This window comes from Malaya genurostris, chromosome 3 (genome assembly GCF_030247185.1).
Source record: "Malaya genurostris strain Urasoe2022 chromosome 3, Malgen_1.1, whole genome shotgun sequence".
Classification (NCBI taxonomy): Eukaryota; Metazoa; Arthropoda; class Insecta; order Diptera; family Culicidae; genus Malaya; species Malaya genurostris.
In genome coordinates, this window is record NC_080572.1 from 157,263,785 (window position 1) to 157,840,500 (window position 576,716).

A 576,716-nucleotide genomic window follows, 5' to 3' on the forward strand; every position below is an offset into this window, starting at 1 on the left:
AGGCTCATGTCTAATCATTATATGTTCAGCGCGCATCTCCGTCGTGTGGGGCTCGCTGAGAGTGGTGTCTGCGTTTGCGGTGAGGGTTATCATGACATCGAGCATGTTGTTTGGACATGTGTCGAGTATTGTGATGCCAGGTCCCAACTCATAGGTTCCCTTCGGGCCCGAGGTATACCACCCTTCGTACCAGTCCGCGACGTCTTGGCAACTCGAAATCTTCCTTATATGACTCTCATCTATAACTTCTTGAAAACTATCAATGCTCAAATTTAGTGCTCTCCCTATCTCTTTCTCGTCTACAGCTCTACCGCACTCTTCTTTACGTTGCTGGAAGTATGGCCTGTGTAAATGCTTCGGAGCATGCACCTGCCTTGAACTGACTGAGTTGCTGGAAGCTACCCAAAAACGTCATATCAACGTCAGAGCACACCAACAAAGCATCCCAATCCAGAATAAACTCTACATTGCTACAAGCTGAAAAACATGATGATTCATCGAACGCAAAATGTGTCTAAAAGATGTATGCCACCAACCAATGATGTATTAAAATTTTAATTCAATACTGTGTAGGTCCCACCCTCCCTATGTCCCCTTATTAACTCTAGGGGAGTATGTCGCCCCGTAATACGGCATCCCTTTCTCTCTCCCTAACAACAAGACAATCGGCCACGTTAAGCTAAAGCAAATGAGCCTAATAAAAATTTTATTTGAAAAAAAAAGTCAACAAACGTTTTTTAGGTTGCATTTTCGTTATCATTACATTTATACCGTTTTCGTTTATTGATCAGAGCAGCCCGAGAGCTGACCCACAGTCGCCAAAACAACTTTTTATGAGTTTGTTTTTATTTATTTATTTATTTATTTATTCCATTTATTCATCTGACAATATAATAAGTCTTAATGAATATATCAGTCAAGTTATAAAATATTCGATCGTAACACTTTCTGAATAAACTTATGTGTCGGTTCATTAAAATCGAAAAGATTTTCAACAGTGGAAAATGTTCTTATACATGTAGTTATCGGTTCATGGAATCCGAACGTCGTTCGATGATATCTCTGTTGAACTAGACTAGTAGAACGCAGCAATCGTTGCGTGGCACGGAAATCAAGTAGAGACAAAAGTTGCGGTGAGTCGATATCGCCATTGATTAGTTTTGCCACAAACACAGCACAAACAAACACAAATCATCAGCGTAAACTAATCTGCAGCCGTTACTGAGCAGCAAAATAGCATCATTGAAAAACAAAGAGAACAGAAGCGGACCCATATTGCTGCTTTGAGGTACTCCTGACACATTCGTAAACTGAGATGAAACGCTCGAGCCCAATTTTATTTGTAAAACTCTACCACACAAGTAAGAGTATAACCAATCAATGAACTTTTGAGTTCCACCTAATCGCGACATCTTTCGAAGGAGTATTTGGTGGTCTATTCGGTCAAACGCTGCTTTTAGATCCGTGTATACCGCATCGATTTGTACCTTTTCCTCCTTACGCGAAATGCAGGTCGAAGTGAAAACTAATAGATTTGTGCTGACCGAGCGTCCAGGCATAAACCCATGTTGTTCAGTTGAGATATAATGTTTAGTGCGAAAGAGCATCTCATTGCTTACAATTATTTCAAAAAGCTTTGAAGCAGCAGATAAACTTGTTATGCCTCGATAGTTTCTTACATTACGACGGTCACCACTCTTGAATACAGGGAATATGAAGGATTGCTTCCAAATCTCAGGAAAAATGCCTTGCTCGAAAGATTTGTTGAAAATAATGCACAGAGGCTCAGCTAAAGCAGCAGTACAATTAGTGTAAATTGCAGCGGGTATTCCATCAGGTCCTGCTGAATACGATTTTTTCAGTTTCTTCGCAGCGGCAAGAATCATTTCAGGAGTAATTATAAACGAACGTCCATAGCAGCGACATCAGCTTCGGCGTCGGAAGCAGTATTTTCAGCAAATACCGAAGCGAAAAATGTTGCGAACAGCTCGCACGAATCCACCGTTGAGTTAGACTCCACGCCATCGAGACAAACATTTGGAGGAATTGATGAACATTTTCGCTTTGAGTTGATAAATGTCCAGAACTTGGGGTTCCGTCGAAGGTCAGTTTGAACTCGCATGACATAATCTTTGTATAGCCGCGCGTTCAATTTACGATAACTTTCACTGGAGTATTTGAACATTCTTTGTGTCTCAGCATTATGAAAACGACGATGTTTGCGTTGCCAGGCATTACGATCCCGCTTGAGTTTACGTAAGTACGCTGTAGTCCAAGGAGTAGCAATGGGTCATTTTGCTAATGGAAGATTATAACTGAGCCATTGAAACAAAACATCACAAAATAGCGAAGACATCTCATTCACGTTATCGATTTCATACAAAACAGACCAATTAACATCCTGCAAATATGCTTGAAAGGCAGTAAAATCAATTTTTCGGTAGTTCAATGGCATTGATTCGACAATAAGCTGGGTATCACATGAAACGCTTTCACAATCAACGGGCAATGAAACAGCTAAAGACGGATGGTGAAGGTCCACGGGTAGTAGTGGGGCAACACAACGATCAACTACCAATTGGCTCTCTAACGAACAGAAGATCAGATCGAGCGTTCGTCCGAGATGATTTTTATGGCGATTCCTTTGATATAAATTTAAATAATCCATACCATCTATCAGTGTCGTACTGGCAGCGGGTAGAAGAGAGGAAGGAGATTGTGTTTCGTCTGATCCATAACCCCACGTTATCCGTGGCTGGTTGAAATCACCGCACACAAAAACAATATCACTTGCGGAACTTTTGCTGCACAGCTCCGAAACAGTAGAAATGTGCTCATCGATCACACCAACTTGCTGGCTTTTATCGGGAGGGATATACACACCGCACAGAAATATCTTTCGGTCCCGCACTGTAGCACATACACACACTTGTTCGAGGCAACGACCATTCACCGTTTGTACAACAGTGCTGGCATATTTTTGAGAAACAGCAACTAAAACACCGCCAAATTTTGATTTGACACTGTTTGCTAAGCTGCGGTCGCAGCGGAAAACGTTGAATGCATTTCCAAATAACTGTTGGGAATTGATCCGATCGTCGAGCCCGGTCTCGGTAAGAATGATGATATCGTAGTTGCAGTCACACACTGCCAGGAAAAGCTCGTCGATTTTGCTCCTTAAGCCACGAACGTTCTGGTAGTATACCCATATTTTATATTCATTTCGTTCATCACTCTGCAACACGGGATCATTTAGTGAAGCGATAGTTGAGTTAATACAAAAATACTCGCCTCTGGTGGAAACCCGAAGGTTTCCACCGTCCACGAAACAGCGCACGGAAGCAGGATTATTTTTTAGCTCTCCGAGCGAGGGAGAAGCAAACGACGATTTGAGTTTTTTGGCAAATCCACAAACTCTCGGAATAACAATCCGACGGGCCAAGAAGATGGGTCTAGAGCTTTGGTTTTCAAGCAAGGGTCTAATCCAATTTTGTACGAAATGAACGACATGCCAGTTACATCCTTCCCTTTTGGTACGAGCCGTTTCAGATCAATTGGTTCAGTTACACTAAGGCAGCGGGATATAATTTTTTGTACGTCATCGTCCGACACCAACGGATTAAGGCCAGAAAGATATAGCCAAAACTTTTCTGTATTATCGGTGATAATAGATCGCACGGACAGGTCACTCAAATCGATTTGATTAGTGCCACGATCAGTCGGAACTTGAACTGTGGGTTCAGTTTCTTCAGTCCGGCGACGTTTTAAGCCTCTAGGCCAAGCTGGCGTAGGCCAGTTGGACTGGGTAGCTGACATATCCTCTATTTTTTTTATTTAGAGCAGTAACGGCTTTCGAAAGTTGCTGAACTTGCGATGCAAATTAGTCGAATTTTGCGGGTCAGGCGCTATTGTCGTCACTTGTTGTGTCTCATCAATATAGGCACGAATGCTTCAACGGTCCAGCACTTCTCTGCAAGCAGTGCAGAGTTCAAAAAATTTTAGTAATCTGGGGTCACTCTAGATCGGACTCCAATCGCAAAGTTTCGCTCTGAAAACTTTCTTGGGTCGCACCACGCATCCATGCGAGTTTGTTTTTTTGCCTTTCTCATATAGAAAGGTTGCAATCAATCACCGACTTTTGAACCGAGGCTCGGAGGGCCGAGTGTCATATACCATTCGACTCAGTACGTCGAGTACGCAAATGTCTGTGTGTATGTGTGTGTATGTAACGTTTGTAATGTGGAACACATTTTTGTTTTCTATATTGGGGTGCAAATTAGAAACTCAAGGAAAATACACGTAGAAATGTGGTCAGGTTTTGATCAATTACAGCTTAGTCAATTTTGTATCAATTATAAATATTATGTCACCATTTGATTGGAAATATTTCTACGTATTGATTTGAATGTTCATAGCCATGTATTTGTAATTGTATATCATTGAAATGTTGATTGATAGCTAGCAGTGTCCTATTTTGCCTGCAAAAAATTTCCGGCATAGCGGATTTCCCTGCCATAGTCGACGGTTTTGAAGGTGTAAGCGATATATCAAAGGGAAAGCATCGCTCTGATTGGTCAATCGATGCAAAAGTAAAGCTGTTGGAAGCACGCGAAGCTACAAATAGAAGCAAAATTATAGATAACATTTCAGTCCTACGCGTAGTATACTAGAGGTAGGTTGTTGCTAGGCAGCAAGACAAAAAGTGCCATAAAACGATTTAAAGCTTTAACTGATATGCTCTGATCTTGTGTCATGCAAGATCGGATGAAATTCCATGTTATGTCGTTTCGCCAGAGAAATTGACAACTACCCCAGGGTAAATTTTGAGTGCATAAGATTAATTTCTAATTTATATAAGATGAACTCGATTGATGATGAGATAAAATTTATCGCTACAACCGAAATCGCAGAATGGTAGCAATGGTAGAGAAACGCTATAAAAATAACTGCTTGCATACAAAACTTGAACACAAGCTTGGCGAAGAAAGGCTTAAATATCGATATCCGTATCGCAAGCATGTACAAACATATAATTGCATACATTTGCTTTTGATGTAATTTCGTCGGCTACAAAACAAATACAAATCACGACAAATAGATCATTGCCGTTTCAACCTTCCGAGTGAACGGACATGCTTTGTGATTACTGCGAAAGCGTTGGAAACCAGTGCCGTGTGTGATAAAGTGACCGGACGATCAAAACTAGATCGCTATTGTATAACAGACAATAGTGTTTTTTCCTGTGAGAGGTTTTATGCACAGTATACACTGAAGCAGTGTATTGTTGTGAGCGGAATCGAAACAGTACCGTTAGCCGGTGATTGTGTGATCGATCAAAACAGGTCCAGGGGTGTATGCGATATCACTGTGCGGATTACAAAAGAGTGTGCTTTTTCCTCTCGGAGGGCTGGGCCTTGGTGACCCCCGTTGGATTTAAGTTAAGTATCATTATTGATTTTTGCCTTTCTCATATAGAAAGGTTATGCAATCACTTGAAAAACCGACTTGTGAAAATTGGCCCGGAGGGCCAAGTGTCATATACCATTCGACTCAGTTCATCGAGCTGAGCAATGTCTCTGTGTGTGTGTGTGTGTGTGTGTGTGTGTGTATGTATGTGTGTGTGTGTATGTGTCAAATAATCTCACTAGGTTTTCTCTGAGATGGCTGAACCGATTTTGACAAACTCAGATTCAAATGAAAGGTCTCGTGGTCCCATACGGAATTCCTGAATTTCATCCGGATCCGACTTCCGGTTCCGGAGTTATAGGGTAAAGTGTGTTACATATTGTACACTGTCACTTAAACCGGCGAAACAAAAAACGTAAAAAAATTTCTAAACTGGTCTCAAAACTGGTTTGACAGATTTCCACAAATTTAGATTCAAATGAAAGGTCTTGTGGTCTCATACGGAATTCCTGAATTTCATCCGGATCCGACTTCCGGAGTTATAGGGTAAAGTGTGTTACATATTGTACACCGTCACTTAAACCGGCGAAACAAAAAACGTAAAAAATTTTCTAAACTGGTCTCAAAACCACACAAATCGAAAGTCATTATCAGTAGACAACTAAACAAACCGATTCCGGCTATCCTGGTTCCCGGTATCCGGTTCCGGAAGCACCGGAAATAGTGGTCATATATACCAAAATAGATCTCAATCACTTTTCTCAGCGATGGTTTGACCGATTTCCACAAACTTAGATTCAAATGAAAGGTCTCGCGGTTCCATACGGAATTCCTGAATTTCATCCGGATCCGACTTCCGGTTCCGGAATTATAGGGTAAAGTGTGTTCAATATTGTACACCGTCACTTAAACCGGCGAAACAAAAAACGTAAAAAAATTTCTGAACTGGTCTCAAAACTACACAAATCGAAAGTCATTATCAGTAGGCAACTAAACAAACCGATTCCGGTTATCCTGGTCCCCGGCATCCGGTTCCGGAAGTACCGGAAATAGTGGTCATATATACCAAAATAGATCTCACTCACTTTTCTCAGCGATGGTTTGACCGATTTCCACAAACTTAGATTCAAATGAAAGGTCTCGTGGTCCCATACGGAATGCCTGAATTTCATCCGGATCCGACTTCCGATTCCGGAGTTATAGGGTAAAGTGTGTTCAATATGGTACACCGTCACTTAAAATATTTTCGGATACAACAAACATTTAAATCGTAATTTAGAGTGCGTACTAGAAGAGTTTGTGTGTCATATTAGTTGGTGGTCGGTTCTTTGGTTTGTGGAAATGTGGATGACTCACGCAATCAAAGCATTGATTTATTCTGTATGTTATACTAGTTAATGCACAAACAATCTCTTGATTTGTTTCAAAAATCGAAGATATAAAATTTGAATGGAATACCACAATATTATGGGTACATGAGAAAGGCATCATTACACCACTAGGTGGATTAAAACAGGTTTTCCTCATTCGACTGTTCAATTTCTCCCCGATTCATTTATTTCTACGCGGAGGTGGCTCCGCAACATGTCTCATTTAAATCCTGACCCCCCCCCCCCCCCCCCCCCCCCCCCCCGTTCCCGATGATCAAATGGAGACTTCCCTTGACTGTAAAAAGTCTCGCATAAAGAGCTATCCGGATGGGCTCGCACTAGCGGACGGGCCCTACGCGGTCTATTTCCAGACCAAATCGAAAGAAAAAAAAAATAAATATTTCAAAAATATCGCGGGTCCTGACATCGCGATATAATACCACCAAAAGTATTGATAGAATACGGCCAGACAAGTTCAGGGTCTTGTTTAACAGCTCAAAACAGGCTAATGAGCTTGTTCAAAAGGATCCTTTTACGCTGGAGTACCGCATCTACGTGCCAGCTCGCGAAGTCGAAATCGACAGTGTGGTCACCGATTCGAGTTTGACTTGCGAGAACATTCTTAAGTACGGGACGGATTGTTTTAAGGACCCCTCACTTAAGAGAGGGAAGGCTCTTGCGGTAAGGATGCTGAAAAGTGTCTCTACTGCAAGGAGGGTTCGCATGACATAATGGCATGTCCTGCGTACAAACTGCGAGGTGATCGAATGAAGCGTTCCCTAAAGGAGCACTCCAAGCGTTCCTTCGCCGAGATGCTTAAAAGTGCCACCCCTCCTAAACAGACAACGAACCCATATGCCTGCTTGTCAACTGACGAGAGCGATTCTGATGACCCTTTAGAAGGTCCATCTTCGGCGGTCCCTCATAGCTGTAGAAAAAGAATAAATAAATCCTCTAATAAGCTCCCTAGTAAGAATTCGAAGGTGTCTTCCGAAGGGCTTCGAAAAGTTACAGCTAACGGGAATCGGGACACACCACCGAAGCAAAAAGCTCCTGGTCTCGGAAAACTCAATTCCGAGATGGAATTCCCACGACTTCCCGGGACTACAAAATTCCCAAGCGTCCCAGAAAATCTACCAGAGAATCAGCTAGGTGCTGGACTTATCAAGTTCTCTGATGTTGTGGACTGGATTTTTACAACTTTCAGTATTTCAGATCCTCTCAGAAGCATTTTAATTGCTTTCATGCCAACAGTAAAAACATATTTGAAGCAGTTGACTGCAAATTGGTCCCTTCTCTCAGCGATTGTATACTTCGATGGCTAAATCATCCACCGAGGTCTCGGATCTAATCACTGTTTTACAGTGTAATTGCAGAAGTATCATCCCAAAAATAGATTCTTTTAAATGTCTAGTAAATAATCTGAAATGTGACGCATTTGCATTGTGCGAAACTTGGTTAACTTCTTAAATATCCTTAATCTTCCACGATTTTAACATTATTCGCCTGGATCGAGATGATCCCTACGGAGGAGTACTTTTGGGGATCAAAAAGTGCTATTCTTTTTATCGAATTAACCTCCCCTCGATATAAGGTATTGAAGTGGTCGCATGTCATGTTACAATCAAAGGTAAAGACCTTTGTATTGCTTCCATCTACATTCCCCCTAGAGCCTTGGTTGGGCATCGGCGGCTCAGTGATATGATAGAGCTCCTTCCCGCACCGACGTTAATTTTAGGAGACTTTAACTCACACGGCACGGGATGGGGCTGTCTTCACGACGATAGCAGATCAGCTATGATCCATGATATTTGCGACAACTTCAATATGACAATCTTGAATACGGGAGAAATGACACGGATTCCTGCACCACCAGCAAGACCAAGTGCGCTGGATTTATCCCTTTGGTCGACATCGCTACGGTTGGGTTGCACGTGGGAGGTAATTCCTGATCCCCACGGTAGCGATCATCTACCGATCGTAATATCAATCACCAGCGGCTCAAAACCATCCAAGACAATCAATTATTCGTATGACCTCACACGAAATATTGATTGGAATAGCTATGCGACCTCGATATCTGAGAATCTTGAAAGAACTCAACAACTTCCTCCGGAGGAAGAGTACACGTTGTTGGCTGGCTTGATTCTCGATACTGCGATTCAAGCTCAGACGAAACGTGTAACCGGCGCATAAACTAACATCCGTCCTCCCAACCCGTAGTGGGAGAAAGAGTGCACAAATTTAAACGCGGAGAGAGCCTCCGCGTATAAAATATTCAGAAAAAAATGGAACACCTGATAATTACCGGAATTACGCGGCGTTAGGCGTTAAAACTAAGAACTTGATTAGAGCCAAGAAACGCGGTTACTGGCGTCGGTTTATAGACGGCTTAACGAGAGAAACATCTATGAGCACTCGACGAAACACCGTTTTCGATGGTAGAGCTCTCGCTTGCACTTTTGTCATGTAACAATAAAGCCCCGTGGTTAGACAGAATAAAATTCAACTTGTTGAAAAATCTGCCTGATCCCGCCAAAAGGCGCTTGTTGAATTTATTCAACAAGTTCCTCGCGGGTAATATTGTCCCACACTACTGGAGACAAGTAAGAGTGATCGCCATTCAAAAACCAGGGAAACCAGCCTCCGATCACAATTCGTATCGGCCGATTGGCTATGCTTTCCTGTATCCGCAAGTTGTTCGAAAAAATGATTCTTTTCCGTCTAGACAATTGGGTCGAAACTAATGGCTTACTTTCAGATACACAATTTGGTATCCGAAGGGGCAAAGGAACGAACGATTGTCTTGCGTTGCTCTCAACAGAAATTCAAATGGCATTTGCTCGTAAAGAACAAATAGCGTCAGTTTTCCTAGACATTAAGGGGGCTTTTGATTCAGTTTCTATAAATATCCTATCTGAGAAGCTACATCAGCATGGTTTTTCGCCAGTTTTGAACAACTTTTTACATAATCTATTGTCTGAGAAACACATGTACTTCGCGCATGGTGATTTGTCGACAATACGATTCAGCTACATGGGTCTCCCTCAGGGCTCATGCTTAAGCCCCCTTTAATACAATTTTTACGTAAGTAATATCGATGAATGTATCAACACATCTTGCACGCTAGGACAACTTGCCGACGACAGCGTTGTGTCTATTATAGGACCCAAAGCTGCCGATATACAAGGACCATTACAAGATACTCTCGACAACTTGTCATCATGGGCTCTTCAGATGGGTATCGAGTTCTCTACGGAGAAAACTGAGCTGATTGTATTTTCGAGGAAGCGAGAACCAGCACAATTACAGCTTCAACTAAGGGGTGTAACCATAGCTCAGGTCTTCACATTTAAATATCTCGGGGTCTGGTTCGACTCCAAAGGCACCTGGGGATGTCACATTAGGTATCTGAAACAAAAATGCCAGCAGAGAATCAACTTTCTTCGTACAATAACCGGATCATGGTGGGGTGCCCACCCAGGAGACCTGATCAGGTTGTATCAAACAACGATATTGTCCGTGATGGAATACGGATGCTTCTGCTTCCGATCCGTGGCGAACACTCATTTTATCAAGCTGGGAAGAATTCAGTATCGTCGTTTGTGTATTGCCTTGGGTTGCATGCAATCGACTCATACGATGATCCTCGGAATGCTAGCGAGCGTTCTTCCATTGAAAAACCGGTTCTGGGATCTCTCATATCGTTTGCTCATTCGATGGGATATTTTGAATCCTCTAGTGATTGAAAACTTCGAAAGGTTAGTTGAGCTTAACTCTCAAACCCGTTTTATGTCCTTGTGTTTTGATTACATGGTTCAGAATATTAATCCTTCTTCGTTTGTTTCCAACCGTGCTCATTTCTTGGATACTTTTGATTCTGCTGTGTTTTTCGACACAGGAAGAGATTTGTGGAATTGCGGATCACGTACGCCCTCAAGTGATCCCTAATATTTTTAATAACAAATTTAGAACAGTCAACTGTGAAAATATGTTTTATACTGACTGATCAAACATCAACAAGTCCACAGGCTTCGGTATCTTCAATCAGAACATTACCGCTTCGTACAAACTCAGTGATCCGGCTTCAGTTTACGTCGCAGAATTAGCTGCTATTCAGTACACCCTCGATATCATTGAAACCTTGCCCAAAGACCATTACTTCATTGTCACGGGCATTCTAAGCTCAATAGAAGCTCTCCGGGCAATGAAACCAGGAAAGTATCCCCCATATTTTCTGGGGAAAATACGGGAACACTTGCGAACTTTATCTGAACGGTCTTATTCAATATCGTTAGTCTGGGTCCCTTCGCATTGTTCCATTCCGGGGAATGAAAAAGAAGACTCATTGGCTAAGGTGACATTGGCATTAGAAGATTAGATATTAATGAAAGACCAATATGCTTCAATGAATTGTTCAGTATCTCTCGTCATAAAACTCTCGAAAGTTGGCAAACTTCATGGAGCAATGGCGAACTGGGACGATGGCTACATATCATTATCCCGCACATCTTCGGCGTGTTGGTCTCGCGGAGAGCGGTCTCTTCACCTGTGGCGACGGTTATAAGGACATCGAGTATGTCGTGTGGTCGTGCGACGCCAAGTCGAAGCTTATGGGATCCCTTAGGGCCGAGGTAAACCGCCTGAGTTTCCGATTCGGGATGTGTTGGCGAGTCGGGATAGTTTATATATGCTTCTTATATACCATTACCTCAAACACATTAATATACAAGTGTAATCTGTTATATCTCGCTCAGAAAGTATAATCTCCACCTACAGGTTCGACACTAACATCCGCCCGATTCTCTCGATCCCCGTCCCTGTCCACCATCTTCATTGGAACTAACAAGATCTTTTTTTTGTCATTAACTTTTTAGTTCCCCCTTCGCTGTCTCTTCACCATCTCGATGGCAACTAATTAGATCTCTGCCGTTTTCAGACATTTTGTTCCCACATTCCATTTTTACCCTGTTTCCACAATATTTACTTTTGTCGTGAATACGACTTACTTTACTATGGGGTGCCTTTTCAAAATTTACCCTCTGAGAGAGTGATAAGTTTTTGATCGTGAATATCTCTTGTTGTATCTAACGAATCAACATAATTTTTGCTACATGCCATCGGAAATATGATTACAATTTTATGATAAAATTTTCAGTTGTGTGACATAATCTCAAATAGTTCAAAATTAAACTTTTCTGAAATGTTTGGTATAAACGAGTATCAAAGAGGATAATTCATATGGCGCGTTTGCCTTTCTCGTATTTTGAAAGCTCGTAGCTCAGTGATCTGTGGAAGGATTTATATAATCTAACTACCAATAGAATCGAAATTTTTCAATTTAAACGTGTATAGCAAAAGCATTGAAGTATTTCAATAGTACACTATTGAAAAACCTGTCTCATTTGACCCATGTCAACACCAGCCAATCAGAACGCGTTCTGAGGAAGAGAACAAAATATCTGCTGCTGTACAACAAATCGTTCGAGGAAAATGTTCCGAAAAGTTTTGAATATCGTAGTGAGTTCCACAATTTGGTCCTTCTGAAAGGCAGGAATGTCCCGTACAGTATCCTGATAGTTTCTTTCAATGAAATGCAAATCCGAAATGAAATAATCGACACTAAAATTCTGCATGCGGCTCTTTTTATAGCTGTTAGGACCGCCCATTAGTGAAAAAGCTACAAACGAAATCACATAAAAGGAAATCTCTTAACAAAAATTGAATCAGTTTGGATTCTATCGCCACTGCGAGCAGATGTGTTTTGTGTCGCCGGCACAGCTAGTTTCGCTTCCGACAAGAGCGATTACGTCACAGCTGCCAGTCATTTCGATGGATGAAAAAGCAACGTTGGAGAGCATTATAAAAAATCAGCCGTTCTAATGGCTCTAAAAGTTTTCTGAAGAACTATTAGGATTTGTTGTTCGCAAATCGAAAGGAAATATCCTCAGTTTAGTGCAAATCTAGAACAGTTTGGTTAGATTTTTGCACTTTTCGCTGTGTGAAATTCGCAGTAATCGAGATCAAGTGAAGCCTTCTGTGTTTTTGCGAAAAATGTTCCAGAGTTCAGAGAACTGCACAATTTGACTCTTCTGAATGCTAGAAACGAATTCCTACAGCATATTGATAGTTTCTTTCAATAAATTATGCAAATGCGAAATAAAATAATCGACATTAATATTCTGTATGCGACTATTTTTATAGCCATTGGGACCGCCCATTAGTGAAAAAGCTACAAACGAAATCACTTAAAAGAAAGCTCCTAATAAAAATCTAATCAGTTTGGATTCTATCGCCAATGCGAGCAGATGTGTTTTGTGTCGCCTGCACAGCTAGTTTCGCTTCCGACAAGAGCGATTACGTCACAGCTGCCAGTCATTTCGATAGATGAAAAAGCAACGTTGCAGAGCATTATAAAAAATCAGCCGTTCTAATGGCTCTAAAAGTTTTCTGAAGAACTATTAGGATGTGGTGTTCGCAAATCGAAAGAAAATATTCTCAGTGTAGTGCAAATGTAGAACAGTTTGGATAGATTTTTGCACTTTTCGCTGTGTGAAATTCACAGTAATCGAGATCAAGTGAAGCCTTCTTTGTTTTTGCGAAAAATGTGGAAAAGGGGAATGCTTGCATAATTCATACAATTGATCAACTAATTGATATTCGGAAGTGTTAAGGAACATGTCATTTGTTTTCGTATTCACGACATCCAGTTATGTCTCTGACATTACCCACCCGCCTTTTTCATTCTCTTCCGTAACATTACCATCATCCGTAGTCGAAAACCAGCATACGGGCCACTCGCCGGGCCTTCGTAGCCTGGGGGTGTTTCCCGCGGACCCACACGGACCGAAGGATGCGGCCAGCATAGATGTTCCCCAACGCCATCTGGAAGACTCATGCAATATTCAATTCATCGACCACTGGCGATCGCCAGCTGAAAGCTGGATTTCCGAGAATCCGAGATGACATAGTCTAATGATACTATTCTAGATTTAAGTTAAGTGTTAATTAAGATTATAAAATTCCCTTGGCATCTTAGAGCTTAAGCAGTGTGCCTAAAAATATATTATATTATTAAAAACAAACTGTGTTTCAACTTGAAAAATCTGTGTACCATTTGTGTTGCATATTTTCGAACATAATCTGTAATAATTTGTGAAAAAACATTTTGAAAATATGCCATTTTTATGAAACAGTCATAAGAATTTGTGGAAATCTGCAAAGACATCATATTAAAAAGATATCCAGCTCTCACATTTTCCGAACAAATCATTTGCAACATCCTTTTTTGCGTGCATGTCGCCCTCAGGTGAGTCCGCATCGATTCTCATACATACACACTCAAAACCATTTCTTGAGCTCGGCATAATAAAATGCCGAAACTGATCAGCAATACGTAAATTTACTGATTGCTCAGTAATCAATACGCATGTTTCTGAACTTCGTTAAATGCATTCACTGATATTTCAATGAAATGCTTCGCTTTGCCGAAATTTGGCATAATTGCTTGCTGAATTTATCAGTAAACAACAGATGTGCCGACATCAGCAGAGACGTTTGCCGAGATTTCGGAAGAGGCGTTAGCTGTTGCCAAGATTCAGCACGACAGCTGTCATTTATTGCCGCGTTACATTTTCGCTTCGCATTGTGCGATTATTTTCTGATGAAATTCTCGAGTGAAAAAATGGATAATCTTCGAAGAAGCGTGGAACCACTTGCAAGTAAAAATATTGAATAAATATAGTAACATGTTTCGCTTTATAAAAAGCGACTTTATCAGAGCACTCGCGATTATAAGGGAAAAACACCCAACACGGGACTCAAGGCGTCCTCGAGACAAAGCTTTGGGGAATATGCGAAAAATAACCCAATGCATGGAATAACTCAATAGATCAAAGTAAGTTTATTTTTTGAACAATACCGTATATGCATAATTAAATATTGAACATTTTTGTAAGCCAAAAATCAATATATATTTTTATTTTCATATTTCCAGCTCGACTCAAGGTGGCCGCATCTGGAAACGCCGCTACATGTTTTCAGGTAGAGACGTCACTACATGTTTTCAGGTAGAGGCTTTAAGCACTACTGACAACAAATTTGTAAGCCTCCTTTAAGTGTTAATAAAATGAATTTTTGATCCTGAATGGCGTGTTTATAATGTTGAGAAATTACAAACAAAATTAATTGACTAGATTTTTAATTACTGATGATTCGGTAATTTATTTTTTCATTTTTTCGTTTCATTGGATTGCCGAATATTCAGTGAACGTTTCACTGAGAAAACAGTAAATCTTATGCTGACGATTTCGGCAATATTTGACGTTTGTCAAATTTGAGGGTGCCGAGACGCTCAGTAATTTTATTTTTGCCGAGATGATTGCTGATTACTCGGCTGTGCGAATCTCGGCATTTTTTGCCGAGACTCAGCTAAAAAATTTAAGTGTGTAGAAGTAGAGGAGAGAAATGTAGCATTCGTGCGCGCCAAAATAGCAGGGCTGTGCACCCATACAATTGACATGACATGTTGAATGAGACGCCGTGCGATGGCGTTGCTGAACTGAAGATTGAGATCGCTCCAAGCTGACAGGGTCTGAAATCTGTGAGTTTTGATAAAATCTGTGTTCTGTGTTCAGAATCTGTGTTGCGAAATTGGCAAAAAGTCTGTGGTTTTACAGAAAAATCTGTGAACATGGTAACTCTGCATTGCACACGTTTTCGCACTAATTGAATAATTATTGCATTCAAACATAAACGCAAGAGCCTATACGCGATTGCTGAGTCACTCGAAACGCCTCTATAAGAGAATTACTACTTGTCGATCGCTTTTCTAAACAGTAGTTGAATGTCTTACAAACATTGAAAAGTTTACATTAAGGTGAAATGTAGCGTCATAAAATGCGCGCAAAATTTTATCCGCTTCAGTTGAACGAACCGTCGCACAAAGCATACCAAGAAAAACGGACACATTGAAACAAGAACTTTTTTCAATGATTGAGCGCAGTGGGCTTAGCTCTCGTTATATTGGCTTGTAAAAAAGACTGGACGTAATGGATTTTTGAATCCTTCACACTTTGAATGTATGCTAATTCAATCGTTATTGTTAGTGATTACTATTTCACTAGCGCTATAAATCATGAGTAATTATGAATGTTATTGATGAGGTTATATGTATAGGTATGTATTGACCAACTTGCTAACCATGTAAATGCCTGTTGTTTTTCAATGTTTATCACATTGTTTGTATCACGATAATACTTGGTTTGTATTTCATTCAGTAGCTTGTCAATGATGAAGTTATAGTTTTGCTATAAAAATTGCTATAATCTAAAATAATACCTGTTATACGATATCACACAGCCAGGCTTTATTGCTTCAGCAACATCAATGCATTGAACTCAACAGAATTGGACATTATTAGCATTATAAATGACAGTTACTTAGAAAATAAACAATTTCTTACAATACCCATTTTATTGTATTCAACTCGTTTTTATTTCAACACAAAACCCAATGCTGCATAAATTCGCGTCATAATTTTATATGTAATTTTTGCTCACGATATAATACCACCGAGTCCACCGTGCATTTCTCACACCACCTCAATACGAAACAGCAGCGCTCAAGCAATAAAAAAAATGCGGAAAAGTTTATGTAAACACAAAGTAAACACAAAGAATTTCACAAAGAATCTGAAAATGCAACTCAAAATTATAAAATTTTAGTCAAATCAACCGAAATTTGAAAAAGTTTACATTTTGTTTACAAGTTTTCCGCATTTTTTTTATTGCTTGCGCGCTGCTGTTTCGTATTGAGGTGGTGTGAGAAATGCACGGTGGACTCGGTGGTATTATATCGTGAGCAAAAATTACATATAAAATTATGACGCGAATTTATGCAGCATTGGGTTTTGTGTTGAAATAAAAACGAGTTGAATACAATAAAATGGGTATTGTAAGAAATTGTTTATTTTCTAAGTAACTGTCATTTATAATTCTAATAATGTCCAATTCTGTTGAGTTCAATGCATTGATGTTGCTGAAGCAATAAAGCCTGGCTGTGTGATATCGTATAACAGGTATTATTTTAGATTATAGCAATTTTTATAGCAAAACTTTAACTTCATCATTGACAAGCTACTGAATGAAATACAAACCAAGTATTATCGTGATACAAACAATGTGATAAACATTGAAAAACAACAGGCATTTACATGGTTAGCAAGTTGGTCAATACATACCTATACATATAACCTCATCAATAACATTCATAATTACTCATGATTTAAAGCGCTAGTGAAATAGTAATCACTAACAATAACGATTGAATTAGCATACATTCAAAGTGTGAAGGATTCAAAAATCCATTACGTCCAGTCTTTTTCTACAAGCCAATATAACGAGAGCTAAGCCCACTGCGCTCAATCATTGAAAAAAATTCTTGTTTCTATGTGTCCGTTTTTCTTGGTATGCTTTGTGCGACGGTTCGTTCAACTGAAGCGGATAAAATTTTGCGCGCATTTTATGCCGCTACATTTCACCTTAAGTTGATATTTAAGGGGCGAGTATGGTCTAACACTTTTGACAAATTATTTATTATTTTCTTTATATTTTCTTATAGTAAAGCATTTGAAGAATTTTCTGTGAAATTTTCAAGCCTATTGGAACGAATCTCTAGAAGTTATGGACCTTTATCTATGGCTATCTCATTCTACGAAGAAGCAAGAGCTCGGTGCACAGACCCAAGATTTCTACTTCGATTGACTTCAAAACATGACAAAACATTCTTGCAATGTTTCGTTATAATAAATTATAAAAAAAAACCTGTTTTAATCCACCTAGTGGTGTAATGATGCCTTTCTCATGTTACTTTTATTTTTAAAAATATCACCAGAAGATTTTGCGAAGAAATTTTTTTTCAATCTTGAATAAAATAAGAAACTTTCTTTGGGTATAAACTAACATAACCTTTCCAAATTCTAAACAGTTATATCAAGTTGATAAGAATTTTACTTTATTTTGCATCGTCGCACTAAATGATTTAACACTCTTTACCCGATGGTTCCGGAACCGGAAATCGAACCCGGATGAAATTAAACGGCAACCTATGAGACTGTAGGAACTTTTGTTTGAGTCTGTTTGTGGAAATCGATCAAATCTCTAATCGATCTAAGAAAATAGAGTGAGCCTCGTATTCAACTTTTTGACTACTACTTCTGGTACTTTTGGAACCAGTATAGCCAAAGTCGGTTCGTTTACTAAGTAACTAATATAGCCTACGAATTGAATCAGTTTTAAGCCAAATCTAGAAGAATTTCACCTTTCGTCGCTCTAAATGACGGTGTGAAATTCAATAGCAACTTACAGGACTACGAGATTTTTTTTATTGACATTATTTGACACATACTCACACACAGACACATACATTGCTCAGCTCGATGAACTGTGTCGAATTATATAGAACATATTGTATAAACTTTCTATATGGGAAAGCCAATAAGTGCACTTTTATTGAAAAGCATCTTTATCATGATCTTGTAATAACGCTAACAAGTAGGTACAAATTGAATAAAAGGATTAGAAGTTTACATATTTTTCACCTGAAAAATATAAATTTTGATGTGGCAACCCTGCACGCTAGACGAAATTGAACAAAGCACTCTGTGAATGGAGCAAAACCTAACGTACCGTCGCGTACCAGTTTTGCATCGTCATTTTTTCGGTTATAGAGGTTTCAACATTGTTGTCATTCACCTCTTCGGGTCAGAAATGTTTTCTGACCCTATGTGCGCGGGGTTGGGAATCGAACCCAGGTGGGCAGCGTAAAAGGCATCGACTTACCCATAACGCTACACCCGTTCCCCTGCATCGCCATTTTGAATTTGAATGTTATGACACTCCTCGCCCTATAACTTCGGAACCGGAAGTCGGATCAGGATGAAAATGCACAGTATGTTTAAAGACAATGAGAGTTTTAATTTGAATAATGAATCGTGAAAACCGGCTTAACCGTTGCTGAGTAATCGACGGGAGTTCCGTTTTTGGAGATTTTCCTCACTATTATCGGTGCCGCGGAAACCGGGGACTAGTAGTTTCAAAGTAGTTTTATAAATTCACTATCTAATAAGATCTGTCAACTAGATCCATTTAGCAGTAAGTTTCATAAAAATGTGCACCTCGTTTCGCCATCGCTAGTGAAAAAATACTCATGAAATTGAAAATTTTCACTATTCGCACATCACCCACCTTTCAAAAACGTGTGACTATTTTTTCCCTTTTTTTGGTGCATATCACCCTTTAATTCTGGAACCGGAAGTCGGATCCATATGAAACTCAGGAACTTTTTTGTGGGACCTCAAGACCTTTCATTTGAATCCAATTTTGGTAAAATCGGTTGAGAAAATTCAGTGACATTATTTTTCACACATACACAGATATTTTGTGATCTCGACGAACTGAGTCGAATGGTATATGACACTCGGCCCTACGGGCCTCAGTTCAAAAGTCGGTTTTCACAGTGATTGCATAACCTTTCTATATGAGAAAGGCAAAATATGATTTTCTGGAAATGTTAGACCATACCGGCTCCCTGGAGTAATTAATTGTTTCCATTGATTTTAGAGACACAAACCTTAAAACGCGTTTGCCTCGAATCAGGTTTTGAAAGTCCGTATCCATCGTCATTCAAAAACTACTGCACCAATTTTTTTCAAATTTTGCACACACTTTCTACATATAAAAAACTAGACCCCAACGTTTTCCTTTTCGTTGTTTGTTACTTTGGGGAGGTTGAATAGCTACAAAATTGCGGATTTTTTCGTGAAAAATCGTAGTTTTCACTTTGAACAACCACCAAAAATTAAAAAAAAAATATAAAAAAAATCAAGCAGAAATGTTGGGGTCTAGAAAAACTTCTACTCTAACTATGCTGCGTTCATCTGTTCACTTCTGATTAGTTTGCGCTGAGATACAGATACACCGCAAATCATGATTTTTAGAGAAGCGTTCTCATAAATACCTCCTCACCGACTAATTTCTCAATATTTTTCCACGAAAAAATTACAAAATGTTGTTCGTTATGATGCTTTTTATCATGCAAAACATTTGAATTTATTTTGTTGAACGATAATTTGTTTCTTATTTTTTTTTCTATTTAATAACAAGTAATTTTATTGTTGAAATGGATTTAAAAAAAGCTACAAGGATCAGCCCTAAGGGGTTGTTCGAGCCATTGATGTGGAACAAGGCAACCAAAATTTCTAATGATCTACAATCAAACAGTTCAATCAATCGTCATACTGTTGAATCCGCAATTGCACGAGATTCTGCTTAGATTGATCTTGATTAGGAACCAACTCCGAACATTGCTTGTCTGATTTGTATTTGTTTTATAGCCGACGAAATTACATAAATATCCCAAGTGAACGCGAATATATCTTTGTACATACTTGCGATACAGATATCGATATTTGAGCTTCTCTTCGCCAAGCTTGTGTTCAAGTTTTGTATGCAAGCAGTTATTTTTGTAGCGTTAAATTTCTCTATCATTCTGCGATTTTTGTTGAAGCGATAAACTTTTTCTCATTATCAATCGAGTTCATCTTATATAAATTAGAAACTATTCTTAAACACTCAAAATTTACCCTGAGGTAGTTGTAAACGACATAACATGGAATTTCATCCCAGCTTACATGACACAAGATCATAGCATACCAATTAAAGCTTCAAATCGTTTTATGGCACTTTTTGTCTTGCTGTTTAGCAACAACCTACCTCTATCGTGCTACGCGTAGGACTGAAACGTTAGCTATTTTTTGCATAAATATCTGTTTATTAATTTTATTTTTGTGTATTACATCAAAATTTAACAGTAAAAGAGTTTTGACCCTTTGGCCTTTCATCTTTGTTGTTCATACGATTCGTTATTATACGTGTTTTAGTTACTCTTGTTTTACATACTAACGTTTAATCATAATATTTATTTTAATTTCTAATAAAATATCTACCTACTTATAAGTATCCCCAACCTAATACGTACAAATTTTGAATTATTTGTATTCCAGAGATTGAGCACCTCTCGTCGAATTTCGTGCAGTATTGTTCGAATTTTTGTTCTAGTATATTCAGGGAGGCCATTTCATGTACTTCACTAGTCCTTGTCCAAGGGGGTAGATTTGGAATCATCTTTAAGATCTTACTTTGAATGCGCTGAAACCTAAGTTTGTGTGTTCATGCACAGAACCGCCAAATAGGGACTGCGTATTCAATTGCGGGGTAGATGATTTGTTTATAGACAGCCATCTGATTCTTCAGGCACACTTTAGATGTTCTACAAATCAGCGGATACAGAGACCTAATGAGTATACTGCATTTTTGAACGATTTTGTGACCATGTGACCTGAATATCAGATGTCTGTCAAAGGTGAGTCCAAGATAGATAACTCGTCGGACCATTGAATGACCTCATCATCGAATCGCATTCGGCATTCGTCTGATGGAACAAGTTTTGGAGATCTTGAATGTGGAAACAAGATGACCTGAGTTTTTGCTGCATTGATCACAACTTTCCAGCTTGTAAAATATTCCGTTAAAGCGTCCAGACCTGTCTGTAGTTCATTCTTCAGAGCATTAATGACACGACCTTTGTAAAGAATGGCAGTATCATCAGCAAATTGTGACAGAACACCACCACCCGGAAGAGGTGGGATGTCTGATGTAAAAATGTTGTATAGAATGGGACCTAGGATACATCCTTGGGGTACACCAGCAGGAATAGTAAATCTTTCTGAAAGTGTATTATTCAGAGAAATCTGGAATGCTCTATCTGCAAGATAGTTTTAATAAGATACATGGGAAAATTATACCGATGCAGTTTAAACACCAGGCCATCGTGCCACACATTATCGAGTGCCTTTTCAATATCCAATCTGATTTGTTTTGCTGGATGACGTTGTTAACCCTTGTGAGTTGATGGATGGTGGATCTTCCTTTCCGGAACCCAAACTGTTCTTCCAGTAATATATCCTGTTCATCTGCGAAAGCAAGAATTCGCCTTTGTATTGACTTTTGGACAACAACCTTTGGACAGCTTGGATAGGGCAGAGAGTAAGCTGATGGGCCGATAGCTCTTTGAAAAGGAAGGATCTTTCCCCGGTTTCAAGACTGGGATAACTTTAGCTAGAAGCCGGGTATAAATAAACGATATAAAAAAAAACTTTAGCTAACTTCCACTTTGAAGGGAAGTAACCAAGCTCCCAGCACCTGTTAAAAAGTTTAGCTAAGAAGACAAATGAGCGAATACTGTAATATTTCAGCTCAATGTTGAATGTGTTTTCGAAACCGGGGGCCTTCATATTTTTGGATTTTTTTCACAATAGCCATCAGCTTATTCGCAGTGACTCTACTTTCTTCCGGAACCAAGCTGTCTGATTGGGCAACCTCAGCTACGCTATCAGCAACGGCCCTTTCATGTGGACTAACAATATTGAGTCCTAAATTGTGAGAACACACAAACTGCTGGCCTAGCGCATTTGCCTTATCTACTAGTGTGATTAAAGGTATTCCTTCAGCTGCGTCCTGGAGTGACATCAGAGGAGGAATAGGATTCGGTTTTTTCTTCAGCACCTTCGTTAAGGACCAGAAGGGCTTTGAATGTGGGAGAATTTCTCGAAGCTTTTGCTGGAAGTTCCTGTTGCGAAGCTCAGATATCCTTTCCTGGATTATCCTAGTTAAGTTGTTATAAGAAGTCTTCTTATCTAGGATGTCAGTTCGTTGATACTGCTTCCGGTAGATATTCGAAGTCGGATGAGTTTCTTAGTGACACTGTCGAGTTGAAGAGAGGAACTCGGCATATATTGTACTGGAACCGTCCTATCACGAGCGACTGTGATTGAATGCTGGAAGGAAGATAGGGCCGCATCGATTTCCATCGGGGAATCTAGTGGCAAATCGATATTAATAAGTTGGTCGGTGATTTGTTGAAATTGGACAAAATCGGTGCGATAATAGTTCCGCCGAGGTTGAATAGACACTGTGTCTGGTGAAGATCCCAACGTCAATATTACTGGAAAGTGGTCAGAAGATAGCTCGTTGAAGACAACCGGAGAGCTGTCTATGGCGATGTTGATGATAAATATATCCAAAATGGAATGAACTCCTGATCTGGAAAGTCGCGTTGGTTGATCCGGAGGGAGGATGTTGTACTGTCCAGCTTCGTTAACTTCGGCAAGTACGAATCCGTTTCGATTCTGTCTTCTGTTTCCCCACAGCTCATGCCGTGCGTTCAGGTCCCCAGCAATGATGTATTTGTTCTGTCATCGAGTGAGCATAGCTAGATCTCGCTTCAATGATGCACATGTACCATCTCGAAGATTGATTTGTTTGAAGCAGTACGCTGCAATGATGATGATGGGTCCCATCGTCGTTGTAATCTCAATTCCGATGGCTTCTATGAGTTGCAATTTGAAGACTGACAGAAGCCTGTGCTGAATGGATCGTTTAATGGCAATGGCAACTCCCCCTCCTCTGGTAGTTGTCCTGTCGAGCCTGTGAATCCTGTAATTGGAAATAAAAATAGAAATTTCTGGTTTAAGATGAGTTTCAGTTAAAATAGCAATATCGGCATTCTTCTCTTGAAGAAAGTCGGATAACTCAGCAGTTTTGCTCCTGAGTGAGCAAGTATTCCAATTTACTATAACCATTTCATTATATTGCATATTCGATGATGAATTTGCCTAAGGCGTTGATTTGATCCAACCGCGTTCTGCAGTTTCGTAGTTTTGTTGTCATTGTTTCAAAAATGACGATCAGTTGTTCAGCAGAGAATAAGTCACCAGAGTCATCCTTTGTTTGTGGTTGATTATTGCCCCATCCAGGAGGGATTTTTGAGGAAGATTCTTATTGTGTTCCAGCGGCTGAATCTTTTGGATTGCTGCGAGGAAGTGGCGGCAAATTTGGAATATCCCTCTTCGGTGGGAGCCGTGGGAAATTAATTTCATCCTTCTGTGGAACATTCTTGCGCGTTTACGGGACGCCTGTTGTCGAATTTTTGTGAACTCAGCACGTTTGGGACACGATTTGCTAGTAGATGAATGGTCACCATCACAGTTCACACATTTTACAGCGATGTCATCTAGTAGGCAATCGTTGGTATTGTGTGATTCGGCACATTTCCCGCACCGACTTTTCATGTGGCAATTCCTCGCTCCATGGCCGTAGTTCAAACAGTTCGTGCACTGTGTGACATCCCGATGTACCGGTTTATACTTTTGCCATTTGATTATGTGGAATAAGGATTTTATGGTTTTTAGTTGACTCATGGTGATGGAGCCCTTCTCCAGATGAACCAAGTAGAGTTGATCTCGATACTTTTTGTCCGTGTTATGTCACTTCATTTTAAACACCATCAAAGGCTTTAGTCCAGCCTCCGACAGTGCCTGCTTTAGTTCGGCTTCCATAATGTCGGGTAGTCCTCGAAATACAACCTTTATAGGTTTATTGGCGGCAATATCGTGTGTGAAGTATTCCGCTTTTGTCTGCTTCAGGTACAATTCCACTCCTTTGTAGTGGTTCAAAGCCGGAACAGTTATTTTGTAGCCTTCAGTACATAAAGGGATTGTTGCTTGTAGTCCGTTGCTGATCAGTGTGTTGAAATCCGATCGTAGAGTTGGTGGGAAGCCCTTCAGGTAGAAAGGCGGCATTTTTTCCTTCTTCTGCAGTTCCTCTTCGACATCAACTGGCAGATCAGCGTATTGGTTGTTACTTAGCAATCGGTCGTTTACCTGTACATCACTTGGCTTCAGACGCTTAGCATCCTTTAGATCCTTCTCGGATTTATGGCGCGTTTTACCCATAGCTTGGGTAGGTAGAAAGCTGCGAATAAAAGATAAAACAAAATCGAAATTAGTCGTAGTAGGTTATTCGTCTATCCACATCGAGTGTTAGATGACGAATAAACGTTAGCTATAGTTTCACTTCTATTTATAGATTCGCGTGTTTGCAACAGCTTCGCTTTAGCATCGATTGACCAATCAGAGCTATGCTTTCCCTTTGATATATCGCTTACTGCTTCAAAACCGTCGTCTATGGCAGGGGAATCTGGTATGCCGATATAACATAAGATATAATCAATGCCTCTCTGAATTCTCGGTTAATTTTTCAAAAGGGCGTATAAGCAAGTGACAGTTTCTCTTTGTTTACTTTCTTTTCTATTAATTACCAAGCGGTTTCCACGTTTATCACCCAACTCTTTGCATGAAATGATACCCGAAACTTGCGACTTTCAAAGAGAATAGTGATATCAATGAAAACCTTTTTAATCATATCACAATAATCAAAAGAGAGAAAGAGAGTGATTGAAGAGAAACGGTCACTTGCTTATACGCCTTTTGAAAAATTAACCGAGAATTATAAAACTAGTTTTTGTTCATCGGATGACAGTTTCACTCATATCAAATTGTATGGTTTTAAGGTACATTTATGACACGTTTGTTGTGGGATACAGGATTTTTTTCTTCGTGGTTTAAATGTAATTACCATTAGGGAACATTTGATGTCCATAATTAAGATGTTCTTCCGTAGCATTCACTGACATCAAATGAAAATAGAAAATGGAGGAAATATGAAAGGCTTTTAGAACTAATTTCCGAAACACAAGCACTATTTTTTACGCAGCGTAGCTTATTTCTACCAAAAAGGTGATGAACCATCAAATTTAATTTGTAAAACATGCCGACTTTCACAAAATCCGCATAAATTTCAAAGTGATATCTAAGATATTCTTAGTATGTAACCATCAAAAACGGCATGGCACACACATATTCCAGAAAATACTATCAACGTAACAGTTTATTCTTTGAGAAATTTTCATAAAAAGGCTAATGTTTATCATAAAGCTGATTTTAAAACCTTCTTGAATTTTAAATCGTTACAAAATTGATTTTACATAGGTTTGATACTTCATTTTGCTTCATAAATCTTATGAAAAATGGTCTACTAGACTGCAATATAATGTCATGATGGCGTTATTAGGATTTTGAGGAATTTAAAGTTGTTATTTATGAAGTAACACTGAAAGCTACTACAAGTATTTATTAAATTGAATAGTTTACTTGGTACGTGTTGTGCTTCAATTTACTCACGCTGAAAGACATGATTCGCTGTTCTCTATTCATACCTAAAATAAGACTTTCTAAACAATTTAAAAAACAAGTTTTCTTTCTATCCAACGGCATTCAACCTGATCACATAGACAAAGTAATTAGAAGATTTAGAGTTTCCAGAAGTAAATATAGGGGACGAATGTTATAAATGGAATTTAGGTTGGTCATCAATAAACATGATGATTACACAATTGGCTTATTGATGTATTGGATATTTATCGTTTATTTTTACATGTGCATTCAAAATATGAATCATTTTGTTTTAATTCATTTAAACGATAAAATTACTTGTTATTGAATAGAAAACAATTACTCAATAGTGCTGGTTTTATGTACAAATATAAATATGTTCAGTTTTTGCAATGACTGAGTGGAAACATATATTGGAGAAGCCAAATGAATGAAAAACTAACAGAAAAGATGATTTATTGGAAAAAGATACGCTCAGAGACAGGACTCGAACCTGCGTTCTTATGCATTCAGTGCATACGCGCTACCATTTCGCCATTCTGAATCTTGTTATAGTCACTCTAAAACGTCAGTCAGACATGGTAGAACGTACATCGAACATGGTCTACATCCTGGCCGTCACCCGACCGATACCTTACATCCAAAAATCTTCTCTGTCCATCAAACACTAGTCTTCTCGTTTTATATCTATTTTTTCGTTCAAGCATTGAGTAGGAGAATGTATTTATAATCGCTTGTCACCTTCTTAAATAATGCCAGTCGCTGGCTGGACCTCAATGTTAGTCCGATACTCGTTGTTCCTAGAGACCGCGGATACCACTGTATATCCACGAGCATCACGGGATAGGAGATTTGTTAGTAGGGAGGGAAAGAGATTCGAATATGTTTTGGTAAACAATATGATCTCAACAAAATCTGACTTTCGATACTCAGGAAAAATATAATAAATAAGAAAAATATAAAATATCTACAACGAACGATCTCATCAGTATCCCGTTTCTCCCAATCGCTCTGCTGTCAACAACGCGAGATGAAACACGACCACTGAAAGAATAAAATAAAAACACTCGCAAATGGGTCCTTTGCAGAACAAACCCTAGACCTTCAGTCTGGATGACACGAATCGTGATAAAAACTTTTCTGTAATTCTTGTACTGAAACTAAAATTCATACAACTTTTGTGCATGTTTGAAATAACTATATGTAAAATGCCAAAACTGTCAGGGCTTTTGTTATAACAAGAAGTACAATGTGAAATTAAGATGCGGTCATGATCACGCTAATCATCCCAATTGCAATAGTTATTCATACAATATGCTGTTCAATATTACTGTTTTAGTGCCAAAATCATGTATAGTAAAAATGAACTCGACTTTTGTTGAAACCATCCGATTTAATAGTCGGTTGAAAACCACTATGCTCTCATGGTCGAATTGATCCCCCATATAGTAACTGTAACCATAATATTTTTCTGAGTGTACGCAAGCGGCGGAAACTGGTAATTTACCGCCCCAAAATTCAACAATATTAACCTGTTAACCGATCGAATCGCCGTCTGCATGTCATTGTCGTTGTGGCTGGATTTGTATGGAATGTATGAAAGTTTACAAGTCGATCGTGTCGTGTCAATTTTGGGGCGGTAAATCCTCAGTTTCCGCCGCTTGCGTACACTCAGAAAAATATTATGGTTACAGTTACTATATGGGGGATCAATTCGACCATGAGAGCATAGTGGTTTTCAACCGACTATCAAATCGGATGGTTTCAACAATAGTCGAGTTCATTTTTACTATACATGATTTTGGCACTAAAACAGTAATATTGAACAGCATATTGTATGAAAAACTATTGCAATTGGGATGATTAGCGTGATCATGACCGCATCTTAATTTCACATTGTACTTCTTGTTATAACAAAAGCCCTGACAGTTTTGGCATTTTACATATAGTTATTTCAAACATGCACAAAAGTTGTATGAATTTTAGTTTCAGTACAAGAATTACAGAAAAGTTTTTATCATGATTTATTTTATTATTCAAATTCTACACAGTGACATCGATCAGCTAAACGCTTCCGTTCATTGTTTCACTGCTGTTTGTTCAGTTTAGATCTCCGGTTTCCGACGAATCTGACGATGTTTAGCTTAGGTCGAGTCCTTACCAGCATGAAGTCGGAGTGTCCAATCTTTCATGTTGCAGTGCATCGTGTAGTAGCCGGCATCGACACTTAACTCACAATTAAACAAGATGATATCTTTGAGTGTATAATCAGAATTACATTTAAGTACGATTCAGACTGTCCGTCACCGTCACCGTCAAATAAGTTGCATGTATTTTTATGGAGACATTCTCACATAACGTCACCGTCGCGGAACGTCTTGACGGACGGAACATCTGAACGTTCCGGTAAAGAAAGTATGAAACTAGTTTTGACGGAGGCTGACGCTCCGGTGACGGTGACGGAAGGAGACGTCTGAATCGTACTTTACTCTAACTGTTATGGGTTCAGCGTATTTAACCTACCTTTTGCTCGTATGGAGTTTCCCGTCCACTGGTCGTCATGATCCCTTCTGTAACTGAACACTATCACTTCGGCTGATTTGGCGACATCGATTCAATGCTGTTCTACTCATTCCATCGTTATAAGGTGAAATGTTGATAAGTGATGTGGAAGCGAAGAAGCATTGCTAGGTTGATTTAAGGAACTGGATCATGTGGAATCTTCCAGAGATCAAGAATGAGCAGCCTGAACGAAATTGACAGTCGAGTCACGATGCTCGACATCTGGCAAATTACACAGCGATATCTTGCTACATTTTCCATAGGATTCAAACGTTTTTAACCCAGGAAATTGAATGAAGTTCGTAGTTTCTTCCATAATGCGCTAGATGTTATTCCCCCACACCAGATAATAATCTGATACGAAATGTCTATTTTCGTAATGACGTGATTTCACTGAAAAACAAAGCCGTTGCCGGAAAAATTGTTCAAAAGATCAATTTCAGCGACGGAAACGAGTAAGGTAACAAAACTTACTTCATTCATCTGCAATGAACAGTCGCAAAATCATATACTATTTCTAATCAGTAACTGTTATGTTGTCCGCGAACGAATTTTTTCTTTATACTAAAACTTCATGTAACAATAAAAACATAGATACATTTAATGACAATGTTTATAGTCAGCAGTATATAATAGTGTGCTTATAACATAAACTATTTTGATGTGAACAATATGGATAGTTTGATCAAACTTCCCAATTGTCTAGCCAACTGTATCCATGGTAACATTCATATATTGTAAAGAAGAACATACTCACATGGTACCAACAACTAACTCGTTTTTAAAATTTATTATGTTCGAGAGCAATTTCACCTTACTTGCGATTGTAATTTTAACTGTTTATTCTGATGACAACTATTTTCAAAATGACCATACCAGATAAGTCATGAATACAAATTGTTTAGTCAAGTTGTAGTCTTTATTATCTAGTACTTCACGCAGTACAGATGGTGAATAATTTGATATCATGGTCAGGCGCGTATACAGGGGGGGGTTTTAGGGGTTCAAACCCCCCCCCCCCCCCGAAACAAAAAATTACAACCCATGGGAAACATTGTGATATAAATTGTACATGTGTTGATTTATCACCATGTTCTAAAACCCCCCCCGAAAATTTTCTCTGGCTACGCGCCTGATCATGGTCGTTGCTACTAACACATGGATCAATAAGTCCCGAGACTAACAATGGAAACATTTTTTTGCGAATTTTTTTTTATTCATCAACATAATCACCATTTAGGGTGACACAATGGTTCCAACGTTTTTCCAATTTTTCAATACCATGTTTATAAAAAAAATTATCTTTCGCTTCAAAATAAGCTTCAGTTTTAGCGATGACCTCCTCATTTGAGCCAAATCTTTTTCCCTGGAGCATTTTTTTAAGATTAACAAAGAGCCAGTAGTCACTGGGGGCTAAATCTGGCGAGTATTGGGGGTAGGGAAGCAGATCAAAGCCCAATTCGTTCAATTTCGCCATTGTTTTCATCGACTTGTGGCAGGGTGCATTGTCTTGATGAAAAAGGATTTTTTTTCTCTGCATGTGCGGTCGTTTTTATGCGATTTCCTCCTTCAAACGCAACAATAAGTCAATATAATAATCACTGTTGATCGATTTACCTTTTTCGAGGTAGTCAATGAAAATCACGCCATGCGTACACGGAGAAGAAAAAAAGTTTACTTCAATAGTAAATCAGTTTTTTTCAAGCATATTGTTAGGTTGTTGTAGAGATAAGTATATATATAGTTTGTCGGAAATAATTTACATTCCATTTAATCTGATGCCGAATCTTAAAGCAACCATTCATGTTGTCATTGAATGGAATATGAAATGTTTATTTTAACCATCTATATTGCTGAATGTTTGACAGTTTTTCAGAGGATAAATTCAACCATATTTATGCTCGAAAAAATAAAAAAATATTGTAAAATTGACCAGTCTGTGAAAGTTGAAATGATTATACTTAGTATTGTTTCTAAACACATTATGTACAATTCAACAATCCAAAATGCTCAAAACAATTTAAACTAGGATTGAGAGAAGAATCATATTCCGCCACAATGGTTAAAATTATCATTATTTATGGGTGAAATATTCCGTAATAAAACTCAAGGAATATAAGTTGAGTTCATTATTTCTATCCAAATTCACGGAAGAAAATTATAATGTATTCAACATATATTTTCCATAATAAGATATTAGTCAAATATATATTTCTTTTAAAATATCGCTACATTACGTATTATCAATAAGGGTTTCTGAAATAATTGTCTTACAATCTACATAGTTACATAATCTTAAATACAAGGTGAGATGAAAAAACTGCAACAAAGTAAAACGCCATAATTTTTTCATTTTTTTTTAAATTTTATTGAATGAAAGCAAAAAATGTCGGAAATAACATCAAATTTGAGAATCGGTTTAGATTTGTTCGAATTGGCCACCTTTGGCACGAACTATGGCCTTCAAACGGCCAATGAAACCATCACACGCTGCCCGAAAGTGGCTCTGCGGTATTTTGTCCCATTCTCGGCGAAGCGCTTGCTTGAGATGATCGACACTTTGGTATTTTTTAGTGCCAACCTTGCTTTCCAAAATACCCCAGGCACAATAGTCCAACGGATTGGCATCCGGAGATTTTGGTGGCCATTGTGCGGTGGAAATGAAGCGAGGAACCTCATTTCTTAACCATTCTTGGGTGGCGCGTGCTGAGTGCGATGGTGCTGAGTCCTGTTGGAATGTCCAAGGTCTGCGGCCGAAATGTTTGCGTGCCCAGGGCTTCAGAACTCCCTCCAAAATATTTTCGCGATAGATTTGCGCATTTATTTTGACCCCACGGTCGATGAATACGAGCGGCGAGCGACCATCGGCTGTTATGGCGGCCCACACCATCACCATGGCCGGCTTTTGAGTTCTGGTGGCCAACCGAAGTTGCAAATTTTCAGCTGACCTCTCTGGCAAGTAAACACGATCATTTTGTTTGTTTACAAACTGCTGGATAACGAATGGTTTCTCATCGGAGAAAACCAAATTCGGCAGTTCACCACTTTCGGCCAAGCGAAGCAACTCTTTAGCTTTTTCGAGTCTAACTTTTTTTTGCGCATCAGTAAGATCTTGCACTTTTTGGAACTTCAATGGCTTTAGTCCAAGCTCATTTTTCAATATTTGCCGAATGGCATATTGCGATATGTTCAGCTCACGAGCCATTTTTCGGCCACTGCGACGCGGATTTCGTTCAATTCGCTTCTTCACTTTTCGAACCATTTCTGCCGATGTTGCTGTTTTTTTTCGTCCACTTCCTTGACGTCGGGCTACGCTACCAGTATCACGGTAACGAGCGATGGTACGAGACACAAAAGATTTATTCACTTTTAAATGCTGGAGGGCTCTAACGATAGCCACTTGTGGTTTTCCAGCCAAATGCAAAGCAATCACACTATCACACTTGAATTCCATCACAAATAACTTTTTTTCTGAAAAATTCCCACCAAAATGCTTTTGTGCGCTTGTAAATAATATAATGAGCTGTCACTAGAATAAATCTGACAGCTGTGGGACGAGCGGTTTAGAAATGGCAGCAGTCTGAAGTTGGTTGCAGTTTTTTCATCTCACCTTGTATTGAATACCATTTACTTTATGGATATTAACCGGTTTCGTATCGAATTCGATTAATTTTTGAATTATTTTTATCGAGTCTCCTTTTTCAATTTCGAAGGACTGTAAATGATCATCAAATTTTACTGTCTTGTATGGAAAGCAGAGTAATAACAATTCATTGTCTTCGTCGATTAGAATTGATTGAATTTCATATAAATTAATAATATGCCTATGTTTAATATAAAAAACAGAATTTTTCTCGTATACCGACCCTTGTTTTGAGAACTTTGAAACGAATTTCGTTGATTGAAATTTAAATTTACACTTATCTAAATATGATCTGTACTTAACTGGAATTTCTTTAATTTCTATATGCTTATTATCGATGCTAACTGAAGGAACATAGAAAATATCTTCAAACAAATCGAAAGCGAACTTGTAGGCAGCCTTAGTTGCCAATGAAGAACAAATGTTTATTTTATTTAAATTTACCCGACTATATTGCTTAGCTTCTTTATGCTTTCCTTCGCAGCGCATCCCCCATTGTCTACTAAGACTTCCAGATTTTATCATAGCAGATGGGTAATGTACAAGGTTATGGTGCTTTGGTTTAAGATTGTCTTTAAATAATGTGATGTATAGATTATGATGACGTTCTATAAGTTTCTGTAGTTCCGATATCAGCTCAAGCGAAACATCTTTCAACATTACTATATGTACTATTTTTAGAAGAGTGCAATAGTACGACCAAATCGGGTCATTAACAGGAATCAACTTTCCAATGATGAGTGGTAGAAAGCGAACAAGTGTAATGATTTCGTTGGCGGTCATACGAACATTTTGCTTCACGAGATTAATATGTTTAATATCATTTGGTATATTTGCGCAGTTCAAATGTCCGTAAACGAATAAATTTTTTCTGCAATTCAAATCGTCAAGAGTGAAAAAATTCTTTTGATATACAAAGTAGTTTAGGCAATGAGAGAGACCATATATACATATTCCTTCAACCACATCGTGCATAACATCAAAATACACATTAAGTGAAGTGTGAAAAGAGGGAATACTATTAAATATGTTGTTTTTCTTAATTCCGGTTTTTGAGACATCTCTTAAACACACATCCTCGTTATACCCATCTAGAGATCTAAGTGCTTCTTCAACTTCTTTACAATCTACGTCTCGCTCGCTTTTTGTTCTTTTACACATACGACAGTAATAGTTTGCCATTGGTGATTCTACAAGGTCCAAGACTTCACTTAATCCAAGATTATCTTCTGTTATAAAAACTAATCATAAATATCACAGTTATTTCTTTTCCGTCATGAAATATTTGTATTCCTGTTTTTTCCAGTTCGATCAAAATGTCTACTAATTTATACAAAATCTGATTATTATCGAATCGTTTACGATATTCAGCTTTAAAATAACCGGCAGTAAGAATGTTTATAAGCTTAGAAAGAAGATAAGGTGGTAAACAAGGAATATAGTAGTAAATGGCACAGATTTTTGTATTTCTAGAATGTGGTGATACGGTGTCACTTGTGGTGAAGTCATCAAAAAACAAGTTGAGAGGAACAATAAGTTCAGCCTTCCGAGTAATTATCTTTGCTTGCCAAATCTCTCCATCAATAACCGATCTAATTATACCATCCTCTGATTTTTTCATATTTTCGAGTACACATGTCATAACACCAGTTGCTTCCAAATATTTCTTTAGTTGAAATTTTATTGGCATGAGAACACCTTGTGTGGTATCAATGACCATTTCTTGCTTATTATGAATAACACCAGGTTTCAGCTCTCTACTTATAGTAAATTGAATAGGTTCTTTAAAAAAACCCTGCGATTTTAATCGCTGGCAAAATTTGTACTCTGTTTCAATATTGTCAAACATTGATACTATAGTATCGAAAATGTCTTTTCCAGAATTTGTTATCAGTTTTGCAGCAGTCATACAATTCACAACATTTTTAATAGGCTCTAATACACTAGTTTTTATATCTTGCTGCATTTCATATACAAGTTTTCGGGATACTGCGCTCTTATTCAACCATTTCAGATTAAACTGTAAACTGAGCTTATCGAACTCGGACTCAAGTTTATTTATATCAATGAGATTTATTGAATCCTGGATCGGTTGGAATCTATCATCAATTTTATTTGTTTTAACGTTAATGAAACAATTATTTTCTGCTGGAGTGATAAATGACAAATGCTCTGTTTCATTTTGGAGAGTAATATGATTAATGCTGTTTCTACCATCGGCTGGTTCGTTCATTAGAAGGTGCTTTTTCAGATGCAATAGAAACGAGCATCGAACGTTGAATCTTCTATGACAATGCGGTAATGGGCATGTATACAGATCGAGAGGCTCATGTATTTTACGGAGATGATCCCTGAAGTGAGGCAGATAGTTCGTTTGCCAACTACAACCGGCTACAAAGCATACGATCATTGTGATGTTTCGAGTAGACGAATAGTATTGGATAGCGATAAAATGCGAGCTTTAAAACTATCATCAGTTAAATCGAAGTTGTACATAAAATATGCTATAAACTGCCAAAGTCCCTTTACTTCTGGAGGAAACACAATATCATATGCTTTGTGTATTTTGAAGATGATGTCCACCGCTTTTAGAAATGTTTCTACCTTGTACGAGATATCTCTATATGTCACGAAGAACTGCTCGATTGATTTTAATTCATCACAGACTACAACAATAAGTGGGTGGTCGGGCAACCCTCTCAACGAGTTCTGCTGATAGATACGGGAAAGCTCTTTCTCATACTCATCTAACGCTTTCAAATGAATTAGTATACCATCACACGATTCACGAATGGACGGTTTCCATCTTTTTCCGTTCGGTAATCTTAACGTAGAGTTTGGTAATATGTGCACTAATAGAATAAATGTTACACAGTCGACAATATCTGTTGAAAGAAAAAACGAAAGTATTGATAATTTATAAACCAAGAAACCAAGATTGATAATAAACGACATAGTTTGGTTTAATATTTAACACTCATATTGAAAATAATATGTACCTTCTAAGTGATTTTCTTCAAGTAACTTCAATAAAGATCGTCCCTGATCACCAACGTCACTGTAAAGTATCGGTTGAATTCTGGTCCGAAATTCCACAAATCTTTCAAATAATAAATTGTTTTTATCTGGATAGCGATGATTGAAATCTATTTTTATCAGCTGGTATCCGTCATTGTTTCTCATTATGGGATACTCATCAAGAATATGCTCGAAAGATGGTAGTTTTATTTTACTGATTTCGTAGAGACGAACCGAACTGGATGCTGTCCATCTAACCCTCAAATCCTCCCATTCATCTTGATGATGTCGGAACCATCGTTTTGTTTCATTGTACGATGCAACTGCCGAATAAAAAACGATTCATCTGAGTTCGAACGTTGTACTCACTTATAAAAAACTAATGAATACCTGCTTCTTCGGTACAACTGTCTTCTGTTATAGTAAGTTTCCGTTCGTAGCAAATGTGATCAATGGAACCAAAGTTATCACCTTTTTCCAAAACTGCAGCTGCTCTATAGTTGTGATTTCGATCGAACAAACATCCTCGCGCTAAGCGACTAAGCTTAATTTTTCTACCATTCACATCACGAATCGTTGTAGGCTGATACCATACGTGCTAAAAAAACAATCGAATGTCCCCATATGAGCAAAAAACACGTAATATATGATCAGGGTGTGTAACTTGGAGAAGCAATTTGAATGAATCTTTCAACAAATGATCTTGAAGGACCGATGTCCGCCCTTCAAGTTCATTTGTTGAAAGATTTCGGATTTAAAATAAAGTCTGTGCATTAAATTTTGAGAACAAACAATAAAGCTATTGAAAATGCGGAATATTGCTTAAATTGTATTACCTCATCTATAGTTGGAAAAATCTCATTCAGCTCTTTTGCCCTCTGAATTAGTTCATCCTTCGACAGCTTGCCAAACTCATCAACAAACTCATCAACAATCAAATGTGTGATAAACGTTTTATCTTTCTTAGCGAGTATTTTACACTTATCGTATTTTTTTATAACTTCCTTTCCTCTTTTGGATCGCTCGATTAGTAAACGGGCCGTCCATTGTTTCTTATCGGTTCCATCAAGGGGATTTTTACTTCTCAATAATTTACAATCAGAATTAAAATTTGCTGGTTTCTCTGCTAAAGGAATTGTTAGAGGAATTAAATTCTAGAGAGGAAAAAAATAGCGATGTAAATTGTAATCACGATGAACTATAGTTTGACTTAAATGTACCTGAGAAATACGCCACTTGTTTAGACCATATATGGCACGAGTGCGATCAGCTAAAAATGGGCTGGGTAATAACGCTTCCACTTCGTCTCTTTCTATAATTTTCAAGTCATCTAAGGTGTAACTGTTGGCTGGAATTGACCAGGATAAACATTAAATACATCATCCTGAGCAAATTACACTACAAATTACCGAGGAAACATTCGATGGCTGCATCAGAAAGCTGGAACGTTTTGAGAAGCTCCGCCGTTTCAGAAGTTTCAATAAACTCATCCAGGAAAATATTTTCGCGTCTTGATCCAACGCCATCTTGAATCGAGAAATACGTAGGCAGAATTGCCAGATGCTTTGTTTCGCACATGAATGACAATAAAGTACAAACACTTGATATCAATTGAAAATATGCTGACTTAATGGAAACCCAACACCCAAATACTATCTATATAATGGGTGTCAGTTCAAATAATTCAACAATATATATAAACAAATCACATTTAGAAGAAGAAAATGAAAAAAAATACATGCATGTTTATTATGACCATTTTTATAATTGACTGTAACTATGACGCGCTGTTTGAATAAACTATTTTATGGTTGTATGGAACAGTTTATGTTTGACTTAATAACATATTAAACGCCTAAGAATAACAATAAACTATTATTGTTTTGAGCATGAATATGTTTGTTTGTCAAATATATTTAGTGTTGAAATAATCAATACGTAATATCAAATATCAAATGTGATTATTGTTGTTTCAACATTTCCATTTTCTTCTCCGTGTATCCCAAAAAACTGACGCCATGACTTTGCCAGCTGACTGCTATTTTTCTCAGTGTTTCTTTTGATTCGCGGATCAACATTATTAAAAAATAACTACTAATCACACACTTCCCATATCGGCACTATCACTAAAAATGACTGTTTCAACCATTTTTTTAACTATTGAACAATCCAATCAGCGTGGTCACCACGAGATAGCGTTATGGTGATTGTTTTGACATATCCCATGTATTTAGTAATATTTTTGACGAATTTTTCAATTTACTTGAGTTTGAAAGAATGCAGATGGCAAAACCTTACAAATATGGGTAAGAAGAACGATTATTCACGTGTTGTCATCAAACATATGATTTCAAATTGTCATATCAAATACAAATTATAATACGGAATACTTTGACAAATTTTCAAGGACACATTTTGCATCGTGCGGTACACTGTCATGATACACTGCCAAAGTGACAATGTACTTTAACGAGTTTTCTATAGAACTAGCAACACTGAAGGGTAAGAACAAGTTCACCATAGTTACTGTTTATTATAGTGAAAAATAAATAAACAAACAGTTTTTTATCTGATAATCAAGATCACAAGCGAAATTTAAGTTAAACAATAATATAAAATGGTTAAGCCACCATGAATATACTACTAGATGTATTGATATTTGTAGATTCGTAGGTGTTTGTGTTCATTTTTCATCTTTTGTGCTAGTGCCGGTGATATTTAGACTGATTGTTGCAGTTTAATACAGCAACGATAAACATAAACAAACAAGTTTGTTTTTCACATACAGATTCGATTTAGATGATAAAACATGAGTAAATAGACTAGTCCAAACTTTTGATCATAATTTATCAATTAATCTCAAAATCCAACCCAAAAAACAACGAATATCCCAGATATGAAAACAGTACCGAACCTCACTTCTTCGAATTTGGTATTTCGTGTTACGATTTCTCCATAAATATCAATCAAACATACCACCGAAAGTTACTGAATCATTAATGATCGATTTTTTTTACCAAATTTTCACACGTTTTTGTATTCGATTCATAAGAAAAAAAATAAAAACCCTGCATTTTGTTCGAATCTTCAAGCAAAATCTGAAAATGATCACCATCGCTTAGTTCAAAGCTCGCCACTCGGGCAGCGCAGCGATCGCAAAAGAGTTGGTTGGACTCTTCAATTATTTGAAGTTCAGAGGAAGGAAATATTGTTTCATGAGTTCACCATCGCTCGCAAATGGCGCTGGCAGTAAACAGTGATTTCGACCGTCCCACGACAAAAGGGCCTAACTGCAAATGACAGTTTCTCTTTGTTTACTTTTGTCGTGAATACGACTTACTTTACTATGGGGTGCCTTTTCAAAATTAGCCATATGGAAGAATGGGCAGAACTTAATCGTGAATATCTCGACTTGTAATAATGGCAGCAACATAATTCTTTCACTATTTCATCGAAAATATGATCAGGAATTTAGGATAAAAATTTGAACCGTGTAAGATAACCACAAACAACTCAAAAATTAAGTTTTGTCAGCTTCAAAGAATGCACCTTCAAACCTCAATCGTCAGGTGGAGCAGTCGTCAATGCTTTCATTTGGACTTCGGTCGTCAGGTGGAGCAGTCTCTAGTAATAAGAGCAGACCTTTAGCGTCGTACAAAACCTCAAACGCTCAGGTCGCAGAGCCAGTTTCCCTTCGAAGAAGATCGATTACATCATCATGTTGGTGGTCGTTTGCATTGGAGCGATATACAACGAAAATTGGACAACAATGTGGAACATTATACAGAATCAGCCCTTCTAATGGCTCTAAATGTTACCTAAAGAACTATACAGATTGTTTCTTTGTAAATCGAAAATTAAAATTAGCGTAGTGCAAGTCTAAGATAATTTGATCAGTTTTTTGCAATTTTCACAGTTCTGAGTTCGCAACAGTGTATAAAATCGTTTATATCCCATCAGTGTTTAATATTTTAGAAAATTATACAATTTGTCTCTTCTGGGATGCCAGAAATTAATCCCGTACAGCATTTTGATAGTATCTTTTACTAAAATATTGAAATCCGAAATTAAATAATCGACATCAAAATTCTCTAAGGTGCCAATTAGAACCATAATTTTATACCCAAAGAATTATGCGAAATTTTACTTCACTACACTATATACGGCCCAGTTTTCAACCAGTTGTAGTTTGCAGTAAACTTTCTGCAGATTTGCTATATAAAATGCATAGCACAGACTCAGAAGCCATTCATTTCGAATTTGGCTGCCGTTGTCATCGTGTTCATTATGGTGCGATCGAAATACAAAGCTTGTTACCGCAAGCGGAAGAAGCAGGAGACTCCAACAGAACGCATATCAGTTTCGCATTCACGGACAACAGGTCATCCTGGAAATAGAAGACGGAAGTCAGCGGTATCCATCGGAAGTCAATGGTATCCATCGGAATTTGAACTCAACTCGTCACTCTCCATCACAAACGCCTTCATAAAAGGTTCTTTTCAGAACCACCATTACTTTATCATAATGAACTATACCGGTTATTTCGTAATATTTTTGTGTCAGAATGTTTAATGTAACTAATCTGTACTGTGGCCTATCGATCAACTAATTTATATTCGGAAGTATAAAGTAAAAGTGTCAGTTTTATTTGTATTCACGACATCCGGTTATGTCTCTGACATTACACACCTGTGCTTTTTCTTTCATGATTTACCGAACTGATTTCATATATGACGTTTTACTCTTCGCAAAACATTCAAGGTAAAACTACAAGCTTTCGATTTATATTGGAAACTTTAGAGAATTTGCAATAATGGCTCCGTAATAATCAAAAGAGAAAGTAAACAAAGAGAGGCTCTCATTTACAGTTAGGCCCTTTTGTCGTGGGACTATCGATTTGTTTTGCACAGTACAACGATTGAACAATCCAGTCAGCGTGATCACCACGAGATAGCGTTATGGTGATTGTTTTGACATATCCAGGTATTTAAAAGAATTCTGATGAATTTCTCCATTTACATTCCTATATTTACAAATATGGATAAAAAATGAATATTCACGTGTTGTCATCAAAAATATGATTTAAAATTGTCCTATACACTTGACAATCTCGGATGAAATTTTAAATTTTCAGTGCAGATACAGATTTGATTTAAATGATAAACGTGTGATTATCAATTAATCTCAAAATCCAACCATAAAAACAAAGAATTTCCCAAATATGAAAACAGTACCCAACCTCACTTCTTCGAATTCAAAATTTCATCTTACGATTTCTCCATAAATATCAATCAAACTCAATCAATCAATCATTCTCGGAATATTCTTATCGAAATAATGAATGCACGAATACGTCGTTTTCCATTGACGTTTCTAGATCCGGTTTTAAAAACATGAATCAACGTCTATCATAGATGTTTTTTTCAATTATGCTTAGTGAAAAGAGCAACATAAGGATATCAAAACAACTCAATTTTTAGTCCAATCCGTTCAAAAGGAAACGGTTTTGAATCACTATTTTGCGCATTCAAGAGTAAGAAGAATAACTTTGTATATGAAAATTGAAGACAAACACGAGAAAAGGTCCTAAGTGCAAACGACTGTTTCTCTTCGTTTACTTTCTCTTTCGAGTATTACGTTCCAATCAGCAATCTTCCCATCTAACACTTCAACTTTCGATATGCACTGTAGAATTTGTTGGAAATTACTGGAATTTGCCGTAATAATTGAAAGAGAAAGTAAACCAAGAGAACTGTAATTTGCACTTGGGACCTTTTCTAATGTTCATCGAGAATTAACGAAGAAAAAATTCTTCATTTTGAGAGCAAGGAACTCAAATTTTGAGTTGAACTTACTCTAATTTTGAACAAAATATTTTTTTCTTATTTTGAGTAAAAATTACTCAAGTTTTGACAATTGAAGAAACCAACCAACTCTTTTGCGATCGCAGCGCTGCCCGAGTGGCGAGCTTTGAACTAAGCGATGGTGATCATTTTCAGATTTTGTCGTGAATACGACTTACTTTACTATGGGGTGCCTTTTCAAAATTTACCCTCTGAAAGAGTGATAAGTTTTTGATCGTGAATATATCCTGTTATATCTAACGAATCAACATAATTCTTGCTACATGTCATCGGGAATATGATCACAATTTTATGATAAAACTTTCAGTTGTGTGACATATTCTTAAATAGTTCACAATTAAACTTTTCTGAAATGTTTGGTATAAACGAGTATCAAAGAGGATAATTCATATGGCGCGTTTGCCTTTCTCGTATTTTGAAAGCTCATAGCTCAGTGATCTGTAGAAGGATTTATATAATCTAACTACCAATAGAATCGAAAATTTTCAACTTGAACGTGTATTGCAACAACATTGAAGTTTTTCAATAGTACACTATTGAAAAACCTGTTTGATTTAACCCATGACAGCACCAGCCAATCAGAACGCGAGATGTCTGTATCTATACAAGAGCATCCATATAAAAGTTGAATGGTTCACTTTTCCTATCATTTGCTGAGCAACTCTCCCCGAAACAAGACACACGACAGCAACATCGAGGACCTGTCGTCTCATTGTTTCCCGATATGAATGCACGAGACACCGTCAGCACAATGAAACCGAAAAAGGCAGCCAAAAAGTCCAGCAAGGCCCATTGCCGGAACAAGACACACACGAGAACCATTTCAGATCTCAATATTTCCTACCAAAAGATTCATCAAGATGGGAGTTAAAATAATTTGCACCGTCACTAACACATTCAATTACGAACGGCAATGCGAAAGCGAAAGTGATGATTTTGAACACATCTTTATACTAGTTTACAAATATGCCGTGCGAAACAGAGTTGCCACAGATCAATATGTATTTTTGTCGCGAGTACTTTAGTATGCGGCCGAAAACAAAAATTGTTAGAACAAATGTTTCCACTTGATTTGCGCATTCTACTTTCCAGGCGTATCAGAACTGGCTAAACTTAAAGCAATTCTAAATATTTCTTTATCACAGTGATGTGGTCATCCTGAAAAGGACGGGGTTTTCAACGGATGGCCAGCTGCAGATGACGAGGGATGATTTTCGTTTTCGTTGTCATGGGCAGCGTTACCGGTCAACTCCAACACTTCGGCAACCAAGTACTCCATCACTGCCGCCAGATAGACCGATGCACCAGCACTGACACGCTCGGCGTAGTTCCCCTTCCGAGGCAAACGATGGATTCTGCCGCCAACTGGGCACTTCAGACCAGCACGGTTTGAGCGGGACTTTGCCTTGCCCTTAATTGTTCCTCCACAGCTCGACGACCCATTCAGTATTACTGGCTGCCGCTCTGCTAACTCTCTCTTTTATATCGTTTCACTGTTTCCCGTTCTGCGTATAGGAAAGGAATTCTAACAAAGGGGACGTCCTACCGTGCTACCACTAGCACGTATAAAAGGAAATGTGATGTGAGAAATAGCGTCATTCAAGTTAAAGCAGCTACTCTGTACGTACGAGACACCGTCAGAACGATGGCTCCGAAGACAGGTAGAAAAGCAGATTTGTACCGTCACTAACACATTCAATTACGAACGGCAATGCGAAAGCGAAAATGATGATGTTGAACACATCTTTATACTAGTATGGGGTCGTGTGAAAATATGCCTTGCGAAACAGGGTTGCCATATATACAGATTAATCTGTATTATCATTATTATTATTATTATTATTATTATCATTATTATTATTATTATTATTATTATTATTATTATTATTATTATTAGTATTAGAATCACTCTTGCATACCGAAGATCGTAGATACATTTCAAACCAGGCCATTGCAATTGTCTCGTACTGAAATTTCGAGAAGAATCAGATATCTTCGAACTTCATAGCTTCAATAAAAATAAACTACAAATTTGTCGTACCTAGCTTCCTATATTAGCAAATTAAAAAGGAATTGTTTCAAGTTTGGAATATATAGTTGTAGAATAGTAGCTGTTTAATGTAACTAAACTGTACTTTAATGTAGGTGTATCGCTTCAAATTCTATTAGTGAAAAAGAGGAAAGCTTGCACAATTCATACAATCAATCAACTAACTGATATTCGGAAAAGTGATGGGAGCGTGTCAGTTTTTTCGTATTCACGACATCCAGTTATGTCTCTGACATTACTCACCCGCCTTTTGCTTGAAGATTCGAACAAAATGCAGGGTTTTTATTATTTTTTTCTTATGAATCGAATACTAACATACAAAAACGTGAAAATTTGGTAAAAAAATCGATCATTAATGATTCAGTAACTTTCCGTGGTATGTTTGATTGATATTTATGGAGAAATCGTAGCATGAAATACCAATTTCGAAGAAGTGAGGTTCTGTACTGTTTTCATATCTGGCATATTCATTGTTTTTTGGGTTGGATTTTGAGATTAATTGATAAATTATGATCAAAAGTTTTATGACTAGTCTATTTACTCATGTTTTATTATCTAAATCAAATCTGTATGTGAACTGAAAATTTCAAATTTCATCCTAGATTGTCAAGAGTATAGGACAATTTGAAATCATATGTTTGATGACAACACGTGAATAATCGTTTTTCTTACCCATATTTGTAAGGATTTGCAATCTGCATTCTTTAAAACTCAAGTAAATTGAAAAAAATCGTCAACAATTTTTCTAAATACATGGGATATGTCAAAACAATCACCATAGCGCTATCTCGTGGTGACCACACTGATTGGATTGTTCAATTCCGCCCCTTACACGCTCTTTGAACATAACTCATCGTTTGAGTTGCGACTACTCAAATTCATAAACTGGAACAATATGTCAAAATTTGAGTATGGATTTGAGTAAAATAAACTCGTTGTCATGAGTTTTCTCGAATTTATTCATATATTAGAGTAAGCGTTGAGTTTTTAAACATTTTAGTGAAAAAAATACTTCTTGCAGTTCAGTGCGTTTTCATTCTCAAAATATTCTTATCGAAAAAAGGAATGCAAGAATACGTCGTTTTCCATTGCCGTTTCTAGATCCGGTTTTAAAAACATGAATCAACGTCAATCATAGATGTTTTGTGGTTTCAATTATGCTTAGTGAAAAGCGCAACATAAAGATATCAAAACAATTCAATTTTCAGTCCAAAAAGTTCAAAAGGAAACTGTTTTGAATCACTATTTTGCGCATTCAAGAGTAAGAAGAATAACTTTGTATATGAAAATTAACGAAGAAAAATCTCTTCATTTTGAGAGCAAGGAACTCAAATTTTGAGTTGAACTTACTCAAATTTTGAACAAAATATTTTTTTCCTATTTTGAGTAAAAATTACTCAAGTTTTGACAATTTCGCTCCTTAACGCAAAAATGAGTAGATAAGTGGTAACTCAAGTTTAGAGTACGTGCACTTTTTATGAATTTGAGTCACGATGTAAAATACCCTGGTGATCACGTTTTTCTATGTGTTAGTGCGGTTGTCATTTTATTTTGGAATAACAGAGAGACGTGAAGAAGAAAAACATAAACAAATGACGTTCCGGGAGTTGCTTTTATGAATATATTTAGAGTTGGTTCTGTTTGCGAAAATATTGACAGTGAAATGCGGTGTTTTGTTTCGGGATGATTCTATCGTTTTCATCACCTGCATTTGAAATGCCACCCACAGCACAATCACTCCATTATCCATAATAACTCTAATAGATACCACAGAGCGATCCGCCAAATCCTTCCTCCAACGAAATGAACAGAATCGGATGTGTGTACAATTTTCTATATTTCGACGTTACCTTGCAAGCCTTTGAAGAAAAAATGTCCAGATTTTCAATTAGTGCCAAAGATTCGCCAGGCTGCGCGACAACTGGAATAACTTAGAAGTGAAATCCCGATCTGAAATGGTCGTTTGTTTATGTTTACATGCTTGATCCCCGGCGCGCCATACTTATTTTCGTGAGAAAATTACCAACACAACCAAAACTGTCTTATCACGCCACCAGTGTATTTTACGTCGTGAATTCGAGTGATGTGTCACTCAATTTAGAGTTATGTTCAATGAGAGTGTAACGCAAAAATGAGTAGATAGGTGGTAACTCAAGTTTAGAGTACGTGCACTTTTTTATGAATTTGAGTGATGTGTCACTCAATTTTGATTTATGTTCAATGAGAGTGACAGTACCAGACCACGTTGTAAAATACCCTGGTGATCACGTTTTTCTATGCGTTAGAGCGGTTGTCATTTTATTTTGGAATAACAGAGAGACGTGAAGAAGAAATAAACACAAACAGTTGACGTTCCGGGAGTTGCTTTTATGAAAATATTTAGAGTTAATTCTGTTTGCGAAAATATTGACAGTAAAATACGGTGTTTTGTTCCGGGATGTTTCAATCGTCGAATTAGAGGTTTATTTTTTGCGGACTAGAGTACAATAGTGTAAGGAACTGGCGCGTATGTTCTGCACATTGCGGGACCAAGGATTATCAGTCGAGCGAAATGCAGTTTAAATTTTGTGGTTTCCAACGTCGGGTCTTAGGAAAGCATGGTAAGTTCAATATTTTCTATCATCACACGTAATGAGTACACTGATTTTAGCTTAACCTCCTATTCAAAGACAAATTTTCCGAAACGGATTTGGTAGAAGCAAATGGCATTGATCTAGCCAGACTTAGTGGTCACAGCACCTTCCTTCCGGACTGCAGTGAATTGCAAGTGTTTTATTTTAACGAAATCTTAACTATATATACAAGTATTTTCCTTACAACAAATGTAAATGTTGCGCAACATTAACCGCAACATTCTCGGTTTTCCCTTTCCATCCCATTGCGGGATCCTAGCTCACACGTATACCTAGCTATGTCAGCGCGCGCATTTAGTTTTACCTGCTTGTTTACAAAGGTATTATTTACTTCATTCATGGTGCGCGGCTCAGACCGATGCTTTGTGTTTACATATTTTGATCCTTATCGAAAGCTGAGCGGAAAGATTTTATTGCTCTAAATGTGGAAATTCCTATATTTGACCCTGGACCCGCTTGAAGAGCGGCTTATCTCGGCTTGCACACAAATCATAAATCTATACTTGCTTTATTCAGGCACTAGAACCGCTTGAAGAGCGGTTCAGTTTTGTTCATTATTTTCATAATACTTTACAATGTCTAGACCCACTCTTTGGGCCATCGGATAAAATCCCTGATTTGATTTAATTATAAAACTGATATAATTGAATTATTTAACAGGCCCGTAACATTTCGGCCCTGATAAATTAATAAATTTATTAAATACGAACGGACCATTTATATATGATTCACTTTCTTTACAGCTGTGACTCGACTTCTGAGTCAGTAGTTTTAGTTGGATGACCTCTACGACGAACTATTGATGATCCCTCTGCGTTGTACCTGGTTTCGATGTTCGACGTCTTCGTTGTGTTGGATGTGTGTTTCTGAATGTTGCACATCAGTAAAACACAAAGTGCCGTTATTATAATTAAACGCGTCAATCCAAATACGATGATAAGTGTTTATCGGTTCCTCAGTTTCCACTACATCTAGAAAATTCTTGTAAGGATTCACCGACCATGGTTATTATATTTTAGTTTTAGTAAATGTAAACTAGCCACACTGATCGCATTATGCGATGGCTTCACTTATCTGTCATCTTTTTGCACTTTTCTTCCGTTATTGTATTCGCTGAACATGAGGTTCGATATTATAAACGTGGAGTTAAATAAAAAAGTCAACCCTTCGTATCTTGTTAATTAAATACATAATAGTGGTGTCAGAAGTGGGATAAAATGTCCATCCCGGCAGAAGCACTAGAAGGGCTTACAACCGCGTTCGCCAGTCCGCTGAAGGTAGCGGTACGATAAGTTACTCAAGCACAAGCAGCAGCCGCCGCAGTTGCTGGTCCAGCACAGGAAGGTGGAGTGAAAGCAGCAGCTTTTTCTGTTGGTGAATGTAAAGCAGTAGACGGTTCATCTGTTGAGGACTACTTTAAACGATTCGACTGGGCACTAAACCTCAGCAAAATCAGGGAAGCTGAGAACGCCGCATATGATCTCGTTCATATGGGAATCGAGTTGAACAGCGCACCCAAGTTCCTGATCAGCCCTCGGCAGTCAGAGGAGTTATCCTACGCGGAAATAAAATTGACTCTAGTGAAGCATTTTGACAGGATCAAAAATAAGTACGCCGAAAGTATTAAATTTCGTCAATTACGACAACAACCGGATGAAAACATTGCGAATTTTGCGTTGCGATTGCGACAAGCTGCTGCATACTGTTAGTACGGAAATTTCCTGGATCGGATGCTGGTCGAACAGCTGCTTTTTGGCTTGGAATCGAGAGCAATGTGTGACGAAATAGTTGCCAAAAATCCGGAGACATTCGATGCTGCCTATAGACTAGCACACACACAATGGAAGCTACTCGCAAAACAGCAGTTGAGGTAACACCAGATTCAGCTGAGGCGCTTATGACAGCAAACAAGTTAGGTTATGTATCAGCTGAAAGAAAAAAGAGACACTTTCATCAAAATCAGCAGAAAGGCGATCGTGTTCCAGAATGCTATGGTTGCGGAGGACGTCACGATCGGAAATATTGCAAATTTCGTGATATGGTATGCTACGCTTGCAACAAAAAAGGACACCTATCCAGAGTATGTAAATCTAAAACGGCACTAGTCAAAGAAGATCTCAATCCATTGTCAGATGAAGGATCCGACTGTACAGAAGCGCTACAGAAAATCGAAGTAATTTAATCAGTAGAATCGCGAGGACGGAAGATGCTACAGGTATAGATAGATGGGAAAGTGGTGATGATGGAGTTAGACACAGGGGCACCGTGTGCTATCATTAGTCTTAGCACTCTCCGCAAATTTAAAACTAAATTCTGTTTACACAAAACTCCAAGGCAGTTTGTTTACGCCATCGAATTCACTGTGTTGGCCGCTTGCCGGTGAATGTAACACTGGGTAGGACGTCGCGTCGTTTGAACCTTTACGTCGTAGACGGAGATTTCGATTCACTTTTCGGCAGAGAATGGATTTCCCATTTTGCGAGTGAAATCAAATTCGAACAAATATTTGGCACAGAGAACAGCATCAACGCAATAACAACAAATGAGCCAGTTATAACGAAAGATCAAGAGCAACGACTGTTAAACCTTCTCTTACGTTTTGCTGATATTTTCGGGGAAACCGCGGGTAAGCTTGATGGGCCGCCAGCTACGTTTCATCTAAAACCAGGAGCATCCCCAGTTTTCTCAAAAGCACGAGAAATTCCATTCGCTCTTCGTGATGCATACTCGAAGGAAATCGACAAAAAGATTGCGTCAGGACTATATCAGCGTGTGAAATCATCCGAATGGGCATCTACCACTCACGTTGTTGCTAAGAAAAACGGACAAATTCGAATTACAGGTAACTACAAACCAACATTGAACGCCAGAATGATAATTGACGAACATCCCATTCCTCGTGCGGATTATCTTTTCCACAAAATGAAAGGCGCAAAAATTTTCTGTCATCTCGACATAACGGATTCTCATTAACAGTAGATGAGGATTTCGGCCATGCTCTAACGTTGAACACTCCTACCCACGGATTGATTCGTCCCACACGAGCTGTTTACGGTGCTGCTAATATTCCAGCTATTTGGAAACGACGCATGGAAACGGTTTTCCACGGACTACCGAACGTGGTGAATTTCTACGACGACATATTGATCGATGCAGCGAGTTTCGAGGAGATGTTGGATGTTCTAGAAAAAACATTCGTAAGATTGCGAGTAAGTGGACTTCGTTTGAACCGCTCTAAGTGTGTATTTGGGGCTGCGACTGTAGAGTTCTTAGGACATAAGATTGACGCTGGAGGATTTCATAAATCGGATAAGCTTGTGGAAGCAATACGGGATGCGAAAAAACCAGCCAACGCGGAGGAGCTCCAGTTATTTTTGGGGAAGGCTACTTATTACAGTGCATTTCTTCCCAACTTATCAACACGAGATCGACCGCTTCGAGATATGCTACGCCAGAACAACTTCAAATGGACAGTATGTGCCGAAGAAGCCTATGCAGAGATAAAAAACGCTTTGATTTCACCACAGATTCTTATGCAGTACGATCCTGAGCTCCCACTACTGTTGGCTACTGACGCTAGTAGTACAGGACTAGGTGCAGTGTTGTCGCATCGCCTAGATGACGGAACTGAAAGACCAATCGCTTATGCAAGTCGAAAACTGAGCAAAACGGAACAACGCTACCCTCAAATCGACAAGGAAGCCCTTGCCATAGTGTGGGCAGTGCAGAGATTTTTTATGTATCTATATGCGCGTCACTATTTTTCACCTGCGCGTCATTGGACCTTAATCACTGATCACAAATTATTATCCCAGATAGTACACCCAGAAAAAAATCTTCCGACGCTATGTATAAGCCGTATGGCCAATTACGCTGACTTTCTAGGAAATTTCGATTTCAACGTGATTTTCAAACGAACAAAAGATAATGCGAATGCAGACTATTGTTCCCGAACTGTTCCAGAAAATACAACGACCGTAGTTTTAAATTCAAAAAACGTTTTAATCCACCTAGTGGTGTAATGATGCCTTTCTCATGTACATATAATATTGTGGTATTCTATTCAAAAATTTTCTCTTCGATTTTTGAAAGAAACCAAGTGATTGTTTATGCATAACATACAGAATAAAACAGTGCTTTGATTGAGTAAGCCATCCTTAAGAGAACGAAATGGGTTCACTATTATATGCACTTCCGGCACCGGAACCCGAGAACCGGTATAATCGAAGTCGGTTCGTACGGCCACCAACTAACATGACACACAAACTCTTCTAATACGCACCCTATAACTCCGGATTCGGAAGTTGGATCCGGATGAAATTCAGGAATTTCGTATGGGACCGGGAGACCTTTCATTTGAATCTAAGTTTGTGGAAATCGGTCAAACCATCGCTGAGAAAAGTGAGTGAGATCCATTTTGGTACTTATGACCACTATTTCTGGTACTTCCGGAACCTGATACCGGGAACCAGGATATCCGGAATCGATTTGTTTAGTTGCCTACTGATAATGACTATCGGTTTGTGTAGTTTTGAGACCAGTTTAGAAAAATTTTCACGTTTTTTGTATCTCCGGTTTAAGTGACGGTGTACAATATTGAACACACTTTACCCTATAATTCCGGAACCGGAAGTCGGATCTTGATGATGATGATGATGGTCCCACCTCATACCCCTACAAAGGTGTGAGCAGAACGAGTTATCTAAATGATAATTAATATTTTTGCACATATCTTAACCAGTAAACAAAAGAAAACGATCTGATTAATCTAGCAGGTATTGATTCTTCTTCAAAAGAACGACTGACCACAAAATAACATTCAGATATATCGGATTTACTATCCAGGGTTAATCAAGAAAATTTCCAACCCGGGAAGATCCTTGATCACATCAGGAATCGAACCCGATATCTTTACCAGTATCAGACAGTAATTCACCTGGCCCTTCCCGCCGGACCAGTTCATCGCTACACACATCAGCTACGATGGAGTAACGAGACTGCGGATGAGCAGAGCCAAGCCCAATTCCATCAACAACTGTCGATCCCAATTCCGTATGGGACCACGAGACCTTTCATTTGAATCTAAGTTTGTGGAAATCGGTCGAACCATCGCTGAGAAAAGTGAGTGAGATCCATTTTGGTACTTATGATCACTATTTCTGGTCGGGGGACGGGTATAGCGTGATGGGTAAGTCGATGCCTTTCACGCAGCCCGCCTGGGTTCGATTCCCAACCCCGCACATAGGGTCAGAAAGTTTTACTGGCCCGAAGAGGCGAATGACATTAATGTTAAAACCTCTATAATTGAAACAAAAAAAAACTATTTCTGGTACTTCCGGAACCGGATACCGGGAACCAGGATAGCCGGAATCGGTTTGTTTAGTTGCCTACTGATAATGACTATCGGTTTGTGTAGTTTTGAGACCAGTTTAGAAAAATTTTCACGTTTTTTGTTTCGCCGGTTTAAGTGACGGTGTACAATATTGAACACACTTTACCCTATAATTCTTCTTCTGGCTTAACTTAAACTGCTAGTGATTTTCGAGTTCATTCGACATATTCAGCTAATAAATCAAATTTGCATGAAGTCAATAGATAGTTTATACCATGTACCTAGAGTGCCTGTGCATATACCTGTCTGCATCCCGAAGTTCTAATTCGTCCACTGGCTACGAAGAGACTGTTATACCGTTGGATTCTAGCTTTTTTCCATATCAAAGAAAGATCCATTTTTGAATTCAAATTATGTATTTTTGGAAAAATTTTTTTGATTATTTACTTCGCTGGAATTTCTTGGTAACCAGTCCTTAGCAACCAGAACAGTGTTGCTTGAGAAGACAATATTTATAAGAAACAAGGGGACGCTCAATACTGTGGTAACTGGTAGTGAATCACTCACGAACACTTTTCATTGCGATTTTTCTTCGAAGTGTCTGGTCGTGTCGTCGGTAACTCTGTTGGTAAATGAAAAAAATAAACACAGTCTAGATGACAGACAAGATGTTTTTGATGGGATAACATGGCGCCATCATGCCATATGCGAGTACTGTCCCAACTGAAGGAATATTCGAAATGACCGTTAAAATGATTGAAGAATCTAATTTGAGTGTCCTGTCTGTTAGTCTGTGCTACGATCGTGCTGGGATTATTCCTATAATAAAGTACAGAGTTCCGCATAGGAAGATGTATTAGTCGTGTATAGTTACCAGGTAATCGATTAACTATACATCCGATTTTTGGTTCCATGTGTAATATTGCAGCAGATATGCAGTCGGGTGCCTTTGATATTTTAGGTTGATTCATTATAAAATAACTGCTGTTTAGTGCTACCATTTCCTTCGTCGAGTAGAAGTATTCTCCTTTGACATTTATAGCATTATATGGGTTTCTACAGAGATTATTGTTTTATTCTCGTGATGTGGAATGACCACCACATTGAAAATTTCATATTATTCCTTATTTATAATCACCGTCGTCATGGTTATCATTATTGTGCCGTTCACTATCTTTGAATCATATTGAATTGCAGAATGGTGATCTAAAAGCTTGTACCCATTCGGCAATTGCTCAGTAATGTTATGCAATATTTTCTGAAGTTCTTTTTTCTCCTAAGGATAGGAACGAATCCTTCTATATTTTGCCAATATTTCGTCGATTATTTCCCGAGCAAGAATCACTATCTCCATGGCTTTTCTTTGAGTTATACACAGAAAGAAAAGATGAAACTTACACGACATGTAAACCAATAGTACTATTAAACAAACTTCAGTTGAAACGAAATTCCGATTTAAAGCCATGATTGATGTAAAATTACATTGAAATGCATTTACTTTTTCATTGAACAAGCCTGTATATTTACAAATCGCCTAGTTTTGTAATGTAACTTTCCATTCAATTACCTGCTCCAAATATGTGCATGAAAATAAATGTAAATTCACAAAATATTTTTATCTGTGTAGCTGCACGATCTTCCGTATAGCGATTTTTAAGTTTTTCCATTCCGTCGTGAAGGATAGAAATCCTGCTTGAAAATGTGTCTCCCATCTGTGCTGCTTTTACATTCATTATGTTTACAGAATGCGCTATTTCATCAAGCCTTTAATCTTCTAGTATGCGCATAGTTTGAATTTTGTCATCGACATCGTTTCCACCAAATAATAAGTCCATGAGAAATCCTAATATTCCTCTTCCTCTTTTTGTCGTGAATACGACTTACTTTACCACAGACTAACAGACAGGACACTCAAATTAGATTCTTTAACCATATAAACGGTCATTTCGAATATTCCTTTAGTTGGGACAGTACTCGCATATGTCATGATAGCGCCACGTTACCCTATCAAATACATCCTGTCTGTCATCTAGACTGGGTTTATTTTTTTCATTTACCAACCGAGTTGCCATTCATACAGAATTACCTGTAATATATTGATTTGTATACCTCCATGTGAATTTCATGCAGGATACAGATTAATTACATATTGCCAAAACTATATAAGTTAACGAAACGCGCTCACCATTTACTTATCTCAACTTTGTCCGGCAATAGACATAACAAATACAATAAAGTACACCAGTAGCAACGCCAGCTTACAGCATCGGATACCAGCTCAGCAGTTTACAATGTTTATAAAATATCTTTTCCAGAGAATTTAGAGACAAGTGAGGCCTTTGTAAACCTTTTCAAATTTGTAATAAATCACTTTAAGTCGAACCGTTGAACAGTACAGAGTAGTTTTTTTAAAAATCAGATCCGTCGCCGAAATAATTTAACTGGCGCAGTCGTAAAGGATCTTAGTGTCGCGAGTGAAAAAGTGTGGTGTTCGAATCTTCGACGGCTTATCGAGGAGTAGCAGCACTACCACCGGAAAGCGGCCAACAATAAACCCAGCGAGAGGAAATCGCTAAAATACGCTGCGACGGATTATCGCAAAACCTTTAGGTAAGTGCAAATTTATATTATTTTATAGAGTGTGTGAAAGTGAAAAAAGAAGTACAAGTGAAAACGAAAAAAAAAAATTTTTTTAAGTGAGATAACTAAGTAACCAAGTGACTAGTTTAACAAACCCAAATAAAATTTACAATGAATCCTATTCCAAACGAAGAAGAAACGGCAGCCGCTGCTACCGAGCGGATTATGAACGAAGCTGATCGAATTATTCGTTCACTTCAAACACCACAAGCGATCAGAGACCTCCCAATTTTCGACGGAAACCCCGTCAAATTGCACTCATTCATAAAAGCTGTGGACAATTTAATTCCCTTTTTGAGAGCTATGGGAAACACACCCTTTTTAGAGGTGTGGACCCAAGCCATTCGGAATAAAATAATCGGTGAAGCCGATACGATCTTAGAGGTTTATGGCACTGGCCTCGAATGGGAAGCCATGAAAGAAACATTAATTACTTACTATAGTGACAAAAGAGATGCTGTTACTCTAACACGTGAATTATTTGCTTTGGCACAAACTACCAACGTCGAAGAATTCTATGGACGTGTGCAGCACGTTATGTCGCTATTAATCAATAATGCTAATATAACCATTAACGACACAAGAGTAAAAGCTGATAGAATTCAAACCTATCAACAAAACGCACTACAAGTTTTTCTGGGCGGATTAAAAGAGCCCATAGGTGGGAATGTACGTGCGAGAAAACCATACACTTTGAAAGAAGCCTTCGATGCCTGTATAGAAGAACAAAACTTCCAGAAAAAATTTACACCGATCATTAACAATGCACCCCCCAGGCCACCGAAAAATCCATTTCTTCCAGCCTATAAAACGCCAATACAAGCTAACGGATTCCCTCAGAAACCGTATTATAATGCGGGCATGCCAAAATTTGTGACAATACCGCCTAGGAACGTTTTCGAACCCAAGCCTTTGTTTACGAAATTTCCAAAACCCACACCTATGGACATTGATCAGTCTATTAGGTCAAAACAAGTGAATTATATAAACAGAAATCCTCAACAAACCCCACAAAGACCACAAATTCACCCAGGATTGAAATCTCAATATACACAACCCTTCCAACCCCATCCAGCTCAACAATTTAGACCACTTCCACAACAGCAGTTTTTCCGAACAGGTCAACCTAGATTCCACGTAGAAGAATTACATAACATTGAACAAACACCGTATTTTGATCCATTCTATGAACATTTTAGTTACTATCCAGATATAACCCCTTACCCTTACCCTTATGAACAATTCGACTATTCAAACACATTTTGTATTCCAGAAATAAATACCACAAGCCAAAATGCATACGATCAAAATTCTCATCCAAAACTAGAAGGTCAACAGTTAGCAATTGAACATGTAGATGCTAGTACTGAAGACAATTTAAATTTTCCGGCGGATTTCGAACCACCGCCAGAAAAATAGAAGATAGGAATTTTATCCCATACATTCAAATGGATACCGAGTTAGGCAACCTAAAATTATTGATAGACACTGGCTCAAACAAAAATTATATTAACCCTGCAAATGTGAAAAACAAATCAATACTTAGAACTACTCCAATGTATGTACGAAACGTGAGCGGAAAACACGAAATAAATAAATTTATATTTTTCTCTCCATTCATTAATCAGCAACCTGGAAAATTTTACTTACACAAGTTTCATGATTTTTTCGATGGATTGATTGGATATGAAACTCTTCAATCCCTAGAAGCCACAATTGACTGTTCAAATAACTCTATTAAATTCCCTAATTATTCAATTTCAATGATGAGAAAATATCCTACAACCTACACATTGAAACTAAATTGTAACGAAGACGTGATTGCTGAACTACCTACCAATGCACCGAATGGTGATTTTTATATTGAAACCCTTCTGCCTCTCACACCCGACGTAGCCGTAGCACCAGGTATTTACAAAGCTAATAATAATAAAGCCACAGTAATTTTAACGAATCTCACGAACGCAGATGTCAAAATAAACCCGAATCGTCCACTCTTTGCGGAAATTAATAACTTCGAATTTGACACTCCTCAATTTACAACATGCAAGAAAAAGTTTAACTTTACCTCACAATTAAGATTAGATCATTTGAACCAAGAAGAAGCTTGTAAACTTCTAAAACTTGTTAAAGAATTTGAAGATATTTTCCACTTAGAAGACCAAAATTTATCATTTACAAACGCAATTAAACACCGCATTTCAACGAAAGATGATATACCAGTACACGCAAAATCGTACCGTTATCCTTACTGCCATAAAGCAGAAATCCAAAAACAAATTTCAAAAATGCTAGACCAAGGAATTATACAACCTTCCAATAGTCCATGGTCCTCACCAGTATGGGTGGTTGCGAAAAAATCAGATGCTTCCGGTAGGCAAAAATGGCGCCTCGTCATTGACTATCGCAAGTTAAATGAGAAGACAATTGAAGATAGGTACCCAATTCCTAATATTACCGATATTTTGGATAAATTGGGTAGATCGCAATATTTCACTACTTTAGACCTGGCATCTGGATTTCACCAGATCGAGGTTCATGAGGAAGATATCCCGAAGACAGCTTTTAGTGTCGATCATGGGCACTACGAGTTTCTACGAATGCCATTTGGCCTTCGTAATGCTCCATCTACTTTTCAACGAGTAATGGACAACATTCTTCGAAAATACATTGGAAAGATATGTCTCGTTTATATGGATGACATTATCGTATTTTCCACGAGTCTACAAGAACACATGGAAAACTTAAAGAAGATTTTTGAATGTCTGAAAGAATACAATATGAAGATTCAACTTGATAAGAGCGAGTTCCTTCATAAAGAAGTTTCTTTTCTAGGGCATCTCGTGACAGCAGATGGTGTAAAACCCGAACCGAACAAAATAAGTGTGATAAAAAATTGGCCATTACCCAAAAATGAAAAAGAGCTACGAGGATTTCTCGGAGTGGTAGGTTACTATAGAAAATTTATTCGAGATTTTGCCCGAATAGCAAAGCCATTAACGAAATGTTTAAGAAAAGGTGAGACAATTCAACATACTGAGGAATTCACGGAAGCCTTCGAAAAATGCAAAAATATTTTAACTAGTAGCACAGTTCTTCAATACCCAGATTTCAGTAAAGAATTTATTCTAACTACGGACGCTTCAAATCAAGCAATAGGTGCCGTGCTATCCCAAGGAGCTATCGGTTATGACAAACCCATAGCCTTCGCTTCACGGACGCTAACTAAATCGGAAGAAAACCTCGCCACTATAGAAAAAGAACTATTGGCCATCGTGTGGGCCTGTAAATATTTTAGGCCTTATCTTTTTGGCAGAAAATTTATTCTCTACACAGATCACCAACCATTGACCTATGGGTTGAACCTTAAAAATCCTAACAGCAAACTAATTCGTTGGAGATTGGCTTTAGAGGAATTTGATTACGAGATAAGATACAGACCGGGTAAACAGAATACTATAGCGGATGCTCTCTCTCGGTTAGAAATTAATGCTAACGAGTTAGAAGACGATACTAACACAGACAATGCAACTGTACATTCGGCTGACACCGACGACAGTGAATTTGTTCCCATGACGCTACACCCTTTAAATTACTATTCTAATCAAATTGTTCTTCAATTCTCAGATCGAGACGAAGAACAGTTAGAGCAAATTTTCCCCCGAGTATACCGAAGAACACTGAAAAAGGTAGCATTTGGTGTTCCTTTTATCATCAAAATATTCAAAGAATACATGAACCCTAGGAAAATTAATTGCATTTACTGTCCTGAACGTGTTATCCCCACCATCCAACTCGTTTACAAAAATTACTTCAATAGATGCAAAACTTTTAAGGTTAGAATCACCCAAAACATTTTACAAGACTTAAAAACCGAAGAAGAACAGGACCAGATTATCGAAACTGTACACGAAGAATCCCACCGAGGCATATGGGAAAACCAAAAAGCAATAGCCAGAAAATACTATTTTCCCCGAATGAAGAAAAAAATTCGACAATACATAAAACTTTGCCCCATTTGTAACAAAATGAAGTACGATCGAAACCCATTCAAGATAACATTAGCTGAATCCCCAATTCCCAAAAAACCTTTAGAGATTGTTCACGTTGATATTTTCATTTCACAACCAGATATGTTTCTATCAGCTGTTGACAAATTTTCTAGATTTGCGACCTTAATCCCAATAAAATCCAGAAGCATACCTGACTTGAGAAAAGCTCTTCTTGACTTGTTTAGCCGGTATGGAAGGCCAAAATTGATAGTTTCGGATAATGAGCCATCCATACGGTCTATCGAGGTTAGAGGTTTACTTGATAATCTCAATGTTGACATCTATTTCACGCCGTCAAATCACAGTGAAACCAATGGAATAGTCGAAAGATTCCATTCCACACTGGCAGAAATCTATAGATGCATAAAGGATAAATACGAGAGATTAACAAGTAAAGAAGTGTTTCGAATTGCATGCACCCTGTACAACGAGACAATTCATTCAGTGACGAATCTTAAGCCACGGGAAATCTTTTTTGGCTTGAAAGATAATGAAGAAAGACCACTCGACATCGAAGATATGGTTGGAAAAAGAGACCAACTATATGACGAAGTCGGGCTACAATTAAAACGCATTCAGAAAAAACACCTTGAACAACGAAATAAAAAACGCGAACATGAACCAGCACTAGAACCGAATGATGAAGTTTTTATCAGGTTGCAAGGAATTCGTAACAAAAGAAAAGCACGGTATTCCGCAATTCGAGTGCAACAGGATAACACAAAGACGTTTACTGATGCCTTGAATAGGAAACTGCATAAATCAAAATTAAAAAGAATCAGAAAACACTAATACTATTTTCTTTTGCAGATAGTGAACATGATGATGATGATACTATTATTCCTCTTCTTTCCGCTCATTCAAACCCAAACCATCCAAATTCTAAACCTTTCCCAAAATCCTGGACTACTTGCCTTACAAATAGGAACATGCATAATAAAAACAGGTCACCACAAAGTGTATCACGAAATCGATCTCGATAAATACATACCGCTTATTGATAAATTCAGACAAATCGTTGAGGGACTCAGGATTTTCCCAAATCTCAAGGACCTTACAGATGTATTGGAAGATAAACTCGAAACTGCAGAAAAAATTCACAAAACATTATATCCAAATAAAAGCAATAGAAGTAAACGAGGATTAATAAATGCTTTAGGCTCAGGCATTAAGATGATAACAGGAAATCTAGATGATAATGATCTGATACACATAAACCGTGACCTGGAGGAGCTCAGAAATGCTAATAATTACCTAGTCAGTGAAAATAATAAACAGGTACACATTAACAAACAGATTGAAACCAGGATAAATAGGCTAGTAGAGAACATTAATGAACAACAAACAAAAATTACAAAACAAATAATTGCAATGAGACAAGACCTAATCAATAATCGAAATATTAACCATAACATTACAGCTCTAGGAAACATCTTCAAAATTTCATATCAGCTAGACGTAATTATAAATCATCTTAACTCAATTTTTGAAACAATTCAATTAGCAAAAGCAAATGTAATATCTAAGAGATTTCTAGAAGCAGAAGAAATTAGATTTATCAGCAATAGATTAGAAGAACAAAACATAACCTTATTAACTACGGATCAAGCCTACGAGTATCTAGACCTGCAAGCCGTTCACCAATCATCGAAAATATACTTTATTATCTTGGTACCCCAATTCATACCTGGCAGCTTTACCATCATACTCTTGGAACCGTTACCCATCGCTGGAAAAATTTTAAAATTACCAACCCACACAGCAATAATCAGTAAGGAAACCTCCTATTTTCTCACCACCCCATGCCAAAGAATTGAAAGCGAGCTACTCTGCAACTCCAAAAATCTACAAGACGTGTCAAAAGATGACTGTTACTCTAATATACTGAGAGGACTGTCCGGAAAATGTTCATTCGTCGAATCAGCAACCGACACCGAAATAAAACCATTGACAGATAACCATATTGTGATCAAAAATGTTACCATGGTTGAATTGATAACCGATTGCAACCTGACGAATCGCAATATCTCTGGAACTTTTCTCGTACACTTCACAAATTGCTCCGTCTCTGTAAACGACAAAACCTATAGCAGCTTCGAGTTGCATACAAAACAACCGGCAATCGTTATACCGTTCGAAGGAATCAAGATAGAAGAAAAGTTTTTGGAAACCAGCGTTACAATAGAGAAACTTCACAAATTTCAAATACTCAACAGACAAAAGTTGGAGTATCTACAAACTATACATTCGACAAAATACCTAATACATACGGGCCTGTCCATATTTAGTATAATTTTAGGGTTAATATCACTCATCTGTTTGATAAAGTTCATTAGACAGAGTAAGCTATTCAACAAAGACGAACAACTACCAAAACCAAATTCGGAAAGACCAAACAGTATCGGCCCGGGACGTGCCGAACTTGAGGAAGGAGAAGTTAACGAAACGCGCTCACCATTTACTTATCTCAACTTTGTCCGGCAATAGACATAACAAATACAATAAAGTACACCAGTAGCAACGCCAGCTTACAGCATCGGATACCAGCTCAGCAGTTTACAATGTTTATAAAATATCTTTTCCAGAGAATTTAGAGACAAGTGAGGCCTTTGTAAACCTTTTCAAATTTGTAATAAATCACTTTAAGTCGAACCGTTGAACAGTACAGAGTAGTTTTTTTAAAAATCAGATCCGTCGCCGAAATAATTTAACTTATATAGAATTGTTCCTACTTCTCATCCTACAACGCAATACAAAATCGAACCCGTTTTGTTACAATATTTACTTGCTTCTGGTCTGCCGTCATTTAATTTCGAGTGGAAATTACCAACACAATTCAAAATATTCTAGATGAACAACGTTGAGTAAAATAAATGTTTACCTTCCAACATCGCTAAAAAAGTTAAATATATTATCAACGTAATCCAATAATTTATTGTGACGATTCATTATCAAATATTATGATGAAATCAGGCAACCCTGCAAGCAGCTGATCGGTGTTGACAAACGAGGGGAAACCAACTAGTAAAAAAACTTTTACGTAACACAAGGGGTGTACCGATAGTAAATAGTTCGCGCAGTACAATATAGGTGGAACTAGTGCATCACGAAAAGTGCACGAAGCAAATCAAATTATTTTGGATTTTCACTAAACTGATGATTTCCACCTTCGATTTGCAAAGAAGTAATCTTAATAGTTCTTTAGATAACATTTAGAGCCATTAGAATGGCTGATTTTATATAATGTTGTGCACTTTTCTTTTCTTGTATTCTTTCTCTCCAATGCAAAGCACCAGCAGCTGATGCAATCGTTCTTGCTTGAATTGAAACTAGCTTTGCGTACAAACCGACACATCCGCACGCAGTGCCAAATGATGCAAAACTGGTTTAATGCGTCTTCTCGCCTTGACGACCGGAAGGGAAATGAGAACTACGAGCTGAGCGTTAGAGGTTTTTAACCACACAGAAGGTGCGCTCTCCGATGCCGCTGTTTGAATGCGTCTTCTCGCCCCCACGTCTACTTCCATCCAACGCACAAGAAGAAATGATCGATTTTTGACCACGGTTCCCCTTTTATAGCGTACAGTTGAAGATATGTGCCTGACTACCTCAAAATCGTCGTCCTTGCGCGAACAACCCAAGCAAAAGTAGAGTTTTCCGCGTTGTTTTCAAATTTTCAGAAAACTTAATTTTTTAGTTGTTTGTGGTTATCTCACACTGTTCAAAATATTATCCTTAATTCCTGATCATATTTTTGATGAAATAGTGAAATAATTATGTTGCTGCCATTAATACAAGTCGAGATATTCACGATTAAGTTCTGCCCATTCTTCCATATAACTAATTTTGAAAAGGCGCCCCATAGTAAAGTAAGTCGTATTCATGACAAAATTATAATGCGAGATCGTAGAGTGAAGCTCCGTGAGATTGCTGAGATGACACAGATATCATATGGAAGTGTATTTACTATCCTTCATGAAAAATTGAGCATGAAAAAGGTTTTTTCCAAGTGGGTGCCGCGATTGCTTTCGATGGAACAAAAACAGCAACAAGTCGATGATTCAGAAAGCAGTTTATCGAAAAATAAACGTTGGAACCATTGTATCACCCTAAAATGTGATTATGTTGATGTATAAAAAAATTAATTTGCAAAAAAAATGTTGTTTCCATTGTTAGTCTCGGGACTTATTGATCCATGTGATATCATAGAGTACAGGGTCCAGCACTCGAAGTGTAACCAACTTCAAACCTTCGAGCCTGGCGTCAAGATAAATGCGACATATTATCGGGAAAGTATTCTGGAGGTTGCTTTGAAGCCGTGGGCAGACAAACATTTCGGTGGCAGACCATGGACGTTTCAGCACGACTCGGCACCGTCTCACAAAGCTTGAGTGAACCAAGAATGGCTGAAAAACAACGTTCCGAACTTCATCACGTCCACACAATGGCTCTCGAATTCATCAGATGCGAATCCAATGGATTATTCTCTTTGGGCCATTTTGGAGAGCAAAGTCCGAACTAAAAGATACACCAGTCTCGAGGCGCTGAAAAAAGTTATTGTCCGCGAGTGGGCCAAAATACACCTGCAAGTCACATCCGGGCAGCTTCCGATTCGTTTTTTGACCATCTCAAGGCCATAGTCAAGGCAAAAGGTGGTCATATCCAGCAAAAGTGAATTGATTCTGAATTTTGTATTATTTTTACACATTTTGTACTTTGAATTAAGTAAAAGTAATTTTCCAAACTGAATTTATGGCCTTTTTAATTGGTCACACTTCGAGTGCCGGACCCTGTAATTGCCTTCGACTCTGTGTCTTGTGTTTCCAAAAACGAGCCATCCTAGTTTGGTTCGTATTGCTGTTGGTTCATTTGCTTTTCCAATCAGTTTTCAAACGGAATTAAAAGATGACTATGACTCAGTCCAATAAGAATTGTCGGTTGTACATCCTTATAGGTTTTCAATGGAATATCCTTCAAATATGGATATTCAGTCTGCAGTTTTTTAGCATACATTAATTGCTTAGGCAGTTGAAGATTGCTGATCGTCCCTACACCCTTAATAGTGAATTCCTTGTTGGATTCGCCATGAATTTTTTTCTGCTCTCGTTCTCATTTCTGGTGACATTTTGTGTCCATTTAAGTGTTAGTGGATCAGACCTTCCTTGTAGCTCTAGTTGTCTAGCCGTATTTTCGTCGAGAAGCGTGAGTGACGAACCGGCATCCAAAAATGCATACGTATCAATTTTCTTAGTCCCGTTGTGCAAAGTTACGGGTACTATTTGGTAGAAAACGTTTTGTTTGGTGTGTTCGTGGTAGTTATTTAATTCCACCTCTTGAATTTCTTCATCCTTTGGTACCTCTTTTTTCGTGTATTTGTTGTGTAGTAACGGGTGATGTTTTTGTTGCATCCATCTATTCCGCAGCATTTGGTTTTTCTACAGTCTCGCATTCTATGATTCTTAAATACAAGACAGCTCAAACATAGTCCCGATTTGAAGGCCAGATTGTTTCTTTCTTCTGGTTTCAATACTTTGAATTTGGTGCATTCAGGTAGTTTATGACCACCAGCACACATAACGCATTTATCTGCATCCTTCCTTTGATGCATGTTTACATGTATTTTTGATTTTCGCTCTGGTTCTTTATGTGATGCGATCATCAACCTGCTAGTTCTAGCATGAGGCTTTAGCCATTCATTTAGATCCGATAGTGTTTTTATCGGTGTATCATCTTGGTATTGGTCCTTGTGCCATTTTATTTGTAAGCCATATGGTAACTTTCGAACCGTGTCCTCCACAAGTCTGTGGTCTATTAGATACTCTTCTCTGTCTAAGAGTGATACGTTGCAGACGAGATTATCCAATGAATCGGATATCTCTGCTATCAGATTTCTATTATCCTTTTTTATATTAATCAAATCTGCCTATAATTCTTTATAGACTAGTTCGGGTATTTGATCCACACTGTTTGGATCCATCATTAGTTGACGCACGCTTTTCTCTGCGTTGCCATACAACACAGTCTGGAGTCTAGTGAGATTTTCCAGATTGTTAAACAAGCCCTCTTTGGTTCCCTTTCAGCGTCTAAACATTTAGGGTATATCCATCTTTCTTCCTCTGGGGGTGAATATGACAGTTTCACACACTTCAGATGGAACCATCGATCGCATTCGTCACAAGCGATCATGACATTTTTTTATCAACTGCCGTACACAGACGACAACTGCCATGGGGGTTCGGTCGATATGTCGTGAACATCATGTTTCTAGCTGTTTAGTTCACGAGCTTTCCCTTTCGTTGGTAACGAAAGCCTTCCTTTCGTGCTGATAACGTGAGTTCGATCTTCGTGAGTTCTCGTCCTCTCTGGAGGGCACCGATGTTAATAACGAAAGCCTTCCTTTCGTGCTGATAATGTGAGTTCGATCTTAGTGAGTTCTCGTCCTCTCTGGAGGACACCAATGTTAATAACGAAAGCCTTCGTTTCGTGCTGATAACGTGAATTCGATCTTCGTGAGCTCTCGTCCTCTCTGGAGGACACCAATGTTATTGGCGAGAGAGATACCAGTTTTTCAGTTCCTCTTTGGAACCACCAATGTTACTGATGAGACTAGTGCAATGGTTTGTACTAGTTAATATTACAAATAATCAATACATGTTCTTCCCGTACTTACAAAATCAGTTTTCGCTCAGATTAGAATAAGTAATACAAATGTAGGTTTAAGTATAGTATCCAATTTAACTATAAGTAGTAATAAATCACCGTACTATTAGTAATAGGAAAATTTAACGATAAATAATATAGTTTAACGTACAAATATGAAATCTAATTTATCTTTCACCACGTTCACTGTTCCGATATAAACTAGAATGAATCTACACCTCTGATGACAGCTAAACGTTTCCGCCAACGATACTATGTTGCTGACGTCTTCCATCCGCTGTCTTGATTTACAGACCGGCAGCTTCCGACCGAGGTACACGGTTGACGGTTGCTGTGGCAGTGCTGCTAGTGTCCACAACACTGCTTGTTTACAAAGGTATTATTTACTTCATACATCCTCGTGCGCGGCTCATGCCGATGCTGTGTGTTTACATATTTTGATCCTTATCGAAAGCTGAGCGGAAAGATTTTATTGTTATAAATGTGGAAATTCTTATATTTGGCCCTAGACCCGCTTGAAGAGCGGATTTTCTCGGCTTGCACACAAATCATAAATCTATACCTGCTTTATTCAGGCACTAGAACCGCTTGAAGAGCGGTTTAGTTTTGTTCATTATTTTCATAATACTTTACAATGTCTAGACCCACTCTTTGGGCCAATGGGTAAAATCCTTGATTTGATTCAATTATAAAACTGATATAATTGAATTATTTAACTAGTCTGTAACAACCTCCATATGAACATCGGTAGTCTGAAATAATATCATTTTGTCATCTTTGGTGTTTCACGATGGATTAATGTCTCCTTGCGGTGTTGATAAAACATCGTTTTTGCCAAATACTTATTTGGTGAGAATGCTGAAAAGATGACAATAAATTGCGTCAGAAAAAAATATAATAAGTCAAATAAAACCATACCTAAGAGTATGAAGAGCTACAGGCAGATATTGTTTGATCGATTAGGAACTGTAAAACCAAGATGTATTTATTATCGGTTAACCGATCGGTTAAGCGACAATCAACGTGTGGTCGACGACACGACCTGCCACTCGCTTTTCGAAACTGTATCGCAAATTTAACTACCCCTCAGTAACTCGTAATGCCAAATGGAATCGTTTGAAATATATATGAAGCTGGCAACCCAGCTTGATAAACTGTTATTTTTAACATAATAGTAACCATAACCTTGGATACTGTTTCCTATGGAAGTAATTTAGAACAACTAGAAAATGAATTTCTCGAAATGACAGGAACTTCTATACTTGGCCATACCGACTACTTACACGTGTTACTATTTCGCATCCTAAGTGCTGTTGAACATTAAACTTTGATACGAGCGTCGTTGTATTCAGGATTATGTGAGTCATTGGGAGCATTTTTTATGGTCCAAACACTCACGGAATTTACTTTTCTGGCATTCGCTGGCTTCATACCAGAAACGGTTTCAGCGAAAATTGTTTTCAATTTATGATAATACATCTAGTCGATATGACGAATTTAAATTTTACCACGAAACTGATTAATGTAACTGTGGGCGAAGCATTTCCTGGAGCTTATGTCGAAATAAATATGTACGGAAAGCATTGCGCTACTCTGGTTATGCTTCTGGGCGTTGCGATACTGCACGGATTGGTGTATGTAGCGAAATAGAACATATGTCATCTCATCGTGTAAAAACCAAAACGTTTTATTTATAAAATTATCCATTTATACAATAATTAAATTTATTTTCATAACGATTTCACACGGTTAAGGTTTCATTGAAGTTGATATTCAGTTTATGCATGGTGAATGTTCGCTCAAATAATTAACTCGTGCGGAGATGCCTAGTCTTAACAAATAACTGAGTTTGTCAGTCTCGGTGATTGAGTACCTTTTTAATAGTCCGGATGTGTTACAACTGATTGAAATAGTTCCTGCGATAATCTACGTTCTTAGTTCAAATACAGTTTTAAATGCGGAGCTTTTCTCAAAAATCGACTGTATCATTGTTTATTTACTTTTATGTGGTAACTTGGTAACCACTACGTGTCGTACAGCAACTAAGACAGTGATGCTTGAAAAATATATTTTGTTTCATTACAAGGGGTCGTTCCATCTATGGTAACTAATGGTAAATCGCTTGAGAACAATTTCGAAGCCGATTTTTGTTCGGAGTGTCTGGTCGTGCCGTCGGTGTGGTCTTCATTGTGTATCAAATAAAATTATCGATAAGTGCAACATTTTATTCATCCAATTCGGAATCATTTAGAGCATCACCAGCGTTTGAAATGCCACCCACAGCACAATCACTCCATTATCCATGATAACTAGGTTTTTACCATCACTGCTAACCGCAATCGAATGAACACATTTTGACAGTCCAGCAGTACTGTTTGTAAACAGATATTTTTTGTTTTTCTGTTAACAATTTGGATGAAACCATTTACGGTCCATATCGCCTAAATAGAGTTTTGAAACATTTGTTCACAATTGAATACGGTTTGTTTTTAAGATTTATTAAATAAAAGTGACTAGTTGCAAAGTGTAAAGATGATTGTTTAAGACGTGTTCTTCGATTTTTGTTTAAGCTTGTTTATAAACAATAACGCTGAACTGTCAAGGATGAATGCTTGTTCATTTGTGACGTCGCGATAAAAAATCTAACTGTAATAGATTCCACAGTGCGATCCGCCAAATCCTTTCTCCAACAGAATCTGATGTGTACAGAGATGCCAGGTCATTTTTTCAAAAATCTGTGATCGAACCCAAAACCTGTCTGTGAAAATCTGTGATCGTTTTCCGTACTCCAATAGCAGTTCAAAATCAAATTTAGTGGGCAAAAAAAAAAGGTCTCACCACCCGTTTTCCGTACCATTTCAGGTGATCGAATTCAATTTAGTGAGCAAAAAAAATAAAGGTCTCACTACCAACACGCTCTGTACTTTTTGGTGCTAAACTGTACTCGATTTCCAAAATCTGTAAAAATCTGTGATTTATTCAAGAATCTGTGAAAATCTGTGATCATTTTCAGAAATCTGTGAAAATCTGTGTCAGTTTTAAAATCTGTGCACAAAACTCAAAATCTGTGAAACACAGATTAATCTGTGAACCTGACATCCCTGGATGTGTGAAGAATTTTCAATATTTCGATGTTACCTTGCAAGCCTGCGCGACAACTGGAGTAACCAGCGTTGCCAGGTTGCCAGATTTGTCTGGCAAATGCCAGATTTGTCTGGCAAATGCCAGATTTTCCTCGTTTCGCCAGACACTCAAACTAACCAGATCTTTTGCCAGATTTTCCAAATTTTCCCAGACTTTAAATTTTTTTCTAGATTTAGTCAGATCTTTACGGTTTTGGTCTCTATACGATAGGTGGGGAGACCTTTTTTTTGCTCACTGAAAATGAAGCCCGGCAAAAATTTCCTTGTATATAGTAGACCCAGACAAATCCAGATAAATTTTTGAGTTTTGACAGATTTTTGAAAAAATAACCTGGCAACTCTGGGAGTAACATAGTAGTGAATAGTAGAGTGCCTATAACCTGAGTGACGACATATCATCCGTAATTTTGGCAACAATTCAAAACATTCCATTAGCTTTACATTGAATTGACAGGTCGTTTGCTCGTTTGGAACTGGGAGCTGTCATTCCAAACGAACAGCTGTCGCCACTCTGATTATAGTCACTCTACACGCAGAGAAAAAAATTGTAAAACTGATCAAATCAGGGTTTACAACAACGAATTATTTTGTTGATATAGTGACAAAAGAAAATCTGGGTAGATTCAACAAATATTGTTGACTGAAACTACAAACAATAATATTTATTTAAATTTGTTTGGTCTAGTTATTTTTACTAATATATTGTTTAAAATCAAAAATGTTTTGCTGTCATTTTTATTACCAAACAATTTTTCAATAAATTCAACTATTCAATTCAGTTCGGGGAAAACAAATTGAGGATAAAATCAACTTAGACTTCTAGTGAATATTAATAAATAACTGGTTCGAGACAATCACATTATCAATAATAAATCAATCAGTTCATTTCACTGAACATTTTGTTGAATTAAATTGATGGATACGGTATTCGAAGTACATTTTTTTTAAAACAAAACACTTCATTCATTTTATTAAAGAAACAATACATTCGATGATTTATTTTAAATAAACAAAATTTAGTTGAATCAATTAATAAACTAGTTAGAATTAAAAAAATCGTTTATTTGGAATAACTATTTATTTTTTGTTCTAAACCAAAGGTTTTTTTTTCGTTAAAGAGAAAATGGATTTCTTTAAATAAATCTCAACTTTTGTTTTAAGTTATATTTTTATTCAAAAATTAGGATGGGTATACTAGTACCTTTGGAAATACAAAAAATCCTCGATCTTAAAATAATAATTCAAATTTGATGATTTCATGGTTCACCTTTTTTCAATTTAACGGTGATTACAAATGCACGACTAAATAACAATATTATCTCGCAGACCTCGAACACACTAAATGTGACTAACCACTTAAATTATTTTCTTACTACTATGAACTACTATGAATTTGTAGACCCTCAATATTACTGTTGTCTTAAATATAAGGATTGATGTACAGTATGCAAATTAATTGGCTTTGATGAATACCGTAGATTCCGATGGAAACAGTTTACTAAGCTCCGCTGCCGGTCTTCAAGCTGCTTGTGAGTCAATTTTCCAAAGCGGTCTTTGTACTCGTCGATGACTATTTGCGTAATGTTTCTCCTGTCTGTTTTACTCAATAATTTCGTCTCTTCGTACACTTTCAGGATCCGTTGACCTCTGGCTGAATTATTCAATAAGAAAGAGGCAGTACAGTTCTCGCTTTTCATTGGACTTCGGTGGGTGCTACTAACATTCTCACTTGACTTCAAAGGTGAACTTATTGGAGGCAGGTTCTACAATGATATAGAATCATTAAATTGTTATTAAAAAAGATGTTTTCATTATCTAGTGAACTAATGATGATACCTGTGAGATTCTCCAGGAGTTTAAACCAGATATGATTCTTGTTCGATCTGCAAGGTACGGCTCGCAAACAAGGGTTTCAATTTCTTTTCTTTGTATAACTTTGAGTAGTTCGATATCCATTATCTATTTGAAAAAAAAAATACAATCTAATGAACATATTTCACTTGAAAAAACACCATTTATACCAATGAATTTTTTAATGACATTTTTGCATACTCCTAATGAACGGAGTAATTTCACAATATCAAGAGATTCCCAATCGATTTCTTCATAAATATCCTCTAAAGAATCACCAGGATTGAAAGACACTTGCGCAATATAATTGATTATCCCATCAGGTGACGATTGCTTCGATGTACAATCGAAGGATGAAAATATATTTTTATTCTCCTCCGACATAACCTACATTCGCGAGATATAAGTTAGATATTTACTAGAACTAGACAATTTGCGTAGTATGGTAATAATTCTTAAATTGATTTATTCATTAAATTTGGATAGTTTCTTAACTATAGAAAACTAGGGACTGAACATGAATGTAATCATAAATCGATACTTATTAATCAATCGGGCACAGCTGTGTCAGTGATTATAAAAAAATGAAATTTATGAGATAAAAGCCAGAGAACCAGATGCTAAAATAATTATGGTTATATGTAGTATGAAATGGTGTATATTATTCCGGTTCGAGCAGGGAATTGGAATATATAATAAATTTGATTAGAATTCGTTTTCTCATGAAGAGAACGGCTAATGCTCGCATATAAATACCGTAGACAGTATAATGGCAATATGTTTCGTTGGCTAAATCGAGGAGTATCGAAAACAGTTTGGGAGAATGATAAATTGTCATACTTACGGCGTAAAACTACTGTCACAGAAATATCCAAAAATAGAACTTTAATAAAATTTGAGCGCTTTCTTTTGTTTATTACTGATCCACGGATAATGGTACTTTTTTTCTCCGCAGCAGGGATGCCAGGTCATTTTCAGAAATCTGTGAAAATCTGTCCCCTTTTTAAAATCTGTGCAGAAAGTTGAAAATCTGTGAAACACAGATTAATCTGTGAACCTGGCATCCCTGCTCCGCAGTTGAACTTATCAAGGTACACGTTAAAATTATGTTGAAGCCATTCATTCGTTATTCTAACGAATGTTTGCACTGATCGAAAACAAATTAAATTTAGTTGATTAATTTAAATAACAAATTTGGTTGTTTCACATTGCAAAACACATCCTGTTAGAAACAAACAAATATTTTTTTAATGTAAAGGTGAAGCTGAGTTCAATCAACTTTATTATTATTCATTGTTTTGAATTAGGTTTTGTTTACCTGCAATAAACATTCTGATTGATCTTAACCGTATAGAATATTCGATTAATTTGCTGTTGTTGTTTATTTTTACCATAATTTTATTTTAAATTGAAACTGATATCATTGTTGTTGTTAAATACAAAAATATTTCAAAACAATCACACTGTAGTTTTAAATAAACAGTCTTTGAGTTTAAAAACCTACTAACACTTTTGTTATTTGAAACAAGCCCCATTTTTCTGCGTGTAGTGAATAGGGATGTCGTAATATCGATCGATTAATCGAGTAATCGAATAATAACCCAGATAATCGAGTAATATTTAATCGATTAGCTTAAAACTAATATTCGATTATTAGGTTTTTCACCGTCACTGCTAACCTCAATCGGATGAACACATTTTGACAGTTCAGCAGTACTGTTTGCAAACAGAATTTTTTTTTTGTTTGTTTATTGACAAATTGGATCAGACCATATACGGTCTGTATCGCCTAAATAAAGTTTTAAAACATTTGTTCACGATTGAGTACGGTTCGTTTTTGATATTTATTAAATAAAAGTGACTAGTTGCAAAGTGTAGACAGAGATGGCATTTCACCAAAGAGATACACGCTAGAGTCAGATTTTTGCCACACCGAGGATGAAAAAAACGAAGCACCGCACAAAGCGGAAAGCGCACTTCTTCTCAGTGTCGAATAGACAGCATTTGAGTGTGTGCTTGTGGTTAAAGCAGCTGGCGCGAGTGAAACACATTCTCTTCGCATGAATCGCTCACACGCGCTCTCGTCTAAATACACCCAAGTGACCACTGGCGCGTGATGTTGAGCGAACACTTCTGTGAACTTCAATTAATAGAGAGTAGATCTGGCCTTGCTATGAAAAATTTGCAAGGAAAACCGAAAATTTTACGATAAATTGTTTTATTTTGCTGATTTTGCGTGTCAACGCTTCATCTACGCAAACCATACAGCAGAGTGCTCACCGGCGTGTACACCTCTGTGAAAGTATCTGCATCCACCTCAGAGAATTTATTAGCTAATGCTCTAGGAAATAAACAAACGCACTCATGATGCGTGTACACTTTACACAACAGTGGTGTATAAATGTGAAAGAGAAGAGCTCTCGTTGAAGTTGTCAGTGCGAGGGGAGATATTTTGCTTGCTCTTCGTCACACAGAGGAGATAAACATCTCTGAGTGTAGAGATGATTGTTTTATATGTGCTCTTCGATTTTTGTTTAAGCTTGTTTGTAAACAGTACCGCTGAACTGTCAAGGATGAATACTTGTTCATTTGTGTCGTCACGATAAAAAACCTAATTGAGCTAATCGAATAGTTAAAAAATTCCCATAGTAATAATCGAATGAATAATCGAGTAATCGATTAATAACCTAGACAATCGAATAAATTACAATCGATTAGTTTCAAAATTATACTCGATTATTAAATAATCTTGTAATTCGAAATTTCCGACATCCGTAGTAGTGAACTGGTCGTTTATTTATGTTTACATGTTTGAATACCGGCGCCCCATACTTAATAGTATGTTCACATTAGCGCTGATATCAAGTGATATACGGATATACTTGATATCCGATGATATCATGTGCGATATCACTTGATATCCCATACAATTTGATGTCAACGCGTATTATCATTTTGGCATGATATCCGGTATATCATGTATGATATCATGTCGAGTTGTCAAAAATCGCAACTAGCAACACGGAGAATGGCATTGAACGCACTCATTTATGAACGTCACTTTGAGAGTGACAATAAACACTCATTATAATTTCGAATTTTTCAACGAATACTGGCGTTCGGAGACCATAAAATGCAAGACTTCAATTATTGATTCAATTTTAATAGAGAAAGGTAATATTATTGATCTTATTTCTAATGAGAACATTCAATATGACAACTTGATTGTCAAACGATATCATTTCGATCATATGTGAACACTTCGACATAATATGCATATCATCTCGGTATATCGAGTGATATCAGCGCTAATGTGAACATGGTATAATCAAATACAAATAATAATACCCCTAATAGTATGTTCACATTAGCGCTGATATCAAGTGATATACGGATATACTTGATATCCGATGATATCATGTGCGATATCACTTGATATTCCATACAATTTGATGTCAACGCGTATTATCATTTTGGCATGATATACGGGATATCATGTACGATATCATGTCGAGTTGTCAAAAATCGCAACTAGCAACACGGATAATGGCATTGAACGCACTCATTTATGAACGTCACTTTGAGAGTGACAATAAACACTCATTATAATTTCAAATTTTTCAACGAATACTGGCGTTCGGAGACCATAAAATGCAAGACTTCAATTATTGATTCAATTTTAATAGAGAAAGGTGATCTTATTTCAAATGAGAATATTCAATATAACAACTTGATTGTCAAACGATATCATTTCGATCATATGTGAACACTTCGACATGATATACATATCATCTCGGTATATCAAGTGATATCAGCCCTAATGTGAACATGGTATAAGTCCCATACAAACGAACCTCCAATGTTTGGTTCACAGCCTGAACAAGTAAGCCTAGCAAATTACTCCCTTTCGTTGCGATAGTTTGAAAATGTGGAAGAAGATCGTTTCTGGCAACGCTTTATGCTAGTTGCTACGGCGCAAAACAAGTTTGTTTGTTTATGTTTTCCGTTGTTGTATTGCAACAAATTCAAAGATATACTCCAGCTAATCGATGAATGAAGAATTGCGATATTTTTTGGCAGTGATGGGACTTTATTTCATAGACGGGCCTTGGTGTGGAACATGGGTACGATTCGTATACGTACCACGGAAACAGCGATTAGCGCTCTACACGATAAAATAAAAGTTAAAAGAGAAACAAATGCAAGCTGTGTATGCGTTTTCCCAATAGTCACTCATATATGCGTGACCCAGACAAATTGATTATAGCCCGAACGGTGGCAGACCCAACAGTTTTTCTTTCATGATGGATAAACTTATTAATTGAATTATTTTCTATTAGTATTATGACGTAAAGGTTCCCCGCATTTAGCAGATGTTGGAAAAATTCCTACTCCTCTGACGGTAGTGATTTGCAATGTGAAGAACGGATGGCTACCATAACGATTCGGTGAACAGTGCCGAGACATTCTAACATATAATACTGAGCAATTTCCGAAAAGCCAAGGAGTAAATTTCTGAAAAGCCAAGGAGGACAAAAAACAAAATCCGATATGGAATAACCATATCTCATACACAACAACATAGTTCAAGTTTATTTTTCACTACAATAAACAGTAACTATGGTGAACTTGTTCTTACCCTTCAGTGTTGCTAGTTTTATAGAAAACTCGTTAAAGTACATTGTCACTCTGACAGTGTATCATGACAGTGTACCGCACGATGCAAAATGTGTCCTTGAAAATTTGTCGAAGTACTCCGTATTATAATTTGTATTTGGTATAATTTCGTGAGAAAATTACCAACTCAACCAAAACTGTCTTATCACGCCACCAGTGTATTTTACATTGTGCCCACAACAAACTTTGACTTCGGCTCGCACACATTCTAATTTCGTATATGAATAGATCTGTGCACCCTGCATCGGTGTGAGTAACAGAGACGTCAAATTGCTCAATGGATATTTTGTAATCAATCAATACAACATAACTTAAAAAAGTTTCGCATTATAATTTCGTCATATTTAAATGAGCGTTAATTGCAAGCTTGAGGAACCCCGCAGAACTGGGTGCAGCAAAGATGGTGATTGGATGTGTCCCGATTCCGAGTAAGAAACGATGTCTTGGTTTTTCAGTATCCGTGTAGGAACAAATATTGATCTGACTCTTGTTTATATTCTACAATGCGACTTTTCGGATCTGGTCAAATAAACTGGGCGCTCCCAGATGTAAGAATTTTAATTTCGCTCGTCGTAATCACTGTAACCGATGCAACCGCGGGCGACCAACGGAACTATGTAATAGTAGCAGTAATATCGGAACGGAGTCTCATAATTCTGGAGGCAAGAAAAAAGTTGGCATCGAGATAGGCAAGGTAGCAGCCGAAAAATCTCGAGGTCTTTTCAGTGCTGAAGATTGGCAATGCAGTAAATGCGCTAACGTTAACTGGGCTCGTCGACATACATGCAATCTATGTAACGCACCTCGATTTTGTGAAGTGGAAGAACGAACCGGTATGTATTTATGTTATTTCTGACCAACCGATTATGACAAAATGGTTGTTGCATTTGAATCGGAAACCATGCAGGAATCGCAATGATTTCAGTATCAAATTTTAGATAATTTAACCCATTATAACCCAAAGGTTCCCAAATTTTAACCAAATGAGCAGATATCATTAATACCATCATATTTTGTGTTGAAGATGTTGGGAAATGCCGAATCACTATTAAAATCTTTTCTAAACGAAATAATTTTATGTATGATATATCATACGCTGGGACAATACAGTAGCAACAAAATTATAAGAGATATGCCTATATTTTGAGAGTGGTATTTACCCTGTCTAATCGAAAATAAAAAAATAGTTCATTTGTTTCCATTTTTTCATTTTTAAGAAAATGGATTACCTATTTGTATTAGTATGATATTTGAGATATTCGTACGATTTGTTGGAGGTATCAAACTCATTTGATAGTGTTTCCAATGTTTAATAAGTTTTGGAGGTATTCATACTTACTTTTCTAAGTTAGCGTTCTACTCCACAATAACATTTTTTTTTATTGTTCAACATATATTTTTGGAATTTCACTTTTAAAATAACTAATTTGAATCTTTGGCAATGGTTTGCCAAAAGATGGAAGTATTATCAATGATTTCAAACATGAGATTCACACGAATATGTTGCTTACTTTTCTTTAGTGATTTGTGTGATGAATTTTAATATACAAAGAAATTAGAAGTGTAAACTATCAACTAGGGCTCTAGTAAAGCTGTTAGGTATTAAACTTCTAAAGTAAACATGCATTAAAATATAGGAAGTTTTGCTTATCATATTGGGCATAATGGGTTAATTGAGTACAATTCCGTTTCGTCTCAGATTGACGGATAACTGTTCGTAAAGAGGCTCATACACGTTCAGTTTTCAGTGCCTGACGTCATGACTGAACGATTAACTGAAGTGACTGAAGAGTTCATTCGACCAAACGTCCGGTTTTCTAAATGAAGCTCTCGAGCTCAGTTCCATACGATTAACTGACAGCCGCTGGTGGTTTGTTCACAGTTAAAAAATTCATGAGAGGTTCATCGTTTGAATTCAAAAATTGCAAGTCGCCTCACACTAAACAGATTTATACAAATATATCGCTCCTTGATTCTGGAAACGCATACAGGGCAATCTTCTTGTCCTTTTTCACTATGGAACACGTTTTTAACAGGTACTTTTTCGTCAATTTTCAATTTTTAATTTGCAGTCGCAAAACAAAACAAACCACCGTCAACTGTCAAAGATGAACTTGATTTATCGGCAGTTCATTTGTGTCGTCATCGTGCAAAACCTAATTAGGTTTTGCACGATGACCACTCGAATGAACTACCAATGAACTGCCGATGAATCAAGTTCACCTTTTGACAGCTATCAGTGGTTTGTTTTGATTTTCAGATGAAGATTCAAAGTTCGGAGATGACCAACACTTCCGGTGAAACTCTCAACGGGTGAGCACGTTGCATCGTGTTAGTCCGGAGAAAATTCGAGTATTTCGCAAGAAAGAAAGGATTTTCAGCCGTACTTTGACGATTCGACGCAGCCACACAGCGAGATTTTCGCTTGTAGTCAAGTGAAAATAAAGTCCATTGGACTATAAACGAAAATTAACTGGCAATATAGCCTTAGTTGCTGTGCCATCAATTCGGCGTCATCTCAAGTGAGGTGACGCCAACCAGAAAAGAAGAAGAAGAAGAAGAAGAGATGACCAAAAAGTGTTTGTTGAAATCGTGTAAAAGGGACTAAAAAAATAGCTCTGTTTGCGTTTCCACTACCAAGCAGAAATTTGTTTATGAATAGGTTAAATGAAAAAAGGAGAGACAAGTGGATTGAAGCCCTCAGACTGAGTGCAGGTTTCCGTTCGCTCTGTCAGCGGGGGACAATCCGTGTGCGTATACGGATAGTTTGTGATTTTGCTTGCTTTCAACTGCATCCATATCGCTAAATTTGATGATCCTTCGTTTCATGTAAGGCAGCGTGAAAAATTTGAAATTTGAAATAATTAGGTTTTGCACAAACATGACATAACCTCACAAAAATGAACAAAATGAATTAATTTTGACAGCTATCAGTGGTTTGTTTACAGTGGATAAGTTCATCGGAAGTTCATCGTTTGATTTCAAATTTCAAAATCACAAACTATCCGCATACGCACACGGATTCCTAACTAACCAAAAGTTCGGATAAAAGGGACTGATTTGGCTTAAGCAGCTCTCAAAGTTAATCAATAGCATTCTAAGCAGCCCATTTTTAAAGTAATTATCCACACTTGAAAGTTCGCGCGACGAAACGAAACGAACTTCTAAGCTGCTTCTAGAATACATTGTTCAGCTTCTATGCAGCGAGAAAGTTCATGCGGAACTTGTTCTGTACTTCGAACTGTTAAAAATTTCCACGTGTTTTCTTAAGCAGCTAGAAAGTTCACGCGGAACTTGATCTGTACTTTCAAGTTCTCAAAAGTTCCGCGTGTACTTTTAAGCAGCAAGAAAGTGGACTTTTTAAGTAATTGTGGAACTTCTGGTTGCTTGGGTTGTCCCCCACTGACAGAGCGAACGGAAACCTGCACTCAGTCTGAGGGCTTCAATCCACTTCTCTCTCCTTTTTTCATTTAACCTATTCATAAAGAAATTTCTGCTTGGTAGTGGAAACGCAAACAGAACAATTTTTTTAGTCCTTTTTACCGAGGAACACGATTTCAACAAACACTTTTTGGTCATTTCCGAACATTGAATCTTCATCTGAAAATCAAAACAAACCACTGATAGCTGTCGAAAGGTGAACTTGAGTCATCGGCAGTTCATTGGTAGTTCATTCGAGTGGTCATCGTGCAAAACCTAATTAGGTTTTGCACGAACATGACATAACCTCACAAAAATGAACAGAATGAACTTTTTTTGACAGTCGACGTGTACTTGTTTACAGTTTAAAAGTTCATCAGAAGTTCATCGTTCGAATGTATAAATTGCAAGTCGCCTCATACTCAACAGATTCATACATATATCGCTCCTTGATGCTGGAAACACATTCAGGGCAATCTTTTTAGTTATTTTCACTGTGGAATACGTTTTTAACAGGCACTTTTTCGTCATTTTTTCAATTTTTAACTTGCAGTCGCATAACAAAACAAGTACACGGCAACTGTCAAAGATGAACTTGATTCATCGTCAGTTCATTTGTGTCGTCATCGTGCAAAACCTAATTAGGTTTTGCACGAACATGCCATAACCTCACAAAATGAACAGAATGAACTTATTTTGACAGTCGACGTGTACTTGTTTACAGTTTAAAAGTTCATCAGAAGTTAATCGTTCGAATGTAAAAATTGCAAGTCACCTCACACTCAACAGATTTATACATATATTAATTAGGTTTTTTATCGTGACGACACAAATGAACAAGTATTCATCCTTGACAGTTCAGCGGTACTGTTTACAAACAAGCTTAAACAAAAATCGAAGAGCACATCTAAAACAATCATCTTTACACTTTGCAACTAGTCACTTTTATTTAATAAATATCAAAAACGAACCGTATTCAATCGTGAACAACTGTTTTAAAACTTTATTTAGGCGATACGGACCGTAAATGGTCTGATCCAATTTGTCAATAAACAAACAAAAGAAATTTCTGTTTACAAACAGTACTGCTGGACTGTCAAAAAGTGTTCATCCGATTAAGGTTAGCAGTGACGGTAAAAAACCTAATTCCTCGATATCGTTGCGTGGTTCACTCGGCAACAATGATGAACCGGTCTCCATTTTATAAATCACACCGTCTATTTAAAGATGATATTGGATGAAGTAAATCTCTCAAAAATACCTTTAATTGATTAGCCAGTCCATCAGCATATTTTTTAGAATATCGAAGAAATTAATGAAAACAATTGCTGAATGGAAAGGCTTATCTAAGTATTTTTGTAGAGGTTTAACTTCTCACCCGTGGAAGGCTGCAATGTCTTGTAGCTGCTCGTCGATCACACGTGCGCGGTTACTCCTAGCAACGTCGCTGATTCTTGCGCACCGGAAAACTAGATGGTGCGGAATGCGTCGTTAATCCAGTTGCTCTCCCGTGTTTCCTGCTGATGTCCAGTTGGTTGTTAGCTCCGTTCGTTTCACCGTTCGAATGTAGAATGAGTTTGATTTCCTCGAGCTACTACTTTCAGTGATGCCACTTTTTCCTGAGGTCAAATCCGTAGATTTGACTCCAACTCTAATTATACTCGTACATGCTCCTTTAAGACGAGCTTGCCGTGAGCTTATATGGGGAAAACTCACAAAATGTATCTAAAAAAATGTTTAGAATGAAAATTAGTACGTATCAAATACAAGTAAATCAATAAATAAAAAAAAACAGCGTAAAATCATCAGCTTGGAATGCCAAGCGATAAAGATAGGCTTCCTTAAAATGAGTACTCAGTGCCGGTAGATGTTTGATAGTTTTTATAATTGGCCATACAAAAAAATCTGGATAAATGATGCGACAATATTCAAGTATTTTCCGTACATATCTTGGAAAAAATGCTTTTTTTAATATTGAAAAATCCGTGGATTTTTAAAGGTCTATCCGTAGATCCGTAGAAAAGACAAAAATCCGTAGATCTACGGATAAATCCGTAGGGTTGGCATCGCTGACTACTTTTATAGCTGACTATCTTAGCTTTTCGATTCTGGTTACCTCAGCAACCGTAGAATATGCACTGCCTGCTATGTACGCTATTTTTTACTGAATAACGGATGAATGAATACAGTCTTGCAGACACATATTTTTCCATTTGGATTTCTTTTCTTTGTTCAACAATTATAATAACATTTGTTAATAATATTCATTTCGTTCAGTTTATTATTATCATCGTTATTATTTTTTAATACAACCCTACAATACCCCTTGCTCCTACTCTTTATTCAAAAACTGTAAATAGTATCATGTCCTTAAATCTATTTGTTTTTTTTTTACAATTCTTCTAGGTCTTGTTGATAAAGTATCATATGTATCTTCTATACTATCCGATATAGGCGTGTGCCAGTCGACATCGTGTTTACTTTCACGCTGTTGAGTATCTTCGGCAACGTCTAATCATGAATTAGTCTCTTCGATTTCTTCGCTGATGATTTCTGGTTCTGTTTGCAAATGTGTAAATACTTTTTTAACGTCTTGAATGTTCCGAAAATATTGAATCCCACGATCGCTTCGTATGACGACTTTTGCACTATCCCTAGCAAACACGGTAAACCTGTTTGAATAAAGAAAAATTTAAAACGTGCATTCAATGTATGTTGTTTGTAAGAGTACCTGTCTGCAGAAAAAGTAGGATCTGACTTGTGTCTTTTTTGTTGTGCAATCAGCACTCTATCACCAACCGCGATATCGGAGCTTTTGGATCCCCGTTTCTTATCAGCATATTTCTTACTTTCCAGTTTAGAAAGTGCATCCTTCTCACTTATATTTATTCGGTCTACATTTTCCGGTGTTTTTCACAAGCAAGGAAACGTACCCCTGCATTTCCATCCTACAAGCAGCTCAAAGGGCGTTACACCTAGTCGTGATAAAGGCCTTACTTTATTACGCATGTATAAATACTTGTCCAGCGCCGTTCTCCAATTACTTTTATCCAATTTAGATGCCGCCAGAGTTTCTTTTACACCCTTATTATACCTTTCAACGACTCCATTTGACTGTGGACATAAGGGCAAGGATGACTTTTATCGTATCAAAGAACGTTCACTGGCAACTCTTCAACGATTGAATCAGTGCCATCAAAGAGAGTTGGAAATCATCGCAACAACAAAAACCCGGCATGGCTCATTTAACATAGAATAGACACCAGTGCGAGAGCGAATTTCTCTCGATGACATTTCTGAGAATCAAAGGTTAGCACGCTGCTGTGGGGATCTTCTCTGAAGCAACAAAGTGTCGCTTATTCTCGTTTCGCGATCCGATTCTATACAGGCAGTTGATAATTGCGATAGAATCATTTTACTATTGCCGCTTATTCTAACTATGTGCATATAATCTTTGTATAAGTTGTGTCTATGAAAATGTAAGTGAATGCTCCACACAAGGGTTTTGAAATATTGCAACCTAGTATGAGAATCGTCAATTTGAATCTTCGACTCAATTTTCTGCGATAATTGTCAACTTGCGATTCTCTCTTGGGAAATTCCACACAGCAACGATCATTATCAGACTGTAATTTTTTTTAAGGGCCGTGAGTATGAAGTGGAGCGAAGGAATGTAGAAAAATTCTCTCGCGGTTCATGCATTGAGAGACTCGAGTTCTTGTAGCATCTTCTACCGGATTGAAAATGTTGTATACAATATAGATAGCAATATAGCAGCTTCTGTCAAATTTTCGGCAATCACCAACACTGCATAAGGGTATAGATTTTCGAATCTTTACTCCTCTATCTTCCCAAGTCTTAACAAATTTATCGCTTTGGAATGGCGGACCATTGTCGCTATGAATTGCTAATGGGTAACCCCATACTTCAAATACACGCATGAGAGCTTCATTGGTGGCTTCAGCATCTATTCGGTTCATTTCCACGACATGTAAGTAGTGAGAATACACTCAGAAAAATCCTCACTTCAATGCTACGTGAAAACGTATGTGATTTTTATCCATACGACTTTTCTTGTAATACTTATGTGAAGTATAAATTAGGTTTTTTACCGTCACTGCTAACCTCAATCGGATGAAAACATTTTGACAGTTCAGCAGTACTGTTTGTAAATAGAAATTTCTTTTGTTTGTTTATTGACAAATTGGATCAGACCATTTACGGTCCGTATCGCCTAAATAAAGTTTTAAAACATTTGTTCACGATTGAATACGGTTCGTTTTTGATATTTATTAAATAAAAGTGACTAGTTGCAAAGTGTAAAGATGATTGTTTTCTTCTTCTTCTTCTCTGTTCGCAGCTGACATCCGTCAAGCTGCTGCTGCGGAAAGGGCTAGTAACTATAGACAATATGCCCTAAGATGATTGTTTTAGATGTGCTCTTCGATTTTTGTTTAAGCTTGTTTGTAAACAGTACCGCTGAACTGTCAAGGATGAATACTTGTTCATTTGTGTCGTCACGATAAAAAACCTAATAGCACAGAATGAACTCATGAACTCTTAGTCCACATTTGTATCACGTAATTTCTACGTAATTTTTTTCGTAGATTCTATAGAATACTTTTGTGAAATTTATACAAAGTTCATTTAAATTGTGCTGTAAAATTTATTTCATCTGAACTTACTTTTTACCAGAATTTTACTTAATAGTCACATTATTTTCATGTAATTGTTACTAAAAAGTTCTATATTGAATCTTAATAATGTATATTGGTACCAAAAACTAATAGATTACATAGTCTGTTGGACATAACATTGTGATAAATTTTGTTCGCACACAGATATTCTGAAAATTTTACTTTTTTAATTCTTTTCTGTTGAATCACTGGTGAAAAATATCAAAAATACAGAATGCATTGTTCTAAAACCTTTCTCCGATGCAGCTAAACGGAAGCTAACATTGTGCCTTTTAAGGAATGCATTCAGCTGGAACTAGTAGTTCAAGATGTGATTGATGTGCTGGAACACAATCTAGAGGTTTTGCCTTTTGAACTCCGCTGTAGAAAAAAACAAAATTGAATTGTATTTCAGTTTCGTATTTTTGTATCAGGTTTTGTGTTCCAGTTTCGTATTTTATTTGCCCTAAAATCACTGTGATAAATACCTTAGAAGGGTCAAAAGAGATTTGGCCTATGTTGTTTGCTCTAGGTTTTTCAACTGACGCCATATTGCGAGCACAAAATGAACATGACAAAATGAATTCAAGTAAAATATATGTGACAACAGCAATAATTCTGATATATGGATCATTTCATATTCAATCATGATCCGCTGGTTGTTAAGAAGATCACGTTAACTCCGATGACAAAGCCATTTTTGGAATCTACGTGTTTTTTCAGATAAGGTTAACGTGTGGATTTTTTTGAGTGTACGTATCCACAATTACCAGAAATTCGCCGTTGCCGAAATCTTGATCAGTGAAAAAATCTATCTGTAATATTTCCACGGTAGATCTCTGCTTGTTAGGCTGTGGACCATTTCGCGGTTAATTTTAACATTTGGTTAAAATCTGACACTCGAGCGGTTAATTTGATGTTGTCAAAAACAACCCTGCTCGAGAGCATGGTTATTTTTGACAGATCGATAGTTATTTTCTGACACTGGAAAAAAAACTTGCAATGAAAATTCTCATATTAATGCCCCGTTTACACTTCTGCTGGCTGCCAGCATGCTGGTGTCAGTGTACTGCCCTCTTAGGAAAAAAACGTTCAACGGTGGTCCTTCGTTGGTCTAATACTTTGGATCATTGGACCACAGTTGAACGTTTTCCTAAGAGGGCAGTACACTGACACCAGCATGCTGACAGCCAGCAGAAGTGTAAACGGGGCATAATTCTTTAGTTGAAATTATTTCCAGTGGAAAATAAACCCGAATAATTTTCCGTCCGTCAAATTTTGAAATGGGCCGCAGTTTTAGTTAAATTTAACTACTAGACACAAAATAACCACTCAAGTGTCAGATTTTAACCAAAAGTTAAAATTAACCACGAAATGGTTCACAGCCTTAGTGGTAATGGTGCATTTTTTCGAGAAAGCCTCAAACATGTTTCACATTGTTTTACGTGGGTTTCTGCATCTTTGCTAAGTCCAGGTCACCAGAAATGATTTCTTAATATTCTTTTCATGGATGCTGCTCCCATGTGCCCTTGATGCGCAATTTTGAGCGCTTTATTTCAAAGTTTTTGAGGTAAAATTACACGATCGTCCTTGAAAATTAACGATCCTAAAATTCTGAAATTTTTAGCTTGAGACTCGTAACAACGATGCCATTTTTCTCAAAGACCTGCTTGAAGAGATTGTCGTATTTCTGATTGCTCAGCATCCAACTCTGCTTGCATTCCGATTCATTCCACGATAGATCCATTATTCCTGCATCAAGTAGAAAAAGCAGATGGCGTTCGGCATTAAAGGTCAATCTTGATAATGCATCTGCCAGATTCTCATTTCCAGGTATGTGTTTTACTTTAAAATTATACGGTTGCAACCTCAGGGCCCAGGCCTCAGCTCGAGAAATTGCTCTTTTTCCGATGCGATGCATACCACCAAATATAAATTCATTTGATTCTGCGTCTGATCTTACGATGAACTATATACCAATGAGATATGCGGAAAATTTTTCAACTCCCCACACCAATGCTAGAGCTTCTTTTTGTGTATGTGGATATTTCATTTCGGTATCCGAAAGTGCTTTTGAAGCGCATGCAATTACTCTAGATTTCGCATTAGAATCAAATTGTACAAGAACGGCTCCCAATCCGTGGGGCGAAGCGTCCACAAAGAGTTCAGTTTTATCGTCTCGATTGTAGTAGCCTAATGTTCGTATCACTTTCCAAGCATTGCTTCTAAGATATTCAAATTCTAATTCATGCTCATATGTCCAATCAAAACGATCAGCTTTAGGGGGGCGGCCCGTTTAGCATAAGGTCATTTGGCATAATACCGTTTGGCATAACGCTGTTTGGCATAATGGTCTTTTGGCATAATGGTCATTTGGCATAATGCCATTTGGCATAATAATAACTGGATTTGCAATATTTTAATCTAATGAAAATTTTCGTATGTGTTTCGATCGATTGATGTTCTGCAAGGAAAACTCGAACGAAATATGTGAAACCTTTTCATATAAGCAACTCACTTAGTGCCAGCCAATATTCTGTTCGTCATAGATGATTCAGGTCGAGACGGCCGAAGGTCGCGAGTGCGCCGGCGACCCGCCGTCGGAAGCGCCGGCCACTGCGGGGGGGCAGCGCCCCCGCAGAAATCACCTTTGTCTAGTTGCGGGCGTTTGCCCGGATTACCCAAAGCTAGGAGCTATCCCTCAGTTAAGTCCGAACGAGCGGCAGCGAGGTTGGACACCAGGTCATTAAAAACGATGCGGCGTAGCCGCATTAGACCTTTCAAAATTGCACTAAATTAGAACAATTCCTATTAAGCAGCATGTTCATCTGTTATGCCAAATGACTGTTATGCCAAATGACCATTATGCCAAATGACCATTATGCCAAACGGCGTTATGCCAAACGGTATTATGCCAAACGACTTTATGCCAAACGTGGTAGCCCCCAGCTTTAGCTAGTTTCCTGAGATTTAAAGTTTTATCTGCGCGTTGAAATTGAATAAACCCAAGAAACTCTTTACTTAAGCCTGATGTTGTGGCTTCCGGAAGGTTTGAATTGCTTGAATTTTATCAGTAATACCCCAACCTTCTCCCGATAATCTGAAGCCCAAAAACGATACCTCTTGCTTACCTATGGTTCATTTATCCATATTAGTAACAACGTTGTGGTCTTGTAGTCGTGCCAATACCTCTTTAAGACTTTCATCGTGTTCTTCCTTTGTGTTTCCAAAAATAAGCACATCATCTAAATAATTAACAACTCCTTTACATCCTAAAAGGATAGTTGATTGCATGATCTCCTGAAAGATATCAGGGGCATTGCAAAGGCCTACAGCATCTATACATAGATTCGCCTGAGAAAAAATTTGTTAGATGACGACAGCTCTCATCTAAAACTACGTGAAAGAATGCATTTTTTAAATCGATGGTTGTAAACCACTTGGCTCCATGGAGATCCATCAATATCTCCTCAAATGTTGGCATTTCGAACGGCGTTCTGTTAATACATTTATTTGGTCCTCTAAGATCTACGACTAGACGTATATCATTACGCCCTTTCGGTACGGCCAAAAGTGAAGAACAGAATGAACGATACATATCATCTGTTACAACCTCAATGATTCCCAATTTCAACATTTCATGTAATTTATGCTTTGCATAGGAATATGAGTATAGACGTTCCTAGCCGGAGGCATATCTTTACCATAATACAAGATCACCGGAGGTACATTAAACTTTGGAAACTCGGTCAATGGCTCGCTGTTAATTGCATTAACTGCTGCGAATTCACAAGGCCAACATGTATCAGTAACTGGTATAGTTAATCCTACGACTAGAACACAATATCTCGAGGCTGTGTTGAATCCAAGCAAAGCTCTTCCTTCATCAATCACAAAGAATTTTTCTACATATACCGGTCTATCTTTCGAGATAAAAAGTTCTGCTGAGAATGTGGCAATTACATTGATGTTGGTAGACGCAGCGTAGCCTCTAAGCCGTGTATCCGACGTATAGCTTAGATCTATTAATTTCTTACGTGTGGAGTCTTAACTAATCATTTTCTCGAATTGCTTTTTTGTTACTGTATTGACTTGTGCCCCAGAATCTATAAAGAATACTACGCGTGAACCAGCCACACGCCCAACTACGAAAACATCCTCTTCCGTTTGATGATGATGAAATGTCGTTGAAATTGTCCTCTCTGTCTCACATTAGTGGTAATTGTAGCAATTGAAGACTATCTTTGCGGTTGACGCATCTTTTGAAACTCTTCCTCGTTTGCTACCTCGATTTCGTATTCTCGTACAAGGTCGATTAAATCGTTAAACGAACCTTGTCGCACCCAATTTCGATGAGCTAATGTGCGCACGCGTTTATCACTAGAACTTTTAATAACCGTGCGTGCCACTGCTTCCATTTCGTCGTCTTCTTTGTCGTAGCTGCATAGTTTTGCTGCTGTTGCTACACGTCGAATAAATTGCAAATTTGTTTCTCCAGCCTGCTGCACTGTATTTAAGAGCTTACTTCGTTGAGAAAGTGTGTAAGCCCTAATTCCGAAATAGCAATCTAATCGAGCAATTGCATTTGAAACGGATGAGTTGTTTCATTGGGCATGTCTTCTGCCGACTTCGTTTCTTGGAACAACTCCAACAGCTTTGACCCAGCTTTAATTTTGAATATCCATTTTGATTCTTTCCTCATTTGCTTGTATCAAATTTAAAGATGCTACCAGAATATTTTTCCAATACTCATAGCCCTTCTCATCGATATCCGATACTCCAACTGACGGAACACATTCGGGGATATGCACTGTGCTGAGTGACATATTATTAACGCTTGCCAAAAGTGTTTCGCCTACAGCACCCAACGAAGTCGCTGTGTTCAAACAACCAGCTCCACTTTCATTAATTGGAATCGAGCTTGTTTTCGAAACATCATCCTTCTCGTTCCGTAATTGAGTCAATTCCTCTCTCAAAAACGAAATTTCCTCTAATAGCATTTGTTTGGTAATGCTTTTCTTGGTTTTCCTGTGAAATAGTCAGAGCAATCTTGTGTTAGGCGTATATAAATTTATATATATTGTTGATTGTTCATTCTGTTCCTTCAAATCTTCTTTTTTAAGAATATCAGAACATCTTATCAATGAATCTAATTTTTCTTCATTTTTTTTCTAATATGGCATCGATGGTAACAGTGATTTGAATAAAAAATGGTTCACGCAACGTAATGATTTATATTATTTAAACAACGGTATACATTAACATGTGAATATTTCAGAGAGAAATATTATTTTGTTTTTATTTTAAACAAACTAGTTGAATTAAGTAACAATACAGTATAAAGATTCTTAACGGGCCCGACATTTGTGATACGCACTGTAGGTTTTAATAGAAATTCGTGCGATAAGTTCGTGGATAACCTTAAACTAAATTTTGGAATAGACAGTGCGAAAGGAGCTCAGTTACCGAAAAAGTGTTCATTGTAAAGCAAAATGGTAGCAAAAAGAGAAAATTGAAAATGGCGGATATGGATGATAAAGAGAAAGGACAATCAAATCAATCCAGCACACACATGGACACGCTCGATAACAATTGGAACAGCGATGAAGTTGAGAGAAAGACGATAAATTCAAACACACAAAAACAAAAAGTCAATTACAAATACGACCAAACCGACCAAGGCCCGTTCCGCGTCATGGTGGAGCTAATTGACACGGACAATGGAAATAAAAAAATAAACAAGCTGTCTCTGGCTAACACACTACGAAAAATGCCCATATACAGAACACACGTCACAGAAATGAAACAAGTCGGGAGAAACAAACTTATGGTATACATTAACAACTATCAGCTCGCGAACAGATTAACTGGAGACACGGATCTGGAAGAGAAAAATTACCGTGCATACATTCCAAGACACCTGGTGTCCGTTACTGGAGTGATCGGTGGAGTACTATTGGATATTTCCGAGGACGAGATTGTAAATGAAATACAGTGCGAATACCCTGTAATGACAGTGTATCGCATGAATAGATTCGTGAACGGCAAAAAAGAACCTACCATGAGAATAAGCGTTACCTTCAGAGCAGCTATACTCCCTAAGCACGTACGAATTTTCTGCTGTACTATAGGAGTCAGAGCATTTTTCAGAAAAACAGTGCTATGTCAAAATTGTCTTCGATACAACCATCAGACACAAAATTGTAAAAGCAAGAAACGTTGCGCAAACTGTTCAAAGGCACATGAGGAAGACTTCATAGAGTGCAAAGAACCTAAACGTTGTTTATACTGTCGGATAGAGCACAAAACAACTGATATGAACTGCCCAGAACGCACTAGGCAAAATAACGTCCTATCAATAATGGCACGCACTAGTTTAACAGCGGTAGAAGCGGTGGAAAAATTTCCCATACAAACGAGAAACTACTACGAAGCATTAGTAGAAGGCGCCACAGAACCGACACCCGCGGAATTTTACGCCTCTATGACGGCAGGAAAATATAAGCAACGCATAAACGGTCCAATCCGACCCCGGAAACGAACTGGTGAGGAGAAAGACGACACCACACAAGAACCAGCAGTGCAGGCCCAGGAAAAAAAGAAGAAAACAGACAGGACAATCAACATGAATGGAAGAAGCATATTCAACAAATTCAAGGTCACCGAAACGGAAAAATGGAAACAAACCTTGCGACAAGCAGCGAAACGTCAACAAGAAAACACTAATGTACCGAATACTCAACAGCCCATCCCATCAACAAGTTCATTTGGTGCATCTACACAAGAGGTGTTTTCTCAATTCATTTCGAATATGATCGGTGAAGGTAAAGTTAACCCCCTAAGTCTGGAACTTGAATAACGAACCGTTAGAAAGGATGAATATAATTTTTATCATACACTAAATAAAAAATATATATATTAAAATGAAATTACTACAAGTCAACGTACAGAGTTTAAAAAAAAACCAACACGAAATTCAACGAGTACTAAGAAACCAAAATTATGATATCGGTGTTTTTTTCGGAAACATGGACAAAATCAGAAGATGAGGACAGTCGAGCATATAAAATCAGTGGATACCACCAGATATTATCATCGCGTATAGATGGTTATGGGGGAGTCGGAGTTTATGTTCAACAAAAGTACAACTATCAAACGATAGACATTGTCACACAATCAAATCAGATACAAATAGTCGCCTTCAAAATACAACGATTAGATCTAGTGATTGTTGGAGTCTACGCGACACCATCAACGGCAGCCAACGAATTGCATACAGAAATCAACTCTTTGTTGTCACAAATGGATCGGTTCAATAGAGTCATCGTAGCCGGTGACTAACAGTCATCATTTTTCCTGGGGTAACAACTATTGTGACCGGAAAGGTGTCCAACTAATGGACATAATTAATGCATCTAATTTCATAATAATGAACGACGGATCGAAAACATTCATTCCAACAGATACGACGAAACGCCCAACCGCTATCGATTTAACACTGTGTTCGACAGGATTACTTCCACAAGTTGAGTGGAAAGTCATCCCAAACACAATAGGCCGATGTGAACACCTGCTAATAGAAGTAACCCTCACCACACAGAATAAAAACCGCAAGACGTTTTTCACCAACCATAGAAAAATAATACAAGAAGTATCCCACTGGAATTGTGAAGACATTAATAGCTTGAACGATTTCAGACGAAAGATTAAACAATGTGTTCTAAATAATAAAAAGGCAAACAAATATACACCTAAAGCATGGTGGAGCGAACAGGTTGAACGAGCTTGGAAGAAAAAGATGGCAGCGATGAGAAGGTTCCATGATCAGAGTACAATAGAAAACGCTATAGAAGCTAAAAAATGTACTGCAATTTTTACAAAGTTGAAAAACGAAGGGATCAAAAAGCAAATTGAAAATTTAGCCGAAACAATAGACCCACAGACCAGCTCGAAAGTTCTGTGGAATAAAATCGCCCGGATATCTGGTAAAAGATATATGAAAAGAACAAATAACCCAATAGAGGAAGACGAAAAAATGACGGAAGAGTTTTTAGAAGTCCAAGAACTCGAAATCTGCCCCTGCAGGGGACATGATTACTTACGGCATGCTCAAAGAAATTGATCCAGAAATCAGAGATGTATTCATTGAACAAATCAACGTCATGTTCAGAGCAGGAAACCTTGCACACGAATTAAAAGAAATTAAAATAGTTGCAATCCCCAAACCCAGACGTGATCAAGGATCAGTACAAGGAAAGAGACCAATCGCTCTGATTCCAACGATAACTAAAATTACCAACACAGCCGTATTGGAAAGAATACAGGCTCACTTAAATGAAAGCAACATCTTACCAAACCTTTCCTTCGGATTCAGGCAAAACTTATCTACCTCAACGTGCGTAAATTACGTAGTTAACGCGGTGAAACAAAACAAACGAGACGGATTTATCACAGCCGTATTATTTTTAGATCTGAAAAATGCATACAATGCTGTAAAAACAGATACTTTGGAAGAAACAATGCAAGCAATGTCATTCCCTGGTGAACTGATATTATGGGTCACGTCATTTCTGAAAAATAGAAAAGTCGAAATAAAGGTTGGTGAAAAGACCTTGTCAAGAGTTATCAGTAACGGACTCCCTCAAGGCGACGTAATGTCCCCAACTCCCCAATTCAATATATATACGACTACATTACATACAACCGAAGACTCAGACGTCATCTTGGTACAGTTTGCGGACGATTTTGCTGTGATCGTTGAGGCAAAATCTATTGAAGGATTGAACAATAAAATGCAAAAACAGATAACGGAGTTCACACACAGAGCAAATCGTCTCAACCTGGAAATAAATTCCACCAAGACCAAAGGAATCTTATTCCATGGCGGGAGCCAAACTTTGAACATAAAAATCAACGATGTTGTGATTGAAATCGTCAATCAACACAGATACCTTGGGATACTAATTGACAGATTTTTAGGATTTAGTGGACATATTAGAGCGATGAAGCAAAAGATAGAAGAGAGACTGAAAATGCTAAAAGTTATCAGCAACATTCGGAACGGTGGTCACCCACAAACGATGGCTCTAGTTTACAATGGCCTCGTAAGGAACTTCATAGAGTACGGATCATCTGTCATCAACAATACATCGGCCACAAAAAAACATGCGATACAGAAAATCCTGGATGAATGTCTACGTAGAGTCACAGGATGCACTAGAACAACACCTTTAAATACACTAGCAGCAATAGCAAGTCAAGAACCGTGGGAACTTCGGTGCGAAAATACAACATGCACAGAAATTGCCAAGAGCGTTACACAACGCAATCCAGTATTCGAACAACTACAAAAAATTGAAGATTACGAAGGTGATACACACAAGTTAACATACATGGAAAATAAATACCTGACATACCAATACATCTTCAAAAACATAAGTCCCATCCGGAAAATAAAGCTGACCTCCACGAATGAAAAAGTTGAAATTACCATGAACGTCGGATCCGTTGTCAAGAAACATTACACTGATACGAGGATAATGAAACCGATGGTGCTAGGACTCATCAATGGAAAATATAAAGCTAGAGCTAAAGTTTTCACAGATGCTTCTATCTGGGAGGAAACCTGCGGGATAGGAGTTTTTGTGGAACCAGGAAACAAACGGATCGCATTGAGACTGGAACATTCCACATCGATTATGACAGCAGAACTGATAGCATTAAAAGTTGCTACCGAAGAAATTCGAAAAGGTCAGCTATGGAACGCAGTGATATTCACAGATTCATTATCTTCTTGTATGTTACTGGATCAGAATCAGAATCAACGGCTGCGGAGTACAATCACAGACGAGATTATTATAACCTGCCGCGAATTCAAGGTAGATATACAATGGATTCCAAGCCATATCGGCGTCAAAGGAAATGATTTGGCTGACTCGTTGGCCAAACATGGGGCGCAAGAGGGTGATCTACTCGAACACCCAATTCTAATAAAAGATGCATATCTATATTTCCTGAGAAACAAACGAGAAAAAAAGAACTATTGGTACACGGAATATGCCACTGAAAAAGGGAAAAAAATTTCTAACATTCAACCGGAATATAAGGAAAAATCATGGTATTACAACTTACCACTGAACAACATCGAAACCAGAACACTGAACAGAATCCTAGCCGGACATGATTACAGCAAATATTGGCTTCATAAAATGAAAAGGAGAGATGATCCAAATTGTACCGAATGCCAAGTAAAAGAAACGGCTGAACACATTATACTACACTGTCGGTGTTACGTGCATGAGAGAAATAAATACAGCTTTGATGGTAAATTTCAAAACATCAAACAGTTATACGAGTCGAAAAATATTGCAATCCTACAAGAAGTTGTGAAATTTCTGAAAAATCTAAACCTGAACATATGAGCAACAAAACACTTCCATCTAACAAAACAAACATACGTCCGATCTAAAGCACCTGATGAACTGACAATCAGCTGCTTTCAGCTTTGTGGGGAGCTGTCAGATTGACGTTGAGGAATTCGATGGATGTATGGTCACTGTCATCTATCCAATCCTGCAAAAGAAGAAGAAGAAGAAGAAGAAGGTTTCCACGTTTATCACTCAACTCTTTGCATGAAATGATACCCGAAACTTTCGACTTTCAAACGGAATAGTGATATCAAAGTTAATTTTTTTAATCAATTCAATTTTTATCTTCAGGAGAGCACCATTTTGTTAATTTCTCTTCCACAAGAGATTAATAATCATTTCGACATATTTTGTGTCCAATACAATTTGGAAATTTGTTTATAAGACGCACAATTGGTGTAGTTACTTCTAGAACTGTTAGTGCAATATGGATAAATTGGTGATCTGCTACATTGTTGATTTAGACGTACTGGAAGTAGTTCTACAGTGATTTTGTAGAACATCTTGAAATTTCGATAAGTTTCAATTGCTACTTGGGTTAAGTTATGCACTGACAATTTTAGTCAATGTATATGAGTTTGGGTGCACCAATCGCTTGGAATTATGGATTATTCAACTTTCGAAAACCTAATGATAGGTAGTAATCAGATGTGGACAATAACCACACAAAGAATAAAAGAATTTCGAAAAGTTTGTTTTGTCGGTCGCATCGAAATTTCATGCTTCTTGATGTATTTAAAATTCATTCAGCAAAACCATGTTGGCGGAGTAATATCAATAAAACCAGCAAATAACATTAACATATATGTTGTGATTATCAATAATTATAATGATAAGAAAAACAAGTTCAATCATAAAGCATGTCATGCAACTGATTAATTTACCCTGTTTAGCTTGAATATCATACACAGAAGTAACAGCCCGGGTAGAAGTGATTTGCAAACCAATTATTAAAACCCATCATTTCAATGGTAGAAAATAACCTTATTTAGTTTGAAATAAGAGTTAAAATATCAAAAATCATTGCAAAGTCTGCATGAGAAAATAGCAACAAAATATAAAATTCTGACATTGTAACATCAAAGCAAGAGCAAAACATTTATAGAAGACGAATTTTTCAGTAATGTGTTTTTCTAGCATTGAGAATAGTATATCATAGGAATTTCTCTTATCTGATTCTGATGCACTTTATTCAATTGTATTCCATTTCAAAAAGGAATCACTGGACCAATTGTGCTTAATGAAATTGGTATTCCTCATCAATAACGAAATAAGGTATAATAACAAATCTTGATGCTAAATATATATTCTCTAATCTATCAAGTAGATTCCTTCGATGAAATAGCAAGAAAATATGAAGTATTGCTATGACAGCACAGGAACATCAAGACAACATATGTTGGTAAAATTTGTTATTAATTTGATTTTTGTTCACTATACACATCTACCCTGGAGGAGTGCAGGTTTTGCTAAGGAAATTCAAACGTGCCTGCTGTGTGCTCAAACCTTGTGCTCCTGTTACTTCCATAAATTAAATTCATGTCAAAAAGCGTTTTTTCGAGTTTAATCAAAATAGTGCATCATCATAAACTTCATCATCAGCAACAACCAGCTGAAAGTAAAACAAAGTCTTTTGTCGCTCTAATCACTATGTGGTGTGAAATATATGTTTAAACTAATTTTGCATGGAGCATTGCTATTGCGTATAGAATGCTGTCAAATTAACAATATCAATGTGATCACAATCCAAACTTATTGTTATCATGAAACTTTCATCTAGCATTTATTTCTCTTATCTGTATTCATTTTATTGCGAATGAAACAACGGTTGCGAAATCGAACATCGAATATATGTTGAAACTAGGAAACCGAGGAATGGTAGTCAGAAGCACATTCTTTCCCCGCAAGGATATCCATCTCCGGGATGCTGGAGTAGCTCAAGATTACGCGCAGCAGTTGGCAGTGGTACTACCAACGGAAGAGCAGCTTGGTGCAGCTACTCTTGAAGATGGCTGCAGAGACATCCGTTCTGCCATAGGTAACACTGCATCAGCAACGCTAGGTACGGCGGCTTCGAACGTGAAAAACGACTGGTTCGACGACGAATGTGAACAGTTAGTGGCCGAGAAGAATACAGCTTGGGCGAGCAAGCTGATGATCGAATCATCCAATGATTGAACTCACATGAATCAAGAATCATTCTAGCTCAAAATCACTACCGATTTTGTGTGACGGAATATCAGTACCGATTTCGATTGAGGTGATTTAAAGATCACTGGTCAACTGATCTTGATGATGATGATGATGGTCCCGCCTCATACCCCTACAAAGGTGTGAGCTGGACGATTTATCTAAATGATAATAAATATTGCATCACATATTTTAACCAGTTAACTAAATATAAAACGATCTGGTTAATCCAGCAGGTATAGATTCTCCTTCTAAAGTACAACTGAGAACAAGAAAACACTCAAATATTACCGATTTACTATCCAGGGTTATTCAAGAAAATTTCCAACCCGGGAAGATCCTTTAACAAATCAGGAATCGAACCCGATATCTTTGTCAGTATCAGACAGAAATTCACCTGGCCCTTTCCTGCCGGACATGTTCATCGCTACAAACATCAGCTACGATGGAGTAACGAGACTGCGGATGAGCAGAGCCAAGCCCAATTCCATCAACAACTTCCGATCCCTATTCGACACGTAGAATGCTAAAGCTCTCAACAATAAAAGAGAACATATCCAGTTTCAGTCATATTCAATTTCCAGATTGCCTCTACCTGCTTTGCGCGCGCGAGGCTCATACTTTTGTAGACAACTCATTTTTTTTTAACTAAACAAATTATTAAAAATCCATCATCATCATACAGAACATAACAACCTAATGCGTCTTACTTGAAAAAAAAAAAACAAAAATAAAATAAATACAATCTTCGTAATTTTACATAGTTTTCGAAAAAAATCAAATTGCACTAATTCATTAAAGATCTAATTACAAAATAGATTTTATGTGTGAAATACACAATTTTTTGAACTCCCTCAATGTTGCAGCCCGCTTGATTCGTCCTGGCATCGAATTGAAAAAACTAATCCCTTTGTACAATAACGAGTTTTGCGATCTGGCTGACAAAAAGCTTGGTGTTCTCGCATCAGACGCATTTCTAGTATTGTACCTATGCAAGTCACTTCATCTTTCAATCTGATCACACAAATATCGAGGCAGCATTCCATTTAAGATTTTGAAAATAACACCATTGTTAAATAATATACTCTCTGTTTCACTGAAAGCCATTGTAATGCGTTCAATAGAATATTAGAGGAAGTATATCTATTACATTTCAAAATTAATCGCATGACCTTATTTTGCAATCGCTGGAGTCTCAATATTTGCGTGTTGTTAGCATGGAACAGAATCGATGAGCAGAAGTCAATGTGAGGAGAGATTATTGATTTATACAGGAGAATTTTACTACTGGTCGTTAAATCATTTTTTCAGGCGGCATAATACACCGTACTTTTTGGTAACCTTCTTGATGATGTTGTTAACGTGAGATTTGAATGTTAGCTTTTCATCAATTATGACTCCAAGATACCTCAAATCTCTAACGCGATCAATAATCTCTCCATCAATTCCAATGTTGGCTTCATGTCCAGTGCTTAAAGCAGAAATAACCATATATTTAGTTTTTGCGACATTCAGTTTTGATTGCTTGAATTTCAACCACAGAGAATGTAAGTCTTCGTTCAAATGTGCAACCGCTTCATCCAAATCCTTAGCTGTAATGAACAGAACAGTATCGTCAGCAAACAAATTTATTTCACAAAACCGTAAAACTCGCTTCATGTCATTTATGTACATAATGAATAAAATCGGACCTAAAACACTGCCCTGTGGCACACCAAGTGAATTACCTAAACTGGAAACTAGACACAACATCGTTGAAAACAGTTCTCTGAGTTCTATCAAATAAATAGCTTACAAACCAATTATATGCTACTCCTTCGATACCAAAGCGTTGTAGTGTTTGTAACAGTATAGGTCTAGAAATTGTTTCGAAAGCGCGCTTGAGATCCAAGAACACTGCAAAAATAGTCTCTTTAATCTCGATTTTCTCCTTCCATTTTGCTAAAACCAGGTTTAAAGCGGCTTCGCAAGAGTGACTGTACAAGGATTCATTTACCAAATCCAGAAGATCGTGTCCGATAACATGAAAGCAATCCTGTATCACTTTTGAGTTTACATTGTCAATACCAGTCGATTTTCCCAAATGAAAATAAATATTTTTAAATTGTTGCTATTCCATTAACATAATGTTGTTCTTTTTCGTTTCAAGTAATCTCAGATATACAGGACACTGCTTGCTAAATGTTCGATGGTTGGCGTCTAAATTCATTTTACGTTCCGTGTTCATTTTTAAATAATTAACTCATTTAAAATCAGTTGAAGTTCATTCAGATGTTCTATGAGCTGCATTGCATTTGGAACAATTTTCATTGTTGGAACATTAGGTGCTCTTGTGACCAAACTCACCACACATGAAACAGCGCAATACGTTGAACGACTCGAAAACCGAACACCTATCCCAACGCAACGCCAACGCACACCTTGTCAGCGGCCATCAAGCTAGAATAAGTATTCTTATCAACCTCAATTATAACACTATGTTTGTTATATGTGAAGCGAGGATTCTTAAAATCAATTACTACTTTTACGTCTACAATCGCAATATCCTGATTTTGACTTTTCAAAAGATCAATAAATACATCAGCGGAATATCGATCACTCATTCCCACTATTTTCAGTTTTGGTTTACTAGGCGTGGGTACAACAGCATTGTAATTAACTCCCAAATTGCTTTCGATGTTATTTTTTAAAGTCTGAATGTTTTCCCTTGTTGCACACTCAACAATAATCGAAACATTTTTACCATTTTTAAAGTTACTAATCCTGTGTGCCCTTGGATCCAACTTGTCTTTCAAACATTTTCTTGTATCATCGTTTGTGACGACTCGATCGGTTTTATCACAATAACCGGGCGAGTCTTACGATTTTTAATGCTAACTTTTCTAATTTCAGATTTCCCTGATAAAATATCTGCGTATGAAATACCCTTTTTAGCAAAAACTTCATTATTGTTTTCGTCAAGCATCGTTTCTTCATCATTATTTGATAATAATTTTCGTTTTCGGCAGGGATTTCTGTCAGACTCCGAATGAGTCTTCCTCTTAACAATAATTTTTTTCTGTTCTTTACAGCCAATTCATAGTAATTCTGCATATTATTTGAAATCGGTAAACTTTTCAAATCTTCCAACTTTTTGGCAACACTTTTTTCCAAGCATGCCATCTCTCTCGAAAGCTTCATTGGAAAACCTGATCAGTCTCTCGATTCCACTCTCTATTGCGACATTAATCTGTTTTTCGATGCTCTCCCGCAAACCAGCGAACGATTCAGAAATGGATGTTAGTTTCTCCATCTCCTTCTTCATATCGCTAATGAACGAATGAACATCGTTATCGACAATACTAGATACAACGTTACCTTCTAAGCATTGTGCACATTTAAACAATAGCGCCGGTAAATCCGCTACCCAATTAGCAATAGATCGGGTAAGGCCAGAACAGCGCTGGTGAAATACATTCTCACAAACCAAACATTTAATTCCAACATCTGATATGGCTATGTTCTCCCCACACTTCTTGCATTCCCCCATGCTTCATGAACAAACTAAGTGGCCCGACACACACAAGAGGAGAACAAATCACAGAACAAAAAACGGTGCAAAAACAATACAATAATCATTCAATAAATTACGGAACGACGCCGCTTTCTTTGGGCGAACGTCGCACGGTAATTTCGACACTTTTATCAATACAAATAGAAGCATGCACAAAACACACTACTTATCTGTATTTAACACAATTCAAGCACTAATTCAGCACACAATTTTTCAGGAACAGGACATTCTTTCACACAATTTTTGCAATTTGATTCTGCACTAAAGACGCACAAGTTGTCATGTTCGCCATTAACACACACAATGTGGTGATTGAAGAGATCAGATCAGAAGTGATCTTTACTGGCAAAGATCACAAGCGATCTTCTTCGGCAGTGATCTCGATTTGATGAGGTTTTGATCTTAGTTTTCTCAGCCCTGTATGCTACACTAAGGAAATATTGTTCCTTAGCTAAAGAAATAATATATCGGTGTACGCCTAGGAGGATTGAAACAGATAATTTAGATGTTTCATAAATTCCAATCAAATACTTTTGTTAAATTATATAGTTAATATTAATAAAATAATTTCGATGGCTTTGTAGTTTTAGGGATATTTTTAAATCTAATGACAGCATGCAATAAATCGATTTTTCCCTCATATTTGTATGGTTTGTCATACATATTGAGTGTGTATTGAGATGAATTTTATTTACCTTGAATTCGTGACATGTGACATAGGGGTGATGGGGGGTCTTTGTTGCAGTGACAATTTGTGACAAAGCGAGGGTGGGGAGTCAAAAATTGCCAAAAAATGCGTGACGTCTTTTATGGACAGCCCCTTAGGTATCTTTGACCATCTTTTAGAATTGGTTAAAACCAATTTTATAATGACTGGCTTATTCAGGTAGCGTTTTCTAAACCGAAGTTATGAGCAAAACTAGTTCAAAACAGGTTATTTTTAAACTGCATTGAGACAAACGAAAAAAATCCGTTTCTTGTGTTTGAAACAAAATATTTTCGAGTATGTTTATAAAAAAAAGGCAGACGAGATATTTTTTTTAAATTTTTTCAAAATATGTTCAAACATTGGATTTTTTCATTGAAAAATACTCGTATCATGCAAGTCAGTTATTAGTTATATATAAAAATAAGGTATTTTTGTCTTCTAAAGTGTTAAATTAATTCAAGTGCACATTTGGGAAGAAATCGTTCTGCATTCTTCTGGGAATGCAGAATGGTGTCGTTTTTGTTAAATTTCTAAGGCCTCTCGGTGGTTGGAGGTTTTATCAACCGTGCAATTTGGCACCTGCAGATCGTTCAGCATCCTTTCGGGGATGCAGGGCGATTTATTTCTTTATGTTTTGTGCTGTTTTCCCACCTCACCCAATTCCCAATTCCCATCCATGTTCCTTTTATCCTTTCCTTCTCATCAGGAAGTTAATGAGAAGCTACGGCAAGGCACAAATCTCAAAATAACTAGGGGAACATGCCACTTGAGCCAATTAGTTCTGATAACATAGGTGTAGGGTTTCATTCAGTAAAAAGCATTCAAACGAAGAGGTTGTTTTTCGAGACGAAGACAACTGTAAGCTGCAAGTAGATTGGTTGGTTGGCGCTAATCGCAAAGGCTACTGCAAAGCCAATATTCGGGGCGATTCCAGTTTCATAAGTACCTGAAATAGTGGAACTCACTTCACTGAGAAAGATAGCTTAACCGATTTGAGAACTGTTTCATTTTGTAGGTTACACTAGTTCATGAAAGCTAGTTCATGTTTTTCAAAATTCAAACAAAACTGTTTGAAGAATACATTTTTTATATAAGACTAAGAGAGATATGAGAAAGACATCATTACATTAGCAAAGTCCTGGCATTACATTCCTTTTGTGGAATTTAACCTTTCTGTTTCAACAGACCTCGCAGCCGATTCTTAGTGTACAGAATCATTGCATGGCTAGTACTATGGATCCTACTGACACTAAGAATCCTTCCAGATCGGGGCTCGAACATACGACAACTGGCTTGTAAGACCAGCGCCCTATGCATTGAACCACCAACCCGGGCTAACATCATTACATTACTAGGTGCATAAAAACAGGTTTTACTTAATTTCGTATGATTTTTTGTGCTGAATTCGGAATTCTACTTTTTCAGAATTCTTTACTAATAAAAAATTTAAATAATTTTCGAATTCTAAACATTCCGAAATAATTCTAAGTTTGTGATATTTAAATTTTTCCCTAGGCTTTGGATGATGAGCTACAGGGCGCGTACCCCCCTTTGGCGGATGGGGGTGGGAGTCAATTTACACTTCGTATTGACAAAGTCGGACCATACCAAGATCGATCGATCGTTCGCTTATAAAAGTAAAAAGATGAAAATTATTATGTTATCTAGATCGATCTCGTAGTGGACAGGACTAATACTGCTTGGAATTGACAATAGGTCATTAGGTGGTTTCGAGCATTCTTATGCCTGGAATTGGTCACCAATTTGAATTATCTTGATCTAGTTGGGATGAATATTAATATATAATAGTCGTCCTGAACTGGTGAATTTAATTCAAAAAGCAGGACTATTGTTATCAGGAATAGGAGTAAATTGATATCTGATGAACCGTTTAGGAACTTTCAAACCTTTCCGATCCGGTTCGGTATCGGTAATGTTTACAAATTGCAATAACGTCGAAACTGATTGATCAAGTGTGGATACACTCTCAAATCGGGAAAGGTTTGAATGTACTTAGATTTCTCCAACTTGGACACAGATGTCACCTTCTAACTGAGAGTGTGAGATGTGTGTTTCTGGAAGAGAACGGTTCACATGGACCATTTCATCTAATCACGCCTAGTATTTCTTCACGAAATACATGTAGTTCTTGTGTTCTGGATGCGTGCTCAACACTAGAAGGCCCAAAACTTAGTATAGACCTAAATTGCTCAAAAGCAGTCAAAATGATTGGAAAAGTGATAGTCAATAATAAAAACTGTGACAGAATAAAAAAAAGCTAGTGCAGTGTGCCTTAGTGCATATATCGTTAAATAAAGAATTAAAAAAGTTCACAGAATTTTAAGCAATCCTTCCATTGTTTACATATTGTGACTTTCCTGGGCAATCTACTGTCAAATGCGCATCCTTACGTTATACAAGCTTACTAACACCTGATTTTATTTTATTTTTTTTTCTTGACGAAAACGAGCCTGTTGAAATAGAGGATTATCATCGAAGATTTAAGACCAAGAAAAAGACCCCAGAATGTTCTCAAGAAAATTAAGCTTGTGATATTAACAGGTTTCTCCGGTATAGTAAAAAGCAATGCAATGGGGCAAAAGGAAACGTATCGTAACATCGACAAAGATAGAAACATGCAGAATAGATTAGATTGGATAGTGCTAGTAAACCAAACATATCTACATTGATTTAGGAACTTGAAGGTAATAAACGTAAGTCCCGCTTCAGACATAAAATACTATATAGGAAAGCAGGGTCAAGACCGACGCGGATACAATGCGAAATTTTGCAAAGTTTAATCGACGAGCACATTTAAGACACAGAAGCAGTTGATAGGATCACAAAATACCAATACGATACAGACGCACGACTCAATGATTGACTGGTAACAGGGTGAAGCACACACTTCCTGTCCAAGTGACAAATTCTCTGGCGAACTTGCAATAGAAGATATTCGTATCTTCCGTTGCAAATTGATAGCCGTAAAGGAATCTGTCGCTTGGGTTACATGCTGGAGGATTTTCTCCTTCGTTACTAGTGTTCATTTGGGCACCATAGCCTAGTTCGTCCGGTATGGAAAGTGCGGATCGTTGTAACCACTCCCTCGGCCAGAGTATTTATTTATTTATTTATTTATTTATTTGGAGCAGGGAAAAGCCCGATGGAGATGAAATTTGGCAATCTCTCTCTCCAGCAGGCATAAAACCTCCTCATCATTTGTATCAACAGATTACAATGATCCAACAGATACATTTAGGCCTAACACTACAATTAAAACTAACAGTTAAAACTAAATGTATAACACTATAACTAGTTAATGACACCAAGCATAACAATATTAGTACTCTTACTTAGAAGGTGAGATAGAGAAGAAAATTTATTAGGTAAATTGAAAACAAGGGTTGGTGGAGGAGGTGCTAAACGAGCGAAAACGAACGACGGGGTTGGAATCAGCATGTAGATCTAATTAGTTATCAAAAAGATGGTGGAAGTCAGGAAAAAAAAACACGAGGTTAGAATCGGCATGTAGATCTAATTAGTGATAAAAATGGATGGTAGAAGACAGAAAAAAGAGGAAGTAACGACCAGGTTAATTTAGGCGAGCGAATCTAGTTAGTTTCAAATGAAGATGATGGAGAGACGGAATGAGGGTTGAATGAAAATAAAATATTAACGGTTCCAGACAAATTCTAATCTGACAGGTGACTATGAAACAATCGTTTAATCATGTTTCGAGATAAATGAAAGTCGAAGACATTGGAACAGTTGTTGAATATTCGGCACATACTGGAGAACGGCTCATTATAACCATAATTTGTTCTTGCAACAGGTAATCTCAAAAAGGGGTGGGAACGAAGATTGCGTCGATGAATGTCGAGATTAATCAATTGAAGGAGTTCGGGACAATCGATACGTGATTGAAGCAAATCAGCAACGAAAGTTGCCTTGGAGACATTCCGACGAACGAATAACCGATCAAGATCAATGAGCTTACAGCGATCTATGTAACTAGGAAGATTAGTAGGATCTCTCCATGGTAGGTTACGCAGGGCAAATCTAATAAATTTATGTTGAATAGCTTCGATCCGATCTATGTCGATTTGATAATAGGGTGACCAGACAACAGCTGAGTATTCAAGCGTAGAGCGGACTAGAGCACAATATAATGCTTTAAGACAATGTACATTGACAAAGCTCTTAGTAATGCGAAAGACGAAACCTAAAAGCTTAGAGGCCTTAGAGATCACATAATCGATATGACTTTTGAAATTCAACTTGGTATCAAGAATGATACCTAAATCTTTAACGGTAGACTCTCGTTTCAGTACAATCTGCGAAATGTTATAGTCGTAGCTAAATAGCGAGTGTTTGCGAGTAAACGACGTAACGGAACATTTCGAGGCATTTAGGACCATTCTATTGTCGTTACACCAGTTCACGAATGATTCAAGCTGTGACTGTAAAAATATAGTGTCGTCGGGCGATCGTACTAGATGATATAGCTTAAAATCATCTGCGAAAGATAGTTTGTGGCATTTCAATAGAAAGTTGAGATCATTGAGGTAGAGCAAGAATAAAAATGGTCCCAAGTGACTGCCTTGAGGGACTCCAGAACCTACAGCAAACGGTGATGTAATGCATTCACCGATTTTCACTAACATTTTCCGACCAATTAGATATGATTGGAGCCAGTTGAGTAAAGATCCACTGAATCCAAGTTTTTCGAGTTTAGCAACTGCAATTTGGTGGTTTATCTTATCGAAGGCTGCGGAGAAATCCGTATAAATAGCGTCAACTTGAAGGCGTGCTTGTAGGGATGGAATTATAAAAGATGTATAAGACAATAAGTTCGTTATAGTTGATCGTTTTGGCATAAAACCGTGTTGTGTTTCCGAGATGTAGTTATTGCAGTTATGCTTGATGAAGTCCAGAACTATATTCTCAAGTATTCTCAAGTAACTTAGACACAGCGCATAGTGCGGCTATCCCACGATAATTAGATACATCAGCTTTATTTCCCTTCTTGAAAACCGGAAAAATATATGATGTTTTCCAAATATCCGGAAAAGTTCCTGAATTGAGTGAGATATTAAACAGCATCGATAGTGGAATCAGAAGGCTGTTCGAGCACTTTTTCAATACCAGAGAAGGAATACCATCGGGCCCAGCGTTAGAAGATAGTTTCATTTTCGAACACGCTTTATCAATCATAGCTGTCGTTATGATTGGATGGGGGCCAATCGGGAAACGACGAGGAACATTAATGATAGCTTTGGAGATCTGATCATTCGATAAGGTTTCATCAGAGAATACATTGCTGAAATGTGATTTAAATAGGCTACAAATGTCAGGCAACACGGATGATTCAACGTCACCAAGAAACATCTGGTTGGGTAGTCCTGATTCCTTCCTCTGTTCGTTCACGTAGTTCCAGAAGCTTTTGGGGTTGATTTTTAAATTATTTTGTACACGAAGGAGGTGGGAATGAAATAACATTTTGTTCAGTCGCTTATAACGATTGTTGAGGAACATATAATACGATCTCAAATGGAGCGAAGGATGCTTCGATAGTTTTCTTAGAGCAGAACGTTTAGCACGCTTATAACGTTTTAGGGTCAGATTGGACCATGGGGGATGGACAGAATCACGTCGAATATTTTTGGGTACAAATTGATCGATAGCATACGAAACTATATGGGACCATAACATAGCAATGAAATTGCAATCGCCATTAGTAAACAGGCTTCTCCAGTCTAGCGACAGCAAAAACTGATTCATTGCCTCGAAATTTCCTCTCTTGAAATCGTAATATGTGCCTTCAGAAACGTTATTAAAAACGGTTGGCGTGTATGCAGGTATAGTGATTTGGAGAGGAGGGTGATGACGACACATTTTAACCAGTGGCGTAGGAGCGATGGATATGGAACAAGTACTCGACAATTCATAACTGGCGAAGCAAAGATCCAGAAGGCGATTATTGCTATTATAGTTATCATTTAGCTGAACTAAACCTGCGGTGTTGTAATCGTCCAGGAGTCGTAATGTAGTATGAGTTTTAGAAGAACATGAAGCATCCGGATAAAGATATTTACTAGAACTGCGAGTCCATTTAATACCAGGTTGGTTGAAATCACCTAAGATCATAATTTTGTCATTTAAGCTCAATTTATCGCTTATCAATGAAAGGGAACTTAAGTGTTGTTCGATCAGATTCAAATCATTCACGCGATCAGGCGGAAAGTAAAGCACGCAAATGTACAATGTAAAGTGTGTGAACGAAAGAGCGATCCAAACTTGCTCAACATTTTCACAGTTTGAGAGAGACACCAAGCGAGAATTGAATTTGGAGCGACAGGCAATAAGAATACCACCGCCGCTCTTTTTCAAACTGTTTTGGTCGTTGCGATCAAGTCGGTATACGGAGTAGGAATTGCTGAAAATCTGCCTGGTTAACGTGTTATCATTTAACCAGGTTTCGGTAAAAGCATAGATATCATACGCAGCATCAGAACAGGCCAGATAGTAGTCCACGAGAGAACGGTTCATTCCCCCAATATTCTGATAGTAGATGCTCAAACCAGTGTCTCTGTTAATGCATGAAACGGTGTCGGTGACAGAGGGTACAACAAGGGTGTGCGGGGGTGAGGGGTTAGACGAGTGAGACGTGTAGCGGCTGGAAACAAACGAGGTGATTGATTTTGCCTGCTGGTCCTGTGATAATTTAGCAATCTTTGGGGCAGGGGACGAGAGGGGCTCGATCGGCGTAGGGATATCGGTTGTGGTCGTATAGCTGATTCTGTTCTCTGTTCTGGCTTGCGCTCTAAAAAAGAGGTGATTGTCACTCCATTCGGCCAAAAGTTAGGTGACGTAATATTTTGCTCAAAAGCTTGCGGAACACTTAATTTGAACGAAATGAAAGATAGCGGTCTGTCCTGGTACTGCCTAGCAAGCTTGATGCAAACAATGTGGCTACGATTACAATTAGTTTTAGAATGAACGTAGTTGGTAATATTTTCTTCTGTTTCGCTAGGTAAAAATTTGGTTAGATAGTACCAATTTCTATTGCTAGTGTTGCTAGGAATCTGATTTGTCGGGGGGGCTACCAGAAGGGTAGTATTTTGCGTATTGACTGTAGCTTTGTTATTGATAATGGATTGCATGCGAGGTGTACAATTAGTTATTACCTGCTGATTACTAGTAGGGCCAATTTGGAACTGGGTTGGACCAACATATGGAATGTTGGAAATAACCGAAACCTGTCTAGCATTATTTAATGGTACTGTAGTGTATGAAGCATTGATGTTCGTGTTGTTTGCTTGCGACGAAATGAAACGGTGTCGTGTGGTAGGTCCGTAGTCGTGAGATTTACTTACAGCGTTGTCTGGAGCAGCGGGCCAACAAACAGCAGATGTAACCGGAATTGATTGCAGAGTGATTGTGTTACAGATGCTTGTCGAATTTGTACTAATGGTAGTAGCAGTGTTGGTTCGTGGTAGCAACGGATATATATTGACAGTGCCAGCGGTAGAGGTCATAGAAGTCGGTGTTGAATAATTAGTTTGAGCATTTGGGAGATGAGTTGTATCGGCAATGGTGGTTGACGGTGCTGATTGCACTTCTGTAGAAGTTGGAAGTGGAGGCGGATCGATATCATTGGTATAGTTGTTAGTTGTAGTTCGAAATGACGGCGACGGAAGATTGACGTTTTGAGTCGCGATGCTGTCGCCTGGTAGCATAGGTGTTGTGATCACAGTGGCATTATCATCACCGGGGAAGGTTATGAGATTGGTCGAACTATTGTTATTATTCGTATCTGAAACGAGCGGTATTATAGAATTGGAAGTGGATATGTTTGACATTGAAGCGTCGACTCTCGGAATTTTGTCCGGCTGCGATAAAGATGGTCTGCTGGTGCTGCTGGTTCGAGGCCGTTTATTGGTGTCTTCCAGTATGGATTCAAAAAGGCTAGTTAGGTTAAGCTGAAGATCATCCAGCCGTTCGAGAAATGGAGTGCTGTCGTTTACATAACGTTCGGTTGTTTCCTTCGACCGATGAAAGCAGCCGGATCTAGTGCAAACATTTGAATACATTCTGCAAAAAGACTGCATGGTGTCCGTCAAAGTACCGATCATCTTCAGAGCTGAAGTAGTGCGTTGGAGAGTTAATTGTATAGCTTCATCAGATAACTCGTTGCGACTGGAGATTTCACGGCACGGGGGGCACAGCCAGAAAATTCCTGGGCATTCCCGAATGGATTTAGCTAGCGAGTTATTTAAGTTAACGCACTTTACGTGGAAACTTTTGAAGCAAAATCGGCAAACTATTTTGGTGCCTCGGGTGCTAGAGGAACCAAAACAAACAACTGCGTCGCATTTGCTTTTCACCATAGTGTTGGTAGCGGCGTAAGGCAAATGTCAAAAATATGAGTACCCGAGAGAGACTGTGAGTGCTATCAACTTCGATAAACGCGGCAAGAATAGCAGCTGTATGAGATGAAAACTTTTTATCACTAGCGCACTATATGTTTTATGGGACGGATAAAAACAGTCCACGGATGCGAAATATGCGTTATTACGATTAGCACTACTGAAACTCAGAAGGTTTGTGGTGGTTTAACACTACTTGTGGGCAATTATTATAAGAGCGAAAAAGTAAACTTTTGTTGACTCGGAATACACTGAACCAAAAAAAGAGTAGCCAATAGAGGGGAAAAAAAGTTTGCGATATTTTAATTTTTTTATTCTATTGATTATAATTGATGTCGTTTAGGATAGCGGAAAATTTAAGATATATATTTTTGTTCTTAATTGCTTGTAAAACGAAAATCAAACAATAATTTTTTTAAATTGTAGTTGGTTTCTTTTACCAATAATTGAAATTCTCTGTTTTTGTACAAATTTCTTGAGATTCTTTGAACGGATATATAATTTTGGTCATCAATACATTGTTTCTGGTAATGATTCCAATACTTTGAATCAAAAAAATGTACATGTCATAGGTATAGAATTCGCTCAAACTTTAGAAAAATTTTCCGAGGCCCGGAGGGCCGAATGTCATATACCAATCGATTCAGCTCGACGAACTGAGCAAATGTCCGTGTGTGTGTGTGTGTGTGTGTGTGTGTGTGTGTGTGTGTGTGTGTGTATGTGTGTGTCTGTGTGTGTGTGTGTTGTCAACTAAGAGGTCGAGATCTCAGAGATGGCTGGACCGACTTTTTGAGTTATACGAAGTTTTATGTCAAAATTTTCAGTTTTTGACAGTATCTGTCACAATTGACCTTGAAAACAGAATATATTTTCATACTTAGATTCCGCACGGTAATACCTATCCAACAAGCCATAGATTGTTAAAATCCGTCCATTTTTAACGGAGATATCGGAATTTTTGTGTAAGCGACTTTTTCCCCTATTCCAGCAGTAGAAGTTTTGAGCGCTGTCTGGCAAAGAAATACTTGGGAGTAACATACACTCAGAAAAATCTTCACGTTAATGCTACGTGAAAACGTATGTGATTTTTATCCATAGAACTTTTCTTGTAATAATTATGTGATGTATAGATAGCACAGAATGAACTCATGAACTCTTAGTTCACCTTTGTATCACGTAATATCTATGTGACTATTTTCGTTGATTCTATATAATGTTTTTGTGAAATTTATACGAAGCTCATTTAAATTGTACTGTGAAATTAATTTCATCTGAATTTACTTTTTACCAAAATTTCACTTAATAGTCTATATTAAATCCTAATTGTGTATGTTGGTACTAAAAACTAATAAATTACATAGTCTATTGGACAAAACATTGCGATAAATTTTGTTTGAACGCAGACATTCTGAAAATTTTACTTTTAAATTACATAAAATTTCGTTTCTGTTGAATCACTGGTGAAAATCCCTTCTAAGCAGCTAAACTGAAGCAAACGTTGTTTCCTTTAAGGAATGCATTCAGCTGGAACTAATAGTTCAGGATGTGATTTTGTTGATCCACTTTCAGAAGATTGATGTGCTGGAAAACAATTTAGAGGTTTTGCCTTTTGGACTCCACTGTACAAAAAAAAAACAAAATTGAATTGTGTTTCAGTCTCGTATTTTTGATGCACAGAGTTCGCGTAATACCAATGGGTCATGCAAATAAATTGTTGAAGGTTGGTTTCGTCGAGCCATTCAGTAAACTCAAAAAATGGTACATTTGCTTATAAATTATTCTGCTCGGTACTAATATTAGATCTGAAAGTATAATAAAAATTAGCTGTCGATAAAATCAATGAGCAATTGTTTACCCTAAAATCATTGTGATAAATACCGTAGAAGGGCCAAAAAGGATTTGGCCTATGTTGATCGAAGTTTTTCAATAGACGCCATATTGCGAGCACCGAATGAACATGACAAAATGAATTCAAGTATGTACGCGACACATAAAATATATGTGACAACAGCAATAATGCTGACATATGATTCATTTCATATTCAATCATGATCCGATGGTTGTTAAGAAGATCACGTAAACTCCGATGACAAAGCAATTTTGGGAATCTACGTGTTTTTTCACTTAAGGTTAACGTGTGGATTTTTTTGAGTGTAAAACACGATTTTTTATACTGTTACATAGATTTGTTTCTAAGTACCCAAAAGACTGTGTACAGCATGATATTTTACCTCGGACTGATTTTAGCACGGTTCGTTTTTGGCAACATAATTGTTCGAATATGACATAAATAAACTAGATGATGGCAGCATTTTCGAATTGAAAGCAATTCCATAATTATATTCATTTAAACTACTTACAGCAATAAATTCTGGAAGAGCATAACACCCATATACCATTCGAATCAGTTCGTCGAGATTAGCAAATGCGTGTGACAAATAATTTCACTCAATTTTTTTTTTGGTTTCTCCCAAACAAGGTTCCTGAATTATGTTTGGTTGCGACCTCTTATTCCGGAACTACAGGATGATATGTGAAACGAAATTAAAACTGTGTAACTAATTTTCATCGTAGATGGCTGAACCGATCTAAGATTCAAATGAAATCTAAGAATCATCTAAGATTCAGATGAAAAGTTTTAAGATTCTATAAAACATCTTGTTTTTCAGTCAAATCCAACTTTCGGTTTCGGAGATACAGGGTGATTAGTATAAAAATGTCTTTTTCACATAAATTAATCAGGTTTATTGGGTTAGCAGATTTGGATAGTCGATAACCAAATAAACTTATTTCATTTTTGGTTGTATTCAGTTTTCGTTTCGGAAGGCACCCAAAAATTTAATTCGCCTTACGATTCCGCGAAAATGTCTACATTGATTTTCAAATATTTTGAAACAAATGTAAACTATACAGCTACTCAGGTGAATTTGTCTGACTTCGGCTACACCGATTTTCGAATTCCGGTTCCAGTATCGAATCGTTTGTCTAAGCTCAATCGTTTTCTCAAAAAAAGCCAAATCGAATTTCAGAAACAAAAGTTCAAATTAAAATAAATCCAATTTTATCCAATTCTGACTTCGAATCCTGGAATTGTAGGATGATGAATTTTAAAATTCAAAGCGATATAGAAGATGACAATCCCGAAAAGCTTTAAAGTTGGACTCAAAAATATTGCAATTTATTCGTCATATGGTTTGGGTTATGCTGGATCCTGAATATCGGCTCTGGAAGTACCTTAAATTGCCGTGAACTCTAAAGTTGTAACCTTTGGCAAGGTTCCACCCTATAGCAATTGACCGGGTGTCAGTTTTGCTAAACAAAATTATTGTTGGTAAATGTAAATTTCACACAAGAAAAAGTTAGTTTTATATAAAGATAAAATTCAAGACAAAGTATCAATCTATTTTGAATTAAATTTTGATATCTGCTCGAGAACGTGTAAGTCGTCGTAGCGTCGCATTTGGAAAAAATAACAATAGATCCAAATTGCAGACAAAACGGTAAAAAGAACTGTTGTACCGTCTAGTGAGACCATTCATACGATCGAAAGCATACGGCGTTGGTATTAGTATTTCGTTATCATGCTAGTTCGAGAAAAAGAGAACAATCTTGAATGCAAGCAGAGCGGCAAAAATATACCATGTGTCGTCAAGTGGGACCATTTGCTAATACCAACAGCCAATCAGGAGCTAGTTAGGTGAGTAACTAACTTCGAAATTCGAAGCTGTAAGATTAGGGACGGTAGGGGACTCTCTGGTTTGAGGCGTATTGAGAACATCGAAGATTCCAACCTGTACGATATGCGGGCCGAAATACACGACCGAGCGGCAATTCGGATGATCGCATGATCTGCCGAAGAATCAAATATTGTTTGCCGAGCGAGGGCTATTGTGTCGGCCCAACATCCGAAGGGCAAACTCACTGGCTATAAAAGCCCTGTTCTGCCTAATTCGCGTCCTGTTTTTTCCTGGAGACCACTTGAAAGTAAGTCAATTCAGTGTGAAAGCCTAAAAGTCCGACCGCTAAAGGCGTCGTTTATTTGAAAAATTAAGTGGGAGATTGTTCGCGGAGATCGATCGTTAGTGATCTCAAATTAAATAACACCTCGTAAGTGCCATCGTTCTGTCCGGTGAGAAAAAAATAAAGCTCGGAAGTGCGAAATAAGATTGGGTGTACAGAAGCGTCACCCCGAGACGGGTATCCGATAAAACCTCGCGATAAAAGTGCCTGTGTTAACGCCGGGAAGTACGGAATTAAAAGTGCGGAAAAGCGAGATTTATAATCCGTGCCAATAGTGAAACCCGCTCTAAAGTGAGTCGCTCCATCCGCGATCGTTTCCATCGGAGATAGTGCTAGGTGAAAAACCACGAGGAGTCCGACCAGAGGTAGTCGGCAGCCATTGAGCCTCTTCGACATCATCACGAGGAATCCGCCATCATCGACGCGACGACCAGTGAGTCAAGTTTTTATAATTTCTTTATTTCTTTAATTGCTTCATATATCCTGAATAAATTCTTAAATTTAACGGTACGTAATATTGTCCTGTTGCCACATTTCTTGCGTGCCCCGTACGATTGCTGTCGAGTCGTGGCCAAGTTGAGATTGGAGTGTCTCTTCGTAAGTTTCCCTATCGCGGTTGCCGACCCTGTGATAACGAGAAGGGTCTCGTGACGAGGCTAGCCGGCCATTAGTTACAAAGTGGAGCTAACTTCGACATCTCATGGAATGTTTAATCGATTGTCCCACTTTTAGATTCAAATTCGATCCGATTTGCAGTTTCGACATTACAGAGTTTACGTACATTACGCACATTGAAATATTGTCATGAAAACTGAAACACCGAAGAATATTCATGCAAAAAACACATGCAGATTGATTAAAAAAAAGGTATCATCTCACTGCTAGGTGGATTAAGTACGTTTTTTTCAGTGCATTTTATTTCTAGAAGTAGTACCTTTCCAATGGTGAACAAATTTCTATAATCGGTTGACTAACAACAAAGTTATGGCTCGGTAATCAGGAATCAGAACAAATTGGCTCAAATGCAATTCAGTTTTGAGTCAAGAATAACCTCGACATATTTAACTTGATCGACCACAGTGACCTCGGAACCGTAGAACTGTAACGGGCGAGCTCCTGTGATTATCCTACGATGAGTGAAAAGCACAGTTGATGTTTTGTCCGAATTTACAGATAATCCAACCTGACAACACCGTTGTTCAACAGATCGCAGGGCTTGCTGCATTAAATCAAAGAGAGTGTTAATGCTTATACCGGTCATCAATATATGATAATCGTCGGCAAAACCATAAGTCGGAAATCCAAGGTTATTAAATTTCCTTAACAAACCATCAGCGACTAGGTTCCATAAAACTGGGGATAGTACACCACCTTGAGGACACCCACAGACACTCAGCTTTCTAATCTCTGCTTGCCGAAGCGATGAACAAAGAAGTCGATTGCTAAGCATTGCGTGTATCCAGTTTGTGATACTTGAAGATATGCCATGACCACGGGCTGCTTCCAGAATTGAATTGAAAGATACGTTATCAAAGGCACCTTCAATATCTAGGAAAACTCCCAAGCAAGATTGCTTTTGTGAGAAAGCTTTTTCAATGTTGTACACAACATCATGTAACAGGGTTGTAGTGGACTTTCCACGCTGGTAAGTATGTTGCATTCCATGTAGCGGATGCACGCCCAGACTAACATTCCTGGTATAGGGATCGACTATGCGTTCTACTGTTTTAAGATGAAATGAGCTAAGATTGATAGGCCTGAAACTCTTCGCTTCCTCATAAGTGTCGCGAAGTAAGTATTTTCTTCAAAACATGTTTGAAATGTTCATACCCTTTCTGCAGTAACACTGGGAAAACTCCATCCTTTCCAGGAGACTTGTACGGAGCAAAACTCTCAACTGCCCATTTGACCGATTCAATCGTCACAACGCTTCGAGCAAAGGCCCAAGAATCGTAACTATCTGAAAAAGTCTCGGGAAGAGCTGTCGGTGATAGATCCATACATCCTGGAAAGTGAGTGTTAAAAAGATAGTAAAGTACATCACCTTCATCAGAAAAGTGTTCATCATCTGAAGTTCTTATGAAACTGACATTAAAGTCCTTAGACTTCGAAAGTAACTTATTTAATCTGCTAGCCTCGTTGAGACTAGAGACATTTGTGCAGAGGCTTTTCCAACTACTTCGCTCAGACGATCGAAGAGCATTTTTGTAAGCCCTTCGAACCGACACGAATGCCTCTGACCCATCTCTGCGTCGGTGGTTCCAAGCTCTTCTGCATAGTTTCTTCAGTCTAGCAAGTTCAGCATTCCGCCAAGGAGTTCCTCTAGTAGCTCGCACAATACTAAGTGGACAAGCCTCTTCATATGCTGCAACTATGAGTGAGTTTGTCTCGTCGACAACATTTTCCAAATCAATTGGGGTTTCAATTGTTGGATGGTATCCGTAAAATGTAGTCACCAAGCCCTCTTCATAGAGGTCCCAGTTTGTAGATTTGGGATTACGATATATGATAATCAAGGACGGAAAAAATCAATCATCACCCTGAATACACACAATCATCTTTCACTATGCATCATCGTTCCATTGCGTACTCAATAATACATAACAGAGTCACTCAAACTCGTTCGGTATCATACTGCGTGCGATGGCGGAGAATGAGAGAATTGAAAATCGCAAAATTTTGAAACACGAACCCAATTGCCAATGCATGAGTTAAAGAGTGCCAGCGAACATCATCGGAAGCGATTATGTTCGTTCGTAAAAATGAGCCAACTGTTCGTGTGCAATCGAAAATCCGAACGATTGACAAGTGTGACTGGATATATTCAGCAGGAGTTAGATCGAAACGATCTGTTGTAGGGTAGGGTGGAAAAAAAACTGGCTATGGCAAGATTGCATGATGAGTTCGGTCGGCTGAATATAAGTTTTTGCTTGAAGGGCAATGTGCATTATGATGATCGTTACATTGCCAGTTATGTTGACATGTTACAAGTTTGATATGCTATTCTAGTCAGAGTTAATTAGGTCTTTTAAGACAAATAAGATGAGATTGTTAGTTGACGAATGAGGAAATCAATTAGTTCCAACTATAACAAATTTGTCCGCCGATCATCGACTTCACTTCGGAATGATTTTTAAGTAAAGTAGAGCTTCATCATTGTAATTGAACAGTTCGAATGATTCCAGCAATCTGTTGAAACGGCCAGTGCGCTTATGCATTAGGTTTCAGATAATCCGCGTTATTGCAAGGCATGCTGATTCGGTCCACCTAGTGGTGTGATGGTGCATTTCATATAAGTTTGTTTCGGAAATCTGGACATAATCATAACTGTATCTTCATGTAAAACCTCTCAATAGGCATAATATTCCAACGCAGTTGTTCCCTTTGTTGCTTGCTCAATCTTCTCAAGCAACAGTTTATGCATTTCTGTTAATCATATCAATCAATGCATATTCTGACTCTTTTCAGGAAGATCAAACAAGTGACACTGGGAAAACCTTCCTTCGAAAAATCTTCATACCACCAGTGTTTGCATTATAATGTTAACGAATTTTTTTTTGATTTTCTGAGATTGATATTGGGTGCTGATCACCCAATTATCACCTAGTCCACCTCCGCTAAGTATGGGGAAATTTCTTTCCTTTCAATATCACTACAGTAATATTATTTAAATACACACATGATTATGAATTCATTCTCACTATTATCAGCCATGCAGCGATTTGCACTAGCAGATGATGATATTCAGATGTCGGAAGTCCAGTACGCAATAGCAATATGCGCAATAGGATACAGCGAAAAAACAATACATTCTGAATATTGATTATAGAGACAAAGGACTTTATTTTAATTCTAGGGTTGATTAAATCTCATGGTCTAAGTAACTTTATTACCCTTATTAAACGCTATTTAGCAAATATTTGTGCGCAGCACTTGAACCAGCCCTCTACTGAGAAGCCTGTTGGCTACGATAACACTTGCTACAGCACTCTTCCACCGGGCTGGTTTGAGCGCTTGTTTGTGTTCGCTCTAGCCAAGTTCTCCGCTCCTGTTACTTCGGTGTATGAAATGCAAGCAATAGTGACATATTTTTTTAAACCTGCATGAAAAATGTACCTGCAATTTACTCTGCATGAAACATGCTTCGTGATTGAAGTTATATTATTGTCATTATAATTGTTTTTAATCAAAGAGTGGCATATTAAGATCAGATTTAAATTGATTGTCAATACATTACTCACCATATTGAATATCAGCATTTTCAGTGAGAATCTCTGCATGACTGATAATAGTGAGAATGTTTTTGAATGATTATGATAATATTATCACGTTCGAGTTTATGGATCATCACTTCTTGTCAAGTACTGGTCGTCAAATGGTGAGATAACTAAGTCCTCACAAGTCCCTATCTCATGCCTCCCCGAGCGTCTATGATGACATTTGGTCAATAGAACGGCGTCGACTGGGTGCTATCGCCTTCTGCGTTAGTAGCAGAATGAGAGGGTGCGAAATGGCTTGTAGGTTGAAGCCCATCCTAAAGTGCAGTGTTTATCATAGTATATTACAACATATAATTGTGTTGTTTATTACATCATGTATTATTATTATTATTTTTATTAGAAGAGCGTAACTTACACTGCGATATTACCTGTTATATTGTATCATAGCATATTATTTCATATATTATCGTCTTACACTATTTTATGTTATTATATACTATGTTGTATGGTATTATACTGCATTGCATTATATCATATTATATTGTATTATATTGTATTATATTTTATTATATTATATAATATTATATTATATTGTATTCTATTGTATTGTGTTATATTGTATTGCATTATGTTGTATTATATTATATTATATTATAGGGTTTATTATTAGTAGTACTACGTACCTCTGCGCAAAATATAAATTTGTTTTCCTTATAAGTTATCATTTTTAAAGTAACTTTCAACTAAATATCAAGGTCGTCACAAGCTGAGCTTTATGCCTACACGTGTGTCTGTGGTGACAGATGGTCGATGGAATGCGTTGATGGCAGAATGAGAGGATGAGAAATGACATATAAATTCAAGTAATATAATATCATAGCATATCGCAACATATCATTTTATTTATTCTATTATTTATTATATAATTCATTGTACTATATTATATTGTTATTTTCATTATTATATTTATTGTTATTATTATTAATTTGTCATCAATAATAATAACATATATTATTTTTATAGATGTGGATATTATTATTATTATTAGAAGAGAAATATTCTACTTCCTGCAGTATTGCGAAGATAAGAGCATAACTGACACTACATTAACTGTTATTTTATATCATTGTATTATATTATATTAAATTAAAATATATTATATTATATTATGTTATATTATATTGTTTTGTAATCTATTATATCATTTTATGTTATATTAATTTCATTACACTATGTTTCATTGTATTCATCAATATAAAACATTTTGCACGGAGGCGTAAAGGGGAGGGAGCATCAGGGCATCGGACGAATTGATGACTGGACGAGGGATTGTGGATAGCCAGCCCAAGTCACTTGAAGGAAACTTGTTTCCTTCTGAAGGTTTGAAATGAGTCTGACGCGCCCTTCTCAAACAAACCATCAGGCGGGTTCAAGCATGTATAGCGATATGCTTCATCCATGCACTGGATATTATGGTTGGAAGAGCATCTTTTATTCCCGCGGAATACGAGTAAGTGACTCTACTTACGTATCCGCCCAACCCTTTTTGTTCGCTTTTCGGTAACAGCTATAGTAAGAAGGTGAGTGGATGAGTCATATCGGGGCTACTGTAAGTCTACCCGCATCCACTGGCAAGTCCTTGAACTGATGGTGGCTTCACTTCACATCACATCACATCACATCACATCACTTCTTGTCAAGTACTGATACTTTTTTGAGTTTCATTGAATTCTTGAACGATTACGACATTCTATTCAGTTTAGTTTTCGAAGTTTTCGATAAAAAGACACTGAAATAAATTAGTTTGAATAGGAAAAAGTTTGGTTGGAAAACTTTATTTCCTTAGTCATATTATAAAAAAATTATTACCCCATTACCCAATCAACAGACTGGTGATACACGATCACCTTCTGTGATTTCTAAATTTCTGGTGATCACCGCTTGATCACCGTACGTGATTCCTCCTCTGATACCCCAGAGGACAAATTTAGTTCCACTCAAACAACACCATAATTGACATATTAGACGAAAATTGGGAACTACTCTACGTTCATCGAATTTTAATTTATTGGGTGCTGATGGGACTAACATACACCAAGCGATTATATTAATAATTTTAGACTATTAAAAAATCACGATTCAGGGTTTTAGATACAAGGAAAATATTGTTACCAGAATGTTTCCGCTGATTTGTAAACAACAACAGTTGAAATGTTTATTATTTTGGATAGCGCATGCGTTATTATAAAGAATTATTTCTATTTTTTTTCGATATGTGTTATGTTTATATTACCCCCACTCAATATCTGTCAGTAGCTTTCAAACGGGATGCTTGCGGAAATCGGTTCAACCATTTCTGAAAAATGGGACTCCGAGGATCCGTTTGAAAGTCGGATTTTGCAGCAATTGTATGACTTGTATAAACATTTGTGTATGACTTGTATAAGCACTTTTCCAGCCCCAAAAAAACCTACACGAAGCTATAATATAAGGTTAGATAGTGCTACTAAAAATCAAAAACTCTTATGGGCTCGTTGAGAGCTGTATTCCAAAACATTCGATTTTGATGAGGAGAGCCGTTTGTCATATGTTATCGATTCTGGATCGAAAAGTAAAGATATATGTGAAAATATAATGTGCATAGAAAATAGGTTTTCAGTTGAAAATGTTAGTTCCTTTCGGCAACTGTCAAGCCTCTACTGAAATATAGCAAATCGAGATACTACAATCACCTGAAAATACGGTATCATAAATTTTCTAGGTGAGCGGGCCACTAGAAACAACATCGTGAAAACTGCAAATAATGTCGTTTTAATTTAGAAAATAACAACTTTTTTCACATGTTTGCAGCATGAATCAAAAATGCTTTTAAACTTCCCGTCGGCTCGTGAAATCACCCCACGGATACGATTATTTTGCGCCTGCCTTCATTATACTCCAGAGCGTTAAAAGAATGGATCGTCTTGAATCACGATTCAAAATACTTGCAAATATTCGGATTGCCGAGCGAGTTAACTCATCATTGGTTCGGATTAAAACCGAACATGTACTAAGCAGAATTCAAATGGCAGCGCTCCATAACGAAAGAAAGAGAGAATAAATGCGAGAGAATTATCTATTGCGCTTTGCCGATCGGGTGTTACTTGAAGCAATCGGGTGTTCGGCAGAAGCACACTTATGCACGAATAAAATCGAGTGACTCGCATCAGGTAGAAACGTGTCTATGAGTGCTAGCCGAGTGAAAATAGATACGATTATTCCCATCCTTGGTGATAATATCAAATTTAACGTTTGAATGATCAAAGAAGAAGTACTTATGATCAGACAACGAAGGTTCGAGCTCAACGGAGACGAGCCAATTCACCAACTCATGCGCAATTCTATCAGAGCAGAGAGTTACGTCCAAAACCTCCTCTCTTCCAGATCTCGCAAAAGTTGGACGGTTTCCTGCATTGACTATGTGCAGGTTTGTACTGCTCACAAATTCCATCATATCAGAACCTCTCAAATTTATATCGGTGCTGCCCCAAATGATATGGTGAGCATTTATGTCACTGCCAATTACAAGTGGTAAATCACTCTTGCAGCAGTATGATACAACCTTTTTGAAGTCATCGCTTGGTGAAGGTTGATTATGCGGTAAATATGCCGAACCATAGAAATATTTTCTGTCTGTGCCATCAATAGTTATACCAACTGTGACAGCGCAAATATCCCGAGTTGTGAGTTCTGATATGAGAGAAACATCGAGAGCACTATTTGCAAGTATGCATGCTCGAGGCATTTCACGTGGATTAGTCATACCGTTCTTGTTGAAGGCAACAAAGACTGGGTTTAACAATTTTCCAGAAGTTTCCCTTTTGGAAGTATGGCTCTTGAACCATAGCTATAGAAGCTTTACCTTCTTGCAGAAGTCTGGATAGATTTATAGTTACTGTACGTTTATGCTGGAGATTGATTTGTGCCACTTTAACCATTATCAATTAGAGTCATGAACACTCCATCTCCAGCACTTATCGTACAACAACTAGAAGAAACCAAATATATTGGCTTATAATCGCCTACAGCGAACCATGTAAGGGTTTTTTTAATGTTTTAATCATTTAAATCCCACGAGTTGCGAAGAAAGAAGTCGTCCACTGTGCCAGAGCTTCGCCTAACACATTAAGGGAAAACCCCAAGATATTCCGTTCACGACTGCATTGTTTAACCTCCTGCAGCCATTCAGTCTTCGGCACGGAAATACACATTGACTTAGGAGTTCCTATTTTTGTGGCCTTTTACGACATGGAAAAGGAAACCAGTGGATCAATTCTTGTCAAAATATTATTCCGCCGGATGCCACACGGCTTACCTGTTTGGCGGATTTATACCAACGAACCCGCTACCGACACTACACGGCTATCTAGGCTGCTCAGAGAGGGAAGTTGACATTGATGGTCAACTTCCATGGATGGCCGAGCAGCCAAATAACCATTGGAAAGGTACTACAAATTTTATTTCTAGAAGTAGTACCTTTCCAATGGTGAACAAATTTCTATAATCGGTTGACTAACAACAAAGTTATGACCCGGTAAAGTTGAAGTATTCAATATTGAAAGATGCTATACGGAACTCATTTTTGGCTTTCAGAAGGAAAGAATCATGGAATTTTATTCAATATTGAATACTACGCTACTTTTTCTGTAGCGCAAAGTAGCTAAATGATAGTTCTATTTGCCTCGTTTGGTGCGAACTTTACATGATGATGATGATGATAGTCCCGCCTCATACCCCTACAAAGGTGTGAGCTGGACGATTTATCTAAATGATAATAAATATTGCATCACATATTTTAACCAGTTAACTAAATATAAAACGATCTGGTTAATCCAGCAGGTATAGATTCTCCTTCTAAAGTACAACTGAGAACAAGAAAACATTCAAATATTTCCGATTTACTATCCAGGGTCATTCAAGAAAATTTCCAACCCGGGAAGATCCTTGAACAAATCAGGAATCGAACCCGATATCTTTGTCTGTATCAGACAGTAATTCACCTGGCCCTTCCCGCCGGACCAGTTCATCGCTACACACATCAGCTACGATGGAGTAACGAGACTGCGGATGAGCAGAGCCAAGCCCAATTCCATCAACAACTTCCGATCCCTATTATTTCCGAAATATAATCAATAAATAATTCATCAAATCTTACAAAGTTAAGATTCGATCTCGACATGTAGAATGCTAAAGCTCTCAAAAATAAAAGAGAACATATCCAGTTTCAGTCATATTCAATTTCCAGATTGCCTCTACCTGCTTTGCGCGCGCGAGGCTCATACTTTTGTAGACAACTCATTTTTTTTTAACTAAACAAATTATTAAAAATCCATCATCATCATACAGAACATAACAACCTAATGCGTCTTACTTGAAAAAAAAAAACAAAAATAAAATAAATACAATCTTCGTCATTTTACACAGTTTTCGAAAAAAATCAAATTGCACTAATTCATTAAAGATCTAATTACAAAAAAGATTTTATGTGTGAAATACACAATTTTTTGAACTCCCTCAATGTTGCAGCCCGATTAATTCGTCCTGGCATCGAATTGAAAAAACTAATCCCTTTGTACATTAACGAGTTCTGGGATCTGGTTGACAAAAAGCTTGGTGTTCTCGCATCAGACGCATTTCTAGTATTGTACCTATGCAAGTCACTTCCTCTTTCAATCCGATCACACAAATATCGAGGCAGCATTCCATTTAAGATTTTGAAAATGAACACCATTGTTAAATATTATACTCTCTGTTTCACTGAAAGCCATTGTAATGCGTTCAATAGAATATTAGAGGAAGTATATCTATTACATTTCAAAATCAATCGCATGACCTTATTTTGCAATCGCTGGAGTCTCAATATTTGCGTGTTGTTAGCAAGGAACAGAATCGATGAGCAGAAGTCAATGTGAGGAGAGATTATTGATTTATACAGAAGAATTTTACTACTGGTCGTTAAATCATTTTTCAGACGGCATAATACACCGTACTTTTTGGCAACCTTCTTGATGATGTTGTTAACGTGAGATTTGAATGTTAGCTTTTCATCAATTATGACTCCAAGATACCTCAACTCTCTAACGCGATCAATAATCTCTCCATCAATTTCAATGTTGGCTTCACGTCCAGTGCTTAAAGCAGAAATAACCATATATTTAGTTTTCGCGACATTCAGTTTTAACTGCTTGAATTTCAACCACTGAGCCAGAGAATGTAAGTCCTCGTTCAAATGTGCAACCGCTTCATCCAAATCCTTAGCTGTAATGAACAGAACAGTATCGTCAGCAAACAAATTTATTTCACAAATTGGAAGACCTGATCAGTCTCTCGATTCCACTCTCTATTGCGACATTAATCTGTTTTTCGATGCTCTCCCGCAAACCAGCGAACGATTCAGAAATGGATGTTAGTTTCTCCATCTCCTTCTTCATATCGCTAATGAACGAATGAACATCGTTATCGACAATACTAGATACAACGTTACCTTCTAAGCATTCTGCACATTTAAACAATAGCGCCGGTAAATCCGCTACCCAACTAGCAATAGCTCGGGTAAGGCCAGAACAGCGCTGGTGAAATACATTCTCACAAACCAAACATTTAATTCCAACATCTGATATGGCTATGTTCTCCCCACACTTCTTGCATTCCACCATGCTTCATGATCAAACCAAGCGGCCCGACACACACAAGAGGAGAACAAATCACAGAACAAAAAACGGTGCAAAAACAATACAATAATCATTCAATAAATTACGGAACGACGCCGCTTCTTTGGGCGAACGTCGCACGGTAATTTCGATACTTTTATCAATACAAATAGAAGCATGCACAGAACACACTACTTATCTGTATTTAACACAATTCAAGCACTAATTCAGCACACAATTTTTCACGAATAGGAAATTATTTCACACAATTTTTGCAATTTGATTCTGCACTAAAGACGCACAAGTTGTCATGTTCGCCATTAACACACACTTTACACTGCACACGGTGCCCCGATTTTCACTTTAGATCCGCAATGTTTAGCAGTTGAACAATTCTTATAACTCTTGTAAACATTTATAGCATTTCGGCTCATATGCACTTGAGCTCGACTTGGCCGTTTAACATTAATAAAAAAAATTGTCTTATGTCTGGATCTAGTTGTTGGAGTTTCAGGGGAACAGATGATCGCTATCCTCCCTTCCATCCATTGGTTTGGGGTCACTGTTGTTGGTGGAATCATTAGTGATGTTACTTTTATTTATCCAGGTGCTGGGTGCGTTGTTAGCTGCTGCTGGTGTACCTAGTTCTGAATGTGTTGCGTCCATAGGTTTCGTTGAGGAGGATGCTTCATTGTTGTTGATGACTGTTTCCGATGTACTGGGGTTTTTTGAAGTTGGTGTGAAGGAAGCACCGTTGTCCTTTGGCGTAGTTGTCTCCTTGCCCAGTTTATCACATGGCTTACCGTACTGAACAGCTTTTAGGCGATATTGGCATGTGGCCATCTGATTGTCATAGGTAACAAGTGATTTGCACGGTATTCTTGTATCCTGACCGAACGTCACATAAGAAGGTATAGTCCTCTTCAAGCGCATGCATAACAAACGTACGCCATTTAAAATACCGGGGAAAAAGTTGTTCCACTTTTCTTTTTCGACAGAGAGAATCTCTCGGTATTGGGACATAGTTTTGCGAATATAAGGATCGATGACACTTGAAAGAAGATCATGTACATGCACTTCTATAGCATTATCTTCTATATATACTGGAAAGTTGTACTAAATGTTTTCGTGCTCCACATAGTGCACATTGTTATTGTCTTTTGCGAATTGAATTGCATCCAACTCTTTATAAAACTAGATGTAAACAACATTATTTGTCCTATTGCATTGTGTTTGGACATATTTTTTCTCTACTTAAACAACGCTTACGTAATAAACGTGATATTGAGAAAAATCTTTCATCATCTCCCATTGTTTCGTGAAAGAATTAAAAAAAACTTAAACAGAGAAAAAGTTATAAAGAATTAATATCTCGAGTTTTTTTTATACATTCGCATGTTGTGAAATTTTGAAAATGAACCTCAAATCAAAAATGATAAAATTATTTCATAGTAGTGGAATGATATTTTTTAACAAAATATATCAATTGATCTTGAGCGGCGAAAGCTTACAATGTCACTTGATAAGCATTGTATTGCGGAAGTTATCATAGCGTGATCACCGTATGGTAAATATCTTACCAGCTCATCAGGCTTATTAAACATTGTTCAATCATCTAATTATAAGTTATATTTCATGTACATATATTCATACACCAAACTGAGATCATTTGCATAAATTTCATAAGTAAAATATGCGTGGTTATATTTCAGGCTATGGAGGTGGCTATAACGACCGAGGAATCGTAGAGTACAAGAATCGTAAGGAGTCGGATGATGAATACGACGAATTTGGGCGTAGAAAAAAGAGACACTTGGGTGGTGAATCTGGAAACGTAAATGCTGATGTAGTTTCACAGAAATTATTAAAAAAATCATTCATTTCCAATAATCGGGATGAAGGTGATGATGATGAAGAAGAAGATGAAGATGATAACGGCGATCTTTCAAAATATGATTTATGGGGCTCCGACATAGAAGGCGATGAACCCGCTATAAGAACACAGAAAATTATCACCAAAAGGAGCTATTCATCGAGCTCGAGGTCATCGTCCTCATATTCCCGGTCCCGATCAACAACTCCCAGGTGAGTCACTAAAATATTTCATAATGTATTTGTTCATGTTCTGTATGTCAGAATTTATGAATTTTCAGCTCGTAAAAATTTAAATTTATAAACAAAAACCTGATTTAATCCATCTAGTGGTGCCTTTCTCATACCAATCATACTATCATATATAGTACTGTGGTATTCTTCAAAATAATTTTTTTCGATTCTTAACTGAAATCGTTTTGTTTGACCAAAACCAACTACTGATAAAAACTATCAATTGGAGAAGATTTGAGGTCGATTTAGACATTTTTTTACGATTTTTCGCCCTTTTCAGTGATGGTGTAAACACATTTTATCCTATATTTCCGGATCCGGATGAAATTCAGGAATTGCGTATGGGAGCGCAGGACCTTTCATTTGAACCTAAGTTTGTGAAAGTCGGTCGCGCCATCTATGAGAAAAGGTAGAAAACATATTTTATTTTTTTGCACATTTAAACCAATAAATCCGGAACCGGAAACAAGAACTAAATGAAATTCAGGATTTTTTTAGGAGGGGCCTAAAGAGCCTTCATTTGAATCTAAGTTTGTGAAAATCGGTTCAGCCATCTCCGAAAAAAGTTGGTGCACTTATTTTCACAATTTTACCCCATTTATCCGGCTTCAGGGCTTTGTTTTGACCACAAGAAACCTTTCATTTGAATCAAAATTTGTGAAAATCGGTTCAGTCATCTCCGAGAAAAGTTAGTACAAAAAAAAACGTTACATACACACATACTCACATACATACACACACATGTATGTATATATATATATATATATATATATATATATATATATATATATATATATATATATATATATATATATATATATATATATATATATATATATATATATATATATATATATATATATATATATATATATATATATATATATATATATATATATATATATATATATATATATACTGAAGTCTTTTTTATGCGAATTTACGTACCACATAAAAAAACCGCATAACTCAGAAAATTCGCATAAAAAAACGCATAACTCTGAAACTTCGCATAAAAAAAACCGCATAAAAAAAGACCTCAGTGTGTATATATCTATATATATATATATATATATATATATATATATATATATATATATATATATATATATATATATATATATATATATATATATATATATATATATATATATATATATATATATATATATATATATATATATATATATATATATATTGCGTACTCGACGAGCTGAGTCGAATGATATATGACATTTCAAATCCTTCAATTTTCAACCCGTGCGGCTGAAATGTACATTTCGGTAACAACGTATAAAAATGCATCATGACCGGTTCTTATGTAATTAACAATGTAAGCAAGACATGGCAAATGTAATCCTTCTCGCTCACCCTTGCGTGGAGGCAAAATTAGCACTTGAAGTCGACGCATCTGGCACCGCGATCGGCGGGATGTTACATCAAATCACCGAGAAAAGTCGTCAACCTCTTGCATATTTCTCCCGCAAGTTATACAAAAGCAAGCAGAAAGCAAGCACATATGACCGAGAGTTATTTACGATTTACGAAGCAGTGAAATATTTCAAGGATCAGCTCACTGGTCGTGATTTCTGCATTTATACTGACCATAAGCCTCTCACCACAGCATTCTACCAGCGGCCCGATCGAGCCAGCCCAACCCAACAACGACACCTTAGCTTAATCAGCGAATACACCACGGACATCAGGCATGTACCCGGCGAAGCAAACAAAGTCGCCGACATGCTGAGCCGAATCGATTCCATCACGAGCAACTACGAACCAATTCAGCTGTTTTTCAAAGTTGGGCGAATCTTACAAAAGTAAACATATCGAGTTTCTCTCACCTACTAATAAAAGCTTAAAATTCCTACAATTTTGCCTAAAAATTCGGATTCTACAAAAATCTCAATCTTTGTAATACAATGAACTATAAAGGGCGAAACTGTCATTCCATTTGTTTACGTGAGTTTCGCCCTCCGTGTTCCATGACAACAAACGGAACGATACTTCAATTGCTAGTAAAGAAGGGCGAAACCTTTTTTTTTTCTTTATTTCAGATGGTTTCCGAGCCTTTTTCCACTGGAAATAGTAAATGAGACGATAAAATTACTCGCAGATTTGTCTTAGTCTCGAAAACCAGCCAATTTCATGAAAAATGCGCAAGGGCGTATCTTTATAATTCACACAGGAAGCATAAAAGTAAACAAATCGGAAAAGGGCGAAACTCTTTTTATGTTTATTTATTCAGTGGATATAGATAGAAAGTGGTAAAATTTGCATCACTTTTGAAGATAAACTAACAATTCATCGACTAATCATAAATTGATCTGAGAATATACGATAATTTCTAAATACGATTTGAAACCAAAATCGAAACATTCATCGATGTTTTTCTCCATTTGCTGTCAATGTTAGATTCGTCGATCTTTGAAACACAGCTGAATTGATTTCGAGACAATGGCCAACCAACAAAGGAATGATCCAGAACTGACAACGTTCCTGACCAACCCTCCTGTCAATACATCTTTGGTAATGAAGGCAATGCAGTCCGGCCATTCGTTCCGAAGAATTTCCGAACCATTATCATCAAAAAACTTCACAGTGCATCCCATCCTGTCGTACGCTCGACTACTCGCCTCGTGATAGATCGCTACGTGTGGCCATCCATGAGACGAGACTGCAAACTTTTCGTATCCCATTGCATCGCCTGCCAGAAGTCAAAAGTACATCGTCACAACAAGGCGCCCATCGTACAAATATCTACACCGGATCGACAAATTCACACGTTGGCCAGAAGTGATTCATATCCACAACATGACAGCAGCCACAGTCGCGCATACATTCGTTAGCAGTTGGATTGCGCGCTTCGGAGTTCCAACAACCACCGATCTCGGAAGACAGTTCGAGTCCGAACTTTTCCGAGAATTAACCAGATTATTGGGAATAACTCACCTGAAGGCTACGCCATACCATCCACAAGCAAACGGGAAAATTGAACGAACTCATCGACAACTCAAGGCCGCGATTATGTGCCACCAGAACAACAAATGGACAGAATCGTTGCCGTTCGTACTCCTCGGAATGAGGGCTGCCCTCAAGGAAGATCTTAAAGCCTCAGCCGCTGAAGCAACCTATGGAACAACCATTCGACTACCCGGAGAATTTTTCACCGAAATGAAAAACAAGCTATCTACACCAGATTTCATCACCGACCTGAAGAACAGAATGTCAAAACTACGACCTACTCCGACAAGCAACCATTCGAAGATAACACCTTTCATCCAAAAGGAACTAAGCACCTGCAGCCATGTATTTGTGAAAAACGGATCAATCAAACCACCTTTAACTCAGCCTTATGATGGACCATTCCGAGTACTACGCAGAAAAAAGAAAGTGTTCATCATCGACATCCGTGGAAAAAATTTCCCAATATCCGTCGACAGACTGAAAGCTCCCTTCATCGAAGCGGATGAATTAGCACCAAAACAGCCTAACATACAGGATAACAACGAAGCATCTCTCTACCGAACAAAGTCTGGTCGGCACGAAAAAATCCCTCAGCGTTATTGGAATGAGTAAGGGGGGAGTACTGTGGCGAACTCGCCTGGTAACCCTAACCTCACCATCGTATATAGAACACGTACATAGTAACCGATCAACCGATCGCTATGTGCTACCAATACCACACAACAGCCAATCGGCTGTTAATTTATACATATGTAAAGCAGTAATAAAACGACCACCAAAGAGACTACACCGTTCTATCCGCTTGTGCGTAATCCGAAAGGATCCCAAAAATAGTAAAATTTCAGTTACAAGAGAAATAAAAAATTAAATTAAATCAAATCTACCTTGTTGCTTTTGTCTCTGTTCATCTGTCGTAAAGAACGACGTGAAGCTCATCCAACGATTTCCAATTTGCAGTCTTTTGGTATCGTTCTCTGCTATCTCAGTTGCTCTAGTGTCGTTGTGATCACCACTAAACTTGGTGTGCTGCCTGTACATGACCCCAGGTACAGTGCTATTGCTCTTGGTGGCGATCAAATGTGATGCTTGCAGTGTAGCACCACACGATGTATGTCGTCTCTTTAGATCCTACGCAGCGTACAAATTCTGGTACCTGTTAGATCAGCACTGGATTGCTTTAGAACCTCTGTGCCTTTACACCCCTTCGTCTTCGCACCTTTATGCGATGGCTTTTCTGTGACTCGTCATTTTTATGCACTCGCACCTCTGTGTCTCTACACCTCTGTGCGTATGAACAGGATGGCCTTCGTTGCTAGCTTTCCAGTCGGGGAACGCCCCGAATATTGCGTTGGCGATTAGCACCAGCAGTTTTAACTACCTGTAGCCGTTAACTCACGAGCCAGTATAATGGAAGCACAACCTCTTCGCTTGAATGTTTTTTACTGAATGCGTTGTGAGTCCTATTGAAAATGAAGTCTCACTGAAATATGATCATATTTCAACTCAAGTGTTGTTACAAGATGACATTACTGAGACAAATTTTGATGAAAATAAGTACATTATTTGGAAACCTAAAAACATGAAGGCTTTTGGTAATGATGGAATCTTTAATATTTTTATTCAAGAACCTTCTAGATGTTGCCTTGAGACCCTTAATTAAAATTTTCAACAAGTGTTTTACATTAGCTTACTTCCCTAAAAGATGGAAAAAACGCTCAAGTAATTCCCATCCACAAACCTGATAAAAACCCAGCAGAAACATTAAGTTATCGACCAATTAGTTTAATTTATTGTATCAGTAAACATTTTGAAAAAATTATCTTGTTGAGAATGATGTGTCATATAAATGAGACATAGAAAAAGCATTCGACAGTGTTTGGCACAAATGTTTAATAGCAAAAATGTCCTACTTTTAGTTTCCCGTTTATTTGATTCAAATGATTCAAAATTATTTAACTGGTCGTACTTAGCTATCAGAATTATCAATCTAAATTGCTACCCGTACGAGCAGGTGTTCCGCAGGGTTCGAGTGTAGCTCCATTCTTGTATAATATTTTCACTGATCTTCCAAATCTACAGGTCGATTGTCAGAAATCGCTATTTTGTGACGACACACGTCTGTTAACCACAGGTAGAAATCTAAGAGTGATCTGCAGTCGCCCAAAAAAGAAGCTTAAATATTTTCAGTGATTTTCTGTCAAAATGGAAAATAGCACCATATGTAGCAAAACCGCAATTAATTACCTTTCCTCATAAGCCAAGAGTTTCTTTTCTTAAACCAAACAATAATCGCATTATCAAATTGAATGGCTTGAAATTGACATGGTCTGATCAATCAAAATACTTAGGTTTAACGTATGACAAAAACTCACTTTCAAGGATCACATTGAAAGAATCCAGACAAAGTGTAATAAATATATTAAATGTTTATATCCTCTTATAAACAAAAATTCTAAGCTCTGTCTAAAGAACAAATTATTAATTTATAAACAAATTTTCCGACCAGCCATGATTTATGCAGTACCAATTTGGTAAAGTTGTTGTTCCACCAGGTAGAAAATGCTTCAAAGGATGCGGAATAAAATTTTTAAAATGGTTTTGAAGCACCCTCCCAGGTTGAGTTATAAATGAGTTACACAGACTCACAAATATATAACCATTAGATAATTTCGACAAAAATCGATGCTCTCTGTATTAGATAGTATATAAGATCCTTTTTCCCATTACACAATACAAGTTGGTTTACAAATTACCTACACAAAAATCACAGAATTGCGGAAGCAAATGATAAACGTGATAAATATGTTATCTAACATACATAAGAACCGGTCATGATGCATTTTTATACGTTGTTACCGAAATGTACATTTCAGCCGCACGGGTTGAAAATTGAAGGATTTGAAATGTCATATACCATTCGACTCAGCTCGTCGAGTACGCAATATATATATATATATATATATATATATATATATATATATATATATATATATATATATATATATATATATATATATATATATATATATATATATATATATATATATATATATATATATATATATATATATATATATATATATATATATATAAACTCATTTATAACTCAACCTGGGAGGGTGCTTCAAAACCATTTTCAAAATTTTATTCCGCATCCTTTGAAGCATTTTCTACCTGGTGGAACAACAACTTTACCAAATTTGTAATGCTTGCAGTGTAGCACCACAGCTTTGTGATGCTTGCAGTGTAGCACCACACGATGTATGTCGTCTCTTTAGATCCTACGCAGCGTACAAATTCTGGTACCTGTTAGATCAGCACTGGGTTGCTTTAGAACCTCTGTGCCTTTACACCCCTTCGTCTTCGCACCTTTATGCGATGGCTTTTCTGTGACTCGTCATTTTTATGCACTCGCACCTCTGTGTCTCTACACCTCTGTGCGTATGAACAGGATGGCCTTCGTTGCTAGCTTTCCAGTCGGGGAACGCCCCGAATATTGCGTTGGCGATTAGCACCAGCAGTTTTAACTACCTGTAGCCGTTAACTCACGAGCCAGTATAATGGAAGCACAACCTCTTCGCTTGAATGTTTTTTACTGAATGCGTTGTGAGTCCTATTGAAAATGAAGTCTCACTGAAATATGATCATATTTCAACTCAAGTGTTGTTACAAGATGACATTACTGAGACAAATTTTGATGAAAATAAGTACATTATTTGGAAACCTAAAAACATGAAGGCTTTTGGTAATGATGGAATCTTTAATATTTTTATTCAAGAACCTTCTAGGTGTTGCCTTGAGACCCTTAATTAAAATTTTCAACAAGTGTTTTACATTAGCTTACTTCCCTAAAAGATGGAAAAAACGCTCAAGTAATTCCCATCCACAAACCTGATAAAAACCCAGCAGAAACATTAAGTTATCGACCAATTAGTTTAATTTATTGTATCAGTAAACATTTTGAAAAAATTATCTTGTTGAGAATGATGTGTCATATAAATGAGACATAGAAAAAGCATTCGACAGTGTTTGGCACAAATGTTTAATAGCAAAAATGTCCTACTTTTAGTTTCCCGTTTATTTGATTCAAATGATTCAAAATTATTTAACTGGTCGTACTTAGCTATCAGAATTATCAATCTAAATTGCTACCCGTACGAGCAGGTGTTCCGCAGGGTTCGAGTGTAGCTCCATTCTTGTATAATATTTTCACTGATCTTCCAAATCTACAGGTCGATTGTCAGAAATCGCTATTTTGTGACGACACACGTCTGTTAACCACAGGTAGAAATCTAAGAGTGATCTGCAGTCGCCTAAAAAAGAAGCTTAAATATTTTCAGTGATTTTCTGTCAAAATGGAAAATAGCACCATATGTAGCAAAACCGCAATTAATTACCTTTCCTCATAAGCCAAGAGTTTCTTTTCTTAAACCAAACAATAATCGCATTATCAAATTGAATGGCTTGAAATTGACATGGTCTGATCAATCAAAATACTTAGGTTTAACGTATGACAAAAACTCACTTTCAAGGATCACATTGAAAGAATCCAGGCAAAGTGTAATAAATATATTAAATGTTTATATCCTCTTATAAACAAAAATTCTAAGCTCTGTCTAAAGAACAAATTATTAATTTATAAACAAATTTTCCGACCAGCCATGATTTATGCAGTACAAATTTGGTAAAGTTGTTGTTCCACCAGGTAGAAAATGCTTCAAAGGATGCGGAATAAAATTTTGAAAATGGTTTTGAAGCACCCTCCCAGGTTGAGTTATAAATGAGTTTATATATATATATATATATATATATATATATATATATATATATATATATATATATATATATATATATATATATATATATATATATATATATATATATATATATATATATATATATATATATATATATATAAACTCATTTATAACTCAACCTGGGAGGGTGCTTCAAAACCATTTTCAAAATTTTATTCCGCATCCTTTGAAGCATTTTCTACCTGGTGGAACAACAACTTTACCAAATTTGTACTGCATAAATCATGGCTGGTCGGAAAATTTGTTTATAAATTAATAATTTGTTCTTTAGACAGAGCTTAGAATTTTTGTTTATAAGAGGATATAAACATTTAATATATTTATTACACTTTGCCTGGATTCTTTCAATGTGATCCTTGAAAGTGAGTTTTTGTCATACGTTAAACCTAAGTATTTTGATTGATCAGACCATGTCAATTTCAAGCCATTCAATTTGATAATGCGATTATTGTTTGGTTTAAGAAAAGAAACTCTTGGCTTATGAGGAAAGGTAATTAATTGCGGTTTTGCTACATATGGTGCTATTTTCCATTTTGACAGAAAATCACTGAAAATATTTAAGCTTCTTTTTTAGGCGACTGCAGATCACTCTTAGATTTCTACCTGTGGTTAACAGACGTGTGTCGTCACAAAATAGCGATTTCTGACAATCGACCTGTAGATTTGGAAGATCAGTGAAAATATTATACAAGAATGGAGCTACACTCGAACCCTGCGGAACACCTGCTCGTACGGGTAGCAATTTAGATTGATAATTCTGATAGCTAAGTACGACCAGTTAAATAATTTTGAATCATTTGAATCAAATAAACGGGAAACTAAAAGTAGGACATTTTTGCTATTAAACATTTGTGCCAAACACTGTCGAATGCTTTTTCTATGTCTCATTTATATGACACATCATTCTCAACAAGATAATTTTTTCAAAATGTTTACTGATACAATAAATTAAACTAATTGGTCGATAACTTAATGTTTCTGCTGGGTTTTTATCAGGTTTGTGGATGGGAATTACTTGAGCGTTTTTTCCATCTTTTAGGGAAGTAAGCTAATGTAAAACACTTGTTGAAAATTTTAATTAAGGGTCTCAAGGCAACACCTAGAAGGTTCTTGAATAAAAATATTAAAGATTCCATCATTACCAAAAGCCTTCATGTTTTTAGGTTTCCAAATAATGTACTTATTTTCATCAAAATTTGTCTCAGTAATGTCATCTTGTAACAACACTTGAGTTGAAATATGATCATATTTCAGTGAGACTTCATTTTCAATAGGACTCACAACGCATTCAGTAAAAAACATTCAAGCGAAGAGGTTGTGCTTCCATTATACTGGCTCGTGAGTTAACGGCTACAGGTAGTTAAAACTGCTGGTGCTAATCGCCAACGCAATATTCGGGGCGTTCCCCGACTGGAAAGCTAGCAACGAAGGCCATCCTGTTCATACGCACAGAGGTGTAGAGACACAGAGGTGCGAGTGCATAAAAATGACGAGTCACAGAAAAGCCATCGCATAAAGGTGCGAAGACGAAGGGGTGTAAAGGCACAGAGGTTCTAAAGCAACCCAGTGCTGATCTAACAGGTACCAGAATTTGTACGCTGCGTAGGATCTAAAGAGACGACATACATCGTGTGGTGCTACACTGCAAGCATCACAAAGCTGTGGTGCTACACTGCAAGCATTACAAATTTGGTAAAGTTGTTGTTCCACCAGGTAGAAAATGCTTCAAAGGATGCGGAATAAAATTTTGAAAATGGTTTTGAAGCACCCTCCCAGGTTGAGTTATAAATGAGTTTATATATATATATATATATATATATATATATATATATATATATATATATATATATATATATATATATATATATATATATATATATATATATATATATATATATATATATATATATATATATATATATATATATATATATATATATATATATATATATATATATATATATATATATATTGCGTACTCGACGAGCTGAGTCGAATGGTATATGACATTTCAAATCCTTCAATTTTCAACCCGTGCGGCTGAAATGTACATTTCGGTAACAACGTATAAAAATGCATCATGACCGGTTCTTATGTATGTTAGATAACATATTTATCACGTTTATCATTTGCTTCCGCAATTCTGTGATTTTTGTGTAGGTAATTTGTAAACCAACTTGTATTGTGTAATGGGAAAAAGGATCTTATATACTATCTAATACAGAGAGCATCGATTTTTGTCGAAATTATCTAATGGTTATATATTTGTGAGTCTGTGTAACTCATTTATAACTCAACCTGGGAGGGTGCTTCAAAACCATTTTCAAAATTTTATTCCGCATCCTTTGAAGCATTTTCTACCTGGTGGAACAACAACTTTACCAAATTGGTACTGCATAAATCATGGCTGGTCGGAAAATTTGTTTATAAATTAATAATTTGTTCTTTAGACAGAGCTTAGAATTTTTGTTTATAAGAGGATATAAACATTTAATATATTTATTACACTTTGTCTGGATTCTTTCAATGTGATCCTTGAAAGTGAGTTTTTGTCATACGTTAAACCTAAGTATTTTGATTGATCAGACCATGTCAATTTCAAGCCATTCAATTTGATAATGCGATTATTGTTTGGTTTAAGAAAAGAAACTCTTGGCTTATGAGGAAAGGTAATTAATTGCGGTTTTGCTACATATGGTGCTATTTTCCATTTTGACAGAAAATCACTGAAAATATTTAAGCTTCTTTTTTGGGCGACTGCAGATCACTCTTAGATTTCTACCTGTGGTTAACAGACGTGTGTCGTCACAAAATAGCGATTTCTGACAATCGACCTGTAGATTTGGAAGATCAGTGAAAATATTATACAAGAATGGAGCTACACTCGAACCCTGCGGAACACCTGCTCGTACGGGTAGCAATTTAGATTGATAATTCTGATAGCTAAGTACGACCAGTTAAATAATTTTGAATCATTTGAATCAAATAAACGGGAAACTAAAAGTAGGACATTTTTGCTATTAAACATTTGTGCCAAACACTGTCGAATGCTTTTTCTATGTCTCATTTATATGACACATCATTCTCAACAAGATAATTTTTTCAAAATGTTTACTGATACAATAAATTAAACTAATTGGTCGATAACTTAATGTTTCTGCTGGGTTTTTATCAGGTTTGTGGATGGGAATTACTTGAGCGTTTTTTCCATCTTTTAGGGAAGTAAGCTAATGTAAAACACTTGTTGAAAATTTTAATTAAGGGTCTCAAGGCAACATCTAGAAGGTTCTTGAATAAAAATATTAAAGATTCCATCATTACCAAAAGCCTTCATGTTTTTAGGTTTCCAAATAATGTACTTATTTTCATCAAAATTTGTCTCAGTAATGTCATCTTGTAACAACACTTGAGTTGAAATATGATCATATTTCAGTGAGACTTCATTTTCAATAGGACTCACAACGCATTCAGTAAAAAACATTCAAGCGAAGAGGTTGTGCTTCCATTATACTGGCTCGTGAGTTAACGGCTACAGGTAGTTAAAACTGCTGGTGCTAATCGCCAACGCAATATTCGGGGCGTTCCCCGACTGGAAAGCTAGCAACGAAGGCCATCCTGTTCATACGCACAGAGGTGTAGAGACACAGAGGTGCGAGTGCATAAAAATGACGAGTCACAGAAAAGCCATCGCATAAAGGTGCGAAGACGAAGGGGTGTAAAGGCACAGAGGTTCTAAAGCAATCCAGTGCTGATCTAACAGGTACCAGAATTTGTACGCTGCGTAGGATCTAAAGAGACGACATACATCGTGTGGTGCTACACTGCAAGCATCACATTTGATCGCCACCAAGAGCAATAGCACTGTACCTGGGGTCATGTACAGGCAGCACACCAAGTTTAGTGGTGATCACAACGACACTAGAGCAACTGAGATAGCAGAGAACGATACCAAAAGACTGCAAATTGGAAATCGTTGGATGAGCTTCACGTCGTTCTTTACGACAGATGAACAGAGACAAAAGCAACAAGGTAGATTTGATTTAATTTAATTTTTTATTTCTCTTGTAACTGAAATTTTACTATTTTTGGGATCCTTTCGGATTACGCACAAGCGGATAGAACGGTGTAGTCTCTTTGGTGGTCGTTTTATTACTGCTTTACATATGTATAAATTAACAGCCGATTGGCTGTTGTGTGGTATTGGTAGCACATAGCGATCGGTTGATCGGTTACTATGTACGTGTTCTATATACGATGGTGAGGTTAGGGTTACCAGGCGAGTTCGCCACAGTACTCCCCCCTTACTCATTCCAATAACGCTGAGGGATTTTTTCGTGCCGACCAGACTTTGTTCGGTAGAGAGATGCTTCGTTGTTATCCTGTATGTTAGGCTGTTTTGGTGCTAATTCATCCGCTTCGATGAAGGCAGCTTTCAGTCTGTCGACGGATATTGGGAAATTTTTTCCACGGATGTCGATGATGAACACTTTCTTTTTTCTGCGTAGTACTCGGAATGGTCCATCATAAGGCTGAGTTAAAGGTGGTTTGATTGATCCGTTTTTCACAAATACATGGCTGCAGGTGCTTAGTTCCTTTTGGATGAAAGGTGTTATCTTCGAATGGTTGCTTGTCGGAGTAGGTCGTAGTTTTGACATTCTGTTCTTCAGGTCGGTGATGAAATCTGGTGTAGATAGCTTGTTTTTCATTTCGGTGAAAAATTCTCCGGGTAGTCGAATGGTTGTTCCATAGGTTGCTTCAGCGGCTGAGGCTTTAAGATCTTCCTTGAGGGCAGCCCTCATTCCGAGGAGTACGAACGGCAACGATTCTGTCCATTTGTTGTTCTGGTGGCACATAATCGCGGCCTTGAGTTGTCGATGAGTTCGTTCAATTTTCCCGTTTGCTTGTGGATGGTATGGCGTAGCCTTCAGGTGAGTTATTCCCAATAATCTGGTTAATTCTCGGAAAAGTTCGGACTCGAACTGTCTTCCGAGATCGGTGGTTGTTGGAACTCCGAAGCGCGCAATCCAACTGCTAACGAATGTATGCGCGACTGTGGCTGCTGTCATGTTGTGGATATGAATCACTTCTGGCCAACGTGTGAATTTGTCGATCCGGTGTAGATATTTGTACGATGGGCGCCTTGTTGTGACGATGTACTTTTGACTTCTGGCAGGCGATGCAATGGGATACGAAAAGTTTGCAGTCTCGTCTCATGGATGGCCACACGTAGCGATCTATCACGAGGCGAGTAGTCGAGCGTACGACAGGATGGGATGCACTGTGAAGTTTTTTGATGATAATGGTTCGGAAATTCTTCGGAACGAATGGCCGGACTGCATTGCCTTCATTACCAAAGATGTATTGACAGGAGGGTTGGTCAGGAACGTTGTCAGTTCTGGATCATTCCTTTGTTGGTTGGCCATTGTCTCGAAATCAATTCAGCTGTGTTTCAAAGATCGGCGAATCTAACATTGACAGCAAATGGAGAAAAACATCGATGAATGTTTCGATTTTGGTTTCAAATCGTATTTAGAAATTATCGTATATTCTCAGATCAATTTATGATTAGTCGATGAATTGTTAGTTTATCTTCAAAAGTGATGCAAATTTTACCACTTTCTATCTATATCCACTGAATAAATAAACATAAAAAGAGTTTCGCCCTTTTCCGATTTGTTTACTTTTATGCTTCCTGTGTGAATTATAAAGATACGCCCTTGCGCATTTTTCATGAAATTGGCTTGTTTTCGAGACTAAGACAAATCTGCGAGTAATTTTATCGTCTCATTTACTATTTCCAGTGGAAAAAGGCTCGGAAACCATCTGAAATAAAGAAAAAAAAAAGGTTTCGCCCTTCTTTACTAGCAATTGAAGTATCGTTCCGTTTGTTGTCATGGAACACGGAGGGCGAAACTCACGTAAACAAATGGAATGACAGTTTCGCCCTTTATAGTTCATTGTATTACAAAGATTGAGATTTTTGTAGAATCCGAATTTTTAGGCAAAATTGTAGGAATTTTAAGCTTTTATTAGTAGGTGAGAGAAACTCGATATGTTTACTTTTGTAAGATTCGCCCAACTTTGAAAAACAGCTGAATTGGTTCGTAGTTGCTCGTGATGGAATCGATTCGGCTCAGCATGTCGGCGACTTTGTTTGCTTCGCCGGGTACATGCCTGATGTCCGTGGTGTATTCGCTGATTAAGCTAAGGTGTCGTTGTTGGGTTGGGCTGGCTCGATCGGGCCGCTGGTAGAATGCTGTGGTGAGAGGCTTATGGTCAGTATAAATGCAGAAATCACGACCAGTGAGCTGATCCTTGAAATATTTCACTGCTTCGTAAATCGTAAATAACTCTCGGTCATATGTGCTTGCTTTCTGCTTGCTTTTGTATAACTTGCGGGAGAAATATGCAAGAGGTTGACGACTTTTCTCGGTGATTTGATGTAACATCCCGCCGATCGCGGTGCCAGATGCGTCGACTTCAAGTGCTAATTTTGCCTCCACGCAAGGGTGAGCGAGAAGGATTACATTTGCCATGTCTTGCTTACATTGTTGAAAGGCTGCTGCTGTGGTATCATTCCACTGCAACAATGTTTTATCGTTACGAACGTTTCCATTAATCATGGATTGCAGGATTTGTTGATTTTCTGCTGCGTGCGGGATGAATCTGCGGTAGAAGTTCACTGTCCCCAGGAATCGCTTCATTTGTTTCGCGATAAGCGGTCGAGGAAAATTGATAATGGCTTCAACTTTGTCTCGAGTAGGTTGAATGTTACTTGAGGTTGTCCTATCTGGCACTTGCCGGTATTGATGGTGTACGATATGTACGATTTCTTTTGCACGATTACTATTTTTGGGGACATGTTAAAATGTTGGAAGGATTTCTTTTCTTTTGCCATTGAAATGATGAAAGAACCTTCACCTTTAGTTGTTCGTTCGAGATTGGTTTTATTCAAATGTTTTAAAGTTATGCTAACCTGTTCTCCGATGTACATAAGGTGGGAGGAGCCAGTTACAATACTTTCGTTAAATAAATTGTTAGTGGGAGAGAGGGAAAAGAGAGAGAATATCGATTGGTGCATCAATGCAGCAAGAGGCGATTGAACCTATAGCGCATTACGCAAGGGAAAGAATTGTCGCATCGGCGGATAGTGTGAGAAGCTTGCTTAGCTCGCCGTGTGCAGCATATGTTGCAACACGGACGGCTAGCATGGGAACTTAATGTGAACCAAATGGTTGGCTCTTGGGAAATGTAACGATCGTCAAGTGTTTTTACGACCTGTTACTAATTTGGATGCATGGTACTTAAAGGATAAAGAATGTAAGGATTGGTGTTTGGGATTTTCGGTTTTGGTTTATGATCTGTGATCAGAGAAGGATTGGTTAGAGATCGTGTGAATGCTGGAATGTGGGAAAGTGTTTAATTTGGGTTAGTCGGATCAATATTATCATGCTACATCACCCTCCTTTGGTTGAATGATGTAACGTAGTGTAAGCATTCAATTGTAATCGAACTGGCTCCCTAACATTATTAATGAATAGTGAACATTGAAGTGTGTTGTGTTTCTGCTGTATATAATCTACTGTATGTGTGGTTTAATTGGGGTTTGAATGTGTGTCCTTAAAATGTATATAAAAATTTGGATTTTTTTAACCTTTTACAAGTCTATTTTTGTGTACTATCATTCGTTGCTTTGTTATGTTGTTTTCGATTTCGCAATTTACATCTAGTATTTTAATTATGGTGTACGGTCCGATATAAACTGAATCGAGTTTCTTCCTATTTTCGTTTTGTAAGTACACTATTTCGCCTATTTGTACTTCTAGTGGGTTTATATGGATATTTGAGTTTTTGCATCTGGAGTTTTTACTTTCATTTAATCTATGTTTTGCTATTATGTTAGATTTTTCCAATTTGTATTTGAGTTCGTTGTTGTAAAGATCAAAATTGTACACGGGGTTCGTTATCTTTGGGTAATTTTCTTGTGGTAATTTTGCTTTAATTCCAAAGACTAGTTCGTACGGTGTAAATTGGTGTTCCGAGTGTGGTGTGGTGTTGTAAGTAAATGCGTAATATGGTAACCAGTCATCCCAGTCTGATTGGTGTTCATTGACGAAGGATCGCAGATACTCGTTTAGGCATCTGTGATTTCTCTCCAATGACCCAATAGTCTGCGGATGATAGGCAGTTGCAAAATTTTGTTTGATTTGTAAGTATTTGCATACTTTCTCAAGTACTTCATTTTTGTACTCGGTTCCTTGATCGGATTTTAATTCCAAGAATTTTCCGTATATTAGTATGAATTTTTCTACTAAGTTTTTAGCTATTGTGTTTGCTTCTTTGTTTTGGATAGGTATTATTGCAATGTATTTTGTTAGTTCACATTGTATGGTTATTGCATAGCGGTTGTTATTGTTGGATTTAGGTAATGGACCTATTGTATCTATTGATATTATTTCGAATGGGTTTGATGGTGTGTTAGTTAATATTTGTTTTTCTTTAGTGTGTTTAAGAATTTTATTTCTTTTGCACGACTCACAGGCCTTTATGAATCGTGAAATAGTTCCTTTCATATCTTTAAAATTGTAATATTCTCTTATTTTGAGGTACAGGCGATGCTGTCCTACGTGTCCTCCCGTAGGGGTTTCATGATAATTTTTTAAAAGATTCTGTATCTTGCCAGGTTCACTAATGAACTTGGGTGGATGATACATTATTATTTGTATGTTTTTATTCGTTTGTTGTACTAGTGTTTTGAATATATTCATGGGTACCCTTTTAAATATTTCTTCTTCTGTCGACATTGCGACTTTATTTATTTTCATTTTTGTCATTTCCTGTTCTAACGTTGAAAGTATGAGTTCTAGAGCTCTTCTTTCATTTACATATGTTGCTATTTGCTTTATTAATTTTTTCATTTGCGCGTCTTTGTATATGCTAATTATTAGGTATGTATTTTCTATAGTAATTCTTAACTTGGATAAGGTTCTCGTTTCAGTCGGGTTTTCGGTCGTATAGATAACAAGGTGATCAGTCTTTTTATCTTTTGTCATTGGTAACTTGTCTTTCACAGTTGTCGGTTTATTGTTAAAATTGTCGTTGTTAATATTGTTGTTATTATTAATATTATTATTTAATTTTGTCATGGCTCTTGTGTTGACTCTAAATATGTTGAGGGCTTTTAATTCATCGGAGGTTGTTATAATTCTGGATAAGGCATCTGCCGTAGCGTTGCTTTTTCCATTAATATATTCTATGTTAAAATCAAATTCTTCTAAATCTAATCTCATTCTTGTTAGTTTAGAAGTGGGGTTTTTCATGTTAAATAAATATACTAGAGGTCGGTGGTCTGTCTTGACCGTAAATTTTCTTCCGTATAGGTAAGGCTTAAAATAATTTATTCCCCAGTGTATTCCTGTCAGTTCCTTTAGTATCGTTGATTTATTCTTTTCACCCGGGGTAAAACTTTTGCTCGCAAAAGCTATAGGTAAGTCGTTTCCGTTTCTGATTTGAGAAAGTACAGCTCCGCAACCTACGTCTGAAGCGTCGGTTTTGAGTATAAAGGGTTGTGTGAAGTCTGGGTATTGAAGTAATTTAGGTGACATTAGGTACAGTTTTAATGTGTTGAAGGCGTTTTGGCATTCATTAGTCCAAACGAATTGTTTGTTTTTCTTAAGGAGTTGATTGAGAGGGTGCGCTATCGTTGCGAAATTTGGTACAAATTTACGGTAATAATTGCAGAAAGCTACGAATCGTCTAGTGTCATCGCTGTTTTTCGGTATCGGATAGTTGCTGATGGCGTCGTATTTTGTACTATCTGGTAATATTCCTCTATCTGTAATTTTATGTCCTAGATATGTCACTTCGGTATTGAAAAATTTACATTTGTTTGGGTTTAATTTTAGGTTGTATTTTCTAATTCTTTCAAAAACTTTAGTTAAATTTTGTAAATGGTGTTGGATGGAACATCCTATCACTATTATATCGTCAATGTAAACGAATGCGTGTTCTGGTGTAAGTCCAGCCATGGCAATCGTCATCATTCTTTGGAAACTGTTTGGGCTAATATTTAGTCCGAAAGGTAAACGTATGAATTGGTAGTGTCCACTTTGTGTTGAAAAGGCTGTAAATTTTCTTGAGTTATTTTCTAAAGGTATTTGGTGAAATCCTGACATTAAATCTAGTGTTGAAAAGTATTTTGCTCTACCAAGTTGATCCAAAATTGTATCAATTCTTGGTAAAGGAAATTTGTCTGCTAGTATTTTTTTGTTTAGTTGTCTAAAATCTACCACAAGTCTCCATTTTCTTTTTGCATCGTTTGATTTTTTTTGGTACTAGGAGGATGGGGCTATTGTAAGGTGATATGGAAGGTTCTATTATTTTGTCGTTCAACATTTTATTGACTTGTGTTTCTATTTCGTCGTTTTGTGAATGAATCGTTTTGTAGTTAGGAATATAGACTGGAACGTTATCGTTTAGGTTGATATTTTGGTTATAAAAGTTATTGGTCGTCAAGGGTTCATCTGGGTTAGAGAATATATCTGTATATTTCAGTATTAGATTCTTTAATTCCTTTTGTGCGTACGTAGGTACGTTGTTCATGTCTATTTCGTTCAATAGTTTATGGTTTCTTGTATCGTTCAGGGGTTTATTGTTAAATTTCATTGTATTGTAATTTGCTAAAGGTTCCATTTCAGGTGTGAATTCTAAATTGGATATATTTACAGGTGATTTTCTTGTGTTCATGATTTTTATATAAGGGTTTTGTGGGGATATGATAGCGTTCCCACAGAAAACTCCTGGTTTAATTTCTTGTGAAAAGATTACCATATCTTCTGTTATAGTTTGATTACTTAATTTTCTAATCACTTCGCTTCGTTGTGGAATAATATAGTTTTCATTAACTTTATCTTCTATAGGTACAGATACATTTATATTATTTACACTAAAATTTAATAACCAGTACTCATAATCGATTTGGCATTTGTGGGAGGTGAAAAAGTCTCTGCCCAATATGCCGTCTGTTTGAATAGGAAAATCTGGTCCAACTAAATGAAAAAGATGTCTAGTGGTTACATTATTTCCGAACATTAGTTCTGTTTCGGTTATTGCTGTAGTTTCTATTTCCCCATCTGTTATTCCAGTCAGTTTTGTTCTTACATTTCTATTCACAATTTGGTTAGGAATTATTCTATTTGCTTTAAAAATTGAAATATCTGCTCCGGAATCTATCAATAAAGTACAAATTGAGTTAGTCATTCGTACTCCGACCTTAATGAAGTTAGAAGCGCTTAGATTTAAAGTCAACACATTTGCCCAAAAAATTGATTTTGCATCGGTTGGTTCTGCTGTTGCAGTTGTTGCTGCTCGGTCGGTGCATTGACCGGCACAGCTGTTTGCATTTGCATTGGTTGTATATACGGTAATGGCTCAGAGCCTGCTACATATACATTCTGCCGATTGTGTTGAAATCGGTTTGACCTATATCGAGTTTGTTGAGGTTGGTAATGTCCACGGCCTCGGTTATTATTGTTATGGTATGAGTAATTTGAGCTGGTTGAGCGCTCGGCATGGAATTGGTTATTGTTGTTGTAAATACGGTGTGGCTTGTTATAGCGTTGATTTGCGCTATAATTGCTTTGGGTGTAGAAATTCCTCCCGTTTCCTCTAGAGAAACGGTCATGGGTTTTGAAATTATTATGATTTTGTCTAGCTCGCGTAGTTAAGACTTGCGCGTTGGTTGTATTCTCAGTCAGATTTTCTTGAGCTTTTTGGATCGCTTCCTTTATTGAATGGAAGTTTCCTGCTTTTAATATTGTTTTTGTTTCAGGTTGGTTTATTCCTGATACAAGGGTATTTAGTCCCGCTTTGGTGGCCATTGTTTTTGCAACCTCAGGGGGTATTCTTTGTTTAATGTAGACATGTTCGAGTGAAATAGTTAGATTTTCTACTTCCTCGCAAAATTTTGTTATCGGTCCACTCTGTCGGGTGGCTTTTAATTTTGCAATGATGTTTTCGGGTGTTGAAATGTCCATACACCTCGATTTGACGTTTTCTATTAACTCATTAATATTACTTATATTATCAGGTAGGCCCAATCTTGCTTTACCTGATAGACGAGTTTTTATAAATTTGATTGCCATTGGCAATTGCTCCGCTGTAGTAATTTCTAATAATAAATTTACTGAGTCTACGAAGGCATCCAATCCTAAAGGCGTGCCGTCGTACATTTGTACTAACGCCGTTGCCTGGCGGATGTCAAAGACTGCTGGTGTGTTTGTCATTTTGGAGTCCGTACCTCTCTTCTCGTCGACTGATTGTTCTTGTATCTTCGAAGTTACTGTAGTACGGATGTCTGTAATTGCATTCCTTGCTGCTTTAACGAGAAATGTTAATTCTGAGTGTGATAATGAGTCTTCGTTTTCTAAAAGGTTGCTTTCTATTTGAGCATATAGCGCGTTGGCATAGTTTAATTTTGTCGTTAGAGTTTCGGTTTTAAATTTTTTGTTAATTGATTTTTTAAGGTTGTTATCTATAGTTACAAGTATTTTTATTTCTTCGTGTAATTGCTCTATTGTCATAGGCATTTAGCTAGCTAGTGAAATTATAAAACTATAATATTATTGTATATATTTTTATTTATTTATTTTTTTTTTTTGTTTTTAAGCGATTGAATTTATGCTTTGTGCTGTTTTAAATCCTTTCTTGGTCCAGTGTTTTTTCATTATTTTATGTATTTTTAATAAAAGTAAGATCGTCGAAATTGCGATAATAATCCACAATTTGATCTCGTGGTCTTGGTGACTTGTCGTAGACTGTTCAATATGCTCGTTAATTTGGATATTGGTGTCACCAGACTGGTTGGTTTCTTTTGATTGCCCTTTCCCCATGGTGTTTGATTTTTACAGCAACGAACTAAAATTTTTTTTTTTGAAAGTATCTACGGCGCTAGCCGCGTCTTCGACTGTTAAGCACTTCTTGCAGGAAATCGTCGATTAATTCCCACAACTCTATATCATCCCAGAAGGGGTCTTCCATTTATATTATAATCAAGAGCAAAAAAAATGAATAAAAGAACTTTTGCTATTTATCACTGTCTATCCATAACTATTTTCTATTTTTCACTATTCTAGCTACTTATCTATATGGGGCGTAGAATCCAAATCCCATTGTCCGGAACTTTCACCGCAGAAGGAGAAGGTAGCCTGAGGCGGTGGTGCTGTCTGCGCGTTGTTTTTTTTTTTTACGGCAAAACAAAAGCACGACACTTGGCACGTGTAGTGACTTAACCGAAACCACGGCGCACTAGATTGTGACGTTTTGCTCCACTTTCGCTAACTGATTCACTAAATCCGTGGATAAATTACAACGCGTCGTTGTCTTCCTGTTTGACGATAGCCGGCAAAACGTGTAGCACTTTCAACTAACCACATAATCTGGAGTGAAAATCCTGCTCAATTAGTGCAAAATACAGTCTCTAGCTCTAGCGAGCTCCCTTTGATTCACTTCGCTTTGTGAAGAACAAAATGTTTTTTTTTTCTTTCGCGCAACTGCAACTATTGGCGCATACTTCACTTTTTTTTTTTCACTGTTCTAGCGAGTCCTCTGTCTGAACTAACGGAATCACAGTTTGCACGGAATCGCTGTTGTCACTGTCGCCATGTACGATATGTACGATTTCTTTTGCACGATTACTATTTTTGGGGACATGTTAAAATGTTGGAAGGATTTCTTTTCTTTTGCCATTGAAATGATGAAAGAACCTTCACCTTTAGTTGTTCGTTCGAGATTGGTTTTATTCAAATGTTTTAAAGTTAAGCTAACCTGTTCTACGATGTACATAAGGTGGGAGGAGCCAGTTACAATACTTTCGTTAAATAAATTGTTAGTGGGAGAGAGGGAAAAGAGAGAGAATATCGATTGGTGCATCAATGCAGCAAGAGGCGATTGAACCTATAGCGCATTACGCAAGGGAAAGAATTGTCGCATCGGCGGATAGTGTGAGAAGCTTGCTTAGCTCGCCGTGTGCAGCATATGTTGCAACACGGACGGCTAGCATGGGAACTTAATGTGAACCAAATGGTTGGCTCTTGGGAAATGTAACGATCGTCAAGTGTTTTTACGACCTGTTACTAATTTGGATGCATGGTACTTAAAGGATAAAGAATGTAAGGATTGGTGTTTGGGATTTTCGGTTTTGGTTTATGATCTGTGATCAGAGAAGGATTGGTTAGAGATCGTGTGAATGCTGGAATGTGGGAAAGTGTTTAATTTGGGTTAGTCGGATCAATATTATCATGCTACAATGGTTAGGCCGTTTGCTCTAAGTCGCTCGAATACCAGACGAAGATGCTGCTTGTGTTGTTCGATGTTATCGGATGCTACAGGGTCCGGCACTCGAAGTGTAACAAATTAAAAAGGCCATAAATTCAGTTTGGAAAATTACTTTTACTTAATTATGTACAAAATGTGTAAAAATAATACAAAATTCAGAATCAATTCACTTTTGCTCGATATGACCACCTTTTGCCTTGACTATGGCCTTGAGACGGTCAAAAACCGAATCGCAAGCTGCCCGAATGTGACCCTCAGGTGTATTTTGGCCCACTCGCGGACAATAACTTTTTTCAGCGCCTCGAGACTGGTGTATTTTTTAGTTCGGACTTTGCTCTCCAAAATGGCCCAAAGAGAATAACCCATTGGATTCGCATCTGGTGAATTCGAGAGCTATTGTGTGGACGTGATGAAGTTCGGAACGTTGTTTTTCAGCCATTCTTGGTTCACTCGAGCTTTGTGAGACGGTGCCGACTCCTGCTGAAACGTCCATGGTCTGCCACCGAAATGTTTGTCTGCCCACGGCTTCAAAGCAACCTCCAGAATACTTTCCCGATAATATGTCGCATTTACCTTGACGCCAGGCTCGAAGGTCTGAAGTTGGTTACACTTCGAGTGCCGGACCCTGTATACAAAGATCATCGACATATAGGAAAACAAAATCAATGTCGCCCAAAATATCGTGAAGGTGTCTTTGTAACGTTTGTCCAGCGTTCCGGAGTCCGAATGTCATATATTTGAACTCGAATAGTCCGATTGGAGTAGTAATAGCCGTATTTGGGATGTCCTCAGGTGCGACTGGAATTTGATGGTATGCTCGCTGTAGATCGATACACGAGAATATTTTCTTTTTTTTTTTCAAAGATATATTTTATTAAGGCACAATCTGTTAAGTTTATGATGCCAAGGGTTTGTCCCTGTGGGTCCTCAGGAAACACTCTTGAGTCTTTGAAGATCCGGCGTGTGTCCCTCATCGATGGGAGTGGTTCTTCGTGGCGGTGGTGATGAAAACATGGGAATAATTCTCGTGACATGGAAACATTTCAAAGGTTGCCGCATTCTTTTGTGGGTCCGCGGGAAACACCCCCGGATTACGAGAACCCGGCGGGTGGCCCGCATGTTGACTGGGGCGGCTTTCCGTGGGCGATGATAATGATGTTGCCGAAGAGAATGAAAAAAAAGAACATGGAGAAGTAAATGTTGTGGAAAACGGAGTGGAAAAAATGGTATGGGAACGAATGACTAAAAACGACAAAGATCTAATTAGTTTACATCGAGATGGTGAAGAAACGGGGGAAGGGGTATGCGAAAAAGTTAGTGACAGCAAGAAGATCTTGTTAGTTTCGAAAGAGATGGTAGACAGACAGGGGATCGGGAGAATCGGGCGGATGTTAGTGCCGAACCTGTAGGTGAAGATTATTCTTAACCTCGCCAAGGAAAGGAGAACTTTCTATGCCAGATGCAACGGATCACACTTGTATATTTATGTGTTTAAGGTACTTGTATATGAGCATCATATATGAAATATCCCGATTTGCCAACACATCTCGAACAGGTACATCAGGTGGTCTACCTCGAGCCCTGAGGGAGTCCTTCAATAAAGACCTGGCGTCAGTATACTCCACGCACGTCCACACGATATGCTCGATGTCCTGATAACCGTTACCACAAGCGCAGAGACCGCTCTCTGCGAGCCCAATACGCCGGAGATGCGCGTTGAATGTGTAGTGATTGGACATGAGCCGAGACATCACGCGAATGAAATCGCGACTCACGTTCATCCCCCTGAACCATGGTTTCGTCGATACCCTAGGGATAATGGAGTGTAGCCATCGTCCCAGTTCTCCATTGCTCTATGTGTTTTGCCAACTTTCGAGTGTCCTCTGACGAGAGTATCTGAAAAACTCATTGAAGTAAATTGGTCTTTCATAGATATCACCTTGCGATGCGCCCATTTTAGCTAAGCAATCCGCCTTTTCATTGCCCAATATAGAGCAATGTGAGGGGACCTAAACAAAGGAAATTAAATAAGATCGTTTAGATAAAGATCTTAATAGTTCTCGTATTTTTCCCAGGAAATATGGGGAATGCTTCTCTGGCTTTATTGTCCGAAGAGCCTCTATTGAACTTAGACTGTCTGTAACGATAAAGTAATGATCTTTGGGCAATGTTTCAATGAGGGTGTACTGAATAGCAGCTAGTTCTGCGACGTAAACTGAAGCCGGATCACTGAGTTTGTATGAAGCGGTGATGTTCTGATTGAAGATGCCGAAGCCTGTGGACCTGTTGATGTTTGATCCGTCAGTGTAAAACTGACTGTTCTAAATTTGTTATTAAAAATATTAGGAATATATCCCGAGGGTGTACTGAATAGCAGCTAGCTCTGCGACGTAAACTGAAGCCGGATCACTGAGTTTGTATGAAGCGGTGATGTTCTGATTGAAGATGCCGAAGCCTGTGGACCTGTTGATGTTTGATCCGTCAGTGTAAAACTGACTGTTCTAAATTTGTTATTAAAAATATTAGGAATCACTTGACGGCGTATGTGATCCGGAATTCCACGAATCTCTTTTCTCATGGATGTGTCGAAAAACACAGTAGAATCAGAAGTATCCAAGAAATGAGCACGGTTGGAAACAAACGAAGAAGGATTAATATTCTGAGCCATGTAATCAAAATACGAGGACATAAAACGGGTCTGAGAATTGAGCTCGACAAGTCTTTCGAAGTTTTCAATCACCATCGGATTCTAGATATCGCATCGGATTATCAATCGATATGATAGATCCCAGAATCGATTTTTCAACGGTAAGACGCCCGCGAGCACTTCGAGACTCATCGTGTGAGTCGACTGCATGCAACCTAAGGCAATACGCAAACAACGATACTGAATTCTTTCCCGTTTAATGAAATGGGTGTTCGCGGCGGATCGGAAGCAGAAGCATCCATATTCCATTACGGACAATATCGTTGTTTGGTACAGCCTGATCAGGTCTCCTGGGTGGGCACCCCACCAAGTTCCGGTTATTGTACGAAGAAAATTGATTCTCTGTTGGCATTTTCGTTTCAGATACCTAATGTGACATCCCCAGGTGCCTTTGGAGTCGAACCAGACCCCGAGATATTTAAATGTGAAGACCTGAGCTATGGTTTCACCCCTTAGTTGAAGCTGTAATTGGGCTGGCTCTTGCTTCCTCGAAAATACAACCAGCTCAGTTTTCTCCGTAGAGAATTCAATACCCATTTGAATAGCCCATGCAGATAAGTTGGCAAGAGTATCTTGTAACGGCCCTTGCAGATCGCCAGCTTTGGGTCCAATAATGGACACAACGCTGTCGTCGGCAAGTTGTCTTAGCGTGCAAGATGTGTTGATACATTTGTCGATGTCGTTTACGTAAAAATTGTATAAAAGGGGGCATAAACATGAGCCCTGAGGAAGACCCATGTAACTGAATCGTATTGTCGACAAATCACCCTGTTCAAAATGCATGTGTTTCTCGAACAATAGATTATATAAAAAGTTATTCAAAACTGATGAAAGACCATGTTGATGCAACTGCTCAGATAGAATTTTTGTCGTGAATACGACTTACTTTACTATGGGGCGCCTTTTCAAAATTAGCCATATGGAAGAATGGGCAGAACTTAATCGCGAATATCTCGACTTGTATTAATGGTAGCAACATAATTCTTTCCCCATTTTATCAAAAATATGATCAGGAATTCAGGATAATATTTTGAACAGTGTGCGATAACCACAAACAACTCAAAAATTAAGTTTTCTTAAAATTTGAAAACAACGCGGAAAACTTTTTACTTTCGCTTGGGTTTTTCGCGCAAGGACGACGATTTTGAGATAGTCAGGCACATATCTTCAACTGAATGCGTATAAAAGGGGAACCGTGGTCGAAAATCGATCATTTCTTCTTGTGCGTTCGATGGAAGCAGACGTCGTGGGAGTGGAACCATCAACCAGCAGCGAGAGAGAATGCACCTTCTGCGTGGTTAATAAAAACCTCAAACGCTCAGGTCGCATCTCTCATTCGCTTGCTGGCCATCGAGGCGCGAGGACCAGCCAGCAGCAGCAGCGGGAGTTAAACTTTCCACCAGCAGCGAGAGAGAATGCACCTTCTGCCTGGTTAATAAAAACCTCAATCGCTCAGGTCGCATCTCTCATTCGCTTGCTGGCCATCGAGGCGCGAGGACCAGCCAGCAGCAGCAGCGAGAGAGAATGCACCTTCTGCGTGGTTAATAAAAACCTCAAACGCTCAGGTCGCATCTCTCATTCGCTTGCTGGCCATCGAGGCGCGAGGACCAGCCAGCAGCAGCAGCGGGAGTTAAACTTTCCACCAGCAGCGAGAGAGAATGCACCTTCTGCGTGGTTAATAAAAACCTCAAACGCTCAGGTCGCATCTCTCATTCGCTTGCTGGCCATCGAGGCGCGAGGACCAGCCAGCAGCAGCAGCGAGAGAGAATGCACCTTCTGCGTGGTTAATAAAAACCTCAAACGCTCAGGTCGCATCTCTCATTCGCTTGCTGGCCATCGAGGCGCGAGGACCAGCCAGCAGCAGCAGCGAGAGTTAACCAGCAGCGAGAGAGAATGCACCTTCTGCGTGGTTAAAAACCTCAAACGCTCAGGTCGCATCTCTCATTCGCTTGCTGGCCATCGAGGCGCGAGGACCAGCCAGCAGCAGCAGCGAGAGTTAACCAGCAGCGAGAGAGAATGCACCTTCTGCGTGGTTAATAAAAACCTCAAACGCTCAGGTCGCATCTCTCATTCGCTTGCTGGCCATCGAGGCGCGAGGACCAGCCAGCAGCAGCAGCGGGAGTTAAACTTTCCACCAGCAGCGAGAGAGAATGCACCTTCTGCGTGGTTAATAAAAACCGCAAACGCTCAGGTCGCATCTCTCATTCGCTTGCTGGCCATCGAGGCGCGAGGACCAGCCAGCAGCAGCAGCGAGAGAGAATGCACCTTCTGCGTGGTTAATAAAAACCTCAAACGCTCAGGTCGCATCTCTCATTCGCTTGCTGGCCATCGAGGCGCGAGGACCAGCCAGCAGCAGCAGCGAGAGTTAACCAGCAGCGAGAGAGAATGCACCTTCTGCGTGGTTAAAAACCTCAAACGCTCAGGTCGCATCTCTCATTCGCTTGCTGGCCATCGAGGCGCGAGGACCAGCCAGCAGCAGCAGCGAGAGTTAACCAGCAGCGAGAGAGAATGCACCTTCTGCGTGGTTAATAAAAACCTCAAACGCTCAGGTCGCATCTCTCATTCGCTTGATGGCCATCGAGGCGCGAGGACCAGCCAGCAGCAGCAGCGGGAGTTAAACTTTCCACCAGCAGCGAGAGAGAATGCACCTTCTGCGTGGTTAAAAACCTCAAACGCTCAGGTCGCATCTCTCATTCGCTTGCTGACCATCGAGGCGCGAGGACCAGCCAGCAGCAGCAGCGAGAGTTAACCAGCAGCGAGAGAGAATTCACCTTCTGCGTGGTTAATAAAAACCTCAAACGCTCAGGTCGCATCTCTCATTCGCTTGCTGGCCATCGAGGCGCGAGGACCAGCCAGCAGCAGCAGCGGGAGTTAAACTTTCAACCAGCAGCGAGAGAGAATGCACCTTCTGCGTGGTTAAAAACCTCAAACGCTCAGGTCGCATCTCTCATTCGCTTGCTGGCCACCAAGGCGAGAACCAGCAGCGACTGAAACTAGATTCTGAGTGTTATTGGATCTAAATTTAGGTCTTGAACTCAGGGTCCAGTTCTCTATTCCAGACTTCTATTCGGTTGTTCTTAAAACCATAATAATACTCCTAAAGAATTATGCGGAATTTACTTTACTGTAGCTCTATACAACCCATTTTGTCGTGAATACGACTTACTTTACTATGGGGTGCCTTTTCAAAATTAGCCATATGGAAGAATGGGCAGAACTTAATCGTGAATATCTCGACTTGTATTAATGGTAGCAACATAATTTTTTCACCATTTCATCAAAAATATGATCAGGAATTTGGGATAATATTTTGAACAGTGTGAGATAACCATAAACAACTCAAAAATTAAGTTTTCTCAAAATTTTAAAATAATGCGGAAAACTCTTTACTTTCGCTTGGGTTTTTCGCGCAAGGACGACGATTTTGAGGTAGTCAGGCACATATCTTCAACTGAATGCCTATAAAAGGGGAACCGTGGTGAAAATCGATCATTTCTTTTCGTGCGTTCGATGGAAGCAGACGTCGTGGGAGTTAAACCATCAACCAGCAGCGACGGAGAGACCGCCTTTTGCGTGGTTAAAACCTCAAACGCTCAGGTAGCAGCTTTCATTCGCTTGCTGGCCTTCAAGGCGAGCAGACTGCCATCGCGAGAGTTAAACCATCAACCAGCAGCGACGGAGAGAGCGCCTTTTGCGTGGTTAAAACCTCAAACGCTCAGGTAGCAACTTTCATTCGCTTGCTGGCCTTCAAGGCGAGCAGACTGCCATCGCGAGAGTTAAACCATCAACCAGCAGCGACGGAGAGAGCGCCTTCTGCGTGGTTAAAAGCACAAACGCTCAGGTAGCAGCTTTCATTCGCTTGCTGGCCTTCAAGGCGAGCAGACTGCCATCGCGGGAGTTAAACCATCAGCGACGGAGAGAGCACCTGCCATCATTTGGTTTTCGGTAGTCGTAACGAGAAGTTCAATTTTCAGATTTTAGTTCCGCAATATAGGTTTAGAATTCAGAGCCTGCGTGCTGAAACTGGATTCTGGAACTGTATTCCGGAACTAATTTGAGTTTCGAAATTGCAATTCTAGAATTGAAACTGGATTCTGAGTCTGTTATTGGTTCTAAATTTAGTTCTTGAACTCAGGATCCAGTTCTTTATTCCAGACTTCTTCTATTCGGTTCTTTTTAGAACCATAATAATACTCCTAAAGAATTATGCGGAAATTTACTTTACTGTACTCTATAAAACCCATTCTGGTAGTCATGGCGAAAAATCGTCTTCATGTTTTAGAGCTTAGTTCTGGAATATGGGTTTAGAATTCAGAGTCTGCGTGCTGAACTAACTCAAATCGTCACCATTTTTTTATTATAAAGAACTATACTGCTTATTTCATAGTATTTAAGTGCGTTTCAGAATGTTAAATGTAACTAATCTGTAATTTAGTCTAGGCGCATCGTTTAAATTTCTAGTAATGAAAGAGGGGAAAGTTGCACAATTCAAACAATCGATGAACTACCAATTCGAATTCGGAAGCATAAATAAAGTGTATCATATTCGTATTCACGACATCCAGTTATGTCTCTGACATTACACACCCGTACTTTTTATAGAAACTGAATCGAAAGCCCCCTTGATGTCCAGGAAAACAGATGCCATTTGTTCTTTACGAGCAAATGCCATTTGAATTTCGGTTGAGAGTAACGCAAGACAATCGTTCGTTCCTTTGCCCCCGCGGAAACCAAATTGTGTATCTGAAAGTAAGCCGTTAGTCTCGACCCAAGTATCTAAACGAAAGAGAATCATTTTTTCGAACAATTTCCGGATACAGGAAAGCATAGCAATCGGCCGATACGAATTGTGGTTAGAGGCTGGTTTCCCTGGTTTTTGGATGGCGATAACTCTCACTTGCCTCCAGTCATGTGGCACAATATTACCCTCTAGGAACTTGTTGAATAATTTCAATAAGCGCCTTTTGGCAGAGTCAGGCAAATTTTTCAACAAGTTGATATTAATTCTGTCTAGCCCTGGGGCTTTATTGTTACACGACAAGAGCGCAAGTGAGAACTCCATCATCGTAAACGGTGTTTCGTTTATGTTCGATGTCGCGACGCGGGTGATTCATTTTAATTTCTAGCGCCGCGTATTCGCGATAATTGTCTGGTGTTCCATATTTCCTAAAATTTTTTATACGCTGAAAACTATTCTGCGTTAAGTTCTGAGCACTCTTTGTCCCACCATGGGTTTGGAGTACGAATGTTAGTTTTTGCGCCAGGTACACGTTTCGTCTGAGCTTGAATCGTGGTTTCGAGCATTAAGCCAGCCAAAACGTGTATTCATCGTTAGGAGGAAGCTCTTGAGTAGATTCGATCTTTTCGGATATCGAGGACGCGTAGCTTTTCTAATTAATCGTATGACCTCACACGAAACATTGATTGTCTCCGATGGTCTTAAACCGCTGTTTATTGAAATTACGATAGGCAGGTGATCGCTACCGTGAGGATCATTGATCACATTCCACTTGCAATCTAATCGTAGCGAAGTCGAGCAAAGGGATAAATCCAGCGCACTTGGCCTTGCTGGTGGTGCAGAAATCCGTGTCATTTCTCCCGTATTCAAAATTGTCATATTGAAGTTGTCGCAGATATCATGGATCATAGTTGATATATTGTCATCAAGAAGACAACCCCATCCCACACCATGTGAGTTAAAGTCTCCTAAAACTAACGTAGGTGCCCGACCGAGGTTCTAGGAGGAATATATATAGAAGCAATGCAAAGATCTTTATCTTTGATTCTAGCTTGACATGCGACTACTTCAATGCCTGGAATCAGAGGGAGGTTAATTCTATAGAACGAATAGCACTTTCTGATCCCTAATAGTACTCCTCCGTAGGGATTTTCTCGATCCAAGCGTATTATATTAAAATCGTGGAAGTTAAGGGGTATCTGAGAAGTTAACCAAGTTTCGCATAATGCAAATGCGTCACATTGTAGGTTTCTTATTAGCATTTTGAAGGAATCTATTTTAGGGATAATACTTCTACTGTTCCACTGTAAAACAGTAATCCAATCCATGACCTCGTTCGAAAAATTAGCCATCGAAGGATACGATTGCTGAAAGAAGGGGCCATTTTGCAGTCAACTGCATCAAAAACGTTTTAACTACTGGAATAAAAGTCATCAAAAGACTCTTAAGGGGGTCAGAAATGTTGAAGGTAGAGAATATGAAGTCCACAATGTCAGTGAATTTTACAAGTCCAGCACATGGTATGTTCTTTGGCTCCTTGGGAGTTTTTGGTGTCCCCGGGAGTGCTGGGTATTCTTTTTCGCATTTTAGGTCTCCGGAACTAGGAGCTTTTGGCTTTGTATTTTTGTTTTTTCCACCAGCACTCCCTGTTGATGTTATTTTTGGATTGCCCTTAAGAGATACCTTCGAACCCTTGCTAGGAAGCTTAGGAGATGATATGTTTCTCCTTTTCCTAGAACTTTGAGGGACAGTTGAAGATGTACCTTCGAGATGATCATCAGAGTCGCACTCGTCCGTTGACAAGCAAGTGTAGAGATTTGGTGATTGTCTCGGTGCTGTAACATTTTTCTGTATTTCTGCGAAAGAGCGCTGTGAGCGTTGTTTGAGGGATTGCTTCAAGCGATCTCCTCGTAATTTATACGTTGGACATGCTGGGAGATCATGCGGACCTGTGTTACAGTAAAGACACTTTTCAATGTTTTTTTCACAAGTCAACTGAATGCGTATAAAAGGGGAACCGTGGTCGAAAATCGATCATTTCTTTTCGTGCGTTCGATGGAAGCAGACGTCGTGGGAGTGGAATCATCAACCAGCAGCGACAGAGAATGCACCTTCTGCGTGGTTAATAAAAATCTCGTACGCTCAGGTCGCATCTCTCATTCGCTTGCTGGCCATCGAGGCGCGAGGACCAGCCAGCAGCAGCAGCGGGAGTTAACCAGCAGCGAGAGAATGCACCTTCTGCGTGATTAATAAAAACCTCAAACGCTCAGGTCGCATCTCTCATTCGCTTGCTGGCCATCAAGGCGAGAGGACCAGCCAGCAGCAGCAGCGGGAGTGAACCAGCAGCCAGAGAGAATGCACCTTCTGCGTGGTTAATAAAAACCTCAAACGCTCAGGTCGCATCTCTCATTCGCTTGCTGGCCATCGAAGCGCGTGGACCAGCCAGCAGCAGCAGCGGGAGTTAACCAGCAGCGAGAGAGAATGCACCTTCTGCGTGGTTAATAAAACCTCAAACGCTCAGGTCGCATCTCTCATTCGCTTGCTGGCCATCGAAGCGCGTGGACCAGCCAGCAGCAGCAGCGAGAGAGAATGCACCTTCTGCGTGGTTAATAAAAACCTCAAACGCTCAGGTCGCATTTCTCATTCGCTTGCTGGCCATCGAAGCGCGTGGACCAGCCAGCAGCAGCAGCGGGAGTTAACCAGCAGCGAGAGAGAATGCACCTTCTGCGTGGTTAATAAAAACCTCAAACGCTCAGGTCGCATCTCTCATTCGCTTGCTGGCCATCGAAGCGCGTGGACCAGCCAGCAGCAGCAGCGGGAGTTAACCAGCAGCGAGAGAGAATGCACCTTCTGCGTGGTTAATAAAAACCTCAAACGCTCAGGTCGCATCTCTCATTCGCTTGCTGGCCATCGAAGCGCGTGGACCAGCCAGCAGCAGCAGCGGGAGTTAACCAGCAGCGAGAGAGAATGCACCTTCTGCGTGGTTAATAAAAACCTCAAACGCTCAGGTCGCATCTCTCATTCGCTTGCTGGCCATCGAGGCGCGAGGACCAGCCAGCAGCAGCAGCGGGAGTTAACCAGCAGCGAGAGAGAATGCACCTTCTGCGTGGTTAATAAAAACCTCAAACGCTCAGGTCGCATCTCTCATTCGCTTGCTGGCCATCGAAGCGCGTGGACCAGCCAGCAGCAGCAGCGGGAGTTAACCAGCAGCGAGAGAGAATGCACCTTCTGCGTGGTTAATAAAAACCTCAAACGCTCAGGTCGCATCTCTTATTCGCTTGCTGGCCACCAAGGCGAGAACCAGCAGCGACTGAAACTGGATTCTGAGTCTGTTATTGGATCTAAATTTAGGTCTTGAACTCAGGGTCCAGTTCTCTATTCCAGACTTCTATTCGGTTGTTCTTAAAACCATAATGATACTCCTAAAGAATTAAGCGGAATTTACTTTACTGTACCTCTATACAACCCATTTTTTATTCATGGCGAAAAATCGTCTTCAAATTTCAGAGCTTAGTTCCGGAATATGAGTTTAGAATTCTGAGTCTGCGTGCTGAACTGGATTCTGGAAAATGATTGTAGTTCTAGAACTAAAATCCAACTGAGTTCTGAGTCTGTTCTATGTTCTAAATTTAATTCTTGAACTCAGATCCAGTTATTAATTCCAGAATTCTTCAAATCGGTTCTTTTGTCGTGAATACGACTTACTTTACTATGGGGTGCCTTTTCAAAATTTACCCTCTGAGAGAGTGATAAGTTTTTGATCGTGAATATCTATTGTTGTATCTAATGAATCAACATAATTCTTGCGACATGCCATCGGAAATATGATCACAATTTTATAATAAAATTTTCAGTTTTGTGACATAGTCTCAAATAATTCAAAATTAAACTTTTCTGAAATGTTTGGTATAAACGAGTATCGAAGAGGATAATTCATATGGCGCGTTTGCCTTTCTCGTATTTTTAAAGCTCATATCTCAGTGATCTGTGAAAGGATTTATATAATCTAACTACCAATAGAATCGAAATTTTTCAATTTAAACGTGTATAGCAAAAGCATTGAAGTATTTCAATAGTACACTATTGAAAAACTTGTCTCATTTGATCCATGTCAACACCAGCCAATCAGAACGCGTTCTAAGGAAGAGAACGAAATATCTGCTGCTGTACAACAAATCGTCCGGGAAAAATGTTCCGAGAAGTGGTGAATATCGCAGTGAGTTCCTCAATTTGGTCCTTGTGAATGCTAGAAACGAATCTCTACAACATATTGATAGTTTCTTTCAATAAATTATGCAAATCCGAAATGAAATAATCGACATTAAAATTCTATATGCGGCTATTTTTATAGCCGTTAGGACCGCCCATTAGTGAAAAAGCTACAAACGAAATCACATAAAAGGAAATCTCTTAACAAAAATTCAATCAGTTTGGATTCTATCGCCACTGCGAGCAGATGTGTTTTGTGTCGTCTGCACAATTAGTTTCGCTTTCGACAAGAGCGATTACGTCACAGCTGTAAGTCATTAGCATTGGTGAAAAAACAACAGTGGAGAGCATTGCACAAAATCAGCCGTTCTAATGGCTCTAAAAGTTTTCTAAAGAACTATTAGGATTTGTTGTTCGCAAATCGTAGGGAAATATCCTCAGTTTACTGCAAATCTAGAACAGTTTGGTTAGATTTGTGCACATTTCGCTGTGTGAAACTCACAGTAAACGAGATCAAGTGAAGCCTTCTTTGTTTTTGCGAAAAATGTTCCAGAGTTTAATGTCGTAGAGAATTACGCAATTTGACCTTTCTGAATGCTAGAAACGAGTCCCTTCAGCATATTGATAGTTTCTTTCAATAAATTATGCAAATCCGAAATGAAATAATCAACATTAAAATTCTGAATGCGGATATTTTTATAGCCGTTAGGACCGCCCATTAGTGAAAAAGCTACAAACGAAACCAGGTAGAAACAAGCCTCTCAATAAAAAGTGAAGCCTTCTTTGTTTTTGCGGAAAATGTGCAAAGGGGAATGCTTGCATAATTCATACAATTGATCAACTAATGGATATTCGGAAGTGTTATGGAACATGTCAGTTGTTTTCGTATTCACGACATCCAGTTATGTCTCTGACAGTACCCACCCGCCTTTTTTGCCTGTGCTCCATGGTGGTAGTGGAACCAACAAATCCAGGTACTCTTGGTCGAGATGATTCACGTCGTTCTGGTGAACACTTTCTATGACGGCTTACCGAACGTCCTCGGTTTAGAAAATTTCCCGAAAAAGCTTCTTCCAAGCGGCGAGACAGTCGATGCGTTGTTCCAAATTGGAAATTAACGATGTATCGGTTGATTTGATCGCTGATATCTCGTCACGCGATGCCTCCATAATTTTATCGGCGACTTTCGCTTGCTCCTCGAGCAGAGCGGATGGCATCGATGCGATGATCGAACGAACGGTATTAGGCAAAGCACGTAACCACAGATTTGAGAGTACTGTGTCTGTACAGCTAGCACCTCCTAAACGTTGCATTTCGCGCGCTCGGTTTCTGGTCACCAAGTGTCATTCCGGATATTCAACTCGAAAAACGTTGCATCTCCGATGGTCGAAAATGTTCCATAATGACGGTTTTGAGCGTCTCATATCGGTCATTGTTCACTGATTCGTTACATTCGACAATGGCGGTGTGGACAAATTTTGCACGAGATCCAAGGGCCACAATCACTGCGTAAAACTTTTGTCTGTCGTGTTTTATTAGATTTACACTAAACGCTGCTTCTAGGCAGATAAACCAGGTGTCCACATCATCTGCATCAAACTCAGGGTAATTTATTTTTGCAATCACTGTTTGCGACGCTATCGGCGTGTCATTTGTAGTGGCATTTTCATTGTCGTCGTTGTCCTTATCACCACCGCCATTGTCGAACTTGGTTTCTTTTTCGGTCATGACTATGGTTCACTATTGTGGTTTTTTTGTTTGCACTTAACGCTATCGCAGATTTCCGTCTCGAGTAACATTTGCCGGATCTGCATCGCCTAGCCATGTGTATCGACAAAATTTGTCTTCCTGTTCCGCTTTTCGTACCGCATGTTATGAATTGCACTACAGGGCGCATACCCCCGCTTCTTGGATGGGGGTGGGAGTCAATTCATACTTCGTATTGACAAAGGCGGACCACACCGAGATCGATCGATCGCTTATAAATGTAAAAAATGAAAATTTATTATATTATCTGAATCGATCACGGAGTGGACAGGACTAATACTGCTTGAAATTGACAATAGGTCATTAGGTGGTTTCGAGCATTCTTATGCCTGGAATTGGTCACCAACTTGAATTATCTTGATCCAGTTGGGATAAATGTTAATATATAACATTCGTCCTGAACTGGTGAATTTAATTAAAAAAAAAGAGGATTATTGTTATCAGGAATAAGAGCAAATTGACCTCTTATGAACCGTCGAGGAATTTGCAAACCTTTCCGATCCGGTTCGGTATCGGTACTAATGTTTACAAATTGCAATGACGGCGAAACTGATTGATCAGTGGACACAGATGTCACTTTTAAACTTAAAGTGTGAGATGTATGTTTCTGAAAGAGAACGGTTCACGTGGACCATTCCATACCATCACACCTAGTTTTTCTTTACGAAATACATGTAGTTCTTGTGTCCTGGATACGTGCTCAACACTAGAGAGCCCAAAACTTTCAATTTCAATAGGTTGGTAAACGACTGGACTATGTGCAATTCAGGCCCCAATGTGGTTCTTAGCCTCTTGTCCAGTAACTCCTATTCCTACCTCCCCGCGGTACCGGCTGGGGTACGAGTAACCATAGGAAAGATCGGGTAACCAATCCCGGTGGGACCTTGGTCGTATGCTGACATGGAAGGGGGGCTTGCCTTCTCTTTATAGAGAGCGAGCCTACCCGAGCGTCTGTTCCCCATGTTGGGGCGGCTCGAAACAGCGTCTGTTCTCCATGTTAGGAGCGGCTGATTACCGTCCTTGTGTCAGTGTGGGACTCTAAACAGTGCTGACACGATGGCCCTCCGGCAAGACAGGAGGTTGGTGCAGGCCTAACAATCCACCCGGAAAACACATGTTACGTACGATCAAGAAAGAAATACGACTCGGAATAATCGACAAAGACCTACGCAACGAACAAAGAACTACGATTGGAAGTTTGGCAACATGGAACTGCAAATCGCTTGGCTACCCAAGATACCACCGAAATTCGCGGCTTCGATGTCGTAGCACTGCAGGAACTTTGTTGGACGGGACAGAAGGTGTCAAAAAGTGGGCATCGAGCGGCTACCTTCTACCAGAGCTGAAGCACAACCAACGTTCTAGGAACGGGATTTTGCAATGATTAAGGCAGCCAATCAGTGATAGAATGTGCGTATTGAATATCAAGGGCCGTTTCTTCAATTACAGTATTATCAACGTGCACTGCCCACATGAAAAGAGACCCGATGACGAGAAAGAAGCATTCTACGCGCAGCTGAAACGAACCTACGACAGCTGTCCACGGCGGGATGTAAAACTCGTCATCGGCGACATGAAAGCTCTGGTAGGCCAGGAGGCAATGTACAGGCCCGTGATCGGGCTGGAGAGCCTGCACGCGATAACAAACGACAACGGTCAACGATGCGTAAACTTTGCAGCCTCCCGTGGAATGGTAGCCTCCCGAAGCACCTTCTTCCCCTGCAAAGATATCAACAAAGCCACCTGGAGATCACCTGATCAAAATCAAATCGACCACGTTCTATTCGACGGGCGATTCTTCTCCGAAGTCATCAATGTCCGAAACTTACCGCAATGCCAACATTGATTCTGACCACTACCTTGTCGCGGTTTGTATTCGCTCAAAACTATCGACGGTGCACAATACTCGTCGCACAGGAACGCCAGGACTCAATCTCGAGCAGCTACGTAGCATTCGTACTGCAGAGGAATACGCGAACAACTGGAGCTAGTGCTACCAACGGAATAGCAGCTTGGCGCGACGACTCTTGAAGACGGCTGGAGGAACATAAGGTCCGCCGTGAGTAGCACTGCTGCAACCGTTCTAGGTACGAGGTTATCGAATCGAGGGAATGACTTGTTTGACGGCGAATGTCAGCAGATGGTCGAAGAGAAGAATGCAGCAAGGGCGTTGCTACAACACCGCACTAGAGCAAACGAGGAACGATACAGACAGGCGCGGAACAGACAGAACACGGTTTTCCGGAAGAAAAAGCGCCACCAGGAAGACCAAGATCGCGAAGCGATGGATCAGCTATGAGTAGGTGTACCGCTCACGTAGAGGCTACACGCCACAGGCCGAAATGTGCAGAGATACCAGTGGTAACCTTCTCACGAACGAACGTGAGGTGATCGACAGGTGAAAGCAGTACTATGACCAGCATCTGAATGGTGAAGCACAAGATACAGAGAACGGTACAGGAATCAATCTCGGTGCACGCTCAGCCGACGACAGATTTCCAGCCCCTGATTTGTCGGAGATAAGTGAGGAGATCGGCAAGCTGAGGAACAACAAAACCGTTGCCAGGCGAGCTGCTCAAACATGTAAGAGAGGCACTGGCTAGAGCGCTGCACTGGATGATTCCTAGGATTTGGAAGGAGGAGATTCTACCGCAGGAATGGATGGATAGAGTGGTATGTCCCGTCTACAAAAAGGGCGATAAGCTAGACTGTTGCAATTACCGCGCAATTACATTGCTGAACGCCGCCTACAAGGTACTCTCCTAAATCCTTTGCCGTCGTCTATCACCAATAGCTAAGGAGTTCGTAGGGCCGTACCAAGCGGGATTTACTGGAGCCCACGCCACTACGGATCACATATTCGCAATAAGACAAGTACTCCAGAAGTGTCGTGAATACAACGTTCCCACGCACCACCTATTCATTGACTTCAAAGCGGCATACGACACAATCGATCGAGAACAGCTATGGCAGATAATGCACGAATACGGTTTCCCAGATAAACTGACGCGATTGGTCAGAGCAACGATGGATAGAGTGATGTGCTACATCCGAGTATCTGGGACGCTCTCGAGTCCCTTTGAATCTCGGAGAGGGCTACGTCAAGGTGGTGGACTTTCTTGTATCTTGTTCAATATTGCCCTGGAAGGTGTGATTCGAAGAGCGAGGATTGACACGAGTGGCACGATCTTCCAAAAGTCCGTACAACTTTTTGGCTTCACTGACGATATTAATATTGTGACACGTAACCTTGAGAAGATGACGGAAACCTACATCGGACTGAAAGCTGAAGCTAGGTGTATCGGACTGGCCATAAATGCGTCAGAAACAAAATACATGAGAGGAAGAGGCTCTAGAGAAGAAACACTACGCCTCCCACCACGAATATTTATAGTCGGTGACGATATCAAGGTGGTTGACGAGTTCATGTATTTTGGCTCACTGGTGACCGCCGATAATGACACCAGCAGAGAAATTCATAGACGTATTTTGGCAGGCAATCGTGCGTACATTGGACTCAGAAAAACCCCTTCAATCGAGAAAAGTAAGCCAACGCACGAAATTAACCATCTTCAAACCGCTCATTAGACCTGCTATTCTCTATAGTCACGAGACCTAGACTATGTTGGCAGAGGACCAACGCGCCCTCAGTGTTTTCGAAAGAAAGGTACTGAGGACCATCTATGGCGGAGTGCAGATGGAAGACGGAACGTGGAGACGGCGTATGAATCAAGAATTGCAATAGCTGCTAGAAGAACCACCTATCGTACGGACAGCTAAAATCGGGCGTCTACGATGGGCTGGGCATGTCATAAGAATGTCGGACGACAACCCAGAGAAAATGGTTCTTGAATCTAATCCGACTGGTACAAGAAGAAGAGGAGCGCAGCGAGCAAGGTGTATCGATCAAGTGGAGGGTGATCTCAGAAGCATCCGTGCCTTGAGTGGCTGGCGAAGAGCAGCCATGGACCGAGTTATGTGGAGACGTATGCTTGATACAGCAAAGGACACCCCAGGCCTATAGCTGTTAGGTAAGGTAAGGTAAGATTTCAATTCGCACAGAATTATATGGGGTTCCGTTTACAGGGTCCGGCACTCGAAGTGTAACATAGTGCCATAAATTCAGTTTGGAAAATTACTTTTACTCAATTCAAAGTACAAAATGTGTAAAAATAATGCAAAATTCAGAATCAATTCACTTTTGCTCGATATGACCACCTTTTGCCTTGACTATGGCCTTGAGACGGTCAAAAAACGAATCGCAAGCTGCCCGAATGTGACTTGCAAGTATTTTGGCCCACTCGCCCCGAGACTGGTGTATCTTTTAGTTCGGACTTTGCTCTCCAAAATGGCCCAAAGAGAATAATCCATTGGATTCGCATCTGGTGAATTCGAGAGCCATTGTGTGGACGTGATGAAGTTCGGAACGTTGTTTTTCAGCCATTCTTGGTTCACTCGAGCTTTATGAGACGGTGCCGAGTCCTGCTGAAACGTCCGTGGTCTGCCACCGAAATGTTTGTTTGCCCACGGCTTCAAAGCAACCTCCAGAATACTTTCCCGATAATATGTCGCATTTACCTTGACGCCAGGCTCGAAGGTCTGAAGTTGGTTACACTTCGAGTGCCGGACTCTGTACAATGATAGCAGATCATCTTTTATATATAATATTTGTGACAATTTTAGCATGACGGTATTAAATATGTGTAGTATGACACGGATCCCAAGACCTCCTGCACGTTCAAGATTTATCTCTTTGCTCGACTTCAATTCGACTAGACGAACGGTGTGTTGTCGGATACTCAGTTTAACTTTCGTCTGACATCCAAATTGTTTTTGCTCAAAAACAACAAATGGCACCTGTATTTTTAGACATTAAATAAGCATTTGATTCAGTTTCCATTGATGTTCTTTCAGGCAAGCTCCATCAACATGGACTTCCAGTGATTATAAATAATTATTTGCACAACCTTTTGTCAGAGAAATGCATGTATTTTTCACATGGCGATTTGGTAACATACAGAATTAGCTACATGGGTCTCCCGCAAGGGTCATGCCTTAGTCCGCTCTTCTATAATTATAACGTGAATGACATTGACAGCTGTCATTGTAACCCCATGCAAACTAAGACAATTTGCAGGTGATGGCAGGGTACCATTGCAAGCTACCTTAGATAACTTGCCTATTTTTGCTGTTCAGCTGGGTATCGAATTCTCTACTAAGAAAACAGAGCTGGTCCTCTTTTCATGAAAGCATGATCCCGCGCAGCTTCAGCTATATATTATGGGAAGAATGATCCAACAGGTTTTGACTTTCAAATACCTCGGGGTGTGGTTTGATTCCAAATGCACGTGGGGAGGACACATTAGGTATCTGATAACAAAATGCCAACAAAGAGTAAATTTTCTTCGAACAATAACGGGATGTTATTGATTATTGATCTTGGTAGGGTGCTCATCCGGAAGATCTAATAAAATTGTATCAGACAACGATACTTTCAGTGATGGAATATGAATGCGTTTGCTTTCGTTTCGCTGCAAACTCTCATATTATCAAACTGGAGCGAATTCAGCATCGTTGTTTGCGAATTGTTTTAGGCTGCATGCATTCGACACATACAATGAGTCTTGAAGTTCTGACGGGAGATCCATTGAAGAATCGTTTTTGGGAGCTTTCATCGCGACTGCTAATAAGATGTGAGGTACTGAATCCCCTGGTTATTAATAACTTCGAAAGGCTAGTTGAGCTTCAATCTCAAACAAGATTCATGACAGTATATTTTAACCATATGTCACAGGAAATCGATCCTTCAAGATATATTCCTATCCGTGACAACCTCCTAAATGTCTCTGACTCAACTTTATTTTTCAACACATCCATGCAGCGCAAAGTGCGTGGAATGCCGGAACACCTACGCTCGATGGAAATCCCAAAAATATTTACAAGTAAGTTCAGGCATATTGACTCTGAGAAAATATTTTACACGGATGGATCACGAATTGAAGATGCTACTGGGTTTGGTGTATTCAGCAATAATGTTTCAGCTTCATTTAGGCTTCAAGAACCTGCATCTGTTTATATAGTAGAGTTAGCAGTAGTTCATTATAGTTTGAGTGTAATCGTCACATTATCTCCAAACCATTATTTTATCTTCACAGATAGTCTGAGTGCAATTGAAGCCATTCGCTCAAACGCTGCCGGCAAAATGAACCGTTTTTCTTGGGAAAAATAAAACAGTGCCTGAACGTCATATTGAATAACAATTATAAAATCACAATAATTTGGGTCCCGGCTCATTGTTCCATTCCACGCAATGAAAGAGCCGATAGTTTTGCCAAACGTGGTGCTATTGAGGGAGAAATTTATAAGAGAGAGATTGCTTTCAACGAATTCTATAGCGCGTCCCGCCGAAGAACACTTGCCAGCTTGCAAGCTTCTTGGAATAAAAATGATCTGGGTCGGTGGATGCACTCAATTATTCCTAAAATACCGACAAAGGCATGGTTCAGGGGACTGGATGTGAGTAGGGACTTCATTCGTGTGATGTTCAGACTCATGTCCAATCACTACACGTTAGATGCACATCTCCTTCGAATTGAACTATCCGAGATCAATCATTGTGCTTGTGGCGAAGGTTATCGTTTGGACATGCGTGGAGTATCGTGATGTCAGATCTCAACTAATAAATTCCTTGCGTACCCAAGGTAGACTATCCAATGGAAGAAGAAACGTTCACTGAGGGATAATAGCTTCTTTTCGTGAACAAAACATACAGCAGAAGAAGAAGAGATACACTTTAGTGTTACCGAGAAAAAATAACGAGTGATAACAGTTTAGCGAAAAATTTGCTGTAATTGTGCAGTTTGCCGCTATTGTGTAAAAGCCTTTATTGTAAAGTAATAAAAGTATATAAAAGTTTAAAGAACAACAAAAAAAATGATTCCGATTGTGAAAAACACCCCTCCAATCCTAGACGCACGCCGCTCGGACTGCACGGCAAAATACAGGATATTCATCTGGTGATAGTGGTGTTTGCTGCTAGGAAAGCGGCCAGGGGAACGCCAATAGTGCTAGTGGAAAAATTGGAGGCAAAATGATGATCGGCGGATTAGTTATAATATGGTGAGTAAATTAAAAATTATTACCGTTATTGTATTTATTCTGATCGGAACTCGATCAAGTTTCAAGTTCGTTAGAGGCAACAAACGTATAGACTAGGTTTGCATTTTATTTGTTTACATTTTAACCACGGTCAATACGGAGCACATGTACTAAGTAAAGAAAAATAACGCGGGTAAACTATTTAGGTGACCTTATTGGCATGAAGGCTTCAGATTTTTTTTTCTCTAAAGAGACAATAAACCACGGCCAGCTAAACAGTTGGCACTGGTGTTATGTTTATATAGTCAAGGTAATTAACCGAACCTTACGCGTATGAGCGAGGGAATCGGTATTTTGACACACCATTTTGCGAGTAAACAACACTAGCCGTTCTCGGACCGGCATAGTAAAGCGAGTCGGCGGATTCGGCAATAGGAGTGCATTCGACGAAATATATATTATAAAAGGCAAAATCAGCGCGTATGGGCTTAGCCTACAGCAAAATGCGTTTATGTACAACATCAACGATCGCGGCCATAATTGTAACTAGAAGTGCTAGTAACCAAAATAAGAATAAGATACAGGGGAATAAGCGGCATATGATAGTAATAATAATGAGCCGATCGAATATAGGTTGAACGACTTCTATCAAAATAATGAATGACATCGACGGTTTGGTATTTTGTGCTGATCGGAATTGCGCACATAGCGAACATGACAATCGTCGTTGCTGTTTAAGTTTTGTGCTATACAATGACCAGTAATGAGAGACTAGGTCAAGATTATTTACATTAATGAAACCATAACCACGGCCAAGATCGTAATTATTTACATCTAAAAATTATATATAGCACCATCCAGGGGATTTGTTTTGAAATTTTAAGATCTCATTGACAAACCATTTGAGAGAAATAAAGAAATGAGACTGATTTGGAGGTCGCCGGGAAAAAAAGGTGTTAAAGAAAAATTCCCAAAGAAGAATTGGAAGAGTTTGTATACACATAGGATGAATTGACGGACATATACATTATAGCTAGGGCTAAAGACGAAGCATCTAGAAAAAATATCATACGAATCAGAAATCATTCTGCGATAATAGAAGCCCATCAGATAGTGAGAGTAATATCGGAAGCCTAGCACAACGATTAAGAAGACGGCAAAAGAGCGAAACTGAAAACTACGCCAACCAAAGGAAACAAGAAAATGTAGTAACGTATCTCAGTAAAAGAATTAATGAAATCAGGATGGCTAGAAATAACAGTTAGTACCAATTTCCGATGCTAGAGGGAATACAATGTATCCCGGAATTCTACAGGTCAATGGACGAATCAGAGCCATTTATTGTGCAAATAGAGTATTTTGCCGAAGACATCCCGGAGGGGGAAAACCAGAAACCACTACTAAATGTAGTACTAATGAAATTAAAAAGTAAAGCGGCAACCTTTATTATTAGAATAAGAGCCGATACAGCAAAGGATCACCCTCTAGTGCACCCATCTTGGCTAACGAGTTCGCCCTCTCATTTTCCCGTATGGAACAATGTGAGGGAACCTAAGCCAAGGTAATCTGGTATGATTTTGCAGATAAAGCACTCAATTGTTCCCGTATTTTCCTCAGGAAATACGGTGAGTGCTTTCCAGGCTTCACTGAACGGAGAGCCTCAATGGAACTGAGACTGTCCGATACAATCAAGTAGTGATCTGTGGGCAGAGTGTCAATGATCTCTAGGGTATACTGAATTGCGGCTAGTTCTGCGACGGAAACTGAAGCTGGATCACTGAGTTTATAGGAAGCGGTGAAATTTTCATAGAATATACTGAAGCCAGTTGACCTGTCGAAATATGATCCGTCAGTGTAAAACATTTTATTACAGTCCAATTCTTTAAACTTATTATTGAAAATTTTTGGGATCTCTTGAGGGCGTACAGAGTCCGGGACTCCACGAATTTCTTCTTTCATGGATGTGTCGAAAAACACAGAAGTATCCACTAAATGAACACGGTTGGGAACAAACAAAGAAGAGTTTATACTCTGAGCCATGTAGTCAAAATACAACGACATAAAACGGGTCTGAGAATTTAGCTCTACAAGCTTCTCAATGAGCCGTATGAATAAAACGTAGCATGCTAGAACTTCGGTAGTAAATGCTACGTGTGGATCACGTTCCTGTCAAAACATGCTACAAACTGTAGTATTTACTACAAGTTTTCGGTAGGTAGCTCTAGAGGTTGCTACTCGTGTGTTTGCTGATAAAGTGAAGTACAGAAATTAAAAAAGTGGCATTTTTACAGATGTAAGTACGTATCTTGCTGTGTGCATGCTTATGTCAGCTTTTCCGGCTCTGTGTCGAAACGGTATGCAGTAAATGCTTAAATTCGGAAGTAGCATTAACTACATGTTCGAACTTGTTTTTTGTCGTGAATACGACTTACTTTACTATGGGGTGCCTTTTCAAAATTAGCCATATGGAAGAATGGGCAGAACTTAATCGTGAATATCTCGACTTGTATTAAAGGCAGCAACATAATTCTTTCACCATTTCATCAAAAATATTATCAGGAATTTAGGATAATATTTTGAACAGTGTGAGATAACCACAAACAACTCAAATATTAAGTTTTCTCAAATTTTGAAAACAACGCGGAAAAATCTTTACTTTTGCTTGGCTTTTTCGCGCAAGGACGACGATTTTGAGGTAGTCAGGCACATATCTTCAACTGACTGCATATAAAAGGGGGACCGTGGTCGAAATTCGATCATTTCTTCTTGTGCGTTGGATGCAAGCAGACGTCGTGAGACCAGCAGCTTCGGAGAGTGCACCTTCTGCGTGGTACCAAACCTCAAACGCTCAGGTCATGCTCTCATTTGGACTTCAATCGTCAGGTGGAGCAGTCGTCAATGAAAGCAGAACTTCTGTTCTTGGTTCTAAATTTTGTTCTTGAACTCAGGTCCAATTCGTTATTCTACAATTCTATTCGGTTCTTTTTAGAACCATAATAATACTCTCAAAGAATTATGCGAAATTTTGCTTTACTGTGCTCTATACGGCCCATTTTTATTATAAAGAACTATCTAGTTATTTCATTATATTTAATTGCGTTTCAGAATGATTAATGTAACTAATCTGTAATTTAGTCTAGGCGCATCGTTTGAAATTTTAGTAGTGAAAAAGGGGAAAGTTGCACAATTCACACAATCGATCAACTACCAATTCGAATTCGTATTCATGACATCCAGTTATGTCTCTGACATTACACACCCATACTTATTATTTTTACAAGGTGAAATGCATTTACGCACGGAGTGTGGGACTCTCCACAGGACTACCCAACTGTTGATTGGAACTACCCACTAAAACACCTTGGATCTCCAACCCTACCTCCCCGGCACCACCGCTAGGTATTACTTCGGGGTGGAAGGCTATTGGTGCTCACAGCACCCTCCCCAGATTTATGCAGAATGGGGATCAGTATCCGGCTCTCGAGGGATCGACCAGTTGGATGATGAGGTCGATCCAGTGATGCCGGTTGGAGGGTAACTTCCGGTTCACTGGCGCCTCGCCGACCCAGAACTGATGCTACGTCGCGGAACTACTCGACTAGCCTCCGCCAAAAGATCTAGTCTACACCGACGGAGGGTTCCCCGACGAGAGAAGTCCTCCCGAACCGATGCTTACGGTACGCGTCTATGACCCGACCGAAAGGATGCATAAGTCGATCCAATGATTCCGGTTGAAGCGTGACTTCCGGTTCACTGGCGCTCAGACGATCCTAGCGGTACCACGCGACGATCTACTCATCTAGTCCCCGACGAAGGCTCTAGACTACTCCGACGGAGAGTTCCCCGGCGAAGGAAGTTCTCCCGGACGGACGTTTATTCGCTGATCCCGCTTGAGCCTACTACGGTTGCACGCGGCTAGCGGTCGCGACTGCCTGTTGTTGTTCCGCACTCCTTCCGCAATTCGGGATGCCGCGATCGACACTGCGTTCCAGTTCTCTACGCAGTGGCACATTCTCTGGATCAAATTCTCCGGTGTGGTGTCAATGCCGCATGCCTCCAGTAGCTCACTCCTTTGAGCCGCGAAACGGGAACATGCGAACAAGACGTGTTCTGCCGTCTTGATCTCGTCTGGGCAGCCAGGACATACAGGGGATGTCGTGTGGCCGAACCTGTGGAGGTACCATCTGAAGCACCCGTGGCCTGTGAGGAATTGCGTCAGGCCGAAGTTCACTTCTCCGTGAGGTCTATCTAACCAACTCGAGACCCTAGGTATGAGCCGATGTGTCCACCTACCCATGGTTGAGCTGTCCCACTCTGGTTGCTATATGTGTAGAGAAGCGGCTTTGGAGGCCCTACGGGCGTTCCTGTCTCCTCGCATGCTGTAGCACTCCGCGTCGTCCTTCACTATCAGACCGATAGGCATCATACTTGCAACCACACAGGCCGCATCCCTCGATACAGTGCGGTATGCACTGATCACGCGAAGACACATCAGTCTATGCGTACTCTCCAGCATCTGTGCGTTGCGTTCCACATTAAGTGCCGACGCCCATACCGGGCTGCCGTACCTGAGGATCGAAACTGCCAGTAACCTACGTTTACTGGAGCGCACAGGCAAGCTATTGGCCATCAATCGTGAGAGCGCCGCGATCGCTATTGATGCGCGCTTGCAGGCGTATTCAACGTGCTTGCTGAAGCTGAGTTTGTCGTCAAGCACCACACCCAATTGCTTCAGTGATCTCTTGGTGGGGATCACGTAGTCTCCGGCATGTACCAACGCCTCCTGTTCCGATTTGCGGTTGTTTACCATCATCACCTCTGTTTTGTGGTGCACGAGTTGCAGTTTCCTGCTACGCAGCCAATCCTCCACCAAGCAGATTGAGTGTGATGCACTCAGTTCGACCTCTTCGATGGATTCGCCGTAGACTATACATTTCCGCGAACCCGACTATCTTGACACCCGGAGGGAGCCTCAGCCTCAGTACTCCATCGTACATTATATTCCACAGGATTGGGTCAAAGATAGATCCCTGTGGTACTCCAGCCGTGATTGGAGTGGTACGTGTTCCTTCGTCTGTCTCGTAGAGCAATACTCGGTTCTGGAAGTAGCTTTCCAAAATCTTGTACTGCCCTTGCGGTACTCCCAGTCGAAGTAGGGAATCAGCAATGTCTGTCCAACAAGCAATATTAAACGCGTTCTTAACTTATAGTGTTACTACCGCACAATTGCGGATTACTCGTCATTTGCGCTGGATAGCTACCTCCGCTGTGGTTACCACCTGTGGCGGAATTACGAAACCACCACGTTTTCCACGTTAATCCCAATCCACATAGTCAGAACGACCTCAATACTACATTTCATTTCGACACAATGTAGATACATTGTAAACGTTTCCGTTTCCATACATTGTAGCACATTCAGTCTTATGATTTAGTGCATCAGCATTTTACAAATCATAAACTTTAAACATTTTACGAGTTTGACCAACATGACCGAAATTATGCTTGGTACCAATGACGATCCTCTTTGCTTCAACACTTAAATTGCTTACAGCGCATAAGCAAAGTAACGCAATGAAATCAAACACATTAAACCATGCGCGCCGCTGGCGTGGATTTTCCGCCTAGCGCGAAGGAAAATAAATAACTTCAATTGTTCTTGCCATCGCCGCGAGCCGAGCGATGTTTAATAAACACTAGCCTTCTCCAATCGTTACATCCAAAACTTCTTTTAAATATGTAATGGTCAAGACTCAAGACTTCTCGGTAAAAATGTACACTTACACTAATTGAAAATGTAAATCGAACAAAACTACAATTCAAAAAATAAATTAGTGAATTGACGGTTGTAAACTCGAACCCGTCGGTACCATTTTCTAAGTCCGAAACCCTGAACCTGCCACACACCGATGTTATGGCATCCGCTTGTTACCACACGACTCGCTCAGTGGGTGGTTGAGGAGGGGTTATTCACACTACTACTGTTCAACTTTCGGTGCTAGCATATACTCACCACGTGTATTCTTTTGCTAACGGGAACATTAGGAAAACGAAACATTCATTGCAGGTAATGGTCAAGGTGGACTACCAATAGGCGCAAATGCTATTTTATCAAATGCTCAAAAGCGAACTTCGGGAATCTTTCTTTGAGGTGAGCACTCGAAGGCGAGGGCTGAAGGACCCTTTTCGAGCCTGGAAACCGATGCAAACTAGTGTGTAACGACACTAATAATGACTACCCTTTCAAACTAAACTGCCACAGATTTTCTGAACATTATTAACAAGTTTATTGCTAGCCTAACATTGGTTTTCTTAAATCTATTTGACGTCACATGGGATTGTTTTACTTGCGGTTTTTATTCCGGTATAGTAGTGTGCATTATCTTCGACGAGATGATCGATGATCTTCAATAGTGACTGACCATGTGCCAGCTGTAGGTAGTCTTGAAATTTTCTACGGAATCGTCCCAACCAACGGTATGTGGGACGCCATCTCACAGAAGCAACACACGGGTTTCTTTTTATCTTGCATGCCTTGATGTTTCTCGAATCTGTCTTTAACAGTTCACCAATTGACGTGGGACTACTGAGGTCGGAGTTGCCTTGTTAGTGGCTTGCGGTTGGACCGCGTCAGGTTTCTCTCCGTTGGTCAATGTAAATGAAAATGGATTCGGACCAAGTCTCCAGCCCAAAACAAAAAGGCCGCTGGGGCCTACCCAGAAGACATTAGCTATTTTGTCACGTGTTTGCTGAGGTCTAACCTACATCCACTATACAGAATTTATTTTATTATTTTACCTTTTAACAAATTTTCCTACGTTTTCGTGTTAACTGTGGATGCCTTGTCGCTGTTTTAACACTATTAGATATAAGTACATATTTTAATTTGTATGACACACTTTAAATTTGTAATTTAACTAACCGTATTACTAATTTTAACTGTACAATAGTTTCATAAATTTACAAATGCTCACTGACTTTTGTTTTCACTAAGCTATAAGAAAGGATAACATTAATAAATCGGTACATCACTTTTTTTTAAGTAAATCACTTTAATCGGGAGAATCGCGCGCACTTCTTACTCCTTTGAGTGCTACTAACAAAAAGAACATTCCCAACTTTTGCTGAGCTCAGCCAACCTTGTATAGAATCGGAAATCGGAAATGTTTTTTTATTTTATTTTGTTGCCTAGTCCATACAGGCTGACTTTATAAACTGTCAAATATTGGTAGCTTTTCCAATAGCACCAACCACAGCGAATGGGATGTTGCGCGACAAGAAGTTCTAACCGCTGCAGTGATACACGTAAGGTGCATATCTGCCATATTTACCTTCGTGAGTGACCCATCCGTCTCGCATGTAAACACGGACGTGGAAGGCTATCACTCACACTGGTGAACGCCTTAGACTAATAAGAATCTATGATTTTAGAAGAGAGGAGTGGAAACTGAGCAGGTCGCGTTTAGCCAATGTTTGTGGCGGAGACTAACAATCAAAATTGTACCCACTGGTTACACGCTGTCAACCGGCCTCTGCGAAACCCGTACTGCTGGCTGGACAGTCCTCTTGCCTCCTCTATGAAGGGGGATAGCCTGTTGAGAATGATTTTCTCAGTGTCAGTGTCAGAATGTTTGATGTAATTCATCCGTAATTTAGTGTAGGTGCATCGTTTCAAATTCTAGTAGTGAAGAAGAGGTATGCTTACACAATTCACACAATCGATCAACTAACTGATATTCGGAAGTGTGAAGGAGGCGTGTCAGTTTTAATTGTATTCACGACAGCCAGTTATGCTTCTGACATTATCCGCCCACCTTTTTATTCATACTAAACCGCGTTATACTCTGTGGACTTTGTTTCTGAGAAGATACTACAAACAACAGACTTTACTACATTTTATTCATACGGCCCAATGTTTTCAATCACCATCGGATTCAAGATGTCACATCGGATAAGCAATCGATATGAGAGATCTCAGAATCCCCTTTTCCAACGATAAGAAAGCCCGCCAACGCTTCAAGACTCATCGTATGAGTTGATTGAATGCAACCCAAGGCTATACGCAAACAACGATACTGAATTCTTTCCAGATAAATGAAATGAATGTTCGCAGTGGAGCGGAAACTGAAACATCCATATACCATTACGGACAATATAGTTGTTTGGTACAACCTGATAAGGTCTCCTGGGTGAGAGCTCCATCAAGTTCCGGTTATTGTACGAAGAAAGTTGGTTCTTTGTTGGCATTTTTGTTTCAGATACCTAATGTGATATCCCCAGGTGCCTTTGGAGTCGAACCAGACCCCGAGATTTTTGAAAGTGAAGGCCTGAGCTATTGTTTCACGTTTTAGTAGAAGCTGTAATTGTGCTGGTTCTCGCTTCCTTGAAAATATAACCAGTTCAGTTTTCTCCGTAGAGAACTCGATACCCATTTGAAGACCCCATGTCGACAAGTTGTCGAGGGTATCTTGAAATGGTTCTTGGAGATCGGCAGCTTTGGGTCCTATAATAGACGCAACGCTGTCGTCGGCACGTTGTCTTAGCGTGTAGGATGTGTTGATACATTAATCAATGTTGTTTGCGTAAAATTTGTATAAAAGTGCATGTATTTCTCGGACAATAGATTGTATAAAAAGTTGTTCAAAACTGGAGAAAGACCATGCTGATGCAACTTCTCAGATAGAACGTTAATGGAAACTGAGTCGAATGCTCCCTTGATGTCGAGGAAAACTGATGCCTGATGATTTGTTTTTTACGAGCAAATGGCATTGGAATAGCAACGCTAGACAATCGTGATAGCAACGCTAGACAATCGTTCGTTCCTTTGACCCTGCGAAACCCAAATTGTGTATCTGAAAGCAATGCTCTTGTCTCGACACAATTGTTTAGACGGAAGAAAATCATTTTCTCCAACAATTTTCGAATACAGAAAACCGATACGAATTGTGCTAGGTGACTGTTTTTCTGGTTTTTGAACAGTGATAACCTTCACTTGTCTCCAATCGTGTGGTATAATGTTACCTTTAAGAAACGTGTTGAATAAATTCAACAAGCGTCTTTTAGCAGAGTCAGGCAGATTTGTCAGCAAGTTGAATTTAATTCTGTCTAACCCTGTGGCTTTATTGGACACGAAAGGAGCGCAAGTAAAAACTCCGCCATTGAAAACGGTATTTCGTTCGAGTTAGATGATGGGACGTGGAATATCTTCTGTTGCGGAACATAGTCGGGGTGTAATTTTTTAGAGAAATCGAATATCCAGCGGTTAGAATATTCCTCGCATTCGTTCGCGTGATTTCGATTGCGCATGCGTCGGGCCGTATTCCAAAGAGTGCTCATTGGTGTTTCTCTCGTTAATCCGTCAACAAACCTTCGCCAGTAACTGCGTTTCTTAGCTTTTATCAGACTTTTCATTTGAAATTCTAACGCCGTCGATACTCTGGGAGAAATGTAGCTGGAAGCTATACATAGATCTTTGCCTTCAATATTAATTTGGCAAGCAACAACTTCAATTCCCGGTGTCGAAGGGAGGTTAGTACGGTAAATGAATAGCACTTTTTGATCCCTAAAAGTACCCCTTCATATGAGTCTTCCCGATCCAGGCGGATTAAGTTGAAATTATGAAAGTCGAGGTTGATGTTAGAAGTAAGCCAAGTTTCACTCAAGGAAAATACATCGCAATTGTATGTGTGTATCAAGTGTGTATTGTGTAAAGTGTTTGAAAGAATCAAGTTTCGGAATGATACTTCTGCAATTCCACTGAAACACAATGATCATATCTTCGATTCCCAGTGGTAAATTATCCATCAAAATATACGATCGCTGCAAGGAAGGGCCATTGTTCAGTCAACTGTTAAAAAAATGTCCTTACTGTTGATAGTAGCGCAGTTAGGATGCCTTTTAGAGGATCAGTAATATTGAAGGCTGTTAGTATCCAATCCACGGGATCAGAAAATGTCAATAATCCAGCGTTTGTTTGATTTTCTGGTTGTGATTTGATGTCATTTGGGTATTTTGATGCCTCTGGAAGTGCTGGGTACTCCTTATCATCTCTAAGTTTTTTTTGAAACGAGGAGGTGTTTGTTTTGGTTTTGAGTTAGCACGGTTCGTTTTTGTTTGATCATTCTATGGCGAAGAGAAGCCAGATTTTGTCTTCTCCAGATTCCTTCAACCTGCGTGTAGGAAGGTCCTTCGCCTGGGTCGTCAGAGGTATCAGTACGGGTTCCGCAAAGGCAGGTCTACGGCGGATGCCATAAAATCGGTGGTGGTAGTCTCAGCGGAGGTCGGTATTCAATCTAAGCGGCGTGGAATTCGCTACTGAGCGGTTGTAACGCTTGACATCAAAAACGCGTTCTATAGTGCTTGTTGGGCCGATATCGCTGACTCCCTCCTTCGACTGGGAGTACCACAAGGGCTGTACAGGATTCTGGAAAGCTACTTTCAGAACCGGGTATTGCTTTACGAGACCGAGGAAGGCTTACGCAGCACTTCTATTACGGCCGGAGTACCACAGGGATCCATCCTGGGCCCGCTCTTGTGGAATATAATGTACGATGGAATACTGGGGTTGAGGCTCCCAAGAGCGTCAAGATAGTCGGGCTCGCGGACGACATCACGTTGGAAGTCTACGGAGATTCCATCGAAGAGGTTGAACTGAGCGCATCGCAGTCGATCAGCATGGTGGAAGACTGGTTGCGTAGCAGGAAACTGCAACTAGCGCATCATAAAACAGAGATGATGGTGGTAAACAACACAAAATCAGAGCAAGAGGCGTCGGCACATACTGGTGATTGCATGATGCCCTCCATGAGATCACTGAAGCAATTGGGTGTGATGCTTGACTTCAAGCTCAGTTCCGGCAAGCACGTGGAATATGCCTGTAAACGTACTTCAATGGCGATTGCGGCGCTCTCGTGAATGATGGCCAAAAGCTCGCCGGTGCGTTCTAGCAAATGCAGGTTACTGGTAGGAGTGGCAGTTTCGATCCTCAGGTATGGAAGGCCGGTATGGGAGTCGGCGCAAAATTGTTGGAGAGCACGCACAGACTGATGTGTCTTCGCGTGATCAGTCCGTATCGTGCGGTATCTGGAGATGCAGCCTGCGTGGTGGCGTGCATGATTGGACTGCTCATCAAGGAGGACGCTGAGTGCTACGTTACGCGGGACAGGAACGCCCGTAGGACTGCTAACGAAGCCTCCCTACGCGAGTGGCAATGGAAATGGGACAGCTCAACTGCCCAGGTGGACACATCGGCTCATTCCAAGAGTCTCCGGATGGATCGACAGACCCCACGGCGAAGTAAACTTTGGCCTGACGCAGTTCCTCACAGGTCACGGTTGTTTTAGGTGGTACCTCCATAGGTTCGGCCACGCGGCATCTCCTGCTTGCCCTGGCTGCCCAAATGAGCTTGAGACGGCAGAACACGTGCTGTTTGTCTGTCTCCGCTTTGCGACACAAAAGAATGTCAACTGGATGTATGTGACAGAGAAACCACCAGAAAACCTTGTCCAAAGGATGTGCCACAGCGAGGAGAACTGGAACGCAGTGTCGACCGCGACCTCTCAGATCGCGGGCATCTTGCAGCGGAATTGGAGCGCATAACAACAGGCAGCCGCGACCGCCGGCCACTAAAGAGGGATCAGCGAACAAGCGTCGGTTCGGGTGTTTTTCCGTTGTCGGAGAACTCTCCGTCGGTGTAGTCTAAATCCTTCGCCGGGGATTAGATGAGTAGATTGCGACGTAGCTCCGGTATGGATCGTCGGAGCGCCAGTGAATCGGAAGCCAGCCAGGTGTATATTAGATCCTTCGTCAGAGACTAGCCGAGATAAGCCAATACACCGAAGTCGAGACGTCGGGGCGCCAGTGAACCGGAAGCTATGCTCCAACCGGAATCACCGAATCGACCTCGGCACTCATTCGAGTGTCCCGGTGGCGTAACATGAATGGCCGGTGTCGGGGAGAACTTCCTTTGCCGGGGAACTCTGTCGGTGTAGACTAGATCTTTCGCCGGGGTCTAGCCGAGTAGAAGCCACAGCATCGAAGTTGAGTCGTCGGGGCGCCAGTGAACCGGAAGCCACGCTCCAACCGGAATCACAGGACCGACCTCCGTACTCATTCGAGTGTCCCGTGCGAAAAACACGAGATTCGGTGACGGGAGAAACTCTTTCGTCGGGGAGCTCTCCGTTGGCGTAGTCTAGATTCTTCGACGGGGATTAGATGAGTAGATTACGACGTAACTCAGGTATCAAGTTTGTATATATCGACTGTTTTGGAGTTTTATCGGAAAAATGCGGCTTTCTCAGTCAAATGTATATAGGCAAACGATTTGTTTTTAAAATTGCCCCTTTATAAACAAATCGTTTGCCTATATACATTTGACTGAGAAAGCCGCATTTTTTCCGATATAACTCAGGTATGGATCGTTGGGGCGCCAGTGAACCGGAAGTCATTCTCCAACCGGAATCACTGGACCGACTTAGGCATCCTGCCGTTCGAACCTTTCACGGATTTCGGGAGCGTAGGTCCCTGGGAAACTTCCATCGTCGGGGAACTTGTCCGTCGGTGTAGGCTAGATTCATCGTCGGGGATTAGCCGAGTAGTTCGCGACGTAGACCAGTCCTGGGTCGTCGAGGCGCCAGCGAACCGGAAGTTAAGCTCCAACCGGAATCGTCGGAACGATCTCGACATCCTCCTGGTCTCCTGGTCGAGTGGCTCAAAATCGAGAGATAAATGGCCCAAAAATAGGAGAGAACGACGCAGTCGTCCATGACGATGCATAAGTCCGGGAAAGGTGCTTTGAGCATCGATAGCCTTCCACCCCGACGTAATACCTAACGGTAGTTCCGGGGAGGTAGGGTTGGAGATACAAGGTGTTTTAGTGGGCAGTTCCAATTATACAGTGGTAGTCCTGTGGAGAGGCCCTACACTCTGTGCGTAAACGCTTTTCACCTTGTAAAAAAAAACATTTCCGCATCGCAGTTTGTTGCAACAATAGGTTGCCGTATGCCCTAGCTGTTTACAGCTTGTACAGTGCATTACAGCCGAACAGGTAAACGTACTCCACTCACTACCAAATAATTGGGAAGTGCAGATCCGGCAAAAGTCACGCGAATCGAGCCCGATTGGTAAAATTTCCCATCTATCGATTTGGAGTGCAATTGCTTGCACCTCAAAATTTTCACTGGTTAAAGGTCGGGGTTTTTGAAGCGGCCTACCCCGTCCTTCATCAGATCGTCAGACTTTCGTCACGGACCACACCGTCGATCCACATGAGACGGGACGTACACGCGGTACTCCCTCGTGAACAACTCGCTGGTAGCAATCTCGTTTGCTTGCTTCAGGTCAGGTGCGTAACTTGTTTGGCGAAACATTGTCAATTAATTTATTGCCGAAAAGTGCTTTGTCAGGTCCCGGGCAATATTCAGTACTCTGAGAGACTTCGATATAGCCAGAAATATACCACCCACGGACCCTCCGAGCCATCGTCTTGGTAAACTTTTCGACGAGGGGGCAATATCTCAGAGGGAGATGGAAGGAGAGATGGCGGCATCTCGGATTCAGACTCGATTTCTATACGTTCTTCGTTCATTGAAACTTCGCCTTCCTCTGAGACACCCCCACTGTCATATTCATATATTTTTAGTACGGGAATACAGGAGTCTCCCGCACTTGAAATAAGAAAGAAAAATAAAAGTGAAAAATAAAATATATAAATAGTAGAAGTAAATAGAAAAAGTTAGAGAATATGCTTAACATTATGAGCCACAATCTGTTAGGTGAGTTGATCCTTCACTCCTCCGTTGTGGCTCAGTGTGACCTTGACTCAGGATTATTCGGTTGCTGCGATGCGGGTAGCAAACAATGGATATATGATACTGTCCGTTGCTCCCCGAGTATAACACAATAGCGTCTACTGTCGATACCGATGCGAAGTCGGTGCACGGAACTCACTTGCTGTGATAGACACCATCGTTTTGCCGATGTCGATTGTAAGAAAAACGCGTATGTTCACTTCGAACATTCGGTTAAGAATGAACTAGGAAGGTTGAATGGGTCCCTTCACGGTAGATTGCGGCGTGCAAATCTAATGAATTTGCGTTGAACACCTTCGACACGATCAATGTCGATTTGATAATTAAGTGACCAAACGATAGCTGCGTATTCTAATGTTGATCGAACTAGCGCAAGTCTTCAGGCAGTGTATATTGGTAGAGTTCTTAGTGATACGAAATATGAAGCCTAAGAGTTTAGAAGCTTTTGAAATTACATAATCAACATTATTCTTGAAATCCAATTTGTGATCGAAAATAACACCTTTACCGAGGATTCACGTTTGAGGACATTTTACAAGAGATGATAGTCGTATGTAATTATTGAGTGTTTTCGGGAGAAAGATAGGCGGAGACGCCTAATACCATCCTGTTATTGTGGCACCATTTGGCGAATGTGTCAAACTGAGCTTGCAGAAAACGTGCATCTTCTAGTTCCTTTATAGGATGATACAGTTTGAAGTCATCAGCAAATGATAGATTGAAATATTTCACGGAGAAGTTGAGATCATTGAGATAGAGTAAAAATATGAGCGGTCATAAATAACTTCCTTGAAGTACTCCTGAGCTAACAATAAAATGAACTGTTGTAATGTTTCCTATTTTCACCGACATCTCGCTACCAGTAAGATATGAATACATCCAATCCAGTAAAGCGCCACTAAAACCCTGTCTGTCGAGTTTAGCCATTGTTATTTGATGATTCATTTTATCAAATGCCGCTGAGAAATCTGTGTAGATAGCATCAACCTGTAGACGCGATTGTAAAGATCGGATGATAAAAGCTAGAAGGTTTGTAGATGTTGACCTTTTAGGCATAGAACCTTGTTGAGTTTCAAATATGTAGTCCTTGCATTTGCGAGTTATGAAATCGAAAATAATTTACTCGATTTGAAATGCTCTAATGTTTGTTTACTTGATTGCTCACCAAATGCCCCAAATGTTGAAAGCTCATTTTGAAAAATTAGGATAATTTGGATGCTTCTGTTGGATTTTAATTAAGTTTTGCCTTGCTCATATAGAACGCTTATGCAATTACTTGAAAAACCGACTAGTAAAAATTGACCCGGAGGGCCAAGTGTCATATACCATTCGACTCAGTTCATCGAGCTGAGCAATGTCTATGTGACTGTGTGTGTATGTATGGGTGTGTATGTGTCAAATAATCATACAGGTTTTCTCGGAGATGGCTGAACCGATTTTGACGAACTTAGATTCAAATGAAAGGTCTCGTGGTCCCATACGGAATTCCTGAATTTCATCCGGATCCGACCTCCGGTTCCGGAGTTATAGGGTGAAGTGTGTTCAATATTGTACACCGTCACTTAAACCGGCGAAACAAAAAACGTAAAAAAATCTAAACTGGATTCAAAACTACACGAATCGACAGTCATTATCAGTAGGCAACTAAACAAACCGATCCTGGCTATCCCGATTCTCGGTATCCGGTTCCGGAAGCACCGGAAATAGTGGTCATATATACCAAAATGGATCTCACTCATTTTTCTCAGCGATGAAGTGACCGATTTTGACAAACTTAGGTTCAAATGAAAGGTCTCGTGGTCCCATACGAAATTCCTGAATTTCATCCAGATCCGACTTCCGGTTCCGGAGTTATAGGGTAAAGTGTATTACATATTGTACACCGTCACTTAAACCGGCGAAACAAAAATCGTAAAAAAATTTCTAAACTGGTCTCAAAACTACACAAATCGATAGTCATTATCAGTAGGCAACTAAACAAACCGATTCCGGCTATCCTGGTTCCCGGTAACCGGTTCCGGAAGTACCGAAAATAGTGGTCATATATACCAAAATGGATCTCACTCACTTTTCTCAACGATGGAGTGACCAATTTTGACAAACTTAGATTCAAATGAAAGGTCTCGTGGTCCCATATGAAATTCCTGAATTTCATCCAGATCCGACTTCAGGTTCCGGAGTTATCGAGTAAAGTGTATTACATATTGTACACCCTCACTTAAACCGGCGAAACAAAAAACGTAAAAAATTTTCTAAACTGGTCTCAAAACTACACAAATCGATAGTCATTATCAGTGGGCAACTGAACAAACCAATTCCGGCTGTCCTGGTTCCCGGTATCCGGTTCCGGAAGTACCGGAAATAGTGGTCATATATACCAAAATGGATCTCACTCACTTTTCTCAACGATGGTTTGACCGATTTCCACGAACTTAGATTCAAATGAAAGGTCTTGTGGTTCCATACGGAATTCCTGAATTTCATCCGGATCCGACTTCCGGTTCCGGAGTTATGGAGTAAAGTGTGTTCAATATTGTACATTGTCACCTAAAATATTTTCGGATGCAACAAACATTTAAATCGTAATTTAGAGTGCGTGCTAGAAGAGTTTGTGTGTCATGTTAGTTGGTGGCTGTTCGAACCGACTTTGATTATACCGGTTCTCGGGTTCTGGTGCCGGAAGTCCATATAATAGTGAACCCATATCGTTTTCTTAAGGATGACTTACTCAATCAAAGCACTGTTTATTCTGTATGTTATGCATAAACAATCTCTTGGTTTCTTTCAAAAATCGAAGAGAAATTTTTTTGAATAGAATATCACAATATTATATACATGAGAAAGGCATCATTACACCACTACGTGGATTAAAACAGGTTTTTACAGTTATCATTCGATTTACTTGCCCATCAACGCAATGAAAATCGGATGACATGACTAATGCACCTATTGTTTATTGACTAACAGATACAGATAGAAAATGTTTTTTTAGAAAAGTAAGCAATGACAGCCGAATGGTTTTGCTAAACCTTAGGAATATCTTCATCTTATGATTTTTCATTGAATTTTATTACATAAAAATTTAAAATTTTTGGTCTGATAGGATTGTTGTTCCTTATTGATATATTTTCAATCATATGTATACCAAAAAAATCCGGTCATGTGCACTCAGAAGAAATCGGTTACATGTAACCAAAACCTCTTGATGGCTAGAAAAACGCTTTATGCTTTTCTTATATGCACATGTAGTAATGAATATTTCCTATAGATACATCGAGATGCCTGAAAAGTATTTCAATCTTTAATTAGCTGATCTTTTTTGGACATGGGATATCTGTTTAGAGTTTGAATTAAAAAATATTTGAAAAAAAAAACAAACAGGGGCGATTTGAGCCTATTTCAAAGATCGGGAATTTTTACCTCGAAAAACCGGGAAATTGAAATCGGCAATTCACCTGACACCCTGATACATGCTATAAGCCGAATCAGAACAAGCGAGCTGATAATCGACGAGAGAGCTATTCATTCCACCTACATTTTTTATACTAAATGTCTAAACTACAGTTGTGGTTGTCGTTTCTGATGTAAGATACGATATTGGTATTGATGGATGTCCTACTGGAGTAGGGGCGTGGGGGCGAAATGACAGATGAACTGAGGGGTGGCTGCATGCGGGCGTGGAGAATGAGTATTGTTACTGTGTATGACTTGCAACCGTTGGGGCAAGGGTCGGGATGAGTTTAGATTGAATCGGGGTTAAATCTGCCGTTGCTTCGGAACTGGATTGCGTTCTAAAAAAGAAGCGATCGTCACACCATTGGGCCAGCATTTAGGTGACGTTATTTGTTGCTCAAAGGCTGCAGGAACATTTAGTTTAAAAAATACAAAAGAAAGTGGTTTCTTCTGATATTGCCTTACTAATTTGAAACATTGAAAAAAGTTACGAGGACAGTTAGTTCGTGATTCTACATGAAGGATGCGGGTCTGGAACAGGTGTCATATTCGGATCAACGTATTCGCCAAGGGCAACATTTTCGTTGGAGTTTGAGACTGAAACTAGAGGAGCTGGTTAGATATTGGAACTTCGACTCGCCTTATTTTGTCAGGCTGACCTAGATATTCCGCCGAACAAAACAAAAACTAGAAGACGTAGACTAGAAGAGATAAAAACTTTTATGATAGAGAAAGCAAACAAAAATGTAAATCCCACAACATTGAATATTAATGACTCTGTTTATTTAAAAACAGAAGAAGTAGCAAAACTAGATAGCGTATATAGTGGATCATATAAAATAACCAAAATATTAGGATTGTTTTTTCGAACATTTTGGACAGTGAAGATAAGAGACTGATCGGACGATAGCTTTTCGGCCAGGTGGGATCCTTTCCAGGCTTTTGTATTGGGATCACTTTGGCCACTTTCCAACTAGAGGGAAAGTAGCTAAGAACCAAACATTGATTGAAAATAGATGCAAGATGTTGAAAAAATCTAACGCTTAGGTGTTTAAACTCTATGTTGAAAATAGAGTCAGCATCCGGAGCTTTTATATTTTTTTACCTTTTGATCGATTTGTTCAATTCTTCTTCAGTGATTCTGTGATTAGCAGCAAATATAGAAGGCGTTCTATCAACAGTTTCGACAGTGGCTTAAAAAGTAGTTTCATGAGGACTGACAATGTACCGAGATGGTGGGAACTAACAATGTGTTGACCTAAAGTAGTAGTTTTTTCAACCGGTGTTATAAGCAAACAGTCATCCAGACGAAGAGGTGATATCGGTTTCAGCTTGTTTTTAAGAAGTTTAGACAATCTCCAAAAAGGTTTAGAATAATTATCTAGCTTACTGATATGGTCTGAGAATTCCCTGTTTTGATATCGTTCATTCTTTGCTTAATGATATTAGTTAGATTATTAGCTGAAGTTTTCTTTTCCCTGAGTCCTGTTCTCTGGTACTACCTTCAATAAATATTTTTTAACCTAATTAATGGTTTAGTGGTAGAATCAATGGTGATAGATGTACGGAATATTGGTATTTCTCTTATGTTTAGTTCACGAGCTCTGGCGATGGCACGTTCAACTTTATTTAGTTGTCTGTCGATGTCCTCTGTTGATTCTGGATGGCGATCGTAGTTAATGTTGTTGTCCACACTGCGGCTGAATGCTGACCTGTCGACATGATGATAATTATGCCGAGTACATTGCTGGGTTTCAACACCGGACCTAACTTTCGCCACAACAGGATAGTAGTCAGAGCTGAGGTCTTCAGACTCAGTATAGTGTAGTAGCCGTTTTGAAGGTCCGATTATTTCTGGAATTTCCCCAGGCTTGATGTCTGGCATTGATATCACCGGCGATGATGAATTTATTTCATCTTCTTGTCAGCTTCTGCAGATCATTTCTTCGTTGTGATTGAGTTCCTTGGTTCGGTGAGCACTGTCTAGGGCAGTATGCTGCGATGAATTTTATCCTTCCGATCGTCGTATCCATTTCAACTCCTAGCGACTCGAGGAGGACTTCGTACCAAAGCTCGGATGTACAGCAAACTTCACACCATTTCTGATTGCAATCGATACACCACCGCCCCTAAAGTGGGTTCGATCCAGGCGAATGATGACGTAGTTCGGTATTGAGAAGGACATCTTCGGTGACAAATGTGTTTCCGTGATAACACACACATCGACGTGCTGTGTTCTTACGAAGTCCGATAGTTCAATTTGCTTTTGACACACTGAGCAGGCATTCCAATTCATCACTTTTAATGTTTCACACACCGTATTGGATAATAAACGAACCGAGCACTTGAATCTGCTCTTTTTTTTGTCTTGCAACCACGGAGTGCAGAGCTCATGTCGACGAAAATTTTCATCATTTCCACAGAAGTAAATAGCGGAGTGGAGTTTACAGTTGGGCCATCATCAGTAGTTTTGAAACCAGGTGGCGGGAGAATTAGATCCGGTAGATTATTCAGCCTGGGGAAATTCACTGGGTCCAATGGCGATACAGGTGGTACAGGTGGAACCTTCTTCTTCGATGGTTGTCGCTGAGGTGTAGCTTGTTTCCATATTTTCAGGAACTAAGCACGTTTCGGGCAAATTCGTTCGGTTGCTTAGCACAGTTAGCACAGTGGGGGTAGATTCTTCATCCATAGCGCACTCGTTGGTAGCATGATTCGATCCGCGGCTGTTGCAACGGCTAATCATGTGGCAATTTCGAGCACCATGCCCGAAGTGTAGACATTTCATGCAGTGAGTTAGATCTCTGCGTTGGTTGCGGTAGGTTTTCCATATCACGATGGCATGATCGATGACCTTCAGTTCCTTAAGCTGCTTCAACGTGGTCGTAACATACCTCTCTTGAAGTGAATTAGGCACAAAGCATCTCTGTACGTGCGTCTATCATCTTCTCGACGTTTCATTCGATGAATTCCCAGAGCCGGTTTTTTTGTCGTGAATACGACTTACTTTACTATGGGGAGCCTTTTCAAAATTTACCCTCTGAGAGAGTGATAAGTTTTTGATCGTGAATATCTATTGTTGTATCTAACGAATCAACATAATTTTTGCTACACGCCATCGGAAATATGATCACAATTTTATGATAAAATTTTCAGTTTTGTGACATAATTTCAAATAATTCAGAATTAAACTTTTCTGAAATGTTTGGTATAAACGAGTATTAAAGAGGATAATTCATAAGGCGCGTTTGCCTTTCTCGTATTTTTAAAGCTCATAGCTCAGTGATCTGTGGAAGGATTTATATAATCTAACTACCAATAGAATCGAAATTTTTCAACTTAAACGTGTATAGCAAAAGCATTGAAGTATTTCAATAGTACACTATTGAAAAACCTGTCTCATTTGACCCATGTCAACACCAGCCAATCAAAACGCGATCTGAGGAAGAGAACAAAATATCTGCGGCTGTACAAAAATCGTTCGAGGAAAATGTTCCGAACAGTGTTTAATATCGTAGTGAGTTCCACAATTTGGTCCTTCTGAAAGGCAGGAATGAATCCCGTATAGCACCCTGATAGTTTCTTTCAATGAAATGCAAATCCGAAATGAAATAATCGACATTAAAATTCTGTATGCGGCTATTTTTATAGCCGTTAGGACAGCCCATTAGTGAAAAAGCTACAAACGAAATCACATAAAAAGAAACCTCTTAACAAAAATTGAATCAGTTTGGATGCTATCGCCACTGCGAGCAGATGTGTTTTGTGTCGTCTGCACAGCTAGTTCCGCTTTCGACAAGAGCGATTACGTCAAAGCTGCCAGTCATTAGCATTGGTGAAAAAACAACGTTGGAGAGCATTACGCAAAATCAGCCGTTCTAATGGCTCTAAAAGTTTTCTAAAGAACTATTAGGATTTGTTATTCGCAAATCGAAGGTAAATATCCTCAGTTTAGTGCAAATTTAGAACAGTTTGGTTAGATTTGTGCACTTTTCGCTGTGTGAAATTCACAGTAATCAATGTGTGAAATTCACGAGATCAAGTGAAGCCTTTGTTTTTGCGAAAAATGTGAAAAAGGGGAATGCTTGCATAATTCATACAATTGATCAACTAATTGATATTCGGAAGTGTTGAGGAACATGTCAGTTGTTTTCGTATTCACGGCATCCAGTTATGTCTCTGACATTACCCACCCGCCTTTTTTAATTTTGATAAGGTGTCCATCAGTGACTCTTCGCTGACTGATGGAAGTCCTTTCGGCACAACTTTGTATGGTTTTTCACTCGGGTTGTCATGAGTGAAAAATTCATGTTTCGTTTCCTGGGGATGTTTCATTACCAGAGCATATACGTCCTGTGAGTTGCAAAGCAGCTTGGTCCCAAAGCTGCATAACTTGAATGTTGGTGCGACATTCAATGAATGTCAATCTCCGCAGTGAGTGATAATTTGCATTGGCAACCATCAACGGTGGAAGCTTGATTTTCCTGGTCACTGTTTTCCAAGTGGCATTATCCATATTATCCGGATCGGCATCTGGATTGTAGTCAATATCCAGCGAAGCGTAGGTGTTCATTGTAGCCACTGACACATGGCCGACAGATGATGCTCTGGAACTTGTAGTTTTCTTCCGCTTCACGGACCGTCCCGAACTGTTTCTCTCACAATCTTCTCCAATTCACTCGTATGTATCAAAGTTTTACTGGGTACTCGTTGAAAACAAAACACAGAATGTCATGAGAGCACGACCTGGACGTTTGAGGTATTATACCACACAGAAGGTATGTATGGGGGGCCACTGCTTGGGAATAGCTGTTCTAGATGATATTGCGACCTGTCTAGGTAGAGGAGAGCTATTTGTTAAGGTAGATAGTAGCTGTCAAATTATCTAAGCGAACAGTCTAATCGAATGCTTTGTTTGGATTTGAAATGTTTTGGTAAAAAATGTCCTTGCCGATTTCTGTGACTCGAATAAGTACTTTTTGCTCGAGCTGTGGTAAAATAAAACATTGTAATATTGATATATATTTTCGACTAACAAGATATTTATTGTCGTAGTTGTTTTAAGTTCTTTGTGTAATTTTTTAACTTTAATCAGACTTTTATTTTCATATATTTTTATTCAGTGGCGGACGGATTCAAAGACGGAAACACCAACTCCATCGCAACAAATACATGAAATCGAGAACTCGGACACCATCATCCAACTCAACTTCATACCATTGAACGGAGTTCAGAAATATTCACGTATATTTGAAAATTCGCAAGAACCTTTATTTAATTGACTCAATTATTTATTTACGATACTTTTTCGGTATGGTAACACATAATTTGAATATTTGATATTATATTGCACTTCTTGTGAATATTATCAAAATGATTTCCGAACAATCTCGTTTGTGTTAATAAATATCACATTCCCACAACGTTTAAAAGTAAATTTTGTTATTTTAACGGTTTATACAACTTATAATAGGCGCCAACCTTTCATTATTAATCGACTCTGTGTAATAAAGGATGACTCTATGAATAAAATCGATTTTTGTCTTTACACGATGGTAATAGAATTGTTGGAAAACCTGACTTTTTATCGATGCTTGGAGACCCCTAGTGTCATTTTCATATTGAAAATGGCTGAGCTAATTTCAATAAACAAGTTCGTTTGATAGCTAGTGACCGAAAAAAACCCGTTATTCACTCTCCGTTCAATTTTCTCGGTGATGGCTCAACTGATTGTAACAAGTTTAAACTCGTTTAAAAGCTACTTTTAGATTGTGAATCAAGTTCCAAGATCAATTGGTTGTCACTTTCGGTTCCGGAGATATAAGCGGAATTATAGGGTGATTATTGTAAGAATTCAAATTTCAAATTACTTATTAATTTTTCTCTGCGACAAAGGCATCATCACTAGGTGGATTAAAACAGGTTTCTATAGAAGGGTAATAGAATTGCTGGAGAACCCGTTTTACGGTCGGAGCTCCGGATGACGGTTTCGGTCCCGGAGATATGATCATAGAAGTGACGTAAGAGTCGACCCGCACTTTTTTCTATACGCTCAAATACTTAGACTCGAGATATGATCGTAAATGTAATGTATCCGCCTTCGCCATCGACGCAACAGTGACGACGTTTTGCGCTGAGTAAGTGGCCCTTGTTCTGCGAGTCGAGTGAGGTGAGATAAGTCGAGTCACCCGAGTCACACGATTCTGACAGTCGAATGAAGTGACAAAAGTCACCAGGATGAACTATCACCGTATTCCTGCAGTCGAATCTGGGTGGAAAAAGTCACCGGGGGTGAGTTTTAGAGTCGATACCTGTGAGTTAAGTGACAGCAGAAATATAAAACGAAAAATGGAGATTTTCAAAATTTCTGCTATAAAAGGTGAATGATGTACGGAAAAGGATTTAATTGTTTTTTTTTTATGCAGAAAAACCGAATTTTTTAATTTTTTTAGCTATTCTCAAAATATGCGCTCGATCGGAATCGCTTGCCTAAATCGGCTAATTCAAGTCAAAAAACATATTTGACTAGATATTCTGATAGGAGGAGTATTAACTATTCCCATTTCGTTATGAATAAAAAACAGCTATCGATTCAATTTTGTTTTATTTGCAATGTCCCAACAAAATAGAATGTATTATGTATTGCCATTAAATTTTATTGATAAGCTTTGTAGTTATACCTGACTATCCTTGTTCGCCTATTTGTGATAGACAAGTTTGGTATATTTTTGCCTTTCTCGTACAGAATGGCTATGTAATCACCTTGAAAACCGACTCAGAAATCTTGAAGTTTCAAAGTCGATATCAGTAGGTCTAATACAAAAAGATTTTGGGTTCTATATCGCAAATGAAAAAATTGATTACCTTTTTATATTCAAAAATAGATTAAAATAAAAAAAATTGTTTGAACCTATCAACTAAAATGTGTGTTAAATTCACACTTCTACTTTATATCACATGAACATGCTTGAGAAGAAAAAACTGAGAACAAAATGGCAGAGAATTAACAATTTATACTATGATAATTGTTAATTTTAATGGGAAGTAAATTCAATGAATCTTATTTTGAATTTTCAAATACACTGCATAATTATTGTCAATTGTAATTTATGTTTTAATGATAAAACACCTAAAGTTCTAATTGCTCATTGAAAAACAACTCATGTTACTCATCGCCAACTGTTTTATGTGAACTATGGCGTGATAACGTACGGAATAATTTAGTAACTGGTGAAAATGATGCGGTTACAGGTTTATAATTTTTGACTTTCTCACATATGTAAGGGCTATACAATCAATAAGAAAATGGGCCTTTTAACCCAATTTCATATACCATTCGATTCCCTCCCGTGGTTGATGGGCTTGACGGTATTGCAAACATCATCAGATACGATTAACTATTGTTACAATTTAATATAAATATGTGTTACAACTTTTAGTTTAATTATTGAGTTTATTGAGTGAGGCATGAAACGATTTGAATAAGATGTTGATTGCAATACGCTCCAACATCCGGGGTTGGAGAGGCCGGTAGGGCTTAACTGAGCTCTTTTTTATGTTTCATTTTCATACTACCGGCCCTTATTACCGATGTGAAGTGGAAATTAAGCGAAATAAACGTACCCCAGTCAGGTTTCACACGATAACGGAATAGTTGAATGGTGAATTAAGTTCATCTTTGACGTTTATTCTGTGAGGTTGTGTGTGCTCGTGTGGAATCTGATGAATGAGGTGATATGTGAGTGAAGTATAAGTGAAGTGGAATGCAAGAACGGTAATAAAGGCCACCGTTTCAGCTCAGGACTAACGATCGACCAATAAAAGAGATCGAAATTGGGTGACGGCACCTCCATTCATCTCAAATCCATTAGTCATTTCATATATGAAAACCATTGCACAGTGGTCCGGATCCGCAATTTAGGGGGACAAAAACATTTGTGGCTTAGCCTTAAACTTTACAGCTATGATGTCTTCGGAACAAATGATCAGTGAAAGATAAGCCATATTTTGAAGCATATGGTATTAGGGTGGTTCTAATTATTAGGGTGATGCAAAAATTATTTTCCGTATGTGTTGAGATAGAGGACTGCATCCTTCGGCAAAATTGTAGGAAAACTTATATCAAGCAACTTTGCCGAAAACACTATTGTAGTATCTCTAACGGTTTTAGTGTTACAGCTATTTTAATATATCAACTTAGGGTGTTCCTAAAAAAATCAGATTTTTTGCTCTAGCTTTCTTAATATTCACTTCTCGATTTTGGTGTCTTTGAATATCTTTTAGAGTTTGTTGAAACCAATTTTTTCATAACTAGCGCATTCAGGTAGCGTTTTCTGAACCGAAGTTATGAGCAAAACTAGTTCAAAAACAGATCATTTTTAAACTGCTATATCTAACATTGGAGCAAACGAAAAAAAAATCGGTTTCTTTCATTTGATAGAAAATACTTTCAAGCATGTTTATAGAAAAAATGGCGGAGGAGATATTTTTTTAAATTTTTTAAATTGTGTTCAAACATTGGGTTTTTTCATTGAAAAATGCTCTTTCATGTAAGACATTTATTAGCTATACATATTAAAATAAGGTATTGCTGTCTTCTAGCGTGTTAAAATTAAAAATGTTAATTCAGCTGCATAATCGGGAAGATGGAGTGTGTACTGGTTGGTTGTTACTCTATTCGATAATGCTATTACAGGATCAGACGTTAAAAGAAATCGTTTGAATACATCCTCTAGATTCACTAAACGATTGAAGTTCTGTGGATGGAACTGCCTATACTTACGAATTGATTTATTTCGACTCTCTTGCGCTTCCTTACTGTACATTATTTGCTATCTGTTTGGTTCCCTTGCGATTGATTGTTGAGCAAAAAGGCTGGATAATCTGGAACAACAAACCTTCATCTGTTTCCCTTTGCTGCCCAGAATAATAATCTTTCAAAAGGAAAACACGGAACTAACAGCAGGAAGTGGACAAAGTAAATGCAGAAATTGCAGAGCTCTCTCCCACAGTACTGGGGAAAGTATTTGTATCAACGAAGCTAGTGATCTGCCTGAACGATACGAAAGTGTTAAACGACATAACAGACATACACTCCCATGCTTGGACATATGCAAGCGCTCAGGAAAAGCTCTGAATTTTTCAAGAATTGAAACAAATGAGAATAATCCAAACAAATATAAATTTGGGATTTCGCCTCTACATGCAATGATTCGATCTATGGAACTTTGGCTAAAAGTGAGTTATTGTTCGCACATTGAGAAACCGACATGGCGCGTGTCCCGACAAAATCAGCATGTCAAGGAGCAAGAGATAAACATACTAACGGCATTAAAAGAGCAGCTAGGGTTACGTATTAGCAAAGACATCATATTAACAAGATATCCAGCTCGCTCATTTCCAGAATAAATCATTGGAAACATCCTTTTTTGCGAGCATGGTGCCCTCAGGTGAGTCCGCATCGAATCTCGTACATTGAAGTAGGGAAGAGAAATGTAAAATTCTTGCGCGCAAAAATAGCAGCATTGCGCACCCACACAATTGACATGATATGTTGAATGTGATGCCGTGTGATGGCGTTCCTATACTGAAGATTGATTTCGCTCCAAGCTGACAGGGTCTAGCATTGGTGAACCATTACCTGGAGGAGGCAACTCGAATGATGGTATCTGGGCCTGTAGATTTTTCAAAGAATATAACACAGTAGCGCAAATCATCGAGTTAAATGGAAATATACTTGAACGGTTTTTTATAATCTTAACGTTGATAAACAACAATGTGAAGATTTCGGTACTTGCTTTCCAGGAGTTTACTGAACAAACAAGAATTCGTTTTGTGGAGCTGTATTGATGGTATGCTCTGTCGCCAACCGTACATAAACTTCTGGTGCATGGGACTGCAATTATAAAACATGCTTTGCTTCCTATTGGTATGTACAGTAAGGAAGCGCAAGAGAGTTAGTGAATCTAGAGAATGTATTCAAACGATTTCTTTTAACGTCTGATCCTGTAATAGCATTATCGAATAGAGTAACAACCAACGTGAGTGTACTCCATCTTCCCGATTATGCAGCTGAATTAACATTTTTAATTTTAACACGCTAGAAGGCAGCAATACCTTATTTTAATATGTATAGCTAATAAATGTCTTACATGAAAGAGCATTTTTCAATGAAAAAACCCAATGTTTTAACACAATTTAAAAAATTTAAAAAAATATCTCCTCCGCCATTTTTTCTATAAACATGCTTGAAAGTATTTTCTATCAAATGAAAGAAACCGATTTTTTTTTCGTTTGCTCCAATGTTAGATATAGCAGTTTAAAAATGATCTGTTTTTGAACTAGTTTTGCTTATAACTTCGGTTCAGAAAACGCTACCTGAATGCGCTAGTTATGAAAAAATTGGTTTCAACAAACTCTAAAAGATATTCAAAGACACCAAAATCGAGAAGTGAATATTAAGAAAGCTAGAGCAAAAAATCTGATTTTTTAGGAACACCCTAAGTTGATATATTAAAATAGCTGTAACACTAAAACCGTTAGAGATACTACAATAGTGTTTTCGGCAAAGTTGCTTGATATAAGTTTTCCTACAATTTTGCCGAAGGATGCAGTCCTCTATCTCAACACATACGGAAAATAATTTTTGCATCACCCTAATAATTAGAACCACCCTAATACCATATGCTTCAAAATATGGCTTATCTTTCACTGATCATTTGTTCCGAAGACATTATAGCTCTAAAGTTTAAGGCTAAGCCACAAATGTTTTTGTCCCTCTAAATTGTGGATCCGGACCACTGTGCATTGGTTAGAGCGAGATCTGTTGTGTCTGTTCGATAGATTGACTTCGAGAGTGAGATGAGGTTAGGAGTATTTCGCGTCGCTATAACAGCGATATCGTACATTTTCTGAACTACTTTTATGCGGTATTGCTTATCAGAGATGAAGCAAAAATTTTGTATTTGATTTCATCACAATTCATTTATTGAAAGTCGAGTAATCGGTAGAATAATATGGTGACTCTATTAATGAAATGACTATTGGCACAATGAATTTAGTTAAAATCTATTAGAATTTATCTATTAGAATTATTATCTATTAGAATTTACTATTTAATCAATGTTACAATATTTGTGTGTGAAATACATATTTGTATATATGGATATGTATGTACACATGTGTGTATATGTATGTATATATGTGTGTACGTCAGTATGCCTTGGTGCCTGTATATATTTATACATGTATGTATGTATGCGTTGTATCAAACCGTATATGGTGATACCTTTCGATTGTGAGTGAATAAAATGTTGATTGCATTACGCTCCAATATCATGGTTGGAGAGGCCGGTAGGGCTTCACTGAGCTCTTTTTATGTTTTATTTTCACACTACCGGTCCCTATAACCAGTGTGAAGTAGAAGTTAAGTGGAGTGAACGTATCCCAATTGGGTTTCACACGATGACAACAGGTGAACGGTGAATCGAGTCCATATTTGACGTTTATTGATGGTTTGTGTACAATGGATTACTGTGGAATGAGACAGAATATTGTAGAATAGAACGGAATAATAATGAGTTAACCAATGGGCAAACCACTGATAGCTGTCAAACGATGTTCATCCAGTTTGTATTGTGAGGATGGATATATCGTTTGGGACCTGATGGGTGAGATGATGTGTGAGTGAAATGTAAGAGTAAGTGCATGCAAGAATGGTAATAAAGGCCACCGTTTCAGCTCAGGACTAACGATCGATCATTAGAAGAGATAACATGACATTTCGACAGCACTGAAAAACTTAGACGCCTCAAAAGGGCCTGGACCTGACAGTATACCACCAATATTTTTAAAAAATCTTGCTGAAGAACTTGCAATACCACTACAACTACTTTTTAACCTATCACTTAATAAATGTACTTTTCCTAAAGCATGGAAATCTTTCTTTCTTGTACCAATATTTAAATCTGGTGCAAAATCTAACATTCGGAACTACCGTGGAATAGCCATTATCTCATGCATCCCAAAATTATTTGAAAAAATTGTAAATGAAAAACTTTTTCATCAACTTAAAAACGTAATAACAAACAAACAACATGGCTTTTTTAAAGGCCGCTCAACTACAACAAATCTCTTAGAATTTATGACATTCACTCTGAATGCAATGGACGCCGGAAACTACGTAGAAACTCTTTACACTGACTTTAGCAAAGCCTTCGACCGTATTGACATACCATTACTTCTACACAAACTACAAAAATATGGCATAAAACATACTCTTCTGGAATGGCTCAAATCATACTTAACGAATCGTGTACAGGTAGTCCGCTTCCTAAACATTCTGTCTGAACCAATCAATGTAACTTCTGGCGTACCTCAGGGTTCTCACTTAGGGCCTCTCCTTTTCATTTTACATATAAACGACATTTCCTTCATACTCAAAAATCTGAAAGTGCTTATATATGCAGACGACATGAAACTCTTCATGGAAATTGAAAATATTAACGACGCTGTAATATTCCAGAACGAAATCAATCTATTCCACATTTGGTGCTGCAAAAGTCTACTCCAACTCAATGTAAAAAAATGTAACTCAATAACTTTCAGTAGGAAAAATGAAACTATACCTATAAACATACATCTAGGAAATCAACTTGTAGAAAAATGTAAAATTGTAAGAGATTTAGGCGTAATCTTAGACTCCAAGCTCACTTTTGTGGAACACTACAATACCATAATCAATAAAGCTAATAGCATGCTGGGCTTTATTAAACGCTTCAGTCATAACTTTCAGGGGGAGCGGGTCATATCGCCGAAAGCCATTTCGCCGAAAGTCGTTTCGCCGAATGCCATTTCGCCGAAAGTCATTTCGCCGAATAGGTCATTTCGCCGAAAGTCGTTTCGCCGAAAGGGTCATTTCGCCGAAAGGGTCATTTCGCCGAAAGGGTCATTTCGCCGAAAGGGTCATTTTGCCGAAAGGGTAATTTCGCCGTAAGGGTCATATCTCCTGCATGTTATGTCTCCTGTGTAACTGATGTGGCGCAGCCACATAACCGAAGCCAAGATGGCTCGGCGGCACAAAGCCGCCGAGCCGACGCCAGCTGAGTCGGCCGCCGACCCGCCGTCGGAAGCGGCGGCCTCTTGCATACAAACCTGTAACCGCCTCGTTTGCCCGGTCTACTCAAAGCTAAGTTTCTTTGCTTTAGTTAGGTCCGAACGAGCGGTAGCGAGGTCGGACAGCACATGAACCAAAACGATGTGGCGTAGCCGCATTAGATATTTTTTCATTTTCACTTAATAAACGGAAAATACCACCTACATTTGCCTGGTAGATAGACCTATGCAATTGCTTTGATATTTACTAGCTAATAGCCAACAAGTTTTCTTGCGAACTACTTTCTGAGGTTCATGAATCAATCTTTATTCAAGAGTACAACAATCAATCATTATTCAAGAAGTACAATGGTAGGCAATGGCAACAAAACGGGCGTTATCATCTTCCGTTTGTCTTTAATTTAAATTAATTCTAATTTCGATTTCAAGACGATTTCAGGATTCGGCGAAATGGCTTTCGGCGAAATGGCATTCGGCGAAGTGACCCATTCGGCGAAATGACATTCGGCGAAATAACCCTTTCGGCGAAATGACTTTCGGCGAAACGGCTTTCGGCGAAATGGCTTTCGGCGAAATGACCCTGATCCCTTTCAGGACCCATACACAATTAAATTATTATACACTATATATGTCAGACCTATTTTGGAATATTGCAGCCTAGTATGGAATCCATACAATATTATTCACGAAGAACGCATCGAATCTATTCAAAAACAATTTCTTTTATATGCACTTCGTAAATTAAACTGGACAGCATTTCCTCTACCATCATATGAATCACGCTGCATGCTCATCAATATACAAACACTTAAAGAACGCCACGACTTTGCAATGCTTTATTTTATCAGCGACATTATTTCTCAACGCATTCAATCAGCTCCATTATTATCGCAATTAAATTTTTATATACCTAGCCGTCAATTACGTTCCAGGAAATTATTTTTAGAAAAACAAGCTAGAACAAATAATGCAAAATACAGTCCAGTCAATCGAATAATGCGCCATTACAATCAATACTGCGAACATCTTGACCTTACTATGTCTAAAAATCAAATCAAATCTCAGCTTTGTCGTAGAAATAATGCGTAGTATGTAAGTGAACATTGTAAACAATTTATATGTAGTCTACATTTGCTTGACGAAATAAAAAAAAAACATAGTTGTTTATGTTACCATTCATAAGAAAACCAACATGAATAAATAATAGAAACTGTTGGGTAATAATATAATTTCCTCATATTGAAAGAGGCGTTTATATGGCGCGCATGCGCTAATTCGGCCTGATACAAATTAACGGGGTGGGCAATACATTTTGGACAGGGCTGTAAAAAGCTGATTGGAACCCTTTCCCCACCAAAATGTAATATAAGGAAACTATAAGGAATTTCATATACCATTCGATTCAGCTCGAAGATCTGCACAAAGGTCTGTGTGTGTGACAAATATTGTCACTCAATTTTCTCAAAGTCACAATAGTGAGATTTGGACACACATATCAAAACGACGCATAGAAGCCAAACTAGGCGTACTTTGATATTGATACATTAAGATTAAAAGTACTTTTTTTACATTGTCTTTCAGAACGGAACATAGATCCGGATGCGATACAATAGCAGACTATATTGAACCATGAGACTTTTCATTATATCCAACATTTTTTTATGGAAATCAATTCAAAAGTTTCACGCAAAATGAGTCCTAATGTGATTTTATTAAACATTTGACCTTGTGAATCAAAAACCATTTTGATCTAGATTCAATTTAACAGTACACTATGTTACTACACGATCTTATCATTTTATTCATAACAAATTTTGGAATACTTTTCTATGATTATTATTTTCAAGACCATTAGTATTATTTCGTCTAACCGAAAGATGTTCGGCTGTGCCTTATATTATTCATAAGTTCGTTCACCTTTCCGAATCTAGGAGTAGATTTTTTTGTTTGTGTAAAAAATACATGAAGCAATCTTTGTTCTGTAAACCGCTTTCAGACAGTTGGGCTGAAGTTTTTCATGTCAACTTAAATAATACCTGCATTTAACTTATCGAATTTGCTACTTTTGGCGGTTACAACTCCCGCTTGATCTGTCAAAACCAATATTTAATTGCAAGCAAAATCATATCGTACACACCTCTTGGCCATCGTCGGAAGCGTACTTCACCAACATACGACAATCAACTTGATACGCTAATTAGTGCGGTTGTGTTTTGCAACAATTTGCTCTTTTAATTTTTCACAGCGTCACCGGCTATCAGTTTATCGAAACACGTAGTAAAATCGAGTGTACCGGCCATCGTAACCAAATTCTTGAAGGAAACTAATCAAATATATTTTGGCAGGAACTATCAGCGGCTTCCACGGCCCATTAGGCAAATTTCAAATGTGTTCCAAATCAATTTCGATGCTGGAATATTTTCGCGAGCATGCACTAGTGTATTTGTTTTATTAATACATTCAGATTAACTCTTATATTAGAATAACGCATGCAAATAACAAAACCTGCAAAAATATAAAGTTTTTCTTTGAATAAGTTTTAATCGAAATAACTAATTTATTTACCTCACAACAGGCGATTATTCAATTGTTTTGACGTCATTTCAATTGTTTTGACGTTTCTGAAATGAATCGTTTGTCGCTTGAGGTACATCTTCTCACTCACCATGGAATGAACCTCTCACGTCACCCGAGTCGACTCGTAGAATAGGGTGACTACAGTCACGTGACAGCGAGGTGAGATTTGTCGAGTCACCTCACTCGACTCGCAGAATAAGGGCCAGTGTCCATGCATATTATACTCGAGAGCACTGTTGAAAAACCGACTAGTAAAAATTGACCCAGAGAGCCAAGTGTCATATACTCACGTTCGTCGAACTGAGCAATGTCTGTGAGTGTGTGTGTATGTGTCAAATAATCTCACTAGGTTTTCTCGGAGATGGCTGAACCGATTTTGACATACTTAAATTCCAATGAAAGATCTAGTGGTCCCATACGAAATTCCTGAATTTCATCCGAATCTGACTTTCGGTTCCGGAGTTATCGGGTAAAGTGTGTTCAATATTGTACACCGTCACTTAAACTTAATTCCGGCTATCCTGGTTCCCGGTATCGGATTCCGGAAGCACCGGAAATAGTGGTCATATATACCAAAATGGATCTCACACACTTTTCTAAGCGACGGTTTGACCGATGTCCACAAACTTAGTTTAAAATTAAAGGTCTTCTGGTCCCATACGGAATTCCTGAATTTCATCCGGATCCGACTTCCGGTTCCGCAGTTATAGGGTAAAGTGTGTTCAATATTGTACACCGTCACTTGAAACGGCGAAACAAAAAACGTAAAAAAATTTCTAAACTGGTCTCAAAACTACACAAATCGATCGGTATTATCAGTAGGTTACTAAACAAACCGATTCCGGCTATCCTGGTTCCAGGTATCCAATTCCGGAAGCACCGGAAATAGTGGTCATATATACCAAAATGGATCTCACACACTTTTCTCAGCGACGGTTTGACCGATTTCCACAAACTTAGATTCAAATGAAAGGTCTTCTGGTCCCATACGGAATTCCTGAATTTCATCCGGATCCGACTTCCGGTTCCATAGTTAAAGGGTAAAGTGTGTTCAATATTGTACACTGTCACTTAAACCGGCGAAACAAAACACGTAAACAAATTTCTAAACTGGTCTCAAAACTACACGTATCGATAGTCATTATCAGTAGGCAACTTAACAAACCGATTCTGGCTATCCTGATTCCCGGTATCCGGTTCCGGAAGCACCGGAAATAGTGGTCATATATACCAAAATGGATCTCACTCATTTTTCTCAGCGATGATTTAATCGATTTCACAAACTTAAATTCAAATGAAAGGTCTTCTGGTCCCATACGGAAATCCTGAATTTCATCCGGATCCGCTTCCGGTTCCGGAGTTATAGGGTAAAGTGTTTTCAATATTGTACACCGTCACTTAAACCGGCGAAACGTTTTAAGCAAGCGAAGGGTGGCTCAATGTGCAATATTTGTAAATTGTTTGACTATTGACGATTCGATTCTCTGTTGATTAGGGGATCAATAGCAGTTTAAGTGGAATGTGTTTGAAAATCGCATCGCATTTACTCTAACAGGTTTTCTTTAATGAAATGTAAATAGCGCGCACGCACGTGTTGACGCTTCGCGAGACTTTTCGCTCTTCAGCAGCAACCTAAGCTGATAGGCAGAGTGTGAGTGGAAAGCGGAGTGGTTGAATTTGGTTGCTAGTCAATTTAGCGAGCCATTAATTGAAAATAACAAAAGCATTTGCAAGATGTTGAGGATTAGATTGAGATGATCACAAGATCTTCAAATTGTAGAGTTTATGTCGCAATCCTCGGTGTCGCGAAGCGGCTAGCGCATGTTTTCCGTGAGCAATGATGTCGTCCTCCGTTTCAAGAAATACACCGACTGTCTAAAAGTTAACTCTTAATAGTTCTTTATGATTAGCCGTACCAATTTTATATTAGCCAAATAACGACTTTTACTAGCTCCAAATAAAACAATAACAAAATACAAAAATAAATTAAAAAAACCTGTTTTAATCCATTTTTGTATCGACAGTTTAAGTGACGGTGTAAATATTTAACACACTTTACCCTTTAACTCCGGAACCGGAAGTCCGGATGAAATTCAGGAATACCATATGGGACTATGAGACCTTTCATTTGAATCTAAGTTTGTCAAAACTGGTTCAACCATCTCCGAGAAAACCTAGTGAGATTATTTGACACATACACACACTCATACATACACACACAAACATCACTCAGCTCGATGTACTGAGTCGAATGGTATATGACACTTGGCCCTCCGGGCCAATTTTTACTAGTCGCGTTTTCAAGTGATTGCATAACCTTTTTAGATGAGAAAGGCAAAATGACGAAATTTTGAATTCGTTGCAATGCAAGGAAAACTCAAAATAAAACAACAAATGCTTCAAACTTATTACGCTACGTTAGCTAAGGTTTGGTTGCTCTCACGTATTACAATGTTCTCAGACGCTCGCGGTTGCTGTTAGTAACGTAAAATGAAAAACGTACTATAACACTAGATGGTGCGATTCTTGACTAATTGATTTGTTCTTCGGAGGTCCTACTACTGTCCAGGTTGTAGGTCGCAAAAGTAGCATGAAGTAGTTATAGCAGGCTGTAGAACTTCAACAGTTTCAGTACAATCATTCGCATTGTGTACTCTGAATATTTTTCAACGTGTGATTGTGATCGGTGGAAAAGTCCAATCAATTTGTGGGAAAATGGCAGATAATACTGTTAAAACTAAGTCGAATAAAAGACCAAAACCAATAACAAAAAAAGATGTTATTTCGGAAAACACGAAGGTGAGTCCCTATTTTGTACTAGCATTGATGGATGCTTCAAACAGAATATTCCTGGAAAATGGAACAGTGCTTTGTTCGCGTTGCTCATGCTTAAGAAAACGAAGTGGGTTCACTATTATTACCCGGCGTTGCTCGGAAATGTTTCGGGATGGTGAGGCCGCAAAAAAAGTTCTCGAAATTGTCCTGCCCAGTGAAATACTCAGATTGTAATGAAGCACAACTTAGACGGCAACGGCAAAAGTCCCTTCTCAGATCTCATAATAATCATAATTTTCACGGTATTATCGTCATATCTGGTCATTTTTTGTTATATTTTCCGCAAAATTCTATCAATTTTACCTTACACTTCCCAGGCACTTGCTACACTCCCTCTCCCTTAAAATAACCTTATAATCTTCTTTGATGTACAAGTATTATCTGTATTTCTGAAGAAGCATCGTTTCTCTTCGAATAAATTTAACATTGAACTCCCCGTGTTTTAGTTAAGTTATTACAGCTCTCCTTCATGATTACTCTTATGATCTCCTCTGAGTAGTGTAGAAAGTAGTATCAAAAAGTATCGAATTCCACCTTTGGTACATGTGCCAAACTTGGTGGCGATTCGTTTGGTTGTTTCGTAGTTATGTTATGAAACTTACATACATTCGCGTTCAAAGACAGATAAAGATTAATATTCCCTTAGTTCTTCGAATTTCCCGGTGGAAAATAACCGGATTTTTTGAAATTATTTAAAAAAAATTGCGTTGCATTCGAATTAACAATAGCAATACTATCTTGCACGACTTTGAAATTCTTCCCCTCCTCTTGTTTTACAAAAAATGAGTCTAGTCTAAATCTCTCTCCTTGTTTGACGACAAATGTTTTGACGACGAATAAGATAAATTTCTTAATAAACACTCCTTTTTAGAGCCACTTACTACAAACTCCACCCTTTTGATCACCTCTGTAATGAACATCTAAGCTCGTTGAGAAAAATCTGAACCTCAGAATTAGATTTTCGCTAAATTCGAAACATTTTGCTTCAAATCCCCTGGTTAGCAAACAGTTAATCAGTACCTCATTTTTTGTGCCTTTTACCCCGTTCCTCCCGAACCGGAAGTCCGATCCGGGTAAAATTCAATAGCACCCTATGGAACCAAGAGACCTTTCATTTGATTCTAAGTTTGGGAAAATTGGTCCAGCCATCTCCGAGAAAATAGAGTGTACATTTTTGTTACATACACACACACACACACACACACACACACACACACACACACACACACACACACACACACACACACACAACACACACACACACACACACACACACACACACACACACACACACACACACACACACACACACACACAGACAGACAGACAGACAGACATTTGCTCAGTTCGTCGAGCTGAGTCGAATGGTACATGACATTGGACCTTCCGGGCCTTGGTTTAAAAGATGGTTTTCACAGTGATTGCATAACCTTTCTATATGAGAAAGGCAAAAAAACTAATGATTCGAAATAATTATTTCTCACAGATTATGTTTGATGGAGAAACGAAACGACGGTGTGCTCTAACACCTCACTGCTCTTATACACAAAGTCAGTTTCGATCATAAAATTTTGAGCGACACTTCAGAGACAAACAACGAGAGGCTTAATATTGGAACATCGAAAGATGTATACGCTACATCAAGTGGACTTGAACCGTCGATGAATGTTCGGTTAAGCAAATCGCGTCTTCTGGGAGGAATTATTAAGCTCGTCAGCATCCATGGATTGCCATTTGCAGCGCTAGAATGGGAAGGACTGCGGGAAATAATAGATCCATTGCTGACAACGCACGATTTATCTGTAAATAGACGGAATATTACAACGCACTTAAAAAATACCGCTATGGCGCTAGATCAGATTATTGCTGAAGAAGTTTGCTTTGAAGATGGTTTGCTTAAAACTAGATATTGTTTCGAAAATGTACAGATCATTTTTGGGAGTAAATTTACAATATCTGTCGAAAGATTTTGCTAGTTGTAACATATTTTTTTACTAATTCAAGAAAAAAACCATTTTTGAATATTATTGACCTTACTATAAAAAGCAACGCAAATTTTACAACTATTTCACGACAAAGGAATATGCGATCTCTCAGAATTTCATAATGTTTGGAACAATCTTTCTTCGTAGAAAAATATTAGATAATCTAAGTTATATCATTTTGGAAATTTACGCTTTTTACACAATACGGATAAAAAGGTAAAAACACAAATTCTATCCTAAACGGCCGCCTGGAAAATTTAAATAAGTTATGAAAATGTAGTACAACCCAATACTTAAAAACAATGGCGTACCGAAGAAATTTGGCGCCCAAGGCAAAATAAAAGATTTGCCGCCCCCATCGTTGGTTTAGTGAGCAAAAAAACAAGGATTAGTTTGCCGCCCCCTAAAACTGTGCCGACGGGGCGAATGCACCCTTTGCCTCCCCCTCCCTAGATACGCTACTGTTTGAAATTAGATAACTTTAGGCTGCTAATGTGTTGATGTTTATGTGAAATAGTTTAAGTTTGATAGAAAATCTTGTTTCTCTCAACCTACTGATGTGATGATGCCTTTCTGTGCTATAATTATAAAACTTTTCGTTGAAATTTGTATAGAAAGCGAAAAATTTATTCAAGCATAACCTGCAGATTGAAACAGCTTTGAGCAAAATATAGACTTGTTCCTGACCAAATGTTTTCGGCAACATATACATATCATAATGGTTATATAGCTAACTCAAAGAGTTTTTTTTACTCAATAATATAATATAACTTTAGGCACATTGCTTAAGCTCTAAGATGCCAAGGGTATTTTCTAATCCTTATCAACGACTAACTTAAAACTAGAATAGTATCATTAGACTATGTCATCTCGGGTTCTCGAAAATCCAGCCTTCAGCTGGCGATCGGCAGTGGTCGATGAATTGAATAGTGCATGAGTCCTCCAGATGACGTTGGTAAATATCTATGCTGGCCGCAGGGCTGGAAAAATCACCAAAAATCAAAAATCACCAGTGATCGACGATCACTGCTGATCTTAAGATCACTGATCTTGAACTTTAAAAAATCACTACTGATTTGATCACTACTGATCCTAGCCTAAAGAAAAATCGTCGTTACATAATCGCACTCATCTGATCCTTATGTGATTTGATTTCGTGTAAGATCATGATTATGGAATTAGGAAATCAGAGAAGATTTTAATTCCAAAAAATCACTACTGATGCGATCAGAAATGATTTGAGTAGAAAATCGTTTTTGATGAGGATCAGCAAAAATTGTACAAAGGGGTGAGTAAATGATACAATTGTATAAATTTTGCATAATGCAGGTGATATGCGTGCGAGTGTTCAAATCGGTGAAAATTTTCTGTTTTGTCGCTTTTGGGAATCTAATGATGGGTGAAAGAGCGTGTCAATGGGGCTTCAAAATCAATAAGTTTTGATGTTTCGAATGCGTGGAGGTGTTCAAATCAAATCAAAATCAAATCAAAATCAAATCAAAATCAAATCAAAATCAAATCAAAATCAAATCAAAATCAAATCAAAATCAAATCAAAATCAAATCAAAATCAAATCAAAATCAAATCAAAATCAAATCAAAATCAAATCAAAATCAAATCAAAATCAAATCAAAATCAAATCAAAATCAAATCAAAATCAAATCAAAATCAAATCAAAATCAAATCAAAATCAAATCAAAATCAAATCAAAATCAAATCAAAATCAAATCAAAATCAAATCAAAATCAAATCAAAATCAAATCAAAATCAAATCAAAATCAAATCAAAATCAAATCAAAATCAAATCAAAATCAAATCAAAATCAAATCAAAATCAAATCAAAATCAAATCAAAATCAAATCAAAATCAAATCAAAATCAAATCAAAATCAAATCAAAATCAAATCAAAATCAAATCAAAATCAAATCAAAATCAAATCAAAATCAAATCAAAATCAAATCAAAATCAAATCAAAATCAAATCAAAATCAAATCAAAATCAAATCAAAATCAAATCAAAATCAAATCAAAATCAAATCAAAATCAAATCAAAATCAAATCAAAATCAAATCAAAATCAAATCAAAATCAAATCAAAATCAAATCAAAATCAAATCAAAATCAAATCAAAATCAAATCAAAATCAAATCAAAATCAAATCAAAATCAAATCAAAATCAAATCAAAATCAAATCAAAATCAAATCAAAATCAAATCAAAATCAAATCAAAATCAAATCAAAATCAAATCAAAATCAAATCAAAATCAAATCAAAATCAAATCAAAATCAAATCAAAATCAAATCAAAATCAAATCAAAATCAAATCAAAATCAAATCAAAATCAAATCAAAATCAAATCAAAATCAAATCAAAATCAAATCAAAATCAAATCAAAATCAAATCAAAATCAAATCAAAATCAAATCAAAATCAAATCAAAATCAAATCAAAATCAAATCAAAATCAAATCAAAATCAAATCAAAATCAAATCAAAATCAAATCAAAATCAAATCAAAATCAAATCAAAATCAAATCAAAATCAAATCAAAATCAAATCAAAATCAAATCAAAATCAAATCAAAATCAAATCAAAATCAAATCAAAATCAAATCAAAATCAAATCAAAATCAAATCAAAATCAAATCAAAATCAAATCAAAATCAAATCAAAATCAAATCAAAATCAAATCAAAATCAAATCAAAATCAAATCAAAATCAAATCAAAATCAAATCAAAATCAAATCAAAATCAAATCAAAATCAAATCAAAATCAAATCAAAATCAAATCAAAATCAAATCAAAATCAAATCAAAATCAAATCAAAATCAAATCAAAATCAAATCAAAATCAAATCAAAATCAAATCAAAATCAAATCAAAATCAAATCAAAATCAAATCAAAATCAAATCAAAATCAAATCAAAATCAAATCAAAATCAAATCAAAATCAAATCAAAATCAAATCAAAATCAAATCAAAATCAAATCAAAATCAAATCAAAATCAAATCAAAATCAAATCAAAATCAAATCAAAATCAAATCAAAATCAAATCAAAATCAAATCAAAATCAAATCAAAATCAAATCAAAATCAAATCAAAATCAAATCAAAATCAAATCAAAATCAAATCAAAATCAAATCAAAATCAAATCAAAATCAAATCAAAATCAAATCAAAATCAAATCAAAATCAAATCAAAATCAAATCAAAATCAAATCAAAATCAAATCAAAATCAAATCAAAATCAAATCAAAATCAAATCAAAATCAAATCAAAATCAAATCAAAATCAAATCAAAATCAAATCAAAATCAAATCAAAATCAAATCAAAATCAAATCAAAATCAAATCAAAATCAAATCAAAATCAAATCAAAATCAAATCAAAATCAAATCAAAATCAAATCAAAATCAAATCAAAATCAAATCAAAATCAAATCAAAATCAAATCAAAATCAAATCAAAATCAAATCAAAATCAAATCAAAATCAAATCAAAATCAAATCAAAATCAAATCAAAATCAAATCAAAATCAAATCAAAATCAAATCAAAATCAAATCAAAATCAAATCAAAATCAAATCAAAATCAAATCAAAATCAAATCAAAATCAAATCAAAATCAAATCAAAATCAAATCAAAATCAAATCAAAATCAAATCAAAATCAAATCAAAATCAAATCAAAATCAAATCAAAATCAAATCAAAATCAAATCAAAATCAAATCAAAATCAAATCAAAATCAAATCAAAATCAAATCAAAATCAAATCAAAATCAAATCAAAATCAAATCAAAATCAAATCAAAATCAAATCAAAATCAAATCAAAATCAAATCAAAATCAAATCAAAATCAAATCAAAATCAAATCAAAATCAAATCAAAATCAAATCAAAATCAAATCAAAATCAAATCAAAATCAAATCAAAATCAAATCAAAATCAAATCAAAATCAAATCAAAATCAAATCAAAATCAAATCAAAATCAAATCAAAATCAAATCAAAATCAAATCAAAATCAAATCAAAATCAAATCAAAATCAAATCAAAATCAAATCAAAATCAAATCAAAATCAAATCAAAATCAAATCAAAATCAAATCAAAATCAAATCAAAATCAAATCAAAATCAAATCAAAATCAAATCAAAATCAAATCAAAATCAAATCAAAATCAAATCAAAATCAAATCAAAATCAAATCAAAATCAAATCAAAATCAAATCAAAATCAAATCAAAATCAAATCAAAATCAAATCAAAATCAAATCAAAATCAAATCAAAATCAAATCAAAATCAAATCAAAATCAAATCAAAATCAAATCAAAATCAAATCAAAATCAAATCAAAATCAAATCAAAATCAAATCAAAATCAAATCAAAATCAAATCAAAATCAAATCAAAATCAAATCAAAATCAAATCAAAATCAAATCAAAATCAAATCAAAATCAAATCAAAATCAAATCAAAATCAAATCAAAATCAAATCAAAATCAAATCAAAATCAAATCAAAATCAAATCAAAATCAAATCAAAATCAAATCAAAATCAAATCAAAATCAAATCAAAATCAAATCAAAATCAAATCAAAATCAAATCAAAATCAAATCAAAATCAAATCAAAATCAAATCAAAATCAAATCAAAATCAAATCAAAATCAAATCAAAATCAAATCAAAATCAAATCAAAATCAAATCAAAATCAAATCAAAATCAAATCAAAATCAAATCAAAATCAAATCAAAATCAAATCAAAATCAAATCAAAATCAAATCAAAATCAAATCAAAATCAAATCAAAATCAAATCAAAATCAAATCAAAATCAAATCAAAATCAAATCAAAATCAAATCAAAATCAAATCAAAATCAAATCAAAATCAAATCAAAATCAAATCAAAATCAAATCAAAATCAAATCAAAATCAAATCAAAATCAAATCAAAATCAAATCAAAATCAAATCAAAATCAAATCAAAATCAAATCAAAATCAAATCAAAATCAAATCAAAATCAAATCAAAATCAAATCAAAATCAAATCAAAATCAAATCAAAATCAAATCAAAATCAAATCAAAATCAAATCAAAATCAAATCAAAATCAAATCAAAATCAAATCAAAATCAAATCAAAATCAAATCAAAATCAAATCAAAATCAAATCAAAATCAAATCAAAATCAAATCAAAATCAAATCAAAATCAAATCAAAATCAAATCAAAATCAAATCAAAATCAAATCAAAATCAAATCAAAATCAAATCAAAATCAAATCAAAATCAAATCAAAATCAAACAAATTTATATATTTGATAGAAAATAATTATGAAACTGAATATAGATTTCTACTTTATGAAATGTAATAACATGAATTGTAATGCAGTTATTAAATTTAAATTTAGAACTCTAATTTGTATCTTTAGTATGTATTTTGCTAAAGCCGGTATTAAAGCAGTCCCTAGAGCGACTATAATGCCAATTAGTGATATTATGCTGTCCAGATTGGAAACCTGGGGAGTGTTGCAATGGTCGTATTAGTGACGGCGCAAAAAAGGTGCGAAAACTTCAAAACTGTCGCAAAAAATATTTCAATTTGTAAGTGTTTTTAATTGATGGCAAAACAAAGTCACTATAATCCGGTTCCATTGACACGCTCTGTCACCCATCATTAGATTCCCAAAAGCGACAAAATAGAAAATTTTCTTCGATTTGAACACTTCCACTCATTCTAAACATCAAAACTTATTGATTTTCAAACCCCATTGACGCGCTCTTTCACCCATCATTAGATTCCCAAAAGCGACAAAATAGAAAATTTTCTCCGATTTGAACACCTCCACGCATTCGAAACATTAAAACTTATTGATTTTGAAGCCCCATTGACACGCTCTTTCACCCATCATTAGATTCCCAAAAGCGACAAAACAGAATATTTTCTCCGTTTTGAACACCTCCACGCATTCGAAACATCAAAACTTATTGATTTTCAAACCCCATTGACACGCTCTTTCACCCATCATTAGATTCCCAAAAACGACAAAACAGAATATTTTCTCCGATTTGAACATCTCCACGCATTCGAAACATTAAAACTTATTGATTTTGAAGCCCCATTGACACGCTCTTTCACCCATCATTAGATTCCCCAAAGGGACAAAATATAAAATTTTCTCCGATTTGAACACCTCCACGCATTCGAAACATCAAAATTTATTGATTTTGAAGTCCCATTGACACGTTCTGTCACCCATCATTAGATTCCCAAAAGCGACAAAATAGAAAATTTTCTCCGATTTGAACACCTTCACTCATTCGAAACATCAAAACTTATTGATTTTTAAACCCCATTGACACGCTCTTTCACCCATCATTAGATTCCCAAAAGCGACAAAATAGAAAATTTTCTCCGATTTGAACACCTCCACGCATTCGAAACATCAAAACTTATTGATTTTCAAACCCCATTGACATGCTCTTTCACCCATCATTAGATTCCCAAAAGCGACAAAATAGAAAATTTTCTCCGATTTGAACACCTCCACGCATTCGAAACATCAAAATTTATTGATTTTGAAGTCCCATTGACACGTTCTGTCACCCATCATTAGATTCCCAAAAGCGACAAAACAGAATATTTTCTCCGATTTGAACACCTCCACGCATTCGAAACATCAAAACTTATTGATTTTGAAGCCCCATTGACACGCTCTTTCACCCATCATTAGATTCCCAAAAGCGACAAAATAGAATATTTTCTCCGATTTGAACACCTCCACGCATTCGAAACATTAAAACTTATTGATTTTGAAGCCCCATTGACACGCTCTTTCACCCATCATTAGATTCCCAAAAGCGACAAAACAGAATATTTTCTCCGTTTTGAACACCTCCACGCATTCGAAACATCAAAACTTATTGATTTTCAAACCCCATTGACACGCTCTTTCACCCATCATTAGATTCCCAAAAACGACAAAACAGAATATTTTCTCCGATTTGAACACCTCCACGCATTCGAAACATTAAAACTTATGATTTTGAAGCCCCATTGACACGCTCTTTCACCCATCATTAGATTCCCCAAAGGGACAAAATAGAAAATTTTCTCCGATTTGAACACCTCCACGCATTCGAAACATCAAAATTTATTGATTTTGAAGTCCCATTGACACGTTCTGTCACCCATCATTAGATTCCCAAAAGCGACAAAATAGAAAATTTTCTCCGATTTGAACACCTTCACTCATTCGAAACATCAAAACTTATTGATTTTCAAACCCCATTGACACGCTCTTTCACCCATCATTAGATTCCCAAAAACGACAAAACAGAATATTTTCTCCGATTTGAACACCTCCACGCATTCGAAACATTAAAACTTATTGATTTTGAAGCCCCATTGACACGCTCTTTCACCCATCATTAGATTCCCCAAAGGGACAAAATATAAAATTTTCTCCGATTTGAACACCTCCACGCATTCGAAACATCAAAATTTATTGATTTTGAAGTCCCATTGACACGTTCTGTCACCCATCATTAGATTCCCAAAAGCGACAAAATAGAAAATTTTCTCCGATTTGAACACCTTCACTCATTCGAAACATCAAAACTTATTGATTTTTAAACCCCATTGACACGCTCTTTCACCCATCATTAGATTCCCAAAAGCGACAAAATAGAAAATTTTCTCCGATTTGAACACCTCCACGCATTCGAAACATCAAAACTTATTGATTTTCAAACCCCATTGACATGCTCTTTCACCCATCATTAGATTCCCAAAAGCGACAAAATAGAAAATTTTCTCCGATTTGAACACCTCCACGCATTCGAAACATCAAAATTTATTGATTTTGAAGTCCCATTGACACGTTCTGTCACCCATCATTAGATTCCCAAAAGCGACAAAACAGAATATTTTCTCCGATTTGAACACCTCCACGCATTCGAAACATCAAAACTTATTGATTTTGAAGCCCCATTGACACGCTCTTTCACCCATCATTAGATTCCCAAAAGCGACAAAATAGAATATTTTCTCCGATTTGAACACCTCCACGCATTCGAAACATTAAAACTTATTGATTTTGAAGCCCCATTGACACGCTCTTTCACCCATCATTAGATTCCCAAAAGCGACAAAACAGAATATTTTCTCCGTTTTGAACACCTCCACGCATTCGAAACATCAAAACTTATTGATTTTCAAACCCCATTGACACGCTCTTTCACCCATCATTAGATTCCCAAAAACGACAAAACAGAATATTTTCTCCGATTTGAACACCTCCACGCATTCGAAACATTAAAACTTATTGATGTTGAAGCCCCATTGACACGCTCTTTCACCCATCATTAGATTCCCCAAAGGGACAAAATAGAAAATTTTCTCCGATTTGAACACCTCCACGCATTCGAAACTTCAAAATTTATTGATTTTGAAGTCCCATTGACACGTTCTGTCACCCATCATTAGATTCCCAAAAGCGACAAAATAGACAATTTTCTCCGATTTGAACACCTTCACTCATTCGAAACATCAAAACTTATTGATTTTCAAACCCCATTGACACGCTCTTTCACCCATCATTAGATTCCCAAAAGCGACAAAACAGAATATTTTCTCCGATTTGAACACCTCCACGCATTTGAAAAATCAAAACTTATTGATTTTGAAGCTCCATTGACACGCTCTTTCACCCATCATTAGATTCCCAAAAGCGACAAAATAGAATATTTTCTCCGATTTGAACACCTCCACGCATTCGAAACATTAAAACTTATTGATTTTGAAGCCCCATTGACACGCTCTTTCACCCATCATTAGATTCCCAAAAGCGACAAAATAGAAAATTTTCTCCGATTTGAACACCTCCACGAAACCACCGAAACATCAAAATTTATTGATTTTGAAGTCCCATTGACACGCCCTATTACGTACCGCTAATCTTTTGTTGGATGCATAATTTTCTATTGTCATCAATTTTCGCACCCCTCACCAGATGAAACACAACATCAACGATTTAAAAAGTAAATCAATTTGCATTCATGTCTGATCACGATCACGTTTGATTTTTGTCACAATGCTCAAAACAGATCAAATCATCCAATGATTGATCTTACAAAGATCTAGATCAGCTGTGTTTCAAAATCAGCAGTGATTTTGTGTAACGGAAGATCATTGCCGATCGTCCTAGATGTGATTTGGAGATGACTGATCAACTGATCGTAAAAAGATCAGATCAGTAGTGATCTTTAAAGGAAAGATCACAAGTGATTCATGATCAGTAGTGATCGTGATTTGATGATTTTTTGATCGTGATTTTGCCAGCCCAGACAATGTTACCTTTTGCAGTAATTACTCCCTCTTGAGTCGGTGCCGCTCCAGGAAACGCGCCGACAAACTGCTGCTGTTCCCTCATGCCATACAATGGCACCGATCGGTTAAGCGTTTTCACTTTAGAATTCGATGGATTTGTTTCGATTTCCTTCCCTTGAATCGGTGCCGTTCGAGGAATCGCGCCGGTATACTGCTGCTGTTCCTTCACGCCAAAATATGGCACCTGACGATCAAATGATTGCATGGTCGAATTAAATACTGGCAGGCAGGAACTGAATCCGCGATGTTCACTACCGATGATCGCATTTTGTCGTTCGGGTGAAACTGCTCTATTAAACCTTTCCAGAGCTGTCTGATTACCCTTCTCCTGCTGCTGGATTCCTGATTCAGATTAGCTGCTGCTGATAGGTCTCCCGATTGTCCCACCGGTATAGATCCGTTTGCGCTGTCACACTGATCAGTGCATTGTTGCTTCCACTGCTGTACTCTGTCTAAACTCGCTCTTTTGCTAACCTTACTTCTGTTGCTGACAGTTTCATCCGTTTCGTTTAATTCTTCCTGCAGTACTTTATACTTTTCATCAAGATGACGTTTCTCCATCTCTTGCCTTTCTTCCAATTGTTGCTTTTTTAATGACAACCGTGCAGCTCTAACACTGGAAGTCGATGTACGGGAACAAATACTGTGCGGCAAACAATGGTTACAGATCTACGATAGATCAGCTACCGAGGTTCACACATTTCATGTGCCACCATCCGTCGCATTGGTCACACTGCACACAATCGTCAAAATTCTCCGAGCGGTCACAGCAGATACAACCGGTTGTTTGATTCTTCTCCAAGATATGTGAACTGGTGAGGTTATCATCATCATGGCGGTGATCATCCGAATTTATAATGGCGATAATTCTTAAAGTTTTGTTCAGAGAACAAAAGGGGAATTCTTCACCGACTCTTTTCAGCAATTCGCAGACTCGTTGGTGCGAGATAGCTTTAAGCTAGAATTCAATTTATTAGTAAATTTGTTCTTATAATTCAATTATCTTACTCACAATTATCGGTTTTTAACCACTTTTAACTGAACAAGAAATACTGCCTCGATTCTTCAAATTCCAAACTGTGATACAATTTTAGGTTAATTTAGATATTCTATAGTAATTACTGTGATAAGTTTACTTACTGTAACAAACTGTGATAATAGCACAAACTAACAGACATGACAGTATGAGTAAATTCTTATGAAAAAAATTTTTCGTTATGCACTAGCTCCACCTATATTGTACTGCGCGAACTATTTACTATTTGTACACCCCTTGTGTTATGTAAAAGTTTTTTTACTAGTTGGTTTCCCCTCGTTTGTCAACACCGATCAGCTGCTTGCAGAGATGCCTGATTTCATCAAAATATTTGAAAATGAATCGTCACAATAAATTATTGGATTACGTTGATAATATATTTAACTTTTTTGCGATGTTGGAAGGTAACCATTTATTTGACTCAACGTTGTTCATCCAGACTATTGTTTATTGTGTTGGTAGTTATCACACGAAATTAAGTGGCGGCAGACCAGAAGCAAGTAAATATTGTAACAAAACGGGTTCGATTTTGTCTTGCGTTGGAGGATGAGAACACAATTATGTATATAGTTTTGGCAATATGTATTAAATCTGTATCCTGCATGAAATTCGCATGGACGTATACAAATCAATACATTATAGGTAATTCTGTATGAATGGCAACTCTGTTGGTAAATGAAAAAAATAAACACAGTCTAGATGACAGACAGGATGTTTTTGATAGGGTAACGTGGCGCCATCATGACACATGTGAGTACTGTCCCAAATAAAGGAATATTCGGAATGACCGTTAAAATGATTGAAGAATCTAATTTGAGTGTCCTGTCTGTTAGTCTGTGATAATAGGTTAAGCTAGATATATAATGAATTTACTGCACTGGAATTTATATTTAGGTAGAACTATTGAAATGTATGACTTAACATCGTCACAAACCTCGTGTTCCGCACACTCTCGGTATGATTATTACACAAAATGAATCGTTCCGTCCGTGCACGTCAAAGTTGTCAAACGTAAACGTTCGACGCATCATTTACACGCTCGTTCAATGTTACTCTAAAGTGAGTACAATTTCACTCACTTTCGTTAAAAGTGGAACTACTCTATAGTGAGTAAAGCTTGTTTACTCACTTTTGAGTAAATATGGTAGTTGTCAAATTCATCAAATTACTTACTTACTTAATCATTACTCAGCTCTATAAATGGGATAATTAGCTCGAGTGAGTAAATATTACACAATATCATTCGAATTTTCTAAAGAATTCTTTATTTTAATCAAAACTACGTGTAAATTAAAAACAATGCAACATTTTTTAAATATTTTCTCGATTTACATTTTGTAGTTTTTCTATATAAAGTTGGAAATGTTTCTCTCTCACGTATCCTGGAACGAAGGTTGCACAAATGTGGCATCGAAAAACTTCAATCATTATTAGGATTAGGAGGTATAACAATATTACCTTTTAATTTTCGATAGACTTCTTCATCTACCACGGCTCCAACCTGCTCCATTTTTTTTTTCAAATTTCCTTTCTACAAAAATCATTGAACGTATATTTTCACAGAACGTTTTCAAAGCTCTGTCAGTAAAACTTGTTGTCAATTTAGAAACTGAATAAAAGTTACTCAGTCTTCTAAATCAAGATTACTCACTTTTTGACATTTGCACTAAATAAACAAAAGTGAGTAGAAGTTACTCACTTGAGAGTAACATTGAATGAGCGTGTACATCCGGTAGAGCAGTGCTGGCAGTAACAACTAGAATGTATTGAGCAATTTGACGTCTCAGTTACTCACACCGATGCAGAGTGCGCAGATCTATTCATATACGAAATTAGAATGTGTGCGAGCCGAATTCAAAGTTTGTTGTGGGTTCAATTTTACACTGAGGTAAAACATTTTTGACTCGTAATCATACACTGCGAAAAATGCATATAGAATTTCGTAAGTTATGAACTAATGAACCAAATAGAAGTCAGTTCCATGACGTGATATAGAGTTTTATGAACGATTTTATGTCTTTCTCAACTGTTCTCGTGGCATTGCAGTGTTTTTTATTGCATATATGTCTTCAATAATTGGCACGATGCAGCTCGACAAAATTCACTGGGTTATTTCGACATACTCACACTAGCATTAACCTTTCAACTGCTGAGAATAGCCACACCAACACATTCGCACGTGGATTGGTCTATAGCGATCGAGTACTATTTATTTTGGATACTTTATTTGTTATTTCCAGGCATTTGAAAAATGGTATCAAACCAAGTTTAATGCACTATTCTGAATAAACAGTAGATTTCGCACAATGAACTAAGATCAACATTACCACCTCAGAGTAAAAACTTTTTCTTCAAAATCTACTATGATTTTTCAAATGAATTTGCACGTTTTCATAAGAAATCGTTGAAAAGGTGGAGTAATTAGAAATTTTCCTACCGATTTGACAGCTCTTGCTGAAAGTATCATCTCTAAACAAGCAGCGCCTCTACATTTAAGTTTTGCGACAATATGCCAATTGGGTACATAAGTCGTTTTACTTCAGTTTGTTAGGTCGTTTTGGAAAAATTTCAGTGTTCTTTTGTCGTTCTCATATGGTTCAGGAACATAAAATGAAACTATTGAAACTATTATAACATTTTTAATCGAAATATGTCAAAACTAGTTTCCGTAGTTCTCCGTTGATAAATTCAAATTTCCGTAGATTTCCGTAAAAAAATCCAATTTTCGTAGATTTTGTCTACGGATCCGTAGAAAATGGTCGAATCCGTAGATCTACGGAGATTTCCTTATATCTAACATCGCTGGTTGAAAGTGCCAGCACCCGACTAAGAGCAAATTCAGCAGTTAAAACACAGACTAACAGACATGACAGTATGAGTAAATTCTTATGAAAATAATTTTTCGAGATGCACTAGTTCCACCTATATTGTACTGCGCGAACTATTTACTATCGGTACACCCCTTGTGTTACGTAAAAGTTTTTTTACTAGTTGGTTTCCCCTCGTTTGTCAACACCGATCAGCTGCTTGCAGGGATGCCTGATTTCATCAAAATTTTTGAAAATGAATCGTCACAATAAATCATTGGATTACGTTGATAATATATTTAACTTTTTCACGATGTTGAAAGGTAACCATTTATTTGACTCAACGTTGTTCATCTATACTATTTTTTATTGTGTTGGTAGTTTTCACCCGAAATTAAGTGGCGGCAGACCAGAAGCAAGTGAATATTGTAACAAAACGGGTTCGATTTTGTATTGCGTTGGAGGATGAGAAGTAGGCATAATTCTGTATATAGTTTTGGCAATATGTATTAAATCTGTATCCTGCATGAAATTCGCATGGACGTATACAAATCAATACATTACAGGTAATTCTGCATGAATGGCAACTCTGTTAGTAAATGAAAAAAATAAACACAGTATAGATAACAGACAGGATGTTTTTGATAGGGTAACGTGGCGCCATCATGACACATGTGAGTACTGTCCCAAATAAAGGAATATTCGAAATGACCGTTAAAATGATTGAAGAATCTAATTTGAGTGTCCTGTCTGTTAGTCTGTGGTTAAAAGTTCTATTAGGTTTTTTACCGTCACTGATAACCTCAGTCGGATGAACACATTTTGGCAGTTCAGCAGTACTGTTTGTAAACAGTGATTTTTTTGTTTGTTTGTTGACAAATTTGATCAAACCATTTACGGTCCATATCGCCTAAATAAAGTTCTAAAACATTTGTTCACGATTGAATACTATTCGTTTTAGAGATTTATTAAATAAAAGTGACTAGTTGCAAAGTGTAAAGATGATTGTTTAAGATGTGTTCTTCGATTTTTGTTTAAACTTGTTTGTGAACAGTACCGCTGAACTATCGAGGATGAATGCTTGTTCATTTGTGTCGTCACGATAAAAAATCTAATATGGAAGATCTATAATAGAACAGAAACTGGAACAAACGTGTCCCCAGCAAGCCGTTCTAGTTTTATTTATTCGACCAGTTCTTCTTTCAAATTTAAAACTGCCTACAATGCCGTTCTATTTTTTTGTATCTTTGAAACACGAGTAAAACACTGCTGGGGCTGATATTTGATGTAACTCGAAAGTGCCATATTTTCCATTCAACACTGATATAAAACAATATTTCAATATGATTACATTTGCTATACACAACGAAAAAAAGTGTTTAACACATGTAGTTCGATTCAACAGCAAAACACATCACATATTGCACATCAAATCTTAAAACAAATCGCTTTGGTTATGTATTGAAGTGAAAAAGCACATTTCATTGAATTGTTATTTTCATATGAATTGATCGTACACATTTTTATCAGTGTAGTTTCTGTTTCAAAAAATGTTGGCCCAAAAAAACTTAACCTTACCTAATTTCACACATTTCTGAAGATTTTCCATGTTTAATCGTAGTTAACACTAAAAAAGTAGTAGTAATCACCTTGAAATCGATTCTCTTCTACTCCGAATTTACTTTCATTGCTGATATAGTGATTTTCACTGTCGGCTAGAAAAGATTGCGATGCGATAAGATAGCGACAAAATGCCGCAAAGATAGCGAAACTGTCATTCGCATCGATTCAACCCCTTCGAGACCACAAGCCAGAAAAAAATATTTTTTAAATTGACCGTTACAATAACTAATTTTTAGTTATTATTAAGAAAACTTCAGTCATAATGAATTCATATTGATAATACGTATGTGGCAGATTACGGCTACAACTTGCGCGGATTTTTTAAGCGTGTGCTATTTATTTGACTTAATGTACGATTCAGACGATCCGCCTCCTTCCGTCACCGTCACCGGAACGTCAGCTTCCGTCAAAATTAGTTTAATACTTTCTTTACCGGAACGTTCACACGCTCCGTCCGTCAAGACGTTCCATGACGGTGACGTTACGTGTGAATGGCACCATAAGAATGCATGTAATAATTGTTGACGGTGCCGGTGACGGAGATTGACTGTGACAAAAGAAGACGGTTCGTCTGAATCGTGCATAATGGTTATTTTGTGCTTAGTATGTTCCCTTTTCATTTATATTTTGTATTAATCGACGGCTTGGTTTTCAAAACCTCGTGCTTTAATCGATTGAGCTATTTGTCTACTCTAAAAAGTTGATCGTCTTTGACAGATATACATTTGTTGATACTTTCGATGAACAATGAAATAACAATTGTCGCTAAGGATTTTTACCAGTTGAAAATGCAATTGGCCTCAATCCAACAACCGATTAATTTTTCTTTTGGCTCTAATGCTAGTTAATTTCAATACAACAGGTGAAATTTTAGGCGTCTGTGTATATGCGACCTCAATATTTAGAAGTATGACGAAAACACCAAACGAAAACCCTACAGTAATAGCAAAAGTTATCAAAATGGACGATTGTTTATAAAATTTTCGAAAATCTGCAAAAAAGTCGGCTTAATTGCAAAGTCTGCTAACAAACGAAATTGCAAATTTACATACCAATCAGCAAACCTGGCATCAGTGGTTCTGACGCTCATTATTTCGCAAATGTGAACACTTCCACGTGATGTGCATATCATCTCGGTATATCAAGTGATATAAGCGCTAATACCATGTTCACATCTAGGACAGGACCTGACAATTGTTAATCCACTTTTAGGACCAATTTCGGACCAGCTCGTGATTGGTTGAAATTGACATAAGCAAGTACAAGTTGTTGAAATCAATATTACTGCAGGGTGGTAGAAAAAGTGTTGTCAGTATCGTCGGTAACAATGTAGCTTGATATTGGATATTTTATTTTTCGGGCCATCTTTTCAAAATTATTAATTTCAATAGGATTTAAGTTCAATTTGTTTTTAAGTCCTGTCAATGCGGAAAGTATACGAGTACATTTAACAACCACTGGATGATACAAAGAGAAAGCCTGAAATCACTAAGTGTGATATGGACGAGAATATTGATTTTGTTGGTTGAGAATAGCACCGAATCTTTGGATACTTCTGTATGTTATTATTTTTCTCAAATAGAATATGTTGAATACTTTAGTTAATAAAGCTGCAAACATTAATTACCCAAAATTGAGTGTTTTAGAAAAATTTTATTAAGCTGTTTCAACTAAACTGTTTTCTTCAAAACATCTGATCAAAATGAATCCAGAGCTATATTTTTCACCGATATAACATTTGTCTAAGTGTTTTCAAATGATAAATAATTGCATGTTATAACGGGAGAAAGTTTTGAGATTGAATATTTATCTCTACTGGCAACAGTGATCCCGAGGCATTTATTATTTACAGCAGGGAGCAACCGGAATAAGAAGAGAAATATTTTTCTGGAAAAAGAAGCCAGTTGTCTGGTCCTGTCCTAGGTTCACATTAGCGCTGATATCACTTGATATACCGAGATGATATGCATATCATGTCAAAGTGTTCACATATGATCGAAATGATATCGTTTGACAATCAAGTTGTCATATTGAATGTTCTCATTAGAAATAACATCAATAATATTACTTTTCTCTATTAAAATTAAATCAAGAGTTGACGTTTTGCATTTTATGGTCTCCGAACGCCAGTATTCGTTGAAAAATTCGAAATTATAATGATTGTTCATTGCAGAGATGCCAGATATTTTCATAGAAAATCTGTATTGATTCGTATAAAATATCTGTATTTATCTGTATTCGATAATAAAATGAAATTTCTTCAATACAATTATGTTAAAAGGTGTTATTCCAATAGATTATGGTTATAGAGTTAAGATTAAATTTCATATCTTATATAATATTTATCGACGAAATTGTATAGTTTTTTCCTATCAACAACAATTGAATTATGGTGCTATATACTTGTCTAATTTGAAAATGTTCACTTCATAAGTTGAGATGGATTTCCAAAACCCAATATGCAACGTCGAGTCAGGTAATACAACTGTCAGTCTGGCAATAATGTTTCATGATGCCAATTGGCTTTACTTTTAAGTTCAATTTAGTTACAAATTTTAATATAAATGGATTTCAGTGTTCTTCATTAAATATCTGTACAAAAAATATATATTTTAAAAAGTGATTTGTACGTTGATTCCTAAAAGCGGCCCTTACACGAGTCATTAAAAATGTCATTACTGAATTATTAATGAACGTGTAATGGTGCAGTAATGACGAGATTTCTAACAAATTTGAAACACATCATTACTTAGTCATCATTTAAAATGACATTTTTAATGCTCGTGTAAGGGCCGCTAAACGTTTATCTCGTCATTGCAATCAAATAGTAATAGATAGTTTAATTTTTTCCTCAATACTTTTGGTGAAATCTGTATAAATCTGTATTAAATTTAAGAAATCTGTAAGAAATTTGTACTCTGTATTAAATCTGTATGCGCATGTAAAAATCTGTATAATACAGATAAATCTGTATAAATGGCATCTCTGGTTGCTACACTGAAAATAATTTGCACGCTAGCATCATGTGCCAAGCATTTGATCTATCACTGCTTGTAGAACACATGAAATTCATGAAAATATACACTTAACTCATAAAATGAGTGTAAAAACTGTAGATATTTATTGGAAATCATGCTATGTTTAAATGAAATGCACATAAAAACGAGAAGATATATCGTTACCTCTAGATTCTATATGCATTTCTTGTGAATCTCACATTGTCTTCCACATAGATTTCAACTGAAACGGAGTTGACCGATTCAAGTGTTTTGCACCTATACATTTGTGCTGTACTCATTCCCACTAGAAAATGAAGTGTTTAACACATGTAGTTCGATTCAATAGAAAAACACATCACATCCAAAGGAAAAACACTTCAAAGCTAAGTGAAAAATATTCCAATCTCGCATCTTAGTGAATATGCACATGAAATCTTGAAACAAATCGCTTTGGTTATGTATTGAAATGAAAAAGCATATTAAATTGAAGTGGTGTTTACATATGAATCGATCGTGCAAATTTTTATCAGTGTACCGTTGCTAGGCAGAGATGCCAGATATTTTCATAGAAAATCTGTATTGATTCGTATAAAATATCTGTATTTATCTGTATTCGCTAATAAAATGAAATTTCTACAATACAATTATGTTAAAAGGTGTTATTCCAATAGATTATGGTTATAGAGTGGTAGATTAAATTTCATATCTTATATTATATTCATCGACGAAATTTTATAGTTTTTTCCTATCAATAACAATTGAATTATGGTGCCATATACTTGTCTAATTTGAAAATGTTCACTTCATAAGTTGAGATGGATTTCCAAAACCCAATATGCAACGTCGAGTCAGGTAATACAACTGTCAGTCTGGCAATAATGTTTCATGATGCCAAGACTTGTCTAACTTTTAAGTTCAATTTAGTTACAAATTTTAATATAAATGGATTTCAGTGTTCTTCATTAAATATCTGCACAAAAAATATATATTTTAAAAAGTGATTTGTACGTTGATTCCTAAACGTTTATCTCGTCATTGCAATCAAATACTAATAGATAGCTCAAATACTAATAGATAGTTTAATTTTTTCCTTAATACTTTTGGTGAAATCTGTATAAATCTGTATTAAATTTAGGAAATCTGTAAGAAATTTGTACTCTGTATTAAATCTGTATGCGCATGTAAAAATCTGTATAATACAGATAAATCTGTATAAATGGCATCTCTGGTTCATTGTCACTCTCGAAGTGACGTTCATAAATGAGTGCGTTCAATGCCATTATCCGTGTTGCTAGTTGCGATTTTTGACAACTCGACATGACATCGTACATGATATCCCGGATATCATGCCAAAATGATAATACGCGTTGACATCAAATTGTATGGGATATCAAGTGATATCGCACATGATATCATCGGATATCAAGTAATACCATGTTCACATTAGCGCTTATATCACTTGATATACCGAGATGATATGCATATCACGTGGAAGTGTTCACATATGATCGAAATGATATCGTTTGACAATCAAGTTGTCATATTGAATGTTTCCATTAGGAGTAAGATCAATAATATTGCTTTTCTCTCCTACAATTCAATCAATAATTGAAGTCTTGCATTTAATGGTCTCCGAACGCTAGTATTCGTTGAAAAATTCGAAATTATAATGATTGTTTATTATCACTCTCGAAGTGACGTTCATAAATGAGTGCGTTCAATGCCATTATCCGTGTTGCTAGTTGCGATTTTTGACAACTCGACATGATATCGTACATGATATCCCGGATATCATGCCAAAATGGTGATACGCGTTGACATCAAATTGTATGGGATATCAAGTGATATCGCACATGATATCATCGGATATCAAGTAAATCCGTATATCACTTGATATCAGCGCTAATGTAAACGTACTATAATGTGAACATGGTATTAGTCTGGATTTTGATTCTTGAAATGATGCTGTTGGTTTATTAATTGAGACATAGGTAGCGCCTTAAGCACTTAAAATAGTGTCAAAATTTTTTGGTCATACCATTTTTGTGCCTGACCAGAGATGCCAGATATTTTCATAGAAAATCTGTATTACCCAGAATGAAAAATCTGTATTTATCTGTATCCACTATAAAATCGAAATATTTATAATGACATTTTCTTGAGGTAATTTCATTCCAAAAATGTATGGTTTTATAGCGAGAAATTGAATGAGTGTTCAATATTCATATCATTCTACAACGACGACATTAAATGCTTTCAACTTTTCATCACCAATCGAAATCAACAAAACATAATTTCCATTTCATATACTTTCAAAATGTTGGCTTGGTGAGTTGATGTAGGATCTCAGCGCTCAACTTAAGGTGAAATGTAGCGTCATAAAATGCGCGCAAAATTTCATCCACTTCAGTTGAACGAACCGTCGCACAAAGCATACCACGAAAAACGGACACATGGAAACAAGAACTTTTTACAATGATTGAGCGCAGTGGGCTTAGCTCTCGTTATATTGGCTTGTAAAAAAGACTGGACGTAATGGATACACAGCCGAAGAAATTTCAAACCAAGCCAAAGAGGCCGACTCATGTGTGTGCAATAATAAAAAGCGGCACATTTTCTCGAACATCACTAGCTTGGGTTGTGAGAACTTAGATTGAAATGAACAAACTTTATAGTACCATAAACTACCATTAACTTTTTTCCGGAAGCGACTTTCGGAATTATATAGTCTAGAAATGTCTGTTTCAACGATAACGAACCGAAGACCAAACAGCCTCTGGCCTCCGGTGCCAGAAATCATCAAGTAATAATTTCATAGATTACATTTTTAATACATTCCAATTATAACTAATAGTTCATCATACCATGTAGTTAAAATTATTTAGTGAATCTTTTCTCAAGCACATATTTGGGGATCGAAATTGAATATAAAATTATTTCGTAGTTCTTTATTATTCAATCGATTTTGAAAGCAAAATCAAGCGTTGATTCATTGTATTCATAATAATTGAAAAACCAATGAATTCCAATAAGTTTTCCATGCTGACTGGCTCGAAGCTTACCCTCAATGTTTATCACTTTGTTTATATATCATGTTAATGAATGATAATACTTGGCTTGTATTCATTTCATTCAGTAGCTTCCTACAATCTAAAATAATACCTGTTATACGATATCACACAGCCAGGCTTTATTGCTTCAGCAACATCAATGCATTGAACTCAACAGAATTGGACATAATTAGCATTATAAATGACAGTTACTTAGAAAATAAACAATTTCTTACAATACCCATTTTATTGTATTCAACTCGTTTCTATTTCAACACAAAACCCAATGCTGCATAAATTCGCGTCATAATTTTATATGTATTTTTGCTCACGATATAATGCCACCGTGCCCACCGTGCATTTCTCACACCACCTCAATACGAAATAGCAGCGCGCAAGCAATAAAAAAATGCAAAAAAGTTTATGTAATTTTTTTCAATTTTCGGTTGTTTTAGCTAAAATTTTATAATTTTGAGTTGCATTTTCAGAATCTTTGTGAAATTTTGCTACAAACACTACTTTTCAGTTCTAAAATCATCCCCGTGGGACGGAACAGTGACCGTTTATACATATCAAAAACCAATTACGGCTCGGCAAAGCAAAATTTCAAAATTCTAAGAATACTTAGTTATGATAAATTTGATTTCGAAAACTTAAGTGTTTTTGATTTTTCGAAAATCGGTCTAGTTTTTGAATAATTGATCAAAAACGCGATTTTCGCATTCCGCTACATTTCACCTTGAACAACACCATTTAAAGATTTTTAGATCAATTTGTGATTCGTCGATAGATTACAAAACTCTCATCTCGTCACTACTACCAAAGAGAGCTCAGACGAACAAAATTATTTTACTCTCTCCTTTTTTTTGAAAAATCTGTATAAATCTGTATTGAGTTAAAAAACCTGTACAAAATCTGTATTCTGTGTGATATCTGTATGTGCATGTAAAAATCTGTATAATACAGATAAATCTGTATAAATGGCATCTCTGGTCCTGACTTTACGCCGTGATGGGTTTTTGGTGATTAGTTTCGCATAAGTTACACGCTTAAAAATAGTTACTCAAAAATGAGTAGGATCTCACTCATCTACAGAAAAAGTGGAACAACTCTAATTTAGAGTAACTCCGAAGTTACTCAAATTTGAGTTCTTCCACTGAAAACGATATTTAGGTAAAATCTACTCATTTACTGAGTAATACTTTATTCGTACATGTACAAAAATAGATTCCTCATAAATGACATTTGAGCATATTCGTTTCCATTCTAAAGCACAACACGAAGCTGATCATTCCGGTTTTTGCAGACACAGCACCGTTTGTGTTGATCGATTCACCCTCGAAATACGCGTCTCACTACCAAAAAATACAACCTGTTGCTACAAATGGTTATTACAACTTTTAGACTTATCGCGAATGCGAATAGTAACTATAAAACGAGATTTTGCGTTAAACTCAAATTTAGAGTAGGAGTTACTCAATATCATTGATGATAACTACTCAATTTTTGACGTTTCCATGTATCACTTGAAAATGAGTAACTAGTACTCAAACTTTGAGTAACTTTTTCTAAGCGTGTATTCTGATAGTGGACAAGAGTGTTTTAAAATGTTTTGTTGTTGCTTGCTATTCACTGTAGCTTTTTAATTTTAGTCGCGAATCAAACACATTGCGAAATATTGATTAATTTTTAAAATATTGCAAAACGCAGAACGTTGTTGCAGGTAAGTGTTTTAATGTTTATTAGAGGTTTACTAGATGAAAAATTCTGATGTTTTCAAGGTATTAAAAAATCTAGGTTTAAACCAAATAATATCGTTAGGCGGTGACGTTGCCGATGCTCTAATAGAACAGAATTGCAAAAGTTAATGCCAGGAAAAATATTGGGTATGTATTGCAACAAACTATCCCAGTCAACTCGTCTGGAATTTGATTAGGAACTCTGTATGATTTCCAAATGGATTTCGAATCAGGTGCAACAACCGATTCCTACACGGAACGGTTGTTGCTTCTGATTCGGAATCCATTTGGAAATCATACAGAATTCCGAATCAAATCCAGACGGGTTAACTTGAATTTTATCATATACCATCATTGTGTTAAGGCTCCAATTTCCATTCAATTTTGTTGTGAATACGACTTCCTTTACAATGGGGCGCTATTTCAAAATTTACCCTCTAAGAGAGTGTTTGATCGTGAATATCTCTTGTTGTATCTAACTTGTCAACATAATTTTTGCTACATGTCATCGGGAATATGATTATAATTTTATGATGAAATTTTCAGTTGTATGACATAATCTCAAATAATTCAAAATTAAACTCGTGTTTGTCTTTCTCGTTTTTTTAATGCTCATGGCTCAGTGGTCTGTAGAAAGATTTATATAATTGAACTACCAATAGATTCGAAATTTCTGAACTTAAACGTGTAATTGCAACAACATTGAAATGTTTCAATATTACACTATTGAAAAAGCTGTCTGATTTGACCCATATCAACACCATCTAATCAGAACGCGTTCTGAGTAGGAGAACATTATATTTGCTGCTATACAACTGCATCGATATAAAAGATAAATTTTGAATTATCTGGAATTAGAGCCGGATTTCATTGTGAGCTCCAAATGCACCAATTGATTCCGCCCGAAATGGATTGTTTCATCTTCTTTGAATTCCAATTGGAAATAACTATAAATTCCTGGTCAAATTTCGGATGAGTTTACAGAGTGTACACGCCAAGAGCCATCTCAGTTCTGTCTAAATGCAGATATTGGTCGTGACAATTCAAGGCATTTTTCAGTCCCACAGATCATCATTAATAATTAATTCATTTTCCTCAATTTCTTACCAAGAGCAAAATAGAGGTTGAAAAAAATGCGCCGTCACTAACACATTCAATTTTGTTTATTTTGGGGAGCAGGGAAAAGCCCGATGGAGATGAAATTTGACAATCTCTCTCTCCAGCAAGCATAAAACCTCCTCATCTTTTGTTCAACAGATTACAATGATCCAACAGATACAATTGAGGTTACAACATTGATTGTAAGCTTCTTATGGAGGCACACAACGTCAAGTTCATGGAATATTTTGACGTCCAGTACGTGAGTAATATCCGGCTAAAAAAATTATTAAATGAATCGACGTCGACCGAAGTTGATTTATCGTCTGAATCGTATTTACTGCTGGCTTTTTTTGATAAAAACAATCCAATCTCATTTGCATTTGTGGTTGTAAGTGAGCTGTCAGAATGCTTAATGTGGCAGGTTCTTTTCGTTCTCGTGATGATAGACGTTTCGGGTTTAGGTTACAGACTCTCATAGTAACAGACCGGCGAATACTTCTTTGGGAGCCAAACGAACCGTCAAATTCCTATGCTAGAGCATGGGAGTGTGACGGTTCGTTTGGCTCCCTAAGAGGTATTCGCCAGTCTGTTACTATGAGAGTCTGTAGTTTAGGTATTGAATTAAGAATGATCGATTTATTTTCCGGATTTTAGTTTTGTTCAATTTACAATTTTTATTTGTGTGAATGTAAGTTTACCGAGAAGTCTTGAGACATGTATCGAAGAAGTTTTGGAAATAATTATTTGGAGAAGGCTAATGTTTAATAAACATTGCTCGACCCGCGGCGATGACAAGAACAATTGAAGTTATTTATTTTCCTTCGCGCGAAGTGGAAAATCCACGCCAGCTTCGCGCATGAATTAATGTGTTTATATTCATTGCGTTACTTTGCTTGTGCGCTGTAAACAATTCAAGTGTTTAAGCGAGGAGGACCGTTTTTGGTACCGAGCATAATTTCGGTCATATCGGTCCAACTCATAAGATATTTAAAGTTTATGATTTGTAAAGTGCCGATGCATCAAATCATAAGACTGAACCTGCTACAATGTATGGCTGGTTTCCGAACAAGGTACTCTCAAGAAAATGTTTACAACGTAAGTACATTGTGTCGAAATGAAATGTAATATTGAAATTGTTCTGAGTATACGGATTAGGATTAACGTGGAAAACGGGGTGGTTTTGTAATTTCGCCACACCTTCCCCGTGAAAAAAAATATGAAGTTTACTTAATCATTTTCATTTGATAAAGATTTGGGTCTGGTCTCAAGAAATTTCTTACAATATTGTGTAAAATGTAATGTGTTTTACAATGTTTTGATTTTTCTTCTGTGATATAATTCCTGGATTTTGATTTTGCTTTTATGTTATTGTAAAATGGTCAATAGTGTAATTTGTGTGATATAATGTTAAGTAAAGAAATAATAATAATAATTTCGAATGTAACGAGAATATAGTAATGAAATAATCATAACCGTTTTTATTATTTTTACGTTTCGTCTTTGACTCATCAGTGCAGAGCAGTTCAAATTGAACTGCTTAGTGCGAAACTCGGCAGTTCAATTTGAACCGCTAAGCAGATGTAAAGTTTCTGCTACTTACAGAACACTTTTTGTTTTGCAACGGAGTGCAATGTCTTTTCTGACGTGCCGAACGAAAACGTGTTTTCGACTATTTCTGGCCGATGCAGGTATGGTCATTTAGGTGTTAGCCAAATTTTGTGCTAGGGCACATAACCGTTTTTATTTTATTTTTTACGTTTCGTCTTTGACTCATCAGTGCAGAGCACACCTAAAATGATTGAAGATGAAGATAAACGGCACGGCACGTGATTCAAGATGAGAAACCAGAACCGGTCACAAACGCATGGCAGAAGGCGGACAATAAAGAACGGGCAAACAATCGCTTTGTGCATCGATCAGAGCCAGTACGTTCTCACCAAAAAAAGTAACTCTGCGAGAGCTGTTTAGGATATATTGAAGACTTGCCACGAAAAGTTGACGGCGACATCACTGCTTTATTTGTTGATTCGTCTGTGCGACGCAAAATTGGATGAATCCGGAGTTGTGTAGATGCATTTACTTGACATGGATTTTCTGTTCGAACGCGTGGCTCGAGCTGGCCGAGAAATTGAAAATTGCGATGGGTTTGCGGATTATACCCGAATCATACCATTTCCTCGCTTCTGCTTTGGAAGCACGGCCGGATGACATTACTATGGAATTAAGCCAATCGAAGCTTATGCAGGAATACCACAAGCGGAAGGAGCGGGGCGGTGCGATGAAAAACGAACGAGTTTGAAGGTACAAAAGATGAAAAAGGAAAAAAGAGTGTTTTTTTGTCACAACCCAGGACACTTCAAGAAGGATTGCAGGAAATGGCTGGGAATAAAAAAAGATAGTGTTGGCGAGGGATCCGGAAGCAAGCCCGGAAATAGCGGTCAGACACAAACAAAGGCGAAACAAGCAACGGGTGAAAGTTCAGTCTGTTTCTCAGCGAATGAGAAAAGTGAACTCGTGTGCGCCGCGGTAAAAACGAATCACTATTCGACAGCGGTGCGTCATGCCATATGAGCAATGATGAAAGTTTTTTTTTATGAAATCGACATGTCAGGGTTTTAGTGTTCTGTTTAAACGCAATTGCGTGCAGATTATAAATGAATCGAAAGTGGTGGCGCTAGGAGATCGCTGTGGCGGATTATACGTATTCAAGCAACCCGAGCGAGTGTCAATAGCAAACAGTCGATGTCACACCCTCAATTGCCAGCACACATGGTATAGAAGATTCGGACATCGTGACCCCGCGGTGTTCGAGCGCATCCAGAAGAACAAGTTGGCAACTGGGATGAAACTTGTCGATTGCGGAACTAAAATACCGTGTGGACATTGTATGGCTGGAAAGTCGTCTCGTTTACCGTATCCTCAGCAGTCAAAGAGCAGAGCAGCTCAGCCATTGGATTTAGTGCACACCAGTCACGTACCCAGAGGGGGGGCCCGAGGGGCCCTGGCTCCCTTCCCGAAATCAAACACGATATATAATTATTTAGAAGATCTCAAACATTTGTTACAGAAATAACAAGACAGTTAACGTAAAGAAATGTAATACAATAACAGTTCCAGTGGAAAAGTTTAAAGTGTCTGTTAAAAACACCCGTAAAAGGCACTCCGAAAATTGGGTACATAAACAATCTTCAGTAACCTTAATGTTTTTGCCTTTCTCTATAGAAAGGTATTAGAATTGCTGGAAAAACCGACTTTCGAACGGAGCCTCGGAGACCCATAGTGTTATATACCATTCGACTCAGCTCGACGAGATCGGAAAATGTCTGTGTGTGTGTGTGTGTGTGTGTGTGTGTGTGTGTGTGTGTATGTGTGTATGTGTGTGCACTTTTCGAAGATATTTGAACGCGCTCAATTTTCTCAGAGATGGCTCAACCTATTTTAACAAACTTGGGCTCGTTTGAAAGCTACTATCGGGGCATTGATCAAGTTCGAAGATAAAATGGCTGTGACTTTTGGTTCCGGAGATATGATTGTATAAGTGACGTAACCGACAAAAAGCGTTGTATTTGAACGCGCTCAATTTTCTCAGAGATGGCTGAACCGATTTGAACAAACTTGGACTCGTTTGAAAGCTACTGGCGGGCCATTGATCAAGTTCGAAGATCAAATGGCTGTGACTTTTGGTTCCGGAGATATGATTGTATAAGTGACGTAACCGACAAAAAGCGTTGTATTTGAACGCGCTCAATTTTCTCAGAGATGGCTGATCCGATTTTAACAAACTTGGACTCGTTTGAAAGCTACTGTCGGGCCGTTGATCAAGTTCGAAGATCAAATGGTTGTGACTTTTGGTTCCAGATATATGATGGTATAAGTGACGTAACCGACAAAATACGTTGATTTTTACCGCTCTTGTATATATAAGGGTGCCAAAATTTTGGGATCAACTCTATTTTCGTAAAGTTCTAGTGCTCAAAAGTTTAAGCACCTCGAAAAAAGCCTTCATGCAAAATTTGACCTAAATCGGACATGCTTAAGGGGTGCTGCCCGGTGGTAAAGGTTTGACAATTATCGATCTTGAAAAAGCACCATAGGGGGGAGTACATGAAATTTCCAAAATCGAAATTTTTTTTTGATGCCAAAACTTTTAAAACTGCATAAAACATCGAAATTTAGTGTCATCTCAAAAAAAATTTTTTTTGAAAAAATCAACTTTCTGGGACTTAGAAAAATTTTCATATTTGTTCTAAGTCCCAAAAAGTCGATTTTTTTTTCGAGATGACACTAAATCTCGACGTTTCATGCAATTCTAAGCCTTTTGGCATCAAAAATTATTTTTCGATTTCGAAAATTTCATGTACTCCCCCCTATGGTGATTTTTCAAGATATATGAAAATTTCACTAAGTGGACTAAGAAGGCTTTTTGCCTTTCTCTATAGAAAGGTATTAGAATTGCTGGAAAAACCGACTTTCGAACGGAGCCTCGGAGACCCATAGTGTTATATACCATTCGACTCAGCTCGACGAGATCGGAAAATGTCTCTGTGTGTGTGTGTGTGTGTGTGTGTGTGTGTGTGTGTGTGTGTGTGTGTGTGTGTGTGTGTGTGTGTATGTATGTATGTGCACTTTTCGAAGATATTTGAACGCGCTCAATTTTCTCAGAGATGGCTCAACCGATTTTAACAAACTTGGGCTCGTTTGAAAGCTACTGTCGGCCCATTGATCAAGTTCGAAGATCAAATGGCTGTGACTTTTGGTTCCGGAGATATGATTGTATAAGTGACGTAACCGACAAAAATCGTGCTATTTGAACGCGCTCAATTTTCTCAGAGATGGCTGAACCGATTTTAACAAACTTGGGCTCGTTTGAAAGCTACTGTCGGACCATTGATCAAGTTCGAAGATGAAATGGTTGTGAGTTTTGGTTCCGGAGATATGATTGTATAAGTGACGTAACCGACAAAAAGCGTTGTATTTGAACGCGCTCAATTTTCTCAGAGATGGCTGATCCGATTTTAACAAACTTGGGCTCGTTTGAAAGCTACTGTCGGGCCGTTGATCAAGTTCGAAGATCAAATGGTTGTGACTTTTGGTTCCAGATATATGATGGTATAAGTGACGTAACCGACAAAACACGTTGATTTTTACCGCTCTTATATATATAAGGGTGCCAAAATTTTGGGATCAACTCTATTTTCGTAAAGTTCTAGTGCTCAAAAGTTTAAGCACCTCGAAAAAAGCCTTTATGCAAAATTTGACCTAAATCGGACATGCTTAAGGGGTGCTGCCGGGTGGTAAAGGTTTGGCAATTTTCGATCTTGAAAAAGCACCATAGGGGGGAGTACATGAAATTTCCAAAATCGAAAATTTTTTTTGATGCCAAAACTCTTAAAACTGCATAAAACATCGAAATTTAGTGTCATCTCAAAAAAAAAATTTTTTGAAAAAATCAACTTTCTGGGACATATTTTTTCTAAGTCCCAAAAAGTCGATTTTTTCAAAAAATTTTTTTTTCGAGATGACACTAAATCTCGACGTTTCATGCAATTCTAAGCCTTTTGGCATCAAAAAATTTTTTTCGATTTCGAAAATTTCATGTACTCCCCCCTATGGTGATTTTTCAAGATATATGAAAATTCCACTAAGTGGACTAAGAAGGGTTTTGCCTTTCTCTATAGAAAGGTATTAGAATTGCTGGAAAAACCGACTTTCGAACGGAGCCTCGGAGACCCATAGTGTTATATACCATTCGACTCAGCTCGACGAGATCGGAAAATGTCTGTGTGTGTGTGTGTGTGTGTGTGTGTGTGTGTGTGTGTGTGTGTGTGTGTGTGTGTGTGTGTGTGTGTGTGTGTGTGTGTGTGTGTATGTGTGTATGTGTGTGTGTATGTGTGTGCACTTTTCGAAGATATTTGAACGCGCTCAATTTTCTCAGAGATGGCTCAACCGATTTTAACAAACTTGGGCTCGTTTGAAAGCTACTATCGGGGCATTGATCAAGTTCGAAGATAAAATGGCTGTGACTTTTGGTTCCGGAGATATGATTGTATAAGTGACGTAACCGACAAAAAGCGTTGTATTTGAACGCGCTCAATTTTCTCAGAGATGGCTGAACCGATTTGAACAAACTTGGACTCGTTTGAAAGCTACTGGCGGGCCATTAATCAAGTTCGAAGATCAAATGGTTGTGACTTTTGGTTCCAGATATATGATGGTATAAGTGACGTAACCGACAAAATACGTTGATTTTTACCGCTCTTGTATATATAAGGGTGCCAAAATTTTGGGATCAACTCTATTTTCGTAAAGTTCTAGTGCTCAAAAGTTTAAGCACCTCGAAAAAAGCCTTCATGCAAAATTTGACCTAAATCGGACATGCTTAAGGGGTGCTGCCCGGTGGTAAAGGTTTGACAATTATCGATCTTGAAAAAGCACCATAGGGGGGAGTACATGAAATTTCCAAAATCGAAAATTTTTTTTGATGCCAAAACTTTTAAAACTGCATAAAACATCGAAATTTAGTGTCATCTCAAAAAAATTTTTTTTTGAAAAAATCAACTTTCTGGGACTTAGAAAAATTTTCATATTTGTTCTAAGTCCCAAAAAGTCGATTTTTTCAAAAAATTTTTTTTTCGAGATGACACTAAATCTCGACGTTTCATGCAATTCTAAGCCTTTTGGCATCAAAAATTTTTTTTCGATTTCGAAAATTTCATGTACTCCCCCCTATGGTGATTTTTCAAGATATATGAAAATTTCACTAAGTGGACTAAGAAGGCTTTTTGCCTTTCTCTATAGAAAGGTATTAGAATTGCTGGAAAAACCGACTTTCGAACGGAGCCTCGGAGACCCATAGTGTTATATACCATTCGACTCAGCTCGACGAGATCGGAAAATGTCTCTGCGTGTGTGTGTGTGTGTGTGTGTGTGTGTGTGTGTGTGTGTGTGTGTGTGTGTGTGTGTGTGTGTGTGTGTGTGTGTGTGTGTGTGTGTGTGTGTGTATGTATGTATGTGCACTTTTCGAAGATATTTGAACGCGCTCAATTTTCTCAGAGATGGCTCAACCGATTTTAACAAACTTGGGCTCGTTTGAAAGCTACTGTCGGCCCATTGATCAAGTTCGAAGATCAAATGGCTGTGACTTTTGGTTCCGGAGATATGATTGTATAAGTGACGTAACCGACAAAAATCGTGCTATTTGAACGCGCTCAATTTTCTCAGAGATGGCTGAACCGATTTTAACAAACTTGGGCTCGTTTGAAAGCTACTGTCGGACCATTGATCAAGTTCGAAGATCAAATGGTTGTGAGTTTTGGTTCCGGAGATATGATTGTATAAGTGACGTAACCGACAAAAAGCGTTGTATTTGAACGCGCTCAATTTTCTCAGAGATGGCTGATCCGATTTTAACAAACTTGGGCTCGTTTGAAAGCTACTGTCGGGCCGTTGATCAAGTTCGAAGATCAAATGGTTGTGACTTTTGGTTCCAGATATATGATGGTATAAGTGACGTAACCGACAAAACACGTTGATTTTTACCGCTCTTATATATATAAGGGTGCCAAAATTTTGGGATCAACTCTATTTTCGTAAAGTTCTAGTGCTCAAAAGTTTAAGCACCTCGAAAAAAGCCTTTATGCAAAATTTGACCTAAATCGGACATGCTTAAGGGGTGCTGCCGGGTGGTAAAGGTTTGGCAATTTTCGATCTTGAAAAAGCACCATAGGGGGGAGTACATGAAATTTCCAAAATCGAAAATTTTTTTTGATGCCAAAACTCTTAAAACTGCATAAAACATCGAAATTTAGTGTCATCTCAAAAAAAAGTTTTTTTGAAAAAATCAACTTTCTGGGACTTAGAAAAATTTTCATATTTTTTCTAAGTTCCAAAAAGTCGATTTTTTCAAAAAAATTTTTTTTCGAGATGACACTAAATCTCGACGTTTCATGCAATTCTAAGCCTTTTGGCATCAAAAAATTTTTTTCGATTTCGAAAATTTCATGTACTCCCCCCTATGGTGATTTTTCAAGATATATGAAAATTCCACTAAGTGGACTAAGAAGGGTTTTGCCTTTCTCTATAGAAAGGTATTAGAATTGCTGGAAAAACCGACTTTCGAACGGAGCCTCGGAGACCCATAGTGTTATATACCATTCGACTCAGCTCGACGAGATCGGAAAATGTCTGTGTGTGTGTGTGTGTGTGTGTGTGTGTGTGTGTGTGTGTGTGTGTGTGTGTGTGTGTGTATGTGTGTATGTGTGTGTGTATGTGTGTGCACTTTTCGAAGATATTTGAACGCGCTCAATTTTCTCAGAGATGGCTCAACCGATTTTAACAAACTTGGGCTCGTTTGAAAGCTACTATCGGGGCATTGATCAAGTTCGAAGATAAAATGGCTGTGACTTTTGGTTCCGGAGATATGATTGTATAAGTGACGTAACCGACAAAAAGCGTTGTATTTGAACGCGCTCAATTTTCTCAGAGATGGGACTTAGAAAAATTTTCATATTTTTTCTAAGTCCCAAAAAGTCGATTTTTTCAAAAAATTTTTTTTTCGAGATGACACTAAATCTCGACGTTTCATGCAATTCTAAGCCTTTTGGCATCAAAAATTTTTTTTCGATTTCGAAAATTTCATGTACTCCCCCCTATGGTGATTTTTCAAGATATATGAAAATTTCACTAAGTGGACTAAGAAGGCTTTTTGCCTTTCTCTATAGAAAGGTATTAGAATTGCTGGAAAAACCGACTTTCGAACGGAGCCTCGGAGACCCATAGTGTTATATACCATTCGACTCAGCTCGACGAGATCGGAAAATGTCTGTGTGTGTGTGTGTGTGTGTGTGTGTGTGTGTGTGTGTATGTATGTGTACTTTTCGAAGATATTTGAACGCGCTCAATTTTCTCAGAGATGGCTCAACCGATTTTAACAAACTTGGGCTCGTTTGAAAGCTACTGTCGGCCCATTGATCAAGTTCGAAGATCAAATGGCTGTGACTTTTGGTTCCGGAGATATGATTGTATAAGTGACGTAACCGACAAAAATCGTGCTATTTGAACGCGCTCAATTTTCTCAGAGATGGCTGAACCGATTTTAACAAACTTGGGCTCGTTTGAAAGCTACTGTCGGACCATTGATCAAGTTCGAAGATCAAATGGTTGTGAGTTTTGGTTCCGGAGATATGATTGTATAAGTGACGTAACCGACAAAAAGCGTTGTATTTGAACGCGCTCAATTTTCTCAGAGATGGCTGATCCGATTTTAACAAACTTGGGCTCGTTTGAAAGCTACTGTCGGGCCGTTGATCAAGTTCGAAGATCAAATGGTTGTGACTTTTGGTTCCAGATATATGATGGTATAAGTGACGTAACCGACAAAACACGTTGATTTTTACCGCTCTTATATATATAAGGGTGCCAAAATTTTGGGATCAACTCTATTTTCGTAAAGTTCTAGTGCTCAAAAGTTTAAGCACCTCGAAAAAAGCCTTTATGCAAAATTTGACTTAAATCGGACATGCTTAAGGGGTGCTGCCCGGTGGTAAAGGTTTGACAATTATCGATCTTGAAAAAGCACCATAGGGGGGAGTACATGAAATTTCCAAAATCGAAAATTTTTTTTGATGCCAAAACTCTTAAAACTGCATAAAACATCGAAATTTAGTGTCATCTCAAAAAAAATTTTTTTTGAAAAAATCAACTATCTGGGACTTAGAAAAATTTTCATATTTTTTCTAAGTCCCAAAAAGTCGATTTTTTCAAAAAAAATTTTTTTCGAGATGACACTAAATCTCGACGTTTCATGCAATTCTAAGCCTTTTGGCACCAAAATTTTTTTTTCGATTTCGAAAATTTCATGTACTCCCCCCTATGGTGATTTTTCAAGATATATGAAAATTTCACTAAGTGGACTAAGAAGGCTTTTTGCCTTTCTCTATAGAAAGGTATTAGAATTGCTGGAAAAACCGACTTTCGAACGGAGCCTCGGAGACCCATAGTGTTATATACCATTCGACTCAGCTCGACGAGATCGGAAAATGTCTGTGTGTGTGTGTGTGTGTGTGTGTGTGTGTGTGTGTGTATGTGTGTGTGTATGTGTGTGCACTTTTCGAAGATATTTGAACGCGCTCAATTTTCTCAGAGATGGCTCAACCGATTTTAACAAACTTGGGCTCGTTTGAAAGCTACTATCGGGGCATTGATCAAGTTCGAAGATAAAATGGCTGTGACTTTTGGTTCCGGAGATATGATTGTATAAGTGACGTAACCGACAAAAAGCGTTGTATTTGAACGCGCTCAATTTTCTCAGAGATGGGACTTAGAAAAATTTTCATATTTTTTCTAAGTCCCAAAAAGTCGATTTTTTCAAAAAATTTTTTTTTCGAGATGACACTAAATCTCGACGTTTCATGCAATTCTAAGCCTTTTGGCATCAAAAATTTTTTTTCGATTTCGAAAATTTCATGTACTCCCCCCTATGGTGATTTTTCAAGATATATGAAAATTTCACTAAGTGGACTAAGAAGGCTTTTTGCCTTTCTCTATAGAAAGGTATTAGAATTGCTGGAAAAACCGACTTTCGAACGGAGCCTCGGAGACCCATAGTGTTATATACCATTCGACTCAGCTCGACGAGATCGGAAAATGTCTGTGTGTGTGTGTGTGTGTGTGTGTGTGTGTGTGTGTGTGTGTGTGTGTGTGTGTGTGTGTATGTATGTGTACTTTTCGAAGATATTTGAACGCGCTCAATTTTCTCAGAGATGGCTCAACCGATTTTAACAAACTTGGGCTCGTTTGAAAGCTACTGTCGGCCCATTGATCAAGTTCGAAGATCAAATGGCTGTGACTTTTGGTTCCGGAGATATGATTGTATAAGTGACGTAACCGACAAAAATCGTGCTATTTGAACGCGCTCAATTTTCTCAGAGATGGCTGAACCGATTTTAACAAACTTGGGCTCGTTTGAAAGCTACTGTCGGACCATTGATCAAGTTCGAAGATCAAATGGTTGTGAGTTTTGGTTCCGGAGATATGATTGTATAAGTGACGTAACCGACAAAAAGCGTTGTATTTGAACGCGCTCAATTTTCTCAGAGATGGCTGATCCGATTTTAACAAACTTGGGCTCGTTTGAAAGCTACTGTCGGGCCGTTGATCAAGTTCGAAGATCAAATGGTTGTGACTTTTGGTTCCAGATATATGATGGTATAAGTGACGTAACCGACAAAACACGTTGATTTTTACCGCTCTTATATATATAAGGGTGCCAAAATTTTGGGATCAACTCTATTTTCGTAAAGTTCTAGTGCTCAAAAGTTTAAGCACCTCGAAAAAAGCCTTTATGCAAAATTTGACTTAAATCGGACATGCTTAAGGGGTGCTGTCGGGTGGTAAAGGTTTGGCAATTTTCGATCTTGAAAAAGCACCATAGGGGGGATTACATGAAATTTCCAAAATCGAAAATTTTTTTTGATGCCAAAACTCTTAAAACTGCATAAAACATCGAAATTTAGTGCCATCTCAAAAAAAATTTTTTTTGAAAAAATCAACTTTCTGGGACTTATAAAAATTTTCATATTTTTTCTAAGTCCCAAAAAGTCGATTTTTTCAAAAAATTTTTTTTTCGAGATGACACTAAATCTCGACGTTTCATGCAATTCTAAGCCTTTTGGCATCAAAAATTTTTTTTCGATTTCGAAAATTTCATGTACTCCATAGGGGGGATTTTTCAAGATATATGAAAACATCACTAAGTGGACTAAGAAGGCTTTTTTTAGATAAGCATCACTGTTCTCATACAAATAGGCAGCGCAAATGTCAAGCACTAGTTTGGGAAAAATGATGCTGACTGTGTGACATAAACACTGAAGCATGCTTTTGTGAACTACTCGAATCAATCCGAATCAATTGGTGTCTAAAATTATTTAATAAATGTATGAAACATATTTTCATGAGACTGTTATGAAAGAAGAGAAAGGCATTATCACACCACTAGGTGGATTAAGAAGGGTTTTTATCTTTGGGCCCCTCTCGAAACGAAATCCTGGGTACGGGCCTGGTGCACACAGACTTGTGCGGACCAATGAGTAATGTCACCCCAGGAGGAAAAAAATGTTTCATGACTATTATCGACAATTACAGTCGGAATGTAGTGATGTATCTGCTGAGAGATAAAGGAGAAGCAAAAAATTGCGTAATGGACTATGTGCGGCTTGTGGAGAACCAGTTCGGAAGAAAACCGAAGGCTATTCGTTCAAATCGTGGCGGAGAATTCGTGAACGAAACGCTAAAGAAATTCTACATAAACGAAGGGATCAAGATGCAGCTGACAGCGGGGTATGCGCCTCAGCAAAATGAAGTGGCAGAGCGGCGCAAACGTTATTTGCAGGACATGGTCGTTTGCATGCTCCTCGATGCAGGTTTAGAGAAAATCTATTGGGGAGAGGCAATTGCGGCAGCTGCGTACGTCCAGAATCGACTATCATTCCGAGTAGTAGAAAAAACTCCTTACAAGTTATAGAGCGGTGAGAAACCTGATTTGTCTGATCTGAGACTTTTCAGCTTTGAGGCTTACGTTCACATTCCCGAGGCGATGCGTGGTAAACTAGACAGCAAAGCGGAAAGGCGTTATAGTCGTTGGTTATAGCTGTGAATCTAAAGCTTACCGTTTCCTGAACAAACAAACCAATAAGGTGGTTATCAGCAGGAATGCCAAGTTCCTGGAACTCGGATCTGATGTACAGTAGGAGACCAAGGATCGTTTGCCAAGTGATCAATCGGTTGCAATGGATGTAGAGATTCAGTGTTCATCTGATACAGATACTATCGTGGATGAACCAGACTTCTATGGATTTTCGGAAAGTGACAGCGAGTATCATGATCTCGAAGAAGTAGATGAGTTTCCACAGCGCAGATCGCATCGATCTAATGCTGGTGTGCTACTAAACTAGACAAATTATGTAGTATGTATAGCAAGAAGTGAATCACGAGAACCAAGAAACTATAAGGAAGCAATTGAATGTTCAGATAGGAAAGAATGGGTGAAGGCAATGAACGATGAATACCAGGCCCTGTTGTCAAATGATACCTGGTCGCTCGTTCGTTTGCCCAAGGAAAGTCACGCCATCGGATCGAAATGGGTATATAAGTTGAAGAAGGACTCGTTTGGGAAAGTAGTACGTCATAAAGCCAGACTTGTTGCTCAAGGTTATGCTGTTGCAGTATCTAGTCATCGTAAACGGAAGATGCATCGATGTAAAGAACGCCTACTTGAACGGGAATTTGGAAGAAGAAATTTCCATGCGACAACCTCCAGGATATGCTGTGAAGGGAAAGGAGGAGTATGTTTGCAAATTGAATCGTAGCCTGTATGGATTGAAACAGACAGCAAGAGTTTGGAATATGTCACTGAAAGGAATGTTGCTGAAGTTGGGCTTTGAGCAGTCACAATCAGATGTTTGCTTATTTGCGAAACAATTGAAAGATGGTGAATGGCTCTACCTACTCGTTTACGTGTACGACATGATCGTGGCTTGTAAGGATCAACGACACATTGATTATCTTGTACGAAAGCTGGAAAGCTAGAATGTTGAGATTACGTCGCTAGGTGAAAATCGACATTTTCTGGGCATGCGAGTGAGGAATGATAACGACGGAGTGTTTCGTCTCAGTCAACGATCTTTCATACGGGAGATTGCGCAACGTTTTGGTCTTGAAGAAGCTAAAGAAAGCGGATATCCTCTGGACACGGGTTATTTGAAACAGCAGGATAGTGTACCTTTACCGGGTAACATCCAGTATAACAGTTTAGTTGGGGCGTTGCTATACTTTGCGACTAACTCTCGACCGGATATAGCAGCGGCAGTATCAATTTTGAGTAGGAAAACGAAGAATCCAACGCAGAGAAATTGGGTGGAACTGAAAAGAACCGTGCGATACTTGCTTAGTACTCAGAACTACGAATTGAGTTGGGAGGAGATAGAACGAAGTAGATGGAACTTGTTGGTTACAGCGATGCTGAATCCACCAGTGGCTACATCTTCCAACTCAGAAATAGATCTGTAAGTTGGGCTAGCAGGAAGCATAATTGTGTGACTACTTCGACTCTGGTGGCCGAATACGTCGCTTTTTCAGAGGCAGCTACTGAAGCAGTATGGTTTCGTAGGCTTCTTGTGGACCTAGGACATACACAACAGAAGCCAACGTCGGTGTTCGAAGACAATCGCAGCTGCATCGATTTTGTTTCACTGGAACAGACGGAGTAAGCACATCGACGTCAAGTACTACCAGGCGAAAGATTTATGCACGAGAGGAGAAATCTGTCTGCGATTTTGCTCAAGTGATGTAATGGTTGCTGACGTTTTCACGAAACTTCTGGGACCAATGAAGATGAAGCAGTTTGCTACATGTTTGGGATTGATGGAGAAATAAAATTGATTATTTTAGTGAAAACTCATGTACTTCACTAGTCCTTGTCCAAGGGGGTAGATTTATAATTTTCCGGCTTGTAAAATATTCAGTTAGAGCGTCCAGACCTGTCTGTAGTTTATTCTTCTGAGCATTAATGATACGACCTTTGTAAAGAATGGAATCATCAGCAAATTGTGACAGAACACCACCACCCGCACGGAGAACCCTTCGATCATAAAATTAATAGTTAATTTAACTAATTTCTTTTTGATTCAACCAGTATGGTTTTTGATTTGCATATATTCAAGTAGTTGAAAAATATGTTGTTTTGAATGCTGTCAAATGCCGGAGACAGTTGAAAGCAAAACAATAATCGCAATACAAAATCAACAACTCTTTTAGTTGAACTCTGTTCGCGTCGCTTCAAAATGTCAATGAAAACAACATCGATGGTTAAAGCGTTTGGTGAAATTGTGTTCATTCGATTTGAGAATTTTATGATAACAAGTTTTTATCTAACAGCGGTGTTGTGATAAAATTAACCTTGTTTGAGATGAAAAAGGTTTGATGACAAATTAGAAAATGTTTATGAATGATCATCTCGTAACCTTTCAGGTATGCGGAAAAAATTGATGCTTCAAATTCGATCATTATTTACTTCCAGCAGACTGTTTTACTTTCAGCTGTTTGATACCGATGATGATGTTCATGCATTAGCAATGAAACGCTTTTTGACATGAATTTAATTTATAAAAGTAACAGGAGCGAAGGATTTCAAACACACAGAACGCGCTGCGATTGAATGGCGCGTTTGAATTGCCGTCGCAAAATTTCAATTCCCAGCGGTTGATGCACCTAAGCTCATATAAATTGACTAAAATTATCAGTGTATAACTTTAGTTCAACCGTTTGAAGGCATCATCTTTCAATACTCATTTTAGGTAAATTAAATAATTTTGCTGATTTACTTGCCCCTCCGGCACTTTTGCTGATTAAAAACGTGTTTCTTCATCAATCATTTCCGATCGAATCAGTAGTATTTTTTAGAATTCAGATCTTTTCTGATCTCGACTTGACATGATCATGATCAAACAAATATCAAAATCACTTAGAGATCAGATCAGTTATGATTACGTAATAATTTATATACTGTTTATATTTTAACAACGATATATATTTCCTGAATCTCAACATACCGAACTTATTTCAAATAGATCATGACGTGTATCAGTAAGTATATTTTGATTATTTTCGCAAATCAATAACATTGTTCGAGTTGATTCGACTATTTGCAATGTCTAAACAAATAAAACCGATTTATTTTTCAACTAACAGAATTTTGTTTCAATAACAACACCAGTTATTTCAACTAAAATATTTGTTGAAATTGGAAGGTATGTTTCCTCACTAATTTACAGCATTTTTTTTAAACAGTTAAATTAGTTGTTTCAACCATCGTTTCTGCTAATCGAAAAACAAAAATGACAGTTTAGTTAAAACAACAATCGATTAGTTGTACCAAATTTCAACCAATCGAATTCAGAAAATCAACTAATATTCTGGTTGAAATGGGATCGCGGGTGGTCAGAGAAACCTGGAATGCTCTATCTGTAAGATAATTTTTGATAATTTTAATAAGATACATCGAAAAATTATACCGATGCAGTTTGAACACCAGGCCATCGTGTCACACATTATCGAATGCCTTTTCAATATCCAATATTGCCATGGCAGTCGTTTTGGACACTGATTTGTTTTGCTGGATGACGTTGTTAACCTTTGTGAGTTGGTGGATGGTGGATCTTCCTTTCCGGAACCCAAACTGTTCTTCCAGTAATATATCCTATTCATCTGCGAAAGCAAGAATTCGCCTTTGTATTGGCTTTTCAAACCGCTTGGAAAGGGGAGAGAGTAAACTGATGGGCCGATAGCTCTTGGAAAAGGAAGGATCTTTCACTGGTTTCAAAACTGGGATAACTTTAGCTAACTTCCACATTGAAGGGAAGTATCCAAGCTCCTAGCACCTGTTAAAAATTTTAGCTAAGAAAACAAATGAGCGAATACTCAAATGTTTCAGCTTAATGTTGATTGTGTTGTCGAATCCGGGGGCCTTCATATTTTTGGATTTTTTCATAATTTGATTTGTTGAAATTGGACCCAGTCGGTGCGATAATAGTTCCTCCGAGGTTGAATAGGTTTCTGGTGAAGATCCCAATGTCAATATTACTGAAAAGTGGTCGGAAGAGAGCTCGTTGAAGACAACCGGAGAGCTGTTTATCGCGATGTTGCTGATGAATATATCCAAAATGGAATGAACTTCCTGGAAAGTCGCGTTGGTTGATCCGGACCGAGGATGTTGTACTGTTCAGCTTCGTAATCTTCGGCAAGTACGAATCCGTTTCGGTTCTTTCTTTTGTTTCCCCACAGCTCATGCCGTGCGTTCAGGTCCCCAGCAATGATGAATTTGTTCTGTCGTCGAGTGAGCATAGCCAGATCTCGCTTCAATGATGCACACGTACCATCTCGAAGATTGGTTTGTTTGGGGCAGTACGCTGCAATGATGATGATGGGTCCCATCGTCGTTGTAATCTCAATTCCGATGGCTTCTATAAGTTGCAATTCAAAGGCAGGCAGAAACCTGTGCTGAATGGATCGTTTAATGGCAATGGCAAAACCCCCTCCTCTGGTAATTGTCCTGTCGAGCCTGTGAATTCTGTAATTGGAAATAAAAAAAAAATTTCCGGTTTAAGGTAGCGCTTCGCCGTGGTCACGGGAGCTCGCTGTCTATCCCGGGGTTTCACGCACTTTACTCAAAATTGTGAGAAAACGGTAAAGAAAACGGAAATTCCAAGAACATACGATTCGAGATAATTAATTTTTCTATCGATTCGTATATAAACTGTGCCTGATAAACGTTTTTATCGAAAGATTTCGTGCGAGTTTTAAAAATAAATGAGTTTTTCCTTATTCTTTCGCACGCACACAATGTCAACGCATGCAAAATCGCACGAAATCTCGCGAAAGAAAAGCTTTCTAACTAATATTTTTCGCCAAATGCATAGTAAAATCATTTACCTACAATCGTATGTTTTTGATTTTTCGTGAATCGGGTTAGTATTGGAGAAATTTGCAATTTAGAGTGAAATTTCGGCGACAAAGCAAGAGGAAGCAGTGAGTTGTCTCGCTTCGACTTGACCACGGCGAAGCGCTACCTTAAGATGAGTTTCAGTTAAAATAGCAATATCGGCATTCTTCTCTTGAAGAAAGTCGGACAATTCAGCAGTTTTGCTCCTGAGTGAGCAAGCATTCCAATTTACTACAACCAACTCATTAAATTGCATATTCGATTATGAATTTGCCTAAGGCGTTGATTTAATCTAACCGCGTTCTGCAGTTTCGTAGTTTTGTTGTCGTTGTTTGTTGACTCGATACTTTTTGTCCGTGTTGTGTCGTTTCATTTTAAACACCGTCACAGCCTCCGACAGTGCCTGCTTTAGTTCGGCTTCCATCATGTCGGGTAGTCCTCGAAGTACAACCTAGTACGAGTTATACGAAATTAATATGACTACATTTCCGCATTTTTTTTTTCAATTGAAATGCCGATACGCTTTCAATCCATTTGAAAGAATAAAGATTTTTTTAAGTGCGAGCCTGTAAATAATCTATGGATAAACTTATAAAATTATAATAAAGTATACTCTGTATTTTTCATGTATTGTTGCAAGTTTAATACCTTTACGTCGTCTATATGTGTAGTTTTAATCAAAGGCTTTTAGGTTCTGCAGCATTCATTATAGTTTTTATAATCTATCTAGGTACTATTGAAGAGTCAAATTACAGTTCATGTTTATGAAAATCTATGACGCTATCACCTTTAAATAAAACGGAACGTATTAAAAAGTACGGGTGTGTAATGTCAGAGACATAACTGGATGTCGTGAATACGAATAAAACTGACACGATTTCTTTACACTTTTGAATTCGAATTAATAGTTGATCGATTGTGTGAATTGCGAAACTTTCTCCTTTTTCACTACTAAAATTTTCAACGATTTTTGACGTCGATTATCTCTATCTTATCTAACTATTGCATATTTCGCTGTACAGGATTCATTTTTGACTTTTAGAAGGACCAAATTGTGGAATTCTCTACGATATTTAGTTCGGAACATTTATCTCAAACGATTTTCGCGCAGCGAAATGTGCACGAACCAAATCAAATTATTTTGAATTTTCGCTAAACTGATGATTTCTACCTTCGAATTTAAAAGAAGTAATCTTAATAGTTCTTTAGATAACATTTAAAGCCATTAGGCTGATTTTATATAATGTTGTCCACTTTTCGTTTCTTGTTTTCTTTCTCTCAAATGCAAAGCACCAGCAGCTGATGCAATCGTTCTTGCTTGGATTGAAACTAGCTTTGCGTACAAACCGACATCCGCACGCAGTGCCAAATGATCCGAAACTGGTTTAATGCATCTTCTCGCCTTGACGACCGGAAGGCAAATGTGAGCTACGGCCTGAGCGTTTGAGGTTTTTAACCACGCAGAAGGTGCGCTCTCCGATGCCGCTGTTTGAATGCGTCTTCTCGCCCCGACGTCTGCTTTCATCCAACGCACAAGAAGAAATGATCGATTTTCGCATTTTTTTTGCATAAATATCTCTTTATTAATCTTATTTTTGTGTATTACATCAATATTTTACAGTACAAGTGTTTTGACCCTTTGGCCTTTCATCTTTGTTGTTCATACGATTCGTTATTAATATTAGGTGTTTTAGTTACTCTTGTTTTACATACTAATGTTTAATCATAATATTTATTTTAATTATAAAATGTCTACCTACTTATAACTATTCCTAACCTAATACGTACAAATTTTGAATTATTTGTATTTCAGAGATTGAGCACCTCTCTTCAAATTTCGTGCAGTATTGTTCGAATTTTTGTTCTAGTATATCCAGTGAGGCCATCTCATGTACTTCACTAGTCCTTTCCCAAGGGGGTAGATTTAGAATCATCTTTAAGATCTTACTTTGAATGCGCTGAAGCCTAAGTTTGTGTGTTCGTGCACAGCCCCGCCAAACAGGGACTGCGTATTCAATTGTGGGGTAGATGATTTGTTTATAGACAGCCATCTGATTCTTCAGGCACAGTTTAGATGTTCTACAAATCAGCAGAAACAGAGACCTAATGAGTATGCTGCATTTTTGAACGATTTTGTCAACATGTGACCTGAATATCAGATGTCTGTCAAAGGTGAGTCCTAGATAGATAACTTCGTCGGACCATTGGATGACCTCATCACCGAATCGTATTCGGCATTCGTCTGATGGAACAAGTTTTGGAGATTTTTTTTTTTTCATATAATATATTTATTAAGGCACAATGCGTTAGCTCTATGATGCCAAAGGCATTTTGTAATAATAAGAATTGTGTAGGTGCTGGCCTCTCATGTTTTACTGGTGACGTACCACTACTCAATGGTAGTGGCCGTACGCTTGTCCGTATGGGTCCACGGAAGACACCCCCGAGTCAAAGACCCGGCCAGTGGCCCGCGTGCTAGTTATCGACAGGAGTGGTCCTCCGTTCTTGGAATCTGCCAGGTGACGTGAAAATGTATCAAAAATTGCTGCATCCTTCAGTGGGTCCGCGGAAAACACCCCCAGGCTGCAAAGACCTGGCGGGTGGCCCGCATGTGAATAATCGACTGGAGCGGCTTTCCGTGGCAATGATGGTGATGTTGCCGAATGGTATGAAGAAAAAAAAATAGAGAAGTAATTGTTGTGGAAAACGGATTGTTAAAGGGGGGTATGGGAACGAAATAACTAATAACTACAAATATTTAGTTAGTTGACATCGAGATGGTGAAGAGACTGGGGAAAGGGGAGCGAAAAGTTAGTAACAGCAAAAAGATCTTGTTAGTATCGATAAAGATGGTAGACAGACGGGGGATTGGGAGAATCGGGCGGATGTTAGTGTCGAACCTATAGGTGAAGAGTATTCTTAGTCTCGAAAAGAGTCAGGAAAACTTTCTATGCCAAATACAACGGATCACACTTGTATATTAATGTGTTTAAGGTATTGGTAAATGAGAAGCATATAGGAACTATCCCGACTCGCCAACACATCCCGATCCGGAACCTCAGGCGGTCTACCTCGGGCCCTAAGGGATTCCAGAAGCTCCGACCTGGCGTCACGATACTCTACGCACGACCACACGACATGCTCGATGTCCTGATAACCGTCGCCACAGGTGCAGAGACTGCTCTCCACGAGCCCAATACGCCGGAGATGTGAGTTGAATGTATAGTGATTTGACATGAGCCGTGTCATAACGCGAATGAAATCACGACTCACGTTCATCCCCTTGAACCAAGGTTTCGTCGATACCTTAGGGATAATGGAGTGTAGCCATCGTCCCAGTTCGTCATTCGTCCATGAAGTTTGCCAACTTTCGAGAGTTTTCTGACGAGAAATACTGAAAAATTCATTGAAGCAGATTGGTCTTTCATAAATATCACCTTCCAATGCGCCCACTTTAGCCAATGAGTCTGCCTTTTCATTGCCCGGAATGGAACAATGCGAAGGGACCCAGACTAACGATATTAAATAAGACCGTTCAGATAAAGTTCTCAAATGTTCCCGTATTTTCCCCAGGAAATATGGGGGATACTTTCCTGGCTTCATTGCCCGGAGAGCTTCTATTGAGCTTAGACTGTCCGTGACAATGAAGTAATGGTCTTTGGGCAAGGTTTCAATGATCTCGAGGGTGTACTGAATAGCAGCTAATTCTGCGACGTAAACTGAAGCCGGATCACTGAGTTTGTAAGAAGCGGTGATGTTCTGATTGAAGATGCCGAAGCCTGTGGACTCGTTGATGTTTGATCCGTCAGTGTAAAAAACCTTTTCACAGTTGACTGTTCTAAATTTATTATAAAAAATATTTTGGGCCACTCGAGGGCGCACGTGATCCGGAATTCCACGAATTTCTTCTCTCATGGATGTGTCGAAAAACACAGTAGAATCAGAAGTATCCAAGAAATGAGCACGGTTGGAAATAAACGAAGAAGGATTATTATTCTGAGCCATGTAATCAAAATACAAGGACATAAAACGGGTTTGAGAATTGAGCTCGACAAGCCTTTCGAAATTTTCAATCACCATCGGATTCAGGATGTCGCATCGGATAAGCAATCGATATGAGAGATCCCAGAATCGATTTTTCAACGGTAAGACGCCCGCCAGTACTTCAAGACTCATCATATGAGTCGACTGCATGCAACCTAAGGCAATACGTAAACAACGATACTGAATTCTTTCCAGTTTAATGAAATGGGTGTTCGCGGCGGATCGGAAGCAGAAGCATCCATATTCCATTACGGACAATATCGTTGTTTGATACAGCCTTATCAGGTCTCCTGGATGGGCACCCCACCACGATCCGGTTATTGTACGAAGAAAGTTGATTCTCTGTTGGCATTTTCGTTTCAGATATCTAATGTGACATCCCCAGGTGCCTTTGGAGTCGAACCAGACCCCGAGATATTTAAATGTGAAGATCTGAGCTATGGTTTCACCCCCTAGTTGAAGCTGTAATTGTGCTGGTTCTCGCTTCCTTGAAAATACAACCAGTTCAGTTTTCTCCGCAGAGAACTCGATACCCATCTGAAGAGCCCATGTCGATAAGTTGTCGAGGGTATCTTGCAATGGTCCTTGGAGATCGGCAGCTTTGGGTCCTGTAATAGACACAACACTGTCGTCGACAAGTTGTCTTAGCGTGCAAGATGTGTTGATACATTCATCAATGTTGTTTACGTAAAAATTGTATAATAGGGGGCTTAAGCATGAGCCCTGAGGAAGACCCATGTAACTGAATCGTATTGTCGACAAATCACCATGCGTGAAATACATGTATTTCTCGGACAACAGATTATACAAAAAGTTATTCAAAATTGGTGAAAGACCATGCTGATGCAACTTCTCTGATAATATGTTTATGGAAACTGAATCAAAAGCCCCCTTGATGTCTAGGAAAACTGACGCCATTTGTTCTTTACGAGCAAATGCCATTTGAATTTCGGTTGAGAGCAGCGCAAGACAATCGTTCGTTCCTTTGCCCCTGCGGAAGCCGAATTGTGTATCTGAAAGGAAGCCATTAGTCTCGACCCAATTGTCTAGACGAAACAGAATCATTTTTTCGAACAATTTCTGGATACAGGAAAGCATAGCAATCGGCCGATACGAGTTGTGATTGGAAGCTGGTTTTCCTGGTTTTTGAAGGGCGATCACTCTCACTTGTCTCCAGTCATGTGGGACAATATTACCCTCAAGGAACTTGTTGAATAAATTCAACAAACGTCTTTTGGCAGGGTCAGGCAGATTTTTCAGCAAGTTGAATTTAATTCTGTCTAGCCCCGGGGCTTTATTGTTAAACGACTAGAGCGCAAGTGAGAACTCTACCATCGAAAACGGTGTTTCGTTTGTATTCAATGTCGTGACGCGAGAGATCTTCTGTTCCGGAACAGAGTCTGGACAAACTTTTTTAGCGAAATCGAATATCCAGCGGTTTGAATATTCTTCGCTTTCGTTAGTGGTGTTTTTGTTGCGCATTCGTCGGGCTGTGTTCCAAAGAGTGCTCATCGATGTTTCTTTTGTTAATCCATCAACAAATTGGCGCCAGTAACCTCGTTTCTTTGCTTTAATTAAGTTCTTCATTTGCAAGTTTAACGCCGCGTAACTCCGATAATTATCAGGTGTTCCATTTTTTCTAAACTTTTTGAACGCTGAAGTTCTTTCCACGTTTAGTGATGAGCACTCTTTGTCCCACCACGGATTGGGAGGACGGATGTTAGTTTTCGCGCCGGGTACACGTTTCGTCTGAGCTTGACTCGCGGTGTCGAGAATCAAGCCAGCCAAAAACTTGTACTCTTCCTCCGGAGGAAGTTCTTGTGTTGTTTCTAGTTTCTCGGATATCGAATTTGCGTAGCATTTCCAATCAATGTTTCGTGTGAGGTCATACGAAACATTGATTGTTTCCGATGGTCTTAATCCGGTGGCGATTGAAATTACGATAGGCAGATGATCGCTACCGTGGGGATCAGGGATTACCTTCCACGTGCAATCCAACCGTAGCGATGTCGAGCAAAGGGATAAATCCAGCGCACTTGGTCTTGCTGGTGGTGCAGGAATTCGTGTCATTTCTCCCGTATTCAAGATTGTCATATTGAAGTTGTCGCAGATATCATGGATCATAGTTGATCTGTTATCGTCGTGAAGACAGCCCCATCCTGTACCGTGTGAGTTAACGTCTCCTAAAATCAACGTCGGTGCGGGAAGAAGCTCTATGATATCATTGAGCCGCCGATGCCCAACCGAGGCTCTTGGGGGAATGTAGATGGAAGCAATGCAAAGGTCCTTGCCTTTGATTGTAACATGACATGCGACAACTTCAATACCTGGTATCGAGGGTAGGTTAATGCGATAGAAAGAATAGCACTTTTTGATCCCCAAAAGTACTCCTCCATAGGGATCATCTCGATCCAGACGAATAATGTTAAAATCGTGGAAGTTTAAGGGTATTTCAGAAGTTAGCCAAGTTTCGCACAATGCAAATGCGTCACATTTCAGATTATTTACTAGAAATTTGAAAGGATCTATTTTTGGGATGATACTTCTACAATTCCACTGTATGACAGTGATTGAATCCCTAACCTCCAAGGATGACTTAGCCATCGAAGGATACGATCGCTGAAAGAAGGGGCCAATTTGCAGTCATCTGCTTCAAATACGTTTTCACTGTAGGCATGAAAGCAAATAAAATGCTTTTAAGAGGGTCAGAAATATTAAAATTTTTAAAGATCCAGTCCACAATATCAGAGAACTTGATAAGTCCAGCAGTTTCAAGATGGTTCTCTTGTTGATTTTCAGGGACGCTTGGGGGGTTCGGTGTCCCAGGAAGTGGTGGGAATTCCTTCTTAGAGTTTAGATTTCCTAGACCAGGAGCATTTTTCTTCGGTTTTGCTTTAACATCACTTCCTATAGCTGTAATTTTTCGAGGCCCTTCTAAAGATATCTTCGAACCCTTACTAGGGAGCTTATGAGAGGATATATTTCTTCTTTTCCTAAAGCTATGAGGGACAGCCGAAGATGTACCTTCCAAAGGGTCGTCAGAATCGCTCTCGTCAGTTGACAAGCAGGCATATGGGTTCGTTGTCTGTTTAGGGGGTGTGGCACTTTTCAGCATATCTGCAAAAGAGCGTTTAGAATGTTCCTTCAGAGAACGCTTCATTCTATCACCGCGAAGTTTGTACGCGGGACATGCTGAGAGGTCATGCGGATCCTCCTTACAATAGAGGCACTTTTCAATATTCTTACCGCAAGAACCATCCGCATGGGCACCCCCACAGTTAGCACAACGAGGCTTATTGCAGCAATGGGAGGCTGTATGCCCCAATTGTTTGCAGTTCGTACAATTCATTACCCGTGGTACATAGAGACGAACAGGCAGACGAACCCGGTCCAAGAGGACGTAGTTAGGCAAAGCCGAGCCAGCAAAGGTTACTCGATAAGAATCCGATTGAGGATAAGATTTTGTTCCATCCCCGGTGATCAATACTGAATGCAATCGTTTGCAATCCAGTATCTTGACATTCTTAAGTAAGGGATCTTTGAAACAACCCGCCCCGTACTTAAGAATGTCCTCACAAGTCAGAGTCGAATCGGTAACCACGCCGTCTATTTCGACTTCACGAGCTGGTATGTAGACACGGTAGTCCCGCGTAAAGTGCTCGTTTCGAACAATCTCGTTTGCCTGCTGAGAGCTGGTTAACAAGACCCTAAGCTTGTCTGGGCGTACTTTATCAATTCTTTTAACAGTAGGGTATCGCGAGGTCAAGTCGTGAGAAATTTTCAAAAGGTTTAATTTTTTCTCATTTGATTTGGTCCGGAAATAGACCGCGTAAGGCCCGGGCGGGAGTGCAAGCCCATCGGGATAATTCTTAATGCGAGACTTTTTATTGTCAGCGGAAGTCTCCATTTTATCATCTGGGGGAGAGGGATTAACAACAGAAGACACTATCATGGCACGGAATTGTCTCCGCGCAGATAACAGTAAAGGTATTTAAATTCAGTAGGAGAAAATTAAAAAAAAAACAACTACACTTAGCTTGTAATCCTTATTCTAGGAGCGGCCGTCGGGACTGGTTCTCGTCGACCGATATATCAAAAACACGGCAGTGCAAAAAACCTCCGAGGAGGAAAAAGCAACAATTGCTAACGTACGATAACTACACACAGTTTGTTCAATATTATTACTAGGCACTGTTAAAGTCCACCAACTCAATACAAACGATAGAAAACGGAAATTTTCACTTATTTTTATATTGGACGAAAAAATGACGCGCAAAAATTTTTTCCGTCCGCTCAAGCGCACAGCCTACTGAGCATTGAAGTTTTGGAGATCTTGAATGTGGAAACAAGATGACCTGAGTTTTTGCTGCATTGATCACAATTTTCCAGCTTGTAAAATATTCCGTTAAAGCGTCCAGACCTGTCTGTAGTTTATTCTTCAGAGCATTAATGACACGACCTTTGTAAAGAATGGTAGTATCATCAGCAAATTGTGACAGAACACCACCACCTGGAAGAGATGGGATGTCTGATGTGAAAATGTTGTATAGAATGGGACCTAGGATACTTCCCTGGGGTACACCAGTAGGAATAGTAAATCTTTCTGAAAGTGCATTATTCAGAGAAACCTGGAATGCTCTATCTGCAAGATAATTTTTGATAATTTTTATAAGATACATGGGAAAATTATACCGATGCAGTTTGAACACCAGTCCATCGTGCCACACATTATCGAATGCCTTTTCAATATCCAATATTGCCATGGCAGTCGTTTTGGACACTGATTTGTTTTGCTGGATGACGTTGTTAACCCTTGTGAGTTGGTAGATGGTGGATCTTCCTTTCCGGAACCCAAACTGTTCTTCCAGAAATATATCCTGTTCATCTGCGAAAGCAAGAATTCGCCTTTGTATTGACTTTTCAAACAGCTTGGATAGGGCAGAGAGTAAGCTGATGGGCCGATAGCTCTTGGAAAAGGAAGGATCTTTCCCCGGTTTCAATACTGGGATAACTTTAGCTAACTTCCACATTGAAGGGAAGTATCCAAGCTCGTAGCACCTGTTAAAAATTTTAGCTAAGAAAACAAATGAGCGAATACTCAAATGTTTCAGCTCAATGTTGATTGTGTTGTCGAAACCGGGGGCCTTCATATTTTTGGATTTTTTCACAAAAGCCATCAGCTCATTCGCAGTGACTCTACTTTCCTCAGGAACCAAGCTGTCTGATTAGTCAACCTCAGTTACGCTATCAGCAACGGCTCTTTCATATGGACTAACTATGTTAAGTCCTAAATTGTGATAACACACAAACTGCTGGCCTAGCGCATTTGCCTTCTCTACTGGTGTGATTAAAGGTATTCCTTCAGCTGCGTCCTGCGGTGACATCAGAGGAGGAATAGGCTTCGGTTTTTTCTTAAGCACCTTCGTTAAGGACCAGAAGGGCTTTGAATGTGGGAGAATTTCTCGAAGCTTTTGCTGGAAGTTCCTGTTGCGAAGCTCAGATATCCTTTCCTGGATTATCCTATAAGTGCTCTGAATACGGTCATAAAGCCGTGACATGCGAGAATATAATTTGCTGTCCTAAATGCGCGGGTGGACATGCTGCTAATGAATGTCAGTCTGGCACCGCCAAATGTATCAATTGCTACAAGCAAAATGAGCTTAAAAATTTATCAAACGAGGATGTACTCGAAGTCAATCACTACGCATGGAGTACGCAGTGCCCCCTGTATAAGAAACGGTTGGAAAAAGCCAAGCTCAGGATCGACTATTCTACATAGCAATCAATGCACGTTGCTTCATCAGAAGAGATTTTTGGTAATGAGTCAGTTGATTCTCCTGTTCTGTCAGGTAAACACAAGAACAGTATATGTCCTTCCGAGGCTATGGTAGTTACTACGCACTTTCAAAGCGGAATACCCTTCCAGTTCTCTGTTGCTGATTCCGAATCGACGAATGATTTTGTACCTTTTCGGTTCAACCAACTAAGTCCTGCATACAATCTGCCCGACGATGTCGCCTTTTCTCTGCCCGATGAAGCATCAATGGACCATGTTCAAAAAACTGTAAGTGAGCACAGTTTCTCAGGTAAATTCGCTACACGTATATGTCCAGTCGTAGCTGAGTCAGAAAACTGCACCGTTTCAAATAGCCCCCCTTGCGTTCCAGATAAACGACCTAATATGGACACCGGACTTATCACATTATACTATCAAAATGTGGGCAGCATCAACTCATCAATTGCTGAATATTCACTTGCCTGCTGTGACGATGAATTTGACATTTACGCTTTTACTGAAACCTGGCTAAATAGTGACACATTTTCGAGCCAAATATTTAGTAATAACTATAACGTCTATCGTCAGGATCGCTCTAGCTTGAACAGTTCTAAACGTCGTGGTGGGGGTGTTCTACTCGCTGTTCGCTCTGGCTATGAAAGTCGTTTAATCATTCCTCCAGGATCATCAGGTGTTGAACATGTGTGGGTTGCAATAAGCCTGGAAAAATACACTCTTTTCGTTTATGTCTTGTACATTCCGCCTGATCGTACTAATGACTCCCAACTTATCAACGAGCACTCGCAATCATTGTCATGGATCATTTCTCAAATGCAGACAACGGATAATATCGTCATTCTGGGTGACTTCAACTTCAGCGGAATATCATGGCAATTCCAGCCACCGCGCTACTATTTTCCTGACGTTGGCCGATCAACTATCGGAACTACGGCCACTGAGCTGTTAGACGATTACAGCACCGCCGGATTAGTACAATTGAACGGAGTTTCTAATGCTAATAATCGCATTTTGGATCTTTGCTTTTCAAGCAATGAGATCACAAATGGTATTTCAGTTTTGAAAGCCCCTGTTCCTCTAGTTAAAGAATGTGTTCATCATCCACCGCTTCTCATCAGTCTTCATTCTAGCCAACCTATCGCATTTCGTGAAATAACTGAAGCAGTGTCATACAATTATCGAAAATCTGATTTCGTGTCTATGAATCAATTTTTTGATAGCGTAAATTGGAATGACGTACTCTTTGATTGCGATGCCAATCAAGCTGCTGAAAAAATCAGCCACGTCTTTCTCTATGCCATCGATCAATTTGTGCCGAAAGTTATAAAGTCTCACACCCTTCAGCCAAAATGGTCATGCGAGAGACTCAAACAATTGAAAACTGCAAAAAGATCCGCTCTGAGAAAATATTCGAAAAATAGAACTGATTACCTTCATTCAGGATATGTGGCGATAAATAGCACATACAAACGTCTGAATAAACAGTTATTTGAAGCTTATCAACAGAAAACACAGGATAATCTAAAAAACAACCCGAAAGCTTTTTGGAAATATGTTAACGAACAGAGAAAAGAAAGTGGGCTGCCGAAAACTATGGTAAACGGTGATATTGAAGCAAAATCGACTGATAGTATTTGTAGTCTTTTCCGCGATCACTTCAGCAGCGTTTTCAGCGACGAGAAACTCGACATCGATTCCATTGCTGAAGCCGCTAATAATGTACCTTGCTTTCCATCTGTCGGCTCTCCGAACACTATATCGATTTGTGATGTGATCGAAGCGTGCAAGCGTCTTAAATGCTCATCGAATCCTGGCCCTGATGGTATCCCGTCAATTGTGCTAAAAAAATGTGCTCCCAGTATCGCAGCTCCATTGGCCAACGTTTTCAATAGCTCGCTGTCGTCAGGCATATTTCCAGACATCTGGAAAACCTCGCTATTATTCCCCGTTCACAAAAAAGGTGATAAACATATAATCTCTAACTATCGTGGTATTGCGTCATTAAGTGCACCTTCTAAATTATTTGAGCTGATTGTCATGGATTTCATGCACCGTTGTAGCTCACAGTACATATCTACCGACCAACATGGATTCGTTCCCAAGCGTTCAACAAATACAAATCTCGTTTGTTATACATCACACATCATTTCTGAGATGGAGAAGGGTCATCAAACTGACTCTATCTACAGGGTTGTTACGGTGGCGCGAATTTCGCGATTTTCGCGGATTTCGCGATTTTCGCGGATTTGGCGCGTTTTCTGATCTAGTTTTGATGGGGTGGCGCGGATCTCGCGCGGATTGTTTTTCATCAGGTTCGGGAAAAAGAAGTCCAATATTTTTACAAGAATATAAAAAAATGAACAAGTTTCGGTTTCCGGTTCTTATTGAGCAGAGCTGAAATAGACTACCCGTAGTTGCATTTCGTGATCGATCGCAAAAGTTAAAATGTACTGTGAACCAACAAACGATACTTGGGAGAAGCAAATCATTCATCATACGTCGAAAATAACGTCGTTCATGACCAAAGGCTGTACTACTGATGTATGAAAGGAATGTTAGTTCTGAACACTTTGTTTCTAGAGACTGCGAGTTCTTCGGAATCTACGAGTTTCACGAGGAAGTGAGTAGAGCCGGTTATGCTTTGGTAAACAATATGATCTCTACAAATTACTGTGTAAAACAATAAATTACCGAAATTTGTAAATCGTTGGACAGGTACGCCACTGCCAACGCACTTTGTTCTTAACTAAATAATCTTTTTCTAATATATTTACAACACATATTATCCCAGTACTTCTGATTTCCGGCTCTTTGAAACACATTGACCTACTGCAAACTTTCAAATGTCAATTGTGCGTAAATGTTCAAGTGTATAGCACTAAAATAATAACTTAATCTAATTTCAAGCCATCTGAAATATCTGCCTATACTATTTTCCGATACTAGGATTCCAAAAAGGGAAGTTTCAATAAAAACGTATTAATGATTGAGTTCTTATTGGTGCCTTTCAACGGATACCACGGAACTCGAAAGAAAACTAGACGTGTAAGTTAGAGCCAACAACAGTTAAATCTTGTCATGGATGTAGCTTATGTAAAGTCCAAGACATGAAAAATTCCAGCGGAATCACGTTTATGACAAGGTTTTACAGAAACAGCAAAAAAAACATTGAAAAGTATGCATATAAGCTGGGTTTAAAATGATGGAAAAATTACCTACTTTTAACATAATAGTCAGTTTATCGACTTATCAAAAATTTATCTTGAAAATATATGATAATTTCTAAATATAAATTGAAATATTCATCGATGTTCATTCGCTATCAATGTTAGATTAGCCCTGCTTTGAAAAATTGCTGAATAAGTAAACGATGCAGCGCTGCCAACTATACCGATTTTCGTACTCGATTCAGGAATATAGATATGCTCTCTTAAAATACCGATGATTCAATTTTCATACTGATGAATACCGATTATCAGTTTTTGTGTTTTGTTTTATAGGGGTAAACTAGGTTGAGCGACCTTTTTCTTTGCTCACAAAACCAGTATCCTAACTGAGTCGATTTTTGATTTTTCGAGATAGATATTGTACAGAAAGATTTTTCCGTCAAATACAGATTTTTGAAGAAAAAAAAAACAGTTGGCAACTCTGAAGCGATTTAAAACCAGAGATGCCAGGTCTACAGATAAATCTGTGTTTAGTAGATTTCAAAAGTCCTGCACAAATTAGGCTAAGAACACAGATTTCTGCTATATTACACATATTTCCACAGATTTTCAAAGATTTCGCAATTTTACAAAACTTTTGTTTTTGATCACCAACTCATCTTGAGCTTCAAATTTAATAAAATTTTGTCTATCACAGATTTTTTAACGCAATGACCTGGCACCCCTGCGAAGTATGTGCGTGAAAAATTTTTCATTAGTTTAGCTGCTATTTTCTAGTCATTCGAATAAAGAGCGCAACTTAAGTATTTTTTCTCCAATCGATATCATATAATGGGTAAATATAATTTGTAACGTTTAAAAATATGTACATATGATTAACAATGTTTACTAATCTACATTCTCAGGGAAAACTAAATTTGATCGGAACTGGATGACGTTGGTGGATCCCAACGGACAACTTTTCTCCGATTACATCATATACGACGAAGAAAACCAAAGTACACTTTTTAAAGTGTACTGTCGTATTTGCAACCGTAAGAAAATCACGTTCGATAATCGAGGAATCTCTGCTTTGAAAGATCATGCTCGAAGTGCTAAACATAAAGGATTAGCCAATATAAACTCGATGCCTCAGCAGTTACGGTTGAAAGCAACAAGAGAAGCTTCTGTTAAACAAAATGAACCTGGCACTAAACCTGCTAATGAGGTATATACATGTTAATTGAACGAAAATTCTAGTATGATTCTCGTCTCTAGAAAATTATAGAAATATTTTGAATAGGAAATTTTGGAAATAATTATAATTTCTATGTATTATTTCATTCAGGCAAATACAATTCGGCTCTATGCTACTAACGAGCAAATATTGGAGAAGGAATTGATTTGGACGATACACGCTGTTTTGAAAAACGAGTCCTTCAATTCCGCCGGAAAGGACGATAAGATCTTGCGACTCATCGCACCAAACGACCTTAAAGGGTTCAATCTGAATCGGCAGAAGATGACTCATTTTGTTAATGAAGCTATAGGACCATATTTCAAAGACCTTTTCTTAAATGATGTCAAAGGGAAATACTTTTCGCTTCTGTTCGATGAATGTGAAGCCAGCAATAAGTTAAAGGAGCTTGGAATATTGATAAAGTACCATTCACCGAAGCTCGAAAGGCTTATTAGTTTCCATCTCGAAAGCAAATTCATAGGTAAAGCTACAGCGGAAGTATTACTGTTGCACGTAAATGATGCTCTACGTAACAATAATATGAGTACAGACTTCTTAGTTATGGTTGGGCATGATGGACCAAATGTAAATAAATCTTTTTCAAGAAAGTTGAACAACGAGTTAATCAGAGAACGTGGGTACGGATTAATCTATAACAATTCTTGCATAATACATACCATACACAATGCTTTCCGGTAATATTAGAGAACATTTAGTTTGATTGTTACCCTATTAATTTATTTCTTCGATTCTTGTAGCTATTCGGTTAAGAAGTTCGGATATGATGTCTCGGATCTTGCAAAATACTTATTTTATTACTTCGAGGTTCCTGCAAAATGGGAAAACTTTCATAAAAATTGCAACAAGAAACCTAAACGTTTTCAAAAACACATCGAGACGCGATGGGCATCTCTTGGAGCAGCTGCGTCGACTATACTTGCAAATTTTGATCAACTTAAACAACTCAAGCTAAATATTCAAAAAATGAATAAGCACAGTTTCTATGAGAAAGAAATTTTGAAATTACTTACCCTTCCTGATATAAAAGAACAGATAATGTTCATTATTGAAATAACGCAAGAAGCAGAATCATTGATAAAATTTTTGGAAACAAATGATTTTATATTGTTTGATGTTTACGATAAGATTAATAAGTTTATCGCAATGTTTTTGACGAGATTCTACGATCCCGAAAAAATAGCAATTGCGCTGGATGAAAAAAGGTTACAGGAGGATGATCTCTTGAGCGACGAAGATGTTATTATTTACAAATCGGTTTGTGATGGTGCTGGAAATACCGTACAGTGGCCTACATTCAAACAACGCGTCAAGAAACATTATTTCACATTTGTAAATTATTTGTTCGAAAAAAAAATTCTTTGCAATTTTTTGAAGCTTGTTAGTTTTATGAAACCCCAAAAAATTAAAGATGGGCAATCGTTTCAGCAATTGGTCGAGCTGGCCGAATTGGTGAATTTCCACCTTGACAAAACCAAAATTTACGAGGAGGTGGTTCTGGCAAGTGTTTTCTTCAGTGGACAAAACTTCGATTGTATGCTCTCCGACCTCGAGTTCTACAAATTGCTATTTCAGCAGAGCTGTTGCCAGGAATTACAAAAACTTTTCGATATATGTTCTTGCGTTTCGCATTCTAACGCGGAAATCGAAAGAAGATTTTCACACTCAAAAATATTGATGTCTGATGGAAGATCCCGTCTCGGTGAAAACACATTCAATAATGCAAAGAACATAATAAATGGAATGCTATTCTTCGACAATATGGTCACTAATTTTGTTTGTGATAAAAATCTCATTCTTAAAGCAAAATTTGCACGACAGGCTTACGAAGCGAAGATGGACAAGAAAAGAAATGAAGAAGAAAATGCTCAAAGGAAACAAGATGAAGAGGAAAAGAAAGACATTCAGAGTAAAATCCGACAACAAGAGAAGGCGCTGTCTCAGAAAGCAAAAGCTAAGCAGGAGGCGATGAATTTAATTGAAAGAGAAATTAAAAAGATTAAATCAGATCATCCGGATGTGGCCTACCTTAAAATTCTTCTTTCCGAGAAGGAAAAGCTTGCCGAGCAAGAAGATATTGAAGCAAAAAAATTAGTTTCTCTGAAGTCTGTTTAGCTTTTTCAAAATTACAGAATTGTAAGCAATTTAATTTTCACTGTTACAATTCATCTAACTAAGAACATCTAAAAAGATATAGAATAAAAACGAAATCATTTTCATGGGATTTTGTATGTTGATTTATTTATTGTGTTTATATGATAAACTAATGGACATTTTTAAATTATATTCAAGTAGATTTGCAAGTTCTGCGGTAAGTATCATGCGCATAAAAATTGTGGTACAAACGCTTCGCTCGAATATCGCGCGTTTTTATTTTCAACTTGGCGCGGATTTCGCGCGTTTTAGTGTTCGACTTCGCGCGGATTTCGCGCGTTTTGATTTTGAAATTTTTCGTAACAACCCTGTATCTATACCGATTTATCAGCTGCTTTCGACAAGATCAATCATGATATCGCTCTAGCGAAACTCAACCGCCTTGGATTCCATGGTAGATTTTTAGACTGGATAAAGTCCTATCTCGTTGACCGCAAAATGTCGGTAAAAATTGGTGACACTGTTTCTAATTCGTTTTCCATTACTTCTGGTGTGCCACAAGGTAGTCACCTTGGACCTCTTCTGTTCCTGCTTTGCATCAACGACGTTAATCTTTCCCTGAAGTGCTTGAAGCTCTCGTATGCAGACGACTTTAAACTGTTTTTAAAAGTTGATAGCCAAAGCGATGCTAAATTTCTCCAACAACAACTTGATATTTTCGGTAATTGGTGTCAGGTCAACAGGATGGTACTAAATGCTTCAAAGTGTTCTATCATAACGTTCAGTCGCAAAAGAAAACCGATCATTTTCAACTATTCGCTTCTCGGGACCGAGCTAAATAGAGTAAGCTGCATTAAAGATCTAGGAGTCCTACTTGATAGTAAATTAACTTTTTGCGATCATATATCATATATCGTTTCTAAGGCATCCAAACAACTCGGATTCATCTTCTGAATGACGAAATCATTCAGTAACATACACTGCTTGATAGCATTATATATTGCCCTGGTTCGCTCTGTTCTCGAGTTTTCTGCAGTTGTGTGGTCACCTTATTACCATGACGGGGTACAACGCATTGAAGCTGTGCAGCATAAATTCATCCGTTTTGCCTTACGTCAGCTGCCTTGGAGAGACCCCCATAACCTTCCCAGATACGAACTTAGATGTAATCTCATTGGACTTGAGTTGATCGACGCAATGTTTCGAAAGCAATGTTTGTTACCGATTTAATCTTGGGAAACATCGACTGCTCCAGCCTTCTCGGACAACTCGATATAAATATCAGACGTAGAACTCTCCGGAATAACCCTTTTCTTGTTCCCCAGTTTGCTAGAACGAATTATGCGAAGAACGAACCTGTATCAAGAATGATTCGTATATTTAATCGTTGTTATACTATTTTCGATTTTAATCTGTCTCGTACTACTCTCAGACGCTCATTTATAGTATTTTTCAAGAACTTGACCTAAGAATGACATTACTTATAATTCGTATATTTGTATTTAAGTTTGTGAGTTCTATGAATATTATGTTAGTTTGTAAGTGTACCTTGTTTTTTATTATAATTAATTAATGTATCATTTGGATGTAATTATCTGTTGGTACAAAAGATGAGGAGGTTTTATGCCTACTGGAGAGAGATTCTTATTAAGTATCAACTCCAGTGGGCTTTTCCCTGCTCCAAATAAATAAATAAATAAAGAATAAAAAAATCTAGAAAAACAAAACAAACTCAGATACAATTTCGTTCTCCCTTGTTGATCTGAATCCGTTCGTATTGTACGATCAGTTTATATACGATGTTTTTCGATTTCTGATGCCTCTGTTGAGTCCGGATAACATTTTTCAATCCATTGTTTCGCTTTCGCGGTGTTTTTACCCATTAAAAAACAATGTTTTATCAAAACAAACAAACTACAAAACGACTTTACTCCTACCTCGATAACTCAGCTGTTTCTGGTCGGATCGACTTAAAATTTTGACCCGTTTCAAGTAAAGGTTAGTACTCTAGAAAGACGTGGTTACTGGTTTACTACGAGCGCCATCTCTGCTTTAGTCTCGGGACTTATTGATCCATGTTCCCATTTTCTATATGTCTCATACCACGTATTTGAAACTCCATTCTGTTCAGCCAATAATAGCTAATATTTTGGATCACTTCTCCTAAGCAGTCTTGTACCTTTCCGCGACTTTAAACTTGAACTAATTTTTTAGAAGACAGTCTCTACGTCTGGTCTTCAATCGGTGGGTTATCACTTCTGTATTCAAATATTCTGACAGGTTTTATTGGGTGAACCTTAAATCTATGTTCTTTCGACTTCAATCATTTTCAACATTGTGGGCGACTATATTGCTATCATATGTGTACAACGAGCATATCCGACCAATCATGCATGTGATGTAACCAATCCGTATGTGATTTCACAAATTGCGAAGCTCACCGAAAGAAAATTATATAACGGAAAACATTCAATGCTTGTTTGCTGGATCTTTTTTGAAAGGGGTTATAAGTCGACTATTTAGGTTGTGGATTCGAATGAGTATGATACATAATAGGTTGGCTTTTAAGATCTATTTCTTAAAAAAAACTCTTAAGATAAAATGAATTATGATACAAGAATAATTGCCGAAAGATGATTGTCTTTTATGCGTATTTCATCGTACTCCCTTAAACTTTTACTTGCAGTTCATTTGTGCCATCAAATCTCACGATTGAAACCTGCTCAAAGGTGATGTATTTAAATTATATAAAGAAAGTGAACCATACAACACAATGCAAGCAGCAGCAGTAAAACAACCAGAAGTCACTAAAACTCAACCCTGCAATGTACCGATCAAGGCAAGCTCTGCGGGATTCCCTGTATCTCGATGCGCCGACAAATCTAAAACTGACTACTCCATAATACGAGGAAAAACCGTGCTTGTTAGTCCAACCGAAGAACAATACGAAGCGCTATGTACAAGGTTGAGAGAGAGAATTGGTGATAATCGTGGCGAGACGGTATATGAAATTGGTGTCGGAGAAGGTAAGAGCGTTTTTCTTGTACACAGAGAAAGCAGTCTGCAAAAAAGGTTTGTATGCATTTTTGCCTTGTAAAAATTGGCCAAGTTTTCTATAACATTCGACTCAGTTCATCAAGCTGAGCATTTTCTGTGTGGATCCGACATCCGGTTCCGGAAATATATGATGAAGTGTGTTAAAAATGGTGTACGGTCACTTAAAGCTGCAAAACAAAAAATGTAAACATTTTTTGAAACTGGTCTCAAAACTACTCCAATCGGTAGTCATTATCAGTAGTCGACCAACCAAACCGATTCCGGCTATTTTAGTTTCTGGTTTGCGTTTCCGGAAGCACTGGAAATGATACCTATATTGTCCCAAATGGATTCTCAGCGATGGTTTGACCGACTTTCAAAAATTCTCAAATGTAAGGTATTGTGGTACGGGTTTGGAATTATATGGTAAACTGTGTTAATAATTGTATACCATACTTAGGCGGGCGAAACAAAACAAGTACAAAATTATCTAAACTGACCTCAAAACTATTCCAATCAGTAGCCAATATCAGTAGACGGTCAAACAAACCAATACCGACCATTCTTTCAAGAATATTAAAAACATATTTTGAAGAATAACACAGTATTATATATGAGAGTATGATGAATTACACTAATTAACACAGATTTTAAGGCATCACTATGTCTTTCGGATATTAGAAACTAAACTCATTTGAGTTGAACATCGTTTATCATTCTCAGGCGGGCGCAAAAATTACTATCTTGTAAAACAGTAAATAATTTACAATAATTTCCATACGTAAAATAAAAACGAACTAAAGTTTTGAGTGTAATTTTTTTATCATTGCTATGTCCATCGGATATTGGATAAACAGGGGAGGGCCCATTTGACTTGTAGTTCGATACAACTGCATTTTTTATTGTTTGAAGATGTTGTTATCACTGACAATCCATCAATCTGTGCTCTGAGAGTCGATCTCTAACTGATTTATGCGGATCAAATGAAACATCGTTGAAAAATAATAGGAAAAGAACATTACTAGCTTGTGGAACTTTTTAAAGATTATAGTTTCAAAGAACCAGAGAGACTAGATATCCCCCGATAATTTGACACGTTTCGGTAATCTTCATTATCAAATACAAGACACATGAATGATTGCTTCCATACACATATTTTCCTTGTTCAAAAGATTTACTAAAATAGTAGTCAGAGATCCAGCAACGAACATATTTTTGCAGTGTTCGCCATTTCTGGACTAACGATTTTGGAGCTTAAATTAACCATGTATTCAGTGGCATTCATCTCTCCGGTTGGCGTTGAGATGCAACTGGTAATTTTGTTATCTAACAGGTCGACTGAAAAGTTCGTATCGTTTCTATGAGAGGGCGCCACTAGAATTAAATCCATACCATTTTCAGTTAGTACCAACCTTCGAAAGATACGTGTATAAATTTGACAGCTGTCTGATTATTAGTTTGTGAGATATTGCATTTTGAGTGTAGCTACTTTTGTTATTGTGAAAAAAATGAAAGAAAAGGAATTTCGTGTGTTGATGAAACACTACTTTTTGATGAAAAAAAGTGCCGGCGATACCAAAAAATGGCTTGATGAGTGTTGTCCAGACTCTGCACCGTGCGAAGCAACAATTCGTAAGTGGTTTGCAAAATTTCGTACTGGTCATATGAGCACCGAAGACGATGAAGGCAGTGGACGAACCGATGAAAACGTGAAAAAAATCCACAAAATGATTTTCAATGACCGTAAAGTGAAGTTGATCGAGATAGCTCACACCCTAAAGATATCAAAGGAACGTGTTGGACATATTATTCACGAATATTTGAATATGAGAAAGCTTTGTGCAAAATGAGTGCCGCGTGAGCTCACAATCGATCAAAAACAACAACGAATTGATGATTCTGAGCAGTGTTTGGAGCTGTTATATCGAAATGAAACCGATTTTTTTCGTCAATATATAACAATGGACGAAACATGGCTCCATCACTTCACTCCGAAATTCCCACTTCACACACGAAATTCCTTTTTTTCCATTTTTTCACAATAACAAAAGTAGCTACACTCAAAATGCAATATCTCACAAACTAATAATCAGACAGCTGTCAAATTTATACACGTATCTTTTGAAGGTTGGTACTAACTGAAAATGGTATGTATTTAATACTAGTGGCACCCTCTCATAGAAACGATACGAACTTTTCAGCCGAACTGTTAGGAAAACATTTGATGGTATCGATGAACTAGTTGCTACTCAGGTAACCCCGAAATCGGTTTGCTTAACATAATGTCTACCGATTGGAGCAGTTCAGGGGCCATGTATAAATTTTTTTATGGTTTTTGTTTTGTCGCTTTAAGTGACGGATCCGGGAGGGAGTTGGTATCACTGGGAGTGCGATGCGGTGTCCTGGTGCTGCTATTAAAAAAAGTATAATTTCAATGTGTTGTTTCATACGTATAGTTAAAAATTTGGTAGAAATAGTTATTTTGAGTGATAGTGCAGGTATGACAAGTATGTGTTTAGTAGTGAGAGTGCTATTTATTGAATAATACTGATTCGCGATACTAAAGATGCTCAAGCGGCGGATACTGTGAATTTGCCGTCTCAAAATTTAACGATGTTAACCTGTTAACCGATCGAAGCGCCGTCTGCATGTCATTGTCGGTGTTGTCGGATGGAATGTGTGAAAGTTTACAAGTTGATCGTGTCATTCAGACTGAAGGTCTAGGGTTGGTCTGCAGCGGACCCATTCGCGAGTGTTTTTATTTAATTCTTTCAGTGGTCGTGTTTCATCTCGCGTTGCTTACAGCAGATCGAGCAGGAGAAAAGGGATACTGGTGAGATCGTTCCTGTTATATTGTTCTTACTTATTATATTTCTCCTGAGTATCGAAAATCAGGTTTTGTTGAAATCATATTGTTTACCAAAACATATCCGGATCTCTTTCTCTCCCTACTAACAAATCTCCTATCCCGTGATGCTCGTGGAGATACAGTGGTACCCGCGGTCTCTAGAAACAACGAGTATCGGACTAACATTCCTTCCTTTCCCTCAGTAGCACAGCCTTTGGTCGTAGCCAGCGTCTTTATTGATCATTTAATAAAAAGTTAGGAGTGAGTAGGTATGTACAGTGAAAATGATTTGCTTCTCCCAAGCTCAATTTTCTTGGTTCATTGTACATTTCCACTCATTCGGTCAATCATGAAGTGCAACTACGGGCGATCTACTTCAGCTCAGCTGTCGCTTTAAGTGACGGATCCGGATGAAATTTAGATATTTTATTTGAACCTAAGTTTGTGGAAATCGGATAAACCATCGCTGAAAAAAAATGAGTGTGATCCATTTTGGAACCGATGGTGGTTTTCGCCAGTTCATATATCATTACCAATTCAAATTGTGTAGTAATTTGATCATCACTTGCATGTTTAATGTCGTATGTACGTAAAAGTGATGGCATTGTAAGGAAGCACGTATCCACCCGGTGATGCCAATCGTGCACACGCATTTTCTTAATAAACTTACTTACAATACTAAATTTATTGGAGCAAGAGCACCAGGACATCAGCGCATCTGAGAAAGTTATGGAATGGTGCATATGGCATTGTAATGAACTATGTAATCGTATATAATATTTTTTATAGGGGTCATTCCACGCAAAATCAGCCGCTCAAATTTTTTTTTCATCCAACTTTCTTTTTCGGTAAAGAACTCGAAAAAAAGCCTTAGGAATTTAACTCAATCTTGCAAAGTTTCAGAGTGGAAACATTGATACTTCCGGAGCAGTGAATTTTTCAATTGCGGCCCTCATGCGCAGAGTGTACCGCAGCGTAACTCGCTCGAACACGGCCTTAACTTGTCGACACATGTCGAATCACTGATCGAATCCTAACTTTTACAGTTTATCGTTGGAAACGTTTCGGTTAAGATCGCGGTGTTAAAATGAATTCAAAAATTCAAAACATTCGTTGCGTTGAGTTTCTTCTTCCCTTCTTGAGAAATTCGATTTTTTGCAAGCAAATGATATTTTGTTTTACTTCAATTATTATTTCAGGGGAAAATTTTTTTCTGTATAATATGAATATTCATGATTTTTAATATAAAGACGTCAAAAGTTTGATAAAAAAATAATTTTTACTTTTTGTTCCCTGAATCACAATAATCCTTTTTGCCTTTCTCATATAGAAAGGCTATGCAGTCGCTGTGAAAACCGACTTTACATCCGGAGGGCCGAGTGTCATATACCATTCGACTCAGTTCGTCAAGATCACAAAATGTCTGGGACAAATAATGTCACTCAATTTTCTCAGACCTTTCATTTGAATCTAAGTTTGTGAAAATCGGTTCAGCCATCTCCGAGAAAAGTTAGTGCAAAAAAACGTTACATACACACAGACATTTTGCGTACTCGACGAAATGAGTCGAATGGTATATGACACTCGGCCTTCCGAGCCTCGGTTCAAAGGTGATTGTGATTGCATAACCTCGGTTCAAAGGTGATTGTGATTCACAGTGATTGCATAACCTTTCTATATGAGATAGGCAAAAAAGCGGAGCTCACTTTGATTTCTCAGCTACGGTTCAACAGATTTGCACGAATCATGATTCAAATTATAGTTCTTCTTGTCTTGGAGGATACTGCGCAATTTCATCCAGATCTGACTACCGGTTCCGAAATTATAGGGCGATGAGTGTCGAAACATTCAAATCGTCTGTGTCTGTACGCGTATGTGTGTGAGTTTGTGTCAAATAATGTCACTCATTAAATAAAAAATCTCGTAGTCCCATAGGTTACTATTAAATTTCACAACGTCATTTAGAGCGACGATGCAAAAAGGGTGAAATTCTTCTAGATTTGTCTTAAAACTGATTCAATTTGTAGGCTATATTAGTTACTTACTAAACAACTTCGGCTATACTGGTTCCAAAATCTCGGTTTCAGCAATACCGGAAATAGTGGTCAAAAAGTGTAAAACGAGACTCACTCAATTTTTTCAGAGATGATTTGATCGATTTTCTCAAACAGGCTCAAATAAAAGTTCCTATAGTCTCATTGATTGCTATTTAATTTCATATGGGTCCGACTTCCGGTCCTAGAACTATAGGGTAAAGTGTGTTTAATCATTTAGTGCGACATAACTGTTTACAAATTGAAAAGGTTATGTTAGTTTGTACCCAAAGGAAGTTTTTTATTTTATTCAAGATTTAAAAAAAAAATTATTCACAGAATCTTCTAATGATGTTTTTGAAAATATAAGTAATATTATACCACGAGGTGAAATAAAAAAGGTTTTTCCCATGAGATTCCCTATTTTCGTAACAAAATATCTTGATGTGTTCATCGTATGCGCTGTCTTACTCAAGCTTTTTGGCAAAACAGTTAAAATTCATTTGCAAGAATTCAACATAGAGGTTTTATTCACACGTGTATTTTCATGCAGTTCGTTTATGTTTTCCAAATTCTGAAACAAAAAATCAAATCTGGAGCAATGAACGCAAGTAAACACGTTATTTTAGGTGTAGCGGTTGTTCAAAAACATATTTAAATTGTTGATGCTTCAGATTAAAAGAAATTCGTTGTGCTTTTCACTGTTTTGCTATTCAAATGTACATTATTTGAGACATTAGTTGAAATCGTATAAACAATACGCCACACACTTTCACACCATTCCATTTAATTCATACTTAAAATCTTCATATTTCAAAACATAACGCCTGAATTTATGTTGCAAAGATTACCATCGTAGCAGAAACACGCCTGAAGTTATACCCAACAACGTCAAATGCGTTACGCTAAATTTCAACGAAATCAGTCCAAATGGATCATGATCCGAGAACTTTTAATCATGGTGTATTATCATAACATGAAAATATACTATTTTCCCCAAATCATGACTCGTTTTGCTCATTTCTTGAATCGGGATTTTGCCCGTGTGTGCATGGTCATATACCATTTGAGTGCCGGGCCTATGAATAAATGTATTGCTGATGCAAATAACTCGGTTTCAGAAACATGTTCAGCCACGGAAAGGGTTTGAATTATTTCTAAAAATTCGTTTAACTTAAGTCCTTGGTCTTCTCCACCGTATTTTGAGATTGGCCATTTTGATATCGGTAATCTGTGCTGAGGGTTATTCAAATGTATGGGATTAGAATGAGAGTTGGTTTCATTATTCGGAGTATTTCGTAAATGATTATTGTATGAAGATGTCGATGGACCACATACATGTTTGTATGCTAGGTTGTTGCCAGTTTTGGTACAGGGGCTGGGGTCCACTAGGAGATTGATAGTACCTATTAGCTCTCTCCGGACTGTACCAGCCTAGATGCCGTGTGGAATCCGGCGGAAAAAAATGAACCAAGAATAGATCCACTGGGTTCCTGCTTCCATGTCGTAAAAGGCGACAATTGCAGGAGCTTCTTTTTCCTTTCAGTTATCAGATATTTTCAATGTTTTACTTCTGATTACTCTATTTTACTAAATCATCTCTTTATTCAACCTATCAATTTCCGTCTAGCTTCGGAGAAAAGTTTTATTAGGAATGATTTCTTCTTCCATGTTATTGATTGTCTTTCAGGATTATAAAATGAATGATAAAAATCAACCATTGCGCAAATCCGTTTATATTACAAAGTTAATAACAGAGATAACATATATCGGTATATTGAATATATAGTAAAAAACACTTGATATTAATATTTCAAACAGTAAATTAATATTTTTCTCGGTAGCCGGCTGCCCAGATCAACTAATATAACCAATTAATAATTTCAATAAATAATTAAAATAATAAAGCGGAAATAATAAAGAATCAAGACGCGCGTGAAATCTGTTGACCTTTGTTTGGTGATTTCAAATGATTTTATAATAACTGTTTAGAATATTTCAATGCAATGAATCAACTTTTTTGTCTAAATCCTATTCGCTCGTTTATTTTGTATCACGTAGTTTCATTTATAAAAACGTGATTAATCCACCTAGCAGTGAGATGATACCCGGCTGTCCGGAGTTTTGTCAATTTCGGAGATTGACTGTTTCGTGCATTATATTGCCAGCACAAAGTAACACATAAAACGATAATACTTAAAAACATTCTTGGTAGCCGGGTACCTAGAGCAATAAACACATGATAACATTATTAAACCATTTACTAACAAAGTATCCTCTCCTGTGATGCATGTGGGAATGCAGAGGATTCCTCGGTTCTTAGTAGCAACATGCATCGAACTAACAATCCTTTCCCTCCCAAGTAGATCTGCATTCGGACGTGGCCGGCGTCGGTATTGATCAGCATGCATGGTTCAATACAGTTTGCACAGTGTGAAACAATGTGTTATTCCCAAACATGTTACTTCAAAAAATCATTTTGCAATCTCAATTGGTCCAGATCAATAACGGAGTAGCAACACACGGGCGGTCTCTAATGCTAATGCTAAATGCTAATGCTAGGTTGTTGCCAGTTTTGGTACGAATTTCCGTAGAATGGTAAAGAATAAAAGTTTGTTGTTTGCTTTAAAATAGAGGTTGGATGAATTGATTGATTTTGTGAGGGATTTCTTTGAACTGGATTACAATTACAATGTAACTTCGACAATTCCGTCTCTAACTGTGTGATTCTCTGTTGCAAAGACTGAATCAAATTAATGTCTATTGACGTATTATTTGGTTGTGTGTCACGTGATTCATCAGATTTCGAGAAATCGTCAGAGTTCTCATTAGCTGATGCGACACTTGTTACTGAAAATTTCTCAGCAATGTTACTGAAAGTTTCACTGCCTACCCAAATCAGAACAAATATCCCTAAGTACGAAGAGGAATTAACATGATGTCATAGGGCTCACAAATATTGAGGGAAAAAGCGTAATCACTCACCTAATGTATTGCCATCATCTTTCCAAAGTCCATCCGGGCTTTATGACTCGGGAGCTGACTCCCTGGGATGCCCTCGAGCTGACATGAATGCCGACCGGCGAAGACTCGTAGCAAAACTCGCGCTGCTCATGTAGCTGCCGCTGATCCACGTCTGACGTGTACGTGACCCGCCGTGTTCACTTGGGTCCGTGAATTGTGGCGATACGTTGCCAAGGACACCTGCTCCACCGAACTTCGACCACCTCGATTGCGTCCGATTGACCGGTCTATGATTTGCGGAATGAAGGAATCGATTCCGACGGTTGATCCCACCAAAAAGTTCCTCCACGGTTTCCTTGGCACACGCGCGGCGAGGTTTGCCAAGTTTTCCTGTGTGACCGTCGCAGTTACAGCACCAGCGCTCACAGGAACCACTCTACGCTGAGTGATGCGTGTATTATCACGTTCGAGCCAAAGATCTCCTGCGAAATGCGGCCGGCCGGGTGTGAATCCTCTGCGACCGTCGATTGATCGTCCTGTTCGATGCTCTCACAAGGTGCACAATGTGTCTCCAAGAAGAACCTAACCTCCCGGCTTCTCCTTACGATTCACTTTTTTTCTTAATTATTTGTCGGTGGATGCACTTGCCACCAACTCACATGCGGTTCCCATCCAGTCCAACACACAACTACTCTTTTTTCTTTTCTCTTGACGTATCCGGTGTCTTGTTGGCAGAAAATATTTCGATTTTCAAGCGAGTGTGTGAGGGGTATTTTCTTTAAACTCAATGTGTGATGGTACGCTAAACCTAAACAACCTCAATGAACCCAATAAACTATATCTTACTGTAACACACTTTTATCATCTTCATTCTTATCGAAAACATCTGCTAGATTTTCCCCGTCCTTGTTTTCTTCGACCTCTGCCACTTCTGGGTTAAACTCTAATTTAATTTTACTAATTAATTGTATAAAAAGTTTTGTAATGTTATTTCTAATTGTGGTGGACAATCTGGTTGATTAAATGGTTGATAAATACAATGGGTCAACCGTGTTTTACTTTTGCTCAATATGTTATGATCTTTAGATTTTAATTTGTTACAAATTTCTGAAAATTTTTGCTGACATAAATGAATTTCTTCTTCAATGCCAACTGTAAGCTGAGTATCGTATAACTTATTATCAGCTTTTTCTATTTTGAAAATGTGGGATCCTCACGAATCACTATAGACCATACTGCGGTTTCAAATAATATCTCATCTTGGTCTAAGTGGTCTATTCTCATTTCGAAGTACCACGTTTTCATCAATTCTATTGCCTGATCAATAGTTATATGATGGTATATGTGACGTAACCGACAAAACACGTTGATTTTTACTGCTCTTATATATATGTGGGTGCCAAAATTTTAGGATCACCTCTATTTTCGTTAAGTTCTAGTGCTCAAAAGTTTAAGCACCTCGAAAAAAGCCTTCATGCAAAATTTGACCTAAATCGGACATGCTTAAGGGGTGCTGCCCGGTTGTAAAGGTTTGACAATTTTCGACCTTGAAAAAGCACCATAGGAGGGAGTACATGAAATTTCCAAAATCGATTTTTTTTTGATGCCGAAACTCTTAAAACTGCATGAAACATCGAAATTTAATGTCATCTCAAAAAAAAATTTTTTTGAAAAAATCAACTTTCTAGGACTTTTTTTTCATATTTTTTCTAAGTCCCAAATAGTCGACTTTTTCAAAAAATTTTTTTTTCGCGATGACACTAAATCTCGACGTTTCATGCAATTCTAAGCCTTTTGGCATCAAAATTTTTTTTCGATTTCGAAAATTTCATGTACTCCTCCCTATGGTGATTTTTCAAGATATATGAAAATTCCACTAAGTGGGCTAAGAAGGCTTTTTGCCTTTCTCTATAGAAAGGTATTAGAATTGCTGGAAAAACCGACTTTCGAACGGAGCCTCGGAGACCCATAGTGTTATATACCATTCGACTCAGTTCGTCGAGATCGGAAAATGTCTGTGTGTGTGTGTGTGTGTGTGTGTATGTGTGTGTGTGTGTGTGTGTGTGTGTGTGTGTGTGTGTGTGTGTGTGTGTGTGTGTGTGTGTGTGTGTGTGTGTGTGTGTGTGTGTGCACTTTTCGAAGATATTTGAACGCGCTCAATTTTCTCAGAGATGGCTGAACCGATTTGAACAAACTCGGGCTCGTTTGAAAGCTACTGTCGGGCCATTGATCAAGTTCGAAGATCAAATGGCTGTGACTTTTGGTTCCGGAGATATGATTGTATAAGTGACGTAACCGACAAAAAGCGTTGTATTTGAACGCGCTCAATTTTCTCAGAGATGGCTGAACCGATGTTAACAAACTTAGGCTCGTTTGAAAGCTACTGTCGTACCATTGATCAAGTTCGAAGATCAAATGGCTGTGACTTTTGGTTCTGGAGATATGATTGTCTAAGTGACGTAACCGACAAAAAGCGTTGTATTTGAACGCGCTCAATTTTCTCAGAGATGGCTGAACCGATTTTAACAAACTTGGGCTCGTTTGAAAGCTACTATCGGGCCATTGATCAAGTTCGAAGATCAAATGGTTGTGACTTTTGGTTCCAGATATATGATGGCATAAATGACGTAACCGACAAAACACGTTGATTTTTACCGCTCTTATATATATAAGGGTGCCAAAATTTTGGGATCACCTCTATTTTCGTTCTAGTGCTCAAAAGTTTAAGCACCTCGAAAAAAGCCTTCATGCAAAATTTGACCTAAATCGGACATGCTTAAGGGGTGCTGCCCGGTGGTAAAGGTTTGACAATTTTCGATCTTGAAAAAGCACCATAGGGGGGAGTACATGAAATTTCCAAAATCGAAAATTTTTTTTGATGCCAAAACTCTTAAAACTGCATAAAACAGCGAAATTTAGTGTCATCTCAAAAAAAAATTTTTTTGAAAAAATCAACTTTCTGGGACTTAGAAAAATTTTCATATATTTTTAAGTCCCAAAAAGTCGACTTTTTCAAAAAAAAATTTTTTCGAGATGACACTAAATCTCGACGTTTCATGCAATTCTAAGCCTTTTGGCATCAAAAATTTTTTTTCGATTTCGAAAATTTCATGTACTCCCCCCTATGGTGATGTTTCAAGATATATGAAAATTCCACTAAGTGGACTAAGAAGGCTTTTTTCTAGATTAGCATCACTGATAACAAATAGGCAACGCAAATGTCAAGCACTAGTTTGGAAAAATGATGCTGACTGTGTGACATAAACACTGAAGCATGCTTTTGTGAACTACTCGAATCAATCTGCATCAATTGTTGTCAAAATTAGTGTCCAAAATTATTTAATAAAAGTATGAAACATATTTTCATGAGACTATTATGAAAGAAGAGAAAGGCATTATCACACCACTAGGTGGATTAAGAAGGGTTTTTTAGATTAGCATCACTGATTACAAATAGGCAACGCAAATATCAAGCACTAGTTTGGAAAAATGATGCTGACTGTGTGACATAAACACTGAAGCATGCTTTTGTGAACTACTCGAATCAATCTGCATCAATTGTTGTCAAAATTAGTGTCCAAAATTATTTAAAAAAAAGTATGAAACCTATTTTCATGAGACTGTTATGAAAGAAGAGAAAGGCATTATCACACCACTAGGTGGATTAAGAAGGGTTTTTTTTTAGATTAGCATCACTGTTCTCATACAAATAGGCAACGCAAATGTCAAGCACTAGCTTGGAAAAATGATGCTGACTGTGTGACATAAACACTGAAGCATGCTTTTGTGAGCTACTCGAATCAATCTGAATCAATTGGTGTCAAAATTAGTATCCAAAATTATTTAATAAAAGTATGAAACATATTTTCATGAGACTGTTATGAAAGAAGAGAAAGGCATTATCACACCACTAGGTGGATTAAGAAGGGTTTTTATTTTTTTATTTAACGTTGGGCGCCATTTTGTGACTTTCTCCATGGTTCGCGTGTCACTTTTGTGATTTTGATTCTTTTATTTAGGTTAGATTAAGCTTCACTTTCTTACCTTTTTTCCTAACCTGCTCGGCTCGGGTCGATTTCACCCGAGAGAATGCGAACTTACTTCCCTTACATTTAGTTCAAAATAAAATTTCAAAGAATATCGAAAAGGAAGCAATATTTTAACATCAGAAAAAAAAACTAATTTATATGCACAATGAGAACGAACCATTTATTTAAGTCTTTCATTTTATAAAGTTTAACTATTAGGGATTTAAAGAAAACGCATCCGCTTCCGATTTTGATGCGTCTTCTAGCGACGATCCAATGACCGAGTCCACCAGGCGGAATTGTAGCCGTTCACCATCAGCGGCAGCAGAAACAATGGCTACCGTTTTGTTTACACGTGCAAAGCCTTACAATATATCTAGGCGGGTTTCTTCCGTCGAATTCTACACTTTTCCTGCGGTGAATATCGGGGACTTTCATCAGGCACTAGGTTCCACCCGATGCAGGGTTACTCACAATCACTTATTTTTAGACCGGTGGTCAACACTTTTGTCACTGGAAGAATAATTCGTACTTATTAATAACAGGCCTTCCGAATGCTCATGCGTGTACAAATGCGACAGCTAGAGCGCACCGAAAATGTGTGTGTCGCATATTTATCCTGTGAGCGTGAGCGCTGACTCAAAGAGCAAACCAAAAGCGTGTAAGAGACGCGTAGCGAGCACATAGAAACGGGATGTGCTGCTTGAAATTTCAGAGCATCGCATTTTCTTCTGTGCGCGACTCGTGCGCTTTGGTCTCACGAGACAGCGCACGAGATTTTTTATGAGTGCAGCTTGTGTGCTATGTGAGCCACAGTAAGAGCTGCTGTTCAGTGTTGGTGATTGCCGCAAATTTCACAGAAGCTGCTATATTGCTATCTATATTGTATACAACATTTTCAATCCGGTAGAAGATGCTACAAGAACTCGATTCTCTCAATGCATGAACCGCGAGAGAATTTTTCTACATTCCTTCGCTCCACTTCATACTCTGAGTATTTCTCGGCCCTTAACAAAATTGCAGTCTGATAATGATCGCCGCTGTGTGGAATTTACCAAGAGAGAATTGCAAGTTGACAATTATCGCAGAAAATCGAATCGATGATTCGACTGGATGATTCTCATACTAGGTTGCAATATTTCAAAACCCTTGTGTAGAGTATTCACATATGCAGCGCCCTCAGCAAATTTTCCTTCGAATTTGCTAGTATTGTAGAAAAAGTAGGAAATTGTGAAGGAAACTCTCATATCAGCGTAGCTGCAACCTTCAGGTATAAACTTTGTTATTGAAGCGTGCACATTTGCGAGCATTAGTCATCGCAACGATGTTTAAGAAACTTTGTTATAAAACCATAGACAGTTTCGAGCATTAGTCAGCGCAGCAATGTTGTAAAAACAAAGTTATATTTTTTTACGGACACTGCCTCTGGCCTAGCGACAGTGGTCTCGACTTTCGGTAGAACTTCGGGAGAAAGTCGGATGAACTTTTTACTTGAAATCACAAGCTCGGCTTGTACTAAAATCTTCGGGCTTCACCCGAAGGAAAATGTTAGGAGCTTAAAAACCCATAGTTGGGAAGAGTTATCAGTCAGTTCAATTTTAACGAGTGCGCGGTAAATAGCCGTTGGTCTCGGGCGTCGGCCCGTAGACAAATTAGGAGTCAGTTCGGTCTCAGAGTGCGCGGAAAATATCCGTTAGTCTCGGGCGTCGGCCCGTAGACAAGTTAGAGGCAGTTCAGTTTCACAGAGTGCGGTAGCTAGGCGCGAGTCTCGGGAGTCGACCCGTAGACAGATTAAGTATTTTTTGCTTCGAGTATTCGAGTTAGTTCAGTTCGGAGTGTAATACAGTAGCCGTAGGAATGTACGTGCATAGGTGAAGTTTGAGTATCAAGTGACCTCAAAATCAAGTAAGAAATATTGATTGCTGTAAAGAGTGAAGATTTAACTGTTTCATGTGCAGGTTTGATATTCACATGCAAAAGAAAAATAGTTAGACACAGCCATTGTTCGTGTTAGGGTAGTGTTGATAATACACGAAAACAAAAATATGTGTTGAAGAATAACTTATTTTATTAATGTAAACAAGTAAATGTGGATACATATATCCGACGAGTTCACCATGAAGTGTTGTGAATAGTTGAAACTCAGAAGAGGTGAATTTCGTGATATTAATCTCAAATACGTGGATGAATCAATACAATGACATAAAAGAGAAACCGAATTGGAGAGTGTTATTCCGTATAGAACTGAAAGAAAACATCCTTTTCGTTATTCCTCTTCCGCCACCCCCTCGGCCGGAAGCTATGCAAGTGGTGACAGCGGTGGGACCAATACAAGTGGTGACAGCGGCACTAGCCGGAAGTGGCAAGGATACGCCAGGTCTAAGGAATAGGAATCCGGAATTAAGGATGTTGGGAGAAGTAGCATTAGTATGGTGAGTCCCCATTATTTTTATTTTTTCCTCGTTGTTTTGATCACGTAATGTTGCCACTTATTGTCATAAAAAAAAAATAAAGATGGCATTAGCGCGAAAATTTTTCTGATTGGTTTAGCTCGCGCTCGCAAGGACCAATATTATTTTTTCTAACTACATTACTCACAATCCATCAACTAGTAAACGATATCAGAACTTTTTCTCATGCCTACAGCGGGTTTCTAGAACAGTTATATACATTCCGTTGTTGAGTCATTTGGCAAGCAATAAATTTGTTCAAGTTTCCTTGAAAACTGCGGACGTATAGATTACGCTCACAGTTGATTTGTTTACGTTTTGACCACGGTCAATACGAGCGCAGGTGTTGAAGAAAAAAAAAACAACACCGCGATAATACTTACAAAAGTGGCCACACTAGCATAAAGGCCTTAGAAGTTTTTTTTTGCCTTCGTTGAAAAAACACGGATATCACGACCAGCTGAACAGTTAGCACTGGTGTAATGATTATAAGGTCAAGGTGACCATCCGAAACCAACGCGTATGAGCGAAGGAATCGGCAATCTGACGCATCATTTTGCGAATAAGCAAAAGTAGCCGTCTGACATAACGAAGCAAGTCAGTGAGCTAGGTACCAGGAGTGCATGCCACGAAGAAGATGTTCAAATTTGGTGAAGAACCAACCCGTATGGGCGGAGCCTATAGCAAAATGCGTTGCTAGGTAACACACCAACAACAATCGCGGCCATATTTGCGGGTAAAAGTCTGGCAACCGAAATAAAAACAGAGTACGGTAGCGGTATATGACAATAATAATAATAAACCGACATTGACTTTGAGTCGCGTACGGTAAACTATAATGTTAAACCACGAGTATGGTACGATGCGCTGTTGAAGCCTATGCCGCCGACCTTTGTAGCGAAATTAACAAAGACAGTTTGGTTTGCGCACACGGCGGGTATGACAAATTTGAGAGCACCGAGTTGGGCTGGCTCAATAATAATAATAAAAAAATGCCAATGTGCACGAAATTTGACCACGTAGGGCTCGTAGCAGTTGAAGCTTTGTACGATACAATGATCAGTAATGTGAGACTAGGTCAAGTTTGTTTACGTGAATGAATGTCGACCATAACCACGGTCAAGAATCAAGATTGTAATTATTTACAGCAAAAATGAATATCGTCCAGGGGGATTCATTTCAGCATTTTCTAAACATACGGCAAGCCAAATAATAATTTGGAGGCTTGACAGAGATATCATAGTACGAGAATCAAATTCAAACAAGCATGGAATTTCAATTCCCTAAAGCGGAAGCACTGCAGTGCATTCCAGAGTTCGATGGAACTACCGAACAGTTAGATGCGTTCATCTATCATATTGAACATTTCGAAAAACAATTCCCAGAAGAAACATCTAGAGACGATCTGATCTACGTAATATTATTGAAGTTGAAAAAAGAAGCAGCAGCTAGATTACTGCACATAAAAGCCGAAAATTGGCCTAAAATCAAAGAAAATCTTATACGTGAATTTGGGGAAATCGAAAGAATCGAAGACGTTGTTTTAAAAATAGAAACTTTGCGGCAAGAACCCAATGAACCATTCAAAAATTACAAAAAGCGCATAATGAAAATTAAAGAGCAGTTGGACAATTACAATGAAGGGTGCTTTGCTCGGGAATCGCCAATGGAAGTCAGTCTAAGACTACATTGCTTAGCAGGCTTATACAACGACGAATTGAAACGAATGGCACAAGGCCACAAAAAAAAAGACATTGTATGAGTTACTGGAGTATTTAGAAGAAATTGATATAGAACGAAAACATATCGAAGTACTTGAACACAGACTTCAAGCAACAGAGCTGGGCTATAGAGTTCTTATGAGGAATCAAAAGTTTAGAACTCACGAAGGGTACCAATATGAAAATAATGAGTATCAGCAAAAATACGATTTAACAAATCGATATGATAATAGAAAACCACCTAATAGATACAATGGTAATATTCGAGAGGAAAATAATGGGTTTTATAAAAAACACTACGAAAATAATGAACTACAGTTATGGGTAAATTGCATGACTTACGATAATAGAAAAATATTTCGAAGATATGATCATAATATCAGGTCCAGAAATATGCCTGATCAAATGAGATATGGAGCATCAAGAACTACGAATGCAAATTTAGCCAAGCAAACATGTAAAATACAAAATTGGGATCGATACGGGGAGAATGAAAATGACGATAACCGTAAACCAATGAAGAGTGATGTGTACAAAAAAACGTAAAGAAGGGATATGGGTCAAATTACATAAGACGAAAGACAACGAATTTATGATGCTGTTGAGATCGGCAAACGAACCAAATAACGAGATGGGGTTGCTGGTAGACACTGGAGCATCTGGCAACTTGATAAGTAGACGAAGTGCAGAGTACATGGGAGCATATACAATTAATGATAACGAAATCATAGAATATTCCGGGATAACAGGTACTGTTATGAAAACATTAGGTACCGTAGAACTAAACTTCATCATCGCAGGAAGAATTTTCCAAACGAAGTTCGACGTAGTGGAGAATTTGACTCCAGGGGGCATTTTGGGAATGACATTTATGAATAAGTATGTGACTAGCATACACAATGACCAAGGTTGGATATGCTTACGGAAAATACCTCTAACCTTTGAACCGAAAACAGATTCATATGAAGCTCATCAAAAACAGGAGAAGAGAGTCGCAAAATATGAGGCAGAGAACAATGTCAAAATACAGGAAAAATACCAAGCGTATGATCAATCCAAGCTTAGTCCACAGGGTACGCAGTGTACAGAAACGACAAAAAAATATACGGGGCAATGGCAAGAAGGTATGCCGCCTCACGAAATGTTAAAAATAGATTGTGCTAAAAACAACCAGTTATTTGTAAAAGTTGCTGCTGCAAATAGACCTAACGAAAAAATTAAGTACTTGCTCGATACTGGAGCATTTTATAACGTAATGAGATGGGATGCTGTCGCGAGAATAGGATCAGAGAAAATAAACTATAAAGATAATTTATACATTGCAGGCTTTGATGGAACTCAATCACAGACTATTGGGTCAGTAAAAGTCACGTTGGTGATTGGAAAAACTCATTACAGAGTTAGATTTTATATAGTAAAAGATTTGTGTGTTCCTGGAATCATTGGAGCAGAGTTTTTAAAGATATACACAATTTATGTCACTCAGAATTTCGAGTACATATGCCTAAGTGTACCAAACGAGCACAAGAATTTGGCAAATACACCAGTAACAGGCAAAGAAAAGGTACACGCAACTGAGCATTATGGGATGCGTGCTGCAGATCAGAATGAGTGCAACATTGAAATAGCCACCCGCATAAATAATGAGAGAAATAATGAAGTAAATGATAATAATGAGAAGCCAAAGATGTCTTCAAACAGTGCAACTGAAGCAAAGAATAATTTTGAAATAAAAAAATCTCCTAGTAGAAATAGGACAACCGAAAAACATATTAAAACTGATGCAAAGAGTGGCAAAAATGAAGTAATTATCGTAAATGCTGAAGTCTTAGAGGGTAGTTTATCAAAGCATAATAAATATGAAGTGAATAAAAATGATAACATTAATGCATCGTATCAGAGCAATTATGAGTTATACAAAAACGACGATCGTTCAGATAGTATGCTCCCCGGTTGTGGAACTACTATTACTAATGAAGAAGAGAAGGATTTTATTGACAGAGAGTATGACGAGGAAGATAAATTTTTCCTTGATTTAGATACAAATCAAGACGTAATTCTTACGGAAAATAAAAGATACGGTCAAATAACTGGTCGAGACCGAACGGAAAAAGTATTAGAATCACTAAATATGAATCATCTAAAAAGAGAAAATTTTAGAGATATAGAGAAGATTATGGCATCATATAGTGATGTATTCTATCTGAAGGGGGATAAATTAACTATCACTGATGCGGCAGTGCACGAAATTGAGACCACCTCAAACGTGCCTATCAACAAACGGCAATACAGATTTCCAGAAGCTACAAAGAAGCATATTAACGAAGAAATTGAAGAAATGCGTAGACAAGGTATCATAAGGCCTAGCAAAAGTCCGTGGAATGCACCAGTCCTATGTGTTCCCAAGAAGGACGATGAATTTGGTAACAAGAAATACAGAATCGTGGTTGACTTCAGGGCTTTAAATTTAGTTACGAAGCCATTTGTATACCCAATTCCACTAATTGATGAGATTCTAGATAATCTTGGAAACAGTAAATATTTTTCTACCTTGGATTTAAAATCAGGGTTTTACCAAGTACCAATTAACTCAAAAGATGCAGCCAAGACTGCGTTTTCAACTCCAAAAGGCCACTTTGAATTTACAAGAATGCCTATGGGCCTGCGTAACAGCCCGTCGACGTTCCAAAGATTAATGAATACGGTACTTTATGAGATAGAAGGGGTTAAAGCAATCGTCTATCTGGATGACATAATTGTTTTCGGTGTTACTATCGAAGAACACAATGAAAACTTACGCAAAGTTTTAGAGGCTCTCCGTCGACATAATCTAAAAGTCGAGCCAGGTAAATGCCAAATTTTGAAAAATGAAATAAAGTATTTAGGACATGTAATTGACAAAGAAGGAATTCGTCCTATGGAGGACAATATAAAAACAATTAAAGAGATGGCGGCACCAAAAACAGTCAAAGGTGTTCGGTCATTTTTAGGAACAGTAAATTTTTATGGAAAATTCATACCTCACATAGCAGAGAAACGTAAACCTTTGAACGATCTCTTGCGAAAGAATGTTAAGTTTACTTGGACAGAAGAGTGTCAAAAATCTTTTGAGGAATTGCGGAATTTTTTAACTTCTGACACACTGTTAGTTAGACCGAACTATAAAGATACGTTCGTGATCACGACAGATGCAAGCGAGTACGCTATTGGAGCAGTACTCTCGAATGAAAAATCAATCGACAGGCCTATTTCATATGCAAGCAGAGGTCTAGTAGGTGCTGAAAGAAAGTACCATACGATTGAAAAAGAGTTGTTAGCCATCGTATGGGCAGTGAACCGTTTCAAACATTTTATTTATAATCAGAGATTTATTGTATACACTGATCATAGACCGCTAATTTCAATATGGCATTTAAAAGAAACTTCGCCTACGCTAACGCGTTTACGTCTGAAACTTCAAGGGTTGGAAATGGACATTCGCTATAAACAAGGCAAAGACAATGTTGTGGCAGACTTTTTATCCAGACTGCCCGAACAGGCCGAGTCCTTACACCCTATTTCAATAGTCACTAGACAGCAAAAGCGTCAACAACAGCAGCAAGCAGAAAAAAATGAACTTGCGAAGCGGAAAGACGCGGAAAATAAAACAACTTCCCCAAAACAACTGAAAGACGAATCAGGCAGGTTTACGCTATTTAAAAATAAACAAAAGACAGAATGGAATCCGCACATGGACGGATTAGAAAATATCGATTTTGGATGGGACGAAAAGGAAGATTTGGGAGTACTCTCACATTTCGAAGAATATGAAATATGCATAAATAACAATGACATCAAATTTGATCTGCTGAAATTTTCAAAACAAAAAACTAACGAAAGTGATTTTGATGGTACTTTCGTAATAGTAAACAGTAGATCAGCATATAAAGAACTAGCCGAGCTGATACACTTACCACACGGTTTAAAAGACTACCTAAATGGAAGAGTATTTTCAATCCCAGATCGTAAAATATGGGGATTGGTTCTAAATGGCTCGAGTAGATCAATAACCGATACAAGAATTCTAATAGATGGGTTAGTAGATGCATTCACTAACTGCCCTGAAGACCTGAAAAATGCAAAGAACATGCAAATTATCTCTTTTCGAAACATGCAGAAAACTCCTGAGGCAAATGTGTTGAGATTTATTGCCGAGAAATTTGATAAAATTTTCACACTATATGCACCGGAAAAAGACAGGATGTGGGTGCCAGAAAAAGAACGCGAAACTACATTGAAAGAATTCCACGATGCTCCTCTAGGTGGACATGTTGGAAGCAAACGGATGTTGAAAAGAATGAGTCCACTATTCCATTGGACTAATATGCGGAAGGATATCGAAAATTATGTTAAACAATGTAGCTCGTGCCAGAAAAACAAAATCGGTCGAGCGAACAAAATTCCAATGAGAATTACCACGACATCGTCCGAACCGTTCGAGAAATTGTATATGGACATAGTGGTATTACCCGAGTCAGAATGGGGGAACAGATACGGACTTGTGATGCAAGACGATCTGACTAGATATCTAATTGTAGCACCGATGGAAAATCAAGAGAGTGCTACGGTCGCGCAAACTTTCGTGAATAATTATATATGTAAATATGGAACACCCGCCGAATTGGTAACCGATAATGGAACCAACTTTGTTAGTTCTCTTATGAAAAACGTATGTAAAATTTTAAAAATTAAGAAAATTACTACAAGTACATATCATCCACAAGCAAACTTGGTGGAACGATCGAATAGGGAACTGAAAACCTATTTAAGACAATACGTAGGTAACGAACCGAAAACATGGGATCAATTACTCCCATTCTTCAGTTTCGAATATAATACCACTGTAAATTCCTCAACGGGTTATACACCGTTTGAATTATTATACGGAAGACGGGCGAATATCCCAAACTCCGTTTACAAATACGATAATGATGGTCTCTACTACGAGGACTACGTCAATGAAATGCGATCTACATTTAAACGACTTCACCATCAAGCCCGGGAGAATCTAATTGCGTCTAAACACAAGCGCAAAGAATTATATGATAAAAACTCCAACGAATGGCAGCCAATGTGGGGAGACTTAGTGTTAGTAAAAGCCAATCCCACAGGCGCAGGACAAAAATTGCAATCACTTTGGAGAGGACCGTATGAAGTAGTTGCTCTTCCTAGTGAGCAAACAACAACTATAAAGAATGGGAATAGACTAGAAAAGGTTCACAATAACCGATTGAAAAAGTATACGGATTGAGAAACTGAATCTTACCATAGAATATTGAGATAATTAAGAAACTCATCAAGAAACATTAGAAGGGAAAAATATCAGCGAAATATGTAAGATGAAAGTCGAAATGAATCAATTCGAACACAAAAAAAAAACATGATTGCGAGCAGAAGGATATTAAAACCGTTGAGAGGGTAGTATACACATGTTTTACGATGTTATTTAAAAAAAAAGTACGAGAGTCAATAAGAAATAAAATTATACTTCTGCGATGAAACAAACACAATGAAAACAAATGGACACCAAACGAAGAAAGAAAAATAAGGTGAAACTGATGATTATAAACTGATGATAATAAAGATACATCAGAGGGACAATAAAGCAATGGGTTACATTGTCAAAGAAGATATATAATGGGGGGAACACATAAAAAAAGGAAAAAGAGAGAGTATACTAAAAAAATTCAAACATATAGTTGAAGTAATACAAAGTGGAAATAAACTATGGGAAAATATGGGATTCTAATGATTCGAGATGAGTCAACCAATCAAGAAAATTCAAATATTTTATAAACATGGGAATCATGTCATACACAGCAATACCGTGCTGGTCATAAGAAAATAAAAAAGTTAAATTCAAGAGGAAGATTATAGATGTGAGCAAAATGTGTTTTTGGGAGGAAGCTATAATGCTACAAATTAAAAATGAACTGGGGAAAAGTTACAATGCGTTTAGAAAAAAAGAAGAGTACATTACACAAGGGAGGTAAACATAATGGTATAGAACACGGAAACAATGTATAAATAAGGAGAATTTCTATGGTGAAATAAAATGGTTTAGCATTCAATAGCATAAAACTAACACTGGAAATATACTAAAAGAATACTTCGGAAAAAAATAAATAAAATAGTGATGAAATATGACTGATACGACAAGAAAAGGATAAGACACAAGCGAACAGACTATCAAAACGACGCTGGCCAGCAAATAATTTCTATATAATGTATGCATTTATGCAATGATACTAGTATGAGTGATCAAGTGTGTGTGGACAAGGGGATCGCGACCCCGGAATGAAAAAATAAAAGATGCATACAATATGAATGAATTGAGGATCTCTTAAGTGCAAATTACGCACTCAAATCAAAATGTCAATAAAATACAGATACGACAATATGGACATGTTAAAGTTACGAAAACACAATGAAAGTATGATACAACAAATAATTAAAATATTATATACCAAAGAATTCATGGGGGATTACAAAAATACATATATATGAAAACTCTGACACTAACAAACTAATAATATTTTAATACTTTATGGGTTACCGTTATTATTGGAAAAATATTAAAACCCAGATTTGAGTCTATTTTTAGAAAGGAAAAACAGGAACACGTACCTAAAAAACCAGCTCAAGTAGTGGGGGAGAGAAGCTGCGGCATGTGCACTACACAACCGACCAGTATTAGAACGGAAGGACGACTTCTGAAGCTATGGAGGCAAGGATGGTAAGACACCATTAAAATGAACACGGCATAGAAGCTATTTGCGGGAAAAGTTAAAAAAAAGGTTTAGAAAAGATTCATTATAACCTGCAACAAGCATTCGCATGCCGCAACTTTAATAACAATTTTATATCCACAGACAGACGTATTGTCGACAGACGGGTTGTCGACCTGTATCTACGGGTTAAAAAAAGGTGCGCGGTACCTCAACAAAAAAATATATAAGTAAACATAAAAACCTCTCGATTAATGGAAAAGTACACGAGATAACATATAGACGAATAAATATATCGCAGAAACACTTAAATGCATAGGAAAAAAACATAGATTCAATTAATTGAAAGAACATGTATGATATCGAAAAAAAAAAAATTACGAAGCACAATGCGATTATGGAAAAAAAAAATATATACAAATAATAACAATCATAGAATAGACAATAGATCACGTAATGCGTATATAAAAATAATAATGATAATAACAATCATAGAATAAAAAAATGATTACACTAAAGGCACAGAATCATACAAAATGAATAAAAGTTTTTTTTTGGAGTCCCGAACTGTGTGTGTGCCCGAGAAAATAGTCGTCGCAGAAGGAAGGATGTCAGTAGCTTAGTCAAGCTACCTAAGAGAACGAGAGGGTGTGATCGGATGCGGTGGCAAGTTGAAGACAAAGGGAACCGGGGAATCACCAAGATGTCAGAAGGAAGAACAGCAGAGTTGAAAATCGAGGCAATTACGAGTTGAAAAAAAATCGAGGCAGAAAAATTGCGGAACAATTTAGCATGGAAGACGTAATAACAAACCAAAATAATGGCAACGTTACAAATTGCTACATCAACAAGTACAAATGATAACAAAACAAGAAGGAAGTAAATGCAGTCAACACAGTTAAAGATGACTTGCGCGGGTATGCAACAGCGTTACAAACTGCTACCCTATAATTTATTCAGTGAGCATCGTCAAAGCTCAGCTGAATACCATAAACAATTATTGGAAAATCAAAGCTTATTAATGCGTGGAAAAAATTAAACAGTTGGTTGTTTAAAAATACACTACGAAGAAGATAACCACGAAATCAAATGCAATGCATAAAAGCTGCTAGGAACCTCAACACATTGTACCAAACGAGAAGCCATGATGAGAAGCAACAATACAGAATACCAATATTACTACTGACAGTAATCCCAATGATGTCCAAAATGCAAAGGAGTCAACGGTCAATTTTCAACTATGCCCAATGAAGCGAGTACATAAGCAATGAGAAGCCCTAATACGTATCACCAACACAAAAGAACGAGCTATTAGGAACGAGAACGACACGGAACCCAGAGTCCGAGACTAGCAACCGTTCGATCACTCCCACAGATAAAGCAACAATAGAAGCATACCATGGAACAGGATGGCGTCAGAGGAGAACACACACACACGCGGACCATCGTAAGGTTAGGAAATTTAACTAACGTATAGCCAACAACGAAAAATAAACCAATTGGCAATTGTAAATACGGAAATTTGTGATCCAGCTACCAACCTCAATGTTATAAGCCGGCGCATTCGACTTGATGTCTACCCTTCAGGTAACATCAAGCTCAGTAAGTAAGGGGGCATGCAGCGCCCTCAGCAAATTTTCCTTCGAATTTGCTAGTATTGTAGAAAAAGTAGGAAATTGTGAAGGAAACTCTCATATCAGCGTAGCTGCAACCTTCAGGTATAAACTTTGTTATTGAAGCGTGCACATTTGCGAGCATTAGTCATCGCAACGATGTTTAAGAAACTTTGTTATAAAACCATAGACAGTTTCGAGCATTAGTCAGCGCAGCAATGTTGTAAAAACAAAGTTATATTTTTTTACGGACACTGCCTCTGGCCTAGCGACAGTGGTCTCGACTTTCGGTAGAACTTCGGGAGAAAGTCGGATGAACTTTTTACTTGAAATCACAAGCTCGGCTTGTACTAAAATCTTCGGGCTTCACCCGAAGGAAAATGTTAGGAGCTTAAAAACCCATAGTTGGGAAGAGTTATCAGTCAGTTCAATTTTAACGAGTGCGCGGTAAATAGCCGTTGGTCTCGGGCGTCGGCCCGTAGACAAATTAGGAGTCAGTTCGGTCTCAGAGTGCGCGGAAAATATCCGTTAGTCTCGGGCGTCGGCCCGTAGACAAGTTAGAGGCAGTTCAGTTTCACAGAGTGCGGTAGCTAGGCGCGAGTCTCGGGAGTCGACCCGTAGACAGATTAAGTATTTTTTGCTTCGAGTATTCGAGTTAGTTCAGTTCGGAGTGTAATACAGTAGCCGTAGGAATGTACGTGCATAGGTGAAGTTTGAGTATCAAGTGACCTCAAAATCAAGTAAGAAATATTGATTGCTGTAATGAGTGAAGATTTAACTGTTTCATGTGCAGGTTTGATATTCACATGCAAAAGAAAAATAGTTAGACACAGCCATTGTTCGTGTTAGGGTAGTGTTGATAATACACGAAAACAAAAATATGTGTTGAAGAATAACTTATTTTATTAATGTAAACAAGTAAATGTGGATACATATATCCGACGAGTTCACCATGAAGTGTTGTGAATAGTTGAAACTCAGAAGAGGTGAATTTCGTGATATTAATCTCAAATACGTGGATGAATCAATACAATGACATAAAAGAGAAACCGAATTGGAGAGTGTTATTCCGTATAGAACTGAAAGAAAACATCCTTTTCGTTATTCCTCTTCCGCCACCCCCTCGGCCGGAAGCTATGCACATACATTTTCATAGCCACAACTTCTACAAAGATTATATGCACATAGTTAGAATAAGCGGCAATAGTAAAATGATTCTATCGCAATTATCAACTGCCTGTATAGAATCGGATCGCGAAACGAGAATAAGCAACCGTTTGTTGCTTCAGAGAGGATCCCCACAGCAGCGTGCTAACCTTTGATTCTCAGAAATGTCATCGAGAGAAATTCGCTCTCGCACTGGTGTCGATTCTATGTTAAATGAGCCATGCCGGGTTTTTTGTTGTTGCGATGATTTCCAACTCTCTTTGATGGCACTGATTCAATCGGTGAAGAGTTGCCAGCCAACGTTCTTTGATACGATAAAAGCCATCCTTGCTGCTGTTATAATTATTTTTTCGTGGCTAGAGCGGTTCGTGCGACTTGTGTCCTATCATAAAGGAAGTGATGAAGCGGATGAAAATAACGTACAAACCGTTCGTAGATCGCATGAAATCAGTTTCTGGTGCGGTACGTAAATGTGCCAAAGAGTTCTCTTGAGAGCGGCAAAAGTACGTCGCATGCGCGTGGTTGTCTTATGAGAATGAGAATAAATTTGTCTCAGCGCAAAATAAAAAGCGCGCGTGCATAAGGCCTGATTAATAACGCCACTTTATATTGCTAGACTTTTGTTACCAGAAAAGAGTGCGAATGATTATTCGCTGGTGTTTATATACCCGGCGGCGTCCTGACAGAGAAGTCGAACGGGCCGAATGACATTTCATTTTTGGTTGGTAGCGGGTAATGCCAGATGATAAGAATTGTATGGTGTGAGGGAGCTCGGGATTATTTTATTTTTCTCCGAGATATTTTGTACTATTCAAAAACACTGAGATTTGTCGGATACGTCACATATAACATTACATCTCTCGAACCAGACATTTTCGCCATAACCCTTCCAAATTTGATTGATATTTTTAGCTTTCAAATAAGTTTATCGAAATGGCTATTGGAATCAAAGTCTGTCATCTACGAGGAAATTCAATGTGAACAATGTGCGGTTAGTCGGTTACTAGGTTGTTGAAATCGGTTTAGCCATCTATGTGTTTTTCAATGCAACAAAATTTCTCGGAGATGAAAAAAATATTTTCGAAAGACTCAGACTAGTTTGAAACCTACTACGAGATTGGTTTATTTGATAAGTACACAATACCAATGACCGAGGATAGAATCTTAAAAATGTTTTAATGAGACTATTTAAATGATGAGAGAAAGGCGTTATCACACAACTAGTTGGATGAGTTTTTTTTTAATTCGGATTGATATAACTCATGTGCGATTGAAAATTTCGAACGATTATAATGACGCACCGAAACCTAAGACTTGTATCATAAAAATAATATTTCTTCAAGAAAATTGACGAAAACGCATGGTAAAGTTCGAGGGTGTTTCAAAACGAAATTATATTTGTTCGGTAGTTGGTGCCATGACCCAGATGAGAAGTCAAGCATTCCCCGCTTCGTCCGTGTTCGCGCTTTGCCCCACTTTCCCTATGTATTTCATTCAACACGGCAGGGCCGGTGGAAGAGGTGGGTACGATGGGTAGTACTACCTACCTGGCAATGTCAAAAGTGGGTAACTACCCACCTGAAATTTTGAGCGCCAAACAATCGCAAGATTATTATTTTTTTCCATAAATACGTTTATTTCTTAAGGCAATTTACATAAGTTTTTCTTCGCCGTATCATCACTTTTACATAGAATTCTTATCCTAATATAATACTAATATAGTCACAGCGATTTGAGTTTAATAAATCATATTCCTGTTATTTTTTAAATATCATATTAGCTATTTCGTTATTTATTATTAAATCTATTGAAGAATATTATTTGAACCAAGCGATTAACTGCTATAAATTATAAAATAAGCTGAAATTGTTATACATTTTGTTGTTGATTTCGTAACCTATTTTGAGTTTGTTCTTATCAGCACATAATTTTATTAAAATTTTGCTATTGGATGAACTAATGCACGCAGTAGGAGTCAGAACTAACCCTCAAAAAGGTCAATTATTAAATTGAAACTTTAATTGTCTTTATGAAATGATAAAGAAGTTTCATGTAAGAAAGGTCACGACAAGCAAGAATGTCTCGAACTGGGGCATTGGATAGTCTACCTTGGGTACGCAAGGAATTTATTAGTTGAGATATAACATCACGATACTCCACGCATGTCCAAACGACATGATTAATATCGCGATAGCCTTTGCCACAAGCAAAATCATTAGTTTCGGAAAGTCCAATTCGAAAGAGATGTGCATCTAACGTGTAGTGATTGGACATGAGCCTGGACATCAAACGAATGAAGTCCCTACTCACATCCAGCCCCTTGAACCATGCCTTTGTCGATATTTTAGGAATAATTCAGTGCGTCCACCGACTCAGATCATCTCTATCCCAAAAAGCTTGCCAGATGTCAAGCGTTCTTTGGCGAGTCGCGCTATAAAATTCGTTGAAAGTAATCGGTCACTCATAAATTTCACCTTCAATAGCACCACGTTTGGCAAAACTATCGGCTCTTTCATTGCCTGGAATGGAGCAATCAGCCGGGACCCAAACTATTGTGATTTGATAATTATTATTCAATATGTCATTCAGACACTGTTTTATTTTGCCCAAGAAAAACGGGTTATTTTTGCCAGCAGCGTTTGAGCGAATGGCTTCAATTGCACTCAGACTATCTGTGAAGAGAAAATAATGGTTTGGAGATAATGTGACAATTACTCTCAAACTATAATGAACTGCTGCTAACTCTGCTATTTAAACAGATGCAGGTTCTTGTAGCCCAAATGAAACCGAAACATTATTGTTGAATATACCAAACCCAGTAGCCTCTTCAATTCGTGATCCGTCCGTGAAAAACATGTTCTCAGAGTCAATGTGCCTGAACTTACTTGAAAATATTTTTGGAATTTCCATCGAGCCTAGGTGTTCCGGGATTCCACGCAGTTCGCGCTGCATGGATGTGTCGAAAAATAAAGTTGAGTCAGGGACATTTAGGAGGGTGTCACGGATAGGAATATATCTTGAAGGGTTGATTTCCTGTGACATATGGTTAAAATATACTGTCATGAATCTTGTTTGAGATTGAAGCTCAACTAGCCTTTCGAAGTTATTAATAACTAGGGAATTCAGTACCTCGCATCTTATTAGCAGTCACGACGAAAGCTCCCAAAAACGATCCTTCAATGGAAGAACTCCCGCCAGAACTTCAAGACTCATTGTATGTGTCGGATGCATGCAGCCTAAAGCAATTCGCAAACAACGATACTGAATGCGCTCCAGTTTGATAATATGAGAATTTGCAGCGGAACGAAAGCAAACGCATCCATATTCCATCACTGAAAGTATGGTTATCTGATACATTTTTTTTAGATCTTCCGGATGAGCACCCCACCAAGATCCTGTTGTTGTTCGAAGAAAATTTACTCTTTGTTGGCATTTTGTTATCAGAAACCTAATGTGTCCTCCCCACGTGCATTTGGAATCAAATCACACCCCGAGGTATTTGAAAGTCAAAACCTGTTGGATCATTCTCACCATCATATGAAGCTGAAGTTGCGCGGGATCATGCTTTCTTGAAAACAGAAGAGATTCGTCCGGTTGGCTTTGCGGCACCTCCCATGGCAAAACCCTCTGGATTTACCACCGTACCCTGACCGCTGTCGTCTGATTGGCCTGGAATCGTTAGAGCGACGAAGAAAGATGCAGCAAGCGTTACTTGTGGCTAAAGTAATCAATGGCGATATCGATTCCCCAAAATTGTTATCTCTCCTTGACTTCCGTGCTTCTCAACGATCTCTACGCTCGACGAGTCTACTTCAACCAAGATTTCATCGTACTACTTTCGGACAACATGAACCAATGACAGCATGTATACGTGCATTTTCCAAAGTTGAGCATCTCTTTGAATTTGGTGAACCGACGCACAAGTTCTCACAGAAATTATTAAGTGTATCCTTGTTATAAGTTTGTTCGTTGTGCTTCGTGTTATTCATTAAGACTTTTAATTGTCAGATGGATTATTTTAACAAATAAACAAATAAAAGACGACCAGCTCTGTTTTCTCCGCAGAGAATTCGATACCCAGATGAACAGCCCAAACGGACAATTTATCTAAGGTATCTTGCAATGGTTTTTGCAGATCAATAGCTTTGGATTCAGTAACTGAAACCGACGCCATCATCTGCCAATTGTCTTAGTGTACGGGTTACGAGACAGCTGTCAATGTCGTTTACATAGAAATTATACAGGAGCGGACTGAGGCATGAGCCTTGCGGGAGACCCATGTAGCTAATTCTGAATGTTGCCAAATCGCCATGTGAAAAATACATGCACTTCTCTGACAAAAGGTTGTGCAAATAATTATTTATAACCGCTGCACAGTGGTCCGGATCCACAATTTAGGGGGACAAAAAAATTTGTGGCTTAGCCCTATACTTTAGAGCTATGATGTCTTCAGAACAAATGATCAGTGAAAGATAAGCCATATTTTAAAGCATATGGTATTAGGGTGGTTCTTATTATTAGGGTGATGCAAAAATTATTTTCCGAATGTGTTGAGATAGAGGACTGCACCCTTTGGCAAAATTGTAGGAAAATTTATATCAAGAAACTTTGCCGAAAACACTATTGTAGTATCTCTAACGGTTTTAGTGTTACAGCTATTTTAATAGAGCAACTTAGGATGTTCCTAAAAAAATCAGATTTTTTGCTCTAGCTTTCTTATTTTTCACTTCTCGTTTTTGGTGTCTTTTAATATCTTTTAGAGTTAGTTGAAACCAATTTTTTGAAACGCATTCAGGTAGCGTTTTCTGAACCGAAGTTATGAGCAAAAGTAGTTCAAAAACAGATTATTTTAAAACTGCTATATCTAACATTGGAGCAAATGAGAAAAAAATCTGTTTCTTTCATTTGATAGAAAATACTTTCGAGCATGTTTATAAAAAAATGGCGGAGGAGATATTTTTTAAATTTTTTAAATTGTGCTCAAACATTGGGTTTTTTCATTGAAAAATGTTCTTTAATGTAAGACATTTATTAGCTATATATATTAAAATAAGGTATTGCTGTCTTCTAGCGTGTTAAAACTAATTCAGCTGCATAATCGGGAAGATGGAGCACACTCACGTTGGTTACGGTTGTTACTCTATTCGATAATGCTGTTACAGGACCAGACGTTAAAAGCAATCGTTTGAATACATCCTCTAGATTCACTAAACCATTGAATTTCCGCGAATGGAACTGCCTATACTTGCGAATTGATTTATTTCGACTCTCTTGCGCTTCCTCACCAATAGGAAGCAAAGCATGTTTTATAATTGAAGTCCCATGCACCAGAAGTTTATGCACAGTTGGCGACAGAGCATATGGTCGTCAAATGGTGAGATAACTAAGTCCTTACAAGTTCCTATCTCATGCCTCCCCGTGTGTCTATGATGACATTTGGTCAATAGAACGGCGTCGACTGGGTGCTATCGCCTTCTGCGTTAGTAGCAGAATGAGAGGGTGCGAATTGACTCATAAGTTAAAGCCCATCCTAAAGTGCAATGTTTATCATCGTATATTACAACATATAATTCTGTTGTTTATTACATCATGTATTATTATTTTTATTATTATTATTATTATTATTACTATTATTATTATTATTATTATTAGAAGAGCGTAACTGACACTACCACATTAACTGTTATATTATATCATAGCATATTATTTCATATATTATAGTCTTACATGTTTTTTTTTGTCTTTTATGTTATTATATAATATGTTGTATGGTATTATATTGCATCATATTATATTGTATTATATTTTATTATAGGGTTTATTATGAGTAGTACTACAATCCTCTGCGCAAAATATAAATTTGTTTTCCTTATAAGTTAAGATTTTTAAAGTAATTTTTTAACTAAATATCAAGGTCGTCACAAGGTGAGATTGGTCCTCACTGGTTCCTGTTTCATGCCTACACGTGTGTCTGTGGTGACAATTGGTCGATGGAATGCGTTGATGGCAGAATGAGAGGATGAGAAATGACATTCATTGTACTATATTACATTGTTTTTTATTATCATTTTCATTTTTATATTTATTGTTATTATTATTAATTTGTCATTAATAATAATAACATATATTATTTTTATAGATGTGGATATTATCATTGTTATTAGAAGAGAAATATTTCACTTCCTGCAGTATTGCGAAGATAGAAGAGCATAACTGACACTCTACATTAACTGTTATTTTATATATTGTTTTATAATATACTATATTATATTGTATGACATTGTATTATATTATATTATATTGTATTATGTTATATTATATTATTTTGTAATCTATTATATCATTTTATGTTATATTAATTTCATTACACTATGTTTCATTGTATTTATCAATATAAAACATTTTGAACGGGGGCGTAAAGGGGAGGAAGCACCAGGGTATCGGACGGATTGATGACTGGACGAGGGATTGTGGATAGCCAGCCCAAGTAACTTGAAGGAAACTTGTTTCCTTCTGAAGGTTTGACATGAGTTTGACGCGCCCTTCTCAAACAAACCATCAGGCGAGTTCAAGCATGTATAGCGATATGCTTCATCCATGCACTGGATATTATGGTTGGAAGAGCATCTTTGTTCCCGCGGAATACGAGTAAGTGACTCTACTTACATACCCGCCCAACCCTTTTTGTTCGCTTTTCGGTAACAGCTGTAGTAAGAAGGTGAATGGATGAGTCATATCGGAGCTACTGTGAGTCTACCCGCATCCACTGGCAAGTCCTTGAACTGATGGTGGCTTCACTTCACATCACATCACAGTTGGCGACAGAGCATACCATCCATACAGCTCCACAAAACGAATTCTTGTTTGTTCAGCAAACTCCTGGAAAGCAGGTATCGAAATCTTCACATTGCTGTTTATCAACGTTAAGATTATAAAAAAACGTTCAAGTATATTTCCATTTAACTCGGTGGTTTGCGCTACTGTGTTATATTCTTTAAAAAATCTTCGGGATTCCATCATTCAAGTTGCCGCCTCCAGGTAATGGTTCACCAATACCAAACCCTGTCAACTTGGAGTGAAATCAATCTTCAGTATAGAAACGCCATCGCACGGTATCACATTCAACATATCATGTCAATTGAGTGGGTGCGCAGTGCTGCTATTTTGGCGCTCATGAATTTGACATTTCTCTTCCCTACTTCTATGTTCGAGATTCGATTCGGACTCACCTGAGGGCACCATGCTCGCAAAAAAGGATATTGTCAATGATTTATTCTGGAAATGTGAGAGCAGGATATCTTGTTAATATGATGTCTTTGCCAATACGCAACCCTAGCTGCTCTTTTAATGCCGTTAGTATGTTTGTCTCTCGCTCCTTGACATGCTGAATTTGTCGGGACACGCGCCATATCGGTTTCTCAATGTGCAAACAATAAATCACTTTTAGCTAAAGTTCCATAGATCGAATCATTGCGTGGAGAGGCGAAATTCCTAATTGATATTTGTCTGGATCCTTCTCATTTGTTTTAGTTCTTGAAAAATTTAGAGATTTTCCTGAGCGCTTGCATATGTACCAAGTTTGGGAGTGTGTACCGTCGTTTAACATTTTCGTATCGTTCAGGCAGAACACAAGCTTCGTTGTTACAAATACTTTCCCAGGTACTGTGGGAGAAAGCTCTGCAATTTCTGCATTTACTTTGTCCACTTCCTGCTTTGTTAGTTCCGTGTTTTCCTTTTGAAAGATGATTATTTTGGGCGGCAAAGGGAAACAGATGAAGGATAATTGTTGTTCCAGATTATCCAGCCTTCTTGCTCAACAATCAATCGCAAGGGAACCAAACTGATAGCAAATAATGTACAGTAAGGAAGCGCAAGAGAGTCGAAATAAATCAATTCGCAAGTATAGGCAGTTCCATTCGCGGAAATTCAATCGTTTAGTGAATCTAGATGATGTATTCAAACGATTGCTTTTAACGTCTGGTCCTGTAATAGCATTATCGAATAGAGTAACAACCGTAAACAACGTGAGTGTGCTCCATCTTCCCGATTATGCAGCTGAGTTAGTTTTAACACGCTAGAAGACAGCAATACCTTATTTTAATATATATATATATATATATATATATATATATATATATATATATATATATATATATATATATATATATATATATATATATATATATATATATATATATATATATATATAGCTAATAAATGTCTTACATGAAAGAACATCTTTCAATGAAAAAGCCCAATGTTTGAGCACAATTTAAAAAATTTAAAAAATATTTCCTCCGCCATTTTTTTTATAAACATGCTCGAAAGTATTTTCTATCAAATGAAAGAAACAGATTTTTTTTTCATTTGCTCCAATTTTAGATATAGCAGTTTAGAAATGATCTGTTTTTGAACTAGTTTTGCTCGTAACTTCGGTTCAGAAAACGCTACCTGAATGCGCTAGTCATCAAAAAATTGGTTTCAACAAAGTCTAAAAGATATTCAAAGACACCAAAAACGAGAAGTGAAAAATAAGAAAGCTAGAGCAAAAAATCTGATTTTTTTAGGAACACCCTAAGTTGCTCTATTAAAATAGCTGTAACACTAAAACCGTTAGAGATACTACAATAGTGTTTTCGGCAAAGTTTCTTGATATAAATTTTCCTACAATTTTGCCGAAGGGTGCTCTATCTCAACACATTCGGAAAATAATTTTTGCATCACCCTAATAATAAGAACCACCCTAATACCATATGCTTCAAAATATGGCTTATCTTTCACTGATCATTTGTTCTGAAGACATCATAGCTCTAAAGTATAAGGCTAAGCCACAAATGTTTTTGTCCCCCTAAATTGTGGATCCGGACCACTGTGCGCTGGAAGTCCATGTTGGTGGAGCTTGTCTGAAAGAACATCAATGGAAACTGAATCAAATGCTCCTTTAATGTCTAAAAATACAGAGGCCATTTGTTGTTTTTGAGCGAAGGTAATTTGGATGTCAGACGAAAGCAATGCAAGGCAATCATTCGTCTCTTTATTTCTTCGGAAGCCAAATTGAGTATTTGACAACAAACCTTTCGTCTCGACCCAAGTGTTGAGACGTCGAAGAATAATTTTTTCGAACAATTTTCTGATGCAGGACAACATTGCAATGGGTCTATATGAGTTGTGATTGGAAGCTGGTTTCCCCGGCTTTTGAATGGCGACTTTCACTTGTCTCCAGTCAGATGGAACAATATTTTGCTCAAGAAACTTGTTGGACAATTCCAACAAACGTCTTTTTGCGAGGTCGGGCAGATTCTTCACCAAATTGAATTTAATTCTGTCCAACCCAGAAGCGTTACTGTTACATGAGTGCTATGGAAAATTTCATCATTGAAAAGGGGCTATCAATGGAATCATCATTTGAAGATGACTCCCTAATAATGCTATGCGTAGGAACAGAATCTGGACAAACTTTCCTCGCAAAATCAAATATCCATCGATTCGAGTATTCTTCACTCTCATTTCCTACTTTACGATTCCTCATTCGTCTGGCCGTATTCTAAAGAGTGCTCATTGAGGTTTCTCTTGACAAACCTTCCACAAAATGTCTCCAATAGCTGCATTTCATGACCCGAAGTATGTTCTTGTACTTGGTTTCTAAAACCAAGAATTTTTCAAAATTCTGAGGAGGTCCTCCTCCTCGTTTTAAAAACGTCTTGAAATAATTTTGTTTCGCGTGTTTAGCATCTGAGCACTCTTTGTCCCACCAAGGATTTGGAGGTCTTCTGTTAGATGATGGACCAAGAAATCGTTTGGTTTGTGCTTGTTCAGCGGCCTCCAGTATCGAGCAAACGAGGAAGTCATATTCTTCAAGTGGGGGGAGCTCTTCCATGGAATTTAAGATACTTGACATATTACTTTGGAATTTAATCCAGTCAATATTTTTTGTCAAATCATATGGAATATTAACTCAATTAGCAATGTCTTTGTTACTGCTAATTGAGATGCTGATTGGTAAATGATCGCTACCGTGTAAATCAGGAAATACTTTCCAGATGCAATTTAGTCGAATTGAAGTCGAGCAAAGAGATAAATCTAATGCACTTGGACGTGCAGGAGGTCTTGGAATCCGTGTCATGCTACCCGAATTGAAATCTCCTACAATCAAACGTGGAGCAGGCTTCGACAATTTCATTAAGCTGTAGTTGTCCAACTTGAGCTCTTGGAGGAATATATACCGAAGCAATGCAAATGTCCTTTCCTTTAATGTTTATTTGACAAGCAACAACTTTTATACTAGAAGTCGAAGGAATGTTTAATCTATAAAAGGAATAACATTTCTTAATTCCTTAAAGCACTCCACCATACGGAGAGTCTCTATCGAGACGTATAATGTTAAAGTCATTAAAATTTAAGGCTATGTTTGATGTAAGCCATGTTTCGCACAAAGCAAATACATCACATTTTTGACTATGCAACAAAACTTTAAATGAATCAAGTTTTGGCATGATGCATGATTGAATCATTTGCGGCGGATGATAAATTATCCATCAAATGGTACAAAACCTGAAAGAACTGGCCATTGAGCTGATAACTGTTTCAAAAAAGTTCTAGATATTGGAAGGAATGCCGTTATGATAGTCTTTAGAGGTTCAGAAATATTGAATGCTGCGAAAATCCATTGTACAATTTCCGAAAACTTCAGTAATCCTGATGGTGGCTGTGAAACGGAGCCTACTGGATTATTGTCTTTTCTTGTGCTAGTTCCTGGATTGGTTTGTAAATTTGACAAACCAGGAGGCACAGTTTTTGGTTTTAAATTTGGCTTTTTAGCTTCAACACGGGGATCTTTTTTTGAAGGTGTAATTTTAGGTGTCTTTTTTGGTATTTTGTGGTTTATTAATCTCCTCTTAACAGACCCTTAAGGAGTGACAAACGAGGTATCTTCACTATTTCCGTCAGAGTCAGATTCCTCTGGTTCCGCCTGATTTGAAAAACCATTTTCGGATTCCAAAGGTGAGACATAAATGATAGTTTTGAGCATTTCTGCATATGCGCGCTTAGACCGTGCTTTTAAAGAAAGCTTCATTTGGTCATTACGCAATTTAAATGCAGCGTATACTGAAAGATCATCATGAGGACTCTCCCCACAATAAACACATTTTTCAATATCTTTATCGCAAAGATTATCCTTATGAGGCCCTTGACATTTTGTACATTTCGACTTACTGTAGTAACAGTAAGTAGCTGTGTGGCCAAATTTTTTGCAGTTCGTGGCATTCATAACATTTGGTATGAAAAGCCGAACAGGAAGGCGAACTCTATCGATGTGGACATGGCTAGGCACGGCAGATCCAGCGAATGTTACTCGATACGAATCTGAAGGTCAATAAATTTTGTTTCCTTCTTCGAAAAATGCTGAGTACAATTGCTTGCACTCGAGTATCCTTACTCCCTCAAGCATAGATTTTTTTAAACGTCCAACTCCATGCTCAAGCAACTCTTTAATCGAAAGACCCGCTTCGATGATAACACCGTCTATTGCAACGTCTTTCGAAGGAATATATACGCGATATTCGCGGATAAATAATTCACAAACAACAATCTCGTTAGACTGCTTTAAGGAATCGACTACAACGCGGATCTTGTCTTTATGGACTCTTACTATCTCTTTGGTAGCGGGAAATCGTGATGTCAATTCTTTAGATATATAAAATAAATTTAATGCTTTCATTTTACGCCGAAAATATACTATCCATGGGCCCGCAGAAGTTTCATTGTAAAACTTCGTTCTCTGCGAGTTAGGAACCGTTAAATTTTCGCCTGGTGGCAGAGATGGATCTCCTGAATTCTCATTCATTAGATCATCCATTACATAAATATGTTTAAATAATTGATCTCATCTGAATTATATAAACGAGAATATTCTTTGAAGTGAAATAAAATATAATTATAGATCTACCTGTTAGTCGCTTTCTGCTTTACACAGGTACTCGGCATGAAGCTCGCTCCAACTATTTCAAATTTGCTGTCTTCTATCTCCGTTGCTCTGCCGTCGTGGTCTTCGCTGAGCTTGGTTTGTACGCTGCTTGTACCTGGCCTTAGATACAGCGTTGTAGCTCTTGTTGACGATGATTTGTGATGCTTCTTGTGTAGCACCACACGATAATGCTCCGTTTTGTCCACCGCAACCGATACTGTACACCATACGATAACTGGTGGTTGTCTTTGCGGCTTTGCGCTGATGTGTCCTAGCACCTCTGTGCCTTAGCACCTCTGTGCCTTTACACCCCTTCGTCTCCGCACCTCTGTGTCTGAGCACTTCTATGCGTTCGCACCTCTGTGCCTCTTCACCTATGTGCGTATGAATGGGATGGCCTTCTTCGATTGCTTCCAAGTCGGGAACGCCCCGAATATTGGCTGTACACCAGAATTTGCTGCGTTTACAATTGGCTTAGGCGGGTTTTGTTTACCTGCAGCTAAAGTTGCCTTGACTCGGTGATAGCCGTTAACTCACAAGCCAGTAACACAACCTGTCTGCTTGAACGCTTTTTACTGAATGAGATTATTAATTTTAAAAACAATGAAAACATTTTTGTTGTACTTCGGAATAATAAAAAATCGTTCAAAATCTATGTTATGTTGTATTTAAATAACATTTCCATTTGAATTATGAAGTAATTCAACATAGTGGGTCGTTCCCACCGCTACGCAAAATTACCCACCTGGGCTTAACATGTTTCAACGGCCCTGTAACACGGATTTGATTTTTCTTATACTTATAAACACTGACCATAAGCCCACCAGGAATTTTACTTTCCTTATTGTCTGGACGCATTTATCAAAATCAGCCCAGGAACTGGAACATTCTGACATAAAATTGGAACAAAACCTGGGGGCAGTGTTCAGGTCTTGTCTTAAGTGTAAATAAAAGTTTGCGTCGTCACAAACACATCCAACACATCTTTATACTAGTATAGGTGCCGTTCCGAAATATGCACCGCCAAAAAGAATGAATATTCGGCTCATGCATTCCGAATCATCTATAGTAGTTTTTCATGAAATACAGTATTGTTCAAGAAATCCATGAGCAACCGAGAAATTGCGTAATCAATCAACGATCAAATCTTCGAAAATATCATTAAATGGGGCCAAGGATGCCAAGTATTAAAAACCTGTGTTTATCCACCGAGTGGTGTAATGATGCCTTTCTCATATCAATTATATTATCATGTATAATACTGTGGTATTCTTCAAAATAATTTTCTTCAATTCTTAAAAGAATAACCGAAATCGGTTTGTTTGACCGTCTACTGATAAAAACTATCAATTGGAGAAGATTCGAGGTCGATTTAGAAAATTTTGTGCGGTTTTTCGCCCTTTTCAGCAATGGTATAAAATTTTTAACACACTTCACCCTATATTTCCGAATCCGGATGAAATTCAGGACTTACGTATGGGACCACATTACCTTTCATTTGAACCTAAGTTTGTGGAAATCGGTCGCGCAATCTATGAGAAAAGTTAGAACACATATTTTTTTTTTGCACATTTTACCCCATAGCTCCGAAACCGGAAGTCGGATCCAAATAATATTCAGGAATATAGTCGGATCCAAATAATATTCAGAAATTTGTATGAGACCAGAAAACCTTTCATTTGAATCTAAGTTTGTGAAAATCGGTTCACCTTACCTTACCTAACAAGCTATAGGCCTGGGGTGTCCTTTGCTGTATCAAGCATACGTCTCCACATAGCTCGGTCCATGGCTGCTCGTCGCCAGCCACTCAAGGCACGGATGCTTCTGAGATCACCCTCCACTTGATCGATCCACCTTGCTCGCTGCGCTCCTCTTCTTCTTGTACCGGTCGGATTAGATTCAAGAACCATTTCCACTGGGCTGTCGTCCGACGTGTTACGTGTCACAATATCAACATCGCCAGCGAAGCCAAAAAGTTGTACGGACTTTCGGAAGATCGTTCCAGGGCAATATTGAACAAGATACAAGAAAGTACATCACCTTGACGTAGCCTTCTCCGAGATTCGAAGGGACTCGAGAGCATCCCAGATACTCGGACGTAGCACTTCACTCTATCCATCGTTGCTTTGACCAATCGCGTCAGTTTATTCGGGAAACCGTATTCGTGCATTATCTGCCATAGCTGTTTTCGATCGATTGTGTCGTATGCCACTTTGAAGCCAATGAGTAGGTGATGAGTGGGTACGTTGTATTCATGACACTTCTGGAGTACTTTTTTTTTTTTATAATAAAATTTTTATTGGGCTCATTTGCGTTAGCTTAACGTGGCCGATTGTCTTGTTGTTAGGTGGAAAAGAGTGGAAGCCGTATTATGGGGCGACCTGCTCCCCTAGAGTTAGTAAAGGAGTGTCAGGAGGGTGGGACCTATACTGTATTGATTTTGAACATATTTTGATATTACAAATCATTCATTAATAGCTTGCATCTTTTAAACACACTTTGCATTTCCGGGTTCTCGACGTTCTCCAGATTGTAACGAGGAAGAGACTATACTAAACTCGGATGCTTTGTTGGTGTACTTTGATGTTGGTGTGTCATTTATGGATGGTTTCCAGCAATTCAGCTTGACCAGTGTTTAGTTCGTTTGGGGTAGGACCACTGTAGAAGAAAGAAAGAGAAAGAGAGGGAACTAGATTTGCACGTTTATAGCTTTGAGGAAGTTGTAGAGGTAGGTCATGTAAAGGAGATCTCGGGTTGCCAAAACGTCACGGACTGGAACATAAGGTGGTCTACCTCGGGCCCGAAGGGAATCAATTAGCTGGAGTCTGACGTCGCAATACTCGGAGCACACCCAAACAACATGCTCGATGTCATGGTAACCGTCTCCGCAAACGCAAAGATTACTCTCACTAAGGCCAACACGATGAAGATGCGCTTTGAGCAAAGAGTGGTTGGACATAAGTCTTGACATTGTGCGAATAAAGTCCCGGTTCACATCCAACCCTCGGAACCAAGCTTTCGTCGATACCTGCGGTATAATGGAATGTAACCACCGTCCTAGATATCCATCATTCCAGGAGGTTTGCCAGCTGACGAGTGCCTCTTGACGAGAACGACTGAAAAATTCATTGAAGCAGATTGGTCTTTCATAGGTTTCACCTTGTAATGCGCCCACCTTGGCCAGTGAGTCCGCCATCTCATTACCCCTTACGGAACAATGTGATGGGACCCAAACCAAGGTAATCCGGTATGATTTTTCAGATAAAGCACTCAGTTGTTCCCGTATTTTCCCCAGGAAATACGGCGAGTACTTTCCAGGCTTCACTGAGCGAAGAGCCTCGATAGAGCTGAGACTGTCCGATACAATAAAGTAGTGGTCTGTGGGCAAAGTTTCAATGATCTCAAGGGTATACTGAATTGCAGCTAGTTCTGCGACGTAAACTGAAGCCGGATCACTGAGTTTATAGGAGGCGGTGAAATTTTCATTAAAAATACCGAAGCCAGTGGACCCGTCGAGATGTGATCCGTCAGTGTAAAACATTTTATTACAGTCGACTTCTCTAAATTTGTCATTAAAAATATTTGGGATCACTTGAGGGCATACGTGATCCGGGATTCCATAAATATCTTCTTTCATGGATGTGTCGAAAAACGCCGTAGAATTAGAAGTATCATAGAAACGAACACTGTGAGGATTGTAGGAAGAAAAATTATTGTTACGTAACATGAAATCAAAGTACAATGTCATAAATCGGGTCTGAGAATTAAGCTCGACTAGCCGTTCAAAGTTATCGATAACCAACGGGTTTAAGACGCTACATCGAATGAGTTGTCGATATGAGAGATCCCACAAACGGTTTTTCAACGGGAGAATTCCCGCCAGTACCTCGAGACTCCCCGTATGGGTCGACTGCATACAACCCAAGGCTATACGCAAGCAACGATACTGGACTCTCTCCAGCTTGATAAAGTGTATTTTCGCGGCTGAACGGAAACAGAAACATCCATACTCCATCACTGACAATATCGTTGTTTGGTACAGCCTTATAAGATCTGTTGGGTGAGCTCCCCACCAAGTCCCGGTCACTGTACGTAGAAAGTTGATTCTTTTTTGGCATTTTCGTTTCAGATACCTAATGTGACATCCCCAGGTACCTTTGGAATCGAACCAGACTCCGAGGTATTTGAATGTGAAGGCCTGAGCTATGGTTTGACCCATTAGTTGAAGCTGTAGTTGTGCAGGTTCACGCTTCCTGGAAAATACTACCAACTCAGTTTTCTCCGTGGAGAATTCGATACCCAGCTTTAGAGCCCATGTAGACAAAGTGTCTAAGGTAGTTTGTAATGGTCCTTGCAGGTCGGTAGACTTGGATCCTATAATAGACACCACGCCATCATCTGCAAGTTGCCTTAACGTGCAAGAATTTTCAAGACATTCATCGATGTCATTGACGTAAAAGTTATAAAGAAGGGGGCTGAGGCATGAGCCCTGGGGAAGGCCCATGTAACTAATTCGTGAGGTCGTCAAGTCTTCAGGTGTAAAAAACATGTGCTTTTCCGATAATAAGTTGTGCAAAAAATTGTTGAGAAATGGGGAAAGACCATGCTTGTGCAGCTTCTCCGAGAGAATTTTTATGGAAACTGAATCAAAAGCCCCCTTTATGTCCAAGAATACTGATGCCATTTGCTTCTTGTGGGCGAATGCCATTTGAATTTCTGTAGAAAGCAGAGCAAGGCAATCGTTCGTTCCTTTGCCTTTACGGAAGCCAAATTGTGTATCTGAAAGCAAGCCACTTGTTTCCATCCATTCATCGAGACGAAACAGAATCATTTTTTCCAGCAGTTTCCGAATACAGGAAAGCATTGCAATCGGCCGATACGAGTTGTGGTTGGAGGCTGGTTTGTCCGGTTTCTGAATAGCGATAACCCTCACTTGTCTCCAGTCTTGAGGAACAAAGTTCTGTTCGACGAACTTGTTGAACAAGTTCAACAGACGTTTTTTCGCGATATCGGGAAGATTTTTAAGCAAATTGAATTTAATTTTATCACGCCCTGGGGCATTGTTGTTGCACGATAAGAGGGCAAGAGAAAACTCCGTCATCGTAAAGGGGGTATCGTTTTCAGTGTATCGAGAGGACGCGACGCGATAGGTATTCGATTCCCGAACAAAATCCGGGCAAACTTTCTTGGCGAAGTCAAATATCCAGCGATTTGAATATTCTACGGGTTCGTTATTAGTGGTTGCATTTCTCATACGACGGGCTGTATTCCACAGAGTGGTCATCGATGTTTCCCTAGATAGGCCATTGACGAACCGACGCCAGTAACCTTTTTTTTTTGCTTTAATCAGATTTTTCATGGTCTTTTCTAATGATGCATATTTTTCGTAGTCTTCGCGCTTGCCACTGTTCCCGAATTTTTTATACGCGGATGATTTTGTTTTATATATTTCCGAGCACTCTTTATCCCACCATGGGGTTGAAGGTCGCGTAGTGATTGTAGTTTTGGGTACTCGTTTGGTCTGGGCTTGAATCGCGGCGTTGAGGATCAAGTCAGCTAGGGATTTGTATTCTTCTTCAAGCGAATCTGGTTGTTTCGTTTCAAGAGCTTGGGATACCGCGGTCGAGTAGGAATTCCAGTCGATGTTTTTCGTGAGATCATATGTCATATCGACTGATGTCGGTGTTTGTGCACCAGTGGATATTGAAACCAAAATCGGCAAGTGATCACTACCGTGGGGATCAGGGATTACCTTCCACTTGCAATCTAGCTGTAGTGATGTCGAGCAAAGGGATAAGTCCAGCGCACTAGAGCGGGCTGGCGGTCTTGGATTGCGTGTCATTTCACCCGTATTTAAAATGGTCATATTGAAGTTGTCGCACAGATCATAAATTAACGAAGAACGGTTATCATCATATAGGCAGCCCCACCCCGTACCATGCGAGTTAAAGTCTCCTAAAACTAACCGCGGAGTGGGAAGAAGCTCCATGATGTCTGCAAGTCGTCGATGCCCTATCGAGACTCTGGGAGGTATGTAGATAGAAGCTATACAAAGATCTTTGCCTCTAATTCTGCTTTGGCAAGCAACAACTTCAATGTCCGGGATCAAGGGGAGGTTAATTCGATAAAATGAATAGCACTTTTTGATCCCTAAAAGAACCCCTCCATAGGAGTCTCCTCGATCCAGGCGTATAATGTTGAAATTGTGGAAGTCAAAGTTTATATTTGAAGTGAGCCATGTTTCACACAATGAAAATACGTCGCAGTTACGCGAATTTATCAAAAATTTGAAAGAATCTAATTTTGGGATGATACTTTTGCAATTCCACTGGAGTATAGTGATCATATTCTCGATTTCTGTAGGTATTTCAGCCATCGATAGATACGATCGCTGTAAGGAGGGGCCATTGTTCAGTCAACTGTTTTAAAAATGTTCTTACTGTTGGTAATAAAGCCGTTAGAATACTTTTAAGAGGATTAGTTATATTGAAGGCTGTTAATATCCAGTCCACGATATCAGAGAGTTTCAGTAATCCAACGTTTGTCGGGTTTTCTGGTTGTGTTTTGGGATCACTTGGGATTTTCAGTGTCCCTGGAAGTGCTGGAAATTCCTGGTTGTAATTCGATTTTCGAAATCCAGGAGGTATTGGCTTCGGCTCTGTGACATTGTTATTTTGGTTCCGTTTTAATATTTTAGTTTCTAGTATTTTAAGACCTTTGCGAGGAAGCTTAGGAGAGGACATAATTGGTCGTTTCCTGTTTGTTCCTAGCTGAACAGAAGAAGGTCCTTCGTCGGGGTCATTTGAAACATCAGCGTCAGTCGACAAAAAAGCGAATGGGTTGTCAGAGATATGTGGAGTAGCTCGTTTGAGGATTTCCGCGTAAGATCGTTTGGAATGCTCCCTCACGGTTCGCTTGAGCTTTTCCTCGCGTTGCTTATATTTCGAGCACTCAAAAAGAGCATGCGGATTCTCACCACAGTAAATACACTTTTCGATTGACTTCCTCCAGGAGTCATCTCTGTGTCCCTCACCACATTTACCACATCGTGGTTTGTTACAACAGACTAGAGCCGTATGTCCCATCTGTTTGCAGTTTGAGCAGTGCATTACTTTCGGTACATACAACCGAACAGGTAGACACCCCTCCCACTACAACGTAATTCGGAAGTGCAGAACCGGCGAAGGTCACACGAAAAGAGTCTGATGGATGATACTTTCCATCTTGTGTCGATTTAGAGTGCAATTGCTTGCACTCCAATATCTTCACTGGTTGAAGGTCGGGATTTTTGAAGCGGCCAATCCCATCCTTCAACAGATCTTCGACAGTTAAACTTTCTTCGCGGACCACACCGTCGATCTCCACCATCCGAGAAGGTACGTAGACGCGATATTCCCTCGTGAAAATCTCATTGGTAGCAATCTCGTTTGCTTGTTTTAGATCAGTCACGACAACGCGCAGTTTGTTCGGAGATACCTTGTCCATGTGTTTTACTGCCGAGTAGTGTTTAGCCAGATCTCGAGAAATATTGAGGACTCTGAGGGATTTAGCTATGGGCCGGAAGTATACCACCCACGGGCCATCCGATCCGTCATCCTGATAAACCTTCCGACGGATTGGTGGTTTTCCCAGAGGGGGGGGCGGGGATATCCATTTCAGATGTATCACTATCAGGATATTCATCCAAACGTTCCTCATCTCTAGGTTTATCATCATCTTCCCCGAGGTTCCCCTCATCGGAAGACATATTTTCTGTGCAGGAGAAAAAAAGTCTCCTACACTATCAAGGAAAATAGAAAAAATAGATTGGATAGTGAGAAGTAGGAAAAAAGTTGAAATATAAAATGAAAAAAAAACTACTTCACCGGTATGGTTTGTTGAGCTGATGGGTGAGTTGGTCCTTTGCTTGGATTATTTCTCTCGCGTGACCTTGATGATCCAGTCACTCACTGCTGCTGCCGATGCTATTGAAGCGACAGGTAGAAATGGTCGCAAGCAAGTGTGTATACCACTGTCTGCTGCCGGTGTTTATCACTCGATCAACCACTGGATCTAAGAGAACAAAAAAAATGTTTCCTCCAGCCCTTGCTAGGGAAACACCTTCGCACTCGAGGTTTTGTAATCGATACCGTCCCGATACGGAGCGAAAAAACAACAAGTGTATCGCGGACGACTGCTCGGATACGAATGATTCTGGAGTACTTGTCTTATCGCGAATATGTGATCAGTAGTGGTGCGGGCTCCAGTAAATCCCGCTTGGTACGGCCCTGCGAATTCTTTAGCTATTGGTGATAGACGACGGCAAAGGATTTGGCCCTTATTGTAGACGGGACATACCACTTCATCCATCCATTCCTGCGGTAGAATCTCCTCGTACCAAATCCTAGAAATCATCCAGTGCAGCGCTCTAGCCAGTGCCTCTCCTCCATGTTTGAGTAGCTCGCCTGGCAACTGGTCATTGCTCGCGGCTTTGTTGTTCCTCAGCTTGCCGATCTTCTCACTTATCTCCGACAGATCAGGGGCTGAGAATCTGTCGTCGGCTGAGCGTGCACCCAGATTGATTCCTGTACCGTTCTCTGTATCTTGTGCTTCGCTTTTCAGATGCTCGTCATAGTACTGCTTCCACCTGTCGATCACCTAACGTTCGTTCGTGAGAAGGTTACCACTGGTATATCTGCAAATTTCGGTCTGTGGCGTGCAGCCTCTACGTGAGCGGTTCACCTTCTCATAGAACTTCCGTGTGTCATTTGAGCGGTACAGCTGTTTCATCGCTTCGCGATCTTGGTCTTCCTGGTGGCACTTTTTTCCGGAAAACCGTGTTCTGTCTGTTCCGTGCCTGTCTGTATCCTTCCTCGTTCGCTCTAGTGCGGTGTTTATTTATTTATTTATTTATTTATTCGGGATCCGGAGTTGATATCGTGGTCTATAAAGGCACAGTTTCTGTTTTAGCGAGCCAATGTTATTCGTATTCAATGTTATGTCTGTGAGTGACATTACCCACCCGTCTTTTCATATGGAAACCTATCCAGCCCATATTACGAAATTCTGCGATAGTTTTTTTTTGGAATTACTGGAGTATAGATAATTTTGCTAATCTCTACGCGACTTCGGTAGAAGATAAATGTTACATTCTGCAACATTTTGATGTTGAAAAGACTTTTGTAGTGAATGTTTTTCCTGGAGGTTTGATATTATAGAATTTAATTTTGCGACAAATATTTTTTTCATTGTATGTACCAGTACCGCTTTTACGTATTAATTATTTTGCAGATGGTAGCGAGAGTGGATTAGATGCAGAAGAATATGCGGCATCATTAGCTACTTTGCAATCTTTGGCTGCAATGTTGAACGCGGAATGTGTTGAATTGCGGCTTCGAAAAGGTGAGAAAGGTACAACTGGGCAGTACTTAATCCGTACGAAGGTTGACGATAATGATTTCACTGAGATACGCGTAGCAGTAGTAGGTAACGTTGATGCCGGAAAATCCACTCTCCTTGGAGTGTTAACACATGGTGAATTGGACAATGGTAGAGGTTTTGCAAGGCAACGATTATTTCGTCACAAGCACGAAATTGAAAGTGGTAGGACAAGCTCCGTTGGTAATGATATTTTGGGTTTTGACAGTCTCGGCAATGTCGTAAACCAACCAGATCACGGAACATTAGACTGGGTAAAAATATGCGAAAAATCGGCCAAGGTTATCACGTTTATCGATCTTGCTGGCCATGAGCGATACTTGAAGACAACGGTTTTCGGCATGACAGGTCATGCACCGGATTTTGGAATGCTAATGGTAATAATAGGAAAGTTCAAATTAATAAAACATTTCTAACATCCTAGCATATTCTAGATTGGAGCCAATTCAGGAATAGTTGGAATGACAAAAGAACATTTAGGTTTAGCTCTAGCCCTTTCAGTTCCAGTATTTGTAATTGTTACAAAAATCGATATGTGTCCGCCAAATGTATTGCAGGAAAATTTAAAACTTTTGTATAAAATTCTAAAGTCACAGGGATGTCGTAAAGTACCCGTAATGGTGAAGACAACTGACGATGTTGTACTCAGTGCAACTAATTTTGTTTCTGAACGATTGTGTCCTATATTTCAAGTTTCTAATGTAACTGGAGAAAACCTAAATCTGTTAAAAATGTTCCTCAACCTTCTAACAGTACGTACAACAGGAAATGACGGCTTGCCGACTGAGTTCCAAATTGACGATACATATGCAGTGCCGGTATATAAAAAAAAAATCAATCAGCATATTTTTAATTCCCAATTGATTTCAGGGAGTTGGCACTGTTGTTTCCGGAATAACTCTTCAAGGTGTAGTACGTCTAAATGATGTACTTTTACTTGGACCAAATCCACTGGGTGACTTTCAACCAATTACGATCAAGAGTATTCATCGGAAGCGAATGATTGTTCGAGAGGTTCGAAGTGGTCAAACTGCAAGTTTTGCTTTGAAAAAAATCAAAAGATCCCAGATTAGAAAGGGTATGGTACTAGTTAGTGCAGAAATTAATCCTCAAGTAAGTATACTCCGAACGGGTGAGCGGAAAAAATAAACATAAATTTCCCTTAAAAAACATTCTAATCTCACTATATAAAAATTTCTTTACTGTTTCGTCATCCATTGGAATAGTACTTTGGTCTGATTTTACAACCTTCATCAGTGTATTAGTTTCAAGTAATTTGTGATAAAATAGTGAAGAAATTTTAATACATGCTTTAGAATAGATTATTAATACACAATTTTGCGGTTGTCATAGGCTTGCTGGGAATTTGATTGCGAAATACTAGTGCTACATCATCCCACAACTATATCGAGTAAATACGGGCGTTGGTCGGCGATGGTGCACTGCGGTAGTATCCGTCAAACGGCACAGATTCTACAAATGTCGAAAGAATGCTTACGAACTGGTGATAAAGCCGTTGTTCGATTTCGTTTCATAAAGAATCCCGAATATATGAAACCTGGTCAAAGAATGGTATAGCAGTAAAATGGTTCGTTCAATCTAAATCATTATTTTTTCCTTCATAGGTATTTCGGGAAGGTCGCACAAAAGCTGTTGGAAATGTTATAACCCCACTATACACACCCGGTTCTGTACAACAGCGTTCAAAGCCCAACAAAATGCAAAGCCGTAGTTCAGCTTCAACGCAACAGCAGAATGCACAGAAACCTTTATCCAAAGGCACAAGTGAAATTATTACGGATTCGTCGTCAACACTGACTAGCAGCTCCGTTTTACTGGATATTGGCACCGATAAACGAAACATCCGACTGAGCAATGTACATAAAAAGCATCGAGGAAGAGCATCTTCCAGTAACACAATGTCAGGCGTAAACTCCGCAGACCTTATAGATTCGCCCACATCCTCTCAACAAAATTCGTTCACTAACGAAGCTATCTCTATTATATCTAATTAAGATAAATCAAAACGAATCCTACGATTTGGCTGAAATGCAAACTATAGTTTTGTTATGGGGTGATGTAGAATTGTCTTGAGAATATTTGAAATTTAATTACATCGACTTCTTCTTAACCTATATGACCTTACCGTATATTGTTTTAATATTTTCTAGTTAAACGAAAGTGTTATAATTCAAGTATCCATAATTCAGACTGTACCCCGGAATAAAATTGTACCCTGAAGGGTATATTATTTTTTATAACAGAAACAGTACATTTTGAATTCTACTGGAGAAATATATTTTTGTTGAGCAATACGAATTTGATAAAATGTTATTAATAAACATCCTCAAAAATTCGAAGAACATTCTTTGGAACAGAAAGAGACGTAATTGAAACCGATAAAACGGTAGTGGTAGAACCATATTCGTGCATTATCTGCCATAGTCGGTACCGTTTGCTGATTTAACGTGTAACTGCCCAGCGACTCTTCTATTTTTAGGGTTCTGTGGCACATAAAAAAGATTCACTTTTCCTATTATAGCCTCCCCAAAACCAAAATCAGTAGCTCGGTTTACGCAAAACCAGATGACCGTACAATGGCGGACGGTCGGTTCTGATCTCTTACACTTGTGGTGCCAACACTGGTTTACAGCGCACCTCGAAATACACCCCTGCAACCCCTGCAATCGATTTATTCGAAATCCGCTCTCGGTTCCCACATTTTGGTGACCCCGACGTGATAGCTGAAATCAGAAGTGCTAATGGCAAATCGAGACGAGCAAGAAAATGCTGCAGTTGCCGCAGGAGTGTCGGTCAAGCTTCCTGATTTTTGGAATTATGATCCGGTGATGTGGTTCGCTCAAGCCGAGGCACAATTTGCTTTGGCCAACGTTGTACGCGATCACACAAAATTCTATCACATCATTGCGAAAATTGACCAATCTGTCATCTGCCACGTAGCGGATTTAGTCACAGCTCCACCAGACGTGAATAAATACGAAACAGCCTAGCAACGATTGATTTCCCGATTCCAAGTGTCGGCACAGGGACGACTGGAACGACTTTTAAGTGCTTGCGACCTTGGAGACATGCGCCCTACTCATCTCCTCGCAAAAATGCAAGAAATCGCAACCGGATTAAATGTGACGGACGATCTAATGAAGATGCTGTTTCTACAGCGGATGCCTGCAAACATTAAGGCGGTGTTATCAATCAGCGATGGTACTATAGGAAAGCTTTCCGAAATGGCAGACAAGATGGCTGAGCATCCATCCTCGCTCGTTGCTGCACCGAATCAGTTGCGGTGTCCGAATTGCAAAACCAGATTGCTGCGCTCACAATGGAAATTTGCCATATCAAATTCGCAAGAGATTCTTCCAGAAGCCGATCCACGTCAAGATCCAGTAGCGATCAGGATCGTAGGTCACATTATTTAATGTTGGTTCCACAGGAAGTTTGCCGGACGAGCGCTGAAATGTCGCGAACCCTGTAAATATATTCAAAAAAACTAAAATCTTGTTCGCTTGAAACGGCGGAAGCGAACGCATTCACAAAAAGTCGCCGTATTATGTTATACGACCGTTCGTCCAAGATGAAATTCTTGATCGATACGGGCTCGGATGTATCAATTATTTCAGCAACAAATAAAGACCGAACTAAAGGCGCTACGTCATTCGTCTTACATGCAGCCAATGGTACAACAATAAAAGTATACGACAAACGATACGTCACAACAGATTTGGGCTTGCGTCGACGATTCACCTGGTCGTTCCTAGTCGCTGACGTGGGGGTGGCTATTATCGGTGCTGACTTTCTAGCTTCTTTCGGTATACTGGTGGATTTGAAACACCGACGATTGGTGGACGAATTAACCAAGCTATCATCGTCCGGCGGCACGGCTGAAGCTTCTATTTTCAACGTAACATTGATAGCTTCAGATCACCCGTTCCGGAACCTTCTTGCGAAGTTCAAGTAAATCACACTACCAACGCTTATCAAGACATCAGTACAGCACGAAGTTACCCACCATATACAAACCAAAGGACCTCCTGTCGCAAACAAATGTCGACGAATGGCACCAGACAAGGTGAGTGCAGCAAAAAAAGTGTTTCAAGTGATGATCGACCTCGGAATATGCCGACCCTCGAGCAGTTGCTGGGCAAGTCCCCTTCATTGTGTGCCAGAAAAGAGTGGAGAATGGAGATTTGCAGGGGATTATAGAGCATTAAATAATGTGACCGTACCAGATCGTTACCCTGTTCCCCACATTCATGATTTACTTAACACTTTCCGGTGCAAAACTATTTTTACAACCTTGGACCTACAAAGAGCCTATCATCAAATACCGGAAGAGATGGTGGATGTACCCAAGACTTCGGTAATTACCCCGTTCGGCCTATATGAGTTCACCCGGATGCAATTCGGATTGTGTAATGCCAGTCGAACGTTCCAGAGGTTTATGCACTGAGTATTCAAAGATATGGATTTCGTTGTCGTTTTCGTCGATGACATTTGCATTGCATCGCGGACGCCTGAAGAACACTACGAGCATGTGCGCACCGTATTCGAACGACTGAAATTGTACGGCCTTGTCATCAACGTCGAAAAAAGCTGTTTTGCAAAGACCCACGTTAATTTTCTGGGATACGTCATAAATAAAGATGGAATTCTTCCATTACCTGATAGGGTTAAGGCTGTTACAAATTTCCCGATACCTGATACCGTTAAGGAATTAAGACGATTTCTTGCTTTGCTGAACTCATATAAAAGGTTTATTTCGCACTCGTCTGACTTACAGGCAGACCTCCAGAGTCCTATTCCTGGAAACAGAACGAACGATTCCCGAAAAATCGTTTGGAGTGAAAAAGGACGATCAGCTTTCGAGCGGTGTAAACAATCATTAGCTGACTCAGCGCTGTTACATTATCCAGATTCAACGAAACCATTAAGCTTGTATATCGACGCATCAAATACTGCTGCGGGGACTGTGTTACAGCAGTACGATGGAAGTAGCTGGGTTCCATTAGGCTTCTACTCCGAAAAATTTTCAATGTCTCAATTAAAGAACTCTCGACGTTCGGCCGAGAGTTAACAGCGATGAAGATGTCCGTACAGTACTTTCGCCATATGCTGGAAGGTAAGAGGTTTACCATCTACACCGATCATATGCCGCTAACGCATGCAATGACGTCAAACCCGAGTAGCCGACTGCCACACGAAGACAGGTATTTGCGTTTTATCTCCGAATTTACAAACGACATACGTCATATCAGCGGGAACGTAGTGGCTGACACCCTTTCACGGACCGAGACAATATCAGTGCCGACACCGATAGATTATAACGCTATTGCTGATGATCACAAAAATGATAACGAACTAAAAACTACTGCGTACTACATCTACTGCACTTCAAATGGAGTTGCGTCAAACATCTTTAGACACAAAGCCTCTATATTGCGATGTATCACTGAATAAAGATCGGCCGTATATTCCTCCTCAACATCGATACAAAATTATGCATAATTTCCACGGTTTAGCTCATCCCGGAATACGCTCTTCCCACCGGATCATCACAGACCGCTTCATCTGGAAAAATGCAAACAGAGACATCAAAGAGTTCGTTCGAAACTGTATACAGTGTCAACGTTCGAAGGTTCACCGTCATACATACAATAGCACCCCTTCAAAGATACATTCCACCAAACAGTCGATTTTGTCACATAAATATAGACATTATTCATAAATATTTGCTTACAATCATTGATCGGTTTTCTAGATGGCCTGAAACAAAACCCCTCCAAGACATGATGACGGAAACAGTGGCACGAGCACTATGCGAAACGTGGATTGCCCGTTTCGGTGTACCAGAAACCATCACCACAGATCAAAGCAGACAGTTTGAATCTGAATTGTTTCTAGATCTAGCAAAAATAATGGGCTTCGAGGATATCCGCACAACAGCATACCATCCGCAAGAAAATTGCTTAGTCGAGAGGTTCCATCGTACTTTGAAGGTTGCGATTATGGCTGTCGATCCGAAGCATTGGTATTATTGTCTACCAGTGATTTTGCTTGGGTTACGAACATCTTTTCGACCAGATTTTGGTTGCTCGGTAGCCGAGTTGATATATGGTCAAACCTTGCGCCTACCTGGGAGTTTTTGGAATCCCCCGGAAATGACTTAGATAGAACAGAATTCGCAAAGGAACTGTTCTATCTGAGTCATTTCCGGGGGATTCCAAAGCACTGCACGCTAAACAAATTAAAACCGATCGATCCATTTTACCATGCGGAACCCGGCGTTTTCGTAAACCCTCAATTGGCCAAATGCAGCCACGTTTTTGTCAGAATCGAAGCGGTCAAGAAACCATTAGTATAACCATATGATGGAACATTCGAAATAGTTAAACGACACGTTGTATTTATGGACATACGTATCAAAGGAAAGGTGCAAAGAATTTCAATAGATCGTCTCAAGCCCGCTTTCACCGCTGATCAAGGAATCACCAAATATCCATTTCCTGACGACAAAACCAAAATTACACCATCTGGACACAGGGTCAGATTCTTGGTGTAATACGGGGGCTATGTGGTGCTTACTGCCAACACTGGTTTACAGCGCACCTCGAAATACACCCCTGCCAAAAGACAGTATGTATGAACCAGCAGAAAACAAGAGACAAATAAATTACACGTGATTATCAGTAAACGTTTGCAATAGATTTATTCGAAATCCGCTCTCGGTTCCCACACACTTATTGGATTTTTCTTGGGTTCTGGATTGCAGCACACTACAGTACCGTGTCGATTCGAGCTGCGATTTAAGCATCAAGCACTCGCATCCCACTTTCTCACTTCAAGAAGCTCTACACCCAGAACTGCTCTAGAGTTGCGCCTACTGATCGGTATTAACCATCGATTCCGTCCACCTTAGCTGCTACTAAGGTGGAAAACTGCTTTTTTAAATTTTCTTATTAACTAGATTCTGTGGTTATCTTGTGTATCTTGTGAGAGCCTCATCCGATCAAGCTAAACCACAATTCTCTCCTTCCGCCGGACATAATTAGGTGATTATTCATTTGTCTATCACTATAAAGGATGTGGCACTGGTTCTCGCTTGCTGGTATTGGACCAAAAACCAATCTCATTCGCCAATATCTATCCTGCATATGACCAGTGTGCGGGTACGCTATTGTTGCGACCCGATTGTTTCGCAATCTTTACTTTCCGAGCCCTATTTTAGTTTGATATTTGTGAATTATACTTTCTGTTCAGTAAGCTTTAGAAGATCTGGCCGGTGCTTTGCCACCAACACTGATTTGAGTTTTTGTTTTTTCTCATTTTTTTTTAAATCCAACGAAAAACACACACTGCATCAAAAGCTATCCTATTCTATTTTGCCGCCGGCACTGTTTTGAAATTTGAGAGACAAAAATAATGTCTTTGAAGACAATTTTATTCAAATTTAATTCTTGCCTGGAATTGGTCACCAATTTGAATTATCTTGATCTAGTTGGGATGAATATTAATATATAATATTCGTCCTGGACTGGTGAATTTAATTCAAAAAGGAAGACTATTGTTATCAGGAATAGGAGTAAATTGATATCTTATGAACCGTTTAGGAACTACCAAACCTTTCCGATCCGATTCGGTGTCGGTAATGTTTACAAGTTGCAATGACAGCGAGGCTGATTGATCGGGTGTAAATACACTCTCAAATCGAGAAAGGTTTGAATGTTCTTAGATTTCTCCCACTTTGACACAGATGTCACCTTCTAACTAAGACTGTGAGATGTGTGTTTCTGGAAGAGAACGGTTCACGAGGACCATTTCATCCAATCACACCTAGTATTTCTTCACGAAATACATGTAGCTCTCGTTTCCTGGATGCGTGCTCAACACTAAAAGGCCCAAAACTTGGTCTAGACCTAAATTGCTCTAAAGCGGTCAAAATGGTTGGAAGAGAGAAAGTCAATAATAAAAACTGTGACAGAATAAACACCACCTTCTTCCCCCGCAAAGATATCTACAAAGCCACCTGGAGATCACCTGATCAACATACGGAAAATCAAATCGACCACGTTCTCATCGACGGGCGATTCTTCTCCGACGTCATCAATGTCCGTACTTACCGCAGTGCCAATATTGATTCTGACCACTACCTTGTCGCAGTTTGTATGCGCTCAAAACTATCGACGGTGCACAATACTCGTCGCACAGGAACGCCAGGACTCAATCTCGAGCAGCTACGTAGCATTCGTATTGCAGAGGAATACGCGCAACAACTGGAGCTAGTGCTACCAACGGAAGAGCAGCTTGGCGCGGCGAATTTTGAAGACGGCTGGATTAACATAAGGTCCGCCGTGAGTAGCACAGCTGCAACCGTTCTAGGTACGAGGTTATCGAATCGAGGGAATGACTGGTTTGACGGCGAATGTCAGCAGTTGGTCGAAGAGAAGAATGCAGCAAGGGCGAGGATGCTGCAACACGGCACTAGAGCGAACGAGGAACGATACAGACAGGCGCGGAACAGACAGAACACGGTTTTCCGGAGGAAAAAGCGCCACCAGGAAGACCAAGATCGCGAAGCGATGGAACAGCTGTACCGCGTAAATGACACACGGAAGTTCTATGAGATGGTGAACCGCTCACGTAGAGGCTACACGCCACAGGCCGAAATGTGCAGAGATACCAGTGGTAACCTCCTCACGAACGAACGTGAGGTGATCGACAGGTGGAAGCAGTACTATGACGAGCATCTGAATGGCGAAGCACAAGTTACGGACACTTCTGGAGTACTTGTCTTATCGCGAATATGTGAACCGTAGTGGCGCGGGCTCCAGTAAATCCCGCTTGGTACGGCCCTACGAATTCCTTAGCTATTGGTGATAGACGACGGCAAAGGATTTGGGAGAGTACCTTGTAGGCGGCGTTCAGCAATGTGAATGAGAACGGTACAGGAATCAATCTGGGTGCACGCTCAGCCGACGACAGATTCCCAGCCCCTGATCTGTCGGAGATAAGTGAGGAGATTGGCAAGCTGAGGAACAACAAAGCCGCGAGCAATGACCAGTTGCCAGGCGAGCTGCTCAAACATGGAGGAGAGGCACTGGCTAGAGCGCTGCACTGGATGATTTCTAGGATTTGGGAGGAGGAGATTCTACCGCAGGAATGGATGAATGGAGTGGGAGTCCCGTCTACAAAAAGGGCGATAAGCTCGACTGTTGCAATTACCGCGCAATCACATTGCTGAACGCCGCCTACAAGGTACTCTCCCAAATCCTTTGCCGTCGTCTATCACCAATAGCTAAGGAATTCGTAGGGCCGTACCAAGCGGGATTTACTGGAGCCCGCGCCACTACGGTTCACATATTCGCGATAAGACAAGTACTCCAGAAGTGTCGTGAATACAACGTACCCACCCAACGTACCCGTACATCACCTATTCATTGACTTCAAAGCGGCATACGACACAATCGATCGAGAACAGCTATGGCAGATAATGCACGAATACGGTTTCCCAGATAAACTGACGCAATTGGTCAAAGCAACGATGGATAGAGTGATGTGCTACATCCGAGTATCTGGGACGCTCTTGAGTCCCTTTGAATCTCGGAGAGGGCTACGTCAAGGTGATGGACTTTCTTGTATCTTGTTCAATATTACCCTTTAAGGTGTGATTCGAAGAGCGAGGATCGACACGAGTGGCACGATCTTCCGAAAGTCCGTACAACTTTTTTGCTTCGCTGACGATATTGATATTGTGACTCGTAACCTTGAGAAGATGATGGAAACCTACATCGGACTGAAAGCTAAAGCTAGGCGTATCGGACTGGCCATAAATGCGTCGAAAACAAAACACACGAGAGGAAGAGGCTCTAGAGAAGAAACACTACGCCTCCCACCACGAATATTGATAGACGGTGACGATATCGAGGTGGTAGGCGAGTTCGTGTATTTGGGCTCACTGGTGACCGCCGATAATGACACCAGCAGAGAAATACAGAGACGTATTTTGGCAGGTAATCGTGCGTACTTTGGACTCAGAAAAACCTTCCGATCGAGAAAAGTACGCCACCACACGAAATTGACCATCTACAAAACGCTCATTAGACCGGTTGTTCTCTATGGCCACGAGACCTGGACTATGCTGGCAGAGGATCAACGCGCCCTCAGTGTTTTCGAAAGAATGGGACTGAGGACCATCTATGGCGGAGTGCAGATGGAAGACGGAACGTGGAGACGGCGTATGAATCACGAATTGCAACAGCTGCTAGGAGAACCACCCATCGTACGGACAGCTAAAATCGGACGTCTACGATGGGCTGGGCATGTCATAAGGATGTCGGACGACAGCCCAGTGAAAATGGTCCTTGAATCTAATCCGACTGGTACAAGAAGAAGAGGAGCGCAGCGAGCAAGGTGGATCGATCAAGTGGAGGGTGATCTTTGAAGCATCCGTGCCTTGAGTGGCTGGCGACGAGCAGCCATGGACCGAGTTATGTGGAGACGTATAGCTGTTAGGTAAGGTAAGTAAGACAGAATAAATAAAAGCTAGTGCAGTGTGCCTAAGTGCATATATCGTTAAATAAAGAATTAAAAAAGTTCACAGAATTTTAAGCAATCCTTCCATTGTTTACATATTGTGACTTTCCTGGGCAATCTAGTGTTAAATGCGCATCCTTACGTTATATAATTTAACAAGCTTACTAACACCTGATTTCATTTTATTTTCTTAACGAAAACCCAGCCTGCTGAAACAAAGGATTATCATCGAAGATTTAAGACCAAGAAACAGACCCTAGAATGTTCTCAAGAAAATGAAGAAATATAGGTATTTTATAAAATTACCTAACTTTTGGTAAGTAAAATGCCTTACGATTTTTACTATCTCTTTTATTATTATTATTATTATTGTAATTATTATTATTATCAATCTTATTATTATTCCTTCATTCTTGATAATCTACTAGCTTGTGATATTAACAGGTGTCTCCGGTATAGTAAAAAGCAATGCAATGGGGCAAAAGAAAAGGTAACGTAACATCGACAAAGATAGAAACAATTAGAATAGATTAGATTGGATAGTATAAGTAGACCAAACATATCTACATTGATTAGGGAACTTCAAAGTAATAATCGTAAGTACCGCTTCAGACATAAAGGACTATATAGGAAAGCAGGGCCAAGACCGAAGCGGATACAATGCGAAATTTTCCAAAGTATCATCGACGAGGACATTTAAGACACAGAAGCAGCTGGTAGGATGACAAAATACCAATACGATACAGACGCACGACTCAATGATTGACTGGTTACAGGGTGAAGCACACACTTCCTGCCCAAATGACAAATTCTCTGGCAAACTTGTAATAGAAAATATTCGTATCTTCCGTTGCAAATTGATAACCGTAAAGGAATCTGTCGCTTGGGTTACATGCTGGAGGATTTCCTCCTTCGTTACTAGTGTTCATTTGGGCACCATAGCCTAGTTCGTCTGGTATGGAAAGTGCGGATCGTTGTAACCACCCCCCTCGGCCAGAGCAGTCCATAAAGGGCAAAAAAAATAAATAAATAAATTATTTCAGGCATTATATCAACACCTCCCTACTGATGATACAATGTACACCCACAGACAAATTACAGACCATTTTTTGTCGCATCAATCTCTTAATCGCTAAAGAACATCGAAAAGCTCAGAATTCAACTTCCAGGTTTTCGATGTTCTGTCATTTATCACGAAAAAAGTTAGAGCAGATTACATAAATTGTGTGATAAATGTAAATCAATGGTGCGAATATTGCGAAGTAATGAGCAAACCTTATGAAAAGCTTCTGGAATGGAACACTTTAGCTTGTGTTTTTCAGTGAATTGTTCTACTTTTTGATCCATATGGTTGTTGCAAGAGGTTGGTAAAGTGCGGTATGATAGTTATTGAAAGTTTCCTTTGCACTCGACAAAACATTTTGATTCTATAATCTTAACAGCAAACTTTACGTACTTCAGAACTTGGTTGGAGTGCGACGTCGGAATTTTCGAATTACTCGATTATTCAATAATCGAGTATAATTTTGGAACTAATCGATTGAAATTTATTCGATTATCTGGATTATTAATCGATTAGTCGATTATTCAATTATTACTATTGGATTTTTTTTTAATTATTCGATTAACTCAATAATCGAGTATTAGTTTTAAGCAAATCGATTAAATATTAGTTTTAAGCTAATCGATTAAATATTACTCGATTATCCAAGTTATTATTCGATTAATCGATCGATAATACGACATCCCTAGTTCTGACGCCGGTTCTGAGGAAGTCATGGCCGTCAGTCGTTTGACCGACTGTTGACAACCAATGGACCGAATCTGCATGACAAAATAAGCTTTTTTCTTTTTTAAGCTAATTATTTTGTTTTAGTTTGGAAGTTAGTTTCGGATCGAAAAAAATTGGTTCAATTCTAGTCTCAATACTTTATAAAAAAAATCCAGATTTATATTCAATTGTTTTCCATCGGCTAGGAGAGGAATATTCTTGGAGTTAAGAGAATTAGTTTCTTTTCATGGTGGTTCCGTAGGCTCTGTAAGAAAAAAATCTACGTTGGAATTGGTCAACTCGATTTAATACGTCACGTGTATTACCAAAACGAGATCCATAAATCCATTCTGTTGGCGGCCGCCTGTGTCGTTATAACATGAGCAGTCCAAATAATATCACAGAATTCGCATCGCTGTGAATATAATTCAATAGAACCTTGAACATTTCCTTCGAGATTCATTGATGAAGATTTGGATTTCTCTTCGTCGATGATCTCATTCTTTGGTTCTTTGTCATTATCGAGATCGTAGAAGGGACGTTTTTAAGAAAGCTAGTGAGCCCTGTCGTTTATTCGAGATCTAAACGGAACTCTCTTTGAGCCTATTTCCTCTTTCATTTGTCCATGAACTAAAAGTTGATAACGAAATCCTTTTTACGATCTTGTGGATATTTTACCCTTTTTTGCCTCGATATTTTACCCTAGAAAAAACATGCTCAACAAAGCTATAACAAATATTACTAAACAACTTACCTTATTCATAACAATGATCAAATAAGTTGCTTTCATTGAGTGAACTTGATGTTTTGCCATAATTCATTAGGCTTAACCTAACTGGCCAGTCGATGTCGTACTTCTGTGAAGTTACCGAAAAAAAGCTCACCGACCAAAATTCTCATTTTTAAAAACTCTCTCTCAGAAAAAAGCTCAGTGGGAAAAAACTCATCCGAAATGAATCCCTATAAGAAATATACCCAATGCAGCGCCTCGCACCCTAGTGGTGGGAATCGTAAAAACTGGAAATCAACGACCAAAACGAAAATTCTATTAAAACCATTATTTCTGAAAATAAAGTAATCTATAGCATGATACTAAGTATTTTCATTTAAACTTATAGTTTCCTTATATTACATTTTGGTGGGGAAAGGGTTCCAATCAGCTTTTTACAGCCCTGTCCAAAATGTATTGCCCTCCCCGTTAATTTGTATCAGGCCGAATTAGCGCATGCGCGCCATATAAACGCCTCTTTCAATATGAGGAAATATTATTATTACCCAACAGTTTTTATTATTTATTTATGTTGGTTTTCTTACCTTTGATCATAGTTTATATTCTGTTTTACCTTAAGGTAGCGCTTCGCCGTGGTCAGGTCGAATCAAGACAACTCACTGCTTCCTCTTGTTTTGTCGCCGAAATTTCACCCTAAATTGCAAATTTCTAAAATACTAACCCGATTCACGAAAAATCAAAAACATGCGATTGTAGGTAAATGATTTTACTATGCATTTGGCGAAAAATATCAGTTAGAAAGCTTTTCTTTCGCGAGATTTCGTGCGAGTTTTGTTAAAATTTGGTTTTCTTTTTTCCTTTTCTCGCTATAAACAAATCGCATATGTAGGGATGTGCTACGTTTTCAACAAAGCGTCAAAGCTAGTAGCGATGAAAATCATTACTGATTTCTGGTTCTACTGAAACATGAATAGAAATTATTTTACAAAGTAGTAACACTTACTTACATTTTCTACTCATCTATATTCAACGTTTACGCAGAGAAAACGGACAACGAAAACAAAAGAAATGTTGTTAGCGTCTACCGCATGTAGCATTTTGCACACCCTAATGCATGCGTTGACATTGTGTGCGTGCGAAAGAATAAGGAAAAACTCATTTATTTTTATAACTCGCACGAAATCTTTCGATAAATATGTTTATCAGGCACAATTTATATACGAATCGATAGAAAAATTAATTATCTAGAATCGTATGTTCTTGGAATTTCCGTTTTCATCCCCGTTTTCTTACAATTTTGGGTAAAGTGCGTGAAACCCCGGGATAGGCAGCGAACTCCCGTGACCACGGCGAAGCGCTACCTTAAGGTGAAATGTAGCGTCATAAAATGCGCGCAAAATTTTATCCGCTTCAGTTGAACGAACCGTCGCACAAAGCGTACCAAGAAAAACGGCCACATAGAAACAAGAACTTTTTTCAATGATTGAGCGCAGTGGGTTACCTCTGGTTATATTGGCTTGTAAAAAAGACTAGACGTAATGGATTTTAGAATTCTTCACACTTTGAATATATGCTGATTCAATCATTATTGTTAGTGATTACTCTTACACTAGAACTATAAATCATGAGTAATTATGAATGATTAACATGAGGTTATATGTATATGTATTGACCAACTTGCTAACCGTGTATATGCTTGAGTTTAGTAGCAAGCATGGATTCTCCTTCAAAAGAACGATTGAAGACAAGAGAACATTCAAGTATTTTCGATATCTTTGCCAGTAGTTCACCAGGCCCTTCCCGCCGATGAGATAGAATTTACGTAAAAGTATTCACCATTAACTTTTTTTCGGAAGCGACTTTCGGAATTATATAGCATGATGAGTCTAGAAATGTCTGTTTCAACGATAACGAACCGAAGACCAAACAGACTCTGACCTCCGGTACCAGAAATCATCAATAGTTTAATAATTTCTTAGATTACATTATTGGAATACATTCCAATTATAACTAATAGTTCATCATACCATACAGTTAAAATTATTTAGTGAATCTCTTCTCGAGCACATATTTGGGGCACGAAATTGAATATTAAGTTATTTCGTAGTTTCTTATTATTCAATCGATTTTGAAAGCAAAATCAAGCGTTGATTCATTGTATTCATAATAATTGAAAAACCAATGAATTCCAATAAGTTTTCCATGCTGACTGGCTCGAAGCTGGCCCTCAATGTTTATCACATTGTTTGTATAAATGACAGCTACTTAGAAAATAAACGATTTCTTACAAACTCATTTTATTGTATTCAAGTCGTTTTTATTTCAACACAAAACCCAATGCTGCATAAATTTGCGTCATTATTTTATATCTATTTTTTGCTCACGATATAATGCCACCGTGCCCACCGTGCATTTCTCACACCACCTCAATACGAAACAGCAGCGCGCAAGCAATAAAAAAAATGCAGAAAAGTTTATGAAAACTTTTTCAATTTTCGGTTATTTTCGCTAAAATTTTATAATTTTGAGTTGCATTTTCAGATTCTTTGTGAAATTCTGCTACAAATACTACTTTTCAGTTCAAAAATCATCCCCGTGGGACGGAACAGTGACCGTTTATACATTTCAAAAACCAATTACGGCTCGGCAAAGCAAAATTTCAAAATTCTAAGAATACTTAGTTATGATAAATTTGATTTCGAAAACTTAAGTGTTTTTGGTTTTTCGAAAATCGGTCTAGTTTTTGAATAATTGATCAAAAACGCGATTTTCGCATTCCGCTACATTTCACCTTAATTCCAGTGTTCTATTCAGCTGTGATTCGTAAGTGTTTTTGTTGTCATTTTTCACTCCGTACTTTTGCTGACATGTTATGTTGTTTCCTTAAATGTAAAAGTTAGTTGTATGCAGTGGTGTTTATGTTCTTACCAATATTCTTTTCTAATTCTTTCAGCTTTTTCGTATTTCTTGTTCCTCATCCAGTCATTCGTTTCCAAAAAAAAAAAACAAATTAGTGTTTCTTTGATTTTTGTAGAGCAGCTCATCATGGTTTGACGGATAAGAACTGAGGACATGCGTTTTTATTTAAATGATATTACCACTTGGGTTTTGTTAGTATTGCTACAGCTTGTTCACATTTCGTTATCTTCGGTTGAATGTATATTGTACACACAAAAAACATAATGTATAATGTACACACAAAAAACACATATATACACACAGACACACACGCATACACACATGTATACATACCTACATGTATTCCACAAGCAAGCATCACAACATTGAGTTACTATTTCTATTCTAATAAATTCTAACTAAAATTTGTGTGCCTTTAGTCATCTCAATAGTAGTGTCACCATGTTATTTTACCGATTACTCGACTTTCAATAAGTTTATTGTGATAAAATCGAATACGAAATCTTTACCTCGTCTGTAAGAAGCAATGGCGCATAAAAGTAGTTCGGAAATGGTGCAATACTGCTCCAAATTTCATGTTACTCTTGAAATTAATCTATCAAACAGAGATAACAGATCTCACTCTAACTAGTGGTTCTCGTATATGAAATGACTAATGGATTTGAGATGAATGGGGGTACCGTTACCCAATTTCTATCTCTTCTAATGGTCGATCGTTAGTCCTGAGCTGAAACGGTGGCCTTTATTACCATTCTTGCATGCTTACACTTACATGCTTACTCTTACACTTCACTCACACATCATCCCACCCATCAGGTCCCAAACGATACATCCTCACAATATAAACTGGATGAACATCGTTTGACAGCTATCAGTGGTTTTCTCATTGGTTCGGTCATTATTATTAGTTCATTCTATTCTACAATATTCTATTTCATTCCACAGTATTCCATGGTACACAAACCACCAATAAACTTCAAAGATGGACTCGATTTACCGTTCATTTATTGTCATCGTGTGAAACCCAATTGGGATACGATTACTCCACTTAATTCTCACTTCTCACTGGTAATAAGGGCCGGTAGTATGAAAATAAAACATAAAAAAGAGCTCAGTTAAGCCCTACCGGCCTCTCCAACCCCGGATGTTGGAGCGTAATGCAATCAACATCTTATTCAAGTCGTTCCATATGTTATTCATTTAATTCAATTATGAAACTAAAAGCTGTAACGCATATCTTTATCAAATTGTAACGCTATATGATTGTATGTGATGATGTTTGCAATACCGTCAAGCCCACCAACCAATGGGAGGGACTAAGTATTTTCATTTAAACTAGAAAAAATTTAGTTATGTAAATATGTCTGAATTATATTTATTATTTCAAATAAATTAATTATATTTTTTATTTCAAATCAATTAATCAAATAAAATTCCCAAGCTGGCATACTGCTGAAAAGGTTACTGATATATTCAGCTATCTTCAGGTACAGTGGTTCCTCTGGGAAAAGGGTCAGAGTCGAGCAGTATGCTGAAGAGTATGAGTAACTATGAATTAACTCAATTATTTCGAACAGATGATATATGGGAACACAAAAATAGCCAAGCTGCATTACTACACCTTTAATTTGGATCTGAGTTTGTCAAAATCGGCTCAGCCATCTCCGAGAAAACCTTGTGAGGGTCAATTTTCACTGATCGATTTTTCAAGTGATTGCATAACCTTTCTATGAGACAAAAAAAGATATTCAAATAAATGAATATAAGAAAATCAAATTAACTCTGCTTGATTCGATACGGCGACACTGAGGATGAGCTTAATGATAGGACCATGATTGCGGATTGTAGCCCTCTGATTTATTACCCTTATAAATGTCGATTTCACGCGTTTTTTGATAACGGCCAATATGTCAGCAGTCAACTTCCACTTTCGAAAAAAAATGCAAGCGAGCGGGCAATGAAAGATAGAGTATTAAATTTAACACCAGACGAAAAAGAAAACTTTTCGCTGCCGTTCACTATTATGACTTACTCTCAGCGAGTGCCGAGTCATTCGAAATTACTCTTCAATGTGATGTACTTTCCGTTTGAAGCAAAAGCAACATTGCGAGCGGTGCACCTAATAAATTCATTATATTAATATATATACATATATATATATATATATATATATATATATATATATATATATATATATATATATATATATATATATATATATATATATATATATATATATATATATATATATATATATATATATATATATATATATATATATATATATATATATATATATATATATATATATATATATATATATATATATATATATATATATATATATATATATATATATATATATATATATATATATATATATATATATATATATATATATATATATATATATATATATATATATATATATATATATATATATATATATATATATATATATATATATATATATATATATATATATATATATATATATATATATATATATATATATATATATATATATATATATATATATATATATATATATATATATATATATATATATATATATATATATATATATATATATATATATATATATATATATATATATATATATATATATATATATATATATATATATATATATAATATATATATATATATATATATATATATATTATATATATATATATATATATATATATATATATATATATATATATATATATATATATATATATATATATATATATATATATATTATATATATATATATATATATATATATATATATATATATATATATATATATATATATATATATATATATATATATATATATATATATATATATATATATATATATGTATATATATATATATATATATATATATATATATATATATATATATATATATATATATATATATATATATATATATATATATATATATATATATATATATATATATATATATATATATATATATATATAATTAATACAATTATTATAAAATCGAGTTTGGTCTGTTCTATAGCACCAGTTTATTGATCAATTTCTAATTGATGCAAGCCTTCACTTACGTTTTTTCGTGTGTTTTTTAGCCGCTTCAATTTCCTGATTGATTTTGTTCTTGAATGTATCTAACATACGTTTGAAGTTCTCTGTGACATTTCCATCAATTTCTGTTCTTGAGCAATTGTTCGGGTGCGATAATAAGCACCCACAAGAAACTGAGCAGCTCGACGCATGATATAGCTATCTGCCATACGTTGTATTATCTGCTCGTTGTTAGCCAGGTATCGTAATATAAAGCGCAATACCATAGCTAAAACTGCACGTTCTTATATTTCTTAATTAGTTGTTGTTTCAATGCTAATTGTTTTCGAAGACTTTCTAAACGGCGTAATTGTTCCTCTTTGCTAAATTCTATTCCGGGTAACTGACGAACTATGCGTCGTGCTATTTCTAATCGCCTTTGCAATTCTAGTACCTATCGGAAAAAAGTGCAATTACAACTACTATAACGTTCCTAAATTTGTGTCAATATTTATACACAACTTTTTTTTAGTTACACCTGCAATTACCTTTTGACTGCAATCGTGACTTTCCCTCTGCTTGGCCGCGTTATCCACAGGATCTTTTTCAACACTAATTCAGATTAATCAAAAAATTTATGTAAATAATTTCAATTGTCATTTTACAGCATACTGACCTTCGTATTATTTCATAAACAACCGGTAAAATTTCAATTTCTGCAGGTTTCTGTGATTCGGATGTTCCTGTAACTATTGTGGTTTCAACGATATTGCAAGCAGTAATTTGCGGTTTTACATCAACATGATCCATTTGCACCGATTCCATGATTATCGTATTGAGCAATTTGACGTCTCTGTCAGAGATGCCAGGTCATTTTTTCAAAAATCTGTGATCAAACCTAAAACCTGTCTGTGAAAATCTGTGATCGTTTAGTGAGCAAAAAAAAAACTCACTCCCACCCGTTTTCCGTATTTCCATTTCAGGTGACCGAATTCAATTTAGTGAGCAAAAAAAAAAAAAAAAGGTCTCACTACCAACACGCTCTGTACTTTTTGGTGCTAAACTCTATTCGATTACCATAATCTGTGAAAATCTGTGTTTTATTCAAAAATCTGTTAAAATCTGTGTCAGTTTTAAAATCTGTGCACAAAACTCAAAATCTGTGAAACACAGATTAATCTGTGCACCTGACATCCCTGGTCTCTGTTACTCACACCAGTCACCAGAGATGCCAGGTCATTTTTTCAAAAATCTGTGGTCAAATCCAAAACCTGTCTGTGAAAATCTGTGACCGTTTTCTGTACCCCAATAGCAGTTCAAAATCAAATTTGGTGAGCAAAAAAAGGTCTCACCTCCCATTTTCCGTTTTCTGCTGATCGAATTCAATTTAGTGAGCAAAAAAACAGGTCTCCCTACCAACACGCTGTACCTTTTTGGTGCTAAACTGTACTCGATTTCCAAAATCTGTGGAAATCTGTGATTTATTCAAGAATCTGTGAAAATCTGTGATCATTTTCAAAAATCTGTGTCAGTTTTAAAATCTGTGCAGAAAACTCAAAATCTGTGTAACACTTAATCTGTGAACCTGACATCCCTCCAGTCACACCGATGCAGAGTCCCACATTATCGAAATGACGGAATGCGTAATGAATTCTTACTCGACTGCATGATTTTTCAGTGCTCGATCGGTTCAGTGCTAGAATTTTCGCCTGAGCTGGCTGCTCGATCAACCTGATTGACAGTGACATTTTAAATGTCATTGAATATTCGCTCATTTTATGAATGTGTTAGTGTAAAATTTAGGCGACTCAAGCCATTTCATTACACTCCAGCTAGAGGAATGGATGATGCTGACTAAGGTAGGCCGTTTTGTTAATTTACAGCGAATTTCAACAGTTTATGTTGGAATTCTAAGAAGAACTGGTTATTTACTAGTTCTGTATAACCGAAAAACATGAAGATTTGAATGTGTATAATCAGTTATGTAATGTTTTCATTTAAAAATAAACTGAAAGTCAGCACGAAAACGTGCAAAATCGGGAAAGAAGAAGAAGAAGACAAATTGACAATTCAGTCCGCATCAGCGATGTCAGATCTACGGAGATCTCCGTAGATCTACGGATTCGAACATTTTCTACGGATCTACGGATCCGTAGACATAATCTACAGAAATTGGATTTTTTCTACGGAAATCTACGGAAATTAAAATTTATCAACGGAGAACTACGGAAACTAGCTTTGTCTTGCGAGCAAAAAAAAAGCTTTCCACAGCGAAAGCTTCCAAAAATGCCAATCTACGGAAATGACACTACTACTATCTGGCATCGCTGGTCCGCATATTCTCACTCAATTCCGACTGATTTCCGAATCAACCGGTTGTAGGCGAAATTCATTCGGAATCGGTTGTTGCACTGGAGTTGGAATTGATTCGGAATCCATTATGATTTCCACATGAAATTCCGAATGAAAATTTCTCGCCGATTCGGAATTGATTCGGAATTCATTCGGATCTGATAATGTGGGGTGCACCGATCTAGTCATAAGCGGCCCTTACACGAGTCATTAAAAATGTCAATAGTAAAGAAAAATATCATTTTAATGAACGTGTAGTGGTGCACTAATGACGAAATTTCTAACAAATTTGAATTACATCATTTAAATGACATCATTTAAAATAACATTTTTAATGCTCGTGTAAGGGCCGCTATATACGAAATTAGAATATGCCCACATTATCAGATCCGAATGGATTCCGAATCAATTCCGAATCGGCGAGAAATTTTCATTCGGAATTTCATGTGGAAATCATAATGGATTCCGAATCAATTCCAACTCCAGTGCAACAACCGATTCCGAATGAACCGGTTCGCCTACAACCGGTTGATTCGGAATTGAGCGAGAAGATGCGGACTGAATTGTCAATTCGTCTTCTTCTTCTTCTTTCCTGATTTTGCACGTTTTCGTGCAGATTTTCAGTTTGTTTTTAAACGAAAACATTATGTAACTGAATATACAAGTTTAAATCTTCATGTTTTTCGGATATACAGAACTAGTAAATAACCAGTTCTTCTTAGAATCCCAACATAAACTATTGAAATTCGCTGGAAATTAACAAAACGGCCTACCTTAGTCAGCATCATCCATTCCTCTAGCTGGAGTGTAGTGAAATGGCTTAAGTCGCATAAATTTCACACTAACACATTCATAAAATAAGCGAATATTCACTGACATTTAAAATGTCACTGTCAATCAGGTTGATCGAGCAGTCAACTCAGGCGAAAATTCTAGCACTTAACCGATCGAGCACTAAAAAATCATGCAGTCGAGTAAGATTTCATTGCTCATTCCGTCATTTCGATAATGTGGGTGTGCGAGCCGAAGTCAAAGTTTCCCGCATAGCGTTTTGGCTACCCGGGCAGCCATGGCCACCAGACGGATACCAAAATTGATTCAGTGACGGTTGTCAAATCTAATTTGACAAAACAAAGTCGCCTGTATCTAAGCTAACCGAGCGTATTCATCTTCTCATCTTCGCTGAAAATGTCAAAAAATTCAATGTGGAAAAATCCTGGCGGATACGGTTGTATCGTTTGAGTTGTATATCTGGCAGTGGTGAGGCAGTCGGTCACCAGAATGTGTGCCAGCCATATTATTCCAGCTGGCAGCGTTTAGTCAGCCATCTGACAGACATGCGTATGAGGGTTGTTGTTGGTTCAATTTTACACTGAGGTGAAAACATTTTTGACTCATAATCATACACTGCGGCAAATGCATATAGAGTTTCGTAAGCTATACACCGAAGAAAAAAAACTTATTAATTTCATAAGTTGTGACTTATGAACCGGCACAATTTTGATTTCATTGAAGACTTATGCATTCAATAAGCACACATATTAACTTCATAAGCATGAATTATGAAATTCATATCAATGACATATGCATTCCTTAAAACACAATTTATGATTTTTATAAAAGTCTACCACGTGAAAATGTCATTTCTCTTAAGAACAGTCAAATCATAAAAATGAGAAACGAAGACACTGTTGTTTTGCTTCAAAACTTTGTACAAAAAACTTTTTCATAATTCGAAATTACGACTGATAGAGTTGATCGCCTGTGAATATGAAGAAATAAATTCGATGCCTTAAAAATATCATGTTCTTTCAGGAATTGTTTGGAATTGGATTGAGGATTAGAAGAAAAAAATGCAAGTCTCTATTCATTTTTTCATTTCATGATACTTACACCTTGTTTATGCATGAAACAGCAATTAAAAAATATTGCGTTTGTGGAGGAAAATAACATCTAGAAATCGGAAGTTCTTGTTAATCCGTACTCGTTTTCACACGACTTAAATATAAATTCATCATTTTCTATCCACGAAATAGGAAATCATTGTCTATTTAGACCAAATGATATTTTTTTATAGTTGGTAGGTGCTTTTTTATTAATAAACAATTAATATTATTAAACACATTCACCATGGAAATCAGTAGCAAGCGTTATGAAAATCATAAGAAAGCAGCGATGAATTTCATAAGTAGGGGTTATGAATTATGTTCTACGTTAATCATAAGTCTACCTCACAAACTTCATAAGTATGATTTATGAAATCCATAAGTAGGTCCATGAAAATTTTTTTCTGAAGGTCATAAGATTGACTTATGATTTCCATATGGGAAACTTGTAGCGAAATATCATAAGAGTTTCTTATGGAATTCAATAGCTTTTTCCGTCCGTGTATGATCCGCTACGCATGGCTGCCCGATGGCTGACTAAACGCTGCCAGCTGGAAAAATATGGCTGGCAGACATTGCGTTCAACTGTGGTCCAATGATCCAAAGTATTAGACCAACGAAGGACCACCGTTGAACGTTTTTTTCCTAAGACGGCAGTACACTGGCACCAGCATGCTGGTAACCAGCAATAGTGTAAACGCTACATTAGCGTTGATGTGTTTTTCCTTTGGATGTTATGTGTTTTGTTATTGAGCAATTTGACGTCTCTGTTACCCACACCTATGCAGTGTAAACGGATATTGCCGGCAGTGTTGTCAGGTCGTTTTTCCAACAATCTGTATTCGGCGCAAAAATCTATCTGTACTAGAGTGACTATAATCAGAGTGACGACAGCTGTTCGTTTGGAATGACAGCTACCAGTTCCAATCGAGCAAACGACCTGTCAATTCAATGCAAAGCTAATAGAATGTTTTGAATTGTTGCCAACACTACGGATGAGAAGTCGTCACTCTGGTTATAGGCACTCTAATCTGTACCATATCGGTATCAAAATCTCGTCAACATTAGTTCACGAAAATGTCACCAAAGCTCATTTTAGCGAGCAAATAAAATGGTCTCGCACCAACCTTTTCTCATGTCTATCCAAACTATAAACGAAAATCGGTATTTATCTGTATGATCCGTGAATTATCTGTATTTTGGGAGTACACATCTGTATTGAACAATCCAATCAGCGTGCTCACCACGAGATAGCGTTTTGGTGATTGTTTTGACATATCCCATGTATTTAGAAAAAATTTTGACGAATTTTTCAATTTACTTGAGTTTGAAAGAATGCAGATAGCAAAACCTTACAAATATAGGTAAGAAAAACGATTATTCACGTGTTGTCATCAAACATATGATTTCAAATTGTCATATACTCTTGACAATCTTGGATAAAATTTGAAATTTTCAGTTCCCATACAGATTTGATTTAAATGATAAAACATGAGTAAATAGACTAGTCATAAAACTTTTGATCATAATTTATCAATTGATCTCAAAATCCAACCTAAAAACAAAGAACATCCCAGATATGAAAACAGTACCTAATCTCACTTCTTCGAATTTGGTATTTCATGTTACGATTTCTCCATAAATATCAATCAAACATACCACGGAAAGTTACTGAATCATTAATGATCGATTTTTTTATCAAATTTCCACACGACTTTGTATGTTAGTATTCGATTCATAAGAAAAAAGTAATAAAAACCCTGCATTTTGTTCGAATCTTCAAGCAAAATCTGAAAATTATCACCATCGCTTAGTTCAAAGCTCGCCACTCTGGCAGCGCAGCGATCGCAAAAGAGTTGGTTGAATTCTTCATTTGCGGTATTGAAGAATCCAACCAACTCTTTTGCGATCGTAGCGCTGCCCAAGTGGCGAGCTTTGAACTAAGCGATGGTGAAAAGTTTTATGACTAGTCTATTTACTCATGTTTTATCATCTAGATCAAATCTGTATGTGAACTGAAAATTTCAAATTTAATCCCAGATTGTCAAGAGTATTGATGACAACACGTGAATAATGGTTTTTTTACCCATATTTGTAAGGTTTTGCCATCTGCATTCTTTCAAACTCAAGTAAATTGAAAAAATCGTCAAAATTTTTTCTAAATACATGGGATATGTCAAAACAATCACCACAACGCTATCTCGTGGTGATCACGCTGATTGGATTGTTCAATTGAGCAATTTGACGTCTCAGTTACTCACACCGATGCAGAGTGCGCAGATCTATTCATATACGAAATTAGAATGTGTGCGAGCCGAAGTCAAAGTTTGTTGTGGGCAGAGATGCCAGATATTTTCATAGAAAATCTGTATTACTTTGCACAAAAAATCTGTATTAATCTGTATTCACTAATAAAATGAAATTCTTACAACAAAATGATGCTAAAAGATGTTATTCCAATAGATTGTGGTTGTAGGATGGTAGATTTTCATAGTTTTTTTTATTTTTTCTCCACAACAATTGAATTGAATTCCATATATTCATCTAGTTTGAAATTGTTGACATCATTATTTGACATGGAATTTTAACACCAAATATGCAACGTCAAGTCGGGTCATACCACCCCCCTGATATGGAAGCTGGTTCCTGAAACCGAGGCATTTTGTTTTGGTGGCGTTGTTGTCAACAATATTTTAAGCTACTTTCATACCATACAATCACACTGGTGTCAAAAGTTTATTTCTTCAAACCCAATATAAATATAACTCTTGTCTAGTATTCTCTGCAAAACAAGTAATTTGACCTCTTTTTGAATAAGAAAAAAAAGTGGTTTGTTATATTTTGATTATATTCCATCGAAATCATTTCCTTACGTTGGTGCAACCGCATGAAGAAAGATGTGAACACTGCTTAAACACAGCATTTGACAGCGAACTAGAACCAAAAGAACCAAAAATTTCGGCTTCAAGCCAATTGTATGCAGATGACAATCGCACCACCGGGGTGCATACAACTCTCAGTTTGACAGTAAAGTTTCATGATGCCATTCAAATTGATTTCAAATTATAAAATAAATGGAATTCACAACAGAGTTCCATCAAATATATTATATATCAATATGGATCACTTTAACGAATTCAATACAAATCGAAAAGGACATCACAGTAACACCATCTCGTGACGCTCAAGGCTATTAGTTCAGTCAAATTTAATAGTCTGCGTTTATCGTGCACCCAGAAGTGAAATGTCACAACTAATTGAGCATGATGCCCAAATAGAGGTGTGAACATTTTCATGTGTTTTTCTGACGAAAGTAAATATTGCCTATAAATAATGTAGAATTACGTTCTTTAAGACCTATCGTCTTAATCACCAATGAAAATGAAAATTTTCGGAGGATGTTTCACTTTCTTCAATTTCATTTGTAATAAATGTTCATAGTGGCAGCACTGTGTAATTAAAATCAGCCGTTCTTCTTTCTAGTGAATTAATGTGTAAGCAAAAAAGATTTGTTAACTGTAAACTTACTATGATTTCGACTTGTTTGTCTCACGGATAAACAGTAAATTAAAGACATAGAGCAATACCAGTAGTGCCAACAGCATTACAAACAATAATATACCGTAGTATTACATATCTGCTGTTCAATGATATGCTCTGAACAAACTGGACTGGAATCGGGAATCATTATCACAGTAAACCTGAATACAAATGGATTAAATTTTCAAATCAAGAAATTGCAATACTTAATTCGGAAATGTTGGTAAAATTTTGGAATTAGCATTAAGATTAATTCGTTTAGTTCTGCGTTTACATTTCACACTCATTTATATAAATAGGGAATTTTTATATAACAATGTGTTCTCTTCCGAGTTAGTATCAGATTGCAATTCTAAACCGTATTTACAGCTTATTTTTTCGTGCAGTGTATATCGAGAAATATTCCGTATATTTGGGTTTGTTTGATTCAGTGTACTGAATCCATGGCTGTCATATGTGCATTAAAAAATTTGTAGTGTATTAGTAACCTTTTTTACCACCGCACTTTACTGTGATGTCCCTCGTGAATCGCAAGAGTGATGCATATTGATATATAATATATTTGGTTCCATATTAATTTGTGATTTGTCCGTTGATTGATAGACTTTTATCTCGTCACAGGAATCAAATACTTTTTTTCCCTGCTTGCTTTTTGTGAGATCTGTATAAATCTGTATTAAATTGAGGAAATCTGTATAAAATCTGTACTCTGTATTAAATCTGTATGAGCAGGCAAAAATCTGTATAATACTGAGAATTCTGTATAAATGGCATCTCTGATGTTGACAGACCTGGAAGTTAGATGGGCGAAGATAAATAATCACCTGGTCGACCTCAACATAGAACGCCTGCTTGTAGTTCTAGAGCTGAGGTATCCCGAAGATTCAAATCTAACCGATAATTAATTCAATCTACTCACCGTGATGGCGTGCTAGATCACGGGGGTCACCCCCATGCGCGTATCAGATTTGAACCTTCTGCTACACTCAGAAAAATCCTCACTTCAGTGCTACGTGAAAACGTATGTGATTTTTATCCATAGAACTTTTCTTGTAATACTTATGTGAAGTATAGATAGCACAGAATGAACTCATGAACTCTTAGTCCACATTTGTATCACGTAATATCTACGTCACTTTTTTCGTAGATTCTATAGAATACTTTTGTGAAATTTATACAAAGTTCATTTAAATTGTGCTGTAAAATTTATTTCATTTGACCAGAATTTTACTTAATAGTCACATTATTTCCATGTAATTGTTACTATAAAGTTCTATATTGAATCTTAATATTGGTATATTGGTATTAAAAACTAATAGATTACATAGTCTGTTGGACATAACATTGCGATAAATTTTGTTCGCACGCAGATATTCTGAAAATTTTACTTTTAAATTCGTTTCTGTTGAATCACTTGCGAAAAATATCAAAAATACAGAATGCATTGTTCTAAATCCTTTCTCCGGAGCAGCTAAACTGAAGCAAACATTGTTCTCTTTAAGGAATGCATTTAGCTGGAACTAGTAGTTCAAAATGTGCTTGATGTGCTGGAACACAATCTAGAAGTTTTGCCTTTTGAACTCCGCTGTAGAAAAAAAAACAAAATTGAATTGTGTTTCAGTTTCGTATTTTTAGAGCACAGAATTCGCGTAATGCCAATTGGTCATGCAAATAATTTGTACTAAACTCACTAAATGGTACATTCGCTTCTGCTTGGTACTAAAGTTAGATCTGAAAGTATAATAAAAATTAGCTAGACTTCATAATTGTCGATAAAATCAATGAGCAATTATTTACCCTAAAATCACTGTGATAAATACCGTAGAACGGTCGAAATGGATTTGGCCTATGTTGTTTGTTATAGGTTTTTCAACTGACGCCATATTGCGAGCACAAAATGAACATGACAAAATGAATTCAAGTAAGTGCGTGACACATAAAATATATGTGACAACAGCAATAATTCTGACATATGATTCATTTCATATTCAATCATGATCCGTTGGTTGTTAAGAAGATCACGTAAACTCCGATGACAAAGCCATTTTTGGAATCTACGTGTTTTTTCTCATAAGGTTAACGTGTGGATTTTTTTGAGTGTAACTAATTAAACCGTGTTACTTTGTAATAAGTATCAAATTTCATTGTGTTTTCTTGTTTGTCGAAATAATTTAACACCCATTAAAATATAGTTCATTGTTTATTATAATTTCCAAAGTAGTTAAAAGAATTAAGATCTTTTTTTATCGGCCTCGGGGGAAATGTTACATGTGACCATTTACCATAAACTTTGCTCTATATATGTGTAGTTTAAAAACTGTTTATAGGAGCGACAAGGGAAAATAACTAGATAAATAACCGTCGTTTCAAATCCCGAGTTGCTATCAAATTCCGGAACGTATTCGACTGGCAACACCGATCTCAACGCGTATTGGACCATCCGCAGAACTCACTCTCTTATCTCGTGGATGCCCACCAGGACAGATCGTTCTTCCTTGTCGAGCGATAAAACAAGTGCCGGAAAAAGGACCGCTTGGTGATTCATTATACGATAAAAAGCATCGGGTTGTCCCAAATGGTCAGTGAAGGCCAGATTATCGTATGTTAGTGGACCGGGTGAGATTCTCCGGGAGATGCGCTATCGGTCGAAGAAATCACGTGCGAGAAAAAAAAAACACCAAAGTGAAGACCGAAGCAAAGAAAAAGGGAGAACGGTCTAGTGGAACAGTGTTAATCATGCGGCGTTGTTAATGAGTATGGCCGTGTGATAACGAATAAACCCGGTGTGTGTGCTACCTAATTAGGTATATCGCCCCTCTCCCTCCGCGTAGTGCTTGATCACTCGTGAACCGGGTGAAAATTGTACCTTCTTGGTAATACGCAACTCTCGGATACATCTAAGGCCACTTGTCCGTCCTGGCCCAGCACCCCAAAACCGACAAAGGACGAGAGTGAGTGCCCAGCCTCCGGTCGATGCAGAGTACACTCGGGCCGTCGTGAAACGGCGGCCAACGTTTAAGAACAGAAGCAGATAGGTGCCCCTGAGATTAAGTTCGAGGTAAGTCTCATGCTTCATTTTAACCAAGTAACAGTCTTAGTTACAAGCCAGAGAGAAAGCGACACGCGACGAGAAGCGATGCGAAGCTTGACAGATCGCACGTAGTCGCTCGGCAGAGCTCCGTCCATTCAAGTTCAGCAGAAAAATGACATGTATGTTAGAGTGAGTGCGATGCGATCGGTCAGTAGTCGCTCCGCAACGCAGCGAGTTCACTCATACATACTTGTCATTTTTCTGCTGAACTTGAGTGGACGGAGCTCTGCCGCGCGATCTGTCAAGTTTCGCATAGCTTCACTTCGCGTTGCTTGTCGCTTTCTCTCTGGCTTCACCCTAAGGCTACACGATATCTACAAACTGATAGAGTTGTGAACGAACCCGAATAACATATGGCCTGTACGCACAGACGTTAGAAAAGCACGCGCCAGCAGTAAGACGCCAGTGTATTCAAGGCGTGGAGATATCAGCCACCCTGTTACCAATTTTCGAACCGCTGACATTGCAGCAGACATCCGGCCGTCGTGGTTACATCAGCCAAGAACCTTTAGTAATTGCATCAGCGTAAACCACCACGCCGCATCGACGACTTCGACATGTTCGGACAGGATAACCGCTGATGCAAAAGTTTAGGGCTAGGTAGTCAGGGCTAACGAACATTCAGGCAAGACAAGCTAGTCAGTTCGATTTGAGAGTTAAGAGATGAATTGTGATTGTTTTTAAAAATACTTTAATAAACCAAATAATATAAATATAGATCTCGATAAACTTATTGCTATTAAACGAATGGCTTCGATTAGTGGCACACTGAAAATAATTTGCACGCTATCATCATGTACACAGCATTTGAACTATCACTTTTTGTAGAACACATGGAATTCATGAAAATATACACTTAACTCATAAAATAAGTGTAATAATTATTGATATTTAGTGGAAATCATACTACATTTATCTGAAATGCACATCGAAACGATCGTTACCTCTAGATTCTATATAAATTTTATATGAATACCACATTGTTGTCCACATAGATTTCAATTGAAACACAGTAGACAGAATCAAGTGTTTTGCACAGTAGTCATTTCCACTAGGGATGGGTATCGATACTTAAGCCTAAAGTATCGATTTTTTAGGATCGATACCGTGCAAAATGGTATCGCGTGGTATCGATATTTTCATGGTCGATACCTGTCGATACTAGCTTAAAGTAAACATTTTCTAGATCCCACTCTAATACTCAATCAAAGAGCAACCAGCGACACCAAAAGCGCCCATTTTGTCTGGCACCCAAAGAAATGTCAAAAGTATACAACTCTTAGTAAGATCATTCCCATTGTTAAAATGATTTCTGATGTAAGTATGTATCGAAGTTCTGTAAGAGCATATAATTTAAAATAATCGACCTAACTATTAAAACATCTAATTTGAATGAAGGTTTTTTTTTACAGAAACCCGGTACCAAGAACTTGCAACCCTCTGCATACATGGGAATCGATTTGCCATCAGTTTCCTCATTAATATCAATTAGCAAAAAAAAATACTTCAGTATTGGGGACCTCAGTACCATCCGTACGCCTATTTTCATTAGCCAGTAGGATAATGTGCGACGAAAGTTGTCGTTTGACGTCTTTCACTTTCACTTTCAATGAGTGTTCTTATCCAGTTTGGATAACGAATTTTGGTTTTCATAGAAGAAAGCAACTAAGAAGTGAGATGATACCGTTTTTAATAACTCCGCAAGCGCGAACTTGTTTGATAAAACTCATCTATATCTCGTTGGAAAGGTATTCTCGCGAGGTATTGAAATATAAAAAAAAGTTCTTGATCAATTGCAAAAGATATTCTCAAATAACTGAAACTGTCTGTAACTCAAAAGGTGAACAAAGGATCTCAAAACCAATCAACAGCGTTTTGGATCTTTGGGGAGGTCATTATTTGAAGACACGACGTAAAATACACTGGTGGCGTGATAAGACAGTTTTGGTTGTGTTGGTAATTTTCTCACGAAATTAAGTATGGCGCGCCGGGATTCAAGCATGTAAACATAAACAAACGACCAGTTCAGATCGGGATTTCATTTCTAAGTTACTCTAGTTGTCGCGCAGCCTGGCGAATCTTTGGCACTAATTGAAAATCTGGACATTTTTTCTTCAAGGGCTTGCAAGGTAACGTCGAAATATAGAAAATTTTACACACATCCGATTCTGTTCATTTCGTTGGAGGAATGATTTGGCGGATCGCACTGTTGTATCTATTACAGTTATTATGGATAATGGAGTGATTGTGCTGTGGGTGGCATTTCAAATGCAGGTGATGAAAACGATTGAAACATCCCGGAACAAAACACCGCATTTCACTGTCAATATTTTCGCAAACAGAATCAACTCGAAATATTTTCATAAAAGCAACTCCCGAAACGTCATTTGTTTATGTTTTTCTTCACGTCTCTCTGTTATTCCAAAATAAAATGACAACCGCACTAACACATAGAAAAACGTGATCACCAGGTATTTTACATCGTAATTTGAAGACTAGTTTAATCAAAATCGGCCTAGCTTGCATTTTTGATCGATACCGATACCGATAATAAGTATCGATACTTTTTCCTACACTCTCATTGAACAAAACTTAAAATTGAGTGACACGTCACTCATATTCATAAAAAGTGCATGTACTCTAAACTTGAGTTATCACCTATCTACTCATTTTTGCGTTAAGGGACGAAATTGTCAAAACTTGAGTAATTTTTACTCATAATAAGAAAAAAATATTTTGTTAAAAATTTGAGTAAGTTCAACTCAAAATTTGAGTTCCTGGCTCTCAAAATGAAGAAATTTTGCTTCGTTAATTTTCATATACAAAGTTATTCTTCTTGCTTTTGAATGCACAAAATAGTGATTCAAAACCGTTTCCTTTTGATATCCTTATGTTGCGCTCTTCACTAAGCATAATTGAAACCACAAAACATCTATGATTGACGTTGATTCATGTTTTTAAAACCGGATCTAGAAACGGCAATGGAAAACGATGTATTCTTGCATTCCTTATTTCGATAAGAATATTCCGAGAATGAAAACGCAATGAACTGCAAGAAGTATTTTTTTTCACTCAAATGTTTAAAAACTCAACGCTTACTCTAATGTATGAATAAATGCGAGAGAACTTATGGCAACGAGTTTACTTTACTCAAATCCATACTCAAATTTTGACATATTGTTCCAGTTTATGAATTTGAGTGATCTCAACTCAAACCATGAGTTATGTTCAAAGAGCGTGTATAGTATCGATACCGATACCTGAAATTACAAAACGGTTTCGCGATACCAAGTATCGATACTTTACCTCTCGATACCCATCCCTAATGGGTATCGATACTGCGATACTTCAAGGTATCGATACTTAAGCTTAAAGTATCGATTTTTTTAGGATCGATACTGTGCAAAGAAGTATCGCGTGGTATCGATATATTTTAATGGTCGATACCTGTCGATACTAGCTTGGAGCAGAGATGCAATTTATACAGATTTATCTGTATTAAACAGATTTTTACATGCGCATACAGATTTAATACAGAGTACAGATTTCTTACAGATTTCTTAAATTTAATACAGATTTATACAGATTTCACCAAAAGTATCAAGGAAAAAATTAAACTATCTATTAGTATTTGAGCTATCTATTAGTATTTGATTGCAATGACGAGATAAACGTTTAGGAATCAACATACAAATCACTTTTTAAAGTATATATTTTTTGTGTAGATATTTAATGAAGAACACTGGAATCCATTTATATTAAAATTTGTAACTAAATTGAACTTAAAAGTTAGACAAGTCTTGGCATCATGGAACACTATTGCCAGACTGAGTTGTATTACCTGACTTGACGTTCCATATTGGGTTTTGGAAATCCATCTCAACTTATGAAGTGAACATTTTCAAATTAGACAAGTATATGGCACCATAATTCAATTGTTGTTGATAGGAAAAAACTATAAAATTTCGTCGATGAGTATAATATAAGGTATGAAATTTTAACATAATTGTATTGTAGAAATTTCATTTTATTAGCGAATACAGATAAATACAGATATTTTATACGAATCAATACAGATTTTCTATGAAAATATCTGGCATCTCTGGTCAACATGCCTCATTAATGTTGATTTAGGGAAGAAGGTTTTCCATTTTATGAATCATTGCTTGTACGCATCCCGACGTTTAGCGCCTCATTCGAAAATCGATGAAATAACCACTCTCCACTCGCAATTCACATGATCACTCGAGAAATTCCTAATCGGTTTACCATTTTTCCTTAATGAAAAATACACAATAGATCATTTCCAACGATTTAGATCAAAGTAACCAATACTGATTTGTATAAAATTTAATTGTACGGCCGGCCGTTAAAATATTGACGGTCTGGTAAGGACAAATGCTCTATTTCTATTCCAACAACTTATAAAAGTGAATTAAGAATTCAACAATGAATTGTTACCAGAGAGTGGTGCCTTCTAGGTATGTTTATTTCTTCTTTCCTCTCATTGAGAAGATCACTAAACATCACCTAGGGAGTATTTACCTTATACCTAACAGATCGCTCTCCACTCTCTATGTAGTTGGGGATCCAGCCAACGAAGCTGAGAGTATTATCTACACGAAGGGAGTGATCGTTTTCCTAAATTTTTCCTGAGGGGGGAGAGGTTGGTACAAACAATGAGTGAATGAGTACTGAGTACTAGAATAACGATAGTGCGAAATTGTGGTTTCAGATACTCAGCCGGCCAGATTCCTAGATTTTTCCCGTCGAGATCTTCGAGTTCATAGGAGCTAGATCCGCGTTTGGTGAGTACCCGACAAGGAATCTATTCTTCCTTCCGTCTCAAGCGGACATGATCATCGCCACAGAGGGCAATCTCATGATGTCGCGTAATGAAAAACGGAGTGAAGCCGGTAGCGGAATGGACCGTATTATTGAAAACATGTTCAATTTTAGCGATGTTGATGTCCCCGCAGCGTTGATCTTTTTGGAAATATGTCCGTATAGCGGCATTTATTGACCTATTCAGACGTTCGACTGGATTTCCTTGGTTATGATGCCGTGAGGTGTGTTATTTTATATTGTTTTAACAATTCACCAAACTCTTTAGATAAAAAGGTTAAAGCATTATCGGTAAGCACAATTTCCGGAGTCGAGTTTCTAAAGAACCAACTCTCGCGAAGTGTTTTACACAGTAGTGGAAGTCAGAATATTGGGTGGGTTCGTCTTGAACCTTCCGTACAAGGTCACTGAAAGATGTTGTCACACTGATGGTACAAATACTTCGGGACAGCGCGTCGGGGACAATGTTATCTGCCCCACGGCGGTGTACAATTGTCATATCCCAGTGCTATAAATCTAGGCTCGAACGACTTAGACGGGAAGATGGTTTCCATTCATTGTTTTGTATGTACTGCAGTGCCGAAGCGTCTGTCACCAAGGTGAAATGGCTGCCTTCGATATAACCTCGGAATTGATCAATCGAAAGTAATGCCGCAAGAGCTTCCTTTTCGGTCGCTGAGTAGTTTTGCTGTGCTGAGTTTAACTTCTGCGAGAAGAAACTAATGACCTTTTCCGTTCCGTCTTGAGCCTGTGTCAAAACCCCTGCCACGGCTCGGTCGCTAGCGTCGGTTTGCACGGTGAACTCGACTTCGAAATCTGGATTCTAGAGAATTGGTGCGGTAATGAGTCGTTCTTTTATCGTGGCGAACGCGATATCTGCCTCCTTGGTCCACCGAACAACTTTAGGTTTCCCAGATAGGAGGTCAGAGATGGGGGCTGTGATGGCGCTGAAATCGGGGATGAAACGGCGATAAAAATTACCCATCCCGAGAAAGCGGTGGATCTTGCAATCCGTTTTGGGTGCTTCGCAATCAAGAATACCCTGCACTTTTGACGGATCTGGTCTGAGTCCATCACATGACAACAGATACCCTAAAATGGGACTTTTTATCTGCAAAATTGAGATTTTTGTATGTTTATCGACAAATTCGCCTCACGTTAACGACGAGTCACTTCTTCTAGAAGTCGAATATGTTCTTCGAAACTATCACTAGCCACGATAATGTCGTCCAAATAGACAAATACGTAAGGTTCTAGGGCTCCTGCTCCCAAAATCTTATTCATTAAACGGGATAGCGAAGCGGGGCTGTTATTCAGACCAAAACGAAGACGTGTGTATTGAAACATACCTCTGCCTTGGATGCAGAAGGCTGTCAATGGTTTTGATTCAGGACTTAACGGAATCTGAAGAAAAGCGTCCTTCAAATCTATCGTACTTAGATAACGGGTCGTATCCAGTCTACCCAGTATTCGGCCGATATGAGCTAGAGGATAGGCGTCTCGTTTAGTTCGCACGTTTAATTTTCTAGCGTCCAAACATAGCCGAATGCTTCCGTTAGGTTTTTTGATTGGTACCACATTCAACGCCCAATCCAAGTAGAACTCTTCGATTATTTCTAGAGTAAGTAATCGATCTAATTCTTCATTTAAGCCCTTCTGGATTTTGGGTGAAAAAGGAAACGGAGAAATTCGAATGGGTGCACTGAGCTAAATTTTCATTTTCACATTATATGATATTCTAATGATTTTTCACTATTAGCATTTCCAATGATAGCTACAAAGTGTGTTAAACATCATGTCAAAAATATAATATAATTTTATGAAACATAAAACTCTTCGTAACGTTATTTTTACAAGATTTTCATAAAACGAATGAAATTTTTAGTCTGAGTCAAATTTATTGGCACGCCCTATAACCATTACTAGATATCCACACAACATATATTGAAACAATTTATGAAGCGCATATTATATTGATTTCGAATTAATATAGATAGGTTTATCTATACCATATGACTAGTTGTATAAAATTTATATATAATTTGTAATGGAGGTCATCCCAGTTCTATATAGCAGTTATATATAGATCAAATGATTGCTATTTGATTGAATACATATAAGATTCAAATTTAAAAAAAAATACTGGGATAATGATTATGGATTAAGGGAATCAAAAACAACAATAAAAATAATTGTCTTATCAAAAACTTATTGTTATATTTTTCGTATATAAAGATTTTCATAATGAAATATTATTTTAATATTTCAACTACACTTACTTCTTTGGGAGTGGCTGATTTCATCGGATATTTACTGGCACCAGACGAATCAGATGCACTCCCAAAAACTGATAATCGGAAACTACTCCTTTTTTCGAGGATTCAAGCTATACTAGTCATCAGTTCTATAAAGCAGCACCTCCTGATATTTGCGGATGCGACGTGGGATCCAGAAACTATAAATGAAAAACTTAAATCCTTATACTAGACAGACAGAGTAATGAAACGTACCGGATATTCATTTCAGGGTCATATCCTTGAACGAAGTTGAATGAGCTGTCTTGTCAGCGATTTCAAATAACAGAACTTCCTAAAAAACTGTCTGAAGCAGTCGATGAATATCGAGGACACAACTCTTTCTTCAGCTTCAAGTAGTACAATTTACAACTATTATTTTGTCAAACAAACTCCTTTATATGTCTAAGTTAAATTATTATTTCTTGTTATTTTCTTCAGCTGTCTCGTTTTCTTCCTTGTTGCAGATTTGATGTACGCTTCCAATTTTTGCAAATCGCCTTTAAAGAAATTTAATTGTTCGCCGGTGCATTGGAATGGCAAATATGCTCCAGCGATGAAATAAATTCCATGAATGGTTTCAACTTCGATTCTCAAGCTTTCAATAACTTTAGTATTGAAAGAAGGTAAAATTCGATGTTTAATTTGCCGTTGGACAAAAATGGCAGCTCCACCACCCATTCCAGTAAACCTGTCAAATCGATGAACCACATAATGTGGATTACTTTTCAATTTGACATTTGGTTTAAGAAAAGTTTCTGTCACAATGGCAATATGGATTTTGTGAACTTTGAGAAAATTATAAAATTCATCTTCACTCGATTTCAAAGATCGAACATTCCAATTTAAAATATTCAAATAATTATTTAACATCACTGTTAAATTTTAAATTCATTATAATATTATTTGCAAATTGCCATCCGATTTGAAATGCTTCAAAAAGTGATGAAGTCGAATTCATTTGGATGATCATTTGAAAAAGTTGATCTTGTAGATAGATCATTTTATTTTCAGTTATATCGCCTAAATCAACTTCATATAAAGAAGCGAATGGCATTGAAGGAATATTTGTAGGTAGAAGATTTGGCCGGTCTACCTATTAATAAATTGTTTTCATTAGAAGATGAACTGCGAGGCGTTTCTGTGTTTTGATTATTTACATTAGAATAAATAGGTGGTAAATTTCTACCTAATATACCAGCATAACTGACCTTAGATGAAGATGATGATGAGGTCGATCTACCTGTCAATAAATTGTTTTCGTTAGAAGACGAATTGGCAGGCGTATCTGTTTTTTGTTTTGAATTCGAAGAAATAAGTGCCTTAGAAGAATTAGGCGTGGCATTTGTAACGGTTTTTTGATTTTCAGGTATGTTCTGTAAATTTAAGGTCGTTGATTTGACTTGTTGTCTAAGCGAACGAGCGTTTAAAATTTTTTCCCTGACAGGACATTTTAAATAATTGGATTTATGATTTCCATTGCAATTTGAACATGAAAATTTATCTGTGGTTTCATTCATTGGACAAACGTCTTTCGAATGCGATTTACCACAATTCAAACACCGTATATCCATATGACAATTTTTGGTTCCATGACCGAAGCCTTGGCAACGACGACATTGCGTTAAGTTTGCAATACGATTATGTCGTTTAAAATATTCCCAATGAATTTTAATGTGGGAAATGATATATATATATATATATATATATATATATATATATATATATATATATATATATATATATATATATATATATATATATATATATATATATATATATATATATATATATATATATATATATATATATATATATATATATATATATATATGTTTATTTATTTAATCAACAGACAAATTTAAGTCCTAATGATTGTTTCTAAGAATATTTAAAAAATTTTCCCTTATTCGGCTGCGGGAAAAATGAAAATCGAATCCCGTCGAAACACCGTTGAAGGTTCGTTGCAATCCAATGACGGCACCGTTGATTCCGTAGTTAGTACGACGTAGAGGCAATCTGAGGAGGTATATATATATATATATATATATATATATATATATATATATATATATATATATATATATATATATATATATATATATATATATATATATATATATATATACTATCTTTTGCTGATGAAGTTATACCAAATAATCAAGAGTGCAGATCTGGATACGTCGTCTACTGAACGATTTGAAATGCACACAAGTAGGAGCGACAGTAATGTTTGAAGATAACATGAGCTGCATAAATTTCGTAGAAGTGCAGCGTCAGTCACGTCGCTCAAAACACATTGACACACGAATGCACTTTGCGTGTGATCTGGTTGAAAACGGGACAGTTATCTTGCAGTATTGTTTATCGGAAGATATGACAGCGGATTTGTTGACGAAGCCAGTGGGAAGCATCAAGCAGAAAAGATTGTCGGCGGCAATGGGTTTAGTCGGCAACGATGGCGAGGTAGCAGAACCGCAGTGAAATTATTGAGGAGGAGTGTCGGTGATGTGGGCATGAACAATATTTCCCCTGCGACACTGGACTAGAATGACAACCCACATCGGTTGTCAGCAGCGATGCCAGATAGCAGTAGTGTCATTTCCGTAGATTGGAAAAATTTTCTCGGAAGCTCTCGCGGTGAAAAGCTTTTTTTTGCAGACAAGACTAGTTTCCGTAGTTCTCCGTTGATAAATTTAAATTTCCGTAGTTTTCCGTAGAAAAAAATCCAATTTCCGTAGATTTTGTCTACGGATCCGTAGATCCGTAGAAGATGTTCGAATCCGTAGATCTACGGAGATTTCCGTAGATCTGACATCGCTGGTTGTCAGCACTGAACTGGGTAAGGAAGAGATAAAAAAAAGAAGATTTATTTTCTTTTCTTTATTCCTGTAACGCTATCGGTTAAATACAAACGTGTTTGTACAAGTATATATTCTCTCATTTTCATTCACGTTCCGCGAACACGTTTATCCGAATTGTCCACCGGTATTCGGTCTTTCGGTATACACTGTATAACCCGGGAAGTGAGTCTGTCATCTTGGTCTCATCTTTGCCATTAAAAATTACAAAATGTTGTTCGTATGATGCTTCTTATCATGCAAAACATTTGAATTTATTCTGTTGAACGATAACTCTGAAAAAAAATCATATTTCATCATAGATGTTGTACAGATTGATTTTACTGATTTTGCCGACAAATACAGATTCTGTATCACGCGTTTTTTTTTTGAGAACGGCAAATAAACCACCTGTCAACTTCCACTTTCGAAAGAAATTGCAAGCGAGCTATGAAAGATAGAGTATTAAATTTAACACCAGACGAAAGGGAAAACTTTTCTCTGCCGTTTTTTATTATGACTTACTCTCATCGAGTGCCAATTCATTCAGAATTACTCTTCAAAGTGAATGTTGATGGATGGCTTATTGGACGTTATAAAAAAACGCGTGGTATAAAAATAGTTGACAGCTCTGATCGTGCGACCACAGATGCCATTTATACAGATTGATCTGTATTATACAGATTTTTACATACGCATACAAATTTAATACAGAGTACAGATTTTCTAAATTTTATACAGATTTATACAGATATCACAAAAAGTAAGAAAGAAAAAGTTAAACTATTTCGCCCGAGCTATCTATTAGTTTCTATTTTTGCGTTTCGTCTTCGGCTTGTCAGTGCTTAAAGCAGTTCAAACTTAACTGCCATCTCGCGCCTAGTAGTTCAAATTATACCGCTAAGCATACGCAAAGTTTGCACTATTTATGTAACCTTCAAATAATATTGCAAAAATGCCATATTATTTCAGACGTCTCAGGTGTAAACGAGTGACGGTTTATTACTGGTCGTCGCAAAATGTGAACATTTAAGCACATACTAACAGACATGACAGTATGAGTAAATTCTTATAAAAAAATAATTTTTCGTGATGCACTAGCTCCACCTATATTGTACTGCGCGAACTATTTACTATCTATACACCCCTTGTGTTAAGTAAAAGTTTTTTTTACTAGTTGGTTTCCCCTCGTTTGTCAACACCGATCAGCTGCTTCCCGCTTGTGAGGAATTCTGGCAACCGTCAGAAGGCTGGCTGCATTCCGGCTGCTGTTAAAATTGTGCAGGCGAAATTGCGTCATTTTTCCGCCGTACTTGTCTTATTTATTTCCCTCCTTTTTTTTATTCGAGTTCATTTGATATTCGTCAACCCCGCATGTACGTACAAAAAAGAATCTTGAGACGAGGTAAATGAGATTGAAATATGGGTATGTTTGGTAGTGAGAAAGCAATGTTATTGGCAATAACAATTTCCATGATTAGTATATATTGAGGGCAATAAATTATTGCCTTTAATATTTATCTTTTATTGAAAAAGTAAAACCAAGACGCTTAAAATGTAGAACCGATTCAAAACGGTTCTGCCAATCTTGTATGGCAAGAATCCGACAGAAACGAACCGTTTATAACCGCTAGGCGAAATTCTCTGCCAGAAACGGTTGTTGCATTGTTGCCAGACTTTTGCCGGATTTCTGGCAGAACTCCGGCAAAAATGGCTGGCAGACATAGCCAGCCGTCTGGGGGGGAATCTGCCCGCCGCGTGCAAGTGGGTTGCAGGGATGCCTGATTTCATCAAAATATTTGAAAATGAATCGTCACAATAAATTATTGGATTCCGTTGATAAAATATTTAACTTTTTCGCGATGTTGGAAGGTAACCATTTATTTGACTCAACGTTGTTCATCTAGACTATTTTTTATTGTGTTGGTAGTTTTCACCAGAAATTAAGTGGCGGCAGACCAGAAACAAGTAAATATTATAACAGAACGGGTTCGATTTTGTCTTGCGTTGGAGGATGCGAAATAGGCACAATTATGTATATAGTTTTGGCAATATGTATTAAACCGGTATCCTGCATGAAATTCGCATGGACGTATACAAATCAATACATTACAGGTAATTCTGTATGAATGGCAACTCTGTTGGTAAATGAAAAATATAAACACAGTCTAGATGACAGACAGGATGTTTTTGATAGGGTAACGTGGCGCCATCATGACACATGTGAGTACTGTCCCAATTAAAGGAATATTCGAAATGACCGTTAAAATGATTGAAGAATCTAATTTGAGTGTCCTGTCTGTTAGCCTGTGATTCAAGGGTTTTTTGGTTTGTCAAAAAGCGCATATTTTGTTTCTATCTCTTCGCGTTGCGCCTTCGATGAAGCAGTGCTTAAAGCATTTCACAGTTTTTGCAGAAACCAACAAAACCCGAGGAGGATGACACTTAAAAACTTCATTTTAAACCCTAAAGGATAAATCGTCTTTTTTCTGTGGTGCACTTTCTTATAACTTATAATCTTTACTGCGCATAGTAACGGATGGTTTTGGATCGGTTGTTTTTTGCTGTTTTTTCGGGTTAGAAACATTACCATGGTGATTTATACGTTGTTTATAGTAATATTTGCTTGTGTAAATTAAGCTAATTAGCAGAATGACAACTGGGCTGAATATTCACAGCTTAGTAAATATTAGCTAGAAACTTGATCCAATTTGGTTAATTTCAGACGAGTAAAGAATATCCCAACAATGACATCGAGACAACGCTTTTGTCCAGTGCCTATAATTACACAGCTCATCTGGAGAAGTTACTCCAGATTACCAATGAACTGGAAAATCGAACCGATATTATGTTCAGCTCCAATTCCTGGCTTCTAGCATTTCGAAACTTTTTTAATGAAGAGATACTTAACAATATATACTTTCTGGATCATCAAAATTTCTATTATTACTATTAAATAAAATTCAAATTCGATACAAAATAAAAGTGAGGATCTCCGGTACCAAACATCACAGTCAGTACAATCGAATTTAAGTTGTGTCCAAACAGAGAACGAAGAGAGCTCCTTCCATCTAAACATGCGGTGGAGAATATACTTTTGAAAACGTCGGTGTATCTTTGCAATTATGTTGTTTAATGTTGGAACCGGTATTCTATACCGTTTTGCAGCTCATCGTCGTCAAGCAGATATCGAAAATTTATCTAAATATTTCAGAATAGTTCTTAAATCTTAGATGGATAATTTTTAATAGGTCTAAAATTCTTATAATCATGCCATAAACTAATATAAGGCACTTTTGTTACATCTTCAAGCTCTCAGGAAATTTTGCGCTAAGGAACTTAAGATCATGACGGTTTTACCAATTCGAAACCAATATTAATTTACTCTCAGCAAATAGTTAAAAATAGTATGACCGTCAGAGGAACAGGGACAGAGATATCTTTGGTTAAACTTTCAAAGGGTCACAATAAATTGAAAAAAATTAATATTATCCATATACACGTTCCCAGCTATTGAATTCAACGTTTTTGCTGTTTTTGCAACAGTAACAACAACGTTTGAAGAGATCGCATGTTCTTTGACTTTCTTTTCCACAGTTAGCAACGCTTTCAAACGGAACGATTTAGATGTTTGGTGTAGTTTTTTTCGCTTCCCATTTACTTTTCGTGTTGTATTTAAAGAAAACCAGATCTGTCGCCCCCCTCGGCCGAACCCCAAAATGTATGTATTAGTATTTGATTGCAGTGACGAGATAAAAATTTATTAATCAACGCACAAATAACACATTGAAATGGAGATCTTTCGTGCAGATGATGAAAACTAAAATACAATTTGGAATCAATTTGAACTGATATTCAAGTCATGGTATCATGAAACTTTGTCAGTCTGAGAGTTGTATGACTTGACTAGACGTTAAATATTGGGCGATGGGTTTCAAGTCAACTTATGGAGTCAACATTTTCAAACTATTTAATTTCGTCGATGAATTCTGAGCGCGGCAATGACTTACGAAATTGTGAAGAATGAATGCTTATTATATCTGTTATTTTAGCATTATTTTATTGTAGAAATTTCATTTTATAATATACAATACAGATAAATACAGATTTTTTACGCAAAGCAATACATCTTCCTGGTGGTGGTGTTCTGTCTCAGTTTGCTGATGATACTGCCATTCTTTACAAAGGTCGTGTCATTAATGTTCTGGAGAATAAACTACAGACAGGTCTGGACGTTCTAACTGAATATTTTACTAGCTGGAAAATTGTGATCAATGCAGCAAAAACTCAGGTCATCTTGTTTCCACATTCAAGATCTCCAAAACTTGTTCCATCTGACGAATGTCAAATACGATTCGGTGATGAGGTCATCCAATGGTCCGACGAAGTTATCTATCTAGGACTCACCTTTGACAGACATCTGATATTCAGGTCACATGTTGACGAAATCGTTTCAAAATGCAGCATACTCATCAGGTCTCTGTATCCGCTGATTTGTAGAACATCTAAACTGTGCCTGAAGAACCAGATGGCTGTATACAGAGCTTAAAGAGAGCAGTCTTATTTTTAATGTTTTACTGTCTTATTCGTAAATGACCGACACCAGAACAAACGAAGAGAGACGAAGAATTTTCGTTTCTCATCGAAAAAATGAGAGAGCATAATTGCCAACGTCACTCTTTCCTCTGTGACAAGACGAAACCAAACTAACGTCTTCAGGTAGCAACAGCAGAATTTCAAAATTCTCATTCTTTCATCAATGAATTGAAAATATGTGACGCTTGGCTATAAAAAGTGACTAAAATATGGCAAATCGAAGTAATTACATCCCAGAACTTCTTTGGAAACCAAAACTACTACAAATTCGAGCACCAACAGTTAAAACTTATTGTGAAACTTTTTTCTGTCGTTTTCAATTCTCACAGCTTTGGTTGAATATTGACACTGCATACTATGGGATTTTCATTGAAAACAGCAAATGACTGAAAGGGCAAATGAAAGAAAAAACACAATTTTGAAACTACTGTCCCGCTTATGTCATTGACAGGACATGGATTTCGTTCTCATAGTTTGCAAGCAAAGCTGAGAGTGACAGTAATTTCTTGTCATTTTCGTCTATTCTTCAGTCAATGAAAATGACTTTTTTTAGCTCTGGCTGTATATAAATAAATCATCTACCCCGCAATTGAATACGCAGTCCCTGTTTGGCGGGGCTGTGCACGAACACACAAACTTAGGCTTCAGAGCATTCAAAGTAAGATCTTAAAGATGATTCTAAACCTACTACCTTGGACAAGGACTAGTGAAGTACATGAGATGGCCTCCTTGGATATACTAGAACAAAAATTCGAACAATACTGCACCAAATTTGAAGAGAGGTGCTCAATCTCTGTAATACAAATAATTCAAAATTATTACGTATTAGATTAGGGATAGTTATAAGTAGGTAAATATTTTATTAATAATTAAAAAAAATATTATGATTAAACATTAGTATGTAAAACAAGAGTAACTAAAACACCTATTATTATTAACGAATCGTATGAACAACAAAGATGAAAGGCCAAAGGGTCAAAACTGTTGGAGTGTACACTGATGCACCTTAGCAATACAACATCTTGTACTACCTACCATATTATTAGTAGTGGGCGGTTGCCAACATTGACAAGTAAAACAGGCAATTGCCTCACGTGAATTATTATTCGTATTATTAATGTAACACGCGCTCCCAAACGAAATACACGTACGTACTTGTACTCTACTCGCATTGTTTCTTTCTCCAAGTATCACACATTCCGGTTTCGGTTCTATTATTCGGTTTCCGTTTTTCGTTTCCCTGTGCTTCACGTTTGCTCACAGGTTATTGGCCCAGTTCGGAGAACGCGAAAAGTGTTACGAGTGCGGTCGTGAAAATTGTGAGAAACTTTCGGATCTCGTGCGACCTTTCACTGTCGGTGATTAGTTCAATTTATTGTGTTCTCGCGCGTGGTCTTGCAAGGAACAGCAAGATGGCTGAAAGTGCGAAAATTTCATTTCCCAAGCTGAATGCTAATAACTGGTGCTCTTGGAAACAGCGTATGGAGTAGCTGTTAGAGCGGGAAGGTCTTTGGGAAGTAATTAGTGAGCTCAAACCCGACGAAGAAGAAATTACTGATGAGTGGAAAATTTCAGATAGAAAGGCCCGCGCAAATATAATACTGTTTCTTGAAGAGAGCTAATTTAAATTGGTGAAGAATGCCGATAGCGCCAAGGGAATGTGGCGTGCTCTTCGTGATCATCACGAAAAAGCGACAATGTCGACCATTGTTTACTTTCTCGGTCAGTTGTGTAGTGCGAATACGTCAGAAGCAGATGATATGGAAGTGCATCTATCAAAGACAAATTAGTGGCTGCTGGTCAAATAATGGAGGAGCCTTTGCAAATAGCGATGATATTTCGTAGTGTTCCTCAATCGTACCATTCTTCACACTGAGCTAAATTTTCTTTTTCACATTATATGATATTCTAATGATTTTGCACTATTAGCATTTCCAATAATAGTTACAAGATGTGTTCAACATCATGTCAAATATATGATCCGCATATCCTTGAACGAAATTGGATGAGCTGTTTTTTCAGCGATTTAAAATTACATTGAGATGCGGAACTTCCTGAAAAAAAATGGTCTGGAGCAGTTGACGAATATCGAGGACACAACTATTCCTTCAGCTTCAAGCAGTACGATTCACGACTTTCATCGGATTTCCATATAAATTATATGGGATATTTTTATAACTTTCATTATGATAACGTCCATTCAGATTTGACGTACACATTAAATAAAGATTATAAGTTTCTATATAATTTCTATGAATTATATTCGGCATATGATTCATATGACAAATCTAATGAATATAAATAAGATTTTCATTTCAGTGTAGTGCAAAGCCTGCAAAGCAGGACCGGCGAAGATTGGACGGTAGCGTTGGTCAAAACGCGTTTACTCGACGAGTATCGACAGCGGCAGCAGAGTGCGGAGTCTTTCACTCAAGAGCCGCGAGCATTGAAATTGGATGCAGCTAAGGATAAAATTTGTTTTTATTGCAAAAAGGCCGGTCATTTTAAAGCAGAGTGTAAAAAGTGGTTAGCTAAGAAAAATGCCAGTGATTCCGGGAAAAAGAAAAATGTCAAACTGGATGGTGACTGCCAGAGAGCAAAGCAAGCTAAAGGATTAGACGGTTCATTTTGTTTTTTTAGCTGGAGGTGAGTGCTTTGACGGCTGGGTTATTGACAGCGGGGCAACCAGCCATATGACAAGTGATTCTGGGTTTTTCTCGTCTCTGCGCACCGATATCGACTCAAGTGTAACTCTCGCAAACGGTAATAAAACCAAAGCAAGTGGTATTGGTAACGGTATGGTATTCGGTGAAGACGGTAGTGGAAAGCGTATCGAGATTACTCTGAAAGATGTACTCTTTGTTCCGGATCTGGATGGTGGTTTAATTTCCGTGAGCCGTTTGGCTGAAAAAGGATTCTCGGTGTGTTTCGGTCCTGTTAAATGTCTAATTATGAATTCAAGTGGTGAAACCGTGGTTATCGGAGACAAAGTTGCAAACCTTTATCGTCTTCGTACGTCGTAGTGCTCCCTGAAGGTATCTGGGAAGCATCACGAACCCAACCCAACCCATGCCAACACATCTGGCATCGCCGGGTAGGCCATCGTGATCCAAATGTGCTGAAGAAGATAGATTCTGAAACGCTGGTAAGTGGATTTAAGCTTTCTGATTGCGGCGTTCGAGAGACATGTGAATGTTGCCTGAAAGCAGACCCTGTCAGCTTGGAGCGATCTCGATCTTCAGTTCAGCAACGCCATCGCACGGCGTCTCATTCAACATGTCATGTCAATTGTATGGGTGCACAGCCCTGCTATTTTGGCGCGCACGAATTTGACATTTCTCTCCTCTACTTCTATGTATGAGATTCGATGCGGACTCACCTGAGGGCGACATGCTCGCAAAAAAGGATGTTGCCAATGATTTGTTCGGGAAATGTGAGAGCTGGATATCTTGTTAATATGATGTCTTTGCTGAAAGGCAAACTTGCTCGAAAGCCTTTTCCACCAGTCATGCAGCGTAAATCGAAGCGACCTCTTGATTTAGTTCACACAGACCTCTGTGGACCAATGGAAACCATAACCCCATATGGCAATCGATTTCTAATGACACTTGTTGACGATTACAGTCGATTTACTTTTGTTTTTTCTCCTGATGCACAAAAATGAGGCCGCGCGCAAGATTAAAGAGTATGTATGGTGGGTTAAGAATTTGTTTGGACGGAAACCTCTCGTCATTCGTTCCGACGGTGGAGGTGAATATCAGAATCGAGAATTGCGTGAATTTTATGCATCAGAAGGTATGAAAGCACAGTTGACTACTCCGTATACACCACAACAAAATGGTGTGGCAGAGCGTAAGAACAGGTCACTCCAAGAAATGGTAATTTGTATGTTAGCGGATTCCGGATTGAATAAAATGTACTGGGGTGAAGCTGTGTTAACAGCGGCATATTTACAGAATCGTTTGCCCTCCAGAGTAGTACATAAAACCCCTTTCGAATTATGGAACAGTGCGAAACCCGACTTGTCCCATTTAAAAGTTTTCGGATGCACTGCATATGTACAAATTCCTTCTTCAAAACGTTTAAAGCTGGATCACAAAGCGGCAAAGCTTACTTTTGTCGGATATTCGGATGAACATAAGGGATATCGTTTCGTGGATACATCGACAAATTGTGTGACGATCAGCAGAGATGCGAGGTTTATTGAACTCGGTGATGGATCTGAGGAAGTTTGTCAACAACGAGAAATAACTACAGAAAGTTGCTGTAATGAAATTGAACTTCCAATAAAAGATGATATTACTGAAGCGACACAGTTCGAAGCTGATGTATCATCTAATGAATGGGGCGATGCAGAAGATCAAGAACCTGAACCAAACGATGTTAACTTACGGCGCGCGGAGCGAAGTACTCGAGGAATGCTACCAAGTCTTCTGGAAGATTTTGTCGTTGGTGTGGCGCTCGGAACGGTGGATGAACCTACCAATTACCGTGAAGCGATGCGCACTGAAAAGTGGAAACAAGCAATGGATGCGAAAATGCAATCGCATGTGCAGAATGCAACATGGGATCTTGTAAAATTGCCAGATGGGAGCAAGGCTGTCGGATCACGGTGGGTATTTAAGCTAAAGCGGAACGAGCAAGGCAGGATTGTCAAGCACAAGGCCACACTGGTAGCACAAGGTTTCTCTCAGCGCAAGGGAGTGGATTATTTCGAAGTTTTTGCTCCAGTTACGCGGCACGAGGCATTGCGAGCAATGCTGGCGGTATCATCAAAGAACAAAATGTATTTAAGTCACTTCGATGTTCGAATAGCTTACCTACACGGAACAGTTGAAGAAGACATTTATATGCGTCAAGCTCCTGGCTACGTGGTCAAGGGAAAGGAGGAGTACGTATTGCTTCATTCAGTTTTGATTAAGTTAGGATTCAGGCAAACTGAATCTGATAATTGCTTGTATATCCGAGGAGATGGTCACGGGAAAGTGTTATTATTGGTCTATGTAGACGACATGTTAGTCGGCTGTCAAAACCCTAAAGTTATTACCGAGGTTTATGAGGGTCTGGCGGAACAGTTGGAAATAACGAATTTAGGAGCAGTGAAGCACTTTCTGGGTTACGACAAAGGGATATACAGTATTCAGCTGACCAGCTACATCGAGGAGATTTTAAAACATTTCGGCCTTGAAGATTACAAGCCTGTGAAGACTCCGATGGAACCCGATTACATGAAAGCAAACAATTTAGACAAGCCTTTCGATAACACGACACAGTACCGAAGTTTGTTAGGCGCATTACTCTATGTGGCCGTTACTGCTCGGCCAGATATATCAGTGAGTCTCAATTTTCGGTCGAAGAGTAAGTGCGCCCACGGAAATGGACTGGAATGCTGCACGGCGAGCAGTTAAGTACCTCAAGAGAACTAAAGAGATGCAGCTTGTGATTGGACCAGGAAACGGTTGGAAGCTTGTCGGCTATTCGGATGCCGATTGGGCTGGTGATCAAGATAGTAGGCGTTCAACCACAGGTTTTGTATTTCTTTTCGACTGTGGGTCCATTGTCTGGACAAGTCGAAAGCAACCCTGCGTCAGCTTGTCTTCAATGGAGGCGGAGTATGTCGCGCTCAGCGATACTGTTCAAGACCTAATCTGGCTGCGACGATTGATGATTGATTTGGGAGAAAACCTTTCTGGTCCAACGGTTGTTTATGACGACAATCAAAGCTGTCTCAGTTTCGTTCAGGCAGAGCGAGTAACCAAACGCTCGAAACACATCGACACTAGACGGCATTTCATCAAGGATCAATGTGAACGTGGTGAAGTATAACCAAATACAAATAATAATACCCCTAAGTCCCATACAAACGAACCGCCAATGTTTGGTTCACAGCCTGAACAAGTAAGCCTAGCAAATTACTCCCTTTCATTGCGATAGTTTGAAAATGTGGAAGGAGATCGTTTCTGGCAACGCTTTATGCTAGTTGCTACGGTGCAAAACGAACTTGTTTGTTTATGTTTATCGTTGCTGCATTAAACTGCAACAATCAGTCTAAATATCACCGGCACTAGCACAAAAGATGAAAAATGAACACAAACACCCACGAATCTACAAATATCAATACAGCTAGTAGTATATTCATGGTGGCTTAACTATTCTAGATTATTGTTTAACTTACATTTCGCTTGTGATCTTGATTATCAGATAAAAACTGTTTGTTTATTTATTTTTCACTATAATAAACAGTAACTATGGTGAACTTGTTCTTACCCTTCAGTGTTGCTAGTTTTATAGAAAACTCGTTAAAGTACATTGTCGCTCTGACAGTGTATCATGACAGTGTACCGCACGATGCAAAATGTGTCCTTGAAAATTTGTCGAAGTATTCCGTATTATAATTTGTATTTGGTATAACTATTGTACTGTCCTTCGGAGGAAATGACTGCCGATGCTTTAACTAAACCACTTGGAGGAATCAAGTTTCGGCGACTACTGGGACAGTTCGGATTGGTGGATGGCCAAGGTCATCATTGAGGAAGAGTGTTGGAGTGTACACTGATGCACCTTAGCAATACAACATCTTGCACTACCTACCACGTGAATTATTATTCGTATTATTAATGTAACACGCGCTCTCAAACGAAATACACGTATGTACTTGTACTCTACTCGCATTGTTTCTTTCTCCAACTATCACACATTCCGGTTTCGGTTCTATTATTCGGTTTCCGTATTTCGTTTCCCTGTGCTTTACGTTTGTCCACAAAAACACTTCACTGAAATGAAAATCTTACTTATAAACATCAGATTTGTCATATGAATCGTATGCAGAATATGATTCACAGAGGTTATATGAAAACTTATAATCTTTATTTAAAGTGTACGTTAAATCTAAATAGACGTTACCATAATGAAAGTTATAAGAATATTCCATATAATGTATATTGAAATCCGGTGAAACCTGACTCGTTACATAATTTATATTCATTGGATGTGTCTTATGAATCGTACGCAGATGGTATTTTACAAAAGACATATGACAATTTGTGACCTTTAATCATAAAATCTAACTGATGTTCAATAAATTTTATATATTCGTAATCTTTATGATATTGATAAACATACCATATACAAGTTATGCGAAAAGTCGATAAAACTTAAGCCAATATAATTTTAATATTCATTACATTTTTCTATTAATCGCATGCTGATTATGTTTAAAAAAAGTCATGTGAAAACTTATAATTTTCATTGGAAGCGTACATCAAAACTGCAACAAGGAAGAAAACGAGACAGCTGAAAAAATAACAACAAATAGAGTTTGTTTTTACAAAAGAATAGTTGTGAATCGCACTACTTGAAGCTGAAGAAAGAGTTGTGTCCTCGATATTCATCGACTGCTCCAGACAGTTTTTTAGGAAGTTCTGTTATTTGAAATCGCATACAAGACAGCTCATTCAACTTCGTTCAAGGATATGCCCCTGAAATAAATATCCGGTACGTTTCATTACTCTGTCTGTCTAGTGTGAGGATTTAAATTTTTCATTTATAGTTTCTGGATTCCACGTACCCTCCGCAAATATCAGGAGGTGCTCTTTTACGGAACTGATGACTAGTACATCTTGAATCCTCGAAAAAAGGAATTGTTTCCGATTATCAGCTTTTCGGAGTGCATCTGATTCGTCTGGTAACAGTAAATATCCGATGAAATCAGCCAGTCCCAAAGAAGTAAGTGTAGTTGAAATATTAAAATAATGTTTTATTATGAAACTCTCTATATACGAAAAATATAACAATAAGTTTTTGATAAGACAATTATTTTTATTGTTATTTTTGATTAACTTAAGCACCATAATCCCAGCATTTTTTTTCAATTTGAATCTTATATGTATCACTTATTCAATCAAATTGCAATCATTTGATCCATATATAACTGCTATATAGAACTGGGATGACCTCCATTAAAAGTTATATATAAATAACTAGTCATATGGTATAGATAAACCTATCTATATTAATTCGAAATGAATATAATATGCGCTTCATAAATTGTTTTAATGTATGTTTTGTGGATATCTACACACTTAAATTGTTTAGCTGAGTCTCGGCAAAAAAATGCCGAGATTCGCACAGCCGAGTAATCAGCAATCATCTCGGCAAAATTAAAATTACTGAGCGTCTCGGCACCCTCAAATTTGACAAACGTCAAATATTTCCGAAATCGTCAGCATAAGATTTACTGTTTGCTCAGTGAAACGTTCACTGAATATTCGGCAATCCAATAAAACGAAAACCGAATCATCAGTAATTAAAAATCTAGTCAATTATTTTGTTTTTAATTTCTCAACATTATAAACACGCCATTCAGGATCAAAAATTCATTTTATTAACACTTAAAGGAGGCTTACAAATTTGTTGCCAGTTGTGCTTAAAGCCTCTACCTGAAAACATGTAGCATAAAAAAGCGGCGTTCCCAGATGCGACCACCTTGAGTCGAGCTGGAAATATGAAAATAAAAATATATATTGATTTTTGGCTTACAACAATGTTCAATATTTAATGATGCATATACGGTATTGTTCAAAAAATAAACTTACTTTGATCTATTGCATTATTCCATGCATTGGGTTATTTTTTCGCATATCCTCCAAAGTTTTGTCTCGATGACGCTTTGAGCCCCGTGTTGGGTGCTTTCCCCTTATAATCGCGAGTGCTGATAAAGTCGCTTCTTATAAAGCGAAACATGTCACTATATTTATTCAATATTTCTTCTTGTAAGTGGATCCACGCTTCTTCGAAGATTATCCATTTTTTCACTCGAGAATTTCATCAGAAAATAATCGCACAATGCGAAGCGAAACTGTAACGCGGCAATAAATGACAGCTGTCGTGCTGAATCTCAGCAACAGCTAGCGCATATTCCGAAATCTCGGCAAACGTCTCTGCTGATGTCGGCATATCTGTTGTTTACTGATAAATTCAGCAAGCAATTATGCCAAATTTCGGCAAAGTGAAGCATTTTACCGAAATATCAGTGAATGCATTTAACGAAGTTCAGAAACATGCGTATTGATTACTGAGCAATCAGCAAATTTACGTGTTGCTGATCAGTTTCGGCATTTTATTATGCCGAGCTCAAGAAATGGTTTTAAGTGTGTAGTAATGGTTATAGGGCGTGCCAATAAATTTGACTCAGACTGTAAATTTCATTCATTATATGAAAATCTTGTAAAAATAACGTTACGAAGAGTTTTATGTTTCATAAGATTATCTTATATTTTTGACATGATGATTAATAAACTTTGTAGCTATCATTGGAAATGCTAATAGTGAAAAGTCATTAGAATATCATATAATGTAAAAATGAAAATTTAACTCAGTGTTGTACTGTAAAATGTTGATGTAATACACAAAAATAAGATTAATAAACAGATATTCATGCAAAAAAATGCAAAGCTATACAAATTTTCCTATGAAAATATCTGGCATCTCTGCGTGCGGCCAAAAACATCTTGCGCTTTCCCGCATACGCAAGGCTGCCAGATGGCCGACTAAACGCTGCTAGCTGGAAAAATATGGCTGGCAGACATTCTGTTGACCGACTGCCTCACCGCTGCCAGATATACAACTCAAACGATACAACCGTATCCACTAGGATTTTTCCACATTGAAATCTTTGTGACATTTTCAGCGAAGATGAGAAAATGAAAACGCTCGGCTAACTTAGATCCAGGCGACTTTGTTTTGTCAAATTGGATTTGACAACCATCACTGAACCAATTTTGGTAGCCGTCGGGTGGCCATGGCTGCCCAGGTAGCCAAAACGCTATGCGGCTTGGATTGAACATCCAGCGTTGCCAGGTTGTCAGATTTGTCTGGCAAATACCAGATTTATTTCGCTTCGTCAGACACTCAAACTAATCAGATCTTTCGACAGATTTTCCAAATTTTTCCAGATTTTCCTAAATTTTCCAAATTTTTTAGATCATTACGGTTTTGGTCTCTATATGATACACGCAGAGAAAAAAATTATAAATATAACCGAATTTGGGTTTCACGCAACTATTTTTTTTGTTAAAATAGAGACAAAAGAAAATCTGGTTAGATTTAGAAAACATTGCTGCTTGAAACTACTAAACATGATAATCAATTTTACTCAGTGGGTTAGTTTGTTTCGAACGACATTTTGATAAAAACAACAAATATTTTACTTGTGCGTTCCTGTCAATTCCTTGACAAACAATTTCACAGTGAATTCAATTTGAAAAATTTTTAATGAATGAACGAACATTTTAGTTGAAATAAATTACCCTTAATTTAGCTATTTCAACTAACGCTTTTGTTTGTTGAAATCATACATTTTTGTTTGTTTTTAAGAATAAAATGATTTCTTTCAAACTAATAATTTACAAGGTAGTTTTTGATACTACTTTTATTTATATTTGTATTCCTTTTTAAATTCCTAAAAAAACAATTATTTTCAATTTTGGAGTTTTTTAAGACGTTTCGTCAATGCCGTTGCTAGATGGTCGATTGACATACCATAATTCGGTTCAATGCTCTATCAGTCCGGCCAAAATAAAGATCCTGTATCAAATAATTTATGTAAAGAAAATGTGTTATGTAATGATATACAAATTTCTAAAATATTCTTAATTATCAATACGTACACTTGAATTGTTGAAAACCTCCTCGAAAATGAAAGAATCCTTTGGTTAATGCGCGCGAGAAAAAAATGCTCTGGTTTATATGAAAAATAAAACTTATATGGTCCATTTAAATAGTAAACTTAGTTGTATTATTACACAAATAAGATTATAGATCAATTGAACCAAATTTTTTCTTCATATAAATGTATAGAAGGATTGAGTCAACAAGGACATTGCCGATAAAATTAACTCCACTTTGGTTGACATGCAATAATTAGTTAGTTTATTTCAACAATAAACTTAGCCTAATCAAATATATTTTTCGTTTGGTTGAACCAAAATTTTGATTCAAATCAAACAGAGATCATTGTTTTTGTTGAAGGGAGAAATTGGTTTGTAACAATCATATTCTAGCTTGAAATGAATATAAATCAAGTTTAAAAAACTACTAACTGTTTTGTTATTTTAAACATGTTCAATTTCTCTGCGTGTAGGTGGGGAGACCTTTATTTTGCTCACTGAAAATGGAGCCAGGCAAAAATTTCCGTGTATATAGGATAACAGAGGTTTTTTGGCCCACTTTAGGATTGATTTAATTTTGGCCCACTTTATAAAAATATCCACCAAATATCTTTAAAAACCCCTTCCGCAATAGGTAATTTAATATGATTAGCTTCAAATTGATGCAAAATGAGTTACTCAACATCGATAAAATCCGATGAAATCGATAAAGTTTGTTAGGTGGGCCAAAATATATGAAGTGGCCAAAATACCTCTGTTACCCTACACGGAACCGCAAATCAACCTAATTTTAAGTACATTCCACCCAATTTGGGGGTTTCGTTCAATAACCTAATTTTAGGTAAAGTGGCTCTAGGTAGTTTTCGTAAGACACGTGCAAAAAAATACTCAAAGATGAGTTATATTTACTCTATAGTTGAGTCATATTGACTCAATTTCAAGTTAATACGGTTTACTTAATTTTAGCTTATTGAACGAAACTCTCGCTGTTGGGTGGTTTTGCTCTTTGTATTTTGACAACAATTGAAGGAGCGAATGAAAGGAAGAACTCAAAATTAGGTAAAAAGAAGTCAAATAATAGGTAGTTTTTATTTTCCGTGTAGTATACCCAGACAAATCCAGATAAACTTTTCAGTTTTGACAGATTTTTGAAAAAAAAACCTGGCAACTCTGTTAACATCGCCAAGCTTTGCCGATTCCAGAGATGCCAGATCTGCAGATTTGTCTGCAAATTTGCAGACTTCACAATGTGGCTGCAGATATGTTTTGTTTAGCGTATCATAATTTATAAAGAAATTGCTGCCAGCAAGAGACATACACTGAGCTAAATTTTCTTTTTCACATTATATGATATTCTAATGATTTTGCACTATTAGCATTTCCAATCATAGTTACAAGATGTGTTCAACATCATGTCAAATATATGAGATAATCTTATGAAACACAAAACTCTTCTTAACGTTATTTTTACAGGATTCCCATATAACGAATGAAATTTCCAGTCTGAGTCAAATTTATTGGCGCGTCTTATAACCATTACTAGATATCCGCACAACATACATGAACAATTTATGAAGCGCATATTATATTCACTTCGAATTTATTTATATAGGTTCATATATACCATATGACTAGTTTTATAAAATTTATATATATATATATATATATATATATATATATATATATATATATATATATATATATATATATATATATATATATATTTATACGAATAGCAGATAATTGCCAACTACTACTTTTCTTTGAGGATTCCAGCTATACTAGTATTCCATTCGGTAAGGGAGCACCTCATGAGATTTGCGAAAGAGAAGTGAGATCCCGAGACTGAAAATAAAACAATAAATCTTACGAGACAGATAGAGTAATGAAATGTACCGGATATATATTTCATGGTCCCTTAACGCATATCCTTGAACGAAGTTGGATGAGCTGTCTTGTCAGCGATTTAAAATTACATTGAGATGCGAAACTTCCTGAAAAAAAATGGTCTGGAGCAGTTGATGACTATCGAGGACACAACTATTCACGACTTTCATCGGATTTCCATATAAATTATATGGGTATTTTTTTAACTTTCATTATGATAACGTCCATTTAGATTTGACGTACACATTAAATAAAGATTATAAGTTTCCATATAATTTCTATGAATTATATTCTGCATATGATTCATATGACAAATCTAATGAATATAAATAAGATTTTCATTTCAGTGTACTTGCTGATTGCAGTTTTTTTTTCGGATTTACAGACTTTTACAACCCTGTCCGAAGATGTTTGAAATTTTTAACTGGCATCAGAGTTGCCAGATTATTTTTTCAAAAATCTATCAAAACTCAAAAGTTTATCTGGATTCGTCTGGGTTTACTATATACAAGGAATTTTTTTGCTGGGCTTCTATTTCAGTGAGCAAAATAAAGGGTCTCCCCACCTATCACATGAAGGCCAAGACCGTAAAGATCTAGCAAGATCTGACAAAATCTAGGGAGATTAGGAAAATTTAGAAAATCCGACAAAGGACCTGTTAAATGAGCGTCTGACGAAGCGAGAAAAATTTGGAATATGCCAGACAAATCTGGCAACCTGGCAACGCTGGCTGGCATCTCTGGCAGAGTTACCATATTTACAGATTTTCTGTATAACCAAAGATATTTTTGCCTATTTGCACATTTTTTTAAAAATTCACAGGTTTTTATGGATATTTCATAAAAATGACAGATTTTCGAAATGTTATTCACGGATTATGATCAAAAATATACAATACAGATGGTACACAGATTTTTCAAGTTAAAACACAGATTTTAAAATGGCAACTCTGATCTCTGGCCGATTCATTTAGTTCAGTTGATGAGTGGAATCGGTTGCGTTTGGGATTGTTATTGTGTTGGTCGCTAGTTCGAAATGTTTAACATTGTTCAAACTAATATTAATACATCAATTGAATTCCATATACTGTTTTGCAGTGTATAAAATTATTAAAACTTAGATTCTACGTTATATTAATACAAAATGAAAATTATGTTGAACTTATTATTTTCTTTGTGGTGTCAATCAGAACGGCTAAAGCCGTTCTCGGTCCATCTTGCCTATGTTGAACTTTATTGCAGAGTTGTGTATGGATAAGTGGTAAAAGGCGAAAAGGATGCTGACATCGATACACTTGTATGAGTGTTAAATTCGTTTGTGCTTGCGAGCTTACTGCGGCTTGTGTATAGAGAAAACGTTAAAAAGAATTCGCGTAGTTCATTTCCACATACAAATCATTCATTCTCATTTGCAGGTGTCCATACAAGTGAATCAAATTAAAAGCTTTTCTGCACCTTGATGAATGAAAGTGCTAACGAAACAAGAGCTAACTGATATAGGAAAAATTGGTAAAACGAGACAAGTTTACCTGAAACTTCTAATGGTTTAATAAATAAAAGTTCGTCGAAACATTGAATTCGCAAATCGAAGTGTTTATGTTTGTAGGTGATAAATAAAAGTGAATTACAAAGAAAATTTTTCTGTACCATAAGGTATGAAAGTTCAACGTAAAATGAGTGTAATGAAATCCTATGCTAATGCTAAATAGTTTTACCCCCTGTTAAGGGTTACAAAGAAAAGTGTGAAACAAATTCACCTTGGCAAATAATGCATTACTGAAAAAGCAGGCCTTCTGATTTTGTACGAGTAGAGTTACTATTGGACTATACTCGTGGATTAAAATAATTTTCAATATAACGGTAAGTGTAAAGTTCTTTGGCATCTCCAAAAGAGAAATATCAGTTTGATGAGAACGTTTTCCTAAACAAACATGTTTTTGCCTTTTTCATATAGAAAGGGTATGTAATCACAGTGAAAATCGACTTTTCAACCGAGGTCCGGAGGGCCGAATGTCATATACCACTCGACAAACTGAGCAAATATATATATATATATATATATATATATATATATATATATATATATATATATATATATATATATATATATATATATATATATATATATATATATATATATGTATATGTGTGTGTGTCTTAAAAATATGCACTCACTTTTCTCGGAGATAGCTGAACCGATTTTCGCAAACTAAGATTCAAATGAAAGGTCTCATGGTCCCATAGCCTGCTATTGAAGTTCATTTTGATCCGATTTTAGGTTCCGGAGATATAGGATGATATGCACCAAAAAATGGAAAAAATATGCACTCACTTTTTTCAGAGATGGCTGGACCGATTTTCACAAACTAAGATTCAAATGAATGTTCTTATTGGTCCTATTGAATTTCATTTAGATCTGAATTCCGGTTCCTAAGTAACAGAGTAATATGTGAAAATTAGAGAAAAAGTGTGCATTCAATTTTCTCCGAAACAGATCAACCGATTTTCACAAACTAAGAATTAAAAGAAAGGTCTTATAGTTTCCTAAAAATGTGTAGAACATTTTATCTAGATCCGACTTTCGGTTCCGGAACTAAAGCGTGATAAGTGGAAAACTACAAATTTCATTAGTATTTTTTCACGAACGATGGTCAAAAACAGGTACAAATCCCATAAAACTGTCTGATCAATTCTTGTTAGTTTGTGGGCATAAAAAAATTGCTTAAAACTACATAAAAGAATTATTCGGCACTTCTGGTCTTCCCTTTTCCTGTTCCGGAAGCACCGAAAGTGGTGCAGAAAAACAAAAAATAGAACTCACTAAGATTTCTCTGCGATGCTTGAACCGATTTTCACAAATCTTGATTTGAATTAAAGCTCATATTATTTTTAAAGCTTCTGTGAAATTTCATCCGGATCCGACTTCCGGTTCCGCATTTATAGGGCAATGAGTGTAAATCGCCATATAGAACGACAATATGAACCACACCGAAAGAATAAGAAAACACAAAACAGAATATGCGTCCTTTGTTCTATTTCGTTCACGCTATGGAGAAATCCCGGGTTGTCGGTTCAATGCATAGGACGCTGGTCTTACAAGCCAGCTGTCGTATGTTCGAGCCCCGACCTTGGAATGATTCTTAATGTCAGTAGGATCCATAGTACTAGCATGCAATGACTCTGTACGCTAAGAATCGGCTGCGAAGTCTGTTGCAACAGAAAGGCCAAATTCCACGAAAGGAATGTAATGCCAAGACTTTGCTTTATTAAGAAATCGAAACGGTTACGGATGTCTGCTATTAGTGTGTAATATTAGTAAAAGACGGTGCTGCGGTTGATAAACATTTTATGATCAATACGACCGAAAGAATAAACAAATGTCAATGAATTCTGTATACAATGTTTATTTCGACCTAAGTAACAATGAGAGATTCTCTAAGTTTACTTTCTCTTTCGATTATTACGGTACTTTTAGCAATCCTTCTCTCCAATTATTTACCAGTTACAATAACTAAAGCTATCATCTTTGTATATGCACTGAAGAAATTACCGAAAAAGGTAGAAATATTTCGCAATAATCGAAAGAGAAAACAAACAAAGAGAATCTCTCATTGTTACTTAGGTCGAAATGAACAAATTCTCACATCCGGTAGTGCAGTAATACCGTGCCGGTGGTAAAGTGATGTCAATAATAATAATAATAAAAATAATAATCCTGCTACATGTTTTATGCTGCTGATTCATGCTGTTTAGCTTGACTTACATATGAAGAAGTAACAGAAACGCATGTTTGTTTCGTTTGTTAGATTTAGTTTAATTGATTTAATCGAGATAGAGCATGAAATAGTAATTCTAGGTTTAACTAGGTTCAAAACTGTTCCAATTTTTCGATCATATTTGTTGCTGGCAAACAAATCAACTTCGGCTATACCGGTCATCTGAATCCGGTTTCTGAAGAATTGGAAATGGTGATTCAAAACTGCAAAAGGGATTCCCTCACTTTCGTTCAAGATGGCCTAATCGATGTTCACAAACTTATAGGTTCAAAGGAATAGTCTTACAGTTTCATACGGAATTCCTAAATTTGTTTTGGAGAACTGCAGGGTGAACCGGATTTTATAGAGTATGTTAGATTAAGTCGGTTCTATAACATTTCCACGAAAACCATTTTCCAGAACATAAAAAACCGAAGCTTTTTCCCCAGAAATTTATTGCCCAGAAAGTATTAATCTCCAGAAATACAAACTCTAGAAAGTAAGAAAATCAAGAAAAAAATCCCAGAATGTACCAAAGTCCAGAAAACCATACACTCGAAGGCATTAGTCGCTAAAATAGTATTATTGGTATAATATCGTTTGGCATGATGGTACCCTGGGCGTTAGCACAACCTTGAGACAGATTGAATGATGCTGTCGCGGTCCCAGGGCTTGTCTGTATCTTTACTCAATGGAGAAGGATGCACACTAATGGTGCCATGGGTAATGTCTGACAAGAAGAGGTAACAATACACAGAATGGGAACAATAAAATGGATACGTTCCTCTTTCTGAGAGTGCCAAACTTGTCAGGCATTGTCCATGCTACAACAAATACTACACTTTGATCTAGGGTAGAGAAGCGATCTACTAATCAAGTTTGATCTCTTTTGCAGTATGCAGTTGGTTTTATGATGACAGAATCATATACTATTTGTTACCTCTTGGAACCGCAAATGGAGTGGATAACAGAGCCCGAAACATCCAAACATAGATTTTTGGTTGTTTGTTGGAAATAACTCTCTCTTAGATTACATTGTAGTATACTTGGCGCTTTCTCAAACATTCGACACTTTTACTTAGATCCAAACTAATGATTCACTCACTCATCAATCATTACTCATATGCTACTATGCAAAACATATATTTATTTCCTCTTCCAAGATTGTAGATTAAGTACACCATCAAGCCATATTTAGTAAGTATAATTTCAATTGAATATCTTCTTTAAATATTTCAGCAACGAATTTGCTCATGGTGAAAGGATCAATGCACAATTCCTGGCCGCCAGTGTTCAGTTGGTCAACATAGACTAGTTCGTCTGACAAGGAATTGAAATTGTATATCCTGGATCCATAAATGGGCCCGTTTTAGAATCTGCGCTATTCAGCTGCCCGACTGGTAAACCCAGGAAAAAAATATGGTTTGGTATGATGGTTATTTGGCATAATAGTTATTTGGCATAATGATCATTTGGCATAACAGTTCAACATGCTGCTTAATAGCATTTGTTCTAATTTACTGCGATTTTGAAAGGTCTAATGCGGCTACGCCTCCTCGTTTTTAATGACCTGCTGTTCGACCTCGCTGCCGCTCGTTCGGACTTAATTGAGGGATAGCCCCTAGCTTTAGGTAATCCAAGCAAACGCACGCAACTAGACAGAGGTGATTTCTGCGGGGGCGCTGCCCCTCCGCAGTGACCGGCGCAGATGTTTTTATCGAAATCATTTCTACCGCGCCATCTTCAAGCGCGTTTACAAAGTTAATCTATGCATTGAAATATTAGCAGGTTGATAAGATATTTAAGCTGTCCAGTTTAACAACGTGTCCGGTCTAACCCCTGTATCCCCTAATAATTTCTTAAGTTTCGGAGGGGGGGTTTAATCTCTCCCCCATGTATACGCGCCTGATTTTAGTAGATGCTTTTCTGGTAAAAGATCTGTTCCTATGTTGTATCTGTATTATTTTCCATTATGGGGAAACAGTTTCTAGGTATTTGCTTCTTCTGGGAGATGGTATTCTGGGAAATGGTATATTCTGTTGTATGTCTTTCTACTAATTGATACCTTCGTGACTATGGTTTTCTGGAGAATGGTACATTCTGGGGAAAATACTTCGTTGCTTTCTTTTCTGGGAAGTGGTTTTCGAGAGATTGTCGTACAACCGATTACGTCCAGAAAAATTTTCCTATTTCTATTCAATGAACAGTTTTAGCGAATTCCACAGTAATATTTTTGATGTTATGAGTAATATGAGAGAGGCATTATTACACCACTAGGTGGATTAGAACAGCTTTTTTTCAAAGAGAACTGATTTTGCGTTTTTTCAACATTGATTGTAAGTCAATCATCGTCAACTGTAAACTGTACTGTAAAAGTGTCTATCAAATGAGATACTCCGTAATTATATGACCAAGTAGAAGTATACTCAGTCAAAGACGAGGCAACAGCAGTTTTTGAATGACGATCAGGGTGATAAGTGACCGGGAAAAGTCGGGAATTTGTGAAATTTCATCCGGATCCGACTTCCGGTTCCGCAGTTAGGCATAGGGCGCTTGTCTTACAAGCCAGCTGTCGTATGTTCGAGCCCCGACCTTGGAATGATTCTTAATGTCAGTAGGATCCATAGTACTAGCATGTATTGATTCTGTACGCTAAGAATCGGCTGCGAAGTCTGTTGCAACAGAAAGGCCAAATTCCACGAAAGGAATGTAATGCCAAGACTTTGCTTTATTAAGAAATCGAAACGGTTACGGATGTCTGCTATTAGTGTGTAATATTAGTAAAAGACGGTGCTGCGGTTGATACACATTTTATGATCAATACGACCGAAAGAATAAACAAATGCCGATGAATTCTGTATAAAATGTTCATTTCGACCTAAGTAACAATTTGGCCCTTCTGAATGCCAGATATTTATCTCGTACGGCATTTTGATAACTTTTTTCACTGAAATATTTAAATCCAAAACAAAATAATTGACATCAAAATCATGTATGTTTCTATTTAGAACAATAATTGTATACCCAGAGAATTATGCGAAATTTTCTTCACTATACTGTACACGTTTGTAGTAGAACTTTCTGCTAATTTGCTATATAAAATGCATAGCACCGACTAAGAAGCCATTAATGAAAGATTCCTTTCAGAACAACCAATATTTTTTCATAAAGAACTATACTGGTTATTTCGTAATATTTAATTGTGTGTCAGAATGTTTAATGTAACTAATCTGTACTTCAGTTTAGGTGTATTGCTTCAAATTCTAGTAGTGAAAAAGAGGAAAGCTTGCAAATTTCACACAATCGATCAACTAATTGATATTCGAAAGTATAAAGAAAGACTGTCAGTTTTTCTCGTATTCACATTCAGTTATGTCTCTGACATTACACACCCGTACTTTTTTTGAGTACTCTAAGTTCATATGAAGTTAGCTAAGCCCCCCACCCAAATGTGCTTCATAACATATCGAAGCCCAGTTTTAATCTGTTGCTCATTTTTTGTAATTTTGTTTTTGAGTACTACTCTAAGTTTATATTAAGTTAACAAAGCCCCCCCTCCCAAATATGCTTCAAAACAAATCAAAGCCCAGTGGATAGTTTGTTGCTAATTACCTACGGTAATTTTGAATTAGTTTCTAATTTTTTATATTGCTTGTGTTCAATATATTGCTTGTGTTCAATATTACACCGGCGAAACAAAACACGTAAAAATTTCTAAACTGGTCTCCAAACTACACAAATCGATAGTCAACTTGATTTCGGCTATCCTGGTTCCTGGGGTCGAATCATGTAAGGTGATAAGTGACTATCACCTCCTGGTGATAAAGAGGTATACCATTGATATTAGGAGAAGTAACATATGAAAGTGGCGTATACCCATATAATATTTTAAAATCTAAATTTTCATTACTATAGTTTTCAACCCTTTCCATTAATTCGAGTCATGATGATTTGTATGGATCGAAGAGTAACGTTAAAAAAAATTGCTCGGCGAATATGGCAAACTGCGCACGAACAAATAAAAAAAATCACTTGTTGGTTAATTCAGTGCCGATTTTTATTTATCAATGGAAATCAATGTCACAGTCAGTTCTTTGGGATAAATTTGCTAGCTTTGAAATGACACGAATTGTTAGATCTTCTTGATGTTTCACAACGGATGGCATTCCTCTCAAATGAGAAAAATCCGTTAAATAATTTTGTGTATTCAGAATCAATTCACTTTTGCTCGATATGACCACCTTTTGCCTCGACTTGATGACTTGAGAGAGCGAAGGAGTTGCTTCGTTTGGCCGAAAGCGGTCAATTTCCGAACATTGTATTTTCTGACGAGAAAATTTTTCCAATTGAGCAATTCGTAAACTCTCAAAACGATAGGGTTTACTTGACCGACCGTTCATACGAGAATTTGAGTCATCGATTGGCTACCAGGAGGCAGCACCCGCAACAGATTATGGTTTGGGCCGCTGTAACCGCAGATGGGCGCTCTCCAATCGTTTTCATCGAGCCTGGCGTCAAGGTAAATGCGACATATTATCGGGAAAGTATTCTGGAGGTTGCTTTGAAGCCGTGGGCAGACAAACATTTCGGTGGCAGACCATGGACGTTTCATCAGGACTCGGCACCGTCTCACAAAGCTCGAATGAACCAAGAATGGCTGAAAAACAACGTTCCGAACTTCATCACGTCCACACAATGGCTCTCGAATTCACCAGATGCGAATCCAATGGATTATTCTCTTTGGGCCATTTTGGAGAGCAAAGTCCGAACTAAAAGATACACCAGTCTCGAGGCGCTGAAAAAAGTTATTGTCCGCGAGTGGGCCAAAATACCTGCAAGTCACATTCGGCCAAACGAAGCAACTCCTTCGCTCTCTCAAGTCATCAAGTCAAGGCAAAAGGTGGTCATATCGAGCCAAAGTGAATTGATTCTGAATTTTGTATTATTTTTACACATTTTGTACTTTGAATTAAGTAAAAGTAATTTTCCAAACTGAATTTATGGCCTTTTTAATTGGTTACACTTCGAGTGCCGGACCCTGTAGTTTTCATTCACTTTACGATTATGGCATTTCACAGAGCTTTCAATTGCTAGTTCCATTTTGGAAATTTTACCCACCGGACCTCCACTATGATTAGCAGCAACTAATTGTCCAAAAATATTGCCTTATTTAGTTCAACTCACAAGAAGAAAATTAAGAACGCAGTTTAATCTTTTTTACTCGTTCATTTGAACGAGACGGATATGTCGCTCACTAAGTCACGACCATCTCATTCTACTGAAAATGTTAGCATAGATTTTTTATGTTGTTACGTTATGTGCAACAGGAGATATCTACATTCATAAACTTATCATTTTTCCAGAAAGCAATTTATCTTTGACTCTACGAATACCCCAATGATATTCCTTCAAATAATAATACCAACATAAGTGAATTGATTTAATTGATAAATACTACCGTTCATTCTATGAATTCTTTAAACTATGCAAACTAAGTTACTTTTTATTTTGGTATTTAATTTTGACACAATATCAGTACGAATTTTATTAAAAAATTATCCTCTCCGACCAATTTTGGTAGGTTATGTTTATATCAGTGGCTTAAAATTCGGACAATAATTTATAAAGCCACTTCTCGAAAAATCAAATCACTACTAAAAGTGATAACTAAATTGCTATCACCTCCATTTTTACATGAAGGTGATTAAATCGTGGTGACTATCACCTTACGTAATGCCAACATTTGATAGTGATGTTAGCCTTTCAGCAGTGGTGACAGAACTGGGTGATTATCACCTTACATGATTCCAAATTTTGAAAAGTGATAATCACTTGGTGATAATCACCTTACATGATTCCACCCCTGGTCTCCATACGTCGGTTACGTCATGTTGGTGGCCGTACGAACCGACTTCGATACTGGTTCTCGGGTTCCGGTGCTGGAAGTACATATAAAAGTGAAGCCACTTCGTTTTCTAATGGATGGCCTAACCGATCAGTGAACTGTTTCCTTCTCTATGTTATACTAGTTAATGAACAAACAATCCCTTGGTTTCTTTCAAAAATCGAAGAGAAACATTTTTAATAGAATACCACTGTATTATATATAAGAAATGCACCCATTCATTACACCACTAGGTGGAATTAAACAGGTTTTTTGTCTATTTCGGTTCGATCATATGAAGTTAGCGAAGCCCCCCTCCCAAATATGTTTCAAAACACATCGAAGCCCTGTGAATAATTTGTTGGTAATTAGTTGCGATAATTTTGAATTTGTTGCTCAATTTTTTTGAGTACTTTGCTAAGTTCATATGAAGTTAACGAGGCCCCTTTCGCAAACATGCTTCAAAACAAATCGAAGCGCAGTGCATAATTTGTTGCTTATTAGTTACGGTAATTTTGAATTTGTTGCTCTTTTTTATTTTTTTGAGTACTTTGCTAAATTTATATGAAGTTATCGAAGCCCCCCACATAAATGTGCTTCAAAACAAATCGAAGCCCAGTGAATAATTTGTTGCTAATTATTTACGGTAATTTTGAGTTTGTTGCTCAATTTTTTTCATATATTTTTAGTACTTTTTAAACATGTAATAAAACAAACGGTTCATCCGATTTCAAAATTTATTTTTTCATATTAAAGTACAATCCTTCCGGTTAATTGTGGAATATAATTTCTTTCAAATTGCAAATCGGCTGGCCTTGCAGTGCGCCATACTGTCGGTCCAGTTTTTTAGTAGATTTTCGGTTGTATGCAACTTTATCTCAGCTATGGCTGCACGAATGTTGTCCTTCAAGGCTTGAATTGTCTCTGACTTGTCCACATAACATTTATCTTTGACAGCCTCCCAAAGATAATAGTCTAACGGCGTCAAATCACAACTCCGAATTTCGACTGATAATTCGATCTTCGAAGACTGTGCGCAGAAGATCGATCGTGACGTTGGCTGTGTGGCACGGAGCGCCGTCTTGTTGGAACCAAATGGTGTCCAAGTCTTCCTCTTCAAGTAACGGGAAGAACCAATCGCCAATCATGGCGCGGTAGTGCTCGCCATTGACCGTGGCGGCAACTCCTGCCTCATGACCCAATGATGCCGCCAGACCAAAATCTGCACCATTTGCATGCATCGGCTTCTCCATGATAACATGCTGGTTTTCCGTCGTCCAGATGTGACCCAGATTTTGCTTATTAGCATACCCGTCGAGATGAAAATGTGCCTCATCCAAGAAGATGATTTTTTGGCAAAAATCGGCGTCTTCTTCAAGCTGATCGCAAACCCACTTTCAAAGTAAAACTGCACTATTTTCACGCGTTCCTCAAGCCTATACACAAAAATTTTCGTTCAGCGGAAGGATAGAACTAAGTTTCTGTCAAATCAGAAGTGACATTAAGGTTACCAATGTCGAAATAACCGCTAGTTAAAAAAAGTTAGATGGCGGACCCTGTACATATGAAGTAAACAAATCCCCTCTCCCAAATATGCTTCGAAACAAATGAAAGCCCAGTGGATAGTTTGTTTCTAATTAGTTACGGTATTTTTGAACTTGTTCCTCATTTTTTGCCTTTCTCATATAGAAACAATATGCTATCACCGTGAAAACCGACTTTTGAACCGAGGCCCGGTGGGTCGAGTGTTATATAATGCTTTCAGAAACTTACGGTGATGCTGCTCTGAATAAAAGAACGTGTCGGGAGTGGTTTCAACGTTTTAAAAATGGTGATTTCGATGTCGAAGACAAACATGATGGTGGAAGAGAAAACACCTTCAAAGATGAATAACAATTTACTACGAGCTCTTAAAACCGGGTGAAACCATCACAGGAGATCGCTACCGAACGCAACTGATGCGCCTTAGTCGCGCGCTAAAAGAAAAGCAGCCACTATATCCAGAGCGACATGACAAAGTCATCCTCCAACACGACAATGCTCGGTCTCACGTCGCAAAAGTGGTCAAAAAGTACCTGGAAACGCTGAAATGAGAAGTCTTGCCCCACCCGCCGTATTCCCTAGATGTCGCCCCTTCTGACTTCCACCTATTCCGTTCGATGGCACACGGCCTGGCAGATCAACATTTTAAATCTTTCGAAGAGTTGGAAAAATGGATTGCTTCATGGATAGCGTCAAAAAAGGACTCCTTTTTTCGAGCCGGGATCCGAAAATCTCCGGAAAGATGAGAGAAAGTTGCGGCTAGCGATGGACAATACTTTGAATAATACATCTGTAAGCACTTTTTCGCAATAAAGCTTTAAATTTTGAAAAAAAAAACGGCGGAAGCAAAATTGTACACCTAATATATTTTTGAGTTCTACGCTTAGTTAATATGTAAATAGGTAGACAGAGTGAGCGCGAGAAGCTGAGTCGAGCTTGATGCTGATCGAAGCGTAAAATGTACTTACAGAAAATCCAAGTATACCTCTCGCTTTTGGTCTGCTAACGTCAGTCACCTGCTCGGACAGTTTATCATCATAACTACATTCGTACTACAGAAAACCTGTTTTAATCCACCTAGTGGTGTAATGATGCCTTTCTCATGTACATATAATATTGTGGTATTCTATTCAAAAATTTTCTCTTCGATTTTTGAAAGAAACCAAGAGATTGTTTGTGTATAACATACAGAACAAAACAGTGGGGTCGTCAAATGGTGAGATAACTAAGTCCTCACAAGTCCCTATCTCATGCCTCCCCGAGCGTCTATGATGACATTTGGTCAATAGAACGGCGTCGACTGGGTGCTATCGCCTTCTGCGTTAGTAGCAGAATGAGAGGGTGCGAAATGGCTTGTAGGTAGAAGCCCATCCCAAAGTGCAATGTTTATCATAGTATATTACAACATATAATTCTGTTGTTTATTACATCATGTATTATTATTATTTTTATTATTATTATTATTATTATTAGAAGAGCGTAACTTACACTGCGACATTAACTGTTATATTGTATAATAGCATATTGTTTCATATATTATCGTCTTACACTATTTTATGTGGTTATATACTATGTTGTATGGTATTATACTGCATTGCTTAATATCATATTATATTGTATTATATTATATTATATTATATTATATTATATTATATTATATTATATTATATTATATTATATTGTATTATATTATATTATATTATAGGGTTTATTATGAGTATTACTACGTACCTATGCGCAAAATATAAATTTGTTTCCCTTATAAGTTATCATTTTTAAAGTAACATTTAACTAAATATCAAGGTCGTCACAAGATGAGCTTGGTATATTATTTATAGATGTGGATATTAGTATTGTTATTAGAAGAGAAATATTCTACTTCCTGCAGTATTGCGAAGATAGAAGAGCATAAATAACACTCTACATCAACTGTTATTTTATATATTGTTTTATAATATATTATATTATATTGTATGACATTGTATTATATTATAGTATATTATGTTACATTATATTATTTTGTAATCTATCATCTATCATTTTATGTTATATTAATTTCATTACACTATTTTCCATTGTATTTATCAATATAAAACATTTATCACGTAAAGGGGGGGGGGGAGCATCAGGGCATCGGACGAATTGATGACTGGACGAGGGATTGTGGATAGCCAGCCCAAGTCACTTGAAGGAAACTTGTTTCCTTCTGAAGGTTTGAAATGAGTCTGACGCGCCCTTCTCAAACAAACCATCAGGCGGGTTCAAGCATGTATAGCGATATGCTTCATCCATGCACTGGATATTATGGTTGGAAGAGCATCTTTTATTCCCGCGGAATACGAGTAAGTGACTCTACTTACGTATCCGCCCAACCCTTTTTGTTCGCTTTTCGGTAACAGCTATAGTAAGAAGGTGAATGGATGAGTCATATCGGGGCTACTGTAAGTCTACCCGCATCCACTGGCAAGTCCTTGAACTGATGGTGGCTTCACTTCACATCACATCACATCAACATACAGAACAAAACAGTGCTTTGATTGCGTACGTCATCCTTAAGAAAACGAAGTGGGTTCACTATTATATGCACTTCTGGCACCGGAACCCGAGAACCGGTATAATCAAAGTCGGTTCGTACGGCCACCAACTAACATGACGTACAAACTCTACTATACGCACTCTTAATTACGATTTAAATGTTTGTTCCATCTGAAAATATGCATTAATTTTTGGTAGGACCATAAGACCTTGCAATTGACCCTAAGATTGGGAATAACGGTTTAGAGTCCAGTTTATAACATTTTTTACGGATTTTGTTCCGCCGGTTTAAGTGACGGTGTACAATATTGAACACACTTTATCCTATAACTCCGGAACCGGAAGTCGGATCCGGATGAAATTCAGGAATTCCGTATGGGACCAGAAGACCTTTCATTTTAATCTAAGTTTGTGGAAATCGGTCAAACCATCACTGAGAAAGTTAGTGAGATCTATTTTGGTATATATGACCACAATTTCCGGTACTTCCGGAACCGGGAACCAGGATAGTCGGAATCGGTTTGTTTAGTTGCCTACTGATAATGACTATCGATTTGTGTAGTTTTGAGACCAGTTTAGAAATTTTTTTACGTTTTTTGTTTCACCGGTTTAAGTGACGGTGTAAAATTTTGAACACACTTTACCCTATAACTCCGGAACCGGAAGTCGGGTCTGGATGAAATTCAGGAATTCCGTATGGGACCGGAAGACCTTTCATTTGAATCTAAGTTTGTGGAAATCGGTCAAAATTTTGAACACACTTCACCCTATAACTCCGGAACCGGAAGTCGGATCCGGATAAAATTCAGGAATTCCGTATGGGACCACGAGACCTTTCATTTGAATCTAAGTTTGTCAAAATCGTCAAAGGAACAATGGATAGAGTGATGTGCTACGTCCGAGTATCTGGGCCTCTTTCGAATCCTTTCGAATCTCGGTGAAGGCTACGGCAAGGTGAAGGACTCTCATCTTGCTCAACATTGCTTTGGAAGGTGTGATTCGAAGTGCGAGGATCGACACGAATGGCACGATCTTCCGAAAGTCCGTACAACTTTTTGGCTTCGCTGATGATATTGATATTGTGACACGTAACCTTGAGAAGATGATGGAAACATTCATCGAACTGAAAGCTGGATGTCGGACGACAGCCCAGTGAAAATGATTCTTGAATCCAACCCGACTGGTACAAGAAGAAGAGGAACGCGGCGAGCAAGGTGGATCGATCAAGTAGAGGGTGATCTCCGAAGCATCCGTGTCTTGAGTGGCTGGCGACGAGCAGCTATGGACCGGGTTATATGGAGACGTATTCTTGATACAGCAAAGGGCACCACTGGACCGTAGCTGTTAGGTAAGGTAAGGACCCTATAATTTCAAAGTTGGATGTCGGAATCGGATAAAATTCACCAATTTTCTATGGGACCATCAGTTAACATTACTTTGAATTTTTGCTTATTAAATTCGTTTTGCCCTTCTTCTCTATTCCCGATACCTTCCGAAATCGGTGTAACCGAAGTCAGTTGAATTCGCCTAATGGATTATCAAGAATTTCTTTAGATTCGCAATATTTGAAGCGCTACATTCAGCCTTAGAGAACTCGTAGTGCACATGAGCTACATAAAATTTTTGGGTCCTTCCGGGATCGAAAACCGAATACTGGTAGAACTGAAATAAGTTTATTTGGTCGTCGACTCTCAAAATCTGTGATCCCGATAAACCCGATAAATTTATGTGAAATTTGTACACTAATCACCCTGAACCGGAAGTCGAATCTGATTAAAAAACAAGTACTTTTTATGAGATCTTAACACCTTTTATTGGAATGTTAGATGGACGAAATCCGGTCAGCATCTACTAGCAAAATGAGTGACATTATTTTAATTTCATTACATATATCATCCTGTTTTTCCGGAACCAGAAGTCGGATCCAAATGAAATTCAGAAACCTTATATGAGAACATGGTACTGTTCATATAAGTCTAAGTTTGATATTATTTTCCACACACTGCTTATCTCGATGAACTTCTTCGAAATGTATAATAGTTTTTTTTGTTTCGATTATAGAGGTTTTAACCTTAAGGTCATTCACCTCTTCGGGTCAGAAAATTTTCTGACTCTATGTGCGGGGTTGGGAATCGAACCCAGGCGGGCTGCGTGAAAGGCATCGACTTATTCATCACGCTATTCCCGTCCCCAATGTATAATAGTGTTAGAAGTTGTATTCTTCCAGCAATTATTGTTGCAGGTAGTATAAATCAATATAAGTATGAAATTGTTTTGAATTTGAAAATATTGCTATCTTTCTAATACATAACATATGTCATGTTCGAACGATTATGTTGCCAAAAACGAACCGTGCTAAAATCGAAACTTTATAAAAAAGGACACTGTGCATAATATTTTAGTGCTAAGAAACAATTACATAAAACAGCATAAAAAATCATGTATCACTGTGCTCCGAAACATCGCTTTATCATCAAGTGCATAAAACTCCTACTACTGGAATTAGAAATGGAATGGGAAATATTGATATAAAACTTCTCAAGAAGTAAACCTCCGTTCTCATAACCATTCAATAGCGTTTAGGGTGACGGGGAGAGCTTTCATTTGCGACTACTTTGATCGAAATCGTTCCGATCATCTCTGAGATCTCGATCTCTGTTGACAACACACACACGGACATTTGCTCAGTTTGTCGAGCTGAATCTATTGGTAAATGACACTCGAACGTCCGGGCCACGGATAATTTTTTCAAAGCTTGAGCGAATTCAACACCTATTTTGCATATTTATAAAAAAGGTAAAACGATTAAGTTAACGAGAATGTTATCGTAAACCTATTTCCATCTCCTTGGGTGGACAGTTTCCTCAATTTACATAAAAATATGCTCACCATCTTGGAATTCAGAACCACCTCAATCATCATTTTCCGACACCTATTCATCAAACCCGTTCCGAAAATACCCATATTGTAAGGGTTTTAAAGGAATATCAATAAACCGGAAGTCGCCATCTTGGAATTCAAAACCACCTCAAACATCATTTTCCGACACCTATTCATCAAACCCGTTCCGAAAATACCCATATTGCAAGGGTTTCAAGAAATATCAATAAACCGGAAGTCGCCATCTTGGAATTCAGAACCACCTCAATCATCATTTTCCGACATCTACTCATCAAACCCGTACCGAAAATACCCATATTGTAAGGGTTTTCAAGGAATATCAATAAACCGGAAGTCGCCATCTTGGAATTCAGAAACACCTCAAATATCGTTTTCCGACATGTACTCATCAAACCCGTTTCGAAAATACCCATATTGTAAGGGCTTTCAAGGAATATCAATGAACCGGAAGTCGCCATCTTGGTATTCAGAACCACCTCAAATATCGTTTTCCGACATGTACTCATCAAACCCGTTTCGAAAATGCCCATATTGTAAGGGTTTTCAAGGAATATCAATAAACCGGAAGTCGCCATCTTGGAATTCAGAACCACCTCAAATATCGTTTTCCGACATGTACTCATCAAACCTGTTTCGAAAATACCCATATTGTAAGGGTTTTCAAGAAATATCAATAATCCGGAAGTCGCCATCTTGGAATTCAGAACCACCTCAATCATCATTTTCCGACATCTACTCATCAAACCCGTACCGAAAATACCCATATTGTAAGGGTTTCCAAGGAATATCAATAAACCGGAAGTCGCCATCTTGGAATTCCAAACCACCTCAAACATCATTTTCCGATCGTTTCTATGAGAGGGCACCACTAGAATTAAATCCATACCATTTTCAGTTAATACCAAACTTCCAAAGATACGTGTATAAATTTGTATCTGATTATTAGTTTGTGAGATATTGCATTTTGAGTGAAGCTACTTTTGTTATTGTGAAAAAATGGAAAAAAAGGAATTTCGTGTGTTGATGAAACACTACTTTTTGATGAAAAAAAGTGCCGCCGATACCAAAAAATGGCTTGATGAGTGTTATCCAGACTCTGCACCAGGCGAAGCAACAATTCGTAAGTGGTTTGCAAAATTTCGTACTGGTCATATGAGCACCGAAGACGATGAACGCAGTGGACGTCCAAAAGAGGCTGTTACCGATGAAAACGTGAAAAAAATCCACAAAATGATTTTCAATGACCGTAAAGTGAAGTTGATCGAGATAGCTGACACCCTAAAGATATCAAAGGAACGTGTTGGACATATTATTCACGAATATTTGGATATGAGAAAGCTTTGTGCAAAATGGGTGCCGCGTGAGATCACAATCGATCAAAAACAACAACGAATTGATGATTCTGAGCAGTGTTTGGAGCTGTTATATCGAAATAAAACCGATTTTTTTCGTCGATATATAACAATGGACGAAACATGGCTCCATCACTTCACTCCGGAGTCCAATCGACAGTCAGCTGAGTGGACTGCACGCGATGAACCGAACCCAAAGCGTGGAAAGACTCAACAATCGGCCGGTAAGGTTATGGCGTCTGTATTTTGGGATTCGCATGGTCTAATTTTCATCGACTACCTTGAAAAGGGAAAAACCATCAACAGTAACTATTATATAGCGTTATTAGAGCGTTTGAAGGACGAAATTTAAAAAAACGGCCTCATTTGAAGAAGAAAAAAGTTTTGCTTCATCAAGACAATGCACCGTGTCACAAGTCGATGAAAACCATGCTGAAATTGAACGAATTGGGCTTCGAATTGCTCCCTCATCCACCGCATTCTCCAGATTTGGCCCCCAGTGACTTTTTTCTGTTCTCAGACCTCAAGAGAATGCTCGCTGGTAAAAAATTTAGAAGCAATGAAGAGGTAATCGCTGAAACTGAGGCCTATTTTGAGGCAAAGCACAAATCGTACTACAAAAATGGTATCGAAAAGTTGGAAGATCGCTATAATCGCTGTATCGCCTGTGATGGCAATTATGTTGAATAATAAAAATGAATTTTGGCAAAAAAATATGTGTTTCTATTAAACGATACGAACTTTTCAGCCGAACTGTTATATATATATATATATATATATATATATATATATATATATATATATATATATATATATATATATATATATATATATATATATATATATATATATATATATATATATATATATATATATATATATATATATATATATATATATATATATATATATATAAGGTTGCCAATATTTTGGGATCACCTCTAATTTCGTAAGCACCTCGAAAGATGTCCTCATGCAACATTTGAGCTAAATTGGACATGCGTAGGTGCTGGCCGCGGCGGTTAGGGTTTGAAAATTTTCGATCTTGAAAAAGCACTATAGGGGGAAGTACAATTTCCAAAATCGAACATTTTTTTTATGCCGAATATCTTAAAACTGCATGAAACGTCGAGATTTAGTGTCATCTCAAACAAAAAATTTTTTTTAATAAATCGACTTTCTGGGACTTGATATTTTTTCTAATTTCTTTTCTAATTTTGATATTTTTTCTAAGTCCCAAAAAGTCGATTTAAAAAATAATTCGGGATGTCACTAAATCTCGACTTTTCGTGCAAGCGCTTGATTGGAAAAACGATACCAAGTATGTGACATAAACACTGAAGCATGCTTTTGTGAACCACTCGAATCAATCTAAATTAATTGGTGTCAAAAATGAGCCAAAATTAGTGTAAGAAATTATTTCATAAAATGATAAAAAATTCATGAGACTGCTTTGAAGAAAGTGAAAGGCATTATCAGGCCCCTCACAAATAACCACTTTCCAAAAAGTGTCGATTCTCTTCAAATTAGCTAAATTTCGTCACTGACCACCTTCAACAACAAGGATTCACTGAGTCAAAGGGATCATGCTGACTTTGACTCAGATCATCTTCCTGTAACATTCAGACTTTCCAACGAAGCTATAATTAATCCAATTAGATCTATATTCAACTATCATAGAGCTAATTGGTTGGATTACAGATCTCACATTGAAAATCATGTGGATCATGAAACTATTTTAGAAAATTCTGCGGACATCGACTCAGCAATTGATAATTTGAATCATTACATTATCGAAGCAAGAAATCTTTCAGTTCCCAAAGCTCAAACTAAATTAAATTCTCCTATCATCGATGACAACTGACTGCTCATTCGGTTGAAGAATGTTCGTCGACGACAATATCAACGTTCTCGTGATCCTGCTATGAAAAACATAGATAAGGATTTACAAAAAGAAATTAAACATAGATTTACTCTTTTGCGAAATGAAAATTTCGCTAATGAAGTTGAACAAATTAAACCATATTCCAAACCTTTCTGGAAACTTTCTAAGGTTCTTAAGAAACCTCAGAAACCAATTCCTGCTCTCAAGGAAGGAAATCAAATACTTCTTACAAATGGCGAAAAAGCTCAAAAACTTGCTCAGCAGTTCGAGAGTGTCAACAATTTTAATTTGAACGTTGTGAGTCCTATTGAAAATGAAGTCTCACAGAAATATGAGCATATTTCAACCCAAGTGTTATCACACGATGACATTATTGAGACGAATTTTGATGAAATTAAATCAATTATTAGGAAACTCAAAAACATGAAGGCTGCTGGTAATGATGGAATTTTCAATATTCCTATTAAAAATCTTCCCGATGTTGCCTTGAGACTCCTGGTTAAAATTTTCAACAAGTGTCTTTCATTAGCTTACTTCCCAAAAAGATGGAAAAACGCTAAAGTAATTCCTATCCTCAAACCTGATAAAAACCCAGCAGAAACATCAAGTTATCGACCAATTAGCTTACTTTCTTCTATCAGTAAACTTTTAAAAAAAATTATCTTGTTGAGAATGATGTCTCATATAAATAATAATTCAATTTTTTTACCAGAGCAGTTTGGATTTCGTCATGAACATTCAACTACTCATCAACTTGTCAGAGTAACGAACATGATAAAAGCAAATAAATCTTCTGGGTTATCCACTGGAGTTGCTCTTCTAGACATAGAAAAAACATTCGACAGTGTTTGGCACAAAGGTTTAATAGCAAAAATGTCTGATTTCCAGTTTCCTATTTATTTGATCAAAATGATTCGAAATTATTTAACTGATCGTACTCTTCAGGTTAGCTATCAGAATTGTAAATCTGAATTGCTACCCTTACGTGACGGTGTTCCGCAGGGTTCGAGCGTAGCTCCAATCTTGTATAATATTTTCACTTCTGATCTTCCAAATCTACCTGGTGGTTGTCAGAAATCGCTATTCTGTGACGACACAAGTCTGTTAGCCACAGGTAGAAATCTAAGAGTGATCTGCAGTCGCCTACAAATAAGTTTAAATATTTTCAGTGATTATCTGTCAAAATGGAAAATTAAACCAAATGCAGCAAAAACGCAATTAATTATTTTTCCTCTTAAGCCAAGAACTTCTTTTCTTAAACCAAACAATAATCACATTCTTAAATTGAATGGCTTGGAATTGACATGATCTGATCAAGCTAAATACTTAGGTTTAACATATGACAAAAAACTCACTTTCAAGGATCACATTGAAGGAATCCAGGCAAAGTGTAATAAATATATTAAATGCTTATATCCTCTTATAAACAGAAATTCTAAGCTCTGTCTAAAAAACAAATTGCTAATTTATAAACAAATTTTCAGACCAGCCATGCTTTATGCCATGTACCAATTTGGTCAAGTTGTTGTTCCACCAGGAAGAAAACGCTTCAAAGGATTCAGAATAAAATTCTAAAAATGATTTTGAAGCGTCCTCCCTGGTTTAGTACAAATGAGTTACACAGACTCACAAATATATAACCATTAGATGTAATGTCACATAATATTATAAGCAAATTCCGACAAAAATCGATGCAATCTTCAATTCAATCGATTCGCTCTCTGTATTAGTTAGTAAGTTAGCATAGAAGTTCCTTTTCCCCATTACACAATACAAGTAGGTTTAGAATTTTCCCTACACAAAAATCTCAGAATTGCGGAAGCAAATAATGTCCTCATGGTAATAACCAAATCATATATATAATAGGACTGAAAAGTCACCACTTGTGGCTGAACACCCAATTTAAATCTTAATAATTTAATTTTAACTCATATTCCAATAAATAGTTATTAAAAAAAAGAGTCAGGGATGCCCCAAAAAAGTTCAACTGTTCTCACCAGTACATCTGCAAAACATTGAAAAGACTCGGTATAAAGTACCGAAAGAAGACACGAGACCCGGGATATACTGACGCACAGATTTCAACGCTGAATTCCCAATGCCGCTGGTTGATTAAAAAATTTTCCGGAAAAAGTTTTGTTTTGGACGACGAAAGTTACTTCCCTCTTTCGAAGACGCAAACGATCGATACTATTCAACTGATAGTTCTACTGTACATCCGAACATAAAATATTAGTTTAATTAGTTAAGTTTGAACAGAAAGCGATGCTGTACATTGTCATTTCCGAGAGAGGCATTTCTAAGCCATGGTTCACGCCATCTGTGTTGGCAATCAATCAAGATGTGTACCAGAACGAAAGTTTGTAGAAAGTTTTAATCCCGTTTTTTCAAAAACATCATGCTGATGGACAATACGATTTTTGGCCGGATAAAGTGTCATCGCATTGCGCCAAAAAACACAATCGTTCCTGAATACCCAGTCGATCCCATTTGTACCCAAAAACCACAACCCGATAAATCTACCTCGCCGAACATCCGATCACGGACCGTTTTCAAATGTTCACTTTTTTTTTTCAACAATGAACAATGTATCATTAATTTCAATAAATAAGATCTTCTCCAAGTATGTTTGTCTTTTTTGACAGCTTAAGAAAGAAATTCCAAAATTTTAATTGCCACCCGTTACTACGACTGTGATTAAGAGTTGAGTGATAAACGTAAAAACCGCTTGGTAATTAATAGAAAAGAAAGTAAACAAAGAGAAATTGTCACTTGCTTATACGCCCTTTTGAAAAATTAACCGACAGATAAAACGCTGCTGGGGCTGCCAGTTTATTTTGTTACAATTTCTAGATTTAAATTTTAAAACTGATATAAATTATGCATCTAGAACTAGAACACTCCTGAACATGCCCTAAATGTGTAATTCAGGATCCACACTCTAGAGATACCGAATAGTTTTAATTTTATGGCATTCATGCGCAAATCCATTCACAGAAAGTCTTGTTAGAGGTAAGCAGACACCATTCTAATTTTGAAGCAGTGTTAGTGTAGCCAACCGCATGCTTTCCGAAGTCCGAACTCAGTTGGATTTTTACATTCATTCCTTATATCATAGCTTTCGCTGTTGCTTTCTTATTGCAGCCCGGATACCGGCCCGTTGTTACTTCTAGTTTTGAACAAGTGATAGTGTACCGTAAAACAACACAATTGAATGTGATCCAAGCAGGCAAAGCACTGAACAACATTCTTACGGGTTTTGGTTTTCAGAAGGGTGTAAAACGAAGAAAATCAATATCATTCTATTTTGGTTGGGGGTGAAAAGGGATACCATGATTCATTCATATTCATATAACATTTGAGCAGTTCCACGCAAGCGACAGATTTTTTTATAAATTGAAATTTTGTATATTTTGATTTAGCCAGAGTGGCATGTGACCGGGAAAACCGGGAAAAAGTCGGGAATTTGATTTCACCGGGAAAAAGTCGGGAATTTTAGTGAAAAACCGGGAAAAATATTACTAGTTCACCTATGAGTAACAGTTGTTAGCATAATGATTTTTTTCAACAATTGAAAAGTAGGAGATAATACCCAAGTTTGCGTTTGAGCGAAATGTTCAGTACAAGTGTTGAAACAACTTATTGTCCATTGGAAATTGGGTCAATACCCCATGCCTCGTCCAACGATTTTTAGAGGCTTGCAGGCAGTTTTAAATGAAACAGGAAGCATCAGAGTTTTTTAGTTGTTATCAATAACAGCATAATGAAAGGTCATTTTGAAAAATAAGGATAATTTTAATGCATCTGTTGGATTTTTATTAAATTCTTTTTGAATAAGTTTTCAACACACCTGCAAAATTTATTGCAAAATCTCAAGGTAACATAGGGAAAATTTTTAATAAAATTATTAAAACTGGTTTCTGAGGACCAGTATAGAATCTTAGAGATTTAGAAAATGGATTGATTTGTTCAGTGAATCTATGTTTAATTTTCTTTTAAAGGTCCTCAACTATTCCACAGCAGGATCACAATAACGTTGATATTGATGTAGATGAAGGTGAATTGAATTTAGTTGGAGCTTTTGGAACTTCAATAAAGTAATGATTTAAATTATATACGGCTATATCTATATTTCCCAAAACAATTTCAGGGTTTACATTCGATAGTATTCTAGTCGATTAGTTCTAAGCTAATTGAACTAATCATTGCTTAATTTGAAACCCTGAATGTTATTGATTGATCTGTTATAATCAGATCAATTGTAGAAAGATTTCGCATAGAAGATAAATTAGTTAAGCTATTGGAAATAAAACTGATTTAAAACCAGTGGAGAGTTCGTCATGAAGAACTCGTACTTTCAGATTATTTTTCTGTTTACTCTACGAGCATTTAGAATCCTATTAGAAAAAACAGATCGTTATATTGTGCATTTCACAGCTATCATTTGATTTATTTGCCCATCAACTCATTGAAATCGTAAACATTGCTTATTGACTAACAGATACATTAGAAAAAAAGAGCAAATTAGAAGCAGCCGAACGGTTTTGCGAAATCTTAGGTATACATACATCTAATGATTTTAAATTCAATTCTATTACATGAAAATTTCCAATTTTTGGTCTGACAGGACTTTGTTAATAATTGGTTTTATGGTTTTCATCACAATCACATGATGATCTGAGGGTATCGTTCATTGAACAGATGTGCTTGCAAGCGACATAATTTAAACAATATATGTCCATATAACAATTTATTGTACCATGGCCGAAGCCCTGGCAATGACGATATTATGTTAGATTCGCTGTGCCATCATCAGTGTTGATGATTGTCGATAATTTGGCAGAAAGCGGCTCAATATTTCTCTACATTGTATATAACATTTTCAATCTGGTAGAAGATGCTACAAGAACTCGCTGTCTCTCAATGCATGAACCGTGAGAGAATTTTTCTACATTTCTTCGCTCCACTTCATGTTCTGAGTATTTCACAGCCCTTAGCAAAATATATACAGTTCAGCAATGATCCAAGAGAGAATTGCAAGTTGATAACTATCGCAGATAATTCGACTTGATGATTCCCATCCTAGGTTACAATATACAATATTTCAAAACCCTGGTCTGGACCTTTGCCAGCTATTTTCATAGATACAACTTATACAATGGTTATATGCACATAGTTAGAATAAGGGGCAATAGTAAAATGATTCTATCGCAAGTATCCATTGCCCGTATAGAATCGGATCACAAAACGGGAATAAGCGACCGTTTGTTGCTTCAGAGAGAATCCCCACAGCAGCGTGCTAACCCGTGATGCTCAGACAGGTCTGATTAGATCATCGAGAGAAATTCGCTTTCGCACTGGTGTCCATTTTATGTTATATGAGCCATGACGGTGTTTTGTTGCTGAGATGATATCCGTCTCTCTTTGATGGCACTGATTGAATCGTTTGAGGAGTTGGTAGAGAGCGTTCTTTGATACGATAAAAGCCATCCTTAGCCATCATGCCGTTTATAATTTTCCCACCGAACTGAGATTTCCACTTTCACTTCCGGAAGGAGCGAAGAAAGCTCTGTGCAAAATGATTTGAAGTTGCAAGCATAGATTGTTGTTGTTTTTTTCCGAATGACGTCCGTTTTTGGGATTGTTGTTCCTTATTGATTTATTTTCAATCATATGTATGTATACCAAAAAAATAATAGAAACTGTCATATGCACTCGGAAGAAATCAGTTACGTGTAACCAAAACTCCTGAATAACTTGAAAAAGGCTTTATGCTTTTCTTATATGCACATGTTATAATGAATATTTTCTATTTATATATCAAAATGCCTGGAAAGTATTTGAATCCTCAATTAGCGGGCCTATTATAATGATCCTTTTTGGACATGGGATATCTGTTTAAAGTTTGAATTAAAAAATGTTCAAAAAAAACTAAACAGGGGCGATTTGAGCCTATTCCGAAAAACCGGGAAAAAACGGGAAATTGAAATCTGCATTTCACCCTATTCTCAGAAAACCGGGAAAAAAACGGGAAATTGAAATCTGCAATTCACGGAAAACCGGGAAAAAGTCGGGAATTTCGTTTCACCGGGAAAAACCAAGAAAAAATCGGGAATTTTAGTGTAAATCCGGGAAAAAAATTATTATTATTACCCCTAATCTTAGTAAAGATTTTCAGTATCATGATTTTCTTGATCAAACAAATGAAAAGTTGGAGGCAATACTCCATCATATGTTTGAGTGAGAAGTTCAGTAAAACTTTTGAAACATCGTATTGTCCCACACAGGCTTTATGGTACACAATCCATTGGAGATGGGGCCAACATCTCATGTTTCATTCAACAATTTTTGTAAGGGTTTAGCAGCAATTTTTAATGGATCAGAAAACATCAAAGCTTTCTTAGTTGTTATCAACAACAGCACATCGAACGGATGCTTTTGCTGGATTTCTATTCAATTTCAGAACAAATTTGCATAATATGATTGCAAAAGAAATGTTAGGTAACATGTTTGAAAAATTATGGAAAATTCTTAGGACCCTTCGTGTTTTTGAGTGGGTTAATGATTGTCCGAATTTCATCATAATTTGTCTTAATAATGTCATCTTGAGACAATACTTGTGTTGTAATCTTGGTATTGATTTCAATAGGATTCACAAAATATAAAAAGCTGTCGACTTTGACCTTGTCCACCGTTTGCAACGAGTATTTGATTTCCTTCTTTGAGAGCTGAAATTGGTTTCTGAGAGTTTGCGATAAACCTTAGAAAGGTTTAGAAGATGGTCTGATTTGTTCAGTGAATGTTTAATGTTTAACTTATATTAAACATCATTACCTATGGATTTCATAGTAGGATCACAAGAATTTAGATCATCTCAGTACCTAGAGGCATTGTTTTTCCAGAGCGACAAGAGTCAATTTTAAGAATTTTAGAAGGATTTAGTTCTGTTTCACCAAAATTCAATTTTGAAAGAATATCTTATATGTTGTTAGATGGAATCGGGAGTAGAATTGTTTCTTGTTCGTTTTTAACCTTAGGTATACTTTTTTTAGACTATGCTAGGCTGATATAGTATTGGAATACACTAGAGATGGGTAATCCGCTCACGAACAGTTCAACGAGTTATTTCTCCTCGAAGAGTGAGTGACTTAGGGTTCTTTATTCAAGAATGATAGTTCTTTATATAGAAATGAATGTAATCTAATTCTTTAACGATGTATACAAGTTAGTTGCGTTGTAAAGAACGGTTTTGCCCATCTCTAGAATACACTCCTAGCTTGAATTCTAAGAGTCTTAAGAACTACTGATTTTCCAGATAGCCTTCATAAGACTCATTTAGTAGTAGTTTTAACAAATACTGAATCGTTCGGAAAATCACAATTTCAATTTTAATTATAAGACTTCAAATTTAAATCCAAATTATTTGGCTTTCAAATGCCTGATGGTATTTCTGGCAACCTAGAAAACACAAACAATAATTTGAGGTAAAAGCTGCACTTAAGATCATTATTAGAAAGAGAATGGAGTCTGAATAAAATTGGTTAATTTTTCAACAAAATTGCACGAATGTTAATGCTGTATTCCTTCGTGAAATGCAAGATTTATCACTTTCATCATACGAACTGATTCGAATGGTATTCAACACTCAGCCCTGCGGGCCATGGTTCCAAAATCGGTTTTCACAGTAATTGCATAACTTATCTATATGAGAAAGCCAAGAAAGACTTCTTGCCATTGTTATGTGCACTTGGCATAATGAATATTTCATATTTCTAAATCGAGATACTACTCGAAAAAATACTTTTTTTTCAACTCTCGATGTTCTTTTGGATATGAGATTTATTTAGAAATATTCTAAAAAATACTGCCTGTTCTAAAAACCGGGAATTTTTTATCTCGCTCACCGGGAAAACCGGGAAATCGAAATCGGCAATTCACTTGCCACCCACATTTGTGTCAAAATGTCTAATCGTCAAAGAATTTACGACACAGATAAGTATGAAATTTTCAAAGCAAATTTTATGACTATTTGAACTTGAAGGGTGACTATTTGATAAACGAAAAAACTTTCTGCGACTGTGACGGTCTCCGAGTTACGGACCTGTAAATAGTTTGTCAAAAAGTCCAATGAGACTTGCATCGATTTCAAATGAAATGTTAATGAGGTTTTTTTTATAGCACGTGGAAAAATATGTATGTCGTCAATAAGTCAAACTTTATTATAGAAACTACTTCTTCGATTTCGTGTTAATTCTGGAAGCGACGTAGTAAATGTTGCGAAATTCAATTAAATTCTACTCGTATTCACGACCTCCAGTTATGTATATAACATAACCAACCCAACTTTTTGCCATGCTGATATTGAAAGTTCATGCAATCACTGTGAAAAACGACTTTCGAATCAAGGCCCGGAGTTCGAGGCTCCGACTCTGTTCGTCGAGTACGCAAAATGTCCGTGTGTATGTGTGTATATGTGACTTGTGGTCCCATTTTTACAGACTTAGATACAAATAAATGATTTTACGGTCTTCTTTATAAAACTTCTGAATTTCATCTAGATCCGACTTCCTGTTCGGGAATCATAGGGTGATTAGTGTAAACATTTCAATTTCAAATTACTAACCCACTTTTCTCATAGATGACGTGACCGAAACTTAGATTCAAATGAATGGTCTTACGAGCTCATACAAAACTTCTAAATTACGTTCGGATATGACTTCCAGTTTCGGAATTATAAGGTGAGGTGTGTTAAAAATTTTATACCATCACTTAAAGGGGTGAGACAAAACACCTAAACAATTTATAAACTGACATAATAATTATTCCCATCGATAGTCATTATCAGTAGACGGCCAAACAAACCGATTTCGGTTATTAAATCAAGAATAGAAGAAAATTATTTTGAAGATTACCATTATAATTACTAGGTGGATTAAAACAGATTTTACAGAGAGTACAAACTACAAAGTTTTGGCATCGGTAAAACTTTTACTATGTGTTCGTCTCTTTGGATTTAAGATTAAACTTTTTTACTCAAAAGCAATATACTGCCGGAACGGATGTGTGTTCATATTAAATAACAAATTGAACTATCAGAGAAAAAATATCTGTTTCGAAGTAATGTTAAATCTGTCACTTTTGATTCCGGAGACATAAAGTAAGTGACGTAACTGATAAAGTGCGTTGTTTTATGTTTTATTGCCGCTGAGTTTTCTCAGAGATGGCTGAGATGATTTTAACAAACTAAGGCTTGTTTGAAGTTACTATTGGTCCTTTGGCAAAGTTCGAAGATCAAATAGCTATAACTGACTTAACCGATAAAAGGTATTGTTTATATATATATATATATATATATATATATATATATATATATATATATATATATATATATATATATATATATATATATATATATATATATATATATATATATATATATATATATATATATATATATATATATATATATATATATATATATATATATATATATATATATATATATATATATTATGTATGTATGACCGCTGTCTTCTGATTGGCCTGGAATCGTTAGAGCGACGAAGAAAGATGCAGCAAGCGTTACTTGTGATTAAAGCATTCAATGACGAAAATTGTTATCTCTCCTTGACTTCCGCGCTTCTCAACTATCTCTACGCTCGACAAGTCTACTTCAACCAACATGAACCAATGATAGCATTTTCCAAAGTTCAACATCTCTTTGAATTTGGTGAACCAACGCACATGTTCACACAGAAATTATAATAAGTTTATCCTTTTTATAAGTTTGTCGTTTTGTTCAGGTCGTCAAATGGTGAGATAACTAAGTCCTCACAAGTTCCTATCTCATCCCTCCCCGAGCGTCTATGATGTCATTTGGTCCATAGAACGGCGTCGACTGGGTGCTATCGCCTTCTGCGTTAGTAGCAGAATGAGAGGGTGCAAAATGGCTTGTAGTTTGAAGTCCATTCTAAAGTGCAATATTTATCATAGTATATTGCAACATGTGGTTCTGTTGTTTGTTGCATTATTTGTTAAATATTGAAGGGAATTATATTAAATTGTATTATACACTGTTCTTATTATTATTATTATAATCATTATTATTATTATGATTATTATCATTAAAAAAGAATTATTTTGTTATGTTATATTATGTTGTACGGTATTATACTGCATTGCACTATATCATAATATTTTGTATTATATTATAAGTATATGTATTGTATTATATTGTATTATATTACATCATGTTATATTATCTTATATTGTGTAATGTTGTATTATAATGTGCTATATTATATTGTTTTATGCTGTGTTATATTATATTTTATTATTTCATATTTTGTTATATCACAGAGAACAGATATCCAACAGACATTTATACGTGCAAAGTCGTGTGCAACGGTGATTTTTAACGGATTTTCACTCGTATGCTTCACACAGCTTTTTAAAAAAGTTTGTACTAAAGCTGCTATATTGAATTATAATATATTATTTTGTAGTATACTGTATTGCATTATATTATGTTATATTATATTATATTAATGTTATATTGTATTGTATTATATTCTATTATATCGTATTATGTTTATTGAATTATATCATACATTGTTTTGTATTGCATTAGGATGTGATATATTATATTGTATTGTGTTATATTACATTTCTTATATTAATTTATATTATATTATATTATATTGTATTATGCTCAATTATATCGACAACGGAGAGGGGCAGGGAGTGCATCAGGGTATCTTACAAGTGAATAACTGGATGATGGAGTGGATTGCCGACCTGAGTCACGTGGGGGAAGCTTTGTGTTTCTCCCTGAAGATCTGAAATGAGTAAGACGCACCCTTCTAACAAACAAACCATCAGGCGGGTTTAAGCTGGTACAGCAAAATTCTTTATTATATGGCCGGATGTTCTTGCTGGAAGGCGCCGGGTCCTCAAACCCCATTTTGGCCTGCTTAACAGCAGTTATATAAAAGCTATCTGATAATCAAATTCGGATCTACTGTAAGTCTACCCGCATACACTGGTAATGCCTTGAACTGATGGTGGCTTCACACATACATACATACATTAATAAGTTTCTTATTGTTATTCATTAAGACTTTTGATTGTCAGATGAATTATTTTAACAATATATATATATATATATATATATATATATATATATATATATATATATATATATATATATATATATATATATATATATATATATATATATATATATATATATATATATATATATATATATATATATATATATATATATATATATATATATATATATATATATATATATATATATATATATATATATATATATATATATATATATATATATATTGTTAAAATAATTCATCTGACAATCAAAAGTCTTAATGAATAACAATAAGAAACTTATTAATGTATGTATGTATGTGTGAAGCCACCATCAGTTCAAGGCATTACCAGTGTATGCGGGTAGACTTACAGTAGATCCGAATTTGATTATCAGATAGCTTTTATATAACTGCTGTTAAGCAGGCCAAAATGGGGTTTGAGGACCCGGCGCCTTCCAGCAAGAACATCCGGCCATATAATAAAGAATTTTGCTGTACCAGCTTAAACCCGCCTGATGGTTTGTTTGTTAGAAGGGTGCGTCTTACTCATTTCAGATCTTCAGGGAGAAACACAAAGCTTCCCCCACGTGACTCAGGTCGGCAATCCACTCCATCATCCAGTTATTCACTTGTAAGATACCCTGATGCACTCCCTGCCCCTCTCCGTTGTCGATATAATTGAGCATAATACAATATAATATAATATAATATAAATTAATATAAGAAATGTAATATAACACAATACAATATAATATATCACATCCTAATGCAATACAAAACAATGTATGATATAATTCAATAAACATAATACGATATAATAGAATATAATACAATACAATATAACATTAATATAATATAATATAACATAATATAATGCAATACAGTATACTACAAAATAATATATTATAATTCAATATAGCAGCTTTAGTACAAACTTTTTTAAAAAGCTGTGTGAAGCATACGAGTGAAAATCCGTTAAAAATCACCGTTGCACACGACTTTGCACGTATAAATGTCTGTTGGATATCTGTTCTCTGTGATATAACAAAATATGAAATAATAAAATATAATATAACACAGCATAAAACAATATAATATAGCACATTATAATACAACATTACACAATATAAGATAATATAACATGATGTAATATAATACAATATAATACAATACATATACTTATAATATAATACAAAATATTATGATATAGTGCAATGCAGTATAATACCGTACAACATAATATAACATAACAAAATAATTCTTTTTTAATGATAATAATCATAATAATAATAATGATTATAATAATAATAATAAGAACAGTGTATAATACAATTTAATATAATTCCCTTCAATATTTAACAAATAATGCAACAAACAACAGAACCACATGTTGCAATATACTATGATAAATATTGCACTTTAGAATGGACTTCAAACTACAAGCCATTTTGCACCCTCTCATTCTGCTACTAACGCAGAAGGCGATAGCACCCAGTCGACGCCGTTCTATGGACCAAATGACATCATAGACGCTCGGGGAGGGATGAGATAGGAACTTGTGAGGACTTAGTTATCTCACCATTTGACGACCTGAACAAAACGACAAACTTATAAAAAGGATAAACTTATTATAATTTCTGTGTGAACATGTGCGTTGGTTCACCAAATTCAAAGAGATGTTGAACTTTGGAAAATGCTATCATTGGTTCATGTTGGTTGAAGTAGACTTGTCGAGCGTAGAGATAGTTGAGAAGCGCGGAAGTCAAGGAGAGATAACAATTTTCGTCATTGAATGCTTTAATCACAAGTAACGCTTGCTGCATCTTTCTTCGTCGCTCTAACGATTCCAGGCCAATCAGAAGACAGCGGTCATACATACATAATATATATATATATATATATATATATATATATATATATATATATATATATATATATATATATATATATATATATATATATATATATATATATATATATATATATATATATATATATATATATATAAACAATACCTTTTATCGGTTAAGTCAGTTATAGCTATTTGATCTTCGAACTTTGCCAAAGGACCAATAGTAACTTCAAACAAGCCTTAGTTTGTTAAAATCATCTCAGCCATCTCTGAGAAAACTCAGCGGCAATAAAACATAAAACAACGCACTTTATCAGTTACGTCACTTACTTTATGTCTCCGGAATCAAAAGTGACAGATTTAACATTACTTCGAAACAGATATTTTTTCTCTGATAGTTCAATTTGTTATTTAATATGAACACACATCCGTTCCGGCAGTATATTGCTTTTGAGTAAAAAAGTTTAATCTTAAATCCAAAGAGACGAACACATAGTAAAAGTTTTACCGATGCCAAAACTTTGTAGTTTGTACTCTCTGTAAAATCTGTTTTAATCCACCTAGTAATTATAATGGTAATCTTCAAAATAATTTTCTTCTATTCTTGATTTAATAACCGAAATCGGTTTGTTTGGCCGTCTACTGATAATGACTATCGATGGGAATAATTATTATGTCAGTTTATAAATTGTTTAGGTGTTTTGTCTCACCCCTTTAAGTGATGGTATAAAATTTTTAACACACCTCACCTTATAATTCCGAAACTGGAAGTCATATCCGAACGTAATTTAGAAGTTTTGTATGAGCTCGTAAGACCATTCATTTGAATCTAAGTTTCGGTCACGTCATCTATGAGAAAAGTGGGTTAGTAATTTGAAATTGAAATGTTTACACTAATCACCCTATGATTCCCGAACAGGAAGTCGGATCTAGATGAAATTCAGAAGTTTTATAAAGAAGACCGTAAAATCATTTATTTGTATCTAAGTCTGTAAAAATGGGACCACAAGTCACATATACACACATACACACGGACATTTTGCGTACTCGACGAACAGAGTCGGAGCCTCGAACTCCGGGCCTTGATTCGAAAGTCGTTTTTCACAGTGATTGCATGAACTTTCAATATCAGCATGGCAAAAAGTTGGGTTGGTTATGTTATATACATAACTGGAGGTCGTGAATACGAGTAGAATTTAATTGAATTTCGCAACATTTACTACGTCGCTTCCAGAATTAACACGAAATCGAAGAAGTAGTTTCTATAATAAAGTTTGACTTATTGACGACATACATATTTTTCCACGTGCTATAAAAAAAACCTCATTAACATTTCATTTGAAATCGATGCAAGTCTCATTGGACTTTTTGACAAACTATTTACAGGTCCGTAACTCGGAGACCGTCACAGTCGCAGAAAGTTTTTTCGTTTATCAAATAGTCACCCTTCAAGTTCAAATAGTCATAAAATTTGCTTTGAAAATTTCATACTTATCTGTGTCGTAAATTCTTTGACGATTAGACATTTTGACACAAATTTAATAAGTTCCGCGAAAAAACTATTCCAGTCAAATGTTTATTATAGAGACAAAAACTTTGAATTAAAGCTGGTTGATACACTTGTAACAAATTGTTTCATCGATCATTGATCCGGTTGGGCTAACCCCTCCACTTAAGCGTCAAGCAAACAAAAAGGTTCGCCTGCATGTAAAGGGGCACGATTGTTTATTACTCGGCGAGACTCTCAAGGCGAGTCCTTCAAAGTTCAACCGATTCCGACAAATCGAACCACAACAACACAGACTCCAAATCTTACTCACTAGACGGGATAATCAATGGGGAACCACTAGTGATTAACGTAAGTTGTAGAAATAAAACTATTATTTATCTTCTCTCTTCTCTATCGACAGTCACGAAAAATACGAAGGTCGGTATATTGCATCAATTTTTGGTTATGGTTTATCACGAGTTCTACTATACCATTTCTTATCGGGTGAATACTGGCCACAATTAACATTTGTCTGACAATACTCGGTGACGATTCTTTATGTGTACATGGGTATTGATTACTTTTATATCTTCACGTTAACACTGTTGTATAATTCTGGCTTTTCTGTACAGATTACAACTTAATGCTGTTGAGATGATCTGACCTGTTTTTTAATTCATCTCGGTGATCGACGTGGGCGTACAATCTGGGAGCTTGAGAAGAGGCGGTCAGTGGTTCGTGTCCTGGCTTGAATGGTTATCTTTTCTCACCGTTCGTACGTACGTTTTTCTTTTTGATGGCGGGCCCGCTGATTCCACTCGCGAGTGCTACTTCGAGGTCTACAGTTGAGTGTGTCCGGCAATTGATGCCCGATCGCCACTCCGGAAGCAGCGGCAACCTCCGACGGCCCGTAGATGTGAAGGGCAAAATCACTAACTCGCCACGAGCTAAGCTTCAAGCGGTCGAGTCTTCGGATCACCCAGAGACCACACGGCGTGCGTAATTCCCTACACCTACCTGGACGAAACACCTTCACTTGAAGGAATTTCTGTCATTCAAGCGAAACGGATTTATTACTCTCCAGTCACATTAGATATTTTCATATAGCATTCACCTTGACCTCGAGTTTCTACTATTACTCATTTATACTGGCTGATACCAAATGGATTTTTCCTAAACTAAGGATGTTGGATGTTAGATTAATAAACACAAGTTTCTAACTCGCAACTCACTTGGTCCTACCTGACTACTGGGCACCTTGGGCCTAAGTCACGTGCTCAACCGCTGGATACTATCTCGAGTACTGTAAGTTTATAAGAATCGATAATCTATAATTCTTGTTAACTTTATTCTAGCTTTTTCAGATCGAACTCACTTTATTGCTTCGATCGGCCATTCGCACTTAGTTTTGATAAACTTTCCTAAACTTGGAAACTACGTCTGTTCACTGTGCCGTTCGTATCGAGAAAAGAATGATAACAGTACAATAGGAAGGTGAAATGTAGCGGAATGCGAAAATCGCGTTTTTGATCAATTATTCAAAAACTAGACCGATTTTCGAAAAACCAAAAACACTTAAGTTTTCGAAATCAAATTTATCATAACTAAGTATTCTTAGAATTTTGAAATTTTGCTTTGCCGAGCCGTAATTGGTTTTTGAAATGTATAAACGGTTACTGTTCCGTTCCACGGGGATGATTTTAGAACTGAAAAGTAGTGTTTGTAGCAGAATTTCACAAAGAATCTGATAATGCAACTCAAAATTATAAAATATTAGCTAGAACAACCGAAATTTGAAAAAGTTTACATAAACTTTTCTGCATTTTTTTATTGCTTGCGCGCTGCTGTTTCGCATTGAGGTGGTGTGAGAAATGCACGGTGGGCACGGTGGCATTATATCGTGAGCAAAAATTACATATAAAATAATGACGCAAATTTATGCAGCGTTGGGTTTTTTGTTGAAATAAAAACTAGTTGAATACAATAAAATGGGTATTGTAAGATATCGTTTATTTTATAAGTAACTGTCATTTATAATGCTAATAATGTGCAATTCTGTTGAATTCAATGCATTGCAAGGTCTTGGTATTACATTTATTGTTGAATATGACCATTTGTTTCAACAGACTTCGCAGACAAAGAGTGGTGGAACAGTAATGGGAGAATACTGAATCTACACCAGGAAAATGTCTGGGTGTGAAAGTCTTAGAATTACATTTCTTTTGAGAAATTTGGCCTTTCTGATTTAACAGAATTCGCAGCCGACTCATAGCATAGCTTCGATTACATGGCTAGTGCTACGATCCTATTGACACAACATAAATAATACTTTCTACTTATTCGAAGATGATAATGAAAGTCAATTAGAATGGAATATATTGGCATTGATTGTATTCGATAAGTAAATTCGACCGCGCTCTATCATGCATGTCAAGTAAATACTTTTACGTAAATTCTATCTCATCGGCGGGAAGGGCCTGGTGAACGACTGGCAAAGATATCAAAAATACTTGAATGTTCTCTTGTCTTCAATCGTTCTTTTGAAGGAGAATCCATGCTTGCTACTAAACTCAGGCATATACATGGTTAGCAAGTTGGTCATCACATATACATATAGCCTCATGTTAGGCTAGTAGTCATTCATAATTACTCATTATTTATAGCTCTAGTGTAAGAGTAATCACTAACAATAACGATTGAATTAGCATATATTCAAAGTGTGAAAGATTCGAAAATCCATTACGTCCAGTCTTTTTTACAAGTCAATATAACGAGAGGTAAACCCACTGCGCTCAATCATTGAAAAAAGTTCTTGTTTCTATGTGTCCGTTTTTCTTGGTATGCTTTGTGCGACGGTTCGTTCAACTGAAGCGGGTAAAATTTTGCGCGCATTTTATGACGCTACATTTCACCTTAAGTTCCCGCTGTTCCCTGTGTACGCGTACGTGCATATCCTCATTTTTGTACACTGGCTATACTGCCTAATTTCATATCGAAGCGATGTGATTTGCGTTTCGATCCTTTAATGCAATGATTATAATTCTGGCCACTAGGAACGCCGCGATCCAATAAAAGAACTCGAAAAATTTAAATCTTGCTACTTGTTTAAAAGAAGGCTAACCTCCTGCCTATTTATAGCTCATACAACGAAACTACAACTTGTTTGTATTACGGTGTCGGTATTGAATGTATGTTTATTTGCTGTGTTATTACTTATTAGATTAATAAAAGATCTTAAGATTATTGTAACACTGTTACACACTTCTCATACATTATTTCAATCGAGTCAGTTAAACGAAAATGAAACCAAACGAAACCTGTGTTCCTGTTACTGCTGTATAGAAAATTCACGTTTAATTGGAATATTATTCAAGCAGCGTAGTGAAACATTATTTGTGATTGGATTTGTATTTTTGTTGTTATCAATTATTAATTATTTGTAATTACAGCCGATGAACTCGGTTGTGCTTTGAAAAAACGTTGTAAGTTTTCGTTCCTTTTCGAAGCACGCTGTGTGCTTGGTTCGCGAAGACGGTGCTGTTTTCTTCTTCCATAGCAGCACGCACCGATGCGTATCGGTTTTACATCGCCATTTTATATGACCGTTTGAAAGTTTTGACACTCATCGCCCTATAATTTCGGAAGAAAAAGTCGGATCTGGATGAAATTGCATAGTATCTTCGAAGATAATGAGAGCTTTAATATGAATCAACATTTGTGAATATCGGCTTAACCGTTGCTGAGAAATCGAAGTGTGTTGAGTATTATCGGTGCTTTCGGACCCGAAATCCGGAGTAGTAGTCCAAATATAGGTTTATATATCCTCCAGCTAACAAGAACTAGAACAAACTAAAAGAATTTACTAGTCAGTTTTAACAAAAATTGCACCTCATTCCGCCATCACTTGTAAAAATATGCTCATGAAATTTAAAAATTTTCACTTATCGCGCTGTAATACTGGAAGTCGGATCTGGATCGACTTTTCGGGAATTTTTTAAAGAATTCCAAAGCTTTTATTTTCATCTTAGTTTGTAAAAATCAGTTAAGAAATTTCAGAGAAAAATTGAGGGTTCCTTTTTTTTTTTAATTGAACTTGTAATTCCGGAAGTCCCTGGGCTTTGGATGATGAGCTACAAAGGCGCGTACCCCCCTTTGGTGCATGGGGGTGGGAGTCAATTTATACTTCGTATTGACAAAGTCGGATCATACCGAGATCGATCGATCATTCGCTTATAAAAGTAAAAAGATGAAAATTGTTATGTTATCTGGATAGATCTCGGTGTGGACAGGACTAATACTATTTGAAATTGACAATAGGTCATTAGGTGGTTTCGAGCATTCTTATGCCTGGAATTGGTCACCAATTTGAATTATTTTGATCCAGTTGGGATGAATATTAATATTTCATATTCGTCCTGAACTTGGTTAATTTAATTCTAAAAGGAGGACTATTGTTATCAGGAATAGGAGTAAATTTATATCTTATGAGCCGTTTAGGAACTTTCAACCCTTTCCGATCCGGTTCGGTGTCGGTAATATTTACAAATTGCAATGACGGCGAAACTGAATAATCAGGTGTGAATTCACTCTCAAATCGGGAAAGGTTTGAATGTACTTAGATTTCTCCAACTTGGACACAGATGTCACCTTCTAACTAAGAGTGTGAGATGTGTGTTTCTGGAAGAGAACGGTTCACGTGGACCATTTCATACAATCACACCTAGTATTTCTTTACGAAATACATGTAGTTCTTGTTTCATGGTTGCGTGCTCAACACTAAAAGGCCCAAAACTTAGTTTAGACCTAAATTGCTCTAAAGAAGACAAAATTATTGGAAGAGAGAAAGTCAATATTAAAGGAAGTTTACTAACACCTGATTTTATTTTATTTTATGTTATTAACGAAATCCGAGCCTGCTGAAACAAAAGATTATCATCGAAGATTTAAGACCAAGAAACAGACCCTAGAAACAGACCCCCCTTCTCAAGAAAATGAAATATAATAGGTATTTTATAAAATTACCTAGCTTTTGGTAAGTAAATTTTGGTATTATTATTATAATTATTATTATTATTATTATTATTATTGTAATTATTATTATTATCTATCCTATTATTATTCCTTTATTCCTGATAATCTACTAGCTTGTGATATTAACAGGTGTCTCCGGTATAGTAAAAAGCAATGCAATGGGGCAAAAGGAAACGTATCGTAACATCGACAAAGATAGAAACAATTAGAATAGATTAGATTGGATAGTGTAAGTAGACCAAACATATCTACATTGATTAGGGAACTTCAAAGTAATAATCGTAAGTACCGCTTCAGACATAAAAGACTATATAGGAAAGCAGGGCCAAGACCGAAGCGGATACAATGCGAAATCTTCCAAAGTTTCATCGACGAGGGTATTTAAGACACAGAAGCAGCTGGTAGGATGACAAAATACCAATACGATACAGACGCACGACTCAATGATTGACTGGTTACAGGGTGAAGCACACACTTCCTGCCCAAGTGACAAATTCTCTGGCGAACTTGCAATAGAAGATATTCGTATCTTTCGTTGCAAATTGATAACCGTAAAGGAATCTGTCGCTTGGGTTACATGCTGGAGGAACCTATCAATGATAGGCCGGTTTCCTCCTTCGTTACTAGTGTTCATTTGGGCACCATAGCCTAGTTCGTCCGGTATGGAAAGTGTGGATCGTTGTAACCACCCCCCTCGGCCAGAGCAGCCTATAAAGGGAAAAAATTGAACTTGTAATTTCGGAAGTCGAATAAAGATGAAATTTAAAAGCAGGCTATGGGACTATTAGACCTTTCGTTTGAATCTAGGTTTGTGAAAACCGGTTCAGCCATATCTGAGAAAAGTTAGTGACCATTTTTTCGGATTGGGATGAAATTCAATGGGACCTATGTTATGAAACAATAAAACCTTCAATTTGAATCTGAGTTTGAGAAAATCGATTCAGCCATCTCTGAGAAAATTGAGTAACCTTATTCGTCACATGTACACACATACACACACAAACATTTTGTGATCTCAACGAACAAAGTCGAATGGTATATTGAACTCGGCCCTCCGGGCCTCAATTGTAAAGTTGGTTATCTCAGCGATTACATAGCCTTTCTATATGAGAAAGGTCAATACAACAATTTTTTAAGTAGATTTACAGATAACCTTTGCATATTTCTTTGAGAATGATTTAATTTCTCTAAAAATAAACTAATTGTGTCTTTCATCCAATGTTTACAACTGTTGAATACTATTTACCATCATTTATTTATCTACACCTGAACCTAACCCTAACTTGCGGAACTGAAACTAAATTCAAGGACTACATTCGGAACATGGAACATTCTCAGAATTCTGTTGCAAAATTCAGCGACACGATGAATGCCATTACTGACAATCTGTTGTTTCTGCTGTCGCCCAAAAATGAAATGAGTGCGCGACCTGAGTGTTTGAGACCTCATCCCCCGCAGAAGGTCTGTTGTTGCTGCTGTTAGTGGGAACTAACAATTTCAAAACCATCGGGTACGGGAAAGCAACCATGCGTGATGAATTTTCCTCATTGTTTGCAAAAAATTGAGAAAACCTAATTTTTAATTATTTAAGGTTATCTCACACTATTGAAAACTTTATCATAAATTCCTGATTGCACGGAGAAAGAATTATATTGTTGCGTTTAGTACACTTTAACTGTTCGTACACCGCAGCCAAAACCCTAAAGATAATTTAAGATTTCGACTTCTTCTTACATTCCAAAAATGGTTCTGCAGACAACTCTTTGAATGTGACAAGGAACTTAAGAACGCCGTTAAAAGCTGGTTCAACTCGCAGGCTGTGTTTTATGCAGAGAGTTGAGTAAGTTAGTGCAGCTGTACGAAAATGATTCGTAGGAAACTAAATGTGCTAATAAAACCTATTATATATGATAGTAAAATTGTTTATGACAAAATGGCCTATACATCCAAATTTTCGGCTTGAAAAATGTCTTATTCTTCATTATACGGGGCCGGGTGTCAATTAAAAGTTTCAAAAATAGTCGCGTAACCTTTTTCTGTCGCGATTTTGAACGATAATAACTCATTCATTTGTTGATGTATTGATATAAGTTAACTACCAATCGATTCGGAAACATTTAACTTGAACAGGTATGGCAACGTTGTTTCAGCATTTCAGTAGCATACAATTGAAAAATTGATTTTAATCGACCTATGTTTTCACGAGCCAATCACAGCACGCCATCATAATGTCATCCGTTTGATTTATGTTGCACGGCCGACGATTTCAATCGTTGCTTACTCCTCGAATTTCATTTAGTAGCAATTCCATTTCGATCGGTATAGGGAGGATTTACGTCATGCAAAAAAAAAGTATCGCTCCCTTCTGCATCGTTTGAACCTGGGCACAAAAGGGAATCTATAAACATATGCAATTGCTATGTTCGACATAGAAAAAAGTATTTACTATTCCTTATAAGTACTTATAACAGTCAATCAGAGCGAGTCAATCTAGCTCGATGAATGGATCTCAATGATTATTGTTGTCGAAGCTGTTTCAAATCTGTACATATGTGTATTTTGGAATGGGTTCGACGAGAAGGTTTCGAATTTGATGTTTCAAGTCACAATTAAACCCAAATTGGTGACTTCCACTTTAAAGAGGTTGCTGGAAATTCATACATAAAATTATTTTTGGTACGGGTATGACTAATTGATATCAAAATGTGATATATCACCCTTTAGTTTTTTACTGCAAGGCTGCAAATAACCTGCATCTCCAATTGCCATTAGCATGTGGTAGTAGACAATACCAGGTACAAACCACGTCAACTCTATTGTTTCTGACATTGCCCACCGTTGTTGTTTTTTTTTATTAAAAGTCAGAATGAAATGACTCGTTGCATCGTTCGTTCAAACCAATCAGAGTAACCGGGAAAATCTGAAAAACCAGGAAAAGTGGGGAATTTTATTTCACGGGGGAATACCGGGAAAAAGTCGGGAAGTTTAGTAAAAACCGAGAAAAATATTACTAGCTCAAATATGAGTGACAGTTGTTAGCATCATGATTTTTTTCAACAGGTGAAAAGTAGGAGACAATAGCCAATTTTACGTTTGATAGAGATGTTCAGTAAACTTGTTGAAACAACTAATTGTCCCTTACAGATTCTATGTTGATTATTCCATAGGTAACTGAGCCATGTCTCGTTCACAACATTTTTTAGGGGTTTAACAGAACTTTTAAATCAATCAGGAAGCATAAGAGCTTTCTCAGTTGTCAAAATTTTGAAAAATAAGGATAATTTGGACGCTTCTTTTGGATTTTTATCAAGTTTTAGAATAAGTGTTCAACCAACTTGCAAAATTGATGGTAAAGTCTAAAAAATGACATAGGGAAATTTTTTACTAAAATTTTTAAGAGTTCTTAGGAGTCTTCATGTTTTTAAGTTTTCTAATGATTGCCTTTATTTCATCATAATTTATCTCAGTAATATTATCTTTAGAAAATACTTTTGTTATACTCATATTTTTGTTAGATGTCAATAGGACTCACAAAATTGGAAAAGTTATCGACTTTGATCTTATCCACCGTTTGCAGGGAGTATTTGAATTCCTTCTTTGAGAGTCGAAACTGGTTACTGAGGACCAGTACAGAATCTTAGAAAGATTTAGAATATGGATTGATTTGTTCAGTGAATCTATATTTAATTTTGTTTTAAAGGTTCTTAACAGGATCACAAGAACGTTGATATTGATGTAGATGAAGAAGAATTGAATTTAGTTTGATCTTTTGGAACTAATAGACTTCTACTTTCAATAAAGTAATGATTCGAATGATGTATCGATATTTCCCATAACAATTTCAGGATTTACATTGCTCCCGTTATTAGATCTGTATCATAGCCAAATGGTTCTAAGGTGGTATACTACGTAACTAATTGAACTAATCATTTCCTGATTTGAAACCCTGTTATTGGTAGATAATCTGAATAAAAGTCAGTTCACTACAAATGTTACATTTATCTGCTAGAATAAAATCAATTGTAGAAGGACTGGCTTAAAACCAGCGAAGAATTCATCTTGAAGAACTCGTACTTTCTGATTACTCCACGAGTATTTAGAATCCTATTAGGAAAATATACATATTGTGCGTTTTTACAGCTATCATTTGATTTATTTGCTCATCAATGCATTGAAATCGTAAACATGCTGCATTTCAAACAACACTAACAGATACATTAGAAAAAATGGCATTTTAGAAGAGCAAGTCGTGGCAGCCGAACGGTTTTGCTAAATTTACTGATTTTAAATTGAATTTTATTGCATGAGTATTCAATTTTATTTGTCTGATAGGACATTGTTAATAATTTTTATGGCTTCCATTATAATCAGAGCATGAAAATTCTTCTGAAGGTATCGTTCATTGAACAGACGAATTACCACAATTTAAACAGCGTATGTCCATTTGACAATTTGTTGTATCTTGACCGAAGCCCTGGTAATGACGATATTGTGTTAGGTTCGCTGTGCCATCATGCCGTTTATAATTTTCCTACCAAACTGAGATTTACACTTTCACTTCCGAAAGGAACGAAGAAAGCTTTGTACAAAATTCTTTGAAATTGAAAGCTATTCCTCCAGTTCCGACACTAACAGATATGCAACCTCATGTTATTTGGATTTTTTCACCTTTTCTATGGACCCTTGGATGAAGGACAACTTAAGGGATTTTATTAGGCTGGTTTGCGACAAAAATGTCTGCAAAAGCACCTTACCATCTTTTTTATATTCGATCGATACAAGCTTAAAATTTTTTTGAATGATTATTAGAATTGAAGTTACAGGCAAAACAATCGACAGTTTAGATTTTAGTTGAATAATGATTAAAAAATGATAAAGCTTCAAACTAAATTCAACCTGTTCTTATATGAAAACGTTAAGTATAACGGAATGTATGCTACATACCAATGCTTCAGAACTTGTTTTACCACTGGCAGTAGTGTCTGTGCTACTTTTTATCTATCGATGAGAGCTTTCGTTTTAGGCATCAGTGTTCGATGTTGAGATTGGTTGTATCGGCGAAACATGCTCAAGTAAGATGTAATTTTGCATCATTTATTCAAGTGTAACCCATTTGTCTGTATGCGTAACGATTTTCGTTAACCACTGCTATCTGTGTGTAGCTTAGACCATCACCAATTTTCACGGACTGCGTGATTTTTCTGCTGATAGGGACTGAATCTCAATAGGAGCTCAACATTGCCGTTCCCCATTATGCTTTGGAGCTGTTTCGTGGTTTGTGCTTTTCATGTACATTTTTCTAATAAGAGTATTTTCTTCCTCACTTCTGGTTGGGCCAAAGACACCGGCAGAAATTATACTGATATATAGAAGTAATGATTCGAGAGTATTTTTTTCAGTTCTACCTACATGAAATTTCCGGAATCGAATATTTGTTTTTGGTGCCAAGTCATAAAATTGCACGAAATGTCGAGATTTAGTGTCATCTAAAAAAAATTTTAAAAATCCACTTTCTTTGAGAGAAACTCTGTGAGAAAAGTTTTGAGCTTTCCGAAACAAATTTTTTTTATACCAGATGCCTTAGAATAACTTGAAGCTTGATTTTATGTAATACCGAAAAATTTTTTTAATCTTGTTTTTTAGATTTCCGAAGTAGATTTTTTTTTATTTTTAGATTTCCGAAATTGATTTTTTGTAGTTGTTTTCGAGATAACACATGCAGTTCTAATACATTTTGCATGATATTTCGATTTAAAAAATCTCACTTATTTTCGAAAATAAAAATTCCCGAAAAAATTTTTCGAAACTTCCTGAGATGACAATATAAACGGGAAGAAATCGTTCGTTGATAGTAATATCTTTGGTTATATGCAACACGTGGACAACTTGACAGCTTCCATACAGAGATGACAGGTTTACAGATTAATCTGTGTGACACTGATTTTAATAATAACAAAGACTTACACAGATATCGGGAAATCGATCACAAAAATCCGGTTAAAAAAGTCGCGTAGAAAAACAAGATATATATATATATATATATATATATATATATATATACATATATATATATATATATATATATATATATATATATATATATATATATATATATATATATATATATATATATATATATATATATATATATATATATATATATATATATATATATATATATATATATATATATATATATTACAAATCCCATAACAATTAGTTTTCTTGGAATATCATCAATTTTTCGAACTAGTGGAACTTCAATAGAATAAATACTTGCGAGTATTTTTACCTCTTCAAGATGGAAAAAAAGGTTGGTAAAAATATATAAAATCGATGATTTGCCGACACGTGAACAGGAAACATAAAAACGTGTACAAAAATAGGTAGAACTTAATCAAGAATATGTCTTGTTGTATTCAAACCAGCAACATAATTTCTTCCCCATTTCATCGGAAATATGTTCATTATATTTTAATAAAATTTTCAGCAGTGAGATATTCAAAAATAACTCAAAGTTGAAGTGATCTAAAATGTCTGGTATGAACAAGCATTAAGGTGAAATTCAGTGCCGCAAAAAGATTATCAAACGATTTGCTATTATAAATTACATTGAAGAAAAAATAACATTTATGTTTGTATGTACTGTACATGATCTTATAACTATTTCAGTTTTTTGTATCAGTGCATCACTTTAAATTCAAAGTAAGATAGCTGGCTATTGGTTTTATTCATGGAAAAGGAAGGAGACTAACATATAGAAATAGAATTAAATTGAAACTCAAATGGTCCTAATATGAAATGATACCCAGATAAATCTAAATAGCAAACGAAGATCAAACAAATTTTACCATAATATCATGTCTTGATGTTTCTGTGCTGTCGAAGCGATATTTGTTTGTTTGTTTGTTTGTTTATTGTCCAGTAGTGTAAGATAAGACATCTTTTGATTATTACTACCTCCGATTTCATCGTTCGCATATTCATTCTTATATCTAATTTTAATTTCTTATTCTAACAATTAAAATACTACTAGGTACTAGTTTCGATTGAAAAAATCGATGCAGCCAACTTTAAAAATTGTTTCCGAGGGAGAGCGTCTTACTGCAGGTGGCAACAAGTTCCAATTTATCACACCTCGAACAAACAGTGAACTAGCGTAACACACCGTTTTATGAGCAGGAATCACTAAGTTTTCCAAACGACGTCCTCGAGACTGAATAAGTTTTCCATAGAGTACAGCGGGGAACTGAGTTTTCTGAAGGAAAACGCAGGAACGATATGCATAAAATCCATTTAGAGTACATCCAATGAGGTTCTGTTGCAGATGACTAACGTGGTCATAGCGATTTAATCCATATACGTATCGCACACAGCAGCTCAATGCTACGCGTAGCTGGTTAAATGAGTTGGCACTAGGGGAGACATGAAGAACATCTCCGAACAAGAAATGTGGCAAGATTAATGATTTGAACAGTTTCAGTTTTGTTGATGACGGGGCGGTAGGAACACATCTGTACAACGATCGCAAGCTGGCATAAATTTTTCCGCATTGTTGCTTTATTAGTCTATCCCACTGCAAGTCACTTTGAAAAATGAACCCAAGGTTATTTGCGTTTTCGGACCAATCGATTTGTTGCCCGTTCAAGACAATCGAGGGTACTGGTAGAGCAAATCCGTTGGTTCTACGTCGCCGGTTAGTTATAAGTAATGCTTTGCTTTTATTTGGATTCACGTATAAGTTGTTTCGTCGAGACCAGATTTCGACTTGCTCAAGATCACTATTTATCATGGTTATCAGTTCACGCACGCACGGTCCAACCCGACCAACATAGAGTTGCACATCGTCAGCATAAATCTGAATCGAACAGTACTTCAATACCGTTGGGACATCATTTATATGGCAGCAGAACAGCAGGGGACCAAGAAATGAGCCTTGCGGAACACCAGACATAACATCAGCACTGTTTGAGTAACGATTACCCCAAAAAACGGTTTGCTTTCTTCCCGTATTTTCCTCAGGAAATACGGTGAGTGCTTTCCAGGCTTCACAGAACGGAGAGCCTCAATCGAGCTGAGAGTGTCCGTTACAATGAAGTAGTGATCTGTGGGCAAAGTGTCAATGATCTCAAGGGTATACTTAATTGCAGCTAGCTCTGCGATGTAAACTGAAGCTGGATCATTGAGTTTAAAGAAAGTGGTGAAGTTTTCATTGAATATACCGAAGCCAGTGAACCCATCGAGTTTGAAACAATTTTGGGATCACTTGAGAGCGTATGGGATCCGGAATGTATCGAAAAATACAGTAGGATTAGAAGTATCCAAGAGTTGAACACGGTTAGAAACATTTATATTATGTGCCATGTAATCAAAATACAGGGACATAAAACGGGTTTGAGAATTAAGCTCGACAAGCCTTTCAAAGTTTTCAATCACCATTGGATTCAAGATGTCGCATCGGATGAGCAGACGATATGAGAGATTCCAGAACCGGGTTTTCAACGGTAAGACGCCCGCCAGCACTTCAAGACTCATTGTATGAGTCGATTGCATGCACCCCAAGGCAATGCGCAAACAACGATACTGGATTCTTTCCAGCTTAATGAAATGGGTGTTCGCGGCGGATCGGAAGCAGAAGCATCCATATTCCATAACGGACAATATCGTTGTTTGGTACAACCTGATCAGGTCTCCTGGGTGGGCACCCCACCATGATCCGGTTATTGTACGAAGGAAGTTAATTCTCTGCTGGCATTTTTGTTTCAGATACCTAATGTGACATCCTCAGGTGAAAGCAAGCCATTAGTTTCGACCCAATTGTCTAGACGAAAGAGAATCATTTTCTCCAACAATTTCCGAATACAGGAGAGCATAGCAATCGGCCGATACGAGTTGTGGTCGGAGGCTGGTTATCCTGGTTTTTGAATAGCGATAACCTTCACTTGTCTCCAGTCATATGCACAGATAAAAATATTTTGTGAATTTACATCTATTTTCATGCACATATTTGGAGCAGGCAATTAAACATAAAATTACTCCACAATTCTGTACGTTTCAATACAATTTAATCACAAAACTAAGCGTTAATTGAAAGATACAGTTCTATTTATTTAAAATTCAATGCAATCCAATTTATTTTTGCATCGATGATGGGTTTCAATGAAATATTCGATTCAACCCATGTCTATTCCATGCTAATACTGATTTACATGTCGTGTAAATTTCATTATTTCTTTCTGTGTGCTACAATGTTACCCTCAAGAAACATGTTGAATAAATTCAATAAGCGTCTTTTAGCAGAATCAGGCAGATTTTTCAACAAGTTTAATTTAATTCTGTCTAACCCTGGGGCTTTATTGCGACATGATAAAAGTGCAAGTGAAAACTCCATCATTGAAAACGGTGTTTCGTTCGAGCTCGATGTTGGGACTTGGTATAACTTCTGTTGCGGGACAGAATCAGGGCACACCTTCTTGGCGAATTCGTATATCCAGAGATTTGAATATTCCTCACTTTCGTTCGCGTGATTACGATTGCGCATGCGTCGTGCCGTATTCCAAAGAGTGCTCATTGCTGTTTCTCTCGTTAATCCGTCAACAAACCGTCGCCAATAACCGCGTTTCTTAGTTTTAACCAAACTTTTCATTTTGAGTTCTAACGCCGAGTATTTCTGGCAATTTTCAGGTGTTCCGTTGGTTCTAAACGCGATGAAAGCTGATGCTTTTTTCTCTCTCAGCTCTGAGCACTCTTTGTCCCACCACGGGTTGGGAGAACGAATGTTAGTTTTCGCACCGGGTATACGTTTCGTCTGCGATTGAATTGCGGTGTCGAGAATCAAACCAGCCAAAAATGTATATTCTTCCTCCGGAGGAAGCTCCTGTGATATATCTAGTTTCTCAGATATCTAGCTCGCGTAGCTTTCCAATCAATGTTTCGCGTGAGATCATACGAAACATTGATTGTCTCCGATGGTCTTAGACCACTGGTGATTGAAACCAAGATCGGCAAGTGATCACTACCGTGAGGATCATAGATTACCTTCCACTTGCAATCTAACTGTAGCGATGTCGAGCACAGGGATAAATCCAGCGCGCTTGTGCGGTAAGGAGGTCTAGGATACCGTGTCATTTCTCCCGTGTTAAGAATGGTCATATTGAAGTTGTCACACAGATCTTGGATTAACGAAGAGCGATTGTCATCATACAGGCAGCCCCATCCCGTACCATGGGAGTTAAAGTCTTCTAAAACTAACCGTGGTGTGGGAAGATGTTCCATGATGTCTGCGAGTAGTCGATGCCCTATCGAGACTGTGGGAGGAATGTAGATGGATGCTATACATAGATCATTGCCTTTAATATTGACTTGGCAAGCAAAAATTTCAATTCCTGGTATCGAGGGGAGATCAATTCTATAAAATGAATAGCACTTTTTGATTCCTAAAAGTACCCCTCCATAAGAGTCGTCCCGATCCAGGCGGATAATATTGTAATTGTGGAAGTCTAGGGTAATGTTAGAAGTAAGCCATGTTTCACACATGCAAAATAAGAGTATTTAGCAGGTATTTGAAAGAATCAAGTTCTGGGATGATACTTCTGCAATTCCACTGGAGTACAGTGATAATATCCTCGATTTCTAATGATAAATTAGCCATTCAATGATACGATCGCTGAGAGGATGGGCCATTGTTCAGATAACTGTTTTAAAAATGTTCTTACTGTTGGTATCAAAGCAGTTAAAAGATTTCTAAGAGGATCAGTATTATTGAAGGCTGTTAGTATTCAGTCCACGATATCAGAGAATCTCAGCAATCCAGATTTTGTCTGATTTTCTTGCTGTGATTTGGGGTTATTAGGGTGTTTTGATACCCCTGGAAGTGCTGGATACTCCTTATTATAGTTTCCCAAACCTGCTGGAATTTGTTTCGGTTCAGAGTCAGCACCTTTCGTTTCTTTTTTATTATTCTGCGACGAAGACAGTCTAACGCCTTTACGAGGAAGCTTGGGAGAGACGGAGTTTGGTCTTTTCCTGCTTCCTCCAGGCAATGGGTAAAATATTCCTTCGCCGGGGTCGTCAGAGCTACCTTCATCAACTGGCAAGAGAGAAAACAGGTCCTCAGGGTGCGATGAAGCCGTTCTTTTTAATATTTCCGCGTAAGACCGCTTCGAACGCTGCTTCATGGAGACCTTTAGTTTTTCTTCCCGCTGTATGTACGTTGGGCACATCGAGAGATCATGAAGACTTCCGTCACAGTAAATGCATTTTTCAGCAGTCTTCCTGCAGCAGTCGTCCTCATGGGCCTCTCCACATTTACCGCATCGCGGTTTATTGCAACAGAAGATGGCCGTATGTCCAAACTGTTTGCAATTGGAACAGTGCATCGCCCGTGGTACATACATGCGTACAGGCAGACGAACCCCTCCCAGTACCAAATAATTTGGGAGCGCAGAGCCGGCGAAGGTCACGCGAAATGAGTCTGATGGGTAGGATTTACCGTCTATCGATTTGAAGTGCAATTGTTTGCATTCCAGTATTTTCACTGACTGAAGGTCGGGGTTTTTGAAACGGCCTACTCCGTCCTTCATCAGATCTTCGATTGTCAGGCTCTCATCACGGACCACACCGTCGATCTCCACAACACGAGACGGGATGTACACTCGGTACTCCCTCGTGAAAAGCTCACTAGCAGCAATCTGATTTGCTTGCTTCAGGTCGGACACGACGACGCGCATAGATTTTATTGCCGAGTAATGCTTTGTCAGATCTCGAGCAATATTCATAACTCGAAGAGATTTTAATATGGGCCGGAAGTATACCACCCACGGACCCCCCGAGCCATCGTCCTGATAAACTTTACGACGAGGAGTTGCTCTACTTCTTCACCCACATACGAGGAATCCTCCTCTGGACCATCTCCATCGCCATTGGTAGCCATATTTTGTGTGTGGGAGCAGTGGAATCTCCCACACTTTTGAAGGTAATAGAAAAAACAGAAGTGAAAACATTAAGAAAGTAGTAGAAAGAATAAAAAAGTTTTAAAGGCACTTAACTAATTTGGCACGATGAGCTGTTGGATGATTCAATCCTTCGTTCCTTTTTGCGTAACCTTGAATCCACCGGTCGACTTGTAGATCGCAAACAATTGCGGTGTTATTGCCCAATAGTGTTCGGTGAAACAAAAGAATTCACTGCTGCTACCGATGCGACGTCTCTGCACAAAACTTGCTTGGTTAAAGCCACAATCTTCGCTGCTATATTAGAGTGCTTATACTTCAGCCCTTGCTGAGATAAGCACCTTTGCCGATGTCGATTATAAAAACGCGTGTTTGCTTATCGAACACTCGTATACGAATGTATATGAGAGTTTGCAGCGGAACGAAAACAAACGCATCCATATTCCATCACTGAAAGTATCATTGTCTGTTATAATTTTATTAAATCTTGCGGATGAGCTCTCGTTGAAGTTGTCAGTGCGAGGGGAGAAATTTTGCTTGCTCTTCGTCACACAGAGGAGATGGACATCTCTGATAGTGAGAGTGTGCTTGAAGATAGTACCATCTTCAATATTCTCCATCAGGCTCGTTTCGGGTGACTTTTGCTGGATCTGTTCTTCCTAACTTCATCCTTCTGGACAGAGTTCGCTTACCGGTTCGACTTTTTGTGCCGCGGGTGATGAATTGCACCAACTGCAAGCAGTTGGGCCATACAGCCACCTACTGCGGCAATAAACAGAGATGCATCAAATGTGGAGCAGAGCATGTGGATAATTCCTGTGGTAAAAATGCCGAAAAGTGCATTTACTGTGTTCCACATGAATTAAGTTCATGCCCCACGTACAAACTACACGGGGAAAATTGAAGCGATCTCTTAAGGAACGTTCCAAGCGCACTTTCGCAGAAATGCTGAAGAACGCCGTGCCACCTATCGAATCGGTAAACCTTTACGATTGTTTGCCTTCTGATGAGATTGACTCCCTCAAGAGAGAACATCCTTTGCTATGCCTAGCGGTTCTAGGAAAATAAAGCCATCCTCATCTCCTAAACTACCTTGTAAAGGCCCAAGAATGTCCAACAACAATCAACAAAGTTACAACACGGGGAAGTGCTTCACAAAAACTGAAGCGAAATGCTCCTGGTCTGGCAAACTTAAGATCAGACTAAAAATTCCCATCACTTCCTGGTGCATCAAAAACCCCTAGTACCCCTAAAATTCAACTAGAGAATCAATCAAGTGCTGGACTACTGACTACTACTACTCTGATATTGTGGACTGTATTTTCAGAACCTTCACTGATTCTCTTAAAAGTATGATCATAACATTTATGCCAACAGTGAAATCATTTTTGAAGCAGTTGACTGCAACATTGCCCCTCCTTTCAGTGATTGTATCCTTCGATAGCTAACTCATCGAACGGGGTTGAGGATTCAATCACTGTCTTGCAGTGGAATTGCAGAAGTATTATCGTGAAAATTGACTCATTCCAAATTGTAATAAACTTCCACGATTTTAACATTATTCGCTTAGATCGAGATAACCCCTACGGAGGAGTACTTTTGGGGATCAAAAAGTGCTATTCTTTCTATCGAATTAACCTCCCCTCGATATCAGGTATTGAAGTGGTCATATCACAATGAAAGGCAAGGACCTTTGCATTACTTCCATTTACATTCTTCCAACAATATCAGTTGGGTTCCAATGACTCTGCGATATCGTGCAACTCCTTCTTGCGCCGACGTTAGTTTTAGGAGACCACCAGCAAGACCAAGTGCGCTGGATTTATCCCTTTGCTTGACCTCGTTACGTCTAGATTGCAATTGGGAGGCAATTCCTGATCACCACGGTAGCGATCATCTACCTATCGTAATTTCAGTCGCTAGGGGATTGAGACCATTGGAGAGAATCAATGTTTCGTATGACCTCACACGAAATATTGATTAGAAATGCTACGCAAATTCGATATCTGAGAAACTAGAAACAACACAAGAACTTCCTCCGTTTTTTTGCTGGCTTGATTCTCAACTCCGCGATTCAAGCTCAGACGAAACGTGTACCTGGCGCAAATGCTCACATCCTTCCTCCCAACCCGTGGTGGGACAAAGAGTGCTCATCACTGAACGCGGAAAGATCTTTAGCATTCAAAATGTTCAGAAAAAATGGAACACCTAATTACTATCGGAATTACACGGCACTAGACAAGCAAATGAAGAACATAGTTAAAGTAAAGAAACTAAGTTACTGGCGACGGTTTGTAGAAGGATTAACAAAAGAAATATCGACATGCACTCTTTGGAACACTGCTCGACGAATGCGTTACCAAAACACGACGAACGAAAGCGAGAAATATTCTAACAGCTGGATATTCGATTTCGCTAAAAAAGTATGCCCCGATTCTGTTCCGGAACAGAAGATCTCCCACGTCGCGATATCGAATACAAACGAAACACCGTTTTCGATGGTAGAGCTCTCACTTGCGCTTCTGTCGTGTAACAATAAAGCTCCGAGGCTAGACAGAATTAAATTCAACTTGTTGAAAAATCTGCCTAACTCTGCCAAAAGGCGCTTGTTGAATATATTCATCAAGTTCCTCGAGTGTAATATTGTACCACATGATTGGAGACAAGTGATCGCCATTCAAAAACCTGGGAAACCATCCTCCGATCACAATTCGTATCGGCCGATTGCTATGCTTTCCTGTATCCGGAAGTTGTTTGAAAAAATGATTCTGTTTCGTTTAGACAATTTGGTTTCCGCAAGGGCAAAGGAACGAAGGATTGTCATGCGTTGCTCACAACAGAAATTTAAATGGCATTCGCTCGTAAAAGAAAATGGCATCAGTTTTCTTAGACATCAAGCCCCCTTTGACTCGGTTTCTATAAATATCTTATGTGAGAAGCTGCATTAGCACGGTTTTTCACATGAATCATCGATGAATGTATCAACACACCTTGCACGCTAAGACAACTTGCCGACGGCAGCATTGTGTCTATTATAGGATCTAAAGCTGCCGATCTCCAAGGACCATAACAAGATACCCTCGACAACTTGTCGACATGGGATCTTCAAATGGGTATTGATTTCTCTACGGAGAAAACTGAACTAGTTGTATTTTCAAGGAAGCGAGAACCAGCACAATTACAGCTTCAACTAGGGGGTGAAACCATAGCTCAGGTCTTCACATTCAAATATCTCGGGGTCTGGTTTGACTCCAAAGGCACCTGGGGTCACATTAGATACTTGAAACAAAAATGCCAGCAGAGAATCAATTTCCTTCGTACAATAACCGGATCATGGTGGGGTGCCCGCACAGGGGACCTAATCTTGTTGTACCAAACAACGATATTGTCCTTGATGGAATACGTATGCTTGTGCTTCCGATTCGCGGCGAACACCCATTTCATAAAGCTGGAAAGAATTCAGTATCGTTGTTTTCGTATTGCCTTATGTTGCATGCAGCCGAGTCATACGATGAGTCTTGAAGTTCTGGCGGGCGTCTTACCGTTGAAAACCCGATTCTGGGATCTTTCATATCGATTTCTAATCCGATGCGATATCCTTAATCCGATGGTGATTGAAAACTTGGAAAGGCTTGTCGAGCTCAATTCTCAGACTCGTTTTATGTCCTTGTATTTTGATTACATGGCTCAGAGCATAAATTCTTCATCGAAATTCGTGGAATTCCGGATCACATACGCCCTCAAGTGATCCCTTATATTTTTTACAATAAGTTTAAAGCAGTCGACTGTGAAAAGGTGTTTTACACTGACGGATCAAATCTCAACGGGTTCACGGGCTTCGATATCTTCAATAAGGACATCACCGCTTCATACAAATTCAGTGACCCGGCACAGAATTAGCTGCTATTCAGCATACCCTTGAGAGCATTGAAACCTCGTCCAAGACCATTACTTCATTGTCACGGATAGTCTAAGTTCAATAGAGGCTCTCCGGGCAATGAAGGCAGAAAAGCATCCCCCATATTTTCTGGGGAAAATACGGGCATACTTGAGAGCTTAGTCTCGACGTTCTTATAACATTTCTTTAGTCTGGGTCCCTTCGCATTGTTCTATTTTGGGCAACGAAAAGGTATACTCATTGGCCAAGGCGGGCGCATAAAATGGTGAAATTTACAAAAGACCAATTTGCTTCAACGAATTTTTTAGTATATCTCGTCGAAGGACGCTCAAAAGTTGGCAAACTTCATCGAGTAATAGAGAGCTGGGACGATGGTTACACTCCATTATGCCGAAATTATCGACCTTGGTTCAGAGGGATGAATGTGGGTCGATATTTCATTAGTGTGATGTCCCGGCTCATGTCTAATCAACACATCTTGAATGCACACCCTTGGCGTATCGGCCTCGTGGAGAGCACTTGCACATATTGTCTGGGCATGTACCGAGTATTGTGGCGCCAGATCGCAGCTAATGGACTCCCTTTAGGCCCGAGGTATATCGCTCGGGGTTCCAGTACGAGACGTGTTGGCTCATCGAGACCTTTCCTATATGTTATTCTTGTACCAGTTCATAAAAATCATCAACTTACAAGTCTGATATGTGTTCTCTCAGAAACCTTTATCCCATTCCACGTGGATGTTCAAGCCAATGAAATAAAAGCAAAACTAGGCCTTGTTTTGTTGCAAAATGAACTAGTATTCATCAGAAAGCCTTCTCCTATCCCCCGATGATATTTCAGTTCAACCTGGACCCTAACATTTCGTGGATCCCTTAAAAGGAAACTTATTTCCACTGGAACTTCACACCAATAAATTAGTTAATTGCAGTGTTAAAATTTTTGTCAGTGTTAATGAGCTGAGATTAGTTGCGTCCATTACCAGGGGGCTCCTTATTGAGCTTTTTGGTGTGGGGGAGTGTGGTGGGCAATTTCGCTTTCTTACCCCCTTTTCCAACAACATTTATTTCTCTCTGTTTCACTCCGCAAAATTCAGCACCACGGAGGGCCACACCAGTCGATGATCAACATGCGGGCCACCCGCCGGGTTCTCATTGCGCGGGGGTATTTCCCGCGGATCTACACGTAGTATGCGACCAACATCGGTGCGTACCAACGTCACCAGATTATTTCAGCATACAAGTTCCAACCGACCAGCCGCTGTCGATGACCAGTTGGAGACTAGATCACGAAATTGAGGAAATTACTCTAATTTTAAGTAGTAAAAAAAAACTCTCGTAAAATTGCTCACCCCACCCTACGTTCACTCCGAAAAACTGATGTAACTCGATCAAATGAAGAGATAGGAAAGTGACTTTTCCAGCAAAATTTCTCAAAATAAAATTTTCTAAAACTTCTCTGTGATCTACTATTATTTTAAAATTTAATTAAGCAAGTTAGATTCCAGATTTCAATCCAAATTTGAGCCACTCTAATGACATTTAACATCAAAAGATGCGCTAGTTTATTGCAAACAACTGCAAAAAAATAATATTTATGAGAAAATATTTTTATCTCGCTAATTTTCCATTTCGGACCACTGTGCAATGGTTTACACTAATAGTAGTATTTGTAACTGATTGCAGGTTACTATTCTCACGATCTTTTTTTTCCATTTCAGAACTGATCAACGATGGTATGACGAATCATAGAACAACACAAGTTATTTTGATTTACTCAAAATGAAGCTTCCAGAAACTCGAGCGGCAACTTTAACACTAATCGTTATTCAAGTACTATTAGCTTTATGGCGATGCGTCAGCGGCTATATGGTTATCGTCAGTGAAAGTGATGAGCCTGGGAAAATAGTTTTTAATGCATCAGTGTACAAACTTGGATCCGAGCGGCATTATAAGATTAATGCACATAAGTCCGCCCATTTTGTTCATCATTTACTTAAGGTTGACCCGCATAATGGACAAATCTGGTTGAGGAAATCTTTGAAATGTGATGGTATCTATTATCCTAACTTATTCACGTTTTATGTGGATTCTACTTCAAATAGACTTCGAAGTATAGATTATTATAGCTTACCATTACGTTTATTCATCGCTGGATCAAATTGTACGGATGATAAGGTTGCCGAAGGCTTTAGAAAAAATTTCGAGGAAGATGACACAGGCTACAATCGAAGGCGAAAACGAACAATAGACGAACATGATCTACGAACGTATGGCCAATACCTGGGAAGTAATAATGCTAATTACTATACCCAACATTCACATTCAGTGACTAACTATACTGCCTTTCAAGATGGTGATATTCTTTTTGATAATAGCAAGAAAAACAAACTTCGTCATGTAATAATTGTAAGAAAAAAACGTGGAATGATTGAGCCGGGCGAAGAACGAATGCACCGTCAAATTAACGACGCCAAACAGTGGATATCAGAAACGTATGCCTCCTATGCCATCCACACTACAGATAAATGGAACAAGATTTGTCTAAAAAAGTCTCAGTATATTAATTCAATAAACTCATTTTTGCCGAAAACTGTTTTGCAATATTGTTTCGTGAAATATTTAGACGTTAACGATGGTAGATTTAAAATCGAGACTCTATCAGGCGATTTAGTAGTTTCTGATGATCTATGCATATCAGAATCGCTATGGAAAGTATCCGTTACTTATAATGTAAAATGTGATCGTAGGGATATCATTGACGCAGACCATCGATTAAAGATAGTTTATCATCATCATGAACTGAACGACACAGATATAGCGAAACGTGTTAAACGAGAACTTAGAAATCAAAGCCCTTATTTTGAGCAGGCATTATACGTTGCGTCAGTGCAAGAAGAACAAACACCAGGCACAGCAATCACAACAGTTCGTGCTCGAGATCCTGAGGATTCTCCTGTAGTTTACTCAATGGTGTCGTTATTGGATTCCAGGTCACAATCAATGTTCAAAGTAGACGCGCGCACGGGTATCGTAACTACGGTAGCTAGCCTTGATCGCGAATTAATGGACGTTCATTATTTCCGAGTGATTGCTACTGATGACAGTTTCCCACCACGATCAGGCACTACCACGCTTCAGGTTAATGTATTAGATTGTAATGATCACGCCCCAACATTCGAGTCCGAGGAGTTTCAAGCCAGTATTCGAGAAGGAACCAGTGTAGGATCGACCGTTATTACCATTCGTGCTACGGACCAGGATATTGGTAAAAATGCTGAAATCGAATATGCTTTATTAAGTATAAGTAGTGATGGTGCTATAACTGTTGACCAAGACGAGCAGGTATTCCGAATAGATGCCCGCAGTGGAACAATATCAACTCGCAGTGCATTGGATCGAGAAACATCGGATGTTTATACAATCATTGTCAGTGCCACCGATATGGCCACCCCTCAGATGGAAAGAAAATCTGCAACAGCAACAGTATTGGTGAAAATTTTAGACGATAATGACAACTATCCACAATTCACCGAAAGAACGTATACTGTGCAAGTGAAGGAAGATAAATGGGCAAATGAGAATAACGTTATCGCACATATTCATGCTACAGACTCGGATCACGGAAATAATGCCGCTATTAGGTGAGTAGATTTTCAGAATTCTCTATCTTGAGGCGCTGTTCTTCAGCCGCTGTGTACTCCCGTTGCACACGCATCTTCCTCGATTGCTCACAATTTGCGAGTGCGAGGTTTGCCTCATGATCTCTTCCAGCTTCATTGCTGATCCTTGTTCTTCCAGCTTCTTTGGTAATCCGGTGTTTTATAAGTCTTCCAATGTCCATATGTTTGTATACCCTGTATAGCTCGTGATTCATGCGTCACGAGCGTTAAATGATTTTACTTGGATATAAATACTTTGTTTACATTATGCCACTATATAGTAAGTCTACACTTTTCTTGAGTAACGTTGATAGTTTGAAAACAGAAGAGTTCTAGACGTGTTACTTGCGAATGTAAAATGCGTTTTTTTTATAAGTGCACGTAAACTGTCATTTTTATTAATACCATATTGGGAGTTTAGAGAAAAAAATTTCTATCCAAGCAAATTAAATTTTGAATAATATACAGTCAACTTATGCTTATTTCGGTTCTCGAAATGCTGGTCCTTAAATAATTTCGACTGCATGCTATAACGTCTTCACAGGAATGGAATAGCTGTGGTAAGGCTTTCGTCTGAATGAAATACAGAAACTGTAAGTAAGTTGGAAGTCAAACTAAAACTGAGCCAGCTCATCTATTTCCAAATAGTTTTATGCTTATAAATTAACATAGTGTGAGTGTGTCAAAGCACACTGTAAATTCATACTAGTTACATTAATTTATGTTCAGGAAATAAGTTCTAAATCGAATATGCACTGAAAGAAATAATCATCTGAAAGCGGATATAACAGCTCTTTTCCCTTAAAATAAAATTCAATAATTTGCCTGAACTACAAAACTGTAAATTCGAGATCGACATAAATCGACAGTTTCCTTTTAGTCTTAAACTTAAATGTTTGCTTAAGGCAATAGATATTAACAAATATTAATATTGACCTTATATCCAGCGAAATCAATATACAAAATCTTCGTTCATCCTTTTCGTCCTTATTCGTTTCGATCGCCGAGTTTGGCGAATAGGTGAGTTCACCTCTTCTAGTCTTCTTTTTATGCCTCTTCCTATATCCTCCTCCACGAATCCCTTAAATTCATCTTTGCTATCATCCTGTCTTTCTTCCATCGTTGGTTTCAAATCCGAATTGGAAATAACCACATTCGGTCTCATTGCCTTATTACTCCTGTCTATTCGTATTTGGGTGCGATGCGCCAGCACCACGACGTTTCCAACAATAATCTGAAAAATATGATGAGAATACCTTTTAATATAACTTGCTTTGATCCTATTTGCATGATTATGCGGATTGTGGTTTTTATACCACAATTCGTCTCCTTCCATCAGTCTATCCAAAGAGTCAATAGCTGACTCCTTCGGAAGATAACCAACATTGATTGGAATATCCTTCTCATCATCATGCGATTTATTTAAAAGAAATTGTTTATAGTGTTTTTTTGGATTTAGAAGATCGATAATTGTTTTAGGAGCAAAAGAAAAAATCATACCAGACGGAAAATTTCCATCTGTCGTCGAGCAATAATTTCTATAGTTAATCAAAAATGAATTAATTTGGTCCTCTAAATCTAATTCTTTAATGTCCTGGTCCAATAAGAATTTCTTTAGTACGTCTTTTACCGTCCTTACTAGTCTTTCCGCCTGTCCATTACTAGCAGGGTTGTAAGGGGGACTGTTGAGAACCTTAATTCCTTGTCTTTCAAGAAAATTAGTGAAAGTAAAAGAATTGAATGGTGGGCCTCCGTCTGAAACCAAAACATCCGGTAGGCCAAATCGTGCAAAAAATGCTACGAGCTTTTTTAAGACTTTATTACAATCCGTACCTCTTTTCATCCATTCGACTTCAATCCATTTGGAGTAACTGTCCACAACCAACAAAAATGTGTGATGTGTGAAATGAAAAAAATCAATATGTATTCTACTGAATGGTCTTACAGTCGGTGTCCATTTAGATACAATTTTCTGCTTAGGAACAATAGCCATACCATTGCATGCTTCACATTTCGCCACAAAATTTTCAATATCAACATTAATTCCATACCAGTAGACAAAACGCCTGGCCAGTTGTTTCATTTTTACTATTCCAGCATGGTTGGCATGTAAGTGTCTTAAAATTTCGCTCTGTAACTTTTGTGGTATTACAACCCTGTCTTGATACAGCAAGCACTCATCTATAATTTCTAATTCATGTTGGTTTGAAAAAACATTGACAAATCGTTTGTCAATTTTCTCCGGCCAACCCCTTTGCATAAAAATAATAATTTCCTGCAAAAATTTGTCATTTTTCGTCTCTTTTGCCACTTTAGGACAATCTACTGGTAATTCTTTACTGAAATTGATATTTTTAATTAGTTCAGCGTCAAATTCCTTCGGCACCGTCTGTTCTAATGGAAAACGCGAACAGAAATCAGCGTTACCCATTTTAGCAGAAGGCCTGTACCTTATATCGAATTCGTAAATTGATAATTCCAAAACATAGCGTTGTAATCTCGTAACGAAAATCGAATTTTTCCCTTCTTTCCCAAAAATTCCTACCAGTGGTTTGTGATCTGTATATACAACAAATTTTTGACCGTATAAGTATTTATGAAATTTTTTTATGGTACACACCAGTGCTAACGCTTCCAAATGAAGAATTGGATAAGATTTTTGAGCATTATTTATTGAAAAGGATGTGAAACAAATGGGTTTTTCCAGTCCGTCAATTAAATGAGCAATTACTCCACCCAAACCGTATCCCGAAGCATCAGATACCACTACCAGTTCTTTTTTTGAATCATAGAACTCAAGAAAATCGGCAGACAAAAGAGATTTTTTGCTATCCTCAAATGCTCTACTACAGTTTTCATTCCATTCAAATTTTACGTTATCTCTCAAAAGATTGTACAAATGATACAATTTTGAGGACAAATGAGGGATAAACTTGTGGTAATAATTAATTTAACCCCAAAAAAGATTTGAGTTCAGAAACATTTTTTGGTATTTTAGCATTCTGTATGGTTGAAACTTTATCTGGACATGGCGAAAGACCCTTATCGCTGATTATGTGTCCAAGATAATCCAGCTCTGTCACAAAAAACTTGCATTTCTCTAAATTTACTTTAATTTTGACTTTATCCAATCTTTCCAAAACTTGATATAACTTCTTAGTACAATCTGCCATATCAGCACCCGCTATTAAAACATCATCTAAGTAGCAGAATACGTATTCAATTCTCTCTAACACCTGATCCATAACTTGCTGGAAAATCGATGCACTAGAGGAAGCCCCTTGCGGTAATCTGTTATATGTGAATAGCCCTTTTATAGTATTTATCACTACAAATTTTCGAGATCTGCTCGACAGCAAAAGCTGTGTATATGCCCCTTCTAAATCGAGAGCACAAAAACACTTGCAGCCTGCTAATCTAGCGAATAAATCCTGGGCTGAAGGTAAAGGATATGTATTTGGGATGATGCATTTATTTATTGACACCTTGCAGTCAATAACAAGCCTGATATCGTTATTTTTCTTTGTAACAACAATTACTGGGGATGCCCACTCACTAGTTTTTAATGGAGTAATTACTTTTTCTCTTTCTAATTTGCCTAAATAATCTAAAACTTTCTCCCTAAGTCTATAAGGAAGGTCATAAGCTTTTTTGAAAATAGGTACGCTGTCTTTCAAAGCCAAATCAGCTTCGAAACCGTCTATAGGAATTGAAAAATTTTTAATAAAAACGTTTGGAAACTTTTGTTTCATGTCATTTACAATTGACACACATTGATTCTCGTTTGACACCACATTATTAACAGACAATTTATCCGAAAAAAATTTTCGCCAACCAGAAAAAAATAAATCCAACCAAGGACGGCCTAGTAAAGGAAAGAAATCATTGTCACAGTTTAGCACTAGCAGTTTCATTTTTGCTTGTTTCCCTCTACATTTGACCATAACGTTAGCCTCTCCCTCAATATCAAGCTTCGCTCCATTGACAACTATCAATTGCTTGTTAGATTTCGATAAGGATTTCTGAAAATTCGAAAAATACTGTCTTTTTCCTATCACCGAAACTGATGATCCACAGTCTACCTCCATTTTAAAAGGTTTACCTTCGATTTCTAAATTTATTAAACATGGATTGCTCATGCGATTAATAGACGACACGAGCATGCATTGTAGTTCACCTGAATCGTTCTTGTCTTCATCGCTGTCCGAAAGATTGGTATCCAAACGACTGAACAAATCACTCCAGAGTCTACAAATTGAACCGTATTCTTGCGAAGGTTTTTTAACTTGAAACACTTTCTCTTCAAATGTCCCTTCACGCCACAAAAATCGCAGACACGGTTCTCATTTCGTTGTGCATCTTGTCCACTCCTCCATTCAGCGGGACGATATCCTGTAGAATAATGAAATCCACCCTCCTTTCCCCTAGAATAGCTATATGGTCTAAAACCTAAACGATTTTTTACTGAATCTCTATTCCTGGCTGGCCGTGATTGTACATCTTCCGCTCTGGCCCGAGAGAACGTTGCTGCCAGTTTCTCCAAGGTTGTATTTCGCGGTTTTTGAATGTCATTTTTCATATAAGAAATTTGTTCTGCCTTTGAACCAATTCCCAACGATCTGGCATTTGCCCCTGCCATCTCCCATGTGGCTATCAACTTTTCCGCTGAATCTAGCGTCAAGTTTTGCTCATTGAGCAATCGTTGTTGGAGAACCTCATCCCGCAAACCGGCAACGATGCGCTCACGAATCGCCTCATCCTTAAAATTTTTAAAATTGCAAAATTCCGCTTGCAACTTGATTGCAAGTACAAAATCCTCAGCCGTTTCGTCCGGATGTTGCTTACGATTGTTAAATTTGAAACGCTGTATTATGTCAGATTCAACCTTATCAAAACGTGCTTTAAGTTTTTCAACCATTGTTTCATAAGCAACATCCGCCAAATTGCTGTTAGGAAACAATAACTTCAATTTGGCGAAAACTGATGGGCCACTAAGGGTTATAAAATGAGATTTCTTTGCCTCTTCCGCAACATTGCTCATTGCAAAAAAATAACCGAGACGTTCTATCCAGTCCGAAAAGGAAGCTCCTTTTCTATAAGGCTCAATCATGGCCGCCATATTCATTTGAGCCATCTCTATTATAAAATTGTCACACAAAAATAAAACAATAGATGTAAAACAAAAGATTTTCGCTTACCAAATGTATCCTTCAAGGTTTCCGCCGCCAAATTTTAGCGACCAAACTGCAACACTAATCCCAACAATGGAATATATTTATATTCTTCAAAAACGGGAACAAACGCTATCCAACCAATAATCTTCCTCAGCCAGTTAGCTGGAAAATCTTCCTGCGTTAATTATACAAGAAAATTCACCGTTAATATCAATATATAAAAAGTCGTAATAAAAATATACAGATATATATATATATATATATATATATATATATATATATATATATATATATATATATATATATATATATATATATATATATATATATATATATATATATATATATATATATATATATATATATATATACATATATATGTATATATATATATATATATATATATATATATATATATATATATATATATATATATATATATATATATATATATATATATATATATATATATATATATATATATATATATATATATATATATATATACATATATATTTTTTTAACAATAAAAAAAATGAGCAGGACTCTACAGATTCCCGCGACCTGTCGACAACACTCACTGGTCAAAATAACTGCATTACCCTTAAAAGAAAACGACGCCGCCTAACTAGGGATGTCGCGTTTTTTTAAATACTCGATTAGTAAATAATCGAATACAACTTTTCAAACTAATCGATTTGCTTGATTAATCGTACAGGATTACTCGATTAATCGATTAGCTTGCGATTAAGCATGACTAAATTTGATGGGCGATCTAACGTTGTGTTTCACTGCTAGATGCGTACGTGTGCGAGGATGATGATTGCAATATTAGCTGTCAAAATACAAGGGAAAACGAATTTTCACTTGTAAAATCCTTTATAACTTACATACAACGTCATTTTTTCAAGTGAAAAGTTAATTTTAGTGTGAGAAAAATCAATTTCTACCTATGTTATTGTAGCAGCACCCAAGATTCTGTTTTAAACCATGCATATTTTCAGATCTGATCTTAGCATGCGAGAAAAGGTTATGTTGATAACTTGGAATGATTTTATTCGTTGCGTACATTATAAAATATTACTTGAAAGACCGCACAGATGCGCAAAACTAAGCGAATATGCGATATTATGATGAGGAATAGTTTTTTACTAAGAACTAATTCCGGATCTCAATATTGATCAACATATCATCTTATAAAAACAAAAATGATTACACGAAACGAAAGAAAATAAATTTTCTAACATTTTAAAATAAACAGTTCTTATAATAAGGCCTAGAATTCTACAAAATAATTGAAATTATATACGGAAATATCAATCTTAAGAAAGGTTCAAATAATGAAACATAGATGGCGGGTCAGGTGAAATTAGTTCTACGTTCGATTGTCAATTTTGTTTAAGTCGATTTGTTGTTTCAAGTGGTGCCAGATTGTTTTCGAAACAACTTACTTATTTCACGCACAAAAATTAAACAAATGCCTAGTAATTAGAATGAATAGATATTCTAATTTGAATCAAATATTGGTCTCGTTTTTATAAACACCAATAAGTCACATGGCAAAATTTTCTTTGAGGAAATGCAGGCGAACTATTCAAAATAGAGCATATTTTTAACGACTAAACGAAAAGGAGAACTTTTCTTCTTCAATTACTGTTATGATATACACTCAGCCAGTACATAACAGATCTTCAAGTAAGTGGCAGGGTTCTTAGTGCCTTTAAAACAAACACGACCTATTTTTGTAATAAGCACAATTTATTTGGAGCAACTATGTCCTCGATTGAAGTAATAACATTCGAGTTTGAATCTATTGATTTGATGTTTGATGAGCAACTAACCGTTTCATCGATTTCATTATACTGTTTTTTTCCTGAATGAAGTTTAAATTACTTAATTAGGCCCTCGGTCCTCGTACACTAAGATTACTAGAAATCAATAAATCAATTTGAGGTATATAAACTCAAACACTAGTAATATAAACTAGTAAATATGTATATAATAGCTTTTAATCAAAATATGGCTCTTTCAAACAAGAACAAACTAAGAAAATCAAAAAATCACTCGAAACAATATACATTTGCTTGTTTGTTGCGAATGATATCCTATGTAGCAAACATAATTTACTATTCTCATCGTTTGAATAGTAAAATACTGTTAAAATCATAGTTTTGAGTAACGCAAAGGTTTATGTGACAAATCATATCCTTCGAAAAGGTGAATGTGAGAGCATGGAACTAAAGCTTTCAGAATGTCAATTCAGGAAATTTGAATTATCTCAGGTTTAAAATTTTTAAGTAGACGATTTATGGGTAAAAGATTCAAAACAATTTTGGTTTAATTTTATTAAAAATATTGTGCGATTAGTAATATAAATAAAGAAATGTCAATATTTTTGATAAAAAAGCAGTGTAAATATTTTTGATGAACCAGATCTATTAGAATAAAAAAAATCAACAGAATTTTAAGCAGTTTTTGATAACTGTGTACAATGAAAATCTGTGCACATGGCATCCATTAAAACCTCTCAACTCATTGACAAAATGAAACGAAACCAAATTTGAGGAATACAATTGAGAAGATTATAATGAACATAAGTGAAACTGGAGTCATTTCTTTCATTTTATTGTATTGTAATTTTCACTGGCGGTTAGCAAAGACTGCGATGCGCCAAAAAGCGACAGAATGCCGCAAAGGAAGCGAACCTGTCATTCGCATCAATTCATCCTCTTCGAGACCCCAAGTCACAAACATAATTTTTAAATTGGTATTAATCGAAATCTTTGTGTTCACCTATTGCTTTACTTGAAACACTTTCGATTTTAACTAAAAAAATATACTACTATAAAAAATTGTATATCATCTCCTTTAAAATTAAAGTCATCTTTGACAGATACATATACTCATTGAGGCTTCAAATGAACAAATAAATATTTCTTGTCGTAAAAGAAAATTGCATGTTGAATCTGTAATTGCCCTTGGTTCACCAGACGTTTTTTTTCTAATCGATCTAGATTAGATGACTGTCTGAAAAAACTTCGAAAACCTCTAAAAGTCTGCAAAACTGCATAGTTCGCTAAAAAAGAAAATTCATCAAATTCACATAAAATCTGCAACTTGGTATCTGTGATTCTGACGCTCATTATTTCGCAATTCTGCGACGATTCCGTCGCATTCTATGCTAAGCTGAAATTCACAATACTAATCGAACCAATAATCGTAGGAAATTAATCGATTACTGCGATTATCTGAAATAATTCAATCGATTAAATTTCATTCGATTAACTGTGGCTTTACTCGATTATTCGATTAATCGATCGATATTACGACATCTCTACGCCTAACAAAATGGCTATCGCAAAAGAATTTTTCACTTTTGATTCTTATCACTGCACTTTTTCCACTTGTCAAAAAGCAAATTGGAACGTGTACTTACTGTTGTAGCCCACGAAACAGGTCAATCCAAAATAAGTTCTTAACACACGGTGACCTTTTTTTTTACTTTTACACGTGCTGCTGGGGAACCCGAACTGGCGTTTCCTCCAAGACAAAATGAAGTAACCGTCCTTTAACCTTGATGCCACCTGCCTAATATCAGCCTACAAAATCACGTGCACCTGAACTTTTTCTCGTCGCCACTTATAACGTCTTCACAGGAATGGAATAGCTGTGGTAAGGCTTTCGTCTGAATGAAATACAGAAACTGTAAGTAAGTTGGAAGTCAAACTAAAACTGAGCCAGCTCATCTATTTCCAAATAGTTTTATGCTTATAAATTAACATACACTCTTACCAGCCGCTACCTAATTTTGGGTCAAAACCTACCCAAAATCAACTAAAGTGCATCTCCCCAATTTTGGGTAAGGAGTGACGACCTCAAAATTTAGGTAAATGTAAGTTTAGTACAAGTGTTATGCCATAAGAAAGCACACTATCCATTTTTACCGATCAACTCAAAGTTTGAGTAGATATCGACCTAATTTTGGGTAACTTATAGAAGAGCTCGATTATGAGTGAGTTCTCCTCAAAAAATAGGTAGAAATGATTTTCAGTGTAGTGTGAGTGTGTCAAAGCACACTGTAAATTCATACTAGTTACATTAGTTTATGTTCAGGAAATAAGTTCTACACTGAAAATCATTTCTACCTATTTTTTGAGGAGAAATCACTCATTGTCGAGCTCTTCTATAAGCTACCCAAAATTAGGTCGTTATCTACTCAAACTTTGAGTTGATGGGTAAAAATGGGTAGCGTGCTTTGTTATGGCATAACATTTGTACTAAACTTACAGTTACCTAAATTTTGAGTTCATCACTCGTTACCCAAAATTGGGGAGATGCACTTTAGTTGATTTTGGGTAGGTTTTGACCCAAAATTAGGTAGCGGCTGGTAAGAGTGTAAATCGAATATGCACTGAAAGAAATAATCATCTGAAAGCTGATATAACACATGCGACCAAAGACATCTTAGTTGCGATAAGAACATTTATGTATAAAGTGACAAGGAAAAGAGTGTGTCCATGTTCCTGCGTACCAGAAGAGCGTAAAAGTGCTATGCAGTATTGCGTCACCTCTGAAACTCGCGAGCAGTGCTGGGAACGATGATGAAAGTCGCATGTGACAGCCATGAGCTAGCGCAGCGTGAATGTAACGGCGACAGTCTTACTTGTATTGGGCGATGAATGTAACGAAAGAATGATAATCGTCATTAGGATAGGAAGCATTTCCCTATATCTGTTTATTAATCTTATTTTTGTGTATTACATCAACATTTTACAGTGTTTTGACCCTTTGGCCTTTCATCTTTGTTGTTCATACGTATCGTTATTAATAATAGGTGTTTTAGTTACTCTTGTTTTACATACTAATGTTTAATCATAATTTTTTTTAATTAGTATGAAAATATCTACCTACTTATAACTATCCCTAACCTAATACGTACAAATTTTGAATTTTTGTATTACAGAGATTGAGCACCTCTCTTCAAATTTCGTGCAGTATTGTTCGAATTTTTGTTCTAGTATATCCAGGGATGCCATCTCATGTACTTCACTAGTCCTTGTCCAAGGGGGTAGATTTAGAGTCATCTTTAAAATCTTACTTTGAATGCTCTGAAGCCTAAGTTTGTGCGTTCGTGCACAGCCCCGCCAAACGGGGGCTGCGTATTCAATTGCGGGGTAGATGATTTGTTTATATACAGCCATCTGGTTCTTTAGGTACAGTTTAGATGTTCTACAAATCAGCGGATACAGGGACCTAATGAGTATGCTGTATTTTTGAACGATTTTGTCAACATGTGACCTGAATATCAGATGTCTGTCAAAGGTTAGTCCTAGATAGATAACTTCGTCGGACCATTGGATGACCTCTTCACCGTATCGTATTCGTCATTCGTCTGATGGAACAAGTTTTGGAGATCTTGAATGTGGAAACAAAATGACCTGAGTTATTGCTGTGCAAGCTTCCGGCCGAGCGGTGGCGGAAGAGGAATAACGAAGAGGATGTTTCTTTCAGTTCTATACGGAGTAACACTCTCCAATTCGGTTTCTCTTTTATGTCATTGTATTGATTCATCTATTCACAACACTTCATGGTGATCTCGTCGAATATATGTCTCAACATTTACTTGCTTACATTAATAAAAGAAGTTATTCTTCAACACATACCTCTGTTGTCGTATATTATCAACATTACCCTGACACGAGCAATGGTTGTGTCTAACTATTTTGTTCTTCTCGCATATGAGTATCGAACACTGCACATGAAACTGTTAAATCTTCACTCATTACAGCAATCTTTCACTCAATTCTTTAGATGCCTTCAGAAATCTATTATATCCCATTATAAACAATATTCCTTACTTGATTTTGAGGTCACTTGATTCTTTAATGCCAATAAGGTGAAATTGAACCATAATACAAAATTATAATGCGAACCATTTGTGTAATTTCGGCGAACTACCTCAAGCCTCACAATGCACACTATGTACACTGTATCTGAACTGGCTACTAACTTGTCTACGGGCCGACGCCCGAGACTAACGGATATTTTCCGTGCACTCTGAGACTGAACTGCCTCGAACTCTTCCCAACTAGGGGTTTTTTAAGCTCCTAGCATTTTCTTTCGGGTGAAGCCCGAAGATTTTAGTACAAGCCGAGCTTGTGATTTCAAGTAGGAAGTTCATCCGATTTTCTCCCGAAGTTCTACCGAAAGCCGGAACCACTGTCGCTAGGCCAGAGGCAGTGTCCGTAAAAATATAACTTTGTTTTTACAACATTGCCGCGCTGACTAATGCCCGGAACTGTCTATGGTTTTATAACAATAGTTTTTGTTTTACAACATTGCTATGCTTATTAATGCCCGGAACTGTCTATGGTTTTATAACAATAGCTTTTTTTTGTTTTAAAACATTGCTACGCTTATTAATGCCCGGAACTGTCGATGATTTTATAACAAAATTTCTTAAACATCGTGGCACTGACTAGTGCTCAAAAATGTGCACGCTTCGATAACAAATTTTATACTTGGAGGTTGCAGCTACGCTGATATGAGAGTTTCCTTCACATTTTCCTACTTTTTCTACAATATTAGTAAATTCGAAGGAAAATTTGCTAAGGGCGCTGCATGCCCCCTTACTTACTGAGCTTGATGTTACCTGAAGGGTAGACATCAAGTCGAATGCGCTGGATTATAACATTAAGGTTTGTAGCTGGATCACAAATTTCCGTATTTATAATTTTTTTTTTCATTTTGGTTATACGCAAATTAAATTCCCTAACCTTACGATGGTCCGCGTGTGTGTGTTCTCCTCTGACGCCACCCTGTCCCATGGTATGCTTCCCTTGTTGCTTTATCTGTGGGGGTGATCGAGCGGTTGCTAGTCTCGGACTCTGGGTTCCGTGTCGTTCTCGTTCCTAATAGCTCGTTCTTCTGTGTTGGTGATACGTATTAGGGCTTCTCATTGTTTATGTACTCGCTTCATTGGGCATAGTTGAAAATTGACCGTTGACTCCTTTGCATTTTGGACATCATTGGGATTACTGTCAGTAGTAATATTGGTATTCTGTATTGTTGCTTCTCATCCTGGCTTCTCGTTTGGTACAATGTGTTGAGGCTCCTAGCAACTTTTATGCATTGCATTTGATTTCGTGGTTATCTTCTTTGTAGTGTATTTTTAAACAACCAACTGTTTAATTTTTTCACGTATTAATAAGCTTTGATTTTCCAATAATTGTTTATCGTATTCAGCTGAGCTTTGACGATGCTCACTGAATAAATTATAGGGTAGCAGTTTGTAACGCTGTTGCATACCCGCGCAAGTCATCTTTAACTGTGTTGACTGCATTTACTTCCTTCTTGTTTTGTTATCATTTGTCTTTGTTGATGTAGCAATTTGTAACGTTGCCATTATTTTGATTGGTTATTACGTCTTCCATGTTAAACTTTTCCGCAATTTTTCGGCCTCGATTTTTCAGCTCTGCTGTTCTTCCTTCTGACGTCTTGGTGATTCCCCGGTTCCCTTTGTCTTCAACTTGCCACCGCATCCGATCACACCCTCTCGTTCTCTTAGGTAGCTTGGCTAAGCTACTGACATCCTTCCTTCTGCGACGACTATTTTCGGGCACACACACAGTTTGGGACTCCAAAAAAAAAACTCCTATTCGTTTTGCATGACTCTGTGCCTTTAGTATAATCATTTTTCTATTCTATGATTGTTATTTATATATATATATTTTTTTCTCTTAATAATCGCATTGTGCATCATATTCTCTTATATTTTTTTCGTTATCATAACTTTGTGCATCGTAATTTTTTTTTCCATTATCATATTTCTTCTTTCTATCAGTTGAATCTATTTTTTTTTTCATTAAGTGTTTCTGCGATATATTTATTTGTCTATATGTTGTCTCGTGTACTTTTCCATCAATCGAGAGGTTTTTATGTTTACTTATATATATATATTTTTTTTGTTGAGGTACCTTTAACCTGTAGATACAGGTCGACAACCCGTCTGTCGACAATACGTCTGTCTGTGGATATACAATTGTTGTTAAAGTTGCGGCATGCGCATGCTTGTTGCAGGTTATAATGAATTTTTCTAAACCTTTTTTTTTTCGAAATTTTTCCCGCAACTGGCTTCTATGCCGTGTTCATTTTAATGGTGTCTTACCATCCTTGCCTCCATAGATTCAGAAGTCGTCCTTCCGTTCTAATACTGGTCGGTTGTGTAGTACTCATGCCGCAGCTTCTCTCCCCCACTACTTGAGCTGGTTCTTTCGGTACGTGTTCCTGTTTTTCCTTTCTAAAAATAAATTGCCTTCCATTCCTTTCTAAAAATAAACTCAAATCTGGGTTATAATATTTTTCCAATAGTAATGGGAACCTCTAAAGTATTAAAATATTATTAGTTTGTTAGTGGCAGAGTTTTCATATATATATGTATTTTTGTAATCCCCCATGAATTCTTTGGTATATAATATTTTAATAATTTGTTGTATCATACTTTCATTGTGTTTTCGTAACTTTTACATGTTCATATTGTCGTATCTGTATTTTATTGACAATTTGATTTGAGTGCGTAATTTGCACTTAAGAAATCCTCAATTCATTCATATTGTATGCATCTTTCATTTTTTTCATTCCGGGGTCGCGATCCCCTTGTCCGCACACACTTGATCACTCATACTAGTATCATTGCATAAATGCATACATTATATAGAAATTATTTGCTGGCCAGCGTCGTTTTGATAGTCTGTTCGCTTGTGTCTTATCCTTTTCTTGTCGTATCAGTCATATTTCATCACTATTTTATTTATTTTTTTATTCGAAGTATTCTTTTAGTATATTTCCAGTGTTAGTTTTATGCTATTGAATGATAAACCATTTTATTTCACCATAGAAATTCTCCTTATGCATAACATTGTTTCCGTATTCTATACCATTATGTTTACCTTCCTTGTGTAATGTACGCTTCTTTTTTTTCTAAACGCATTGTAACTTTTCCCCAGTTCATTTTTAATTTGTAGCATTATAGCTTCCTCCCAAAAACACATTTTGCTCACATCTATAATCTTCCTCTTGAATTCAACTTTTTTATTTTCTTATGACCAGCACGGTATTGCTGTGTATGACATGATTCCCATGTTTATAAAATATTAGAATATTCTAGATTGGTTGACTCATCTAGGATCATTAAAATCCCATATTTTCCCATAGTTTGTTTCCACTTTGTATTACTTCAACCATATGTTTGAGTTTCTTTAAGTATACTCTCTCTTTTTTCTTCTTCATATGTTTTCCCCCCATTATATATCTTCTTTGACAATGTAACCTATTGCTTTATTGTCCCTCTGATGTATCTTTATTATCATCAGTTTATAATCATCAGTTTCACCTTATTTTTTTTCTTCGTTTGGTGTCCATTTGTTTTCATTGTGTTTGTTTCATCGCAGAAGTATAATTTTATTTCTTATTGACTCTCGTACTTTTTTTTTTTAATAACATCGTAAAACATGTGTATATTACCCTCTTAACGGTTTTAATATCCTTCTGCTCGCAATCATGTTTTTTTTTCGTGTTCGAATTGATTCATTTCGACTTTCATCTTACATATGTCGCTGACATTTTTCCCTTCTTGGTATATTTTTCATGTTTTTATTTTATCCATTGTTTTCCTTACACTGTGGTTTTAAGTTTTTCGTTGAATTCTTATGTCAACGTATCATTGTATGATGTTTGCTGTTAATTTCTTTTATAACTGTATCCTATTTTTCTTTATTTCAATTACTCTCAGAGTTTCAATTTAGTTTTGTTTTCACTATTATTCCTTTGTATTTAGTTTTTCGATGAAACTTTTAGTACAATATGTTTATTTTCGTGTATCACTTTGTATACATGTTGAATCTTTTTATTACTTTTCTAATGTTTCTTGGATAATTTCTTAATCATCTCAATATTCTGTGATAAGGTTCAGTTTCTCAATCCGTATACTTTTTCAATCGGTTATTGTGAACCTTTTCTAGTCTATTCCCATTCTTTATAGTTGTTGTTTGCTCACTAGGAAGAGCAACTACTTCATACGGTCCTCTCCAAAGTGATTGCAATTTTTGTCCTGCGCCTGTGGGATTGGCTTTTACTAACACTAAGTCTCCCCACATTGGCTGCCATTCGTTGGAGTTTTTATCATATAATTCTTTGCGCTTGTGTTTAGACGCAATTAGATTCTCCCGGGCTTGATGGTGAAGTCGTTTAAATGTAGATCGCATTTCATTGACGTAGTCCTCATAGTAGAGACCATCATTATCGTATTTGTAGACGGAGTTTGGGATGTTCGCCCGTCTTCCGTATAATAATTCAAAACGGTGTATAACCCGTTGAGGAATTTACAGTGGTATTATATTCGAAACTGAAGAATGGGAGTAATTGATCCCATGTTTTCGGTTCGTTACCTACGTATTGTCTTAAATAGGTTTTCAGTTCCCTATTCGATCGTTCCACCAAGTTTGCCTGTGGATGATATGTACTTGTAGTAATTTTCTTAATTTTTAAAATTTTACATACATTTTTCATAAGAGAACTAACGAAATTGGTTCCATTATCGGTTACCAATTCGACGGGTGTTCCATATTTACAAATATAATTATTCACGAAAGTTTGCGCGACCGTGGCACTCTCTTGATTTTCCATCGGTGCTACAATTAGATATCTAGTCAGATCGTCTTGCATCACAAGTCCGTATCTGTTCCCCCATTCTGACTCGGGTAAAACCACTATGTCCATATACAATTTCTCGAACGGTTCGGACGATGTCGTGGTAATTCTCATTGGAATTTTGTTCGCTCGACCGATTTTGTTTTTCTGGCACGAGCTACATTGTTTAACATAATTTTCAATATCCTTCCGCATATTAGTCCAATGGAATAGTGGACTCATTCTTTTCAACATTCGTTTGCTTCCAACATGTCCGCCTAGAGGAGCATCGTGGAATTCTTTCAATATAGTTTCGCGGTCTTTTTCTGGCACCCACATCCTGTCTTTTTCCGGTGCATATAGTGTGAAAATTTTATCAAATTTCTCGGCAATAAATCTCAACACATTTGCCTCAGGGGTTTTCTGCATGTTTCGAAAAGAGATAATTTGCATGTTCTTTGCATTTTTCATGTCTTCAGGGCAGTTAGTGAATGCATCTACTAACCCATCTATTAGAATTCTTGTATCGGTTATTGATCTACTCGAGCCATTTAGAACCAATCCCCATATTTTACGATCTGGGATTGAAAATACTCTTCCATTTAGGTAGTCTTTTAAACCGTGTGGTAAGTGTATCAGCTCGGCTAGTTCTTTATATGCTGATCTACTGTTTACTATTACGAAAGTACCATCAAAATCACTTTCGTTAGTTTTTTGTTTTGAAAATTTCAGCAGATCAAAGGCTATAGCAGGATAAGCATGTGAAATCTGCCCCCAAAGGGAATTCATATTGTTATACCACATTCGAAAGGTCATAGACTGGAAACAATTTTCTCAAAGTTTCAACCCTTTAACTGCCATATTGACGGAGCTAGGGTGGTTCTATTGATTTTTATTTTATTTGATTTTTGAAGAAACCGCTCCTCCGAAAAATTTGAAAAAAATCAGGTATATTTAAGGCATTACGGGGAAGGTTTACAATTTTTTTCAAATTTTTTGAAGATGTATTTCTTCCATTAAAAAATACTACAAAATTTTAAAACATATTTTTTCCCTCTTCCAATTTTTGCACCACCCTGGATTTTTTAGTGATAAATAAAGAATTTTTGGACACGTTGAAGTAGTATGTTTTCATATTTTTAAAAAATGTGGACGACCACAATATTTGATTTTTTCTAAAAAAGAAATAACAGTCGACCATGCGTCCCCATCAAATTACGAGAGAAGAAAACGCATGGTGCTTCGTTCTAGCAGTTACTAGTAGTAGTCAACCATGCGTTCCCATAATGTTCTCTTAAAAGGGAAACGCATGGTGCTTTGTTCTAGTAGTTTATGATGCAACTCAAGTGCAGGGCTTAGAAATCAAAGTAACGTAAAGGAGGAAATGAGTATCAACCTTTGCATAATACATACACGATCATACTCCGGGTACAACCTAGAAAGCTGCAAAGCAAGAACTTACTGGTATGTGGTTCATATATGAATGGTAGTAATATATGAACGTCGCAAGTATCACACATATGAAATTCTGTTACGGCAGTCAGGAACTAGAGCGGGTTTCAGTTTTTTACGTGTTGCTTATGGATGTAACGAAAGAATAATGAAAGAAAAAATGAAAATTTCATTACAGCGTCAAAAGTTATCACAAAGGTATGTTATCGAGGGATGTCTATAGTTTTCTGGAAAAATGTGTGATAAGGATAAAGTTGGAATTTTGTGTTTGAAAACGTCAATCGAATATCTTCATGATGGTTTTCATGGTTTGTAGACTGAGAGCGCTATGTATTTTTATATTTATTTTAAAATTTGAAACAACAACAAATATAAAAAATAGTGATGCGTTATTTGTCGTTTTTGAGTTATAATCCTTTGCATATTTTCAAGTCATGCATTTATCGTCCATTAAAAAACTTGATTCGCTGAATCGATTTCTTTTGTTTTTGGGCATATTGTGTAGAAAGCTTTCCAGAAAATATCTGAGAATACATAATGACGTAGCTTTCTAGATTGTTCCCGAAGTATGATCGTGTATGTATTATACAAAGTTTGAAACTCATTTCCTCCTTTTCGTTACTTTGATTTCTAGGCGCTGCGCTCGAGTTGTATAACTACTAGAACAAAACACCACGCGTTTCCTTCAAACTCACTTAATGGGAACGCATGGTTGACTACTACTAGTAACTGCTAGAACGAAGCACCATGCGTTTTCTTCTCTCGTAATTTGATGGGGACGCATGGTCGACTGTTATTTATTTTTTAGAAAAAATCAAATATTGTGGTCGTCCACATTTTTTAAAAATATGAAAACATACTACTTCAACGTGTCCAAAAATTCTTTATTTATCACTAAAAAATCCAGGGTGGTGCAAAAATTGGAAGAGGGAAAAAATATGTTTTAAAATTTTGTAGTATTTTTTAATGGAAGAAATACATCTTCAAAAAATTTGAAAAAAATTGTAAACCTTCCCCGTAATGCCTTAAATATACCTGATTTTTTTCAAATTTTTCGGAGGAGCGGTTTCTTCAAAAATCAAATAAAATAAAAATCAATAGAACCACCCTAGCTCCGTCAATATGGCAGTTAAAGGGTTGAAACTTTGAGAAAATTGTTTCCAGTCTATGACCTTTCGAATGTGGTATAACAATATGAATTCCCTTTGGGGGCAGATTTCACATGCTTATCCTGCTATAGCCTTTGATGTCATTGTTATTTATGCATATTTCATACTCTTCGAAATGTGAGAGTACTCCCAAATCTTCCTTTTCGTCCCATCCAAAATCGATATTTTCTAATCCGTCCATGTGCGGATTCCATTCTGTCTTTTGTTTATTTTTAAATAGCGTAAACCTGCCTAATTCGTCTTTCAGTTGTTTTGGGGAAGTTGTTTCATTTTCCGCGTCTTTCCGCTTCGCAAGTTCATTTTTTTCTGCTTGCTGCTGTTGTCGACGCTTTTGCTGTCTAGTGACTATCGAAATAGGGTGTAAGGACTCGGCCTGTTCGGGCAGTCTGGATAAAAAGTCTGCCACAACATTGTCTTTGCCTTGTTTATAGCGAATGTCCATTTCCAACCCTTGAAGTTTCAGACGTAAACGCGTTAGCGTAGGCGAAGTTTCTTTTAAATGCCATATTGAAATTAGCGGTCTATGATCAGTGTATACAATAAATCTCTGATTATAAATAAAATGTTTGAAACGGTTCACTGCCCATACGATGGCTAACAACTCTTTTTCAATCGTATGGTACTTTCTTTCAGCACCTACTAGACCTCTGCTTGCATATGAAATAGGCCTGTCGATCGATTTTTCATTCGAGAGTACTGCTCCAATAGCGTACTCGCTTGCATCTGTCGTGATCACGAACGTATCTTTATAGTTCGGTCTAACTAACAGTGTGTCAGAAGTTAAAAAATTCCGCAATTCCTCAAAAGATTTTTGACACTCTTCTGTCCAAGTAAACTTAACATTCTTTCGCAAGAGATCGTTCAAAGGTTTACGTTTCTCTGCTATGTGAGGTATGAATTTTCCATAAAAATTTACTGTTCCTAAAAATGACCGAACACCTTTGACTGTTTTTGGTGCCGCCATCTCTTTAATTGTTTTTATATTGTCCTCCATAGGACGAATTCCTTCTTTGTCAATTACATGTCCTAAATACTTTATTTCATTTTTCAAAATTTGGCATTTACCTGGCTCGACTTTTAGATTATGTCGACGGAGAGCCTCTAAAACTTTGCGTAAGTTTTCATTGTGTTCTTCGATAGTAACACCGAAAACAATTATGTCATCCAGATAGACGATTGCTTTAACCCCTTCTATCTCATAAAGTACCGTATTCATCAATCTTTGGAACGTCGACGGGCTGTTACGAAGGCCCATAGGCATTCTTGTAAATTCAAAGTGGCCTTTTGGAGTTGAAAACGCAGTCTTGGCTGCATCTTTTGAGTTAATTGGTACTTGGTAAAACCCTGATTTTAAATCCAAGGTAGAAAAATATTTACTGTTTCCAAGATTATCTAGAATCTCGTCAATTAGTGGAATTGGGTATACAAATGGTTTCGTAACTAAATTTAAAGCCCTGAAGTCAACCACGATTCTGTATTTCTTGTTACCAAATTCATCGTCCTTCTTGGGAACACATAAGACTGGTGCATTCCACGGACTTTTGCTAGGCCTTATGATACCTTGTCTACGCATTTCTTCAATTTCTTCATTAATGTGCTTCTTTGTAGCTTCTGGAAATCTGTATTGCCGTTTGTTGATAGGCACGTTTGACGTGGTCTCAATTTCGTGCACTGCCGCATCAGTGATAGTTAATTTATCCCCCTTCAGATAGAATACATCGCTATATGATGCCATAATCTTCTCTATATCCCTAAAATTTTCTCTTTTTAGATGATTCATATTTAGTGATTCTAATACTTTTTCCGTTCGGTCTCGACCAGTTATTTGACCGTATCTTTTATTTTCCGTAAGAATTACGTCTTGATTTGAATCTAAATCAAGGAAACATTTGTCTTCCTCGTCAATCTCTCTGTCTATATAATCTTTTTCTTCTTCATTAGTAATATTACTTCCACAACGTGGAAGCATACTATCTGAACGATAGTCGTTTTTGTATAACTCATAGTTGCTCTGATACGATGCATTAATGTTATCATTTTTATTCACGTGCTTTTTATTCACTTCATATTTATTATACTTCGCTAAACTGCCCTCCAAGACTTCAGCATTGACGATAATTACTTCATTTTTGACACTCTTTGCATCAGTTTTAATATGTTTTTCGGTTGTCCTATTTCTACTAGGAGATTTTTTTATTTCAAAATTATTCTTTGCTTTAGTTGCACTGTTTGAAGACATCTTTGGCGTCTCCTTATTATCATTTACTTCATTATTTCTTTCATTATTTATGCGGGTGGCTAACTCAATGTTGCACCCATTATTATCTGCAGGACGCATCCCATAATGCTCAGTTGCATGTACCTTTTCTTTTCCTGTTACTGGTATATTTGCTACATTATTGTGCTCGTTTGGTACACTTAGGCATATGTACTCGAAATTCCGAGTGACATAAATTGTGTATATCTTTAAAAACTCTGCTCCAATGATTCCAGGAACACACAAATCTTTTACTATATAAAATCTAACTCTGTAATGAGTTTTTCCAATCACCAACGTGACTTTCACTGATCCAATAGTCTGTGATTGAGTTCCATCAAAACCTGCGATGTATAAATTATCTTTATAGTTTATTTTCTCTGATCCTATTTTCGCGACAGTATCCCATCTCATTACGTTATAAAATGCTCCAGTATCGAGCAAGTACTTAATTTTTTCGTTAGGTCTATTTGCAGCAGCAACTTTTACAAATAACTGGTTGTTTTTAGCACAATCTATTTTTAACATTTCGTGAGGCGGCATACCTTCTTGCCATTGCCCCGTATATTTTTTTGTCGTTTCTGTACACTGCGTACCCTGTGGACTAAGCTTGGATTGATCATACGCTTGGTATTTTTCCTGTATTTTGACATTGTTCTCTGCCTCATATTTCGCGACTCTCTTCTCCTGTTTTTGATGAGCTTCATATGAATCTGTTTTTGGTTCAAAGGTTAGAGGTATTTTCCGTAAGCATATCCAACCTTGGTCATTGTGTATGCTAGTCACATACTTATTCATAAATGTCATTCCCAAAATACCCCCTTGAGTCAAATTCTCCACTACGTCAAACTTTGTTTGGAAAAGTCTTCCTGCGATGATGAAGTTTAGTTCTACAGTACCTAATGTTTTTCTAACAGTACCTGTTACCCCGGAATATTCTATGATTTCGTTTTCATTAATTGTATATGCTCCCATGTACTCTGCATTTCGTCTACTTATCAAGTTGCCAGGTGCTCCAGTGTCTACCAGCAACCGCATCTCGTTATTTGGTTCGTTTGCCGATCTCAACAACATCATAAATTCGTTGTCTTTCGTCTTATGTAATTTGACCCATATCCCTTCTTTGCGTTTTTTGCTATCTTTTTCTTCGATGTGATTGTTCACATCACTATTCATTATATTTTTATTCTTCTCGTATCGATCCCAATTTTGCTTTTGACGTGTTTGCTTGACTAAATTTGCATTCGGGTTTCTTGATGCTCCATATCTCATTTGATCAGGCATATTTCTGGTCCTGATATTATGATCATATCTTCGAAATATTTTTCTATTACTGTATGTCATGCAATTTACCCATAGTTTATTCGAATCGTTTTCGAAATGATTATTATAAAAATTGTTATCTTCGATTAAGCACCCGTTGTTGCGATAATATTCGTTGCGTAAGCTTCGGTTGTGTTTATGAGAATTTTCGATTTGCTCCCCTGGATAACATTTATATTTATTGTTTGACAAGAGTTTTGGTTTATCAATTGCATGGTAGCATAGCAGCCGATTTTCAATATTTGATAATAAATAGCTGAACTCCGCCTCCTCTTTTAGGAATTTTATTAATTCTTGAAACTTAAGCTGCCTATGATTTTTGGCTAATTGTTTTAAACTTTCATTCAATAATCCTGCTATAAAATGAATCGTTAATCCTCTTTCTGCGAAGGATTTCTGTACTTTTTCTTGGTCTTGATTCCCTTGCTGAGTGTCAATATATTCCATTATTCGTAGCGCTCTTTCAGCGTACTCTTCAAAAGGTTCTCCATAATGTTGTTCGAGTGTTTCGATCCTCATCAAAATCTCTTCTACTGTGATTTTCAAACCGAATACGTCTCTTAAATTCCTGAACATATCCTTTACTGTGTCGGCTCTTATTCTATTAATAAAGGTTGCCGCTTTACCTTTTAATTTCATTAGTACTACATTTAGTAGTGGATTCTGGTTCTCCCCTTCCGGGATGTCTTCTGCAAAATACTCTATTTGCACAATAAATGGCTCTAATTCGTCTACTGACCCGTGGAATTCCGGGATACATTGTATTGCCTCTAGCATCGGAAATCGATAGGCACCACCGCCTTCAATATTATTTTCGTTCGCCATTGTCAATGTGGCTTTAATTCGCTATGCCGCTTTATCTTTTTAACTAGTAGCTCTTTATTTCATTTTTATACTCTTGTATTTTTGTAAAACCTCAGTTGTATGTTTTTACAAGCATCATTTTTAACATATGCAGGAATTTTTCAAACACGCTTTGCGCTTCTAATAATTTTGTTTTCACTACCCCCCACCAGTACGATTTCCGTCGACTACCTATCATTATTTAACAGTGAAAAACTACGATCTTGACCGTGGTCATGGTCGACAAACAAAAAGAACAATCATCGTAAACAAACTTGACCTAGTTTTAAATTACATGTCATTGTATAATATAAAGCTTTAACTGCTACGAGCCCTGCGTGGTCAAATTTCGTTCGCATTGGCATTTTTTTGTTGTTTATTATTGAGCCAGCCCAACTCGGTGCTCTCAAATTTGTCATGCCCGCCGTGTGCGCAAACTAAACTGTCTTTGTTAATTCCGTTATAAGGGTCGACGGCATAGGCTTCAACATCGCATCGTACCATACTCGTGGTTTAAAATTATAGTTTACCGTACGCGACTCAAAGTCAATGTCGGTTTATTATTATTATTGTCATATACCGCTACTGTACTCTGTTTTTATTTCGGTTGCCAGACTTTTACCCTTTTTTTTTTTTGTTTTTGGTGTGTTACCTAGCAACGCATTTTGCTATAGGCTCCGCCCATACGGGTTGGTTCTTCACCAAATTTGAACATCTACTTCGTGGCATGCACTCCTGGTACCTAGCTCACTGACTTGCTTCGTTATGTCAGACGGCTACTTTTGCTTATTCGCAAAATGATGATTCAAATTACCGATTCCTTCGCTCATACGCGTGAGGTTCGGTTGGTCACCTTGACCTTATAATCATTACACCAGTGCTAACTGTTCAGCTGGTCCTGATTTTCGTGTTTTTTCAACGTAGGCAAAAAAAAACTTCTTAGGCCTTCATGCTAGTATGGCCACTTTTGTAAGTATTATCGCGGTTGTTTTTTTTTTCAACACATGCGCTCGTATTGACCGTGGTTAAAACGTAAACAAATCAACTGTGAGCGTAATCTATACGTCCGCAGTTTTCAAATAAACTTGAACCAATTTTTTGCTTGCCAAATGACTCAACAACGGAATGTATATAACTGTTCTAGAAACCCGCTGTAGGCATGAGAAAAAGTTCTGATATCGTTTACCAGTTGATGGATTGTGAGTAATGTAGTTAGAAAAATAATATTGGTCCTTGCGAGCGCGAGCTAAACAAATCAGAAAAATTTTCGCGCTAATGCCATCTTTATTTTTTATTTTTTTTTTTTATGATTTAGCGCTCACAATAAGTGGCAACATTACGCGATCAAAACAACGAGAAAAAAAAAATAAAAATAATGGGGACTCACCATACTAATGCTAACATCCTTAATTCCGAATTCCTCGCTCGTAGTCCTGGCGTGTCCTTGCTGCTATAGCACGTATCGCTGTCACCACTTGCAAGCTTCCGGCCGAGCGGTGGCGGAAGAGGAATAACGAAGAGGATGTTTCTTTCAGTTCTATACGGAGTAACACTCTCCAATTCGGTTTCTCTTTTATGTCATTGTATTGATTCATCTATTCACAACACTTCATGGTGATCTCGTCGAATATATGTCTCAACATTTACTTGCTTACATTAATAAAAGAAGTTATTCTTCAACACATACCTCTGTTGTCGTATATTATCAACATTACCCTGACACGAGCAATGGTTGTGTCTAACTATTTTGTTCTTCTCGCATATGAGTATCGAACACTGCACATGAAACTGTTAAATCTTCACTCATTACAGCAATCTTTCACTCAATTCTTTAGATGCCTTCAGAAATCTATTATATCCCATTATAAACAATATTCCTTACTTGATTTTGAGGTCACTTGATTCTTTAATGCCAATAAGGTGAAATTGAACCATAATACAAAATTATAATGCGAACCATTTGTGTAATTTCGGCGAACTACCTCAAGCCTCACAATGCACACTATGTACACTGTATCTGAACTGGCTACTAACTTGTCTACGGGCCGACGCCCGAGACTAACGGATATTTTCCGTGCACTCTGAGACTGAACTGCCTCGAACTCTTCCCAACTAGGGGTTTTTTAAGCTCCTAGCATTTTCTTTCGGGTGAAGCCCGAAGATTTTAGTACAAGCCGAGCTTGTGATTTCAAGTAGGAAGTTCATCCGATTTTCTCCCGAAGTTCTACCGAAAGCCGGAACCACTGTCGCTAGGCCAGAGGCAGTGTCCGTAAAAATATAACTTTGTTTTTACAACATTGCCGCGCTGACTAATGCCCGGAACTGTCTATGGTTTTATAACAATAGTTTTTGTTTTACAACATTGCTATGCTTATTAATGCCCGGAACTGTCTATGGTTTTATAACAATAGCTTTTTTTTGTTTTAAAACATTGCTACGCTTATTAATGCCCGGAACTTTCGATGATTTTATAACAAAATTTCTTAAACATCGTGGCACTGACTAGTGCTCAAAAATGTGCACGCTTCGATAACAAATTTTATACTTGGAGGTTGCAGCTACGCTGATATGAGAGTTTCCTTCACATTTTCCTACTTTTTCTACAATATTAGTAAATTCGAAGGAAAATCTGCTAAGGGCGCTGCAGCTGCATTGATCACAATTTTCCAGCTTGTAAAATATTCAGTTTAGAGAGTCCAGACCTGTCTGTAGTTTATTCTTCAGAGCATTAATGACACGACCTTTGTAAAGAATGGCAGTATCATCAGTAAATTGTGACAGAACACCACCACCCGGAAGAGGTGGGATGTCTGATGTAAAAATGTTTTATAGGATGGGACTTAGGATACTTCCTTGGGGTAAACCAGCAGGAATAGTATATCTTTCTGAAAGTGCATTATTCAGAGAATCCTGGAATGCTCTATCTGCAAGATAATTTTTGATAATTTTAATAAGATACATCGGAAAATTATACCGATGCAGTTTAAACATCAGGCCATCGTGCCACACATTATCGATTGCCTTTTCAATATCCAATATTGCCATGGCAGTCGTTTTGGACACTGATTTGTTTTGCTGGATGACGTTGGTAACCCTTGTGAGTAGGTGGATGGTGGATCTTCTTTTCCGGAACCCAAACTGTTCTTCCAGTAATATATTCTGTTTATCTGCGAAAGCAAGAATTCGCCTTTGTATTGACTTTTCAAACAGCTTGGATATGGCAGAGAGTAAGCTGATGGGCCGATAGCTCTTGGAAAAGCAAGGATCTTTCCCTGGTTTCAAAATTGGGATAACTTTAGCTAACTTCCACATTGAAGCTACCAGCACCTGTTAAAAATTTTAGCTAAGAAAACAAATGAGCGAATACTCAAATGTTTCAGGTCAATGTTGAAAGTGTTGTCGAAACCGGGGGCCTTCATATTTTTGGATTTTTTCACAATAGCCATCAGCTCATTCGCAGTGACTGTACTTTTCTCAGGAACCAAGCTTCTGATTGGTCAACCTCAGTTTCGCTATCAGCAACGGGTCTTTCATGTGGACTAACAATGTTGAGTCCTAAATTGTGAGAACACAAAAAACTGTAGGCCTAGCGCATTTGCCTTCTCTACTGGTGTGCTTAAAGGTATTTTTTCAGTTGCGTCCTGGGGTAACATCAGAGGAGGAATAGGCTTCGGTTTTTTCTTAAGAACCTTCGTTAAGTATCAGAAGGGCTCTGAATAAGAAGAGAATTCCTCGAAGCTTTTGCTGGAAGTTCCTGTTGCGAAGCTCAGTTATCCTTTCCTGGATTATCCTAGTTAAGATGTTATAAGAGGTCTTCTTATCTAGAATACCAGTTCATTGATACTGCCTCCGGTAGATATTTCGAAGTCGGATGAGTTTCTTGGTGACAGTGTCAATTTGAAGAGAGGAACTCGGCAAATGTTGTACTGGAAAAGGCAGACAGAAGCCTGTGCTGAATGGATCGTTTAATGGTAATTTATTTATTTATTTTGTCAAGCAAATGTAGACTACATATAAATTGTTTACAATGTTCACTTACATACTACGCATTATTTCTACGACAAAGCTGAGATTTGATTTGATTTTTTGACATAGTAAGGTCAAGATGTTCGCAGTATTGATTGTAATGGCGCATTATTCGATTGACTGGACTGTATTTTGCATAATTTGTTCTAGTGTTTCTTTCTAAAAATAATTTCCTGGTTCGTAATTGACGGCTAGGTGTATAAAAATTTAGTTGCGATAATAAAGAAGGTGATTGAATGCGTTGAGAAATAATGTCGCTGATAAAATAAAGCATTGCAAGGTCGCGGCGTTCTTTAAGTGTTTGTATATTGATGAGCATGCAGCGTGCTTCATATGATGGTAGAGGAAATGCTGTCCAGTTTAATTTACGAAGTGCATATAAAAGAAATTGTTTTTGAATAGATTCGATGCGTTCTTCGTGAATAATATTATATGGACTCCATACTAGGCTGCAATATTCCAAAATAGGTCTGACATATGTAGTGTATAATAATTTTATTGTGTATGGGTCCTGAAAGTTATGACTGAGGCGTTTAATAAAGCCCAGCATGCTATTTGCTTTATTGATTATGGTATTGTAGTGTTCCACAAAAGTGAGCTTGAAGTCTAAGATTACGCCTAAATCTCTTACAATTTTACATTTTTCTACAAGTTGATTTCCTAGATGTATGTTTGTGGGTATAGTTTCATTTTTCCTACTGAAAGTTATTGAGTTACATTTTTTTACATTAAGTTGGAGTAGACTTTTGCAGCACCAAATGTAGAATAGATTGATTTCGTTCTGGAATATTACAGCGTCGTTGATATTTTTTATTTCCATGAAGAGTTTCATGTCGTCTGCATATATAAGCACTTTCAGATGTTTGAGTATGAAGGAAATGTCGTTTATATGTAAAATGAAAAGGAGAGGCCCTAAGTGAGAACCCTGAGGTACGCCAGATGTTACATTAATTGGTTCAGACAGAATGTTTTGGAAGCGGACTACCTGTACACATTTCGTTAAGTATGATTTGAGCCATTCAAGAAGAGTATGTTTTATGCCATATTTTTGTAGTTTGTGTAGAAGTAAAGGTATGTCAATACGGTCGAAGGCTTTGCTAAAGCCAGTGTAAAGAGTTTCTACGTAGTTGCCGGCGTCCATTGCATTCAGAGTGAATGTCATAAATTCTAAAAGATTTGTTGTAGTAGAGCGGCCTTTAAAAAAGCCATGTTGTTTGTTTGTTATTAGGTTTTTAAGTTGATGAAAAAGTTTTTCGTTTACAATTTTTTCAAATAATTTTGGAATGCATGAGATAATGGCTATTCCACGGTAGTTCCGAATGTTAGATTTTGCACCAGATTTAAATATTGGTATGTTCTGTGATATTGAAGATGTGTTCACATAGTTAGTGGATGGTGCAGCTTCGATGTCATTACTTCCTAAGACCGGAGTAGTGTTGTTTTGAATACTTCTTGTTCCTTTGTAAGGGTTGATGGTTTCACTTTTTTGAAAATTTATGAATTTTGAGGCAATATCTGCACCTGGATTCCCGGAGAATTGAACCCGTGCAGCTGCTAGTAGGTCTTTGTCCAATGGTAAGGTATATTGTAATGACATATTATTGTTATTGTTGTGGCAGGTATTGTTACTATTAGTGTTCAAGTTGCTGTTGTAGTGCACATTATTGTCGTTGTTGTTGCTGTTGTTGTTGTTGTTGTTGTTGTTGTTGTTGTCGTGTTTGCTGTTGTTGGTGTAGTTGTTGTTTTTACTGCGTATACTGTAATTTGTATTATTTTGTTGTTTCCGCTTTCGATGTTTTCGTCTGAGGTTTGCTTTTTCAGCTTGTTTTTCTTGCAGCCGTCGAGTGCGCTGTTTCTTGTCATACTCACTCCAGTCTCGTTTCCAGATTTTTTTACTTCCAATGAAGCGCCAGCCACTGTCGCATGTTTGAATTTCCTTCTCTTTGAGTTCTTCAGCTAGAGACTTAGGTTTGGTATTTTGGCTTTGACTTCATCTCTCAATTCTTCCAGAATAGTGTTAGGTATTATTGCAGGGACTTCAGATTTTGTAGGAAGTAAGAATTTTTCTTCGAGGCGAAGAAGCCGTTCGCTCATTTCCTTGATGTGCTGGTCATTGACTTTACTAAAATCGCTAACGTTTTTTATGGCACTGTGTAACGAGGCCTCGAATGACTGCATGCGCTGACCTACTTTACCGCAAATGTTGTGGTCGTTTCTGCTGATACTGGACAATGACTGCTTCACGTCGATGAGCAAGCGCTCGACACTGTCGAATATTTCCAAGTAATGGGTTTTCATGTCTGCAGTCCGGTGATACGTTTCCGTTTGATTTTTTGTGTGCTTTAGAAGTTGCTCCTGTAGATGAAGTAGTTTTAGAGTTTCAGCTCCTGTCCTTATTAAATGTTGACAGTCGGCACACACTGGTACCATAAATGCCAGAATAAAATTTTCTTGATGCCGCTGCACGCCGATGCAGGCTGAATGGTACGATTTTTCACAGAATTCGCATTTCCAAAGGAAGCGATCGTCAATATTAACACACGATTTTACACCGCACTTCATTATTCTAGATAAAATTTGTCCGAAAAGCTATGAAAAAAGCCCGCGCGCGACGTAGGCTACGCGTCAAAAAATAAATAAATATAAATTACTTGCGGAGCGCTCGAAAAAGCGAACCGCGCCCGATGACTGTTCGAGGCGAAAAAAAAGCAACTCCCCCTTCTCTGGTAGCAGTCCTGTCGAGCCTGTGAATTCTGTAATTGGAAATAAAAATAGAAATTTCAGGTTCAAGAGGAGTTTCAGTTAAAATAGCAATATCGGCATTCTTCTCTTGAAGAAAGTCGGACAATTCAGCAGTTTTGCTCCTGAGTGAGCAAGCATTCCAATTTACTACAACCAACTCATATTGCATATTCGTTGATGAATTTGCCTAAGGTGTTTATTTGATCTAACCGCGTTCGGCAGTTTCGTAGTGTTGTTGTCATTGTTTCGAAAATGACGATCAGTTGTTCAGCAGAGAATAAGTCACCAGAGTCATCTTTTACTTGTGGTTGATTATTGCCCCATCCAGGAGGGGTTTTGGAGGAAGAAGCTTTTTGTGACCCAGCGGCTGAATCTTTTGGATTGCTGTGAGGAAGTGGCAGCAAATCTGGAATATCCCTCCTCGGTGGGAGCCGTGGGAATTTAATTTCATCCTTCTGTGGAACATTCTTGCGCGTTGATTGTTTACGGGACGCTTGTTGTCGAATATTTATGAACTCAGCAAGTTTGGGACACGATTTGCTAGTAGATGAATGGTCGCCATCACAGTTCACACATTTTACAGCGATGTCATCTAGTAGGCAATCGTTGGTATTGTGTGGTTCGGCACATTTCCCGCACCGACTTTTCATGTGGCAATTCCTCGCTCCATGGCCGTAGTTCAAACAGTTCGTGACATCCCGCTGTACCGGTTTATACTTTTTCCATTCGATGATTATATGGAATAACGATTTCATCGTTTTCAGTTGAATCATGGTGATAGAGCCCTTCTCCAGATGAACCAAGTACAGTTGATCTCGATACTTTTTGTCCATGCTGTGTCGTTTCATTTTAAACACTATCAAAGGCTTTAGTCCAGCCTCCGACAGTGCCTGCTTTAGTTAGGCTTCCATCATGTCGGGTAGTCCTCGAAGTACAACCTTCATAGGTTTGTTTGCGGCAATATCGTGTGTGAAGTATTCCGCTTTTGTCTGCTTCAGGTAACATTCCACTGCTTTGAAGTGGTTCAAAGCCGGAACAGTTATTTTGTAGCCTTCAGTACATAAACGGATTGTTGCCTATAGTCCTTTGCTGATCAGCGTGTTGAAAGCGTGAAGTCGGTGGGAAGCCTTTCAGGTAGAAAGGTGACAGTTCCTCTTCGACATCAACTGGCAGATCAGCGTATTGGTTGTTACTCAGCAAACGGTCGTTTATCTGTATATCACTTGGCTTCAGACGCTTAGCATCCTTTGGATCCTTCTCGGGTCTATGGCGCGTTTTACCCATAGCTTGGGTAGGTAGACAGCTGCGGATAAAAGATAAAACAAAATCGAAATTAGTCGTAGTAGGTTATTCGTCTATCCACATCGAGTGTTAGATGACGAATGATCTTGACAAAACTTTAAACTACGATTTTTTAGCTCCACAGCAGCACTTTCAATTTCAACCATTTCATGGAGTGGTTTCGAGATGAAAACTGATGTCATGAATTTCTTCATGAAAGTTTATTACTAGCAATGAAATTCGCACTGAAAATAAAATGCAGCCGATTCTATTGATGACTATCATTCTTTTATTACATTCATCGCTTAATACGAGTAAGACTGTCGCCACTAAATTCACGTAGCGCTCGCTCATTAATGTCAAATGAGCAATTCCATGCGAAATCTCAGATCGATTTTTTCTTGTATTGTTTTATTTGATTCAAATTTTGCATATGCATTGTTTATGATCAGAAGAGACAATTTGCGTCAGAAGTTTTACAATTATACTTTTGAGATGGTACTAAGCAAAAATCTCTTGAAAATTATATGTTTCAGAAACGGTGGGTTCGATCGATATAGTATCTTCTGCAATGTTGTAGGTAATTATAAGAACCATGTAAAACAATTTAGTACGGTTGGACAAATATTGATGATAGAATAATTTTTTTTTAAACCATTGAATTCTACTATAGGTATACCACATTCAGTATGTATCTCACAACACTTTTAAAACATGTATAACAGACGTCACATCACAGATACGTATTTCGAATACTACTTGTATTGATCATCAGTGTAGTAGGTTTCTAATTAATTAGTGAAAAAATTGATTTTTATTTTAAAAAGAACACTTAAAATTCAAATATCTCAGAAAATGTATTTTTGATTTGATATATTTTCTGATATGTTGTACCTGAAGTCCAAAATAAAATACTGTCAAATTACTAAAATTGAGAAATAATATTTTCAAACGTTTCCTGTTTTCAAAATAATGTAAATTTTTGAAAATTACGAAAAAAAAATTTTCGACAAAATTTGTTGGAAGAACGTTAAATTGTTCATTGAATAGAAATAGGAAAGCTTGTTCGGACTTAATCTAAAAAACTCAGCAAATCCTGTTTACCCTGTAGTTCCGGAACCGGAAGTAGTATCCAAAACAAATTTAGGAATTCCGTATGAAACCGTAAGACTTTTCCTTAGAACCTATAAGTTTGTGAAAATCGATTTTGCCATCTAGAGGAAAACTGAGTGAGATCCTTTTTGCAGTTTTTATTCACCGTAATAGCCGAAGTTGGTTTGTTTGCCAGCAACAAATATGACCTAAAAATTGGAACAGTTTTGAACCTAGTTAAACCTAGGCTTACTATCTCATGCTCTATTTCGATTAAATCAATTAAACAAAATCTCGGACCATACCGAGATCGATCGTTCGCTTATAAATGTAAAAAGATGAAAATTATTATGTTATCTGGATCGATCACGGAGTGGACAGGACTAATACTTGAAATTGACAATAGGTCATTAGGTGGTTTCGAGCATTCTTATGCCTGGAATTGGTCACCAATTTGAATATAACATTCGTCCTGAACTGGTGAATTTAATTAAAAAAAGATGACTATTGTTATCAGGAATAAGAGTAAATTGACCTCTTATGAACCGTCGAGGAACTTTCAAACCTTTCCGATCCGGTTCGGTATCGGTACTAATGTTTACAAATTGTAATGGCAGCGAAACTGATTGATCAGGTGTAAATATACTCTCAAATCGGGAAAGGTTTGAATGTACCTAGATTTCTCCAACTTTGACACAGATGTCACTTTCAAACTGAAAGTGTGAGATGTGTGTTTCTGGAAGAGAACGGTTCACGTGGTCCATTTCATACAATCACACCTAGTATTTCTTTATGAAATACATGTAGTTTTTGTTCCCTGGATGCGTACTCAACACTAGAGAGCCAGAACTCAATAGAGACCTAAATTGCTCAAAAGCAGTCAAAATGATTAGGTTCTCTATTAAAAAAAACTGTCTCGTCCAACGATTTTTAAAGGCTTGCAGGCCAAATTGAAATCGGCAATTTACTTGCCACCCTGCGTTTCATTCATGCAAACATCATCTATTCATACTGCTAGTAACCAGTCAGGTATGCGCAATGAAGGCAATACTTCAGTTTTAGGAAAGACACAACCAATTCAAAATACGACACACTGCCCACAGTTTGTAAACACACACACTTCTCGATTGCCTCTCACTACTTTAATTACTGGCTCTAATAACAATAATGCTGCCATCACAGTTTTGTCTGATACTGTTATCAAGCCAGCGAATGTACAACCTACTACCACTACATCACTTGCTAGCTCAGACGTTACATCGACTCTTGCCGTAGCCATGCCATTCAAAAACGAGAAGTGGTTCTATGTAACTCGATTTCTCTACGAATCTGAGTCAAATATTGTTCGTTATGTGTCGGTTCATGCTAATTGTAATCCAAACCTCATCCGCTGCCATAGGTTGGCACGTCAAGATTCTAACATACGTCCTCTCTCATACTTTCATCCAACTTCTGGCCCGAAGGTGTTTCAATCACTCCTTTTTTGGAGCGCAGATCAAACTCATTCAAGCAAATAACACTCAACTGAGATTCTCCATTGACACGCACACCGAGGAATACTCAACGTTTTCGGAAGTAGGATACATCGTTTCCCTCGCACCAACAGAGCTTGCAACCAACTTATCCGCAGATTCGTCGATCAAACCAGTCCACACTCGTTCAGAATATTCGCAGAACCAGCTCGATTTCTTAAACGCACAGACAGTCCACAATAGCATCTCGATCGATTCGTCCGAGCAACCTGTACCATTTGAACAATCATACTCGATAGTCACATCGCTCAAATCGAACAATTGGACCAAATCAAATAGCCCTGATTTGATAATGTTTTACCAAAACGTAGGGGGGATTAATAGCTTTCTTATCGACTATAATCTTGCTTGCTCTGATTGTGCTTGCGATCTATATATATTGGGGCTACAACGTTTGGCCCCCGCAGTGGCCGGCGCTTCCGCTTCGATCTCGAGTGATATAAGTTGCTATTTAAACATTTTGCACTCAAGGATATTAATGTCAGATGAAAGATATCGTCTCAGTGATAATACGTTCAACAAAGCAAAGAACGTAATAAGTGGGTTTTTCCCTGATCCAAATAACAGAATCAAACGATGAGGAGGAAAAGAAAGACATTCAGAGTAAAATCTGGCAACAGAAGAAGGCGCTATTATAATTGAAACTGAAATTAAAAAGAGTGAATCAGATCATCCTGATGTGGTCTACCTTAAAATTTTTCTTACCAAGAAGGAAATGTTTGCCGAGAAAGAAGATGTTGAAGCAAAAAAAAATGTTTAACTTCTTCCGAAATCACAATTGTAAGTATTTTTATTTTCACTGTAACATTTTCCGTACACGGTTTACTTATAGAAGCTACGAAATAAAATTCTGCAAGAGGAAATCCATATAGGAATGTGTTTGTTGCTAATCAAATGTGTCAGTGGAAGTAAGCTGAAACTGAGATAATTTTTCACGAGCTGTTCTAAGGAAAACCGAAAAGTTCTAGACTAAGACACTTTTCTTGAATTGCAATTTTAAGCAGAATGAACTGATTGGTTTATTTTTCAACCATTTGGAAGATTTATTGATTAAAATCAGGAAAAGAAGCGCCGGAATTTGTTTTTACGCACATATTGTTGACATTACTCATACGCTTGCAAAAAGTCTTGCAAGATGGAGAATAAAAATGAAATCGTTTTCATCGGGTTTCTCGAAGTGAAGTGCTGTATGCGGACTTATTTATTGTGTTCATATAACAAATTTATGCAATTTTTAAATTATATTTAAGTGAATTTTCACGTACTGCGTAAAGTATCACCTGCATGAAAATAGTTGTCTTCGCTTCACTCGAATATCGCGCGTTTTAGTTTTCAACTTCGCGCGGATTTCGCGCGTTTGAGTTTTCGACTTCGCGCGGATTTCGCGCGTTTTGATTTTGAAATTTTTCGTAACAACCCTGCAAATGTATGTGACAGTATAAAAATCGTGTTTTATGCTGCTCCCAAGCATTCTTTGCCAGACAGCGCTCAAAACTTCTACTGCTGGAATAGGGGAAAAAGTCGCTTACACAAAAATCTCGATATCTAGGACGGATTTTAACAATCTATGGCTTGTTGGATAGGTATTACCGTGCGGAATCTAAGATGTTCAAATAGTATTTTGATTCCACTATGGATACTGTTTAATAGCTCTTTGAAAGCAGGTCATTTTCCGGCCATATGGAAAAAATCATACATTTTTCCCGTCGTTAAGAAAGGCAGTAAAACCGTGATATGAAATTATCGTGGAATAGCGGCGTTATGCGCAGTATCCAAATTATTCGAACTAATCGTCTTGGACTTCATCACACATAAATGCTCAAACTATATATCTGAAAGTCAACACGATTTTATCCCGAAACGATCTAATAATACAAATCTCGTATCTTACACTTTATTTATCATTAAATCTCTGCAAGCGCGACTGCAAGTAGATGCTATATATACTGATTTTTCTGCTGCTTTCGGTAAGATCAACCGGATCACAATTTCGAAATTGAGTAGACTTGGAATCAATGGATCTTTTCTTAATTGGCTGTGCTCATATTTAACTGATCGCTACATGTCAGTGAAAATAGGAGATTGCACTACGTCTTCATTTACTGTCAATTCCGGAATTTCTCAAGGCAGTCATCTTGGACCGTTCATATTCCTACTCTACCTACACGATTTAAACATTTTGCTAAGATGCATGAAGTTATCGTATTTAAAACTCTTAAACTTTATCACCTTATCTAAACCGTCGAAGACGTTAGATTCTTGCAGTCACAATTGGACATTTTTACAAATTGGTGTGGAGTAAACTGAATGACCGTTAATGCTTCAAAATGTTCTGTTTTTTCATTCACTCGCAAACATTCTATGATTGAATTCGACTACACGATCTTACAAACTGTTCTTAGACGAGAATCGTGTATTAAAGACTTGGGAGTTATCTTGGATTCGAGAATGAATTACAAACAGCACATTGAATATACTATCAATAAAGCCTCGAAACTGTTAGGGTTCGTCTTTCGTGTGACATATATTGCCTCAAAGCATTATATTGTGCTTTGGTCCGTTCTACACTAGAATATGCAGCTGTTGATTGGTCACCCTACTACCAAAACGACATTCAACGCATAGAAAATATTCAACATAAATTTATTCCTGTTGCGCTTCGCCAACTACCATAGAGAGACCCCCTAAACCTTCCGAGTTACCAAGATTGCTGCAAGCTCATAGATCTCGATCAACTGTCCGTTCGCAGAAATGTGTTCAAGGCAGTTTTAATTGCTGATCTTCTCCAGTCACGAATTGATTGCTCGGAGCTGTTACGTTTGCTAGATTTTGATATTCGTCGTCGTTGTCTCCGAACTCATCGTTTCCTACGCATTCTTGCCGCCAGAATCAACTATGGCCACAACGAGTCATTTGTCAGTATGTGCCGAGTGTTCAATCGCTATTCATGTCAGTTCGACTTTCATCTAACTCGTTATACTATCAGGAAATTGTTTTGTCGAACACTATCTTTTTAGAAGTTTATCGTTAGTTCTGAGTACTTAGCTATGTAGTTATAATAGTTAATGATATGCAATATGTTATAATAGTTCATAATATGAAATGTATCATTTGGGTATTCTGTAATCTGTTGGTACAAAAGATAAGGAGGTTTTATGCCTACTGGAGACATAGTGATAGATTGATAATAACTTATCTCCAGTGGGCTTTTCCCTGCTCCAGAAATAAATAAATATATCAATAATTGGGGAAATTGAATTGAGAAATATCACTAAGGATAGCGTTATCCTATCCTGTTAAATTTAGCCAGGAGTGAATTATTCCAACGCTCTAATCAGTCCTGGTGCCCAATATGTAAATATTATGAATACTAGTGATATTTTTGCACAGATTTCTTTAAATGATTTACTAGAAAAAATTGAAGTAATCCCAGCTAGCAACTATGAAGCAGCCGGAAACGAAAATCAAGACTCTAAATAAAAAATTAAGCAACGGATACAAAAATTGCAAAACCAAATTGATATTAAAAATATACCAATTAATGATCAAGATAAAATCCTATGCAACAGATATAACGACATTTTCGCACTCAAGGACGATTCATTAAGTGCAAACAATTTCTACAAACGGGAAATTAACTTAGAAAATAACTCACCAGTATACATAAAAAATTATCGAACACCTGAAGTTCACAAAAAAGAAATAATTAACCGAATTGATAAAATGCTTGATGAAGGTATTATCCAACCTTCCCTATCCCCGTACAACTCGCCCCTTTTATTAGTACAGAAAAAATCAAACACTGAAGACGAAAAATGGCGATTAGTAATTGATTTTCGAAAATTAAACAAAAAAATTATTGCAGACAAATTTTTCTTACCAAGAATCGTTGAAATACTTGATAGTCTAGGTCGAGCGAAGTATTTTACGACACTCGACCTGATGTCAGGCTTTCATCAGATTGAATTACAAGAAAGCTAAAAAAAATACATAGCATTTTCGAGTTCAAGAGGCCACTACAAATTTACTAGATTACCTTTCAGTCTAAATATTTCACCCAATAGCTTCCAACGTATGATGACAATCACATCTCAGAAAAAAATTATTCTACCAGATTAATCCAAATTGTCTGCAATAAAAAATTATCTTACCCCTACTAATGCAGATGAAGTCAGACGATTCGTAGCATTTTGTAACTACTATCGTCGCTCCATAGAAAATTTTGCGAAAATAGCACACCTACTAAACAAACTACTTAGAGAAAATACAAAATTTGATTGGTCGCCCGAATGCGAACAATCCTTTCAAACACTTAAAAATAAACTTTTGACGCCAAAAAATTTACAATTCCCCGTCTTTAACAAGCAGTTCATCGTAATCACAGATGCTTCCAAAATGGCCTACGGTGCAGTTCTAGCCCAAAAGCACGATAACTTTAATTTGCCGATAGCGTACGCAAGTAGTCGTTCACCAAAGGCGAATCAAATAAGTCGACTATTGAAGAGGAGCTGACATCAATCCATTGGGTCATCACACATTTTAGACCTATTTATATGGAAGAAAGTTTCTTGTCAAACAGATCACAGACTATTGGTTTATCTGTTTTCGATAAAAAATCCTTCTTCAAAATTAACAAGAATGCGTTCGACTTCGAAGTAGAATACGTACAAGGTAAATTAAATGTAGGAAAAATCAACACAGACATGCTAAGTAATGTCTATTTTAAAGGTTCAAACTAGAGCCAATACAAGAAAATAAAAAGATATAAATATTATTCAGCAAGAGAACAACCCTCTTGATTCTTTACGTACTGAGCCTGATCAACTCGAAGTATTTGAATCAATCAATATAAATTAAATACATAACATGCCAAAAGCTAATAAATTGAATATTGGAAAAATTGCTCTAGCGCCAGGCCTGAACGCAGATCGTCTAAGGAATGGGAAGGGATGTTAGTCCAACACTTGTTGTTACTAGAGGCCGTATATACTATTGCGCACTCCACAAGTGTCACGGGAGAAGGACATTTGTTAGTAAAAATTTCAGTATTGGTATTATTCGCGCGCGACTCAGTATGTTCCGGTTTTAAGATGCTCGGATGCACAACTAAACTCACTGACTTCCCGAGTGAACGTTTCAACAATATCCTATACTGAAGTCCCGGGAAGTATTGATTCACAGCTCTTATTCGAAGAAACTGAGGAAAAATTTGCAACACTATCGCGTAAAGAAAAAAAACTTCCCTATGTTTGCCTTTATATATATATATATATATATATATATATATATATATATATATATATATATATATATATATATATATATATATATATATATATATATATATATATATATATATATATATATATATATATATATATATATATATATATATATATATATATATATATATATATATATAATTAAAATAGGTATAGAATTCGCTCAAACTTTAGAAAAATTTTCCGAGGCCCGGAGGGTCGAATGGCATATACCAATCGATTCAGCTCAATGAACTGAACAAATATGTCCGTGTGTGTATGTGTGTTGTCAACTAAGAGGTCGAGATCTCAAAGATGGCTGAACCGATTTTGATCAAACTAGTCGCAAATGAAAGGTCTCCCCGTCACCCAGAACGCTATTGAATGTGTTTGAGATCGGATGTTTACTTTTCGAATTATACGAAGTTTTATGTCAAAATTTTTGAATATGTTTTGAAGCCATAGATTGTTAAAATCCATCCATTTTCAACGGAGATATCGACATTTTTGTATAAGCGACTTTTCCCCCTATTCCAGCAGTAGGAGTTTTGAGCGCTATATGGTAAAGCAATGCTTGGGAGCAACGTGAAACGCGATATTTTATATGTTACATACAATTGTTTCTAAGTACCAAAAAGACTGTGTACAGAATCTTTTTTTATGACATTTTGCCTCGGACCGATTTTAGCACGGTTCGTGTTTGGTAACATAATCGTTCGAATATGGCATATGTAAACCAGATGATATCAGCATTTTCGAATTGAAAGTAATTCCATAATTATATTGATTTAAACTACTTACAGCAATAAATGCTGGAAGAACATAACTTCCATATACCATACGACTCAGTTCGTCGAGATCAGCAAATGCGTGTGTGACAAATAACTTCACTCAATTTTCTCGGAGATGGCTAAATCGTTTTCTACAAACTCAGACTCATATGAAAAGTAGTATACTCTCAAACAAGGTTCCTGAATTACGTTTAGATCCGACTTCTGATTGCGAAACCACAGGAGGAACAAAATTAAAATAATGCAATTCATTTTCCTGGTAGATGGCTGATCCGATCTAAGATTCAAATGAGAGGTCCTATAAAACATCTTACTTTTTAGTCAGATCCGACTTCTGGTTTAGGAGATACAGAGTGATTAGTATAAAAATGTTCATTTCACATAAATTAATCAGGTTTATCGGATTTGCAGGTTTGGATAGTCGATTACCAAATAAATTTATTTCAGTTTAAGCGGTATTTGTTCTTGGATTCGGAATATACCCCCAAATTTTAATTCGCACTACAAATTCTCAAAGATGTCTACACACTCCTCAGGTGAATTTAACTGATTTCGGTTACACCGATTTTAGAATTCCGGTTCCAGTATCGAATCGTTTCTAAAAGCTCAATCATTTTCTCAAAAAGACCAAATCGAACTTCAAAAACCAAAATTCAAAGTAAAGGACTTAAGGTCCCATGCAAAATTGGTGAATTTTATCCGATTCTGGAATTACAGATGATGAGTTTTTAAAATTCATACCGATGTATGAGATTTAAATTGTTTGGCGTATTAATTTATGGCCATTCGAATCATTTTGGATTATGCTAGTTCCTAAATACCAGCTCTGGAAGTACCATAAATAATGACGAAAAACTCTCAAGTGGAACTTAATTCAACATCTCATGGAATGTTCAATCGAATGTCACACGTTAAGATTAAAATTCGATACGATTTGCAGTTTCGACATTACAGGGTAAAGAGAGATTAAAATCTCAATTTGCCGTTTAAAACGACGATAATTAAAATAATGTCATGAGAACTAAAACACCTTAGAATATCTATGCAAAAAACATATGCGGATTGAAAAAAAAGGTATCATCTCACTGCTAGGTGGATTAATCACGTTTTTATAAACTAAACTACGTGATACAACGTGATTTATAAACTAAACTACGTGATACAAAATAAACGAGCGAATAGGATTTAGACAAAAAGTTGATTCATTGCATTGAAATATTCTAAACAGTTATTATAAAATCATTTTAAATCACCAAACAAAGGTCAACAGATTTCACACGCGTATTGATTCATTATTATTTCCGCTTTATTATTTTAATTATTTATTAAAATTATTAATTGGTTATATTGGTTGATCTGGACAGCCGGCTACCGAGAAATATATTAATTCATTGTTTGAAATATTAATATCAAGTGTTTTTACTATGTATTCAATATACCGATATATGTTATTTCTGTTATTAACTTTGTAATATAAACGGATCTGCGCAATGGTTGATTTTTATCATTCATTTTATAATCCTGAAATACAATCAATAACATGGATGAAGAAATCATTCCTAATAAAACTTTTCTCCGAAGCTAGACGAAAATTGATAGGTTGAATAAAGAGATAATTTAGTAAAATAGTGTAATCAGAAGTGAAACATTGAAAATATCTGATAACTGAAAGGAAAAACAAAATCCTGCAATTGTCACCTTTTACGACATGGAAGCAGGAACCCAGTGGATCTATTCTTGGTTCATTTTTTCCGCCGGATTCCACACGGCATCTAGGCTGGTACAGTCCGGAGAGAGCTAATAGGTACTATCAATCTCCTAGTGGCCCCAGCCCATTCTATCAATCGCTACGCGAGATAGATGATAAAAGCTTAATTAAAAGAATTATCCAAGAAAACCACGATTCTGCTATTGGCGGACACGTCGGAATTAACAGACTCTACCGAAAACTTAAGTGTCATTATATATGGACAAACATGAAAAAATCCATTGCAGATTATATCCATAATTGTATAAAATGCAAAGAAAATAAACATACCTTTAGAACAACAGAAAATTTAATTCTAACAACAACACCACAAAAATCTTTTTCTTCAATATCGATAGACACCTTAGGACCCCCAATAGTTGCACTATTTATGTACCATTTAATTCCACTATTTCACTGTCACGTTATTACACTTAAGGTAGCGCTTCGCCGTGGTCAGGTCAAAGCGAGACAACTCACTGCTTCCTCTTGCTTTGTCGCCGAAATTTCACCCTAAATTGCAAATTTCTATAATACTAAACCGATTCACGAAAAATCAAAAACATACGATTGTAGGTAAATGATTTTACTATGCATTTGGCGAAAAATATCTGTTAGAAAGCTTTTATTTCGCGAGATTTCGTGCGAGTTTTGTTAAACATTTTGTTTTCTTTTTTCATTTTCTCGCTATAAACAACTCGCATATGTAGGGATGTGCTACGTTTTCAACAAAGCGTCAAAGCTAGTAGCGATGGAAATCATTACTGATTTCTGGTTCTACTGAAACATGAATAGAAATTATTTCACAAAGTAGTAACACTTACTTACATTTTTTACTCATCTATATTCAACGTTTACGCAGAGAGAACGGACAACGAAAACAAAAGAAATGTTGTTAGCGTCTACCGCATGTGGCATTTTGCACACCCCAATGCATGCGTTGACATTGTGTGCGTGCGAAAGAATAAGGAAAAACTCATTTATTTTTATAACTCGCACGAAATCTTTCGATAAAAACGTTTATCAGGCACAATTTATACACGAATCGATAGAAAAATTAATTATCTAGAATCGTATGTTCTTGGAATTTCCGTTTTCCTCCCCGTTTTCTCACAATTTTGGGTAAAGTGCGTGAAACCCCGGAATAAGCAGTGAACTCCCGTGACCACGACGAAGCGCTACCTTAAATGCAACTATTGAATATAATCCGCTAACGGCTCCAGGTAAAAATAGTGACAATAGGATTATTTACAAAATCAAATTCAGGAAATAGTTGCGCGCTAACAATTCAATGCGATTTATCAAAATATATCGTAGTAAAACCAATTCCAGAAAAACAAGCAGAAAAAATAGCCAAAGCTTTTGTCGAACACTGCATTCTAATTTCCGGAACCCCGTCTGTTATACGAACAGATCAGGGAACCGAATATAAAAATGAAGTCAAAATCAGCGAATTACTAAAATTTTCTCAAATATTTTCGACACTGTATCACCCACAAACTATCGGAAGTCTAGAGAGAAATCATCGATGTCTGAATGAGTACGTAAGACAGTTCGTCAACGAATCACATAGTGACTGGGATGAATGGCTACCTTACTACGCGTTTTGCTACAACACAACTCCTTACACCGACTTTTTGGAAAATAAGCATCAGTACTAAACGAACTGAAAAATCCAGAATTCATAGAACCGATATATAAATACGATGAATACTATTCAGAATTAAAATACAAATTAAAAACTGCAGCGCTGAAAGTAAAAAAATTATAGACAAAAGCAAAACTAAACGAAACTCAGATCAAGCCTCTTCCATTCAAATAAATTATAAGGTAATGTAAGAAAATCACAATAGAACAAAATTAGACAAAATTTACAAAGGTCCCTGTATAGTAAAAAACATAGACCACCAACATGCAATAATAGAAAACCTAGAAACAAAGCAAACTCATACAGTGCACAAAAATCAAATTGTTAAATTGTAATCAAATACAACAATATTATCACATATTACAAAAAAAATTATTACAACTTTATGAAAAACACGAATTTTTACTTAAGAACAAATTTGTTTAATTACTATATATTATATCATATTATATACCATATAATTATACACATACATACATCATTACTATATTATATAAAAATACTATTATACAACTATACAATTATTAACTGCAAAACATTATTTCATTACTATATCCTCGTTACATTCAACATTATGTTATTTTTATTTCTTTACATAACATTATATCACACAAATTACACTATTGACATTGCCCTCGCCACCGCAACGCTTAACATAGGTTACTCCGGTGTGGGCCTTTGCTGTCCCAAGACTTGTGGCCAGATTCGAAGCACCTGAAGCACATATCCACCATCGGCGATTGGTATGCAGTCACTGGACAAACCTACCAACCAACTTTTAGATTGCTCACTTTTAAGACCTCATTAGCGTCCATGACTAATAGCTTGAACGTGGCTGTCTGGGTGCCTTGGGTCCTTTTCTCAGGCGAATGGTTCTCACCAGGCTCGTGTTCGGTCTCTTTGCTAGGGTCCTGGGATCGAGTATCCCGAGTGAGTCAGCGACCAGGCCCTTACGCCTTTTGGTCACGCGTTTGTGACTTGGTGAGTCCCTGGCTCGTTTCCTACGCATTTTGTTCCTCTCCATTGTTAGGCGGAGTGTGTAGTCGATCGTCGCCTGACTCGGGCTACCCTGGAATGAGAAGGGCTCCGTTTGGAAGCACTTATTCGTCCTTTAGCCTCTCTCCTTTCGGGCTATTAGAGTCTCCTGGTCCCTCTTGGCCACATTCACGGCTTTTCTCAGCTTTAGCAAGTGCAGCTTGAGGTCCTTGCTGATGTTGCTTTTCTCGCTAGTGAAAGCGATGATCGCATCGAGCTGCTCTATGGCCGCCGTCATAGTCGATAGAGCTTCACCGAACCCCGACTCCAGGTTCTTTGGTTGATCCACTGATTCGACGAGCGCATTGCTCTCGCTCGTTTTGTCGGCTACCAATGTTCCTTCCTCCTTCGCACTCGGTTGAAAGGGTGGAGATCTCCTCAAACCCTTTCTCGCAAAGGGGTTTACCTCTTCTCCTTCCTTGTTTGTTTTTTGTTTATTCGGTTCCATTATTGATCCCATAAGTAGGGGGTTTATTCAGTACCCTCCCGCCCGGATTCCCCCGACCGAGCCGGATTAGACTTGGCCAACAGCCCTATATTGATGGGGGCGCCAGGTGCCCATCAAGCTCCGTTTAGTGGTTTGAAGTTTTCTAGCCCTCAAACCATTCATTCCTTAGCACGGGTCGCATTACACCTTGAATTAAGGCTTGGTATTAGAACATATGGGGTAGGAATTTTTAGGTTGGGAAGTATCAGGACACGGGATATCGGGCTTGTGTACTTTGAGCGGCACACGGTCGCTATAGTAGACATTACTTGCAGCAAAACGATTCTCATATGCGACCGGGTATCTTCCACTCACCACCCATCCGAAAACCGATTCAAACAGGAAGGGTAAATTGTCTCTAAGAGAGATTCGTTACCCAGTGAGAAAATAATCAAAGAGTGATGATCCTCCAAGAATTAAATCCACCTGTTGTTCCAATTTTCCGTGTTTGTCGGTATACCCGGAACAATTGAAGATAGACGAGGATGTATATTACACTCTAATGGCATTTGAAACTTAAAGACTCGAGATTTGATGATTACTCTGATGTAATTGCTATACTTTTCGACTTTACCATTGACTCCAACTATGTCTAGATCGGTAGTTTGTCGTTTTGATTTAATAATTGTACTGAACCTTTTGGAAATCAAATGGCATGTGCAGTCTAATAGTACCCTAGCCGGGTACTCGCATCCGGATTTATCTTGAACCATCACCATGGCCGCTAAAAGCATCACACCCGTAACTGGAACGTGAGCGGAACTACAGCTCACTACTTGCACTGGTGCTAAATTCACGTTATTACTGCTACTCGATTCATCTACTATTTTACTCGAATCTTTGGAATTATTAGCTGTGTTGTTGCCGACCCTTTCACCTTCTACACATATACTAAGAAGAACATTCTTTAGCTTGATGTCAAAGCAGTTACGACATAACGAATTCGAACGTAACAAACCTTTGTGGTGTACTGGCATACCCTTGAAAACCGACCATTGATACAACAAGTGACTATCAGGACAGGCCGGGCAAGATCTGGACTATGAATTTTGGAAAGCTTCGTTATATACCTTCGTCGACAATGGAAATTTCTTCTTGACTGGTAGAGCTGAATCCATCTTAACTATCTCCCTACTTGAAATAGCTTCCAACATTTGAATTTGCCTGCGCATAAAATCGCATAAAAACATATGCAGCAATAACAGGTCCTTATATTCTGCTTGTTGTGAAATAATATGATCACTTCTGCTTCAAAAACCTCCGTAAGGGAATGAATTTCCTCTAAGGACTCCCTTTTTATGTGTAGTAGCTCAAACAGTACCTGAATCTTCCTTTTTTCAATAGTTTTGTGTTATAATAACTTTGAACTGGCATACTCCAAGCCACTATGTAGTTTGATTTTTGCTGCAAATTTTGGCAAACTTATTTGCGGTAATTTCGCGTGGGGTGTATGAACATGTGCTGAATCGTTTGCTCTGATTGACTGATTGAGAGCCGAGGCCTCCGGATCATCTTTCAATCTATCAAGTAAAAACGCCTTCAACGCAACAAAATTGTTTTCGTAATCCACTCTTTCCTTGACGGTCGACTCCGCTTCAGTGTTATCCCCATGAGTCGCTACCTCGTCGATAATGTCATTCATTTTATCCCAGCCGATCCAACCGTACAGTAAGCTCACTGATCTTGGTGTTTTCCGTATACTCCTCGATGAATTGATACATGTTGATATAGGAAGTTTGCAGTCCTTTTAGTATAGTTTGTAGCGCCTTAAGTGCTGCTGGCTCTTGCAAATGAGCCTTGTATTTTGTTTAAAACTATTAACACCGATGCTGTAGATTGTCCTCAGTCGTTCATGCAGAAGCCATCCGCGTTTAATCCACCAGAATGTTTATAAAAATCTTCCAGCCGTATATGGAAGCGAAAACCAAGAATAGCACAAACCAATTGTGTCGGTTAGATTGGACAGCCACTAACCTGCTTGATATAATAATGATGCCTTGTAGTAAACTTAGCACCAAAACGAAACCAAACCGCGATGGCGCCAATTAGAATAGAGATTAAAGCTTCCTTGGTTTGTTGAACCAATAAAATTGTGACCAATCTTGGATCGGTATTGAAATTGTAGGTGATATCGTGAGATTCCTATGATTATGAGCCCTTCGGATCCGGTTCGAAGGACCAGCTATTTGGTGTTAGCGCACTGGTTCTAGGATGGCGGAACAGTCCGATGGTCAAACCATAGATTTGTGATCTTTTCCGAATAATATCAACTCACGATATACCGAAACACAATATAATATTATAATTTATTCAATACTTGCATTCTTAAATAGTCGATTAACAATAAAGTGTACGTAAACTTTTCGCTTTCATATAGCACACTAGATCTTATCACTTGAAATTCTTCTGCTAACTTTTATACTGCCTGAAGTGAGACGCTGATCAAGCGCGGGAAAATGAACAATAATGAAGTTGCCTTTGACTGATGACTGATCTACTGAAAAATTTTTTTGGCATAGAATGGAATTCTTTTACTAGCCATTTTGCGATTTTTTGGGTAGGGGATCTCACTGAAGAAATAATTTTTCTTATTTCGTTACCTGGTTTGTGAACCTTTGGTAGTCCTTTGATTTAGGGTAAAGAAGGGTTAGGAACTTTGGTAGTCCTTTGATTTTGGGTAAAGAGTAAGGTCATATCTGAACCTAACTCGGCTTTGTATGGATGTAAATTACTTCAAATTCAGAGGCGGATTTTAGAAACAGTTACAAGGGGCACCAATGGGTAATCCGCTCTCCCCGTTTTTATGCGAATTGTTTATGGCAAATCTTAAAGAACTTTTGAAAAACCAGGGATTATTACCTAATCGCTGGTGGAGATACGTTGATGATATATTCTGTATCATCAAACGCAATGATTTATCAACTTTCGTACGAATGATTAATAACTTACATAAAAACATTAAATTCACCTATTAAGAGGAGAAAGACAATAGTTTACCTTTCTTAGATATCCTCATTGTCAGAGAGGCAAAAACCTTAAATTTCGAGATATACAGGAAGCCAACCAACACAGATCGGGTCATACCAAATACTTCAAATCATTCCCACCAACACAAAATGGCAGCTTTCCACCATATGATTCACAGAATGCTGACCTTACCTCTTAAGAGAGATGCTGCAATAAAAGAGAAAAACTTTATTTTCGAAATTGGAAAGCTCAATGGATATCCGGACCGTTCAATCCAAACAATCCTCGACAAAAAATTAAGATTGTTGAAAAAACAATCACTTACAACTCTGCCTCCCCCATCGGAAAATTTAAAAAGAATATCGGTGGACTTCAATCCAAACATTGCACATCCTTTGAAATCAAAACTAAATAAATTTGGTTTAGATTTGATATTCAGCAGCATGAACTGTCATGAAATCCTTAACGCATCCATGAAAATATTTGACTGTAGCATATGCAGTAAGCATATAGTGATAGAAACCAACATTCACCTAACAGAACAAATTTTCGTGAATCAGAAAAAAGTCCAAAAGGCTTTCCAAGAAATTAGCGCATTACCGGTAGGAAATTTACAAGAACTGCAGGCCACCTCTAAACATGTGATGTGATGTGATGTGAAGTGAAGCCACCATCAGTTCAAGGACTTGCCAGTGGATGCGGGTAGACTTACAGTAGCCCCGATATGACTCATCCACTCACCTTTTTACTATAGCTGTTACCGAAAAGCGAACAAAAAGGGTTGGGCGGATACGTAAGTAGAGTCACTTACTCGTATTCCGCGGGAATAAAAGATGCTCTTCCAACCATAATATCCAGTGCATGGATGAAGCATATCGCTATACATGCTTGAACCCGCCTGATGGTTTGTTTGAGAAGGGCGCGTCAGACTCATTTCAAACCTTCAGAAGGAAACAAGTTTCCTTCAAGTGACTTGGGCTGGCTATCCACAATCCCTCGTCCAGTCATCAATTCGTCCGATGCCCTGATGCTCCCTCCCCTTTACGTCCCCGTGATAAACGTTTTATATTGATAAATACAATGAAACATAGTGTAATGAAATTAATATAACATAAAATGATATAATAGATTACAAAACAATATAATATAACATAATATAATATAATATATTTTAATTTAATATAATATAATACAATGATATAAAATAACAGTTAATGTAGTGTCAGTTATGCTCTTATCTTCGCAATACTGCAGGAAGTAGAATATTTCTCTTCTAATAATAATAATAATATCCACATCTATAAAAATAATATATGTTATTATTATTGATGACAAATTAATAATAATAACAATAAATATAATAATGAAAATAACAATAAAAAACAATATAATATAGTACAATGAATTATATAATAAATAATAGAATAAATAAAATGATATGTTGCGATATGCTATGATATTATATTACTTGAATTTATATGTCATTTCTCATCCTCTCATTCTGCCATCAACGCATTCCATCGACCATCTGTCACCACAGACACACGTGTAGGCATGAAGCTCAGCTTGTGACGACCTTGATATTTAGTTGAAAGTTACTTTAAAAATGATAACTTATAAGGAAAACAAATTTATATTTTGCGCAGAGGTACGTAGTACTACTAATAATAAACCCTATAATATAATATAATATAATACAACATAATGCAATACAATATAACACAATACAATAGAATACAATATAATATAATATTATATAATATAATAAAATATAATACAATATAATACAATATAATATGATATAATGCAATGCAGTATAATACCATACAACATAGTATATAATAACATAAAATAGTGTAAGACGATAATATATGAAATAATATGCTATGATACAATATAACAGGTAATATCGCAGTGTAAGTTACGCTCTTCTAATAAAAATAATAATAATACATGATGTAATAAACAACACAATTATATGTTGTAATATACTATGATAAACACTGCACTTTAGGATGGGTTTCAACCTACAAGCCATTTCGCACCCTCTCATTCTGCTACTAACGCAGAAGGCGATAGCACCCAGTCGACGCCGTTCTATTGACCAAATGTCATCATAGACGCTCGGGGAGGCATGAGATAGGGACTTGTGAGGACTTAGTTATCTCACCATTTGACGACCTGCAGGCCACCTCTAAACATGTACTCAAAAACTCGAAACAAAAAAATAGATACAATCCCAAGTTTTGGTGGACAGATGAGGTCGAAGAGACCTGACCTATGTTGCACATATTCTTCGTGTAACTAATTCATTCATCCATCTTACGTACTTACGTGCGTACTTTTTATACTACTCACATCCGTCTCGAATAACGTTGAACTATTCACCGCACAAAAGAGAGAAGAGAGACAATGAATAAGCAATAATCGTGGAGAACAAGAATCTACTAATACATTCTTCGTTGCTGGTATACATCGTGCATGTTCGTTTTATACATTCGTTCATTTACTTTACTCCTCGAATTGGTTCGAATAGCGTCACTGCGATTATCGTTGGATTACATTCTTCGCGAAGTATTCTTCATCTAATAAATTCATCATATCTTGTGAGGTAGCAGCAATGGAGTAGTGCTGGGATATGGTTCATCACACACACTCATAATAAGACTATGGTAATAATACAGAATAAAACGTCTTAATTTGTTTGTTTCAAAGACGGCACAAACGATCACCGTGAGTTAGATTTTGACGATGATCGCTGCATGAATATTCGTTCCACATTCGCATTAAGTCATTCGGGGGTTTGTTCAATGCTAATCTTAACTGTGTAGTTTCATGCCAGCAGCGTTGCATTTACGATATTCGAGCAATATTGGACCTGACAAGCCAAGCTGCTGCCCAAGAGCAAGTTCAACAGAATATGAGGGCTAACGGAACTCCTGGATTTCAAAAGAACGGCCAAGTTTAAAAAATTAAAGAAAGTCCCTTAAAAAAACGATTTGAGGAATTCGTGCGATCCCCGAACACCCCTTAAAAGGGTCTGGGAGAATCTGAAGCGCTAAAATGGGGAAAGAAAAAAAACAGGGGAGAACTCTTTGGATTTAATGCCTTTTTACCGACCGAATTATGACATAATCAACACGTCATCGCATTGAACTAAATAAATTTCCTTGCAGCTAAAGCGAACTAATCACCTGGACCTGACGGTATTGCTTACATCTCTTTTTAAGTGCTAAATGCTGAAGTTCGGAACAACATTATTCGTGACATGAACCAAATGTGGAGAACAAATTTGATAACTGAGGAAATGCGAACCATAAAAATCGGCCTATCTCGGTCGTCAACAGTGGGTTGAAAATTCTTAACGCAGCCATACTAAACAAATTACAATATCATCTCGAAAAGAAATTCATACTACCGGAATTATCATACGGTTTTCGCTTAGTTGTATAGGGACCGTGCACGACAACAAGTAGCGCCCATAGGTGCGAACAGGGCCGGTGAAAGAGGTGGGTACGGTGGGTAGTACTACCCACCCAAAAATGTTTAAGGTGGATAATTACCCCCTGAAATTTCGAGTAAAAACAATGGTAATATTGTTATTATTTATAATGTCAAGCATATTTTTATTGTAACTAAGAATAAATAAAATTAAATTTATCGAATGCTTGGTAGGTAGAGCAAGGATGTAAAGATATTCAATAGAAAAGTAAGATGTAAAAAGAGCCATTTGAGCAACCAGAAATCTTTTAGAAACCTTCAGCCAGAGGAGTTTAGCTTTAGCATCTCATCAATGCAGATCACTCGAGTATCTGGTATGCCGGAAACCACCTTCTTAACCATTTACTATCCGGACAGGCAAAAGAAAAGTTACCAGAAGTTGTCACTTTCTGTTTGCGACGGCATTCTCATACACAATGAGTTCTTCATACAGTTTTTTTATCTATCTCTTTATAGCTATAAGTTCGTCTCCTCTGGTAGAATGTGAAAGTTAAGTTACAAAAAGATTTCTGTTTGCTCAAATGAACCGTGTAACGTCTCACCTTTCCGTTCTATATCTTTGCATAAATAAAATCACTCAACATCTTTTGACGTAGATCTACGCCTTTGTTTTCGATACCGGAGTGCAAATTCAAAATACAGGAAATAAAACCGTACAAACAGTGGTCAGATTTTTCATTTTCTACATCTCAACCATTATTTAACTGATTTTCGATATCTTTTACTTCGAAATATTGCTACGCATCGATTCGAGTAGATAAATCCATATATTTTAGGTAATTCGCGAATAAAAGTTCAATTCAATTTGCAATTTTAGAATCTAATCTCACAAACTTTGATTTTGCGTTTATTTATGACGATGTTCAAAACTTTCTTAATTTTTTCCAAGTGAATGTTTTATTTCGCCATGTTCCAAATCAGAATACCACCAATCTTTATTTTTAGTGGATCCGGGTAACATATCTCAAACCATTTCTGGGCTGGCACGGTTTTCTCCCTTTAAAAAGCAATGTTTTATCAACACACGGAATTCGTTATTTCCATTTTTTTTCAGAAATGAATATGTAACGTCACTTTTATGTCGGTAGGTACGATTGACGAGAAAATTTTACATATGTCATCTGAAAATGAGGTTAGTTTGACATAACAAACGTCATCTCTGGGTCAGTCCCGGAAGTCAGTTTTGAACAATGTGTTATAGATATCAGCGGTTGTTTGTAGATTTGTTTTGTGCGCCGTTCAATTCTCGTCAAACACATTTTGATCGAAAATTCTCAAAGAACGATTTTCGAAAATTCGCAGACACAAATAAGTTTTTGCGGAATCCAAACACTGCTGCCTTAATATTCAAAACAAATATTGGCAGTGATTTTGAAACTAACTGGGTAGTTCTACGTCAACAGTTCGAACAACCCCACAATAGTTTTATGTCGTATTTAGCCCTTAAATACGCAATTTTGTTTCAAAACAAAGTACGGAAAACGCTTCAAACTTCTAATTTACGCGATTTACGCGTAAAGTTATGTTGAAACAAAACATTATAAAAAATCGACCTTACGCTTTTAAGGGATGAATATTATTTCAATAATATCGTTCCTCCCGGTAAGAAAAATTACCCACCTACCATAGCTTTACACTGTTACCATATGTTTACGCTGAATAAAATAATCAAAAACCTATTTTAATCCACCTAGTGGTGTAATGATGCCTTTCTCATATCAATCATATTCTCATATACTTATAATACTGTGGTATACTATTAAATTATTATATTACTCTTTGATTCTTAAAATAAACAAAGAGATTGTTTGTGCATAGTATAACCTACAAAATGAAACAGTTCTCTGACATCAATGAGAAAACGAAGTGAGTTCCACTATTGTAGATATTTGAGGCACTGTAAACCGAGAACCGGTTTAATCGAAGTTGGTTCGTATGACCATCAACTAACAAGACCTTCAAACTCTACTAGTTTTTATTTAAATTTTGAAGATTTTATACGATTTTGACATTGTATTCTAAACAACGATTTTAATTGCATCCGAAAAATTTGCTTAATATTCGGTAGGAGCATAAAATCTTTCATTTGAACCTAAGATTAGGAATACCGGACCGCCATCTCTGAGAGAAGTAAGTGAGATCCAGTTTTGAGTGTATCATTATTACCAGCCGTCGTTATTCGAAAACCGGGAACCAGGATAGCTGGAATCGGTTTGTTTGGCTGCCTACTGATAATGGCTACCGATTGTAATACTTTCGAGACCAATTAAGAAAACTTTTTACTTGTTTCGTTTTGACTCTTTAAGTGACGGTACACAATTTTTAACACACTTCACCCTATCATCCCGGAACCGAAAGTCGGATCCGGATGAAATTCAGGAATTCTGTGTAGAACCACGAGACCTTTCATTTGAATCTAAGTTGGTCAATATCGATTAAGTCATTTTCGAGAAACACACACAGACATTGCTCAGCTCGACGAACTGAGTGGAATGACATATGACACTTGGCCAATTTTCGCTAGTCAATTTTCAAATGATTGTATAACCTATCTATATGAGAAAGGCAAAACAGTTTAGCGTTTCAATAAAATGATTATTTGTTGTTAATTTTGTGACTCATATTTTCAATATACGTCGAATTGGCTACCTGCCTAAGTTGTGTAAAAATTGCAATTCAGCGAAAGTAAGAAGAACTTTGAGATAAACTTGATTCATTTAACAAAGTATTTAAACTTTTTATTGGGATATTTTCTTTGAGTGAAAGTATTAAAAAATTACACAGAAGCAATTTTTACTAAAGGTCTGAAATTAGAATTTTGTTGCAAGATTTTTTTCAGTGTTTCCAGTACAGTCGATTAATGTGCTGAGAATATCGTGATAATAGAGTATGTTTGAGAGAATATGATCAATATTATAACCAAATCCAACTGCTATGACAGAAAATGACGTGGCCGTATTTAGATACAGAACGAACAATTCGACTCAAAATTTAATAGCCAATCGATGTTGATGAATCGTTCGCACCGCACGCGAATAGTTCCTGGCTATGAAAAAAATACGCTAGAAAGTTCAAATTCAGATTACAAGTTTTGCTATGGTAGGAGTATTCTTCTCCACTCGCCACCTCGTGCGCTGTCCGTCGCCGGGCCACTAAACCACGCCCTCGCACGGGAGGGTGGGGGGTGGGGAACTGTAGAAAACCCTGGCACCAAAAACTGCCTCTGAACAATATTGGGGTCCGTAGACTAAACAGATTACTATATGGACACGACTACTCCAACTACTTGCTTAATAAAATGAAAATAACAGAACACAGTATCTGTAATGATTGCAACAAAACAGATAACTCTGAACATGTAATATTTTCTTGCGTGAAACACACCACTATAAGACGAAATTACAAATTAGTTTAATACAGCAATATTTATCAAATATACAACAAACAAGATTGCCAACGTCTACAAAATGTAACCAGCTTCCTACGCGAAATCAACAGCACTATATACAGATAATCATAAAAATTTTCAGTTTACATTACGACACAAATCAAAAAACTGAAAGTCCACACGACTCAAAACAAAATTACAGGTAATATAGCCTCAAGACTGTGCCATCCCCTTTGCTACTTATGTCAACAGCGGAAGAAGAATGTGGAATTTAAGATTTCACTAGGAAGAATCACCCTACACAATACTGGATCACCATGACTTACCTCTTTGGCGGTCGCTACATGAAAGGCCGAGCGAATGGTCTGCTCATCAGTCGTATCCTTTTCTGGTAGATTGCTGCATAACAATATTTATGTAACTTTGGGTCGTATTAGATATTGGACGGGAGGCTCTATGTAGGTTGCTATTTTACAAATCATATCCCACATCTCACTCCCCCTTAAAAAAATAGCTGTAAGGGAATGTAAGTTATTTTGTTTTTTTTTTTTAAATCATGAAACTATCTATCTTCACCGAAGGCCGAGATCAATTCTATTGTTTATGGAAGAACTAAAAGATAAATCGGCAGTCCACTAGATTCTCTTCGGTGACTGGAAATGAAAGATGGTGAATGGTCCCACCTCATACCCCTACAAAGGTGTGGGTAGAACGAGTTATCTAAATGATAATCTTAACCAGTAAACAAAAGAAAACGATCTGATTAATCTAGCAGTTATAGATTTTTCTTCAAAAGAACAACTATTTCGGATTTACTATTTACTATCCAGGGTTAATCAAGAAAATTTCCAACCCGGGAAGATTCTTGATCACATCAGTAATCGAACCCGATATCTTTACCAGTATCAGACAGTAATTCACCTGGCCCTATCCGTCGGACCAGTTCATCGCTACACACATCAGCTACGATGGAGTAATGAGACTGCGGATGAGCAGAGACAAGACCATTTCTATCAACAACTGTCGATCCCAATTAGTTTTCCGAATCTATTCCTTAAATTATTAATCAAACCTTGCGATCAAGGTCAAGAGCAAACTCAACACACTGAATGCTAAGGCTTTCCAAATAGCAAAGACATCATATTAACAAGATATCCAGCTCTTACATTTCCCGAACAAATCATTGGCAACATCCTTTTTTGCGAGCATGTCGCCCCCAGACGAGCCCGCATCGAATCTTATGCATAGAAGTATGGGAGGAAAATGTCAAATTCGTGCGTGCCAAAATAGCAGGGTTGCGCACCCATACAATTGACATGATATGTTGAATGTGATGCCGTGCGATGGCGTTGCTGAACTGAAGATTGACTTCGCTCTAAGCTGACAGGGTCTGCAAATAGTCACTACCTGCTTCGCGCGCGAGGCTCAAACGTTTGTAGACTGCTCATTATTTTTAACTCTCAAACAAACTATAAATCCATCATCATCATACCGAACACAGTAACTTAATATGTCTCACAATAATATATATAAACAAAAAGAAAATACAATCTTCGTAATACGTAAAAAATAAAAATCAAAAAAATTTGATCTTACTAATTAAATATTTACTTACAAAGCGGACTTGATGTGTGAAATACATAACTTTTTGAACTCCACCAATGTCGTTGCGCGTTTGATTTCTCTTGGCATCGAATTGAAAAAACTTATTCCCTTGTACAATAATGAGTTGCGATCTGGCTAACAGAAAGCTTGGTGTTCTAGCATCAGATGCGTTTCTACACGGAACGACCGAAATTAGCTCTGCGCCTAATTCGTATTACTGTTTTTGAATTAGTTGATTCTAACAACAAAATTTCCAAAATAACTATAAAATTAGTTAAAATGTAGAATTTACTGTGCTGAAAAAAACTCTTATTTTTAGAGAATGTGTTTAGTTGGCGAATATTCTGGACACAAACCAGCAATATTTCAATCCAACACGAAATTCTCATTGACAACTAATTTCGTTATTAAAATCAGAAACTTTGATTCTATTTATCTATCACCGTCATTACTGAAGGACAGCAGTGTCAAAGCAAAACAATCCATTAAAAAGCTAAAAGGGACAGTCTTGTTGAAACTGCTCGCAAATTGTTTAGATGTTTTTCGCATGTGTTACGATATATCCCTATATAAATTTCTAAACCGATATGTAAAAATGACGTAAACTGTTAGTGGAAAGTGTGTTTATTCAGAATTTGTGCGCACTTGAAGCGATTGTGCGTAATAATGTTTTTACGCGGAGCAGTGATGTGAATTTCGAATGTTTCACTCTAATTGTGATGAAGTTTTTTTGTATCTTCAAACCTTCCGAGCTGCGCCGTCCGGTGTACTATTTGTATTCGGTTTTTGTTTTCCGAGTGCTCAAAGTTTTCAGTGAGAATGAAGAAACAGTGATTTAGAAGAAAAAAATTCAAAAAGATGTTTACGTTTCGTTTATGTCTTTTTCTCCAACACAACATCGTATTTATACCTGCCAATATAGAAAAGACAACCGCGTCTGAATTTTTTTCGGCAGTAGTGTGCCATCTAGTGGCTAGTAGTCATTAAGGTGTTACCGTTTCGGTGACAGGGCGCCATATAGCTGCAGATTGCAGAAGCCAATTCAACCATTCATATTGGTTGAAAACAACATAACATTTCTTTAATTCAACTAAAAAATTAGTTGACTGGATATGAAGTGTGCCTTAGCTAAGAAATGACAGTACGTTTAATTTGTGAATTCAACTAAAAAAAATAGTCATTTCAACAAATATTTTATTATTATTAAGGGAATGAGATTAAAAAATCTAAATCAGCAAAAGTAAGATTTTTTTAGTTGTCTCAAAAAATAACTAACTAAAATCAGCAAATCAACTAAATTTTTCGCGAAAATGCTGATTTCGGTCGTTCCGTGATAGTATTGTACCTATGCAAATCAGTTCCTCTTTGCCATTTAAGGTCTAGAAAATAAATACCATGGTTAAGTAGTAAATTCTCTGTTTCACTGAAAGCTATTGTAATGCGTTCAGTAGAAAATCTGAAGAGATATATCTACTACATTTTAGAATTTATCGTATGATTTTATTTTGCAGTCGCTGTAATCTCAAGATTTGTGTGTTATTAGCAAGAAACAGAATGGATGGGCAAAAGTCAATGTGTGCTGAAATGACTGTTTTATACAAAAGAATCTTACTATGGATCGATAGGTCATTTCTCAAACGATACAATATACCGTATTTTTTTTTCAATCTTCTTGATGACGTTATTAATATGAGATTTGAATGTTAACTTTTCATCACCACCATCAATTTCCACATTTCTTTCTCTGTATGTATTCATATCTAGTCTTCTTCAGGGCCCTTGAATAAATATTTCGTGCTTGTGTATATCTACTCCAGTGACTATCATTGTTAGTTCTACAGAACCTCTTGTACTGTTTATCCCTCTCCTGTTTTAACCGTAAGAGGCCTATTGAGTACCAACTACTCGAGCTGTTCAAACTAACATACTTTTCAGTTACTAATTCATTAGTACACTTTTTCAATATGTCAGTAAGAATAGATGCCCTGTGATCAACCCAAGCTTCTTGATACAAGTCAATATAGTTTGCTTTGAATAGTTTTTCCAGCACTTTTTTTTCACCGTATTTTCCTTATTTCTAGAGCTATTCGTTACGGAAATTGCAATTGTTTCATGATCTGAAATCTTGCAATCGGATTCCACATTTGAATAAACACCGTCGAAATTGGAATACACGTGATCTATCAATGTTTTACTGTATCTCGAAATTCTTGTATATTCATTTACAGTTTGCTTCAAATTGAAGAATTCTGCTAACTGTTTCAATTGATTCGAACCTTGATCACTGAGCCAATAAATATTAAAATCTCCAGTAATAATATTTAGTTTACCAAAATCGACGAAATTCTCCCACCAGTTTTCTAGAATTTCCAGAAAATGGCGGTCGCTTGAACTTGGAGAGTGGTAAACAACTCCATAATTTCCCATCTGCATGCCTCTTTCAACTTATATACCCAAGAACCCATTATTTCCAACTGCTTCGTTTGATTGAGTTCTGAATTTAATTGATTCTCCTGCGTAAATTGCAACTCCACCCGTGTGCCTGGAATGGGACAAACAAGAAGCAAGTGTAACCCGGAACGCTGAACTGATCGAAAGCGTCAGAATCAACTATATGTGTTTCTGAGAGCAAAAGTTATGAAGGATGTCTATCCTCTATAAGATGACGCATTGCGAGATAATTAGAAGACAAACCGGCTATGTTGAAATACAAAATATCTGAATGCCTCTCATCCATTAGTTGCAGATATACAGGACACTGCTTACTACATGCTGAATGGTGAATGTCTAAATTCAATTTTCTTGCTTCGTTCTTTTTCAGACAATTAACGCATTTGAATTCAGTTGAAGAACACTCAGATGTTCTATGTGCGGAATTACATTTGGAACAATTTTCACTGTTTAAACATTCGGTGCTCTTGTGACCAAACTCACCACACTTGAAACAGCGCAATACGTTGAACGACTCGAAAACCGAACACCTATCCCAGCCGACGCAAACCTAGCTGGAATAAGTATTCTTATCAACCTCAATTATAACACTATATTTGTTATATTTGAAGCGTGGATTCTCAAAGTCAGTAACAACTTTTACATTTCCTGATTCTGACTTTTCAAAAGGTCAATAAATACATCAGAGGAATATCGATCACTCATCCCCCACATGGGTATAACAGCATTGTATTCAGTACCTAAATTGCTCTCAATGTTTTCTTTCACTGATTGAATATCCTCTCCTGCTGCATACTCAACAATAATCGAGCCATCTTTACCGAAGACTCGACAGGTTTGATCATAATAACCGAGAGAGTCTAACGATTTCTATTGCTTTTCGTTCTGTTTCTAGATAATTTTCCCGGTAGAACGTTCGCGTATGACTTTTTGTTATTTCTATCAAATACTTCGTCATTACCTTCACTAACAATGTTCTTATCAAGCGGTTCATCATCCGTATTTGAAATAACTTTTTTTTTCGTCTGGGATTTCCATCCGACTTCAAATGAATTTTCTTCCTATTTGCAATAATTTTCTTCCTATTCATTACAACCAAATCATTATTATATAATATGGATTCCTCCGAATCTAACGTAAGGTGCATTAAAATCCAGAGCGATCATCTGCCATATCGTTTTAGGTGTGAGAATTCTCTCCCTATGGGTTGTTTTTTATGGCTTTAACCCAATTTTCTGTGTCTTTAGGCTTCCCGGGTCACCAAACACGCTCTCGCAGGATGCTCTTTAGCTTTGCTGTTGATGGATGCCCTTCGTGCGCGACTTCGAGGGTTTTATTCCGCTATTGTTCGGGAACTATTACACAGCCATGCTTAACTATGATTCCTTTTTTCATATAAAGGTTGTCTGTTACCATTTGGTATCTGTGCAATTGTTTGGGCCAATTACCAGTCTCCAAAGGTAGTGATATTCGGGATAGGCTTTGATCATTTTCGGTAGATCTTCTAATCTCAACTTCGGTTAAAAATCCAGCAGAAGTGGCTTCAATATTAGCAATTTCCCATGGGCTTGCATCTTCATCAAATGCCTTGTCTTCTCCTGTATATAGACGTGAAGATGGGTCTGCTATGTTGAATTTACCAGCGATATATTCAACAACGTAATTATACGGACTAAGTCTGAGAGCCCAGCCGTCTGCTCGAGTGAGGGCTCGTTTGGAAAGTTCGCGAGACCTATTCAGTAAAAATTCTACACCTTTAGCATCGGTGCGGAGAGTGAAATTCCGTCCAAGTAAGTAATAAGAAAAGTATTCTACGGCCCAGACAGCACCGAGTGCTTCCCGTTGGTTTTGAGCAGGGCTGGCAATAATCAACTCCGTACTTCATCATCACTGAGTTCAGCTCACCTGCAAATCGGTTCCTGAAGCATCACTGAGCGAGTTAAGAAACTGTGTAACCATTTGTGTAAAGAAAACATCGTCTCAACATTATAGTGTCAAGCAATTACCAGATGAGCGCTGAGTGCACATCGAATATTAGAACCCACTGAAAGACGATTTGTGAGTTGTGATTTGATGTGTTTGTACATCAACACATTGAATCAGATTCTTATGACACTGTCTCGCTTGTATTCCCCCTCCACCTGCCATGGACGGCCAACTTTCGAATCGATGCTATTTCAATCCAATTCGGTTCAGTAGTCAGTTGAGTTTTGCTCAAGACATGAAATTCAATCGTTTATGGTATACATCACGCTGCGGTTCGACTTTTGTTTTCGAACATTAATGCTCGTACTCGTTTTGAGTTCCTGCAAAAACAAAATCGAAAATCTGGGTTGTGTTGGCAGCTCTGTGGTTTAAGCATACACTCACCGGTGTAGCTCGGTACGGTGATGCCAAACTCAGTATTCACTTGGTTCTGAGCATACTTTTTTGGAGTATGGTTCTATCTTCTTCGGTTAAGTGCCCTAAAGCGCGCGTGGTCTGGGCTATACGTTGTTTTGTTGCTTCAAACGTTTCCGCTTGACGTGGCCCCCAAGTCCAAGTTTTGGTTGTAGCTACATACCAGAGGGAAGTCCGCAATTCTGAGGCGGTTGCCGGATTACAAAAGTTCAGTATCTTATCGAATTCACATTTGCCAGTATTTAGGGTTAGGTTGTTTGTCCTCAGAATCTGTAATACTGTAGCCGCTGTAATGTGCAGCTCTTCCAGACTTTTGCCAAAATCGAGGATGTCGTCAATGTAAACTATGTTTTCGACGTTTCCTAGAATTCTGGACATTTCACGCTGGAATATAGCCTTGTAAATCTTTCTGTACATTCCATTTTCAGTAAGAAATGTTCAAGTCTCTTGATTCCTTTGATAATTCCAAGTGGTTAAAAGCGCTAGTGAGATCTAGTTTTGAGAAAAATTTGGCTTTGATTTTATGTCCTGAAGCAATGGTAAGCGAAAATATTCGCGTTTGATTGCTTTATTAGAAGCTCTCATATCAACAACAAGCCTGAAGTCATGTTTACCCTTTGGTACAGCTGAAGTGCCACTGATCCATTCTGGTGCTCCGGTAACTTTTACTATGATCCCTTGTTTTTCCATCATCAGAAGTCTAGCCTATTCGACCATTTCTACATTCGTTTTGTAATTGGATCCAGTCTTTGTCCACGATTATGTTTGCATCCGCTCTCGAATCGATAATAAATTCAATGGGGCTTGATAAATTTAAATAGCAGTGAAGTATTACATCCTTGAGAGAGAGAGAGCTCATGAATATGCTGATAGGTGGGCGAAAAATTATTAGCGTTACTTAAATATATTTATCCTTGCTCGATTATGGGATTAGACGTGCGAAAAATTAAAAAAAGAAAATGTATGTATATATACATGAACATAATTTGCATGTATTAGCATAACAAGGGTCTACAAAACAGTAGTTCAATTCGCGTTAAGTTTGTCATAGAAATTAGGGCCTTTCCGTTTTTTTGTTTATCTTTGTGCCCAGCAGAAATTTTTTTGTTGTTGCATCAGAAACATACAAATTTATAGGAGAGCCAAAAGAAGACTCTATTAGGAGACGTTTCTTTTAGTAGTTCGAATGATTACTTTATATTTGACGGGACGCCCGCCGTCGAATAATCTATTGTGTGTGGTCGCAACTATATTTGAAATTAGTTTTTTTTTTGTATTGCGTAACGAACGTTATTTTTTTCTACTTTAAGAAGAGAACTGCAAATTTAAAACAAGCAGGTGTCCCACTCTGACAGGCAATCTTTTTTTCATGCGAGCGTCTCGCACCGCAGGTAGTTCGGTTCATCGAGTCCCACTCACGTAGCGGGAGCCTCACTCCGCCGGGAAAATATGATTATAATTCCTCTCTTTCATTGTAAGCGAGCGTCTCACACCGCAATTTTTAGAGACCGTCTCATTTAGTATCAAAGCTTTCCCTTATTCTCTTTTACCCGCTTTCTCGTGGATGTCCCGCACCACAGAGATAGTGACTCTCTTACTCACATAGCGGGGGTTCCGCACCGCCAAGAATATATATATATATATATATATATATATATATATATATATATATATATATATATATATATATATATATATATATATATATATATATATATATATATATATATATATATATATATATATATATATATATATATATATATATATATATATATATATATATATATATATATATATATATATATATTCATTTTTTACATTCCTGTCTAAATTATTCATTAATATACTACTTTTCTTTTTTCAGATATGCAATTATCGGCGGCAACACACAATCTCAGTTTTCGATCGATTCTATGAGTGGAGATGTGTCACTTGTGAAACCATTAGATTACGAAAGTGTTCGAAGCTATCGATTAGTAATTCGAGCTCAAGATGGTGGAAGTCCATCGCGCAGTAATACTACGCAACTACTGGTGAACGTCTTGGATGCGAACGACAACGCACCACGATTTTATACATCCCAGTTCCAAGAAGCAGTTTTGGAGAGCGTTCCCGTTGGTTATAATATCGTTAGAGTGCAAGCCTATGACTCAGACGAAGGAGCCAACTCCGAAATTTCGTATAGTATACGCGACAGAGAAGATAACTTGCCATTGACGGTTGACGCCAGAACTGGATGGATTCACACCACCAAGTCATTAGATCGCGAAGAACAAAGTCGTTACAGTTTACAAGTTGTTGCTGTAGATGGTGGAATACCACCAAAATCGGCTAGTACCTCTGTCGTCGTATCAATTCAAGATGTAAACGACAACGATCCAACTTTCAATCCAAAATATTATGAAGCCACCATTGCAGAAGATCAGCCGCCTGGTAGTCCCATAGCTACGGTTACCGCTACAGACCCTGATGAAGATTCACGATTGCATTACGAAATATCTGCAGGCAACACAAGAGGTCGTTTTTCAATAACATCACAAAATGGACGTGGTTTAATAACGATTGCTCAGCCTCTGGATTACAAACAAGAAAGAAGATTTGCATTAACTATTACTGCAACCGATAGCGGCCAGCGAACTGATACGGCTATCGTGAATATCAATATAACTGATGCTAATAACTTTGCGCCAGTATTTGAGAATGCCCCCTACTCAGCGTCGGTTTTCGAAGATGCACCTATTGGTACTACGGTTTTAGTAGTATTCGCTACGGATAGTGACGTTGGAATCAACGCTCAAATTACATATATATTGAATGATGAATCTGTAAATGGACTTGGAAATAATGAACCGTTCAGTATAAATCCACAAACAGGAGCTATAGTTACAAATGCTCCTATTGATAGAGAAACGACTAGTGGTTATCTGTTAACAGTCACAGCTAAAGATGGTGGAAACCCGTCACTTAGCGATACGACTGATGTTGAGATTAGTGTTACAGATGTAAACGATAATGCACCTCAATTCAAAGTTCCACTTTACCAAGCGACCATAGCAGAAGATGCTTTGATAGGAACATCAGTTGTTCAGATTGCCGCCACTGATATAGATATGGGATTAAATGGTAGAGTAAAATATACACTCAGTCCTAAAGACTTGGAGGATGGCTCGTTCATAGTCGATCCAGTTTCCGGCATTATAAGAACCAACAAAGGCCTCGATCGTGAGAGCATAGCTGTCTATCATCTCATAGCAATTGCAACAGATAAGGGTACACCGGCTCTTAGTAGTTCAGTAGAAGTACAAATTCGATTAGATGATGTCAATGATTCACCTCCTACGTTTCCTTCGGATAAAATTACGTTGTATGTACCGGAAAACAGCCCAGTTGGATCGGTAGTAGGTGAGATTCACGCACACGATCCGGATGAAGGAGTAAATGCGATAATTCATTATTCAATAATCGGTGGCGATGATTCAAACTCATTTTCTCTAGTCACAAGACCCGGTTCAGAAAGAGCACAACTATTAACTATGACTGAACTAGATTATGAATCAACCAAAAAACGATTTGAATTGGTTATACGGGCTGCTAGTCCACCGTTGAGGAATGACGTACATGTGGAGATTCTTGTGACCGACGTAAACGATAACGCCCCAGTTCTTCGAGACTTCCAAGTAATATTCAACAATTTTAGGGACTGTTTTCCCAGTGGAATTATTGGAAGAATACCAGCATTCGATGCAGATGTAACAGACAAATTAACATATCGAATATTATCAGGAAATAATGCAAATTTAGTAAAGCTAAATAACTCAAGCGGTGGTTTAATGTTGAGCCCACAATTAAATACAAACGTTCCAAAATTCGCTACAATGGAAGTTTCAGTATCCGATGGCATTAACGAAGCAAAAGCTATTATGCAACTGATGGTTCGACTAATCACAGAAGACATGCTTTTTAATTCAGTTACCGTGCGCCTAGACGAAATGACCGAGGGAGCGTTTCTATCGCCATTGTTGAACTTTTTTGTCGATGGTCTTGCTGCCATTATACCATGTCCTAAGGAAAATATATACCTATTCTCGATACAAGATGACACTGATGTGAATTCCAGAATACTCAATGTTAGCTTCTCAGCCCGCCGCCCGGATGTGTCGTTTGAAGAGTATTACACACCTCAATACCTCCAAGAAAGGGTTTATCTAAATCGAGCAATTTTGGCTCGTTTGGCTACTGTACAAGTTTTGCCATTTGATGATAATATTTGTGTTCGAGAGCCTTGTTTGAACTACGAACAGTGTTTATCAGTTCTAAAATTTGGTAATGCATCCGGTTTCATTCATAGTGATACAGTACTGTTCAGGCCAATTTATCCTGTAAACACATTTGCGTGTAAATGCCCTGAAGGTTTTACTGGTAGTAAAGAGCATTACTTGTGCGATACTGAAGTGGACCTATGTTACTCTGAACCGTGTCAAAATGGCGGCAGTTGTATTCGGAGAGAAGGAGGATATACATGTGCTTGTACAGAACTATTCACTGGTATCATTTGTGAAACTGAGATAAGAAACTTAAAACCGTGCGTAGCCGATACATGTAGTGATGGGTATAACTGTCTCACACATACTTTGAATATTCCACATAGCCCATCATACACAAGAACGTGTGAACTCGTTTCGAGGTCGTTTACGAAAAATTCGTTTCTCACGTTCCCTAGTTTGAAACAGAGGCATAGATTCAACATAAGGTTGAACCTGGCAACGGTTCGTGACAACGGGTTGATACTTTATAATGGCAGATACAATGAACAGCATGATTTCATAGCCCTAGAAATCATCAACGGACGTGTTATGTTTTCGTTCTCCCTTGGTGACAAAATTGAATCAGTTATGGTGGATGACAACAAAAGATTATCTGATGGAAGCTGGCACTCAATTGAAGTGAACTATTTCAACCGCTCTGTGATGCTTTCGGTTGATAATTGTGATACAGCATTGGCCTTGGCCGATCTTGGTGAGCGTTGGAACTGCGCTAACCAAACTACGGCTATACTGGATCGCAGATGCACATCTTTAACAGAATCATGTCACCGGTTTCTAGACCTTACTGGACCTTTGCAGATCGGTGGCCTTCCAAAAATTCCTGCTCATTTTCAGATACAATCACACAACTTCATCGGATGTATTTCGGATTTGTACATCGATCATAAATATATTGATCTTAATTCATTCATTGCCGATAATGGGACTATTGCAGGCTGTCCTCAAAAGTCAGCTTCGTGTGCTTCGGAGCCTTGCTTTAATGGCGGAACTTGTCGAGAGGGCTGGGGCGAAGGCTGGGAATGTGACTGTCCCGACGGATTTACTGGCAATGCTTGTCAAGAGTCAGTCACTTTGCCTTGGCGTTTCAATGGAGATGGAATATTGAGTTTCAATCCCTTGCTACGACCTATTCAATTACCTTGGTTAACTGCATTGTCTGTTAAAACAAGGCAAAAGGATGCTTTTCTAATGCAGGTGCAAGTAGGTCAAAATAGCTCTGCAGTTGTGTCCTTACACAATGGTATTTTATATTATACATACGATTCGGAACCTATGTTCTTGGCAGGAACAAATCTCGCAGACGGCAAATGGCACCGGATAGAAATAAAATGGCTTGGTACAGAAGTATCACTTTCAATAGATTATGGCCAACGGACGGGTGTTCTACCAATGATGCAGAAAATCCAGGGTTTGTATGTTGGACGTATCGTGATTGGCGGATCTGAAGGTAGTGGAACGGTTTATGGAAACTATGGGTATTTTGAAGGTTGTATTCAAGATATTCGCGTAGGAGGCAGTCAGTCAGTCTTGAATCGTCCAACCATTCGAGAGAATGTGATCGATGGGTGCACTTCAAATGCAAAGTGTCCGAATAACTGTCCGGAATATTCAACATGTGTAACAACTTGGGATGAGGCTCGTTGTGAATGTAATCATGGTTATGTAGGAGCAAATTGTTTGCCTGTGTGTACAGCTAAACCTTGCGCGGATAACGGTTACTGTCGAAGTGACATGTCAAACAAAAAGGGATATCGGTGCGAATGCAATAGTACGGCGAGTTTTGGTGAATATTGCGAAGTCACTACTCAGCACCCATGTCCTGCTGGATGGTGGGGTGAACGAGGTTGTGGACCATGTAAGTGTAATTTGAAGCAAGGTTATCATCCCGATTGCAATAAAATGACAGGTCAGTGCTACTGCCGAGAAAATCATTATCAACTACCTAATGATACAACCTGTTTGCCATGTGAATGTTACGCAATTGGATCGTACGGAAAATCTTGCAATAGTTCCGGACAATGTGAATGTCGTGATGGAGTTATTGGACGAAGATGTGATTCATGTTCCAATCCATATGCGGAGGTAACATTGAATGGATGCGAAGTGATATACGATGCTTGTCCAAAATCTTTCTCGGCTGGGTTGTGGTGGCCCAGAACAGCTTTTGGTGAGATGGCTGTCGAAAACTGTCCTTCACCAGCAAGAGGAAAAAGTATACGCAAATGTGATTTAATGCAAGGAGGCTGGGGCCAATCTGAAATGTTCAACTGTACGTCCGAGCAATTTTTGGATCTTCGAAAACAACTTTCTCAAATCGAAGCTGAGGGATTGGAACTAAATTCTTTTGTATCCGTCAAAATAGCAGCTAATTTACAGCGTGCTTGTGATAGTGTAGCGCGAGGATCAGATAACCGCAAACAATCCAGTCTGTTAAGGGATATGTATATGTTAGAATCGTCTTTCGCTTTTAATAACGCTTTGTGGCAATCGGATGAACTCGAATTCGATTATTTAAGTGATATGCAAAATAACAAACAGGACAAACTGTATGGTGCTGATCTTCTGATAACTGAGCGACTGTTACATGAGTTAATTAATTATGAAATCCGTCAGAATGGTTTGAATTTATCTCACAGTCAAGACAAGCATTTCATCAGAAACTTAATCGAAAGTGCTAGTACTATACTAGATTCTCGTTATCATCAAGAATGGAAACGCCTGACAGAATTAACCCAACGAGGACCAAATGATTTGATAGAAGCATTCAACAAATACATGACGGTATTGGGACGATCACAGCATGACACCTATACTAATCCGTTTGAAATTGTTCACGAGAATATGGCTTTTGGATTAGATATTGTGACAACCGAGTCATTGTTTGGGTACGAACCACAGTTGTTAACTGGATCTCCAAAACACAACAGCAACACCAATGTATTTACCACGGAAAGTGTAATTCTGCCCGATACTAGTTCATTCTTGATGCATTCTAATAAATATAAAAACCCACAGATATCATTTCCGAAGTACAATAATTATATTCAAGATAAGAGCAAGTTTGACCGACACAGTAGAATTATAGTTCCACTTAATATGCTGGGCATTTCACAACCGGATAAAAATGAAGTGACCAATTTTATCAGTGATTATCGCGCTATTGTTTGTTATGCGCAGTACAAAGAAGTTGGATTATTGTTTCCGACAAATTTCGATGAGACTATCACTCGACGATGGGGTGTTGATGTACAAATCGCTAGTCCAGTGATTTCTCTCGCAATCCTTGTTCCTAATATCACTGACAAGTTTGATGATAAAGCTATGTTGGAACGAGATGTAAATAGAGTATATAAAAAACAATCTGATAAGTTGACTGAACTACTGCACGAGCAAGATAATGAGAAACAAACAAATCAAATTGAAATTTCTATACATGATATGAGCGAACATAATAATCTTGCAAACCTAGACGAACAGCGGGAGATTGTTATGAGCTTCGACGAAAATCCGTTTGAAGTATCAAATGTACAAGATACTGTTGTACTATCTCCAACTGCTAAATACGATACCACATATGAACTGGAAGAAAGGACATTCAGCAAGATGAAAAAACGTAGTGTAATACAGCAACAAATTACAAGTCCGATTTCTCAAGACAATCAGTATAAACAAATAGATTACAAATCCATAGGAAATCCGCATCTTTCACAACCAATTAAACTGCAATTGTGGCTTCATATTCCGAGAAATTGGTTTGGTCCTCGATCAAATCCACAATGTGTTCGATGGAACTCACACGCAAACTTATGGACCAGATTAGGATGCCAGACAGATATCCCTGAATACGACTTGTTGTCGTTGAACGATACTATTTTAATCAATTGCACTTGTAGTCAAATATCGAGCTTTGCTGTTTTAGTCGATGTGATCAATCCTGAAGATATTCCCGAACCTTCGCTATTGGTACAGATCACGTCATATTCTGCATTCATGATGTCATTACCAATATTGTTTACGGTAATACTATCACTGGCGTCACTCCGAGGTCTTCAAACCAATTCTAACACAATTCATCAGAATTTATTACTTTGTATTTTTATGGCTGAGTTGCTGTTTTTCGTCGGGATTCAGGCTCGAAAGGAACTCATCGATAATGAGGTAAGTTGTCTGAATATAAATGAATGTGTTGTTGCCTTACTCATATAGAAAATATGCAATCACTGTGAAAACCGACTTTTTAACCGAGGCTCGAAGTGACGAATACCATATACCATTCGAATCAGCTCGACGAACTGAGCAAATGTCTGTGTGTATATGTATGTATGCAACAAAAACATGCACCACTTTTCTCCGATACGGCTAAATCGATTTCCACAAACTTAGATTCAAATGAAATATATGCAGGGTGGAAAGTGACCAGAAAAATCGGGAAAACCGGGAAAAAGTCGAAAACTTGGTACAAATAACTTAAAACTGATTGATAAATTTTGCAGTTTGCAGAACTTGTTAGTTTTTGGGCATATAAACTCAATTCGGTACTACTAATCTCCCATTTCCTGTTCCGGATACATCGAAAGTAGTGAAGAAAAACTCCAAAAGTAGAACTCACTTTGATTTCTCTGCGATGCTTGAACCGGTTTTGACAAATCTTGATTTACAAAGCTCACATTGTATCTAAAACAATTGTGAAATTTCATCCGGATCCGACTTCCGGTTCCACAATTACAGGACGCCATATAAAATGATGATACAAAGTCGGTGCACAATGGTACGTGTTGGCACGGAAGAAGAAAACACTACGCCCCTTTGTTCTAATTCGTTCAATGTGATTTAGGTAAAACACGTTGCTGCGGTTGAGAAAAATCTTAGCTATTTCATAAGTGCGACCGAAAGAATAAAAGAATGTCAATGAATAAAAATTTATTTGAAAAAATAAACATACATAGGAATTTTGTGCTTAGCGATGTATATGCAATTTTCACAGCCGGTAGTCCAGTAATTTTGGGCCGGTGGTCTACCAGAGCTTGCAAATTGAAGCAACGAATATTAACAAAAGGGTTTCACCATCTGTGCTATTCACACACATTCGTATGTCAGGTAGAATTCACAGAGCAACCCAAGCAAGGAGAGCTGCTTCGTTCGTTCATTGGTTCATGAATATGCCCGCTTGCTGAGACCTATATTTCATGAGGTTAGCATTTGATGAATGGTTCTCATATTGTAGATGCCTATGAGGAAACTAGAACTTTTAGTTCCGATGAATAATAATTTAAAAAACATTGCTTTAAGTGTTTCTAGGATATATACACAGAGTAAACTGCCAAGAAACAAATTGATCGTTTTGAAAATGGGCTCAAATGCAAAATTTCTGTTATAAAATGTTTAAAGTATGTTTGAAATGTGATCAAATTTGGTCTTGGAATGCGAACATTATGTTAAAAATGATTTCTGTAAACCTACACTTTAAAAATAAACCGTAAACATTGCCTATATGACTTTGCTTCGCGTCTTGTAGCACGCCGTGAGGCAAGGTCTTCTTTCTCGTACAATACTAACGAGAGCGAACCCTTCATTTCATTACATTGTCATGGATTGCTTAGTTCATGTGTCAACTGAGACTGAGAGCACAGACAATTTACTTACTTACTTACTCTTTCAGTCGTAGACCACGCGGGTCTCTGCTGTATACAGGAGGCGTCTCCATTCAACTCGGTTCGTGGCTGTTCGCCGCCAGCCTCGGTAGCTGCGAAGGGTCCGCAGGTCGTCCTCAATTTGATCGATCCATCTTGCCCGCTGCGCGCCTCTTCTTCTTATACCGGTCGGATCATTATCGAGAATCATTTTAACCGGGTTGTTCTCCGACATTCTAACAATATGCCCGGCCCACCGTAACCGCTCGACCTTGGCCGTTTGGACGAGGGTTTGTCCTCCCAGCAAACGGGGGAAGTTCATGGTCCATTCGCCTTCTCCACGTATCGTCTTCCATCCGCACTCCGTCGAAGATGGTTCGCAACACCTTCCGTTCAAAATTTATTTGGCAAGGGGAATTGGTCTGCTCAGTAGCATATACTCTCACGCATCCAGTTTCTCTCTAATATAGGTCTCTCATTCAGCTATGTCAAGCAAAGTGTTCACAGTAGATGTTTTTTGTTGCTTCGTTGGTTTGAGGATTCGCAATACAAGCCCTGTGGTCTACTGATGTCAATGAAAACAGCAAATAATATTACTATACATACTGCTATAAAAATTTACAATGATAATTTTCTCCAGTTTGTTATCTCGGGTATTGGAAAGAAGTTTAACTAAATTTAGCACGACTAAAATGTTTAAACGAAAGAAAGCAAAGTATTGGCATTACATTCCTGTTGTGGAATGACTCGAGTATACGACAACTGGCTTGTAGAACCAGCGCCCTATGTATTGAACTGCCAACTCGGGCGAATATTCTAACAAATAAAATCAATATATCGTTAAAGGCAATTAGGCTTTAATTATCCTTCGAACCTACTGGGCCTGGGGTGTCCTTTGCTGTATCCTACTGAACCTACTAGGCCTGGAGTGTCCTTTGCTGTATCAAGCATACGTCTTCACATAACTCGGTCCATGGCTGCTCTTCGCCAGCCAATCAAGGCACGGATGCTTCTGAGATCACCCTCGTTTGATCGATCCACCTTGCTCGCTGCGCTCCTCTTCTTCTTGTACCAGTCGGATTAGATTCAAGAACCATTTTCACTGGGCTGTCGTCCGACATTCTTATGACATGCCCAGCCCATCGTAGACGTCCGATTTTAGCTGTCCGTACGATAGGTGGTTCTCCTAGCAGTTGTTGCAATTCGTGATTCATACGCCGTCTCCACGTTCTTTCGGAAACAGTGAGGGCGCGTTGGTCCTCTGCCAACATAGTCCAGGTCTCGTGGCCATGAATAACAACCGGTCTAATTAGCGTTTTGTAGATGGTCAATTTCGTGCGGTGGCGTACTTTTGTCGATCGGAGGGTTTTTCTTAGTCAAAAGTACGCACGATTCCCTGCCAAAATACGTCTATGAATTTCTCTGCTGGTGTCATTGTATGTAAGGGTGCCAATATTTTGGGATCACCTCTAATTTCGAAAAGCGCTATTGTTGAAAAGTTTAAGCACCTCGAAAAAAGTCCGCAAGCAAAATTTGAGCTAAATCGGACATGGGTAAGGGATGCTGCCCAGCGGTTAAAGTTTGAAAATTTTCGTTCCTTAAAAAGCACCATAGGGGGTACATGTAGTACATGAAATTTCCGAAATCGAAAATTTTTTTCGATGTCAAAAATATTAAAATTTCATGAAACGTCGAGATTTAGTGTTATCAAAAAAAAAAGTTATTTTTAAATCGACTTTCTGGGACTTTTTCATAGTCCAATGCTCATGCAATATAAAGCATTTTATGATGGCAGCTAACTCACGCAACATCACTTTTCGATCTTTCAAACCGATTTTGTGATTTTTTTTCGTTTTCTGATGTCCACGACCACGTTTGAAGTCAGCAAACTAACGTTTTAGTGTTGTTTCTCATGGAACGGAATTTTAAGCGCCACCAGTTACAGCCAATCCGTGTTGGGATAGAAATTCATCACACCTTTCGACAGAAAAACGCAGCAATGCAATCGATTTCGGATTGGTTGCTGCATCGTGATCGGAATGCATGTGTAGGTGGAATGTGGATTCAATGAGAAACCACAAACAAACCCAATCGATCTTTCTCGGTATAGTCTGATTTTTTCTATACTGCGTTTGAAATTACTTCTACTCCCATTACCTACCCAAATATAAGCGCCTTAAGACTCATCATTCGAAGCAACAGCATTAGTTTTGCCTTTCTCATATAGAAAGGCTATACAATCATTGTGAAAACTGACTTGTGAACCGAGACCCGAAGGGCCGAATGTCATATAACATTCGACTCAGTTCGACGAACTGAGTAAATGTCTGTGTATATATATGTGTATGTATGTGATAAATAATGTTACTCGATTTTCTCAGACATGGCTGAACCGATTTTTACAAACTCAGATTCAAGGTCCCATAGATTGTTATAGCACTTAATTTTTATCCGACTTCCGTTTCCGGAATTACAAGGTAATATGTGCAACTCTATAAGAAAATGCGCACGCAATTTTCTCGGAAATTTCTTAACCGATTTTTACAAACTAAGATGCCAATAAAACGTTTTGAAATTCTTTACAAACTCCTCAAAAAGTTGATCCAGATCCGACTTTCGGTTCCGGTATTACAGCACGATAGGTGAGAAATTTTCGATTTCATGAGGATTCGTTTATAAGTGGTGGCGAAACGAGGTGCAAATTTTTATAAAATTTACTTGTAAATTCATCTAATTGGCAGACCTTGTTAGTTAGTGGATCTATAAATCTACTTTGGGACTACTAGTCCCCGGTTTTCGCTTCCGAACGCACCGGTAATAGTGAAGAAAAGATTCCAAAACGAAACTCTCTTTGATTTTTCAATTATGGTTAAACCGATTTTCACAAATCATGATTCAAATTACAACTCTCAGTGTTTTAAAAGATATTGTGCAATTTCATCCAGATCCAGACACGTATTCCGGTTCCGAAAATATAGGGCAATGAGTATCAAAACTTTCAAACTGTCATACACAATGACGCAAAATCGGTACGCCTCGGTACGAGCTGGTACGAGCCGCCTAGCACACAACATCCCGCATACGCATGGCTGCCAGATGGTTGACTAAACGCTGCCAGCGGGAAAAATATGGCTGGCAGACAGATTTTTCCACATTGAAATCTTTGACATTTTCAGCGAAGGTGAGAAGATGAAAACGCTCGGCTAACTTAGATACAGGCGACTTTGTTTTGTCAAATTGGATTTGACAACCGTCACTGAATCAATTTTGGTAGCCGTCTGGTGGCCATGGCTGCCCAGGTAGCCAAAACGCTATGCGGGATGCTTTGTTCAATTGTGTATAGCGTGCAGGGTTGCCACATTTAAATCTATATTAACTTGACATAACTGTTTACAAATTGAAAAGGTGAAGAACTTTATACCAAAGAAAGTTTTTGATTTTGTTCAAGCTAAGAAAAAAAATCTTAACATAATCTTCTAGTGATGTTTTTGAAAAGAAAAGAAAGCATCATTACACCAATAGGTGGATTAAAAAAGGTTTTAATTATTATCAAAAGTTTCAGCATAGTCTATTTTAATCAAACCAACGAAAATAGTAACACTTGAATTAGCTTAATGCCATCGTTATCTGTGAATATTTGGCTAAAAACGAACCGAATACCATTCAGCAACGACCGAATTCACCTGATTTGGCTCCCTGCGACTTTTTTCTATTCGGTCGACTCAAGAAACCGCTCCGTGGAACGCGTTTCAGCACCCGAGATGAGATTATGGCAAAATCGCAGATGGCTCTGATGGCCATACAGAGAACTGAGCACAAAAAAATATTTCGAGGATTGGATCAAGCGCTGACATAATTGTGTTGCAATCGATGGGGAGTACTTTGAAGGGGATATTATCCAATTTGATGAATAATCTTGTATTTTTAATTTTCTGAATAAATTCCGGGAACTTTTTGATTATATTATATTATCATTTTTTTTCCATAAATACGTTTATTTCATCAGAACAAATTGGCTCAAATGGCATGAGTCTGGACATCACACGAATGAAGTCCCTACTCACATCCAGTCCCCTGAACCATGCCTTTGTCGATATTTTCGGAATAATTGAGTGCATCCACCGACCCAGATCATCTTTATCCCAAGAAGCTTGCCAGCTGGTGTTCTTTGGCGAGACGCGCTATAGAATTCGTCGAAAAATAAAGTTGAGTCAGGGACATTTAGGAGGATTGGAATATATCTTGATTTTCTGTGACATATGGTTAAAATATACTAACAGATCGGCTGAAAAGTTCGTATCGTTTCTATGAGAGGGCGCCACTAGAATTAAATCCATACCATTTTCAGTTAGTACCAACCTTCAAAAGAAACGTGTATAAATTTGACAGCTGTCTGATTATTAGATTGTGAGATATTGCATTTTGAGTGAAGCTACTTTTGTTATTGTGAAAAAAATGAAAAAAAGGAATTTCGTGTGTTGATGAAACACTACTTTTTGATGAAAAAAAGTGCCGCCGATACCAAAAAATGGCTTGATGAGTGTTATCCAGACTCTGCACCGGGCGAAGCAACACAAAATGATTTTCAATGACCGTAAAGTGAAGTTGATCGAGATAGCTGACACCCTAAAGATATCAAAGGAACGTGTTGGACATATTATTCGCGAATATTTGGATATGAGAAAGCTTTGTGCAAAATGGGTGCCGCGTGAGCTCACAATCGATCAAAAACAACAACGAATTGATGATTCTGAGCAGTGTTTGGAGCTGTTATATCGAAATAAAACCGATTTTTTTTCGTCGATATATAACAATGGACGAAACATGGCTCCATCACTTCACTCCGGAGTCCAATCGACAGTCAGCTGAGTGGACTGCACGCGATGAACCGAACCCAAAGCGTGGAAAGACTCAACAATCGGCCGGTTAGGTTATGGCGTCTGTATTTTGGGATTCGCATGGTATAATTTTCATCGACTACCTTGAAAAGGGAAAAACCATCAACAGTGACTATTATATAGCGTTATTAGAGCGTTTGAAGGACGAAATTTAAAAAAAAACGGCCTCATTTGAAGAAGAAAAAAGTTTTGTTTCATCAAGACAATGTACCGTGTCACAAGTCGATGAAAACCATGCTGAAATTGGACGGATTGGGCTTCGAATTGCTCCCTCTTCCACCGTATTCTCCAGATTTGGCCCCAGTGACTTTTTTCTGTTCTCAGACCTCAAGAGAATGCTCGCTGGTAAAAAATTTAGAAGCGATGAAGAGGTAATCACTGAAACTGAGGCCTATTTTGAGGCAAAGGACAAATCGTACTACAAAAATGGTATCGAAAAGTTGGAAGATCGCTATAATCGCTGTATCGCCTCTGATGGCAATTATGTTGAATAATAAAAACGAATTTTGGCAAAAAAATGTGTGTTTCTATTAAACGATACGAACTTTTCAGCCGAACTGTTATCATAAATCTTGTTTGAGATTGTAGCTCAACTAGCCTTTCGAAGTTATTAATAACCAGGGGATTCAGTACCTCACATCTTATTAGCAGTCGCGATGAAAGCTCCTAAAAACGATCCTTCAATGGAAGGACTCCCGCCAGAACTTCAATACACATTGCATGTGTCGAATGCATGCCGCCTAAAGCAATTCACAAACAACGATGCTGAATTCGCTCCAATTTGATAATATGAGAGCTTGCAGCGGAACGAAAGCAAACACATCTAAATTCCTTTGCACATGGCTTCAGTATGGCAAACCATAAGTTGTTAACCGATGGAGAGGTCAATCCGACTCACGACTGATTTTTAAAAAGGGTGTATGTACTTTTGCATTTCACAAAATTGCCTTTTTCTGCAGCTTTCAGTCCGATGTTTGTTTCCATCATCTTCTCAAGGTTACGTGGCACAATCTCAACATCGTAAGCGAAGCCAAAAAGCTGTTCGGACTTTCGGAAGATTGTACCACTCGTGTCGATCTTCGCACTTCGAATCACCCCTTCCAAAGCAATATTGAACAAGATACAAGAGAGTCCATCACCTTGCCGTAGCCCTTTCCGAGATTCGATGGGACTCGACAGCGTTCCAGATACTCGGACGTAGCACATCACTCTATCCATCGTTGCTTTGATCAATCGCGTCAGTTTATCCGGAGAACCGTATTCGTGCATAATTTACCATATTATAATATAATATAATATAATATAATATAATATAATATAATAAATAATGTAATATTATATAATATAATACAATATAATATAATACGCCTCGTTGAAATGTCGTACAATACTGCAATGCATTAAACTATACATAAATTAATCAGTATATTAATCTATTTACTCGCTCACCTTGTGGTTGGATATGTGTTTCATTATGACGTAGGTGGTATAAATAAAGTCAACGATAGTTGTTACTAAGATAAATATAAATTGAATTGGCTGAATAAACCAACTCCTTCATCATCCAATGTTGTGGTTGCTTCCCCTTCCAACTAGAACCTATGGCAATTTTTCATTTTGTATGAATGTGTTATCTGTGTTATTAATATTGTTGTGGTCAATACTTGCCTAATTTGTTCATTCGTTATATTGTTTATAATATGTTACAGTAGTCAGTACACCTTTATTTATCTGTTTTTGTTCACATCTACCCTTCTCTCCTTTGCTGTAGTTCCTCCCATTTAATTCTGTAGCGACTTCTGTTTATTATTAACAATTTGTTTCATACGGTACTATGTAGAGTATCGGTCCCATGTGCACTTATCATAAACCTTGACGTACTTGACGTGCGCCAAAAAACACAATCGTTCCTGAATACCCATTCGATCCCATTTGTACCTAAAAACCACAACCCGATAAATCTACCTCAGTGTCGCCTAATCGAAGATTTCTTCGGGGTTTTGAGCTCTTTGGTGTACAAAAATAACTGAAGAGCCACGAATTGCTAACAGTTGGTTGGTAGAATCAAGAGATGCATTCTCAAATTTGACATGAAGACCGTACAACGCTCCTGTTCCGACATCAAACGGAAGCTTCGCCGAACATCCGGTTACGGACCGTTTTCAAATGTTCACTAGTTTTTTTTTCAACAATGAACAATGTATCTTCAGTTTCAATAAATCAGATCTTCTCCAAGTATGTTCGTCTTTTTTTGACAGCTTGAGAAAGAAATTCCAAAATTTCAGTTGCCACCCGTTATAATGAATATTGTCATATATGATATGAATTAGTATGCGTAAAACAAATGATACTTCCCTTGTCTTCAAAATGGGTAGTAACCAAATCATTGTCTACCCAAACCTCGACTCGATTGTAGAAAAATGAATGGTGAGCTTTGCAAAAGTTGCCATGATACACCCTAGACAACCACCTATATACCAAAACATTGAGGACACCGCTTGCTAGTATGGTCGATGCAACACGCCAACTACGGAGACGCACTCTGGTTGATCATGGTTGATCATCATCCACCCAAAATCAGGTAGTGAGTGATAAGAGGGTATCCCAATCAATCAATGCTTCAACCAGAAAAATCTATGTGTCGTATGTGGTGCATACTCTCGATCATACTCCGTGAAAATCAGCACAATTCATATGTAATTTGAGCAGCATAGTAAGCCCTAAACTCGTCTGTATTATGCCCTGCTTAGAAATGTGTTGGCTAAATAATGACCATGATGGACTTTCGCGAGTTTCTGCGGTTGTCAACCTTGCTGCAAAATTTCATTTCATGAACACCGCATCCACTCACCACGTATTGTGTAAGGGGCTATTAACACACCACGTAGAGTCCTGCGTGGAGTAGTATGTTAGCCCCGAAGACATCTGTTTTTAGTACCTGTATCGATTTTTATGAGTTATGTTATAAAACAGTTTTCCCAGACCTTCCATAACAGGCCCAATGTAAAAGCAATCAGATTCCTTACACAAGAAATGTCTATGCGATAAAAATCATTAAGATTCGTTGTACGTGGTTTCTGACCTAGCTCTAATTCTTCGGTGCTGCGGCACCAACACAATTAATTTCGGTTTCTGGAGCAGAATAAGACTAGTTATAGTGGTGAAAGCAAACCACTTTCTAGCATGGAAAGATTTCGATTCATACTATGATGGAATGCTTTTTTGATAGAATTGATGGATATGGCATCATGATACAAGTTTTCACGTTGCTGTGAAAACTGATAGATTGTAAAGAATTCTAAAAGCGCTACATCAGAGAGATCTAACCAGTTTGGGTCCTTTTTTAATCGCATCTCTCCTTAGTTTTTGTGCACTCAAATTCTCAAAGTATTTGGAAATCACTTAGGATCTCGTTCTCATAAATCTTAGAAATCACCCAGTGCAGCGATCTAGCCAGTGTCTCTTCTCCTTGTTTGAGCAGTTCACCTGGTAATAGGCATTGTCCGCGGCTTTGTTGTTCCACAGCTTGCCGATCTCCTCATTTATCTCCGACAGATCAGATGCTGGGAATCTGTCGTCGGCTGAGCGTGCACCCAGATTGGTTCCTGTGTCGTTCTCTGTATCTTGCGCTTCGCCATTCAGATGTTAGTCATAGTGCTGCTTCCACCTGTCGATCACTTCATGTTCGTTCGTGAGAAGGTTACCACTGATATTTCTGCACATTTCGTTCAATTGCTTCTTGATCTTGGTCTTCCTGATGTCACTTTTTTCTCTGGAAAACCGAGCTCTGTCTGTTTCGTATCGTTCCTCGTTCGCTCTCGTGCGGTGTTGCAGCATCTTCGCCTTTGTTACATTCTTCTCTTCGATCAACTGCTGACATTCGTCGTCAAACTAGTCATTTCCTCGATTCGTTATTTATTTATTTAGTTATTTAGGAGCAAGGGAAAAGTCCAGTAGAGCTAAAATTCTATTTCTCCTTCTCCAACAAGTATAAAACCTTCATATTATTTGCACCAACAAATTACATTTATCCAAATGATACTCATTACACATAATCTTAAGCTAAACTATCATACTATCTTTTCTTAATATCTACAATTCACAAAAACTCAATTCATAATGAAATCTGGCTGGTGAAAAATCTTAAAAATAAGTTTTTTACAGTGTTGCGTCACAAATTAAAATTGAATACATTTGAACAGACGATGAATGATCGACACATACTAGAAAATGATTCATTAAATCCATAGTTTGTTCTAGCATTAGGAATTCTGAAGGAAGAGTTACACTGCAAGTTAGGACGATAGATATTAAAGTTTAGCTGTTGAAGAAGATCGCACAATCAATTCGGGATTGGATTAAATCCGTAATAAGAACGGCTTTGAAAGTATTACGACGAACTGCTAACAAATCAAGGTTGATGAGCTTACAACGATTTTCGTAGCTTGGAAGGATGACTGCATTTGTCATGGCAGACGACGCAAAGCAAAACGGACGAATTTTCGCTGAACAGCTTTCTATTCGCAGCTTATCGGTTTGATAATGTTGCGCCCAAATACCGACAGCGTACTCAAGGGTTGAGGGGACTAAAGCGCAATAAAGCGATTTCAAGCAATATAAGTTGTTGAAGTTTTTTGAAATGCGGAACAAAAGTCCTAGCATCGTACAAGCTATAGGGATAGTATACTTAATATGATGTTTGAAATTGAGCTTCGAATCTAATAACACTCCTAAATCCTTGATTGATGAAACACGTTCCAAGATCACTGTCGAAATAGAGTAGTCATACGTGATCGTGTTTCGTTTGCGAGAGAAAGAGATGACGGAACATTTAGTACCATCCTGTTAACATTGCACCAGTTATCACCATCCTTGACATTAGCCTGTCACGTTAGTGACACAGCAAATAAAAAAAATCCAGGATCTTCAGATCCTTGATGAGATGGAACAATTTGAATTCATCGGCAAATGATAGCTTCATGCATTTCAACGAAATATTCAAGTCATTGAGGTATAATAAGAATATGAACGGCCCCAGATGGCTTCCTTGTGGAACTTCGGAACTCGCAACTGGCGAAGGAACGTTGTCACCTATTTTCACACTCATATTTCGACCTGTCATATATGATTCAAGCCACCACCGCTGAACCCAAGCCTTTCGAGTTTGGCAACTGCAATCTGGTGATTCATTTTGTCACAAGCAGCAGAGAAATCAGTGTAAATGTGTGATCGAATGATGTATGATGTGTACGACACAAGATTTGTGAACGTAGACCGTTTAGGCATGAAACCATGTTGTGTATCAGATATATAGCTAGAGCAGTGATGAATGATAAAGTCCAGTATTATTATTTCAAATAGTTTCGATACAGCACATAAGGCAGCAATTCTTCGATAGTTCGAAATAATAGTTGTGTCACCTTAAATACAGGGGAAATGTAAGAGTTTTTCCATGAAGTTGGAAAAATTCCGCGTTTATAAAAAAATTAACATTATACTTAATATGCTGGAGACTTCTTGAGCATTTCTTTAGAATGAAAGACGGTATACCATTAGGGCCAGCGGTAGTACATGGTTTAAGTTTAAGATAAGCGTTTCGACTATATCTTTTTTTTCATAAATACGTTTATTTCTTAAGGCAGGTTTACATAAGTTTTTCTTCGCCGTAGCATCACTTTTACATAATATTCTTATCCTAATTTAATTCTAACATAGTCACAACGTTTTGAATTTATTAAAACATATTCTCTTATTACTTAAATATCATCTTAGGTAACTCGTTATTAATTATGAAATATCATCGGAAATATTATTTGAATCAAACGATTAACTTCTATAAATTATAAAATAAGCTGTTATTTTCAGACCTTTTGTTGATAATTTCATAAACTGTTTCGAGTTTGTTTGTATCATTACATAATTTTTATTCTAATTTAGCTATTGGTTGAACTCATGGCCGCAGCTGGGATCAGAACTAAGTCTTAAAAGGGGCCTTTATTAAATTGAAACTCCAATTTTCTTTATGAAATGATAAATAAGTTTCATGTATGAAAGGTCACGACAAGCAAGAATGTCTCGAACTGGGATATTGGATAGTCTACCTTGGGTACGCAAAGAATTTATTAGTTGAGATCTGACATCACGATACTCCACGCATGTCCAAACGACATGATCAATATCCCGATAACCTTCTCCGCAAGCACAATGATTAGTCTCGGAGAGCCCAATTCGAAGGAGATGTGCATCTAACGTGTAGTGATTGGACATGAGTCTGGACATCACACGAATGAAATCCGTACTCACATCCAGTCCCCTGAACCATGCCTTTGTCGATATTTTCGGAATAATTGAGTGCATCCACCGACCCAGATCATCTTTATCCCAAGAAGCTTGCCAGTTGGCAAGTGTTCTTTGGCGAGACGCGCTATAGAATTCGTTGAAAGCAATCGGTCTCTCATAAATTTCACCCTCAATAGCACCACGTTTGGCTAAAATATCGGCTCTTTCATTGCCAGGAATGGAGCAATGAGCCGGGACCCAGACTATAGTGATTAGATAATTATTGTTCAATATGTCGTTCAGGCACTGTTTTATTTTGCCCAGGAAAAACGGTTCAGTCTTGCCAGTCATGTTTGAGCGAATGGCTTCAATTGCACTCAGACTATCTGTGAAGAGGAAATAATGGTTTGGAGATAATGTGACGATTACACTCAAACTATAATGAACTGCTGCTAGCTCTGCTATATAAACAGATGCAGGTTCTTCAAGCCTAAATGAGGCCAAAACATTATTGTTGAACATACCAAACCTTGTCGCTTCTTCAATTCGCGATCCGTCCGTGTAAAACATTTTCTCAGAGTCAATATGCCTGAACTTACTTGAAAATATTTTTGGGATTTCCGTCGAGCGTAGATGATCCGGGATTCCACGCACTTCGCGCTACATGGATGTATCGAAAAATAAAGTTGAGTCAGGGGCACTTAGGATGCTGACAAGGATAGGAATATATCTTGAAGGGTTGATTTCCTGGGACATATAGTTAAAATATACTGTCATGAATTTTGTTTGAGATCGAAGCTCGACTAGTCGTTCGAAACTATTAATTACCATGGGATTCAGCACCTCACATCTTATTAGCAGGCGTGATGAAAGCTCCCAAAATCGATCTTTTAATGGAAGAACTCCCGCCAGAACTTCAAGACTCATTGTATGTGTCGAATGCATGCAGCCTAAGGCAATTCGCAAACAACGGTACTGAATTCGCTCAAGTTTGATAATATGAGAGTTTGCAGCGGAACGAAAACAAACGCATCCATATTCCATCACTGAAAGTATTGTTGTTTGATACAATTTTATTAGATCTTGCGGATGAGCACCACACCAAGATCCTGTTATTGTTCGAAGAAAATTTACTCTTTGTTGGCATTTCGTTATCAGATACCTAATGTGTCCTCCCCACGTGCATTTGGAATCAAACCACACCCCGAGGTATTTAAAAGTTAAAACCTGTTGTATCATTCTTCCCATCATATGGAGCTGAAGCTGCGCGGGATCATGCTTTCTTGAAAAGACGACTAACTCTGTTTTCTCCGCAGAGAATTCGATACCAAGATGAACAGCCCAAACGGACAAGTTATCTAAGCAATGGTTTATGCAGATCAATAGCTTTGGGTCCAGTAACTGAAACCACGCCATCAATGCCAATTGTCTTAGTGTACATGAGGTTACTAGACAGCTGTCAATGTCATTCGCGTAAAAATTATAGAGGAGCGGACTGAGGCATGAGCCTTGCGGGAGACCCATGTAACTAATTCTGAGTGTTGCCAAATCGCCATGTGAAAAATGCATGCGTTTCTCTGACAAAAGCTTGTGCAAATAATTATTTATAACCGCTGGGAGTCCATGTTGGTGGAGCTTGTCTGAAAGAACATCAATGGAAACTGAATCAAATGCTCCTTTAATGTCTAAAAATACAGATGCCATTTGTTGCTTTTGAGCGAAGGCAATTTGGATGTCAGACGAAAGTAATGCAAGGCAATCATTCGTCCCTTTATTTCTACGGAAGCCAAACTGTTGTATCATTCTTCCCATCATATGGAGCTGAAGCTGCGCGGGATCATGCTTTCTTGAAAAGACGACTAACTCTGTTTTCTCCGCAGAGAATTCGATACCAAGATGAACAGCCCAAACGGACAAGTTATCTAAGCAATGGTTTATGCAGATCAATAGCTTTGGGTCCAGTAACTGAAACCACGCCATCAATGCCAATTGTCTTAGTGTACATGAGGTTACTAGACAGCTGTCAATGTCATTCGCGTAAAAATTATAGAGGAGCGGACTGAGGCATGAGCCTTGCGGGAGACCCATGTAACTAATTCTGAGTGTTGCCAAATCGCCATGTGAAAAATGCATGCGTTTCTCTGACAAAAGCTTGTGCAAATAATTATTTATAACCGCTGGGAGTCCATGTTGGTGGAGCTTGTCTGAAAGAACATCAATGGAAACTGAATCAAATGCTCCTTTAATGTCTAAAAATACAGATGCCATTTGTTGCTTTTGAGCGAAGGCAATTTGGATGTCAGACGAAAGTAATGCAAGGCAATCATTCGTCCCTTTATTTCTACGGAAGCCAAACTGAGTATCTGACAACAAACCGTTCGTCTCGACCCAAGTGTCGAGACGTCGTAGAATAATTTTTTCGAACAATTTTCTGATGCAGGACAACATCGCAATGGGTCTATATGAGTTGTGATTGGAAGCTGGTTTCCCCAGCTTTTGAATGGCGATAACTTTCACTTGTCTCCAGTCAGGTGGAACAATATTTTGTTCAAGAAACTTGTTGAACAATTCCAACAAACGTCTTTTTGCATGGTGGATCAGATTCTTCACAAAATTGAATTTAATTCTGTCCAACCCAGGAGCGTTATTGTTACAAGACAAGAGTGCTATAGAAAATTCCATCATTGAAAATGGGTTATTAATAAAACCATTATTTGGAGGAGATTCCCGTATAATGCTCTGCGTAGGAACAGAATCTGGGCAAACTTTCCTAGCAAAGTCAAATATCCATCGGTTCGAGTATTCATCACTCTCATTGCCCACGTTACGATTCCTAATTCGTCTGGCCGTGTTCCAAAGAGTGCTCATTGAGGTTTCTCCTGACAAACCTTCGACAAAATGTCTCCAATAGCTACATTTTTCGGCTCGAAGTATGCTCTTGTACTTGGTTTCTAAAACCATAAGTTTTTCAAAATTCTGAGGAGTTCCTCCTCCCCGGTTTAGAAACGTCTTGCAAGCATTTTGTTTTGCGAGTTTAGCCTCTGAGCACTCTTTGTCCCACCAGGGGTTGGGAGGCCTTCTGTTACCCATATTTAACACCGTCATGCTAAAATTGTCACAAATGTTTTGTATTAAAGATGATCTGCTATCATTGTAAACGGAACCCCACATCATTCCGTGCGAATTTAAATCCCCCAGAATCAATCGTGGAGCAGGAAGGGCTTCAACCATTTCATTAAGCTGTCGCTGTCCAACTTGTGCTTTTGGAGGAATATAAACCGAAGCTATGCAAATATCTTTGCCTTTGATGTTTATTTGGCAAGCAACAATTTCTATACTAGAAGTTGAAGGGATGTTTAATCTATAAAAGGAATAGCATTTCTTAATTCCCAAAAGTACTCCACCATACGGAGAGTCTCTATCGAGACGTATAATGTTAAAATCATTAAAATTTAAAGCTATGTTTAAGTAAGCCATGTTTCGCATAAAGCAAATACATCACATTTTTGACTATGCAATAAAATTTTAAATGAATCAAGTTTTGGCATGATGCTTCAACAATTCCACTGCAGGACAGTGATTGTATCATTTGCGGCGGGTGATAAATTATCCATCAAAAGATACAAAACCTGAGACAATTGGCCATTGAGCTGATAACTGCTTCAAAAAATTTCTAGCTATTGGAAGAAATGCCATTATGAGGGTCTTTATGGGTTCAAATATATTGAATGCTGAGAAAATCCATTCAACAATTTCCGAAAACTTCAGTAATCCTGTTGGTGGCTGTGAAATGGAGCCGACTGGATTATTATCTTTTTCTGTGCTAGATCCTGGATTGGTTTGTGAATTCGACAAACCAGGAGGCACAGTCTTTGGTTTTGACTTTTTTTGTTTAACACGGGGATCTTTTTTTGAAGATGAAATTTTAGGTGTCTTTTTTGGTAATTTGGAGAAAGACTTCTTTCTCTTAGCTGACCCTTGGGTAGTGATAAACGAATTACCTTCACTATTTTCGTCAGAGTCAGAGTCCTCTGGTTCCTCTAGATTTGAAAACCCGTTTTCGGTTTCCAAAGGGGGGACATCAATGACCGTTTTAAGCATTTCTGCATATGTGCGCTTAGACCGTGCTTTTAAAGAAAGCTTAATTTTGTCTTTGTGCACTTTAAATGCAGTGCATACAAGCGTTTTCGACTATATCTGTCGTAAGTGTAAGATGAGACACAATCGAAGAATGGCGAGGAACATTGTTGGCTACTATATGAATTAGTTGATTCGTCCAAGTTTCTGCGGAGAGAACAGTGCTCAAGTGTTTGGAAAATAAGTGACAAATATCAACGGAAGTTAATGCTTTATGCTCCCCAAAGGACATGTGAATAGGTAATCCAGGTTCCTTTCTTTGATCATGAACATGACTCCAAAAGCGTTTGAGATTAGTTTTGAGGCTATTCTGAATCCCGTGTTAGCAGTTTTAATAGAGCACCTTATTTAATCGCTACCGGTTATTGACAAATATATAATGTGATGTTAGTTGTAGAGAAGGGTTCTTTGAAAAAAATTTTCAATGCAGATATTTTAGCACTTTTAAATCGCTTTAGGAGCTAATTCGACCAAGGAGAATAAGTTGACTGTTCGTTTCGGGAGGGGCCGTCAAATAAAAAATATTTTACGTTAATTTTCGGTGCGCCTTTTACCGGTGTTTTCAACAGACACTGGGACCATCATTATTAGGAATTTAAATTAAATTTGGAACTGTGACCGAGAGAAGATTATTGTTAACATTTCTTAACGTTTACATAATTTACATCCAGCTCCCAGAAGCAACGCCATATCGTTGAATAATAATACGAAATACAAAGGCTTACTGTAACCAACCGATGATGAATAAAGCGATGAGTGAACGATAGCAATACTCGTTGGATAATAAATAGCAAGCGGTGGGTGATGGATGATGGGTACCGACGAGGAGCAGCGGGGCCAAGCTGTGGTCGACTGTAGCTTTACATTCGGATGGGCAAAACACCAGATCAAATACGCGGCCGAGATGATTACGAACGATTTTTTTATGCTTAAATCGTAAGAATTCCATTCCGTCAAGCAATGCATGGCAGTCCATGGCAATTGTGCGTTTTGCTGATTAATTGTATTCAAAAAAGAGGACTATTGTTATTGTAAATTGACCTCTTATGAACCGTCGAGGAGCTTTCAAACCTGATTGATCATCTGTGAATACACTCTCAAATCAGAAAAGGTTTGAATGTACCTGGATTTTCCAATTTTGACATGGATGTCACCTTCTAACTGAAAGTGTGAGATGTGTGTTTCTAGAAGAGAACGGTTCACGTGGACTATTTCATACCATCACACCTAGTGTTTCTTTACGAAATACATGTAGTTCTTGTTCCCTGGATGTGTGCTCAACACTAGAGAGCCCAAAACTTAATAGAGACCTAAACTGCTCAAAAGCAGTCGAAATGATTGGATTCTCTCTTAAAAAAATTTAAAAAAATGACAGAATAACTGAAAGCTGGTGCACTGTACCTTAGTGCATATATCGTTAAATAATGAATAAAAAAAAGATCACAAAATTTTAAGCAGTCCTTCCATTGTGTACATATTGTGACTTTCCTGTACAATCTAGTGTTAAATGCGCATCCTTGCATTGTATAATTTAACAAGCTCACTGACACCTGACACGAGAAACGAGACTGTTGAAATAAAAGATTATCATCGAAGATTTAAGACCATGGAAAAAAATCCCTAGAATGTCCCAAGAAAATGAAGGAAAATTGGTATTTTGTGTAATTACCTAAATTTTGGTAAGTTGCGATATGGTGAGGAGAAGGGTAGGTGCACTACTATTTTTATTATCAATTTTATTATTATTATTGTTATTATTATTATTATTGTTATTATTATTACAACTGTTATTATTATTATTATTTTTCGCATTATGGGCTACTCTGGCCGAGAGGGGTGGTTACAACGATCCGCACTTTCCATACCGGACGAACTAAGCTATGGTGCCCAAATGAACACTGGTAACGAAGGAGGAAACCCTCCAACGTGTAACACAAGCGACAGATTCCTTTACGGTTATCAATTTGCAACGAAAGATACGAATATCTTCTATTGCAAGTTCACCAGAAAGTTTGTCACTTGGGCAGGAAGTGTGTGCTTCACCCTGTAACCTACCAGCTGCTTCTGTATCTTCAATGTCCTCGTCGATGAAACTTTGGAAAATTTCGCATTGTATCCGTTTCGGTCTTGGCCCTGCTTTCCTATATAGTCTTTTATGTCTGAAGCGATACTTACGATTATTACTTTAAAGTTCCTAAATAGATGTATATAAGTTTGGTCTACTAACACTATCCATTCTAGTCTGCTCTGATTGTTTCTATCTTTGTCGAAGTTACGTTACATTTCCTTTTCCCCATTGCATCGCTTTTTTGACTATGCTGGAGAAACCTGTTAATATCTCAAGCTGATAATTTATCAAGAATAAATAAATAATAATAATTACAATAACAATAATAATATCAATAAAAAATAATAATAGTGAAAATCACAACAATAATAATAACAACAATACACATAATAATACAACAACAACAACAACAATGATAATGATAATAATAAAAGTAATAATAAAAATAGAAATATTGTTACTTACCAAAAGTTAATATGCCATCAAATGGGGCTCTGGTTTTTATTTCAATTTCATTTTGGTATTCCTGTGGCACCCTAGGATTTTTCCGCTCCATATCGTTTTTGTCTATAATCTTTTATTTCGATAGTGTTAGTGGTAGTAAGTTTTTTAAGTTATATAATGTAAGGATGCGCATTTATCACTAGATTGCCCATCAGAGACGCTAAATATGTACATAATGGAAGGATTACTTAATTGTTACACTGCTTTTAGTTATTTTGTCACAGTTTTTTTTCTTCCAATCATTTTGACTGCTTTTGAGTAATTTAGGTCTATACTAAGTTTTGGGCCTTCTAGTGTAGAGCACGCATCCAGAAAACAAGAACTACATGCATTTCGTGAAGAAATACTAGGTATGAAATGAAATGGTCCATGTGAACCGCTCTCTTCCAGAAACACACATCTCACACTCTTAGTTAGAAGGTGACATCTATGTCCAAATTGGAGAAATCTAAGTACATTCAAACCTTTCCCGATTTGAGAGTGTATTTACACCTGATCAATCAGTTTCGCCGTCATTGCAATTTGTAAACATTAGTACCGATACCGAACCGGATCGGAAAGGTTTGAGAGTTCCTTAACGGTTCATAAGATGTCAATTTACTTCTATTCCTGATAACAATAGTCCTCCTTTTTGAATTAAATTCACTAAGCTCAGGACGACTATTATACAGGGTGATTTTTTAAGAGCTTGAGAACTTTTTTAAACAATAAAACGCATAAAATTTGCAAAATCTCATCGGTTCTTTATTTTAAACGTTAGATTGGTACATGACATTTACTTTTTGAAGATAATTTCATTTAAATGTTGACCGCGGCTGCGTCTTAGGTGGTCCATTCGGAAAGTCCGCTTTTTTATCGACAAATTTTGTTCAGCGATGAGGCTCATTTCTGGTTGAATGGCTACGTAAATAAGCAAAATTGCCGCATTTGGAGTGAAGAGCAACCAGAAGCCGTTCAAGTACTGCCCATGCATCCCGAAAAATGCACTGTTTGGTGTGGTTTGTACGCTGGTGGAATCATTGGACCGTATTTTTTCAAAGATGCTGTTGGACGCAACGTTACAGTGAATGGCGATCGCTATCGTTCGATGCTAACAAACTTTTTGTTGCCAAAAATGGAAGAACTGAACTTGGTTGACATGTGGTTTCAACAAGATGGCGCTACATTCCACACAGCTCGCGATTCTATGGCCATTTTGAGGGAAAACTTCGGAGAACAATTCATCTCAAGAAATGGACCGGTAAGTTGGCCACCAAGATCATGCGATTTGACGCCTTTAGACTATTTTTTGTGGGGCTACGTCAAGTCTAAAGTCTACAGAAATAATCCAGTAACTATTCCAGCTTTGGAAGACAACATTTCCGAAGAAATTCGGGCTATTCCGGCCGAAATGCTCGAAAAAGTTGCCCAAAATTGGACTTTCCGAATGGACCACCTAAGACGCAGCCGCGGTCAACATTTAAATGAAATTATCTTCAAAAAGTAAATGTCATGTACCAATCTAACGTTTAAAATAAAGAACCGATGAGATTTTGCAAATTTTATGCGTTTTATTGTTTAAAAAAGTTCTCAAGCTCCTAAAAAATCACCCTGTATATTAATATTCATCCCAACTGGATCAAGATAATTCAAATTTGTGGCCAATTCCAGGCATAAGAATGCTCGAAACCACCTAATGACCTATTGTCAATTTCAAGCATTATTAGTCCAGTCCACTCCGTGATCGATCCAGACAACATAATAATTTTCATCTTTTACATTTATAAGCGAACGATCGATCTCGATATGGTCCGACTTTGTCAATACGAAGTATGAATTGACTCCCACCCCCATCCGCCAAAGGGGGGTACGCGCCCTGTAGCTCATCATCCAAAGCCTAGGGAATATAATAATAATAATAATAATAATAATAATAATAATAATAATAATAATAATAATAATAATAATAATAATAATAATAATAATAATAATAATAATAATAATAATAATAATAATAATAATAATAATAATAATAATAATAATAATAATAATAATAATAATAATAATAATAATAATAATAATTATTATTATTATTATTATTATTATTATTATTATTATTATTTCATTCTTGATAATCTATCAGCTTGAGATATTAACAGGTTTCTCCGGCTTATTAAAAAAACAATGCAATGGGGGAAAAGGAAACGTAACGTAACGTCGACAAAGATAGTAACAATCAGAGTAGAGTAAGTAACAATCAGAATAGATTAAAATCTGAGTTTGTACCACTTCAGGCATAAAAGACTACCAGAGATGTCTATCTCCTCTGTGTGACGAAGAGCAAGCAAAATTTCTCCCCTCGCACTGACAACTTCAACGAGAGCTCTTCTATTTCACATTTATACACCACTGTTGTGTAAAGTGTGCACGCATCATGGGTGCGTTTGTTTATTTCCTTTTACCTCTTCCACTGAATCGCACCAAAGTGCTAGAGCATTAGCTAATAAATTCTCTGAGGTGGATGCAGATACTTTCACAGAGGTGTACACGCCGGTGAGCACTCTGCTGTATGGTTTTCGTAGATGAAGCGTGGACACGCAAAATCAGCAAAATAAAACAATTTATCGTAAAATTTTCGGTTTTCCTTGCAAATTTTTCATAGCAAGGCCAGATCTACTCTCTATTAATTGAAGTTCACAGAAGTGTTCGCTCACCATCACGCGCCAGTGGTCACTTGGGTGTATTTAGACGAGAGCGCGTGTGAGCGATTCATGCGAAGAGAATGTGTTTCACTCGCGCCAGCTGCTTTAACCACAAGCACACACTCAAATGCTGTCTATTCGACACTGAGAAGAAGTGCGCTTTCCTCTTTGTGCGGTGCTTCGTTTTTTGCATCCTCGGTGTGGCAAAAATCTGACTCTAGCGTGTATCACTCTGGTGAAATGCCATCTCTGAAGACTACATAGGAAAGCAGGACCGAAGCGGATACAATGCGAAATTTTCCAAAGTTTCATCGACGAGGACATTTAAGACACAGAAGCAGTTAGTAGGATGACAAAATACCAATGCGATACAGACGCACGACTCAATGATTGACTGGTTACCGGGTGTGCTTCACCCGGTAACCAGTCAACTTCCTGCCCAAGTGACAAACTCTCTGGCGAACTTGCAATAGAAGATATTCGTATCTTTCGTTGCAAATTGATAACCGTAAAGGAATCTGTCGCTTGTGTTACATGCTGGACGGAACCTATCAATGATAGGTCGATTTTCTCCTTCGTTACTAGTGTTCATTTGGGCACCATAGCCTAGTTCGTTTGGTATGGAAAGTGCGGAGCGTTGTAACCACCCCCCTCGGCCAAAGTAGCCCATAAAGAGGAAAAAAATTATTATTATTAATATTATTATTGTTATCAACTTAGTTTAGACACAGAAAAGCAGTTGGTAGGATGACAAAATACCAATACGATACAGACGCACGACTCAATGATTGATTGGTTACCGGGTGAAGCACATTTCCTGCCCAAGTGAAAAAATCTTTGGTGAACTTGCAATAGAAGATACTCGGACCTTTCGTTGCAAATTGATAACCGTAAAGAAATCAATTACTTGGATTGCGAGGGTTCCCTCCTTCGTTGCTAGTGTTCTCTTGGGCATCAAAGCCTAGTTCGTCTGGTAAGGAAAGTATACAACCTTATAATCTAGACACGATAATGAAGTTTGGTTGGATAAGACAAGGACGTGATATAACTACAACATCAACGTTGTTTTCCTACCCCAACCCATAACCTTATCTCATCCTATGGCGATCATGTGGTCCGCATAGACTAGCCCGCCATTACCTCTCCTACCATCGGTATTGGTCTGATTTGCGCTCTTATTGCCCCACCAACTGCAGCAAAATGAAAATGAAATTGATAATACCCGGCACTGGAAGCACAACAAGTGGACTCCCGGGCAATCCCGGATGGATTTTACTAGAGAGCTGTTCAAGTTAATGCACTTTACATGAAAGCAACTAGATCAAACCCGGCAAACTATTTTTAAACTTCGCGAAGTAGAAGAATCAAAACAAACGTTGGCATCGCATTTGCTTGTTGGACAGATGTCATATGCGTCAGATTCGTTGAGTGGTCGTAAGTGCTATCGTCTTTGATGAGTGCTGTAAAAATATCAGTCTTTGTATTTACGAACGAATAACTTTTTCCTGGTAAATGCACACTATATGTACACGTCGGACAGATTCACTATGTCACAGGTATGATTCACTTAGCGAGACAAATTTAAGTATAATCGTAATTGTATAACAACGTATATTGTCAATTGTTTGTAGAGCGAAAAACTTTATCTTGTATTGACTCGGAATACATTGAACCAAAAAAATTATATGATATTATATGATATGATATTATATTATATTATATTATATTATATTATATTATATTATATTATATTATATTATATTATATTATATTATATTATATTATATTATATTATATTATATTATATTATATTATATTATATTATATTATATTATATTATATTATATTATATTATATTATATTATATTATATTATATTATGTTATGTTATGTTATGTTATTGTTCACTTCACATCACATCACTATTTCCAATGGTACCGAATCCGGTAGTTCCGGCCTAATCCTAGTTCCAGAACCGGAAGTCGAATGCAAATGAAACTCAGAAATTTTATATGGGACCTTCAGAATCGGAAATCGGGAACCAGTATAGCCGAAATTAAATTGAAACCTTTTATTTGAATCTAAGTTTGTGGAAATCGGTTTAGCCGTATCCAAGAAAAGTGAGCGCACAAAAATGTTACATACACACACACACACACACACACATTTTGCGTGCTCAACGAACTGATCGTAATAGTATGCGAATAGTCGATACGGACGTAAACAAGCATGATGATACAAAATCAGCGGAAAAAACAAGTCGAATAACAAACATTATCAAACATCAAACAGAACTGCTGTACGACGTTTGAAGTGTAATTGATTCGAACGTAAACGGTTATACGAATTTGACATACATCGAACGTACCACATATGGTCGTAAACAAAAATGAGAGTAATAATAAATTGACATAATATCCGAGCGCACCTCCAACGGTTGCTTGCCGTTAAAATTTCGATATTAAAAACTGGAACAGATGTATATATATATATATATATATATATATATATATATATATATATATATATATATATATATATATATATATATATATATATATATATATATATATATATATATATATATATATATATATATATATATATATATATATATATATATATATATATATATATATATATATATATATATATATATATATATATATATATATATATATATATATATATATATATATATATATATATATATATATATATATATATATATATATATTGTATAATGCGTAAGGCTTACTTCCACTAATGGAAAGTATTCTTCTCTACAGTTTTCATGCAAATTAGTGGCAATCGCACTGCATTATGCATGGCTGGCGGCCTTTGCATGGACAACGGTGGATTGTGTTCATTTATATCGTATGCTGACCGAAATGCGTGATATTAATCATGGTCCAATGGGATTCTACTACACTTTAGGGTACGGCTCTCCGGCTCTACTAGTTGGACTTTCTGTTGGTGTTCGTGTCCACGAATATGGTAACAACGTGTTGTAAGTATAGAAAACGTCATTTAGAAAATCCATGCAACATTCTGAACATTAATTCATAAAATCATTTGCAGTTGTTGGTTATCGGTGTACGAATCCGTTATTTGGTGGCTGGTTGGACCGATTGTAGCAATGTCAATTATAGACCTTCTTATATTATTTTTATCTGTAAAAGCAGCGTTTACTATAAAGGACCACGTGTTAGGATTCGGAAACCTACGTACATTGTTGTGGCTTTCGGTGGTTTCGCTTCCTTTGATGGGTATTATGTGGGTTTTGGCAGTTTTAGCGGCTTCAGAAAGTTCTCAACTGTTGAAGATTTCGCTATCTGCTACAGTTCTAATTCACGCGTTTTTCTCGGTTATTGGATACTGTATAATAAATAAACGTGTTCGAGAAAATCTACATCGGACATTTTTGAAATGTATGGGTCGAAAAGTACCTCTGTTAGATTCGTCTTTAGCAGTGAGCAGCAGCTCTCAGAATATAGGTCAAATGCCGAAAACACCAGGTTTTTCAAATCAGTATGATACATCACGACGTAACATGGGAATAAGTACATCTAGTACAACATCTAGAAGTACAACAAAAACTAGCTCGAGTCCTTATAGGTTTGTATGAAATTGTATTTAATAATGGAATCTGTGAAATAATGGGATTCAATGTTGTAGAAGCGATGGTCAATTTCGTCATACTTCCACGTCTACTTCAAACTACAATTCAAATAGTGAGGGAGTACCATCTTATTTGCGAGGCTACGATAGTGGAGGCATGCGAAAGAATACAGAAGGAAATGACAATTCAACGCACTATAAAAAAAGTAAGCGCCATAAAAGAGATTCCGATTCTGGAAGTGAAACTGATGGTCGTAGTCTAGAATTGGCTTCGAGTCATTCGAGTGACGATGAAGAATCTCGCGTCGGTCGAAATAGTAGTACCCATCGTAGCACAGGTGTTTCCTCGACGTCCTACTTACCGAACATAACAGAACATGTGGCCACCACACCACCAGAACTGCATGTAGTACAAAGTCCACAGGTAAATAATAATAAATTCACTAGAAATATACATATAATAATTTTGTGTTTTTTAGTTATTTCCAAATATGAATGCGTCTCGTTGGTCAAGTCAAGCACCCGAATCATATTTATCTGGAGCAAATGGTAATGCTTACATGTCTTATTACAAGACGTTCCTAATAGATTCTTTTTAATCTCTTCAGTTGGTCGTTGGTCACAAGAGACAGGGTCCGACAATGAAATACATACGCATAGCTCAGGAATTGCAAATACACTTCCCAGTCCAGATATTACCGATACTTCATATCTACATCAGAATCGAAAGAATATAGCTCCTTCCTTACTCGAAAATATTCAGGAAAATTACACATATTCTAATCAGGATTTGCGAAGTGATAAATTTAGTAACAATGGAAGCGACCAGTGCACAGACGGGTATAGAGACTATGAAGGAAATCACCAACGTAATACTTTGCCGTATATGTCTGGTAGCTTGAATCATCGTTCAGGCTCAACACAATTGATTAATCACATGCGCTCCTATAATCACGACATCCCGTATGTTCTGAAGGACACGATATATGATAGATCCAATACATTGGGTTACAAAACAGAATCGCCGTATATGTCTAAAGAGCGTATAGCATCTGACTTGTATAGTCCCCGTACTGACAGTCACGGATCATTCAAGGCTAGTGTTCAATCATTACTTAAGAACGATTATCAACGGCATAAGCAGGGAGCTGATTCTGATCGTATGTCTGAAGGTTCTGACAAAAATCCGTACAATTTTCCTTATACCGCTGAGGAGGACCACTCCAGCCACTCCGTTGTCAGATCAATTGATTTAGGTAATTCAGTAAATTATCGACTAAATCTAGGTAGTTCCATTCAACCGATGGCTCCATTGACCAATGTCAACGATAGCACCGAGTAAGTACATGCAGATTTTAAACCTTCTAAAATAAATAAGACAACCTACTAATTAATTTAACTACTGTGCTTCTGTATAGATGGTGTTGGGATCGATTGAAAAGTCTTGACTAGACACTGATAACAAATTTATAATCATATGAATTGTGCAGGTATGGAAACGATATTTTAGTATTATTGATTCATATTTTAAAATTAGTTGTTTGTTGGATAAATTATTTCATTTGAAATATGTCAATTTATGTTTCTGCACCTTCAAAGCATATAAGAAATGGAAGTTTTTTTTGTTTTATTTAGCAATATATTTATCAAGGCACACTCCTTAGCTCTAGCTCTCTGTCGAGGGGAAATGGATGTTCTTAATGGAGGTAAATTTATATTTTCATTCCACCAGTTCACTACCCTGTGGGGCGTACTCTGAAAAGTCGATTTTTCATTTCTTTTTATCCATTGATATGTTGTCTGAGAACATAATTGACGGCAGCTCGGCCACCCATGGAAGTTGACCATCAATGTCAATTTCCCTTTCTGAACAGCCTAGATAGCCGTGTAGTGTTGGTAGCGATTTCCCGACTGGCTAAGAATATTCGCAACTCGTGGAATTTAAATGATTCAAGCATTTAAAAAAATCTTTCCATGGTTCGATATAGGCGATTATAAGCCATTATAAGTTTCTTCTAATTGTTGTACGATAAGTGCTAGAGATGGAATGTTCATTACTTTAATTGATAATGGTTAGAGTAGCACAAATCAATCTCCAGCATAAACGTACAGACACTATGAACTGACACAGTTGGTATGACTATTGGTGGCATAGACAGGAAATATGTCTATTGTTCGGCATATTTACCGCATAATCAACCTTCCCCAAGCGATGACTTAAAAGAGGTTGTATCATACTGCTGCAAAACAACATTTCAAACATGTATTGAAGAAAATACTTACTTTTAGTCTTGCAACAGGATATATTCCAAGAGCTTGGCAGGAAAAAATTGTCAAATTTATTCCCAAAGGCGGTCGCGACACTTATGAGGAAGCGAAGAGTTTCATGCCTATCAGTCTTAGCTCATTTAAAATAGTGGAACGCATAGTCTATCACTATATCAGGAATGTTAGTTTGGGGGTTCCTCCGCACATGGAATAAGACCCTGTCAGTTTGGAGCGAAATCAATCGTCAGTTCAGCAACGACAACGCATGGCATCACATTCAACATCTCATGTCAATTGTATGGGTGCGCAGTGCTATTTTTTTGGCGCGCACGAATTTGAAATTCCTCTCCACTCACCTGAGGGCGCCATGCTAGCATAAAAGGATGTTGCCAATGATTTGTGCTGGAAATATGAGAGCTGGATATCGTGTTAATATGATGTCTTTGATAAAATGCAACATGCTTGCTTAACAGCGTGGAAAGTCCACTACAACCCTGTTACATGATGTTGTGTACAACATTGAAAAAGCTTTCTCACATAAGCAATCTTGCTTGGGAGTTTTTCTAGATATTGAAGGTGCCTTTGATAATGTGTCTTTCAATTAAATTCTGGAAACAGCCCGTGGTAATGGCATATCTTCAAGTGTCACAAATTGGATACACGCATTCACGTATCCTGAGAGAGGGCGAAGGGCTTTGGCCCCTCCCGAAATCAGAAACAAAAAAAAAATTTAGAAATATTATGGGGCTGTAGATCCTGTAGATAACATTGTGAGATAGAGGTTTCCATAGTTACAGGGTGATCAAAACTCCACTGCCAATAAATCACGCAGAGGAAGTTCTATGAAGCAGAAAATAGTCAAAACCACATAAAATAGAGGATGAAACCGAGCTAAAAATAATACATAAAATTGTACTGGACGACCGGAAAGAGAAAGTGCGGGAGCATGCTTTAGTTAAACAAGATTCTGCAGATGAGAAAGATATCCTGCCACTGGATCCCGCACAAACTCATTTAAGGCTAGAAAAACGAACGCAAGCGCACTTCGAGTACATGGTTGCCAGAATCCATTATTAGCCAACTCGAGAACAGAATGATTACCCTACAATAGACTGAAGTCAGCACGAGTGTTTTGAAGCGGCACGAGTGCCTCGAAGGGCGTTTCAATAAGACGGAAAGATAATAATATCGGTTTTCTGCGATCGGTATAGTATATTTTTGGAGGACTACCTCAAATAAAAAAGCCACTGTTAGTGTGCATTAATGAAGCGATTGAAGACCGAAATCGCTGTTAAATGGCATTACATGAACCATATGAACATCGCTATCATGGCTATCAATGGTTTAGGTTACAATTACCTGAGCATCACCTTCGTTCACCTGATTTGGCTTCCTCGTACTATTATTTATGCTGAAACGTTAATTTGTCTCTGAGAAATTTATGTAGGTTCCTTTTTGGAATTTCAAACCAGTTGATCAAGTTAAATACGTCGGGGTTATTCTTGATTCAAAACTGAATTGATCTGCTCACATTGACTTCAGGATTAAAAGAGCTTGCATGGCTTTCGACCAATACAGACAAGCTATTGGAAAAACACGGGGACTCAAACCCATTCATTCATTGAATCTACACATTTATTGTTAGACCAATTTTAGCATATGGATGTCTTGTATGGTGACTGAAAGGAGAAGTTACAACAGTTCAGTCAAAGCTAAATCATCTCCAAAGGATGGTCCTAATGGCGATGACAGGAGCATTCACGACAACTCCTGCTGCTGCTCTAGAGGCGCTACTGTGCATTAAACCACTACATGTGTTCCTAAAACAAGAAGCATTATTTTGTGCATAGCTTCTTAAGGTTACAGGGCTTTGGAACAGTAACCCTATAGACTATGCTCTACTAGCAGGGTGGCAAGTGACCGGGAAAACCGGGAAAAACTCGGGAATTTGGTTTCACCGGGAAAAAATCGTGAGTTTTAGTGAAAAACCGGGAAAAATAATACTAGCTCACATATGAGTAACAGTTGTTAGCATAATGATTTTTTTCAACCAGTTGAAAAGTAGGAGACAATACCCAAATTTGCGTTTGAGCGAGATGTTCAGTAAAAAATATTGAACTTTCTTAGGAGTCTTCATGTTTTTAAGTTTGCTATTGATTGCCCTTATATCAACATAATTTGTTTCAGTAATGTCATCTTGAAACAATACTTGTGTTATGCCAATATTTCTGTGAGATGACAATATGACTCACAGAATTGGAAAAGTTATCGACTTTGATCTTATCAACCGTTTGCAAGGAGTGTTTCCCTTTTTTTGAGGGCTGAAACTGATTTCTGAAGACCAGTATAGAATTTTAAAAAGATTTAGAATATGGTTTAATTTGTACAGTGTAAGTTTAATTTTCTTTTAAATGTCCTCAACTATTCCATAGTAGGATCACTAGAACGTTGATATTGATGCAGATGAAGGAGAATTGCTTGGGCTTTGGCAGTTTGGGCTTTTGGAACTTCATTAATGTAATGATTTAAATTATGTATCGATGTATCGATATTGCCCAATGGTGTTTTAGAAAAGCAAGCAATGGCAGCCGAACGGTTTTGCTAAATCTTAGGTTATCTACATCTTATGATTTTTAATTGAATTTTATTACATGAAAATTTAAAATTTTTGGTCTGATAGGACATTGTTAATAATTCATTCCTTTCGTGACCGTCGTATCGATCGGATGGTAGTTTGCATTAGAGCAGGTCATTTAATATCAAACCTTTTGTATTCGTGAGCTTGTGCAGTAGATCAAAACAGTATAAACAATAAATACCGTTAGACAGTGCCGGGTGTTATTGTGTTAAAACAATACGAACAGTGAACGGACGTTTAGTGTGGTGCCGCGAACCGGTGCTGTGTGCTTATTAATTATCAAAGGTCGTTGTAACTAACGCTTGGCCTCAGCGGCCGAGTTGCTACGGATCATTAGCTAAGTATATTTTTTCCCTTCGTGTCCCTTTATCGTCTTATATTTTGACTCCCCCTATAATTTGCGCGGAACCTCAACCGCGCTATGGCAAGTCCATTTAATACTCTTCTGCCCCCCGAAGATAAAATGGAAACAGATTCTAAATCTGCTCCAAATAGTAAGACTCACCGGGTTAAACAGTATCCCGAAGAGCCTTCACCCTCGGCTGGCCTTCATGTAGTTTATTTCCGGACCAAAGAGAAGAATAAACCGCTTAATATTTTGAAAATATCTAAAGACTTGGCGTCAAAATATACAACATTGAAATTTATCTCAAAAATTCGTCCCGATAAGCTCAGGGTCTCGTTGACCAGTCTGAAACATGCTAATGAGATCGCTCGAAACGATCCCTTTACGCGGGACTACCGCGTTTATATACCAGCTCGCGAAGTCGAGATAGACGGAGTGATCACGGATCCAAGTCTAACATGCGAGGACATTCTCAAACATGGGGTCGGATGGATCCCTTGCTTAAGAATGTCAAGATACTGGACTGCAAACGTTTGCATTCAGTATCGATCGCCGCGAATGGGACAAAGTCTTATCCCCACTCGGACTCGTATCGGGTGACCTTCTCCGGCTCGGCTTTGCCGAAATTCGTTCTCCTGGACAGGGTTCGTCTACCTGTACGACTTTTCGTACCACGTGTAATGAATTGCACTAGTTGTCAACAACTAGGATACACAGCTTCCCATTGTGGAAATCGGCCCCGCTGCTCGAAGTGTGGAGAGAGACATGCGGATGGCGTTTGCGACAGAGACATTGAAAAGTGTCTTTACTGTGGGGCGGCCCCGCATGACCTCACAGCATGTTCTGCGTATAAATTGCGTGGAGATCATTTGAAACGATCTCTCAAGCAACGATCAAACCGCTCGTTCGCAGAAATGCTGAAAATCGCCACACCACCTGAACAGAACCCCTACACCTGCTTGTCTGCGGACGATTGCGATTCTGACGATCCTCAAGAAGGTACATCTTCAACTGTCCCTCGTAGTTTTAGGAAGAGGAAAAATATATCATCTCCTAAACTCCCTAGAAAGGGTTCGAAGATATCTCTTGAAGGCCCTCCAAAAGTAACAGCAGAAGGAAGTGTTGGTAACAAAAACGAAAAGACGAAGCCAAAAGCTCCTAGTTCCGGAAACTTGAAATCGGAGAAAGAATATCCAACACTTCCGGGGACACCCAAAAGCCCGAAAGTCCCCAAGGAACCAGAAAACACATCAACTGGACATGCTGGACTTGTAAAATTCAGTGACATTGTGGACTTTATATTTTCTGTCTTCAACATTTCTGACCCCCTAAAAGGTATTTTGATGACTTTCCTACCAAAAGTTAAAATGTTTTTGATGCAGCTGACTGCAAAATGGCCCCTCCTCTCAGCAATCGTTTCCTTCGATGGCTAAGTGGAACTGTAGAAGTATCATCCCGAAAATAGATCCTTTTAAATACTTAGTAAATAATCTGAAATGTGACGCATTTGCATTGTGCGAAACTTGGTTAACTTCTGATGTATCACTAAACTTCCACGATTTTAACATTATTCGCCTGGATCGAGATAATCCCTACGGAGGAGTACTTTTGGGGATCAAAAAGTGCTATTCCTTCTTTCGAATTAACCTCCCCTCGATATCAGGTATTGAAGTTGTCGCATGTCATGTCACAATTAAAGGCAAGGACCATTGTATTGCTTCCATCTATATTCCTCCTAGAGCCTCAGTTGGCCACTGGCTCAGCAGTATCATGCAACTTCTTCCCGCACCGACGTTAGTTTTAGGAGACTTTAACTCTCACGGTACGGGATGGGATTGTCTTCATGATGATAACAGATCAGCTATGATTCATGATATTTGCGACAACTTCAATATGACAATCTTGAATACGGGAGAAATGACACGAATTCCTGCACCACCAGCAAGATCAAGTGCGCTGGACTTATCCCTTTGCTCGACATCGCTACGGTTGGATTGTACGTGGAAGGTAATCCCTGATCCCCACGGCAGCGATCATCTGCCTATCGTAATTTTCAATCGCCAGCAGATTAAGACCACCGGAAACAATCAATTTTTTGTATGACCTCACACGAAATATTGATTGGAAATGCTACGCAATATCGATATCTGAGAAACTAGAAACAACACAAGAACTTCCTCCGGAGGAAGAGTATACGTTTATGGCTGGCTTGATTCTCGACACTGCGATTCAAGCTCAGACGAAACGTATACCCGGCGCGAATACTAACATTCGTCCTCCCAACCCGTGGTGGGACAAAGAGTGCTGAACGCGAAAAGATCTTTAGCATTCAAAAAGTTCAGAAAATATGGTACACCTGATAATTACCATAATTACGCAGCGCTAGATAAGCAAATGAAGAACTTAGTTAAAGCAAAGAAACTAGGTTACTGGCGACGGTTTGTTAAGGGATTAACAAAAGAAACATCGATGAGCACTCTTTGGAACACAGCCCGACGAATGCGCAACCAAAACACAACGAACGAAAGCGAGGAATATTCTAACCGCTGGATATTCGATTTCGCTAAAAAAGTATGTCCTGATTCTGTTCCGGAACAGAAGATCTCCCGCGCCGCGACTTCGAATACAAACGAAACACCGTTTTCGATGGTAGAGTTCTCACTTGCGCTCTTGTCGTGTAACAATAAAGCCCCGGGGTTAGACAGAATTAAATTCAACTTGTTGAAAAATCTTCCTGACTCTGCCAAAAGGCGCTTGTTGAATTTATTCAACAAGTTCCTCGAGGGTAATATTGTTCCACACGACTGGAGACAAGTGAGAGTTATCGCCATTCAAAAACCTGGGAAACCAGCCTCCGATCACAATTCGTATCGGCCGATTGCTATGCTTTCCTGTATCCGGAAGTTGTTCGAAAAAATGGTTCTCTTCCGTCTAGACAATTGGGTCGAGACTAATGGTTTACTTTCAGATACACAATTCGGCTTCCGCAGGGGTAAAGGAACGAACGATTGTCTTGCGTTGCTCTCAACCGAAATTCAAATGGCATTTGCTCGTAAAGAACAAATGGCATCAGTATTTCTAGATATCAAGGGGGCTTTTGATTCAGTTTCTATAAATATCCTACCTAAGAAGCTGCACCAGCATGGTCTTTCGCCGGTTTTGAACACCTTTTTATATAATCTATTGTCCGAGAAACACATGTATTTTGCACATGGTGATTTGTCGACAATACGATTCAGTTACATGGGTCTTCCTCAGGGCTCATGCTTAAGCCCCCTTTTATACAACTTTTACGTAAACAACATTGATGGATGTATCAACACATCTTGCACGCTAAGACAACTTGCCGACGACAGCGTTGTGTCCATTATATGACCCAAAACTGCCGATCTCCAAGGACCATTACAAGATACTCTCGACAACTTATCATCATGGGCTCTTCAGGTGGGTATCGAGTTCTCTACGGAGAAAACTGAGCTGGTTGTATTTTCAAGGAAGCGAGAACCAGCACAACTACAGCTTCAACTAAGGGGTGAAACCATAGCTCAGGTCTTCACGTTTAAATATCTCGGGGTCTGGTTCGACTCCAAAGGCACCTGGGGATGTCACATTAGGTATCTGAAACAAAAATGCCAGCAGAGAATCAATTTTCTTCGCACAATAACCGGAACTTGGTGGGGTGCCCACCCAGGAGATCTGATCAGGTTGTACCAAACAACGATATTGTCCGTGATGGAATACGGATGCTTTTGCTTCCGATCCGCGGCGAACACTCATTTCGTCAAGCTGGAAAGAATTCAGTATCGTTGTTTGCGTATTGCCTTAGGTTGCATGCAGTCGACTCATACGATGAGTCTCGAAGTGCTGGCGGGCGTCTTACCGTTGAAAAATCGATTCTGGGATCTCTCATATCGATTGCTAATCCGATGCGATATCTTGAATCCAATGGTGATTGAAAACTTCGAAAGGCTTATCGAGCTTAATTCTCAGACCCGTTTTATGTCCTTGTATTTTGATTACATGGCTCAGAATATTAACCCTTCTTCGTTTGTTCCCAACCGTGCTCATTCCTTGGATACTTCTAATTCTACTGTGTTTTTCGACACATCCATGAGAGAAGAAATTCGTGGAATCTCGGATCACGTACGCCCTCAAGTGGCCCCAAATATTTTTTATAATAAATTCAGAACAGTCAACTGTGAAAAGATGTTTTACACTGACGGATCAAACATCAACAGGGCAACAGGCTTCGCAGTCTTCAATCAGAACATCTCCGCTTCGTACAAACTCAGTGATCCGGCTTCAGTTTACGTCGCAGAATTAGCTGCTATTCAGTACACCCTTGAGATCATTGAAACCTTGCCCAAAGACCATTACTTCATTGTCACGGACAGTCTAAGCTCAATAGAAGCTCTCCGGGCAATGAAGCCAGGAAAGTATCCCCCATATTTCCTGGGGAAAATACGGGAACATTTGAGAACTTTATCTGAACGGTCTTATTTAATATCGTTAGTCTGGGTCCCTTCGCATTGTTCCATTTCGGGCAATGAAAAGGTAGACTCATTGGCTAAGGTGGGCGCATTAGAAGGTGATATTTATGAAAGACCAATCTGCTTCAATGAATTTTTCAGTATCTCTCGTCAGAAAACTCTCGAAAGTTGGCAAACTTCATGGAGCAATGGCGAACTGGGACGATGGCTGCATTTCATTATCCCTAGGGTATCGACGAAACCTTGGTTCAGGGGGATGAACGTGAGTCGTGACTTCATTCGTGTGATGTCATGTCAAACCATTACACATTCAACGCGCATCTCCGGCGTATTGGAATCGTGGAGAGCGGTCTCTGCGCTTGTGGCGACGGTTATCAGGACATCGAGCATGTCGTATGGACGTGTACGGAGTATCGTGACGCCAGGTCTTTATTAAAGGACTCCCTAAGGGCCCGAGGTAGACCACCTGAAGTTCCGGTCCGAGATGTGTTGGCTAGTCGGGATATCTCTTATATGCTTCTTATATACCAGAACCTCAAACACATTAATATCCAAGTGTAATCTGTTATACCTCGCTCAGAAAGTATAATCTCCACCTACAGGTTCGACACTAACATCCGCCCGATTCTCTCGATCACCGTCCCTGTCCACCATCTTCATTGGATCTAACACACAATGGCAATATGAATTTTGTGAACTTCAAATAATTATTTAACATCACTGTTGAATTTCAAATTCATTATAATATTATTTGCAAATTGCCATCCCACTTGAAATGCTTCAAAAAGTGATGAAGTCGAATTCATTCGGATGATCATTTGAAAAAGTTGGTCTTGTATGTAGATCATTTTATTTTCCGTTATATCACCTAAATCGACTTCGTTTAAAGAAAGAATGGCATTGATGTCTACTTGTTACACTAGTGTAACTGGAATTAGAAGAAGATGATTTGGTCGATCTACCTATTAATATATTGTTTTCGTTTGCTGTTTTTTGTTTGTTAACATTAGAAGAATAAGGTGGTACTTGTTTACCTGTTACCAAAGTATAACTGTCATTAGAAGAAGATGGTGACGAGGTCGATCTACCTGTCAATAAATTGTTTTCGTTAGAAGACGAATTGGAAGGTGTACCTGTTTTTTGTTTTAAATTCGCAGAAATAAGTGCCTTAGAAGAATTAGGCGTGTACTGGTGTTGCTTGGGGTTGGTGTGAAGGAAGCACCGTTGTCCTTTGGTGTGGTTGTCTCCTTGTCCAGTTTATCACATGGCTTACCGTAGTGAACAGCTTTTTGGCAATATAGACATGTGGCCATCTGATTGTCATTGGTAACAAGTGATTTGCACGGGATTCTTGTATCCTGACCGAATGTCACATAAGAATATTAGAATATCACTCTTTGTATAACCTTGTGAAAGGCTGACTAATTGTTAGTCTTTAAACAGACTGTTAGCGATTCAGGTAGCCTTGAAAAAGACTGAAGCCTTGAATCAAAGAAACTATAGGCAGCCAGAAAAAAATTCCAGGAGCCAAGAGCTATACGTGTGTAGTGCGAACGACTGTTCAACATCGACTGAGAGGAGCTTTCGTTGATTTCGTCAGTGCAAGGAGAGTAACTAATACTTGCTCTTCGTCATACAGAGCAGATGGACATCTCTGGCTGCTGGAGATGGGCGGACATGACCTCAGACTGTGATTTACTTTCAGGTATAGAGTAGTGTGGTGTGCTTTTGTACGTCAACAGGAATGTGTCTAGAGCTTCAGCGATGGATCCACTACCCTCTTGAAGTTTTTGACATTCCGCTTACCGATCCGTGCAAACATACTTCGAAAAAATGCTAACAGATAGTACTCGCCGTCGATGGGTCAACGTGAACACGCTACCAAGGGCTCGATGCCTTCGGCAATGGCTTTGGGATGGTGTGAAGTGGTGACTTGGCAACCGACGACCATTGCTGACAGGTCTTACATAGTCGGTGATATTTTTGTCGATGGATGACGAATAGACGTAGCTCTTGGCGATGGCCTTCATACGCTGCGTACCAGGTTGCCTATTGTGAAGCTGATCTAAGCACCGCTTGCGAAGCTGAGCTGGAATGACGAGCCGTTCGGCGAACAGTATGCACCCGTCAACGGTAGTTAGGGGTTCATGCTTAACTTGAAAACGTTTTAGCTTAGATCTATTGCACTCGTTTGAGGCCATCTGTCGGTTATCAAAACGTTTGATCTACCGAAGAATTGGATTAGCTCAAGTGCTTCATGCGACGCTCCTAAAAGTAAGAGGCCACGCATCTACTACATGAACTGCTACTGACCTGCTTGAGAATGATTCTGGCGATGACGTACTCTTCGTCTGGCGCACGTACTGGTAACCGCGACAGCACGTCAGCGTTACCGAATTAATCGGTGAAAACATACTCGATGGTGAAATCATAATCTAGTAAAGTGAGAGCAAAGCGCTGCGACCGGTTGACCGTGTATAGCGGTATACTCTTCTTACATGATTCTTACAAAGATGATAGGTAGACATATTCACAATCCGATGGACTGTAGCTCTGCCCTGCATCTGTAAGTGCTCTGGAAGCAAACTTAACTTTTTTGATGAAGCCATCTGGTAACCTGTGACTTAGTGTGGCTACAATCAAAGACATCATATTAACAAGATATCCAGCTCTCCCATTTCCCGAAGAAATCATTGGCAACATCCTTTTTTGCGTGCATGGTGCCCTCAGGCGAGTCCGCATCGAAACTCGTACATAGAAGTAGGGGAGAGAAATGTCAAATTCGTGCGCGCGCTAAAACAGCAGCACTGCGTACTCATACAATTGACATGATATGTTGAATGTGATGCCGTGTGATGGCTTTGCTGAACTGAAGATTGAGATCATTTCAAGCTGACAGGGTCTGCTACAACACCAACGAACGATGCGTCAGTAGAGATGATGATTTCCCTTTGCGGATCATAGAGCGTCAATAAAAAACAATCGAACTGAGAATCTGCTTTGAACGCTCGAAAACACTGGAATTTTGACTAATTTTAGCAGATTGTCCAGCGAGAAGCGGAAAGTGTAATAGATGATTGCCCCGAGGAAGGAACAAACACCGTGAACATTGGTGGATATCTGGATCTGAACGCAAACCTCGGTAGTCTACTATGTAGCCCACATATAGTACCGTATTCTAGCCGAAGGTGCAGTTTTTGGCTCGAATGGCGAACCCAAAATCCTGAAGCACCGCTTGCGAAGCTGACCTGGAATGACGAGCCGTTCAGCAAACAGTCAGTTAGCGCTCAACTTCCAAGCTGAGTAGACGCACTTTACTGGGATCTGGAAGTCGTCAAAGTCAAAGTTCTGGCATTACATTCTTTTTGTGGAATTTGGCCTTTCTGTTTCAACATTGCATGGCTAGTACTATGGATCCTACTGACACTAAGAATCCTTCCAGGTCGGGGCTCGAACCAACGACAACTGGCTTGTAAGACCAGCGTTCTATGCATTGAACGGCTAACCCGGGACAAATCTGGAAGTCGTGCACGGGCTATTTACTACCACGTTTCGTCATCGACGAAGAGCTGTGAAGCAATCGCCAATTATCATTTCCATTTTTTTCAAGTCGGCGTCGTCGCAAATAGCGATGAGACGTCGCGAAAACACGTTCCGCATCGATTTTTCGCAACTGCCGTGGAAACCGTCCTATGAAGAACTGCATTGTTTCGTAAATGAGGTTCTAGAACTTCAAAAGGAACCAGTGGTTCGAATTCAACCGAGCTGAAGTCTTGGATGTGCATTTGTTAAAGTCAGTGTTACGATGGAAGATGGAGCAGTGGTAGTGAAGCTGTTTGATCTCTCCGAAGACATAACTGACGAAAAAAATATCGAGTTCCTAGGAGAATACTGCGAAGTGCTCTCGATTAACGAGATTATGTGGGACGAAAAATACGCCTTCGGCGGTATTTCGACCGGAGTTCGTGTAGCGAAAATGCTCGTGAAAAAAATATACCATCCTTTGTCACTGTAGATGGAGAATGCACAGCGTTACAATATCACGGTCAACAGCAAACATGTCGTCACTGTAGTGAGTTCGTACACAGCGGTATATCGTGTGTTCAGAACAAAAAGCTACTTTACCAAAGTTAGAGGCCGATCGAACTAACGAATCGTATGCCAACAGCCATCTGACACCGGTATGTGAGCACCAGCCATTTGGAAGTATACCGATTACGTTGAGCCCCTCGCGTTTCGAGCCCCAAACACTGCGATGTTTTGATACTCATCGCGACTCTCAAATTGTGAAAATTATCTCCAGTTAATGTCCCAAAACACTGTCTGTTGTATTTTAGGTAAACATACAAGTTATTGTGAGAGAGTCGATGCAATATTCACTAATTTTCGTGCACTAAACAAGGTAAACGCGTTAAACAAATGCATTACTGTTTGTTTGTTTACGTTGCAATCAGTTGATTTTTAAGTTCCGATTTTGATCTCATCACGATGGCGTCGTGACAGGGGGCCGTATGCCAACGTTACCAAACAATTGGCAAAGCCAAATACGACACAACCACAACTGTCAAACAAAAACCAAGTCAACAGCAACCCGTCAGTCCAGAAGTTACGATTTCCGTCACTTCGGAAACTCAGTCGAAGCAAGTGAACGAAATACTACCAAAATCTGACACTCACACTGCAAAATCACAAAACAAATCAAAAACAAACGATGACTGACCCCTCTTGCAGATACAAATCTGATGATATAACATTTAATTCCCCCAGCCTCCAAGCACTACCAATTAGTTCTGGAGACTCACAACGCAGACCAGCACCCAATTATCTAAAAAAAATGATGGTAATGACACAGATCGATCAACGACCTCCACTGATAGCCGACGCTCTTTCCGTCGTCCTCCAGGAAAAAAAATCACGGCAAGACGATGGCGACGAATCGCCTGAAGATAATGTATCACTGTGATGGAGAACAGCAGTTACAACGTCGTAACTATAAACATAATAACCAATCTCACCAAACTAAAAGCACTTCATAGTATTCTACGAACGTTGGATATCGACATTGTTTTCTTACAGGAAGTTGAAAATGAGTAACTCTCACTACTTGGGTATAATGTAGTATGTAATGTAGACCACGAGAAAAGAGGGACGGCTGTCGCCTTAAAAGAACACATTCAGTTCTCCAACGTTGAAAAAAGTCTCTACAGTCGCCTCTTATCGCTGCGTATAAATAACACAACCTTGTGCAATACGCCCCATCTGGTACGGCTATGAGAGCTGAACGAGAAAGGTTTTACAACAACACACTAGCATACTACTTCCGGCACCCGACTGAGCACGTGATCCTGGCAGAAAATTTTAACTGCGTACTTCGGCAATGTGACGCAACTGGTAGCAACACGAGTCCCGCTCTGCAAGCTACCATACAACATATGCAGCTACATGATGTATGGGTAAAGCTATGTCCACAAGTATCCGGTTACACATACGTAACACACAACTCGTCTTCAAGGCTCGAGTGTTTTTACATCAGCACGAGTCTTCTTAATCATCTGAGAAACGCAAATGCTCACGTTCACGAACGCAAATACATTCACGAATCACAAGACTGTCACGGTGAGAATATGTCTTCCTCATCTCGGGAGAGAACCGGGTCGCGGTTATTGATCTCTCCGCCCACACATCCTGACGACTGAAAACATTGACGAATTCAAATTCAAATGGCAGTACTGGACTCGCCAACGTCGGAATTTCCAATCATGGACGGAATGGTCACCCACATGTTCGTCCGCAAACACCGAAACGTGCACATTGCAGGAGAACCGATGTCTACATTCCAATTAGGTGAGAGAAGAAAAAAAAGAACGATCATCACGAAACTGCAGACCGAGAACGATAATATGCTAGAACGCTCCGAAGACATCGAGCAGCACATGTTGGAATACTTCCGAAAAATGTACGCAACGGACGAAACACCAAACGATCGTGACACAGACTTCGTTAGCAACAGGGTGATACTTGAAAACGATGAAGCGAACAATGTTAGCATGGGAGAGACAACGACGGCAGAAATTTTATCAGCAATTAAAACGAGAGCCCCGAAAAAATCTCCAGGTTCCGACGGACTACCGAGAGAGTTTTACTTGCGGACGTTTAATGTAATACATAGAGAACTCAATCTCGTGCTGAACGAGGTTTTGAAAGCAAACTTCACGGCCGAATTTGTGGACAGTGTCATAGTACTCGTTAAGAAAAAAAGACAGGTAACTACGCATACTCATATACCCATATCTCTAATGACGACTATAAGCTCCTGTGCCGTATTCTCAAACAAGACTAAAACGAATAGTAAACTCTCATCGGATTTTGTGAAGTTTACCAAAATGCTCCAATTCCGATGGTAATATCTTTCAAGCTACTCTCTCTCTGAAAGACCGAATCGCACAGCTGATCGCTCGTAAACAGAGAGCAATATTAATCTCGTTCTACTTAGACCACGCGTTCGATCGGGTGAACCGAAAATTCCTATTCGGTAACATGTGCTCACTCGGTATCAACCCAACATTAGTAGCATTACTCGAACGTTTAGCTGAATTGACGTCGTGTCGGCTAATAGTAAACGGACATATTTCGGTACCCTTCTCAATACAACGATCTGTCGCCCAAGGAAAACCCCTGTCGTATCTATGTTTCTTTACATTGCCCCACTACTATTGCAACTCGAACGTATCTGTGGAACTGATCTAATTGTGGCTTATGTCGATGACATTACTGTCATTGCTACTAGCGTGGATAAAATCGCGAGAAAACGCAATGTGTTTACACGTTTCTCTCAAGTGTCTGAAGCAGTCCTCAACCTAGCGAAAACAGCATCAATTAATGTAGGGCTTATATATGGAAGATTCGGAAGGATTCGTAGTGTCAGTAGAATCATAACACCAGCCATGCACTGGTTTTGTACACTCTGAATCAAAAAGTCTGCGAAGTCTATTGAAATAGAAGGTCAAATTCCACTACAGGAATGTAATACCAAGGCTTCGCTTTTTTGATGGAAGATGTCTGGCCGTACCATGGCTGCGAACAGAGAATACGGTAAAGGTTCTGGGTGTGACGTACGCCAACTCGATCCGACTGATGACTAAACTTAACTGGGATGACGCAGTGAAAAAACTTACACAATTCCTTTGGTTACATTCGATGCAAACTCTTACACTACTACAAAAAGTAGCATTACTGAATACGTTCGGTACATCCCGAATTTGGTATCTAGCGTCCACCCTACATCCGTCAAACGCGCACATAGCTAAGATCACCTCAATCAAGAGCACATTCCTGGGGCGAGGATTCATAGTCAGGATGCCAATGTAGCAGCTCGCTCGTGATCGTATCCAAGGCGGGCTCAAACTTCAGCTTCCGGTGTTCAAATGCAAATCGCTTTTGATTAATCGTCATCTAAAAGAGATCGATTGTATACCGTTTTATAAATCTGTCCTAAATTACATATCTCGACCAAACACTACACCTGCCCACTGTCCCCTATTTGAAACTGATTCAACAGCAACTGCAAAACCTACCCATAGAAATTCAGCAAAATTCATCCACCGATGAACCGAAAGTAGAACGAGAAAACCCAGAAGTTGATTGGCGACGGATATGGAACAACATCGCTCCGTTGCTGTGATGATAGTTCATGTATGCGGTATACATGAACTATCATCACAGCAACGGAGCGATAAATACCTCATCGTCAACAGAAAAACTTCTCATCGACATCTACTTTTCAACATGCGACGAGTAGATGGAGAAAGCTGTGTTCATTGTAATGTAGCTGTAGATACAATATAACATAAGTACTGCGAATGTCGGCGAGTAGCGGCAGCATGGACAACACTTCAAAGAGTGTATACAAGACTATGTAGGGGCTGAAGAAGACTCTCTTTTTCTAAACTGATCAAACCAACACTGGAAGAGGTGCCGAGAAACATGAAAGCAATAGTTCTGAAGTTATTTGCAACATATATTATTTTATTATTCAAAGTGAAAATGAAGTGAATATCTCAGCGTTAGAATTCAATTTGACATTCGCTTGATAGTTGATCCAAAATGAGGTTATTATTCTTCTCAATCCGTGACACTCTCAGACTTTAGTCCGCCCACGAACATTATGCACTTACATTGTTGCTCTGACAACTTTCCCAGTTCGAACTCGCCACAAAACTTATTCACACGGTAGGCATGGGCGATGTGGTCTTCGATGGGTTGTTTGGTGCTTTCGAGGATTCTGTACCGTCTGCTGATCATCGACTGTTTCAGTTACGACAGTAAATAAGAATTTTTCTTAATTTTTCATCGTCGAACTAAATGATTAAGCACGCTTTATCCTATAGTTTTGGAACCGGAAGTCGGACTCGGGTGAAATTAAACAGCAACCTATGAGACTGAAGGAACTTTTATTTGAACCTAAGTTTGTGGAAATCGATCAAATCATCGCTGAGAAAATTGAGTGAGTTTCGTTTAGAGTCTTTGACCACAATTTCCGGTACTTCTGGAACCGGGAACTAAGAAGCAGTATAGCCGAGGTTCGTTTAGTAAGTAACTAATATAACCTACAAATTAAATTTGTAGCTTTGAGCCAAATCTAGAAGAATTTTACCCTCGTTATGCGTCATCACACTAAATGACGGTGTGCAATAAAAGCATGATGAAATTCAATAGCAACCTATGGGATTATGAAATGTTTTATTTTATGAGTGATATTATTTGACACGTTCACAACACATATATACACACAGACAGTGTTCAGCTCGATGAACTGTGTCGAATGATATAGAACACTTAGCTCTCCGGGCCAATTTTCACTAGGTAATTTTTCAAGTGATTGTATATGACAAAGGCAATAATTGTACTTTGATAGAAAAGCATCGTCATCATGATTTTGTGATAATACTAACAAGTAGGTACAAACTGAATAAAAAATTTATAAGCCTACATATTTTTCACCTGAAATATATAGATTTAAATGTGGCAACCCTATACGCAATTGAATAAAGTACGTAGCGAATGGAGCACGTACCGACGCGTACCAGTTTTGCATCGTCATTTTGAATGGCGATTTAAATGTTTTGACTCTAATCGCCCTATAGTTTCGGAACCGGAAGTCGGATCTGGATGAAATTGCATAGTATACTTTAAGACAATGAGAGCCTTAATTTAAATCATGATTCGTGAAAATCGGTTCAACCGTTGCTGAGAAATCGAAGTGAGTTCCGTTTTTAGAGCTTTTCTTCAGTTCCAAAGTAGTTTTATATATTCACTAACAAGATCTTCCAATTAAATGAATTTAGCAGTAAGTTTTATAAAAATGTGCATCTCGTTTTGTCATCGCTTGTGAAAAAATACTCATGAAATTGAATATTTTCGCTAATCTTACTGTAATACCGAAACCAGAAATCGGATCTGGATCAACTTTTCGAGCACTTTCTAAAGAATTTCAAGACCTGCGGTTAAGAAATTTCTTAGAAAATTGAGTGTGCATTTTTTCATAAACTTGTACATATTTCCTTGTAATGCCGAAACCGGAAGTCAGAACCAAATGAAATTCAGGAAAATTGTATGGAGCTATAAGACCTTTCATTTGAATCTAAGTTTATGAATATTGGTTAAGGCATCTCTGAGAAACGTGTATGACTATTTTTTACTTTTACTTTTTCTGATGCATATCACCCTGTAACTCTGGAACCGGAAGTCGGATCGGGATAAATTTTAATTGCTGTCTATGAGACCATAAGACCTTTCATTGGAATCTAAGTATGTGAAATTCGGTTCAGCCATCTTTGAGAAAATTGAATGACATTATTTGCCACAAACACACATACAGACATTTTGTGATCGCGACGAACTGAGCCCTCTGGGCCTTGATTGTAAATTCGGTTTCTACAGCGATTGCATAACCTTTCTATATGAGAAAGGTAAAAATGGACAAAAATTGCCGATTTTCATTGATTTACCTTCACTTGCACTAAAGAAACAACCCATGCAGCATCAATCATAGTAACCCATGAGTCAGCAGACAAAATTTGATAACTCGATCAGTTGAACCCTAATCGTGATGGCAAAAACAGTGCAACAACTGGTTCATTGGTGGTGATGAACGACGAGACCTATCTGACCCTGAATGGCATCGACTGGCAGGGCGCTTCGTATTTTACTTCCCCCACTAAGGAAGTGAACTCCGAGGTAGAGTTCATTTCACTTACCACGTTCCCCAAGAAGGTGCTGCTGTGGCTGACAATAAGCGAGAAGGGAATGTCATGCTTCACTCCGGACTGGCTGTGAACGGGGAAATTTATAGTACGAAATGCCTGCCGGAAGTTGCGTTGTTCATCAAGAAATACCATAAGAGATGGAGCGGCTGAATATCGATGTGGTGAACCCGGTCAACACCCTCTAGCTGCGTCCCATTGAGAATTTCTGGGCCAACATTAAGCGTAAGATCTACTTCAGTCACGAAAACTGAGCTGGAATTGATAAATAAAAGGAAGAATGACTCAAAAATGCTTACACGCATGCTTTTGTCCGCTATGGCGATTGTTCCGGTTAACTGTCGGAAGGCTGCTCGCAAGTTGGTAGAATTTTTGGAAATTAAGCTTAAATAATTACCTTCCATGAGAAATTTTTCAAATGTGATTATCTGTCTTAGCTTTTTTTGTCACCATCTGAAAGAAGTCCATTTTAAACGTTCTAACAAGCTGCAAAGGTGATGCTGCAGTCCGCTTTGTAGCGGAATTATTTGATATTCTCAGTAAAGGAATGGAGAATTTGCTACGAACTGGATACTGCGCTCGCATGTGCTTCCGAAACGACTTGCTTAATGAAATTCTCTTAGGGGCTGTCCATAAAAGACGTCACGCCGCAATGGGGAGGGGGGTGTTTCATAAAACGTGACCTTTTGTGACAGGGGGGAGGGGGTGAGGTTTTTGGAATATGACGTCCAATATTTTCAATGAGCGCATTTTTGAAATACCTAATTATATTACTGCTTTGCCCTATTTCCTGAAAAAATCTCTGCAATAAAAGTTCACATTCTATAGGAAAACGTGTATTTGTTGATATAAAAGCTTCTTCTTGTAAATTCGAAAATGAATGATGCAGGAAATCATTTCTGTTGTGATCAGCAAAAGTGCACGGAGGAGCGAGTAAATTAGCGAAATTAATAAATTTAGCCCAATATGAGTAAAAAAGAAAAAGATGCCTTCAAACGGTTTAACTTAAGTTATGCACTGACAATTTTTTCAGTAATTTGATTTTCTAGCATTGATAATAGTATATCATAAGAATTTCTCTTATCTGATTCTGATGCAGTTTATTCAATTGTACTCCATTTGAAAAAGAGCGGGAGATCAACGATTTCAGACGTAGATCATGTCATGTCTTATCTTGATCATATGCGATTTTGCTTCATCAACATCAAAGCTAATCGAATCATCCAATGCAAAGTCTTGGCATTACATTCCTTTTGTGGAATTTGGCCTTTCTGTTTCAACAGACTTCGCAGCCGATTCATATAGCGTACAGAATCATTGCATGGCTAGTACTATGGATCCTACTGACGCTAAGAATCCTTCCAGGTCGGGGCTCGAACATACGACAACTGGCTTGTAAGACCAGCGTCCTATGCGTTGAACCGCCAATGATTGAACTTAAATCAAGAATCATATTAGCTCAAAATCACTACCCATTGTGTGATGGAAGATCAGTACCGATATTGATCGATATGATTCACTGATCTTGAAAAGATTCTTCGGCAGTGATCTCGTTTTTATGAGGTCTTTATTTTCTTTATTTTTTCAGCCCTGTATGTACACTAAGGAAATATTATTCTTTTCCTAAAACAATAATATATCTGTGTACCCCTAGGAGGAATAAAACAGATGATTTAAATGTTTCATCAATTCCAACCAAATACTTTTGTTAATTTATATAATTGATATTAATAAAATAATTCCGATGATTTTGTAGTTTTAGGGATATTTTTTAATCTAATGACAGCATGTAATAAATCGATTTTCCCTTATATTTGTATGATTTGTCATACATATTGAGAATGTATTGAGATGGAGTTTATTTAATTTGAATTCTTGACATGTGACATAGGGGGGGTGGGGGGTCTTTGATTCTGTGACAATTTGTGACAAAGGGGGGATGGGGAGTCAAAAATCGTCAAAAAAAGCGTGACGTCTTTTATGGACAGCCCCTTATGACTGCTGTTGCTGGAGAACTTACGGTATCGGGTACAAACACTAGCAAAGGAGCTCATCCGTAGCTGGAGGAACTTGCTGCTGTTGTCCTTGTTGCAGAAGAAAGACATGCTGCTGTCCGTTCGGGGTACTCATCCTTTTGCCTTTTGGCGCGTGGATGACGGAAAGGTGAGGTTAGCTTTTGTCACTTTTACAATAGACTCGTCGCCACTGTTGTGTCTATGTATATCTTGTGTACGCGGACAGTACTACTGAGCTATAATTACTTAATAGAGTCATGGTACATGACACATAAGAAACTGTATTTGTCTCTACGGCTATTCTGACTCTTGCCTGACAAACGGATATCTAATGACAGCAACATATACGTTAACGCAGTGGCAAAGAAAGACATTCGAAAGAATAGTGGACGGGTTTCTAGTATTGTCGTTCGATTGGTTGCAAAATCCTGATGCAATGTGTTGATGTACAAATACATCGATTCACAGCTCACAAATAGTCTCTTGTTGGGTTCTTATATTTGACGTGCGCTCAGCGTACATCTGGTGATTGCTTGGTACTACAATTTCGAGGTCATGTCATCTATATACAAAAAGTTACACTGTTACTCAACTCGCTCAGTGATGCTACTGAAATCAACAGGTGAGCTGAACTCACTATGAAGTACGAAAGTAGTTCTTATTGTCAGTCTGGGACAATACACAACTATCCTGGCTACACAGAATGTGAAGTTGGCTTATAAAGCCATTTTTCTAGTAGTTTGTTTTGATTCGACAAACATCGTTTCACTTGAAGATTATGATCAGCTTTCTGATTAATATTAGTGTTCATTTTATCACACATACTCATATTACCTTAGTATACGATACGTATACCAAAGCTCTGCTTATTAATAATTTTCTCGCAACCATGCTTCTTAATATTTTCTGACTGAATTTCCACGGCGGCTCGAGCTATAGACAAAAACTGCTAAATTTTAAGGCTCATGAACATCGCAACGTATATTGTCTATTTCTCATCAATGTTTTGATGTTCATTGTAAAATATAAGCTTGAATGTCAGTCAATCAGAATATATTCAATCAATTTTAATTAAAAACTAAACTAATGACATTTTTTTCTATTACCAGAATAAAACAAATCGACGAGGAAACTACAGTGTAGTGTACCGAAACATCTCTATAAAAAGAAACTTGAATTGTACAAAATGGCACTCTGTGTTCTCAGGATTAGTGTTCTCTGAAACTAAACAACTCCTAAGTAAGCTTCTTCAATTATAGAATAGCATTTATATTTTAGATATAGAATAAAAACAACCAGTGGATTTTTTAATGTAAATATATTTTTGCTGTCTATGTTAAGTAATCCAAAGCTATTTCGGAGACGCGTCTACGTGCTTTTTATAGATTTATTTAGCATGTGTAGTATTTATTTGATCAACACCGGTATACAAAATTTTTATATTGACGAATTTTAAAACACGTTTTGTGAAAGTAAAAGTCTGAAGTTAGTAGGAGAATTTTTTCGTAAAGTAATATATCTAGATAATATGATTTTTAATACTCGAGTTAACGTAACATCTAAACCATATGCCTTAACATTGTTCTAATCTCCTAAATTTGTCGTCGGCTTGACTCTATGTTAAACCTATTCCCTATTTAATCATAACAAAATCATTTGATTTATAACCAAAAAGCCCATAAAAACAGATTCTTTTTGTTCTTGTGTAAAAGACTTAATTCATTTATGTAACTGCTGCTATATTCTTCCCCAAAGGCCAATTTCATATTTTTGAATTCAATATTGGAACAAGAATCCATTTTATACTCATGGCATTTAATGAAAAAGTAATCGAAATGCGATACTGTAAAATGAATCTAGAAAATAGCTCAAGTCGAGAATTGAACAAATAAACCAATTGTGACTGAGATAAGAAAAGAGCAAATTACTGATATATTATATATAAAATGATATAAATAATAATGGTAAACATTGATGAAATATAACATTCCATTCTTTAGCATCAAGAAAGTGATAAAATAAAAAATGTTTAACCATTGAATTCCAACTCTTTTAAAAACATGTATAAAAGACGTGACATCACAGATACGTATTCCGAATGCTACTTACATTCTTCATCAGTGTATCTAGTTTCAAATTACTTAGAAACCCGATACACGGATGAAGAATGTAAGTAGCATTCGAAATACGTATCTGTGATGTGACGTCTTTTATACATGTTTTTAAAAGTGTTGTTGTCATACATACTGAAATGTGTATAGTGACGTGATATACTTATAGTATAGAAATCAATGGTTAAAATTTTTTTTATTATATCATAAATATTCTACTAAACACTCAGACCCTGTTAATTAGTATCAAGAAAGTGCCTAAAGTTTAGGCGAGTTTGAGCGCTTATTAAAAAAAATACAACACCATTAGGAGGCAGCTAGGAATGGAAAAATTATATACATATATACATTCTGACACGTATTATACGTGATATTTATTACACGATTTTAGGAAACCAACTTTTTATCAAACTTTCTATGCTAGAACATTGCCAAGAAACGTTTATATGTTGGGCAGTTGGTGCCATAATCTCTTACCATGCCAATTTAAAATAAAATCTTATTTATTTTGTTTGCTATGTACCGTAAAGTATTGCTTGAAATCTGCACATGATATGATTCTAATATTTAAAATTATACCTTCGAGTTTCTTAATATTTTAAAAATTTAAATTGAAATCGCTTGTTACATTCCAACTTTTGTTATCCAAGGATATTAAAAGACTACTTGAACTCATCGAAGACACTTTTAAATATCTCTCTACTAAAATGTTCATGTCAAAAATTTGTTCAAAAATCCTTAGATTTATTAGAAACAAATTGAGTCCCTAAGTTTTTGACAGAATATGATTTTGAATAGCTCTACTGTATCATAACTTTATCCGGTTTCCAGTCATGCCTGGGAAAAAGTAAATAGATTTATATTTTAATATCTGCAAACGTCTGCTTTATGTGCTACTGTTAGTAGAAAAACCTTTTTTACAGTTCATAACATAGACTATGTAGCCTGAAAATTGTCGTATGAATAAACCATTGATAGTTGTCAAACGGAATTGACCCAGATTTGCATGAACATTTTTTATGTTCATTTTAAGCGAACGAGCTAAGTGCTTTATTTCTAGAATGCAACAAACGCTTGAGAACGCTAATAGGATAGTTCTTTCGAATTTTCTTAACGAATGTTTCCATACATAACTATCGATTTAAAATGACTTTATTTGTTGTGAGTATTGTCAAAATACGTTTTAACATGTAAAACATACCTATACGAACAAGAAGAGCATTTTTATTAACTTTTCTTCGTTCAGTTAAAAGTTTGTTACGGATTCCAGGTATATATCGAATCTCGTAATTTTGTTTTGTTTCAATTACAGAGGTTTCAATACCTTAATATCATTCGGCTCTTCGGACCAGAAAACCTTTCTGACCCTATGTGCAGGATTGGGAATCGAACCCAGGTGGACTGCGTGAAAGGCATTGACTATCCCATCACGCTATACCCGTCCCCAGATCTCGCAATCAAATTCGCTTAGCGAGAGACACCATTAAACATCATTCATCTTTTGAATTAAGTAGATACGTTAGAGGCTTATGAACTGTATATAAAGTAAACTTTTTACCATATAAATAAGGGCAGAAGTATTTGCCCATACTACAGTTAATAGTTCTGTTTTCATAGCTGAATATTTTTACTCGGTTTTGTTCATAGTTTTGGAAGCCAAAGCTATAGGCTAATCACTTCCTACAATTCCTTGAGATAAAAGAGCGCCTGTTGCGAAGTTAGAAACGTCCGTGGTAAAAATAAACTGATTTTAAAAATCAGAGTATTGGGGTATATTTCTTCCGGATAGAATTTGTTTACACCTTTCGATGGCATCTATAAACTTCATTGAATGTGATAAGGTTTCGCCTTTTTCAAGGGTATTGGTTAAATGCTTGGCGATTGTTGCAAAGTCCTTTATACATTTTCGATAGTATCCTGGAATTCCTAGAAAACCTAGGCAGCGACCATTCTTTTATAATTTTTATCTTTTCTGGGTTTGGCTTAAAACGTTACGTGTCCCAAGAATGTAATTTCCTTCTGTAGGAACTTGTTCATATAGAATTGCACTTTCAAATTGTATGTTCTCATTGATTGTGCTTCACCGGACTGGTAAAAGAAAGTTTAGTTCCTTCTTTCGGATTAAGTGGTTTGTGGTTCGGTAAGACAGATCTCGAATGCGCGTGAAGGTTAAACTGTGTTGGTTTAAAGTGGTCTAAGATATGATGATTGGTGTAAGGGACTAAATTGAGGTATTCCTGGAGGTGGTATGTGCCGTAAAAATGCTCCTAATGGAGACACGGGTGGTACTATTGGCGGTTGTATTTTCACGAGAGCTCTCTCGTAATGATAATTTCCTTCTTTAAACACAATCGCAACGCTCAATGTTCTAAGACCTTGTGCTGTAATCGTTGGCCTTAACGGCTCTTTAAGATCGGATAAAAATACGCGTAGTCCTAGTTCTTGGTAAAAAGTATTTTTTGCTGCTTTTATCTTGCTGAAATTCAGGAGGTTTAACAAAAGCGAAATTGAGTGCGTAAAATTTTTCCACCGAGCTTGTCAGCAGCTGTTTGTAAAAGTCTTGTGTTAGAGAAAATTTGTCTCCCTTGTCTAAGTAGTGTGCGATCAGTGTGTTTTTTCGTCTGTCCAATCAAGTGAGGTACCGTAAATTTATAATGCTGTATCGGCGTCACCCACAATTTTCGTGCGGATGGCTTGCATCCACACCGTATATTGGTGTTGCTTTCGCCTCTTGTAACAAAGGCATCACGTTGTCTATGACTGATAAAGCTATGCAATTTGACGGGAATTCTATCATAATTATAGGTTCCGAATAATTTGTGGAGTTTGAAAATTTTTAATATTTTTTCCTAAGTTAGAAATAAAGCTATAAATTTGGGTATTCACGCGTGCCTGTGCGGCGGTCGCTGCGGTTTGTGCATATATGGCTTCGAAATGTAGCTCTTGAATGTGATGGTTCAACATTAAAAATCCTATGTAAATTTCAGATTTGCTATACGTTAGAAACATTACTGCCACCTACTCAATTGCTCGCCGCGAGCTTTCAAAACGTTCCACTACGTTCCAGATCGATAAGGAAATTCTCATGCCTGAAATATTCCAACTACAATTTAAACACTTCTCCCACGATTTCCCAAAGTGTAAAAGATCATTTTATTTCGATGTCGGTTGGATAACAATAAATAACGATGTCGTTTGAATTCAATCGGAATAAAACAAAAATAAACTAGTCATTTTAACCAACAGCACCCAAAAAATGCGGTACTACTAGATTTTACACAAAATTGGCATAAACTCACACAATAAGGTGGATGAGCATAGTTTGATGATTATCAATGGTGTGTTTACATATTCATTTAAATTTGATCTTGTAGTAAATATATTTAATTATATCATTGAAAAAAATCTATTGTAAAGAGCGAGATTCACTATATTCGATGCAGTGTTATATAGATGATAGGGATAGAAAACCGCTGTAACAAGCTTGAACTAACCCAGTGTAATATGATTTAAGTGAAAGCAAAGTGAAAAGTAATACATTGTTTGCTACAAAATTTAGGTTTAACTAGCATTTAATTGTGTATCGAATATAATTTTTAATTTTGTACGAGCAGATGAAGTAAGGCAAGGTTGGTGATTTTTAAAAAATGTTACATTAAAATTTGGGTTTTCGTAATAAATACATGTGTCTTGTGGAGAAAACACGGCTTGAAGGATTTATCTGGAAAGAAAATTTTTACTTCGAGTAACCAAAATAAAGTGATATGTCTTGGAATACAAAATGAAGTATCATTTTACTATGAGGTCGCCTTCGGAGTTCAATAAAGGTTAGTTTAACAATAGTTGTATTAAAAGATTTCCACAGCGCATTGTTGCCATCATCGCTCGACTACCGTTTCGGAATGAATAGACATTCACTGAGACGAACGACGCGGAAAACTGTAACCAGGTAGATTTCTCATCACTACATTACATTTAACTTTAATCCACTAGTTTTGATTAAGGAAGATTTTACCACAAATAACAGATATACAGGCTCCAACAATGTTTTTTTTCAAAATCCTGTTTAAATTTCAGATTTGCTTTACGTTAAAAACACTACTGCCATGACATATACCTTTCGATTAAGCTCGACAATCTGCGAAAATGTCTAAAATGTCAAAATGCTCAAAAACATAGTCACTTAGAATATCCGCTATTGAAGTTCAGCTTTATCCAGTTCCAGAATTACAAGGTACTGTGTGCAAATTTACGAGAAATTTTCTCGGAAATTTCTTAACCGATTTTCACAAACTAAGATGTAAATAAAAGGTCTAAAAATTCTTTAAACAATCGGTACTAAAGCGCAATAAGTCGAACATTTTCAATTTCACGGGTATTTTTTCACAAGCGATACATAAACCCACTTTGGGACTACTAGTCTCCGGTGTCCGTTTTTGAAAGAACCAATAATAGTGAAGAAAAAGCTCCAAAAACGGAACTGAATTTAGTTTATCAGCAACGAACCGATAAACCGATTTTCACAATTCATTAATCAAATTAAGGCCGCCGCTGTCTTAAAAGATACTGTGAAATTTCATCCAGATCCGAATTCCGGTTCCGAAATTATATGACGATGAGTGTCAAAACTGTTAAACCATCATACAAAATGATGCAAAACCGATACGTGCTGTTACGGAAGAAGAAAACACCAGCTTTTCGAACGAAGCACACTACGTGCTTTGTTAAATTTCGTATAGCGTACAGGGTTTCCCCATTTAAATCTATATTTTTCAGTAGAAAAATCTGAAAATTTGTATTGGAGGATCAAAATTGAAAATCTGTATATGAAAATGATAAGAAATTAAAGCTAACCGAAATAAAAAAGTTATTAAATCGAATCGAGGGAACGGGTGTTTCGTGATGGATTGGTCGTCGCCAGCTGGGTTCGATTGTCAATGTGTCAATTCGAATATAGTGTCAGAAAGTTTTTCTGGCCTGAAGAGTCGAATGACCTCTATGACCGGAACAAAAAATCGAATCTGAAAATAACAGCTACTTTTTGTTTAGAGGTAGCGTTTATTGTAATGTATTTGCAACCATTTCTTCTACTATACCAACAAAAAAATTACCCTCTAGATCTTTTATTTTATTCTATGGTTGTGAAAATTAGTCCAGCCAATTCCGAGACAAGCGACCTATACACATGTGATGTGATGTGATGTGATGTGAAGTGAAGCCACCATCAGTTCAAGGACTTGCCAGTGGATGCGGGTAGACTTACAGTAGCCCCGATATGACTCATCCATTCACCTTCTTACTATAGCTGTTACCGAAAAGCGAACAAAAAGGGTTGGGCGGATATGTAAGTAGAGTCACTTACTCGTATTCCGCGGGAATAAAAGATGCTCTTCCAACCATAATATCCAGTGCATGGATGAAGCATATCGCTATACATGCTTGAACCCGCCTGATGGTTTGTTTGAGAAGGGCGCGTCATACTCATTTCAAACCTTCAGAAGGAAACAAGTTTCCTTCAAGTGACTTGGGCTGGCTATCCACAATCCCTCGTCCAGTCATCAATTCGTCCGATGCCCTGATGCTCCCTCCCCTTTACGCCCCGTGCCAAATGTTTTATATTCATAAATACATAGAAACATAGTGTAATATAACATAAAATGATATAATAAATTACAAAATAATATAATATAATACTATGTTCACACTATGAGTTAAAATAAGTTTTAACTCTGATTTCATGTTTTAAGCGAAATAACATGTTTCACTTTTGCGTTATTTCATATTCAGAAACGTCACATTAAAACATGTTTTCCCGAAATAACATGATATAATTGTCAGTAAAGCACAACCCTGCTAGCATTTTCCGTCACTTTACGACTATGTCAATTGACAAGCTGTTCAACAACAGCAGTTTTCCATCCAAGTAGCCATGTAATCACAATAAAACAAAACTGGATACTGGTACCAACGTTGCCAGGTATACCGATTTCTCGGTATTTATACAGATTTTTGCCGTCTATACCGCAATACAGATAACTCACAAATCATACAGATAAGTACCGATTTTGGTTTTTAGCTTGAATAGACATGAGAAAAGGTTGTCGTGGGACCTTTTTTTGCTCACCTTTTGGTGACATTTTCTACTGCTTATGTAGAAGAGACTCTGATACCGATATGGTACAGATAGATTTTTGCGCCGAATACAGATTTTTGGAAAAACGACCTGGCAACGCAGACTGGTACAACTCCTTTTGTTTTTAAATTAAAAGATGACTTTTTTGGTCATTTGCTGCTCAAAAATATTCGAAACGTTGGCAATAAGCGTGAAACGAAAATATCCTTCATAGCTAGGAGAAGTACCTGGCTTATTTCTTAATTTTCGGATGTTGTCAAACTACTTTTCTTTCCTACCTGTGACGTAGGCATTTTTGCAGTTTGTTTATGAACAAACTCAATACCAAGTAATATATCATGAGTATAACATAATCTCAGTGTGAACAGTGCGGTTTTAACTTTATATTACTATCGTGAAAACATGTTATTTTCTGCAGGTGTGAACATAGTATAACATAATATAATATAATATATTTTAATTTAATATAATATAATACAATGTTATATAATATAATATACTATATTATAAAACAATATATAGAATAACAGTTAAAGTAGAGTGTCAATTATGCTCTTCTATCTTCGCAATACTGCAGGAAGTAGAATATTTCTCTTTTAATAACAAAAATATCCACATCTATAAAAAATATATATATTATTATTATTGATGACAAATTAATAATAATAACAATAAATATTATAATGAAAATAAGAATAAAAAAAAATATAATATAGTACAATGAAATATATAATAAATGATAGAATGAATAAAATGATATGTTGCGATATGCTATGATATTATATTACTTGAATTTATATTTCATTTCTCATCCTCTCATTCTGCCATCAACGCATTCCCTCGACCAATTGTCACCACAGACACACGTGTAGACATGAAACAGGAACCAGTGAGGATCAAGCTCACCTTGTGACGACCTTGATAGTTAGTTAAAAGATTACTTTAAAAATGATAACTTATAAGGAAAACAAATTTATATTTTGCGCAGAGGTACGTAGTACTACTCATAATAAACCCTATAATATAATATAATATAACATAATACAACATAATGCAATACAATATAACATAATATAATAGAATACAATAAAATATAATAAAATACAATATAATATGCAATGCAATGCAGTGTAATACCATACAACATAGTATATCACAACATGAAATAGTGTAAGACGATAATATATGAAACAATATGCTATGATACAATATAACAGTTAATGTCGCAGTGTAAGTTACGCTCTTCTAATAATAATAATAATAATAATAATAATAATAATAATAATAATAATAATAATAATAATATTAATAATAGATGATGTAACAAACAACAGAACTACATGTTGCAACGCACTATGATAAACATTGCACTTTAGGATGGGCTTCAACCTACAAGCCATTTCGCACCCTCTCATTCTGCTACTAACGCAGAAGGCGATAGCACCCAGTCGACGCCGTTCTATTGACCAAATGTCATCATAGACGCTCGGGGAGGCATGAGATAGGGACTTGTGAGGACTTAGTTATCTCACCATTTGACGACCTCGAGACAAGCGACCTATACACATACCTACAAACTGACATTTGGTAACCTTGAAGAGCTGTTTCGAATGGTATGTGACGATCGATTCGAAAGTGTGACAATAACGTTTAAATAAAAAAAATCAATGTTTAAATTCATTCATGTTATGACTGATGCTGCCGGTAGGGAGGTGATATTTCCTACTTAGTAATAACACGAGGTGTATGTTCTAACAGTCAACTGTAAACTATATTTGTCTTCAACTCTGAACGCTGAGCCAGCAGCTGTTCATTCAGGGCTGTAGTGCCGGGTGGTCACCACAGTTCTTCCCCCTTTAGTTCAAACACATATAAACGAAAATGGCGAAACTTCACTACCATAAAATTCAAAAACGGCAAAACTAAACTGCCGCAAACTAAACTTCGAAAACGGCCAAACTTCACTGCCGTGGAAACTTATTTAAACTAAGTTTCAAAAGTATCAATAAAACACGAAATCGGGATCTTTCCGAGGACGCTTCGATCTCCTCGAACGACGTAAACTGACGGACTGATGACTCGAACTTTCCGCCGAACTCGTTTGTTTCGATCGCGACCACTGTCGCGTAGACGTGCCTTCTTGAGGATCAACCTCCTCAAGCGGTAAACTACTGCTACCCGAACCACCACCATTCGAATCACAAACCATTGGTTGATCGTCAGGTGTGTCTCGGTAAATAAACGAATCCGCTGCGAAACCGAGAAAGTCGCTAGCATCGTCGTAAAAGCTCTCGTCGTTATCGTCTTCTCTACTTCGTTTACGTGCTGGACTGCTCTCCTTTCCCCTCGCAAAAATCAAACCACACCTTTTCTTGTTAGTGCCAAACACCTTGAGTTGATTGCGGTGCGCCAGATACACCCGACCTCCAACGGAAACCTGAAATGTATTTAAAGAAACACGTCTTAGAAACTTGGCTTCAAGCCATCGTCGAATATCGGTAGGTCTAAAATTTTTAAAATAAATTACTTCTCCTGGGCGCAAAGAGTCAATCCAGTCACGAAGTCGGTGTTTATCTTTGGTATGTTTGTTATTTACAGGTACATCCACAACTTCACGCTTCGTCAAATGATTCCTAAAACTATTTCTAGGATGGACTATATCCAACAACGTCTTGGGCTTAAAACTAAACAGCCTCTCGGAAGGAAACGAACGACCATCTTCCAAACATGTATTCCTATAGCTAAACAAAAAGTACGAAACTAAATCATCTGTACTTAAACCTGCCATTTCCGGATCCAACAAAAACTTCTTTAAACCATCTTTCACCAATCTTACCATACGTTCTGCTTGTCCATTGCTCGATGGATTATACGGTGGACTCTTCATCGCCTTTATGTTGTGTTTCTGTAAAAAATCAATAAATTCTTTGGAATTAAACGGTGGTCCGCCGTCCGTAGCTACTACGTCCGGTAACCCAAACCTTGCAAAAACGCTGATAAATTTCGACTTGACATTCCTGGCATCAGTACTAAACTTCATGTACTCAACCTCGAGCCATTTTGAGAAACTGTCAACAATGACCAGGAAAACTTTCTTGTCGAAATGAAAGAAGTCCGCATGAATGCGGGTAAACGGTTTTGTTGTTGGAATCCAGTTAGAGTACGGAGCTTGCTTCGGAACAACATTCATTTGGCAACACACTCTGCATAATTTGACGAAACTTTCAATGTCACTATTCATGCCGTACCAATAAACTGTCCTTCTTGCCATTTGCTTAATCTTGGTTATTCCGGAATGGCTTTTATGTAACAATTTCAGGATCTGCTTTTGTAAACTTGCAGGTATAATGACACGATCCTGATACAGTAAACATTCTTCTACATGTTCTAAATCTTGGTGCTGTGCATAAACATCCAAAAACATTCGATCCAACTTCTGCGGCCAACCATGCTTCATGTCATAAACTATTTGTTGCAAAAACTTGTCCTTCTTTGTCTCAATTGCAATCAAAGCATGATCTATCGGAAACTCATTCGAAACATTTAAACTCTTGATAAACTCTCTTTGTAAAAAAGCTGGTACATTTTCTGGCAAGGGAAACCTTGAGCAAAAATCTGCATTGCCCATTTTTGTTGACGGTCTATAAACAATGTCGAAATCGTAAATACTCAGTTCAAGTACATATCTTTGTAAACGCGTCACAAACAAAGTATTCTTGCCTTCTTTACCGAAAATGCCAATCAACGGTTTATGATCAGTATACACAGTAAACTTCTTTCCAAACAAGAATTTGTGGAACTTCTTAATGGTGCTCACAACTGCTAAAGCTTCTAAGTGCAAAATTGGGTAGGGTTTTTGTGCATTCGTTAAACTGAAGGAGGTGAAACTAATGGGCCTCTCTTCTCCATTGATTTTATGTGCTATTACTCCACCTAACCCATAACTACAAGCATCTGTTACAACGACAACAGGCTTATTCGGATCATAAAACTCTAAAAGCTTTGAGCTCAACAACGCTTGCTTACAGCTTTCAAACACTCGACTACACTCAGCATTCCAGACAAACTTAACGTCTTTCTTTAATAAACGATACAGACAGCTAAGGCGTGCGGACAAATTGGGTAGAAATTTACCATAGTAATTTACTAAACCCAAAAATGCCTTAAGCTCAGAGACGTTATTCGGAATACTAGCTCTCCGAATAGTCTCGACCTTTTCTGGACTAGGCAACAATTCTCTGTCGCTCAAAACATGTCCTAGAAACGGCAAACTCGAAACAAACCACTTGCATTTCTGCAAATTGACTTTTATGTTGGCTTTAGACAAACGTTTTAAAACCACATTAAGCCTTCGCGCACAGTCTTCTTGCCTGCTATCAAAACATCATCTAAGTAAACGTAAACTCCGTCGATATTTTTCAAAACTTGATTCATGATCCGTTGGAATATAGCTGCACAAGAAGAAGCACCTTGTGGCAAACGATTATACGTAAACAAACCTTTGATTGTATTTATCACCATTATTTTCCTAGACTTTTTAGATAATAATAACTGTGTATACGCGCCAGCCAGATCAAGAGAACAGAAAACTTTAGCGCCAGCCAACGAGGCAAACAAATCCTGAGTTAATGGTAACGGATATGTATTAGGGATCAAAACTTTGTTGATTGAAACTTTACAATCAATGACCATCCTAATACCATTGTCTTTTTTCACCACAACTATTACCAGAGATGCCCATTCACTTGCATCTATTGGTGTTATGACGCCATCTTTTTCTAAACTGCTTAAATGTTCTAAAACTTTATCTTTTAATCTGAATGGAACGTCATAAGCACGCTTAAACACCGGTGTGTGATCTTTTAAAACTAGATCATACTCTCCGAAATCACACATTTCTGCCTGGAGCTTGACAGCAAAAATAAAATCCTCTGCACTTTCATTCGGACCTTGCCCAAGTAACATTTTTAATATTAATAAATACTTGTAGCTATTTTCAATGCTACATAATAAATCTTGCATTAAAACTTTAAACTCCACGAAAGCCTACTGAAAACCTCTATAAGAGTATGTTCCTGCCAAGTGGACCATTCTTCATAAGGTTTATAAAGCAAAGTGAAGAATCATCATAAAGCTGCGTTAAAACTTCAAATTCAAGAAAATTTTGAAACTAGCTTTACGATCAACATTAAATTTATTTGGATGGAATAAATTCCACAATGAATAAACTGTCGTTTTGGTAATAATTTTCTTGATTATATGTGTGTCATATCTGCTTTGAATGCAAACAGTAACAATTTATAGAATTTTATTTACAAGTTTGAGGCTTTTACCGAACGTAAAAACTTCATGCGCTTTTATTTTTATCGTAAATGTATAGATAAAAATAAGAATTATAACTAATCGCCTTGAAATAAATACGGTTTTTGCAAAAGTCTCCATGATTTATGAATATTATTTTCTGTGATTTATCGTCTTTTTTTGTATAAAACTATTTCGTGGCGATAAAACTTGTGCATACGTTTTGAAAATGAATCATAAAAGTCCATCATACTTCCTCATTTTTGCATTTCGAAGTTTATTTGATGTCAATAAAGGCTACGGCAAAGAACATCATAATGGCGGTCATGAGATTTTCTTTAATGCAAATTACACTTAATCTAAGAAGCAATAAATCAAATAACCCATAACAGGAGTGTCATAAATGTACTTTAAAACCCTCAAATTTGCTCTGAGTGAAACTGTCATTCAATGAACACGCACACACACAAATCTAGATTTATGAAAGAATTTTACTGACAATAATGTTTTAAAGAAAATTTTCTAAAGCAATATTAAGAGCGTTTGCATGGTTTTATTCTAGTACAAATTGATTTATTTTTAGTCCAGTTGTTAGTCTAGGTAAAAGGTTTTATAGAAGCTTTAAAAACTATGATATTACTTGTCAAAAGCGACACTTATTATAGTTGTTATAAAACAAGTAGTGATTGAACAATCAATTACAAAACTCCTATAAATTATAATCAAAACCATAAGGCATTCGAATTGTTACTTGGGTGGACACGTTGATAAAACTTGTACCGCTGGATCAAATCGCTTTCCGTCTTGTCGTATCGCTTCTTCAGAGCATCCGTTATCTCTTTAAACGATACGGTTTTCAAATCTTTTCCGGGAAAAAGAAGCTTCAACTCACTATAAACTTCTCTACTACAAGTAGCCAAAAACGTCACTTTTTGCTCCTCCGGACTTGTCACTTTATGATGCGCAAACACCCAATCTAACTGCTCCAAAAACTGCGCGAACAGGATCGTGCCGGGAATAAACGGTTCTATTTGATTCACCAACGGCATACTTGACATAGTGAGAAAATAAACGAAATAAAAAAAACACGATTTGATTTGAATTGTTTTTATTTTTTTTTAAATAAACGGTAAACTTTTTCTCTCAGTGTAAACTGGAAAATCGAATCAAAACAAACTGAATTCGACTTCGAAATAAACAAACAAGTTCTATTCGCTAAACTGGTACGCGATAAACAATGAACTTTTCAATTCCGTTTTGTGCAAGAAACTAACGGTAAACAGCGATAAACATAAAATTCATATGCAACAAAGCCAAGCGATAAACAACAGTCGCCGATGAAACAAATTTTTGTTGCGAAACAAATAGATGTTGCAAGCAAAACTCGGGTGCTACAACTCTATGTTGATGGTAGTATGCAACATAAAACCAAAATCCAAAATGGTTTTTCTGATGCTTAACTCCAGCCCCCTGCTATGACGTCATGAAACTGTGGCCAGCATCATTCTGCAAAAACCAAAACAATGAAGAAGAATGGTTTACAAAAAATGGATTTTACAAACTACTTGTTTATTCAGTATCCTTTATCGCACTTCCCCGCAAAGTATCGATCAGAATATCATCAATACGATAAGGAAAGTGAGATTTTACTCAATTTGAAATGCTCGAATGTTTGTTTACCATACTCTGAGCGATCTGATTGCCCACCAAATGCCCCAGATGTTGGCTACGATAGCACTTGCTGGAGCGCCCTATCCTTGCCACCGGGCTGCTTAACTCACTTTCTAACAAAATGAAGCGCAATTCTTTTGTGTGCTAAACAATCAGAATGCCTTCAAATGCACTTTATAAACATGCACTAGAAACTTTGAATTAAACAAAACATGCAAAAACTTACGTGATCGTTTACCAAACCTACGGCAAACAAACCAAAACAAACTATTCCGGAGAAATAGACGGGTCTTCCTTCCTTCCTTCTTTGTCGGATGATAGCGATCCAACAGAAAGCGTCTGTTATCAAGCGGTTATTTTCCGCAAAAACACCTCACTGAACTCAACCACTAGCAACGGGATAAACTAAAATGTTATTTCACCGTTGAAACACTTAGTGGGGTAAACAGTTTTTCTACCGCTTTTTTAAAAACTAGCGGGATTCTCACTCTACCAGCAAAAAGCCGGAAAAAACACTAGCAGTAACCGTAAACGGCCTCTGGTAAACTTAACACCAGGAATAAACACTGCTAAAACACTTTTAACGCGAAATTGAACGATTTTTCCTCGTCGCCACTGTTATGACTGATGCTGCCGGTAGGGAGGTGATATTTCCTACTTAGTAATAACACGACTGTATGTTCTAACAGTCAACTGTAAACTATATTTGTCTTCAACTCTGAACGCTGAGCCAGCAGCTGTTCATTCAGGGCTGTAGTGCCGGGTGGTCACCACAGTTCTTCCCCCTTTAGTTCAAACACATATAAACGAAAATGGCGAAACTTCACTACCATAAAATTCAAAAACGGCAAAACTAAACTGCCGCAAACTAAACTTCGAAAACGGCCAAACTTCACTGCCGTGGAAACTTATTTAAACTAAGTTTTAAAAGTATCAATAAAACACGAAATCGGGATCTTTCCGAGGACGCTTCGATCTCCTCGAACGACGTAAACTGACGGACTGATGACTCGAACTTTCCGCCGAACTCGTTTGTTTCGATCGCGACCACTGTCGCGTAGACGTGCCTTCTTGAGGATCAACCTCCTCAAGCGGTAAACTACTGCTACCCGAACCACCACCATTCGAATCACAAACCATTGGTTGATCGTCAGGTGTGTCTCGGTAAATAAACGAATCCGCTGCGAAACCGAGAAAGTCGCTAGCATCGTCGTAAAAGCTCTCGTCGTTATCGTCTTCTCTACTTCGTTTACGTGCTGGACTGCTCTCCTTTCCCCTCGCAAAAATCAAACCACACCTTTTCTTGTTAGTGCCAAACACCTTGAGTTGATTGCGGTGCGCCAGATACACCCGACCTCCAACGGAAACCTGAAATGTATTTAAAGAAACACGTCTTAGAAACTTGGCTTCAAGCCATCGTCGAATATCGGTAGGTCTAAAATTTTTAAAATAAATTACTTCTCCTGGGCGCAAAGAGTCAATCCAGTCACGAAGTCGGTGTTTATCTTTGGTATGTTTGTTATTTACAGGTACATCCACAACTTCACGCTTCGTCAAATGATTCCTAAAACTATTTCTAGGATGGACTATATCCAACAACGTCTTGGGCTTAAAACTAAACAGCCTCTCGGAAGGAAACGAACGACCATCTTCCAAACATGTATTCCTATAGCTAAACAAAAAGTACGAAACTAAATCATCTGTACTTAAACCTGCCATTTCCGGATCCAACAAAAACTTCTTTAAACCATCTTTCACCAATCTTACCATACGTTCTGCTTGTCCATTGCTCGATGGATTATACGGTGGACTCTTCATCGCCTTTATGTTGTGTTTCTGTAAAAAATCAATAAATTCTTTGGAATTAAACGGTGGTCCGCCGTCCGTAACTACTACGTCCGGTAACCCAAACCTTGCAAAAACGCTGATAAATTTCGACTTGACATTCCTGGCATCAGTACTAAACTTCATGTACTCAACCTCGAGCCATTTTGAGAAACTGTCAACAATGACCAGGAAAACTTTCTTGTCGAAATGAAAGTCCGCATGAATGCGGGTAAACGGTTTTGTTGTTGGAATCCAGTTAGAGTACGGAGCTTGCTTCGGAACAACATTCATTTGGCAACACACTCTGCATGATTTGACGAAACTTTCAATGTCACTATTCATGCCGTACCAATAAACTGTCCTTCTTGCCATTTGCTTAATCTTGGTTATTCCGGAATGGCTTTTATGTAACAATTTCAGGATCTGCTTTTGTAAACTTGCAGGTATAATGACACGATCCTGATACAGTAAACATTCTTCTACATGTTCTAAATCTTGGTGCTGTGCATAAACATCCAAAAACATTCGATCCAACTTCTGCGGCCAACCATGCTTCATGTAATAAACTATTTGTTGCAAAAACTTGTCCTTCTTTGTCTCAATTGCAATCAAAGCATGATCTATCGGAAACTCATTCGAAACATTTAAACTCTTGATAAACTCTCTTTGTAAAAAAGCTGGTACATTTTCTGGCAAGGGAAACCTTGAGCAAAAATCTGCATTGCCCATTTTTGTTGACGGTCTATAAACAATGTCGAAATCGTAAATACTCAGTTCAAGTACATATCTTTGTAAACGCGTCACAAACAAAGTATTCTTGCCTTCTTTACCGAAAATGCCAATCAACGGTTTATGATCAGTATACACAGTAAACTTCTTTCCAAACAAGAATTTGTGGAACTTCTTAATGGTGCTCACAACTGCTAAAGCTTCTAAGTGCAAAATTGGGTAGGGTTTTTGTGCATTCGTTAAACTGAAGGAGGTGAAACTAATGGGCCTCTCTTCTCCATTGATTTTATGTGCTATTACTCCACCTAACCCATAACTACAAGCATCTGTTACAACGACAACAGGCTTATTCGGATCATAAAACTCTAAAAGCTTTGAGCTCAACAACGCTTGCTTACAGCTTTCAAACACTCGACTACACTCAGCATTCCAGACAAACTTAACGTCTTTCTTTAATAAACGATACAGACAGCTAAGGCGTGCGGACAAATTGGGTAGAAATTTACCATAGTAATTTACTAAACCCAAAAATGCCTTAAGCTCAGAGACGTTATTCGGAATACTAGCTCTCCGAATAGTCTCGACCTTTTCTGGACTAGGCAACAATTCTCTGTCGCTCAAAACATGTCCTAGAAACGGCAAACTCGAAACAAACCACTTGCATTTCTGCAAATTGACTTTTATGTTGGCTTTAGACAAACGTTTTAAAACCACATTAAGCCTTCGCGCACAGTCTTCTTGCCTGCTATCAAAACATCATCTAAGTAAACGTAAACTCCGTCGATATTTTTCAAAACTTGATTCATGATCCGTTGAAATATAGCTGCACAAGAAGAAGCACCTTGTGGCAAACGATTATACGTAAACAAACCTTTGATTGTATTTATCACCATTATTTTCCTAGACTTTTTAGATAATAATAACTGTGTATACGCGCCAGCCAGATCAAGAGAACAGAAAACTTTAGCGCCAGCCAACGAGGCAAACAAATCCTGAGTTAATGGTAACGGATATGTATTAGGGATCAAAACTTTGTTGATTGAAACTTTACAATCAATGACCATCCTAATACCATTGTCTTTTTTCACCACAACTATTACCACTTGTATCTATTGGTGTTATGACGCCATCTTTTTCTAAACTGCTTAAATGTTCTAAAACTTTATCTTTTAATCTGAATGGAACGTCATAAGCACGCTTAAACACCGGTGTGTGATCTTTTAAAACTAGATCATACTCTCCGAAATCACACATTTCTGCCTGGAGCTTGACAGCAAAAATAAAATCCTCTGCACTTTCATTCGGACCTTGGACACGTTGATAAAACTTGTACCGCTGGATCAAATCGCTTTCCGTCTTGTCGTATCGCTTCTTCAGAGCATCCGTAATCTCTTTAAACGATACGGTTTTCAAATCTTTTCCGGGAAAAAGAAGCTTCAACTCACTATAAACTTCTCTACTACAAGTAGCCAAAAACGACACTTTTTGCTCCTCCGGACTTGTCACTTTATGATGCGCAAACACCCAATCTAACTGCTCCAAAAACTGCGCGAACGGGATCGTGCCGGGAATAAACGGTTCTATTTGATTCACCAACGGCATACTTGACATAGTGAGAAAATAAACGAAATAAAAAAAACACGATTTGATTTGAATTGTTTTTATTTTTTTTTAAATAAACGGTAAACTTTTTCTCTCAGTGTAAACTGGAAAATCGAATCAAAACAAACTGAATTCGACTTCGAAATAAACAAACAAGTTCTATTCGCTAAACTGGTACGCGATAAACAATGAACTTTTCAATTCCGTTTTGTGCAAGAAACTAACGGTAAACAGCGATAAACATAAAATTCATATGCAACAAAGCCAAGCGATAAACAACAGTCGCCGATGAAACAAATTTTTGTTGCGAAACAAATAGATGTTGCAAGCAAAACTCGGGTGCTACAACTCTATGTTGATGGTAGTATGCAACATAAAACCAAAATCCAAAATGGTTTTTCTGATGCTTAACTCCAGCCCCCTGCTATGACGTCATGAAACTGTGGCCAGCATCATTCTGCAAAAACCAAAACAATGAAGAAGAATGGTTTACAAAAAATGGATTTTACAAACTACTTGTTTATTCAGTATCCTTTATCGCACTTCCCCGCAAAGTATCGATCAGAATATCATCAATACGATAAGGAAAGTGAGATTTTACTCAATTTGAAATGCTCGAATGTTTGTTTACCATACTCTGAGCGATCTGATTGCCCACCAAATGCCCCAGATGTTGGCTACGATAGCACTTGCTGGAGCGCCCTATCCTTGCCACCGGGCTGCTTAACTCACTTTCTAACAAAATGAAGCGCAATTCCTTTTGTGTGCTAAACAATCAGAATGCCTTCAAATGCACTTTATAAACATGCACTAGAAACTTTGAATTAAACAAAACATGCAAAAACTTACGTGATCGTTTACCAAACCTACGGCAAACAAACCAAAACAAACTATTCCGGAGAAATAGACGGGTCTTCCTTCCTTCCTTCTTTGTCGGATGATAGCGATCCAACAGAAAGCGTCTGTTATCAAGCGGTTATTTTCCGCAAAAACACCTCACTGAACTCAACCACTAGCAACGGGATAAACTAAAATGTTATTTCACCGTTGAAACACTTATGGCGTTTTCGTTTTTAATTTGCACTACACCGGTGCAGTGCTACACTGAGGCATGAATAAACGAACAAAAATGACGAAAACATAAACAGTAACCATTGACTACAATACACGATTCCATTGCACAGAGCTACACCAAACTTTTGATGAGTGCTACACCAGTGGTATCGGTGCAGAAAAAGTGTAGCACTGGTGTAGTGCAATTGGTAAAAACGAACGGTTTCAGTGCAGTTTTCGCTACACCAGTGTAGTGCAATTTAAAAACGAAAACGACATTAGTGGGGTAAACAGTTTTTCTACCGCTTTTTTAAAAACTAGCGGGATTCTCACTCTACCAGCAAAAAGCCGGAAAAAACACTAGCAGTAACCGTAAACGGCCTCTGGTAAACTTAACACCAGGAATAAACACTGCTAAAACACTTTTAACGCGAAATTGAACGATTTTTCCTCGTCGCCACTGTTATGACTGATGCTGCCGGTAGGGAGGTGATATTTCCTACTTAGTAATAACACGACTGTATGTTCTAACAGTCAACTGTAAACTATATTTGTCTTCAACTCTGAACGCTGAGCAAGCAGCTGTTCATTCAGGGCTGTAGTGCCGGGTGGTCACCACAATTCATAAATTTAAAAATCCACAACAAATCGTTTTTACCATTCAAGTTAGGTATTTATATAACACTAATTTAAATAACTTATTTGTCAAACCCGTTTCGAAAATACATATTGTATAGCGATTTGAAATAATATCCACAAACCGAAAGAATTCTTAACTTATAAATTATTGATATCCACTCGTCACGCTTGGACAAAAACTATCTTAATTCCTTCGAACATGAATGAGAAATGGTAAAATATTATTCTCTTATATACTGATACGATATGCATTCCACAAACATGAATATTTTTAGTGAACATCTTACAAGCCAGTTGCAATTCAATATAAAAAAAGATCTTGTTTGAATATTATTCAGTTTATCAATTTTGAGTTTACTTTATGAATACGTTAGAGCAACTCCACACCAAATCGCCCCGAAATAGCAAAAACTCTGACACGACCCCCTTGGATATGCATGAGACTTTACATGTGTGATCGGTATAGTACACTGAAAAATAACGCCAGCAGTATTTTGAATGAAACTTGATTCAATGCGACAAATAACTGAGAATTCCGACTATTGAATGATAGGACCATTTGCATGATCATATGATCAATATTCAGCGAGTTTTACTTTTTATATGTGTGATTACAATTCATGTATTATATGACTGTCAGTAACGTTTGAAATGTTAGTGAGCTGCACACTTAAAACCATTTCTTGAGCACGGCATAATAAAATGCCGAAACTGATCGGCAACCCCTAACTTTGCTGATTACTCAGTACACACTTAGATTTTTTTCCGAATCTCGGCAAAACTTTGCCGAGATTTGAACAGCCGAGTGATCAGCAATGCTCTCGGCAAAGTTTATAGCAACCGATATTTTCGTTTTTTTTCAATCTGACAGTTTGAATTTGCCGAGATTTTTGGTTTCGTTCAGATGTTTTTTGCCGAGAATTTCGTACAATCTCTCATTGTTATATTCGTCGTTTTGAACATTTTATACAGAAATTTTATCTACCTGTTATGTTTTTATGAAGCGTTTTGATTGTAAGTTATATTTCATTTCGTTGACCCAGATAGTAATTTAGTTTATCAGTTTATACTCACGGTCCATAAACAGCATACAAATAATTACAAAGAATGTGAGTAATCTGTTTTAATATTTTATCATTAATCTTCACTCCTTCTTTTAATTTTTCCATTACTCCGATTCCCGCAGGTGTTCGCTGAAAAATTACATCAACATTTATTTCCTGCAAGTGAAGATTGTAGTCTATGAGTTATTATGTAGTCTACAATAAACAATGGCATATGGGGGTCAAAGGTGCACGACATCCTGGAAGGAGCGACAAATATCATATCTTACTGTTTGTATCGGCAGTTTGATTGACTTAGCTCTGGTCGTCACAAGCCCCGACCTCATGCCTACTCGGTGTCAAATGATGACTGGTGACTCCTGTTTTTAGCAGAATGAGGAGGTGCCCAAGTAACATTTTTAATATTATTAAATACTTGTAGCTGTCTTCAATGCTACATAATAAATCTTGCAATAAAACTTTAAACTCCACGGAAACCTACTGAAAACCTCTATAAGAGCATGTTCCTGCAAAGTGGACCATTCTTCATAAGGTTTATAAATCCAAATGAAGAATCAGCATAAACCTGCTTTAAAACTCCAAATTCAAGAAAATTTTGAAACCAGCTTTACGATCAACATTAAATTTCTTTGGATGGAATGAATTCCGCTATGAATAAACTGTCGTTTTGATGATATTTTTCTTGACTATGTGTGTCATGTCTACTTTGAGTGCAATTAGTAAGAATATATTATATTTTAATTACGAGTTTGAGACCTTTTCCGAACGTAAAAACTTTATGCGCTTTTATTTTTATCGTGAATGTAAGGATAAAAATAAGAATTATAACTAATCGCCTTGAAATAAATGCGGTTTTTGCGAAAGTCTCCATGATTTATGAAAATTATTTTTTGTGATTCATCGTCATTTTTGTATAAAACTATTCTGTGGCGATAAAACTTGTGCATACGATCTGAAAATGAGTCATGAAAGTCCAACATATTTCCTCGTTTTTGCATTTCTAAGTTTATTTGATGTCAATAAATGCTACGATATAGAACATCATAATGGCGGCCATGAAATTCCTTTTAATGCAAATTACACTTAACCTAAGAAGCAATAAATCAAATAGCCTACAACTAATGTGTCATAAATGTACTTTAGAACCCTCAAATTTACTCTGTGTGAAATTGTCATAGAATGAACACGCACACACACAAAACTAGATTTATGAAATAATTTAACTGGCAATAATGTTTTAAATAAAATGTTTGAAAGCAATATTAAGAGTGTTTGCATGGTTTTATTCTAGTGCAAATAGTTTTATTTTTATTTTATTTTTAGTGCAGGTAAAGGGTTTTATAGAAGCTTTGAAAACTATGATATTACTGGTTAAAAGAGACACTTATTATAGTTGGCATAAAACAGGTAGTGATTGAAAAATCAATTACAAAACTCCTATACATTATAATCAAAACCATAAGGCATTCGAATTGTTATTTGGGTGCGGAGTATTAGCAAGCGGTGGGACAGAGTGCAACTGTTGATAAGGAACTAACATCTTACTATAGATGTCTCGATTATCAACCCACTTTGTGACTCTTGCTAATATTCTCAACGTGGGAAGTGTGCAACATGTAAACTTTTATTAAAAAAATAATAATAAATTTTATATTATTAATAGTAACTATCCTATTGCCCTGAGCTTAGGATGATCAACTACAGGGCGCGTACCCTGCTTGGCGGATGGGGGTGGGAGTCAATTTACACTTCGTGTTGGCCAAGTCGGATCATACCGAGATCGATCGTTCGCTTAAAACTGTAAAACGAATTTATTATATCATCTGTATTGATCACGGAGTTGACATGACTGACCCTGCTTGAGATTGACAGTGGGCCATTGGGTGGTTTCAGGCATTTCTGATGCAATTGGGATGCTTATTCACCCCGGCTCTGTATTTCGTTCGAGTCGGATTGTTTCGATCGGGTGTGAAGTTTTGCGTTCTGTAGCTCGATCGAGTTCGAGTTTTCCATACAAAGGCATCACTCGATCGAATTACAGAGTGCAGGTTTTTACATTCGTTCGACGGGGTCCGATTCGATCGAGATGCAGAATGGGGGTGATTAGTATATCACATTCGACCTGAACAGGTGAATTAAAATGAAAAATTGGACGTATTGTTATCAGGAACAGAGATACCAGATAAGAATTTCAAATATCTTCAGACAGCGTTGCAAAAGTCTGTATATCCGAAAACAAATCTGCTCTTAGCAAACCCAAGTAACAATTCGAATGCCTTATGGTTTTGATTATAATTTATAGGAGTTTTGTAATTGATTGTTCAATCATTACTTGTTTTATAACAACTATAATAAGTGTTTCTTTTGACAAGTAATATCACAGTTTTTAAAGCTTCTATAAAACCTTTTACCTAGACGAACAACTGGACTAAAAATAAATCAATTTGTACTAGAATAAAACCATGCAAGCGCTCTTAATATTGCTTTAGAAAATTTTCTTTAAAACATTATTGTCAGTAAAATTCTTTTATAAATCTAGATTTGTGTGTGTGCGTATTCATTAAATGACAGTTTCACTCAGAGCAACTTTGAGGGTTCTAAAGTACATTTATGACACTCCTGTTGTGGGCTATTTGATTTATTGCTACTTAGATTAAGTGTAATTTGCATTAAAGAAAATTTCATGGCCGTCATTATGATGTTCTTTGCCGTAGCCTTTATTAATATCAAATAAACTTAGAAATGCAAAAACGAGGAAGTATGATGGACTTTTATGATTCATTTTTAAAACGTATGCACAAGTTTTATCGCCACGAAATAGTTTTATACAAAAAAGACGATAAATCACAGAAAACAATTTTCATAAATCATGAAGACTTTCGCAAAAACCGTATTTATTTCAAGGCGATTAGTTATAATTCTTATTTTTATCCATACATTCACGATAAAAATAAAAGCGCATGAAGTTTTTACGTTCGGTAAAAGCCTCAAACTTGTAAATAAAATCTAATAAATTGTTACTGATTGCATTCAAAGCAGATATGACACACATATAATCAAGAAAAATATTACCAAAACGACAGTTTATTCATAGTGGAATTTATTCCATCCAAATAAATTTAATGTTGACCGTAAAGCTGGTTCCAAAATTTTCTTGAATTTGAAGTTTTACCGCAGCTTTATGATGATTCTTCACTTCGCTTTATAAACCTTATGAAGAATGGTCCACTTGGCAGGAACATGTTCTTATAGAGGTTTTCAGTAGGCTTTTGTGGAGTTTAAAGTTTTAATGCAAGATTTATTATGTAGCATTGAAGATAGTTACAAGTATTTATTAATAATAAAAATGTTACTTGGGAATATTGCAGAAATTTCTCTATGATGTATAACTAAACGAACTTGGAAAAAAAGGACGCAACAATTTCAAAAGTCTGTAAAATTTGCAGATTTACAGACATATCTGCAGTTCTGGCATCTCTGATCAGGAATAAGAGTGGATTGACATCTTATGAACCGTTAAGGAAGTTTCAAACCTTTCCGATCCGGTTCGATATCAGTACTGATGTTATACAAATTGCATTGACGGCGAAACTGATTCGGGCAGGTGTGAAGACATTTTAAGCAATCGTGCCATTGTGTACATACTGTGGCTTCCCTGGACAATCTGGTGTTGAATGCGCATCCTTACCTTACATCATATAATCCAACAAACTTACTAACACCTGACTTTATTTTATCTTATTTTATTTTACATGGTGGGGGCGCAATGAAACGAGAATGTTGAAATAAGGAACTGTCATCGAAGGCCTAAGAGCAAGGAAATTTTAGGAGGAAGAACCCTGGGGCGTCCCAAGAGAATGACGAAAAGGTGGTACTCTGTGTGATAACTCGACTTTTGGTAAGTTGAGGTAAGGTGGGGAGAGAGGGGTAAGTCATTATTATTATTATTATTGTTATTATTATAATTATTATTATTGTTCCGTACGCTTTATTTTCAGCCATAAACACAGTAGTTAGTAGTAGTTAGTAAACTTCTAAATGCTATATTTCCCTATTTATCTCCACTATCCCTAACCAAATGTATCTGAAACCAGTGGGACTCAGAGCAGCGCCTGCAGGTGGAGGAAGCCGGTGTGCTATACGGTCTATAGTGCATATCAACGGTCAGGCTTTAGTAGGCTCACAACCAGCTTGAAGTGAACCTCACTCAAGCAGATGGGCGGACACGGTCTGCCAGGTTGTGGGCTGATAAATTACAATTACAATTACGATAAACAATGGCATATACAGTACCTTTTCTAAATAAATAGACTGATACAAACTGTTATCGTCAGAATGCTGCTCCGAAGATTCATTTACAGGAGATATCTCAACCATATCCTCATCTATATAAACTTCTTCAATAGCTAGGTTAGTTTGAAGTTCATTTTGCAACTTCTATATAATCTTTATCATTTTCGTCGTTAATTGCAGTCTGCCAAAGTCATTGTTATCGAGAGATAGAAATGTATCCACATCAGTGATTTGTTCAAAGACTAAAAAGCAACAATAACTTCAGCATTTTATTAAAAATATATATCTACGAACATTTAATAATCTTGATGATAACAGCGTCTTGAAATATATTTTACTCTGCTTCCAACCGGCGACTAGAACGCAAAAGTAGTATGACTATGAATTTCTTCCATCTTAAACAATTTTATTTCAGAGGAGTCATCACCAATTTCATATGCTTCTTAAGTTAGAAGTTACAGTGTTACATATTTTAAGTAAGAAATGTATTTGTTGCTGGAATACAGCTATCTCATCAACAATTCCATAACATGGATAAAATTCGTTTCTAAAGTTTTTTATACAAACAATCAGGTTCTCTCTAAACTCTATTCCGTTAATAGATACTATTTTTGGAGTGAAAATATATGGTGTATCAATGAAATTTTTATTTTTGCAATCTTCTATACGTGTCAGTTTGTCTTTATGATACACAATTTTGTCATTGAACGGATTTTCCAAAATATTCATAATAGTAGTAATTGATTGCCGGTTTGCGAGGTTTCTGCATATATTTTTAAAAATTGCGACAAGTCGAAGATTGGTTTTTATTTGGCTTGTTCTTTTGCTCGAATACCAAACAATTGAATTGTTTCATATTTCCGCTACGTTTTATGCATTCTGCGTAGTGAGTTAGATGATGGCTTTTATTAATTCTTCTGTTGAATTTATCGTAGAAAGATTCATTGAATAGTCTAATATGTTCTTCTAAACATGCTAACAAGTGATCTGACACAATTGTTGAGTATAGAATTCTTGAAATATTAATGAGGTGACCAATCATTTTTAGTAGATCGCAGTCCGGCGGTGCCTTTTGAGCGAATAAAAATGGAAATGCTCGAAGAAGACAAAGATTCTGGGAAGCTGTCTGCTTTAATTTGTATTCTTTGGGTTTTGAGAGCATAGCATCTGTAAAATTAGCGCTTGGTCGATTTTTTTTATCTACATAGCCATATTTAAATGAATTAATCCGTTGATTTATGTTTTCAACACTTATACCTAATTCTTTTTGTACATAATAACGGCTTAGAACTAACTGAATGGTCATTGGAATAATTCCTTCGGCTAGGTCATGCATTGTATCTAGTGAGAAATTTTCGGTGACGTGAAAATTTTTCAGTTCATTCAAAATACAATCATGATTTTTAAGACCGCATTCAGATGATTGTATATCTCCAGCTTTTAGTTTACACAGGTTGGAATCGTACCACTCTTTAGTGCGTGCAGAAAATTTTTGGAACGGATTTTCATGGAACATGTTGCGTGGAATTATACATAATCTGCAAAAGTATTTTGCGGTTGGTCCCATTAACCCGAAAACGTCATGCGCCGCAAGGGTGTCACCACAAAACATTGTTACAGTGGCTCGCAAAATGAATTCATCTGATCCGTACTGAATGGGTATTCCATGTTCAAGTCGTTTCAAATCGTTTATTAATGGTCTTAAAATTTTATTATATCCGTGTTTTTTAACATCAACGGAGGTACAGTAAAGAAGAGGAAAAATTGAGCGTGGTGAGCTGTTCCATTTTTCAAGCATATTCTGGATTTTGAAATCGAATACTGATACTTTGTTGATACCAACGCGAGAACTTAGTGCATTTCCTAGCTCAACATCGTCTTGGTAAATGCTAAGTCTAATTTCATTAAGGAAATCCTTAAAGTATTGGCTGGAGTTGTATGTTTCACCGGTTCTAAAAGGTGGTGTATTCCTTCACAGTGGGTATGCGTAGCAAATGATATTGTTCTTCGGTCAAAAGCTTTCGACTAGCAGAATTTCGAAAAATTAACTTCAGTGTATCGATCACGGGAATGTACATAAAAGTCTCATTAATTTTTACATTAATTTTATTTTTAGTCTCGAGAAATTGTGTAGTAATACAAGTGAAATGTTCTGCGAGCATTTGCATAACCATTTTGAAAATATCAATCCTTTCTGTAATCTTGACTTGTGGTAGAGAGACATCTGCTGCTAACCGACAAATTGCCAATGAAGAAGAATATTGAATATGACTGATAGACGGAGCGGTACTTTCACATGCTTCGTTTATTTCATTGTAGTCGTTGTTGCATTCAGTGTCCAGATTTGGAGAATTGTTTGGACAAATATCTGTTAGAGGTAAACGTTCTGATGGCACTGTATGTTGCAGCGGTGATACTGACAACGTTTTGTGCTCTTTTATAATGTGACGTTTCAAAGATTTAAAATGAACGTACCGCGCTTTGCATCTCGGAATCATACAATCATAAAAAACTAAGTTGGGATCAAAATGTTTTAGCTTTATGTGATAGTTGACATGCCGTTGCAAATCATCAACATATCCCGCAACAGCTTCCTTACAGTGATAGCATACTAAACTTGGTAGTGCTGAACTCTGCAATAAAACACCAAAGCATAATTATTGAATACTTACTGAAAAGGTCACGAAGTTTTACGTCGGTTGAAGTCAAGGATTCCATCACTTGTTCCATTTTTGCAAATTATGTTTATCACGGCGCTTCACTTTGAACTTGTGCAAAATGGCTACTTTGTTGATTTACTGAATGTCGGTAGTCTGAAAGCTGTATACCGAGATTTCGGTAAATTAACATCTTCGTTTTACTGATTTCGGTACAATGGTCGATTGCTGTTAAACACGGTAACTTAAAGAACCGTATATCGGTATAACATAATGAATTGCTGAAAATTCAGGAATAGTCTGACGAATATCTCGGTAAACACAATGTTTACCGAAATTTCTACTGAATAATGCATTGCCGTGTTCTTTCAGCATATTTTTTTGCCGAAATTAAAATCAAGTTTTAAGTGTGTAATCAATACGCATGTTTCTGAACTTCGTTAAATGCATTCACTGATACTTCGGGAAAATACTTCATTTTGCCGAAGTTTGGCATAATTGCTTGCTGAATTTGTCAGTAAACAACAGATATGCCGACATCAGCAGTTATGTTTGCCGAGATTTCGGAATATGCGCTAGCTTTTGCTGAAATTCAGCACGCCAGCTGTCATTTCTTGCCGCGTTACATGTTCGCTTCGCATTGCGCGGTTATTTTATGGTGAAATTTTCTAGTGAAAAAATGGATATTTTAGAAACTGTTAGTAAGGAAAACGTAAGAATCTACGATCTATTCAGTAAGTACGATTGCAACACATTCTTTTTTATGTAGAAAGCAACTTCTATTGCTTATTTCTATTGTCGTGAAGTTATCATGGAATTTTTGGAAGTTAACTCAATATAAAAAAACCTATTTTTTTCATACTTTTCTTTACGTTTCGTCTTAGACTCGTCAGTGCAGAGCAGTTCAAATTGAACTGCTTAATGCAAACTTAAACAGTTCAACTTGAACCGCTAAGCAGACGTAAAGTTAATGCTACTTGCAAAACACTTATTAATTGGCACCGAAGTGCCATGTCTTTGCTGACGTGCCGAACGAAAACGTTATTTTCGGCTAATACTGGCCGATTCAGGTATGGTCATTTAGGGGTAAACCTAAGTTTGTGCTTAGGGCACATAATAGTTTTTACTTTTCTTTACGTTTCGTCTTAGACTCGTCAGTGCAGAGCAGTTCAAATTGAACTTCTTAATGCAAACTTAAACAGTTCAACTTGAACCGCTAAGCAGACGTAAAGTTAATGCTACTTGCAAAACACTTATTAATTGGCACCGAAGTGCCATGTCTTTGCTGACGTGCCGAACGAAAACGTTATTTTCGGCTAATACTGGCCGATTCAGGTATGGTCATTTAGGGGTAAACCTAAGTTTGTGCTTAGGGCACATAATAGTTTTTACTTTTCTTTACGTTTCGTCTTAGACTCGTCAGTGCAGAGCAGTTCAAATTGAACTTCTTAATGCAAACTTAAACAGTTCAACTTGAACCGCTAAGCAGACGTAAAGTTAATGCTACTTGCAAAACACTTATTAATTGGCACCGAAGTGCCATGTCTTTGCTGACGTGCTGAACGAAAACGTTATTTTCGGCTAATACTGGCCGATTCAGGTATGGTCATTTAGGGGTAAACCTAAGTTTGTGCTTAGGGCACATAATAGTTTTTACTTTTCTTTACGTTTCGTCTTAGACTCGTCAGTGCAGAGCAGTTCAAATTGAACTTCTTAATGCAAACTTAAACAGTTCAACTTGAACCGCTAAGCAGACGTAAAGTTAATGCTACTTGCAAAACACTTATTAATTGGCACCGAAGTGCCATGTCTTTGCTGACGTGCTGAACGAAAACGTTATTTTCGGCTAATACTGGCCGATTCAGGTATGGTCATTTAGGGGTAAACCTAAGTTTGTGCTTAGGGCACATAACCGTTTTTACTTTTCTTTACTTTCTTTAATACTGGCCGATTCAGGTATGCACCCTCATTCTTGTTTACGTCCGTATCCGCAATACGACGAACGGGTACTTTCGAACGAATACGAATAAGCCATTCTTGTTTTCACTCGAATGAATTCGAACGCGACTCGTTTGCCACAAAATATTCAAATATCAGTAAACTTCTTAAAATAAATGCTAAGCCTTGATGTAATCAGTCCAATTCATGTGATTAACCATATGCGAAACGCTAGAATGTATGCCATTTTAGTTTCAAACGAAACGTGTATTCGAACATCATTCGTACGAACGAAATGTCCCATTCCCGTTTACGGACGAATAGACGTTCGGCACGTCAGCAAAGACATGGCACTTTGGTGCCAATTAATAAGTGTT

At 37.6% G+C, this 576,716-nt stretch overlaps 7 protein-coding genes and 2 long non-coding RNA genes across 22 annotated transcripts; 4 read left to right on the forward strand and 5 right to left on the reverse strand.

The window, feature by feature from the left end:
- Positions 1-34,516: 34,516 nt before the first annotated feature.
- On the reverse strand, positions 34,517-36,706 carry LOC131434053 (uncharacterized). The gene is made up of 6 exons (XM_058600703.1): positions 36,538-36,706; positions 36,349-36,476; positions 35,965-36,282; positions 35,519-35,726; positions 35,110-35,451; positions 34,517-34,995 (listed from the first exon to the last, which is right to left on the reverse strand). The coding sequence occupies exons 1-6, from the start codon at positions 36,704-36,706 to the stop codon at positions 34,517-34,519; spliced, it is 1,644 nt and encodes a 547-aa protein (XP_058456686.1).
- Positions 36,707-68,669: 31,963 nt separating this feature from the next.
- LOC131435729 (uncharacterized) lies at positions 68,670-70,332 on the reverse strand. Of its 2 annotated transcripts, XR_009230532.1 has the most exons (4): positions 70,198-70,332; positions 69,524-69,740; positions 69,339-69,461; positions 68,670-69,265 (listed from the first exon to the last, which is right to left on the reverse strand). It is a non-coding gene; the product is annotated as an uncharacterized LOC131435729 (long non-coding RNA). The 2 variants fall into 2 exon arrangements; XR_009230533.1 differs by lacking the exon at positions 69,524-69,740 and having other exon boundaries at positions 68,671-69,265; positions 70,198-70,330.
- A 3,940-nt stretch (positions 70,333-74,272) lies between these two features.
- LOC131436174 (zinc finger Ran-binding domain-containing protein 2) lies at positions 74,273-265,242 on the forward strand. 4 transcript variants are annotated; one of them, XM_058604716.1, is made up of 5 exons: positions 74,273-74,458; positions 74,577-74,863; positions 124,076-124,448; positions 166,979-167,127; positions 189,491-189,611. In XM_058604716.1, exons 1-4 carry the CDS (start codon positions 74,379-74,381, stop codon positions 167,100-167,102), a joined length of 864 nt encoding a protein of 287 aa, XP_058460699.1. In that variant the 5' UTR covers positions 74,273-74,378; the 3' UTR covers positions 167,103-167,127; positions 189,491-189,611. The 4 variants fall into 4 exon arrangements, with proteins under 4 accessions (XP_058460699.1, XP_058460700.1, XP_058460703.1 ...); XM_058604717.1 differs by lacking the exons at positions 166,979-167,127; positions 189,491-189,611 and adding an exon at positions 265,116-265,242 and having other exon boundaries at positions 74,274-74,458; XM_058604720.1 differs by lacking the exon at positions 189,491-189,611 and having other exon boundaries at positions 74,274-74,458; positions 166,164-167,121.
- Positions 227,344-263,869, forward strand: LOC131436172 (uncharacterized). The gene is made up of 6 exons (XM_058604714.1): positions 227,344-227,482; positions 227,541-227,645; positions 259,796-259,933; positions 260,004-260,305; positions 260,426-261,012; positions 261,076-263,869. The coding sequence occupies exons 3-6, from the start codon at positions 259,930-259,932 to the stop codon at positions 262,448-262,450; spliced, it is 2,268 nt and encodes a 755-aa protein (XP_058460697.1). The 5' UTR covers positions 227,344-227,482; positions 227,541-227,645; positions 259,796-259,929; the 3' UTR covers positions 262,451-263,869.
- Positions 265,203-314,757, forward strand: LOC131436173 (GTP-binding protein 1). Its single transcript, XM_058604715.1, has 6 exons — positions 265,203-265,455; positions 312,292-312,815; positions 312,873-313,256; positions 313,309-313,551; positions 313,792-314,010; positions 314,064-314,757. The coding sequence occupies exons 1-6, from the start codon at positions 265,203-265,205 to the stop codon at positions 314,451-314,453; spliced, it is 2,013 nt and encodes a 670-aa protein (XP_058460698.1). The 3' UTR covers positions 314,454-314,757.
- Positions 314,758-324,740: 9,983 nt separating this feature from the next.
- On the reverse strand, positions 324,741-327,425 carry LOC131435065 (uncharacterized). Of its 2 annotated transcripts, none has more exons than XR_009230435.1 (4): positions 326,101-327,425; positions 325,512-325,774; positions 325,084-325,459; positions 324,741-325,022 (listed from the first exon to the last, which is right to left on the reverse strand). It is a non-coding gene; the product is annotated as an uncharacterized LOC131435065 (long non-coding RNA). The 2 variants fall into 2 exon arrangements; XR_009230434.1 differs by having other exon boundaries at positions 326,072-327,425.
- Positions 327,426-331,433: 4,008 nt separating this feature from the next.
- On the reverse strand, positions 331,434-331,739 carry LOC131435064 (protein NCBP2AS2 homolog). The gene is given in 2 exon segments (XM_058602556.1): positions 331,434-331,580; positions 331,583-331,739. Coding segments are annotated over 2 exon segments (249 nt in total). The 3' UTR covers positions 331,434-331,488.
- A 2-nt stretch (positions 331,740-331,741) lies between these two features.
- Positions 331,742-332,303, reverse strand: LOC131435063 (mediator of RNA polymerase II transcription subunit 9). The gene is made up of 3 exons (XM_058602555.1): positions 332,129-332,303; positions 332,001-332,064; positions 331,742-331,906 (listed from the first exon to the last, which is right to left on the reverse strand). The coding sequence occupies exons 1-3, from the start codon at positions 332,275-332,277 to the stop codon at positions 331,742-331,744; spliced, it is 378 nt and encodes a 125-aa protein (XP_058458538.1). The 5' UTR covers positions 332,278-332,303.
- A 38,130-nt stretch (positions 332,304-370,433) lies between these two features.
- Positions 370,434-551,136, forward strand: LOC131435059 (protocadherin-like wing polarity protein stan). 9 transcript variants are annotated; one of them, XR_009230431.1, is made up of 12 exons: positions 370,442-370,746; positions 370,865-371,309; positions 426,359-428,281; positions 491,025-497,643; positions 522,471-522,691; positions 522,763-523,299; positions 523,360-523,726; positions 523,782-523,851; positions 523,911-524,640; positions 524,721-524,792; positions 524,938-525,008; positions 546,431-551,136. XR_009230431.1 is itself a non-coding variant. In XM_058602550.1 (11 exons), the coding sequence occupies exons 3-10, from the start codon at positions 426,420-426,422 to the stop codon at positions 524,752-524,754; spliced, it is 10,440 nt and encodes a 3,479-aa protein (XP_058458533.1). In that variant the 5' UTR covers positions 370,434-370,467; positions 370,865-371,309; positions 426,359-426,419; the 3' UTR covers positions 524,755-524,792; positions 546,431-551,136. The 9 variants fall into 9 exon arrangements, 6 of the variants coding, with proteins under 6 accessions (XP_058458533.1, XP_058458531.1, XP_058458534.1 ...); XR_009230432.1 differs by having other exon boundaries at positions 524,954-525,008; XR_009230433.1 differs by having other exon boundaries at positions 524,967-525,008.
- The last annotated feature ends 25,580 nt before the right edge of the window (positions 551,137-576,716 follow it).

Excerpts from the sequence above, each read along its gene's own strand:
- LOC131434053 (XM_058600703.1), bottom strand. The coding sequence starts at position 36,706 with ATGTGCGAAACAAAGCATCTGGCAATTCTGCCTACGTATTTCTCGATT. Across the intron at positions 36,283-36,348 it reads ACAAGTGGCGTATTTCTCAG|AATTTAATTCCTCTAACAAT; the intron begins GTACATTTAAGT and ends TTTCCTCTCTAG. Across the intron at positions 35,727-35,964 it reads TTTTTCCAACTATAGATGAG|CACGTATGGTATCAGCCTAC; the intron begins GTAATACAATTT and ends TTGTTTTTTTAG.
- LOC131436174 (XM_058604716.1), top strand. The coding sequence starts at position 74,379 with ATGAGCGTTAATTGCAAGCTTGAGGAACCCCGCAGAACTGGGTGCAGC. Across the intron at positions 74,864-124,075 it reads TGAAGTGGAAGAACGAACCG|GCTATGGAGGTGGCTATAAC; the intron begins GTATGTATTTAT and ends GTTATATTTCAG. Across the intron at positions 124,449-166,978 it reads TCCCGATCAACAACTCCCAG|ACGCACGCCGCTCGGACTGC; the intron begins GTGAGTCACTAA and ends CTCCAATCCTAG.
- LOC131436172 (XM_058604714.1), top strand. Across the intron at positions 260,306-260,425 it reads GCACTAAACCTGCTAATGAG|GCAAATACAATTCGGCTCTA; the intron begins GTATATACATGT and ends TATTTCATTCAG. Across the intron at positions 261,013-261,075 it reads ACCATACACAATGCTTTCCG|CTATTCGGTTAAGAAGTTCG; the intron begins GTAATATTAGAG and ends CGATTCTTGTAG.
- LOC131436173 (XM_058604715.1), top strand. The coding sequence starts at position 265,203 with ATGCAAGCAGCAGCAGTAAAACAACCAGAAGTCACTAAAACTCAACCC. Across the intron at positions 265,456-312,291 it reads TGAAATTGGTGTCGGAGAAG|ATGGTAGCGAGAGTGGATTA; the intron begins GTAAGAGCGTTT and ends ATTATTTTGCAG. Across the intron at positions 313,552-313,791 it reads GTGCAGAAATTAATCCTCAA|GCTTGCTGGGAATTTGATTG; the intron begins GTAAGTATACTC and ends CGGTTGTCATAG.
- LOC131435063 (XM_058602555.1), bottom strand. The coding sequence starts at position 332,277 with ATGGAATCGGTGCAAATGGATCATGTTGATGTAAAACCGCAAATTACT. Across the intron at positions 332,065-332,128 it reads GTTTATGAAATAATACGAAG|TGTTGAAAAAGATCCTGTGG; the intron begins GTCAGTATGCTG and ends AATCTGAATTAG. Across the intron at positions 331,907-332,000 it reads GTCACGATTGCAGTCAAAAG|GTACTAGAATTGCAAAGGCG; the intron begins GTAATTGCAGGT and ends TTTTTCCGATAG.
- LOC131435059 (XM_058602550.1), top strand. The coding sequence starts at position 426,420 with ATGAAGCTTCCAGAAACTCGAGCGGCAACTTTAACACTAATCGTTATT. Across the intron at positions 428,282-491,024 it reads GGAAATAATGCCGCTATTAG|ATATGCAATTATCGGCGGCA; the intron begins GTGAGTAGATTT and ends TTCTTTTTTCAG. Across the intron at positions 524,641-524,720 it reads AATGTCAACGATAGCACCGA|ATGGTGTTGGGATCGATTGA; the intron begins GTAAGTACATGC and ends GCTTCTGTATAG.